The sequence below is a fragment of the Papio anubis genome, chromosome 5 (genome assembly GCF_008728515.1).
Source record: "Papio anubis isolate 15944 chromosome 5, Panubis1.0, whole genome shotgun sequence".
NCBI classification, from domain to species: Eukaryota; Metazoa; Chordata; class Mammalia; order Primates; family Cercopithecidae; genus Papio; species Papio anubis.
In genome coordinates, this window is record NC_044980.1 from 81,608,695 (window position 1) to 82,185,410 (window position 576,716).

The following is a 576,716-nucleotide window of genomic DNA, read 5'->3' on the forward strand; positions in this document are numbered from 1 at the left end:
CCCTCAAGAGGTGGAGTATAATTTCTCAATCTTCTTTTTTTTTGTACTTTAAGTTCTAGGGTACATGTGCACAAAGTGTAGGTTTGTTACATAGGTATACGTGTGCCATGGAGGTTTGCGGCACCCGTTAACTTGTCTTTTACATTAGGTATTTCTCCTAGTGTTATCCCTTCCCCTGCCCACAACAGGCCCCGGTGTGTGATGTTCCCCGCCCAGTGTCCAAGTGTTCTCATTGTTCAATTCCCACCTGTGAGTGAGAACATGGCGGTGTTAGGTTTTCTCTCCTTGTGACAGTTTGTGCAGAATGATGGTTTCCAGCTTCATCCATGTCCATACAAAGGACATGAACTCATCCTTTTTTATGGCTCCATAGTATTTCGTGGTGTATATGTGCCACATTTTCTTAATCCAGTCTATCATTGATGGATATTTGGGTTGGTTCCAAGTCTTTGCTTTTGTGAATAGTGCTGCAATAAACATATGTGTGCATGTGTCTTTATAGTAGCATGATTTATAATCCGTTGGGTATATACCCAGTAATGGGATCGCTGGGTCAAATGGTATTTCTAGTTATAGATCCTTGACGAATAGCCACACTGTCTTCCACAATGGTTGAACTAGTTTACACTCCCACCAACAGTGTAAAAGCATTCCTATTTTTCCACATCCTCTCCAGCATCTGTTGTTTCCTGACTTTTCAATGATTGCCATTCTAACTGGTGTGAGATGATATCTGATTGCAGTTTTGATTTGCATTTCTCTGATGACCAGTGATGATGAGCATTTTTTCATGTGTCTGTTGGCTGCATAAAAGTCTTCTTTTGAGAAGTGTCTGTTCATATCCTTTGCCCACTTTTTGATGGGGTTGTTTGATTTTTTTCTTGTAAATTTGTTTAAGTTATTTGTAGATTCTGGATATTAGCCCTTTGTCAGATGGGTAGATTGCAAAAATTTTCTCCCATTCTGTAGGTTGTTTGTTCACTCTGATGGTAGTTTATTTCCCTGTGTGGAAGCTCTTTAGTTTACTTAGATCATGTTTATCCATTTTGGCTTTTGTTGCCATTGTTTTTGGTGTTTTAGTCATGAAGTCCTTGCCCATGCCTATGTCCTGAATGGTATTGCCAAGGTTTTCTTCTAGGATTTTTGTGGTTTTAGGTCTAACATTTAAGTCTTTAACTCATCTTGAATTAATTTTTGTATAACTTGTAAGGAAGGGATCCAGTTTCAGCTTTCTACATATGGCTAGTCAGTTTTCACAGCATCATTTATTAAATAGGGAATCCCTTCCCCATTTCTCGTTTTTGTCAGGTTTGTCAAAGATCAGATGGTTGTAGATGTGTGGTGATATTTCTGAGGCCTCTGTTCTGTTCCATTGGTCTATATATCTGTTTTGGTACAAGTACCATGCTGTTTTGGTTACTGTAGCCTTGTAGTATAGTTTGAAGTCAGGTAGTGTGATGTCTCCAGCTTTGTTCTTTTTGCTTAGGATTGTCTTGGCAATGTGGTTCCATATGAACTTTGAAGTAGTTTTTTTCCAATTCTGTGAAGAAAGTCATTAGTAGCTTGATGGGGATGGCATTGAATCTGTAAATTACCTTAAGCAGTATGGCCATTTTCACAATATTGATTCTTCCTATCCATGAGCATGGAATGTTCTTCCATTTGTTTATGTCTTTTACTTTGTTGAGCAGTGGTTTGTAGTTCTCCTTGAGGTCCTTCACATCCTTGGTAAGTTGGATTCCTAGGTATTTTATTCTCTTTGTAGCAATTGTGAATGGGAGTTCACTCATGATTTGGCTCCCTGTTTGTCTGTTACTGGTGTATAGGAATGTTTGTGATTTTTGCACATTGATTTTGTATCCTGAGACTTTGCTGACATTGCTTATCAGCTAAAGGAGATTTTGGACTGAGATAATGGGATTTTCTAAATATACAATCATGTCATCTGCAAACAGGGACAATTTGACTTCCTCATTTCTTAATCGAATACCCTTTATTGCTTTTCCTTGTCTGATTGCCCCGGCCAGAACTTCCAACACTATATTGAATAGGAGTGGTGAGAGAGGGCATCCCTGTCTCATGCCAGTTTTCAAAGGGAATGCTTCCAGTTTTTGCCCATTCAGTATGATATTGGCTGTGGGTTTGTCATAAATAGCTCTTATTATTTTGAGATACGTTCCATCAATACCTAGTTTATTGAGAGTTTTTAGCATGAAGGACTGTTGAATTTTGTCAAAGGCCTTTTCTGCATCTATTGAGATAATCATGTGGTTTTTGTCCTTGGTTCTGTTTATGTGATGGATTACGTTTCTTGATTTGCATATGTTGAACCAGCCTTGCATCCCAGGGATGAAGCCGACGTGATTGTGGTGGATAAACTTTTTGATGTGCTGCTGGATTCAATGTGCCAGTATTTTGTTGAGGATTTTCACATCGATGTTCTTCAGAGATATTGGTCTAAAATTTTCTCTTTTTGTTGTGTCTCTGCCAGTCTTTGGTATCAGGATGATGTTGGCCTTACAAAATGAGTTAGGGAGGATTCCCTCTTTTTCTATTGATTGGAATAGTTTCAGAAGGAATGGTACCAGCTCCTCTTTGTACCCCTGGTAGAATTCAGCTGTGAATCCATCTGGTCCTGGAGTTTTTTTGGTTGGTAGGCTATTAATTATTGTCTCAATTTCAGAGTCTGTTATTGGTCTATTCAGAGATTCAAGTTCTTCCTGGTTTAGTCTTGGGAGGGTGTATGTGTCTAGGAATTTACCCATTTCTTCTGGGTTTTCTAGTTGGTTTGCATAGAGATGTTTACAGTATTCTCTGATGGTAGTTTGTATTTTTGTGGGATTGGTGTTGATATCCCCTTTATCATTTTTTATTGCATCTATTTGATTCTTCTCTCTTTTCTTCTTTATTAGTCTTGCTAGCGGTCTATCAATTTTATTGATCTTTTCAAAAAACCAGCTCCTGGATTCATTGATTTTTTGGAGGGTTTTTTGTGTCTCTATCTCCTTCAGTTCTGCTCTGATCTTAGTTATTTCTTGCCTTGCGTTAACTTTTGAATTTGTTTGCTCTTGCTTCTCTAGGTCTTTTAATTGTGATGTTGGCATGTCAATTTTAGATCTTTCCTGCTTTCTCTTGTGGACGTTTAGTGCTATAAATTTCCCTCTACATACTACTTTAAATGTGTCCCAGAGATTCTGGTATGTTGTGTCTTTGTTCTCATTGGTTTCAAAGAACATCTTTATTTCTGCCTTTATTTTGTCATTTACCCAGTAGTCATTCAGGAGCAGGTTGTTCAGTTTCTTTGTAGTTGTGTGGTTTTGAGTGAGTTTCTTAATCCTGAGTTCTAATTTGATTGCACTGTCATCTGGGAGACAGTTTGTTGTGATTTCTGTTCTTTTGCATTTGTTGAGGAGTGCTTTACTTCCAAGTATGTGGTCAATTTTGGAGTAAGTGCAATGTGGTGCTGAGAAGAATGTAAATTCTGTTGATTTGGGGTGGAGAGTTCTGTAGATGTCTATTAGGTCTGCTTGGTGCAGACCTGACTTCAAGTCCTGGATATCCTTGTTAACCTTCTGTCTCATCGATCTGTCTAATATTGACAGTGGAGTGTTAAAGTCTCCCATTATTATTGTGTGGGAGTCTATGTTTCTTTGTATGTCTCTAAGGACTTGCTTTTTGAATCTGGGTGCTCCTGTATCAGTTGCATATATATTTAGGATAGTTAGCACTTCTTGTTGAATTGATCCCTTTACCATTACGTAATGGCCTTCTTTGTCTCTTTTGATCTTTGTTGGTTTAAAGTCTGTTGTATCAGAGACTAGGACTGCAACCCCTGCTTTTTTTTTTTTTTTTTTTTTTTTTCTTTCCATTTGCTTGGTAGATCTTCCTCCGTCCCTTTATTTTGAGCCTATGTGTGTCTCTGCACATGAGATGGGTCTCCTGAATACAGCACACTGATGGGTCTTGACTATCCAGTTTGTTAGTCTGTGTCTTTTAATTGGGGCATTTAGCCCATTTACATTTAAGGTTAATATTGTTATGTGTGAATTTGATCCAGTCATTTTGACGTTAGCTGTTTATTTTGCCCGTTAGTTGATGCTGTTTCTTCCTAGCATCAATGGTCTTTACAATTTGGCATGGTTTTGCAGTGGCTGGTACCGGTAGTTCCTTTCTATGTTTAGTGCTTCCTTCAGGAGCTCTTGTAAGGCAGGCCTGGTGGTGACAAAAATCTCTCAGCATTTGCTTGTCTGTAAAGGATTTTATTTCTCCTTCACTTATGAAGCTTAGTTTGGCTGGATATGAAATTCTGGGTTGAAAATTCTTTTCTTTAAGAATGTTGAATATTGGCCCCCACTCTCTTCTGGCTTGTAGGGTTTTGCAGAGAGATCTGCTGTTAGTCTGATGGGCTTTCCTTTGTGGGTAACCCGACCCTTCTCTCTGACTGCCCTTAATATTTTTTCCTTCATTTCAACCTTGGTGAATCTGATAATTATGTGTCTTTGGTTTGCTCTTCTCGAGGTGTATCTTTGTGGTGCTCTCTGTATTTCCTGAGTTTAAATGTTGGCCTGCCTTGCTGGGTTGGGGAAGTTCTCTTGGATAATATCCTGAAGAGTGTTTTCCAATTTGGTTTCATTCTCCCCATCACTTTCAGGTACACCAATCAAATGTAGATTTGGTCTTTTCACATAGTCCCATATTTCTTGGAGGCTTTGTTCGTTTCTTTTTACTCTTTCTTCTCTATACTTCTCGCTTTATTTCATTAATTTGATCTTCAATCACTGATAACCTTTCTTCCACTTGATTAAATCAGCTATTGAAGCTTGTGCATGCCTCACATAATTCTTGTGCCATGGATTTCAGCTCCATCACGTCATTTAAGGTCTTCTCTACACTGTTTATTCTAGTTAGCCATTCATCTAATCTTTTTTCAAGGTTTTTTGCTGCCTTGCAATGGGTTCAAACATCCTCCTTTAGCTTGGAGAAGTCTGTCATTATCAACCTTCTGAAGCCTACTTCTGTCAGCTCATCAAAGTCATTCTCCATCCAGCTTTGTTCCATTGCTGGCAAACAGCTGCAATCCTTTGGAAGACAAGAGGTGCTCTGGTTTTTAGAATTTTCAGCTTTTCTGCTCTGATTTCTCCCCATCTTTGTGGTTTATCTACTTTTGGTCTTTGATGTTGGTGACCTACAGATGGGGTTTTGGTGTGGATGTCCTTTTTGTTGATGTTGATGCTATTCCTTTTTGTTTGTTAGTTTTCCTTCTAACAGGTCCCTCTGCTGCAGGTCTGTTGGAGTTTACTGGAGGTCCACTCCAGACCCTGTTTGCCTTGGTATCAACAGCGCAGGCTGCAGAACAGCAAATATTTCAGAGCAGCAAATATTTCTGCCTGATTCTTCATCTGGAAGGTTCATCCCAGAGGGCACCCACCTGTATGAGGTGTCAGTCAGCCCTTACTGGGTGGTGTCTCCCAGTTAGGCTACATGGGGGCCAGGGACCTACTTGAGGAGGCAGTCTGTCCATTCTCAAAGCCCAAACACCATGCTGGGAGAACCAGTGCTCTCTTCAGAGCTGTCAGACAGGGACGTTTAAGCCTGCAGAAGTTTCTGCTGCCTTTTGTTCAGCTATGACCTGCCCATAGAGGTGGAGTTTACAGAGGCACCAGTCCTTGCTGAGCTGTGGTGGGCTCCACCTAGTTTGAGCTTTCCAGCTACTTTGTTTACCTACTCAAGCCTCAACAATGGCAGATGCCCCTCCCCCTGCCAGGCTGCTGCACTAGCAGTGAGCAAGACTCCATGGGCGAGTGACCCGACAACCCAGGCATGGGATATAATCTCCTGCTGTGCCATTTGCTAAGACCAATGGAAAAGTGCAGTATTTGGGTGGGAGTGTCTCAGTTTTCCAGGTAGAGTCTGTCACAGCTTCCCTTGGCTAGCAAAGGGAAATCCCCTGACTCCTTGCACCTCCCAGGTGAGGCAATGCTCTGCCCTGCTTTGGCTCACCCTCTGTGGGCTGTACCCACTGTACAACAAGTCCCAATGAGATGAACCAGGTACCTCAGTTGGAAATGCAGAAATCACCCATCTTCTGCATTAATCATGCTGGGAGCTGTAGACCAGAGCTGTTCCTATTCGGCCATCTTCTATTCCTTTATCATTCCTCACTCTTTAAGTGTAGACTACACATGGTGCCTGTCTTGCAAATAGTACAATACAGAAAGGTGAAGAAAAGCTTAACTTTACAGTGAAGAAACCTGACAAATACTACCCTAGCCAACTAATTAGTGTTAAAATTAACAGTGATAGGTCATGGTAATAATATGTATCCTTGATATGATGTGATGAGAAGGGCACTTTACCTCTGTGGTCTTCTTTCCCAAAGCCCATACCTACAGACTAATAATGAGAGAAACATCAGAACAAACCCAGCTGAGGCACATGCCACAAAATACCTGACCAGTACTTTTCAAAAATGTCAGTCTTCAAAACAAGAAAAGTCTGAAAAACTATTACGGCCAAGGAGATCCTAAGGAAACATGATGATTAAATGTAATGTGGTGCCTTGGATGGGATCCTAGAACAGATAAAGGACATAAGGTTAAAACTAAGAAAATCTAACCAAGCTATAGTCTTTAGTTAATAATAACATGTCATGATTGGTTCATTAATTTTGACCAATAGACCACATAAATATAAAATGTTAATAATAGGGGAAATCATGTGTGCAGTATATGGGAACTCTTAGTACTACCATTCCAATTTTTCTATAAATCTATGACTATTCTAAAATCTAAAGTTTATTTTAAAAAGTAAATAGCAATTTCAGCCAAATACTCTGTCCATGAGACAGGCAAGGTGATGTAGATGGAAAACTTCTGAACTCACAGTCAACACCAAGATCTTCTTTCAAGGATTCTGCTGGTCATAAAGAACTCTCAGCTACCGATTGCGACTGTGCCACAAAGCAGCCGCATAGCTTTGGAATCTGAATTGGTATCCTCAGTTTTAAAATGAGGAGTTGAATAGATGATCTCCAAGGCCCAGACCTAAAATTCCAGCATTTTTATCAGTGCTAAATTCAAGATCTGTTTCACTACCTACCTACATTTTAGGAAAAGCCTCTTGACCTGTATTCTCAGTTTTGTCCACTTTAAACTCAGAAGACTGAAATAAATAATCTTTAAAGGCACATCTTGCTCTACAAATCTTCAGCAACCACGTTTCACTGTTTCTATCAACTTTAGTTTGCTTTAGCCACCTGACCCACCTCATAACACTACCAATTATTTCAGGCCATAATTTACACTGAAGGCTTCATGAGGACAAAGAGTAGTTTAATTTTGCTCACAGGGGTGTTCCTAGGGCCCATGACAGTGCTTGGCACTTAATAGACACTGAATTAGTATTTGTGCAATGAACAATGAATGTTTAATTTTCAAAATCAAGCCTACACTAAAGAGGAAACAGAAAACTACAAGTCTCCCAAGAAGACACCCAGAAGGAAAGAGCCAAGAGGGTACGTCCATGAAACCAAAGAGCTTTATCATAGTAACAATATGATCCCGCTGAAAAATCACAATCATTTTGAAAACTGGCTCATTACAAAGCAGGGTGATTAATAAGGTTATAAATTCCTTATCACTTTCTTACTCAGACAGAAAAACTGAGAGAAGACATTCAGAAGAAAAACACAACCTAGAAAGCCCCATCTCTAGTCATAAAGACTACCAGTTGTGTGTGCACAAACTTTACCAGAGGATTATAAAATGAATAAAGTAATATTTTCCACAGGAAAAACATAGGCTGTTAGAAAGATACCAGACATATTGCTTAATTGTAGATTTGAGAGCAAACAAGCCAATGGGGAAAGTGATACATGAAGTTTGTAAAAAGTCATGAAAAGAGAGCAGGAAAGAAAGAAAGAAAACATTTATATTTTACTATGAATATTTCACTACATCTATTTTAGACTTTGGCCTCTAGCAGTTTTCTTAAAGTGCAAGCTTTGACCCAACCTCTTACATCAGAATGGCAAGGGATGACAGAAAAATAAAGATGACAGACAAAAAAATAAAGGCAAGGGATGACAGAAAAATAAAGAACACCACTCCTGCCCTGCTGAATTGGAATCACAAGGGAAGAGGCCTGGCAATCTGAATTCTTAATAAGCTCCCCAGGTAATCTTACATACAACCGTGCAGAACTGCTGCTGTAGTAAGTTGTGATAATCTCTCTAGAAAAAAAAAAAAATGCTTGTTTATACAAGGCATATAACTCTCTCAGATGATCAGGATGTCATTCAGCATCCTGGAAATGATAAATATGCAAACACATTCTATAATTTTGGAAGCATAGAAAAATAATTTTTGAAAAGGTTAATTTGAGGTTAATTGAAGCTCACAGAGACAAAGAAGGGCATTTTACTTTGAGCTCACAATGGAACTAAACCACATAGATAAGGAAAACTAATTCTTACAAAACTTGACATAAAAACTTAAAATATTTACTTCCAATTTCAGTATACTGTAATTAAACCACAAACTTTATTTGAATTAATCTATTCTAACATTGTAATTAAACACATATTATGCCTCAAATGGTTTAATTTGAATGGTTTAAAGGCTTAATTTTAAGGTATGGAGTTGGACAGGGAAAGAAGTATGATTGGGTTGATGTCTATGAGCTTTTTTTTTTTTTCTTTCTTTCTTTCTTTTTTTGAGATAGGATCTTGCTCTGTCCCTCAGGCTGGAGTGCAGTGGCGCGATCTCAGCTCACTGCAACCTCCCAGATTCAACTGATTCTCCTGCCTCAGCCTCTCAAGTAGCTGGGACTACAAGCACACACCACCATGGCTGGCCAATTTTCATATTTTCAGTAGAGACAGGATTTTGTCATGTTGGCCAGGCTGCTCTTGAACTCCCGACCTCAAGCGATCCACCCATCTCGGCCTCTCAAAGTGCTGGGATTACAGGCGTGAGCCACACACACTGTGAGCATTTTTATTGAGCATAGCACTCATGGGCCACACCTGTGAAGCAAAATTTATGATAAAATTAGATGAAAATTGGTTAAAATTTGCTGTTTCTAAAGAATGTTTGAGTTACTCTTGGACTTTGTTTCTCTTTATTCTATTTTTGAGACAGGGTCTCATTCTGTCACCCAGACTGGGAGTGCAATGGCAGGATGATAGCTCACTGCAGCCTCAAACTCCTGGGCTCAAGCCAGCCTCCTGCCTCGGCCTTCTGAGGAGCTAGGATTACAGGTGCACACTACCACACCTGCCTAATTTTCTTTTTTTCATTTTTTGTAGAGACTATGTTGCCAATTTCACTATGTTGCCAAGGCTGGTCTTGAACTTCCAGAGTCATGGGATCTTCCTGCCTTGGCTTCTGAAAGTGCTGGGATTACAGGTGTGAGACCCTGTGCTTGGCCTTGTTTCACCTTATCCTTTTTATATGCTTTTAGCAAGTAATGATACTATCATAAATGTCACCTGAGACTCATGAAAACATATTTAAGTCATGTATTCCGTGAACACGAGCTTATTTAATCTATTTACAACTGGAGCATCCTAAGGACTCAAGTTTATCTAACGAGTGCCAGTTTTGGAGACCTGGCTTTTCTTTTTGAAACCAATCCTAACACAATTTCTATAAGTAGGTGAGGATGAGTATACCTGTTTTAACAGTGGGAGACTGGAAATCATAACCCCCAAGTGTCATAGTGATTCATTCAATTATCTATCTGATAATTCACCAGGATATGCAAAATTTCTGTTCCCATGTTTTTTCTTAGCATTAAACCATTTCCTCATAGTCAAAAGTATTAAAACCTATAAGAGTGTTGCTCAGTGAACAATTCATCTTAGTCTGGACCACTGGCTACCCAGAGTGCAAAGTTTCCTGATCCTTATCTCAACAGAAGATTTTCGCTGGAAAGTATAAAACAGGAGCAATGAGCAGTTTATTTTAATATAGTATTAAGTATTGGCTCGATCAACTTTAAAACTTATTGTCTTAGTTAGAAAATTGCAAGGAATGTGCAATTACTATCCACCTAGAATAGAGTTCAAAGTCTACTTTTGACTGAAGTGTAAGTTCTTTAAATTTCAGGAAGCCTGTCTCCGTCATTGTTGAATTCCACAGTATCTAACATAGCACTGTGTACACAGCAGAGCTCAATAAATATTTGTTGACTTGACATCATAAATTCACCTTATAAATTCTTAACTATTCTGTTGTCCTTGAAAATAGTTCAAGAAAGTTCTTAAAATAAGTTTACTATAGGGTCTCCTTAATTTTAAAAGATTTGGCAGCACATATATTATACGACCCCCTTAATTTTAAAATATTCCTAGAGTCCTGAAACATATGTACGAATAAAGAGTTAATTTTTGTTTTATTTATTTTTTGTGGTACATCTGTGGTACAATAGTAGTTAGTCAGGGCTCTCCAGAAAAACAGAACCAGTAGGATATGTAGATATATAAAAGATTTTTTGTGGTATCAGCTCACAGGGTTACGGAGCCTTGAGAAGTCCCACCGTCTGCCATCTGTAAGCTGGAGGCCCAGAAACCAGTGGTATAGTGTCAGTCCAAACTCAAAAGGCTGAGAACCAAGTGAGCCAGTATTGGAAGTCCCAGTTTGAGTGCAAAGGCCCAAGAACTAGAAGCAACAATGTCTGAGGGCAGGAGAAGGTGGATGTTCCAGATCAATACAAGACAGCGAATCCACCCTTTCTCTGCCTTTTTGTTCTATTTGAGCCCTCGATGAATTGAATGATGCCTACCTGCATTGGTGAGGGAGGATCCTTTGTACTCAGTCTACTGATTCAAATGTGAATCTTTTCCCAAACACCCTTACAGAAACACCCAGAAATCACATTTTACTAGCTATCTGGGCATCCCTTAGCCCAAATCACCACATAAAATTAACTTCATAGAGTGGCATGTAAATTTTCAGACCATTCTTCAGTAAGCAAAATTTATGTCAAAATTAGTTGAAATCACTGGGCGCAGTGGCTCACGCCTGTAATCCCAGCACATGGGAAGCCAAGGTGGGTGGATCATGAGCTCAGGAGTTCGAGACCAGCCTGACCAATATGATGAAGCCCTGTCTCTACTAAAAATACAAACTTTAGCCAGGTGTAGTGGTGTGTGCCTGTAATCCCAGCTACTAATGAGGCTGAGGCAGGAGAATTGCTTAGAGCCGGGAGATGGAGGATGAAATGAACTGAGATCACGCCATTGCACTCCAGCCTGGGCAACAGAGAGACAGCGAGACTCCATCTGAAAAAAAAAAAAAAAAAAAAAAAAAGATAGTTGAAATCTGATTAGAATTTGTTGTGTTTGAACTATAGGTTTGTAACTTTCACTAAATTCAGCATTTCTAAGTGATTAAGTCAATGAAATAAATGCCGGAATTTCTGAAAAAGCAATTATGATCAAGGAAAACATTTTCTACCTAGTTCTTCAAGATAAAATGGCAATATTGGAGTTATACCAATTAACAATAGTTCAAGGAAAAATCCTGATTGCTATCTCTTGTATTGGGTGGTAATACCACATAAGAATACTTTAGACAGTGGAAATACAATAGTAGGTGCAAACAGTATGCAAATAAAAACCTCAGTAGCAAATTTTTGGAATGAAGTTTATTTGCCTTTTGCAGAAATGCTTCATTATTTTTTAAAAATTTGAACATATGAGCAAACAGACACCAACTTAAGGTACTGAAAAAGATAATTAAGTTAATAAAGTTACAAGAGTTTGGTAGTTCTATGTTTGATAGTATAATTTTGGAGGTTTAATTTGATTTTTCTAAAATTTGTGCTTTCATATTAACATCCTATTAGTTTTGATTCTTCATTCTGCAAGTGTACTATGTTCCAGTAAGAGGCTTCACGTGGATCTATTATTGATAGGAGTATACATACAACCATTCTGGAAGACAATTTTACTGAGACTCTCAACTTTTCAAATGCACATGCCTTTTGTTCCAACAATTCCACCTCTAATTTGATCGTTCATAACTTATTTGCACATGTACATAAATGTTAGGTATACAAAGATGTTTTCATTGCAATGTTTTTTAACAACAAAGAGCTAGCAATAACATATAGACTCATCAATAAGGAACTTGTTAGATATATGATGAAACTGCATGCTATGGACATGGCTTTCTATTATTTTCATTATCTTATTTTTTTAAATTTTAGATTGAGGGTGTACATGTGCTTGTTTGTTACATGGATTTATGGCATATTGGTGGGGACTGGGTTTCTAGTGTACTCATTGCCCAAATAGTAAACGTTGTATGCACATTTTCGTCATTTTATTCTTTACTCTTGTCTGGATGGTGAATATTTTGTTATACGAATACTCTTAAACAGTAAAAAAAGATGTGATGTATTGAGTCTATGAAATTCCACACCACTCTAAAACAATGGTGTACCTCTATGTCCATTAACGTGAAATTATTTCAATGATAGGTTGCTATGCAAGTCACAGAACATATAGAGTATGATCGAGTCACATAAACAAAAAAATCAAACATATGTAGGTAAGGAATGGGGTGAGTATGGAAAGAGATCTGCAAGATATGCACCAAATTATTTATTATGGCTGCCTTTTGGGTTTGAGATTGGTGTGGGGAGACGCAGTATATTAAGATTTTGACTTTTTACTTTATGAATCTTTGTATTATTTATTTCTTTCTTTTTAATAAGCACGCATTACTTTTTTTTTTTTTTTTTTTTGAGATGGAGTCTTGCTGTTGTCACCCACGCTGGAGTGCAGTGGCGTGATCTTGGCTCACTGCAACCTCCGCCTCCCGGGTTCAAGCGATTCTCCTGCCTCAACCTCCTGAGTAGCTGGGATTACAGGCAACTGCCACCATGCCTGGCTAATTTTTGTACTTTTAGTAGAGATGGGATTTCGCCACATTGGCCAGGCTGGTCTTGAACTCCTGACCTCAGGTGATCCAAGTGCTGGGTATACACTGAGCCCGGCCACATGAATTACTTTTGTTTTCTTTTTATAAAAATAATAAAAGGAGGAAAAATAAGCAGCTCTAGTAATTTGTCAGCCTACATTTTTTCTAAAATGAATTAATTTTAGAAATTCACATGAAAATCTAGAATAAAATAACTTGTCAGATTTAGAAAATCAGATGAACATACTATTGTAACTGATAGGACATGTGGAAATAGTTTGAGGAAGTGGACTAAACATCTACATTTATATCTTATTCTGTTATGATTATAGCATTGATTTAGTAACTGTTTATATAAATTATATACATTGACTCTTTCAAGTGTTGTTAATAAAGCTAATAAATCAACCATTAAGAAGCACTTACATATAATTTACTTTGCTTAAATTTAAACTGGATTTCAATTAAATACAGTGGATACTGGACAAGAAATTCCAGTTGTAACTCAGAAGGTAATTTTATCCAATTTCAGACAAGAGGATAACTTCTGAGGTCGGTTGACTTTTCTTTCATACATTGATAGGTAATAGTTTTAATCCACATTTTACCTGTCAGAGATGTTGTTAATGGCAGGATCATGTAGGATCATGTCTTATTCATCTACCTCCACCTAGCTCAGACTCTGATACACAGAAGTGTTCAATACTTCGTTAATTTGTTTCCCCCCGCCCCCCGCCCGCTACTATAAGTTGCATTTTAAATCTTCTGACATGAATTCTTTTTAAAGGACATTTGATCCAAAATCCTATAATAATACATTGTAAATTAACACTGATCTTGAACTAAAATTTTAAAATTCTGAATCCTGAAGTTACATCTTCATAGCCAAATTATAAATTTGGTTAATCCAGGGTAAAATACCTAATTTCATACTAATGTTGCTGCCCCCTCACTGTCTATTCTCTGGCCACACTTGCCTTCTTCCAAGCTCTTGTACACATCAAGCTCATCACCAGCATAGAGTCATTTCATTGGTTTTCCCTTGTTCCCAGACCGCCACATGGCTAATGCCTTTACATAATTCAGGCCTGAGCAGAAACGTCACTTCCTTAGTGAAATTATTAATCAATTTAAAGTAGCTCTTAACACTCCCAGCCCAATTCCTACCCTTTCTAGTCTCTCTTGTTATGTAACCCTGTCTCACTATTGTCAAAGCATTTATCAATTACCTGAAATTATCTTGTTCATTTACTTGGTTCCTTTTTTATTGACTCTCTCCCCTTCTTCCCTGATTGGAGGTAAACTCTATCACAGTGGAGGCCTTTCCCATGTGGTTCACTTTTGGATCTCCCATGCCTAGAATACTGAGTGTTCTACTCACAGATGGCATTCAAAAAATCTGAGAATGCATATAGTAAATACGAAACAGCAAGTTCATGTCTGCATTGATCCCTTCCTTGGCTCCTTCAATTATTCCTGTCATAGTAAATATTTGACATTTCCAGAGGATACACCCAACTTCCTCTAAAATCACTGAATTAACAATCAGACCATAGCATACAATTTCATCAGTTTCCTCAATTATAAAACTGTTGTACTACTATGCACCTACTTCAGAAGATTGTCACGAAAATTAAGAAAGAAGAGCAAATCCATGTTGTGTGGATGCAGAGGGCTCAGTTGGCTTACTCGCTGGCAAACTGCATGATTTAAATGTCTATATAAAAAAGGTATCAACTAAGGCCAAGTGCGGTGGCTCACGCCTGTAATCCCAACACTTTGGGAGGCCAAGATGGGTAGATCACTTGAGCCCAGGAGTTCAAGACCAGCCTGGGAAATGTGGGGAGACCCTGTCTCTACAAAAAATACAAAAATCAGCCGCGCATGGTGGTGCATGTCTGTAATCTCAGCTACTCAGGGGCTGAGGCAGGAAGATTGCTTGAGCCCAGGAGGTTGAGGCTACGGTAAGCCAAGATTGTGCCACTACACTCCAGCCTGGGCAACAGAGTGAGATCGTGTCTCCCAAAAAAATAAAAATATAAAGTATCAGCTACTATTTCAAACCATGCACTTTGGGTGGGGTTGTGAGTAATGGCTGGTAGAATCAAATCTGTGCTGGTTACCAAAAAGTGTAAGACAGGATAGTCACAATGGCTCACACCTGTAATCCCAGCACTTTGGGAAGCTGAGGTAGGAGGATGACTTGAGGCCAGAAGTTCAAGCCCAGCCTGGGCAACATCAACAGACATTATCTCTACCAAAAATTAAAAATTAAGAAATTAGCCAGGCATGGTGGCATGCACCTGCAGTCCCAACGACGAGAGACTGAGGCAGGGAGATCGCATGAGCCCAGGAGTTTGGGGTAACAATGAATTATGATCATGTCACTACACTACAGCCTGGGTGACAGAGCAAGACCCTCATTAAAAAAAAAAAAAATGAAGTACGACAAAATAAGTGGTAAACTTCCTTTAATACATGATCTCTTAATGTATACCCAGCTTGGTGAGCAGTGTAGCCTTGAAGAAAAGCTGGGTCTGTCTTCACTCAGGAAAGTGGAAGTGGTTCATAAAAGATGAGAGTTGAAGGCACACCAAAGTTACTTGAGTAATTCTACTTCTAAATGTGAAAACCACATTATCTACACCATGGACTAAGTTTCTACCAACAAATGAAAAATGAATATTGAGCAAGGTCAATATGATTTGCGTTTTAAAATAACTAAATTTCCTGACTAATTCAAATGCAAGTATGATCAGAGAAGCCTCTGTTTTATTTGCATTATATAGGCAAATCTATAGCTCTATAGCTTGAGAAGATAAATCAGAGAAACATTCAGATGTTAGCTATGTCAAATGTGTCATCAAACCCAAGTGGCAAATAGGGAATGGTATTTAGAAGAAAACGGCAGACCAAGTTAAAGAGGTGATTTGGTATCATATGTCCTGGACAAGATGAATGTCAAAATACTGTACCTTGGCAGAGTGTTTAATAGGAAAAAATTAATGCCCATGCTCCAAAGGCTCCACAGCCAAAATGGAGTAGTCCATTTTAATTTTCAGAGGAATTTGGTGAACAAATGACTAGATATCCACCAAACCTTGATACTAATGAAAAATACAGTGCATTCTGAGAAAATCAATATATAGTTTGCCTGAAGGTATCCCAAAGGAAACATTCAGTTATTGAGGTTTAAAATACGTTAGCCCCAGAATAATAAAATTCTTGAATTGCAGGCGTTTGCAAGAACAGCAAAGGGGTTAAAGACATTTTATATTTTATCAAAGCTTTAAAACTGCTGTGCAGAGTTTTTATGCATTTCATATTTTTTCCTTGCTACTTCTTCATGCAAAAGCCTTCACCAATTCCTGAGAGCATTGCTCTACTGTTTAGACCTTCTTAATTTGTTCTTCAAATAAAATATCCTCAGACTCACTCTTACCTGGCTTCCACAGGTTCACAGGGAGGGTCACTAAAGATTAGGTTGGAGGAATTGGGAGCACATCTTGAGGAACAGATATTTTTCATAATGTCTCAGGATTGTTTGTTGTTTTGTTTCATTTTGTTTTTGGAAAATGAATACTTTTTCAGCCAAGGCACTTTTGGCTTTAATTTTGCTTATAAATCATATCTTGTTTAATGACATGAAGAAAAATAGGGAATTCTCTATTTTTTAAAAAAATAAATGCAACAAAAATGTCAAGATGCAAATATAAAGGACTCAGTCTCTGTAAGAAAAAACAAAACAAAACCAAACCAAACCCTGAAGTATAGGTTGGCAATTTAGCAGCCCAGTTTGTACTAAATGATGATGTTAATTCAGACAGTAATCTAATTTGACCCTAGCAGTCTACACTTATGAGTTTTCTTCAGTATTTGTTCAATAATCGTGAATTGAAGTCCTTCCTAGAGAGGACAAAATATTTTGGAAATAAATCAGACAAGGTAGTTTAGTACATGCAACATACTACATTTCCCTTCTTTTACCAAGTTACAAAACTATCAGTAGTTTATCAAAGGGATGATTGAAGACAAGCATTTGCCAAAAACTAATTTTACAGAACCAATACTAAATGCAGTACAGAAATATTTAAAAGTAGTATCAATTTAATAAACATTTTTCTTCCAATTAAAAAAGTATTTGAGTATACCGACAAATACATTTTTGTCTTCTCCTGTAAATATTACTGTACTCGCTCTAATATTGGTGATAAGAATAACCATTTAAGAAGGTTTTTACAAAGTTAGCTTCATAATTATCTTTTAGTAATCACTTATAGCCTTTTGATCCATTGAGTCATAAACAGAATCATTGGGATTTTCATAGTCAGAATTCATCACAAAGAAACAACTTATAATTTATTTTGTCAGTGTAGCTCTAAGTCACTTATTCTTATCCTTTATTTTTGAACTCTTCAGAATGTTCTCAAGTTCGTTGGTATCATGAAAATTTCTTACATTTTCAAAACAAAATTTTTGTTCATTCTAAGAAAAAAAATGCCGGGCACAGTGGCTCATGCCTGTAATCCCAGCACTTTGGAAGGCTGAGGTGGGTGGATCACCTGAGGTCAGGAGATCGAGACCATTCTGGCTGACACAGGGAAACCCCATCTCTACTAAAAATACAAAACAGTTAGCTGGGCGTGGTGGCAAGTGCCTGTAGTCCCAGCTACTCGGGAGGCTGAGGCAGGAGAATCGCTTGAACTCAGGAGTCAGGGGTTGCAGTGAGCCGAGATCGCACCACTGCACTCCAGCCTGGGCGACAGAGTGAGATTCTGTCTCAAAAGAAAGAAAGAAAGAAAGAAAGAAAAAAGCTGTGGACTGTGACCCCAAAGGTACAGTGCTGTAGCTCTAAAGATGTTGAGTACCACCAGTCCAAGAATTGTTTGCACTAGAAGGAACTGGACAGATGATGAATTCTGAATGTTAATCCTTTGTGTTAGTCACTTTGCCTTGACCCATAGAGTTGAAAATATATCTAGTGATAACTTCATCAAACTTCACTGAAAATGAAAATGACTCTTTACCTTGGTCACATCATGAATAAACAGTTAAAATAGACTGTCTATCCTTCAAGGTGCCCATTGCACAGATTTTTCCCAGAGAGATTACAGAAGTCGATTATATAAACCACAAATTCTTAACACAGTGTCCTGCAGCTAGGTTGAAATAATGAAATCTCAACAAATGCTCTAAACCTAAGTAGTAGGAAAATATTTGCCATCCTCTGGTAGGTTTCATCAGTAAATCACCTATAGATGATATGAGGAGTGAACTCCTAAGTCATATATCTCTCACATATGTGCTGCCGAAATTGTGTTGAAATTTGTCCCTGAGATTTGTGCTGTTCTTTAGAAATTATGATAGCAAAAAATAGTACAAGATTCCCAGTCTTAAGAATCATCACAATCCATTTGAAAATCTTACTTGAATTCGAATTCACTCACTATGGTTTAGTTTAATACTGTTAGTGAATGAAACAAAATATGACCATTTCTTTGGCAATTTTCAAAAAGAACATCACTAAATACTAAAGAGAAGGAAAAGGAAATTAACAAAACACTATAATTGCCATGAACCCATGCAAATTATAACAGGTCATTTGGCTTCTGAATGATCTTTTTATTTCATAAGAACTTCTTGTTATTTTACTTAGTCATTTGGGCTACATTAATCCGTTTTCTCTCAGAAAAAAATATAATAAATGAAGTACATAAATATTGTAAAATATCAGCACTGAAAATTATCATAATGAAGCCAAAAGTAAACTTTGACATGAAATGGGAATTTTAAAAAAAAACCTAACATAGATGTAATAAGAAATAGTAAGCAATCTACATGTTTTTATAGAATATATAAAAGTTTATGCTAAATACATGTAACTTTTCATGAGCATTTAATACATTTCATAGTATTACATAGAATACTATCTGGTTATACAGTTGCTGCTTTCTGCCAAATTAATGAATGACTATGACCTGGTACACATTTAAGAGGTAGCACTGTGTAGTAGAAAGGACTGCTTTGAGAGCAAACAGTGCTAGATATGACCACTTTCTACTGGTATGGTAATGGACAAATTGCTTTTATTTCTATGAGGTTACAGTGAGGATTAAATAAGATAAAATGTGCAAAACACTTGGTTCAGGGTCAGCTTCTAGCAATCAACAATATCTACCTCATTTACAACTCTCTTTCCTTATGAGGCATAGACATTTATTCCATTTTTTAAGATATTAACAACTAACCAACACAGTTGATGGTTTTGGCAGACACCTATATTTTTAGAACAATGTCATACAATCTTCAGTGAATATCACAATCTAGCATGAACCTGGCCATATCTGTTAAAGATAAACATTTTTTTTCTGAGCATGTTTGTTTGTTCATTAGACAAGAAAATTAAGACCAACCTGTTAGTGGTTTTTGGAATTAATGCTTTGATTTCTATCATGTCTATTTTTTACGACCTGTTAACTCTTTTATTTCAAAAAATTATATAAACAAAGTTCAATGATAATATAATAAAATACTGCGATTTTAATAACTTCTAGAAGATATGTTCATATAATTAAATAATATTTATAAGCTATTAGGAGAGGATACATAAGTAAAATGCATTGAACAATTCAGTTGTCAATTAAAATCATTTTACAATTCAATGCTTGACTTGAAGGTAAATAATACTATTATAGAAAAGCAAATAAAGTTTCAAGTAAAACAATCTAGAAGAAAGTAACACCCAGATCCAAAAATACTGTGAACTCTAAGTTAGTCTTATTTATTTACCTCAAAAGTCCCCTGATAGAACACTGAATTCAGAAAAACATTGCAGATGAAGTTCTCAGTGTTTGCTTATTTTTTAAAATTATGACAGAGTTTTTCTGATCTTTCAACACTGCAATCATTTTTGCCCGAGCAATACTTTTCTAGTTCTTAAAATACTCTGTGGAATGTACAATAAGGTTAAACATAACATTCTGTCTTTGAGGTTTTCCTTGGGCAGAAGAAGAAATACAAAAATATTAATTTTATATATTATGGCCTGAAGAAAGCCTAACAGCCAAAACATCACCTTTAACTCAGTTTCTATTTTTGAGTAGTTTATCAACCAACCCTCTCCTTTATTCTTGGGTCTAAAAACTGGTATGGGATTCACTGTCAGTATTTTAAATAGATTCTGGCTCTTTTGGGTCTCATTACAAAGTCTCTCAATATTACAAACCTTTTTTCCTCCTCATTGTACAATAACAAATGAATGCTTAGTCCAGTTGTAGAAAAGACAGCACAACTGGCTATTTATTTAGGTTCAAAATTTAAGATTCACTTTTATGGGTATGTGTATTTTCAAGCCATTCACTTAAAAAGGATATTCTTTCTATATTAAGTAATAGGCTGGGTCATAACTATATAGATAACTCATTAATTCACAACATGTCCTAAACCTGGGGTTGTTGTAAAGGTGAATGCACAGACTGCAGTTGGTTTAGAAGTACAAACTTGAAGGCTGGGCACAGTGGCTCATACCTGTAATCCCAGCACTTTGGGAGGCCGAAGCGGGTGGATCACCTGAGGTCAGGAGTTCGTAACCAGCCTGACTAACATGGTGAAACCCCGTCTCTACTAAATACAAAAATAATAGCTGGGTGTGGTGGCACAGACCTGGAATCTGAGCTACTTGGGAGCCTGAGACAGGAGAATCACTTGTACTTAGGAGGCGGAGGTTGCAGTGAGCCAAAGATCATGCCGTTGCACTCCAGCCTAGGCAACAAGAGCAAAACTCCGTCTCAACAAAAACAAAAACAAAAACAAGAAAAGAAATACAAACTTGATGCTTCACAATCTCCATATTCTGCCACCATCCAGTAACTAAAACAAAATCTGGTTTAAAGGTCATAACTCTAATGACAAGAAACTTCAAATAATCAAGAGACTCTAAATTGTTTATGCTTTACATTTATCATTTTTTCTATCTATATTATGGTCTAAAAGTAGGTGAAAAGAAAAACAATAAAATGAAGAAGTTGCCATGAGGTTACAAAACTCTCTTATACTTTCATTTTAGATGTGCTTTTTTTTTTTTTTTACTTATTCTACTGTTTTGATTTTGGGTTTGGTCATCAGTTTGTTTATTGGTTGGTTGGATAGTTTCCTCCAGCCCAAACTACTTGACTCAGCCCAAATACTCAGAGCTGTTTGTTGGAAAAACAAATTTATAGCCATTTATTTTCAATACTTAAGTATTATATTAACGTTTAATTAAATATTCACTCAAATTCAAATCTCTGGTTGTATTTGAGTCCAATGTTTAATATGCAGGAGCACTGACTAAGAAAACCACTCATTTTCCCCTAAAATATTTTATCATGAGGTACTGGATAACCAGATCTTTTAAAATTTTTTACAACAAAATAAATATTATTGCCAACAAGTCTGTCTTGAGGATCCCATTTGGACACTATTTATACATTAGGCTGTGACTATCTGGGCAAAAATTTTAGTTAAAGTACTTTAGAAACTCAGATCACAATTCAAGAGACTGGTTGCATCAGTCAGCATCCAGTCATGAAACAATCTACATGAGTTGCTTGAAAAGAGAAAATTTAATATGAAGAATTGCTAACCATCAACAGATGGTGTGGAACTATTGGCTATTCATGTACAAAAAATAAACTGATTCATACCTAACACCACAAACAAATACAAAAACAAAATGGAGGATAGACCAAAAAGGAAAACCTAAAAGTATAAAAATTCTAGAAGAAAACATAGGAGAAAGTATTTGTAAAATTAGGTTAGGCAAAGATCTCTTAGATACAAAAGCCTGATGTATTAAAGAAAAAATTGGTACTTCATCAAAGTTAAAGACTTTTGCTCTTCAAAAGATATAGTCGGCCGAGCGCGGTGGCTCATGCCTGTAATCCCAGCACTTTGGGAGGCCGAGGCAGGCGGATCACGAGGTCAGGAGATCGAGACCATCCTGGCGAACACGGTGAAACCCCGTCTCTACTAACAATACAAAAAAATTAGCCAGGCCCGGTAGCGGGTGCCTGTAGTCCCAGCTGCTCGGGAGGCTGAGGCAAGAGAATGGTGTGAGCCCGGGAGGCGGAGGTTGCAGTGAGCCGAGATCGCGCCACTGCACTCCAGCCTGGGCGATAGAATGAAACTCCTTCTCAAAAAAAAAAAAAAAAAGATATGGTCAAGAGAATGTAAAAAAAGCTACAGAGTAGGAGCCAATATTGGCAAATAACATGTATTTGATAAAGAACTTGCACCCAGAATACATAAGTCAAAAACTAAAACTCCTTAATAATAAAACCAACAATCCACTATTTTAAATGGGCAAAAGATTTGAACAATCACTTTACCAAAGAAGATATATAAATGTCACTAAAGTACATACAAAGGAAATTTTCTAAAGTGATGGATACATTAACGATCTTGATTGTGATGATGGCTTCATCAGTCATTAGGAAAATGCAAATCAAAACCATGACGAGATACCAGTACATACCTATTAGAATGTCTAAACTTAAAAAGGGCCAGACCCAGTGGCTTATACCTATAATCTCAGCACTTTGAGAGGTTGAGACGGGCAGATTATTTGAGGCCAGGAGTTCAAAACCAACCTGGCCAACATCGCGAAGCTCCCATCTCTACTAAAAATACAAAAATTAGCTGAGTGTTGTGGCACACACCTGTAATCCCAGCTACTCGGGTGGCTGAGGCAGGGGAATCACTTGAACTTGGAAGGCAGTGGTTACAATGAGCCAAAATTGCACCACTGCACTCCAAGCTGAGCAACAGAGTGAGACCCTGTCTCACAAAAAGAAAACAACATTAAATTAAATTAAAAGACTGGACACACTGTGTTGCTGAGGATGTGAACCCAGAGGTCTCACATACTGATGGTGGAAATAAATACTAGTAAAGTACAACTTTAAAAAATATGTGGCAGTTTCTTAAAAAATTAAACATACAACTACCATATAATCCAGCCGTTCCATTCCTAGGTATCTACCCAGGAGAAATGAAAGCCTATGTTCATACAATGAGTTAAACGCAAATGTTCATAGAGACTTTAACTGTCAAAAACTGGAAATAATCCAAATCTCCACTAGTAAGTGAATGGATAAACAAATTATGGTATATCCATTCACTGTAATGCTACTCAAAAATAAAAAGGACTGAACTACTGATGCACTCAACAGCATGGATGAATTATAAAATGATTATTCTGAGTGAAAGAAGCTAGGCCAAATACAAACAAAGAGTATATACTGCATGATCAAATTTATATAGAATTCTAGAAAACACAAATTAACCTATACTTAGGAAGATTAGAAGTTATCTGAGTAACTTGGGGAAGGCAGGGAGGGGCAGTAGGGCTGAATTATAAAGGCACAAAAGGAAATTATTTAGGGTTACAAATATGTTCATTATCTTAATTGTGACTGTGTTGAAACCATCTAACAGGGTGAGTAGACCTTGTTTGGAGCTCAGGGGATTCTCTGGGCACTTCTTAAAGCTAGAATGTCCAATAGTAAAAGTTAATAAAAAGCTACAATTGAAAAAGGGCAGAATTCAGACCCATCACAAATGAAAATTTGGGTAACTCTGCCATGTAAGGGACTTTGACCAGCTGAGGTCCTGGCTGAGAGAGGGCAAAGGAAACATGGAATAGGTAATGAGAGAAGGAAGTTATAAACATCAGCTACTCTCTCTGACCAGTTACAAAAATTAAAACGAATTGGCTCTGCACATTTTCTTCCTTCCTTTGATAATTTGGGAATTATCACTCTAGGCCATTGGTTCAGTGAATTGAGAAGCCCAAAATAGCCAGGTGAAATTCACATCTTTAATTCAATGAAACCATACTGGTCCTCTGATGAAGACCTTCCTTCCATAGGAAGCATGAACTCCAAACCCAAGGTTGTGGAAACAGAAAGCAAAAATTCTGGAAGTGGGTTTTAAATGTAATTGTAAGAGGAGCCACTCCTACTTCCAACCCTGAATTCCCAGACCCCTATATTCTGGCTATGGAGGCAAAGTATCATATTTTGATCTTTGATTCAAAGCCCATACTGCATTCCCTAAGGTAAAGTCCCATCCTTCAGGGTGTTGCCTCTCATCTGAAGTCTAATTTAGCCTTTAGGAGGCCATTCCATTTTTATTGGGCCAACTGTTTCTAAACGATGGAATATATGGTAAGACCATTGAGTCCTTGGACATGAAACCATTCCTGCAATTATTTTGCTATGAAATTAATTCCTTTTGATAGGAAGAATGTTACACAGAATACCATGACCATGAATACTATGACAGCCAGACCAAGTTTGATGGTGCTGGCAGAGAAACTAAATCTATACCCAGAATGCATTTCTTATTCCAGTGAGGCCAAAATCAGAGTCCTTGGGGAGAACCAGCCACTCTGGTTCTGACCGGTGACTGTTGCTTCCATCTGATGTTAGCATATTAAGCAACTGGCAATAGTGGTAACCAGATCAGCCTTAGAGAGGGAAAGATGTTGAGTCCATGCTGAGCTTCCATTCCTACCACCATGGCCACTTGGTGTATCAGTTGATTGAGTAAGAACCAGGACAGCTAGGGAAAGAGGCTGTCTGACATCCAAACAATAAATGAGTAAATCTATCCACTTGATTGCTGAGTGTTCTCTGCAGTGGATAATTTTTTATGAGCATTCATGTGGGACATAAATACTTTCATACCCTGTAACTATTCTGAAAAGTACCTCTTCCCCAGACTTCTTTGTCCTGTTCTGTCTGAGTTTCTGATCATCTGATCAAACCATTAGCAACTGCTCATAAATTCGTGTAGATATGTATCTTATGGGTGTAATTGTGTCCCCTCAAAATTCATATGTGGAAGTCCTAAGCCCTAGAACCTCAGAATGTAACTGCATTTGGAGATAGGACCTTCAAAGAGATAATTAGGGTAAACTGAGGTCATATGGGTGGGCCCTAACCCAATATGACTGGTGTTGTTGTAAGAAGAGGACATTAAGAAAAAGACAAACACAAAGGAAAGACCATATAAATGTACAGGGAGAAGACAGCCATCTACTAGTCATGGAGAGAGACCTCGGAAGAAACCAATGCTGTTGACACCTCCATCCTGGACTTCTAGTCTCCAGAACTGTGAGGAAATAAATTTATGTTGTTTAAGCCACCCAGTCTGTAGTACTTCAATATGGCAGCCTTAATAAACTACACCAGTGTAGTTCTACTCATCTCTCGAGTCAGACAAAGTGGACAGCCTAATGGACAGCTTGAAGTTCTGCCTACTAGAAAGATTGCCTTTCATCAAATATTCCTGTAGATCAAAACATTCTATTTACCACTATGTCACTGAAGCCCTTAACAACAAATGTGCCCAAACTGTTTTTGGAAATTAAGTGCTGCCATTTGACCAAAAGAAGACAATCACCAGAAAGCTGTTCAAGGATGCAGGTACTCCTTTCACTAATGCACTTCTCTAAGCCTTTGTAAAGTGAATGTCCCCTGGGCTGTCTGAGGTGATGTAGTTAGGTAATAGCTATGCACCACATGCATGATAAATCCACTCCAATATTCCTGTCTTCATAAACCTTTGGTTTTACTATTCCAAAGAAATTCTGGCATATTTTCCTCATTATATATAGGCCACCATTTAGTCTAACTTTTAGTCAACCAAACAAATAAATTGTTAGAGTCACTTCCAGCTGCACAAGCTAATGCATTAAATTCAGAATCTCTGATAAGAGTATCCATATCAATAAATGTGGCCCAACCCAATGTTATAGTACTTCTTCCTTGGTCCAATACTCTTAAGAATTCATTCCTGGTTGTATTTCCCAGATTTCATCCAACACATATTAGCAAAATTGTTCAGTTCTCTTAGCACATAAGCTATTTCCTCCTTGGTGAAACTTCAGACTTGTATTCCTGGAGTGTACTGAGATACGACTCTAGTAATGAGTCTAGTGACAACAAAGAATTGGTTGGGGTGGGTCTTGAGAAGAATGGCATTCCCTTGCAAAGCAACTGCCCTGGGTAGGGTTATCAGAGGATTTTCAATAGGGGATGGCTAGTCTCAGACATGAAAAGGCAAGCTCCTTCCATTGACAATGCCTTCACCCCCTGTTTCAGAATCCCACATCTTCCAACTGATGCCCTTACTTTCATGGGACAGACTTGGTAAAACTTGAATTCAACTTATGTTAGAATTGTGTAATCTGCACAATTAAATTTGGTGTTAAATTTTCAGCAATATAGGTGTGGTTGCTAGAAGAAATAAGGTTATTTTAAAGCTAACATAGACGCTCTCAGGTTCTCTCACCATGTTTTAAACCAAGAGTTAGAAACCTATGCTTAATTTTTCATTATAGGTGTGGTTGCTATAAGAAATAAGGTTATTTTAAGGCTAACATAGAAGTTCTCAGGTTCTTTCACCATGTTTTAAACTAAGAGTTGGAAACCTGTGCTTCTCATTTGCTTTCTGTAAATGTTCCAGGTCATTCAAAAGAATCCTCCCATACCAAGGTCCTTTTAGTCATTAACATAGCCATAGTGGCCAAAAGTGGCACCTGCTTAGTCTCCCTAAATGCTTGTCTCAGAAGGTACTTAATTACAGTCAGCTAGAGGTGATAATTTGATTAATTTTGATGTTACTACATGCCATGGATTACTAGCACCTCATATCCTATTGGTACCAAGTTCAGCATTTTATTCAAGCCTAAGGACATTTCCCCAACCCCAAATCCCATTTTTATAAAATACCCTGAAAATCATTATACTTTATTTAGACTTTCTTTAGTATATATCCAACTCATTTCCTAATCTGTAAAATAGGATTGGTACCAATAATTGTATAAGAAAGGATGACTAGTAATAAATTGCAAAAATGTTTTCAAATGTGATAAACTCTCCTGTGAATCACTGAAAAAGCATTTTTCTTACATTGAAGTAAGTCTGGTATAGTGATTGGTAACTAACATTTAAGTGATAAATCTAATGTTTATTTCAAACCAACAATTAATTGTACGCTGCCTCTCAAGGAATTTGTATGTAGCTAAGTCACAGATTGACTCTGTTCTGATTTTAGATGTATTGAGGGTACTATACAGATACTGAAACCAAATTCCTTAAGAAAAAGAGAACGTTTTAATTTCCACTTTGATTTTATATAAATTCTTTTTGACTGTCCTAAATGTATAGCTATTTGGGAGAAAATAACAAGGCCTGTAACCTCTTTCCTAGCTATCATATTACAGTAAACTGATTTTTTTTTTTTTAATTTCCCTTCTCTCTAATTCCTCGTGGTAGGTAGGAAAAAGAAAGATAATTATCTAGAATTCAACTTTTACTAAATAGTAAGTTGGCAAGCATCAATACTACTTCTAGAACTAAAACAAAATACAAATTACAAAAACTAGTTCTAGAACTGTATCTCTTAGGCACAAAGTGAGGTCGCAAGAGAGATTATGCTTTCTAAATTTAAACAATCTTTATAAAAGAAAGCTTAACTCTTACAAATCTGTAGATTTTGTTCTGGAACTTAGATATTGGGTAGATCCAGTTCCCTAAGAGTCATGAATGTCACAATGTCAACAAAATGTTTCATGGAATATGACTCAGCCATTTAAATGAGTAATGAAAAATCAAGTTACACAAATTTTTTTGTTCTACTTACTTCAACCGTCACAATAGTAGAAAACAATGGATAATCCCTAATTTGTAAATTGGCTTTTTTATTATATCAAGTTGTGTTGTAACAGATTTAGTATAATACATTTGATTAAACATTTTAAGAATGTTGAATCAAACTGATATTGATTACAGTAGCATAACTGAAGCATTATGACATATTAAAATTTCTACATTTAAGGGCAAAGGATCCATTCAGAAAACAGAATTATGCGATAGAAATAATTGTATACAAATTGTGTAGTCCAGTGGTTAATTCCCTGGCTACACATTAAATTCATGTTGGGAATTATTTTTTGTTTTTTATTTCTAAATGACGAGGCCCCATCTAAATGAGAAACTTTAAGGGTTGAACTCCAATATTGGTAGTTTCTAAAAGTTTCTCAACTGGGTATGAGAATTGCTGTCACAGGCATCTGTATTGACCTTAATCAAAAAATTATACTATTTTCTCAAAGACTTGTTTAAGAAATGACTAGTTGAGAAATGGAATGATAATTTGACTTACAATATAATAATCAACTTCAGAGTCAGCATATTTTCTATCAGTCAATTTATCATGTAAGATTTGAAAAATATTAAATAATTTTTGCTGTTAAAGTTAAAATTTTATACTTAATTAAAATCAATCTACTTGTTAGTACCTTTTTCTTTGTTGTTTTTACTGTTTATATATTTTTCTTAGTGATTCTTCCATATACTCTAAAAAGTCAGATAAAAATTTCACCAAAATAGACAATCTTTTGATTCATTTATATATTTATAGGAGGTTTTTAGAGAATCCTGATAGAGTATTACTCAGTAGTTTAAAAGGCTATGTATTTCACATTTAAACATTGTCACACATTAAACAGAGTTAAATAAAATAAAAACAATGTATGATACCCTGAAAAACTAATCATGCCACTGCATAGCACTTGAACAAAGAATGAATGGAACTGAATCTTATTTTTATGAAGAAAGGCTTCTCTAAGAAGTATGTTTTTAAAAACTGAAACCAACTATTATTTAGGGATAACTCATTTTAAAGTTAAAATCACTGTGATATTCCAAAAGTTAAAAAGTTAACTTTTAAAAGTAACATATTAAAGTATTAGATGTAAAATGCTTACATTACTTATAACAAAACATTACACTTCAACTATAATTACAGTAAAAATTCAAGAATTAGCATATCTCCATAAAACTTTTTTAAACTCAGATGTGAAGCTTTCTACTTGTAGTATGAGTCAATAAAACCCCTGTCCTAGGGTTCTAATGGAATCTTACCATAAGCCCTATCATCATTGCCCCACATCACACCAACCGCAAGATTATTTTATGCTTGATTGGCCTTGGCTCAGGATTCCTATCATGGGAGTAACAAATGGCCTGGCCATACAGATAGAATTTTGTTTTATTATGATTTCAAAGATAAAAGGATCAATTGCTTCCCAAGCTTTCCCCTACTTGATTACCTGAACTTCCACAATTAAAAACCTACCTCATAGGTTATCATGAGAGGTTAAATGCTTTAATGTTTATAAAATACACAGAACAGTGAGTGAGTGTTAACACAATTTTCATTCCTTCAAACCACAATATATTTTAAGAAATAAGACATAGTTATGGTTTGAATGCATATGTCCCTGCAAAATTCATATGTTGGAACTTAGACCCCCATGCAATAGTATTAAAAGCTGGAGCCTTTTGGGAAGTGATTAAATTATGAGGGCTCCTCCCTCGTGGATAGGATTAATGAGCTTATAAAAGAGGTGTCAGAGAGGTGCCTGCCTTTCCATCCCTTTTCCTCTTCTGCCTTTTCTGCCATGTGAGGACACCCTCAAGAAGAGGCTATATATAGGACAAGCCCTCACCAGGAACTGAATCAACTGGCACTATGATCTTGGACTTCCCAGCCTCCAGAACTATGAGAAACAAATTTCTATTGTTTATAAATTACTCAGACTAAGGGATGTTATTATAGCAGCAGGAATGGACTAAGACAGACATTAAACCATAATAGGAATTTTCACTTCAGGGATTAGTCTATTTCAATTCTGTCTCTAGAGAAAGGATAAATAGGGTCAAATCGGAGAAGACAAGAAAAAATTGGGTATCTTCTAAAAGGAAAAAGGATGTCAAAAGAGAAAAATAACTGTGAAGGTAAAAGGCTTAGAACAAAAATGTCTATTACTAAAATACAAGATACAAATGTCTCTCCCTTTACAACTTTGCCCAGTATCAATTTGCCATCCATGCCATTAAGCAATGTGAAACTGCAGCAACACAGCCTGCTCAATTCTTCTGCAGAGCACGCAGAACCATTAATTCATTTTTGTTATTAAATTCAGAGACTTAAAAAACGTTAGCATATATTTGATTCAAGCAATGCCTGAGTGCTAAATGTAAGTTATGTTAATTTTCTTTTCATCAAAGACACCTCTTTCCACACATTTAGACTTAAGGTAAAGCAAAGTTGTCACATATATAACATTAGGGTTAATATGTTTAGATAGTTAACAATATCACATATAGTGAACATAATTTCAATGCAAATCTTCTTTCTATAAAATTAAAGGTAAAATTTCACACATAAAAATTGGTATTTTTCTTAGAAATTCAAATATTGAAAACATCATAAATGTAGATTTAATTTTTAAATATGTAAAATTTGAAGCAGCAAGTATGCGTATTTATAAATTGTGCCTACATATACCATAGCAACTGAATGCAAAATGAAATATTCCATTCATTTTCGATGCAAACACACAAAAGTGTGTATTTTTCATTCAAATGTCTTTTATTTTTTCCCTTAAAAGATCTGCTACTTTGATAATTTATGAATTCAAAGTGCTGGAGTTTTATTGCCTTCTGCGTTTCTTAACTATTGAGATAGATAAATAAATCATAATGTTCTTTAATTGGAGCTTTTTGTTTGTTTAAATATAAGCTTATCCTGACCTTGATTCTGTGATATCTAAGCATTTCTCCTTTTTGTCCCTTCTTTTCTTTACTTGTTTTAAGTAATTTCTCCACGTCTAGCTTCTGCCTCTGAAAAACGAGGCCAAACAACAGAGTTGTCGTGAGGATTAAATGAGATAATGTCTGCAAAGCTTCCAGTACAGTGGTTTTATTTAGTTTCAATAATTAATTTCTTCTCTTCTTACCTCTTGTTTTCTTGTCAGTTCTAGAACAGTCAGAGATATTTTAATGGATGAAAAAAATATTTGCTCAATCACGCCCCTGATTCATTTCCCAGTTTGGGTACTGGTTAACAAAATATTTTATGTTAACAGTTTTCTTCATTATATGCTATGGAGAAAACTCAAGACTTTTACCCACTTACCTAACTGCGTAAAGTTCCATCTCCACGTTACCAGAAGATACGTCATGGTTGAGTTGCTGTAAAATTTCCCTTTGACAGTCACAGTTGCTCCAAGATGGATGATTAAACTGAAGGGCTAGCTTTGGAGCTAGAGAGAACTTAACAGCTTCATAGAATGTGTGATTTAACATAAATTCTGATGGAGGAAACAGCAAGAATGACAGGGATTTCAGCAGAATAGGCAGCAATTACTAATCTTTCTGTTAACAGAATAACTGACTGATCATTAGGCTACTGTTGCTGTTCTTGCTGTAGTCTCAGGAGTTCATTGGACAGTGGTTAGGGATATAGGCAGCATCTTCTGATTCCATGAGAACATTCTGGCCTGAGGCTTTTAACTGATTTGCAAGTGTTTGGAAATTGACAAGAAGGTTATTGATGATGGTTCAAGCTACAGTTTAGAGACTGGCTAATTTACTGAGTGGGGAACCACATATTTGAAAGTTGGTCAAGTACATGAGGTTTTGAGAGAGTTTGTAAACTAAACCATAATTGTGGACTCTGTGTTCACAACAAAGTTCATTAAATCCTTTGAGGCAAAAATAAATACCTTTTGGAGGAAAATTTTCCACTATTTTCTTTTAAGTCTCCCAAGTACAAATTTCACAAAGAATAAACAATATTAATTTACTGAGCTTAGTTTTCACCAAAGATAACCTCAAAGGTTCTAAAATATTTAATGATTTATGTTTAATCCAATCCTTGCATACGTTTGACATTGTCTTTTCAGAATGTTGTAAAATAGTAGAAAATGTTCCGAAGTCCAATATAACTATAACTTGGAAAACTTTCATAAAAGCAAAATAATTTCAATTTTAATTTGAAAACAGTTTCCAAACCTCAAGAAACTGCTGGTTATCTCTGGAGAGAGTAACTCATGAAAGCAAGAGCTTTACTTTTTATCATTCTGTCTCTGTGAAACTTTGTTGTTGTTTTTTGTTTTTGCTTTCTTTGAGACATCCTCTCATTCTGTCAACCATATTGGAGCGCTAATGGTGACTACAGCTCACTGTGGCCTGGAACTCCATGCTCAAGCAATCCTCCCAGCTCAGTCTTCTGCGTAACGGACTACTGGTGCTTGCCAAAGTGTCCAGGTAATGTTTTTGTAGTATTTGTAGAGACGGGCTCTGGCTTTGTTGTCCAGGCTGGCCTCTCAGAGTGCTGGGATTACAGGTGCAAGCTTTTTAAAAAAACATGTCCTGAACAGGCAGACTGTCATGTGCCTTTAATTCCAGCTACATGGGAGGCTGAGGTGGGAGGATCACTTGAGCCCAGGAGTTATAGTCCAGTCTGGGCAACATAGTGAGACTCTGTCTCTAAAATATAAAATTTCAAAAAAACCCAAACATGTCCATGTGTGACTTTTTTTTAATTGGTTAATTAAAATTGTTAAATGGCACATACCTTAATCCCAGCTACTCCCAGCAACTCAGGAGGATTCCTTGAGCCCAGGAGTTGGAGACCAACCTGGGCAACACAGTGAGATTCTATTTGAAAAAAAACTTCTGTTGTTGTTGTTAAACAATAATTTCAAGACTTAATGTGAATTCCCAAAACTACGTTAAGGATATGTGACTTTCAAATACCAGTATTTCTCAAAACCATATTATATAGGCAATTAAGAAAAGGAAAATTTTACTTTATAAGTTAAAAATTTTATAATACAATGAAATTAAAACATCATAAGATGTGAAAAGGAACTATCCTGTCAATCGCTATAAAGTTATAATTAGTACATAATAAGAAATTAGGACAATGAATTGATAGCTCAAGCCCTCCATTTCTTGTTTATTACCTTCTTAATGGTAAACCTAAAATTTCTTAGCCCCAGTTCCAATCACTACTGTTGAATAACTCTATTCATCAATCAATACTTGTGATAGCAATTCAAAAATATAAATTTCTACATACATGTCTAATGTTATTGGTAGTAAAACTGACATTTTTAAGGGGCTTTTAAAAATAAATATATGTTTGGTGAATATAAAATTTCAAAGGAAATTTAGAGACAGGGTCTCACTACATTACCTAGACTGGACTCTAGCTCCTGGACTCAAGTGATCCACCCACCTCAGCCTCCCATGTAGCTGGGATTACAGGCATGTGACAGTCAGTGCCTATTCAGGAAGTGTTTTTTTAAAACTTTGCACCTGTAATCGCAGCACTATAGGAGGCCAGCCTGGATAACAGAACCAGACCCCCATCTCTACAAAAACTAATAAAACGTAGGCCAAATAAGCAAGTAAGAAATTATTTCCTGTGTAATGGCATTCGCAGCAACGTGAATGGAATTGGAGACCATTATTCTAAGTGAAGTAATTCAGGAATGGAAAACTAAACATTTTATGTTCTCACTCGTAAGTGGGAGCTAAGCTATGAGAATGCAGAGGCATAAGAATGATACAATAGACTTGGGGGACTCAGGGAAAGCATGGGAGGGGGGCAAGGGATAAAAAAACTACACATAGGGTACAGTGTACCCTATTCAGGTGATGGGCACACCAACATCTCAGAAATCATGGCTAAAGACCATATTCATGTAACCAAACACCACCTATTCCCCAAAAACCTATTGATTTTTTTCTTTTTTGAGATGGAGTCTCACTCTGTTGCCCAGGTTAGAGTGCAGCCGTGCCATCTCAGCTCACTGCAACCTCTGCCTCCCAGATTCAAGAGATTCTCATGCCTCAGCCTCCCAAGAGCTGGGATTACAGGCACTTGCCACCATGCATGGCTGACTTTTTGTTTGTTTGTTTCTGTTTTTGTTTTTGGAAATGGAGTCTTGCCCTGCCCAGGCTGGAGTGCATTTTTATGGTTTTAGTAGAGATGGGGTTTCACCATGTTGTCCAGGCTGGTCTCAAACTCCTGACCTCAAATGATCTGCCCACTTTGGCCTCCTAAAGTGTTGGGATTACAGCTGTGAGCCACCACACCTGGCCAAAACCTATTGAATTTTTTTTTAAAAAGAAAAGAAATTATTTCCTGTGGCTTTTTCTTTGAACTTGGATGCATGATTATGGAAGTGAAGCATGCAAAGACTCACATTCATGTCACAGTGTTTTGCTCTCTACCCTTCTGTCTTTTATAGTCTTGAATAGAGAATCAAGAGAAATCAAGTCAAGATTTTTTCCTCCTATTAAACCCAAAAAGGTTCATTAATCTCATGTAAATTGATGGACAAGTATATGTATCTCTTTATAGGTTTTTTAAATATAATCATTATGCTTTCATATATTAAGGTGTCACTTTAAGCATTACTTCCTTAAGTAAGTCTTGCCTGGCCACCCATTCTAAAGTAAGTCCCCTTTTATGTTTTATTTATCATAACACTGATAACTATCTGGTATTTTCTTTTATTTACTTATTTACTATCTTTCTTCTTTAAAATGTAGATTCCATAATCAGAAATCAGTAGGACCAAAAGTAGTACCAGGTTCTCAATAAATACTTATTAAATGAAGAAATAAGCTTATATATTTTTCAAAAGGAATTCCTCTGAACTTGAGCATATAATGGATAACTTGATAATCATTTTTAATTTAAGTGTTTATGAAGTATTACTTACATTCCAGTTATTTCTAGAATTATATGAACACTGTTCAACTAGTCTCTCCTCCCTTTCTTTCGACATAACATATTCTTAAATGTGGCAAACTGCAGACATTTTGGGAGGACTAGTTTCAATAATTGAACACAAACTAAACAGCTAAAATAAGTTGCCTTCAAAAGAAAATTGCAAAAAGTGACTGTTTCCAAATGTAAACTAATCCATGAGTGACATCTGCTTATTCCTTCCCCCAGTTTCGGTGTCCATACTTTGGCTTGCTATTCTCTGCTCTCTATACTTTCCTTGGAAAACTCCACATATTTTATCATTTTAATCTAATCACAAATGTCTATTGATGTCTTCCAAATAGAATCATACTCCTATATCTGGACTTTCTGATTAGCTAGATGATTCTGCAAACTCCACAGTTCTGAAAGGAGTTGATTATTTTTCCGCCCACTCTCCTTCTTCCAGCCACCAAAGCCACTACAGTACTAAGACAAAACGTTAGGTCAAAAAATCTACATGTTGTTCTTTTTAAAATGTCTCTATCACATGTTTTCTCTTCTTTGTTCCCAACTGCAGGTTCCATCACCTTCTCAGATTATTTCAACAGTCTCCAAATATTTCCCTAATTCCCTACGAGGCCCACTGTGGCTCACCTGAATACTGACTACAGTGAACCTTCTTCAAATGCTACTTATCTCATTTTGTTTATGTGGTCATATTTTGCTTCATAACACCTTTGAGATTCACTACAACCACCCTAGTCCAACCCACAATCATCTCTTAACAATTACTTCTGCTACATAACTACTTTTCCTTTGACCACACTTTTCTTACTCTACATCAGGGGTGTCCAGTCTTTTGGCTTCCCTGGACCACACTGGAAGAAGAATTGTCTTGGGCCACACATAAAATACACTAATACTAATGATAGCTGATGAGCTTTTAAAAAATCACCAAAAAAATCTCATGTGTTGGGTTGCATTCAAAGCCATCCTGGGCCACATACAGCCCCATGGGCCATGACTTGGACAAGCTTGCTCTTCATACTTCAGACAGAATGATCTGTTTAAAGTGTAAATAAATCCAAACATGCCACTCCCTTGCTTACAATCATTCAGTGGCTTTCCACCACACTTAGGTCAAAGACCAAAACCCCACAGAGTCTGTCTACCTCTCTAACCTCATCTTAGTCCATCTTACCTTGATTTCCACATATTGGTGTACTCTAATCACATTGAACTTAAAGTTCCTCAAAATGAAAGCCTTCTTCCTGCCTGGGGGCCTTGACACGTGTTGTCTCCTTATCAATAAAGGTCTGCCTGACCCCTTCCCTTTGCTCAGTCATCTAATTCTCCTCTAGTTAACCCTGTCAAACATTACATCTTAAGGGAAAATTTCCTAACTTCAATCCCTGTCTCAGACTAGTTACACACTCTCATAATTTTCTGTAGTTCTCCATTACAGAATGTATCAGAGCCATAATTAATTAGTCAATTGTGTAATTGTTTAAAGTCTAGCTTACTGACTAGAATATTTCATGAGATAGGGCATGAATTGGATTTGGTTTACCACTGTTCTCCCATGCTTGGTGCAGCACTTTGTACACAGTAGCTGTTCAATAAATATTTGTTGACTATATCAAAGAAGAAATCTGAAGTTACTGTCCATAATTTTTATCATCAAGTCTCTCTGCTGGTCAAGTCTCAAGAATATAAATAATCTGGCCTTATTCCACCTATCCACAAATATTAATCATCATTACTGAATATAAAACTCTTCTGTCTTCTCATTCTCAAAAACATGCCGAGCTCCTTCATGCATTCAGGTCATCAGTGATCATTTTGTTTTTCTGACCCATAAGGCTCTTTTTCTATCTATCTTAATTCTACAAGTCTTTCAAAGCCCCAATTCAAAAATGCAAATATTACTTTCTCCAAATAATCCTTCATTGGTTATTCATACTAGTTTATCTTTACTGTGGGTTTCTATTAATATACTCATTTATAGGTATCCCATAATTTGTTAATTTTGTCACTTCAACCTGATCTTAGGTTTCTTAGAGTGAGCATTTTTGTTGTTGTTTGTTTGTTTGTTTGAGACAGGGTCTCACTCTGTCACCCAGGCTGGAGTGCAGTGGTGCAATCTCAGCTCACTGCAACCTCTGCCTTCGGGGTTCAGGCAATTCTTCTGCCTCAGCCTCCCGAGTAGCTGGGACAACAGGTGCCTGCCACCACACCCTGCTAATTTTTATATTTTTAGTAGAGATGAAGTTTCGCCATGTTGGCCAGGCTGGTCTCAAACTCCTGGGCTCAATCGATCTGCCCGCCTCGGCCTCCCAAACTGCTGGGATTATAGGTGTGAGCCACCGCGCCCAGCGTAAGCATCATTTCTTATACTTTTTCTAAGTCCTCTTCCAAGGCTTTCTGTCTCTCAAGCCTACACTCCCAAACATGTAAATGGACCCTACACAGTATATTCGTAGAAGGTAATCAATAAATACTTGCTGGTTAGTAGATTTAATATAGGTTCAGAAATTTTTAATTGATTTCCTCATATTTGTCTTTACCTTTAATGTAGTAAAAAGCAGTATGGCCACTTGTACATTAGAGGTTTCTTTTGTAATTAAAAGACAAAAGTCTAGAAGTGACCCAGATATTTAATCTGAATTTTCTGCTTTGCTTCATAATAAAGTCTGTTGACAATAGCAGTGTGGATCCAAATTTTACGAGCCTCCAGGGTCAGTTACAATGTTCATGACAGATGACTTGCAAAGCCCATTATATCTCCCAGGGTATTATTTAGTACCTTTTTGCATCAAAAGAGAATTCACTGTAGCTTTAAAAAATGCATTTGTAGACTAAAATAATACCTTAATAATCTTGAAAGAGTTAATGAGGTCAATCAAATGCTTAGCCCAACTTCCAAATCAAGAACATTCTCTCTCAATAGTACAGAAATAGGAAAGGTCTGCACATTTTGATGACTCACTTTTCTACCACCTGGTCTTATGAATATATTTGTTTGCTGTTTATTAACTCAACAATTCACTGTTTGGTTATTTTTAAGGACCTTAGGATCTCATTGGTGGGAACATAATAAAATAACCCAAAAAACATTTCATTGTTTTGAGTTGCCCATCTTACATTTGTCATTTTAAACCCATGTTGTGTGAAAATGAGAAAAAGACAAATTTTCACTGTTTATACCATATTTCTAATTTCTGCTTGAAAATGCTACAAATGATATAAATTCTCCATGTAACTGTTAGATTTCAGGTTAGACATTTAGAGAGATTAACTTTTAAGTCACAGGAGTACCCTTTAGTAACATGAGCCATATCTTTATTCATAATTCCCAAGGGATTTATGAACTAAGGAGCTTTAAAAATTGGAACTAATGGAGCTTTCAGAAATGGTCCTAACTTCAAGAAGAAGGTTAAGCCAGGAAGACTCTTATTTCTTGTATCATTAGTTAAAATTATAAGTACTTTAGGTCATTTATAAGCAGCATGCTTCTATGAGTTAGATATTTTAATCAAGGTGAAATAAAAATATTAAAATTACTTGCAAAATATTTTTGTTTGGAATACATTAATAATTCCATGGTCTAGCATTTAGTTCCCACGTGTCCAGTTAACTTGGCCCTATTTCATAACTATTGACTATTCCCCACATCCAGAATAGGATCTCAAATAAATATCCTACAAATGGCCATGAAAGCTAGCTTAGAGGTTGCTTGCAGTTACATACTCACTCTCAAATAAATCAATGATCTTACTCTAGCTACGAAGGGTAATGTCTTCAACAAAGCAGGGCAGAATCAAAAGGACTCCCATGTTGGGAGAACCAGTCTATCTATCAAAATCAAGTCCTTAGATCCAGAGGGCAACAGCTGTCTCAGAAAGATAAATCTCTTATTTAAACGTATTCATTCTTTCATCCACAAAAGCTTATTGAGCATCTACTACGTGTCTGACACTGTTCTAGGTACAGGATATTCAGCAGTGAACAAGACAGGTAAGTCCCCTACTCTACAAACCTTATGAGTGTCTAAGCATTGGGAAGAGGCACCAGGGAAAATGATAAGCAAATAAAGAATCATACTTGTTGCAAGATGGATAGAATAAGAAATTGATGTCAAAATAATTTCAAATTAAAGAACATGCTATACCAAAAGCCCATCAGATGCACACTTTTCTTAGACAGTGAACTATATACATATAATACATTATTTAGCTAGCTAACTGGATAAACTAGATAGATATAGATTTGTATCCAAATATTTAATCCAAGAAATCTTTCCAAGATTACACATCCCATGGCATTCCCTGGCCCACAGTGAACGAAGGAATTAGTGTCACATTTTCAAAATGACAGATTACTCACCAAGGTAAAATCGTATATGCTCAATAAGTAGGTAACTTTTTTATTATAGATGTGTACATAAGCCAATTACTAAAGATAATTAAGAAACAGAATTAGTAATATGTTCTAAATGAATTTTTAAAGTATTTGTTCATCAATTTCACTTGAGAATGTATATATACACCAATCATTCACCTACCCTGAATTTTAGCTATGGAAATTCCAACCAAATTCCTTGTATAAATAAATGTAGATAAAGCAAAATAGTCCAATAATTACTTATAACAGAAGAGCAAATTTTACATACTCTGTTCCTATTTTATAGATGGTTTATACGCCTTCCAAAATTTGTTTAGAATCACCTGGGGCTTCTGGCCAATTGTCTACTCACACAAATGTGCTAAATAATAGAAACTTCTAAAAAAATGTGTTACTGTTATATTACATATCAATTCACATTCCAAAAAGTGTTATATTTCAAAATGCACAAGTAAGCCCCCATTTTATTGTTAATGCATCCATATACATTGTATGCATGCCTTCATAAATATTCCACTGTATTAGAAAAATATACCCTCTTAAAGGCATTTAAATAGGCAGAAACACTTTTTACAAAGCATACAATTAATTTATGATCATGACAGTGTGTAGACTAGAGAATTAATGAAAAGCAAAACATCTTAAACAGTCTTTTAATGTTATGAATTTGATTTTTCAAGAAATACATGTCATTTATTTTCAAAACGAAGTGATAGAAATACTTTCTAGAGTCTATCAATAGTATTTAAAATAAGATACTCATAACTTTCAAATACTGCTTTTACTAGTCGTCACTCGTCATTAAATGTAACTGTATATTCAAGAGCTTTCTAATAATAGCCTTTAATTAAACGAAGGACTGTTAGAGGGTTTCTGTTGCCCTTTGAAGTTCTTAATTATTACTTGTATCCAGCGTTTTATGGTACACTTAAGGTTAAATTAAATCATTTAAATATACCTTGAAGAGAAATATGAAGACTTTTGCCCATTTTAATTAAATCTCTGAATTTCAGTATTTGAAAATAATAACATATGTTTTGATTTTTTTTCATGGCCGAATGGTAAAATGCTCACTATATTAAACAACAAAAAAAGAAATGGTAGCTTTTTATGGGACTAATCGCTAAGCAGATGCATGTAAATGAGCTATTTTCTATGCATGGCTTCCAAAAGTGCTAATTAAATAGTTGGTATTCAAGGCTATGCTCGCTCATTGTTTAGTGACACACAAATCCAGCGATGTGTGCCAGCAGACATTTTAAGTTGAATGTTTTCTCCTCTACGGTCTTTGTCATGAAATGGTGGCACCATGATGAGAACACTAGTGTAAGCAAAACATTGAAATATGCTTTAATAATGTTTTAACCATGTAGTGACACTAGTCTAGTTTTCTAATGAATTTTTAATTTCTGTTTTCTTATAAGGGTGATATGAGTTATCGCTGATGCATATTAAATCATATACATGAGTCATTTTCTCTAAATTTGCATAAAATGGCTAAATGCTAATGCACCAAATGGAGCTTACTATATGTGGTACAGCAAATATTCCCTTGAAGATTTGCTGCAATCAATCTCCTGTATTTCATTAGCAACCAGATAAGGTGTGGTCTGCAGAATAAAAAAAGAAAAGTGTGTAGCTCATGAACTTATGAGGATTCAGATGGTTTCTTTGTGGTGATTAGAGTGGATTCTGCAATTAGAATTTATGTAGGTAAAACACACACGCGCTTCCTTTAAAGGCACAGTGCAACAAAAGTTCTGAATACAGCCTTGCAATTGTTAAACAATGAAAAGGCACCATTCAATTATTGTGACTTTTTTACATCTATAATTAAATGAAGGAAAACCATACTTTAAATTTAGTGTCATTTGATTGGCATAACCCTTACTGAAATTTTACAATTTCCCTACTATGTTTATAAAAGAACTTTTAAAAATAACCATGTGTGAAATGTTTTGTTTGCTAACTGTTCCCATTTTCCTTGTCAAATAATGATGAAGAATTTTCTGGACTAATGTTTAACATTTAAAAATGTTTTTTTCTATCATCAAATACTCTTACTGAACTGACATTAAGATCATATGCCTTAAAAATTGCATTAGGGTAAGAGTATTATTGGGCAAACCAGATATGTTTACTTGAAGGATAAACTTGCTGCTTTCTCACTCCACTCATCAACCCTTTTCTCATCCCCTATAGTTCCACCATCTGGAATATTTTTTAACCCTGTAAAGAAAAATTGGGGAAAGGGATAGCTATTTAAAAATAAATGCTTTGCCCTACAGTTATTTTGAATTAGTCTTGATAAATAATTAAGGAATGCATAATATATTATTTAGATGCCATGGTCTTAAGAATTTGAGTGGTATTTCAAGTACAATTATAGTCATTTATTTATCAGTAGAAAATTTACATAATCACACTTCAAAATCCAGTGGACTGGAGAGATATCAGAAAGACACCCATGAATGTGGTAATGACTCCGAGCATTAGATTAAGTTAATAATGTAGTGATGCACATGATATTCTAATATCTAGCACTACAGTATTTGATCACTTAAAATGATAAAGGCATAAATATTTTTCTCTTTTCAAACTGTATTTTATGCAGAAGGGCTCTTTATAGTATAAAATGCAATTTGAAAAATCAAAATTGAATTAGACAATCTCTAATGAAATAAAGCTAGTTAACTTTTAATAAATAAAGCCAAAAATTTTCAATGACCAAGAAAATAATTTTATCATAATAATAACGATTGGCTAACGAAAAAGTGTTCACTTCATGTATTTTGAACTGACAATATAGACCTTTAAGCTAAAGTCCAGAAAAATAACAGAAATTCGAATCCTCTCTCCTGTCATTGAGCACAGCATGCAAATGGAGGGATTACTTATTGGAGAGGTAACACACTCTGTGTTAGCTCAGTCATGCTATGGATTCTTCCTTAGCAGCTAGTCCATCTGAGACAAATTTGGCAGAAATATATGCAGTATTTGTACTGTGCTGTTTGAATCACTGGAATCCCATGTCATATCTGCAAACTGAGACTTTAGACTATAATTGGGCATGAGTCTTCAGTGTGGAAATCTAAGCTACTCAGCAATTTTTAACTTTATTTAGGGAGAGCTAAACTTTTTATTTTTATATTAATCTACCTACCTACAAAGTGTCTTAAGAGTTACTTTATAAAACAATGCAAAAGCAAATTTATCAATTAATTCCTATATCCTTGCTGTCTAGGTATTTTCACTACTGGAACCACTCAAGAGGTATATATTACAGACCCCAAAGATGAATTCCTATCAGATTATTTTTCTTCCATCCATTTCAAACCCACTTGCCATGAATTTGTCATATTTAAAGCTTCTAAACAGTTTTCAGGCTATTCCACAAACCACTCAATACCCTCAACTGCAGCTTCCCAACATCAGCCAATGCTAATTTAACTTTGTATGTACATCATATATTTCAAGAGTAACTCAATCCATTAAAGTAATATATATTGGGTAGTAACTGTGTACAAACTATGTACTTTCTAAAAATAAGGCCTAAAATCTATTATTTGAGTTCCTCCCAAAGACTGTTATATTTATGCAAGTTTCAAGAATTCATAATTCTCATTGAATTAAAAATAAGGACTAAGTACACTTTTATTATTACTATACGAGAGATCTAACCCTGACAGGAAGTAAGTCCATAGATTCTGAATTTCAATGATATTACATTATTGTCTTCATGAAGGTATTAATCTCCAAATATATGAAGTTTTTTTAATTAGGTCAATGTTGATAAATACATAAATTAATTATATTTGAGATACTCATTCGGTGGAAATATTTCTAAATCATACTTGTTAGACATTTTTCCATCCCAGTAAATTTCACTCATATGTATATATTTGTGTGTATAGGAAGATACTTTTCCCTAAAAGACAAAGATTTAAGAGACATTCTGGGTAATATTCTGTAGATCATTTTTTGTGGCCTGATTCAGAGAAAGTATTTATTGTCTATCCTTTTTTTTTTTTTTTTTTACGCACATCTCTTTTCTCAAGAGGTTCCTTTTACAGGTTTTCGCCAATTATTAAGGTGATTAGCATCTGTAGTTTTTTCCAATCTCCCACTAGCTATTGATGATATTAAAAATAAACATCTTAACCTTGTCAAGTTTAAATTTAAAACTTTAAATAGCCAAGAGCCAGGTTGCAGTTAAAATTCTCCTGTTAGCTTGTTTTCCCAGGGCCAGTGACGATTAAAAGAAACTCAGAGAAAACACGAAATCTGTCAGACAGCTACTTAGTGACAGAATTAAATGAATATTGTTAGGTAAGTGTTTTAATAACGCAGCATTTTCGAAGCATTTTCTGAAGATTATTTCTAATTGGCCGTGTCATAAAGTGGTAGCAAACTGCTTTAAAACAGTAATCAGATCGAAAGTAGTTGAGGAAGACTATGATAGGAAGTTGTTAATAATGCTTCGAAATTTACCTGTGAAATAGAGCGTGACTACTTTTTTAAAAGTGGAATTGAAAGTAAACGGCCTCTGTAATGCAAATCGACCAGTAGCAGGAAAGCCACTACCTTTGGAGTCCCATGACTTCACCTGAGCTTGCAATAGACCTTGCAATAGACCCTTTTGGTTCATGGAATGAAAATTGTTTTGACATGTTGGCCAGTGCCCTTCGGTGTCACTGAAGCTCAGCCCGCGGACGGCTGTGCGTCCGTGTGCACCGGGAGGCCTGGGACCCCGTCCCTGGGCGCGTGCCTACGCAACAGCAGGACCGCCCGCGGCCTCCTGGGACCAGTGACCGTCACCCGCAGTAAGGATCGGGGCGGCTCCCCCAGTTTCGGCCCTCTTTCCAAGACCTCTTTCCAAGACCCTCTTTCCTAGCCTCACCCGAGGGCCGCAGAGCCGGACCTGCGCCGGGCGAGTTGGATTTAGCCCAGTTAGAGTTAAGATGGTATCATTAGCTGCGCACAGCGTGACTTCCCGCTAATCCTCTCTGCAACTTACAACAAGTTTAAATGTCCATGCATGATGTTATTAACTGGCTTTAGTAAGTGCTTAAGACCCAGATCTCTTTTTAAAGTAATCTCTGAACAAGTTCTACTGTATCCACCCAACAAGGAGATTAATATTTCCAGTAAATCTGATGATGGGGTAAGATGCTCCCTGAGCTCCTAATGGGCAATGGGGGTAGAAGTGGGAGTTGCCCCAGGGAAGGGCCCAGAGCGGCAAGCGCTCACCAACGCCTGCCACCAAACAAAACTTCCCCGCCCCCGCCCCACCCCTGAGCTTCCCCGCAGGGAGACCCTTTCCGTTAGCAGCTTTTCACTAAGTTAATAACGGTGTGTGTGTGGTGGTGGCGGGGAGGGAGGAGTTGGGAGTTACACAATATCTTTATCAATGATATTGATCACGTCCAGGGAAGAAGCCTGGGCAAAACTAGAGACACCGAGTGTCAGCAAAAGAAAGCCTCTTAACCACAAGTTGCGTGCCGCCTGAGGAAGGGGCCCTGTGGCAGGGGGTGGCCGCTGGGAGATGCCTGCCTCTAACCGACGTCCAGGAGTGACTAAACCTCGACGCCACCCCCATTCACAAGCTCAACTCAGGGATTCCCAAGCAACTGCAGACCGGAGGTGGCGCAGAGGCAGTGACCAAGGTCGCTGATTAGGGGCCGAGAGGCAGGAAAATAATAATTTAAAACAAAAAACAAAAGCAGAATAGCCTTCTCAGACGCAGCTCGGCGTGCGAGGCAAAGGACAGGCTGACGAGCCGCCCCTGCCGAGTCCAGCAGCGCGGCGCCGGTGTCCAGCAGCCTCCAACGCGCCGAGCGCGGGCGCGGGAACTTGAGCTAGCGCGAACTTGAGCCGCCTCCCAGCCTGCTACCCGGGCCGTAGCGCGCCCCCGGTCTCCCAGTCGCGCGCCAACCCGGGAGCGCGCGCGCCGGCGCACCAGCTCCGTCAGCCAGAGCAGCCCGTCTCCCGGGAAACACCAATCAGACGCCCGCTTTCAGGCGAGGGCCGCGAGCCGCAGCAGCTGCAGGAGGACTCGGGCAGTTGGCGGTCACCGGGAGGCGTCGTCCTGCCCCGCGGCGGGCCAGCGGCCTTCGCTGCTGCCACTGCCTAGCCTAACCGCTTCTGCAGCCAGTCACAGAGTCGGCTGTCTCCTCTGTGCACCGCCCACGCCAAGTACCTTGCAAGGCGGCTGCTAAGCCTGGCTATTTTTAGATCTCCAGAATGCGCTGTGCCCGCGCTCAGCTAAAACCGAGTCAAACCATCAAGCATAGTGATGTGCTGCTCTTGGAACAAATATGGCTCAAAACTCCGTATTTCCCTGAATAAAGTCGATTATCTGCGCTTTTTAAAAGCCCTACCCCCTGTGGTCTGGCAGTTGGCTGAAAAGCGGAAAGCCACATGCTCCCACCTCAAACATAGTCATCACCTTTCTAAGGAAGTGCACTAACTCTCGCAGCCCTGATTGAGGGCAGATAAATATTCCTTAACATCAATCACAACTATATACTTTCCATTTCCATTCACCACCTTAGAATTAATTCCACAAATAAGTCGAACAGTTCCCAGAAGGGGTGAAATGGGTTCTCTGAGCAAATAGGAATAGAGGGTTCTGCTGATTTCTGTACTAGGTTGTTTAAGTTGTGCTAAGAAACCGATGAGCAGAAAAACAGGGTAACAAAGCCGTCCATTAAAATCCAGAGACATTGAGGAACTGCCTTACATGCCCCATTGCTGTAGGACCTGTTTAACTATCTCGAAGTAGTCATGTTAAAACAATCGACCCAGCATTATAGATATCTTTTTACTCAATAACTGATTCTAATTAGTTCTCAGTCTTGAAGAACACCTTGTCCTGTGTCGCCCATCTCACCACTGCCACCCCCAGCTCCCACTAAATGCAACATATTATGGTGTGTTTTACTTAACTGTAGCACATTAGGGAGGAAAGGGTATCAATATTCTGAAACCACAGTGACATTTCCAGATGTATAGATTCATGGGAAAAAACTAGATACAAAGACAGTTACATACTGTCATTCATTTTCTAGCCACATTGGAAAATAAAACCTTTGGCTTCATCTCTCCATTTTTAAAAAGTCAAAATTCCTAAAATGCTAAAATATCTTAAAATATTTATATGTATTCATCTATATATCTTACTTATAATTTAAATGGTTTCTTAATTTTCATCAGGCTACACAAAATCAAATTAGAATTTTATATTTTTCCAAATAAGAAAATTGTTTTAATTTTAAAAATAAACACAAAGAACTCTCGTGGTGGAAAATTTACCGATCAAGGTGACCTAAAGAAAAGTCACTTTGGAAAATATTCCATTTTGAATGTAAATAATGCATTTGTCTCATTATTATGCATAATGGTAACTTCATTAAGGGATTGATACTAGTGAATATACCCATTCACATTCAGCAAGGACACTGAAGAAGTCTTCCTGTATCTTTTTGTTTTTTAACCTTTATCCAATTTTCATTTTTGTTGTTGTTTTGTATGACTGTGTTTATCCTATATCCTTTATTATTTGATTAGTGAGTGACTTTTCCATGTTAATTTTCTGGTATAATAAAGTAGGGTAAAGAAAATAAATGGGTTCTATCTTTATATTTACTTTTACAGGTATCATTTTATCGCCCTATTTCTAAGTATTTCATGAAAAGATTCTAGATGTCAAAACCTGCAGTTAACGTTCCTGTTTAGAAATACGCAAAATAATACCTTTGACGTTGGCAACTCAGATGTATTATTCAGCAAAACAGCAATTACTCATTGTTTTGCACTTACATGTTAAGAACTATGAGACACTTGGTGACACAATAACAAAATTGCAAAGTCAATTACATTTAAAATAGACATCCTAGTAAAACATACACAACCAATTCCATTTGCTTTGTCTGAACTGTTTTGTTTCCTTTTTCTAACTGTTTACAGTTAAATAGATTTTGTGAATGTTAAACCGAAAGATAACTGATTTACACACATCATGAGGGGGAAAAAAGTTAGAAAGTAGGGGGAGGGGCATAACATAAAAAGGAAGTGTATTCCTGGGAACACCAGAATCCACCTAGGGAGGTGCCAGAATATTCTTAAATATTTTTGGAAATGATGTTCTTTTGCAATGTCAATCACAGTGGCAAACTGAAAGAGCAGTGTACCACAATTTAAAGCAAAATTTAAGCTAGATTCACACTAACAATTCTATGCAGGACTCAAGTACAGCCCATTTATATTTAAGAATAGAGAGCTTCAGGTGGGACTGGGTGTTTGTTTTATTGTATTTTAATTGCACAAGCAGTATTTTTGTAATTTGAACTTGTCAGTAATGAATTCCACCTCTCATCCCAGCCTGAAGCCTGAACTGAAGTTCCCATCAGAAAATTAAAATGTTTCTCTGGATAAAATAACTTCTAAATGAACTCTCTATTACTTTTCGTTTCTTTTTGTATTTTCTGCAATGTAGCTCCTCGCAATGATATTAGTTCTAGTGTGGGAAAATATTATAATTGAGATTTGGTAAGTTATTTGCAGACTTTTCTTTACAGTTTTTCTTTACACTGTGCTGACATTTAGTACAGCCCTGGTGAGGAAAACAATACTACCATTCATAGCTCTAGACGTAGATTTCAATCGACTTAAGCGGGCATAATGAAACTTGGTCATTCACTGGTTACCCATATTGTGTTCTCAAATTTTCTCTCAGCAAAAGTATAATGACTCAGTATTGTATGGTTGCATAGACAAGGGCTCGGAACAAGAGACACTAGTTTTGTCTGACGGTGTGAGAAAGTCGTGAAGGGATCTTTTCTTCCAGATGGTGTTAAATTCAGCTGCCTTTTTAACATTGGCCTTGCACAGCAATCTGCTGCTCCCCTTTCACAAAGACTGCGCTTGGTTCCCACTAGTTAACATGCATACTCACGCAACCTGCAACTTCACTCCAACTGTTTTACAATGCAGTGGTATGCTAAATAAACTTGATCCGGTTTCTGCCAATGTTAAAACTAGCTTTCAAAGAACTACTTAACTGATATTTACACTTCTTTTGACTTAAATGTACATGCCTTTGGAATATTTCAGATTTCAAAGAAATATCACCTTATTATAAGGTCAATGTAGAGATTATTTCCAATACCCTTCAAACTCATGCTCAGATACAGTACCTCTCTTCAACACACACAAATAAAACAAAATGTCAGAAGTTTGATGTGTAATAGAAAAAAGAAAAATTGGGACATGTTGCACCAAGAGCAGTGAAACAGCAAAAAATAAAATGAAAATAATAACATTGAAATGTATTTTTATTGATCGATAAGTTATGTAACATTAGTATGATACAAAGCAAGTTTGATATGACAATGGTAAACACATAATTATAATATTGTTTATTTTCCTTAGATGTTATAGTTAACATATTTACATAAAAGACCAAGATGTAGGCAAAAGCTTCAGTAATTTGACTCCATTGAGTGCTTTCAGTAAACAATAGGTTTCTCCAGCAAACATCTTATTGCCTTAATTGAACCTCCTTGAAAAAGAAAACCACACACTTTGTAATGTAAATGTTAATTGTAGTAGACAATGGTTCTAGGTAAATAGCACCCCTGGACATGAAGTAAATGAAAGGAATACAGGCACTTAACAATGAAAGGTTGTTTGCACAAACAGTGCTTCAAATGTAAATAAACAAGGGTCTTCTCAACGGTCACTACAGTAGTAAAACTTTGGCACGTGTACAGCAGCCAAATTGAGAATTTATGTATATAAAGTCTCTCAGACTTTCTAACTGAAAGTAACAGTGGTTTAACAGGCTTCTCCAGTCTGAAGTCATATAAGGAATTGAAGCTACAAAGGAAATTGTACTACTTTTAAAGAAAAAATGTATATTTGGGATTGTCAGTAATCCAGGCCACATGGAAGATAACAGGCTATTTGGAATATTTTCTAATTGCAATGGTTACATTTCTGTGTAAATGCCTATACAAATGTTTGCTTGGTGACATATGGAAAACTTAAGGACTTTTATGAAAAGGCGGCAATGGGGACCTACAAAGCACCAAAGTTTCTGCTAGGCATAGTATTATTTTTAGATTACATTAAAATGGCTATTTCGACCCATCTAGCTGAGACAATTTCAAAATAAACTTTTTATCATATTGTTATAATCAACTTTCTACAGGTTAATGATTTTATAGTTTTACTTCTGGTGTATATCTACTAGCTCAATTAGACCAAATTCCTAGATGTATCATGTTAAGAGGTAAAAAGCCTCATGAAATTATAATGACTGTTTATATAGAGATATGTATTTTAAAATACAGCCCACCCAAAACAAAAGTAAAAATGTGGTCACAAGGCCATAATCTCATGGACTGAGATTTTGACATTAGGGGCAGGCAGTCATGGGACTTTCTTGGAATTGCTTTCTAATAGGTTGCCTTGAATTCTGAAAATCTCAAACAACGAAGAAAGCCAAACTTAATTATGGCCAGATTAAACAGTGGTTAAAAAATTAACAGAAGCAGACAGTATGCAGCAGCTACAGACCAGTTGGTGCTGCCATTTGGGGAGCTGCAGATGGCTGTGGGTGGGAAATGCCTTTACTTTCTTAAGCGATGGAGATGAGTATGGTGTGTGCACTTGATGTTTTTTTCATACCCCCACCCCCCAACAGGGCTGTCTGTCATAGGCTGCCCGGTCTCGCTTTATCACTTGCCCCCGAGCGTGGGAATCGGAGCGTCCTGCCGTTCACATCTCCTGCATTCCGTTTAGCGGAATCAATTAGGCAAGACAGACCCTCAGATTCCCCACCCCCTTTCCATTTTTGTCAGGTCTATATACGTCCTAATTATTTCAGTTTGGGATGCCAGAGCTGTTTCCTGGATAGACCTGATCATCCTTAAACAAAAAGAGAGGAGGCGCACACGTGGGTTGTGGCGTAAATGTCACTTTCATTTCCAATGCTAGGCGCAGAGTAAGACAGAACATTTTTTTAACACTTTGACAAGAGGGGAGGCAATCTCGTCTCCATCATGTCTTTCTGCTTCAGTAGCTTCCTCAAGGAAACCCTCTTGGAACAGAGAAGCATCTGTCCTTGTATTTTGAATAGAAGAATAAAAATCAGCCCTTGCTGGGTTTTTTTTTTTTTTTTTTTTTTTTTTCCATTTTTCCTGCTAGCTCTAAGTCCTCAGTATATATAAATTACTAACCTTCCGGTATAAACTTTTCTGAAAGTCTAATTTCGTACAAATTGACAGACAGCCCAAATACATGTAAAGTAATTTCCAAGCACAATCTTCCAATTTTTGAGGGGGAGGGGCCTCAGGAAGGAACTGCCCAAGTCTACATGTTATGGAATCATTTTTAAACTAGGTACCAGACATCTCTGCAACAGCTTTCTAAGAAAAAAATCCCTGATATATAAACTTTTGCCTTAAAATAGAACAAACTGCACATGCATCTTTACTCATTAGCACTATACACTTCTTTGCAGCTGCAACAACCCCTCTCAAGATATATCTGGCACCTTGATATTTTAGCATATGTGTGTCACTTAATTTCCTCTCATCCCACCTTTAATCATAAGGGAAAAAACAAAACAAAAACAAAGTTAGATTCAATAAGTATTCCTGACCTTTCTGGTTTTTACTGTCTCTCGGTTGTAGTCTTTCACTCTCACACGCTCCCCGGCGATCTTGAAGGAGTTTTTACTTTCGGTTATCTAGCTTTATGAAGACCAATACACTCATACAGCTAGATAACCAAAGATAACAACTCGCTTCCCACACAGGCCTCTGTCTTCCTCTTGCCAGACTCCAGGTCCCGATCCTTTCTGGCAGTACCGAGGAGTAGTCGTCCAGGATACTTGCCGCGCTTAAGATTCCTCCTTTTATGTGAATATGACCTGGTTTCTGTTTGTGTGTGTGCGCGGCTAAAATATCCAAACGAGATCTGTTGCCTTCAGAGTTTATTCCGAACTTTTTTTTTTTCCTTTCAGCAAGTAATCTCCGGCAGCGTTAGCCAACAATTCATCTATTAATATCAGAAAATAAAACCAGCTATTAAGGTGCAGCAAGCTGTTACGAATGAGCAGCAGCATCCGTCCCTTCACAGGCCTCTATTTGCATTGTAAATTGCTTCTTTCTCACGCAAGACTCTTTAGCCTCTCTCTATAGAGATGTATAAAGCCAACGGCAATTTCCAGCGCAGGTTAAGGAGGAAGGAAAAAAAAAACATCCCATTCTATAGAAGTGACAGCTGATTCAAGGATCTGCTCCTGATCCTTTTTGGTTAGGCACCATGAGCTTTTTACCAAGCGGTGGCAGCTTGATTGCACATATCTTGTGTGTATGTGTTTTAGGGGGAAGATCCTCGATTTCACAGGGCTTCTAGGCTGGGAAGGAGAAGATGCCGTCTTGCTGGCCTGCTGCTGCCCCCGGTCTGAAAGAAGGAGAAAAGGGCCATCATTGGAGGGGCTTTCACTGCCAAATTGTGGACCAGCCCGGCAAGGTCAAAGGTTCGAGACCGCGGGAGACCAAGGTAATGATGATGTCATGAGAAATCTCAAGTACATGGTTATTGATATGCATCAGTGATCAGCCAACTGCCCCACGCCTGCTGCCTGAGCAGCGGCAGCGACAGCAGCAGTAGCGGCAGCATTGCAACAATCCCTATTTTCTCAATCAACATCTCTTCCGCTAGCACTACCGACTGCTCCTGGAAAAGCAACCCGCGGCCTTTTACCTCCTCCGTGCTAGTGTAGATCGTTCTAATATCCAAAGACTGGAAGAAATCTCTCTCTAAGGACAGATAAAAGCATTTCAGATCTGGGGAACGTCTTTGCCTGCATTTTTCTTCTGGCAGATTGCATAGGCAGACAGATGGAAGGCACTTTGCTATTGCTTAAAGCAGGGCCTCGTTTTCTGGGGCTAGGAATCAGATCTGTATTACGCAGTGAGTCGATGTGTGATTACATTGACAATTTGCTCTGGTGGTGTGTTTTTAATGGCTTCACAGCTCAGTCATGTTTTGTATCTATGTACCATGGCGATAGGGCAGCATATTTTGTTCTGTAAGTTCAAACTGAATGCTCTTAAGCAAGTGGACTTCATCCTGGTTTTTAAAAAATGACTGCATATGTAGGGTGTGTGCGTTAGAATGCAGCACAGATAAACATTGCAGCATTAGTTTCTAATGCTGTACACAACTCTGCTGTAATGAAAATCCTGAGCCTTTGTCTATTGTTTTAAACATCAATTTTCATACAAAAGGAAAATGTAATAGTCTTGCTTCTGAAAGTATGAAAGAAGCATTGTTACCTCGTGAAGAATACATATAAAACACCTGGATGTTAAGAGCATAACTCTGCCCTACCTTCCCCTTCTCCACCCCCACCTTTCTTCTATCTAGAGAGGAATGCTGTTTTATTAATTAATTAGCCTCATTCCTTTTCTTAGAACTTTTCAAAGTGTGAATATGATCACTTCAAAGAGTCTTTTTCTTCTTCTCTCTCCTTAGTAATGAGTAATCTATGTCTAACACATAATACGCGTAGTTGTAATATTCAAATGTCCCTCAACAGAACATCTAAGGTAATCTACATAAGATTCATATTTACCAAGGGTGAACCTTATGAACTGCTTTTCAAAATTTCAAGTTATGTTTGGTCATATTGCTATTCTTTAAAATATATGCTATTAGAGTAATCTTAATATTCTTTGCACATATGACTAGTTTATCACAATACTCTCATTTCTATAGATTATTTTCCCCAACAACTAAAACACTTTTGGAATTAACATACACTTTCATTAATTCAGTGACTTATTCATTTAAGACACGAATGTGAACACGCTTACTGAATTACATACAGAGCACATATATATAAACCCTATAAAAAAAGACTAGCAAGAAAATCAGAATAGTGAGGAAAAGCCTATAATTAAGAGTTTAAACTACAATATTACACCAATTAAAGACATGATTTAGTAACATAGATGCCAGCGTTTCCCAAGATTTTTTATTTCTTTACTTTTTTGGTAAACATTCCAGTACTGATTATTTTGAAAAGACTAAGCTCTTGAAATTGTTCATCTATTTTTCTTATCAAATTATGGTACAAGAGGTACAATCAGAAATGGCTGCATTGGGTTATACATAAAATGCACAAGCAAACCAAAAACTAATTCAGAGAAACACACCTCCATGAAGTTACTGTTCCTTCTTGAACTATCTGGTCACAACATAAACTACTAAATAAAAATGTAACATATCACTGAGGCACATTTCACTTTAGACATTATGTCAAACAGTAATGAGCTTTGCCGCCTTGGAAGAGTGAGAGTATTGTGGCCTTGCTTTCCAAGACACAGATGCAGAATCATTAGTGATTTGGCATGTATTACTTAAAGCAAGCATGTGGTCAGATGACAGATATTTTTAGAATATCCTTTTGCTTTATATATACCTGGGTGGGGGTTGGTGGAAGCAAAGAGATGTCATGCATTTGTCTGTGTACGTTTATCACCCCCATATCTGTGTGAATTTGCAAAGTAACAGGGCTATATTTCCACACTTGGCAACTAAATGCATTTTTAAAACCAAAGTACCCATCATGAAAGCCAAGACACTGAACATTTGATATGCTTCTACAATTAAAAGCTACAGAAGATACTGTCTTAAAATAGCATATTCTAGGGCAATGCCACATAGTCATATCAACTGGACTCTAGGCCTGGTCCCCATGCCTGGCACATATGACATAGACTCATCATGGGAGCCCCAATAAGTAAAATGAACCAACATTAGGATTATAGGCAGTCTGTTCATTAGCCAGATAGCCAATTAAATATTTTACTCTCTACCATCTCTCAGGATATGCAGAAATAAAAACTACACAGGAAGGTTTAACACAGAGCATCTGATTATTTTGAATATTGCCAAAGTTTATATGATAGTTTACCATACATATTTCAAAGACTGTATTATTATACAGGATGTGACACAAGTTGAAACAATTGTGTAGCCCTAAAGATTCCTAACAATATCTGTCACATACTAAGAGCAACTATTAACACCTACATGTTATATCAGATATTTTTGCTTTCAAAAAGCTATTAAGCTGAGCAGAATACCATTTTGAAATCTGCATACTGAAGGATATACTGAATTTAAATGGTTTGCCTGCTCATTCACTAATAAATTCCCATTAATGGCCAGTAGATTAGGACGTGATTGTCATGCTTGTTTTCTAATCTTTTTATAGGTCTCCAGATGGCTGAAACATGAATTGAAACATTCTGGTTTACTTGGGAGTAAACAGTCTCTGTTTAAGTTAAAAGTGAAAAGTTAGGTTTTCCACATTATTTGGATCAGAATTACGCTATTTCATAAATTCAAATGCATTAGGTTTGTCACCAATATTTGGAACACCTCTGAATCCTATTCAGATTACTGTAAAGTACATGAAGAATTGACCTATCACTGAGATCCCCTTTTAATATTTGGTTTGTACGATTCAAATGCATGTAAACCACAGTCCACTAGTACAGTCAAGACTACCATTTTCTACATAAAAGCCATTTAATTTACAGTGATTTGTATAGTTCAGGCAAGGTACCTGACTGGCTTACTTTCTAACAAAAGTATACTATTGTTTACTCTGTATCTCAAATTTCTTTTTTATGGGCAGTTACAGGTTATATTTGTATTATGCTTGATACATAATATACAAAGGCTCCCTGCAGAGGAGAAGGCTGCACATACAGAACCTTAGAGCATGAATTAGGAGATATGCAACCCACTGCAGGCCTGCCACCCAGTAAATAATACTCTATTTTGTACATCACTTGGATTTTATCAAATGTAAATTTCAAAATTACCTTTGGTTGGTTGGATTGTCTATTCATTTATGCTTCTTTGCAGTCTCATCTGAAAAACAGTCCAGAAAACAAATGATCACAGTTTTTATATATATGAATAAAGTCATGTAGCTATTGCTTCATTTAAAATATTGCTATTACCATGATTCCTTAAAATGCCAAGAGATTCCATAAAACCCCAGTACAATGTATCCTGGGTCTCAGCACCCACAGGGTTAAATATGCTAATCTGCATTTAAATGGAGACATGCATGATAATGTGAATGCAAAATATGCAGAATCTGGAGGGGTTTGAGAAATTAATTTTTCTTTCTTCTTTTCTTTTATTTTTAGCTTGGAAGGAAGAGGGACTCTTAAAAAAACATTAGGGACTTGAACCTTGTAACCTGCCATACAAAAGAAGAGAGTCTTTCCATGTAAGGATTTTAAGTCTGGAACAGCCTTATTTTCTAAATGTTTAAGGAACTGAATTTCCAGGCCTTTCGAACAATGGGAATCCCTGGATAAATATCTACTCCATTAGAAAGATGCAAATAGTTTACTGGAAGGCCACAGCACAGTGAGATGTGCATTCATATCTATGGCTCCTGATTGGCTCTTTCCTTCAGTAAATCAATGAATAATGTAAAACCTGATTGCTGTAAAGTGGTGGATTTTTGAAAAATTCCCTTCCCCCATTCCCTCTCGATCCAAGATTCAGGAATTCAATACTCCCCCAAATAGGTTGCTTTTCTTTTATGATTTTTTATGCTTATTGTTATTTTGGACTGGAGGGGTGGGGCTATTGGTTTTGCAAAATGAAAGTATTGCCCTGGTTTAATTACGCTGACTGTGGGAGCTCGCTTCCTGAGACAGCGCCCTAATTACCGGTGCCAGGGTGGAGAAAGGAGGGTGGTGGGCAGAGGTGGACACCAAGAAAGGGAGGAAACGGAATCCGACTCTGCGGTTCTGGGCCCAAGGCAGCCACAGCTCCAAAGCGGCCCCTGGCCGTGGCCGTGACTTGACAGAGCCTCCGGTCTAACTTCTGATCAATTCCACTGCTCTCCTGACCTCTCAAGACAGTCCCCCATTCAAGCACCGCGGGTACATTTGCAAGATAAAACGCCGCAGACACTAATGCAAATACATTGCCCGAGTTCCCATCACCCTGGGTTCCTGCAGATAATTCCAGGCCACAGAAAGGAGTTCTTGCCTTCCACAGCCGGGTCTAGACTCTAAGCAAATCGCAAAGACCCAGCTCCGTTTGGATACCAGAAGCGTCTTAAGCTGAACCGCTCCAAGTACCAATAACTAACCACGATGGTTGCATCTTGATGAATCTCAACTTGGGATAACCCTGTAAAGCGGCCTCTCACCTCCCAAAATTCAAAAGGCAAAGAGAAAAGGGAAGTGGAAAGCCACCAGATCTAGTTAGCTACTGTACTAAGTTTTCCACCAAAATCGAATCAGACCCTCGCTTCCTTGCCAGGTAATTGCAACTTTGGGGGCGGTTAAAGGGAGGCGAATTATTCAAAATGCGAATTCGAATCCAGAAGTGCAAAATACAAGTGCATTTTGTTCTAGGTTTAAAAGGGAACCCCCCCCCCCACCACCATCACAAAATTACATACAAAAATTCCCTTTTCCAACGCGAAGATTTCCTGGCATCTCTCTGCGATTGGGGGTCAAGCCGCTGGATAATTAACAGTACTGGCTCAGAAAACTCACGAGATCAACAGGTTTAACATCCGAGGCACACAATCAATTAGCTGAAGCAAAGCCCCGGACTGGCCCTCGGAGCGGCCCGCAGCGGGGCTCTGCGGGCACCGGCTAGCGGGCGAGGTGAGGAGTGCGGGCGCGGGGCCGCGGCAAGCACTGCTGGCCTCACGCCGCCGGCAAGCTGCAGCCTGAGGGCCGCCACGATACTCACTTGATCTCCCTGCGCCAGGAAATGCTGCCCCCCAAATCCAGCTGGGCAGGAACCGAGGCGCCGGCTGAAAGACAAGATCCAGAGTCACAGCACGGCCGCAGCACACAAACAGGCTCCTTTCGGCGTCTCAAAAAAAAAAAAAAAAAAAATGTGTTTTTCTCATCATTCCTCTCCTCTGCTCAGCACATTTAAAACTGCCGCTCAATTCCACATGGTGATTCTTGGTTGATTGCGTCTAAAATAGTTTAAATGGGTCTTCCCTTCTGGGGAGAGGGAGAAGGGAGCAAAAGACCAAGGAGGAAAAAAAAAAAAGCCAACTTTTCCCCCCCATGCCAGGCACTTGCTCCCTGAGCCTCGGAGTGGAGAGTGAAGTGGTGTGTGCGAGGCTTGGCAAGTTTTTGGGGGGGCTGTCCAAGGTCTAGTCCAGCCCCCTCTGCCGAGGAGGACGTGCTCTGAAACTCAACCAATTTCCCCACTGCTTTTGTTACTGATGAACTGAAGCCCTATTGTTCATCCATTGCCACGGTCTTTTTCAGTCCCCACACTACGTTCTGCGTTGCCACAGATAATGAATTTGCACCCAAACCTCTCACAGTCCCCTCCTGACAGACGGAACAAATTAGAAATGTCTCGTCTGAAGGAAGGCAATGGCTACATTTTCCTATTGTAGGAGGCAAAGCACACATTTCTTTGGAAACTTCTTTTGCGTTTTTTAAACATCCTTTTCTTCTCTTTTTCTTTTTTCCTCCAGTTTTTTTCCTCTCTTGGTTTCTTAAGATTCTTCTTCTTCTTTTTTTTTTTAAATAAAGAATCGCCCTGTCGTTTTTCCAAAGAACCGTTTTACGTAACTTGTGAGTCTTCCTAACCTTCTTCCCCTTCTTTCCTCTCCTTTCTTAAGGACTCTCTTTGCAATTTTATTTACAAACTTGGAGAATGACCTTTTGACTCGCATACTTTTTTTTTTAAAGGTCTTTTGGTTCAAGTCCCCCTTCTTCACTCCTTCCCCTGTTTGTATCGTGGTTGTTAAATGTGTTTGGCTAAAGACAAGAAATGCATTCTCAAGATTTTTATTCTCTAAACTCTAGAGCTATTCTAAAGGTACCAGGGACGCGCCATAGGGGTTATCTATTTGAGGAGGAAGAAAAAGCGTGTGTGTGTGTCTGTGTGTGTGTGTGTGTGTGTGCGCGCGCGCACGCGCGCGCCTCCGCGCGCCTGTCTTTCAGGGAGAGACGGAGAGATGTGGGAGGGTGGGGGTGGAAGTGTGCAGACGACAGAGAAGGGTGGGGGCTTCGAGGGTAAGGTGGGCTTCCTGCAACACAAGCAGGGAGGCTGCCAGGGGTGTGGGCACGGGATTGCGGGGAGGCGGTGCAGGAATCCGTCCCGCAGAGTGCCGTCTGCCTCTGTGGGCCTGTTTGCGCGCCTGGGGCTGGCCGCATCGTGGGCGCGGGTATCTGCGTGCCCGGGTGGTAGTTCCGAGCCTGCGCGCGTGCGACCGGGTACGGGAGGGGGGAAGAGTGCCGTAAAAATTCAGACCAGTGGCCCGTATGTAAATGCGGCCCGGGGGGAGCAGGGAGGCGGTAATGAGAGCCGCTGGCGCTCAGCCCCGCCGGCGGCCCCTAGCTTTCCCGCCAAGTGCAGCCGGAGGACAGACAGCCATGCGTGTCCTTGGCGGGAGAGCCCCCACCCGCCGCGCGCGCCCGCCCTCCGCGCACACGCACACACTCCCCTCGCAGGCGTGGGGCCCAATGGCCACGAGCATGTCAGGAAAACAAAGCTGGGGCTGCGAGGTGGAACGATGAAACGGCAGACTTGGCGGCCGAGGGCAGAGCGGAGGAGCCACCACCGCAGCCACCGGCGCTTTCTTGTCTGCTCGCAGCTCTGCCCTCCGGCCCAGAAGAAGCCCAGGACCATTTCTTAGCTGCCCGAGAGAAGGTGGCGAGCAGAGGAGGGGGCGGATGTGTACAGGGAGGTGCCAGCGGCCCCGTGCGCGGGCACGCACACGCCGGCGCGCAGGGCTGCCGTGGGCGGAAGGAGGGGAATGAGAAGGCCTCGGCAGCGTCTCAGGGTGGCACTACCTCCGCGCTGAGGCCGCAGAGTTCTAAGTGCAAAACACCAGGCCAAATCCGGCAAGGCGGCGGCTACGGAATGGCTTACACCTCAAGCCTCCTTCCGCAAACAATGCGATGGGAAGCACCTGGCTGTTCAGGGGGAGCCTTTACTGGCCTCTCTTTTTAAAGGGTTGAACTCGAACCCCAACCTAGGAGCGCTGGCCTAGATGGCTCCGCAGATAAGTCCCAGACGTGGCTATGGAAAGACTGATCTCTCTCTGCTCAGAGCGCCTACCTCGGTGCTCACTAGCGCAAGCACCTGCCAACACACACACACACACCCCCCACGGCACTCCCATCACTTTAAAACGCGCGCTCATCACCCTGCTGTTAATGAAGCCGCTGCGCGTAATGAGTGCACAGGTAAATAGGTACCGAAACCAGAAGCCTTCACCAGTCGGCTGGGCGATTTACCTCTCCCTACAGGGAGCAATTGTAGTTATCTTGTTTTAGGAGTGATTTGCTGTTGTCTGTGGTCTCCCCCTCCTCTTCTTGTGGAGAGAAGCCAAAAAAATATATATGTTCCGTGGTCAGAGTCTTCTTTCTGATAAGTTACCCGAGCATTGGTCTAAAACATTTGCTTAATCTGTTGGTTTTGGTTTGTGGTTTTGGGGAGTGTTGCTTTTCTGAGGGAAGCAAAAGAACGTGTGTTTGGTGGGGCTGGCAGCTCAGGACAAGAGTCTGCGTGTGCGGCCGGAAGGCTGGCGAGTCTGAAAGCCGCGCGGTGCAGAAAGAAGGCGGCGGCTTGTCCTCCCCCGGGGCCAGCACTGGCCCCTTTGGCACCTCCGGCCTCGGCTCGGCTACTGCCGCCGCCGCCCGCGCTCTCGGGTTCCGCCGGCTGCCGCTCCGTGTTTTCCCCCATCCCGGCTTCACGTTCAAGGTTTAGCTGCGAGGTCACGTCCATTGACGTCAGCTCCCTGTCTCCCTCTACGTCCGGCTACATTTACATACATCAAGGAAATTAGGGCATTAAAAAAATATGCAAATCCTGCGCGAAGAGGAGCGGGTGCATTCCTGGCGCGATCGCCTTTTATTGAAGCTTTTAATTAAAGGGGCCAGTTGGCGAGCCCCTGAAACAACCGCCAAAACCCCCCAAAAGAGAAAAATAAACGCTGTAGCCTTCGAGAACGGTTGTTTCGGCTCCTGTTCTGTGGGCGGCTGAGGACCGCCGGCTGCCCGGCTCGGAGAAGAACAGGTTAGAGGAGGCAGCTCCAGCCCATGCATAATCAGGGCTCTGCGGCGCCTCCATTCTTTCCTCCTCCTCCTCCTCCTCCTCCTCCTCCTCCTCCTCCTCCTCCTCCTCCTCGCTCCTGTTGGTTCCAGCGTGTATTATTTTTAATACTGATGCATATGTAAAGGTATATTTGCATTTTTTTAATTCGCGAAAATTTCAGGTTTTGTCGTTTTATTGGTTCCCTTTCCCTCTTTTTTTTTTTTTTTTTTGTTATTTTATTATGTCTATCTGTCTCTCTTGTCCCTTTCTGTCTTTTTTGGCGAGTGTCTGCTGCTGTCTCTTGCTAGATAATATAAACAGTTACCTCCCTGCTTCTGTTTATTTAAGGTTACAAATATGCACATCTGTCATGTATGCAATGCCAGCTGTATAACCTCCTGGTTTGGTCATAAAAGAAAAGACACATTTTTTTTCTTTCTTTCTTGACATACCTTGATGGGCTGTAATGCCCATCGCTCAAGGCTCAAAGTTTGATTGTCTAATTAACTTCAATTAGCAGAAACACAGTTCAGGGCCAGTGCTTTCGAGATAATCTGTGTATAAGTGAAGTGATTCCAAAGATTTCTAAAGAATTTTTGTGCTGATTGCCTGAGAGGTGCGGCATTCCCCGCCCTATTGCTTTCTAGCATTTCTTATTGAAAAAAAATATATATATTTTAAAATGGGTAGACACGGCAATGGACAGCCTTCTTCAAGGAAGACATTTTCAACCATGTTGTATGTTGTACCTTATCGGCTGCATTCAAAATTTACTGAGTTTCATTTTTATCTTAATATGTCTGGAAACAAGGCACATTCTCTTGACTGAAAAGCATCCTTGATTCCTGACTTTGAAATGAAAAAAATACACAAAACAATTGGCTATATTAAACCAGTTGATGTGCCTTAAAATATACAGGCCTTGAGTTTAGATTTCAAGCAATGGTAATCTTGTTTATAGGATGGGATTCTCTTTCTTGGCAATATAGCTATGCAGCATGATGGCTTTTGGAGTATATATATAAAATATATTCCAAATTATATATAGTATATATAGTTATATATAATATAATATATATATTCCACCTTTTAATTCCCCCAAAGCTATCATTGAAAAAAGACTCAATCTATAATTGCAAACCCTCAAAGAACAGCAAATATGCATACATGCAGCTTATTCAATTAAACAATCCAAGTACATGCACAGATAATTAGTTTTCTTATTAATGGCTTACCTGCACAGATACTCAGGCCAAGACTCAACCTTCCCCAACGGCCTTCATGTGTAAATATACACATGTATTTTCCCCGATTTCAAACCTAAAGCCGTATGCCATCTTTCATGCTGGACTATCCAGCATCCATTTTCAGCTCCCTTAACTCTTATGGCATTTCCAGCCTTACCTCTGGCTGTAGTTTTTCCAAGCCTACACCAAAGTGCTCATATGATATGTCACCCAATAAAAAGTGGTCAGATGGCTACACGTATAACATTAAAAAGCGGAAACACACTCATCCTTCAGGTTCGCCTTTACCTTGCCATATATAGCAAGACTACGTTTCCTAAAATACATTTTCAGCACATTTTATGAATAATTGCAGGATTCCACAACTGATTGCAGAATAGCCGGTTTCTGGGGGGTACCTGGCTGAGTGAAACAATTCGGCAGGCTCAAGGTCTCTTTGAGTTTGGCTGCAGTTAAATTGCGCGTGGCTGTTTGTTCCTGCCTGGACTCTCGCACATACCTGCCTGCGTTTATGTAGGATCAGGACAAACACATCGGCCACGTTGCAGGGCATAGACTGTCGGTGCATATATTTAGATGGCAGTAGCAAGGAACGCGTGCGTGTACGGCTGTCTGAGCATGTATGTGTGTACAGATGCGTGTGTATGTGCGCGCGCGCGCTGTGTGACAAGGAACACAGAGAGGTACACCTCTTATCTCTGATCTCTCTGTAATCTCCTTTTCTGTTTCTAATCTCCCTTATTGGCGCATGGTAGTAACCCGAAGCGTGTGAACCGTCACCGTCGCTGCCGTGTGCGCGCTGTGGCTTACCCCGAGGGCCTGTGGCTCGGTGGTTCGCTGGCTCGGTGGGTGTTGGGGAAGAGGGTGGGTAGCGTCGCTGCCGCTGCCGCTGCCGCCGCGGGTCCGGGTGCTCTGTCCCAGCCTGGCAGCCGAGCGCGCAGTGCCGGAGCCCCCTCCCACCCCGCCCTCACCCCCATCGTCCCCTCCCCTCCCTTCTGCGCCTCCCCCAACCCCCCGCCCCGCATTACCATATGGAGGCCGAGTCCCTGCGAATCACAGCAGCAGCGGGAGGTATTTGAATAAGCCCCGCAACCCCGCGCAGACCCCAACTCCTCCGAGAGCAGCATGCCCTGCACCAAGAGCCACCACTCTGGCCGGTAACCTGGCAGCGACAGACACCTCCCCAAAGTGCCCTGCGCACGGTGGAGAGAGGGTCTGCTAAGGGTACTGGGCGTCCCAGTTGCTACTTTTATATTAACTTGACATGGAATCAGACAATAAATAAGAGGAGAGGGAAGAGAAGAGGAAAAGAAGAGAGAGAAAAGGGGAGAGGCGCTATAAAGGGGAGAGAGAAGACAGAAGCGAGAAAGGGAGAGAAAAAGAAGGCAGGGAACCCAAAGGGTTGAGTTAAAGAGAGAGTAAAATGGGGACGGGGTGGGGAAACGGTGGGAGGGGGAGAAATACCCAAATATCTGAATTTGGACCTTTCAAGCTAAAAATACCACCTCACTGAACTTCACAACCTCCAATGAGACACGTGTTTCTCCCCTCACCACCACGTCACCGAATGATTAATTTGCCGTCTCAATCAGAAATATTTAGAATTGTATAACAGATATAGGACTTAACAGAAAGAAGCTCATTTTATGAAACATAGCGAAAAGTATATGACATTTAAAGATGATCTTGGCTACCTCACGGTAAAAATTACGGCTTGCCTTAACGACTCGACAGTTTTCCAACCATGCCCTCTGAAATGGTGAGCCCAGGGCCAGGAACAAGAGGTGTTCCGAAATACTTTGGACTTTAAGTGAAAAATTTTTTTCTTCCAGTTTCAAATTTTGTTATGTTTTTCTTCTTCACGAATTTATTCCTTTAACCCAAATTTTATAGATAATATGTGAATCTTTAAAAAAAAATTACTGCAAAATGTCACCCCATTTTGACTGAAGATATGATTTTAGACGTTAATTTAAACACATAGCCAGTTCCGTTTTGCAAACTAACTCTGAATAACACCTGGTTCTGAATTTAGCCTATTCAACAGTCTCCCTCTCCCTATCCTCAAATCAGAGCAGTGATTTCCCTGTACAAAACAACCAGAATCATACTAAAATCTCCAGTCACCTATAGGATGTGCCCATTGTAAATGTCCCTCTCGGTATTCATAAGCCAAATGCCCTTCTTTTGAAACACATACAAAAAGAATGCCTCTGATTAATAATCTCTTTCGCGGCACACTGAGGCAGAAGGCAGGGAGCCGCAGGACGCCAGAGAAGGGCGCAGAATTCTGAATACCTAGCATTTCAATGCAGATTCCAGATTCGCAAACGGCTAGGTTTTCCAAGAGGAAATAATATTTGGCAAGCAACGCTTTTGGGAAAGACAACTACATTCCAAATACTGGCTCCTTCCTGGGCCTGGGGAGGGGACGGCGATCGCGGTTACCCGGCATTTCTGCGTTCATATGTGTGTACAAGGTGGTATGTAGCCCATGCATGTAGCCAGGCCTAGGTTTCTTTCTTTTCTTTTTCTTCTTCTTCTCCTTTTTCCATTTTTTTTTTTTTTTTCGAGGCAAGAATATTGAAACCAATCCACTCTTTCTGTAGCTAGCTCCCACGAAGCTGGGATTTTCAACCTCTTGTTTATTCGTAAAGCCCATATGGAACCCCGGTAGAATCTCCCCTTTTCGGATTTTACCAGGAGGCCCTCAGTGCCCCACCGCCGCCCATGGCACGTGAAGAGAAAGGAGGGAGAGTTGGGAACCACGAGAGAAGCCGGCTTGGAGCCGCTTCCGTCGGGGCCCAGGTTTCGCCCCAACAGACCCGTCTCTCCTTTCTCTCCCCGAAGGTACTTCCTTAGGCCGGCAGTTTCGCTACGGCGGTGGCCAGGTGAGCACGGGCACGGTCCCGGGGCGGGGGCGGGTAGAGCGGCCCTCTCTCGGGAGCTCGGGTGGGTCTGCGAACCTGCCGGGAGCCGAAGGCTGAGTGGCTCTGGGGGCCCGCGCGGGGCTCCCGGCTCCCGCCGGCAGGGGAACAGCGACACCTACTGGCCGTATGGGTACCGCGCCTGGGCCGTCAGGGCTGCCCTGGGCCAGGGTGCCCGGCTCCGTGGACTTGGGAGGCCGCGGGAAACTGCACCCAAGGCTCTGCGGACTGCTCTAGGATTCGTCCGCCCTGGAGAAGACAAAGCCACGCTTTCTGGAGACCTCTGGGAGGACTGTAGGATGGAACTGAACACACAGGCACACACGCATGCCCATTTTTCTGGGAAACCGGAGAAACCCGTAGACACAGTTACCCACCGTCCCTTGGTTTTATGAGACAGACCCAAGCAGAGGTCAGAGCCTTGACCTCCTCAGGTTCATGACCCAGGCCTCTTCACCGCCATCCCCAGTTCAGCACTGACTAAAGAAGATATCTTTACAAATTAGGAAAAGAAAGGAGTTCATTATCCTCCCTTAAGCGGGGAAATGAGTGAGTCAAGGACACAGACTCACAGGCAGCGGTTGGCGCCAGGCACGCGAACCGGCCGAGCCCTACTTCTAGCTAGCTTCGGGCACCTTTAGTGCGCCCTGAGACTGCCCCTAGGGAGTGAAATTTGGTAGCTCTTCTTTAAGAATTATAATCTTCTTAATTACTCCTGAAATAAAGGCAAATTTGGGCTGCTGGTGATATTTTTGAGACCTACAGTTTTATATATATATATAAAAATATATAAATATATATGTTTAAAGCATATATATACATGAAGTATATACATATGTGTGTGTACATATATACACACACACATACACATGTGTACATACATATACATATATATATCTTCTGCGACATGACTTCCGTAGTTGGCTTCTGTTGGGGAAGGTAAGAGAGGTTGTGAAGGCGTGGCAGGTCTGATGAAAACTCAGCAAGGTTGGGGATGGCAAAAAAGCAATTCATGTATTCCAGATTCACTTTCTCTTAACCAGTCTTTTCTGTAATAGCATACAGCCATTTCATATGGGAGGGAGATATGATGTTGGTCCCAGCAGCGGGTAGAGGGCGGGGGAACCTCAGCTTCCATTACTCCCCAAGATGCCTTCTTTTCCCCTTTTCAGGTTCTGAGGCTCCCTTGGGCCTAAGAAACCTGACTGAGTGTGATTCTGATACTAACCTGCTCAAAGAGTAAAACATATTCCCTTTCCTTGAAACACTGGGGTATCTGAGCTAAATACATTCCTTAAGATTTCTATGTAAAATGTTGCTTATTAACAAACCTCAGAATTAAAAACAGTTTTTGTTCCATTCAAATTTCAAGAGTTCATTTTGGAAATTATTTTTCTTAGCTTTATATACTGGTTAGAACTACGGTTTAAAAGATTTTGCCTGCAAGGTGGGAGACCTTATTAGGACTAAATTTTTGTCTTCGTTCTCTACAATCAGAAAAGTTTGCTAATCTCATTTTATTTAAATAAAATTGGAAGCTTTTCGTGTCTCTAAAGCGAAGAGTTTTAGATCAGGTCCCCCTCTCTCTCACTCTTTAAAAGAAATCACTAAAAGGCCCAGGAAACCTGTTCTTCAACTCTGTTCTGCAAGTATTTTTTTTTCTTTTTAAATTTTCTTACAAGTGGATTTGACTGCGTCCTGATAATATAGGAATTCACATCGAAGAAGAGACTCTCAGCAGTTTATATAATGTATGAATAAACCTGCATTATTAATAATGAATAAAATAGGGCTATATCCTACTGGCATTTTTTCTTGACAAATCTTGTTTCCCACTGCATTTCAAAGTCAGCTTTCTCCTTATAAAATGGAAACATTCATAGGACAGGAAAATATTTATTTAAAAATTGCACTGGGCACACAGCAAGCACCCATCAAGCAAACTCAGTTCAGAGGTGTCTTTGGGTATTGAAAGCACCTTGATAAATGCAAGGGTTGATTTTTTTTCCCCTTTCCTTTTGGCTTTTTAGGATGTAGCTTTATTTGTGACTCCAAAATCTTAGCTAGAAAGGACTCTCATTATTTGATATTCTTCGGTTTTACTAACTAAAAAAATGTTGATTTGACATTAAAGAAGATAGAAAAATAGAATTTATGTTTCAAAAATTGTGGAATTTCTCTGCATAGTAGTCACCCCCAAAGCATTAGTGTATTAAACTCTAGTAGAAGGAATGTTTACTGTTTAGAACAGAAAATTAGGCCAGCAAAATAATGTTTTATTTCACATGAAATGTGAATAAGCACATTCATACATGTAATTTGTGTATGGGTGTTACCGTGATGACTGTGAAGTAAGGGAGGAGACAAGGCTTACAAGGCTTTCTGTTTAGGTCTCCTTCATTATATTTTTCTTTTCGTTTCTCTTATTTAACAAGAAAATTAAGGAATAGAAGACAGGCTAAATTGTCATTAGACTGTGTCGGTGTTCTTTGTCACGCCTGCCTTTCCTCTGGACTGCCTGGGAGGGTGTGTGTCCTCCTTTCTTGCTTCTTGAGTAGCAGGGAGGAAGGAATGGATGCAAGGATGTGAAGACTGATCAGAAAGGCACATTATTGCATGTGAAAATGAGATGGATATATTTGAAACCTAGCTAAATTCCAGCCAGGTGGTTGTCTGGAGAGAGGGGACTTGTGTGTGGAAGCTAGCAGGCCGACTGAATAAAGTGGGGGGAGAGAAGAGGCTTCCTTCATCTGGAAATCCGCAGGATCTTACTGACGTTTGGCTTCAGGGTGTAGAGCTCCAAGAACACCTGTGTGCATCTGGCTGGAGATAGGTGTGTGGTGTGTGTGTGTGTGTGTGTGTGTAGGGAGGAGTGGGCACTTTATTAAAAATACATTTGAAAAATGTTCGTTCTAAAATTCAGTCGTTATCAATTCGGGCCAGGTGCAAAGGTCACTAACGTGTCCAGGTTCACTCCTGGAAGGCAGCAACATTATTGCTTCCTTCGAATATGGCTTCTTTCATTTCTTTGGCTCTTTATGGTACTTATTTTGAGTGGGGCGAGCCTCTAGCTTCCCCCTCCTCCTTTCTTGATCTCGGCAAACAAAACCATTCTACCACTTGAGCCATCTGCCGCAGGTGTAATGGATGGCAGGGGGCCGACCTAACCACACTCCAGTCTCTTCTAGGTCGTCACCGCTCTGCACCAAACAAATGAGTCCTGTTTCACCACTAGGGTGCCGAGGTGGATGGTGGATGCTGGCCCCCGCCCCTGGCAGCACTCAGCGCTTAGAAACCAGAGCCAGCTGACAACACGCGAAACACACAGGCACAGCGAAAACGCCGAGCCGACGCGCACTCCCTCTGCCCCCTCCCTCTGCTCTCTGTAACAAGGAGGACACGTACACAGCCTTTACACACTTAAAAACCCTCGCGACTCCCTCTGAATTCTTGGTTACTTATGACGGCCTTCCTCACTGCACATAGCCCCTGGGGTGTGTGTGTGTGTGCGCGCGCGCGCACGCGTGAATGTGCGTGTGTGTCTAAAACGCTTATTGGTAGGTCATCAGCAGCTGATCAGACATGGTAATCCAATACTTTTTTTGAATACACACAATTTTTCGTTCAAGGTAATTTTTTTAAAAGAAAAATGGAAAACTATTAATTTTCTGCGCAAGTCTAGGGTTCCCGGTTTAGGTTCCAGAGAACAGCAGGTCTGCGCAGCCCCCGCCTTACCAAACTTTCCTTTTCTAGGGTTTGAGGGAGGCTCATATTCTCACTTCATGACAGAGCAGCGGCTCATTTGCACGCGGGTGTGTAAAGGAGGGAGCTGTCGAACGGGTGACTTAGGAAGGGAAATCCGATAGTTGGAGCCCCCGCAGTTGCTCGGAACCTCGGCAGGAGGCACAAAGTGCCCAGGGGCAAGAGCCCGGGGTCCAAGCTTGCAGGCGCACATCATCCTCTGGGCCCCGGGCCCTCCGGTTGGAGCACTACCTCACCCGCACCCCATCCCCGTACCATTTTGATCATTATTTGAATAGCCCAGGTAAAGGTGCCCATCTCTCGGCTATGGGCGGGGGCTGGACCCTGACAGGTACAGACTCCGCGGGCCCCCAGTGTACTTACCTTGAGCTAGGCCCTGGCAAATGGTGGCCCAGAAGCATCAAGTTTCCTCTCCCAGCCGTTGTGCCAGATTTCCCCTCCTGCCTTCTGCTCCTCTCGGCCAGCTCGTTTCTCTCTCTCTCTCTCTCTCTCTCTCTTTCTGTCACACACGAGGATTACTTGTGACTTTTAGAGGCAAAAGCTTGCTTATTCAGAGGAGAGAGGGAGGGGGAGAGGGAGAAAGGAGGCGGGAGGGAGGAGAGAGGGGGAGAGAGAAGTAAAAGGGGGATGGAGGATGAAGAAGAGGTGGAGAATCAGAAGGTAGAGCGGGCGTTGGTAGAGAAGGAGGAGGAAGAGGAGGAGGAGGAGGAGAAGGAGGAGGAGGAGGGATGGGAGGGGTAGGGTGGAGTAACCAAAGATGGGCTGGGATGGGACGGCGAGGAATAAATTGCTCCCCACCCAGCTGCGGTGCGACGCCCCCAGCGTCCCGGGGGAGCCTGTGCGTCAGCTAGCGGCTGGCCAAGGCGGGGCCGTACAAAAGCTAGCGCCGCGGGACCCCCCTTCATGGGCTTCTACCCGAGCAGATCGAGCTCTGGAGGCCGCTCCACGAGCGAGCTCGAGCCATGGAGGGCTCTCAGCTCGGACAAGCGTGGCTGTCTTAAGAGCTCCAAGCTCCACGGAACTTTGATTTTATTCCCGGGAGCCCGGTCATCCACTTCTGCATCTCAGACAAGCGCCGGAGGCTCTTGCAGCTTCCGCGCGTCCTAGTCCCGGCTGCGGGGCGCCCACCTTAGTCATAGCCCATGGTCCCTGCGCTGCTCACACCGCCAGTTTCCCCACTGCCCGGGCTCCCTCCGCCCGAGCCCTGCGTCTCTGTTCACATTGGAACACCCCCCCACCTCACCTCATCTTGTTTTACCGAAGAGGGTGTGTGTGTGCGTGTGTGTGTGTGTGCGTGTGTGTGTGTGTGTGTGTGTACATAGCGCGCGCGCTCCAGGCTAGAAAGAAGGTAACGAAAAAGTAGCTTCGGTCTCCTGCAGCTTGGATCCCACGCCCAAGTCCGACCATATTCAGTATTTGAGATTACAGTTTGCAGCAAGGACCAAGGCAGGGGTTCCCCGGATCATTTCAACTGAGTTTCAATGCAGCAAGGATTGTTTATCATTATTGCTAAGACTGACGAAAATAAGTCAAAAATAAAGAATAGTTGCAGAGAAAGAAGTGGAAGCGTTTTAGCAATGATCAGGAACCAAAAGTGGTTGGAATGGATTTCTCGAACAAGAGCATCCACGGTGGATAAAGGTGAAAGGCACAGACTCTCACAAAACCGCTTCAATACGTGATGGGATTAAAAAATAGGACCATGCTTTTCAACATAGACTACCCATTAGTTCTCTGTTAAATGCATTAAACCAGCCCCATGGAATGATTACATGGCAGCTTTTTAATGTACAAACACGAGGATTCTAAAACGGATGCACACAACCCGTTTATAAAACTCCCTCTGTACACACACATACACAACACACACACATTCATAAAGAGACAAAGTTTTAACACCGATACTCCAAACTCGTAAATACATATTTTCTCAAACAACTTCCCCTAAATAGAGTAATTTTTTTCTGCATTTCCTTGCTGACCTGTGCGACATTATAGTTATAGAGTAGGCTCCCAGGATCGACATAATTCTACTTACATTCATCGTGGATGGCACGTCATAAAATGCCAGGGGGGAGGGAACCTTGAGGGGCGTGGAGAAGAAGGCTTTTATTAACAATTATATTCTCCCCTAGCAGTTTAAATAATAACAATGATGTCACGGTAACCATCTCCCTTCTCCCACTCCAGTGAAACCACTAGATGGGTTGGTGAACTGTTCATTTGTATACTTAATTAAGGGATTACCGTTGCTACACAGTTACAAAGGTGGCATAAGGAATCTCTGAATGGTAGATTGCTGGACATTTGGCATGTTTTAGGACTCATTTACCTGCCAAATCTTATTTCAGAATAAGAATGATAAAATGGTGTTAGTTTGTGCCCAGCATAGTTTTGAAGGAAAATGGAACAAAAAGAAGTTGCTCTTTGAAAATTAAGTTAGTTGTAGGGGGAAAAAAAAATTCCCCTCAGCGGAACGAGCCGGTTTCGCATTATATTAAATGAGCATCATATTTTACCAACCCAGGTGGTGTTTTAAAAATTCTTTCAGACAACAGTGGTAAGAGAGGCAGTAAAGAGCACGCAGACCCCTGCCCAGCCCGCACCCGTGTTCGCAGTGTCTGGAGCACACACTCTGAACACATCGGGACCCCCACCCCCACGAATTCGCCCTGTTTGGGACTCAGTTTCTGAGGACAAGAGTTCGTTCTCGGTGGATCGCCACCCGTTGAAAAATGGGTATTTGAGGAAGGTCAACATTCAGGCTATAGTACAATGGCACGGTGGAGGGAAAACACTTTTCATTGTTGAAGAGTTACTAAATAATTAAACTGCCCTGCATATTGAATATCACTTTGAGAATTTGCCTTTTTTTAAAAAAAAATTATTAACCAGTGTTTTAATGAGGCCTCGGGATTGGGTTACACGGAGGAAAGTGAGGGGTTCAATAAGGTACAGCTTTGATGTACAGAACAATTATACAGAAGAAAGTAATTTATTATTGAGGAGGACAAAAGAAATTTGGGGTTATGTTAAAGTAGAACTTAGCAGTTGCAAAACTATATTTTAAACAGACAACTTGATAATTCACATTTCTTTTTTCCCCTCTTAAACCGTTTGCAACCTGGGAAATTTACTCTCGTTAACTAGTAAAACACCTCAAGGCTTGAATTAGACACCAAGTAGCCACTGATATCCCAACAACGTACAACCTGCCCCTCTGGACGGTGTGGAATCTTTTATAAGTACTCAAGAAGAGCCCCCAAAGCTCAACAAAATTCTATGGTGCCGGCACTGACGAGTGTGCTTTAAGGTTATCAGTCTTTTAAGCATCACGTGATTAGACAGGAACGGTAACTTGAAAACACAACCTGATTCTGAGCGAAATCATTTTGTCCTGTTGGCATGAAAATGTAGTTACACCTCCAACTTCTGCTCAGAAACAGACGGCTGCGTGTGGGGGCTGGTCCCTACCCAGATCAGTACAGGATCTTCAGCTGGCAGACTAGATCCAGCAAATGGAATTAACGAAGAAACTCGTGTGCGTTTGGAAAAAAAGGTGGGGGTGAGTGCTGCTTCCTGATTCCTTTCGCTGAGGTCTCCTGTGGTCATCAATGGCTTTGGCAACAGCAGGCAAGGCAAAAATAATTCACCACCAAACAGTCTTGACCGTGACATATTTAATGGGGCTAGTTTGAATTTTGTTTTAAACAATTTCCTGGCAGATGTTAGTCTTCTCCCTGCTTATCTCTTACAAGATTTTTTTGAAAATGTCATTTATAGGTAACCATTGCATGGAGTTGTGCTACAATTAACACACAGGTTCTGGGACACTTCAGGCCCATGTAAATATCCAGTGTAAAGGATTCACCAGCTTTCCCAGCAGCAGCCTCTGCAAACGGAAGCTACTCCAGAAAGAGACACTTTTATTTCTGTAGTTGTTATTCAAGTCTTTATAGGTATGAGTTTGGGACTGAATTCACCAGTGCAAATTAAGGAGTCTGGATACATGACACATCACCTGTAAATAAACACTTAGACACCAGCCTCTGCCCACTGTCGTCACAGTTTTGCCACAACTCTCCAAATGTTTGTTTTAAATCTTCTTATCACCCTTAATGAGTGCTCCTTTTAGAACTCAACTCAGAGACTCAAATTTAGCCTTTGAATTGGTACTTTAAAAACTATTCTTTTTTTTTTTATCATTTAAAAGTAAGCCTACTCCTAAAATTGAGCGTTTCACTTTTAAGGCTCAAACACTTCCTTAGGTCTCTAAGGAAGGTCTCTTAGGACTCTTAAAACCAGCCCCCAGCATCAAATTCCATCATGGCAGTAATTTGGTACACACAAGTAAACTGACGGCTTGGAGAGGGAGATGTTATCATTCCTCAGTTTTCTTTTGTATCTAATAAAATGGAGACTGACTGTATGAAATCCCCTTCTAGAGTTTACCAAAATTGTTTTTTTTTTAATTATCCTGGACGAGAGCCCCGTGGTCTTGCATCTTAGAAGGGGTTCCAGGGGGCTCCGTTTGGCTAATTTTTAGAGACCTGCCTTGGCGGAGGCTGCTCGCAGGTAACGCTTCCGAGATGAAGGCGGGGCTCCCTGTCGCCTGCAACGGCATTTTACCTAGAATGTCCTGATTTGGGGTCCAAACTCACACTCTCCCACACCGGTGGGGTGATAGGTAGGCTAACAAAAGGCAAATAGTAATCAGAAGGGAACCCCACAGTTTCTACCAGAGGGGTTTTGGCCAGAAAACAAAGGGAGCAGGGGCTGCTCCCTCCTTGTCCCCTGAGCCTGAAATTCAGGTCGCCTGCGGCTACGGCCTCAGGTGAGTGGCTCAGGGAAGGGTCGCTGAGGCTCTTCCCAGGCCCCCCGGGCCTGTCTTGGGCCGCTGCCTGGGAGTGCTTTGACCTCCGCCGCCATTCCGCTTCGTCTTTTCTTGCAGTAACACCTGCTGCCACGGATCGAGTACACCTGACTAGATGTAGTCAAAAGAAAAGGTCAAGAAAAGAAAAGGAAAGCCCCACCTTTCTTAATTCCGTTTGGTAAGAGCCAGGGCTGCCAAATCCATTACATAATGCCAGTTCAAGCTGACACCTGTGCCCGCCCTGGAGCTAGATCAGGTTCTGGCAACTGCTCCAACCTGGAACGCCGGCTCAGTAGCGCCCAAGCCGAAGGCGAAGGGGAAGAGGAACGAAGTGTGGGATGGGGGGCGGCCCCTCGTTGGGGGTTCAGGTAGGGATTGGATTCTACAGGGAATTCCCCAAGGGTGTCTCCCTAATAATTTGGGACCGTGATATATATATATATATATATATATATATATATATATATATATATATAAACAAAAACAAAACAAAAAAAAAACAGCCGCAGTTTCGAAGTCCCAGAGCTTTCTCAGGAAGCATTGGACGCCCCTTGCTACTCCAGACTGGGGCGGGCTCCCAGGGGTGCCCCCTCCAGCGCCTTCAAGAGCGGAGGACTCACCTACCGCGGGGCTGCCTGAAGCTCTCACTCCCTCTCCCGCCCGCCCCCGGGTGCTGTTGATGTGGACCTTGGAGATGCCTGCGGCGTGGCCTAACACGTGGACGCGGCCCATAACCCGCCCCGGCTGTTTCTTTCCCCTGAAGGCGGACAATGGCTTCATTAATCGGCCATCATTAAACCAACCCAGGAGAAGCCCCATCCCGCAATGAGGGCGCGACAGGCTAATTTTGCCTACGGCTGAACAGTTGGGGCAAACTTGGTTAACACGCTGGATCCCTCTCTGGTAAAGGCCCGACCGTCCAGATCTTTGGGGTCCTCACCAATGATTCCATGAAAAAAAAAAAAAAAGGTCAGCGTCCAAACTCCTAGGAATCCACACTCTTCCTCCCCAAACTTCCTGCTCCCCGCTAAGGCAAAAGACCCCGAGCCGTGTAAACCCTCTTGTCAGAACGCGAATTAATGTTTCCAAGATTTTTTCTCAAAAGAATTAAGAGCTCTAGAGGCGACCCTTCCACTCACTAGGGCACCATGTCAAAGGGACTCGTCATGGCGATTTACAAGTATCACGAACGTGGACAGCGCTGCTGGAATGTAACTCGGGCTTGGTTTCATGCAGTCTTTTAAGGATTTCGTTGAGGCCCTGGAGACGTGACTAATTCTTCCCAGTCCATTGTGGGAAATACTTATTGGGCTTTGGTTGAGATAAAATAAAATAAAATAAAATAAAAGCTAGACCCAAAGCTTCGTGTGGATCTTAAACACACACACATACACACACACACACGCACACACACGCACAATAAGCAAGAGGCAGTGACCTTCTCTGGACATCGCAGGCACCCCCTCGCTCCCGCGTTAAAATCACCAGATCCAATTCCGGGCGTCCGTCTCCACCATCAACCCCCGCCCCTTCCCCATTTCTCATCAAAAGGCAGCAGAAACGTCATATTTTATATTTCTTTTCTCTACATCTGGGCATTTTCTTGTGCATCATACCCTAAACAAATATCCTCCTTTTAGATTCGTGTGCGCCTAGGAAGGTGTGGACCTGCTCCCCTCTTCCCCGTAGCGACCGTGTTGGAGAAACTCGCTCGGAGGACCAGTGTGCTGCGGGGGCCAAAACTCACGCTGCCCAGCCTTGGAGAGCTGGAGAACGGAGCGGGGTCCCGCTGAACCTGCGCTCGTAGAGAATATTATCTTCACAGCAACTTAGCAAGCCCCACAGAACAAAAGTTAAAGCGTGATGGCACTATACCTTGCCCCGGGTTACTCAGGCGCCTGTCTCCCATTTTGGACATGCTGGAAATGTTGGATTTGGGGAGGTTTGCTTTGGCTGGGTTTGGGTTGTCTATATAAGCCCTGCTGGAGTACTGTACTGAGGAACGCGCCTTGATGGACTCGGGTGTTAATTAACGCGCGGCTAATTTGAGCTTCAGGAGCGGGAGGCGGCCGGTAGCGCCGCGAGCCGCGAGGGGCCAGTGACCTCTAGTGGACATGAGGAGATATGCAGCGCGCGTGAGCACGCAGCGGGAAAAACTCCTTCCTGAGCCGCTGCTCGCTTGTCTCCTCTGAATCCAATGCAAGGGAGGGACAGGAGTCCCCAATTTAAGGGAGAAAGAGCCGTCAGCAAGTCGTGTCGAGCAAAGACCTTAGCTCTTCTGATGTATCTGAAATCTAAACGCCATTTAAGCGCTCTAGCACACACACATTGTTACTTATCAATTTTTCCAGCGAGAGAAGGAGAACGTATGTAATGGGTTTGAGAAGTGAGCGTAAATAACTTTGGTTTCTTAACCTAGAGAAAAGCAGGGCTTTCAAAGCTCTGGAGCCACTAGCCATTCAGGGAAAGGAGTCGGAATGTGATTCTGTAAACAAAGTTCATCAGTACTCGTAAGATTTTTCTTTTTTCTGTAAAGTATTTAAAAAAAAAAAAAAAAACTTAAAAAGCTTAGTTGGGTCAACAACAAGAAAGTAATCGAACAAATGATGTGTGGAAAGGTCCAGATGCTCCTGAGTTCACACCCCTTAGGCAAATAAGAAGACAAAAATAAGAACAAAAGAACCCCCTCGCTTAACAAAAATAAAACAAAAGGCTAGGAGGAGAAAATGATCTGGGTGTTTGTTTGTTTGTTTGTTTGTTTGTTTTAACCTTCATTTATTTCATTAGTTAGATAAACTAGTGCAGAAGTTTTTGCAAAGATCGTCCTGGTTCTGCAAGCGACAAAAGCAAACCATGCACGTGGTAGTTCAGACAGAATACCGATTTTCAAAATAAACCAAAGTCTGCATTTTATCCCTCCCCATCCCACAGACTGCAGCAGACTGTGGAAGCTGGCGAGGCCCAATAAAATCCCGCGACCGCACAGCCTCAGCGCTCAGGGTTCCACCGTCCAGTAGAGGCTAAGCCGACCTCGCAGACGGCCGCGCCCATTTGGGCCCTTCCTCCCGGGTCTGGTTCCACCGGCATTTGAGGATTTCTTAGTCTCTTTCTTCCCTGGTACTCTTTCCCCGAGGGCAGAAGTCTGAACTACTAGCAGCTAGCTACCAAGCGCTTGGAGCGGGAACTTGGAGGTGATCCCCTCCCCGGGAGTCCTTCCCAGCTCTCCTCTCTTCTGTGCCTGGCGGTTCTGCGGTACCAGAATCTGCCCTCAAGGGTTGGGGGAGGGGTAGATATGGGGGATCCGAGACATTGCCTCTTCCCAAACTGTGAGCACAGCCCGCTTGGGGTTGATTTCACATCGCCCAGGACTGGGGTTCCACGCCTGGAGCGCAATTACCCTGTTGCGCCCGCACGCGCCGCGGGAAGCTCATCTGGGACCCTCGGTCGGGGCCACCGCGTTAGTGAGGGACAGCCGAGTCGGGGGACGGTCTCCCCTGGTGGACAGTATAAAGTTTGGACCTCAGGGGAAGGAAGAGCGGAACTGGACGTTGCAGGAGGCTAGAGAGCAATGTTTTCTCTCCGAACTTTTCCTTCTCCACTTTGCGCCTTCGGAAACGGCCTGGGAGTTAACAGAGGTCGGGAAGCTGCTGTAAGAGTGAAACGTCGCCCCACTTGGCGGTGGCCGGGTCTCGCAGTAGGCTCGGGTCACAGGAAGAGGGGGTAGGGGTTCAGCTCGGCCGAGAGAGGGAGCTACCGTCCCCTTGTTTCTCGGCGGGAGACGTTAAGGGTCTCCGGTGAATGAGACCTCCAGGGCCAGAAGTAAGTGGTGGCTGTACTCCGAACAAGGCTGTCAGTTCGCAGTGAGGGAAAATGCGTAACCTGGCAGGATGAGGAATACGCGATGAAAATGAGCCCAGGGAAACCGAAGATTTCTAAGAGCTGTATTTTATTGTGGACCAAAGAAAGGACTGAGAACTGCTTAAGGGAAATAGCATTTATAAAGCCCAAACATTAAATATATATTACAACAGAAATACAATTTTAATAGATATAACTTAATTGTAATAGTTTAAGAAGTGATCTTTTCAGAAAACTAAACAATGTTCAATTTTAAAACGCCCAGACGTGACTCACACAGCAACCGCCTATGGGAGAACAGTAGTTTTCCTTGACCTTCCCTGCACTGAGCCCAGTGAGTTCCCTGTAACCCCAGAGCAGAAAAAATCCACTAACTTTGGAATAGAGTCAGAAAAACAAAACAAACAAAACCGTGCGGACCCCCAAGTAAGGATCCACTAACATTTCTGACTGCCTTGCTTAACTCCATGCCCCCGGGAAGTGGCGCGAATCACTCTTGGCACCACTTGGGGCGCAAAGAAAGGACCCACTTCCTGTTGGCCAGGCAACCGCACACCTGAGGCAAGAGGACCTGAAGTGGAGAACAAACTGTGCTTAAGTTCCAGCAGTCTCCAAACCAGTCCAGATTAGCTTGGGCCCTTGCAAACTTGGGCACTCACCTTTGGCCACGTAGGTGCCCTTTTCACCCTGCCACCAGAAACAAAGTGAACGCTCTTCTCTGTAAGCTGGAACTTACAAAGGGCATACCTGAGCCTACCAGGCCCAGAGCACCCCATTTCAGGCCCCAATGTGCCAGTTTTACCCTTACTGGGGGTGCGCACTGCAGCCTTCATCAACCAACTTCTAAGTGGGCACCGATGAGGAGCAGTTTTACGCTTTTTCTGCAGAGAGAAGGTAGAGAGAGCTGCGGGCGTTCGGTGTGGCCCTGTGACCCCAGGCTACTATCCCAGGCTATGACACGTCTTCGCCAGAAAAGCAGCGACCGAGTTATTTCCCGGTTGACAATGCCCAGCAGCCGGGCCCTGTTATTATGGGGTTATTAGGGGGGTCGCCCTCTTCTCTAATGGTTCATGTTCAGGTTTTCCCCCAGTAAGATTTAGAAAAGGCTAGACTTGAACAGTTGACCTCTCAGAGCCTCTGAGAAACTGGCCCCCGAATCTCTCCCCAACACTCCCCCTCCCACCCCCACCCCGTTGTACCTCAGCTGCTAGCGCGGATGGAAAGACTCAAAGACAGAGAAGCACCCCCCATCGGCCACCACCCGCTGGGAACATGATCGACAATCTTTCCCAGTTTCTTGTGGAAAATTTTCACACGTTCACACAAAATCTGGAGTCCGAGATAATAGGTGATGAGCCGTCCTGGGAACTGTGTCGCAGGCTGAGGACGTCCAAGACCTGGTGCGCCTAGGGTCAGAGGAACTGGAGGGGGCGACCCCAGACCTGGCGCCCCGGCTCTGCGCTGGGGGGTGGTGCTGGCTATTTCTCTCTGCTCCCAACTATTGCATTTCTTTTTTCCTTCGTCTTGGCTAGAGTTATACACTTTATGTGTGGGGCGATTTAGAAAATAAAATTGGACTATATAAGCTATTCCATATATAAAAAAGAACCGGAAAAGCCTCGCATTTTTTCTCTTGTGTTTTCCTCACTTTTCTTTTTCTCAAACTGCAACATTTTAGTGCTTGAATGGCGAATGGGGAGAAGGACCCGCCGGAGACTGAGGCACGGAACGGAGGTCTAAAAGTGAATTTTTCAATGTCTAATTTACCCTTGAAGTCACATTCCATCTTAAATGACCACGATGATGATAATCTGAGCAGTAATATTAGTCGATTTTCCTGATCTACAGTGCGGCTTGGAGAAGTCTTGGGAATCAAACGGCATGAACTTAGATTCCTGTTATACAACTTTTCAATGAGGGAGGAGGACATCGAATACCTCACTCAGTCTTCGGGAATGGAGCCTTCAAAAACCCTTATAAGGCCAGGAGCGGTGGCTCACGCCTGTAATCCCAGCACTTTGAGAGGCCAAGGCGGGTGGATCACGAGGTCAGGAGTTCAAGACCAGCCTTGCTAACATAGTGAAACCCCGTCTCTACCAAAAATACAAAAATTGGCTGGGCAAGGTGGCGCGGGCCTGTGATCCCAGCTACTCGGGAGGTTGAGGCAGGAGAATAGCTTGAACCGGGACCCGGGAAGCAGAGGTTGCAGTGAGCCGAGATCGCGCCACTGCACTCCATCCTGGGCTACAGAGCGAGACTCCGTCTCAAAACAAAACAAAACAAAACAAAACAAAGGAAGAAGAAGAAAGAAAAGAAAAGACAACACCCTTGTGAGCCGCCTAAGAACCGTCCTGTGAGCATCTCATCCCCACACTGGCGCTGCCACCCGCACGGACCTTCCTACTTCGCACTGTTGCAGTTTCTCTATGTGCTTTTCAGCCCATCCTTGGAGTTGCTCTATAAGGAGGACTTTCGGAGTGAAACTCCACAGTGCTGTTCAAAGACACGCTTAATACGCCCCGGGATGGAGGGAGGACTGAGCTTGGACTGGAATTCCTGGAACAGACGAGGGCTTGGGAGCTTGGCCCAGGCACTGAGGACTGCCTACTCTTCCCGAGAAGGGCACCTGGGTCGAAAGAAGGTGGAGCGGGTCTTCTGCAAAGGCGAGACCCTGGAGAACGCTGCCCCACCCCACCCTGTGAGCGTGGACGAGTAATAATCTCCCAGCCTCAGTTTCCCCCCTTTGCTTTAGATGAATTTTAAGAAGTTTTATTTTTTTCTAAGATGATTTTCCCTACATATTTCTTGTTCCCCTCACTGCCTTTCCCGCCCCTACCCCCCAAATACATTGTAGATATTTTTCCTCCTACCGTGAATTTTAAAGAACCACAAAAGTTTGCATAAGTCAGAATTTACCTGCCCATATATTTCTGTTGAAGACGGAAAATTGTTTTTATGTGATAAGTTTTATTTCTATTGATTTTTAAAAGTTTCATCTGGAAAGAATTTGGCTCATGAGCTAAATAATATAGTTACCATTTACTTAATAATTTTTAAGCTCTAGGCATTGAGGTAAATGCTTTATATATTTTTTCTTAGTCTGAGAACAACCATGTAAAATAGGGCTTTCCTTCTGTTTTTCTTCCTCCCTCTCTTCTTTCCAATTTGAAAACTTAGGCAGAGATATTAAATGGCTTTCACAAAGGTATAGAGCTAGTAAGTGGAGGAGGCAGAGTCTGAACACAACTACCAAACCCTAAGTGGAAGCTCTTAGCAGAGGTCAGGCAGGTTTTCAAGTGAAGCTATAACTGCTGAAGAGTAGCCCTTCAACCTATGGTACTCGGTTGCCCATTATAAAGGAAAGCTGTGTAGTAATTTGACTTTATATACCTTAAGAAATAATCAGGGCAAAAAAAAAAAAAAACCCTAAAAATAATCTTTAGTTGTTAAGCAATCATCATATTGCTAATCGTAGTACTGTTATTCATATTTTGCAACTGTTTATACATTATGAGATAAAGCAAATAGATCATTATATTGGTGTCTTACAGAACTGAAATTTTTCATTATAAGAAAAAAGGAGATACAGATGGATGATTATGGAAATCAAATAAAAATCTTATAGCCCGGGAAAGAAAAAAAAAAAAAAAAGGAAAGCTATGGTTAAGAAGCAAGAGTAGAAGCTGTGAGTAGTTGCTACCACTACAGAAAGCTTGAAACAGACTTGTATTCCCACCCCAATCAATGCTTCTCACAGGAGCACAGTGAAACCTCTGTTATGTTAATTCTGGCAATCTCTATTTCTTCTGGGTCATACCATCAAACCTCTGAAAGAAATTCAAACATTTTGCCACTCTCTTTGACTGTTTATTTTTTTAAATCTGAGATTAGAATTGTGGAACACATAGTGGATTGGTATAAAGAGGAAAATCAAGCACCAGGAATAAAGATTATAAAAGAGTGAGCTCCTTGAAAATTGTTGGTAATAGACCAATCATGCCAACACACAAATAATTAAATAATACTTTAATGAAATTTCATATTTTTAATAAATTATTTTCATCTTGTTAGTTCTGTCCTAGAATACCTTTGTATTTAACATAAATGAGATAAAATTACAAAAAAGAGACTCATCCTCTATTTTATATTATAACATGCATAAAGTAAAATTTCAAAAATTTAAATAAATGTTTCAGAATATTCATGGAAAGTATTCATTTGTGAGATTATGTACTTATTTGAATAAAGTGTCTTTTTACAATATATTTGGATTCTTTTTTATTTCTCTGCTTCCTCCTTTTTTCCTCCTCTATCTCTCATCCTCATTTTTCTCCTCCTCACCCTTTTCCCCTTTCTTTTCCTCCCATTCATTTTGTCATTGGAATCTATTTCTGAGACACGTAAGAAAATGAACCTCATTAGTTTATTTTTTCCTTAAAATGGTATTTTTGAAGAAAAAAAAAAGCAAAAGATGTCACCTTCAACTGAGGATGATATGCCAATTTGAATAGCATATCCTCTGACTGTTGCAGATATTCAGAACGATGTGTGCCATCCCAAAGAAGGTCTTCAATGGCAGTTATGTTTTAAAATGTTGTTTTACAGTCACATTCGATTTACTATTAGGTTATGCTCGAATTAAAATAGTTGATACCATAATACTAAATACTAACATTTTAAAGCTATTGTTATGATGTATTTACCATTGCCATTACTTTTAAAACCAAGGGAAGCACAAAGTCTGGTAAGACACAATCAGCATTGAGATATAATCACAGCACACACAAAAGAGAAATGTAATGTATCATAGCCCCAGAAAAATAGCATTCATCTGCTTTGTAATCTCTCAGATTCGATTGCAGCAAGGAAATATTTATACTTTCATGCAAAAACACATGAGAACCATGGTTTAGGATGGCTACAATTTTGAGCAAAAAATAGTTTTGTCTTCATCAAGTATTATGTATAGAGCTTTTTTTGTTTTTCTCCTTCATCAACAAACTTGGCTTACTTTTCTTCTAATCTTTTAGGGTCCTGCTGTTTATTTCCCAAGGTAAAGACTAGATCATTAGATAAAATGAGCCCAGGCTAATGTATTGATGGTTATAAATGTGTTAATGTCCATATCTTTGGCCACAATTCCTTCAAGCTTTTCAAATCAGATATGAATCTTAATGAACATGTTTGGAGGAAATATTCTTTGTTGTCTAACTTCAGTAAGGGGAACATAATGGTACTATATAACACTCACTCTTTTAAGGCTGGCCTGTCATAAATGCTTAAATACTCATCAGTACAATTATGAAGAAAGCCCATTAGGGAAAGAATTGAAACCTAGCATATCTGGAACATAAGTAGCTGAATTAAAAAAATAGCTAAGACGGATTTAAAATTTAGACAGTAGAAGACCCATTTATAATTCTTAGACATTAATTTTAAAAGATCATTCAATGACAATTTAAATTATTGGGCTTGTGCTAGAAAGAAGACTACTCTTGTCCTATGTTAAAGCCACATTCACCTTTCTGTTCCCAGAACACTTGCTTCTTCCCTTTATAATTGGCATTCTCTATGCCTGGAACACTTTCTGCAGAAATTAACATGATTGCATGCTCATTGCATTCTCAGGAAGCATTCCTAGGCCAAACTAGCTCAACCCATTACCCCATCACTCTCTACTACATTTGTATTTTAAAAATGGAATCTGTAATAATCTGAAAGAGCTTTGTTTCTATATTTGTTTACACTTTTTAATATACTTCTCTTCATTACAAGGAACACCAAGAGGTCAGGGACTTTGCCTGCCTTACTCATTACACAGCAGATACTCAGTCAACATTGAATAAATGATTAAATATGTCTATTTGTGATATAGGTCATCTTTTGGATATCTCGATCATTAGCCATTCTTCATTTGTATGTACTATGCATACAAAAAAAGCACCCGTTCTGGTTTGTTTTCTAGTAACAATATATTTCTTAACCAGACGCTAAAGAGTTTGGGAGAAGGCAGAACCTGGTTTAGAAATTAATGCAGACAAATAGCTAGTTGGAAAGAATGCTTGATACGTACACCATTTCTTTTAGAAGACAACTTGCTAGTAGCAAGGGATTGTGTTATGTATAGATTTTACAAAATATCAAGAGTAATCACTGAATACTTGCATTCATTTATTCATTAATTCAGCACATATCCATAGTGTGGCACTCTATGGTTGGTGCTATGCACACAAAAACAATTAACATGATTCTTTCTCTCACAAGTTAGAGGTACAGTGATAGTCACCATCCTTTTAGGTAAAACTGCAAGCAGGAAAACTAAACTGCAGTGCATCTAGTCATTTTTCCACTTGCTTTCATTTCCTCCCTTCTTTAGGCACCCTTTGTATCTGGCTCTCCTTGCTTATTCAATCAACTGTAGAAAAGTATCTGATAAAATTTCACACTAAAGTGTAAGAGATTTATATTGGCTATGTCCTAGAGGTATTTACCTTATATCAAATTAGAAAGCAAATGAGAAGCTCTCTAATTATGGACTTTCCAGACCAAACAGGAGAAGGTAGAATTATTTTTAAAGCCATTGTTCCTGAAATCATACTGCTTAGGAAACTGATTAATTTGCTTATTCATTAACTTTGAGAACTTTACATTGAGCAACAAAAGGAGTTTTCTGTAAGATATAATTGGTGACACTCCAAGGACACTTCTAAAGCTAAGTAAGTTTCTTCAATGCATTTAACATTTGGAGGGAGGATAATTTTAGTGTGCTCCTTTCTCTTTTTTCTTCCCTTTCCTTCTTTTCTTCCTCCCTTCTTTCTCTTTCCTCCTTCTCCTTTCTCCTCATCCTCTTACTGATCCTTCTCCCCCTCTTGCTCTTCCTCCTTTTTCTCTTCCTTCTGCTTCATTTTTGCTCTTACTTTCTCTCCTGGAAATCCTGAAGATATGAGGAAATGTTATAAGAAAAAAAAAAAAAAAAAGAGAGAGAGAGAGATTTTCAGGACTTAGCCAGCATGACCAGGCAGTCAGAGGCGATGAAGAAATTGCTTGGAAGGAATAGGTTGGTGCTGGGGTCTATTCAGTTGTTGTCCTCTCCTTTTGGCCTGACTAGGGAACTAGTTAGTGATAGAAGTGGGGTGTTTCCTAAGCTTAGATGCTTGAATTATTCATTAGTCAAAAGTAAATTACCATTTAGAGACAGGTGACACACGTTTTCTCGAACAATTATTATCACTAATCATCATTTTCCACGGTAATTTGTATGCTCTCATTAATAGCCCTTGATTTCTATGTAAATCCTTTCCATAAAACTGCCACAAGATGGAAGTTTTTTTGTTGGCTCTCTTTACCTCTTGATATATTTCTTGGCATTTTGGCATTCCTCATCTGGCACTCGATGGCTGGGTTTTCAGATTAGGCTGACTGTTGACATGCCCATATAAAACATTCTTTCATTGAGCATATTGCATTTGTAGAGGAGGCCACCTTCTCCCACCTTCTGCCATATTGTGCCCATATTTTTTTAAGTCAATTGTCCAAACATTGACTCTCACATTTTCCCCCTTTTGATTTTTCATTGTGCGCCACATTTGACACTTTAACTACTTTTACTAGTTGCCCATGCCTTGTCACAAAGACTGAAACTGACACAGGCTTTGCCTAAACAGTTGCCTTGAATAAGTATATTTTTAATATGGATATCCCCTTCAAATCCTTTAGAACACCTTGGATACTTTTCTGCTAATCTTTTCTTACAGTTATATGGGCTCCAGGACTCAGCTAAGTGAAGGGAACTATCATTCTTTGTAACAGTTATTTCATACCGACAGTAAATTTTTAAACAAACTCCAGAAAGTGTTCTTGAGATTAGCTAGTTCATGGCAGCTTGTGGCTTGTGTCCCTGTCTGGCTCCTGAGGGAACGATCCAGTTTGATTGAATAATTGCTGATAATTCTACTAAATTGAAAGAGCTCCACTTTGATCTAATACAATATCTAAAATTTTTACCTTTAGAATAAACCTCATTACACTGGTGAGGAGAGGGATAGACACCCTAGAAAAAGTCAATGCATTAATTTCCAGCATTTACAGGTTAAGTGACTCTTAATAAGTCATTCAAGAGTCGCTTAGCCTGTGAATGAGACCTGTAAATGAGACCATCTCATTCAAGTTCTGGCTCTCTGATTTACCAATGGGGTGACTCTATGGCAAGTTAATTCACCCTCTCCCTCAATTTTTCTCACCAGTAAAAAAGCTTTACTAATTGTGCTTATCTCACAATGTTGTTATGAGGATTCAATGAGTTAATGCCTGAAAACCTGAAATTAGTGCCTGGCATCTAGTAAGTATATCTAGTGTCAGCAATGACTGTGATGATGATGGTGAAGATGGTGGTACATGAATAGTTTTCCTAGAACAAACAAGGATGATGTCTTAGTGAAATAGACACAAATGTATAATATTTTTTATCTCCAAAATTGGATAAGAATGGTCTGAAGGACAGGTGATATTGTTTGGATATTTGTCCCCACCCAAATTTCATGCTGAAGTGTAATCCCCAAAGCTGGAAGGGGGGCCTGGTAGGAGGTGTTTAGATCCTGGGAGTGGATCCCTCATGGCTTGGTGCTGTCTTCATGATAGGGAGTTCTAGAAAGATATGGTCATTGAAAAGTGTGTGACACCCCCACCCCTGCACCAGCCCCACTCTCTCTCGCTTGCTCCTGCTGTTGCCATGTGACTTGTCTGCTCCCCCTTTGCCTTCTGCCATGATTGTAAGTTTCCTGAGGTCTTCCTAGAAGCCAAGCAGATGCCAGCACCATGCTTTCTGTACAGCCTGCAGAATCTTGAGCCAATTAAACCTCTTTTCTTTATAAATTTCTAGTCTCAGGTATTTCTTTATAGCAATGCAAGAATAGCCTAACACAACAGATATTTCCTGTGAAGAGCAGGCCTAGGTAAGTATCTCCAAGAGAAAGTCCTAGGTGGCCCCAACATCCTGACATTGCTGAGGAGTATATTGTGCCTGATCCTTACAAGTGTTCAAGGCAAGCATTGTGACTGAGCACTCCTGCAACAAGCATTCCTTGTTAAAGACTCTGAAGAGAAGGTGGTTTAGTGAAGGGGTTGAGTGACTTTTCCCTAAAGAAGCTTTGCAGCCTTAGCAGAGCTATGCTTTTCATGACCCCTTTCTGGAATCAATTTCATGGTTACAAACTATGCACGAACATCCCCAGTTGGTTTTCTACATTAAAAATACTGCCTCCGTTTGAATTTTACCTGAAGGCTGGTTACACCAAGCTCTTGCCTGTCACATTTTTAATGCATTAAGTCTGTATTCTGGCTCATTGTTGAGTCTTGTCATTTTGGCCAGAAAATGTAACTGCAGTGCTACTGACATTGTCCTAATGGTGTCTTTACATAAAATACAATTTTCTTAAACAACGAAGAGAAGCAGCTTCAAGATCAGTGGCACCAACACTGTAAAGTGAGGGTTTTAACTTCACGACCTATTCAAACAGTTATCTGTGTCAGCATACGTGTGTGTACACACACACAGACTTCAGAGACACAGGCAGAGAAAAACACAGGATAACATTCCACATCATTGTGAAGCTTCCAGAAGTATGAAGCTCAGGATTACATCTCAACACAGAGTACTGTTACAATATCCAACCTGCTCCTCCTCCTTTTGACATTTCTAAAGAAGCAAAAGAGCTCCTGCTGTTCAGGCACTGCAGGAGAGGAACATACACTAGCTGTGCCCAAAGGGGTTTGCATTGTAAGCTGGATGAAAATAACTTCTCTATCTTTACTTGGAAAATTATTTTTTTTCCACATAAAATAAACACAGCAGAAAAACATGTCATTTCAGGAACGTAGTGTTTCACAGACCCCTAAGTCACTGCCATCACAATTTAAAAATCAATTCTGGCATGCTGAATTGAAAAAACTGGGAAGAACCAGTTAAAAGAGGTATATAAATATAAAATCTAAATGTAAGAAACAACAACACAGGAGGCTGAGGCAGGAAGATTGCTTGAGCCAGGAGTTTGAGATTACAGTGAGCTATGACTGCACCACTGCACTTCAGCCTGGGTGACAGAGTGACACTCTGTCTCTAAAAAAAAAAAAAAAAAAAAAAAGGAAAAAAAGAAAAGAAACAACAACAACGCAGTCATTAATACACAATAGATAAGTTTTCCTTGATCTGATGTCTTTGTTTTTAGAAAAATGTTACACATTTAATTGAAGTAAATAAAGAAAATAACCTATAGTATTTTGCACACTAAAAGCCTTGATTTTTGCGTAACTTTGAAATATATGTTTTATTTTAACCTAGAGTTCCATGTTGATATTACTTATGACAACCCATGTGTTACTGCTATTGCTGTCATATAAGCTACTTGCTTCAGTTGGTAGAAGACGAGAAGTAAATTAGTCAAGGTGTATGGTTGGACTCCTGTCCAGTAAGGACTACTTGGCTTGACTCTTTGCCAGAGCAACAGATCATATTTCGAACTCTTCTCAACAACAGAGGCTATTCCTTTTTTTGTTTGTTTGTTTGAGATGGAGTCTCCCTGTCGCTCAGGCTGGAGTGCAGTGGCGAGATCTCGGCTCACTGCAAGCGCCGCCTCCTGGGTTCAAGTGATTCTCCTGCCTCAGCCTTCTGAATAGCTGGGACTACAGGCACCCACCACCATGCCGAGGTAATTTTTGTATTTTTAGGAGAGATGGAGTTTTGGCATGTTGGCCAGGCTGGTCTCTAACTCCTGACCTCAAGTTTCCCCCCACCTCAGTCTCCCAAAGTGCTGGGATTACAGGTGTGAGCCACAGTGCCCAGTCAACAGGGGCTATATTTTAATCAATTATTTTATTTTCCAAAGTACCAGAAATCATGCTGTTCTGCACCTAGGATTTAACAACTATTTGCTTAGGAAAGAAAAAAAGCAAAGAGAACATCACAGTCATCTCTCAGTCATCTCTTGGTCATGTCCTTTAGTTACAAGTGGCTGACAGGATCATATTCTGTGCTCAGCAATTCTCTTCTTTTCATGGTCAAAGTCTAACAGAATTTATACACTCGATTACTTAAGAACTTAGGAAAAGTTACTTCAAACTTTTTTGCTATGTTGTTCCTATTTCCCAGATACATGTATTTTATAATAGAAGAATGAGAAACTCATCAGTCAACTATTTCAAAATCCTTAATATTCAGCATTAGAGGGCACTGATCTGTAGGGGAAAATGCAAATGAACACATGAGAACATGTGATTCCTTCTTCCCCCATTCTTATTTAACCTCACATTTATGTGTAGTAATGGTGTACAAAATTACAAGTTACCTAGTTTGTACCTGATTCATTGACTTAAGATAGTTGAAGATTCTAACTTGCTTTAACATTTTTTTTTTTAAGCCAACTTAAAGCACTCTGGCTTCTTTCAGCTTATAGAGAGATGTTCTTGCTGGTATAGCAAACTTATATTATGAAATTAGCTGAAACGCTCTCAAACTGGTCCCCAGAGGGGCTGGGTAAAACAGCATGCAACATACAGGAGACTGGATTTGTAAGTAGAATACAATACCCGATAGCAAATAACTTGGGTATGTGTCAAATGTAAAGTCAGGCGCATGTTTCTGCAGAATTGCTCACTTACTATGGGTGGAGGGAACCTCTCTTACAAAACTGTGCAACTCTTAAGTACATATGTATAAGTTTATGTGGAAATACTGCATAGATTATCTAGGAATGGGACATTGTTATCTGCTCATAGAATTGACATGAGAAATAATATTAACCTATCCATATGCTTACAAGACTACAAATAAAATGGTAAAATTCTATTGTATTTCTTCTTTCAAAATTCAACTTTGGATGGAATTGGAGACCATTATTCTAAGTGAAGTAACTCAGAAACGAAAAACAAGCATCCTATGTTCTCACTCATAAGTGGGAACTAAGCTATGAGGACACAAAGGCATAAGAATGATACAATGGACTTTGGGGACTCAGGGGAAAGGGTGGGACAGGGGCAAGGGATAAGACTACGATAAAAAATTAGTTAAAATTGAAAATAAATAAATAAAATTCAGCTTAATTTTATTTTTATGCATCTAAAAATAAAAATTATGGGCCAACATGGTAGCTTATGGCTGTAATCCCAGCACTTGGAGAGGTTGAGGCGGAAGGATTGCTTGAGCCCAGGAGTTTGAGATCAGTCTGGGCAATAGGAGGAGACCCAAGTCTCTACCAAAAACAAACAATAAAAAAAAATTGACCAGGTATGGTGGCACAGGTCTGTAGTCCCAGCTACTCGGGGGCTGAGGTGGAAAGGTCGCCTGAGCCCAGGAGTTCGGACTTATAGTGAGCTATGATCATGCCACTGCACTCCAGCCTGGGCAACAGAGTGAGACCCTGTCTCAAAATAAAATATAAAATAAAATAAAATATAAAATGAAATAAAATACAAATTACAATAGAAATTATTGGTTTTGAGAACTAATGAAAATATTATGTTAGTTGCTAATCTTTGATTGAACTTAAGTCCTTAAGTTTTCCATAGTAATCAAGGAGTTTATTCGAAACCAGAAAATATTATCTTTTTTTTTTTTTTTTTTTTTGAGACGGAGTCTCGCTCTGCCGCCCAGGCTGGAGTGCAGTGGCCGGATCTCAGCTCACTGCAAGCTCCGCCTCCCGGGTTCATGCCATTCTCCTGCCTCAGCCTCCTGAGTAGCTGGGACTACAGGCGCCCGCCACCGCGCCCGGCTAGTTTTTTGTATTTTTTAGTAGATACGGGGTTTCACCGTGTTAGCCAGGATGGTCTCGATCTCCTGACCTCGTGATCCACCCGTCTCGGCCTCCCAAAGTGCTGGGATTACAGGCTTGAGCCACCGCGCCCGGCCCAGAAAATATTATCATAGTTTAAAAATTATTTTTTGGCCAGGTGCAGTGGCTCACACCCGTAATCCCAGCACTTTGGGAGGCCGAAGCAGGTGGATCTCTTGAGGTCAGGAGTTCAGGACCAGCCTGGGCAACATGGTGAAACCCCATTTCTGCTAACACTACAAAAATTAGCCCGGTATGGTGGCATATGTGCCTATAATCTCAGCTACTCGAGAGGCTGAGGTGGGAGAATCACTTGAGCCTGGGAGGTGGAAGTTGCAGTGAGCAGAGATTGCATGCAGTGGTGGCATCTGCACCAGAAACATTGTTTTTTAATGTGTGCCCATTCCACATGATGGCTGTGTTGCTATGTGTGATGCTATAATATATCCAGGTGACAATGGAGGCTGTCTGGACAGTTCAGGCTTAGCAGCTTGATTCTAGTCATTGTCATTCAAAAATGAATTTTTACAAAGGCATGTACTGAGTGACCCAGATTATTCAATTGGCAACCACAATTTGTTTTTAGTTTGTTGCCCTTAAACAGGGCTGTCTTTATTCTGCCAGACCAGATGTCTAAGCCATTGACTACAGACCGAGAATCAGTAAAAATACAACATGTGTGGCCCTCAGAAGTTTTGTGTAAGGTAAGGATAATGGCTTTCAATCCAATTCATTGTGGTGACAGGTCCTTACCACAGTCTTCCAGTCTGCCATTGAAGCTGAACGATTACTGCCTCCCAGTAGATACTATCAGCTTTTGATTTAGTTAAATCATCAGTGAGCTAGGCCCAAATATTTAGGAAAACCTCTGTGAATAGAATTCCATTGAACTATTGGTTTTGCTTCATGTGGTGGAGTCAGGGACAAGGAGGTTCCCACAGGGGTAGCTGCCACTTTTTCATGTAAAGCCAAAATGCTGCCAGGGTCAGGCTGCCTGTACTCTTGATATACCATTTCCATTTGACTCACAATGCCTGTTGGGCATTCCTAGCTTGTTAATCATCAAGTTGGAGTTGACCTGAACTAAAATGGGAATGGCAGGGCAGACAGTCACAATGCTTGCACAGCTTTCAACAAGACCTTAGTAGCAGGTTAATAGCTTCCTTTTTTCACCAATGTTAGGCAGTGATGGTGTCTTGAGAGGTCCTGAAAATGACCTATCTGAGAATCTGGCAATCTTTAACTCTTTAACCGAAGCTGTGATTTCTTTTCTCCTCCTGGGTTTTTATTGTTCTTGACTACCCTAAAGAAAGGGTGCATGCAGTGATTCCTGTATAGGTCCTGTCTATCATTGATGGAACAGGGAACTATAGGCACATACCACCTTAATTTCATTACATGTTCAGACGTGGAAGTCACAATAGTACATAGTAGTAGCATAAATGCCCCGCCCATAAGGTCAATTTAGCTTATCTTGTCTACTGTGAACTTTGTGTAGACTCCATCAGTTGAATTCAGGTGCATTTTTCCCTACAGGGATACAGGTCAAGGAGTCTAACACACGCGCATCAAGGGGTACAGTAGTAGTACCCAGATCATGCTATTCTCCAGCTGTGAGGTTGGGAGGTGCAGGGTTGCTGGTGAGGCTAATCCATTGATGGGGATAGTAGGAGGAAATATAATTCTTAGCCTTTTCATTCCCCTTGACCCTTGACTCTAGGATGGATATCTTAACCCCAGTGCTGCTTTCTTCTCTGTTCACCTTTGGCGTCTGGAGAGTGCCTAGGTCCAGGGGTCCCTTTCTTTTTGTCCTTATCTATGTCACTACATTTTGTCTTGTGAGCTTTCAGCCACCCAGCGTCCAATGCCTCATTCTTGTTGCTAGGCAAGTTTGACTGCAGCAGAGACAGGCATGGCCAGCCCTGTGCAATCTGGCAAAACTTCGCATTCACTTTTGCTTTTGAGAGGCTGCCTGCTCATGGGGCAACCAAACTTCTAATGTTTGCTGTTCACCTGAAGGTCTATATTGACGAGCAAAATCCCTATTTCTGACGTCACTTATTTCAGTTTTAGGAATTGCTTGACTCTATAGCCACAGCCACACTATCTTTTAGCTGGAGTTTTCTGTTCCTTTGTAATGTTAATGTATCTTCCTCTGCCCATTTGTAGGAGAGTGAGCAACAACTAAGACACCATTTCTGTAGCTTGCTTCAATTTTAGCTCTCATTGTTTATCCTCATTAACAAGTAAAACAGTGGGAACTCTTACCCACTTCCACCCATACCCCATCTACCACTTGGGCAAGAATGTTAGCTATTGGATTCCAGGGGGTCTTTTCATATCTTTGAATGAAAATGGTGGGAGCCTTGTTCTTCCTTTTTAAAAAAGAAACATGTTTCTGCCACCAACCCATTCCCCCACCAAAAGTTAGAAGTTATTGAGTAAGTCTGTTACTGTTTGATAAAGGTTGGCAGAAGACATGAGACTCCTAAGTCAGACAAAAGTATTTATTTCTCATGGCACCACAAACAGCATGAGCATCAACATATTTGCATTGATTCCTTTTGTCCTCAGTTCTGTGTGATATGGTGGTGTGATATAGCTCAGATGGTTGCTATGCGCACAGTGGGTTCGTGTAGCTGAGGATTGCTAAGTTTGGGAAATTCACCACTTTTATAACAAGCAGTAAAAAAGCCCACTTTTTGTCTCAGAGGATGATTTTACCCTATCCTTCAAGGCTGCTCACTGCAAATCCAACCTTGAGAAATGACCTGGTTAAAGAGTAGTCTGGTCTTGAGGCTGGGTGCAGTGGCTCCCGCCTGTAATCCCAGCACTTTGGGAGGCTAAGGTAGGCAGATCACTTAGGGTCAGAAGTTCAAGACCAGCCTGGCCAACACAGTGGAACCCTGTCTCATGCCTGTAGTCCCAGCTACTCAGGAGGCTGATGCAGGAGAATTGTTTGAACCCCAAAGGCAGAGGTTGCAGTGAGCCAAGATCGCAACACTGCACTCCAGCCTGGGTGACAAAACGAGAAGATTAGACTGGTCCGGCATTTGCATTCCTGGCAAACCCAGCAAGATGTGTATCAATGGGAGAGACCCACAGAGGACTGTCTCCCAACAATAATACTTCTTCATAATAGTTTCATTTTTGAATCTGTTTGAACATATTTTAAATTATTTTTAAAAATTGCATTTAGAAATTTTTTAACATTTAGCTCATTACTCCTAGTGGTTGGTACCAGGTAAGGAGAGTAATCATTTACTATCCCCAGTTGCTCCCTAGAACCTTTCAGCTCCGTTGGAGGTATATTTATTTTTCATTAAGATTCTGTGAATGTGTAGTGCTATATAGTGTGCTAAAATAGGTAAATAGGTAAATACTGAGTGATGCACATGTGTGTGTGTATGTATATGTATATGCACATACAAATAACTATATATAAAAATCTATGCATAATGTGCATAACAGTTGTGTATATATATATGTGTGTGTATACATAGTTTTAAAAACCCTTATAGCATCCCTAAATATAGATATTATTTCCATTTACAGATGAAGAAACTGACCAAGAGTGGTTAAAAATTTTTTTTCATAACTTGTAGCTGGCCAACGGGGCATTAAACACAAGTGTCAAAGTTTGTAACCTTTTGACCATACCATGACACAATACAGATTAAAATATTTCTTAATATATAATAAGTTATATATTACTAAGGACTTAAGACATTACTTATTACATAATTAAAATAGCACAAGATCACAATTGAAGATTATTTTAATCTATATGATGGTTTATAATAAAACAAATGCTGGTGTTTGGGTATCTCTATGGGACCCTTGCTTGCTCACCTTTTCTACACAAGTGCACCTTTATATCCTCCTCTTCAGCTGAAGAAATATTGGGAGTAATACAATGGTCACTCTTTGATGTTATACAGGAGAAACAGAGCTGTCATCCTTATAATGTGACCTTATAAATTAGACCCAGATATCTACTTTCTAGAATGCAGCTTTCTTATATTCTTTCTGCTTGCCCTCAAAAACTGATGTTTGCTTGTGTTGGGTGTGCACAGCCTTGTGGTGGTGACAGACAAAGGAAAGCAAAAGCCCACATGGGAAATCTTTTACTATCATGGAGTTTGTTTTCTGAGACAAATACCCATGTAGATAAAATCAAGCCTTCTTTTCTACTGTTGATTGTATCAATCTGATTCATGTTCATGAACTATATGTATACACATTGTTTATGTGTTTTACATATGTATTATGTGTGTGTGCATATAAATGCTAAATGTCAATTAGAATTATATACACGTATTTGATCAAATGCATTAACAGTTTCTAATGCTTCATGCAAATAGTTTCTAATGCTTCATGAAGAATCTTTTGTTTTAATGTTTGACATCTTTTTTTTCTTAATAATTAAGTGAATATTGCAATGTCTACTGCCCTCCTCCCATTTAAGCATTTTTTTTTCTATTGATCATATGTACTTTTCTCTGAAATTCATACACTCATGAAATTCCACTGGTAGCTTCAGAGGACTTAAGCAGATAGGCCTTGCACTTAATTTCACTAAGTGCACCTCAAAATGCACCTGGGACTTTTATTTTTATTTGTGTTGTCCTTTATTTAACCCTCAAAGATGAATGGCTGAATGATCAGTTCTATAGGAAGGTGCTTTAATATTACCGGTTGCATTGACTGTCATTCTTGGTACTATATATACTGAAGCTTCAAATAGTTTCCCTGGGGTGAAAATTAATGAAGTCTCTTTTTGGACAGTCTAGAGACAAAATATAAGAATTTTAGCTTTCTTATTCTTTTTTATCTTCTGAGGTTTAACATTATGTTGAGCAAGAGTTAGTTAGAATATAGTATAAGACCCTGGATAGCAAAATAATCAAACCATTTAATATTCTACAAGAAATAATATCTTCATCTTTGAAGTAGTCAGTTTATGTGATGTGTATTGTTACACGACATGATCAGTCTCAATGTAATTATATTAGATTACTGCTACTACTTTAGCATTTGTATTAACTTGATCAGGATTGAACTGAAATTTACCTCCCTTTATCTATGGTAATGTAACAGTACAGCAAATATTACAGTGGAGTAGGTTCAAAGTATTTAAGAGAACTAACATTCTTTCAGTAGTTTATCTTGATTTGAATCAGGGCTCAATGGAAGCATAATGATTATCTGTATTGAAGCAGGCCCTCATACACTTCAACAGGAGATACCTTAGAGTGGCAGCCCTACTACTATTTCTTACATAATATTCTGAATTTGAGATTTCTCTTCATATAAGCATTTTAAAATTGAGTTAAAATTTACACAGAGTGAAACACACAGATCTTAAATGTACACTAGGTGAATTTTAACAAATCATCCCAGTCAGGATATATAACATTTCTGTCACTGAAGTAAGTCCCTTGGTGCCCCCTTCTAGTCAGTTCCCACTGCCACCAACAGGCAACCACTGTTCTGATTTCTATCAGCATAGATTAGTTTTGTCTGTTCTTGAACTGTATATAAATGCAATTATACAGTTTGTTCTCTTTTGTGCCCAGATTCTTTCACGCAGTATAATCCTCACATAAATTTTAATGAGTGATTTTAATAATTGTTATCACAATTAGCACTGAAATTAGTTACATTCTGGTTTATCTAATAACTAGTCATATATAATTTTTAAATACAGAAGTTCAATGTAACATGTCTCCTAGTTCTTGATTTTATATTTCATAGGAACTTTCTCTTCTATTCTCAGAGTCTACAAAATGCATTATTTAAAAGGCAGGAAGAAAATTGGGCTTTATCAAGGTAGGTGAGGAAGGGCTGTTGTGTATGTCTTTCTATTGTCAGTACATTTAAAGTGGACTCTGGAGAGGACACACTGGTTAGAAGACAAAAATCATTTTCTTCTGAGTTCTTTCGTAGTCATTAAACTCAAAGGACAAATATCATTACTGGTTGGGGTATTCAGGAGAGAGACGGAAGAAACTATTCTCTCTCTCTCTCTCTCTCTCTCTCTCTCTCATAGCTACAGAGTCTTGCTCTGTCCCCCAGGCTGGAGCTCAATAGTGTAATCATAGCTCACTATAATCTTTAATTCCTGGGCTCAGCCTCCAGAATAGCTATGACTACAGGTGTGCACCACCATGACAGGCTAATTTTTAAATTTTTTGTAGAGACAGGGGTCTCACTATGTTGTTCGGGCTGGTCTTAAACTCCTGAGCTCAAGTGATCGACTCACCTCAGCCTCCCAAATGATTGGGATTACAGGGTATAAGCTACCACTCCTGGCCAGAAAGTATTATTCTTTATTTTTGGAAAAAAAAAGTTTATTTTAATTAACAAATAACAATTGTACATATTCATGAGGGAAAGCATTATTCTTTTATTGCCAGTAGAACTCTGAAGTAAAGAAAATGTTTTCGATTGGCTCAAATAATTTTTTTTCACATGCAAAGCACATAAACCAGGATAGTAAATGGAAAGAATGAAAAGATGGAAAATAGTGAAAAATATTATTTTCAGCCTCCCAAAACTTAATTGGAAATTTAGCTGATGAATTTGAAAGTACCAAAAAGTAACATAATCTCCATGCAATTTCAGCTGATTGTTATGGACACAGGACACAGGAGTTGGTAAGGATGACATGTTTTCTGTGTTCTAATACTATAGCTGGGTTGGTCGTAGGGGAGGAGGTTACAATGACAATGAGCAAGGAAGCAACAGAAATTCAGCAAAGATCCCTAGATTTATAGCCTTAATATTAGATGGCTGATAGGATAAACTGATTATTAACTAGGCAGAGTAAATTAAACCTTATGGGATGAATTCTAAATTCATATTTGTGATTTAATTATAGAAAACTGCTTGCTTGAGTAAAGCTCTTTGGCCATTAGTGTAGTCAATAGAGAAGCAAACTGCTAACCTTAAGGTTGTGGTCCTGTCATCCAGAACTGACAGCTGAAGCCGCCTGTGCCTGGAGAATCCTAGAGGCGAGTCTATCAGTCCTGAGGTTTGCTCTACACACTGGCGTTTTCTTTCCAAAGGCCGCTTCATTAGAGGAGAGTTCCCTATAAATCTATTCAGTGTGTGGCATTTGCTTTTTTGGGGAAGGCTTATTTTCAAATAAAATCTTAAAAAAAAGAAGTAGCATATTATATATTTCAAAAATAAAAACAATATTTAGAAGTATGTGTTGTTAAATCTTTCCTCTCATTCACCTCTTTCCCCAAACCCTTACCACTTTGGTAACTACTTTCTTCATATTTTTTTTTTTTTTTTTTTAAGTTTTTTATTTTTTTTTAGATGGAGTCTCGCTCTGTCACCCAGGCTGGAGTGCAGTGGCACAATCTTGGCTCACTGCAACCTCCATCTCCTGGGATCAAGCAATTCTCCTGCCTCAGCCTCCCGAGTAGCTCGGATTACAGGTGTGTTAGCACCCCAGCTAATTTTTTTATTTTTATTTCTAGTAGGATGGTGTTTCACCGTGTTAGCCAGGTTGGTCTCAAACTCCCGACCTCAGGTGATCCACCTGCGTCGGCCTCCCAAAGTGCTGGGATTACAGGTATGAGCCACTGTGCCCGGCTGTATTTTCATTTCTTTGTGTATTCTTCTAGGGTTTCTTTATGCAAATTTAAGAAAACTTATTGCTTTGGTCTCCTCCTTTTCTTACCTGAAAGGTACCATGCTCTATACACTGCTCTATTATTCCTTTTTACCTAATGATATGTTCTGGAGTTTTCTGTATCAGTACATAGAGGCTTTAGTTTGTTTTGTGTTTTTCAAAAAATGGTTACATAGTATTCAATTCGGAGGATGTATCACAATTTACTTAAGCAGTCTTGTAGGGATAGGCACCTTCCTTATACTTTAATGAAGAATATTACACATATAAGCTTTTGCATACACATAGGTTTGCATTTCCAAACAGGGCTCTCTCCCTTGTAAAAATAAATGAGCATATCATATAGAATATTTCTGGAATAAATGTTTGAAGAAAGTAATTGTTTCTGTAACTATCACTTCTAGAAAAGTCTATGTTTTGATATATTTAGCACTAGTAGTGTGAAGCTTTGGGATGAATACCTGCACAGCTCGACTTTCTCTGTAAGTGGAGTATGTGCTTTGAGCATTAGCAATGTAGGGTCCTACCAAATTATCTTTTGAGAATGTGATATTCCTAAAGAAATAAAATAGCATACTGTGGTCATCATAGGAAAAATCAGAACTTTGTTGATTTCTTTTACCATCATTTTACGGAGTAGCATTGTGTTTACTTTGAGTAACTTGTGGGAGAGTGGGGCTCCCAATCTTTTCAGTGATTAGCACCTATTAAGTCTTAATGGAGCCTCAGTAACCCTCTGAGTTAGTGATAAACTCTGTGACTTAGAGAAAATCAGTGCTTAGAGGGAATAAATAAGTTTACAAATGTTACTTAGCTTGTGAGGGGCATAGTTGGTTTAATTATTAACCAAGACCTCTCAAAGAAAACTGCACTCTTGTCACAGTGTCATCAAGTAGGTTAGATAAGGTTATGTAGGTCAAGTCCATTGTAGGGAAGGGACTGTTAGTGTCATGCCCCCACTCACACACCAACTTCAGCATGTTTCCTCAGGTTGCCCCTACCACTGCAATCTCCCAGGCACTGGCTCTCCCTTGGTGGAACGTGCCAAGGGAACTAGCAAGGCCGCTACATTTCTGGCCCTGGAGTGTTTGAGCAAAGTGCTCTCCTAACTACTTTTTATTCCATGTAGAATTGTCCCACTAGTGTAGTTCATGTTTCCTCCCATTTCAGTCTGGCCTTTGTACTGAGTTGCCAGATTCAAAGGGTGAGCATCCTTTCTAGAAGTTGGCTACTAAAAATGGGTATATGAAGGCTGGAAGTTCTTCCTCCAGTCTGAAGCAATACAGACTGGGTAAGAGATGGAGCTGATGATTTGGCAGCCAAGGTTATCGTTAAGATCAGAAACTACTTTAAGACCAGAAACAGTGACCATTTCCCATGTTTTCCTAATTCTAACTCTTAACAAAAGTTCCCAGGAAGGAGGCTGTGCTTGGGACAGGAGAAATTAAAGAGCAGCCTCATTTTCGGTGATGGAGATATTTGCTCTCAGGCAATACGGACAGTTGGAATCCAAGGGATATGCACAGTAGGGAAGCAAACTTGGCTTTCCTCCTTCATCACTGGATCTTGTTTAGAAGTCAATCTGCAAGGATAACACATAGGAAAGATGCCATAGAAATATGCAAACAAAATGGAAAAAGGGTTTTCTCAAATCACAAGATGAAAATTCAGATGCTGTGTTCTGAATAGGGTTCCCTTGCCAAATTCAGTATTTCTATTTAATCCAGACTTTCAAACATAATTGAAAGAAAAAAAAAACCCACACATCCAAATCAGGCCAGCATTTACTGATATCCTGAGTTTAAGTCTTTATTTACAACATTCTCATATTCTAACTCAACATACTGAAAACTGAAGTGACTACCTTCCTCACAAAGCAGTGACCTCTCAATTTCCAATTTGGACATTACTAGGATCCTAATCATTTAAGCCTAAAACTGTAAACTTTAACAATTCCTTATCTATCACCATTCCTACCATTAATCTAACCATTTACTGAATTCTGACAATTTTCTCTCTCCTAAATCTTTCAGTTAATTGCTTAAGCCTAATTCTTTTAAATTTGTGATTATACATACAATCAGAGGCAAACTAACTCTTCCAGTCTTGTCTCTCACTGCTCCCTACACACGGCTATACTTTACCTAAACAGAAAGGCCCACAATTCCTGCAAGTTTGTCTCTTGCTTTCCTATCTCTGTACCCTTTGTATCTACTATTTCTTCCTTGTGAAATGCCCTCATCCAGGGATGGTGTCATAATTCCAGGGCCCACTGCAAAATGAAAATGTGGAAGTCCTTGTTGAAAAAGCAAAACAAAAGGTTCCCTCTGTTAAAGGTACTAAAATATAAAACAGTTCGCTTTTTCCTGTGTATTTCCTCTGCTCAGGCACATGCTTTATTGTCCTATTGAACTTTACTTACAACATTCAAACTCAAACATAGAATTATTAAGGATAATTTTATTACCAGGATATTATCAGGATAATGATAGCAGAACACGAAATGAAACACAAGGTAGGGCCGTGTGTGACTGCAGGGATCACATGCCCACAAACAGCCTTGAACTCATCCCCTTCTGGGCCTTTCTCAATCCTGCCCACCTTCAAAATTAAGTGAAAGGCTTCCTCTGCTGGGTGGATGAGGAAGTGTCCAGGATCTGAGCCTCTGCTCTGCTCTGCCCCAGGATGGCCAGAGTGACTCCCGCGTAGTACTTTGTAGACTTCCCTGAGAATGCCTTTTATCTCCTATTAGTTTATAAGTTTCCTAAGATAAAGGGCTACATCTTCATTCATCCTGGAATCACCACATGAGCTACATATAATAATTGCTTAATAAAAGTTTGCTGAAAATGAATACAAGAGAACAAAGCAAAAAGCACTGTTATTTTGAAGCCATAGGCAACATTTCCCCGAACTGCATTTGTTTCGGAGCAGATATCACCACTAATGCAAGAGTCCAAGTTCTCCAGCTGGCTAACTGGTGGTGTCTTGTTTTCCTTTTCAGTTTTTAATCTTTGTATTGATCTTTTTAAGGACATTCCCCTTTAGAGATTACTATTGAATGTTAATAATGAATACCTTTGATAGTCTCTAAAAATGTATGAATTCACTAATGTATTCAGATTTATAAGCCCATGTTTTCAACCTTTAGAAATTACTCTGATGAAGAAAAAGGAAGTGCTTTTGGAAACACTTCCTGCAGATTTTAGTTAAAAACTAACTTATTTTATGGTACTGCTTTTCACAATAACTTGAAAAATTCTGTACATTTAAACAGGTTATCAGAGATCTTCATGGAACTTCTTTGATAAAGAAGTTGAACCATTCAATAAGAACCTTAAACTTCCAACACTGGCTGAATTCTGTAATACCCTAAGAACTGTTATCCAATTCACACCCCTCCCACGCACACATATCCGTCTTTTCATGTAATAGTTTGAGTTGAAAACTGAGAAAGCTCATTTGTGCATGTGGCATAAGCTGCTTTTTAAAAAACCCAATAAAATTGAATAAATTTAAACAGCAAAACATTAATTTAAAAAAATGCACCACGGACACTGCATCACTAAGAAAGCCAGTAACTTTACTGAATTGTCTGCAAAATACAAATTATACCTTATTTCCAGCAGGAGAAACTTTTGAAAATTTCCCACTTTTATTCACTACAGACAGCTGAATTAAGTCCCTTGAGATACACAGATGTGGTTTAACTTAGTTATAACATCTTGTCATCTAGTGGCGACAAAGTCCAGCTTATGCCGCTGTGAGCCTCTATTTGAATATTTGTTGCAAATGCTTGTATGCCCTCATTTACAAGCGATTTTAATTACTCTCATTTAATGGAAACAAGTCCCCAGGAAAAGAAAAAGAAGAAAAATGATACAGCAAACCATCTGAAGCAATCCAAGTCCTACGCCTACAGTGACCCAGGTCTACTTTGCTTGAAGAGAACACTGGTACTGCATTCAAACCACAACAGAATCCGTCACTTAACTGACCTCTCTGAATTAAACTGAGGTATGAATCAATTTGAGGTATGAACAGGGAAGGCAAAATGCAATACCAGATTATGAAAATAACCAAAATGGAAAAATTTGATGTAGAAGATATGTGGCTTGGATTGCTCCACATCTTTGGTTAAAACATATTAAGAAAAGCCTTTAATTACATCTGTAGTCTGAAGCATTCTAACAGACACCAGTATTCCAGCAATCTTCAAAAGATCTGTAGTGGCAGGAAATTAACGCCATAAAAGTGACGACATCACGGCAGATGGCACAAACGAGAACAGATGAAGTATGCCATGCTTAGGCAACAGCCTTTATTGAGGGTTCAAGTGGCTTCTTCTTTAAAAAAAAAAAATGTTTTTTAAAGAAAGAACTACAAAGCATTTACTCTCTGGAAAAACAAACAACAAAATAAAGAGGGCAAAAAATGCTATCTCTAAGTTAAAAGATGGGCATGTAAGAAAAACAAATACATAAAAGTGTGTGAGGGCAGACATTCTTTTAAAAAGTGTCTTGGAATTTTGTTTCTTCATTCTCACTTTAGTTAACCTTTAAATGATCTGAGGATGACAGGTATTTTTATATTCATCATTACAAAATGCTAAATTCCACCTTTGGGAAAAAATAAGCCATTTTACTAAAAAACACAATTTTTAAAAAGGTTGAAATAAACAGCCTCCACGCAGCAATGCATACAATATACAGGTTGTGCAGCTTGTGTATATTGCATCACTGTTACCAGCATTCAAGCTTCATATTACTAAAAGTCTTTTAAAATAGGATTAGATATAACAATACTTGCAGCCGTGTAAAATGCCACTTATGGTTCTTTTACTTGCAATGAAGAATGTTGCCTAAAATGTTACTCTAGGACGGGTTATGTAAAATAATACTCCCTCAGGGCTCTGCCCTAAAGTCTGGAATACAAAGGATTTACTGTGATTAAAAACCATACTAGCTTTGCAAATACAATAAATGGTAAATTACAGATAAGGTATAAGGGTAAAGATAGACCAAAATTGTTTACAGAAAGTGACTCATCACAATCAAAATTGTGCTTCTTCTCATTAAATCATCTTTAAAAAATTCTCAGATTATCCCTTCGCTATCATGCCACCACTTTATAAGAATTCAGTAGTGGGAACAAGAGATGACTGGCATCCATTTTCAAGTGATTCTGTTCTCTTCATGTTCTTATAAAACTATTGTCAGAACTGCTATAAATAGCCAAGGCTTCTGCTGGTACTTTAGCTTACTTTATCTTCAACATTAAAAATTCACTTTTTCTTTGTTGCTGAGGCAAATTGCAGGTTAAAAAACTAATATGGCTATTTCTTCATATTTTCATATAATGACCCTTTCCCACCCACTGGTATCTACTGATATTGATATACTAAAGTATTTTGAAATGACAAAGAACATTTGTGACATGTTTGCATATTTTATACACATCAAGTTAGAAGGATGGGTTGTAAGGATGGGATCAAGTCTATGGTGAGGAAAATGATTTTCTTATTTTTTCCCCTGTGCGTGTGTGTGTATGAGTGTGTATATTTTCAGGGATGTTTTTGTTTTTCCTCTGCATAAATGTTATTCTTTCATGTTCCATCCGTGGATACCTTGAGTAGTGGGATATATATGAAATGGTTGATAGATTTTTTTTTTTTTAGTATATAAAACATTAGTACAAGGCAGGCTAGCATCCTTTATGGATACAACCAAAGGTGCATTGTGGTCTAATTGTGGATTTCAGATCAAGTTAAGAAAAATATAGCCTAGTTAATAAGGTCTCTTGGCTTCTGCCACCCAGCGGCAGCCTTTTACAATGAGAAACACATAGCAACTATGCAAGTAAAAGAGAAAAAATGGTTAAGAAATGTCCTACACATGATATAGCAGTGTTGATATTACTGCCTATATCTTCTTTGCTGTGTATGTCAATGCATATGATTGGAGATGAATCGACAGATCTTCACATTCCAAGAGAAGGAAAATCTTTCCTAGACTGAAATATCTTTTAAACAATATATATTGACTTTCTTATGGCACTCACTTATTAAAGGGTCTGAAAATTAATCCCTTATAGACGAATATTAGACAAGAGTCATTTTTTTAAATTAAAAAAAGGGACATAGAGAGGTTCTTTATGGGATTTCTTGAAATGGCTATTAAATCTCTTTATTGAAGAAAAAATAGATGACATACATGCTTTATGCAGAAGTGACATTTGGGGGTCCTGACACACCGGGATTGTTCAACAGTCCTATATTGCTGACAAGATTGTCAAGGGTCAGTTAAAATAATTAAAAACGGATGACAAAGCAACTATCCCTTTACCTGTTTCCTTCTTGTCTAGCACCCAGTCTTTCACATTTTTCTTCTGTGGGAATTTATAACTTATTCACCAAGTAAATTCCATATCACTTGTTTCTAGGGCCATATTTGCAGGACATGTGCCCCAACATAGCTTCTCTATTCTGGGCATATTTCTAAAAAGCGTATCAAATTCTAGGCTGAAAACCAACCAGATGATTTAGAATATGGGCAAGTTAGGATATGCACTTACTGAATTCCAAGATGCATGGTGAAATGGTGAGATCAGAAAGGGGCCCTGCATTTGATAAAAATGCAAAAAACAAAATAAAAATAGCATGAAAGAAACTAGTATATACAATGGATGTCAGTTGACCCAATAGATTGTTAATGTATTAAAAACAATTTAGGGTGTTGCAATGTGATATGTTCTAACCCCACAGGTTATCCTTTTGACAGCTGACCTTAAACTTATAAAATGTATGCAGAGTAAAAGAAAACAGAAAGAAAATAGTTACTCAAATGTGCAACTGCACAAATATACCCCCCTCCCGCTATTAAGATAACAAAACTTCTGCTATTACCATAATATTATATATATTAGAAAGCTATACACAAGCATGTTAATTTCACAGATTTTTTTAAAAGATTCTTAATATTTTATATAATTAGAAATACACATTTCAAAAACAAAACTTCTACAAAGAGAAAACAGTTATCTTGGTTAGCAAAGCATGGAGTTCTTCATGGCTTAGGGTAGTGCTTTCTATACAAAAAGTCCTTTTTGGTTTTTTACAGGACTGTTTAAAATATTAGCGAAGCTATCAAGGGGAAAAAAACACATTTTGGCTTAAGTAAACTACAAAAAGCCACAAATGCTTTGCAAACTCTGTCTTACCTTTTATATGAAAATAAGCAAAATGTAATGTACATATTTTTATATTTTTATTTAATAAGAGATGCAGACCCAGATTTATTTATTTAATTAAATACGTTAGCCCTCCAACTCCACATTTTTTTTTAAATAGGTATGGTCCTCTTTTAATGGTCTTTGATCCTTTTTAATGAGTGCCATACGCCAATGATATGCCTGCAGGTTTGTGAGCATTCTTGGTATGTCAGGTGACCTGGCGTGTTCCTAACATTTACCAATGGCCACCCATTACCGGGTCTGTCCAAGCATCTATACATTTTTCTATATGTTGCATAACAGCTGCTCTCTCTTTCAGTAAAGATCTGCCGCTTTTGGCAAATGTTTCCTTTTGTCTATTTACATGTAAATAACGTTGAACCTGCAACATGACACTATCTATTGTAACATACATTTTGCAAAGGAGCACAACAGTGAAAAGAAGTTAGCCTTAAAATCTATTTTGTACAAGTGTTCTGTTGTACAACTCAAGTGCTAAGCTTATCTCAGCATTTCTGTTTATCTTTATACTGTATCACTGAGGCAATTTAAAAGTACTTTTACAAAACAGAGTACCTGACTTTTTTTTTCCACACACGGCACATATAATGCATATCGACCCCCCTTCCCCATTAAGGTATAGCACACACACACACTGCAAGAAAAAAAAAAAAAAAAAACTAGTAAGTAATAATGTGATCATGTTGCCCATCCTTCAGAAAGTCGCATGCGCTTGACTGAGGGACTTTCCCTTTCGTCCGGCGAAGGTCTGGTGAGTCCAATGGGGGAGTGGAATTCGTTCCGGTGATCCTCTCGGTCGCTCCCGTCGTACGAACTGCTACAGCTGCTCAAGCTGTCAACAGGAGATCTCCCCGCCTCGTGGCGCGTGTGTTGTGGGTATCTCGAAGGGGTGGTGGTACGGTCTCTAGGAGGAGAAACAGGTTCTGACTTGATGTTGAGGCTTTGAGTAGAAGGCAGGGAGAGATTTGAACTCTGAGATAAATGAGTGCTAGTGCAAGCTCTGTAGGAGGAAAGGAAACCCAGTTACAGATGAAGGAGGCCTGGAGGCCCCAGGAACTCACAATTACATCAAACATCAGCTTAAAGACTCGCATAGACACCAGAGCATGCCCAGAGTGAAGAGAACGTGCTTGGAAGCACATAAGGGCATCGCCTTCTTAGGGCGATTTAGGATGCCTTTGTTGATTTGCCCGGTAGTAATTACAATATTTAATTGGTCCAGGCCTCATGAAATATATCTCTAGTCTCTGACAGGCTCCCTAAACATTCAGTTCACCATTTCAGAAAGGTTTAAGACACAATGGAAAAAGCATTTTCTGTGTTCGTGGACTCTATCCCTAGACTAGTTCCAAAAATTAAATTTCTAAGCCTTTAGATACAGTGTTTAGCTCTGGAATTAGACTTCCTTGATTTACTAATGCTTGTGTTTGAATATTAATTTTAAAAGCTTATTATCAATATAAATATTTGCCTCTAATTAATAAGCACATACAGATGGAGTTACATAGTCTTCAGAGAAAGTGAAGGGAGTTCAAATTTTAAATGACTAGAACTCAAATGCTACACAATAACTATATCTGGTAAAAAGCATGGGAGGTGGAAAAAAGGGAAAAGGTGAGGGAAATTGAAAATTTTCTGCAGAAAGTTTAAATTTTGGTTTTAAAACACTTAGACTTTCTACTCCATTAAAACTGATTATTTGACTTTCTTCATCCTTTTGCAGTTAGGTGAGATGAAAATACTCTGTGTTCCACAATTACCTCAATTTTATTAATGCTAGTCACTCCCTGATGGAATTCTTAGGCTACCACTCCTCTTATGTATCATTGGTATTAGTCGATGAATCTGGTGTTGCCTAAGGAAAGCTTGTTGCGAAGAAGGATGTAGTGTGATTTTACTGTGTTTATAATCCTTAATCCTCATATATTCCCAGAGAGAATAATTTTTCCTTCTTCCAAAATCTGGGAAAATTTAGAAACTTGGAATTCTAGAGGAAAAAAGCATTAAGCCCTTAAGTGTAGATGAGCAATCACAACGACTTTGATCAGGACAAACCATAGTGACATTGCTGGCATCAATTTTAAGATGCTTTTACTCTTCTTACACTGATTACACTGACTTCCACAGCTAGAGTCAGGATTACTTGACTATATTGTCAAGGGAGTACGGTACTCTCTTTTATTGAGGAAGAATCCAAGTGAAGAATTATCCATACAGACACACCCATTTTAAACAAAGGAAAGCGAGCCTACTTACTAATGTATGTAATTACGCTGCTTTCCAGTGGAGAGAACTAGTTGGCACTAACAATGTCATTATGAGCACTGAGAGAAAAATATATATTTCAGAAAAAAAGTGGAGTAACTTGGGGCTGGCTTTTTGGGAGATGTGACACAAACTCAAGATGTATAGTGATATAAAATTAGTCAGAAACGAGTTTATCTTTGAGTGATGTTTTGTACAAAAGCACCACCTACTGGCAAAGAATTACTTTCCTTCTATTAATAAATAGGTGAGCTAATGTAGAGAATAATATAAAGGAGAATTATTTGTTTCCTTAATAAGCGTTTCTTTCTCTACCTTTTATGATCTTATATAATCAAAGCAGTGTTAGCATTTACATAAAGAAACTACACTAAGTGTATATAATTTTCAAATACCTGTTTATATTTGGAGCTATTTATTTGTAGCTTATTATTTTATAGTCTTTATCAGTTTACTAATTTTCCAAAATTTTAATTAAATAAGCCTTGTTAAAATGGGGAAAGGGAACTCCTGTATTTCAAAAGGATCCATAATGGTAGACTATTTTATCTTGGTTCAAAGTTACTTAGTGATTCATTTTGATGTTAGAGGAAATCGTCTTTTGATTTCTGGAATAAAGAATTTTCCTGGCTCTAGGAAAGACTGTATCGCTAAAATTTAATTAAATGTTTCTGCTATGAATCACACAACTGTTTAATAATGAATATGAATTAGGAGCCTGAAAATAAAAAGTGATATATCAATAAATACTTTGGCTTGCCCTTTGACATATAGATTGTGTCTTCACAGGGAGGGTGACATAGAAAATTAGAAGAAAAAATTGGTGAGTTGGACAGTCTAACAGTTAATCTAGATAAGGTAAGGAAAAATAATATAACCAAAATTCTGTTTCTTTAATGCAGTTTTTGGAAGCTGCATTATTCACCTCTTTGCTTCATCTCCCTGTGTTAACTGGTCTGTATAGGTTTAGCTGCATATCTTTCCCATGAAAGATGTAACAATTACTGGTTATCCCTTTCTACAAACAGACTAGCTTAAATTTATCTTTTGGTGGAATTTCATTTGACACTGAAAACATACATGAAGCATTTTGAGTAATTCTGGGGACTAAATCCACAGTAATAAAATGCAAGTGATATCTTAGATTCAGCTTCATTATACTGTGACATAGGATACAAAATAGAATGGCTAGTATCTGTTAACAAAGAAGTATTTTCTTGAAGAGAAAAAAGCAGCATTAAAATAACTTAACTGCATATATGCTAGGTTCAGATATAAGCATGTTGGTCTACTTGTTCTTAAGAACAAAATATAGACACGAATAATTATAGACCTGGATAATCGTGAAATACTGCATATGTGTGGGTGGGTGATAAAGAGGTGGGTGGGGAGATAGAAGCCAGATATGCAAGTTACCCATATCAAGTCCTCTATGCAAATTTTCATCTATTACAGATGCTTTCGAATTGGGAAAACTCCTACCCTTTCCCATAATTGTTCAGAAATCAAACATGACTGGATAGTTTTATTCAAATTTTTTACTGCCTCCGCCTGGAAATTAGACTATCAAACTATATTTAACCTAACCTTTTATAAGTCATCTCTACTCGGAGTTCTCTCTCTCTCAGTATGTACTGAACACCCACATCGACAAAGATGACGTATGGAAATGCTTCCAGAAAACAGGTTGCCCTTTTTATAGGTGGTAGTTTAGAAAAACACTAAAACTTAGTGTTACTCTAAATCAAATATTAGTATTCAAAAGACTTTCATTAACTCTTGATAGCAAGTTCCTCTGTCAACCATCTCTCTCCCTATAGCAAATCAATTTGTGCTGTTTACTTAGCTTGGTTAGATAAAACCAGATACTAGGTTTTAAAAGTACAGCTTTGAAGACTTAAAGCTCCAAAGGACAAAATGAACTTTTTTCCATGGGCAAAATATGAAGAACTCTATTTATAGTTTTGCAATTTTGAGAAAGAATTGTGGTAACCATCTTGGGCTTTGGGATTATCTACTTTGGTGGTGCTGAAATATATTCCACTCTGCTATGAACATTGTCTCTAGCCAAAAGAATGTGAGCCCGCAACACAAATCTATGAGACAACTTTGGCCTGGAAAATGTATCAATTCTTTTTATATTGATTTACACTGTAAAGAATTAAGGACGCTCATGTAAATTACTTTACATAAGTATTGCAGCTTGGGATTTAAAAAAAAAAAAAAAAACCTGTTTAACATTTTATCGTGTGAACATGAGGTAGTCCATGTGAAGGAACCTCCTTTCAAAAAGCTACTCTGTATGTGATTGTGAGAGGGAGAGAAAGTGTGTGTGAAGCAGAGAGAAAGGAGGGCCAACAGTGAAAGGACTGGAAGGGTCATTCCATTGATTTGAGGGGCAAGGGACGTGATTAAGTGCAACTAAAACTCACAGATAAAACTAAGAGTCAAATTAAGCACAACGAAATTCAGTGTTGAAAGGAACCGGGAGCTGAACAAAATGTTTCATCTTTAGCTGTTGTAATTCAGTTCCTTTCTAGTCTAGGGCTGTCCCTCCTTTCTCATTTACTGAAACCTCTATTAGAGGCAGCAGAGAATTAGATTCTTCCTTTGTAATAGAAAAGAGTTTTAAAATTGTAGTAGAGTTAAAATATGTAAATAAATATGTGTTTATATGTAAAAATGTAAATTATCAGGTATTATTGAAAACAAAAAAAGCCACATTCAGAGAAAATAATATGGCTTTTGATGTTGATAACTTTCAGGGAAATCTAGCCCTATAATGGATTAATTTTGTGAAAAAAACGGGAAATAAGCGGTTATGTTTATTTTTGACAAGAATCATGTTCAGTGGATTCCTTGCTAAGCCATAGCAGTAGATATTTTGTACAAAATATGTATACATGTACATATTTTTTAGTTGCCTGGATGGTATTATGCTTGGTGATAATTACCTGAAGAGGTTCCCACAATTAATGTCTACTTGAATAGCTAACATTCCAGAGAAAATTTAAGTGTCCTAAAAAGATAAAACTCTGTTGCTGATCAATACATAATGTATCTTCAAAGTTAACTATCTTTCAAGAAAGCTGAGCAACAGTGTCACGTGAATTTATCTTACTATTTAAATGAAAGGTTAGATTTTCAATGACAAAGATTAGTGGGTAGGATGAACATAAGCAAACAGTGTATGGGTGAATATTTCATAATCACAACACTAATATATGCTAAATCAGTATCATGTGAAAGCTAGTGGGTGGCGAGAGAGGGCACTAGCAGACATAAGAGACACAAAGTTGTGGTATGTATCAGTGACTTTTATACTAATCAATGTTTTATTCTCACTATCTCCTTAGAAATACGGATATATAACTAGTTAACTAATACAGCTAATTGATTAATGATAACCAAATGGCTAAGCAGAAAAGTAAAAGTGGGCTAGGCATACAGAATATTTTTAAAATATAAAAGCTTGTTATCTTTAAATATTTTATATGCTCCTGGTATTTTCTTTTGAAGATTAATTGCAATTTTGGACTTATTAAATTGACAGTCAGGCTTTCAGTTTACGTTTTAAGCTTTTTAAAAAAATGATTTGTTTTATATGAAGTAGTGTGAATTGTGAATTCAGAGCTTTTTAAAGGTTTGAACGTTTCCACAGATAAATGACAGGAGTCATTTCTATGATAAAGACATATCTGAAAACTACCACAAGGGGGCAGAAAGATACATCCTACGACTACATAAAACAAAAATTATTTTTATACCCAAATTTAGGAAATTAGTATTATATGTACTAATTAGTATTATATACATGTATTTCATACAATATCTATAAGTATACAACTATACTATGAATACATTATAAATATATGAAGCTTGTATATCAAATGACTAGTTGTTCCTATGTGTATTAGGTTAACATTGGCATAAACTATATGGTTTATGTGAAAAAAGAAAAATTCTCAAATATCTAAGCTTATACTATAAATGCCTTCTTAAGTCCCAAATGAACTGTGTGAAAACTAAATAAAAATTCTATCACTGATAGAAGTGGAAACAAATGTAGCCTAAAACAATAAGGAGACAATTTGCCTCATTATTACAGAGCTCGCTGTCCTCTTAAAAAACAGGTATACAAGATTTAAGCTACTTGAAAAGTATTGATTGGAAAATTACACTTGGATTTCAATAAAGTAGAATTTTACACCCTCTAATGGGATATTAAAGCACATATTTAGAGATCGCCATTTGTTTTTTAAAATGCATTCTAAAATTATACTATAAAAAATAATATTGCTTACCCCAATTGACTGAGGGCAGATGGTGGCATGTTATGTAGGTGTTGCTGTTGCCAGCCAGTTACTGAACCAAGGTGAAGAGCGCTGGCGGTGTTAAACCCAGACAGAGATGACAGGTCTGCACTACTCAGAGAGTACTCTAGATTAAAAGAATAAAACAATAAGGGGAAATATTAAATTCAGAAATTATCAAATGCTACATGGAATAAACATTTTCAATTTCCAAAGTATTCTATTAGGATTATCATTGTTATATGTATTTTTGATTTTGGGAGGAGGGGAGATAAAGCATCAGCGATAATTTTAATTTAAAAGGAATATACTATAAACCAAAAATAAGTATTCCATGAATGCTTTGAAGTAACATAGTCTACAATTCTAGTTTATTAGAACTATAATCTAGTATAAAGGTATGTACATATTTGATGATATACAAATGTTAAACAATCCTGAGAAAGTGAGCTTTTTATTACATCAAAGAAATAGCTCAATTTTCTTGAAAGTGTGCTTCTATTTTGAACTCAGGTTGCGTAAATAAAACTTTCAGTCAGTTAAGAAAGAAAAACGTGGATATTCACTTTGTCTTAGTAAAGAATGGTAATGTTGCAGTGCTGTGGACAGCACAGGCCCTAAATAAAGCTTCCTAACAGAGTAAAAGATAACTTTTTCATCTTGCTTTTCAATAAAAAGTATTTAGTGTACTAATTGCACATGACAAAGCTACTCACCGGTACCATATGTTGTTGAAATGGCTGATGGATATCCTCCCATTCCTTGTCCTGGTAAAGTAGGAGTTGCTACAGAAACCACTGGGGTAGCCAATGACTGAGCCGACTGGGAGTTATTTATCCTTTGATTCTTTTAAAGTAAATAAAAAGACATTACTGATGGAATATTTTTAAAAGTTAAAAATACTAGATTTCAGTATTAGTTTTGCACATAAAGAGATAACTTGGTACAAATCTCATGAAATTAATCATTTAACATGTGTCTCTATGAACTCTGCCAACCCTATCATTTACAATCCTTCAAGAGACCAGCTGTTGCCATAGTAACCCATTACATCAGTATCTCCTAGGCAACAGAACTAGTAACAAGTACCATAGCTTTATTATGGGTAAAAACAGACTATGTTGAAAACTGATGAAATATGTATACTGTACTTCCATTGTTTCAGTTTTTATTCAAATGCAAATTTTTAAAAAATTAAAATCAACCATGGTAGTTTTTATGTTCAGTTCTACATACAGCAGAGAGCAAATGAGTAGGGGCTCATGTTATATTCCGACCAGCAGGTGGTGCTCTGACCACTTTGTTCAGATTCTTCTAAAACTTCCCTCAAACTAGATGGCAAAGCAGCTAATGCGAATATTTAACTCATTACAGTAAAGAGATAAAAGATTCCCCATATAAACTTAAAATCATGAGACTTTAATTCCCAGAAGAAGAAATATTTTAGTTTTATATAATGAAAGAATATTTTTGTTTGAATTTTACTGTAAATTGTCCTAAAATACTGAAACAGAAAAAAAATAACCTGACATTCTTTCCACCTGTGAGTGATGCCAGAAATTAATGGTATTTAAACATAATCAATGTTGACATACTGTGGTAACTTCCAATATCTTTCAATTTTATCAAAGCTACCACCTCTTCCTAAAAGTAGCTTTGCACATGCCATTTGAGGGAAGCGCTCTCACCACTTACCAAAAGCAGGTCGACATCCTCAGACTGAGAGCATGCGGAAGGAGTTTTATTAATTAGTGTCCATAAATATTTATAATTGGGCAAAATCTTTTCAACAAAAGGAAAAGCATCTTCCGATAGACACAACAGTTTAAACAGTTTTAAAACCCAGACTCCAAAGATAACTCCTTACAAAGACATTCTTTGTTTCCCTTAATGAGCTGTTTGTCTCAAATGTGAAGACAAATCTACCCGGTTTTCAGCCCAGGTCAGTGTCTCAATGTTCATTATTTCATCACCCCATTTTGACGGCAAAAAAAAAAAAAGACTGTGCTTTGAAACCTCACTTGCTGGAGGAAGGGGAGCTACACCTGGCTGCCAGAGACGGACCTAACTGACCCATCACAGATTCCCTGGGACAGCATCAGTTTTAAGGGACCTGGAATAAATCTGTTGATAGAGATGGCTTGTCATGCACGGCCCACACTGCTTGGATGTAGCCCTGTAGGAGGTTATATTTATTAGACCCAGTTTTTTCTGAAGGGAATGTTGCATATTATGTGATTTTTTTGGTTGATATTCAAAATTAATCTGCACTGTGCCATAATAAACTAATCATCTCGCAGGACTGTTGTACCCTGAAGCTTGCCACAGAGCAGAGAAAGCAAAAAAAAAAAAAAAAGAAATGTGTTTGCAGAGTGATCTAAATTTGTCTACTGAATCTTGGTGTTAAACGTTCTTGCTCTTAAGCAAAGCTAATTTGTAGAACACTGATGTAAGGCTCTTGGTTGTTGAATTTGGTCCCACAACATTATCTTCATCTTAGGCATGCAGACCCAGAAGAAAGAAAAATGACAGCGTCTGGGGATATAATCTCTATTTAAAATTTCTTATTTATTTATCTTTCTTAGAGGTGCTACAATTGTTTTTTGATATAAAATATAACCTTTGTTCTTAAAATGCCTAGGATTTTAACACAATTTGCTTTTGAGACATAGCTATTTTCATGAAGTACATATATGGAAAGATGAATTGAGGTAGTGTGCAGGCATGTGATGTATTGGATATTATCATTGCAATACATCTAAGAAAGGATTCGCTAATTAACAGGAGAAAGTTCATTTAGAAATTATGGAAAGTATTTTTTCATTGTCAGCATGTTGAGGAAATAAATATTGTAAAAATACTATGTTATGAAGTACCTTATTACCTATTATTACTCTGCTTATGGGACATAGAGATTGACTGATAGTAGTGTGTAATTTTTTTCCAGCTATAAATTGAAAGCCTTAAAAGAAAATGTTTTTCTTGTCCTAGAACATCAGCCTAGTGAAGTTCACTAGATTTTTTTTTTTTTTTTTTTTTAACACGGAAAAGGGAAATGCAAACCAGTTACCAGAAATAATAGCTAAATACAAGCAACGCTCTGTCAATGGCACTGATGTGTTCATTTTCTGGGAGAATGTAAGTAATTCATCAAGTTAGACAAACATAAAAACAGCAAAACATATACAAAACATTATTAATATTTATTTAAAATGTAGTTTTGTATTACCACTGATGGCATCGTATTCTTGCTGCCTGGTGGAATAAGAACTCGGAGATCTGGTTTACGGTTATTCATTCCTAAATTCATTGGGGGAGGAGATTTTGCTTGCATATTCTTGTTCAAGTTACCAGGTGAGACCAGCAGACCTGGTGAGTTTCGGGGATTGCCATACCCGTTCCCTGTTAACAAAAAACAATAAAGCACTCAGGAAGAAATCTAGGTCAAATATGTTTCCCAAGAATACGCAACATGAGAATAAAAGCAAAAGCTTAATGGTAAGACACACATTACAAAACCATAGGATGACTGATTTGACCTCCATGGGACAAGTAACCCATTTAATTATTCAATAGTCCTCTGAAGGAAGATTAGAAACTTGTTATGAGAAGAGAGCCAATATACATCAACTTGCTCAGAAATCAGCATATACTTTTTTCCTATCAAAAATATTCAGGAAGAAAGTCAGACAGTAGTTCAGGGTCTAAGAAAAGCACAGAACTGGTCTTGCACTTTAATTGACTAGCTTGGCGGAGGCCTGGCTGGCGTGACTCACTCTTTCAGTTCACTGGTTTGGGTTTTACTTTGTGTGTCTGTGTGTCCTTAAATGAAGAAAGGGCATACCAGCAGACTGTAATTTCTAGGACATGCAGGAGGAGGGGAAGCTGCTTACACATTTTGCTGTTCAGTTCCGCTTTTCTCTGAGTGAATTCTCTCTATGGTTTTTCTTCCATCTACTTTGCCCTCCTCACTAAGTTCAGTGTACAACCCTTGCTTTCCTGCTCTCACAGAACTTCAGAAAGCAAAACTCCTTCCCTGGAGCTGAAATGAAGTGATGATGCCCCCGCTAAAGTGCTGATTCACCAAGGCACAGGAATAGCCATTGAACGGCAAGACTGAAAGGGTTTTCTTAAGTCTCTGATGTTCAGCACCCTACTAACAGAAAAGTGGATATCCCAAGGTCTCTGTTTTTCATATTTCAAAATACGACCAAGAGAGCTAGGGAGGAGTTGATTACAAATACCAGCAGAGCTGGCATGAGAGTGGACTCAGAAAGACATCTGCTGACTTCCTCTACTGCCTCCGAAGGGAGAATAAGAGAAATCAGCTACCTGATTCAACAATCCTTGCTAGAAACTAGACAGTTGTCTTCTGAAGCTCTCTAAAGGAGACAATTAAACCTCACTGTTATTGTCATCATTACAAAACACAAGTATCTATTACCCCTGCATGAATGAGATTGTGTGCTACCCAGTGAGGATGCAAAGACAAGGCCCCAGGCTTGAAAAGCTCTGAAATCTCTTTGTGGTAATCCAATACATACTCATGGAAAACATAAAGACCAATACAAGGCAGCGTAGAGTTCACGGAAGAGGTAGGAATTGATGAGGGCCTTGAAGAAAGAAAGGGCCATAGGAAGATACACTAGGTTTGTGATGAAGCGGTAGGAAAGGGCTGAGGTAGGAGTTTATAGAGCCTGGTAAGGCGTACTGAGAGGAACCTGTTTAGAAGGGGACCTATGAAAAGAGAGGGGTATCAGAGGCTCTGGAGGGATGCAGGTGTTGGCTTGTGGAGATCTTGAATTCCAGGATAAAAGGCCTTGGGTTTATACGGTGGAAATGAAAGTTTCAGAGTAGAGGTATGACACAGACCTGTAAGTGGTCAGAAAGATCTACTGGCATTGGCATACTCAGGAATTAGTAAGGCTTGCTAGTGTGGACCAGTCTGGAGACTAGCTTGACCAGTCTGGAGACTAGCCTGAGATAGAGGCCATGAGGAACTGGAAAGGCAGGGCAAAGGTATATTTCAGGAGATATTTATGGGAACATCTTTAGAAGCAAAATATATTTGAGGCACACTGCATAAAGCACGTTTGTTCTTCATATCCCCTTCATTTACCTGTCTCATTTTATGGATGAATAAACAGGCTGAATATATAACAAATAACCACAAGATTAAGTCTGTCAATTGGATTATGAATAAAATTATCCTAGTTCCTGGGGTAAAAAAAAACAAAACAAAAATAAAACAAACTGGACACCCCCAAAACATGTGTTGAGCACACAGGAGTCACTTAAGAAATGTTGGTTGAATCTGAATATAAGTTCCCTTCTGTAAGAAAACTTCTGGAAAATTAGCCAAATTCTCTAAAGCTGATAAATATGACAAACGCCAAAATTTTCTTTACAGTAAATTCGAACAGTATTCCGTGGCAAAAGCTGTTACAGCAAACAATGCATTTACCTTCTCTCACTAGAAGAAAAAAACAAACAAAAGAGAGTATGTTCACTTTAAAAAAATGCTTGACAAAATGGAGTGCTTAGAGGAGTTTTATATTTAATATGTCATCCTGAATCATTATTGTGAATATGTTATGAACTTAGTTTGAATTAATAGATTCTACGGGATAAAAAGAGAATGAGAACATCAAGGTCAATTCTGCTCTATACTTTGCTGTCAGCTGAAGGTCAGATGGACACACTGAAGACATATGTCACCTATCTATTAAGTCTGTGTGAGATCTGGTTTATATAAACAATCAAATGGAAAATTAGCTGGGTAATTTCAAAAGAAGGGGAAAAAAAAGATCAGTTAAGCAGTGCAATGAAGCTTGAATAGATCAGAAGAAACTAAAACCCCAGCTCGGTAGATGCCGATACTGGTTTGCATGGAGGAGTTATTTTGCTAAAAGGAAGTAAAACCGCTTCGTGAAATGTGTTGTCCTGTGATATGACAAGCACTGGGCCAGTGTGTGAAAATGGAAATGCTTCACAGAGGCCTTGAGAAAAGTTTTTTTTTTTTTTTTTTTGCATTTTCTACAGTAAACTCTCTGAGAAATTCCAACAAAGCCTATGTCTTTTTGCCCACATTATTTAAACAGTTATTCAGGGCATCAGTAGGGGGAAAAAAGTAAACATACATTGTAGTTTTTCATTCAATAAATACCTCAAAACTAAAAAAAAAAGATTTAAAAAGCCTTCTACTTTTCTCTTGGAATATTTCCTGTTATTTGGAAATTATGCCATTTTAGAAGATCAGTCACATATTTTAAGGTGTTTACATACTGAAATGTAAAATATTTTGAACCATGATGACACTTTTAAATTCATATTTTTGGAGCATTGAGTTATTTTTAAGAACAAATAAATTCTGCTTTTTGCTAGTGAATTTCTGCTGTTTCTAGCATATTGTGCCAGCTAGCATTTTGGAGCCGTATAATAACCATTTCTGTTTCCAGCCACCAAATTGTTATTCTTTGGGCATAATATAGATTCAGGAATGCAAGACTGTGGATCCTAAACCAGTGATATAGAAACCTATCATTTGAAAATCAATGATGAATACATGCGTGTGGTTTACTGCTAAGAAGAGCCTGCATTTAAACCGGCTGGGAAACCGCAGCCTCCTCCTCACTCAGAACGCTGCGGCCTGTGTTGAGCCTGTTGTCCCACCTTAAGATAAATTCACCAAAGAGAATGGTCGCATTTAAATTCAGGGGTCCGGGAGGTGGGAAACACCACCTCCCAACAACCTTCTAATATACAGATTCAACCTTTATTCATGCTATGTTTTAAAATTACCCTCTGCCTGGACAATTATCAATTTAGACGTGACTGTATGCAGATGTCACATTCCTCTGACCACTTAAAGGCACAAAAATTATAAAGCAGGAGTGAATGGATTTCCTGATTATAGATTATAAGAAAATGAAGTACAGACCAACTTTAGAGTCAGTTTGTTTTATAGTTTCATTTGATTAAAAATATTGTTTTACATAAAAATAACAAATTTAAGCATATATGAGTTAACTTACATAAAGGATTGTAGAATCTACTTCTTCTGGTACAAGTTTGTATATCCTCATATTAAAATTAGTGTCAATACATAGAGCTTGAATGTGGTGTTAGGAGAAAAAACACTTTTCTCCCCAGTTAACTAGCAAACACTTGCTGCATTTTTTTTTTTATTGACTCCTATTTTAAGAAGTTGTAAATTCAAAGAACATATTCCTGGCTTAAGATATTATGAGGAAGGCATTTTGCCTTGTCTCACAGAGCTCACTTGAACATGTAGCTCTCTTTGAGCTCAAAGTTCTGAAACTTTCTTTTATTTGGATGTTTAGGCATTTTGAGTTTTCTTCACTTGTTCCTTTTTCTTTTCTAGGACTTTCAATTATGAATACAAGCATGTAAGACTAATAAGCACAAACAGAACTAGTCACTATGGACCATGGCTAATTCTGTCATCAGCATAACCATTTTTTAATCTACCAAACTGCCATCTTCCATCATCCTCCCTTCCTTCTTCCATCTTCATATCCAATGAGATACCAAATCTTGTTCATTTTTCTTCAAAAATGCCTGTCTCTACTTCCACTGCCGCCATCTTAGCTTTGGCTTTCATCACCATTTGAATAAATATTCCAGCAACTCTCCATCTGGGCCTCTGGTCTCTAGTTGAGAGGTTCTTCACCAGGCCTTAAGAAGAGTTTCAGGCCTTCAGAGGAGTTCCTTAAAGCTGTATTCAAACTTTTGTGCATTTGTGTGATGCTAACCAACTCATTCATGGAAGTCTTTCTAAACTGCTACTTCCATCATGTTCCTTTTTATACATGAATGCTTAACACAGTTGAGTCAGTGCCCTGCCTGGCTCTCAGAACTGTCTACAGTTGACACACTCTATCTATGAAATCTAATTTCCAATGGACACAGCCTGCCTTATGGTCCTTGGAATATATGCAAATCTTTGCTCTAGCAGTTCAATAACTGGCAGTATTGGCTCTCCTGTTTAATTCAAATTTATCTTTTAAGGATCAACTGAAGTTCCAACTCTTTCATGATGCTTTTCAGACAACTTCAGCCCACACTGAATTCACTCCCCTCTGCTGCAATTAGAGGCAGTGATAATACACAGAGTACTAGTTCTTTATATGTTTCAGGTGCTTCGCAAATAGATATAAAGAATATGCTAGAAAAATTAAGAATTATTCAGGAAAGGCACTAAAAGGTAAGTTATTGAGGGACAACGAGGTGAGAACTGAAAATGTAATGAGTAACTTGGTAAATTCAAACGTCAAGGGTCTCTTCTCTTTATGCTACTTGAGAACATTTTACATTTTAGATAATGATTGCAAACTGATGACCAAGTACACTATTGAGACAAACTGCTTATCAACCATGTAATATGAAAGCCAGGAAATCATGTAAGTGCCCACCTACTACATTTGTTTATAGAGGGTTAATTAAAGCTACTTTTCTACCTGTTGCACCTGTTAATCATTTCACAGCACATTACCTTAGCTAACTGCAAGTGGTAGACTCAAACAAGTCAGACATTTTCCCTAATGAAAATGAAAAGTTGAAGTCTCTGATATTTTCTTCCACACTGAGGCGTACTTGCTGCCACAGGTTATCGTTATATCAAGATAAATCTCAACATGAATTTACTCATACAGAACTTTTCACCAAAAGATGAGCTGCATGATATCCTAGGAAAAATAATGGTGGCAGCGTGGCTATTAAGAGTGAACAGGAATTTATCAGATGGTTCAGAGAGAGGCTTTGTGGAGAGAAGGAATGCAGGACAGAGAGATCTTGGAGTTGAGAAGCAGGGGGAATTCCTCCGAAGATGAAACACCGGGTCTTGTGCAGCATACAGTTTTCCGAAGTTGAAAAAGAAGGCTTGGCTAACATGAACCTCTCAGATTATGTTAACTTCACACTGTAGGCTTTATACTAAATTTCTACCAAACTTTATACTCTAGAAAATGAGCGCCTAAGATAGCTTCCAAGTTGTTAGCTTTGTTAAATTTGTGTTAGGAAAAGAACAATGATGGCAGTGGAAAGGAGAGACAAAAGGGGGTTGGACTGCTGTTAGAGAAGCTAGTTAGAATGACTTGCTCTAGAATACATGAGAAATGATGTCTGAATGAGGCAGCACAGAGGGAAAGATTTACAGGCAGCCAGGAGTTGGGGACAAGAAGAGATAAGGCAGAGAAATCTAGTTTCTACTCAAGATGTTTCTGTTAAGAGTTCTCTCAACCCTACTGAGCCTTAGTTTTCTCAATAGAAGTACTTCCTTAGTGTGAGAGAAGCATAAAAGTAATCTGAATGAGAGGCTCTCAGGTACTCATCTGAGGCAGTCATTGACAATCTTACCATCCAACAATATCAGCAATCGCAAACACAGTGTATAGTATTATTTACCAATAACACAACATTAAGCATACACATTAACTGCTCAGAAGATTACCAGGCACTTGTAACTGCTATGTAAGTGTTAGATATTGTACATGGATGTAAAGCACTTTTAATCCTCACAAGAACAGCCCTGTGGAATACTAAGAGTATCCCTATGAAAAATGAGGAATGAGAAAATCAAAGAAAAGGGAGGTCCAGGAATTTGCTCAATGTCAAACAGCTATCAACTAGTGGAGCTATGATTTGAACCCCAAGTAGTGTGTCCAGAGTCCATGCCTTGAAGTACAACACTACACTGCTCCTTCAGAACTGGTCATGCTGTGAGATAGTGAAAGCCCTTCTATGTCGAGTCTCATTTTCAAATTATGGGGATACAAATGAAGAGAGGACACGACTGATTTGTGAGACTAGGGACAGGACAGTCAAGGGTGACCTAAGCCAGAGGTGATGTGCAAGTTTGAGGGACATGTTGTAACTTGGGCACAATAAATAGTAATTTTGGTTCAGAAGACACTGAATTTGCATAAGGAGGCACAAAATGGTGATGTTTCAAACCACATTTCTGGTCTCTTTCTGGATAAATAAATATTTACAAGTAGGAAATACTGAGTTTAGCTAAACTGAACACCAGAGTAGCTGCTTTAACTTTCAGTGTGCTATTTTGAGTGGATGATTAAATATGCTTTTAAAAGTAGTTTTTGTAATATTTAAATCAATAATCTTCTCCCCTGTAATATACTCAAATGGTAATGATGCTTACCTATTTACTGTCACTTTAGGAGACCAGCTTCTATCAGAAACACCCAATGTTACAGTGAAATGTCTAGTATTTTTTAGTATCCGCGATTAGTTGTTATCTGGGAAATAACTTCTAATATATAAATGTATAAAAATAATTTAGTAACTTGTTAATAGTATCTGATTTTGAGGGATTTGAAGCAAATTGCCACAGGAAAACATTAAACTGAAAATATAGCTGGACCTCTGAAGTATCGATTTGCTGCTTTTACTTCAACAAAATGTTTTACTCACTTTAAAAAAAAAATTAAAGCTATTTTGAAAACAGTTACAGCATACTGGGTTGTTAGACAGGAAATGTCACATACATAATAATGCTCACTATCATCAATTAATTTTACATTTTAGTTTTAAGATTAAAAGTTAGTTTCCAATATCAGGATACTGTTTTGTGCCTCAAATGAACATACATCTTTTTATTGAAAATCACTTTATATTGTGTATCGTAAGCTTGCTCATACAATCCCCTACTCTACTGGAAGTGACAGTTGAAAAAAAAATTAGTGGAAAAATATGATCTTCTAGACTGCAGACCTAGACTGAATGCCTGAAACCTTGTTACATGTGCTAGGAACTGTAAGTTACTCAGCTGCTGTGTATCAACATCAGTTTTTTTTTGTTTTTGTTTTTGTTTTTTTTTTTTGAGAAAAAAAGATATTTTACATTGAATAGCTCTAAGAGAAAGGACAATCACAAAACATTCAGGGGTCAGAAATCTGGGAATGATGAAAATTTCAATATGCTTAATGTAGAATGGGGGCAAATCAGAGTTCTGATTCTTATCTTGCTAAAGACTCCTGATTAGGGATTCTTACACACAAAATAAAGGCTCCACTTTTTCTGGTGTTTTCTTAGGGAAATTATATGATAATGCATAATGCTAGACTATGAAGAAACTCCTGTGAAACCTCAGTGCATTCTGTGGTATATTCTTAGAAAAATACCCCAAGACTACACCAAAGCCTGAACTATTCTTGGCCATACCAGTTCGGGGGCATCAGACGTTCTAAAAAGAGAGCTGTCGCTTCTCTTTGACCATGTCACCTGATGCTGGACCAAAGCTTCAGGAATTTCATATCTAGCCTATTTGTCCTTGATGTTTCTTGGGCTGTGTTTTGCTCAGCGATTGTGTGTGTGTGTGTGTGTGAGAGAGAGAGAGAGAGAAAGAGAGAAATTAACAGTCAATGAGACAATGAGCTTTTAACGTACAGCACATACTATGTAAGCTCTGGATTATGAGGAGAGGTAAAGAATTTTTATTTATTACTAAGTTGTTTTTCCAAAGATTCAGAGTCCATAAAGTAGGTTTGTGTTGGCAAACGACTTTCTCATTTGTCCTAACGGTAATGTGGACTTAGGCATCACCATCCCAGCTTTTGACAGATGAGGAAACTGAGGCTTAAGAAGTTTCCGTTACTTGACTGAGATCACCCTGTCAGCAAGGAAGAGAGCTTTGATTTGAATCCAAAATGCAGGTTGCTACCACTACATTACAAAAGCCAGATGTCTGAGATTTAGCAGGCATCCTTGTATTTGCAAATAAGGAAGAAATTGACAATCTGATGTTTCCAGCATACATATATAAAAAACCCAAATATCATTCTCCTTTGAGTACTGATTTACTGAAGGGATAGTTTTTAATTGCACCATAAAAATGCTATTGAACCACACTATCTTTAAAAAATTCCATTTAACTATGAATGATAGATTTATGACTCATTTAATTGTTCACTTCTTGAGATTTTGGGGCTGTCTCTTTGCTAAAAATGAGGGGGTGTCTTCATTATTGACACAATCGCTCATTCTTTCAGTCATTTTTATAAACAAAAATATTGAGACAGTATAAATTAGAGAGAGCGTGACAGAAGAGAAAGAATAATTACTTGTGGTTTTAACATTTACACAACTGCTGCGAACACATCAGAAGTTCATAACGTTCAAAGTGAAATGTGTTGCACTGAACTGTACTGCTCTCACATTCTGCTTCAGATTTATTAATACATCTGCTTTACTTCCACCCTTGAGGATAGGAGCCCTGTGCTGGACATCTCCGTGAAGCCTACTGGTGTGCTCCCTTCACCACACATTTCATAAATACTACCGGAACCGCATTAAACTAAACACTATAACCAGACAGGCTAGAAAAATCAAGAATGTAGATGATTATAACCATAGCTCACATTTATTAATAAACACTTACTCTGGGGCAGAAACTGTGTTAGACGCCTTGCATCAATTATCTCATTTAATTTTTACATCAATCCTGAAAAAGAGGAGTTTAACAGACTTTTCAAGGGCAATAGTGCCATTCCTAAAATAATTTGTAAACACATACTTTCCTTGGTTGTTTTATTATTTTGAATATCTGCCTCTGGAATCTTTCCCCAAACTTCAAAAATTTTGCTCCCTGGTTTTACAGTTTTCACTGAGTTGCTTAATATTAGACACAACTAAAGATTCAGTTTTCTTGATTGTTAGGTAAATTAAGGTTGTAATGTTTGAATATGTAAACTGGCCATACATTTAGTTTTCTCTTACTACTATATTATAATATTCTATACTAGTATAGCAGGGTTTTTCCCCCTTACACTTTAAATACAACATAATTGGTTCTTTATCATAACTGGAGGTGGTGGGTGGTCTCTAGGGTCAAGAAATTGTAAAAAGAAGGCATAATGTCTAGTAAAATGGATAAACTTAAATATTGAGTTAAAACAATTGAAATGGAGCAATAATAAACACAGTGAATACTTAGCACCTTTTGGAGGTATCAGTTGGTTATAAATTTAAACTGTTTATCCAAGGTTCTTGGTACAATACTTAAGTTTAACATAGCTAATGATCTTTCAAATATGATACTGTATCATGACTAAATACTCTTTGGACTGAAATTCGACTGAAACATACTATGTAAGTGTAACTGCAAAATTTAAGTGATTGGCAAAGGTTTGTCTAAAAACAGCAGATTATACTCTTGGCCGACAGCCTTGAAGCACCGAGTGAGAAAGTCCCTGGTAAGTAAAAAATTGATTTCCAAAAGTGGGGGTTTTTAACCACATCCCCCCTTCAGCATCTGCTGTCTACTGATGCACAATGTCACATCACTGATGAGTATGAAAAAAGCTTTCCTTTCCGTGTTATCTCCAAATAAAATCTTATCGTGATGCCAAAGATAGGGAAGAGGAACCTAATAGGTGTATAAAGAAAAAAGACTGCTTGGGAAAAAAGACAAATTTTGAATAAAACTAGTATTTCGGGGGAAATATTAACAGCTTGAATTTAATATTAAAAACAACCAAGGTTTTATTATCCTTCACACTAATAGGTTAAATCAATGGGATATGAGTAAAGAAACCAATCTTCACAGTAGTTTACTGTATACATAGAAGGATAGAGGATATGTTTTCCTGGGCAACAAAAATGCAAACTTGTTAAAGCCAATCTTTTAAACTAAAATTTTAGCCACTTCACTGATACTTTAAATCACTAAGTGAGAAATGCAGAGAAGTCTTTCTGGCTGATAAGAAAGTCAGCCAGGAAATTTTTGATAAGTATTCTTGAAAACAAATACTTGCAAAACAATGGTACTGGTACAGAAAAATTAAGCATTGTCTGACCTTTCCTCTTTCCACTTAGTTCTGTTTTGTAATACGCTAAGTTTTTTCTTTTTCAATGCTAGATGAATTACAAAAATATAAGCAAAATTTTATGATTATATTATCATAAAACATTGCGTGTAAATGGATTATAAAAATATTTGTTTCTTATCTCCAATCTGAGTAAGTACTAAGTTCAAAGGTGCTAAGTCATGATCTAAGGTCTTGCTAGATGGAGTCCTTCCAGAGTCTGGAAACCAGATCTCCTATTCACTGCTCAGTATTTATCCATGGCAGTACACTGCCACCATCAACTCTCCACGTATTTAGCTGACATAAATTAAGCATTCCAGAAGTGACAATGCTTGACAACCAAATGCATAAAATGGTAAACAATTAACAATCAAAATAAGGAAACAGCTGTTAGTTTCTTTTTATATAAAATTATATCTAATTTACAATAAATGCTAATTAAAAGTATTAACCAATATACATAAATCTCCTTTGCCTTCTTGTCAAATAGCTATGTAGATTGTAAAATTATCTTAAATGTTCAAAGGGATTCCTAAAGGTTTTTCTTTTCTTTTTTCTCTTTCTCTTTTTGGTCTCAACTACGAATCAATAAATTCTTGAGCACACTAGTCCTTTCTACTCAATAAAAGGCAATCATATTATCAAAGTGAAAACAAAGAACACTAACAGGATAGTGAATAATCCAACACAAGGCATTGCTGTGCTAATGGTTATTTCCATTTCATCAATAATCACTCAGATTAGCACATTAAAAGCTTTAATGTGGTTGGGCATGGTGACTCACGCCTGTAATCTCAGCACTTTGGGAGGCTGAGGTGCGCAGATTGCCTGAGCTCAGGAGTTTGTGATCAGCCTTGACAACAGGGTGAAACCCTGTCTCTACTAAAATACAAAAAATTAGCTGGGCATGGCCGCATGCACCTGTATAGTCCCAGCTACTCAGGAGGCTGAGGCAGGAGAATTGCTTGAACCCGGGAGGCCGAGGTTGCAGTAAGCTGAGATCACACCACTGCACTCCAGCCTGGGTGACAGAGCAAGAAGCCGTCTCAAAAAAAAAAAAGAAAAGAAAAAAAGTTTTATTCGTTTTAATGTACAGAGTTATGACAACATGTTATTTTAAAAGCAATGACTTTTCATTTAGGTTGCTGAAAGAATTAAGCAGTAGATGAATAACCATCAACTGAAACCTTAGAAAAGTCACTGTTACTAACTAAAGTATTATAATGACTTGCTGTATATTTCTCTTATACTAAGCGTACAACCCCATCCCGCTACTTCTTTATTACCTTTTGCCTTCATCTTTGAAAGTATTTCAAGTTAAGTGATGATAAGCAGTTCATTGTTTTAAGAGGTGATTTGTGATGATCTGAGATAGCAACCCACATTTCATTTACCGCTATATGTCAGCTCTTTAGGTTTTCCACTAAGAATATTAGAGGAGTTAGTGAAACTTTGCTTTACTGGCCCAGGGTACTCAGCCATTTAATCAAATAGTTAATTAAACATTCATATACTGTTTCAGAAAAATACATTATTTTTGTGAGTTACAGATCAAAGGTATATCTTTTTGTATTGAAAATTACATAATTTCTTTGAAATGTTCCTTCTGGTTTACATCAACACTATTAAAACTTTATGGCTAGAAGATCCATTTTTCCCTAACTCAGCTGAAAAACATTTACTGAGTATCTGCTGTGTGCTAACGCTTATGTGTTAAACTGGGAATACAAACTGAATAAGAAACAGTTTGCCTCCACAGAGCTGAGTGTCCTAGAGAGATGTGCCCAGATGTTGCAGTCATAATGCAATGAGAAACGTAATGTTGGTACAGGCTGCTATGGAAGCACAGGAAAGAGGTGCATAACCTCTCTGTTAGAGTCAGGAAAGGATTTTCTCAAATGGCTGAACTGAATTCTGTGGGATGACAAAGAGTGCTCAGTAGCATGAAGCAGGAGAAAGAAAGGCGTGCTAGGATTGCATAGGTAAGAGCAAGCGGCCGTGACATTGCCAAGTGGTGGCACAGTGTAGTAATTAAGAGCACACACTCTGAGGCTGGGTGCAGAGGCTCATTCCTATAATCCTAGCACTTTGGGAAGCCAAGGAGAGAGGACTGCTTGAATCCAGGAGTTCAAGACCAGCCTGAAAATCATAGCAAGATCCCATCTCTATAAGGAAAAAAAATTAAAAAATTGTCAAGCATGATGGTGCATGCCTGTGGTCCCAGCTACTCAGTAGGCTGAGGCGGAGGACTGCTTGAGACTGAGAGGTTGAGGCTGCAGTGAGCCCAGATCACACCACTGCACTCCAACCTGGAAGACAGAGCAAGACACTGTATCAAAACACACACATATACACACACACTATGGAACCCGACTGCCTGGATTCCTCCTTGGGTAATTACTTAATTTCCCTGTGCCTCAGTTTCCCAATCTGTAGAAAGGGCATAATGTGAACACTTACTTTAAGCGACTATTACGAAAATGATACTTTTTGCAGAGCGCACAGTAAGACCAGTTTAAATGTTTACTGTTAGTAGAGTTGGACGGCTGGGTTCTTGATGGCAGTGGCAGAAGGGAAGAAGGTTAAGGCTGGAGAGTAGGAATGGGCCCAGGGATAAGAGGTTCATGGGTAATTCTGAAAAAGAAGCCATAGCTGGATTTTTGGCATGTGAATGATGACCTACAGTTAGCTTAAGGTTTTAAGAAAGAACAAGCAGTCCTGGGGAGACTGGAGCAGGATGCAATATAAAGCAGGGAGGTGAATTAGGAGGTTCGAGAAACTTACTGGATGATGGTATGATAGAAAAGGATGGCTCAGGCACTGGATAGGAAAGATGCCACACTTTACGATCAAACTGAGCTGCAAAAAAGCGTGCTTACCTTTTTGGCCTTTAGTATTTATAGGGACATAAGAAATGTTCAACTTACTTCCTTCCCTCATGAGACTCTCCCTCCCCCTCACATTTTTTTTTTCTTTTCTTTTCTTTTTTTTTTTTTTTTTTACAAAGTGAGATGACTTGATTTTGAAAAAAACTGCAACTGCTAAAAAGTATTTAACATAATTGCAGTCTTGCCACTTGGTCTCAAGAGTTTCAAACTTTATCTGAAACCTTGAATTTCAATGACAATATGCAAAATTTGGAAGCTATATTTTGGCCTTTTTGCTTTGGTTTTCTTTTCTGAAAATGTGGCAACATTCTGGCTGGCCTTGTTTTCTTCTGGTGTTATGTGATTCTCTGACATCAGCACCGATATATTCAGCCTGACATATGACACTGGTTGGCATGAGAAAGAAGGGGAAGATGGCTGAGTTATGAGCAGGACATGACAGCTAAGCTTGAGACTAAGTGGCATCTGCAACAGGTGTTCCTTGGGACCAGAGTCAGAAAGGGCTTCTTCCTCTATTTTTAAAATATGGGTAACACTTTCACAGCTATATAGAAACTGTGAAAACTACATGCTCGTAGTTATTAGATACAATCAAGATATAATATTTATTATCTGCAGGGTGGAGCAATTCAGTGTCTTTCTTTTTGTTTTCTTCTATTTCTGAATTAGAAGATTCTCATGCCTATGGTAGAGGTCCTGAGGCAAGAGGATGAATTTGCTAAGTGCATAAGATTTTGTTAGTTCAATGATACTATATCCTATATGTGTCAAACTTTTATGCCTACAGGACTGAGAGTCTTCTCTATCCCTAGAGGATCATTAAACTTAGCCGACTGTCTGGGAATTGACAATGACAGAATAATTGAAAAACCAAACATTTTTTATTTTCAATATAGGATTCTAAAGCATTCTAGCTATTAAGCAGTAACAAGCCACTTTCATCAAAGCTGAGTAGGCCATGTTTTCCTCCACATTTTTTTTTTTTTTACTACTTTTAATTACTTTCAGAACTACTACTAGCTGTTTCCATAACAGCAAGCAAACCGGTGCAGTGAGATATTGGGTAAAACATCATAACATCTAACCCATTTTTCTTACATTATATCTTGGTCTTTGTGACCACCCAATTCTCAGTCCTCGCCATTTTTTCTAACCATAGAGTTTGGCAGACACTTGGATCCAAGAAACATTGGTCTGGATTTGACCCGGTTCTCTAATTTTGAGTCTGCAAACCACAAAGCATTTTTTGAGGGAAAAAAATTTCATTTCCATGTCCAGCAAAATATTACGTGAGTTTACTCACTAATTTGACTCGACCTAATTTTCAAAAGATATATAAAATAGGAAGCTAGTGCTATTCGTCTTGTTTGCTAATCACTGTGTAAGTCTAATACTTTTTCTTCACTATTCACTGAATTAGTGAAGAGCCAGCATCAGAAAAGAGAAAGTCTACCCTCAAATAGATATATTTATAAAAATGTATTTGTAAACCAATTTTCTTTATTTTCTTTCTTATAATTAGCAGGCTATTCTACTTGACCCTGGCAAAATATTTTAATTAGGCTATCCATGGCTATTTCAATAAACTTGATTTTTTTTGACATTTCAAATGTAACCTTGTGTCATTCATGCCTGCCTCCTACTATTTTAAATGTATAGCATGTTCCAGCTGCAGAAATTACCATGGTTACTTGTTATGCCAATAGTGAACTGCAGTTGGCATTTGAAAGTATTGTGCTATCTTGCCTCTGCATTGAAAATGACATCAATATTTCAATAATCTTGATATTATGAATTAACATGGAAACCTGGAGATATGTGACTGAGACAATTATTGGTCACAGTGTAAGAAGTTCTTAGCTGAAACATATTTTAGGGTCTTTTTGGGATGCATTATACTCATGTTCTCTAAGAGCTCATTTTAATGCCAATGTGATTTTATTTTATTAACAGTATTGTTGAATGATTACAATCTTAACCCCTTCTTTTCTTTATGTACTCTCCTTTAGAAATACACAGAAGTTCAATATTTCTTTGGGTGGAAAATGATTCACATTTAATGTGAAATAATTAACAGAGAACATAAAAGTATGGTTTGCTAAAGGTACTCTTGTGTCCAAGGATGGTATCCAGGATTAGGTCGATTGGATCAGAGCCCTTAATTCTCTGCTGAGCAGTTGAAGTTTTATTAAGGAAGGTTCTAGTTAATAAATAGTTTTCTTTTAAGTTATTGTTTAACCACTCCTGCTTCAGAAAAGTGCTTTAAAAATTATTGGTGTCATTTTTCCAGGCCTCTCACAGATCTCTTAACTTTATTTGTTCAAAAGACTTTGTCCTGCAAATCACCTAGTAGAACTCGGAACAATGATACGTACTGCAGTATGGAGTCTGTGCTTACCTGCACTGGTGCCTGCACCAGATGTGAGGTCTCCACCCATCAGACCACCTATGGATTAAAGAGGAAGATCAAAACGAGAAAGGCTAAAGGCCCACAGAACAAAACACTTTACCTTTAGCAACCTCAGTATTTTGTCCTCTTGCAATAGTCATAAACTTGTAAAGTACAACCCAAGTCAGATGGCTGACATTTGTTTTACTGTGCCATGCTGTGCTCAAACGTTAAAAATACATTCAATCACTGACATTTTGCAGAATCTTTTTTTCTAAGAAAGTTACATTTAAAAAAATCCAGTCTTTGGTCTCTGCATTTTTATTATTTCTAAGTCTAGGTTTTCTCTAAGCAGATGTTTTATAGAAAGTGAAAGAAAGAGTAAGGTCTACTATATGCTCAGATGACTTCACATTTGATGTTTAGTTCTTTGTAAATATGTTGTATGCCATTAATTTTGTGTAATGTTAATTGTCCAGAAATTTGATCGTTTCATGAATCTACCCACATTTACTACTCAAATCTTATTGACTGACACAATAAAACAAATTTTTCACTGGCCACAAATTAAGAAACATATGCTTATTCACTGCTAACTTAAGAAAGTATGTTAAAATTTGGCACTGTTTATTTATGAGAGTCAAGATGTTTCAATAAGATATTGAATATAAAAATTACTTTTAGTTTTGAAAAAAACAAGATTCAGCCAAAAGAATAATAGTGAGAATATCATCTAGATTTTCTAATTGCCTCTAAGTGATACTCTATAACTATTAGTTGGTTCAAGTTTTGGAATTAAAAGAAAATGTTTATATGTGTGTGTATATGTATGTATACATATATATGTGGGTGTATATATATATAAACATACATACATACTTTTTTTAAATTTTTTGTGACAGAGCTTGCTCTGTTGCCCGGGCTGGAGTGCAGTGGGAGGATTATGGCTCACTTCAGCCTCAACCTCCCACGCTCAAGTTGTCCTCCCACCCCAGCCTCTTGAGTAGCCGGGACCACAGACAGAAGCCACCATACCCAGTTAATTTTCAAAAAAACGTTTGTAGAGATGGGGTCTCTCTACGTTGCCCAGGCTGGTCTTGAATTCCTGGGCTCCAGCAATCCTCCCACCTCAGCCTCCTAAAGTGTTGAGATTATAGGAGTGATCCATTGCATCTGGTCTTCGTTACAGTTTAAGAAAATGTTTATTATTTCCAATCAAATAATATTTTGGAAATAAAGTATCAAATTAAAAAAAATGAGCATGAGTTTATCAAATAGAAAAGTGAACTGCATTCGAGTATGATCTGAAAGGAATACATGTGGTTATTGAAAATTCATATGAAAACATTCAAATATATTCAAAAGTCAAGAGAATGGCCCAATGAAGTCCTTTGAACACATTTCCCGACTCAAGATTTATTAAAATTTTTTATTTGGATGAATTTAATTGTATTTTCTATACAAAGCTTCTGTAACAAAAATAGTAACACATGTTTGGTTCTAACTGTAAGGCAGATATATAAGTATTCTACAGGAAAATTCCTCCATGAATAAACTACTTTCATACAGCTATGTGTATGTAAGATATATTAAAAATCTCCCATGGGGTACTTTTAAAAATATGAAGTGCAAATATATAATGGTTTGCTGTATGTGACTTAGAAATACAATTATTTTTGATGCTGCTTCTGGAAAATTAAAGGAATAGTTTTGTTATATTCAATATTCATTGACTTGGTTCCTATTGTGAATCTAGCAAATCAAGAGAACATTCTTCCCTTCAATGTTCTTTAAAACCAGTATCAAAACAGACACATATTCAATACAATTCATCATAATGTATTTTGATTGTTTTAAGTACTAAGAATGGATGAACTTTTTCTGAGCAATAATTTATTTTTCCCTTGGACACTGCGAATTGAACAACAGCAAGTAAAAGTGCAGAGACAAATTCGGGGCAGGTGTACATGTGTTTAATTAACTTCATTTCTGACTCAGCTTTGTTTTTATTTCACATGTCTTACAAATGATGCTATCTTATATTTTCTTTCTGCCTAAGTCCTTTGTGGGATAAGTTACTGTATAAATAAACAAAAAGTGACCTAAATAATAAATAACTAAATAGGATAAATACTGTCAGAGAACACAAGGGAAGATTTCACAGAAGAAGCGGTAGCTTGCCAGGAGGAAGAGGGAAAATGGCATTTTAGGCATGGGGGACGAGCAGAAGTAAAAGTGTGGAGAAAGGATATCTGACATCTGACATCCTGTTTTTGAGTATGTGGTTAAAATATAGCCACGGGAGGAGATAAGTGGCAGAATGAAAAAGATAAATGGCAGATTATGAAAGATTTCCAAAGACATACTAAAGAGTTTAGGCTCTATCATGCAGGACACCTAGCCCCGGGGTGGATGGTAAGCCGTGAAGGGGAGTAAATGGAAAACCAGAAAACATCTCGTAGATAAAGGAGTGTTGGCTTTGCTGAAAGTGATCCCTTCCAATGATCTGTTAGCATTACATCCTCATGAGGACATACCTGTGTTACCTGCACTTGGAGGTCGATGTGTTACACCAGGAGACATACTATTCCTCTGCAGAGAAGGGTGAGCCAGTGGCAAAAGGTTGGGGTTTCCCAGTGAGCTGACAGGGTTGCTGTACACCAAACTGTTGTGGCTGGACACTGGGATGGAGACTGGCATCTCAAAGTTGGGAGGTGGAACAGCCTGCAGGAACAGAAAACAAAACATAGGTAAAAGAAAAGAATTAATAACAGAAGCTCTTCAGGACAGACAGCCCTTATGTTTCCAAGAAAAATTCTACATTCCAAACTACTTGGTGTCTAGAAGACCATTATGAAGAGCTCTCAAGACATTCAGATCACAAATTGATTTCTTAAATGTGCTTAGAACTCTTTCTTTGCAACCATTAAAAAACGTTTCACTTTTGTTTAAAACAAAGCCCCATTTCATTAGACTCCATTGTCTTTGGATTCCATTCTATTAAGTAGTAATTGTTCATTTGTGATATCTGAATCTGGTGCCAGAAATGACTGCAAGATCAAAGGTGTCTGATTGTGATGACTTCACAGAGAAAAAGGATTAAAATGCAAACCAAAGCGTTTAACTGCTTACTGAAGCATATTTATGTAGAAGTTTAATGATAGAAAATCATCTCCAAGCATGTGCATAGCACATATACCTTAATTATTATGTTTTAAAGTCTGTCTTTTAAAAGTAACTGTAAAGAGAATAGGCATTTTAACATATAGGATTCAACAGAGCATGTATCATTCAATAATTTACACTTTAAAGTGATAGTTCAGAAAACGCTCTGCATCATATTTTGGTATGTACTGCCACGGACAAATGGCAAGACCTGTGTCTCAATTGTGAAAGTTGCCAAATATTTAGTGAACTGAAGCTGTGTGGATGTCTAATTAGATTAATCCAGGTTTCAATGATTGATTTTTGAGTAATTATTTTGTCAATTTAAGCAAAATCATGTTTATGTTTCTGCTGTACTAACTAGATGAACACAGGAACATAATTGTAGCTATTTTTTTTAAGCATTACAAGTAAAAATACTCTTTGAATATAATGCCGGAGAACTCATATGGTATCAAAGCATATGGCATTCTTAATATAAAATGGACATATATATGGAATAAGATTTATAGAAGGCATTAAGGCATTCCCTTGGGGGTTCTCAATAAGTTATTGTGCAAATTTAAATGCATATGTGCATAAGGCTCACTTGGTTGGTTTTTTTGGTCCTATTTTGTTTTTACTATTGTTTTCCCTTAGTGCTAACATCCACTTTCCGTTACTGTTTGGTCGGCTGGCCTGCATCATACATCTTGCTGTGTAATATTTCTCTGTTTATCTTGGTGATGATCACAATACTTTTCTTTGTTTATGTTTATGCTCCCTTATTATTTATTTCCCATTTTTCTTTTCTTCCATGTTCTGGACATGTCAGTATTGACAACAGCAAATGCTTTACATTCAAAACTCTTTTTTTCCACATATCTTTGATTTTTCATTTTTATTTTATATTTACTATTATTATTATTATTTTATTATTATTATTTTTAGACAGAGTCTCACTCTGTTGCTCAGGTTGGAGTGCAGTGGTGCCATCTCTGCTCACTGCAACCTCTGCCTATCAGGTTCAAGTGATTCTCCTGCCTCTGCCTCCCAAGTAGTGGTTGGCACGTGCCACCATGTCCAGCTATTTTTTTTGTATTTTTAGTAGAGATGGGATTTCACCATGTTGCCCAGGCCGTTCTTGAACTCCTGAGCTCAGGTGATCCGCCCACCTCGGCCTCCCAAAGTACTGGGATTATAGGCGTGAGCTACTGCACCTGGCCCAATCTGTCATTGTTTTAGAGGGAAATAAAAATGTTCAAGTGATATCAGTAATATGGCCAGTCTTTATTAGGCTTTATCTATTGTAAACAGGGGAAATAATTTTTGGATAAAAATTGACATAATGGAATATAAATGTTTGATAAGGCATCAAATAATGAATTTAGCCTTACATTTCCAGCCCCCTTTTAACAACAAAAAATTAGCATATGCTGTAAAGTCAAAGTCTATAGCATGAATAACGTATTGTATTTCTTCATTAAAAGGCCAAATAAGGATTGCTCTAGCATACTCAAGAAAACAAAGTAAAGTGATTCTACTAGGTATATTCTCCATTTGCTCCATCCAGACCCACTCTCTAGCCCCTTCACTCTGCTGTGTGCCCAGGAGCTGACCCTCCAGACTGCATCACCCAGGCTCTCCTGCTCTCTGGCTTCCCACTAGTCAGTGGAGGAGGCACCAGCAATAGCACAGAGAGCAGGAGGGAGCAAGGTCAGGGTATTTTTTTTATAGTGGCGTCATCCTTGCTGGGCCACAGGCTGGCTGAGGCTGCGTTTCTCTAGCGAAGACTCCGTCTCTTTTTGAGTTGCTCTCTCCTGTACACATAGATCTTGCTGTGATCTTGTACTTTTCCCCTCCACTTACTCCTTTAGGCCTAGAGGTGGGAACAGCTTCTAGGTTGCAAGCCCTAATGTACTTCATTATTCTCTCAGGTTTCCCTTAATTCTACCCATCTGTAAACAGTCCTTTTAACAAACTCTCTTCAATTACCCTTTAGAGTTTGCCATCTGTTTCCTGCGCAACCTTGGGCCATAAGAGAAACTCTAGATCTAGAACATTGGTAATCTACAGGGGTGGGATTGTCTCCTTAGGGAGCATTTTGGAAATCTGTTGGACTATCTTTGGGTATCACAATGACTGGAGGGTGTGGCTATTACCCCGGCTCAAGCAGTGCCATCTCTTGCCTAGATAACTGCAGTCATGTCCTAACTGATTTACCTGCTCCAGTCCTTGCCATTCTTTGTATTTGCAACCCAGAAATCAGATTGGCCCTTTAAAAGCTTAAGTCATGCCAACACTCCTCTGCTCAAAACCCCGTGAGGGCTCTTACCTTAGAATAAAAACTCGAGATGAGAGTTTTTGCTTCCAAGGGTCCACAGGCCCTCTTAAGTTCTAGCTTTTGCCAACCTCTGTTATCTCATCACCTAACACCTTCTGCCTCCCTGGTTCATTTCCATGACGAACTGCATCACCTTCTTCAAGTCTCTGCTCAAAATCTGGCCTTGTCTTGGAAGCCCACCCTGACCACCCTATTTAATCCTGTAATTTGTCCTGTCACTTGCCCATATCCTGATCTCTTTTTCCTGCTCTTCCTTTCCCTTGGTTATAAAATCATTTATGATGTTGGTTAAATAGTGCCCTTTTGCTATGAGGCAATGCAGAGCCTACTCTACCTCTTATTACAGGAACTTAATATTTTTCTTCAAAGGAGAATTTTTAGAAAGACACTGTACTAACACAAAAGTAAAGCTTCTATTTACTGTATATTATTTATTGAGCAGGCACTGTGCTGTATAATTGATATACATGATATGATATAACCCTTTAAACATCCCTTGACTATAGATATAATTCTTCCCTTTTCAAACTGGTAAGATTAAGTGGCCCAAAGTCATCTATCTAGTGACTGAGTCTGTTGCTTTTGCTACCAAAACACTATGCAACACAGTATAAGTTTTTGGATAGAAATAAAATGCTGTAGTAGAAATCGTTCTGTTAAGTGAATAAGGGCTAGATATTAGAAGCTCATTATCTATGGACCACATAAATAATAAACCAAATGGGTTCTCATGAAATGTGGGTGAGTATCTACACTAGAGCGTCTGAGATTTTAGGAAAAAAGAAATCTTAAAGACTCCTCTCTTCCATATTAACTTAGAGTTGGTATTTTAAAGCCATCTCTGGGCTACAAATGTTTTAATTTGAATTCACTGTTACTACTTATAAATGTTTAACTGTTACTAGGTATCTAAGGATCTGCTATAAAACTATATCTTCCCTGAATATGCTATAGAATGTTGGTTGTGTCTCATTAGAGAGTAAAGCCCATATCCCCTTCACCCCTGGGGTGAAATAAAGAGGATTATTAATAATTATGTAATGAGTTCAGGACCATCCTAACAACCAGGTCAGTGAAAGTCATTCTACTCCTTCCTTTCTCTGACTATTATCCCCTAGAATTAATTCTTCAGTTTCTAAAATTCTGGATCAGAAACAACTGGATGATAATGATTATTATAAAACTACTTTGTGATTGGCTAAGCAGTCAAATATAATTATGGTATCAGAGTATACTTCAAAATTTCAAAATTCATAAAATATACCAAGATCATTTGTATTCTATTTATCTTTTGCTTTGTTTCCTTATCTGTATCAAGAACTACCTATGATAATTTTTAAAAATTTAACTTAATTTTAGATACATGTGCATGTTTGTTACATGGATATATTGCATACTGGTGGGGACTGGATTTCTAGTGTACCCATTACCCAAATAGTGAACACTGTACCTAAGAGCTAATTTTTCAAACTTCACCCCGCCCTGCTACCTTCCCCGCTTTTGGAGTCCCCAGTGTCTATTATTTCCATCTTTATGTCCATGTGTACCCATTGTTAACTCCCACTTCTAAGTGAGAAGATACGGTATTTGATTTTCTGTTTCTGAGTTAAAGGAACTATCTATAATTTTGAAAGCAAATTATAAACTTAAAAATGAGCACACTGAGAAGATATTTTAGAGAATCAGAATGAACACTAGCCTTTCTATCAGAAATCTCAGTTACAGTCCAGGTTATGTAATAAATTGCCATTTAACCAGGCAGGTCATTTAATCTCCCTTGACCTTGATTTCCTTATCTAAGGCATGAAATGGTTGTATCCATGAAGAGACGAAGCAGCTCTAAACATTTTAGGGAATGCAAATGCTATAATCGCATATAAATATTTCCAAGAAATTGGCATTATTCTTTTTCTCTTTGACTTTTCAAAATTAGGAAACTTGAAAGCATCTACATTTAAACATTTTTTTTTTTTTGGTCTAAAAACTGAAAGCCAAGAAGTAGTTAAAAACACCAAACTTGCAAAGACTTCAGGGCCAGACTCCAACTTTTACAAACACTCAAGATAGGAAGAAAGAGAGAATTTGGGGTGATTAAATAAAATGCTGTCAGCAGAATTGGCTATGTAATTTTCAGGACCCAGTGTAAAATGAAAATGTGGGGGCCCTTTTAAAAAAAGTATAAAGAACTTCAAGACAATGACAGCACAGTATTTAACCAAGTGCAGCCCTATGAGAACAGGGCCAGGTCGAGGGCCCATGAAGCCAGTCCCAGCTTTGAAGGACACAGACATGACAGCTAAAAACTTTTAGTTTTTATCCCTGAACAAAGTGATCATGGTTACTGTAGTGAGTCATAATCGGAAAAGTATCTGAACTCTTATCCAAAACTCACTATTTTCCCAAACTTACCACAAGGAAAAGTCCAATAAAAAAGTCAAATAAAATAGTTTAAGTAAAATATTTTTAGTTAATGGGCCCTCTTTTATTTAATGCGAATGATTGAACTGAATCTTCCCCCCACCCTTTTTTTTTTTTTGCCACTAATGACACCTTTAAATTTTGATTAACCATTACCAGCTGCTGGGCCCTAGTAGAGGGGGAAAAAAAAAAATCATACAACTCTGATGACTTGTGAGGACCAATTGCTGGTTATCTAAATTCCCTCAAGGCTGCCTGACAAGTCTATCATGGACTTGTTCATTCCCTCTCCATCCCCTACTCCTCATGATGTCTAACTTCTCAGTCCTTTTTCAAGCACCTGCTTCCCCCTTCCCTAATTAACTACAGAAGCTAAACTAAATATATTAGAAAAAAGAAAATAGCCAGGCCTGGTGGCTCACATCTGTAATCCCAGCACTTTGGGAGGCCAAGGCGGGTGGATCACTTGAGGTCAGGAGTTCCAGAACAGCCTGGCCAACATGGTGAAACCCCATCTCTACTAAAAATACAAAAACTAGCCAGGCCTGGTGGCAGGCACCTGTAGTCTCAGCTACTTGGGAGGCTAAAGCAGGAGAATCACTTGAACTCGGGAGGCGGAGGTTGAGGGGAGCCAGGATCACGCCACTGCACTCCATCCTGAGGCACAGGGTGAGACTCCGTCTCAAAAAATAAAAATAAAAATAAATAAAAATAAAATAGAGGTCATTATATGGTCACCTACTCAGCATCATTCTATCCAGCTACCACCTTAGCTACACCTGGCTACATCTGTAACACCATCTTGTTTAGGTCCCATCCTCCTTCCCTTCCTTGAGAAGCCTGGTCATTTTATCTCCATTGTACCTGTATGTTCAATCTTTTCGTTCCTCCAAACATTTCTCCTCTGCATGTAAATAATCTCAAGTGCTTTCATTTTAACTTCTCCCTTGATCCTACATACAGCATTATTTCTCTCTCTTCACAGCACATTATTTTGAAGAAAATATATACTGTTTCTTTCCACTTACTCCTTTCCCTTTTACTCTCAACCAACTTGCACCCGCCTCTCATTCGTTCAGCCCCTTTCCTAACTTCTGCTGGTTCCTCAGACGGAGGTGTTTTCTCTTGCTGTGAAGCCCAGCATGAACCATGGCAAACCCAGCATGAGGAAATGCTGGTCGACACAGTTCCAAATCACCCATGAATTATTTCATGTAATTGAGGAATATGGGCATAAATTATAGTATACCAACAGGTGACTACAATATTAAATTTTCTGTTTTAAAAGGGAAACTCTTCAAACTGGGTCTTCGAAATAGAAAAACAGTCTTGTAATGTTTTTAAAGAGGTGGAGACACTCTCTACATACAAAGGGCAGAGTGTCCTTGCCCTGCTGTAAATGTTTTAGCAGCTGTGGAAACTTTCAACAAAATTGACTTCCAGCAACTCAGAGCAATGTGCAAAAACTGGGCTTTTCATCATGAAGACTGAAGCACTTACTAAAGAGATGGAGACTCTGTGGCATAGCTCAGAGCTGGGTGGCTCCTTCTCACACCTCTGCCCGTAAACTCTAATGTGGTTTTTCAGCCCCTGCCACACACTGCTGCACCCCTTAAGATATCACGTATCTCGATTTTGAACTCTTTATATAACAGGCTGAAATCTTGTGAGGGAATGCAGGTGTGTATCACACGTCTCTCTCCCTAAAGTATGAGAAAAATGATCCAATGTGCATTCCCCCAGGACTTTAGGGGTTAAAACTCCACCTAAATTATCACCTCCATTGAGTGATCAGCAGTACTGCATATATCTGTCTTTATTCCAACTGTGCAGGGGATTCTTACTGTCTGACACACCTAAGGTACTCTGCCTTAACATCCTACACTCACAAACCTTAATGCACAGCTGCTCCACACCAATGTATTATATAGCAAGAGAAACTCAGATAATAAGAACTAAAAATTGGCCCAAGTGGCGTGGCACAGTGGCTCACGTCTGTAATTCCAACACTTTGGGAGGCCCAGGCGGGTGGATCACCTAAGGTCAGTAATTCAAGACCAGCCTGAACAACACGGAGAAACCCCGTCTCTACTAAAAATACAAAATTAGCTGGGCGTGGTGGCACATGCTTGTAATCCTAGCTACTCGGGAGGCTGAGGCCGGCAGAGGTTGCGGTGAGCGGAGATTGCACCATTGCACTCCAGCCTGGGCAACAAGAGTGAAATTCCGTCTCAAAATAAATAAATAAAGAAATAAATAAATAGATTGGCCCAAAGGAGCTGCTTCTCTTTTCCTTCTGGGCAAAATAAAATCCCAATGGATATTTTATCATTTAATAATTCTGGACATAACAAGTATGCATAGCTGTATATAATACTAAATACTCCATTTCATAAGGTGCCCACTATGAATGTGTGCATATAATACTCAGTTTTATGAAACCTTTAAGAATTTACAGTACTTAGCTTTCCTTCATGATACAGTGTATTAAAAATTCTGTTTCAACAAAAGTTCTACTGCTGCTGACATTATTTCATTTAACAAAAGAAGCAGATAGGTATTTATGAGGACAGAAATTTTAATATGCACACACATTTTGTAAATAAGTTTTAAAGTGTTCGATTTAATTCAATACAGGTTTGAGTGTGCAGCTACTATGGTAAAATATCAATTTATCTTGTGAGTGAAGTTGTGAATTTGGCCTCGAGCTTTGTCCCCACATATCTGCACTTGTAATCACCAAAACATATTTTCACTTCAGTCTCTCTCAATTCTCAGGTTTAGGCTGTTTTGCTAACTTACAAAAAATGAACTTTTTTCGAAAGGAACTGATTACCTACTGAGGAGCTTGTATACAATTAGGGTTCAGACACTAACATTAGTTATTCAGAAAGCATGTGAGCCTTGAGTTTCACCCCTTTATGCCACAAAATTAACATTATTTGATTGATGACAGAATCTAACAAAAAGTATGCACTTTCCTCCTATATATGTGGACAACAAAATAATACATGCAGTTATTTCTCTTAAATATCTGGCAAGGCATATGATTGACTGTTAGAATTTTTTTCATTTGGTTAAAACAAAAATTAGCCAAATGTTAAAGCATGGAAAATGTTGGTGGCAAAGCGGATAATATTCTGATAAAGCTTTAAAATCACCCCAGCACACAAACATGTTGAAATCTTACCATTAGGTTTCATGCAGTCTGTTCCCTGCAGCGAGCATTAGCTTTAACCCTTCAGTGCTGTTGTTGAATTTTATGTATAGGGAGAGGGGCTGAAGTTTTATTCAGAAATCAGCTTTTATTTAGGTGACGACTGTCAGTTTACATGAAAGAATTGCTGACCCACTTGTGTATCAGCTCTCAGCAAACAATGTATAATCTTATGTATTTTATGGCAATTCTCAAACTTGCTTGGAAGGAGGTTCCAGTGTTTTACTAGTGTATTGTGATTTGCATGGACTGTGTGTTTAAAAGATTGTGTAAATTCAGGGTGTGTCTCATAAATCTTTCTCTTCCTGCTGTGAACTGTTCTACCTCAGAATGAACTTTTCGATGGCAACTCCGTTAGATTACATAATCTCAGCATCTTTTAGGGTTTGCTTTCTAAATGAGCTGCCCGTGGGATGAGATGGCTATTTATGTGTTTGACTTTCCGAAGAGTCTTAGAGAAAGCCATCACTGAGAGGGTTAACGTATGTTACTGCAGCAGTTATCAGCAGACCAGCCATCTACCTTTAGTACTTACAGGAATTTTATGACTCTTGATCATATTATCAAATTCTTCATTAATTTTTTTGTATTTTTCTTCAGTGCGTGGGGTGAGTGCATAAGAGGAGTCGGGATCGGGGCTTTCACAGCCTTTGTTTTCTTTCTTGTTCAATGCCTGCCAGGTTCAGAGAAATACCAAGAGTAAAAAAAATGAAGGGTGTTCCGAGTACTTACACACAATCTTTGCCTGCTGATCATTAGATCAATATCTTCGTTAATTTTCCTGTACTTGTCCTCAGACTCAGGGCTGTGACCTACTGAATCGTCCGCATCGGGGTCTGGGCTGTCACAGCCATTAAGGCCCTTCTTTCTCAACGTCTGAAATACATAATTCAGAAAGTTCAAACCTAGACAAAGGCTGTAAGAGACATTCAGGGGCATTAAAGAAGTTCAAGCTGTCCAGTATTTCAGGTTATTACATATGCTTTATTCTATTAGGGAAGAGAAACCACAGATGAAAACTGAGTCATTTCAATTGAGTGCTCATCAGCAGTTTAAAAAAATAAAAGTGAAAGATTCCTCTTGCAACTAAATTCAGTCAACGAACAGAGGGTATAAGGACTCAAGTTTCATGATGCAGAATTCATATGTGCTTCAAATATCTAGTGAGAGACAATTACAGCAGAATACAATTAAAGTGGCAAATTGCAACACTCTCTTCCCACAGAAAAATTAGAAATCAGGACGTTACTCAATGATTTCTGAACCTGTGATGATGACAAAAGCAGAAATGCTGGAAACAGATCCAAGTGTGAATTGAAACTAATGGTTTGCATTAGTCGTGTCCTGCGACCACAGCCTCCACTTCTGATGTACTTGACAGCTAAAGGGTATAAGAGAACATAGCTAATATCCCCACCAAGTATAGGTGAAGAATGCTCAGACACTGTGCCTATGTGGAGAACTACTTTTGTTTGTTAGGGTGTGAAAATCTTATCAAAATTTATAATACTGAGAAGGTCTCTTCCTAAACACAGGTGGAAAGAAAAGTGAAAACAGCTGAGCTGAGTAAGGAAGACGAAGGACACTGAAAACAGGTAACCAAATCAATAACTACCAAACTAGCCAGGGTTCCTCCTAGTTTTTCAGCTGAGTAGGAATCGCCCTGAGACTGACACACGAAAGTAAAACGTCAGTGCCTCATCTTGAACCTCCTGTCTCCTAGATGTGGGTCTGGTCTAGTCTCAGCTGTCACAGAAGAATAAATACTAATGTAACATTGTAACAGAAAAAGTATGAGTTAGCAGTCCTGAGTTTTACTTGTTTTTTTAAATTTGAGACAGAATCTTGCTCTGTCGCCCAGGCTGGAGTGCAGTGGAGCGATCTTGGCTCACTACAACCTCTGCCTTCTGGGTTCAAGTGATTCTCATGCCTCAGCCTCCCGAGTGGCTGGGTACATCACCATGCCCAGCTAATTTTTGTATATTTAGTAGGCACCGGGTTTCTCCATGCTGGCCAGGTTGGTCTCAAATTCCTTGCTTCATGTGATGCGCCTGCCTCAGCCTCCCAAAGTGCTGGCATTATAGGCTGAGACACCACACCCTGGCCTGCTTTTTTTTTTTTTTAACTAATGGTTGTCAATGTAATTGTATACAATTCGATTTACAGAGATAATGTTATGTTTTTAGAGATCATAAAACTTCTGATTAATCATACAGCTTGCCATGTTAATTATTAATAGACTAGCAACATTTCTGAATTTTCCTGGTACCACCAAGCTCCGTTATAAAGAGATGCATACCTAAGTGTTTCTCATGAATGGAAAGTTCAGCAGAGCTCATCTTTATTAAAGACAGAATTCACATACAAATAAAGCAAAAGCTGCGACATCAAGCTAAGGAATTCAAAGCTGAGATAACACCCCATCTTTAATTCATGCAATTGGGGAAAATAAATAAAACAACATGAGTTAAAAAGGGGGGTGTCAGTCTTAAAAATCTAAACTCCTTGGCTCTTACCAATGTGTAACAAATGTAACATTATTTAAAATTAGTTTCTGAGGCACTGAATATTTTCACTTAAAATCAAAAATCAAGAAAGCTATCATTTCTAATATATCTAGGATACACAGTGGCTCTGTAAATATTTATTAACGTTATAGTGGTATAATATAACAAATAAACATATGGTTACAGCTTATTATGTGGTAAAATGTTTGAATATTAAAATGAATATTTTGACACAGTATGATAAAATATACATTTACAATCTTGGGGAATTTATAATTGGTGGGGCCACCTGTCCCCTTATCGTTGATCTACAGGCATCATTTTTCATTCATAATAAGTACTTTTAGAGGCTTTCTACCACAATACTATAAAGAACATCACAATACATTGGAATAATAATTTTATTTACTAACTTAACTTCCTGTGCTTCATACTCTTTTCTTATTATCTCAACTACAAGAACATTCCTCTGGCTGATAACTGTTGTATTATGATGTGTTTCTGCTTTGATCTCTGCATATCTTTGAGCTTTTCAGAATACTTTCTGAGTGTTTTGCATTATATTCCATGTATTTTTCATTAGAATTCATTTGTATAGAGAAAAATAGGTAAGATCAAGAAAATATTATTTGATATTTTTCAAAAGTTATCTATCTATATTTCTATAAGACATGTTAAAAATATTCTTTCTTTCTCTCTCTCTCTCTTTTTTTTTTTTTTTTTAAAGAGACAGAGTCTCTCTCTGTTACCCAGGCTGGAATGCAGTGTGGCACGGTCATAGCTCACTGCAGTCTCCATGTCTTAGGCCTAGGCAATCCTTCCACTTCAGCCTCCTGGGCAGTTGGGACTACAGGTGTGTGCCACCACACCTGGTTAAAAATTATTTTTGTAGAATCAGGGTCTCATTATGTTGTCCAGGCTGCTCTTGAACTCCTGGACTTAAGTGATGCTCTTGCCTGAGCTTCCCAAAATGCTGGGATTACAGGCATGAGCCATGGCACCCTGCCAAGAATTTTCTTATATAAACCTTTAATTTAAAGCCTTCCATAATGTTAGTTTATAGTCTTATCTAGGCAGTATATTTTTCAGTGTGCACCCAAATCTTTCAACCAATAAATCTTATTGTAAAAATTATAGTTGTTTTGATATGCAGATTTCTGACAACAGAACGCAAGGGTTAGGAGAGGCCTATCAACTGTCATTACAATCCATCTGGCACATACATGTGTGCTAAATATTCTCACAAAGCTTTCAGGGGGTAGATATTGTGTTTGGTTTATAAAAATTCAAACATCAATTACACTTTGTTGAAAGATCTCCACAAATATTAACCCATTATCTCTCACAAGTCTTCCATGAAGAGATTAGATAAACCTATGCCAGGTCTCAAACGTGATGGCCCAAGGTCAGTCAACCAGTACTTGCCTCCTGCCTGGAGACAGTGTGGGGCCCGCCTTTCCCCTGCCCGTTTTCCCACCTGTGTGAAGTGATGGGTGCAGACTAGATCTCTCTCACTCATATGTAACTATAGTAGTACACTGGATATTGAAATAAATGAAGTAGAAATTGGCCGGGCATGGTGGCTCTCACCTGTAATCCCAGCACTTTGAGAGGCCGAGGCAGGCAGATCACAAGGTCAGCAGTTCGAGACCAGCCTGGCCAGCATGGTGAAACCTGTCTCTACCAAAAATAAAAAAAAAAAGTAGACAGGCATGGTAGCGTGTGCCTGTAATCGCAGCTACTTGGGAGGCTGACGCAGGAAAATCACTTGAACCCGGGAGGCAGAGCTTGCAGTGAGCTGAGATCACGCCACTGCACTTCAGCCTGGGCAACAGAGCGAGACTCCATCTCAAAAAAAAAAAAAAAAAAAAGTAGAAATTAAAAAAAATTAGGTTGAGGGAAAATTTCAAGTATGAAAATATAGCTAAAATATTGATTTTCTTAGATGTCAAATTTTAGTCAAGACTTGGAGTGTATATTGGTCAATAAAACATATCAGTTTATGAATGAAAAAAACCAATTAGGTCAGCAGCTCACTTTGTACCTGAAGAATTATATAAACTATTAAACAAACAAGGCAGGTGGCATGGAGTCACAAAGGAAATGGCAGTGATGAGAATGAAAAACGTGGCTCATTTTCTCCCAATACATTCTTCTTGTATCTGACTGCATTATCTTGCTATGAATATCACCCGAATCTAAGTAATGATTCAAGTTAAATTGTGTTATTTAAAAAAGAGCATTTTGAGATATACAAACACAAAACTGAAGAGCAAATTAATATTGAGTTCCAAATTCCCATAATCACATAACCAGAAAGAACATTGAAAAAATGTTCAAAAATATTATCCTCAGCTGAGTGCTTGTATAACACATTTCTGCCAAGAACAAATGATTATGGTGGAATTATAAAGCTCTGAAAATGGAAGTGATGGCACAAACTTGAATATCATAGTGTGAATGTGGAACTATAAGAGCAGTTTTATCTTTATTATATTAAAAATCTACAGCTGTTTAATGATAACAAAAGAATTTCTGTTAGATTCAGCCAAGTCTGTCTTCATCACAGTAATGAATAGTCGATACGAACGAAAGGGCTGACTAAATGGATAAATAAGCATTATTCCTTCGGGCCCTTTCCTAGCAAAATCAAAATCTCTGCTGTTGGACTTTGAAAGCTTCTCTGAACTTTTACAAGTATCACTGGTCAGGTAATGCAGGTACCTCAATTGTTATTCTTTTACAGGAGCTAGAAGTCCAAGATGTATATACTGTCTCTCAGCTGACTATGTTTTGAAAAGATTTATTCCTGTATGTCAAGATAAGGCAAGAGATCTCCTAAAACCACACAGCTTCTCTTCTTACGTATCTAAAGAAACTTTTTGCTCAGAGAACTCAAGTAAATCTTAAGTAAGCCTGTATACTGAAGTCAGTTTTCCACGTCAGAGTGACACTGTTGAGGTAGATCCATCAACTACAGAGGCTTCTGGGATATTTTCACAAGACAGCGATTGTCATACTGTGAGCTGAGAACAGCCGTTTCCTAGAGGAGTAATTTAGATTGACAGAAGGTGACATATTCCAAGCAATAAATGGGAGAAAGAGTCCAGACAGGTAATCCAAAAACCACGTGGAATCTTTCCTCCCAGACATGTGGACATATGGACCCTGCATTATTCCATTTGCTCATCGGAAAAACTTGAAATACGTACAAACTGATGATGATAGGTGACAGGTGCTTCAAAAATTCTAATGAAATAGAATTTCATTAGGGGAACAGATTCTTTTTCGTTACTGAAAGGAATATAAATGAAAAAGAATGCCACATGGAGCTCTCATTTCTTGTTTTAGGCATTATGTTATCAACTAGAAAATCCTTTTCCTATGCAGTGATTAAAACTGATTTTTCCCTTCTTAAATACTATTTTGTGATTTACAAAAGTTTTTTCCTTTCATTCTTTCAAAAATTATCTCTTGTTAGTATAAAGAAATAAGTAAATTATTGACCTTTTTCAATTATATGAAGTTGTATTTTTATATTAATGCTATTTATGTAAAATTCAGCTTTTATATTTCAGAGAACCAGCAACACAGACTAAAAGCTTTCAACCACTCAATTCCTTTTCATGTCTGCAACCTCAGTCCTCAAGAATGTATATTTTCATCATCATCCTTTTCCTGTGCCTGCCCATTCTACAGGCAGAGAAACCTGGAGAAACCCCCAAGTTACTCCTATTAACCTTTGTTAAAAATTCAAGTAATCACACTTTCTTGCATAGGTAGTGTGATCTTTACTTCAGAGGGTTAATGTGTCAAGAACACATGCAGGAATTATTACTATTGGTTGCATGAATGTCATGTTCACACAAAAGCCAAGAAAAAAAAGCATCAACTTAGAAAAGGTAGTTTCCTTTCCTCTGATCCTAAATCACTTTTTGCTTGTCGTTCACAGCTTTATGAAGATAAGTATCTACTCTTAACAAGCTGAATAATCTTTAGAAAGTAGTAAATTCATGTAGGAATAGGAAGTGCAGTTGAAATGAATACTGCCTATAAATGGAGTTTCTAAGAATATTTCCTAAAAGTGTTTCCATATTGGTGTGCTGGTACTCATGCTGCTGCTGCTTCCTGACCCTTTAGTATCTACGGAGAGGTGGTTTGAGGACTGAGCCCAGTGACTTACTTCATTTAACATTTATTTGGCAAATGATTATTGAAAACCTACTATGTGTCAGATACTGTTTTGTGCGCTTATGTGTTAGGAAAGCAGCCAATACAAATTTAAAACTAAAAAGCTCTGACCTGACTTATAATATTGTATGGTTTTTGCCTTAGGCTGGGGGAAGATTAGATGTCAAGAAATTTCTCCACAAACTGTAAGCATTGTCTATACTATCTCTCCCTGTAGTACCATAGTCCCTTTTCTTTGTTCTTATTCTAGAAATGAATTAATATATTAATACATTAATATATTAAACTTAGTATAATCAGCAGGTAAACTTTAATTAGGCAAGCAAATCATTTCCAATACAGAGTACAAAAAAATTAGATTTTACCAAAAATTATTCACTTGTAAAAATTTTCATAAAAAGATGGAAATATAAAACCATACAGTACTGTATTCCTCTAGGTTATTTATTAATGCTCATTGTGGCCAGATATCAACTTCTACTGGGGAAGGGATGGATAGAGTTGGAGATTGTCATTGTTTTTATTTTTATATGCTTCCTCAAAAGACAATCTTAATACTGGAGCTGAAATTTTTTTCACTGAATCATTTTCGTCTTCAAATAATGGAACTAAGACACACTAATTAAAGATCTGACAGCCTTTTCATGTATTGAACACAAGGAAATATCCACCAACTCTGTTCTAAGGGCCACAAATTATTTGACATAAACATTCAAATCGTGCTAATTATTGATACTCTAGTCTGGATGAGAACACCAAGCATCATCTGGCCCTTTCTCTTGCCCACAGCGGGTGAGGAATAATGGTGCATATGCTGCATGCCTTTCCTTCTGCATCCCTGCTCAAGCTGGGCTCTCCTTCAGGAATGAGCCCACCAGTATCTGTTCCTCCTTCAAAGAGCAGCTGATACATTGTCTCCTCTCTTTAGACTTTCTGATCACCAGGGCTGAATCAGTTTCTCCTTCATTTATGCACTCATTTTATTCTGCACATTTTCCCATTATAGTCTTAATCACATATTATTGACTATTTATGTCTTTTTCTCCCTCTGCTAGATTGAGAGGTCCTTAACAAAGCACTTTGCTTTATTCACTTTGGAGTTTCACCACAGAGCAGGCTGACCTACTGTAGGTGCTCAATAAATGCTAGCTAAATGAATGGAACACACATTTCCACTTCAGTGTTAATGTATGTGGAGGTTTCTTGGCTTGCCTGAGGCTGTCTGGCTGGCTGAAGGCAAAGGCCGTACTAGGATCCAGATCCCTTCGTACATATTTACTGCTACTATATGTCAGGTGCTGCCTGTGGTCCTCCGGATGCTAAGATGATTTTTCTGGACATTTGATAGAGATGATTTGTTTATATGTTTTTCTTCCTGCTACCATGAGCTACTAGAGGTTAGGAATAGTTTGTCATCTTGTATCACCAGAACTCAGCACAAGGCCTGGCAAGTGGTTGGAACGTACTAGATATTTGCAGCACTCACGACAAACTTAAATGAATAGACGAATAGAACAGAAAAGAATATTCAAATGTTAGAGAGATGAAAATTAGTCTTGATACAGTATTTTGCAACAGGAATTTCTTTTTTTTCCATTCATGTTACCATTTCACACTATGTTAAAGCTCGGTGTTTTTATTCCCTCTTAATAACTCACAATAACTCACAAATTTACTGTTTTTTGAAATGTACAGTTTTTAAGTTAGAAAGCAGTGCAATGTAGGCATAATTTGTACATGTATGAAACATTATAGCTCACAAATTTTACATTATTGAAGGCTTAAAATTTGGGGGTACTGATCTAAATGGAGACCCTCAGAAAAACTGAGCAGTCAATGAAATCTTTAATGCCGGAAAGTTGTAAGCATATAATCTCAGTAATCAAAAGGGTAGCTGAAAGAGGGCACAGAATTTTCAGCATGGAAAGAGAAAAAAGGGAGTGATATTTTAGGCAGAAGGTAAAGGTTAGAAAAGGAAAAACAAAACCTTTGTAGGAAAGAGCACAGGGAAATTTGTGAATGTGAGTCAGATACTATAAATCTGAATTAAGCATGCTTTCAAATTCTTGGGCAAAGTTCATCATTTTCCCCCATTCTTGGATGCTAGTCTACTGCTCCACTATTCTCCTGGGCTTTTCACATTGCTCTTATTCTGGGCCAACCTTTGCCTGAGGGAATTCATGGAAAATCAGGGTGATTCTGGGGCCAATCAGATGATTCAGGCTTCCTCAGGACAGATCAAGGATTTGGTGTTTATAAGGATTCTTCCGCCAAACCTCTCTTGGAACCTGGACAGAGCATGCATCATGAGTTGGCCTAGAATGGGACTGAGATGGGGAAGTCTGGCACACGTTAGCTGTAAAACAATCCCTGAGATCCTCAATCCAGCAGAGATGCGAAGCGAAATATTAAAGAGAGAACATTTAATATATAATGATTGAAATGCATGATAGTATATGCAGTCAATCCTATCTCTATATATCTATCTCTATATCTATCTCTATATCTATATCTATAGTTGTTGTTGTTAGGCGGAATCTTGCTCTGTCGCCCAGGCTGGAGTGCAGTGGTGCGATCTCAGCTCCCTGCAACCTCTGCCTCCTGGGTTCAAGTCATCTTCCCACCTCAGCCTCCCAAGTAGCTGGAATTACAGGTGTGTGCCATCACACATGGCTAATTTTTGTATTTTTTGGTAGAGATGGGGTCTCACAATGTTGTCCAGGCTGGTCTTGAACTCTTGACCTCATGTAATCCACCCACCTAAGCCTCCTAAAGTGCTGGGATTACAGGCATGGGCCACTGTGTCGAATCTATCCTAATAATCTTTATAATGCAAGTTAAGAAAAGAAAGGCTGGAATGCACAGAATCAAACTGTAGGTTGTTTGAAGAATGGGCAACGTTAGTGATTTCTTAAATAAGGAAGGAAAATACAAGACAAAACTATAAATTAAACAAAGGTTGAGAGAGGAAAGGAGTAAATTAATAAAGAACAGGGAGCAGGTTTTTTGAAAGCATACAATGTATAATAACTGTAACTTCACATAGTAACCATTTTAGACTATGGCATTTTACTTGCAAATGGATTACAGGGACAAAAAGGCTGTATCTTGAGGCACTGGTGCTTTGCAAATAACATGTTGGAGCATCTTTTATAAACCATTAATGACTTATTTTAACAAAATATGTAGACGTTATCCTGGGTCATCAAAGTAAGTCAAATCACTATTTTTATTTCCTAGTTGTAAATGCCTTTTTATTCAATTTGAGTCTATGCATGATTAGCCATTTGAAATGAGTAGCTTACAGCCTACATCTTTGCATTCACCAGTCACTTCTGAGCTATCTTTTGAGTCACCGCATTTCCTCATTTCTACAGGATTTCCCATGATCTCTTCTACTATATCACTTCTTTTCCCATTTATTTTCTGGATTCCAGCCTATCCTTTCATCCATTTCTCTCTCATCTTTCCCTTCCTAGCAAATGTCACAACGTACTTGTTCAAGCTGAAAAACCAGAAATCACCCTTGATTCCATAATTTCTTGACTCACTTATCATTATTCTTTCTATTTGGTCTCCTGTGCTTTGTCTGTTTGTTTTTGGACTCCCACGTTCCAGTCAATCTTCCTTCATACTTCTGGCAGGGACTAATTAAAATGCACATCTAATTGTATGGCTGTTCTCCTTACAAACCCTCCACCTTCCTCTAGGCTCATTTACTCTTGTCTCCAGCATACTGTGTGTATTAGCTCGTTCTCACATTGCTAATAAAGACATACCAAGACTGAGTAATTTATAAAGAAAAATAGGTTTAATGGCTCATAGTTTCACATGGCTGGGGAGGCCTCGTAATCATGGAAGAAGGCAGAGGAGAAGCAAAGGCATGTCCTACGTGGCAGCAGGCAAGAGAGCTTGTGCAGGGGAACCCCCATTCATAAAACCATCACATCTCATGAGACTTATTCACTATCATGAGAACAGCATGGGAACGATCCATCCCCAAGATTTAATTACTTCCCACTGGGTCCCTCCCATGACACGTGGGGACTATAACAATTCAAGGTGAGATTTGGGTGAGGATACAGCCAAACTATATTGCTGGGTTTTGGCCAAGGGGGAAATTTCATGTCATTTGCCAAGTCGGCTCGATCCTTTAGAAACACTGCTTTGATATACGTCATTCAAGCCTTGCTAGAATATCCTAATACACTCCTCTTCTCAGTTACACAAACCTTAATTGTCCTAGGACATCCTATTACCTAATGCCCTCACTTACTTGGTGAAGCTTTGTCCTAACGCTTGTAGAAGGCACTCAGGGACTTCCTTCTCTGTACCTGTACAGTCCTTGACCTCTTTGTTTTTATATGTGGTATATTGTAATTTATTGTTAAACATGTCTGCTTCACCACCAGGTAGCGAGTTCTGTGAAAAATGGGCATCTCTGGTCCCTAACACAGGGCTTGGTTAATATGTGTGGGCTCAACCAAGATTCTCAGTTACGGTTCACTGGATAAATGAATAAGCAAACAAACTTGACAACCATACTTTCTAACAGTGACAGACTAATTGAAATGAGTTAGGTGGTCTTGTAGAGTGACAGTACTATTTATTTGTTTTAATAAGATTATTACCTCAAAATGTAAGGAGTACAAGTTCTGGTAGGTTAAAGCAATCTCTGGAATGACTTCATGATTGCTGCAAAGGACATCCCTGTGGGAGTTGAGGGAATGGAGGAGGTGACACAGACTATTGTATCTGGGTCACAAAAGATGGGATTTCTCTGTGTTTAGACCTGCTCAGAGTCTGGGGCATGATGGGCTTCCAAGTCATCTGTGGCTGCTGCTGCTCTGTTACTGCCAGGAAGACACAAACATTTTGAGAACCAAACTTACTGCAATAGACACCTCAGTTTATTCTCTTCTCTATTTCTACGTCTTCCCTCCAAAACAAGGACATTACCCCTGATGTACTTTAAAGAATCTCTGTCAGTTGGGATCTCCAGTTTATTACCAGCTTATCAGAAAAGGAGAGTACACACAGAACTTTCCATAAGGGCATTGCAAAATAAAGACTTGAGGTTGGCAACTGATTGACTTGTGTCATGACTATTTTGATCATACCTGAGAACTTTAAGATATCAAAATCCTTATTTCAGACAGTCAGGAACTCCCAAGATAAAGACTGAACTGTTTCCTTTAATTCATGTCTCCCAACCTGGGTCTCTGCCAGGCTGAAGAGAGGTAAAGACATCTAATGGGCTTGACCCTGGCCCACTTTTCTCCTGGGCTGGCCCTTGTCCTGATGGGGAACATTCTCGCTGTTGTGGTTTTCATGTCTTAAGTCACAGGGCCAACATCACCAATAACACTGTTCGATTTGGTACAGCACCAAAAATACTGCAAGTTATTTCTATTCTTCAATTTCTTAAATGGCGGGTAGAGAGATTTTTCAAGGACCAATTCTGGATTGTGAACACAGATTTCATTTATGGCATCCTCAACTTCTTCCCACATAATACCTGACATTCAAATCTTTGTAAAATTGATTTCTCCCTCTTCCTAATAAACCAGCCTGCTCTTCAAGGAGTGGCTATAAATCATTCACTCTTGAAAATTTTCACTTTGGTTTCGGTTATTCTGTAGTGATCTGACAGCAATGAGTGGGGAGGGTCTCTTATATTCTATGTTCCCAGTTAATATGCCCTGTGAAGACTTACTTAGATGCTAATTGAGGGTTTTGCCTGAGCTTGTGACACGCCATCCCAGAGACTACCATTGACAACTGTTAACACTCACTGCTCAATACCCATATTGTTCTGATATTTTAGAGAAAGTGAAGTATCAGGAGTGCAGAGCATCACTGCGATTGTGGGAACACAATACGTAAGTCACAGCCGCCAGTGGCTGCCTGGGGAGAGAAGAGTCTCAATGTATTAGAACAAAGTTCTATAAGAGCAAAATCTTTGTCTTTTTCACCTCTGTATCCACAGCATCTTGAATGTTCCCAGCACATGGATGACACTCAATAAATATTGTTATTGTCGATAAAAGAATAATGGAATTCAAGGCTGTAGCAACAGAGGTTCTTATTTAAAATGGAATTACAATGAAATCTGAAAACACATAGAGGGCACTTACTAGGTTTGTATATATGCTGTACATATACACTGATTCTACCCCTAGCAACACCCACCCCTTAACCCCAGCGTCCCCCATCCTTGTACATAAACTTAAATTATAAAAGGAAAAAATCACATGGAAGAGAGTTAATAGAATTAATGTCTCTTTTATTCTTCCTTAGAGCTATGCAATTAACATTTATTTCACATTGTTGCTATCTGTTTTCTTGCTTTTATATCATTTTCTAGATTATAAGATTCTTGCAGACAGGAAGTCTCCTGGTGACTTTCCATCCTTGGCAACTAGTAGGATATCCGACAGTAGAATGTTGCTACAAATTGGTTAACTTTTCTGGATCGGAGTCCTACAGGAGAATAATGGTAAGGACAGCCTGATGATATATAATGGAGAAGCTCAGGCGACTAAGCAAAAGCTAGTGGCTAGGAATGCAAACATTCCCCCTTGAAAACCAAACCTCTCTTGCCTTTTAGTCAGGTTTGCCAGGTCTGTAAAAGGTGAGTAGTCTTGGTCTCTAGTCTTACTGGTATATTACTTGTCCCTTTCCATGTAAAATCTCTCCTGGGACTTGGCTAATGCAGTATTAGTATTTTCATTGTATTGGTTCATGTCCTGGCAAACCTCCTGCTTAACAGAGGCAGTGAAAGGTACAATGGGTAGACGGTTGCTGGTCAGGGGACAGTTGCTGATCCAGGGCCAGTTAAGCCAGCAGATAGACATCCTGGGGCTTCGTCAGACTTGGCATAAGGACAGGAAACCAGCATGTACTCCCTAGTGAACAAGAGGCAGAAAGGCCAACTGGAAGTCAGAGATCTGGGGAAAAGGCTCCTTGCAGGTTCAACAGTTGACCAGGAGGTAGAAGTTGTTAGATTTATAGGATGTTGTCAATTGGTCAGGGAACAAACTTCTATCTACCCACAACTACATCATGCATTAAGAAAGTCTCACAGACCAAATCTCCAAAACTCATAGCAGTAAACTTAAAATGCAAATAAGTTTCTACCTCTTTCTTTTTTTTTCTCTGAGATGGAGTCTTGCTCTGTCGCCCAGACTGGAGTGCAGTGGTGCAATCTCGGCTCACTGCAAGCTCTGCCTCCCGGGTTCACGCCATTCTCCCATCACGCCTGGCTAATTTTTTGTATTTTTAATAGAGACGGGGTTTCACAGTGTTAGCCAGGATGGTCTCGATCTCCTGACATCGTGATCTGCCCACTTTGGCCTTCCAAAGTAAGTTTCTACCTCTTAGCTCTCCTGTCACATTATAGATTACTTGTAGAGATGGAGAGAATCGATTCCATTTATCCTCTGTAGTTGTTATCTCATTACCACTCACCTAGTATGTGAATTTGTAATAAGTGGTGGATTTTACATTCCGTTGACTTGGGTAGGTGTCTGATGAAAGAAAGTTTGATAGGACTGTTTGATAAGAGCTTCAGGTGCTTAAAAATAAATGTGCTTCACAATTCTCAGGCAGTTTCTCAAGGCTTCTGCTGCATTTACCAAACACACTGACATCATTCCACTGGCTTTCTTTATTTAATCTCATCTTTCCTGCAGTCCTGTCGTAGTTCGGCATGCTGCAATGCCACTGTGTGCCTGCCTCTGTTCCACACAAGGCTGTGCTCCTTGAGGGCAGGTCTGTGCCATGTGTCTGGATAGCCTTACGACCTGGCAGAGTACTGGGTCCTGAGAATTTCATAAATTAATGTAAATTTCAAGTTTGCTAATTAGAGGGCCTTTATTTGCTTACCTAACAATATAATTATTTCCAGTTGGTACCAGAAAAATAATCAGAGTTATTTCTAGGACCGACATCAAAAGTGCCAGTAGCATTTCAGAGTTAGGGTCTTCTGCTCAGCTTTCCACTGGGATTTGCCTGCTAGTTTCCTGGCTCATTTGTTATTGGGGGTTGCTGTCTGGACTCACATTGTAGTTCCTGCTGTTTTATGGCACTAATGTGAAGGATCCTTTTTCACTAGTGTAGGCAATTATGAATTGAGTGTAATTGCTCGAAGAGGACATGAGCCATGAATAAATACAATCTGAAAATTCCTAATATACATTGCGTTATGGCAAACAGATCCTTCCTTCTAGATTAAATACTTACAAATAAAATATAATTCATAAGAAATATTTTGGAAAGTGTACTATTATTGATACTGTATGCTAATCAAGGCTAAGTTATTTTATTTTATCAGGTTAATTTTTTTCAAAATTTATGTTTCCAAATTAAATTAACTAATAATTAAAATCAAACTCGTCTCAATTTATTTTCCTTATGCTCTGAATGCTATCTATATATGAATCCACAGTCCAGAATTATGGACCAATTTTTAGTTCACAAAATCTTATTTCCCATGGCTGCATATATTATGCAGATGATAATATTCTTAGGTGGACATTGTCACCTTGGATTTCACGTGATGCTATAAAAGCTACAGTGACATTGAGAACTGAAAAATGAAAAGGTATAGAGAGAAATTTTGTGTGTGTGATTTACATACATTTTATTTCTTTATCTCATTTCGTTCCATTGACTAGGCCCTCAGTATGACTTAAAGCAGGGATGGGGGCATATTTATCTCATTAATAACTTTAAAAGGAATGAACCAAATGTTCCACCATTATATACTTACTATGAATGCTTTTTGTTGATACATTTCATAAACTTAAGGAAATTTCTTTCTATTCCTAGTCTATTAAGAATTTTTATTAATAGAAAACTGAATTGCATCAAATGCCTCTTCTACTTTTATTTTGGTAATCATTTGGTATTTATAAAATTGTTAAGATAAATTTCATTAATGAATTTGTTAACTGTTATGATGAACATTTCCCTATAATTAAAAACATTATTAGTAATATTATTTTAAATTGACAAACAATACTTGTATACATCTATAGGGTATAATGTGCCATTTTGTTATGTGTATACAATGTGGCATGATTAAATCTACCTAACATATCTATGACCTCTCTTACTTAATTTTTATGGTAAGACATTTGAAATTTATTCTCTTATTTTGAAATATAAATACATTATTATTGACCATAGCCACCCTGCTCTGCAGTAGCTCTCAAAACCTATTCCCCCTGTTTATCTGAAACTTTGTACCCTTTGATCAACAACTCCTCATTCCTGCCCTCATCAACCACTTCCAGCCTCTGGTAACTTCAACCCCTTCCATCCTCCAGTAACTGTCATTCTACTTAGAAAATGTTTAAAAACAAGAATACCAAGAATGAGAGACAGAGGTTATAAATAGACAGAAAAATACTAGAAGGGAGAGAGGAAAGAAAGGGAGGGAGGGAGAGAGGGAAGGAACAAAAATGAGTGAAAAAGAGAGAATTTGAAGATTGTGTGAAAGAGAGGGAGGGAAAAATACTCCAGTGAACACATCAAGTTTTCCCTTGCTATGTGAACTGGTCTCTCATCATCTGGGCTCAGCACTTTATGATCTAACATAAAGCTTTATCACAGGCCATCAGCAATTTTGTTCATCCTGATATCCACACCTGGCAGTGGCTCGGCACCTGTTGTCTAACTCAGCAAGGCCAAGTGCAGGCTGCCAGCCCCATGGCGCACTCTGTCCTGTGGCCCTAGACAGCCTTCTCTGAACAGACTCTGTGGACCTGGCCTCCTGGCTGCCTGTTTTTGTAGTCATGATCGCTTCAATAACTTATCCGTGGAAATGTACTACAAACCTGATTTTTTAAATTAGGTATTTCAATTTCCATAACTTACGAAATCTCAGTGATTTTGTTAGTTCAGTGGTGAGCTTAAGGGTATCATTTGCAAAGTCATTTCTTCCAGATTCTTCATTAGGTAATTATAAAAACAACATTTCCTCTCCTATGGCATGAAGAGGAAATTAAACCAGTCTTCCATCACTATCAAAATATTAATTTTCTTAATATTTTAATTGAATCCATTCCTCAGCAATAACACCTACCATTTCCTGAGCATGTACATGTGCCAGGGACTGAGCCCGTGGCTTTGCATGGGTCTTTTTAATTGTCACAATCTACTCTTCCACAATGACTGCCAATCTACAGATGAATAAAAAAAAGAGGCACACCAGTGGTTCAAGAACTTGTTGAAGTTTACAAAGTTAGTGAGTGGTGGAACCAAGTCTATGAACCCATGCATGAGCTCCAGAATTTTCCCTCTTAGCTATCAAATTATTCTGCCTCTGCAAGGTTGTTTAACAACAAGGATTGCCTAAACCATGTCTGTGTATCCTTTGAACACTTACTCTCAGCTGAAATTGGTGAAATGCCTGACAAATCTTATTTCTTCATAAAGGGATGTATTTGTAACGAAATTCATTTTCTGATAAAAAAAATTATCTAAAATGTTTTTCCTATCATTTTGCTATAATATCAACTGAATAGATGGGAAGGCCCTTCACCAATATTTAGGTACTATCTATCTAGTTATAATGAAGCATAGGTTGTTGAAGCCCCAAGGAAAAGAAAGGGTGCTAAATTTTTCCTTCCTTCCTTCCTCCCTCCCTCCCTTCCTCCCTCTTTCCCTTCCTTTCTTCCTTCCTTTCGATGGAGTCTCCCTCTGTCACCCACGCTGGAGTGCAGTGGTGCGATCTCGGCTCACTGCGAGCTTTGCCTCCCGGGTTCACGCCATTCTCCCTCCTCAGCCTCCTGAGTAGCTGGACGCCTGCCACCATGTCTGGCTACTTTTGTTTTTGTATTTTTAGTAGAGATAGGGTTTCACCATGTTAGCCAGGATGGTCTCGATCTCCTGACCTTGTGATACGCCTGCCTTAGCCTCCCAAAGTGCTGGGATTACAGGCGTGAGCCACTGTGCCCAGCTGCTAAATTTTTAAACTCCTAACATTCCTAAGCCTAGGAAGGAAGTCCTTCCCAATAACATACAGAATGTACCTATCTGCACAGGTTTATTACAAATGATTGTAATAAATGATTTATTTATTACAAATGATTACAAATAAAATGAAGCACAGGTTTATCACAATGATTAGAGTAATACTAGCAGGAACCTTAAGTCTCTGTGACTAACAAAAAGGTCCACTTTATTATTTTGGCACCTATATTCTTCAGATGCAGAAGCCAACCGCTTGCCTCTTCTCTTCAATTTGCTTGAGCAGATGGGGGATACAAAGGCTGGTAACTACAAGACTACATTTTCTCTTGGGTTGAGGGAATAGATTGGAGAAAAGATAAAAATGTATGCTTTTATGAAGAAATTATTGTTTCTCCCTGGGCAAAGTGAGGGATCATGGAGAAATATTGTATGCTGTATAAAAAATATTTTCAAAATCATGGGTACATAATCTCTTCCCTTTCCTGTTTGTTGAAAAACACGCACATAACACCAAGTTACTTCATAGGCCAGATAAGAGGAAAAATAAAATAAATGACTGCTAAACTTCCCACATTTTTCAACAGTTGCGAGGAAGACACAGCAAGATGTGATCTTCTAAAGTGAAAATTTCCCAAAGTACCAAGGAAAAGGAGAAACTGCAGGAGAGCTTCAAGAACCACAAAGACTTGGGTTTTGCATCTTGCCAGAAAATCCGCACTGTTGGTAGAAGCCTGGGGTAGGGCTGGCAGGACCTGACTCAGCGGAGAAAATGCCACCCACAGTCACTGACTCTGCTTCCGCAGTAGCGGAGCTCCCCTGTTTTCTCTGGAGGTTTCCCACAGCCGGGCCAATACCCATGTCTCCCAGATGGGAAACTGGACTTTTGGAAAATTGAAACTAAATAAAGTTGTATAACTTTTAAAAGAATTTACAATTATGATGCTTGGCTTTTTACATGCGCTTAAAGTCCATTTTCTGTTGAATAAATAATATTAACCACATATTAACCACCTAATAGCTTTAAAATGTCTCAAACAGCCATCACCATCATTCTGAATAGAATCACACTTCTTTTTAAAAGATCACTGTTAAAAGATGAGGGGAAACAGTACCATTAAAAGGAAGCAAAACATAGTTCAAAGCCGGCTCCATGAGGTAATGTACACTATCGACTAACCAAAGGAATCCAGTCTATACTGAGATGAAGCATGAGGTTAAGGCAGGTGGCTGGGAGAAGTTAGAAACTCTCCCTCCCCGATTGCATTACATTATTGTCAAAGCCAACCAGATAGACAGAAATCAATGAAAGTTTTGTTGATCTGACACAGGAACTTGTGCACAGTGAAATGGGGGCTATATATTTTGTGCTGGAAACTGCCAGTCTCACATTAACTGCATGTATATGTGAATATATGTAGGGGTGTGTGTGTGTGCACACGCGTGTATAGCATGAAGCAGAACATTTGAAAGAATCTTCAGAATTATTTCTGGTTAGATGTACTTTTGAGTAGATTTTATCTTTTTCCCCCCAGAAAGTAGTGTTTCAATATAGTAACTTGGGCCTCAGTAAAGTGAGGTTTTTTGTTGTTTTGTTTTTTTTTATGTTACAACGCTTGCAAACTTAATGGTAGTTTCTAATGGAAAACAAATTTCTTCCTCTAATCATAATATAAGAATTTGCAGACCAGGCATGGTGCCTCATGTCTCACACCTACAAACCCAGCACTTTGGGAGGCCAAGGTGGGTGGTTCACTTGAGGTCAGGAGTTTGAGACCAGCCTGGCCAACATGGTGAAACCCCCTCTCTACTAAAAATACAAAAAAATTAGCTGCGCATGGTGGCAGGAGCCTGTAATCTCAGCTACTTGGGAGGCTGAGGCAGGAGAATCATTTGAACTTAAGAGGCAGAGGCTGCAGTGAGCCGAGATCGTGCCATCACACTCTAGCCTGGGTGATAGAGTGAGACTCCATCTCAAAAAAAAACAAACAAACAAACAAAAAAAACAAAACAAAAAAACAATAACAACAACAAACAAAAAACTACAGTTTTCTTTAATATAAATAAAATCTCTTGTATTTGTAAAAACGCAATTGTGGAAAACACTGAAATATTTTCCTATTTATTTTTATGCTGGTCAGCAAGTGGTTTGATCTCAGTAGCCAGACTCCAGGTGCAGAGTTCAGAACTATAAATTTGTTGTACCTCCTATCAGTTAAAGTTGAGCTCAGATGGCCATCCCTCCCCAAATCACAGTTCATCTTGAAAATCTTCACAGTGTGAAAAAGGTGTGGCTCAGAACAAACACCAGAGGATTAAAAATGATATCCTTTTCCCAGTAGTGATATACATTGTGGGTATGTGATTAGAATATTTAAAACACCTGTTCACCTGGAACTAAGCCACATGTGTAATACATTAGAGTGTTCCTGGCTTATTTCCAAGAGTATGGATCCTCACTGCCATGAAAATACTGAGGGAGCCAGGGCAAAGATACTTAAAGTTTCACCCTAGAAGCAACGCACGACATATATATTTCACTGTTAACAATATTATCACACTAAGCATTGTTGACTGACTAATATTTTAATGAAATCAATTATCTATTTTTGTGTCAGAAAAGAAACTGGCAGCACAGGCACACTTGTGTTAGCCTTGCTAATTACTTCCATTGTCTTGAAATCTCAATCAACCTACCCCCTTCTCTTTCACCCTACATCTCTCTCATTTTCTCACTTTCTCTCTCATTGTCTAACTCCTCTTCCTTGGATACAAAGTAGTTCAAAGGGGATATCAGGAAATAAATTATATCCTAATACTATCTACCAGAGTCCACTAAGAGAACTTGGGCAAGCCCCTCTATTTGGCAGAGTTCCACTTACTATTTTTTTTCAACTCTGTTTTGACTGGACTTAATAGAATTACTTTTGACTCCTAGTTTTTTCCTTTTTCTACCCTTTCCCTAGTTTAAAAATCTGTGTAGTGAGGACCTTATTTCCGAAGAATTTCATAATGTTATTACACAAGATACATAAATGCATTATATGATAATTTATAAAATGGGACATTTTATTTAAATGTAAGCACCAAATACACTGAAGATTTCAGTGTCCAAAGTGTGTGTGTGTGTATATACAAGTGAAAGTTTAAAATTTTTGCCTAAATTTACATATGCAAAAAGGAATAGCAGGAAAATAAATACCAGTTGTATGAGCATTATGTGCTAATGACTGTATATATACATAAGTTAATTCTTACAGGAAGACCAAAAGTGAGTTTTATTATTCCTGTTTTACTGCTTCAGAAGCTGAAGCTTGGTGGACATTCAGAATGTTGCCCAAGATCACAGAGTTTATGAAAGTGGCAGAAACCAGGTTTGTCTGATGCTGAAATGTGTGTCTGTCCCTCTTCCAGCACCACACTGTCTTTATTATGAAAGGGCAGGACTTTTATTATAGGGATGTGAAAGTTTAAGGGCAGAGTTTTCATATTTGACAGTATTGTATTCAGAATCCTGACCTGTTTATGCGGTCATTAAAAGTGTACATGTCCTGAGGAAGGAGGATCTCTTGATCCCAGGAGTTTGAGACCAGCTCGTGCAACCTAGCAAGACTGTCTAAAAATTAAACAGTGCACTACTTCATTAGGAACTTACAAATTTATAGATCTTGATTTATTTTTCAATTTACTGTAAAGAAGCTTATATAGTTTAAAATAAACCTCCTAGGCCAGGCACAGTGGCTCAGTGCTATAATCCAAGTACTTGAGAGGCTGAAGCGGGAGGATCACTTGAGCCCAGGTATTCGGGACCAGCTTGGGCAACATGGCAAAACCCTGTCTCTACAAAAAATACAAAAATTCGCTGGATGTGGTGGTATGTGCCTGTGGTCCCAGCCACTTGGGAGGCTGAGGCAGGAGAATCACTTGAGCCCAGGAATTGGAGGTTGCAGTAATCCAAGGCTGTGTCACTGCATTCCAGCCTGGATGATGGGCACGAAATCATCTCAAAAATAAAATAAAATAAAATAAAATAAAATAAAATAAAATGGCAAAACAAAAACAACAACAAACACAACAAAGAAACCTCCTGAGGCCTCTATAATTTGCTTTTTTAACACACTGTATGTGATAAATAGTCCTCAAAGAAATGCATGTGCATCTTATTAGTGCAAACTAAAATTATAAGCATATTTCCGAAGCAACTTGTCCTATGAAATAAAAATATAAGTATGGTGAAAGCCTTCAGGCTTTTTAGCACACACACATATACATACTTATAAAAAGTAAAATATTTTGGCACTTCTACTTTTCACAACTGTTTCTGTCTTTTCCAGTGGAACTTCTCTCAAGAATTGGTTGTCATTATGCTAATTTACTGCTTGAGACCACGGACTGTCTTTCTGATGCCAACTGAATCACATCTAATTCCACATCAAATATTTAGAGTGCTTGATTTCCCTGTCTCTTCTTCCCATTTTCATTGCCATCTTCCTTATATCTTTTTCTTTATGTGAATATTCTCTTCATATCAAGCTAATGTTTTTCATGCCCTTGTTTCTTTTCTTTGTGACTCTTTGCACACTTGGTCTTTTGAAAGGTTTGCCCACATCTTTTTCATCAATTGATATCCATCTTTCTGAATTTGACTTGTTTGAGCCTAAAAATGACTACCAATCATGGCTGCCTGTCCTGACTTTTTAAACTTCTTCCTACCACTTATTGCTTGATGATATGTTACCAGGAGCAGCACTGCCATCATTGTCATCATTATCATTATCGTAAACCTTAGCAAGTGTCAGACTCTGTTCTAAGCATTTTATAAATGTTCATTCATTTAATTCTCATAACAGCTAAGCAGAAGGTAGTATTATTAACCTCTATTTACAAATGATGGGATTAAGAAACAGACAGTTGGCCAGGTGTGGTGGTTCACACCTGTAATCCCAGCACTTTGGGAGGCTGAGGCAAGTGGATCACCTGAAGTCGAGAGTTCAAGAGCAGCCTGACCAACATGAAGAAACCCTGTCTCTACTAAAAATAAAAAAAAAAAAAAAAAAAAAAAATTAGCCAGGCATGGTGGCGCATGCCTGTAATCCCAGCTACTCAGGAGGCTGACGAAGAATTGCTTGAACCCAGGAGGTGGAGGTTGCAGTGAGCTGAGATCGCGCCATTGCCAAACTCCAGCCTGGGCAACAAGAGTGAAACTCCATCTCAAAATAAATAAATAAAAATAAAAAATAAAACAGAAAGTCTAAGTAATTTGCCCAAGGACATATAGAACTCAGGCAGTTTATCTCCAGAACTGATGCTCCTCAACACTGTGCTATGTTGCCTCCCCCTAAATATCCCATAGTTCTCATTATGTTGTTTTGTCCAGTTGATTCCCACATGTATTTTCTACCTTAATTGGACTGTAAGTTTTGTGAGGTCACAGACAATGTCTTCCAAACTTGTATTTCTCCTGGCATCCATATAAAGTTCTGTATATCCTAAGAATTTAATAATTATTGCTTGAATAACAAAATCTACAGATAAAAGTGGAAGCAAATTTTTAAGATATACATACTGAAAGACCACTTTCAGATATGAAGGTAAAAATATAACGAGAATCTTGAATGCTTTAATGAATAATTTGCAATATAAGTCTAACTGCATTGAAAATCGATAATGAAATTGCTGTATTAATTTCTCTGTACTTCTATTTAATAGTTTTTAACTGTCATTATAAGCATTTCATGCATAGAATAAGCATACTTTCTTTTGTTTAAGCCAAGCTGCTTGCATTATTTTGGCTTCTATTACAGATAATACCGTGGACATTTCAAATCCACAATGATTTGGAGGTAGTCAAATCAATATCAGCTACATAATACATAAAGGATGGATGCAAATTTTATAGCAAAGAAATTAATAATTAATTTATATCTGTTTACTGTAACAAAATTTTTTGTCAGCTTTTTCTGAAGTTTAACAATGCTTGAGCCAATATCGCTAAATTATGTATAAAATATAACTGTTTAAGATAAAAATGCTACTAAAATAACTATATTATTTCATGTTTATAAATGTTATAAAATCTATTATATGTAGTAATTCACATAGTATTCTTTCTGTATGATAGCTTAGCATAGTTACCATAGCTCATATCACTATTACATCTAACAATATTATTTTTTTATTTCAGCAGTTAAAAAGAGCCAATGTTTTCCATATTACAAAGACTTTGCTGAAGAGTCAGAAATGAATAATATAATATCAAAGGTAATAATTTCCCAAAATGAATTTACCCTGCATGGCACAAATGACTCAACAATGAAAATTTTGTTTAAAAAGTATTCAAATAAAAGGCTTTGTCCCTGGAATACAGCTCTAAGTGGCTCACTATCTAGGTTGAAAATGGTTTTGCAGGGTTGTATGTCCTATTTTTCCATGCCTGCAGTAAAGATACAATATGGGAATTCAGCTTGGTAATTACTAATACACCACACAGACACAATTACACCCTGTATGCTGCATAAAGGAATCACTTGTGGTCTGCATCCATTACAAAGAGCAGTAGGGGGCCAACATGCAAGACGACAAAATGCTTTACAAGACGGAAGGAGACCAGAAGAGTCGATGTACACAGATACAAGGACCTTGATTCTTCTAGCAATGATTTAAGCCTCTTTCCATCAATTATCGTCTTTTGTCTCAAGAGTCTTATCACCAGCAGCATTACAGGAACTGAACATAACAATGCTCAGACTCGTATAACCCTATGAACTGTGCTGACATTTCCACACCCTGTTGCTATGTTTGACCTGGTTTACAGATTACTTAAGCAAAACAAAATAGGGGGAAAAAAAAGCATTCCCATTGCAAAACTGGTATATATATATATGTATACACACGTATTTTTTATGACTTACTCAGAATTCCATTTATTGAAACTAAAAGCCATCCTACTCTAGAAATGCTATTTTTCGAAGTAGTTTCTACATCATTTTAAAGTTTAAAAGTAAAAATCTGCTTGAGTGAAAAAAATAATTGTAAGAAAGAGACTAAATATTGGCATATTAAGGGGATACAGACTGAACAAGAGAATTTCATGTCTCAGGGAGCTAAACTAAAATGAGTCAGCTGCTCTCTTAAGCTACAATGAGTCACAGGAATAATTTTCTTGCTGTGAAACTCCTTAAAGTTTTGAGTTTAATTGCAAGCAGTTAAGTGGTTTTTATTATAACAGAGTTTCCTCTGTTAATTATTACACGATGTACATTATTTTACAATACTTTCATTTAAGATTCTCTTTTAAAATACATCTTACAAATATGAATTTTTAAGACCTTAGGAAAGTCAGTTATTTATGGCAGTTTGTCAGGTTCCCTGAAACAAAGCCTTGTCTTTCAGAAAATGTTTACAACCTATGAGGAAAAAAAAAAAAAGTATCCTGGGGCTAAAATGTTTATTGGCACCTAGAAGTCTGAAGAGAGAGTCGGGCCTGTGGTTTTTTGAGGGCACTTTATCATCGCCTGCATTCTCAAAGGTTTCTCTGAATGAATAGAACTGGATTACTCAGCCTTCTATTCCACGCCTATTCCTCTCCATTTTCCTTGGCACGACTGAGAGCCAGGCTATTTTTAGTTAAGCAGTTTTCTATTTTTAGACAACTACCAGTTAGAAGACATTTGTTAGGGAAAAATTAAAAAAAACACACACACACACACAAAGGGAGGAGGGAAAGAAGCTTCCTCCACATATTGTGAAGCAGCCTTCAACCTGTAACTCCAGGCATTTCAGCTGCTTTCAATCTTGGAAAAATAAAGAAAAATTCAGAGTTCAGGGTTTTAAAAATAAACCTACCCTCTGGCAAACAGACCAAAATACAACAAGCTGTTACTATGTGAAACAGTGACTACAAAAACAAAGAACATTCTCCAATGATTAAACTGCGAGAAAAGTTGAAGAACTGATTAGGTTGTAAGAATGTTGCACAGGCATGTAACAATTTTCCAGCCTCTCAGCCAGATGTATCATGTTTTAGAATTTAGAGAGCGGAAAAAAAAATCTCATCTGTAAAGTTAAACTAAGGATGTGGGATGCAACTTTAAGCTTGAAACTTTTATTAAGCTTAAAGGCAATTAAATTGACTGCATCTTTCTAACATTTGTATTCTATGGAATTTCTCTAGAAACTATAACCATCTGTTTATAGAAAAACCGTACATTAAAAAATCCAGTGCCAACAAAAAACAACCAAAAAAAAGGCTGCTACATATACATACTACATACATGTATGTGTATATATACACATATATGCATTTAATGTCCACATATAATTACATTTATCAGTCTTACTTTTAGTTTAAATGGGAAAAATTGTTCTCAGGTTGGCTTAGTATATCAAATTATTCTACTTATTCAAGGCCATACCTTCACCTGAAGTCTACAGTAAGATTTTTCAGGTGCCCACAGTTGTAATTGCTTTCCTTCTCCTCTGTTAGCCCACTGTACTTTGTCTGTATCTTATTATGGTTCAGATCATTGGGTATCATAATCACAGATGCATCACCAGTAACTGGCAGAATGCTTAGCAATGATCTTCATGTCCATCAATATCTACTGAATGAGAGAACAAATACTGTGTATATTCTGTCCACCATAGACTGCTACTGGCCCTGGAGGGTCGTGAATACCATGCTTTGCACATACACTTCATAAATACTTGTGGAAAAGAAAAAAAATCAATTCGTTGACCTTTGTTAGATCTTCTTAATTTAGGTAAAATGCTGCAGTTACTTATATAATAATTCAATATTTATAAATAATATACTTATTAACATAAACTATGCAATCGCAAATTAAGAATTTGTGTCTTCTCTCTCTTTTGGTTAGCATTTTTTCTTCTCTGAACTTTTTCTCTTGACTTTGAAAATAAAACTAACTTTTAAAACTTAAGAGTTGACAATGGGCTCTGACATCTGTTATAACCTGCAATCTTCATGACAGCCCTGTGAGGAGCTCAGGGCAGACAACATTAACTCAGGAGGAACCTAAAGCCCGGCAAGATTACATAACTCGCCCTCCGTTAGAGAATGAGAGTCTGTGATGTTGCTATAACTGGAACTGAATTTTTAATATCCATCTTTCCTTCAAATTTGTGGAGCTTTTAAAATCCTATATCCTAGAAGTAAAATTTAAAAGACGATCTCTCATAACAATGCTTCAACGATATTCTTTAGGAAAATCACTATGTAGCTTTCTTTTCCTCCACATGAAATTAATTCAGAACAACTACAGTTAAGGAAAACCAATCATGAAGCCTGGATGAAGATAAAATTCCACACATACTAATTAAGAAAAATCAAAACCGTATGCATGCACGATCTTTTCTTTCGTGTTGGAAAAGTTCACAAGGGACCTAGCTTATTTCTACGTCCTTACTACTCATTTTTCTTCTCCCTTTTCCATTTTCTCTTCTTAGGGCAATTCCAGCTTCAGTGATCCCTCCGTTTTCTCGTCTTTCTCCACAAAATCACATAGACTTTAACAAATATTCTGTTCCTTGGAGTAAATGCTGACTGAGTGATTCAACTTTTCTTGCTGGGTTTCTCTGCCTTGGCTCAGGTCCTGACTGGCGCACAGTGGGCACGTCATAAATGCCCGCTGCAGGAATGAAAGGTGAAGTAGCCAGGTGTAACCTCTCCAGTTTATGTACCCTTTATTGGGCTGTATCTGTTAACCATCATGCCAGTTATTTATTTATTTAGTTATTTATTTATTTTTGAGACGGTGTCTCACTCTGTTGCCCAGACTGGAGTGCTGGAGTGCAGTGGCGCAATCTCAGGTTACTGCAACCTCCACCTACTGGGCTTAAGCAATTCTCCTGCTTCATCCTCCCAAATAGCTGAGGTTACAGGCGTGTGCCATCACGCCTGGCTAATTTTTTTTTTTTTTTGTATTTTTAGTAGAGATGGGGTTTCACCATGTTGGCCAGGCTGGTCTTGAACTCCTGACCTCAAATGATCTGCCTGCCTCGGCCTCCCAAAGTGCTGAGATTACAGGCATGAGCCACCTCGCCCAGCCCATGCCAGTGATTTGAATGAAAGAGAGCACTAGATTCACCAGTTTCATCATTTACTGTTCAACAGAGGGTTTCTTTCATAATGGACAATTATATTTGGAAGCCACTAGTCACATCTTGCTATTAAGCACTTGAAATGTGGATAGTGAGACTGAAAAACTGAACTTTTAATTTTATGTAATTTAAATTATATTTGTATTTATATAGCCACACGTGGCTAGGCTACTTTACAGATTAATGCAGATCTATGTCTTTTGATCTGGTCTGGTTATATTACCTAAAGAAAATTCACATGACAGAAATGAGTTTATAATTGTCATAGTATAGATGCTAAATATACCATTTATTTACAAATGTGTACAGTAACTTTGAAAAGGGTTGGGTTTCTGGAACTAACCACAGAGTCAATCAATAAACTTCTGTCCTATTGAAATAGTAACTGAGAGTGAAGTTGGCTTTAGATTAGTAGTAGCTAATTCATAGGGTAACTTTGGTCTATTTTTCTATGAAATGGTTTCCTCCTTGACATCATAGTGATGGAACTTGTTTATGATTAAATAGTAATATGCACGCTTTTATTTTTGAAAAATAAAGTATCTAATTCAGAAATTATAAAATAAGTTACCATTATTAAAATGTTACTATTATTAATTCATATATCTACTTTTTTGTAATACTTTTTTTTTTGAGATAGAGTCTTGCTCTGTCACTCAGGCTGGGTACAGTGGCATGATCATGGCTCACTGGAGCCTCAACCTCTCATGCTCAGGTGATTCTCCGACCTCAGTCTCTTGCGTAGCTGGGAGTACAGGTATGCACCACCCAGCTAATTTATTTTTATTTTTGTAGAGTTGGGGTCTCTGTATGTTGCCCAGACTGGTCTTTCTTGAACTCCTAGGCTCAAGTAATCCTCCTGTCTCAGCCTCCCAAAGTGCTGGGATTACAGGTGTGAGCCACCATGCTTGCTATAAATTTTTTTTTTTTTTTTTAATGTGAGGAAAAACCCAAACACCCATTGTGTAGTTTTACTGTTTACAACGTTTCTTACCTTAGAAGAGTAGCTCTAAATAGTTACTGAGTTTATTTACTAAAACATAAAGATAAGAGATTTAATTGATATGAAGAGGTTTTTAGAATCTAATTAACCTCCCAGCTAGTCATTAACTCTATGACCTTTAGAAATAATTGACAGAGATTTTTTTTTCTTATTCATATCTTCTTCCAGGTGGTTAAATTTCAGAGTAGCGCAGAATACACTAAATACCATCGAGACACGACTGGATAATATGCCAAATAGCTATAAAATGGGATATATTTCCAATAATATAATCTGTCTACTTAATCTGTTGTACGCGTATGTGGCATTTACCTAATTACAGTCCTTTTAATGACTGAGTTTGATTAAGTCTTTTCCCAGAATGTCCTATTGATTATTTTGACCAAGAGAATAATGAAAAAGTTATGGCTAGCACTACCTCTCTGCACCCAAGGCACATGCCCCTAACCAATCGCATTACACTTCCTGAATGTGTGGACTTGGACTCAGCATCTTCCTTAACTGTGTGCTCCAGGCAGCCAGTGTCAAGTGATGGGCACCCACTAAGGAGTGAAATATTCCAGAGTCCCACCTCACTGGGTAGTGATGGGCCTTTTATTAATATATCACACTTCCAGAAAAACCTAAGACACTTCCTTTCAAGAATTAGTTTCATTGAATTTCAGTTGTAAGAACCTGTTTTATAGTATGATTCTAACCCTCCATAAAATTACAAAGAGGAAATAGATTACAGACACACTTTCAAATTCCATGCAGAAGGAAATACATGTTTGGAAACGGAAATCTAGATCCTTGCTACTCCACCAGCAGCATCAGCATCACCTGGCCAGAAATACAGGATCCTGGGCCCTGCCCCATACCCACTGAGTTAGAATCAGCGTTTTAGCAAGATACTCTGGTGATTCAGACAGGGCCACAGGCATTTCATTTGAGACCTGTTGATCCCTCTTGCCCAATACTGGCCAAAGCACTAACAGGTTTCTTCTCTCTCCTCCAGGAATCAAAATACTGTACCTTGCTCTGGAAGTCCTTTACTTTCCACCAGCACCACAAGCAATACTTCTACTTGGCCTCCTGTGCCTTGTGATTTAATTAATTATTTATTTTTGATGCAAAACAACATTTATTCACTCTGGCTGACTTGAAAGATTCTCACTTTTATTATTAGAACACATCAGATCTCACCAAAGAAAAACTGTATATTTAAAAATTTTATTTATGCTAATGATCATCAGTAGGTTGCTATATATTGAATGTCCACAATATACTAGGCATTGAGCTGGCAGCTGGAGGTACAGAGATGAACAAAGCTTCATCGTGTCTTTCAGGGAAAGGAGAGGGATTTGTAATTAGACAAAACAAAAACAAAATCCCCAAAACCAACAGTGGAGTGAAGAAATTAAAATAATAAACACTCCTTAATGAAAAGAGTCATCATCTTAGAATTCTGCTTCTAGGCAAAGCTCAGAATCATTCTTAAAACTTTACTTTTGACTATTTCATGGCTATATATTCAGTAACTTTTCCTGAGGAAGTAAGAATGTTCTACACTTTGATTCTTACTTGACACCTTTTAAAACCAATGCTACTTTTACTTAGATGATATCAATGGCTAGAATGTAACATTTGGTTAAAATATGCTGCTTACCACCAAGTACCATATGCCATGAAATTTGTAAATATCATTAAAAATGGACAATTATCATCCAGGCTATATATTTTTCTCCTTTCATTTACAGGTATGGTGGGAGTCAGGGGAAGAGAGATCACATGAGATCGTTGGTTTGCTCTAGTTCAGAAAGGTTCATGTAAAATAATAATGATGATAAAATGGTAATTATTAATATTGATAAAGAAATTATATTACTGATAAAAGTCTATATTTTGAACCCTGACTTTTCTGCTTCTACTATTATTAAGTAATTATCTGCTCACTGTGTTCATACTAATGACTGCAAACTATTAGAGCTGTGTAATAACAGAGACTAGAGGAAGTTCAGTTTTATTGCTTCACATTATTATTTGTTCAACAATGATTATTTTCTTAATAAATGAGATGTGAAGCAGCTCTTCATGTTTACAAAACATATAAATTAAGCAAGAGGATTATTTTTAAAAAAGAAATGGCTCTTCAAATTTGATCTATATAAATCATTGTGGTATACTTATGAGAAATATGAATACATTAAAAAAATTTAGACTCATTTAAGACTTTGGGGAACAAATAAAAATATTATTTAAAGGTACTTATAAAAGTCTTTTAAAGATATATAAACAAAATTACATTAAAATTCAGGAAAATAAAAAACATTTTTAATAACATAATCTCTTTTTCCCCTTTTCCCTTAGAAGCCTCAACACAGAAGGTTTAAATCTTTATGGAAGATACTAATACTTTGTTAATTTTTCAATACCATGTATTGAAAAGCAATTATACACTTGGCTTAACAGAGGGCAGGGTAGGCTTACTGAGTCACTAGCAATAAGATCTATATCAATTATATTTTATAGTAAACCTAAGAAGGATTTGTAATGTATCTCAAGAATACTATTTCTCTAAAATTTTTCATAATGAAAAATACTTTTCTGGAGAAATTAACTTACTAATTATGTAGATATATACGGGTCCAATGTTGCTTCAAGTAAATTAAAAATAGTAATAAGACAGAACTATCATCTTTCCGTTCACAAGCTTCAAGTTAAAAAAAAATACAGTAGACATCACCCAGCTCACACAGTTAATGCTCCCTGTCAGCCTGAACAACTTGCAAGTGCTTTTTGACCAGATCATAAGTTTACTGATTGACTCTGTGGTTATGGGTTAGGGGTAAAGTATGCTTTTAGTTTTATGATGAGTGTTTAGCTCCAGATCAGAGTCTCTCGAAGTGAACATTTATGCTCTGAATTCCGAAATCACAAGGTACACAGTTATTCACTTCCGAAGTGACTCTTCAAATTTAATATTGAATAATTAATTTTGGTATTAATTTGAAAACACAATTTGTTTAAATATTTCCCTCTTCATATTTCAGTCTAGACCAGTGCTGTCTTGTAGAACTTTCTGTGATGATCAGTGCATTCTGTTCTATATCTTCCCTGTTTAATTCAGTAGCCACTAGCCACACATGACTACTGAATGCTTGAAATGTGGCTAATGCAACTGAGGAACTGAATTGGACATTTTATTTAATTTTAATTCATTTAAATGTAAATAGTCACATGATCCTAGTAGCTACTATATTGGAGAGTATGGACCTAGATTACTTGAGTGTTTTTAAATTGTGCTTTGATAAACTCTATCAAAATTTAATGAATTGTTTCATTGGAACTATAAACACATCTTTTCATACTTTAAATGTGCAATGTTATGCCACATGATTATCACTTGGTTGTATGTCGGTCTTTCCTGTTTGTTTATTCTATAAATATATTCTGAGGAGGTAACACTCTCTAGACCTCATGTTAAGCACCGGGAATATGATGTACAGTCCCTTGCCCTTTGGGAGTTTAGAATCTAGTGTGAGACAGGCAATTGGATAACAACTTCAACAGTGCTCTGATGGGAAAGAGAACAAATGATGACTGTAACATAGGGAAAGCCCCTAACACAAGTTATGGGGGCTTCAAGGATGACTTTCCAAAGTATAAACTGGGACCTGACTTGAGTGAAGGATAAGTAACAGCCAAGCAGAGATCCAGTAAGGAATTTTAAGACAAAACAGAGCTTGGAGAGATTGAAGAATGTACATATGTTCGGTGTGGCTTAAATATAGGATGGGGGTGGTAAGGGCAGATTGTTGGCAGGGAAATTGCAAAAAGTGAGGCTGAAGAGTAAGAGAAATAAAGCGATCATATCATGCATGGCCTTGTGAGCCAACTTAAGGACCGTGAGTCCTTGAGGGGCCTTGGTTATATCTGTATCTCCAGGCATTTCACAGCATATAACACAGAGCAGGAATTCAACTAATTTTTGTTCAATCAATGACTGAAAGAAGGAAAATCTGCAAATGATTAGATAACTGAATCTGTTTTTTTATCGTAAGTATCCTTGTATAATATTTATCTATATAGCACATAAAAATAATTTTGTACACATATATTTATTTATTTTGGTAAGTTCTGGGATACATGTGCAGAACATGCAGATTTGTTACATAGGTATACACGTGCCATGGTGGTTTGCTGCACCCAACAAACCGTCATCTACATTAGGTATTTCTCCTAATGCTATCCCTCCCCTGCCCCCCCCCATCCCACAACAGGCCCTGCTGTGTGATGTTGCCCTCCCTGAGTCCATGTGTTCTCATTGTTCAGCTCCCGCTTACGAGTGAGAACATGCGGTGTTTGGTTTTCTGTTCCTGTTAGTTTGCTGAGAATGATGGTTTCCAGCTTCATTCATGTCGCTGCAAAGGACATGAACTCATTCTTTTTTATGGCTACATAGTATTCCATGGTGTATATGTGCCACATTTTCTTTATCCAGTCTATCACTGGTGGACATTGGGTTGGTTCCAAGTCTTTGCTATTGTGAATAGTGTTGCCATAAACATAGGTGTGCATGTGTCTTTATAGTAGATCGATTTATAATCCTTTGGTTATATGCCTGGTAATGAGATTGCTGGTGTCAAATGGTATTTCTGGTTCTAGATCCTTGAGGAATCACCACACTGTCTTCCACAATGGTTGAACTAATTTACACTCCTAGCAACAGTGTAAAAGCATTCCTATTTCTCCACACCCTCTCCAGCATCTGTTGTATCCTGACTTCTTAATGATCACCATTCTAACTGGTGTGAGATGGTATCTCATTGTGGTTTTGATTTGCATTTCTCTAATGACCAGTGATGATGAGTTTTTTTTTCATATGTGTGTTGGTCACATGAATGTCTTCTTTTGAGAACTGTCTGTTCATATCCTTCACCCACTTTTTGATGGATTGTTTTTTTCTTGTAAATCTGTTTAAGCTCCTTATAGATTATGGACATTAGCCCTTTGTGAGATGGATAGATTGCACAAATTTTCTTCCATTCTTTAGGCTGCCTGTACACTCTGATGATCGTTTCCTTTGCTGTGCAGAAGCTCTTTAGTTTAATTAGATCCCACTTGTCAATTTTGGCTTTAGTTGCCATTGTTTTTGTTGTTTTAGTCATAAAGTCTTTGCCCATGCTTATGGCCTGAATGGTATTGCCTAGGTTTTCTTCTAGGGTTTTTATGGTTTTAGGCCTTATGTTTAAGTCTTTAATCCAGCTACAGTTATTTTTGGTATAAGGTGTAAAGAAGGGGTCCAGTTTCAGCTTTCTACATGTGGCTAGCCAGTTTTCCCAGCACCGTTTATTAAATAGGGAATCCTTTCCCACTGCTTGTTTTTGTCAGGTTTGTCAAAGATCAGATAGTTGTAGATGTGTGGCTTTATTTCTGAGACCTATGTTCTGTTTCACTGGTCTGTATATCTGTTTTGGTACCAGTATCATGGTGTTTTGGTTGCTGTAGCCTTGTAATATAGATTGAAGTCAGGTAGCGTGATGCCTCCAGCTTTGGTCTTTTTGCTTAGGATTGTCTTTGCTATACAGGCTCTTTTTTGGTTCCATATGAAATTTAAAGTAGTTTTTTCTAATTCGATGAAGAAAGCCAGTGGTAGCTTGATGGGGATAGCACTGAATCTATAAATTACTTTTGGCAGTATGGCCATTTTCACGATATTGATTCTTTCTATCCATGAGCATGGAATGTTTTTCCATTTGTTTGTGTCCTCTCTTATTTCCTTGGGCAGTGGTTTGCAGTTCTTTTTGAAGAGGTCCTTCACATCCCTTGTAAATTGTAATCCTAGGTATTTATTCTTTTTGTAGCAATTGTGAATGGGAGTTCACTCATGATTTGGCTGTTTGTCTATTACTGGTGTATAGGAATGCTTGTGATTTTTGCACATTGATTTTGCATCCTGAGACTGCTGAAGTTGCTTATCAGCTTAAGGAGATTTTTGACTGAGACAATGGGGTTTTCTAAATATACAATCATGTCACCTGCAGAGACAATCTGACTTCTTCTTTTCCTATTTAAATACCCTTTATTTCTTTCTCTTGCCTGATTGCCCTGGCCAGAACTTCCAATACTATGTTGAATAGGAGTGGTGAGAGAGGGCATCCTTGTCTTGTGCTGGTTTTCAAAGGGAATGCTTCCAGGTTTTGCCCATTCAGTATGATATTGGCTGTGGGTTTTTCATAAATAGCTCTTATTATTTTGAGATACGTTCCATCAATACCATCAATACCTAGTTTATTGAGAGTTTTTAGCATGAAGGAGTGCTGAATTTTATTGAAGGCCTTTTTTGCATCTATTGAGATAATCATGTGGTTTTTGTCTTTGGTTCTGTTTATGTGATGGATTATGTTAGTTGATTTGCATATGTTTAACCAGCCTTGCATCCCAGGGATGAAGCTGACTTGATCGTGGTGGATAAGCTTTTGACGTGCTGCTGGATTTGGTTTGCCAGTATTTTATTGAGGATTTTCACATCAATGTTCATCAGGGATATTGGTCTGAAATTTTCTTTTTTTGTTGTGTCTCTTCCTGGTTTTGGTATCAGGATGATGCTAGCCTCGTAAAATGAGTTAGGGAGGAGTCCCTCTTTTTCTATTATCTGGAATTGTTTCAGAAGGAATGATACCAGCTCCTCTTTGTATCTCTGGTAGAATTTGGCTGTGAATCCGCCTGGTCCTGGACTTCTTTTGGTTGGTAGCCTATTAATTACTGTCTCAATTTCAGCACTTGTTTATTGGTCTATTCAGTACTCGACTTCTTCCTGGTTTAGTCTGGGGCGGCTGTATGTGTCCAGGAATTTTTCCATTTCTTTTAGATTTTCTAGTTTATTTGCATAGAAGTGTTTATAGTATTCTCTGATGGTAGTTTGTATTTCTGTGGGATCAGTGGTAATATCTTCTTTATCATTTTTTATTGCATCTGATTCTTCTCTCTTTTCTATTGGTTTGGCTAGTGGTCTATTTCGTAAGTCTTTTAAAAAAATCAGCTCCTGGATTCATTGATTGTTTGAAGGGTTTTTCGTGTCTCTATCTCCTTCAGTTCTGCTCTGATCTTAGTTATTTCTTGTCCTCTGCTAGCTTTTGAATTTATTTGTTCTTGCTTCTCTAGTTCTTTTAATTGTGATGTTAGGGTGTAGATTTTAGATCTTTCTCACTCTGTCCTGTGGGCATTTAGTGCTATAAATTTACCTCTAAACACTGCTTTAGTTGTGTCTCTGAGATTCTGGTACACTATGTCTTTGTTCTCATTGGTTTCAAAAAACTTATTTATTTCTGCCTTATTTTCATTATTTACCCAGTAGTCATTCAGGAGCAGATTGTTCATTTTCCAAGTAGTTGTGTGGTTTTGAGTGAGTTTCTTAACCCTGTTCTAATTTGCTTGCACTGCAGTCTGAGAGACTGTTTGTTATGAATTCTGTTCTTTTGCATTTGCTGAGGAGAGTTTTACTTCCAATTATACCAATTTTAGAATAAGTGTGATATGGTGCTGACAAGAATGCTGAATTCTGTTGATTTGGGGTGGAGAGTTCTGTAGATGTCTATTAAGTCTGCTTGGTCCAGAGCTGAGTTCAAGACCTGAATATCCTTGTTAATTTTCTGTCTCGTTGTTCTCTTTAACATTGACAGTGGGGTGTTAAAGTCCCCCACTATTATTGTGTGGGAGTCTAAGTCTCTTTGTAGGTCTTTAAGGACTTGCTTTATGAATCTGGGTGCTCCTGTATTGGGTGTATATATATTTAGGATAGTTAGCTCTTCTTGTTCCATGGATCCCTTTACCATTATGTAATGCCCTTCTTAAGTCTTTTTTGATCTTTGTTGGTTTAAAGTCTGTTTTATCACAGACTAGGATTGCAACCCTTGCTTTTTTTTTTTTTTTTTTTTTTTTGCCTTCCATTTGCTTGGTAAATATTTCTCTATCCCTTTATTTTGAGCCTATGTGTGTCTTTGCATGTAACACGGGTCTCCTAAAACAGCACACAGATTGGTCTTGACTCTTTATCCAATTTGCCAGTCTGTGTTTTTAATTGGGGCATTTAGCCCATTTACATTTAAGGCTAATATTGTTATGTGTGAATTTGATCCTGTCATTATCATGCTAGCTGGTTATTTTGCCCATTAGTTGATGCAGTTTCTTCAAAGTGTCAATGGTCTTTACAATTTGATATGTTTTTGCAGTGGCTGGTACCGGTTTTTCTTTTCCGTATTTAGTGCTTCCTTCAGGATCCCTTGTAAGGCAGGCCTAGTGGTGACAAAATCTCTCAGTATTTGCTTGTCTGTAAAGGATTTTATTTCTCCTTCACTTATGAAGATTAGTTTGGCTGGATATGAAATTCTGGGTTGAAAATTATTTTCTTTAAGAATGTTGAATATCAGCCCCCACTCTCTTCTGGCTTGTAGGGTTTCTGCTGAGAGACCCACTGTTAGTCTGATGGGCTTCCCTTTGTGGGTAGCCCGACCTTTCTCTCTCGTTGCCCTTAAAATTTTTTCCTTCATTTCAAACTTGGTGAATCTGATGATTATGTGTCTTGGGGTTACTCTTTTCGAGGAGTATCTTGTGGTCTTCTCTTCATTTCCTGAATTTGAATGTTGGCCTGTCTTGCTAGGTTGGGGAAGTTCTCCTGGATAATATCCTGAAGGGTGTTTTTCAATTTGGTTACATTTTCCCCGTCACTTTCAGGTACACCAATCAAACGTAGGTTTGGTCTTTCCACATAGCCCCATATTTCTTGGAGGCTTTGTTCATTCCTTTCCATTCTTTTTCTCTAATCTTGTCTTCATGCTTTATTTCATTAATCTGATTTTCAATCTCTCATATCCTTTCTTCCGCTTGATTGATTTGGGTATTCATACTTGTGTATGCTTCACAAAGTTCTTGTGCTGTGTTTTTCAGTTTCATCAGGTCATTTATGTTCTTCTCTAAACTGGTTATTCCAGTTAGAAATTCGCTTAACCTTTTTTCAAGTTTCTTAGCTTCCTTGCATTGAGTTAGAACATGCTCCTTTAGCTCGGAGGAGTTTGTTATTACCCACCTTCTGAAGCCTATTTCTATCAATTTGTCAAACTCATTCTCCATCCAGTTTCGTTCCCTTGCTGGAGAGGAGTTGTGATCTTTTGGAGGAAAAGAGCCATTCTGGGTTTTGGAACTTTCAGCCTTTTTACACTGGTTTTTCCTCATCTTCGTGAATTTACCTACCTTTGGTCTTTGATGTTGGTGACCTTTGGATTAGTTTTCCTTTTAACAGTCAGGTACCTCTGCTGCAGGTCTGCTGGAGTTTGCTGGAGGTCCACTTCAGACCCTGTTTGCCTGGGTATCACCAGCAGAGGCTGCAGAACAGCAAAGATTGCTGCCTGTTCCTTCCTCTGGAAGATTCGTCCCAGAGTGGCACTCACCAGTCGCCAGTCAGAGCTCTCTTGTATGAGGTGTCTGTTGACTCCTCCTGGGAGGTGACTCTTAGTCAGGAGGCACGGGGGTTAGCAGAGCTTGAGCACTGTGCTGGGAAATCTGCTGCTCTCTTTAGAGCCAGGAGGCAGGAACATTTAAGTCTGCTGAAGCTGCATCCACAGCTGTCCCTTCCCCTAGGTGCTCTGTCCCAGGGAGATGTGAGTTTTATCTATAAGCCCCTGACTGGGGCTGCTTCCTTTCTTTCAGAGATGCTCTGCCCAGAGAGGAAGAATCTAGAGAGGCAATCTGGTTACAGTGGCTTTACATCTATATTTTTATAAGTATAAAATTAGAAGCTAATTAGATATAATGAATGCTCAAGTAAAGTAGACATATTTTCACATTTACATCCATTTCCAAATTTTGTGATACTGAGTTTGTAAAGAAGTCCAATTCTGCTATTTGCTGCATTTGCTTTTCAACAAAAATTGTACTCAGTATTTTCACTAAACTATGTAAGAGCACTTAGCTCGTTGATAACTTTCATCAGCATTGTGAAGCTATACAAGTTATAAACTATTTTAAGGCATTTCCCATTCCAATTTAGGCCTTAATTATTACTGTGCAGAAAACATTTTGCTGCAGCAACTGTTCTTAGATGTCTCCAAATCAAAACAGAAGTCAGGATTCAAGTGACAGCAAATAAAATTTCCAAAATAATAAAATTTCAGGTAAATATAATCTCTCTCTCATCTCTCATCTTCTCTCTTTCCATCTCCCCCTGCCTCTTTCCTTCTCTCTCTCTCTCTCTCTCACACACACACACACACATTCTTCCTCTAAAAAGAAAAACCAATAATCCTCTATTGAGACAGTTGTGAATCAAAGGTTTCTTCTGCAGGAGTTACATCCATCTCTGAATTTCCTAGAGAGCAGCAAAGGGCCTTGTGTTTTATTCCCTTTCCACACTTAATCACTGGACTGTGGGCCCAGACTGAATGAGTAGCTCATTAGAATCATTGAGTTCACTGAGGGGATGAGAGATTCCTTCCTGGCTGGGTGCTAAGTGATACTCCCATAAGGATTTTGTGGTTACAAAACATGTGCTGGATATGGAGATAACCTGTCTGGGAGTCCTGTCACTCCAAGGATCACCTGGAATGCTCTGGAAAAACACATGACCTGGCTGAATGAGTTCTGTTGAATTGTTTAGCCTATGCCTTCATTTCAGCAGCTTATACTGCATTAATGAGGTTATTGTTCCTTTGCCGTCCAATTGTTCCCGAGCTCATTTTTTGCATATATGTTTTACATCCTTAACAAGAATGCCAGTCTCCTGTTGTTTCAGAGTCTCTTGCACAGTTCTGAGCATGAATGGAGCTTGCTACATCATTGCTAAGTGAAGCAATGGCCTATAAGCATGTCCTGTGGGATCTGAGTCTTCAGATCATCCTCAAGTACTCAACAACCACATCTTCTTCCAGGAACAGAGCCCAACATAAACTGGTAGGGTTTGCTGTCTTAGACAGCTAAGAGAATGAGGAGTGGAGCTAGTGAACAAGCAGTGAAGGGAGCAGTTCCTTAACGCCATCAGATTCCCAACTGAATTTCAACAGTCTGACAAGCTAGCATTTTGGGTAAATATCCCAGTATACTTGTCAGAATTAAGTAAAATGGACTTTGTTCAAAGGAAGTGCTTTTAATACAATAACTGTTTTTGTTTTTTAATCAATGGATTAAAATTTTAACGCATTTACTAAATCTGGCATATTTATATATTGTATCTAAACAGATATTCAAGCTGCATTATAATATAATAGTAAAAAAACTGATCTCAGTCTGTCTGTTAAGCCTTTGTGAGTCTTTGTGCCATTGTTGGAGTAGTGTTAATTATCAAGCAAACATATGACAATTACGCAGACCTTTTTTGCTAAAAGAAGGAATCTTTTTCAACACCCACGCACTGCATAGTTTCCTATGACCCTGTAGCACTACTCTGGTATGGTCCAGAAATTTGTATTTCTGTCTAAATGCTAGAACTTTTATTATTTCTAGCTCTCCCCATACCTTTTCTTCATGTGAGTAAACTGTTTTTAGAGGGTAAGGAAGAGGGGTAATGGTCCAAATGGGAAATATAAAACTAATGACCCTTCATGAAACATATTATGCTCCTCATTAAACTTACTCAGTTAAATGTATTCCATTAAATTAAAATAAATAGGATTTAAAATTTTACCCAGGAGTAGTAAACTATCTTAACTTTCAACTTTATGTTAAATCCATTCTAAGAACAAATTCAAATCCCTGATGTATCATAGGTCTTTGGCCTCCAACACAATTTATGAACTAGTGCTGCAGAGGTTTTCAAATTTAGTGTGTCTAAGAATTACTTGGGGAACTTTCTTTCTTTTTTTTTTTTTGAGACAGAGTCTCGCTGTGTCGCTCAGGCTGGAGTGCAGTGGCAGGATCTCGTCGCTCAGGCTGGAGTGCAGTGGCGGGATCTCGGCTCACTGCAAGCTCCGCCTCCCGGGTTCACCCCATTCTCCCGCCTCAGCCTCGCGAGTAGCTGGGACTACAGACGCCCGCCACCACGCCCGGCTAATTTTTTGTATTTTTAGTAGAGACGGGGTTTCACCATGTTAGCCCCGATAATCTCCACCTCCCGACCTCGTGATCCGCCCGCCTCGGCCTCCGAAAGTGCTGGGATTACAGGGGTGAGCCACCGCGCCCGGCCTACTTGGAGAACTTTTTACAAATGCAACTTCCAATCCAGATCCCCTCTCCTCCACTAAGTATCTCAAGTATCCTAATTTCAGTGATTAGCGCTTTGAAAAATACTCCACGTGAAGATGATGTAAATGTTGTCAAGCTTAGTGGTCCCACCTTACTTCTTTTTTCCACGATTTCTGTTATTACCAAAATGTGGAAAAGCCAAATATGTGAAGAATGCATAATTCTGGGAGTTGAACAGGACGGACCCACAATGTGTTTGACTTACATGTTATGTTCATCCAAATAACTGAGTCATTGAATCTCTAGATTTGGCCCAGGAGCCTCGAGGTGTCTTTTTCAGAGATTTAACCTATTGATGTTAACAAGAAAATGGAGCCGGTTCTTTACTCTCATTTTACAAGTATTACTTTTTTTTTTTTTTTTTTGAGACGGAGTCTCGCTCGGTCGCCCAGACTGGAGTGCAGTGGCCGGATCTCGGCTCACTCGCCCGACTAGTTTTTCGTATTTTTTAGTAGAGACGGGGTTTCACCGTGTTAGCCAGGATGGTCTCGATCTCCCGACCTCGTGATCCACCCGTCTAGGCCTCCCAAAGTGCTGAGATTACAGGCTTGAGCCACCGCGCCCGGCCTACAAGTATTGCTTTTTTTAAAAAAATTATAATCTTGCAAAAGCACTTTCAAATTCAATGCCTTCATTTTTGACATGAGAAAACTTCAGCCCAGAGGGGTACCCAACTAGACACACAGCACAAAAGTGCAAGACAAGGATTCAAATGAAAAACAATGACTCTTAACCCAGTGCTGTTTTTGTGGCATTTAAAGAAGTCTGACTTTCAAATATCCACCTATCAAAAAATAATAAGTTTTCATACAATTTATGAAGTGGGTTTTGTTGTTGTTGTTGTTAAAGAGACAGGGTCTTGCTCTGTCACTTAGGCTGCAGTGCAGAGGCACAATCTAGGCTCACTGCAGCCTTGACCTCTCAGGCTCAAGCCATTTTCCCCCTCAGCCCCCCAAGTAGCTGGGACCACACATGCGTGCCACCGTGCCTAAATACAAAAAATTTTTGTATTTTTTTTTTTTTGTTGCAGAGATGGAGTTCTGTGATGTTACCCAGGCTGCTCTCAAACTCCTGAGCTCAGGCAATCTGTCCACCTAGGCCTCCCAAAGTGTTGACATTATAGGCGTGAGCCACCACACCTGGCCAATATATGAAGTTTTAAGTTGCCTTCAAGTCATATAATATATTCCTAAGAAAAACCCACAGAAGATGAATGTTCTTGGTTTTAAACTCCTTTAAGAAAGCAAATTTTAGAAGTCAACATATTTTTCAATTGGTTCATTATGGTTCTAGCATTTCACACGACATTAAGGACTAGCACAGTTCCAGTCTAATGATAAATTCCAACTCAAATTCTTTTGTTACCTTGACTTTTGTTATAATGGTTTTAGCAATGAGATGGGAGTTTTGAGTAAATAGGTGTTTTGTTTTTTGAATTTATTTTACATATGTATTAGTGCACACACAAGCAGTGTTCACCTTCACATTTTTGTACTTTCACATTTATATGCAAATAAAAAACTAACTAAAATGCATAGGTAAATTTTATCAGTGATCTTAAATTTCAAGATCAAGGCAAGCACACAATTCAAATTATCAATGAAAAACTAAAATAATGCCTAGTATTTTAAGCACATATCACACTAGATCTATTTATCATTCACTTTTGTTTCTCTGAAATTATTTCCTTAGCCTTGTTAGGCAAAAATAAAATATAACAATCAGCTCAATACTTTTGAAAAACTTTCAAATAAAAACAAATGAGAATTAGTCTTAGACAACTGTAACAGGTAAAAGGGAAATGGATGTGGGAGGCATATTCATTTGATCAGGATTAGCACTACATTTTTTCACAATATGGAACCAGTCTAAGCAATGGCAAGAATGACGTGTACTCTGGCAAACTGACTCTTGAGTACATACTTTTGAAACACTTATTAATTTTCTTTTCATTCTGAGAAAGCAGGCACAATCTAGAGAAGCCAGAGTAGACAAATAGGTAAAGAAAATAGGCAGATGGGAACCATCCTTATTATACCTCTTCCTTCTTGGTTTCATAGTCTTAGTCATTGCTCTTGAAGGGCACTACAAAGTATTTAAATAGGATAGATGCTGAAAATCTTTAAAAAGTTCCAGCCAAAACTGTATGGTATGTTACTTATGCTAACACGTCTAAAACATTTTTTACTTTCGACATCTGCTCATTTATTTTTGGCACAATAAAACAATTTTTTAAATCTGAGATTAATTAAACACTGAGGTAACATTTAGAAATTCATTTTCATCTGATTTCTGATTCTGTGTATATTAACAGTTTTCATTGATATATAAAAGATATAATTTTTAGGAAAAAACATTTCTAGGAGAATAATTGCCTTCACTCTTCCACCAAGAAAGCATTCAGAATAATGAATTACAAAGAAGAGGCATAAATCGAAAAACTGAAAGTGTAAGGTTGGAGTGAGTTCATTTTTATATACACTTTTTCTTTGATGATGCTGGGAAACTATTATATACCTAAAAGAAATGATCAGAAGTCTCTAAAAAATGGATGAGCTATTCCCTGGCAAGAGTTTCCAACCATGGTGTCCTGATATGCAGCCGTGGACAATGACCACTTGCAAAAGATGAAGCAAATAGTTTGACACTGGTACTTGATTTCTAGCAAAGACCAGATCTACAAGGTCTCTCTCATCATATCACTCTAACTTTTGAGGGGAAGAGAGGTGGAGTAAGAATTGGGATCGATAATAATCCTGGGTCTAGCTATGGGACTTTATGAACATCTTAGGAAAAATAACATGATGTGTATATGTGTGTGTGCCAGGGGGAGGTCCAAACACCCTGGCTTGCAGAGGCTTGGGGCTCACCACGCATGCTCTCTCACCTCCACGATGTCTGAGTTTGTCCGGCTCTCATGCGGCTCGTTGTACTCCGTGTACTTGAGAAGCACTTTGTCCATGTCGGTGCTGGCATACTGGAACAGCTTGTTGGTGCTGTTGAAGATGATCAGTGCAATCTCACAGTCACACAGCACGCTCAGCTCGTAAGCCTTCTTCATCAACCCAAATTTCCTCTTTGTAAATGTTACCTGGAAAAAAGAAAGCAGCCAAGATTAAAAAAAAAAATATTCATGCATGTGTGGTTTTTTCTTTTCTTTTTTCTTTTTCTTCACAAAACAATGGTGTGTAGTTGTAAGAGCCCTTGGGCACTAACACATTTAGAAAGAAAGCAAATAAATCTAAAATTAATTTCTGCTTATCACTTGAAAATGTGTGATTTCTAGCTTGCTGCTGAATGTGAGACTGTAAATGCAGAATTTAATATAGGGTATTTTAATGAAGGTGACCAGGGAATTGGTCATGTTTCTTTGAGCAAGTTAAGATTTAAAAAAAAAAATTAATTTCAGCATGGTTAACATTTCCCAATTAATAATTAGTTTGGAGTTTGTTTTTGACTATTTGAAGAGTGGACATGACATTATGAACTTAGCATTTTAGATCTGTGTTCAAACAAGTCTTAAAATTGTCTAGTCTCATGTCATTTAATTGAAAACACTTGAAGATGACTGTGCTCTCAGACGATGTTGTATTCTGTTTTCTAGAAATCCAGCAGGGCATTGGGAAGTCTGTTAGCCATCATATGCTTAGGGTTTTGGTTTCATTCTTCTGTGTATCTTTCTTCTTCTCTCAGGTCAGAAACTGTATTGTTAATGCCACCATTTTCTTCTTTTAATCTAATCTGTTATCAAAACCCATAATTCCTTTCCTCAAAGTATTTCTCAGGTTCATAATATTTCCCAGGTGACTCTATCACTCATGTCCTTATCATTTCAACTTTGGACAGCCTAGCAGCTTCCTGTCCTAGATGATCTCCCTGCCTGGAATCATTCCTTCCTCAATTCATCTCAAACTGCAAAGCCTCACTCTTCCTACTGTCTTTTTCCTGATGAGCTGTCTAGAACCGCTCCCTCTCCCTGGCTTTGAAAACTTCCTAACTGCCAATCCTACCAAATGCAAAAATATATTTCACTCTTCCCAATTTCAACTCTCTTTTAATTGAACTTCAGCTTGTTGCTCCAGTCTGGATACTGCAAAGGTGTGAACAGTCTTAATTATAAACCCTTATACAGTCCACTGTTCCCCAGCAGGTATGCATTCTGTACAGTACTGTTCCTATAAAATACTCCTTACAAGAAAAGTTCAATGGCCTAATATGTTTGGAAAATGAGGCACATTGGTATGTTAAAGGCTACGAAACCTTTTAAACTTTAACTTGCTTTTTTTTTTTTTTTTGAGACGGAGTCTCGCTCTGTCGCCCAGGCTAGAGTGCAGTGGCCGGATCTCAGCTCACTGCAAGCTCCGCCTCCCGGGTTTACGCCATTCTCCTGCCTCAGCCTCCCAAGTAGCTGGGATTACAGGCGCCCACCACCTCGCCCGGCTAGATTTTGTATTTTTTAGTAGAGACGGGGTTTCACCGGGTTAGCCAGGATGGTCTCGATCTCCTAACCTTGTGATCCGCCCGTCTCGGCCTCCCAAAGTGCTGGGATTACAGGCTTGAGCCACCGCGCCCGGCCGTTTAACTTGCTTTTCAAACCTATTGCTGACATATTGTTTCTCTGCATGTTTATTTATTTTGAGGATCACTTACTATCACTCTTCAGAACTAGGTTTTTGAGGCACATATTCTGGGAAAAGCTAATTTACTTAATTAAGCTATTGTTTTCAGAAGGAACTATTTACACTTTTTTCATACCTTCAAATCCAAACCACCTTGCAGAGGCCAGCTCATTTTATCCACCACAGATTTGTGTGTAATTCCTAATTGCATATTCCTACCCTTCATCTTTCTTTTTGTCTCCAGACACCCAATACATGTCCTCCAGTTCCACACCTGTCTAAACATCTGGAATCTCAAATCCTCCAAAGCTCAATCTCATTATCTTCAGTCTAGAATCTGTTACCCCTTTTGGAATCCCCATCTCACCATAAACTCAGACAGCCAAACTAGAAACCTCAGAGAGAACTCTGAATCCCGGCCCGCCTCCTTCTCCCACTCCCCACCCTCCCCTACAACTAAATAGATTTATGTTGACAAGGACTGTGGGCTAGCAGACAGAAAACCTGACTTCCCAGTCTCTTCATTCCTCCACATTTTGTTAATTATTGTCTTACTTATCACCTTTTATTTTTCCTTAATGTTACAATTACATTTTATATTTTCAAATATACAAAATATACACAAAAATATACAAAATATATACGAAAATATACAAAATTTAAAAATATACAAAGCTGTGTATATTTTCCTATGTGATTTGTTTAACCTCTCTTCCACTACAGTGCATGCCCCACAAGGGCACATGCCATTTTTATTTTGCTCACTACTTTATCCCCAATGCTTAGACCAGTAGACATGTATGGGCACATGGTAAAAATCTATGGTACAAAAAAATGATAGGGGAAACTATTATGTGAAGTCTTTAGAAAGATACAAGTTGATGTATGTTATATATGTGATAAATTTTGCCATGAAATGTTTTTAACAACTCATATGCAAACTTTTTAAAACAATATATATATTCCTTACTTAATAATAATTATATTATCACATTGACATTGAAGGTAGTATGGTAGAAAGCAAAGAACATAGGGTTTGTATTCAGACAACTCTGAATTTGAATGCTGCATTTGCTAGTCATGTGACATTCACTTAAAAACTTCTTTTTTGTTTGTTTTTTGAGACAGGATCTCCCCCTGTCACCCAGGCTGGAGTGTAGTGGTACTAGTATTGCTTACTGCAGCCTCCACTTCCCAGGGTAAAATGATCCTCCTGCCTCAACCTCCCGAGTAGCTGGGACTACAGGTGTGTACCAACATGTTCTGGCTTTATCTTTATTTTCATTTATTTTTAGTAGAAACGAGGTTTCCATATGTTACTTGGGCTGGTCTCAAACTTCTGAGCTCAAGCGATCCTCCCAATTAAGCCTTTCAAAGTGCTAGGATTACAGGCATAAGCCACTGTGCCTCGCCTTACTTTAAATAAAGTTCTTTGAGTTTGATTTTTTCACATCTGTAAAACAGAGATTTATACCTACTCTTAGGGTTGTTGTGAGGATTGTATCCAATAATGTGTGTATAGTATTGAGTATAATGCTTAGAGTAGGTGCTCAATAAATATTAGTTCCCATAAATTTCTTAGTTGATTTAACTGAAAAAGAACTAGCAGAATATACTCGTCTTGGTGACTTGAAGAGTTTACCAATTATGGCTATTCGAGGATGTTATTATGATTGATAGAAAGATCAAGCTGAGCTATCGAAAGATAAAGCTATAGTGACCATCCTTTGGAAAATAAGGCATTTAGGTATTTACTAGCCCATATCAACTAGTCAGTATTTACTCAGTTACGTTATTTACGTTTCAACTTGGATAATTCTTCTTTCTTGTAATTGTCAGTGTTTCACCTTCTATTTCATCTTTATTGATTGTCTTTCTAAAGTACTTCTGATAAAATATAGCCAGTGTTTTATTTTCATATCTGATTATCATACTACTTTAGAAAAGTTTATTCTGTTTTATTCAGATGAGTCATAACTGATATTAAGGATGGGCTGAAAACCAACTTTTTGGAATGAATAATTAAACATAATATCATTAATTACACAGAGCTGTACTGAATGTCTTTTAATTTTTTTTTTTTTTTTTTTTTGAGACGGAGTCTCACGCTGTCGCCCAGGCTGGAGTGCAGTGGCGCGATCTCGGCTCACTGCAAGCTCCGCCTCCCGGGTTCACGCCATTCTCCTGCCTCAGCCTCCTGAGTAGCTGGGACTATAGGCGCCCGCCACCGCGCCCGGCTAATTATCCAATTTTGATATGAAACTATACCTGCATATTGGCATTTTATTTAGTGAAATAGGCTACAGAATACGTTCATTACAGAAGGCATTGACATAGACATACTTTCATATATCTAAAACCACTTTTAATCAGACTTCATGACCACAAACTGCATGTGGAATGTCTCAATACAGTATGGTTTCTGTTGTACTCAGACCTCAGGATTTTGCACGTTACAACACTCATAAAGTACATTTCAGTACAGAAATATCATTAATGCCACTATTTGTGTTTACTTTTAGTGCTCCTCAATTTTTGTGTAACCAAATAGGCTGCTAGATAATGCATACTTATTTAATAATACCCGTCAAAGAAGTCAGTGCATATAGCTTCTTCTGCAATTTAAAACTGCAAACTGAAATGATGACTGTATTAAAGCATGTAAGAAAATATCTTCAAAATCTACTCTTAATTGCCCTAAATTTAATTCTGCATTATATTCATAATCTTCATAGCATACTCAAAATGTATTTTATAATGCTTTTTCACATTGTTCATAGTTAGATAAAATTATTTTTAAGCATTAGGCTTTCTAAAGAGATCTGGAATATTACTCTTCATTTAAAATATGCCACTCAATGACAAAGATTTCAATTCTGAGCTTTTATACTTAAATAATGCATTGTGATGATTACATTTTTCTTAACTTGATAATAGTTTGTAATGGGGGACAAGTCCATATTTCTTTTTAAATAACATGTTTGGAACCTTAGGTGAGGCAGAAAGAGGTTTTCACAGTAGTTAGGTAAAGAGTCCCTCTTTTCCAGGATGTACGTAAGTCAACATGTTATTAAATTAAAGAGACTTAATGCGTGATATAGCATAGAAAGCAGAACTACTCTGTAAGTTTTTTATTTTATGTCTTTTCTTTATCTTTTTGCATCTTAAAATAGCCCCAAATGTGATGATGGTATGTTAAGTTTTATAGTGGCCCTGACTTTTAAATCCTAGAATAAGGACAGATATCATACATCTTATGTTGATAATGGCTCTAGAATCTATTAGGTATGAAGGAAAAACAGAAATTAGAATTTGAAATTTGAGAAAAGAAACATTCATTAAATACAGCACCCTACAAACCAGTTACTAAAAATTTACGAAAGTCTATTCACAAAAAGTGTAAAAATAATTTGGCCAAGTTTTATGAAGCATTTTCTGCATGTCAAACATTATGCTAAGCAATATTTATTGAATATTCTCTATGTCAGACATTTGTGCTAGGTACTGTGGGTTCTATTATATAAAATAATATCTCCCTTGTTCATATCAGTTCCTTGTGGCTGGAGAAAAAGTCATTTAATTCCGTAACGTTTAAAAGGCATTTTCTTTATTTGAAACAAAATGCATGACTTGGCCAACAAAGTTATATTTTCAGTCAGTCAGGTCTAATAATCTGAATTCGTATTTTTATCTAGAGTTGAGTGAATTCAGTTATTCAGTTAGAAAAATAATAATAGATGTAAATTCAGTCAAGATGAGTATGAAATGAAATCTACCTTACTGGTTATTTCTAATCTTGACTTGGTGAAAGCTGATTGTGGTATTACTTCCATCTCTCCTTTTCCACCTGGCCACTGGATGCTCCCATCATGCTGTAAGCGTTAGTTTAAATGCCAACTTCTTTCTTTGATGCTTTCCTTGTCACATTCAGATAAAACTTTCTCACTGTAGTCCTCCAGCACTTTTTACAAATCTTTATTATCAGACTTACTCCACTATTACGAAGTTGGCTGTATATGAGTTTTCCCTTCTGCCAGACTTGAATTCCCCAAAGACCCTCCCTCAGGCCTCTCACAGACTCTGACCAGTGGCCACTCAGTGAACCTTTGCTGAATGAGTGGATTATGGAATGGAAATACTCTATTTTGAAGTCTGAATGTTTCGGTATAATTTTATGTTAGAGTAGACACTTTTTTACTTGCCTTTTAAATAATTTAATCTCCCCAAAATAGGATATTTTGGACACATATACCTTTATTTTACTACAATGTTTAGCTTATTAGTGACACAAATCTTAAGATAAAGTAATTATACTATCTTGGAATTTATAATAAAGAAGGTAAATGATATCTGGAGAGAAATATACATGTAAATATGCTGTAGACCTCAAGAAAAATATACTTCAAAAAGTTCAGAGAAAAGTTTTTTCTTTTTTATCCCCTGCCTGGATGACTCATCATGAAAGATGAAAAAGTCTGAAGATAAAAATTTAATTTTACAATCACAGGATACAGAAAGAATGGGGAGGATCCATGGGCTCAGGATGACTGAGTTTGTTCAGCAAAAATGTATTGAACTTTCTGATGAGTTCAGATTTTCAAAGAATAACCATTTGGAAAAATGATGAAATCCTCATGCACAATTTGAGACTGGATGGTAGTAATTTAGCTGATTTAAATATGGCTGATGAACTATAATTAATGAGGCCGACTTAATTGATCAATGTTAAGTTTATCAAAAAGTCTCTAGTAAAGTGCCATGGAGTTCAGTACTTTTCCCATCCCAGGAAACATTTTTGTCATTGGTTTAGATGGGGGATATAGGAAGGCAGGCTTATCAGATCTGCATGCAACGTGAATCTGGGTGCTTGAGCAAACCCAGTAGGTGATAGAGTCTATATCCATAGCGCCTTCTACAGCCTTTAGAAAGCTGGGTCACAATCAAGATGACTCAAATGGAGGTAATTTTAAAGTCCACATTCATATTTTTAAAAAAACAATTACAAAAGGTCAGGTTGGAGAAAATTATGGAATTTTGGAAAACGATCTAAAGTTTTAGTGTTCTATAGTGGTAATTAATTATCCTACTGATCTTTTTGTTTGTCAGAACCATCTTTGGTAGTGTATTCAGTTCTGAAGGTTACATTTTAAGAAGGCACTGACAAAATTTAGAGCATCTACAGGATGGTAAACAGACTGATGTAGGGTCTGAGAACAATTTTGCATGAGGAACCATTGAGAGAATCTGGAATGTATAACTCAGAAAAAATAGAATTAAAAGTGAAATGCTAAACATTTTCTAAGGTCTGAAGCATATGCCCATGTGAAGAGGCAAAATTAGTAAGCATTGTTGAAATCATAAAGAGGTTCAAAACAAGGGAGAATCTAGTGATGAGAACTGCCTAAGAGTGGACCTAGTCTCACCAAGCAGGAAGCAGCTCATTTCTGAATATGTTCACATACAGCTGCATATCAAGGAAGGTGTAGAAGGGGTTCCTGAATTAAGCAGGAAGTTGAACTAGAGACCTTTAAAATATTTATTCTAATTTTTAGATATTCTTAATCTATGCCTAGGTATCATAGAGCTTTGAGTTAACAGTCAATGGCAATATGGTTCACCAAGCATGCACCCTACAGAATCTCCTATGTTTTAGTTACTCAATCCCACCAATACATTATCGCCTCTAATTTCCATATTTCAAGAAATAAAATAACTTTTTTGTAGCTAGAAGAGACACAAAAGACTGTAAAGAATTAGAGTAGACAACATTAAATGATGGATGTACTGAAAATGCACAGAAAAATAATTATCCAGATTGATAAAATAGAAAATTCACATTATTAAAGAAATTTTAAAGAAGCAGGATATATGCATCATGACTGGGGCAGTGCAATGTAGAAAGAAAAACATAAAAATTGAAAATCAAGTCCCAGCTCTGCCTTTTATGAGCTGTATGCCCTTGTGTAAAATGGCTTAACTTACTCGAACCCCAGTTTCCTCACCTGGAAAGTGGAGGTAATAATAGGCATCATATAGAATTTTATGAGAGGTCAAGTAGGGTATATAATACAAGTGTAAATTAACTTGTTAACTGTGAAACACTTTACAAGGCAAGTAGTATCTTCTCTGATGCACCAGGCTTGGTTGCTCCTTGAAACATACTGTAAAAGACTGGTCTCCTAGGACCTGTCAGCTTGTGTTACCATTATTTACTTAGGTCTAGATTAGAGTGTCTCTCTTAGCTATATCCTAGCTTTTCTTGAGTACCTGGGCCATCTTTTGTTCACTGTTGTAATGTGACATCCAATAATAATACTTGGCTAAATAAATATATGTTGATAGAATGAATAGATATAGGAACAGAGGAATTATAGTGTTTTTCATAATTCAAAATGAATAGCTGAAAATAAATTTCTATAGATGCTCAGACTATGTCAACAAGAAGTTTGCTACTAAGAGAGGGCAATTTCACATACTTGTTTTATTTTTTTGTGTGTCATTTTAACTTACAGTAAAAACTTACATTTGGTAAAATTAATCAGGAGAAAAAATGGACTGGGTCAAATTTTGTATGTGGGTTTGTTGGTGGAAGTGAAGTATATCATATTTCTTATTTTTTTTTTAGATAACAGTGTTGCTTATTTGATGATTTTTTCTAAGAAGCTCAAAGATTTTATAATAAATTATCTCCCTACATTCGACAGTATCTCTTTGAACTTATTCTTTAGCACAGTTTATCATCCCTATTTTTCAGATGAACACTGTAAACAACGACATGAATTGCCTTATCCAAGGTCCCCAAACTTGTTCTAGATGGACTAGAAAACCAACCCTCTTCACACAAAATGCATCTTTCTTTCTGTTTGTCAGTGTTCCTTCCCTCTTTTAGATAACTATGGATTTTAGGGGCTGAAGTTCAGCTCGATATCGACCCAGTCAACTGTTTATTGAGCAATGTGCAGGCACTGTCATTTGTAATGTTACATTAACAACCATCAGAAATTCTGATAAGTACAAGCACAGTAATGTATAACATATTAATTAACGTAAGGACTGCTTTCTAGGTTAAAGTCAAAAAATAATACTAAGAACACTAAATTGAGAGCAAGTTGGTTTCTAGGTTCTGACAGTAAATCAAAGCTACTTTTGTATAGACTCTGCAGCCAACTCTGCCCTCAGACGCTCCGACCATTCCCACTACAGCCACTGAGAACCACATGCATGCACTAGTGGGCACAGACTAGTTCTATATTTATGGATGTTTATTTTAATTTCAGAAAATGGGAAGAATTTTGGTTGGTAGTAAATACAGGTCTGCTTACAGTTAGAATAAAAAAGGTGGGCCTCTGATTTACACAGGCAATGTAAATAACAAGTTCTAAAAACAGAGAAGGAGTCCTGTATCATTTCCTACAGGGTAGGGAAATTAGTTTGACTACTGTGCAATGGAAAGGGCATTTCATAATCTTTCTCCACTCCACACGCCTGCCCCCTCCCTCATCCTCCCAGGCCCGGCCCCATTCATAAAGTCACCCCAGGAGAACTTTCCTGTCATATTAACTATGGTAGTTCTTGCACCTTACAGGAAAGAGTTCTGATAGAAAAGGACTGTTAGAAATGGCAGCTACTCACATCTATAATAATAATTGAGGCCCAATTCCAAATTGCCTCAGACATATCACGAAGGGAAGCAACAAAAATCTCATCTATGGGTCCCAAATACTTCTTTCCACCAATCAGAATATTTTTAGCCTAATCTTAATTGAACCTTATGGTCCTCAATGAATGGATAATTTTTTATTGTTTTATTTTCACTATTCGTTAACTCATAAATAGTAGTTTCTTTGTTTTAAGACGTGTTTGGGACTCATATACCCAGCTAATTCTATTTTCAAAGGTTTGAGGTTTTATCATTTTTTTCCCTCCAAATAGAGTCATGATAAATATAACCCTCATTCTGTGAAAATATTTCAGGTCGACTCCTCCTCCTCATCCCCCCACCTAGATAATCTCTCAGTTTCCTCCCAGTTGAGGAAACAGAATGACTAATGAGTGACAGATGGACAGTTCACAGATACAATACACTCTGTAATCCAGGAGCCACAGGTCTTCCTATGTGTTTAAAGGGTTAGGGCTGGAGTCAAGAGTCTGCAACGACAATCTTTAATTGGGAAAAAGGGAAATGCCCTCCTAAATGCTCTTTCTCTACCTCCCTTGTTCCTGACAGTAAGTAATGGCACAAGTGTTCTAAAGTATTCCTCTTCAGTTTTATTTTGTTTAATTCACTCTGTCATTAGAAAGGCTTGTGAGCTTTAGGCCCGATGATTACTCTCGGTGGGAGGAAGCAGTGCCTCTGCAGACTTGTGTTCTAGACAAGCGTTCCTTTATACAATGACGGGGCCTGCCATCGTAAATGAAAGGCTCTTTAAAGGGCAGCGAGGGACTCTTTTAAGCAGACTGCTACCACGTGCTTGTAACCCTCCAGCATAACTTGCGAGGATGAGACAGCAGTGTGTTCTGCTGCAAAGGGGACTATTGTCCTCATTACCCTCAAGCAAAGTGAGCCTCGTTTCACTGAAATATAGTAGTATTTCCAAAGAATTTTCAAGCAGTAGTTCCTAAAATTCTGAACATGATAAAAGGATTAAAATAGGGGCTTAGAGTGTGGAATTTAGAACTCTACCAATCCCTCGCCCTAAGTCAACATCCCAAATCCCAAAATAAAACTCTAAATCTTACGCACTGGATGAAAAATAATAAATCACAATTAGATCTAAATTAAATAATCAAATGCACATTAATAAAACGAGTGTTTATTAACAAACTCACAAGAGTTTGAGTTTTAAAATTTGTGACAGCTAAATTCTGATACATTTGTCTACATGAGGAAAAGGAAGAAGGATGACTGAAAATTATTAACTTGATCAGGATTTAAGCGATTTTACTGTGGCCCATTTTAAGGCTTCGGAATGTTTTGCCTTTTGAAAAGAGGACTAACACAGCAGGCTTCACATTTTTTATATGTGCTGCTCAGATCTGCCTGGTTCGTCAAAGGGTTGATTTTCATTCTAAATCCAATCTGCAGATGCAGTCATAAAATAAATACCTCTGTTTCTCCGTATCTCATCTACATAAGAGATATAATTTGAATCTGAGAAGAATCAAATAAACCAGATTAAAATTTTGGGGGCAAAAACATGTTTACTAGTTCAACAAAGCCAAATGTACCTAAGGGAAAGGTCAAAGGATACTTCATTCCCTGCTGAGCAAATGCTCAGGAAGCACATTTGTCTACATTTTCCTGTCATAACAGGAAGAGTGTAACTTCTTCCTTTCCACAATAGCTTAGGTTTTACCTCCTAACTCCAATATTTTCTCCCCCAGGGCCTTCCAAATCAATCCTTGCAAGACAGAAGGCTGTCTCCGTTATAGTTTCCAAACAGTTACATTTGTTGAAATGTTATTTAAGTGTTAGTGATTTCTTCAGTTAAACGGTTCCAATTTAAAATTAAAAGTCAAATTTCCAAACATTTAGATTGGTTCTCTAATTCTTATTAATGGCCCAACATATTTCAAAAGAAACACAAATACACATTACATATTATGAAATTTTAATTTATTTCCTTAATGATGTCTAATTTACTTATATTTTTAAAAAATTTTTGCGAAAGCCATTATCCTCAGAAAAAATAAAAGTTTCCAAACTACCTTCAACAAGAATACATTGGGATGTAAACTTTAAAAATACTTTTACATGATAATTTTTGAAGTAGCTTCATTTTGAACTAAATGTTAAAGAAGTTCAGACTGCAGAGGACATGGCTTTTGAAACAATTAGCATCATGTCTTTTAATCTACAGTTTGGAAGAAACTTCTGGGTTTATGTAGTCTATTTATAATGTAATTATTTTTAGTGTTGGTTTCTCAGTAATACAATGTCACACAGTTGGTGCATTTGCAAAGCTAAAGGTGACTTGTAGCAGACAGAGTGGTGTGTGCATGCATTCCCAGAGGCGAAAGGGGCCATTCAGTGTCAACTTTCTACACAAAATGACATACAATAAATAAAAGCATTAGATTCTTTTAAAATTACTGTTTTAAGTAGAAATTATGTGAGATACACAAATTAGAACTGGAAACAATGAAAACCCTTGAGGCCCTCAAGTTCAAAGAAGAGTGACAGAATTCTACAAGAGACAATTCCTCTTTTCCTTGTGAAAATGTTGGCCTGTCTCAGATTTCTTACCATAGGAAAGTGAATGAATGAGATTGACGGGGGTTGGAGCAATATCTTTCTGGCAGTAAAGGAGTAGATCTAGCTGACATAAATATAAACTATCATGCACCAAATGGGATAAAGAGTAAATGTGTGGCGTGGCACACTATTGCTGTGATCCCACTACACGGTGGGGAGACTATTTGTGAATTGTTTTCAAAATGCTAAGGGATAAAATGGAAATGAATGGCCTGAGGTCAGAGCTGTTAAACGTACATCTGAGCATTCTGCCTACTGCCTTTTTTTTTTTTTTTTTTTTTTTTTTTAAATTTTGAAACTCTTAGAAGTACTATTTGGGTCATTTTCCCTTCTGGTTTTCTTTTTCAACCTCTTCAGTCACCAGCAATTCGAAATCTTTGAATAAAAACTTTTCCCTTGGTAATTTTAAGATTAATAAAAGAATGATTTAACTTATATGCATGAGGAGCTTTTAAGAAGGCATCTCCAATATGCAGCACTAGACCCTACAATTCAATTCTGACGAGTATGATGTCCTGAAATATGACTATGATCTGCCCTAATTTTATTTAAATGAAATAAGTTTAGTATAATTTTTAATAAAGTGTTGGCGAGGCAGGTAGCTCCTCCCCATTAAGAAATGATACTAAGAAAAAACAATCATCATCATCATTATTGTGAGGTATTCGCAGGCTTATTTTGGATTAAAAGATGGGAAAATCAATTTTTCGCTAATTGAACTTTTTATTCACTAGGTCTGAAAGAGACTCCAGATACTTCTTGATTAACAAATATAATTCTTCTACAGTATTTAAAGAAAAACTCGCAAATCTGGAAATTCGGTTTGTGGAGGTGGCCAAAAAAAGTGCATTTAGCAGTGGTGACTGCATCTTCTATCTATTCTCCAACTTATGGTTTGGAATTCACCGAAAAATTATTTTTTTGAAGCAATTAATTTGTATTTCTCAATTATCCAGTTAGTCACATTTAAAGAGTGAATGTATCTCTCTTTTAACAAATTTTCTATTAGGTTATTAGAATGTAACTCCCAAATTTAGAACTGTAATTAACTTGGTGAAAACCAGGAAAAAGTAAGGAGTAAAATTTTTTGTTTTTAAAGAGTCACTTGAGGGAATCTATACATCTATTTTTTTCAGTTTAGTGTCGAATAGACCAGATTTAGTTTAAAAACACATCAGTATGTAGAAACTGTCAGAAGCTGCATCTACACTGAACACATTTTTCCAGCTTTTTTCCTATTCATCTTATATAATTTATAATTCATATAAAGAGACTGAGACGGGGACATAAGAAGAGGGGAAGTTAGAAAATGTAACAGCTATGAACTCTGAATTCTTTTAGTCATAAGGGGATTCTCCTGTTCTATTAACAGGAGAATGTTGCTAATTGTCTTTAATTTGTGCTCCAGTTATTGCACTGATAATTACATGAAGTTTTGTTTGCTGGCAAAAACTATTAGTGTTCCAGATCTGATGAAAGAAAACTTAAGACATTTAAATATATTTCTTCCTTAACTTACTATTTTAAGCCCTGTGTTATCTGACAAATATTTAAATGTCTTTTTATAACAAGTTGCAAAAATAAATTTGGGTTTACCTCTCCCGTCCTTCAAAGTAGGAAAGCTGAAATTTTCAAATATAAACATACAAGTAAATAGGTTTAGGCTAAGCATGCCTGATTTATATATATATTTCTTCCTAATATAACAGATTTCTAAATATATTGTTTGTAGAAAGAGTCATATAAGGACAAGACTCATTTAAAAACTGTTAAAAGGATCCAAAATTACAGCTAGATAAGACAAATGCATTCAAGTGTTCTATACCACCAAAGGATGACTACAGGTAATGTATCTTACAGTTTGAAATAGCTAGAAGGAGGATATTGGACGTTTCCAAGACAAAGAAATGATAAATGTTTGAGATAATGGATATGCTAACTACCCTGATTTGATCACTATACAGTATATGTATTAAAACATCACTGTGTACCCTATGAATATGTACAATTATTTGTTAATTAAAAAAATGTAAAGACAAAAGAAATGAAACAAATCCCTCCCCAAACCATCTGTGCATAAAAACAAGTTTGCTGTTGAATGTTTTAAGCCTGCATATATATGCTATTGTAAACTACAATAAAAGTGTCACAGAAAAAAAATCTAACTGTTTCAGGAGCATGACTAAAAACTGGTACCATGTGAAAGAGGGTAAGATTATGATTGCCTAACTGATGGAGGTATTTCAAGGGTTAAAAAAAATGCCGATTGAGAGACTGAAACTGTAGTGTTAGCATAAGCTGGAAGCTAGTAGTGATAAAAATGGTGAGGAGTAGTTAAAAATAATTTGGTCAGTAACATATATTTGAAAATAGTTCCCACAAGCATAAAATTTAGGAAACGACTTCTCCCCATCCTTTGTCATAAATCCTTCTCTGCAAACGTCCTGTGTGATCTTTCCTTCCTGTCCACAAACTATCCTCTTTGCATCAGCTCGCTCCTGCTCTGGTATCATTCTCTAGCCCCTTGTTAGCTTCTGAAGGCTCCTTTGTGTTTCTGCTCTACCTGTTCCACTTTTCCATCCATCTCCTCAATATCCTTTTAAGATAAAACCCTCATGAAATGAAGATTTAGGTAACATTCTTTGTTGTGCTACACAGCACAAGTGTTGTTTTGATAGAAATCACATTAACTATAATAGCGAATGGTTCAAAGAACCTGAGTCTTAATAGGAATAGCTAATAGGTAAATTTATTGAGCACTTATTATGTGGTGGCAACTTTACATTTATTTCTTCATTTAATTATCTTAAGGACCTAATGAGAAAGGTACTATTTTTGTTTAATCCTCACTCTAGTGATGAGGGTACTGCTGAAGCTCAGAGGGGCTAAGTAACTTGCTAGAGAGTCATATAGCTAGTAAGTGGCAGAACTGGGACAAGAACCAAGTTTGTATGTCTCTAAAAACCATGCCTCTTAGCCATTTGATTATGCTGGATGCGGTATAATGTAATTGGGAAAAGCAATGACACAAAACCATGCTCTTAGTTATTACATTACACTAGATGCATCATGACATAATTTTAAAGAACATGATTTGTTTTGTGTTGAATATGAGAGATCTGGGCTCAGATCTTGGTCACTTCCCAGTTTTAACTGTATGATCTTGAGCCAGTTATTTAGAACTTAATAGGACCTTCAAAACTTTGCAAGATCTGGGTCCTGTCTGACATCCAATCTTTTCTCTCATTTCTCTACAGTCATACACCAGGCTCAAGTCCCACTGGTCTTCCTTCAGCTCCTCAGTCAAGCTCTTTCCTCTCTTAAGGAGATTTGCAAATACTGCTTCTGGAATGCTGTCACCTGCCTAACTCTGACTCATCTTTTAGCTCATCTTTTAGCACTTCCTTAGGCCTTTCTCCAACCCTGATGTAAATACCTTCTATTATTCTTTCATAGCACATATAAGTGAAATTTTTGTTATATATTTTCATATTTCATGTCTGTTTAATTCAATCAGGGGTCCATAAACTGTAGCCTACAAGTGAAATCCAAATGTCCTGTTTTTGTCCGTAAAGCTTTATTGGAGCACAGCCACACAGGTTCATTTACATATTGCAGACAGCTTTCAGACTACTAGGGCAGAGTTGAGTAATTGAGACAAAGACTATATGGCTCATAAGGCTAAAAATATTTACTATGTGGTCCTTTACAGAAAAGCTCGCTGACCCCCTAAAGCAGAGGATAAACTGGACGAGATTCTTGTTCACCACTGAATACTTAGTGATAGGTACACTGCAGTCTAGTAACATTTGTTGATTTCAGAAATAAATGAATTATTCAGCCATAAAATGGGACTTATTAATAAAAGTTAATTGGAATTATATATATATATATATATATATATATATAGTTCTTGGCATATAATTGGTAATTACTTTTATTAGGTTGTCTGAAAATTTCTGTAAGATAAATGAACAATTCATAATGTTATTTTTACATACTTGCTTAAGAAATCCATGATGTTTAAGCTTGAAACTAAAAATAAATAGTTTTTGTAAACTTGGAAATGCCAAAAATTTTTTAAATAAAAAAAGGCTGTCACTTTTTATTCTCACTTAAACTATTTTATGTATTGATGTTTCTGAATTTGAGCTGTTCCCTACTTCCATTATAAAAGACGGCTAAAGTAAAGGTAAAATTCAATTTAAACAGCCATTCTATTTCACAACAGTTTTATTTCTTAATGATATACAACTTATCACGTCAGTGCTGTAATATTTCATTTCACACTTGAAGTCAGTATTTCTTTTTCTGGAAAAAACATACCTTGTTCTGTGTATAGCTAAATAAACAAGTGCAATGGCAGAGCAGTCTTTGACAGCTTTTAAGAAAAGATGACAGTGAGCCATTGAGTGAGGTTCTACTGGACAGTCTACAGTGGGGCAGCTTCAAAGAGGGCAAAGCAGCTAACATTTTTCTTTGCAACATGTGAATACACAGTTGAAAGCAAGCCCAGGTTAGGGATGCCGCTACACATGTTGCAAAGAAAAATGATATGCTGTTTTGGATTTGCTGGTTTTGTTTATTAGAAGTGCCCTACATATTTTAGGCTCTTTCCCAAACGACTCTTAAAACCGCTCTCATAGTAGGTGAGAGGTGCACAAGACAAGCATTTATATGTAAGATGTTTGAAATTGTCAATTGCCTCTAAAATAATCACTGAAATATATATTAAAACATGGCAGATTTCAATTTTACTAATTCTGTTTAAAAGCATTGAACTTACAGGCCTACTGTATCTAAAGACTGGAGAAAAGAATAAATATATCCTAAATTCTAAAGAATAAAATCAAGAGATCTGTCTTCAGAATTTAAAAAAATGGTAAGTCAAACTAAGCTGAATTTGAGTAAGTTTTCTTCTTCTAAAGTTATTATGACTTCTAACCTGGATGAGAGTAACAGTCACTGTAGCTGCAACTGTATATAAATAAAGATATTCAATTATTAGCTCAAAAGTAGGATATTAAAAATCTTTTTTTCTTTTTGTTTTTTTGAGACAGGGTCTCACTCTGTTGCCCAGGTTGAAGTGGAGTAACATGATCACGGCTCACTGCAGTTTTGACATCTCAGGCCCTAGTGATCCCCAAGTAGTTGGGAACACAGGTGCGTGCCACTACCACACCAATTTTTTTTTTTTTTTTTTTTTTTTTTTTTTACTTTTTTAAATAAGATATTGCATTTCCTATGTTGCCCAGGCTGGTCTTGAACTCCTGGGCTCAAGTGATCCGCCTGTCAAAAGTGCTGGGATTACAGGCATGAACTACCACTCCTGGCTTTAAAATTCTTGTATCCCTAGAATTCCTGTCATTTGTTACAACATGGGTGAAACCAACTGGAAGACATTATGTTAAGTGAACTAAGCCAGGCACAGAAGGACACATTTTGCATGTTCTCACTTGTGTGGGAGCTAATTTTTTTTTTTTAATTGAACTCCCTGAGATAGAGAGTAGACTGATGGCTACCATAGGCTTGGAACGGTAGCTGGGCATGGAGAGGGGAGGGGATAAAGTGGGGATATTTAATGGGTATAAAAATAGGTAAAATGAATAAGATCTATAATTTGGTAGTACACAGGGTGACTACAGTTAATAAGAATTTATCGTATATTTAAAAGTAATTAAAAGAATAGAATTGGAATGTTCTTAATACAAAGAAATGATAAATGCTTGAGGTAGGCACACCTCAGTTATCCTGATTTTGATCACTACACATTGTATACATGTATCAAAACATCACATGTATCCCATATTAAATACAACTATTATCTACCCATAATAATTAAAAATAGAAATTAAAAAATCTTGGATCCCTGTTTTTTAAAAATAAAGCATAATAAAAGCTCATGAATTCAACTTGCAAAAATTATCTTCTAACTTTGCAAGCAAAACAAGATACAATGAATATCATAAACCTAAAAATTATCTGATGTTGGTAATAAAGTGTAAATGCTCATTCATATGTTTTTGACTGTACTCAAAATTGGTTCTGGTCCAAATAACAAAGTCCAAACAGTGTTACATGATGTTCAATATTTCAGTCTTAATTTCAATTTCAAGCTATAGGCCAATTAAAAAATAGTGGTTTTCTATTGACACAATTATTGCTTTTTGGCTTGATCCACAGTAAGAAACGATGCGCATGAAAACACTAAAAGAATCCACCATAAATCTTAGTATTATTCACCCTTTAGCTAAACATGCAGCCAAAACTAGTTCAAGTCATGTGTACCTGAAAATATACAATAATTTAGAGGAGTATAAACTTGAAAACCTAAAAGTTTCTCTACTTTTAATGGTATACTGACTTTGATGCAATAAATAATAATTCCTATTCATTATAATTTACTCATGAAACAACATTATATTAAAAAAAATGAATCAATCTGTTCTAGTCCCATTTGTATGTCCAAGAAGACAAAAAGGGACAATAGAGGACATAAGCGTCTATATTTGTGGGGAAATTACAGTCTGGTAGTTGTCCCCGGGGCTACTGTGTAGCCTTTCTTCAGTGTAACTGAGCAATAGGCAAAACATTCTTCTCTTTCACAGTTCAGAAACGTCTTCTCTGCAGGTTCCATGATCCATATGAGATGGTTGGGACCCTGCACTACTCTAATTTCTCCCAGGACCATTATTTAATATTTAATGTTAGACAAGCTACCCAGCTGTCCTTATATAGCCTAACTAAATCCACTCTCCCCAAGTGTGAAGAAAAATAGAGTCAAATTGCAGGCATTCATGATATACAAGTGTTTAATGCTGAACTGAGCATTTGAATGTGTAAAGTCTTCACAACAGATTAATTGTATCACACAGACATTATCACTGGCATTTCAGAAAAAAATTATAACACCATCTGCCTCTATGTTTATCAAATTCAGATTTAAAATGGTATGAATTAACTGATAGTTCTTGCCTATATGTTTTAAGTTATTAATATCTTGTGTGGGTGTTTTCTTTGTTGTTGTTGTCAGCACAATGTTAAAATGTTTGGATGTTCTTCAAAATCTCATTTACTATGAATAAAATTGAAAGCCATTTTTATACAGGATATTTATCCCATATTATAAACCTTTAAGTGAATGACCACAAAAGGTCTAGTTCCCATGAATATAAGGATATCTTTGTTTGATGATGCGTGCAATGTAGCAATGTTGTGCTGATTAACTCTTAATTATCAAACTATTCATGTCACACAAGCACACTTCCCATTTAAAATTTGTATTGAAGTAAAAAGTGAATGATCACAAATGTGTAAACTGTATTTCTGACAAATAAAGTGATTTTTTCTCCTTTATATATAAGAGATTATCAGCACTTTAACTGGCCACATTTAATTAACCCAAACTTCTCTTAATAGATGTTTACAGATTCAAAATATTTTCTGTACCCTTAACATATGTGGAGAAAATATAATTAATAAATAATGATACAAAGAAAGTTTACTCCACTCACCTGTCTGTTACGTTCATCCATAATCCTCGTAATCTGAATCTTTTTTCTCCCCATAGTCCCCGTTTTTCTTCTCTCTCTCGTCCCTGAAATTATGTATTTTTTCCTTCCTTTTCTTTCTCTTTCCTGTTTCCTCCAAACAAATCTCCTTCTTCAGCACTTGCACAGCTCAGTTCCCAAATTCCTGCATTCGTTCCTGCTGAACAAAAAAGAAAAATTAAATACCACTCTAACAGCAAGTCAGTTTCATAAGAACTATCATATTCTAATTTTATCAAGGAAATAGGCTATATGGAGCTAAAGCAATAAAATGAATAAAAACAACTTTTTGTTAAAAGTATATGGTGTATCACAGACAGGAGCATATCGGGTAGGAATGTTTCATTTTTTAATAATCTCATAAGTAATTTAACAAGTCATTTAAGTGATGCTTTTTTAAAGACTAACACTTGAAATGTATTTTTTTTGTAAAAAGTTTCCTAATCTTTTTAATGAAATTAGGTGACAATTTCACCCTTCTGTTATGAAAAATTACCTAAATCAGAGAGTTAATGAACCTTTATGTACCTGTGTATGCTAAGTAGGGCAGCTAATTCATTTCTGAAGGGAAAACAATCTCCTGTTTTGACAGCAGAGGTGATAACGTCCCTCGTTATGCAAATAGGATGGACGATTATGAAAGTGCTGTTTGATATATGTAAATGTCAACTAATTTAAATCTAAATCCTTTACTCTTACTTTAAAAAAATTATTGCTGTGAGAACACCATAAAAATAATATGGAATATTTAATCTTAGGTTACAAGCATCTATCAGCAGTGAGATCTTTTCTTTTTGAAAGCCCTTAAACTACATCTTAGATAACAAGAATCAAAAAAGATAAGCATTGATAGAAAATAAATGGTGCAAAATTAAGATTATTCTTCAATTATACCATACTTTTTATAACAGGCCATCCATCCTCTAAATTTAAATATTTACAAACAGACATCACGTCTTTGTGGAGTAAGATACAAAATTGCAGAAGCTTCATATTACATACTGGCGATCTCTGGGTCATGAATTAAAATTAGAGAAATGATCATCAATAACATGAGATAAGTCCAAGAAACCCGGAATATTAAAAGTACGTACTTTACTTGGTTTTAAATTATATCTGAAAATACTTGAACACAATGGAAGTTAATTGCTCTGAAATGTGAAAGTTAACAAGAAAGCATTCCACAATGGTTTCTTCAAGCAACAGCTCCAATTATTCTATTTCGCCTTAGGTCAATGAATGCAACAACTTTACACACTGCTCAGAATTTCCCTGTTTATTTTAGCTGGTGTCTGACAACGGACCTGATAAATTCCCACATGCATTATGTAATGCTAAGCCAATGTCCTGGCTATTTAATAGATTATTTGGCTCCAATTCAAAGTTCTTGGAACAGGAAGGCTGTTACACATTCGGTCTGACCATTAGCTGTCTTTTGATTTCTTTAGTTTAATTTCTAAATTCTTTATCACCTTGGGTATTTTTTTTTAGTTTTTGGTGATTATTTAATTGCAGAAGCTATTATGACATAATTAGTTCTGGTGGATTAAGTGCTGCTTAAATACTAAGACTATCCCTTCTCTTTGCCCCATGCCTCTCTGCTAAACTGCAGCTCGGTTCTGCCTCTCAGAATATGTATGTTGAGTAACATTATGACCACACAGTGCTCATCAAAAACTATTGCTCCAGCTGTAATTTTAAATGTTGGAGGTGGTTCAAAATTTTAAAGAGTTGTAGAAATAACACACATTTGACAAATACACATAAAAATGGTTATAACATATTGAAATCACATTAAAATATGAAAAACCTACAAAGCATAATTGCATCATATATTTGATGTTGCTAGACACTGTCCGTCTAACTATTTTTAGAAAAAGTCTTAAATGTCACTCAATGGGGCAACTTTCATGTGTTTCCTATAGTCTTACCTTAGAAGCAAGCAGCATGTTAGAATGGTATTTCCCATGCATTTTTAAGACCCCAAAGATACAAACAAGCTTTCTCTATCACAGAAAGCCAATGCATGAATCCACAGCAAATGCATATAGGACAATTTCCTTTCCTTTCATTGAGCTGAGGCCGGTGGCACTATCGGCTTACAGGACTATGGCTGCCTAAGCGCTTATTCACTTCAAGGTGGAGGGTCAGGGTGAGCAGATTAGAGTTTGGTGATAAGGCAGAAGAGACAAGAATGTCTACAGATTTTGATTTCAAAATACAAATAACCAAACAAGCAGCGAAACAACTTTGGAGAAAAGTCTCAGAAAGGCAGAGAGAGTTCCTGACGAACCAAACTTAGGAGACTTCCTCCATATCACCACCCCATATTTCACAACTTTGAATGAGACCATTTTTTAAAAGAGCAGAGCAAGGACTTTAAAAAAAAAATTCTTAAAACATGCAGGAAAAAAATTTTTCCAAAGAGAATGTGTGTATGTATCTATGCATATATAAGTGCTTGATAAAAATGCCATTGAATATATTCTCTTTTTTGAAATATGCAAAGCAATGTAGAGAGAAGCAAGTTTAAATTTCAATAGGACTAAATTTTTGTTTTCTGTATAAATAAATATTTCTTGAGATATTGCCTTCAGAACATTTCTAAAATGCAAAATTTGGTATGAAGTACACATGCAGAGTAATATGTGGTGATGATGACACTAAGTAACTGGTCATGAAGTAAAGTCTATCATGAAACGTGGTTTAGAACATTTGATTATGGGTCACCACATTTCAAAGCTGTCAGTAAAAATTTAAAGAATTAGGAAGGTCAACAACAGCTCACGCATTGTTTTCTTAGCACATTTTCTCTAATCTAATTTTTATGCAAAAACTATATTATAAGGTCAGTTTCAAGTACTAATTTGTAAGAGGCCTAGAGAGGTGAAGAGATTATTTAACTTTAGTAATCTGTAAAACTGTTTTGTGTGTATATGAAAAAGGATTATAATAGCTTGCCTACATGTAGTAAAATTTCAAGTTATGCAGAGAGCTTTCATTATGTACAATCAACCATAAGCTTAACATAATTCCAACAGCCTTGCCGCTACTTTTTTCCACAGGAAAGAAGCATTCTTAGAAAATGACAGAGCTACATATAAATAATCAGTAATTGAAAAAAAAGAAAAAATGTTCTACTATAGTTACACTCTATAGAGTTACAGTCTTCTGCATTTTTTTTTCTTAAAAAAAAAGAAATGCCAACCCAGATAAAAGAAAACTAAAATGAGGCTGCTTACTAAAAAGGGGAACTTCATTATGGCAGGCTTCTGTTCATTTTGAGTTTGGCATAAGCAGGCAGATGAAGGCAAAGTGGTTTGAGACCCAAGTCGAGAAGAATTTCTTCTGGACAGATGCTAAAGACCATTCTCCCACTGGGCTATCTCATTTACAAACAAGTTCCCTTGAGTGACACATACCTCCCCCTTCCATTTCCCTCCTCCCTCCCTCACTCTTTCTTGCCCTCTTCCTCCCTCCTTCCCTCCTACAAATCTCTCCCAGTAGCACAGAAGAATTTTGACAGAATGGCAGGAAACACGCACACAGACTGGTCAGGGAAGGATATGATGTCAGCAACCACGAACAATAAAAGGTGTAAAGGTGCTTCCTTCCCTAAACTGTTCCAGAAGTGTAAAATGGGAACCAAAACTCTCCACTTCCTTCTCTGAGCAGAACTGTCTGAGTGCGCTGTGCTGCACACCCCACACACAGAGGCCTTGGAGAGGTTCAGATAAGGGACAATGAGGACAATTCAGACCTGGGGGCGTGATTTTTAATTTCCATCTTTAAAACACCTGAGAAAAATCCATGTCAACTCTAGGTTAGTGTTTTATTACGATTGCTTTAAGAAATGAAAATAAGAAAACAAAAAAGTTACTTCATTGAAGTAGCAGATATATCTTAATTATTGTTTACCAGGCCTTAGAAAAATCATCATACACAGTTAATGCAGTCATATAATTGGAATTTACCCTTTGAGGCAAATGAAAAATTCTATGCAAGCAAAGAATCAAAATAGATAAATGAAAACTTTTGGTTAAAAAAAAAGAATTATGAAAACCGGCGGAAAAAAAAATCAATGCATGCCGGTAAAATATGCTAATCATTTGTTTGCTCCCACATTAAAAAAAAAAAGATATACTGAGGGGGAAAAGATTCTTATGGTTATTGAGACTCTCGAGGTTCTTTAAAAAAATTCAAACTAGGAACCAAAGTATATAACACAAACTTTGCATCTATAGTGAAACTATTTAATCTCCTCGCTATTAAGTTCTTTCTAACATGGAAATGGCATTCTACATAAGGTTTCTGTAGGAAGAAAACCACATATCAAGTGGATCTGAGTCATCATCAGATTTCAATCATCTTCCCACAACACTTTGATTTAGAAGTTAAACATAACCTTCAGTTATGTGTTTTGATCTTAGAGTGAGACTGCCATGCCACATTAAAAGATGTGGGAAGAAATTAATTCTCTTCTGCTAAACTTATCTTTGCAAAGTATGTATTTTGCTACAATAAGTACAATGCAGTCACTTAAATAAAAACAGCCTATGAATAATGATAAAACATTGAAATATGTGATGCCAGTTTTCAAAAAAATTTCTGGTTTTCTTTTATTCGTATTAGCAAATATCTTTTTCATTGACTTACATTTTCACTAACGCTAGCATCCTCAAATAATGTTTTGTAAAAACTCAAAGCTGAAAACTGAGCATACTCTATCACACAACACTCACAACACTAAATAATACTGTTAAATAAATACAAACTGGATACATCGCAAGGGGCAAAAATGATCATAAGCCCAGTTGCTGCAAGCCTGGTATTGCTAAATCAAATAATTAAATGATTCATTATCTTTTTAAGTGGAAAACTTTGGTCAATATGTTACATCTAATTACATTTAACTTTCTATTTTGTGATTTGTTTGAAAAATGTATGAAGCACGCAATTATATTTTGGTTAAAAGGAACAGGCAGAACTTTTACTTTTTTTCCAATAAGAGCTATTCTGACCTTCAAAAGGTATAACCAGATTAGTACTCCTATAGATGCTCGACTGCGTGATGTCTTGAGTTGAGGAGTATTTCCTTGGCCTTGAAAGTTATCCATTTCTCTCTAAGCTTACCATGTATTTTATAAATGTACCATTACCTTAGCTATGAGTGCAATTTGAGTTTATTTCCAAATCACATACCCAAGACTCATTCTTCTAAGGGTAATAAAAGAACAGCCATTCTTTTCCACTAGATAAATACCATCATGCAATATGCCAATTTATTTTCCCAACTTATTCCAATTTAGTATCAATATGATGAATTTCAAATCATCTTCAAGTCTCAGTAACACAGTACCACACATACAAATAATAAATAATGTTGACCATCTTTTCCAGTTCCTCACACCTGCCACGCTCCTTCCTGCCAAGAGGCCTTTGTGTACTATGCAATTCTTTCTGCCTGGATGTTCCTCCTTTCCTTTTGTGCCTCCTTAACTTCTCCTCCCTTCTGTCTCAGCTTCAGTTTCACCTCCTCAGGAAGTACTCCACGCCCTCCAGATGACATCGAATTTCCCTCTCATAAGATCTAAGCACTAAGTCCTTCTCCTTTGTAGCACTTGCAACAGCTGAAACTGTGTGTTTGTTCATCTTCCTCAACATCGGTTATATTTGTTTGTTTCACCTTTTTATCCCCAGTATATACCCTTAGTGTCAAACATATAAAAAGAGCCAATGACTATTAGTTGATTGACAATCAATTAAGATTTGTATCTCTCAACTGATGTATTTTCTTTTCTTCAGCTTCTATTTTTAATGACTACCACTAAAAATATTTTACTATTTTTGCTTATATAGAGGCAGATTGATAACCTCACTTAATACTTCATCATATTTATATGGCATCTCCTATGTGGAATTAGAATAATTTATACTGAGAATTGGAAGTTGAATGGATTTTGGGATCAGAAAGAACAGGGTTGGAATTCTAGCTTGGTACTTGGACACTGTGTGACTCCAGAATGATTAATCCCTTGGAACTGTTGTTTCCTTGCCCTACCCATAACTGAAAAAACAATTTTCACTTGTAGGATGGTTATGATCATAAGATGTGGTACTATATGTGAATCCTGGGTACATAGTAGTACTGGGAACATGGCCTACTGCTCGTATGATTCCTTCTGTTTGAAGGCATAAAGTGAAAGTCCTATCATATAGTAATGCTACCAAGCGAACAGTGTAGTCCTTACATTTACCATGAAGATCTCACTTTCCAAAACTAATGATCAGCAACTTCTAACAGATAATGCCTCATTTATCCTGTAACAATAATCACCAAATGAAGAATAAATTTACAGTGTTAAAAAAATTAAGAAGTTTCTCTTACGTATCAGCTACGGAAGAGCTTCAGGCAGCAAAAGTGGAAATAACTAGGGAAATATATCAATTTTCCCAATGACCACGGCTGCTGAAAACTCTACATTAATGCTTCTAGTCCTACTTTAATATCTTTCCCCAAGGACAAAAAGAGATGAAATGTATGTCAGAAATATAATAAGGCTAAAAAGGAACTCGTTTTCAAAACCCCTGCAATTAATTTAATAAGTGGGCCTAACCTGCCATTATCCGTGACATAAATCATTTTATTTACACAGTTCCAGAATTTAGGAGACACATACCTCTCTACAATTGTATTGCATTATAAACAATTTAATAACTGTGAGGGAAGCATAGTCTCCCTGTCATAGTTATCTGTAGTCTATTTTGTCTTGGACACTTTTTTCACACTGCAGCTAAAACAGCATTCTCTATTCCCATGCCAAAATAAACTCCAAATGTTCTAAATATGTGAAGAACCTTGTGCTATCCAACCCTACCACAGCTTTTAGTTTTTCCACATTAGGTAATTAATTCAGGGTTCTATCATGTCTTTGCTTTTCTAATTTTTCACAACAGTGCAGCCACCATGTTTTCTTTCAAAGGCCTCTGAGTGATGTGGCAAGGCTCACTACAAAGGTAAAGCCTGCACTGTCGTATTACAAAGCAACAGCTACAATTTAGCATCACAGATTGCGTTCTGTTCCCCAGCTATAACCTCACAGTAAGCACATGCAGCTGGATTTTTGTTGCTGTTATTGAACAAAGCAAGTTAAGCACTAAACAACATCAACATCAGTGAAACAAAATAGTCTGTAAAGCAAGCTAGGCTAGAAGTGGGAGATGTTGCTATTATATATTTTCATGTTATTATAATAAAAACGTATAAATTCCGAGGCATCTCATGATCCTGTCAGAAAAAAAAATTATGTTCGTTATATTCTGCATCTTTAATATATCATATTTAATGATTAAAATGGAAATACTCTAAAAATATTTTCTCATATGCCTATAAGTGTTGAACACATTTTTCAGTCTTACTGATACATTTGTGTGTGTGTGCACATGTGTGCACAGCACATGGAAAAACACATTTTAGTCTTTCAAAATGTGTAAATAAAACAATAAGGGTACATTTTCAGACACCTGAGTTGTCTTGAATATTATCACCAGTAAATAATCATAATATTATTAAGACTGTGGTGTGAATGCCTAAAAGGACGTTCTCAGTAAAAGCTTTATTTTACTCTGCATTCAAATATTATGTTAAATGATTGAAAATTATGTCCTTGAAAATAACTTGCTGCTTTCATTACTTATTTTCCAATTTATTTAACATTTAAAGATGACCTTGAAATGGGAAGAAATACCATTGTCCCCCTGCCAATGATTTTGTTGTACATTAAAGAGAAAATGCTAGATAAATCATCGTTATTTAAGTGGAATGTCATTTATTTTTATCTCTAAACCTTACACATTTAGAAAGTTCACATAGAATCTTTACATGCTAAAATATGTGAGTTCAAAATGGCATAAAACTATCTCTCAAAATATATATGATATTGCTATTATATGTGGCTCAACATAGAACTCAGTGATTCATCAATTTTTCCATTTCTTTTCATCTCTTTTATAGCATCCCAATCAACCTAATTAAAGCTTTGTTCATCTGAAACCTCTGATGACAATTTGTTTAACTCTATCCCACTGTGGTCTTCTTATAAGGAGAATTAAATCTGATCTTCTGACAGCAATCATTAAATGATCCCAACTGGCCCCAATTAAGCCACATGGCTCATGGGCTTCCATACAGTCAAGTGCCAAGTTCTCTGTTTCATTTACACATTGTTCTTTACTTTGGTTTATTTTCTTAAAGCCAGTTAAGCATGTGTCTTATCAAGTGGAACTAAATTTCCTTATGTACATTAGCTCAAGACACAGTGTGTCAATTGACTGCACACCGAAGTATCACATAGGACATCTGAAGCCATTCTACATAGCTGCAGAGGTACTAGCGAAAAAGCATCTTTACATTTGTTTACTCCTCCTGAAATTGACCCACATGTACATTCTCGAAATAATACACGTGTTTAAACAGTTCTAGCTAACATAAATCAATAATAACTTCTCATTTGTCTTGTTTATAATGATCTTTTAATAGAAAATTCTCTGCATTTAGAAGTTGGGGTTAATATTCCATTTTTTAAAAATCTCTTTACCTCCCTCTAAAAGAGCAGTACCAAAGTAAGACTTCTGAAGTTAACCTTTCTTACCCTTAATTTCTGCTCTAATTTTTTCACATGTGCTCAATTGTAAGTTCTGTAATGATGTTCCCAGGCCTTCCTACAAGCGCAGGTAGCCTCAGGATTTAGAGCTCATTGATTGTGTGCTACTCTAGGGAAATGACTGATTAAAAACAGCCTCATGAGGAGGAGTAGCTCCTATTCACATCTGGCTCATATGATTCTAAAGTCTAATACCTGTATGAAAATTTGATCCATAGATTTAGATTTTGAACAACTGCAGCAGTTTACCTAGAATACTTTAGATGTCAAAGCAGAAAGTTAAATTAATCCCACTATGACTGGTGTCTGACACGGGTTCTGAAGGCTTTAATCAATTAACCTACTTTCTTGTGAATATAAACAAATACATTGTATTTTTATATCTATTCTAATTATGGCTATCACTGATCATCTGCTGGTATCTGATGCAGGATATCTGTCACAGTTCTCAGAGTAGATGGATTAGAACATATCTGTTCATCCTAATCATACATTAAAAACTGTTAAAGAGAAATGAAATGCATGCTATGCATCTTATAGGATATTAGCCTTGATGGGACATGTAATTATTTTTATGACTCGACCAACGGATGTAACTGCAAAGAAAATACAATGGAATTATGATATATTTGGTAACTCCAGGAAAAACATTATGTGCATTTTCTTTACGATAACTAAATATATACCTGATCATCTATTCACTTAATAACTGTATTCTTCTCAAAAGAGGAAAATTCAAAGTATTTGTTACAAAATGCTGATAATCTAGAAAATACTTACCAGCCTTACAACTGACTTTTTAAAATGTGTAATAAATGTACTAAAATTTTAGTAAACCAAAACAGACACCGGATGTTGAATTATGAAATATTTCTCATGTATTATAGTAATCTCCAATAAGATTTGATGTTAATTTTAGAGCATGCTTCTGCTAAAAAGGGCAAACCCTGCAACAGATTTAGTACAAAGAAGCTGAAAATATCCTGCGGAAAAAAAAAATCTGTAGAGAAATCAGCCAGCCCAAATCCTGCCATTACTCAGCACTGTAGTGACGTGCGGATGTTTGTAGTGGTTTGAGGAGCCAGCAGGGGTGGAAACTCTGCGTACTCGACTCCAACATGATTGCAATTGAACCTCATCAAAGTAAGAGCTCATAATTTGTCACAGAAAACAGCCAATTAACATATGTTAGAAAAAGGCTTCATAAAGATAATATATGATTAAAGACCCAGTGCAGCTGCTGAAAATCAAAACTATGCATTTAAAAAAGAAATCTCAGCCTAAGCTTCCGTATGGTTAAACTGATAATGGCTACTATGATTTTTTTTTTTTAAGTAGAAAAATATAATTACAGTGCTTCTTATAAGTTTGGGGTTATGGCAAGGGAGAACTGGGTACTGTGGCACTATTTACTATGTCTTACTTAGTTCTATAAATAGTTGAAGCCCTTGCCAAAACTCTGTAGTTACTTTGTTATAGTGCTATTTTAAAACACAGACCTTCATTGTGAGCTAAATGGCCTTCAGGATGCACTTTGTAGTTATAGCATTCCTCTCAAAACTATATCCTCCCTTTATCTGTGCAAAGCTCCAGAACAAGAGGCCTCTCCATGACTGCCCTGGCTCACTGTAGAACATGCTGGGGCTGTGTAACACACTGTTCGAATACTTCAGAACTTCTCTCAGGGTGATGGGCAGGAAGGGTGACAGTTAAATGTCAGAAATGAAATTAAGGCACACACATGGAGTTCGGGTCCTCTAACAGGATGCAGTCCACGCTACCTGCCACAGCTTTGGAGCAGACCAATTACATGTGACATACTTGGTGTATTCTGATTGTAGATTTCAGGTTGGACTACATGGGAATCAAACCCTGGTTAAATCACTGTAACGGGGTATACCGTGAGCCAAAATCATGATGCTTAATATCACAGATATCAGTGACAAAATCCAATCATTAGTCACAGAGACAAGAAGTTGTCAAGCATGATGCTACGTGCCAGGGATACCACTGAAAACAGAACAGAAGGTCTCAGTCTTCATGAAGCTTATGTTCTAACGCGAAAAGGGGCAACACACAAGTGCACCCATATGATGATTTTAGATACAGAAGTGCTATTGAGAAGATATCACAGTAGAATGGACGAAGGGGTGATGAAGTGAAGAAGGGCAGAAGCGGGCATCCACTGGGTTGATTTATAGGGAAGGGTTATTTGAGGAGATGATGTTTGAGGAAAGTCCTAATCCATGATGGAGTCAGACATTATTTGGAGGATGATTACTCCATCACTGTGCCTGTCACTGGTGGTACAAGCCTGGCCAAGTCATAGTTTTCTAAACCCGTCTCTTCCTCTATAGAGTGGGAATAGTAACAATATATACATTCTATTATGAGGTTGTGAGGCTCAAATAAAAGACAAAACCACACTCATTTGTAAAAATTCAGATGGATATAACTCAATTTCATATACTCATTGTCTAACTTGCTTCCTTCACTTTGATGTTATATAATTTTATAAAAATTATAACTACTTTGAAGCCCTAGGAATATAGCATAATGCAAAATATTTCTAAATTGACATCAGTTGAGTCCAAAAGCATATCTTCCCTTGAAATGTGAATATTTCATGATGGCAGTGGCCACTGGTTGAAACAGCTCTTTTCATTTCACAGTGCTAACTATGGATAACACCATGAAGAATCTGGTAAATACAATGCAAAATTTCTGCAAGTGTAAAATATAGAATTATATAAAAATCACACTTTTTAAAATTTGAGAAATAAACAATCTTACAACCATACTAATGTAACTTGTCCATGGGCGAGGGTGATTTATTTCCTCTCTCAAAGGACCCAACTCCCAAGTAATCAGCAGAGCTTTGATTAAGATGTCAGCAATATTTGAAAATCCCAGTGTCTCACGGTATTGGAAATTTTCATGTGTCTTTGGACATCCCCACCTATAGAGCAAGCTGTGTAGCCTCAAGCCAAACAGATTAATTTCCAACTTGTAATGAATAGACAAATTGATTTATCTAGTATTTTAAACGAAAGCGTTTTTAAGAAAAAAATACAGTCCCAGCGTGGTGGCTCACATCTGTAATCCCAGCACTTTGGGAGGCCGAAAAGGGTGGATCACCAGAGTTCAGGAGTTCGAGACCAGTCTAGCCTACATGGTGAAACCCCGTCTCTATTAAAAACACAAAAAGTTAGCTGGGTGTGGTGGTGGGTGCCTGTAATCTCAGCTGCTTGGGAGGCTGAGGCAGCAGAATCGCTTTAACCAGGAAGCAGAGGTTGCCATGAGCTGAGGTTGTGCCATTGTACTCCAGCCTGGCCAATAAGAGTGAAACTCCATCTCAAAAAAGAAAAACAAACAAACAAAAAAATACAAAGGTAAGGATTACAAATCCTAATAAATAGAAAACTAAAGGACAACAGGCTCCAACTTTAATTTTTAAGGGTGTGAAACAGAAATGTCTAATGACAAATGATAGTATTTTAGGGAAAGAGGTCAAAATTTCCTCTGCCTTAAGGAATTAGGGGTATATATTTTCAATTCTCCTCTTTTTTGGAGGAAGTTGTAAATAAATTTGATTCTCTATTCCAAACCATTTTCTTCTAATTTCCTGTTTCATGAACATAATTTATCAGCTTTAAAATAGCATAAGTTATATAATTTACCATGAAGCCTAAATGAACACTTACTGATTTTCATTTACAATCAATAAAATGCCCGACAAAAGAAACATAAATTTGAAAGTTTTTTAGAAATAAATACTATATTTTTCTTTTCTAAATGTATCATGGTATAGATATTATAACAAAAAATTGCATTTGATTTTCTTCTCAGTGCTAACCAATACTTCACATTATATTCTCACCTCCCTCCCTATCTAGTAAGATGACCTCTGGGGTACATTTGCTTCACCCTCCAAAACCCAGTCATGACTGCATACAAACCAGACATGGAAATATGAGTTTCTCCTCTCTACTTGTAGCATTCCCCACTCCATTTTTTCATTTCATCACCTTTCTTTATCTCTTTTTCCACATGTTTGGAACTGAGGGGATATGGAAAGTGAAACTGTCAAAGAGCTAGGAATAGAGGTGTTCTCAGACGAGCAAAATGTTTCCTCCATACAATCCAGGCAGGGCAAGGACAGGCACGCTGCAGAGGGATGTTGCCCCAGGCCAGAGTGAGCTGAGACAGTTTCTAGGCCGAAGGCCTAGCAGGAGGCTCCTTATCTCAGCATGTCTACACATTCTGTCCCAGGCTGTTTTCAAGGATAGCCCAAGTCATCCTCGGCAGATAACACTAAACGGAAAGTATTACAGTGCTTCCCCTGTAAAAAAGACTATGTACTATAGATCAGAAGTTACTAAAATGGATTCTATTTTAGCCTGATTCTCTCAAACCTAGACTCTAAAAGAAAGCACTCTTGGGTGGGGGCAAACTCACGACTTTCCTTTCCTTAGAGATCCCAAAGTGCCTAAATTAGCATTCCCCAAAGTGGATTCCAGAGATTACTGGTTCCTAAGATTTTAACAAGCTGTTCCTCAAAAAAAAAAAAAAAAAAAAAAAAAAAAAAAGAAGTTCAGGAAAACTGATGTATTTGTTATAGGACTTTTCGTATTCTTCTACATGCTGAATGCCAGAATCTGGACTATTTCCCAATGTATTTCAGATATCCCTTGGAAATGCTAGCTTTAAAGAAAATAACAAGCTTCTTCCCTCTAACCACTGAATACACTGCAGTGCTGAAATACCTCAAATACTTGGCTCAGTGCTTGGCACAAGGAAAATATAATGGTATTGCTGAAGACATGATAAAACAATGGAAAACTTTTTTTTTTTTCAATTTTACAAAAAAAGTGCAAACATGAGATCAGGTGCAGAAAACTGTTGTTCACTTGAAGTAGAAGTATTAGTAAATTATTTTGCCATTAAAGAGTGCAATTTGTTTCCAAACCCCAAAGCACTAAGTGCAAAGCAATATTGCACAGTGGAAAGAAAGCTCCATTTGAAGTCAGACTCTCAGTTGGGTTCACTAGCTACATATCTTTGGGCCAGTCAACTTCTTTAAGTCTCATTATCCTCAGACATAAAAAGCGAGCCGGGTTCAGTTTCTAAGATGCCTTTCAAGTTCCTAAATGGTATACATTCAATAAAGGAGGAAAGCAAAACAAAACCAAAAAAACGAGGGTTGGAATGATTCTCACAAGAGTATCATCCTAGAGAAACAATAAATTGGCAAAGAAGTTATTGTCTGGATAAACATAATTGTTTTCTTCCACATTTTAAAATATTGAAAGATATGTTCACCTCAGCCTCAAGCAATATAAACAGTTAAGACCAAGGTTATGTTATGCACTCCGGACCACTAATCACATTTAGAAGTTTAATAAATACATAATACCTAGGAAAATATTAAGGTATTGAAAGCTTTACATGTATTAACTCTAATCCTCAAAACAGCCTATGAGGAAGGCACTATTACAATTTCCATTTTACAGAAAAGAAGGCTGGAGGACAGAGTGGTTAAGTAACTTACCCAAGGTCACACAGCTAGTGTTAGAGCTGTAATCAATATCAATATATCAATATATCAATATTGGATCAATATATCAATATTGGATCAATATATCAATCCAGTCTCACACTCAAAGAGTCGAATCACATACTCTGTTACTTCTCTATGCTGCTAAGTGGTATTCAAGGGAGTACTTAAAACTTAAAATTCTATGTAGAAAATGTGATGTTCAGGATTTGGTGGAATCTACAAATTATTTTTAAAATGAGTGTTCTTCAACTCATCTCACATTTTCTTATTCTTGATGGTAAAAATGAGTTTACTTCCCTGTGCCAGCACGGGAATAGAATGTAAGTTAGATATTTGTCTTTACTATTATAATTTACTGGATGATCATCAGTAGCTGTTTTTGGTTTATTTTTTTTTCTGCTTTCTATAAATGAATGTGGTTGTTCACAAGGAAAACCATGTAAATGTATAAATCAGTATATATTCTTCACAATTCCTGGAAAAAGAAACCCAAAAGAGTTGTCTTCCTGATAATGGGTCAGGAGAGTCAATTTCACTTATGATGAAAGTAAGAATTACACGAATTCTCATCTGAGAATTACAGTTGAGAATTACACAGATATCTCATCCCCAAAGCTTGAAGCAGTCATCTTGTTTTCCTTCAAAGTACCTTGAGTAGGTTTCTAAACCACACCTAACCAGCTCTGGTATGACCCTGGCCATTATCCTTACCCTCCTCCCACTCCTCTTCTTCCTTCTTGTTAGCTCTTTCTCTTTCTTCTCCTCATCTCCTCAAACTATGGTCTACTACAAATCCTTCTATTTACAGGGAAGTTTCCACTTCAAAATTTTATACAGTTACATACTTCTTCAGAATACTTTGTGTTTTAGAGTTCTGAGTTTAATTGTGCAATTCAATCTCTATAGGTACATTATTTTAGAAGCAACTTTATGGCTATCAACTTTATAAGACACACACCTAATAAAATATACTAATTGTATAAAAACAGCTGACATAATTGGCAATATATTTATAATTGTTGGAAAACACTGCACATTTTGGTGCATTATAGAAGTTAACATCACAATTTTTTCACAATGTATTGTGTAGCCTTGCTCTATCAGAGCCTACAGAATGAGGAAGTAATTGTACGTGTGTGTATATATATATTTAGCATTTGTCAGACTTTTTTCCTACTTTCATAGGCAGAACACCATGTACCTATATTTGTACATATATGGTACATCTATATTCACTTATATAATTATATATGTTATTGTACTAGTTGATGAGAACAGGTCAGAACCATTCAAAAACTCCATAAGGCAACAATGCCACATTATATCTATGTCTGTATCTATCTATCTACCTACCTACCTACCTACCTACCTACCTACCTACCTACCTATGTAAGACTGAGTTCAATTTCAGATGCTGGGCAGTTGATGGTGCAAAGTGAATGCTCAAAATGGCTGCTTCTATATCCCATGCACTCCAAGAGGACTTCTGGTAAACAGGAAATCTCTGAGATTTGTAATTCAGTAAGAAAGAATCTGTTGGCAAATATTGCCTTTCAAAGTGAAGACACCTCTAGGATAATTTTTATGTCAGTATCCCTCACTCATGTTTGTGGGTCCAGTAATAAGTGTTCTGAAAAGAGAAGAGTGTGCATATTACTCTTACATGCTAAAAAAGCAGACATTTCCATCAAGTAACTAGTTCACATAGTCAATTATTATTTGGTCACAATCCTGGTGATTCTAAATTTCAAAATTATATAAGAGTGTTTGTCTTTTGTATCTTATGAAATAGAAAAACAATAAGTATAGAAAAATCTCTACCAACTCCCTTTGAAAAAAATTAGTTAATATGAATATTTAGTGTTTCACTAAATTTACTACGGAGAATTCCAGAATGGACTTGGAAATTTCAACTGCCTTAAAATGGATCTTTATGAGAATGATAAATTTTGCCATGTCAGAAAAGAGAAAAAAATCTTTTCTTTTGGTTAGAAATACAATTTGTATTTTCCATTCATCTAAGGTAAGAGTAGAAACGCCGGACATTAATATTGGCAAGAGTTATGCAAGGTCATATCATTTTTCCCTCCTTCAGATAATACCATACCCAAATTATTTCACAAAGATTCCACCTCTCCTATTTTTAAGGCCTTCCGGAAAAGGAGCAACATAACCTTCCTCAGTATCCTATTTTGATGTTTCACAACTCTCTCTCTCAGGAAATTCTTACTTATAGCTAATCCCTCACAGAATACTTTATGTCCACTCCTCTTGTTCCGTCCTTTGTACAGAGAACAACATTTGGTGATCACATCCTCATATCATACACTTCAAGACTGTGTATTGCTTTATATCTATTCTGTTAATCTTCCCTTACGTTGGGTTTTATTTTTTCGCCATCTTTGCAGCTCATCATTTCCCATCAGATTTGCCTAGATCTCTGGAGTCCAAAAGTATACATAGTCCTTGAAAAGTGCTTTTGTTGTATATTCTTATCAAATAAATATTTTTATTTATCCACACACTGCATGAATTTTAAAGTAAATGTTTGCCTTTTCACTTATTTCAATTTTGTAATTTTTCCCTTGCCAGATTTGTTTCTAGCCAACTCTTCCACATTTTGTATTTGGAGAGTTTATTTTTTTTTCTCCTTGGCTTCAAGATTTCTGACCACTTCTCTAGTTTACCAAGGTTATGCTGAATTCCTATCTTTCAAGGGCCAGACCTCAAGCGCTCTTTATACAGGATTTGTTGGCATTTAAAATGTAATGACTAAATTATTTAATTCACTATTCCTTTAGCTACCAGTAAAATCTGTGTGTGGTTTAGATGATATTTTCCTAATTTATGGATGAGGATGTCATATGGTAGAAAATCAAAAGCCTTAGAAAGTTGAAATTATACCTATCCTTTTTCCTTCACACTTTATTAACAAAGATGAAAATATTCTCATAGGACCAGTTCTTATATGATGCTATGTTGCTTAATACACCCTGAACTTTTTAAGATAAATAACACATGGATTTCATGGCAATATTTCCTTGTACATTTTTAAGTCTGCAAATAAGAGAGTTACTAACTGTGGTTCCCAGCGTCATCCTTCATTTAAGAAATGTTATCAATGTGATAGTCAACTCCTAGTCTTACTCAAAAATTCTTAAGACTAGCAGCCTGTGGCCCCATAATGCCGTTACTATTGAAATGATCTTAGGGCTGGGTGCTGTGGCTCACACCTGCACTCCCTGCACTTTGGGAGGCTGAGGCAGGTGGATCACTTGAGTCCAGTTCGAGACCAGCCTGGGCAATATGGTGAGACCCTGCCTCTACAAAAAATTTAAAAATTAAGTGGGTGTGGTGGCGCATGCCTGGAGTACCCACCTACTCAGGACGCTGAGGCCAGAGGATAGTTTGAGCCAAGGAGGTTGAGGCTGCAGTGAGATGTGGTTGCACCACTGCACTCCAGCTTGGGTGACAGAATAAAACCTTGTCTCAAAAAAACAAAACAAAACAAAACAAAAACAAAAACAAACAAAAAAACTGATCTTAGGCTTTAGTGAAACCTTTCTAGGAGGAGTTTCATGAAATTTGTTTTGTTCCTTAGTATCAATGGATTCCATAAGTCATACATACTTGTATTACATTTCATGTATGTGGTTATAAGCATGTGTTCATTTCACTGCTTAATAAAGGTGAAAAATAAAGCAAAGAAGCATTTCATTTATTCCTTCACTCAACAAGTTTTTTCTGAGTCACTACTATGTGGAAGGCACTATTCTATGTAATATGTCAGGGAATGAAACAGACAAAAATTCATGCCCTGGTGGAACTTACACACTCCTGGTAGCACATTAAAAATGGGCTACATTTTATTTTGTCTTTTGTTGTCATTTTTGGTTAAACAAATTCATAAAAATCGTCTTTTAATTTTGATTCTCGTTATCCAACTTTAAGCCCTATTTCTTAGAACTTTTATTTCTATACTGTTTTAAATTTCTCCTATTCTCATAATACATTCAAATTTCCATTCCTCATACAGATCTTTCTTTAAAGGCTTGTGATTTCAAATGAAGTGTTCTTTGACCATTTGTGCAATCCTCTATGTTACATACTATATTTTATAAGAAATACCTTGTAATATTTATAAGTTCTTTGAAATTTGCTCCATTAAAATTCATCTTTTCTATTGTTGACTTCTTCAGATCTTTAATTCCTACCTGTGTTTGGGTGCTAAAATATTGAGGATCTGGCCAATCACCAGGTTTGATGAAAACTAAATTCTTTAATTAATATTTTCCTAGCTTTACTGAAAGAAAAAAAATCTAGTAAAACAAGAAAGCTAACTCACTTTCATGTTTTCTAGTATTACATATCTGTGGAATCTGTGACTGTAATATTTAGATATTTCTATTATATGATGATGAAAGCAAGTAATCAATGACTCTAACATATGATAAAAGATAGTGGATTAGAAACAGTGCAATTACAGACGTCAACAATATGTAAAAAAAAAAAAAAAAAAAAGAGAAGCTACATAGTGAAAAAAATTTCCTGAGAATTCATTCATTTAACAGCCACAAAGTTACAGTAAATAAAGAAACGGGAAATATTGTGATAGTTTCTTTGTCATAACTTCAATTTTCATTAAGTGTGTTGAAAAAATTTGCAGGAAGAAAAAGGTGAGATAAAGGAGAAAACACCTCTTATGTATAGCTAGATGTCTACCAGTATGTCAACTTCCTAGATAAATTTTTCATGTGCTTATGAGAATCTAAATAATAATAATCTTCTTTAAAAAGATGATATTCTAGGTTAGGATCTCAATAATTTGTGAAGAAAAGCAACTTTTTCTTTTCCAGAATCCTTGAAATTAAGTGCGGGTTCTATTCAGCGAAATGTATGGACTGGAGAGGGCACGTGATGATGATGACAACAACCATCTGCCCAGAGAAACATACTGCCCCTCCTTCAGTCCTGCTCTAGAAGGAGCAGGACGGTATGATGGACAGAGATCATCAGTGGCTACTGATTGAAAGCTACAAAAGACTGAGTTATTTTGGAACATCCCGATATATAGGCGGTGGTATCTTCTCAACCCTAACGTTTTTCCTATCTCTCTAGTTACTTGAGTATTTTGCTTTTTAAAATTTTTTTAAATCCTACGGTATAAAAAGCATTTCTATTTGGGTATCTTACTCCATTATCCATGTGAGATGGACAGACATGTTATATCACGTAAAATATTGTTTGTATATTATTTAAATTTGGTTCCCCTCAAAAAACCCTCAATGGTGAACCAACAAATTGTTGAAATTAAGCTAAAAAAAATCAATCTATCTTTGGAATTCTATTGATACATTGCAAAAATGAGGCAGACCAATTATTAGGCAGACAATTTATGTTACACAATTACATTTAAACTGCACTTTTCATGTGTCTGAAATTCAAGTTTTATACCTCATTCATTTTTTTTCTAAGACTCAATTTCTCCACAACAAAGTGAGAGGTGTTAACTATGTAGTATATGTGTTTCTTCTATTTCTAATTAAAAATTGTATTAGTTATGATCTATTGAAACAAATATCTATGACTTTATCTAATACAGAAAATTACCATGTTAACAGATTCTATTTCAAGTTATAAACACAGAATAAAAAAAATCTGAAGAAATAAATGTGAAAATTGGCAACAAAGTCTTAATTTGTGTTTGTTAGTTCGGTGAAATTTTTTTTTTTTTTTTTTGAGAGAGAGTCTCGCTGCTCTGTCATGCAGGCTGGTGTGCAGTGGTGCAATCTCGGCTCACTGCAACCTCCACCTCCCAGGTTCAAGCAATTCTCCTGCCTCAGCCTTCTGAGTAGCTGGGACTACAGGCACGCACTACCACGCCCAGATCATTTTTTGTATTTTTAGTAGAGACGGGGCTTCACCATGCTGGCCATGATGGTCTTGATCTCCTGACCTCGTGATCCACCCACCTCGGCCTCCCAAAGTGCTGTGATTACAGGCATGAGCCATCACACGCCTGTGAAACAATTTTAAATCATCCTAGTAAAAGTGGTAAAATTTAATGAACGTGGCCCAGGCCTGTTATTTCTATATTTCAATTGGACCTTAATCTCGGGTAAGTTTGTAATCTCATGATTATACTTCACATTATATTTCTGTTGAGGAAATCAAGGCATTGAAAAAATGCACAATTCGTCCAACTTTATACTGCAAGTAAGCAACAAAACTGGGTTTTGAGATAAGGGAGGCTGACTCCAGATTCTACCTTCTTGAAAAGTCCTAAGGAAATATTTTTATCATGTTGTTTTTCAATTTTATATGTCAAAGTCCGAAATCAGTTGATAGTGATATACATATATCAAATTCAAGTACATCCACGATCAGAGCTTTTACCTAAAAATATACCACAAAGTTTATTTCTTATTTGATTAGAGAAGGGTGTTTTGTTTTGTTTCTGCTTGGCTTTTTGTTACCATCCTTTGAAAACTGGGGAAATATACTGCTATGTGTAGTTTTAATATAGTACACCAAAAATACTAAGTAAATCTAACTTTTTCTCTGATTCAAATTATATTTCTTAATGCACTTCTATTTAAAGTCATTCCAAAAACAACTCTTTTCCCTATGGTTAAGATTTTAAATACTGTTATAAAATACCAGCAAGTATTTACTTACAACTTATAACTAGGGATAAGATATCTCTAATTTTCCATTTGGTGTATGTCTTAGTAATGTAAACATAATTAGGACTCTGACTATATAGACTAACTTGACAATGAATTGGAAAAAGGTGCTGCTAAAGGTTAAATTCATAGAGGAACTGGTAAGAAATGCCGTATTCTGCAATTTATTGAACATGTCTTATCTAATAAATTTCTTTTTTTTTTTTAATTTATTTATTATTATTATACTTTAAGTTGTAGGGTACATGTGCATAACATGCAGGTTTGTTACATATGTATACTTGTGCCATGTTGGTCTGCTGCACCCATCAACTCGTCATTTACATCAGGTATAACTCCCAATGCAATCCCTCCCTCCCTCCCCCCTCCCCATGATAGGCCCCGGTGTGTGATGCCCTTCTTATCAAATGATTCTTAAGAGTTCTGTGCATGAAAATAGTTCACTTTGTGCATTTAAAATAACCCATTGATGGTAAGCAACTTTCTAATACCTTACAATAGATAGGCTACTAAAAAATGTCAATGACCAGTGAACCTGTTTTCATTCCATAAGTTAATTAATTTGAACTGCATGTAAAAGTTGAAGCTAGAACGAACATTACAAATAACGAACACTGAACTGCAACTGTCACATCCTCCCGTGTCAATGGTGCCTATAATTGCTGTTGTCAACAGCTGCTTCAAATTGCCAAAAGACCCCAGAAACAATTCAGGAAGGAAAAGTTTTTAAATGGATCCACATTATGGAAAAAACTTCCTTTATAGTCACTGTTCATTTCCTGCATTGAAATATGACGTAGAAGCAACTGTAAGAAAGAAATTATGACCTACTTAAGGGCTTTTTAATAAGTCAAACTTTCATTATGTGAAACTTCTTTTTTGTAGTCATTTCAGTACCGCCATACCACTAAATCTGAGATTACAACAGCAGAAGTATCGAGAAAGATCACACTTTTACTATTTGTCATTATCTTTTCCATTTATTTACCTGAATCTTATGCATCACAGTTCCCTTCCTGTGTGATAAGGTTATCTGAAGTAGGAAACAAGCAATAATACATACGAGTCTTCTATGGTAAACATCTCAGAAGTTGGTGATAAAAATACACATTTTTATCTTATATAATCTAAATAACTTTTAAATGGTAATAACACTAACTTATGGTGCAGAAAACCTTTTTTTTTTTTTTTTTTTTTGAGATGGAGTCTTGCTCTGTCAACAGGCTGCAGTACAGTGGCACGATCTCGGCTCACTGCAACCTCCACCTCCTGGGTTCAAGTGATTCTCCTGCCTCAGCCTCCCAAGTAGCTGGGACTACAGGTGCACGCCACCATGCCCAGCTAATTTTGGTGCTGATAATTTTTATAAAACACATAATAAAATAATTCTCTTAACATCAAATTTTCAGTCTATATCTTCTTGACACGTGCTTTCTGCTTATTAGAACTTTGTTAAAAGTGGTATAACATTCAATTACATATTTACGCCATAACAAAAATAAAATATACTTCAACTCTTTTTTTTTTTTTTTTTGAGATGCATTCTAGCTCTATTGCCCAGACTGGAGTGCGGTGGCACGATCTCAGCTCACTGCAACCTCCACCTCCTGGGTTCATGCGATTCTCCTTGCCTCAGCCTCCTGAGTAGCTGGGACTACGGGTGCCCGACACCGTGCCAGGCTAATTTTTGTATTTTTAGTAGAGACGGGGTTTCACCATGGTGATCAGGCTGGTCTTGAACTCCTGACCTCAGATGATCCGCCCACCTCTGCCGCCCAAAGTGATGGGATTACAGGCGTGAGCCACCATGCTTGGCCTACTTCAACCCTTTACGAAAGTGCAACAAATATACGGCATTCCCCCATAATGACAGAAAAATGACAGCAGCAATACCACGGAGTAAACTGTCGTTTCAGAGAGCAAAGGGAAAATGAAAATCATTACAAAAATCACTTTGTAATATTTTTGTTAGGATAAAAGAAAATTAAGCAGTAAAGTTCCAAGGAGAACTCTCTTTGTGCTCAACATGGTAGAAATATCATTCAAACACAGTTTATCCCTGCAGGGAGATTACCTGTAATGCCACCAAGGTCACTGTCAAGTTGTATTAATGGCCATGTTCAGTATGTCAGTCACATGAGTTAGAGCTGCCTTCTTCTTTTTTCTACTGCATAATGACCAGCCTCTAAATGCACACTGACAAATTGAGGTGAGTGAATATATTTTTCCAAAATATAGATGGAAGAGTTTCATTCCACCAACTCTTCTATTTTAGTTGTACCAAACACGTGGAATGGATACAGTCTGGCAGGAAGGAGGTTTTAAATATTCCACTTTGAAAATTGAACCATTTTTGAAATGGCACTTTGAATCTTAAAGGGAATTATTTGTGGCTGCATTGTGATTTTTCTTTCAAATGCACATTTGCTTATATTGCTGCAAAAGCACAAAATATTTTTTAAATGTAGGAATGACATCTTTTTACATCGAAAATGTCACTGGAACATGGAGTTAGCAACAGAATGATTTAGTATTCAATAGTTAAGCTCTACTGCAGATTTGTAATTTTCATTTATCAATATTATTCATCATTTACAGAAGAAATGTGAGAGTGTAGACATATTGTCTTTTGAATACATCTACTGACTGGAGCGCAGCGGTCATATTTATGCATTTAGAGTGAAAATAGATTAACACATCTCCTTTACAGGACTTATATTTAAATAGAATAAATCACACCCTGAAAGAATAAATGATATTCTAGTATGTTATAATAAGACTTGCTCATAGGAGACATCTCTATTAAAAATTTATCACTTTAGCCATAGAATACCAATGTAGTCCTAGCTTTGGGATCAGCAATCTATTACAACATCTGGAAATTTAGCAATTTCAATTTGCAATTTGCTATCAGAACTCAGTACTGATTTCTTTGTTTCACTTACATACTTTAATTCACCAAAACATTACTGAAATGGCTGGGAAAGAAAGAAGACATGAAGCAGCACTTCCCTGCTTATATCAGCTGACCTGGACAATATTTTAAAACTATATTTAGAAAAAGATCAAAAGAGCTGAGTACAGCGGCAATTCTCTGTGCCAACTTCCTCTATTACCACTTTTCTTTTCTTTTTTTTTCACTTGGTGACTTGAATATACAACATATGTTAAAAAAAAAAAAAAAGGGAGAGAGAATAATCCCAGGACCTCTAGATAGAATTTTAACATGTGAATCTGGTACATAAAATTAGGATAGAAGATCAGACACCAATCTATACCTTTCATATGAGACCACCATTTCTATTTTGTTTATCTCATTTATATTTACACAATTTTCGTTAATGACTTGGATCGCAAATGCATTACAAAGGAGTTCCTCAAATTTGAACTTGAACACAAACAATGATTATCTAAATTACAAAAGTTAGAGTGAAATAAATTCCGCTTATAAAGTACATAACTAAAAAGTGGCAATACACAGAGTGCAAATAAACGTCATTCAGCACACTTACAATTATAACTAGCAATTGGGCTCAAAATGTATCTAAAAATCCATATATAATATTTTACCTGAGATTTTAAATCTTTAGTTGTCATAATTTTTAAAAAGATGGCATAGAATAATTTGCCATTTAAAAAATTCCTCAAAAGTAGAGCGCAGAAAGACGTTGTGGAGAGAATCTACTGGATTTAAAAACTTCATAATGATCTGTATTTGAAAGACCAAAGTTATAGTGGCCAAAACCATTTTAGTAGGGGATAATAAAGCTAGTTCCAGAAAATCGGTTGAATGGCTACAACTTTCTAGTTATGTCACATCTCTTACTTCATAGAATATTGGGTAATTTTACACGGATGAAAATTATGTCCTTAAGGTAAAAACTCCCATTTTCACACATTTCTCTCTCTCTACATAGTAATCATAGTAGGCAATATGCTAAGTGCTTTATGCATATTATTTAATTCTTATAATTATTCTAGTCACAATAAGGTAGATAAGCTGAGGCATATTTTGAAAACTTCAGTAGTGTAACTTCTCACTCCACACTGTTAACTAGTGATTTGCAACTGGAGTAAGAACATTATAAAAATGGGCACGCTGATGAAAATTAAGTTTGGATTTTGGTAAAACAACTGACACTCTTGGGGATACAAATTCCGTTTACCTATGTCATTCTTCTCTGTGAAAGAGTTAGTTAAAAGATCCTCCTTACTTATGAATAAGGTATTTAAAGTTCTTAATGGGTGATGTAGTAGTAGTATGTGTTCTTCGATGACACAAAAATACTTCAATATTGGAAAATACTTTTTAAAATAATATTATTGTGAGCCAGGTGCGGTGGCTCACGCCTGTAATCCCAGCACTTTGGGATGCCGAGGTGGGCTGATCACAAGGTCAGAAGTTCGAGACCAGCCTGACCAACATGGTGAAACCCCGTCTCTACTAAAAATACAAAAATTAGCCAGGCGCGGTGGCGCCTGCCTGTAATCCCAGCTACTCAGGAGGCTGAGGCAGGAGAATCGCTTGAACCCGGGAGGCAGAGGTTGCAGTGAGCCAAGATCACGCCACTGTACTCCGGACTGGGCGACAGAGTGAGACTGTCTTAAAAAAAAAAAAAAAAAAAAAAATTATTGGCCAAATACTTTAAAATACTTTAAAGTATTTTCAATTTACTTGTTTCTAAATAATTTAATTTGAAAATAAAAAGCATTCATAAATCCACATGCTCCAACTGCTTAACCCTTAAAATTCACACATCCAAGAGCCAACACACAGGATTTTGGCTAATCTGTTGAATTCTATGGGAAATATCTCTTCTTTGTCCTGCAAAGATTGCAAAATTTGTTTGTTAAAAATAAATAATAAGGTCATATGCACATAATATATATACAGAAAATGAGTGTGATATTTGACTAACACACAATGTGGTCTAAGGCTCAATTTAAAAATCTACAATAAAAGTTTGAACATATTTATTCTATTTAATCTGTGTCTTAAGTGTTTAACTTTAGATCACATTAATGACTGGCCATTATTAAAGTTTTGTTTTCTCTGTTTCAGGCAAATGAATCTGCAAGTTGCCTTCAGAAATTATCTATCATTAATCAGCATTTCAAAATGCAGAAACTTCCAGAAATTAGCAAATCCAGTATTCTCTAGATCCATTTTTAATTTAATAATTTGAATTGAAACCATTAACATTTCATTCCAATAATTTTTTTTAAAAAACACTGAAGAGATAAATGACAAAAGTAAAGTCGTATTTAATGACTTTAGGGTAGCTTGTAGGATAATGTAGGATTATGTGGTAATTATAAAATCTATTTCCTAGACTTTCCTCTCAAAAGGCAAAAACCAAAAATCCTTCAAAGCAAAGTTTCTTGACTGTAAAAGTTTAAAAAGGATAATGATTGTTAATCCTTGTTTTGTGTCATGCACTATTCTATTCATTTTACATATATTAGTTCATCTAATCTCCAGAAATATGCTGTTGTAGTATTATGCCCATTTTACAGATGAAATGGAGGCCAAGAGGACTTCTCTTGCCTATGGTAAGAGGTAGATCTAGGGTTTGAAGTTACACAATCTGACTCCAGCATCTGCTTTTTAACTATTACACTAAAAAGAATCCAACATTTTAATGAAAAATAATGGCTATTTTGATTGCCTTAAGAATGCAGCACCTGAGTGGGAACTGCCAAAGTAGATGAGGGTATGGAGGATTCAGAGTTGAAGAGGACCTTCAGGGCCACTACGATGCCCAGAATGCCCTTCACTTCAACATGGAGCAGTAATTGTAACCTCCAGGTCTGTGTACACACTCTGATTTTGGTGATCTCTATGACACACACACACACGCACACATGTATATACATACACACACACACACATATGTATAATTCTTTAAGAAAGAATATATATGTACAGTTGACACTTGAACAACACCCACAGGTTAGAACTGAGAGAGTCCACTTACACATGAATGATCTTCCATCTCTACCACCCCTGAGACAGCAAGACCAACCCCTCTCTTCGTCTTCTTCATCAGTCAACTCAATGTAAAGATGAGGATGAAGACCTTAATGATGATCCCCTTTAACTTAATATTTTCTCTGTTCTATGATTTTCTTCAGAACATTTATAACATTTTGTTTTCCCTAGCCTACTTTCTGGTAAGAAAGCAGTATATTCCTGTCCAACATGGTGAAACCCCATCTCCACTAAAAACAGAAAAATCAACTGGGCGTGGTGGCATGCATCTGTGGTCCCAGCTACTCAGGAGACTGAGGCAGGAGAATCGCTTGAACTCAGGAGGCGGAGGTTGCAGTGAGCCGAGATCGTGCGACTGCACTCCAGCCTGGCAACACAGCGACACAGCGAGACTCCATCACACACAAACACACACGCACACACACACACACAGAGAAAAAGAAAAAAGAAAAAAAAGAATGCAGTATTTAATACATATAACACACAAAATATGTGTTAATTGACTGTTTGTGTTATTGGTAGGGCTTCTGGTCAACAGTAGGATATTAGTAGTCAAGTTTTTGGAGGGCCAAAAGTTATATACAAATTTTCAACTGCATGGGGGGTCGGCAACCCTAACCTCCACATTGTTCAAGGGTCAACCGTATTTTAGTAGAAAACTTGCCTACTTTGCTTCATTTTTGAGTAATGCCATGACTTCACTTTGTCTTCCATTTTGATGTCAATCAACCTGTACAAGTATTGGATGCAGACTTACTAAACTCACTCAGTGTAAACAGCCTATCTGCTAGGATCCGGCTAATTTTTCTGCTAGCTTTTAGCTTCTGCTTGCTAACGTTCTATACGCTACTATTGTTAATAATTTCACATTCTTGATGACAAGTTGGCTAACTTAATTAAGGTTTAAAAACTCAGTATTTAGTCATGTGCAACTCTTTATTTTATATTTTAAAATTAAAATAGTTTCATGCATTTATATTTGTGTGAATAGGTTGTAATATTTATTGTAACTACTGGAAATTATAAAATCTATTTTCAGCATCTCAAAGAGATTAAAGTGTTCTAATTGTACTAAAATGTACTAAGATGATTATGACTTGAAGCTTTATAATGCAATCAATACAATCAGACTCAATCCATAAGTACTTTATATCTAGAATATAAGCAGTTCATCAAATTATATTTGTATTTTAGTTTGCAACACTTCCATAATGACAAGTGAAAATTCAAATGACCAAAAGTAATTGTGTTTGGCAGTCACATACATTCCTTAGCACTATAGTGACAAAAAATAACTTACTGCTTTCGTTATAGGTATCATAACATGATTAAAAGAATTTAGAAACGTATGTTGAACTGTATGGTTAGTAACAGCAAATTTTTTAATATTAAAAAACACATCCTTTAACTAAATACTTTAAATCTTTTCTGTATAATTAAAAAGTTAATTTTAAAGCTATTTCTTTTAAAAAATGTTAGAAAAGCACACACCTAAAAGTACCAGTGGGACGGGTGAAAGTTGAGATGAAGAAAATTCATGAAACATGATGAGAAAAGGTAGTCAGACTCTCACTCTAAACTTAGTGCCCGTAAAAGACCATTCAGAGTAGCGGTCTCTTTCTATTTATTTGAACACTGGATTCTGGTTGTATTAACCATCACTTGAAGTAAGTATACTGTACAACAATAAAACTTCCCTTAACAAAGATTTTTATTATAATTCTTTTATTTTTCCAAGTGATAATTAAAATGGTGCATGTGCTGCTCTTAAGAATGTAGTTCTAGCTGGGCACGGTGACTCATGCCTGTAATCCCAACACTTTGGCAGGCCAGGGTGGGCGGATCACCTGAGGTCAGGAGTTTGAGACCAGCCTGGCCAACATGGTGAAACCCCGTTTCACTGTTTTTGTATTTTTAGTAGAGACTAAAAATACAAATACTAAAAATACAAAAATGAGCCGGACATGATGGTGCACGCTTGTAATCCCAGCTACTCGAGGGACTGAGGCACGAGAATCTCTGGAACCTGACAGGTAGAGGTTGCAGTGACCTGAGATAGCACTACTGCACTCCAGCCTGGGTGACAGGGCAACACTCCATATAAAAAAAAAAAAAAAAGAATGTAGTTCTAGCCAGACACAGAGGCTCACGTTGGTAATCCCAGCTCTTTGGGAGACCAAGGCTAGAGGACTACTTGAATCCACAAGTTCAAGACAAGCCTAGGCAACATAGCAAGACACCATCTCTATAAAACTGAAAAAATTAACTGGGCGTGGTGGCCTGTGCCTGTAGTCTCAGCTACTCAGAAGGCTGAGGTGGGATGATCACTTGAGCATAGAAGTTCAAGGCTGCAGTGAGCTAGGATAACACCATTGTACTCCAGCCTGAGTGATGGTGGGACACCATCTGTTTTGGTTTTGTTTGTTCGTTTGCCTTTAAAAAAAAAAGTAAAACAAAAAAAATGTAGTTCTAGCTGAGTGTGCAATGAGTAGTGAGATCTTCTAGGCTGGACTTGTATACGCTTAAACAAGAGTTGATTACCAAGCAGCTGTGTTCACAGGGTAGACAGGTAGCTTCCATTAGGACCATTAAGAAGAAGTGTTCTGTTAGCTACATAATGCCCAGAGATTTAATAAGTTGAAAACAGTATTAAGTCACTATAATTAAATGGATACAGATAACTGGAAACTGCCTGCAAAAATGAAATCTATGCAAAATAAAAATGACAATCATTTTAGGCAACAGTATAACTGAAACAAATATATCATAAAGACTGCTTGTGAAAAGTAAAACTTAGTGATTTGAATATCATTTTGATTTTCTTATTCCCATCATCACCTGATGTTAAATAGCAATGGAAAAGATAAAGGCACGATTTAGCTTTTATTAGATGTCCACATAATGAATTTATAAAAGATATAAACCCTTTCCAATGTACTTGGATTTTCAGATATTTACAGGAATAAGTGATCCACATGTTCAGATGCTCATCACGAAACAAATAAAACAATTTACATGAACGCTTTGGATAAAGCTTAAACTTCAAACAAGGATAATAAGATGCACTGTGTCTCCTAATAAATCATAAATGTGTCTTTCAACATTGTTTTATCAGTGACAACATTATTGTTATTTCACGACTTCACTCGTGACACAAACAAGAACCACATTCATTCCTAATTTTTACATGGGGGCAAAATCTGAGGAAGAACTGTAAAATTACAATTTAGGAAAGAGGTGGAAGCATTCTTTATCTATTACCTGCATGTAAAATGAATTAAGGACCATTAAGAGCAGCCTTTTCTAGCTACACAGGAACCATATTTTCCGTGAGACCAAAGTTTTAATCTATGAGACTTCTAAACCTCAGTTCCTCCTCTCTGTGAAATACGTATTAGGATACAATAAATAGATCCTATTGCCATGGGTTTATAGAGTAGTTATGATCAACATCCTTTAGCCAATCAGGTAGTATAGGAGATGCGGTGCAAAAAATAGTTTGCTAGTTGAGAGATTAAAAACCCATCAGGAAGTATATCCTGAATAGAAAGGTGAATAAAACTTAATCTCTGCACACCAAAGAGCCTACATTTTATCAAACTTAGAAAGATACTTTAAAAATTAACTTTAGTACAACATAGAAATTAGTAAACACCATAAAAGAGACACTCAAAAAGTTCTCTGAAAGTCAGATGTGGGAAAGATAACCACTAGGAAAAACCTCAGGGTGGAAATATTTTATCAACTACTTTTCCTAGGTCTCTCTCACCTGAATTAGGATAATTATTACCCTTCATTCACTTGCTTCAAATTAATTCAATAAAGATGGAACATCTATTATGTGTAACAGACTCATACAGACCATGGAGAAAACAAAGATGAGTAAGGTGCAGTCTCCAAGCTCAAGGAGTTTACAATCTAATGTGGATTGAGAATAATTTGCATTTATACAGTATTTCCATTTTACAGTTCTAGTGTGCATAAATCATTTCATGCAGATCTTGAGAATTATGTTTACTGAAGTCACAAAAGTTGGTATTTGTCTACTGTGATATGAAAAAAGGACTGCAATGAATCACAGCTGCCTCAGTAGAGTCTTTAGGGTCTTGTGTTTCTGAGAACTGAGGTTCATTCTAATTTTAGTATTTATGTGAATGGCTCAGCCCATTCTAGAATAGCTTCTGTGTGGTTTACTACCCAAAGTGGTTGTATGTGCAATAAGGGAGACAAGTATGGCAGGAGGTACCCAGAAAGGGTGCTGAACCCCATGCTGTCCTTGCTGAAGAATCCTGAAGAAGAGACACAAATTTAAAAAAAAACTTTGTAACTTTTCCTTAGGGTTAGTTATAGCTCATTTTTAAACAGTTATTAAATGTTGGGATTTGAAAGAGTCTTGCTAAGTGCTATATAGAATATGCAAGAAGCATTTAAAAATATATCCATATTCAAGTTTATTTTCTTAAATAATTTGAAAATATTTTCAGCTATAAAACAAATTACTTCCATTTTTAGAAAAGCATCATTACAGTTTTTTGAATAGCACAACATAAGATGTACACTTCTTTTAACAATTTTGGATATTTTTTCTTTAACTGTTCACGGATTATTTCTCTGATACAAAAAAATAAACTAGCTAGTCGGGTAATTTAAAAACCAGTGAATAAAATAAAGCTCTTCATGTTGTATAATTTTTATTCCCTTTCTGATACAGTTTAGCTGTGTCCTCACCCAAATCTCATCTTGAATTGTTCCCATAATCTCCACGTGTCATGGAAGGGACCAGGTGGAGATAACTGAATCATGGGGGTGGTTTCTCCCATACTGTTCTCCTGATACTGAGTGAGTTCTCATGAGATCTGATGGTTTTATAAGTGGCTTCCCCATTCACTTGGCACTCATTCTCTTTCCTGCTGCCCTCTGAAGAAGTACCTTCTGCCGTGATTGTAATTTTCCTGAGGCTTCTGTAGCCTTGCGGAACTGTGAGCCAATTAATCCTCTTTTCTTTATAAATTACCCAGTCTCAGGTATTTCTTCATAGCGGTGTGAGAACAGACTAAAACAGTAAATTGGTACTGCAGAGAGTGGGGTGCTGCTGTAAAGATGCCTGAAAATTGAAAGCAACTTTGGAACTGGGTAACGTGCAGAGGTTGGAGCAGTTTGGAGGGCTCCAAAGAAGGCAGATTTGGGAAAGTTTGAAACTTCCTTGAGACTCATCGAACGGCTTTGACCAAAATACTGATAGTGATATGGACAATGAAGTCTAGGCTGAGGTGGTCTCAGATGGAGATGAGAAACTTGTTGGGAACTGGTGTAAAGTTAACTCCTGCTATGTTTTAGCAAAGAGACTGGAGGCATTTTGTCCCTGACCTAGAGATCTGTGGAACTTTGAACTTGAGAGAGATTATTTAGGTTATTTGGTGGAATAAATTTCTAAGCAGCAAAGTGTTCAAGAGGTGACTTGGGCACTCTTAAAATCATTGAGTTTTATGTATTCACAAAGATGTGGTTTGGAATTGGACCTTATGTTTAAAAGGGAAACACAGCATAAAAGTTCAGAAAATTTGGAGCCTGACAATGCGATGGAAAAGAAAAACCCATTTTCTGAGGAGAAATTCAAGCCAGCTGCAGAAATCTGCATCAGTAACAAGAAGCCAAATGTCAATCACCAAGACAATGGGGAAAATGTCTCCAGGGCATGTCAGAGACTTCCTGGCAGCCCTTCCTATCACCTAGAGGCCTAGGAGGAAAAAAAGGTTTCGTGGGCTGGGCCCAAGACCTTGCTGCTTTGTGCAGTCTTGGTACTTGGTGCCCTGTGTCCCAGCTGTGGCTAAAACAGCATGAGGGTGCAGCTCAGGCCGTTGCTTTAGAGGGTTCAAGCTCCAAGCCTTGGCGGCTTACACGTGGTGTTGGGTCTATGGGTACACAGAGGTCAAGAAGTGAGGTTTGGGAATCTCTACCAAGATTTCAGAGGATGTATGGAAATGCCTGGATGTCCAGGCAGAAGTCTGTTTCAGGGGTGGAACCCTCATGGAGAACCTCTGCTAGGGCAATGCAGAAGGGAAATGTGAGGTCGGAGCCCCGACACAGAGTTCCCATTGGGTCACTGCCTAGTGGAGCTGTGAGAAGAGGGTCATTATCCTCCATCCTCCAGATCCACTGACAGCTTGCACCGTGCACCTGGAAAAGCCACAGACACTCAATGCCAGCCTGAGAAAGCAGTCAGGATTGGGGGGCTGGGGGACTATACCGTGCCAAGCCACAGAGGCAGAGCTGTCCAAGGCCATGGGAGTCCACCTTTTGCATCAGCATGACCTTGATGTGAGCAGAGTCCAAGGTGATCATTTTGGAACTTTAAGGCTTAATGACTGTCCTACTGGATTTTGGACTTGCTTGGGGCCGGTAACCCCTTTGTTTTTGGCCAATTTCTCCCAGTTTGAATGGGTGTATTTTCCCAATGCCTATACTCCCATTGTATCTAGGAAGTAACTAACATGCTTTTGATTTTGATAGATGGAACTAACTAACATGCTTCTGATTGGTGGAAGGGACTTGCCTTGTCTCAGATAAGACTTTAGACTTTGACTTTTGGGTTAATATTAGAATGAGCTAAGACTTTAGGGGACTGTTGGAAAGGCACAATTGCATTTTGAAATGTGAGAATATGAGATTTGGGAGGGGCCAGGTGAGAAATGATATGGTGAGAACAAACTAATACACTCCCTTTCTTCAGATTTCCTGTAAAGTAGCTGAATGTGTGCTTAAATTACGGTCCAAGCCTAGATGATGCAAAGAAAAATCTCAAAGTAGGATTTTAAAAACAATGAAATTAATAAAACAGCAACAACAAAAACTCTGTGAATTAAATACATGCAGTATTGCTTTTAGACTCATAAGAATATTCAGCAAAGTATTTTCTTCCTATTAATTTAATTTTGACAAATTGAAGTATTTCTTGATAATGAAATCCAACTGGTGAATATGTACTTCAAATCAACTCAATGCATACATCTTTACTCCTTGCAAAAATTAGGATCTTCCTCAATCTTCCCTCCATGCTCCTACATATGCCTATCACCTCAAGACCAACCTCTACATTCAAGCCTCCCCAATCTTTTTTCCTGTCCCTCATATAGGAATTCACGTGTAATATTCACCTACAGTATATTCAAGGTACTTTTCCAGTCATTTCAGGGGACCCTTAAAAAAGCAAGACAACATAAATATTGGCATAAAGGGAGTGACAGAATTCATTTGCTCATTAATTTCGCAAGTTAATCATGGGCCTTGGCTGTATTTATATTTGGTGACCACAGGCAACAAAACTTAAAGCCCACCTGGGATGTCAGGAGGAGGCAGCCCAGTAAGAGTTAACTAGAAGACAAGGAAGGGAATGAAGTGCATTTGATAAAGGTAGGGATTCTGGGACCCACCCATCTGTGTTCTTATCCTTGTTGGGTGCAGTCCTTCTCTGGCCCTCACTTACATCCTTGTCATTCCCTAATCCTGGATCAGTTAGTTACTCCTCGGAGAAATCTCTTTCTCATGTGTTCTGCATGTCAGTTAAAGACAACTAATAAACATTTAGAGTGATGCTTATTATAAATCTGCATTAAGGAATAGAAAAAGCTATTTTTAAAAAAATAATATAAACTAAGAATACTTGAATCTTTAAGCAGTAATCCTCAAACTTCACATTCTCATCATTTAAATATTATGTTCAAAGTTCTCCCCAGGAAGGTAGTAGTGATGGTATTACTGTCTGTACTCAAAAGCAAGACACACAGTGACAAGGCACATTCAAGCTCTTCCGTTAAGATCCTGCTCAACTGTTTTTTCCTTCGTGAAGTATTTCCAGAATCCTCATGTAGCACAGATCGGGCTTTTTACTTCCTGTGCTATCAAAAATGTAGAACCAGCATGCAAGGAAAACAAAGGAGAATGCTGTTTCACATATGAAAGTTCCTGTATTAATTAACTGAAGATGACAGTGTTCCATAATAAGAGGAAAGCATTAATGTTTCCAGTATCCTAGTTTAGTTCATACCTGACAGAATGTTATATAACTGCTACAACCTCATCCTAAAAGAAGCCAATAATTTGAAAATTAGATTGATTTAATTAATTGTACACATTGGGAAGTTGCACTCAACGAGCAAAAACTCTTCGCAGACATGACATAGATGTAAAGCTAATGGCTACAAGGCTGCAAAAATATTTGCTCATTTATGAACAAGTCAACAAATTTGAGGTTTTATTTTCTTATGGGAGTGAATTCAGTAGTGTTCAACAAAAAATATATTTTAGTTTTTTTCTTTTTAAACAGAACAAACACATTGGAGACTGTAGCAGATACTACTATTTTCTTTAAACAGCTTCATAAAGTTTGGTAGGGCAATTCATGATAAAGTTTCTTAAACCCTACAGGTCTTATCATTTTACTAAATACTTTCTCTAAGTAGGAAAGAGTATAAATTTCCTTTAGGTAATGGAAATAAGTTACATTTTTATAGCCAGTTCAGCATTCTAATAATGACTGGAAATACCTATGAAACCCTATGTTTCACAGGTAGGAAAGGACAACAGTCTCTTTTACATAATGGCAATATGTTCCATTTTTACAGTAGGTTCAACATTCTAATAATGATGGGAGTGCCAACGAAATGAAAGAAGTACCTTCTAATTTTCTTCCACTTCTCTAAGGCTGGTAAAGGGGCAATCCTACCACTTCTAATGTGGACAGGTGAATAAATGAATGAAACTATTACTCTGTATGGTTTTTTTTGTTTGTTTGTTTTGTTTTTTTTAAATGATGAGGTAGGTTTTTGGCAACCTTGTCCCAATGACCAGGAAGCCGTATCTGCTGATCATAATGGTAGATTTGTCCATTCACTATTTCCCTTAACATTTCCCCCCTCTAAAATCATAAAACATATGACATGTGTTTTGTTTTTAGAAACTGTAAATTTTTTTCACTTTAAAAAATGCCATATTCCAGGGCATACCTTTCAGATAGCCTTAGGTTATGTCTGTGTGCCAACTGCAGCCTCATTCAGCAGAGCTGCTCTGCTCAGCAGAGCCTAGCAGTTATGATCTGGAAATGTTGGCCCCACCACGTGCATGACATTAAGATGATCCACAGCAATCCTGCAAGACTTCAGTTTAAGTAGAGCTTCCAATTTGCTGTGGTTGGCATGACCTAATTCTGGCTCGAAAGGTACATTTTTTCCCCCTCTGGGTTTCACTGACTACACATTGGAGAAAAAAATATGTTCTTCAAGGGATTCTTACTCTTTCCTTTCTTAAGGAAATTTAGGGAATTTAACAACTGCTGGCCTCTGGCTAATACCCAAACTAAAGTCTTTTTCCAGCTTCGCCTACATCTTGACCCCTCATGCCAAATATTTTAGGCAGTCTATTTATAAAGTTCATCACTTCCCCTGTTACTTCATCTTTAGAAATGCCAATAATTTAGAAACTGGAATGATGCAGCTGGTCTCATAGATGAAAAAGCAGGATTCCATAGAAAATTTTCCTGTCATAACTTAAGAAATTAATTTATTTTCTTCTCAATTCTACAGCTAGAATGGAAGTAACACCAATCTTCTGTATTTGCTTCACCCTAGAGTTCAAAGATGTTTCAAAGTAGAGATTTTGAATGTTCCACTAACAGTAGTTCTTAACGCTGACTATACATTTCAATCACTTCAAACACTTTTTAAAAACACTGATACCCAGACCCATCCTAGACCAACGAAATCAGGATTGTTAGACCATGTTCCCTGGCATTGTTACTTGTTAAAAACTCTCCAGGAGATTCCAATGTGAAGGCAGATCTGAAATGAATCATATTAAAACTCTTAGAAACATAACCACTGCAACACAGGTATGTTGCATTATCTGCCTTGGATGTAGTATGTTCTTGAAATTTACTAGTCTATCCAGTTATGAGCTAATTCACCTGAGTTTCTCAGCTATTGGATGAAGTGTGAGAAAAAAATTCATCAGGACAACTTGAGTCTTAATAGATTTATATGTTAAAATCATAGAAAATTTTGCCCTTTTGAGACAACAGTCCTGATAAATATGCCCCTTTTCTGCGGAACCAGTATTAGGAAATTTCAAGGGCTTGAAAATTAACCATTTTTACGTGGATCAAATTGACTTTTTGGAGGGTTTCCAGTTGTATTTAAAAAATACAAATTTCACCTTGTGATATTTACTGACTTGCAAATCTCTAATATTATGCTAATTAAATTCAATGCTGTATACTTAATTTACTCAAGGTGATAATTTTCTAATTACATGTATGATGTTAATGTATTATCTATTTGAGATCAAATTCACTACATTTTGTGACTTCCAAAAAAGTCAACCCATTAGACCAAAGTTCTCAGTCTTTCATAACGAATATATTTCTCTACCTCAGTCACTGGGAAATGGTATTAGCAAGCAGTGCAACCCAGTTCTTCCACCTCCCTCCATATGAAACAGGGCTTTTTTCATTAAATACCTGGTTTGTGAAGAAAACGTTATCTAGCAGCTGCAACCAAAAGGTTTACAGACTTGGAATTCTGTTCCATTTTATAACTGAGATTATTATCTAATCCCTGCTCTTTACATAAGACTTTATGTGGTTCGTTTTATGGTAAGGCTTCCTATGAAATAATAAAACAATTTTTTTTCTAGAGAACTTGTAGAATTAGCATTTTTATTTTCCTGTCATGTCTTGCCTTTTCTGACTTCTGTCATACACACAAACACGCACACAGATATATGTGTGTATGTTTGTTTGGCAACATAGGAGGGATAAGTTCAGTTTCTTGGATTCTACATGTCTTGTAAGATCATGGTTTGCTATGTTTACAGATTTATCCCCTTCTATTACAGTACCCGAAGTTCTTTAAAAATATACAAGATGTTTTCCTAACGGTATGACATTCCTCAAGTACTTGTCTTTCTTTAGTTTTACTCTTTTAGAACAAGAAGGAAAATAAAACATAAAAAATAATAAAATAAAATAATAAAATAAAATAAAAAAATAAAAAAAAAATAAAAACTTAAAATACCCTTTAAGTTTTTAAGAAATTACTTTGTAAGAGATACAAGTTGAATCTCCACTATATAAAGTATTCTTGGGTAGCTCACTGTTTGGCTCTTCTCTCTTATTCATAACTTGTCCCATATCCCTTGTCAAAACAGTGGGTTGCAGGGGAGGACCTGGATCAGGTCATTCTTCCTTTCAGCTGTGTCTAGGAAATAAGGCAGGAGTGGGTGCTGAAGAGGAGTATGTCCTCCCAGTTACCTCGAGATCTGCAACAGTGAGGTTTCTACGGCATACCAGAGAATGGAAAGAAGATTAGGTCGGCACTTCCTACTTCTGGTACCATCTTCACAGCTTCATTAGGTGCCCCCAATTTCCACCGAATCTAAAGGCCTGAGCAAGGCCTACACAGCTTTTCTAAATGGGAAAGCAAAGTTGAGAATATGGCAGGCCATATAAAAAAACATATGAAAGTCTGCTATGCTTTCAGAGGGCAGACTAGCCCCTAAAACTTCTTTTTCTGGAGTACTGCCAGGATTTGACTCATCATGTAAGACTCACCTTAGGCATCCTCGACTGAAGATTGACCTAACCAGTCATCTCCCAAAAGAGCTGAACATTCTATCAACATTCTATCAATTAAGCGTTTACCTCACTTTTAATATACCTGCCATATAGTGTTTATCACATTACATTTATGATTGCACTTTGCATATTCATCTCCCTCATCAGACTGAATTCCTCAATAACAGAGTTTCCATCTCTCGCTTTTGTATCCCTAATGAAACACTCCTATGAAACACTTAGTGAAAAGTTGACTTATTAGTTAATAAATTTATACAATTGATGTCCAAGGAGAAGCATTGGGCAATAGCAGTAGATATGTTATTGGCAGAGCCAAAGGTAGTTTTCAAGTTACAGGTTTATTTGTTTCTGAAACTGTAAGAATGCATGGATTTGTATGCCCAAGTTCAAGATTCACTATTTTGAAATATACAACACATTATTATTAACTATAGTCAACACACTGTGAAAAGAATACCAGAACTTATTCTTCTTCCTGTTTAACAGAAACTTTGTACCTGTTGATCCATGCCTCATCTCCCCTTTCCCCATCCTCTCCAGCCCCCATTTCTGGAAACTGCCTTTCTACTCTCTACTTCTGTAAATTCAGCTTTTAACACTACACATACAAACGAGATCACACAGTATTTGTCTGTCTGTGCCTGGCTTATTTCACTTAATGTAATGTCTTCTATGTTCATTCAAGTTGCAAATGACAGAATTTCCTTTTTTTTTTTTTTTTTTGAGAGAGCGTCTTGTTCTGTCTCTCAGGTTGGAGTGCAATGGCACCATCTCAGATAACTGCAACCTCCACCTCCTGGGTTCAAGCGATTCTCCTGCCTCAGCCTCCCGAGCAGCAGGGATTACAGGGATGCGCCACCAGGCCTGGCTTTATTTTGTACTTTTAGTAGAGACGGGGTTTCACCATGTTGGCCAGGCTGGTCTCAAACTCCTGAGCTCAGGTAATCTTCCCACCTTGGCTTCCCAAAGTGCTGGAATTATAGCCCTGAGCCACCGTGCCTAGCCACGGCTTTTTTTTTTTTTTTTTTTTAAGGCTGAATAGTATTTCACTGTGTATTCAGTGTTCTCCACACAAAGAAATGATAAATATTTGAGGTGATAGTTATGTTAATTAGCCTTCTTTGATCATGCTACAATGTATGCATGTGTGGAAATATCACATGTACCCTATAAATATATATGGTTATTATATGCTATTTAAAAATAAAAATTCACATTTGTCTTTTTCTAACTAGTGGTTCTCAACCCAAGCCTTACATTAAGAGCTCCCAGGCAGCTCTGAGAAACTGCAATACCTGGATGGCAGGTCAATTTAATCTGAATCTGGGAGTGGAACTTGGGCACTGGTGTGTGTGTGTGTGTGTGTGTTTGTATATGTATATTTGTAATATGCATATTTACATATTTATAAATATACATAAATATAAATATACATAAATACATAAATTATATATGTATATTTATATATTTAGAGACCAGGCCATACTCTGTCACCCAGACTGTAGTGCAGTGTCACTACCAGAGCTCAGTGCAGCCTTGAAGTCCTGGCTCAAGAGATCCTCCAGCCTCAGCTTTCCGAGTAGTTAGGACAACAGGCATGTACCACACCATCACGCTTGTGTTTGTAAATTTTTTTTTTTTTTTTGAGACGGAGTCTCGCTCTGTCGCCCAGGCTGGAGTGCAATGGCACAATCTTGGCTCACTGCAACCTCTGCCTCCCGGGTTCAAGCGATTCTCCTGCGCCTCAACTTCCTGAGTAGCCGGGATTACAGGTGCCTGGCACCACGCTCAGCAAATTTTTGTATTTTTAGTAGAGACAGGGCTTTCCCAGGTTGGCCAGGCTGGCCTCTAACTCCTGACCTCAGGTGATCCACCTGCCTCCCAAAGTGCTAGGGTTACAGGCATGAGCCACCATGCCTGGCCGTTTTTAAAAAATTTTGGAGATTGGATCTCACTATGCTGCCCAGGCTGGTCTCAAACTCCTGATCTCAAGCGACTCTGCAGCCTCAGTGTCTCGAGTAGTTAGGATTACAGGCAAGAGCCACTGTGCCCGGCTAACATCAGTGTTTTAAAATAATTCTCCTTACAGCCAATAATTCAGAACCACTTATCTAAGCTAACTGTTGAAAGGAAATCCAATGTTTTATACCTATGACCTTGTCACTTGGCATATACCAAATTTCAGTTATTGCCCATAGTCTTCTAATGAATTCTGTTTGTGAGAAACTTGGTTGATTTTAGTCTTTAGATGATTAAACTTTTAAAAAAGCCTTTTGAAATGCAATATTAGCTACATCACAATCCTCTTCAAGGAATATTACTAATAAGTTTATGCAATTATCTTTTATAGAATTAACCAACAGCTATAACTTCCTCCTCAGTCTTAGGGTAATCCAGGCCTTTAGAGTGAATAATTATCTCCTGCATATTTACAACTCAAATGGATATTAATATAAATAAGGTGTTTTATGGAGTCTTAGAGCGTGCTTTACAGTTAGAAGATTCCAAACAGAGAAAATTCAAACAACTTTAGTCAAAATCACATTCGGAAGTAGATATAACCGGCCTCAGGGGTTTTGCTGGAAAGAGAAGAATGAACACTGAGTGTTATCAATGGCACTTAATATTGCATAAAGCACACAAAACTCCTCCACCAATGGGCATCATAAATAACAGGAAGGCTGTTTATCACTGTAATCAATTAATTCCAAATAATACATTGAATCCCCAAATCTTCAAGTCACATTTCTAATAAACAAATTTTTAAATACAGAGAGCATAGATTATTTGCATATTTGCAAGGTAATCCAAACAAGCATTTCATTCTCTTCAACAGTGAAACAAAGCGGAAGCAAATGTAGTTACTTATATGAACTGTGGAAATTTGGCAAAGAATCCATGATATTAAAGATATGGTAGCTATTAATTTTGAAGTCCAAAGCTTGTATATTTGGTAATTCAGAAATGTCTGTGTCCCATTTGACCTCTGGCCAGCCTCTCTGTCCTCACTTCTAGTCAATAGTACGGCAATACTTTTATGAAAAAACAAGGACACTGTTTATTAGAAAAAAGAAAGTTCATATTGTTTCTCATGGTAAAAATTCTAAAAATGACCCTTTTCCGTTTTCAAAGAGTCTTTTACTGAATCCAGAAAAATTCAGTTAAAAGCTAAGAGCTATGCATTTGATGAATAAACTTGATATTATATTTCTTAGTTTTCAAATATAATATGACCTTGTTCTAACGCATCAGTAGTTATTTCACATCTAACTCTGGTTAGGTTTTGTTGTTTTCCTTTTTTAACTACAAAGAAAAAGTTTAAAGGTGTTCTTGAAGTTGAATTCTCTAGAATATCCATCTGCACTAATTAAATTTACTGAATAACTCCTGAAATCCATTTAATATTCATTTATAGACTCTGTCATACATCTCACATTTTAAAATTAAACCATATAAATTACTATGATTCTTGCAAATGCAGGTTAAAAATTAAAACAGCTCAAGAAATGAATAGCGAAGTGGTCACTAGACAGTGATGACATAAAATGAGATTTTCCCATTTCAATTAAAGCTAATATTGTAGCTGGAAAAATATATTTTCGCAAATAGTAATAAGACATTGCTTGTGAAAAGATGATTTATCAAGTAGTTGATAATATATGTTTTTCTCGCTTCACATTAACAATGTGGAAATATACATCACAGACCAAGAATTAATTCACTTATCTTTAAAAACAATATAAACATGTTTACACAAACTTAGTTATATTGTCATTCCAAGGTTACTAAATATTTTTCCCCAAGATGCCAGGCAAAATGAAGACTCAATAATGGACTCTTTCTTTCTTCCTGTCTAACAGATAAGATCATGTATGTGAGATTTTGGCTTAATAGGAAGAGAGCGGACTTGAGACTGACTATCTGGGTTGAGATTCTAGGTCTGCCATTAAGTGGATAACTTTGGACAAGTTACTTTGCACATTTTTACCTCAATTTCTTCATCCATATAATGGGGATAGTAACTGCACCTACCTCATTAAGTTTTGAGGAATAAATGAATTAATGCATTTAAAACTTCAGGCCCATAGAACAGTGCTCAAGTATATGGTATGCTCTCAAAAAAATGTTAGCTGTGGTTTCTATTGTCTTATTATAATTAGCAATTCTTTCAAATTAATAATATAAGCTTTTAAACACATATCATAAAAGTTATTATAATTATTAGAGACATTTTGAGTAGTGACGCTGAAGAAAGTAAAAGTGGAATTCCTAAGTCATAGTTGAAAGTATCAATTATATTTATAGAAGATCAGTCCTACTTTCAACCACCAAGCCAGCAAGAATTGAAAACCAACTGGTCAACATATGTCGATGCAGATGGAAAAAGGATACAACTGTCTTTAAATTCCCTAAAGAAAGCTGAGTGGAGAGCCTTCTGGTCACTGCAGTCCAACCTATCATTACGCGTGCAGCGAGACTCTTTGATGGGTTTCTTAGTCTATGAATAATATATATTTTGGGGACAGTGTCACAAAAATAATCTGTCTTTGCTCCAAAAAGACCTATGACTAAGCAAACGCAAAGAAAGAATTACCTCCCAACCACAAAGGAGGGTGGTACCCCCTGTGCTGGAAATCAAGACAACTGGCAAAACTTTAAAAAGTATTTTTGAGATAAAAATGGCCCCACGGTTCATATCCTGGAGAACAAGCAACATTTCACGTTTCAAAACTACTCTTCCTTTGACTTTAAAAAATAAAGCTGGGGGAAAATATCTGATTACTTCTTTATGAGGCATTACTAAATAAAAAAGTCTACCTTTTTAGAAGATCTGGTATTTACAAGCATTTCACAAGGCAAAACACAACTGCAAATATTCAAGTTCGGTGAATATTGCTAAGAGGAGTAAGCTTTTCCCCCAGTGAAATTTGGGATGATATTTGCACTTTGAGTGATAGAAGATTTTAAGGATTAGTAAATCAGGATAAGTATAAATAAGTTTGCCTCTGGAGTTTTGTCTTGAAAGGATGTCATGTATATTCAAATTGCAGCAAAATAAACGATTCTGGTTGTTCTCCAAGTCCGTGTGACACCCCCAACCCAATACTGGCATAGTTAGTTAGTGAGGCCGTCTACTTTCTTGTAACAGACTACAATTCTCCCCCAACCCTACTGCTGATACTTTAAGGAGAAGAGAGAGAGGCTATGACAATCCACATGATTCAACTAGAACATTCTTATCAGTTCACCACCTATGATTCCTGGCCTTTTAAGCCAAGAGCAAATATTCCGAATTACCCAAAACAAAGCAATGAAATTACTTACAGGTTAGTTAAAAAGTCGAGTTATCTGATGTGTAAGATTACAGATAAATTAAAATGTTGGCAGAAAAAAGTGAACTCCAGAATTGTTCTTTATGATTCATCTTAAGTCTATGTGCTGTGTTCACATAGTCAAAAAACATTATAAAATCAACTTACAATAGGCACGTACACATTATAATATCTGAAATAAAACAAACAAGGATTCCTTTTTCTTTACGAAGAAAACTTACTATAACAAGCATGTGATAGAACTCCAGAAAGACAATTTAGCAATTAATCTATATGATGTGACAACAGTGCCAATGAGTTCCAACTGTAAATTATTTTCTTACCATAATGACAAAGTTGTTTCACAAAGGTCTTAATTTATATTGCTGGATTTGTCTATGTGACAATATATCAGTTTCATAATCATGTTGTGCCTTAAATGTATTTTGTAATTTTTCCCAAGGCAGAAATCTGAAACTAGTTTTCATATACACACACACACACACACACACACACACACACACACACACACACACAAAATGTTTCATTTGTACAAATTGTCATTCCTTAATATATTTTCTTAATCTGCATTTTTAGTGCATGTGAATTATAACTGATTAAAAAATGTCTGATTTTCCTGAACTTTGAGTTGTTCTCCAAGTCAAAAATTGTTTTAAAATCCTAAAACTAGCACTTAAGTACCTTTCTAAAGCCTTCAATTCTGAGAGATATTTAAATACCGTGAACTGTATACAAAATGTAAATGTGTCCATTATCTATCTGCATATGCAGTACATACTTACTACACATGCTTGAAATTTCAAATTCTATTAACTTACTATACTTATGAAGTCAGAAACGAATGCAACTTCCATTGCTCAAATTTTTTTAATTCACATAGTAACAGAAAAATTATTTTTTATGAAGACAGCAAAAACTGATTTTTTAAGAACAGTCAATAGAAATACAGAAATCTTAATGAACAAAAATTAATTTCATAACTAGTTTTCTAGTATGCTTTTAAAACATGCACGCTTACAAAAACAAAATGTCATATTATTTTGTGAAAGGACAGTGTATCATGCATCTCTATATGGACTAAGAACGTTTTGGTAGCTTAACTACTTTGGTTTTAACTTAATGGTGTCAAACACTTAGGGAAATCAGTATTATGTATCAGATCAAATAACTGGTACCTGTGGCCATATCCTAAGTATTCTATTACAATACATTTTTTAAACAATGTTTTTGACTTGAGTAGGAAGGTAGGTTTGCTTTTAGTATGAGGGAAGATATGTATTGAAGGATTATGCAGTAAATTTCATAATTGGAAATTTAATAATTTTATACAAAAATCTATGGTTATTTTAAACAATCCTATAAAAATTTACTCAAATTTAAATATAACACATTTCATAAAGATGTTTGTGAACTTTTAAAATTTTATTTTTAATGGAAAGTAAATATTTGGTCAAAAATATGTTTGGAAGAAAGCTTTTGGTCTATGAATATTATAAAAGTTTCTTAGAAATCTCTTAAGGCCTGAGCACAATAAAACTAGGGCAATGCATATATTCTCAGTTACTCTTTAAAAAAACCTGTAAAAGTGACTATAGTGGCATGTTCTGACACATTCTTTTCATAAACCGAACCCTGTTAGTGACAGCAGAACAGATTGTGTGCATCTGCTGGGAATGAGCCAGATGACAGTGGAAAAACGCACATGGATACCTTGGCACAGCAAATAAAAAATGGAGAAAAAAAGACCTGGAAGAGAAAGTGTTCAACTTTAATTGAAACATTCTTTCCAACATGATGAACATCATCCAACCACATCTTTTAGCCTGTCAATTTTACATATAAAAATGTGTTTTAAAGGAGTTCTTTGTAAATTAGAGCTGTTTTGTCCTCTCTCAGTACTAAATATTGACTCAGGTTTGGGGTTATTTCTTCAAATTATGGCAATGAAATAAGCATTAGGGTAGAAAAAGAGGCCAAACCACTCTACCACAGCCTCTACCAAAAACACTAAACTTATAAAAACCCTTTCAGGTTCAAGTCAAATTTTAAATATCTGGGGTAAGTTTTTGAATTATGTGGGTATTATATTGACAAGTGCCAAAGATGCCACAATTCAAATATTCTGCAAATGTGACTATTGTAAATGTTGCTTGCACTCAAGAGTGCTACAATATTTTATTTTATGCTGATCAACCACAGTATTGTTTAAACAATTGACTCAATAGCGGTAGAGAGGTCCATACATAAAAACAAAAGTGCTTCTATAAATCATATCAAGAAGTTTTCTCGGATGCTCTGATTACAATGAAAATTTATTCTATACAGTATACAATGCAAATTTTAAACTGAAGATGAAGTTGTTTAATAGATTAGTAGTCTGACTGAAGCAGCTGCAGTCAAAAAAAATTCTGGTGATTAACAGCCATTTTCCAGTAATCATAACCCTGGAAAGGGCTACTAAGTAGGGGGAGGGGGTTGCAGATGGGAATAATTCTCTAAGCCCATGTGCCTTAGAGGGCTCCATCATCTTCATGCAGACTTATTATTATTATTATTATTTTTAAATTAAAGCTTTTAGAGGCGTCCTTGATTGCAGTGTTGGGAGCTGTCCATGCTGTTTTACCATAGGGAAGTCCACTCTGCAAGTATTCCTTGCGCTGAGCACTCTTTATCCAGGCATTAAAACAGAGTTAGAAAAGAAAGCTGAAATGCAAGGTGCACACTAGAGGGGCATTATTCAAAAGCAGGAGAACAATTTCAAGTGGTTGCAACACGCCAGGCTGTATAAACTGGGCATGTCTCATCGATATTACCTGACATCCAAAATACGAATTTTTTTGAGAAACTATGTGAACACAAAAGCTGAACAAAGGGGTTTCCTGACACCAGTAATGCTCACATTTTAAAAATCTACATTTAACCTAAATTTGTTTGCAATATCAGAAAGTAATAATCCTCAGGTACAATTCTGCATTTTCTATACTTTATGTTTTTTTCTCATATACATAAAAATACCCAAATTAAGACAAGTTCATTTATTCATCATCTCAAAGTTGATAAACTGTGGTCATAATGAATAAGCCCTCAAATCTAGAGAAAAATAGGATAATAAGGGCACCATTTGCTAGTTATATTTTCTTTTCAAATAAAAAATGCATTTCCTCTTTATGGGAAAATACAATTCATTTATTCAACAAATATCTATAGAATGCCTATTATATGCAAGAGTTCTTGTGAAGGATTATAAAGACTAAAAGAACACACATTCATCATAAATTAATTCCATCTCTACATATAATCAAAGTTGTCTAATAAGAAAAATAAACAAAGATTTTGAATGTATACTTCAAAAGTGAATAATACTAAGAAAAAACTTAGAATTCTTGGCAAGGCTGGTTACACCATTAAAATCACCTAATAACTGTACATGAAACACTTCCTCTAAACTGAACTTGCATCAAAACTAAGGAATAATCTATCTGCAATTCAGAACTTTGAGTAAATGACTTTTAAAATTCATGGATGGTATTATTTTGTTTCTTTGTTTCCATTTCTGGTTCTAAAAATAATATGATATTTATTTAATAACATCTAATCTGTGAAAGGTTTTGATTTCATTGGAGAAAGAAGTATATTGTACTTAGCAATCATTAGAATTGACCCACCACTGCGTAGGAATTACAGACTTGCTCTGAATATGACTCATATTTAACTGACTGAAAGTATTATTGAAAAATAATTTTTAATAACCATCCCACCCAAAATTTCTAAATGATCATTAGCAGGAATGAAAAATGACTAAAATATAGTGTAATGCTATGATAATAATTTAGTAATTACTGATCATTTACATGTGTCTGTATTATGGTTTTATATCTATTATCCTAGTAAATCCTTAAAAAACTTTAAGAGGTGGGTGATTTTGTAACTCCCATTTTACAGATCCTGGAACTGGGGCTTTCTGGTCATTAAAACAACTGCCTAAAACCACTAACCAGTAAATGAGAGGTCGGCTTTTGAACCCAGTTTTGGTCGTTGTTCTTAATCATTACTCTTTATTGTTTATGGATATGTTTGTCTAATAGCATAACATGTAAAATCAAAGAAATGATATTAAGTGTGGAAATGGGGTCTCCAAACTCTTTATGGCTGTTTAAATGATCTTCTCTCTCTTAAGTGTATCTTCATCCTTTCACGCTTTATGTCTCTCTCTGCTCTCCCCCACCGATGCTCCCCACACTGTACACACACCGTACACACACACACACACACACACACACACTCACCCCGTTGGATTTCTGGTCCAACTCTTACTTCATAGAGCAACCTAAAAGGCATAATTTGGTTGAACTTGCCCAATAACTGTACCACTTCCAGGGAGTTCATGAAGCTGTTCATGTTTGCCACGAATATACCATCAAGTGACTCTAAAGCTGCTGTTGTTCCTTACAAAGATGTGATCCTACAGCCCTGGCTGTTTCAAGATCAGTGTCTACAGCTCTTTCAAATCATGGCATTGGGCTGTGATGAACCACATCAGTTTCTCAAGTGTAAGGAGATAAGTTAGCATCTAAAACAATTCTGTCGCCCATGTGTAGTCAAAACAAGTTAAAAGTGCACTTGCTTTCACAATGCCAAATACTTTGAAGCAAGAAGGAAGCTTCGAAACGAGAGAATCCAAAAACAATGAAAACGGAAGGAAAAAACACTGAAGTGAAGAATTCTCTGATTTTTTTGAAGCTATGAAATGAGAGAAGCGGAGGGAAAAATCACATAGCGCTCACTCTAAATCAAGCAAGATCAAACAGTCTTGGAAGGGATATTGCCGATTCATTTCAACCAGAGTCATAGGGAAACAAATAATGGGTATTGAGTATGTTACTCAGCCTTCTGCAAATCCATCAATGTTGCCATGGATTTTTTTTTTTTTTGATTTATGTAAGGCGGCAAAAATTCAAACATAAAATGGAAGAAAAAAATAGTCAAAATTATTTCCTTTAACTTCTAACCTATATAGAGTCTAAGTGGACTTCCAATAAATATGAGAAATAAAAAAATAGATTCACTTAAAAATAGACAAATTTGTTAGACTTCATTTAGTTAAGAAAAATCATCCAGAATGAATTAGGTCTGGATTTTCACAGTACCTTTTAAAGATATTAATGTTAACTGTAATAGAAGGGTGAAAAGATCTACTTTTTAAACCACATAAACCTTTACTAAAAGACCACCCAACAACTTAATAAGGCTCCTCAAATATGGATGAAAATCAGGTACCTTAAAGAAGTAATTGTTTTAATGGTTAACAGAGTTTAAGATTTCCCAAATTCTTGACCAGAGAATTACCAACTAGGCGAACCTCTAATAGAGTCAATGTTTTAATCGGGTATAGTTTTATCATATTTAAATAGAAATATAGTTTACTTTCTATTTTAAAATTTCCATTCCATACATGTGTTCAATAGTTGAAACTTTACAATGTATCTGACAATATTTACCAAGGGGTATGATTCAAATGATCCTACTGTTCCAGAGAATTTCCAAGAAAATAAAGAAATCTCTTACAGTAGCCTAAATAGAAGCACAGTTTTAATCTGAATTTTTAAATATGTGTAATTTTCTAACAAATAAAAGTCAAAAAGTATTGACTCATATCTATATTAGCATTTACAAAACAAAGTTTAACATTTTTTTCCTCCCTTGCTAATGGGCCTTGAAAAAGTACCAGGTATAGGAATATGCCATTGTTTTCATATTCTTATAAGCTGCCTTATACATTTTTTAAGATTTATGCTGTATTAATTTCTTAACAATTTATTGGGAACATTTGCATTCACAGAAAAATAGATGCTTGATATTTAAACATAATTAAAATTATCATTCTTATCTATTTAGGTTTCAAGAGAAATAAAATTAAATTACACTTAACTGTTGGTCTAATTTGGTCAATTTCATATAGGCAATTAATAATTAGTGTAGTGGGTTAACGACAAAGCTAACATTTATACACTATTCATATACTGTTAAATCAATAATTTAGTTTAAAAATAAAATTAGACCAAATATTTATTAAGTGGTAACACTTTCTTCTGAAGGCTCTCATTTAATACATTTCTAAAGAAGAAGGCTAGTTTTAGAAAGGTGTGCTGGCTGCACCTCATACAAATGAGAATTCTACTGATTGAAAGGAGCCATGGCAGCTAGAAATTATTTTTTTAATAGGATTTTTAAAAAATCACATGGGTAACAGTTGAAAATGTAACTGGTAATTAAAGCCTGCTTCTTAACAAATTTTTACTTTAATTTTTTAAGGAGAAGTACAAGTTTTTAGACTACAGTTTCAGATACAAGGAACATTAATGCAGATATTTAGAAGTCAATTTATTCTGCATTGTATTAAACACATTACTTACACTGTACCTTTCAAATGAAAAGCATAAAACTAACGCTCACATTTTCTCCCTCTGTACTCTGTATTTTGACCCCTAATAATCATTTAAAGTGTGGGTGTTTATCAATAAAAATTATTGCAGCACCACACATTGTGGTGGAACGTTGCTATTTCCCGAGATAAGTACAAAAAACCTCAATGCTAATTTGCATCACAAAATGATCTAACATATCTGGAATATAATGCACAGGCTTCATTGAAAAGAAACCATTACATTTTTCTTTGTGAAACAAAAAGTACAGATATCTGATTGGGTCTGGGTGTGCTGGAGGTAGGGGGTGGGGAAGAGGTCTCATTTTCTATCTCACACCTATTGTTTTATGCATTCTAAACTGCTATATGGGAATAAAAAGGAAACATACTGAATCCACTTTGCAGTTAATGTCTTAGTAATTTAAGAGGCTGAATTTTCAAGTTAAAGAGGGGAAACATTATGCTTTTCCTTTCCCAAAGCTATTTCCCCTATTTCCCAGGAAGAAGGCCCTCTGTTCCTTACCCTATGCAGGGGGGAAAAAAGGACATTACTTAGGGCTGAAATCACTCCGAGACAGAAGAAGGGAAGTTTATGATGTGGCACTGTGCACAGTATCTGGTCTGCAGCCAGTAAGTTTTCATTTTGTAGCTCTGCTTCCAGTACCTGCCCTGCATATTCAGGAATAAAAATATACCAGAGCTCTACCTGAAAAACTGTGGATGTTACAAAGAATTAAAAGAGTTTATTTTTCTTTCTTTATCCTGAGTGTAATTACTGTTTTTAAAGAAGAAAGAGCTGAAACTATAGTAACTGGAAGTTTTTTTTTTTTTCTTTCCTTTTTAAACTCCTCAAACTACCTTCCAACAAAGCCATTTAAGTTAAATGGTACATTTACAGACTCACCTACATGAAGGATATAACTTAAAACATCTGCTCAGACACATACGTTCTGTTCAGATATAAAAAATGTGGCAAAATTTTTTAAAATATAGGACCACTATATTCTTAAAATGTGTGTTCTTCTGTGTGTGTGTGTTCATTCATTCAAGAGATCTTTGACTGCAATTAGGTAGTCGGTCCTATAAAGGCTTCCTTGTGTGACCATAATTTCTAAAAGTAAAATGCTCCAGTGAATATTTCTGCTAAATAATCACATCTTCAAAATTACTTTAAAGAAATTCCAATCCCTCATGTTACATTAAGCAATAATGCCAGTTTTCCATAATATGCCTTGGTTGTAAGCACCTTATTCAGGGTCAACAATTAATTAGAAGACAAAAAGTATAAATCTCGTGTTTATTAAGTAGCAGGCAAATTTCTTTGTCTGTCTCAACGTATTTACGTTAATGAATTTATTTGCTTATTTTGAAAATAAGCATATTTAAGCCAAAGCTGCCTGTCTTCGGGGTTTGGGGAAGGATGCACATTCTCTTGCTATCCTTCTAACTTGCTGAAAGAATCACAGGTGTGAGAAAAAGACGGGGATAGCTCTTGGTTGTTTTTTTTAAAAAACACTTCACATTCTATTGAAGGACCACATCCACTTCTTTTTAAATACAATATGCTAGGAATCCATAGTATCTGAGAGCAATTTATATGAATTCTTCATGTGCATCTTATCTATGACAACAAGATAGAAGAGGAAAACCAGACCACCACGCTCATGATGCTATTTGCAAAAAGCAGGTTCTCAAAAGGGACTAATTTGAAGATCAGATAGTTCCTCCAGCCTCTAAAAACAAGTTTTGAGTGTTTAATTCAAATCACTGCTTGAGGACTTGCACTGTCATTCTACATGAATCCCAACACTTGCAGGAGGAACAACATTGCTCCATTCATTTCAAATTTACAGCATTAAGAATTAATAAAGTCTCTATAATGTCTGCATTATTTAAGAGTAATGATTCCTGAAGAAATCTGCCTGTAATAGGCTTACTGTTTTTATTGCTTGTAATGTTATCAATTTCCTTTTCAATGCCCTCGAAAGATTCTCTTCATGTGCTTTGAACTTTGTTTACATTGGCTGTATTTTAAAAATACATACCAAGATTTAACTTGCACAATAAAATGACAATGTACAGCAAATGAACTATGGTGATGACAAATAAATGTTACTCATATCACCTGAAAGTAAACCATGAATTTATATAACATGTATCACATAATTTCCATATTTAATAAGAATATGATTTTTTGCAGTAAACATTAAAATAGTATCAAGGAGATGCGAGATAATAGTATATTGAATAGCCTTTTCTATAATCTTAGTTTTACAATGGTATTCTTTGTCATAGAACATTCTTTAATTATTTTTCTTACACGGACAAAAATAACATAAGAACATCAATGCTATCTTCATATTCTTAAAAGAGAGGGGCAAGGAATGAATGCTTCCAGCACCCTTTATTTTGTTAGGCCTCAATATTGTCTGTAAAGTAACATGGTTACTACAAAATTCTTGATTTGAGCAACAACAAAATTATTACAGTGTACTTTACAGTTATTTCATGCATGAATGTTAAAACATACTGAAATTATAAAACTTTCATATACCTTTTTTCAATATTCAGTGTAAGGTAGGTTGTCAATAAGAGCTGCTTTAAAAAAAATTGACAATTTTCTTTGCTCACTAACTATAGGAGATCATTGCAAATTATTTTCTTTCTCATGCTGCTATTCACTTACATACTGCATATTTGCTTCAATTCTCCAAGGGAAGAAATGTGGCTCTTGTGGGAAAGGTCCACCCCTTTCTACATGTTTGCTTCCTTGAACGAAAGGAACACACCCCCTTACATTCTTTGAAATGTGTCCAACAATTGTAATCGCACTGTATTATTGACTAAATTAGAAAATCTTAAGTGATAGTCAAATATTGTTAATACGCTGTGTATTTTGAGTCAGGAGACCTAAATGACACACACACAGATAACAGAAATGAAGTTCAATCAAGTATCTACACTTGGATGCTTAGAATGTTTGTGTTAGTAGAAGAAACTCATGAATGTTTTTGTGTACATGTATGTTGTATGACACCTCAGGAAGAGGCCCATGAATGTTACAAGTTTTTGACTGCCTCCTTTCAATTTAAGACCTATTAGAGGAATTACCCCTTTCTTTCATAATTATAGTAGAGAAAAAATATTTAGAAACTTAGCAAGTAGAATCAGAGAGCTGTTTGAAATCACAAATGTGCAAAAATATCACAGGTCTGCGCTTATCATCCTAATGGCAGAAAACTCACACCAAAGTTGGTACCCACTAACTTCTACCTCATTAAGGCAAGCTGCTGGTCATTGGATATTACGTTCTATCAGGACTTTCCATTATGTAGAATAATGTATTTCCTTCCAAGGCAAGTTTTTCTTTTGTTGTTATTTTCTAATAAAGTAATATACTCCACATTTATAGAAAATTTTGCATTTATCTTTGATTTTATCTTTTCTAAATATTCTTTTTCTTTATTCCACTTTTACAAAGAAATTTGCAAGTGTAAAGATACAGCAGGCAAAAAAATTTATATCTCTTTTAAGATATTTTAGTGTTTAAATGAAATGGATAGTCCTTGTGCAATTTATCAGGCATTTCAGAATGAACTCAACTATATAATTAATTCCCAGGCCTACAAAATGGAAGCTTTGTTATTTGCCTGTGTTTCTCACTTGAAATAAGAGTGAATATATAACTGGAACTCAAGGTAATAAACTTATTAAAACTTAGTAAGATATTGTTATGGTCAAAGAAAACCCGCAAGTACGTGCCACAAATCCACTCAGAAGAAACATCTCATTCACTAAAATTTTCTATCTTATTATAATAGTGCACAGAAAATTAAACACATAAATATTAATTTTATGTATCACAGATGATGTAGGCAATGAAAATGCAATGTTTACATTTATGGGTGACTCATTAGTGTTTTATTGTGTGAAACACTAGGAGGCATCAGTTGGGTGAAAAAGGACTTCAATTTTAGAAGAAGCAAGAAATTACTGTAAAGTTGGGTGTGTAAGAAGTTAAGATTTTTTAAATGTTATTATGTAAACCAAAACTTTATTCTCTGAAATAAACCCTCAAAACATCATATTCTGTTGTAAAGAATGACCTTTATATAACATTCATGAAATATATATATATATATAATTTGACCAATGAACTTTTATGAAGATATATTTCAGATGTATGGATTCATAACTGTGTAATTACACATTTTTATGTAGAATATATTTGGCAACAGAATAGCATAATGGATATTGACTATTATGAATTTTCTGCTGAATTACTCAATAACATGAGTGTATGTTTTATTTCTGGCAAATTCTGTTTTGTGCTATTTATAATGCCTCTGAAAATGTGTAATGCATTTAAGTCTTACAATACCTGCTTCGTGTAAGCAGACAATTTGATGTTTGTTCATAAAGAAATGATGGAACTTAAAATTTACACAATGAGGACATAGATAAAAAAGGACATGTTTTCTCTTACTTCACTACTGAAAGCCTGTCATTTGAAAACTGAATTTTCCATTGTTTGAATGGTTCATAATGATGAAGCAACAGGGTCAAAGTATACTTATCTAGCAATCATTTGAAATTGAGTGTCTTGCCATTCCTCAACAATCAGCTTTTATCTTTGACCTATCAAAATAACATGTGAACTATGTAATCTGCCTTTTGTAAGGTGCATAGACTCTGTTGTTGTTCCTGGTTTTGTGAATCACCTCTGTAATCTGGTTTGATTTCCTAAAGGTGACAGATCTCGGTGAACAGTCAAGCTTTACTGAGTGCAAGATAGTCCACGCGCCTATGAGATTAAGGTACAGTGCTAAGGACGGGGATCTTAATTACCTATCTTTCCACATGCAGCATACTGATGAAACATCAGTGATTAAATCACTTCATCGTGTCCAGGCAATCACCACATTAGGATAGAATGAATATGTGTATTTTGATAAGTTTTAGATATTAATTTGTGTGGCATTTTCTCAGAGGATGAGCTTTTGAAAAAGAAGTGTAACTTTATTAATAATCTCTTTACAGTCCATCTTGTGACCATGAATTGCATATTAAATTCTTCTACGTTGCTTCGAATCATGTCCCCAAAGCCAGAATTCTCTGTTTAATAATTATGCCTTTGTTGTTATGTAGCACAAGTATTGCTGCACAGCTATTTCCCCATTTTTGTCACTTTCTGAGATTTCATAGACTCAAATTATACCACACTTTAGAGTTGAGAAATAAAACCACAAAATATACTTCAATAAACAGAAGAAAGTTTTAAAAGATAATGTTAAGATATGCTAAGGAGTTATTCAGTGCTGTTCTTTATAAAAGAAGTTTAAATACAATAAATTATTTATTAGAAAGATACATTTGCAGTGTTATGCAATTTATTGATTCCGTTAAGTTAGGGCCAAGGAAAAAATTTCAGGTATTATTTCCCCCAAATTTTGCAAAATGAACATGTTTACAAAGAAGAAAAGATGCAAGTTGCCTCTTGTTATCTAAGTTTCATGGAGTTATCTAGTATTAAAGTGCTTCTATCTTGAAAAGTTAATATCGGTGATTGCACACTTTTAAAATATGAATAGCTCAGAAAAGGTGGAAAACTGTTTTTATTATAAATTGCTCATTCGTTATTGAAATAAAAAACAAATTAACATTTAATAAAACTGACACTTTAATATTATCTTTCAATATATTCCACATGCACAGCAATCAGGATGTAAATGGTATAATTAATGAGTGAAGTAAAATGCTGCCTTTCCTAAGCCTGAAAAAAAGTCAAACATTCCAATGTTGTGTGAATTATATTAATAAAAATAGTAGATTTTTATAAAATTTAGTAAAACTTGAAGTACAGATAACAGCCACCTACTGCCTGTTTGACGGGAGAATCAAATTTTAAGCAAATGTTATGTTTAAAGACTGTTTTAATGAAAACTTTTAGAATTGAGTTAGTAGCCGAATACACAGCTAAATGTACTTTTCTATAGATTGAATGAGATATTTAAAATATTTCTTTCCTCTTGAAATTGGATGTTAGATAGGGACATCTCATTTTACCTATCAAGTTCTGAGCCTTGCTTTAGAACTACTTCTTTTAACTTAAATAATTTCATGCATACACTGGAAGACAATAATATGGCTTTTAACAGCATTATCTTTAATTGAAACTGATCAAGAAACAAAAATACTGCTTATACCATATTGGTACATACTGAATGTTTTTAAAGACTAGCCAAAACTGACATTATTTTTTTAAATTAAATAAGATGTTTTAGTTTCAAATTAGAGATTGTTGATCTATTTAAAGCTAAAATTGGTATGCAATACGAGGTTAAACGGGGTTCACAGGTGGTCACATTTCCATGTCCTACCAAGTCTCTAGGGACTGGAGTTATTATACTCCACATAAACATCTTTACTCTGCAACCACAATTCCATTGCAAGGTGCCAGTGAAAGTAGGCTGGTCACTTTTTTTTTTTTGGACTGGTATAATGAGGTGGCTGGAGTTTCCTTTATAGCACTTAGAAATTATATGCAGTCCCCAAGCATTTCATAAGACAGTTACTATTAGAGTTAGTTTCAGATTCACAATAGTAAAACGCACTTTGTGTCAAAGCAATTCTCCACTGAGGACCGGTTAAGGAACTGGCAGAGAGCCCAATTCTACTTATTATACTGTTAGCATTTACATATAAAGTATTTTATATAAAAGACACGCATTCCTAAAATGTGACAAAAAAAGGCTTTCCCCAAAGAATGATAACTACTGGACTTAGAATAGTCAGAAGTGATTCAGATATAAAATTTCCTTTAAAAATCAATAGCCATGTTCAGGGAAGGAAGATAACATTAGCATTAAATGTAAATACTTCTATAACATTTAATAATACAATAAACGACGTGTCACATCTATATATACTTCCTTTGTGTCAAACTTTATCATTGAGTTTGGTAACTTTCATTCCAAGTCTAAAGAGAAGGCAATTTAAGTGACTTAATCTTGCTTGCTTTTAAACGGCTATATATTTGACTTGACCTGAACAGCAAACTATATGCTGAAATCGAACGTGAATTGTGAAATGTGTAGACTATCATGGCAGGGATATTACCTTTTGTCCACAACAATTAAGAATCCTTCTGTCAAGCCAGCACTTTGGTGAGGGAAGGAAATGCACAAAGGTATACTCTGACAGCCAGCCATGCTTTAGCTCAAACTAATCCCAAGAATTAGTGGCTCAGAAGCATAACCCAGGGCAAATCAGTGTCTTTGGGGGACTCATGGGAGCATCTTTCCACAGTGAACTAACTGCTAAATCTTAAGGCATCTACTTCAAGGTCACAGAACATGCTGTGAAACATTAAAATCCACCAGGCTCCACACGCTCCACCATATCAAACATGCTAATGACGTGAACTAACTTCATGAAACTTTAAATACACTGGTGTGACAGGAACGAGTCAGGAGTGATTTCAATAGCTGATGGCAAACGGATACGACTATCTAAAAAGTTACTTTTAGCAACAAACAAGGAAATCATGGAATCTAACGAAAAGAATGCACAACGAACCTCAACTTCAGCCTTCAAAAAAGGCACAGGGATAGATAGACACAGTGCCGTGGAATATATTGATGCAGATTTTAGAGACAATACCCGGGTTTTCTATTTCCTCGAGAAATGTCAGGGGTACTTACATGAAGGAAGACCCGATCAGATTAGTCCTTGAGATATTTTCCTTTCTTAAGAGAGAGAGAGAGAGAGAGAAAAAAAAAATAACAACAATAATCTTTACTTCGTCCAGCGTTGAAGTGCTTCTCCACCTGATTCAAACATGCAGCCACGGCGACCCACACAGAACCTTCAAAGTCAATCCAATAGCAGCCCGAAGATGTCTGGGTGTACGCGTGTGCTCAAGTGTCTGTGACTGCGAGCAGAGCGAGCAGAGAGCTGGAGACGATGTGTGCGTGTGTGCGCGCGCGAGGGGAGCGCGCGCGAGGGGGGGGCGCGGGGCCGCGCATTCGCGCGCGCCGAGGCCGCTCCGAAGAGGAGGAGGAGGAGGAAGAACGAGGAGGAAGAGGAGGAGGAGGAGGAGGAGGAGGAGAAAGTGGCTCTCAGCGGCCGGTCGGATTAAAAGTAACCAGACTCGTCCAGAAAACTGCGTCCAGGAAGGAAGTGACAGAAGACGAATGGGAAAAGGAGAACAGCTCACAGCGTTTGAAACATCGCGTAAAAAAGACTGGGGGTGGTGGGGGCGGGGGGATGGAAGGATACTGGGAGGGGAGACGGGGGTGGCAGGGAAGACTGAGCACGAAGGGTTGGGGTTCTAAGCAGCACGTCCGATGAAGTGTCTTTTGCCTCTTTTTTTTCCCCCTTTATTTAATTTTGTCCTTGCCTTTGCTTCGCGCTGCCTTTTTCTCTCCGTCTCTCTCTCCCCCACAATCCCAAACCGTTGACTCTCCTCGCGAGCTGGAGAAATCATCAGTTTCACTCTTGCAAAAGGGGGGCGGGACTAGACCTCGGAGCGTTTTAATAAAACAAACATACAGCAGCTCCCTCCTCACCCCTCCAGTCTCAACTAGATTGATAAATTACTCCACTACACTACTTTAATTATGTATATGGTATGCAGAATAAATCACTGAACATCAGTACCTCAATCAAGCACTTTTAAATGATAATTGCATCTTGGTGAATCAATCTTTCCATTCCTGACATTTTGCTAATTTTAGTTTTACGGTGGGGTAATAGCACATGCCATACGCAAACCTAATGACAATTCTTTATTGCACGAAATGAAGACAACACGGCGAGCTGCGGCTCCCTGCTCCTCTCCCGGCGCCTCCGCGGAGGACGCTAGGAGAGAACCTAGTCTCCCGCTGCGGCGCGCTCGCTCTCCGGGGACGCTGCGAGCCAGCCAGCAGGAAAGTCCTTCTAAAGTCGGAATCTTTCCTCTGACCAATAGGAGCGCGACCCTAATAGTTGCTCTTGTGACTTTTCCCCCTTTTGGACACGCGTTAGCCACTTCTCTCTTCCACCGGTCGGTGCGCTCCTCCGTTACTCACGCGTAAAAGCCACGGTCCAGGATGTCTGCAGCACTCGATTCCAGCGTGCTTTTCCTGCACGCCCAGAAGTCGCGGTTTTCACCCTAAGAGGTTGGAGCGCTAGAAAGCGAGCCGAAAGGTTTCTCTAATGTTAGTAATGTACGAAATAATAAAATAATTACCAGTATTTGACATCTCGACTCCATCACGGAGCCATGAACTTTCTAATCAGTTTGGAAATATTTACCGAGGCAGCAGCTTCCTCGGAGATCCCCCCCCTCCCCCCACTCTGTCTTTTCCACACCTTACTGGACTTCATCCAGGTCATTAACATGTAAACCAAACCAACTTCCCAAATGCATTAGGCTACCCTAGCCGATAGCTGATGACTTCACTTATCCTGAAGAGTTTCAGCTGCACAGGAAGCAGAAATAGAGACTGATAAGGGAGGATACTTATGTTAAGGTTAAAGCATGATAAACACTTTTTCTTACATATATATATATATATAGGCTTTAATATTTAGGAAAGGCTACTAGAGATTGGGCACCTCCCGCCCTAACCAACTATTAATATATACCATGCCCAATAAAGCCAAAGATAAAATACATAAACTAGTATAGAATCATTAAAAGACAAGATTGCATGCCAGTAGAATTACAGATGACATAAAATGTTTAAACCAAATTAATTTTTAAAAAAATATTGTGAAAGCAAGAAGGGAAAATTCATAGAACATAGAATGTATGAGAGTAGACAATAGGAGTATATTGCTAACTGAAGATATTTCCTCACTTTAGAAAATTCATTTTAGCACTAAGTTTAACCCAATGACTAGTTGTATTTCCTGTTAAGTTCAGCAATATGCCTCCAGACGAGTGTTTTAATGTAAGAGGACAGTATGGTTCAAAAAGCCTCCTGCTTCAATGTAGGAGGTATTTGATGTGAGTAGCTTCTCTCAGAAGAGTGGGCTCAACATTTAGGCAGCAGTCCCAAGGCTTCACTTAAAAGGGGAAGATTTATTTTATAGGCAAGTACAACTAGATCTAACAATCTTCAAGCTTCCAGCTCCTCATTGTGACTATCAGCACAACTAAGACCATTCCCTCCCTTTTATTATAGGAATGCATCACAAACTGTCACAAAGCAAAAACCATCTGAAATAGTAGTATTTCTTGCAGATTAGTATCTACAATGCATTTTGTTTGCCGGTTTTTCAAATGGTGAGTTTTCCATTACCATGAATTCATTTTAATAATATGGCAGAGAGCATCTATATCAGGTTTCCATTCAAAGTACAACTTCTCTGAAAATCCAAAAATTTAAAGGGCAAAGATATTTTGAATACTAAGATACGTCTATATATGGTGGTAAAAATAAAATTAATTTTCTTCAAGATTCACAAAGGTCCTGAAAAAGCAAAGCATTTGAAGGACCATCTAAGTTTATTGCCATAATGCCTAAAATTAATGCAGTGAATTACAACAGTCTATTTGACATGAGCAAACACATAGCCAAAACATGAATTTCAGCCCTGCTGTTTTTGATGAATTATAGAGAGTATTTCTGTTTACCACAGTACACTTCAGTTTTAGATTTTCTTTCAAAAAGAAATTATTTTATTTTACCTTTTCATATTTTAATTATTTAATAATAAACATTATAACAAACCCATAATTATCAATGATACTGCAAGCATTCAAAAGTAAGTATAACCCCACACTGGATAATTTGAAAATAATTTGGATCTGGAATGTATCACAGTTGGCCTTTTAAAATATAGGATTTTCCCCTCAGCAGATTTAGCTTCTTAATTATGTGTGACCTAAGTTAATATTACCATTAGTTTTCTTCCCATGAGCCTTTAGAGTTGAAGCAGAAGAGAAGAGATATGAAGACATATACAATAGAAAATCGCCTGAGATTTAAAATTATTCATGAGTAATCCACGAAGTAGTTAATCCAGAATGTGCTTTGTATTCTTTAAATACTGCTGGACTTTTGGTTTCTGTTTTTGTTTTTGTTTTTTCTTTAACTAAAATCAACCTGATCCTTGCCATCTAATGATACTTGGTCAGGATCAGACTATTTTCTCATGTAGGGAGGAGCTTGTACTAGGTGTCAGGAGACCTGGATTCTCTATCTAGTTCAAAATTTGTGCCTTACTAAGGGATTTGTCCTTTCTAGGCTTCAGTTCGCTTATGTGTTAAATGAGTTCTGTAACCTATTCCAGTTCTATGATTGGAAAACAGAAAATACTTCTACCCTTTAAACCAATTGGAAGGTAGGGTCTATCCAGTTAAATAATAGGTGACAATTCCTTTAACAGAAAATTATGTCTGGGATTGATGTACCAGCTTTTTTTTTTTTTTTTTTTTCTAATCACCAAACATTTCCTACATTAAATAGTAAATGCTTTATTGTGAATGTAAATATAGAGTCACTTGTTTTTCCCTCAAAATAATTATATTTAGCAATATATTTAATTAAAGTGTCATAGAAGTTACAGAGAGCATGCTCCTCGGGATTTTAACTACAGGGAAAGCTAATATTGCAATTTCTGTTCAGAGCTGCATACCATCTTACTCCATCCTCCTCTCTTCACTACTTCCCTACATTAAAGCAGCGGTCCGCTAAAGCCCTGTGCACTGGGTCTGCCTGCTTTTAAGCCTGGCCCACGCTGGGTGTAGCTCTTGAAGTGAGCTTTAAAAATTATTTTAAAGTGAACTGGGGCGGTTGCCACAGCAACCCACCCTGAGATGAAGAAAGGCTATAGATTAATCTACCCCTTAAGATTATTCAACTGTATAATATTTGTTCCTCAGTCAGAATACTTTTAACACAAACATGGTAAATGAACATCGTAGTTTAGAAAGATCTAAAAAGCAGTGAGACACAAATTCCAATAACATTACATATTTTAATCTTTGTCTAATTATAGTATTGATGATACACAGGACTTCCCATGAAATAGATTAATTGTTTAAGATACAGTACTTGCAAAAGTAGGCCCTGAAAGGTGACATGATCTTTAAGCAAAATGGTATGTCATTGCTTATAATATAAAGTGTATTGTGGTCATTTAACTCTTTATTATTGTTACACACGTCTATTCTGTAAATACCTAAGGCCAAGGACTTTGGCAGTTCTACCTTTATGGTAACTCTGTGGTAAATGATAAAAACAAATGTGAGCACTCACCACATACACTTCTTTACTGCCACAGTCATTTGCCTTCCGTTCTTTACTTCATCTCTTCATAGAGGTTACTTCACAGTTTGCAACTCTTCTTTGGCACCTTCAAATGTGGAAGTGCAAAAAAGTATATAGTATTTTGTTAATGCTGATATGGAAGTACTTTCAAATAGATTTATTTCTAAAACTTCTAACCTGAAGTAACAATACTTCGATTTTAAACCAAAGTGTTTTGAATATAAGATTATTGAAATTGTCATTTATTGTGATAACAATCTTCAATATAAAGAGTGCCAAATATCTAAATTTCAAAAATTCACTAGGTGCAGCATTAACCCAAGCAGCATATACAGCATGTGGACTGTCTGTGATTGAGCATTTGCAATATACAAAGGATTTGTTATTTCAAGACAGGGTTTACACATATCTAAGGAGTCTATATTTACCTGTATTTCTGTACCTTCAGTTTTATATCTGATAGAGAATTACAGAAGAATGTCAAATCCATTATATCCAAAGCTAACACAATTTGTCAAATTGGGAAATGTTTGCAATGCAGTTGAGGTTGCTGAGAGGGCTTATTTTATGCATTGCCTAAAGGCCAATTTAAAATACTTTGGAATTAGTGATGTGTATTCAGTATGGTTTATAAATTCTATTACCAATAATACCTTATTCTTCCAAGCAGTGTTTAACTGTACTGAGCACAGACAAATGCTCCTGTGTTCTGATTTCTGTTTTAGCCTAGCTTTCCATGACTTTGTGCACACAAATGAACGTTTCCTTGGCTTCAGACTGAGGCTAGTCCCAGAAAGAAAACCAGCCTTGAGACACTTCAGACCAGGATGGTCAATATCTATTTTCCCATTTGTAATAGCAAGAGGACTTTGCATAGTGAAGAATCATTTATAAAGCCTCTATATTTGGGTTGACATCTCTGAGGTTTATTTTTAAGTTGCTTCAGAGTCAAAGAGAAATGAAGAATTTTGGCCAGTTTTATTTTATGGGTGTTAGTTGAGTTTAGTTTTTTAGGCTCAGGCCCACAGTGAGTCCAGACTTGGTCTTGTAGTCACTAACAAGTGATTTGGTGAATTCTCTTTCTTCCAGTTGCGCTTCATTTTACAGTCTAAAGTGAGAATCATAATACACATCTCCCAGGGCCTATTCACCTTACAGAAATGCAATCTTCATGAAATAACATGAAGGTATGGTAAGGATTTTTAAAAACGACACTACAAATTATGATACATTTCTTCCTTTTCCTGTAATCAGTATGTCCAAATAAGGCTTGGTCAGTAATTTGCTTGCAAGTGTGTGGCTGATTCAAAAATATCCACATGCATGACTAAATTTAATGCGACTTTACCTTTACTTACAAAATTGTTCAATGTTGTTCATCGGAACATTGATTCTATCCCATTTCTTGAAATATCACAGAAACCTTAAATTCAAGGAATGGATTTTCACACTTCCCCTTTTAACTGTTTCTTCTAGATACCTTACTATGTGTGTGCTTTTTCATTTTAAAAAATGTTTACCCGGGGTCGGGGTAGAAGTGGGGGTTAAAAATCTCGTCCTGCGTTTTGGTGCCCACTTCTTTGTTTGGAAAGCAGAGCGCTGGGACTCAATCCGGGCGGCCCTCAAAGACCCAGACGAGGGACGCCTCTGGTTTCAGCAACTCACTCCGCTGAGTTATTGATTGCAGGCAGCAACAATCCCTCCGGTTGATTTGTGTGAAAAGTGAATCCGCGCTGGCTGGGCGTTCAGCAGAGGCGCAACAGCCGCAACGCCATCCAATTATTGCCGATCCTCCCCTCCAACACTGCTCTCATCACCTATATACTCCTTTCTCTGCCCGTCTCTGCTTCCCCCCACCCACTTTTCTCCCGGGCCGACGGAGCTGACGGGGCGGGGGTTCCTTCCTTGGAGTGTTTCTAGAGCTCGGAGGCTGCTAGTAGGGGGTGAGTGCGCCACGTGCGTGCGCCACGGGCGAGCAGGAGGCAGACTCTGGCTCTCCTGGGGACCTGCTGGACCTGGGTGCGATGAGTGGGCGGCCACGCTGGTTTGGCACGGGGAAGAAAGGGGGTGTGCCGACTTGACTTTAGTTGGGGGTTGGGGAAGTCACGGCTGGGGGAAAAGCGTCCGGTGGTTTGTTGGTAAAGAGGGTGCGTGGTGGGCTCTGGGGAATGGAGGAGGGCGCAACGGCTGTGGGTGGACTGTGGAAACGGGCGGTGGCAGTGCCGGGGTAGTTGTCCTACTGGTCTGGTTTTGGGATCCTGGGTTGGAGAAATGAGATCCCAAAGAGCTGGGGATGGGCTCAGAGCGACCCACGAAAATACAAGGGGCCAAGTAAAATGAACCCAGCCATTAACAGTGCACAAAGCGCTGGCACACGGTCCACGTCTGGTGACGCAGGCTGCCCGAAGCGCTCCAACCATTTTGCAAGCCTGGGAGAGCAAGAGGGGCTCTGCAGGTCTAGCCGCCGCCCCTGTCCGGCTCTGGCCAGTCGGAGTTTTTCACCTGACAGACCAATAGGAAAGAACACGGGTCCCAACTTGGACTTTATAGTCTGAGCTCTCAGCATCTAAGGAATTATTTTTCAAAAAAACAAAAGCCAACTCCTAGCTCTATAAAACTCGTGTGTGAGTTTTGGTTAGGAAAAAGCCACAAAGTAGAGCAAGAAGTAGGGTATTCAGGATAAAACACACACTTTAAAGACAAAACAGAAAACTTCCTTTCTCCTTGTACCCCCTTTATTTGTTAACACAGATAACACACAGGTGCTGGGATGTCTTGCAAAAATGCTGTCACTAAATGCAGATATCTGTGCTGTTCTTTGATCTGTCTGGGGAGCTGTTCCAAGGGCACCAAGCATGGTGGAAAGATCGATGTTCCAAAGGCATTGTGGAATACTCAATTACACCAAAGGTGTAAAAACGTTTATGTTACCATGTTCTTGAAACATTTAGCGGCTACCAAGATGGTAGCTATTTAAATTAATTAAGATAAGATAAAAATAAGAAATTCACTCCCTCAGTTCCACTAGCCATATTTCAAGTGCTCAGTAGCCACATGTGGCTCCCTTATTGGACAGCAACGTGTCAAACATTTCCATCACTTCATAAAGTTCTACTGGAGAATGCTGCTATAGAGTTCAAAATGAATGCTGGTTAAAAAAAAAAAGAATAGGAAGGAAGGAAGGAGAAAGAGAGAGAGAGAGAGAGGGAGAGAGAGAGAGAGAGAAAGAAAGAAAAAGAAAGGAAGGAAGGAAGGAAGGAAGGAAGGAAGGAAGGAAGGAAGGAAGAAATTAGATTATGACTGATACCAGCCACATTTTAGGACACACTTGGAGTTTCTTTTACCTGGCACTAGTGTGAGAAGCTTTAAAGTCAGAATTTCAGTATCTTCCTGCCAAAAGAGACCTTGGGGAACACTTCAGCCAAACACCTAATTTATTTTATAGGCAAGAGAAATCAGGCCCAGAGAAGTTAAGAGATGCCCCCAAAGTTATGTCATAAATTTGGAAAAAAGATAAGGTCCCCTAACAGGGTCCAGTATACTTTGTAACAGACCAGGACATCTTTCTAGGCGAATTCATCTTATAGAAAGGCAGCTTGACTGAAAATTTTAGGCAAGAGTACCCTTTTACAAGAAAAAATACTGCTAAGTATTCCTCCAGGAAGAAATTCCGTTTAACAAAGAGTGAGGAGGAGCATGGGGAATAATACTATCTCCCAAACTAAAAATGTATTATTGGTAGTGTCATAGATTTATATAATGCCTTTTCTAAGAGGCTAATTGGGATAACACTGTGGTAATTCTACTTTAAAAATTCTGAGGGAATGGGATTATCATCTTAAAGAGCTAAAAAGCTTTCTTAAGGTCAGGGAGGAAAAGCATTACCTAAGGTGAAAATTGTTAGCAAAGCATAATCTTTCTCAAATTTGATAAAGATATCAGGTATACTGATTATGATATAACTGGGATGGAATTGGCTCAGGAATGTTAATAACAAACAAAATTTTTTCTTTTTTCTTGGAGATGGAGTCCCGCTCTGTCACCAAGGCTGGAGTGCAGTGCCACGATCTCTGCTTACTGAAAGGTCCACCTCCTGGGTTCACGCCATTCTCCTGCCTAACCCCCCCCCCCTCCCCCCGCCGAGTAGCTGGGACTACAGGCGCCTGCCACCACACCCAGCTAAATTTTTCTTTTTTTTTTTTTTGTAGTTTTAGTAGAGACGGGGTTTCACCGTGTTAGCTAGGATGGTCTCGATCTCCTGACCTCGTGATCTGCCTGCCTCGGCCTCCCAGAGTACTGGGATTACAGGCATGAGCCACTGCGCCCGGCCCAAACAAAACATTAGTACAAATTACACTATCTGAAACATATAAGGCAACAGAATACATCATAAAGATTTAGACAAAGCATAAGCTTTCTTGTTAGTTTTATTGTTTTGTTTTGTTCTGTCTTTTGGGTTTGTTTTGTTTTGTTTTTAATGCCATGTTTGTATTCTATATACCTTATTGTTAATTGGGAGTGAACTGTTGGTATTAATTCTGCTCTTTTATAGTAGCTACACTTTAATTTAACCCTTAGTGAAGGATCCCCAAAGTGTCCAAATAAGAGTACTTATGAATATTAAATAATTTTAAATTAATAACAAATTCTTTTAAAAGTGTAGGTTTACATTTATATTTGAATTATTGTCTTTATTTCTCTTCTTAATCTGCCATTTGCATATGGTTCAGCATTCTTCCCATTCTCCCTAAAATCCAGTATCCTACGAGAAAATGTTTCACTTCTTCAAGTGCCTGTAGACATGGTAGAAGGCCTCAACTTCTCCATGGCTGACGACTGAGAAGGCTGATCTGACTTGGAAGAGACTGTGTGGCCAAAAGCCAATTGGCTGTATCACATGGTAACTGTATGATTATGCATGTGGTTTAAATCGCCCGGTGCCTCAGTTTCCTCATTTGTAAAATGTGGAACAAAATGTGCTACCCTCAAACTTTGTTATAAAGATTAAATGAGCTATTCAGCATAAAGCACAGGGCTGGAAAAGTGATAAACTGCAGTAAAAATTAGCCACTCTTAATATAATGCAAAGAATTTCCACTTCTATACCATTAAGTTCCTTATTCACCCATAGTGGGGTTATCACAGCAGAAAGAAGTAGGTCATCCGAGAGGTGGGAATTGGTTCAGGATGAGATTTACCTTTGAAGAGGCAAAACTTTCTTATGTTTTAAAATACCATGACTTAAGTGTACAGGTTGCCTTATTTCCCTTTCACTGACATCGTGCCTCTAGGATTTTTTTTTTTTTTTTTTTCCTTAAGGGATGCTTTATTATACTTGTTGGCCACTTGGTTGCTGAAAAGGCACTGAAAACTCAGAGTCTATCCTCTTTTCACCCTGGTTGACCTTTGGAATGCTGTTGTCAGCCAAGATGACATTGATATCTTTAGTCTCCTGCTAGCTTGAATTCTTTAGGGCAGAGTCTGCTCAGATTGTCTCCTGATGTCATTCCAAATGTCTGATGGCCATCTATGGCAATTTGGTTGGGCAAAAGCCTGCTGGGTAGGGGTAGCCCACAGAATGCCGAATGGAGAGTTCTTTTCAAGAGGACCTAGAAGTAGTTCTGTTAGACATATGATCAACACTACAGCTCTGTTAGGGGACTGTACCATTTCTTGAAAAATAGAAGTATAATCATTTTGCATTTTTGGTTCTGATAAAGTCCCACCTGAGATGTTTATGATTCATACTGATTTTATGATTAAGTATTACAGAAAAAAAAAAAACTTAGAGAATGTCAGTAAAAATTTTATATCTGATATTCATGCTAACGTTAGTTATTAAATGAAGACCCCAAGTTAACACAAAGGAGTTTAGAAAAGAAGGAATAAAGGCTACTGCATGGCAAAATGTGCATTATTCTCTCTATCTTTCTAGGTATTTTTTCTTTTACTTTTTTTTCTTTCTTTCTTTTCTTTTTTCTTTTTTCTTTTTTTTTGAGATGGAGTCTTGCTCTGTTGCCCAGGCTCGAGTGCAGTGGCGTGATCTTGGCTCTCTGCAACCTCTGCCTCTCGTAGAGATGGGGTTTCGACATGTTGGCCAGGTTGGTCTTGAATTCCTGACCTGAGGTAATCTGCCCGCCTCGGCCTCCCAAAGTGCTGGGATTACAGGCTTGAGCCACTGTACCCGGCCATTTCTAGGTAATTTTTCAAATGACTATATTCTGCTTCTCTGGAGCTTACAAAATTATTTCTAAAATATTTTATTTATAATCCTAAATTTTAAACCAAGCAATATAATAGAAAATGTTATGTTTTCAAGAAGGTAAGATCATGCATAGATCTATATGCTTTCAATACATAATTTTATAGATATTCTGGAACAAGGAGGCACATAATTATATCAATATTCTAATTTCTTAGGAAGAAAGAGAATTTTCACTGGGAGGAAGTTTCTGAATTATTTTGTAATATGGTGAGAATTAAAATAAAACTCAATAAAACTTTTAAATTTAAGTCAATGATTAAAACCAGTTTGTTTCACCAAAGTACTGATTGAGTCAAAGACTCAAACCAAAGGCCAGATTTCCTATGGACTATTACTTATTTATTTATTTATACTAAATTTGTAGTTAAATCTTTTTAATCAGTAATGTTCTTTGTCATAATACAATGATATCTGGAGGATATATACAAAAATAATACTATCTTATTAGAATGTGGGTTGAAATGAATGTCTGAAGTACCTAACATTTAATGGCCACATACTATTTGTCAGACTCTGTATTAATTGCTTTATAAACTTTATTTCCTTTTATTCAAAGAGCAACCTTTTAGACATGTACTATTATTGTCCCCATTTTACAGATTTTACAAACTAAAGCTATGCGTGCTGACATGACCTGCCCAGGGCCACATAGTTCGTAAGTGCCAAACGACGTAAAACCAATGTGTTTGTTTCCAATATTCTACTCTTAGCTATGAAGCTATACTGCTTCCTTGTATTCATAACATTTGTTCACTTATAGGGATAATATAATAGATATTTTTGTCCCACCAGAAAATATTTCAGAAATACATATCTAAATGCATGTCATCCTCTTTAAGGTAGACACTTTAGAAGACTATTCATTTATTTCAGTAATGTTGTCTTTGCTCAAGTCTATTTAGAAATCTCCTCAGGGATTTGCTACACAGTCTTAAAACTGGCCTGATTGTTGGCAAATCTTAATCATTAAGGATGAATTTTTTGCCAAAAGTAAATCCAAGCCAAATGTAGTAAACAGGATGAAAACTAAGATTTGATTACAAAGCTTTAGATGATTTGATATTTGTCTCATAAATTGACACTAATTGAAGATATAAAAGAGGAATTTCAAAGGTATTTTTGATATGATTGTATAGCCTTTAAGGAGACAGTTTTGACAAGTAACACTCGTAAAAGGTCTGGTAATTCTTTAAAAAGTCATTTTCACTAAATTAGTAGTCATAGATCATGTATAAACAGCATGGGAAATGTTCTTTTCAAAGAGTATAAAATGGGCAGCGAAGGGTAACTCAGAAACTCTGGACCAGAATCCACGTTTAGACACTAAATAACTGTTTTGACCTTAATTTTCTAAATGTCCTTTTTGTAAAATGGGGAAGGTGGCAGGAACTACCCATGATAATGATTTTGCTGAGAGAAGCTCATGAAATTGTACTTCTGTGGCCACTTAGTGCTTCGCATACAGCAAATTCTCAACAAATGTTAGCTATTGTATACCATTTCACTTTCAAGAACTATCCCATATTCCTGGAGAACATCTCAATGTTGTAGTTATCTAATGATATTTTAAAAGATGTTTTCTTTTCTGTCAGTTTCATGCTTCCAAACAGTTATTTTACGTAAAGTATTTAATATGTAGAGTAAATATAAACATATTTATGGTTGTATGTTTATTCAGTTAATATGTATTATACCAAGAAGTCTTACATGTTGTACTGCTAACTATATTATCCTAGTCAGTGTTCTGTATAATATTGTCTTTAGATACACTTTTTTGGGGGTATTCTTAATGGATTTCATCAGACTTATGAAAGTAATGACACACACATTTGCCCAGAATAAGTCTCCAAGATTTTATTTTTTAGTTACCTCAGACATCTTCTGAATTGTTTATTCATTATATAATCTTAAATTTAAGGGAACTGTGCATAAATATGTTGAATTAGTGGCTTCCTATTAGATCCCAGTGAACTCCTCTTAAATCGGTGCTCTTATCTGTGTAGCATATGCGCAGTTGTGATGTTGTGAAAGTTTGTCTTTACATCACTCTTTTCCCTATACTCACGTTCAGCAGGCTCTGCTTTCATTTTGGCATGCTCCACTCACCCAGCAGCAATTTTTACAATCAGTAATAGCTGTTTCACGAGTGGCTTCTTTCTCCTTTGGGCCTTCCACTGATGCGACCTACAAGGTCCTTTCATCCCTCAGCCGCCCCTTTATGTCCCCGGAATTCTTTCCAACTATGTTCTATCAGAGGAGCCGGCCACTTCAGCCGCCTAATCCATGACACGGTATCAATGTGCAACCACTTTAAATGAACCTCTCTTCAAAAGTTTTCTGAAGAGAATTCATAATCTGAAGGAGTATCCATGCTTCCATAGATACCCTGCTGTGTTGGTCAGAAAGTGTTTTAGGGAGCACTTTCAGTGTGTCTCAGGTCCCTCCTGCCAGCAGCCACTTCATTTGTCCACACAGATCTAAGCTTTGGATGCAAGTAAATGGGAAACCTGAGTCTTACTTGAAGAAGCAGTTTTGTTTCAGAAAATGTTGAGACTGAAAGATGAACTCTCTATCAGCAAAAGATAAGATACTCCTTGAAAATTTATACACTTAAAAAAATTGTACATTGTATTACCTGTTCCTCTGGTCTCTTTTTCTATTACCTGTTTGCAATATGAGGCATACAGCCACTGTATGTCCCTTGTGCCATAGTGACTATGTTGTCAATCAGACTTACCCTGTGTGCTCTCCCTTCTGCCCCACCAAAGTCACCAGAGGTATAATTAGTTATTGTTTATCCAGAAATGTCTTGAACAGGGTTTAAGAACTCTTTAAAGAGAATATGTGCCACTTGTTGGATGAAAGAGAATTTGAAAGGGTTGGGGAGAGGTTTAGGGTTAGAGGGCAAATTTCATTCTGCCTTCTATCTCTTCTATTAAATCACAGATAAAGCATCTTCCTATGTGCAAAGACAGGGTACATAAACAAATATTTCCCAACTTAGTGTAGTCTTAAATCTGTAAATAAAGAGTATCTATATCAAATGGAATGCATTTTATATTGAAAATCATCACTCAAGATTCGGAATGAAGAAATAAGATTCTAAGTAAAAGATTTTGAACACTACTAAAGTAAGAAACATTCTACAACATTCTTATTCCTTTTGACCCCTTTAGCAAAGGCTAAATAGCTAGTCAACAGATTTCCTCCCAGCTATTCCATTTACTTCCTTTCTTCCTTCCAGCTGGCTTTCTTTTCTTTTCTTCTTTTCTTTTCTTTTCTCTCTCCCTCCCTCCCTCTCTCTTTCTCTTTCTTTCTTTCTTTCTTTCTTTCTTTCTTTCTTTCTTTCTTTCTTTCTTTCTTTCTTTCTTTCTTTCTTTCTTTCTTTCTTTCTCCTGTCTTTCTCTTTCTTTCTTTCTTTCTCTTTCTTTCTTTCTTTTCTTTCTTTCTTTCTTTCTTTCTTTCTTTCTTTCTTTCTTTCTTTCTTTCTTTCTTTCTTTCCTCTCTCTCCTTCCTTCCTTCCTTCCTTCCTTCCTTCCTTCCTTCCTTCCTTCCTTCCTTCCTTCCTTTGTCTTTACTGCTTCCTCTCTTCATTTTCAGTTGTAAATTCTTTATTATCAGTTGTGAACTCAGTAAAGCTACACACACACACACACACACACACACACAACTGGTTAACAGGATTTTTCCTTTGTGTTGGAAAATTACATTTTCTGTTTCAGAACCATAGGGTATTATTATTTTTTGATGTATCAGAATCACTTCAAAATAAAACACCATCACTAAAGGAGCTTATTTCTAAACAATTGACGATGCATGTTATAGATAATATGGTCACAGAATAACTTCTATGATTTTTTTTTGTTATTAATCACTGCAATTACTCTTTGATTGCAATGATGATTAACTTACAATGAATAAGGTCTGTGCTTGTGTTGGTTATATAGTACTTATGAAGGATTTATGTTCATGCATCCACACAGTCTCATCTCATCCTTACATAGCTGTGAGATTCTAGTCTGTGTAGCCTATGGCCACAAAATAAACTCACCCACAGGAGAATAAAGCCTGTGGTTTCTCTCACATTATCACTGGGCTATAACCTCTTAAACTCTGCAGGTCAGTGATGATTAATTGAGCATTCTAAAACTTGGTGAATGTGTATGCTCTACGCTCTCATACTCCCCATAATAAGCACTATCTGTATTGTTTTAATGACTATCCTGAAGAGTTCACTCAAGCCGTTTTATCACATTTCAAGCTGTATTATTTAGCATCTTAAACTTAAAGAAAACTTGAGAATGATTTTTTTCTGGCTTTTCACTGGTATTCGGTGACACTTATTTTCCAGTCTACATAAGATAATTAAAATAAATGAACTACTCAACACAGTAGTGTTTAATTATAGCAAACAATACATTTTAAAAGGTAAAGTCTATAGTTGTGTGCATATGCTCCCTTTCATCTTTTGGGACTTGGGATCACTAAGTGTTAGTTTTCTTGTTACTGTAGAGTAGGAGACCTGATCCTCCTCACAAAACAGGGCTCCTTGTGAGGATGTTAACAGCCTAGCTCAAAGAACAGTTCATGAAAGTGCCTCAGAGTCACCTAGGTGCCTGCTAAAATACAGATTCATGGACCCGACCCCAGGCCCACTTAGCTGCAATCTCAGGAATCTGCATTGTAACAGGCTCCTCAGGTGCTTCTTGCATAGCAATTTTTTGCACGCCACTCTCTTAAGGTGAGGGGAAGCATAAGACCCACAGGTCTCTCTAATGCCATAACTTTTTGTTCTCTCCATTTGTTATTAACTCCTGTTCTCTTCACTAATGTTAACAAATATTGGGGAACTTTTAAAGTCATGAGAACCTTTCAAGATAGTAAGATAAATCTTGATTCAAAATTGTAAACAAGAAAAAAAGACATGTCACAAATATTCTGCCTGTTGAAATTAGAAAACCAGTTAAGCAATATGGAAACCTAATTATCTCAAATTTCTGTACAATTCTTCATCTTTACTTAATTGAGGGATAGCCATTATCTTCTCTTGGTTGGAATCTGTTCACTGGGTCCTGATACCTCTGCAAAACCTGTAAAATGGGCTTCAAATCCAGGGACCTCTACCACTGGTGATAAGTAACTCCCAAACATTTTCATCCTTCAGTGACTGCCAGCTGCTGTGAGCCCAGACTCCATGAAACTGGGACTGGCACTGGTCATAGTCACTTGAGGAATGTGGCTTCTCTGTTAAGAGATTCTCAATCAATGCATATGTTCCTTATGACCTCAGTAATCATCTCCATCTGCCAAGCAGTCATAAAGGGCCTGTGCAACTTTGCCATCGTTGTCAACAGAGTGATCCATGTCTTAGGTCTTTAACCTCTTTTATATTAAGATTTAAAAAAAAATACATTAATCGTGTTTTAGTTCTGTCCTTGTGAATATAAAAAAGCAATAATAAATGACTATTACTATTGCAAAAGTATTGCTTTAGTTTACAAGTTTTCCTTAAAAATATTGAACTCCCCAACTGTATTTATCCATTCTTTCAATCCATTTATTCACCATACATAACCTAAATACCTGTAGGTAGCAGACATACTGTACTAGGATTCAAATATTTTTAATACTGTTTCTTGTTCCAACATTTTCCTGACCTAAACAAATACATTATCATGCTGGCTTATAGTAGTGTGTGTGGAGAATATCTTTCTAAGTTTAAAAATTGTCCCCTCGTTGTATAAAATTAAAAATATTAAATGACCATTCAGTACTTTTTGTCAATTTAGCATTATAGTGCATACTGCAAAATTTAAAGCTTTATGTCATAATATAATTTTGAGAATGAGACTTTTTGTATTATGTTACTAGGGTCCCCAAGTGGAAAAAATATGGCCTGCTGCTCTGGAGTGTATTGCAAAGTGATTTTGTTTTGCCCCCTGACTTCACAGGCTAGATACCGTGTCAGTTTTAATTACTTGGAATGCCTACTTGGCGGGCTACTTATAGCAATAGGGACAGGGTGGGGCATGTCATTGCAGACAGGAACCCGCCAATAATGGTCCAGATTCCTTTTGAGACTTCCTCACATGAAACAGAGGAAATGTCTTTCATTGGGTATCTAAAACTTCCTTTCCTACCATGTGTGCAAAATGGGCAAAAAGACCCATCCATTCATTAGCCTCACAGAGGTTAAGTGACTTGTTTCCAGTCACAAAATTACTTTGCAGTGAAACAAGAGTCTAACTCAAACCTTCCTTTGACGGAGTCTCGCTCTGTCGCCCAGGCTGGAGTGCAGTGGTGCGATCTCGGCTCACTGCAAGCTCCGCCTCCCGGGTTCACGCCATTCTCCTGCCTCAGCCTCCTGAGTAGCTGGGACTACAGGCGCCCACCACCGCGCCCGGCTAATTTTTTGTATTTTTAGTAGAGACGGGGTTTCACCGTGGTCTCGATCTCCTGACCTTGTGATCCGCCCGCCTCGGCCTCCCAAAGTGCTGGGATTACAGTCGTGAGCCACCGCGCCCGGCCTAACTCAAACTTTCCTACTTTTGCTCTGGTGCTCTTTGAAGAACACTCTGTAACTCTAATGAGGAAGCCTTTATGATCCTTCTGAAGCAGACAAGGGACGAGTCACTCATTTTCACTAACACCCCTTTGGGATGCACGGCAATGATTAAACTTACTTGAAAGTCTTGTGATTTTGCACATTTTCCTTTGACACTCCTATCTTTCAAATTGCTAGAAATGGATGTTATTTACTGACTACTTTGCTTGCAATTGATTTGCATACTGTTACTGCATATTGTTAAATGGTTTGTTGATTAATGACTAATGTTGATTTGGACTAAATGTAATGGAATAAGCACATATATTTTCAAATTGAGATATACAATTTAGTTGCTAAAAGGTGTTGTTAGTCATAAAAATGTTGATTATTTTAAATCAATCCCTTGCAGGAGAACCCTGGCCACAATTTCCTCCCATATTTTTTTTCAATTTTTAAGCTTTACCCCTTCTCTTTTTCTTATTAATTTGCGTGTCTGGGTTTTAAAGCTAACACTTCCTATGAGCAAGTACTGTTCCAAAGCCCAGGACTAAGATAAATTCTTATAAATTCAGAGTGTGGTAGATTTCAACTAAACAGTTTCTTTTCTGGAGATCCAGAAGACAAATATTTGGCTTGAATATTAATATTTTCATGACCTTGACTGGATCAATATATTGTACAAATATTATCTACAAATTATATAAATATACAATATTTACTAATATAATTAATACTTTTGGAATTAATATAAGATAGTTATATATACACACAGACAAGCTAGTCAGTTGTTAAGTCAGTTATATGAACTATATAATGTATTATGCACTTAAATATATACATATGCTTATGTGTTAGTATACTTTGTGTTTTTAATTACTTTCAATCTTAAAACCCTATATTCCAACCTATATTTTTGATTTCTACATTTATCTTCTAAATATATATATTACCTTTGATTATTTTTTATTTCTGATATTTCATATACGTTCACAAATATTTCCAGTTTGGAAATCCTTTTAAAAGGTAAAACGAATAAAAAATGTTTGTACCGTAGATGTTTTAGTACATTTATAGTCTTTGTATTTTTTAGAACTACATTTTAATATGCTGTGATAAAAATGTGTATTTCTCTAACAAGGTATTGTTTGGTAACTGAAAAGTGTTCTTCAAAGGAATGTAATTCACATTAATTTTCCATGTGATCATTGTTACTTATAGTTTAATAGTCAACATGTTTAAAGTCTAATTAGAAAAAAAATCACTGGATATTAAGTTGGGAAACAGACCCAAGTCTGTATCTACATAGCCACCTTGGTGACCTTTGGTAAATTTCATTTTTGTTCTTTGATTTCATTTTCTTTGAAAATGAGAAGCTGAAAGCTTTAAAGTTTTCTTCCCATAACTCTGAAATAGTTTATGAGCTTAAAAGAAAATAGGACTAAAAGAAATGTGTGGGCATTATTACCTGGCTGCCCAGTATTTTCATGGACACAGACTTGTAACATACTCTGAAAGTTCCTTTAAGGAAAATAACTCTGTAGATACGAATAGCAAGGGAAAAGGGATCAATAAGAAAAAGAAGGGGAAATGAGTTAATGACAGGGGAGGAGAAGTAGGCAGTAGAAATGATTCCCCACTTACTTGTGTTTTATCTATAGTCTAGTTATTCCTATTTGAAACCTCCTGGCACCAGGTATTATCAACAGGGATGAGTAATATGTAATTTTTATCTTTACTGGGTTACATTTGGCACATGGACAGTTGACAGCTGTCAGTCAGGTGGCTGGTCAATGAGGAGATACATATAAAGCTGCCAAAATATTTTGTTGCTTTAAATACTTACAAGTAAATCATTTTAGCTGGAAATTTTGTTGCATTGAAATTAAATAGGCTGATATTTAAAATATAATTAATTGAAGTTAATTACTGGTAGAATCAAGATTTTCCCTATTAATATGTAAGGTTAAATAACATGTTTTTCCAAGTGTCTTTCTGAAACAGGAAAACAATTTTTCTCCACTGTAAATAAGCTGTCTTTAAGATAGGAAGATATCTCGCAAATAATGCTTGAAATGCCTATGTTTTAATGTTAAATATTTAGAGCAGGTGTAAATCAATGCTACTTTAAACTCCAATATTTTATTAAAATAAACCATTCCCATATATTGAGGGAGTTGGCATAGTGTTTTTTTTGTTTTTTGTTTTTTTTTTGGTGACACGATGTTGAAGATTTATTAGAAAGGACAAACATAGCTGCATGGTGGACAAGAATTTACAGCTTCTCATAATGAAAAGAAAAAAATAATGTGATTTTAGATTAAATCTACAATTCAGGCACAGTTAAAATGATAAATTTAGTTATTTTGAAATACTTGAGCTATAGCTAACATTATTTCCAGTAGATTCATTTATACTTAGATAATTGACAGAGTCATAAACAATAGTTTGACAGAAGCTTTTGGTTTGCTTATACTTAATGACAATATAATAATTATAGCCAATGGTAATGCACGTGAAAACTTAACAAATATAATTCTGAAGTTGAAATAAGAACACATGTTGTTCAGTTTTGCAGTAACCATCATCTTTAAAAGTAAATATTGTGATTGTTTAGGAATGTAGCATTTAACAGACTAGAAAAATAAAAGTAAAATTTTCAAGTGCATGAAATACAAACTAATTCTTTAAGAGACTAATGAAGTTATTCTAAAAATTTAGCGACTACAGTTACTCAGGTGTCTGAATCAATATAATGAAACATAATGAAGCATGACAAAATATATGAAAGTAGCAGCTTAATCGCAATAAATACATATATATTTTTAAATGGTTTAATAATTTGAAATATAACATACATGTAACAATTTATAATAAAAAGTATATTTGGGTTTAATGTTTTAAAATATGGGTTCATTAAAATGTTTGTGGATAACATTATGTTTTTAAAATATTAGATATTTTGCTTGGGTGGAGTAGTTCTGATAATTTTTTAAACCACAAATATTTCACAATTTTCAACAGTAATTACGACAGTTTAAAAGAGTGTGTTAGTTATACATTTGTGGCATATCCATGTCGTCATTGATTTAAAATTTATTTCAGATACAGCGGTCATTATTCTTTTTCCACTATACAATCATGTATAAAGGATGTAGATTGAAAGTTATTTATGGGATCATCAGAATAAAACAATTGCCTCATAGTATTAGTAATTTATATTGGTAGGAGTCTTTTCTTTCTTAAGCACCAATTCTACCCCCCACAGCCTAGAAAATTGATTTTATGCATAATAATTTATAACATTCTTGATCAATGTATACTGTTGTTTCTGTTAAATTAATTAGCCCATGTTGCTTGTGAATATGGAATTTGGTTATTAAAATGGTTTCATATGTTTACTATGTATAGGCTCTAGCTTTGAGCTGCTTACTTGCTTAAATAAATGTTTTCAATTTACTATAATACAACAATTTGTAGAAAAATGCTGTGAAGCATAGTTAAAAGAATGAATCCCTGAAATAGAATCACTTTTTAAAAATATGTCCTAACATGTGGTCTCATTTTTTCATGTTTTGCATTAATTAAAATCCTATTCTGAAGAAAATATTTTTGCCTAAACTTTTGAATTCACAAAATAAAAATAAAAAATATATAAATATACTAATTTTGGAAATCAATGATGTAAAAACCTGCTTTAATACTGTCTTATTGTTAATTTCAAAGATTTTTCTCAAAAGACACTCTTTGTAAAGTAATGAGAAAATATTGCCACTTTTAATTATTAAATACTATTTACTATAATACAATTTACTTTTATTTAATTATTAAACATGCAATATATTTTAAATTATTTAATTATACATGCAATATACGTTTTAAAAATGTATTAAAATCAAGTTAATTGCGTATTCTCTCTATTCATGTTCTTGTAGCATGCACACATTTTAAAAAGCCAGTACATGTAATTTTTGAAAACAGTGTGTACCACCATTGCACCTTTTTATTTGGGAGATTTATTAGAAAATAGCTTTTTATTCAGAAAAGATTATGACAGAATTAGATAATTAGATAAAAGAAGACTAAAATATGTGTTAAATCATGTAACATTATAAATGTAATTAACTCTTCATCTTCCAAAGATTGAAAACAGTAATGAAAGAGACCAATATTTAAAAATGGAATCTTTTTTAAAACCTAAAAAAAGAAAAAAAACTAAAAAATTATTATATGCTAACAGCTTTACTTTCACACCAGGCAAATCCACTGTTGAGTGAGTTGGCTCTGATTCCAATGGTCCCATCAACTTTGTGAACACAGGTACCTCAGTGGTGCCTCTTTCAAGACAACAACGTTAACTTTTAGAGATTAAAAAATATATTTTGGCAATTGAAACTCACCAGTGCCTTTCTGCTTCTCCAGGAAGTTGTACCCGTCAGCACCTGCTGAGGGCTTTGTTGTCCAAATCCTGACAGGTAAAAAAATTCCTGTAGAATAAAGCCAGACCAGCTGGCTTTGAAGAGAAACCCCCCAGTTTGGGCTGCGTTTGCCTCCTCTCCTTTTCTATGAAGACCGAGGCTTTGCCCCCTTGATCGTCAAGCCGTGAGATGCGTGATCTCTCTGCACAAGTGTCTGGCAGGCCGAGGTGCACCTGTTTCTGTCACTCTGGAGTAAATTTAGCTGTAAAGGTATCACTGACAACCAGACCTTTGTCAGTGCTGGCGAAAGAACACAGAATTGCTTCCCTCCCCTCCCCCCTCCCGACCCCCTATGCTGCTAGTTCCAATGGAAAATATCCAATCGGAAGTCTATCCAAAAATCATTCCTAAAAAATGAAATTGCTTTCATATGGTATAAAAAAGTAAGTTTCCTCATTTCAAGCAGATTTTAAAATTACATTTCCAAGAATAATCTTGGAACAAGACAAGTTTTCGTTCAATTAATTGTGGCTGGAAACTTTTTAATGGAAACGTAGCACATACTTACTTCATTTCAGGTTATTAAACTGTGTTAAGCATTAAAATTATTTGCCATTCATTGCTGCAACTCATTTGTTCTTTTCGATTCTAAGAAATATTAGAAGGTTAAATAACTTATCACATAGGAGGGATTAATCATGCTACCAAAATTAGAATGTGTGTAGTTCTGAGGGACTGGGTGTCAAAATTGTATGCTCATAGCACTAAAACCATTGGGAATCTAGGATGCCACTAGAACATGTAAAATGGCAGCTAAGGTCTGTGCAATCCCTTCATGTTTAGAAACTGGCTAAAGCTTGAGTTCTCTTATCTTTTGGTTAAGGTAAGGACATTTATCATTTATGTGAATGTTTTAGACTAATTTCTTTATTAGTGGTTTGAGAAATATTCCTTTTGAGGAAAATAGAGAGGCAAGCAATATTCATTAATATGTCTGACATAAATAAAATAGTTAAGATATATACAGCAATCCAAGGAGTAACATCCTTAGCCAAAGCATTCTGAACTTCTGCCTTAATAATTATGATTTCTTAAGTGGAGTTAAAAAGAGTTGTACGGAGTACCTGTTCTACTATAGTAATGCTGTTTACAGGAGTTGGGTGTGATAGGAAAGGAAAGCTGGGTCAAAATAAAAAATGCTTTGTAAAATAAACAAAGTTCCTATTTACTTACTATGTATAAACAGCCACTCACCAAGCCTCATTTCTCCACAGGGCACCACTTTCAGATAAAAACATAGACCTGAATGGCATCATCCAGTATCCAAGGAAACCATGTAAGTACCTCTCTCACTGTGTACTTCTGTTATTCAGATTTTAAAAGCTAGCTGAGTACTGAATAAGTGAGTGTTTTTATTTAGTAATTATAAGGGAGGTACTTTTTAGGAGCCTGCTAAAAAGAAACGGGTTCTTGATCGTTACGTACGTCATACCAAAACTCTCATGTTTTCAGCATATTTCATAAAATTATGTGTTTAGTCCCAATCTCTCCATCAATTCTCATTCTTAGGTACAAAATAGCTACTCAAAGTCCTAATGAATTGGAAGTTTCAAACTTTTCCAAGACCCAAACAATGTTTCAAAGTCCTTGTGCCAGGAGTACTTTCTTAATTGTAGTTAAACTTGTTAAATTTAAAAAATTAAGAAAAAATTCCTTGGAAAATAACGGTTTACTGGTAAACATTTATGGCAATTTATTTGGCTGTAGGCTTGCTTGAAGAGTGAGCAAGTGAGCAAAGAGACAAGATTACATGTTTAAACCGAGAAAAGTATCTTGAAAGTAAGTGTAATGACCAAGATGCAAAAATCTGTTTGGGGATATGGTTGGGAGGTTGGCACATTATTTTATTTCTCCCTTTCACCAAAACTAATGTACATTTCTGCAGCTAATATCAAGGTTCTAATTCATGTTCAGGAGTTATGAAATCTACTGTGGAAATTTAGTTTCTAAACAACATGCTACTCTGAAGAAAGACATTCCTAAAATATTTGAAATTTCTACTATTTCCTTACTTGGACTTTATTTTTATTTTTACTTTTGTGTTTGTACTATCTACTTTTAAAATTAAATTATTTTCAATATGAAATGATTTTTCGTTATTGTTTACATACCTTTTCACAAAATACTTAACATTTTCTATATACTCATGTAATTATAGACATCGTTTTTCACCTTCTAAATTCACTGTGTGATTTACCTAGTCTTTAAATGCAGACATATTACATTTCATCGAAGGTGGTTTGAGAGTTTTTCATATATATATTTTTTTGCTTTTGTCACTCGTGTGTATTTCTACTTTTCCTCCGCAGTATGGCTCCTTGCTAAGCATAAATGGTAGAGATTATCTCACAGTTTCTCTGAAGAATGAGAGAGATCCTTCATGTTCAATAACTAACTGCAGGAACATTTCACTTTATCACATAATTATGCCAAATTCTATTGTTTATGCATTTGCATATTTCTGCCTTTTAATATATGTTACCTAATGCATCTTTCTAAATTGAGAAAAGTTGTGTCAGACTAAGGAATTCACTGGAACTTTGGAAGGGCCTCCTCACCCAATAAGAAGACTTGGCTAGGAACTGAATTTTTTATATAACTTATAAACTTCACAAATGTGGAGGTTGAGGCCAAAAGTGCTACCTTCTAAAGTAGGAATTCCTCGCTGCATAACAAAGGTAGGCTTTTGCTGAGTAAAGTTGGAAGCAGAGAGGGCTTAGAATAGATGTTTATAAAGAAAGATTTGAAGGAGAAGACAAAGTAATGTTATAATTCACTATCCTGAGAAAATGAAATCTTTTGAAATTCATTATCCTTGTAATACAAGGAAAATGAAAATCTATAGTACAGTGCTCATGGCACAATTTTAACTGTTTACATTAAAATATAAATGTTTCCAGAAAAAAATTTAAATTTGACATATTTAATGAAACTTCTTATAACAAAAGGAAAATTGCTATAGAAATAGATTATACATATGTATATATACACATTTATGTATATATTTGAGATTTTCCATTCATCAGTAGTAGCCTCTCTAATGTAGACCAACTTTGTTCAGTAGAACTTTCTGTGATAATGGACATGTTCCATAGTTGCACCATCCAATATGGTACTCACTAGCCATATGTGGCTATTGAGTACTTGAAACATGGCTAGTGCAACAGAGAAACTTAATTTTGAATTTTATTTACATTTAATTAATTTAAATATAAATAGCCCACATGTAACTAGTGGCTACCATATAAACAACCTAGTTCTGGTCTAGATCACTTAGAAATGTGGAGAGAGTCAAATATGTACAGATTTGATATCACTATCAGTTATTATCTGTATATCAACTACCATTGACCATAACTAAAATCATTAATGCCTGAAGAACTGTGCTCCAACATTAATTTAGCAGGAGTTTGAGAAATACTATCATGTGATAGGCCAAATTGTAAAGAGTACTATTTTGTTTTCATCAGAAATTAAATACTCTCTTGCAGAGATTTTCTATTTCATTTGATATTCTGTCATACAATATAATTTTTTATGTTTACTTTAATATTTGAGTTATCATTACAGTAGGATTTCTTTATGATACTTTCTCAGAGATGAATGCTTTTCATATGGTCGATAGGAGTACATCATAAAATTGCTTTATAAGCCTGGGATAGCAACTTTTAAAATGGCCCATTGTAAACAAGACTACATGAAAAAGATAAATACACTAATGAAAATTCTAGCTATGGGGACAAATATTTTTTAAAGTTTAGTTATAATTGGTGGGGCATAGTGGCTCATGACTGTAATCCCAGCACTTTGGGAGGCCAAGGTGAGTGGATCATCTGAGGTCAGTAGTTCAAGACCAGCCTGACCAATATTGGTGAAACCCTAGCTCTACTGAAAATACAAAATTAGCTGGGCGTGGTGGCAGGCGTCTGTAATCGCAGCTGCTTGGGAGGCTGAGGCAAGAATATCGCTTGAACCTGGGAGGTGGAGGTTCCAGTGAGCTGAGACCATGCCATTGTACTCTAGCCTGGGCACCAAGAGTAAAACTCCATCTAAAAAAAAAAAAAGAAAGAAAGAAAGAAAAGAAAACGAAGAAGTTTTGTTACCATTTCTACAATACAACTTGGCAAATAATTCCAAAAATGTAATCGGTCTCAAAAAGTGCTCCCTAGCCTTGTTTCTCCAAAAGCTGATTCTCCTCCAAAGCACACATCAGAGTTTAAATCTCCCATGACCTTTTCAGGCATTTAGTGAAATTGATCATTAGCATTTGTGATGATACTTTTATAATGCTAGGCAGTAATATTATAGATGGGATAATTGACTGTAAAGTAATATTGAAAATTTTAAATTTGTATAGCTTTTAAAAGTCAGTAAATTCATATCTTGAATGTTGATTATTTGTAGGACATTGAACCCTAGAGACTCTGGGAAATACTTTTTAAAATGGGAGACATCCATCCTTTTAGGAACTCCATTTATTAGACCTGGGCATGTTATTTTGGAAGGATTGGATTCAGACGAGCGTGAGAGAAGAGACTTCTTTTAGCAGAACCTTGGACAAGCTACTCAGTGTTCCTTCTGCAGCAAAACAGTAGGATTCTGGATAAAACATACTTTCTAATGAATTATTTGACTTCAGAAAACTTTTTTAACTTCTCTAGAGATCCCTTTCCCTTGCCTTAGAATGAAAAAATTAAAAAGCATTAGGTGCTGTTGAAGAGCACTAAACAAACAGGAAAAGTGAGATGGACAGTTGAATTGTATGGGTTGTATTTATTTGCAAAGATACTGTTGGAAGTATAGCAGTCACATGCTTTATTAGACTGCTCCTAAACCAAGCCTTATTTGAAACAAACAAGGAGAACCAACAACCACATTTGTAGACCCAGTTTTTTGGTGTCCTGTTTTTTTTCCTTTTGGTATCTTCAGTTAAGTAGCCAACTGCTTTCATATTCCCTGATCTGTTTTCAGAAAAAGGTCCCACCCTTGCTCAGAAACCAGTGTTCTGTGTGGAGAAAACAAGGTTCTCCATGGAGAGAATCCTACAAATCTCTGATATCTGCATGTTTGAGAAACTACCTTCATTCAGACACATGGACTGTAACTTCTGAGTCCTTAACCATCACCTCAAATTAGTATGTATTTGTCTACTTTTAAGTGTATTTAACTTTTTGTTATGAAAATTAAGAATATATTAGAAAAGTAGAGGGAAAACGGTAATGAAATTTTATATAACCATACCTACCTTTGACAGCTATCATCTCATGGGTCAGCTTGTTTCATAATTGTTGTTTCCACTTTCCACTTCCACCTCAAATTATTTTGAAGCGAATCCCAGACATGACATCATTTTATCTGGTAACATTTCAGTCTTTATCTTTAAAAGATTAAGATTTTTTTAAACTTAAAAATGAACCACATCTAGAAAATTAACCACACTTAAAAAGTCAACATTTTCTTACTATTCTCAAATATACAAAACCAATATTCAACATTTTCTGGTTGTCTTCTAAAGTTTTGTATTCTTTACTATTTGAAGCAGGATACAAATAAGGTCCATACATTGTAATTGGTTAATATGTCTCCTCTTTTAATCTATAGGTTTATGTTTATTTTTCCTTGTTTCTTAAGAAACTGGATTGTTTGTGCTGTAGAGCTTTCCATAGTCTGCTTTTGCTGATGCATTGCTGCAGAGTCATTTAATGAGCTCCTCAGCCCTGTTTCTTACCTGTTAATGGGTAGTGAAGACTTGATCAAATTCATTTAGGGGATGAGGGGCAAGACTACTGGCTCTTTCTCTTTTTGTGATGTTAGCAGTTGGTGTTGATCATTGCCTACGTCTATTTATTCATTACAGCTTGAAAATGGCAATATAACTGTCATTTCTGGTTTATTTATTGAGTGGAATGCTTTTATAAAGATAAACTAGTTTGCTAGAGTTTCAATTTTTATAAGAAAATCAGGATGGATGCTTGATTCTCTCCCTTTATCAGTTCTTAATATAGTGTGTGGTTCCTTAACATCCTCTAAAGTTTACCAATAGTTTTAAAAATTTCATTATGAACATTAATATGCTTCAAGCTATTGCAGTTATCATACTTATGAATGCCCAGTTTGCCACATCTCTGAGTACTCAAAGTTTATCTCAGTTGGTTCCTCTGTGTTTTTGAAAGAACCTCCAGTTTTTGAGAGCTTCCAGGATAATTGATGTGACCAAATATAACAGGCTCATCTTTAACATTTCCTTTCTAAACCTGGAATCAGGCAATTATCCAAGAAATTCTAGTTCTATTTTTTTTTTTCTGGTCTTGGAACTAGTACTTGAAAACTGTAATCTTGAAATTAGTGAGCTCATTGCTACTGACTTTGTCCTTAATATAGGCCCTTTCAAAGGAAAAAGCTTGAAAAAATCTCTCTCTGTGTGTGTGTGTGTGTGTGTGTGTGTTTAATTTTAAGATTAAATACATCAGGAGCTCACGCTAATACTTCCTATTAATATACAGACCAACAGGTTTTAAATTTAGTCACATAAATCTAGTATCATATCAATGTCCTTTCTCCCCAACTGACCATCCTACAATCTTAATTCTTAATGATACTAGCGTACTTATTTGCTTATGCTACAATACACTTACAACAGGCTCAGAATAATAATACCAAGACTACTATCATCAGTAGTGATGGACACATCCTATGTACACCCTGTGTACAGCCCCCTTCTTCTCTTTCAAGATGTATGTCTTACTGAGGTTTTAAGTCATGTAGAATTGTTTCTTTTGGTGTGATTATGCCACCAGCTAGATATAGATAGATTCACTTGGCTCTTTTTGCTTTCAATTTTTTGGGATTAAAATGTTAGCTAGGAGAGACCAGAGCAGTGCATAGTCTTCCTCATTTCTCACTACTGAGGTTTTACCTAATTGCATATAAATTAAGAGATTTTCCATTCTGGCTGGTGAGAAAAGGCCTATTTCCAACCCTAGGAAGGTGCCAGGTACTGTTCTCCATATAATTATTTCAGATGCTTCTTTCCCCAGCCTTGGGTAGCTTCTTCATGCACATATCCAGATCTCTGTGACTCTCTGCAGATTTCAAGGGATTGTTGTCTGTACACCTGCTCTCTCCTGAACTCTGTCCTGTAAGCTTTAGCCACTTTATTATCCCATACCTTCAGCTCTGTTTCCTCAACTCGTGGAGTTTGCCTCCCTTGAGTTAGTTGCCCCTCCTGTGCCACTGCTAAGAAACCTTCACGGTCTTAAGCCAGAGCCATCATAGGATTCACCTCCCTCAGGGATCAACATCCTTTGTGGTCTGATAGCTCATGTCTTGACAGCCATTGTTTCGTATATTTTGTCGGGGTTTATTTTTGGTTGTTTTAGGAAGCAGGGCACATCCAGTCCCCTTCAGTCCATCTTGGCTAAAAATGGAAGTCTCCCCAGTTGTTTCTTAAAAAGTTCAGCTATAGCTTGTTAATCCAAACAGCTTCTTAGTATGATGCTCAATATTTAAATTAAATTTAAAATATTCTGATTGATGTGTGTTTGTCTGTGTGTAGGAAATCTTTCTGAAATACTGCTGTAGTCTTAAAACTGCCAGTGCCACTTCACGACCTCTTCTTGGCATATTTCCTCCCAACTAGGTTTCCCCCGACAGATGAGTCCTTTTTTATTTTCTGCCACTTAGAGGCAATTTTTTGGTTCACTCATTCATTTCTTTAACAGACATTTTTTTATTACTCATTATGTGTCATATGAAGTGTTGAGAATACAGTGGTGAATAAAACACCACTCATTCCCTTAAAAATGTTGCAATTTTATTTATTTATTATTATTATTATACTTTAAGTTCTAGGGTACATGTGCATAACGTGCAGGTTTGTTACATATGTATACTTGTGCCATGTTGGTGTGCTGCACCCATCAACTCGTCAGCACCCATCAACTCGTCAGCACCCATCAACTCGTCATTTACATCAGGTATAACTCCCAATGCAATCCCTCCCCCCTCCCCCCTCCCCATGATAGGCCCCGGTGTGTGATGTTCCCCTTCCCGAGTCCAAGTGATCTCATTGTTCAGTTCCCACCTATGAGTGAGAACAGCAAAAGCCAAAATTGGCAATTTTATTTTCATACAGAAACTTGAACATGAATGTTCACGGCAACTTTATTTGTAATAGCCCCAAACTGGAAATGACCAGATGCCCATCAATGGGTGAATGGTTGGACAGAATGTGATATAAGCTTGCTATAGACTGCAACAATAAAGACTAGAAAACTTTTATTACGGGTAACAACTTGGATGAACCTCAAGGAAATTGTGCTGAGTGAAAAAAAAAAAAACCTGTCTTAAAAAGATACATTACTGAATGATTTCATTTATACAACCTTCATGAAATAAAATCATCATGGAGAAAGATTAGTGGTAGCCAGGGATTAGGGAGGGAAAGGGGAGAGGGTGTGGTGTGCATAAAGTGGTAGCGCTAGGGAGTCTTATGGTGATGGTATAGTTAAGTGTCTTGATTGTGCTAGTGGTTACTCAAAGCTACACATGTGATACAATGACATAGAGCTATACACACATACACAAACAAAAATAAGTGTATGTACAGTTGGTGAAATATCTATGGATTCTATGAAAAGCTCCATGGATTGTACCATTGTCAGTTTCCTGGTTTTGTAGTTTTGCAAGATGTTAACATTGAGAATGGGGACTGGATGAAGGGTGCACAGGACCTTCTTGTACATTTCTTTGCACATTTTTTGTGAATTTTTAATTATTTTAAAATAAAAAATTAAAAAATATCTTGCAATTTTGTGGAGGGTACAAAGAACTAAATAGCCAATTATAATAGCCAATTGTATACTACCTTTCACTGAAAATTTTTATTAATTTTTATTTTCTGAAATAAGAACTGGTTGTTCGCTAAATCCTTTAAAACGTATTCTGAGAAAACATTCCAGTGTATGTCAGTAGTATAGTTGACAGAGTATTTCTCTGTCATCTTCTGTCATCATCTTGTGGTGACTATGTAGTCCAGATTTTTATTATGGCCATGGTCTTTTTTTGGCTATCTCTGTCTCTATAGCTGAGAAAAACATTAGTTATTTCTTATGCTTATTTCAGTAAAGGGGAAGTAATACATACATATGGAGGAATACCTTGTTCCCATTCCCAAGTCCTAAGACGTCTCTACTACTCTCATCTCTTAAAGCTTCCCTGTCAGGTCATGCTTCTATTCGCAGGACATGTATTAGCAGTAATGCACTAGCAAAATAGTTGTGTTGATTCTCCTCTACCCCCACTAAAGTAATGTGCCCTCCTTTTACAGCCTCAGTAAAATACCTTAACCATACAAGGCAAACATTTTATAAGAATGAGCATGTATTACTACAAAGCAACAGGAGGCTCATGTTCTCACAACATGTTCAAAATGTAAGCACAAAGACCCACTCCAGATTTAAATATCAATGAGTTTTGGAATACACACAGCTTTGGCTCATTTCTGGCCCTCTTCTGCCATCAGCATGTATCAGCCAAAGCTTTACTCTGACCCATTTAGAAATAGCCTTTGTATGTGAAGATGAACGCATAGTTGTAGTGGGTTTTTTACATAGTCACTTATTACTATAGCTTATTTTAATTTAGTGACAGATTGTCATATATTTTGAGTTTTCTCAAGTTATAAAAGTTTTTTTTTTCTTTCTTGGAACTAAGTAGAATATATATTATTTCTGATATGTTGAGGGAAACTTATATTTTGGTTTTGTTCGTATTATTAGAAAAGTTACTCAATATGAATTTGTGCTCTTGTGACATTGTGACAACTCAGTCGTCCTAGAATTATTAGGCTCTTTCTAAATTTCACAAATCCTTGAATAGGTGAATTATTAGGCTCTTTCTAAATTTCACAAATCCTTCAATAGGCTGGAAATACTTTATTTTTTTATTTTTTCCCCCCAAACTCACCCCCTCTTCTCAGTGTCAGGAAAACCTCCTTGGAGTTACTACTGGACTAAGTGTCTGACTCTGTGCCTATGTGGGTTGCTGGAATATTTACCAGGCAGAAAACATTCTTGGAGTTTTTAATTTGATCTATCTCCTTGAAATAAAAATCACAAAAGTTGTGTATAGGTACCACTGGTTTGTGTCCTTTACCTTGAGGAGTATAACAGCCAATTTGAAATTACCTAGGTCTACTTTGTGAAATTCATCAATTAGTTCTGTCTTTGGCCTCATGCTTCTTTTTAAAAAATTGATGAATTCATTGGGTCTTGGGCCATTTATTTTGAATTTTGCTAATATAGTCATAATGTACTTTACATTTAACAGGTCATTTATGGTTGATTCAATCCCAAGACTTCCTCATTTTTTGTTGTAGTCAGTTGTGTACTACTTTTCATTTAAAATGTTTATTAATTTTGATTTTCTGAAATGAAACCCAGTTTTGTGCTAAATCTTTTAAAATCATTCTAAGAAAACAGTCAAGTTTATGTATACTTGACTTAGAATATTTCTGATAGTTTGTGGTGACTCTGTGGTCCTGATTTTTATATGGCCATGATCTTTTCTGTGTCCTAGCCTTCTCATATCTCTCTCTATTGCTGAAAAAATTATTAGTTATTCCTTGTTGTTAATTATTTCTTTAAAATGCAGTTGTAAGTATTCTCAAAGTTACATAACGTTCCACAAATTCTATACTTTTTCTTTGACTTTATGATTGTACCAGTGTTAAAATGGATATACACAACCATCCTATTAAAAATATTACAAGCATTTTTGGAAGCAGTATAGTTTCCATAGATTTGGAAAACCACTGAAAAGGATTTTTTTTTTTTTGGACAGAGTCTCGCACTGTTGCCTGGGCTGGAGTGCAATGGTGTCATCTCATCTCACGGCAACCTCTGCCCCTCGCAGTTTCAAGCGATTCTCCTTGCCTCAGCCTCCCAAGTAGCTGGGATTACAGGCACCTGCCACCATGCCCGGCTAATTTTTTTTGTATTTTTAGTGGAGATGGGGTTTCACGATGTTGGCCAGACTGTGAAGAAGTATTTCTTTTAAAGTTGCCTAAATATTCTTGAATGGTTGATTTTGGAACAAGAGTTGCATAGCCACCACTATAATCCCTCCAGTTTATAAAGAGAAGGCATTTGCCGCATCTTCCTTGCCTCCTCTGCTTCTGCCTGAACAAAAGTGTGCTGAATCTACTTCCACCTGCAGCAAACCTATCAGTCCCTGGACCAAACTCAACAATAGGAAGCATATTTGGAGCCTTTGACTCTCTTTTCTTCATTGGGTACATATAGTGGCCCTGCTACTACTGCTGGGCTCCTGTGTTACTGCTCATTCTGAGCTGGAATCTGTGCAGTTCACTAGATCTGGGAGGCCATGATTCCGAATTATATCTCAGGGGCCAGTGTGCTCTATAGACATGGAAATTGTCCCCTTCTGTCTACACGGGACTAAGCCTCTGCTAAGTTTCCTTGGATCTTTGGATGCTGTCACTATGCTCTAATTCCACTCTGTGGTGTTTCATGAAATAGGATCAGATCTGATGATGGCCACCATCTGCCTGATATCTAAGTATTCCTGATAGTTACTGCTACTTCTGCCTGATATGATGCCCTATTACTTACAGCTGCTTGCATGACTTCAGCGCTCTTTCTGCCCTTTGAATATAGTGCCTTTCTGTCTTATGGATCTGTGTATGTCAGTTGTGAATAGTTTCTGCTGTATATTTGTGATCCCAAATGTGTGTCCTGGCTAGTATTGCTAAACATCCCTTGTGCTTCACATCTGTATCAGAGAGAAGGGCCTCAGACATAATGAGTCTTTCCAGACTCTGAAGGGTGGCATCTCACTGATTGCACCATAGTATGAGGCTCATTCACCCTCTTGTCTCTCAATAGCTCTTCTTGGTTCCAAAAAGCTATCTTTGTAGCTCACGATAATAAAATCATCAAAATAAGGATTAAAACAAAGGGACGTAATAAAAAGGGGGTAGGATAAAACTAAACCAGAAAACAAGGACCCTCCCTCAAAGATCTTGCAGTTGAATAACTTGAATTTTAGGCTCACCTTTCTGCCAACTGGAGCAAAAGAGAGGCATAGAAATGATGCCACCTACTATCAGATGAGAGTGAGGCAGGAGATTCCAGTTCATCAGGAGAAATGTTTATGTTTCTCCTAGCTTTGGGGAAGCATGTGTTGAGTAGTTCATTATTTTTATATCAGATAATCATATTAAAATGCCAGCATGATATACTTCAAAAATTATTATTCTTCACAATGCCTTTAGACATGCACTAATCCAAGAGAAATATGATGTGAGTCACATATATAATTTAAAATTTTCTAGTATCCACAGTAAAAAGTAGAAAGATATATGTGAAAATAATTTAATAATATATGCATTCTAGTCAATATACCCCCAAATCTTATTATATAACAGGTGATCAATATAAAACTATTGACATATTTTACATTATTTAAAAAATAAGTCTTTGGGCTGGGCATAGTGGCTCATGCCTGTAATCCCAGCACTTCGGGAGGCCAAATTGGGTGGATCACGAGGTCAGGAGATCAAGATCATCCTGGCTAACACAGTGAAACCCCGTCTCTACTAAAAATACAAAAAAAAAAAAAAGAAAAAAAGAAAAATTAGCTGGGTGTGGTGGCACGTGCCTGTAGTCCCAGTTAGTCCAGAGAGTGAGGCAGGGGAATCATCTGAACCCGGGAGGCGGAGGTTGCAGTGCGCCGAGTTTGTGCCACTTCACTCCAGCCTGGGCAACAGAGCGAGACTCTGTCCCAATAAAAATAATAATAAAAGAAACCTTTGAAGTGCAGTGTGTATTTTACACCAATGGCACAACTCAGTTTGGGAAAGTTACATTTCAAGTACTCAATAGTCACATATGGTCAGGGGCTACTGTATTGCACAGTATGGCCTTAGACAATGGGGTAAGTGGTGCAACAGTAGGAGGGCAACTCCTGATTGTTAAAATATTCTTGTGATACTTTCAGTCTTGAGATTCCTCAGCTACAATTACCATCAGGAACCTTGAAAGGAAATTTCTTCAGTGTTCTTCATACTGAATGGCCATTAATTCAGAAGGTATAATTATTTTATGTCACCAAACTAACTTGATGAGATGAACAAACAGATTGCTGTTTTTAAGAAAGTGACTTACTCTGGAAACCTCTGGACCTTTACTTTCAATGCCCTCATCACTAGTGAATTCACTAATTTGTGTAATCTGGGAAATTATCTTGAACTATTTTTAATGGCACCTACTTCCTTAAGACTTCCATGATTTCACCTGCTTTCTTTCCTGAGGCTTCTAAGGGAGTCAGTTTGTAATTTTTTAGTGATATTCATGACTTTGTGCTTGGCGTGCAGTTACTTGTTAATTTCTTTTTTAGCTTCTTGTTGAGAACTGAGACTTGTTGGCTGTCCTCCTCTCTTTTAGTGCCTTGCATGGTGTAAAGTGTAGTCGGTAACGTTTGCTGAATGCACATGTATGTACCTTCTCTGATTTAAGGTCTGGAAGGCAGGACGTGGTTTTCTTTTTTAATATATCCTTTCATATATTTTTAGCTGCTAGCATGGTTTGGTTTATTCAGTTGGTGCTTAATAAATTCTTGCCAGCTGGACTCACAACTTATAATTATCCTCCCAAGTCTTAGTCCCCAACTATATTCATCAAGTTGTTAAATTACATATTTGAAAAAAAATCACCATTTTCATTTAGAGGAACAAATACAAACAAATATATCTACCAACCCACCTTGCTGGTTCTATGAAACCTAACTGACTCTATGAAAAAAAATGAAAAAATTAACTAAGAGAGTACTACTACTTTTAGTTAAATGCCAATGAAATATAATATATAGTTGTCAGAAGAAAAAATATAAATATTGCTGTAATTCATAAAAATTATGATAAAATAATTTAGTTCATGGATATTTGAATCATTCAATTATTTCATTCAACAAACTGAACACCTATTATGATTAAGACATTGTATTGGGCACAGGGGATTAAAAAAAGATAAGTTTGACCCTCAGGTTGCTCACATTTTAGTTGGAAAGTCAGATCATGCCAAAGAATTCTCTAAAACATTTTAAGTTTAGAGCAAGCTACTAATGGGAGAAAGGCTCAGCGAAGTCTATCTTTTTTATTATGTTTTCCTTATATGATGATGGCTAATAAGTATTTGGGGAATAAATGTGTAGATAGTGATCTGTTTAAAAGAAGTTATATTATTTGGCATTTGTTACATTTTATTTATTTTCTTGATTGATTAATTGTAGCTAAATTACCTTAGCATGCAAGAACAGATTTTACAGATTTTGACATATGATTAAGCAGCTTAAAGCATAACTAATGTGGTTTTAGTGGCATGCTATGTATTAAGGCATAAAATTTAAACACACACTTCATCAGGATTTTTTGCAGTTTCAGTGAATCAGACAGATTCAGATATTGGAACTCCCCCCAACTCCTGTGTTAGGGAGGGGCAGGAATTTTATAATTGAGATTATTTTACAAGAGTGTCCTGATATAACTGATTGCTTTAGTGATGTGCCTTGAAAGTTCAAATTCAAGGTGTGCACTTAGTTCAGTCAGCTTATCCTGAATGTTTAAATAAGAAATACTATTTCTGGGTATTCTGAATAACTCGTGGTACATTTATTCCTAATAGTGAGCATTTGGACTAATGATGGATTACTAATGAGCATGTAAATGTACCACCTGATTACATTAATATATGATCTTCCATGACGAGGTCTGAAATGAACATTTCTAATATGTATTTCTTTTCCCCAAATGGCACTGTGGTGTATACTGAGGAGGACTGAGACAAGGGTGTTTTTCTTAAGAGCCACTGATTTAGTCAATTATCAAAAATCACATTATAATAAATGCTGTTCTAAGAATTTTGATTAACCTTTAAATAAATGTTACTTTGGAAAAAGACCTGCCAAACGCGTTAATGATAAATTGTGAAGTGGTAGTAATTGCAAGTATGGCTTTATAGATAATATAGTTAATTGATACCACCCTCTCAAGCATATACAGCACATCAGCTGCTACGAGCCTGGGTGATAGTAATGGTGTCTATGGCATTTATGATGCATTGAGGATGACATGAGTAAAATGAAAACTTAAAGTGCTTACCAGGGTCATTGTTTCATGGACATCTGATGCCCATGGTCAAGTAAATTTTTAATGACACATAGTCACTACACACCTTTCAGCCTTCTGGAGAGGTAAGTGTACATTGATCTGCCCTAATTAGCCTTGCAGAGTACTTCAGACATCCCGGCAGGAACACTATTATTTAATAACATAGGAGCTGTTTTTTTCACAAGCTCAGCACTTGCTCCTTGGATAGCTATATTGTTTTTTTGCTCTTCTCTCTTTTTTTAAAAACTCATATCTCGTGTCTCGTGTTCATCTTTGTCTTTGACAATGTAGTATTAATGCAGCTGCATGAAAAAGTAAGCAAAATTAAGGAATTAATCTGATTATGAAGGTTCATTACTATTATAAGAACCCATAGAGCACACATCCATTCCTTCTCTAATGTATAGGGTGCTGACTGCATAAAATTGCATGGAAAGACATTAAGGATATGCAGACAATTCTGTTGAGGTATGCAGTGGGATGCTTTTATGTTTGGTGATAAAGGTGGCTCTGGAATATCTGATTTCATAAAAAAAAAATGTTAGCCAGACAGTTTGTACTGGTTGTAGACTGGAACATTTATCTAAGGACATCTGCTTTTATTTTATTTTTATTTTTTAGATTCTAATTTTTATCTGGGTTTAGGGTCTATAACAAAGAATACTGAGTTTGCTCATCTTTGGAGCAAATCAAGTCTTATTTATAATTTGCTCATAGTATTTGGTGGTAGAGGAATTTCTAATGTAGATGTTTATTATAATTATGAAGTTAGTTCCAAATGTAATACACAACAGATGGTGTTAAATCCCATCCCAGGGTTAAAGTCTACAGCCAGAACTTCTTATCACTTGGTTGACATGATTCACTGATTACTGGATGTATAATATTTGCTCTTAAGAGAATGCAACAAGAATGAGTCTTTGTCAAATTCTTGGTTTGACCATTAATGAGACTATCTGGAGTTGCCCTTGTCTACAGGGAAACCAGCCACCTCTTTCTGCTGTTTCATGGCCACAGTTGGCTATTGGCTCCGCAAATGTCCTTGTTACCTGCTTACTGATACCTGTAGTTGCATGATTAGAGATTACAACGCTTGGATTTTTCAAACATCCCTAGAATTGATAATACTTTGATTAAGTCAGGTTATTAGAACTCGGTGTGAATAGGTGGATTAGCTCTTTCTGGAGAACAGATTTTGAGAGTGAAGGGGCAGAGAAATGTGAAGACACTGAGTCACTAGAGAGTGAGAGGGACTTCCTTGTTGGAATGAGGGAGATAGGGGGGACATGATGAAAGACACTGAATGAGGAAGTTTAGAACAGCATAGGACGAGCTTTACTTTATTTTTAAAAAATTTATTATTTATTTATTTATTTATTTATTTATTTATTTTTACTTTAAGTTCTGGGATACATGTGCAGAGCGTGCAGACTTGTTACAGAGGTATTAATGTGCCATGGTGGTTTGCTGCACCTATCAACCCATCATCTAGGTTTTAAGCCCCACATGCATTAGATATTTGTCTTAATGCTCTCCCCCTGCTTGCCCCCCACCCCTTGACAAGCCTTGGTGTGTGATGTTTCCCTCCTTGTATCCATGTGTTCTCATTGTTCAACTCCTACTTATGAGTGAGAACATGCAGTGTTTGGTTTTCTGTTCCTATGTTAGTTTGCTGAGATTGATGGCTTCCAGGTTCATCCATGTCCCTGCAAAGGACGTGAACTCATTTTCTTTTTTTATGACTGCATAGTATTCCATGGTGTATATGTGCCACATTTTCTTTATCCAGTCTATCATTGATGGGCATTTGGGTTAGTTTCAAGTCTTTGCTATTGTAAATAGTAAAGCTTTATTTTCTTTACAACATGCAAAATCCTCTAAAAATGTCAGGCTTTCTGAATAGAGTTTTAATCCACCTTTAAAACATTGTGGTTGAAAACAATTCGGTTTCAATTATATTTAGAAATAAAATTTATAGTTTAATTGTTATCTGATATTTTAATTAAATTCCCTAGTTCATTTATTCATGAAACATTTATCGAGTCATTGTATGTGGTAAATAGTGTGTTGGATGCTGAGGAAAAAGGCATGCTTCCATCTATACTGTTTCATCAGTCACTATGCCATTGCCTGCAGGTAACAGAAAACACAAATCCAAATGGCCTCAATAATAAAAATATATGTTAGCTCACTTCACTGAAAGTTCAGAGATGTGGTGGAATCCAGGGTCATTTGAATCCAGTAGTTTGGGCTTCATTTTCCTTCCATTGTTTGCCCTCTCTGTGGACCAGCTTCATCCGTGGCTATCAGCCAGATAGTTACCAAGTGAAAGGGACTTTTTAGAAGAGCTACAAAAGCTTCCCCAGAAGCTTCAAAGAAGCAAGCCTCTTCTTGGAATTTATTAGCCCAAGAGATCAGGATTAAACAGGCACTACAGAAATGGTGGATGAAGCTATGTATTGGTTCAGTGAGCACTGATGAGGGAAGGACATTCATTCCAGACTAGTTAGTGCATGTGGGAGATTAAGGGAAGGATTCCTTGAAGAGGTTCTGTCCACACTGAATCCAAGAGGATGATCAAGAAAGAGGTTGGAAGGGCATTGTAGGGAGAGAGGGCATTATATGCAAAGATGAAGAAGTGAGAGGGCACAGTGCATAAAAGCAGCTACCCTTGCTCACATTCTTTAGGTCTCAGCTACACCTTATCTGCCTTAGGTTTAACAGAGCCTTTATATGGTCTCACAACTTCCTGTACTTACCCCATTTTTTTTTTTTTTTTTAAGAGATGAGATATTATTCTGCCACCCAGGCTGGAGTGCAGTGATGTGATTATAGCACACTGCAGACTCGAACTCCTGGGCTCATGTGACTTATCCCATCTCACCACACTCCATTGTTATTCATTCAACTTTCTGTTCTCTACTAGACCCTGAAAGGGGTCATGTCTGTGTAATTGTCCTCTATACCTGGTGCCTGGTCCAGTGCCTGGAACATAGTAGATGGTAGTAAGTGTTCATGAAATGTGTAAGTGAGTGAGTGGTTTATTATTATTTTAATAATTGACAGCATTTGGATCTGCTTGTTCCTACACTGGTAAGAATAATAGCTTCCATGGCCCTGATAAGACTTCTCATAAAATAGTCTTAAAATGTGAGCATTAAAACTGAGACTTGTGGATTCTGAGTTCTGAGAAGTTTTTGACTCTGATACGACCAAATGTTTTGAATAGAATTTTCTTGAACATAATTATATGTTTTCATATAATGTGCAATTCCAGAGCTGGAAGAGACCTTAACAGTCATCAAAAGTCTTATTTGTTGGATGAATCTTTGTGTCTTAGAGGACTGTGTTTGCTCACTACATTCTTTGAAAGATTAATCTCATACGCATAAAGCCCCAGGTTAGGTGACTTTGATATTTCTTCTAGTTTTATGATTTTTGAAAATTTAAATTAAATGATTAATAGATTATTTTATTGATATTAGTCAGAAATTAATTTTATGTCTGTCCTGTTATATGTGATGTGCCAATCACAGTCCATGGGAGTTGGGACAAGATTTTGCTAGATACCACTACCATGCATTTTTCACTTGAAGTTTTAAATAAGCATCCTATATTGAAATGAATTAATGAAAAGATATTTTTGGATAGAGTTGTATAATAGTACCCGCTGCTCATTATCATCAGTATTGTAATTTGCAAATATAAAACATAACAAATATTGAAAGTCTAAAATGTTTAACTTGAAGAAAAAGAATATAATAGTGAAAGTATAATGATGCCTCCTGATGAAATTCAGTCAGAATTCTATTTGTGATTTTAAGTACAGAATTCTATTTGTGATTTTAAGTACGTTTTGTACCTTTTGTGATTTTAAGTACCTTTTGTGATTTTAAGTACCGTTTTTTATTTTAAGTACCGATTTTTGTTTAAGTACAGCATGGTTGCCTATTGGGCCTTTAAAAATCTCTAAGGCATATCTAAATATTTCCTCATAGTATGTCACAAGTCCATGTTATGCAATCTTTCTAAACTTTCGAAATTTTTTTACCCTTACAAGTTTGAAACCTCTTAATTTAATGTATTTCTTACAATGTCATCTAGACAGAATAGTTTTATCGATCAATACTTTATTTTTAGCTCACTTAACTTTCCTCGAGTTAAAAATTATTTTTAAAAGTGGAAATCACTCTTTCATTTATTATAAAAATATTATTTTCCATTTTTTACCTTACCAGTAATATACAGAAGATACTTCCCATTGGAAAACTTTTTTTGAGCAATTTATGGTAGATTACACAGATTATAACCTAAGATTTCTGCTTTGTGGAAGAAATTATGGGGCAATAGAGTCATGATAGCTGTAATAAGAATTGCAAAAATGCTCCCACTTCATTTTTTATGTAGTATAATCATCAAGGATAGCATTTTCCTTTATATAAAGAAATGTCATATTCCTATAAGTTCTTTATTGTCATTAAGAATTAAATGTTTAAAGATAAGCTGTGATTGTGTATTATATGTTAGAAATGGAACAATCTTTATAATTAACTGACGTCTCAAAGAATTTTGTGTTTTCCATGCAATCATCTTACATGATAGGTAGGAGGCATATTTCTTTAATTTAAGGGAACAAAGTAGATGAGTGTCCTCAGCCATTATAAAGTATGCGTGGTTGGGACATCCCTGGGAAGGAAATGGAAATAATATTTATGGAGAAGGTTTTTTTGAGCTTCTGCTGTTTGAAATAGAATTACGGACTGGAAAAGATCTTTAGAAAATATCTGGTCCGTGTTTCTCCTTATACAGAGAAGGGGACTTGAGCTTCATGAAGTTTAGGGACTTGCCCAGAGCTGTACATGATTAATGAGCCTGCAGAAGATGTGGGAATACCACTTGTGTCTTCTGCTTCTCAGAGTTATGAATGTGCTTTGCACAATGTCATACTGATCTCTCAGACTCTTCAATCCTGAAGAAACTTAACCGGATGTGAAAAGCAAATTCTTTTGGTGTGAATCCATTTAAAAAGATATTCCATTTGTGTTGCAGTTTTGTAACGTGCAGATTTATTGACTTCAGAAAATTAAGGAATTAGTTAAGCTCCCAAAATATTTTTAATAAATTAAACATATTCATAATGTAAGCAATCGAATTAGTTTAGGAAACTTTATCTATCTAAGTTCACCAGAATCCCATGCTCCTCTCATTAAAAAAGCAGGTTGAGGCTGTTCTGTCAGGCTGTGCATTGTGTTTTTCTTCTCCGAATGCTCAGGAGATTGGCATTACTCTGCAGTAGTGTCACAGCCCGCAGTCATTTAATGCCTCTTCTTGTGAGGCCAGGATTCCACGCCCAAGTGCATTTAGTAGGTCAGTACAGTAATTTTAAATGTCTTTCTTTCAATCTTTTGCCATCTTCAATTATACCTTTCCACCCTACTATTTGTGTAATTTTCTTCTGTCTGAAGTCTCTTTACTGTTATTCTCTATTGCACAGCATGACAAATTACCCATCAAGCCATATCTTTTCAGCCCAGAAATGCGCAATAACACGGAGTCATGGCATTATCGCATGTTGTGCACTTTATTTCCTCACAGTTCATTCAAGTGTGTCACTTTATTTTCCTGGCTTCCTTTTGTCATCTTGGAGATTAACCATTTTATCCTTCCTAAACTTTAGAAACAATTAGAATTTCATTACAGTGGAAGCTGAGAGTGAATGCTTGCTCAGTACTATATGGAGTATACTTTTCATATCATCAGTGGCAAAATTAAAGTCATGAATCCTGAGTCTTTTTCAAAGGAGAGACTTTAGAGGTTATTATACAGCTGAGTAACCCTGGCTCTGGGCAAGAGAATTATTTGAGGCTGTGGTCACCAAACACATTAACCGTAAGAAACCATTTAGTCTGACACTGAGTACCTCATTCTTATATTCTCCTGGGAATTATGAAACTCTCTGGGACCCATGTGTTCTGTACACGAAATCTTTTTTATTCCCCTCTTAGCTTTAGCTAAATACCAATTGTATGCAATGAGATACAATAGACATTGCAAGTATGTGCTAGAAAATCAATTGGTATTGATGCTCTAATCAGCAAGGCTGCAGCTGGTATGTAGACACACCACTGGAAATGGTGATTAAGATCGTATTCAAAAGCATTAAAAAAAAAAAAAACCCACAACGTTTAGATCACTGTTCAGATAGATTGCTGTTTTGCTGGGATAGTAGATGATTTGGGAATCTAGTGGTACTTCTAGATGCTGCTAGATTAATTTATAAGATTTTAAAATAACAATCTATTTTATGTGTTAAATTTATAATATATTTTTATTTATATACTTATAGGGTATAGGACAGTTATTGTTCATAAACAAACAAGCAAAAGTTCAAAGCTCCTTTGATGCAGCCAACTTACCAGCCTGCCAGATACTGAATATAAGCTGAATACACAAGAAAAGGTCAAAAAAGAAAAGCAGTGTGGTGACTGTTGAGAACACAGTTGGTGAAGAGATTGAGAAGGCAGAGAGAAGAGAGAGACAGTGACAGAGAGACTGTCAGAGGGGAGAAGAGAAAAGGAGGAAAGGAATGGCAATGAGTTTAAAATGATCAGGAGGAGAAAAGCCAGTAAGAATTATTATATGTCAAGGAAGTTTTCAGAAATTAAAGAAATAGGACAATGAGTGTATGAGGCAGGGTTTCCTACTCGTGAGCTAGTGATTAACTAAAAATACTAGCTAAAAAGTTCTTTCAGAAAAAAACTAAGAATGAAAAGAGGCTTAAACTAGAAAAGGTAGTTGTGTTCATAAAACTATTTTCTAATTTAGATCCATTTTCCTGTCAATACCTTTAAGTTGTACTGAAAATATACTGATTGAAAGTTCAACCATTATGCAGCCATTTGTCACTTAACAATAGGGTTACATTCAGAGAAATGCATTATTAGCTATTTTGATGCTGTGCAAAATCATAAAGTGGACTTCCACACACCTTGATGGTGTAGCCTACTACACACCTAGGCTGTATGCCTGTTGCTCCTAGGCTGTAAGCCTGTACAGCATGTGACTGTACTGAGTACTGTAGGTAATTGGAACATAATGGTAAATATTTGTGTATCTAAACATAGAAAAGACACAGTAAAAATACAGTATAAAAGATTTTAAAAATGGTACATTATTTCCTCACAATTCATACAAGTGTGCACTTTATTTTCCTGGCTTCCTTTTGTCACTGTGGAGAGTAACCATTTTATCCTTCCTAAACTTTAGAAACAATTAGAATTTAATTATAATGGAAGCTGTGCTTCCACTATAATGTGCAGGGCGCTTAACCATGAACAGAGCTTGCAGGACTGAAAGTTGCTCTGGGTGAGTCAGTGAGCGAGTGGTGAGTTAATGTGAAGATCTAGGTCGTTACTATACACTACTGTAGACTTTAGAAACACTGTAAACTTAGGCTACTCTACATTTATAGCAAATATTTTTCTTCTCTTAATAATAAATTAACCTTAGCATACAATACTTTTTTACCTTATAAACTTTTTATTTTTAAATTTTGACTCTTATGATAGACTTAGCTTAAAACAAGCACATTGTACAGCTATGCAAAATATTTTTCTTTATATCCTTATTCTCTACTTTTTGCCTATTAAAATTTTTACTTTAAAAATTCTTCTATTAAAAACTAAGACACAAACACTCACATTAGCCTAGGCTAACACAGGATCAGGATCATCAATATCACTGTCTTTCACCTCCACATCTGTCCCAGTGGAAGGTCTTCAGGGGCAGTAACACGTACAGAGCTGTCATCTCCTACGATAACAGTGCCTTCTTTTGGAATACCTCCTGATGAACCTGTCAGAGGCTGTTTTATAGTTAACTTCTTTTTTATATATAAATAGAAAGGGTGCACTCTAAAATAGCAGTAAAAGTATACTATCATAAATATGTAAACCAGTAACATATTCATTATTGTTATCAAGTATTATGTACTGTACATAATTGTATGTGCTAGACTTTTATATGACTGGCAGCGCAGTAGGTGTGTTTACACCAACATCACCACAAACACGTGAGTGATGTGTTGTGCTAACATTACGACGGCTACGACCTCACTAAGTGATAAGAATTTTCAACTCCATTATAATCTTACGAGACCACCGTCATTATGTGGCTCATGATTGTACATAGTTTTCCATTCTTAGTATTTTTATAAGTAGGAAATATGCTGGATGTTTAAAATAAATGTAGGTACAGAGAGGTCTACATATCTTTGACATACAGCTAAGCTCTAGTCTAGAATTATCAAAGCACAACTGGAAGATGAGAGAACAAAACTATAGAATGTGAGTGTCTTTTAGAAATAGTGACCATCACAGAAAAGGCAGGCTATTGATATTATCTTAAGCTTAGGGTTTTATGAAGGCAAGTTTCTATTGAGAGGAGCAAAAATTTGGCACTGGAAGCATTTAACAGTAGATTTTTAAACCATAAAACACAGCATACCTTACCATGTATGATTTTAAATAGCAGTCAGAGGATTTTTTTAAGAGAAAGTGAGGAAACTCTGGGAAAGAGGAAATAGCAACAAAAATTAAAAACTGCAGAAAACTTACTAATTTTTAAACTACTTTTAACTGTAGTTTTCTATGTGCTCTTCACAAATTACTCAAAGATAAACCAGGACAGGAATTATTAAAGCCTTTTTCATAGATGGGGAAAATAAGACTCAGTAAAAAAGAGACTTAGTTAAAGTCACATAACCTAGTGGACCGAGTAGTATTAGAACTGAGGTCTCTAGAACTCTGCTGTCCAATATGGTAGCCACTAGCCCCACGGTGCTATTGAGCACTTGAAATGTGCCTAGTTCTGAGATGTACTGTAAGTGTAAGATATGCACTAGATTTCAAATATTTAGTACAAGGAAAAAGGAATGTAAAATATCTCATAAATACTTTTTATATTGATTACATTATATTGTGGATATATTGGGTTAAGTATTATTGAAATCAGTTTCATCTGTTTATAGTTACTTTTTTTTTTTTTTCTGAGGTGGAGCTTCACTCTTGTTACTCAAGGTGGAGTACAATGGTGTGATCTCAGCTCACTGCAACCTCCACCTCCTGGGTTCAAGCAATTCTCCTGCCTCAGCCTCCCGAGTAGCCAGGATTACAGGTGTGGGCCACCACTCCCGGCTAATTTTTTGTATTTTTAGTAGAAACGGGGTTTCACCATGTTAGCCAGGCTGGTCTCAAACTCCTGACCTCAGGTGATCTGCCCACCTCGGCCTCCCAAAGTGCTGGGATTACAGGCGTGAGCCACCATGCCTGGCTTCTATTTACTTTTTAATATGGCTACTAGAAAAACGGAAATTACTAATGTAGCTTGCATCATACTTCTATTGCTACTATAGGCACCTCACTCAGTATTTTTCCAGAAAAATAAAGGGAAGAAAGAAAGGAGGGAAAACTGGTTATTATGGTGTTTGAAGCAAAATATTAATCCTCAGTTAGAGTGTGCCTCAGTTTTATCTATCATTTAAAAAATTCCGTTCCATAAAAAAAATCTTTTAGTACCTAATATTTATAAGGGTGGTCCGAAACATTATGTTGAGCATTGCTTTGATGAGAGGGGAAAAGGATCCTAACAGAAGGAAAGAATACCTTTTCTGGGATTCTTGAACTGTATTTACTTGGAGGGAAGCATAAAAAAGAAAGATTCTCTCTTAGACTTTGAAGGATCTCTTTTAAAGGAACCATAATTAGTGTGGATGTGAAGAACCTGAGACTTTCTTGGCTGGGCTAGGATACTGGTGTCAGGCATCTATGGGCATTTTGGCATGTGCAAGGAGGGGGCATTCATGGTCCGTTATAAGCACATCCAAACTAATCCCACCCACCCACATGAAGGAGGACCTTGGCTGAGGACACATGAATGAAACACATTAAGGAGTAGCTATATGAAAAACACAGCACAAAGTAAGGATAAGTACGAATAGTGTTAAAAAAGTAATGAACCATGAGATCTCTATAATGGTCTTTTAATAGATACACTGTTGAATAACACTGATGTGCACTAGGTTAGTTATAACTGACTACAACTGATTTCATGAGCTTTATGGCCAATGAGCATCTAGTTCTTAAAGGAAGGAATGAACCTACTGCTGTCACTTAGAACACCCTCTACTAATTACTGCTACAGATTCGAGTCTCTGAAAATATTAATATTTTTACAACAGTTTTCAAAACTTAGAGAGCAACAAAGGAAAATTGAACGACTCTAGCAATTCTTCAAGGTTTGAGCCCAAGGAGAAAAACATATTTATGTGATATCTGAAATGAAATTCCACGTTGAAAATTCTAGATCTATTTGAAATCTGTCATTTTAAAATTAATCACTGTTTTCCTTTAATACAGTCTGTGTAAAGAATCCCAATTCACTTCTGAACAGTTCTCCTGCCTTCCCAGATACATGGAAATTCACTACTGTTGCTGACAAACAAAATGCCACAAGATTTGTCATACAAATCACATTATAAGAGGTTCCAAAAACTTGACAACGTTGACAGTTGTTTTCAGCAAATGGCTGCTTTACTCTGTACTGTCAATGTTGATGTCCTTGTGCACATGTAAAAGAGCAATGTGATTAAGGCAAGCTTGTCCACGCTATATCTGAGCCAAGTTTTCCGTCTCCGCGTGGCACTGAAAGATTGCTCAGCTGTTGCAGATAAGGCAGGAATAGCTAGCAGATTTCTGCCATTTAAAAAAAAAAAAAAAAACATTCTCTGGGCATGCATTTCTGTAGGAATTTACCAACATCTGCTGCTGACCTAAAGTTTTCTATAGAAGTGGCATATTTAATTTATATAAGTAATTCACAATGGTATTGGTCAAGACTGGTTTCCTTAGGAAATAATGAATTGCATTCACCAAGAAAAGATGGGTTGAAATTTAATAACATTTATAGTCTCTAAATTGTTATTGGAGCTTCAGGCATCATACTTGTTTGGACTATCCTAAATTTATTTTCTGCATGTTCTCTAAATTATATTTCAGCAGAGAAACTTTTTAGAAAAAAGAATAAAGAGCTAAGAGATTTTGATGATTCCACAGAAGGCCTACACTTCACACTTATCTTTTTTTTTATAGGCTCTTTGAAAAATGTTTGATTTTTGGAAGCTAATTTATTCTGGAAGAATTTTGTAGTTAAATTTCAGTGTGATTTAAAATTGTCATATGTGCTATCCTCAAAAGAACATACAGGATTTAGGTATTTCCTATAGTCAAGGTAACTTTTGATAACCTCGGATTCCTTTTTTAATTGGACATCAGTTTATTTACCATCTTAATGACCATTTTTCATTTTAGAAATTTGTTCTCTGTCTATATCAGTTTTTAATTGTTTCTTTTGAAATATGATGCTCCTCAGGTAAAAATACAAAAGTTAGTTCTGGCAATTCAAACCAGCCTCGTGGTAATGCATTTGTTATTTGATTCATCTATTCTTACTCTTGGTCACCTTCTAGTACAGCTGCATGCATTAAGTGTCTGACTTGTCTTTGAAAATCTTAAGCCACATTCTTTGGAACAGTTGCTTCAAGTTGGTTGAAATTCTCTGTGGCACTTTTTTCCATACACAGGAGCCAACAGCCACCATAGCAGACACATAGTTTCCAAGAACTTAGGCATGGTTCATGATTTCTGAATCTCAACAATTTCTTGTAGGAATTGGAATGCCATGTAAGGTGTCAGAAACCTTTGTGCTGTAAATTATAATTTTAAAAGTATACATTTGTACTGTAAAGTTAATTTGGCATATGTAATTTTAAAATATTTTCATTTTTGTAACTAGCAGAAGAACACAGTTTGAAAACCTACTAATAAAAAATTTAACCCAATGGCCATGAGCAAGTAATTATCTTAAAGTATTAGATAAAAAATTCTTTTAGGAAAATTTCAGGATGAAAAGAGAGTTGAACTAGAAAAGCTGATTGCTTTTATAAAACAACTCTTTATTGTCTAATCTAGGCTCACATTTTCCTGTGAACACCTTTAGGTTGTACTAAAAATACAGCAATTGAAAGTTCAAATTTTAAGTCTCAAATTACTGCCTTTCAGATCCATTGAGGCATCTAAAAAATGGGTCAAGGTAACAATGCATAATTTGAAAAGTTAGCAAAAAGTTGCTGGTGAAGAAAAATGAAAATCTATATAATTGTGATAACCTTTAACTCCTGTCTTATTTCCATTGTTCCATTAACATTTTAGGAAACAAAAATTCTTGTGAAACGTTTGCCACAGCTTGCTTCTTTATTTTTACATAGTCAAGGGAGAAGAAAGGAGAAATTTCGCATAGAGTGTTTGGACCCTCTGATTAAGCAACTGATTAAAAAAAAACATGAGTGTTTAATAAAAAAGTCAGAGTAAATACAGAAAAGCGAAATGTATGTCAATAGATAAGAGCATGCAGATAGGAAAAACATGGATATGCTTTGTTTTTCAGCTGCCAGTTTTCATTTTCACAAATTTTTATTTTGTAAACTTTCCTTAGAGTTATATTGATAATGACATTTTGCTCTTGATAACAGCTTATAGACTGGAAATAAGACAATAATGTATGATTTATGACATTGGTGAAATTCTGGTCTTAGCCCTATTTTAAATTTTAATTTTGGGTTTAATTCCAAAAGTGTGTAATCTGTCTAGAGCTCAGATCTTCTCACTACCAATATCTTCCCAAGGCTTTGGTTTAATCAATTGATAGACAAAGGCAAACAGTGTGGGGAAAATAAAACCACTATTTGGGTGTATAGTTTAAAAAGAAATTTCTTTTCTTGAGTATATCCAATAATCATGTTTTTTAATAAACATTTTGAGTTTACCCCCTGACACAATAGTTTTCAAGAAGTAAGGATAAGTTGTTCCTCGTGGACTCCCAGGAAATATCAGAAATATATTATGTAACTATTAGTTTGGTAAAAACATAATTGCTATTTTTGCCATTACTTTCCATGGTAAAAAAACTACAAATACGTTTGCACCAACCTAATAGCTCAAATAAGTGTACTTCTCTTTATCCTATTATTCCGCAAAACCATAAAACTCCAATTTGCAAGGTGACTAGATTTACTGGAGAGTGTGATGGCTTCTCACTTGCTTTTGAACTTTCTCATGATACTGAGAATTTCCTGAGACAAAAGTGATGCTATCAATCATACAATAAATACTTACATGAAAGTTTTATTGTATATTCCTGGGATGTGCACGGTGAAATCTCTTTTACTGAATATTTCTAGAGTTGGGAAATATTTTACTGGTTGGTTGTTTTCTATTTCATTTGGCTATGCTGCAAAGTACTAGTTGGCGTATGGCAATTAAATCAGGTTTAAAATAAATAGTCTCCTGTGGACAGGAGAGTCTTTCTCTGCAGTGACCGAATCTTCTAGAAGAAGTTCAAGGCCCTTCTGCTCTGACTGCATTACTGGGAAATGGTAATGTGTAAGGACTTATACAAGAAGTGCAGGTAGAAAGTAACTAACTACAATGGAAGATTAAAAAATTGAATATTTCATTCTTTTGACAAGGTTATCAGTTATGATTAAGAAGCTACGATGGCCTGATGTCCCCTACAAGATTAAGTCTAGATTTCTCAATGTGGCACATAAAGACTTCTTGCATTGCCTACTTTTCAGACTCTTCCACACTATTTCTTCATAGCTGTACCAAGCTATGAAATACCACATACTAATCATGTTATGACCATAGCTGGAATGTCTTCCATCAGAAAATCATCTCAGTTTTATCTGCCTTAGGAACATGTATTAAATCTTTCAAGATAGGTTTCAAATGGCATATCTTTGGTGAAATACCCCCCTGAACATCCAAGGACATTAGTAGGTCTTTCACTTTATTCCTGTTTTTGGCATTTATGCATACTGTGTTACACCGTATAGTACTTAAAGATATGCTTATCTCCCAAGCTAGGCTGTGAGCCTTTTGAGTGTAGGGATTATATCGAATCCATTTGTGTATTCCTTGGACCTTGCATAGTGCCTAGTTTGTGATAGGGTGCGATGTCAATGTTTGTTAAAGGAGATGTAACTTTGTAGAATATCTGTGCCCCAGCTTCAGTCATTATGGAGAGTCCACCTGTCATCAGAATTTCTTCTATTGGGCATGTTGAGAAATCTATCTACAAATGAAATACTCTTCATGCATATCATCGACATTCAAGAGCCCTTACAAGGTTCATTTACCTTAAATGATGTATTTATCTTCATGTGCAGTTTAGTTTGTGGGGCTAGAATAATTGCTTTTAGCATCACATTTAATATAGAAAAGCTAATTTGGGTCCACTGCAACTTATAAAGAAGTAGCAGAACCATATGCCCACCATTTTTATTTAAAAGTATTCCATGCAATTCAGAACTAAAGTTGGTAGAGAAAATTAACAACAAAGCCTAAAATACTAATACCTCATATAACAAGTGGTCAGTTTCAAACATGACGCTATAGCTAGGAATCAAGAAATAATGAGAAGAGCCTAAAAATGCAAAGGAAAAATAGTTCACAATATCAATAATGGTAAAAGAGCCCTTCATTCTTCTACCCAGACAGAGCCTATTCTTATTCTACATGTAGTTCTAACAGGCTTTTGTTTGTTTCCATGTTTTTAGAAAATTAAAGGGGTGAATTACTCAAATTTGCAATCACAGATTACAGATTCAGGCAAATGAAAGAAACAAGACATGATAGCTGATAATATAATTTTAGAAAGTCCAAGAAAATACTATTAAAAAATAGATCAAAAGGCTTAGATCGTGGGATTATTTCAGTATAGTTCTACCTAGTCTGGCCTTATCTCCAAATTAAGGGCCAATTCTTTCAGACATTTCTTGCCTCTTTCTCTACCCCATTAGACCATTTATCTGAAGAGAGACCCATTTGTCTCTCTTCTCTCAAGATTCCTTTCCTGGAACTTGTTCTGTTAAATACATACCATCCTATTTCTCAAACTCTTAGTGCAGCCTTTAGAGGTGAGCATACCTGAAGATCCAAGCACAGGGTAAAAATATGAATTTAGCATCTGGGTACATCACTAATATCTCCCTGCACACACACACACACACACACATTATACATATATATAAAAACTCCTGCTTCTGACTCCCTGGAGCTCTTACTAGTTCCCCGGGAGCTCCCAGACAAGCTCAGTCTTCACCTGCAATGCAGACACCGCCAATACCTGCCCTGCCAGGCCACTGGATGTGCCAGGTCTCAGGGCACAGTCATTCCTATCTGGCATCTTCCACTGCTGACAGATTCTGACAACTTGACTGGAAATTTGAGGTGATAACTTTTAGAAACTCTGGATTTTGTAGCTGGCTCATTGGAAATCTCCAAAGAAATTCCCAGACTGACAATGGCTTTGGAAGCTTGAGGAACGGCAAATATTACCACAAAAACTGTAGAATTTTCACAGAAGTATTGTCCTATAGACCATGAACTGCAATGGAGACAATCTCCCTTATCCAATGAATGATTCTCCTCTAAAATGCCATATTGTGACTTTCTTTACTTGTGTCACTGGTTGTCATTACCTTCCACAGGCAAAGTTCTTCAAGGTTGAGCCTGTGTCTCTGTACTGCTCTGCTATCCAAGATAAGAGTATGTCTGGGGCTCCTGGGGCTTTAGTGTGTATAGCATTGCTTTCCTGACATGAATTTTGAACTACTAGTGTTACCACTTTCCACTTGGTGATAATTTATTACTCTAGTCCATGCTTGTGTTTTAGATCAAGCTCTCATGGTACAATTCAGGCACTTTTATGTGCATTCCTACTTGCTTAGATAAAATTACAACACATGGCTTCATAAGTACGATCTGTAGGTTCATGAGGAAAGGCTTACTTCCCACCATCTCTCTCACCCGTCTCAGTGAATTGGGTAACTCTAACAATTCTCTGCCATTCATCTTGGTGGCAAACATCATCTCCAAGATCCCGTAATTTCCACCGCCAGGGCTGTCACAACTATGCTGACTATATGGCCATCACTGAGGACCAGTTTAAGGCCCTTTGAAAATTAAACATTATTTTCATTATTTGTCAACTGTTTAAAATTATTCTATTTGCTCTTTGGAGCCTTGAGAGCTTGTAGTCTTCAGTGAAAATACCTCAATAATACCTAAATGTTATGATTTCTCCAGCTCTTATTTTATTCGATGAAAATAGGTGATTTTATCACCAATGAGCTCTAAAGTTTCTTTCAGTTCCTCTGATTCTTTATTTTATATAGTTTTCTGTTTAAAACAAGTCTCAGGATGTTCGGTTCTGTTTCTCATTTGAGCAGTGGTGCCAAAGGGATGGCTTCTGTCTCTGAGGTCATCAGTTCGGTTGCAGTTTTTATAGGGGGAGCTGATCACACCAAGATAACCATTTGGTAATTTTTTTTGGCACGAGTCTAAGATTTAATTTTTTTAGCTGAGCATATGGCATTGTACCTAGGTTTTCTTGGCTTTCTTTTTATTGTATTTCTAGATTTTTACAGACACTGACACCTTTAAGAGGGGTGGGTAATACACTCGCTAATGTTTCTTATTGTATTTCTGAAAACCTGTGTCAGAGAATACTCTGTCTCGAACTGGGAAGATGTGAGATTCTTAATTTTAAAGAACTCCATTAATATTGGTAGGTATTTTTTTCAAGTCAGAGTAACTCAGAATTTCTCTAATGCATGTGTGACATCTAATATACATTCAGAAACATGAAAAATCAGTATTTAAGATGGATTTTTTGGAAAAAAATTCAGCAAAAATGAATTACCTTCATAAAAAATTACTCATTTCATTGGCATGAAGTAAAATGTGTCATAAATAATAAGTACTCTCTTATACCATTTTATTGATTTAAATAAAAAGGAGATAGTTTAAGGAATCAATCCACCAAATAGGTACCTCATACATAGAAATTATGGAACCTGCATCTCTTAAAAATGTAATTGAGTAGAATGAAAAAGAAAAATAAAGTGTTAACAAATGAATATATTGCATAAAATTACTGGTAAGACTGGTAAATTCTAATTAATAAAATCTTCATAATGATTCTTCAACAAATGAATATTTACTAAATACCTGTAAAGTTGGAGTAGTCAGTATGACTTCTTAAACTGTCAAAGATATGAGAAAATATGGATGCTTTTTTTAATAATATGTATGCTTTGAATAAGTGCACAGAATCAGGCTTGCTATTTTGAAGAGGTAATAGTTTTGTAGGAAAAAACAGTCACAAGAAATGCCCATTGAGGCACATGTTAAAACTCTTAACTGAAATTAATAATGTTTTTAAGACAAACTCCTTTCTGTGCTTTAACTATGGTGAAAGTCAATTATGTGCAAGCATTAACTCTAAAAAAAACTTCTTCAGAGTGTCTGGTGCATAACGTGAAGTAAAGCTGCATGTTTTCCAGTCTGATGGCAGTAATGCAGGTTCCCTAGAAAGAAGACAAGGAACAAGTTTTCAAAGAAGTGAGCTTTTGCCTGCAGTGGCTGAGATGACTCACTCATGTCACAGGGGATAATTTCACTGCAACCATTGAGAATTTTGTTATTTTCCTTCTGGGAGAAGGAATAGATGGGTTTATTTTAAGTACGGGGCAAAGGGATTGTTAGTGGGAATTCTACACAAAACTACACAAGATGTGAGCTAGACAAGAATCGTTCATATTCTTAAGATAAGTTACTTCAAAATATGAGTATAATTACCCCTAAAATGTCACTTTGAGTTGCTTTATTTTTATTTTAATTTATTTTATTTTTTACTTTGCTTTTTTTTTTTTTTCCTTTGAAGGTAAAGGAAACACTTAAAATAATGACTGGGGTTACTGGTATTTATAGCCAGAGTTGTCCAGCAATGCCTCTTTTCATCTTCAAACAAACAGATGACCATACGTAAAATAACCATTGTATAGTCTGAGTACTTTAAATCTGGCTTTTATGTGTGGAATGCACCTAATATCACCTACAAAGATCAGCGCTGCTATCCTCAAGCTCCTGCTTTGCTTGAGAGTCCACAGAAGACACAGAAAACTAGGCTGCATCCTGTGCGCCTGCCTTCCTGTCAAGCAACTTACCTCAGGCTAATGCACGCAGAGATAGGTCAGATTGTGTCAGGGTTCTATGCAAACTGCCCAAGATCACTTGGGACCCCACTGGCAGCACTGAAAGGCATTGCTGAGTTTACAGTCTCCTAAATAGTTCCAACCTGTTGTTGAGAGTCAAGCCACGATGTAGAAAGAATCGCCTCACTTTCCCAGGGCTGCTTTGCAGAGCGAGTGGCCACTAGCTCTCCTTTCCTATGACCCCAGTGCTGTTTAGGTTTGCTCTCCAGAAGAACACATAGATACATTTGCAGCTGGTGGGGGCACTGCTTTACTGCCTACTGTGGAATGCATGCCAAATAAAAACCATCGTGAGTTGAAATAGGCAATCTTATTTGCTTTTTAGGTTACTCGGATGTTCAAACATGCATAATCAACCATCGATATGAGAAATTCTCCTTTAAGCTCTTAGTGTATTACAACCCATGACTTTTCAACTCAGGGAATGATACTCATTTCTCTGTCTGTTCCACACAGCACAACTTCTTCTTTATTGCATTTAGAATGGTGTAACTGAAAGGCAATAAGGAAAGGCAATATCATCGAGTGGTTCACATTACGCTGAATTTTATTGTAGTCTGGCATTGTGAGTGAACCTTTGGAATCCTTGAAAGCAGCATAAAGGCAGAGCCTGCTTCTAATGGACTGAAGAAAAATATTCTGACATAGTGATAAGTGAGGTGACTTCTAGAAATCATGACTTGAAACATTTTCTGAACAAGTGCTGTTTCAGTTGTCCCAATGCACGGAATGGTATTGAAACAGCCTGCTATAGGCCAGAACCACTTAATTTTTTTTCCCTAAGGGCAGAACTTCATTTTTAAAGTTATAGAATGATCCACAACTCCAAATTCCAGCTAAAATTTCTTTTCTTCCATTCTCCTCCAATTATTCTCTCAAGCTATTATATCAAAGGTATTAGAATTTAGGTGCTATTATCATATTTACTTTAATATGTTTATTTTCCAATTGTAAAATGGACACATAAGAGATTTTTATAATTATCAAATGTCTAATTTTTAAACAATAAGTCATTTTATTGTCTTCATTCTTCTCTGCGTTTGAAGGATATGGAGTTGCGTATTCTTAAGGTTTGGATTGTTTTAGGGAACTAGAATAGATGTATTTTTCACCTCCTATGAGAATTTCAGGATCAGTAATAAAGGGCCAATCAACACAGGGACATCTCCCTGCATATTATGGTTCAAATCAGAAATGAACACTTTTTAAATATGACTGAGAGTCACAGATTTTTACAGGATGTCAGGAAAACAATCTCCCCCCTTTATTAACACAAACAGAAACTATTTTTTCCTCTTTCCTCTCCTCTCTACCACTGCCATGTTCCTGTTCTACACTTTTCCCCAACTAACCTCTTCTGTTGTTGTGCCTGGCACATAGTAGGTGCAGAGCAAATATTTGTGTGTGTGAATTAATGAAGGAAGGACGTTCAGGATACAAGAACTGCTTGGTTCACTTGAGTCAGCTGGCTGTTAGTAGTGTGTTCGGTGTATAAACTGGATACGTTGTTGACAACTTTTTTTGCTCTTTGTGTGCATAAGCTAAGAATAAACAGCACTGAAGGGAAGGGAGTGCTTCATTCATCGGGGGATTACACCATCATAAACTTACCAAAGTGTACCACACAGAGCCAGTGATCACAGAAGACAGGCAACCCAGGCCCTGTCATTAAATATAGAAGCCTGTCTTCACTGTTTTTATCCAGACAGACTCTCTGTGTTTTGGAAATTTCCACCACACTTCCTTTTGAGTTGCTCCTTTTCTCAAGATACCAAGACTATTGCTTTACAAAAGTAGACTTGGTCTGGGAACATGGTAAAATGAAGGCTATACATTTCCTCATCCCCCGCAGAACGTTCAGTATTTCTTGCTGACTTTTATGTCCCTGTCTTTCATTTTGTTTTTGTTTTATGGTTGAGATTTTTTGAGTCTCTATTCTATGAAAAGTGGCTTCTTCTAAGTGAAAGTACTTAATAATAAGAGAGTGCTCAGTTTGCAGTCAAGACTGCAGGGAGACTAGACACTCTGACATTCTGTTTTAAGAGTTGAGGTCCATGATTAAACAACTCCTCTTTCTCTAAACCAAATAAAAGTCTTATCATCTCATGTATGTATCTTTAATCGGACACCAATCATACATGGAACATTAAGGAGAATAGGTAAAGTTACCTATGGTTTGCCAGAAATATTTCACACCCAAAGGCTCAATACTTTCACCTGTGAATCATTTTGTGTGTGTATGTGAGAGGTAGGAATAGTCAGGTAACATCTTTGTTTTGGGTTATTTAAAGGATATACCATTTAATCTTTCATACAGTACTGAAAATATTCATAACAGTTTTCTAGTTTAAAGGTGCTTTAATATTTAATGCAGTATTTTAATTACATTTAAAAATATGTTTTAAAAACAAAATGTTTAAAAATTTTTAAAAATTTTATTTGATAGCTTTTAATATTACTAAGAATATACTAAAATAAGAAAATGGGTGAGAATAATGATGAAGCCATAGCAAAGGCAGAGATGTGTCCCTTCTGCAGAAGTGACAACAGGACAAGCAGGCTGTGAAGACTTAGCCCTCTGAACAATTTTGGCATCCCTGAATGATCTCTAATGTCCATTAGGCTTGTGTTACAGATGCTTGTTTTCCGTACTTTTCTGTAAGGCCTTACAGTAATTTAAAGTAACCAGAATATGTTTCAATTCCTTGTTACCTGAAAAAGTCAAACATACTCATGTTATACAGGTAAAATAGAATAGTACATTATGTGAAAGTTATTTGTAAACTGTCAAATTGTGTTCAAATATGAGGTAAGGTCTGAGAAGCTTAGGATGTAAATTAGTTTCAAAACTTAACTTTTCAAGGGAAAATTTATTTGGTAATTAACTCGAATTTTAGTTGCAATATGTATTCCTTGACTTTTTGAAGTAGCCTAGAGGTTGTCAGAACTTGCAGATTACAATAGTTCTTTACTTACTTGAATATTGATCTGGTAATACTGAATACTGACAATTTAAACTCTTTGGCAGAAAGTGCTCTTATAAAACTTCTAGAAAATGTATTATTTTTAAAATTTTTATTACGTGTTTATTGTGCACAACATGATATGTGTGTGTGTTTTGAGACGGAGTCTTGCTCTGTCGCCCAGGCTGGAGTGCAGGGGTACGATCTCAGCTCACTGCAACCTCTGCCTCCTGGGTTCAAGCAATTCTCTGCCTCAGCCTCCCAAGTAGCTGGGATTACAGATGCCTGCCACCATGTATGGCTAATTTTTGTATTTTTAGTAGAGACAGAGTTTCACCATCTTGCCCAGACTGGTCTTGAACTCTTTACCTTGTGATCCACCCACCTCAGGCTCCCAAAGTGATAGGATTACAGGCATGAGCCACCGTGACTAGCCCACAACATGATGTTTTGAAGTATACATACACTGTGGGATACTTAAGTCCAGCTAATTAACAAATGTGTTACCTCACATAGACATCATTTTTGTACTGAGAACGCTTAACATTCACCATCTTTTCATTTTTAAAGAATGCAATCTATTGTCATTAACTATAGTCACCATACTGTACAATAGATCTCTTCAACTTATTTCTCCTATCTAATTGTAATTATGCATCCTTTCATCCACAGTCGTGTTGATTATTATTTAGCATAAATTGTTAACAAAGATCTCTTTTTCTATTTTAGAACAAATTGGAAGAATGTGAAATGTTATTAGACACAGGCACAGCATAGCAATAGAAACATCTTAACTAAGAACCTGGAACTGATAGAGAAAGCAACCAACTTAAAGGGCAGACAAGACACATGGTTATAATACAGCAGTAGGTATTCACAGTGATGACACAAGACAAAATAATTACATTTTCATTCTAAAACCAATTTTTAAGGGGGCAAGGGCATTTATTTTATAAATAATTTAATAAAAAATGTAAAATTAAAGTGTTTAGTTGTTTATGTACTCAACAAATATTTATTTGGAAAATACTTGTCTGGGGCACATCTCGTTAATGAGGTGATCCTGTGTTTAGAACTGAAGGCAGTCCTCATCCATTCTCTCAAAAGGTGACCTTCTTTGTTCTTCTTATAGCTCACCACACTTAATTTTCAGAGGTTTTGACATAAATCAAAAACATTCTTTGGTAGATTGTATTGTATTAAAACACTTGTCAAAACTGTAAGCATTGATATCTGGAATATCTGGGAAAATGTACAATAAAGACATTTCTTCTGGTCTTCCTCTGATGGTAATATGTTCACTATTATACTGATGATGTAAGCTATGCATGTAAACCTATGCAGGTGAAATTCTGCTAAAGCCAATCCCACCACAAAACAACAACGAAAATCCCCAAATGGCATCTGAAGATCATGGGAATTCTAAGAATGTGATGAAAATGTTTTTAATAATATATTGAAAAACAATTTAATGTGTAAATAATATTTTATAGTAAATGCTTCGTTTTATTCCTTCCATATACTTGTTTGTTTAGTGTCTGAAGGTTGAGAAAGGAACTAGAATTGGCCTAAGGAGGCCCTCAGCCACCCATCATGTGACAGTATGGCCAGGAGGACTTACTCTCTGCTCTCCTCCTCTTGACATGCCTCAAACACACCAGTCATTTGCACTTGGGAAATCAACCCTCAATACCAAATTACTCCTGCCAACAAAATAGCCCAATCAGCGTGCAAAGCTGGTAGCAAGCTGGGAGAGGCCATGAGAGTGATGCTCACATGGCTCCCTCTGTTTCCGTTTCCCCAGGTCTGGGCACACACTGTCAGTGGCCCCTAACTTAGAAAGAGGCTTGATTTAAACCATTTCATTTTCTGCTCTCAGACTGGGAATTTATTTAATATGAATGTCATCATTATACCAAAACTCATCTGTATTCTAGCAAAAATTTGGATGATCTATGAAGAATATTGGAAGGAGAATCTACCCGTGAACCCCAAAATACTAGACCACTGCATACTCAGTTCTGCAATTTTGTCATTTTAATGGACTCTTCAGAGTGCCAAATCACCAGTTCTACTGACTATACAAAAATTGGCCATCAAGATGTCTGCCTCCAATAAATTGATGCTGCTACTTCAAGTTATCCACTTTGGGCTTAGAGACTGAAGGCCAAAAAACAAGCAATTTTTATGGTAAAAAAGTGCATCAGGAGGGCAACTACATACAAAGTTACCCTCCCAGTTTGACCCGTCCTTAGGTTTTTATTGCCTGAACTGGCACCAAAGAAACTCCTTGAAAATAACACATTCCTTGTCCATTCAGTGGTTAATGATGCTTAAAAAAAAATCACAGTTTGTGACTGTGACCTAAATTATGCCAGAAGCTGTAAAACCATGGTTTCTTTAAATTCAAATATGACCCACATGCTTTAAAACCACTACACTGACCCTATAGTACTGTTGCTGAGTGTGCGTGTCCTCACATAAACACACACACACACACACACACACACTCCCCACTTGGCATTAAATGACTCGATAAAAGAAATGGTATTTTTCAGACTTCCATGTTTAAAAAAAAGGCTCATGAAAGAGATGTAAGTGAGCTTTAAGCCAAACATTTGTTTGGCTTTGCTGCAGCAGGCTGCAGGAATGTAAACTTTTTTTTTTTTTTTTTTCAATGACTTCAGCTCCTAATTTGAAAGCTAGGATTTTTAGGAGTGAGCAAGAGACTATATTTGGCCAAAAAATTCTGCTGGCTTTCCTTAGCCAATCTGCACATTCAAAACAATACTTCTTTATCAAAAAAACAATAGTCTGTTTTATTCACAGCACATGTAGAAGTTGGAACATCGACTAAATTCCACTTTCTTCTCTCTCAGTGTGTCTGTAACCAGCTAATGAGCTGCAACAGAGCCTGGCCTTCATTTTCAGCAAATTAAGTTCATCCCTCATAGGAATTGTGGTCTGGATGTGGCACCGCTCCTAGGTATGGGTGGGATTTGTTTCTTCTACCAGTTGTAGGTTAGCCACATGGGTACGTGCTGTCGCACCACACAACAACATTTTCTCTATAATAACCAGTCTAAGTAGCCTTTTACCCCACAAAAGTAGATCCCATTTAATTTACTTTGTGTTTATAGCACTCCCTCTCAAACCGCACCATTGGCACAGACTAATATTTGTACAACTTTTTATTTTAAACTATTTATTTGGAGTTGAGACTTCAGTAGCACTCCCTGTCAGATTCATTGAGCATGCTTAAATTCAGGATACTGAAAATGTAAATTGGGAAGAGTGATGTATGTTCTTGGGATTCTTTTCTCCCGTGCATGGACACCCACACAACTCTCACTGTAGTAAAGGGAGGTTACACATGTGTTGATAACATTCGTATTACTGCTGGTAGGAAACTGAACATTGATGGGTGATTTTAAGAGATTGCTTTTGCCTATTGTGTTTCCACATTTCTTTGCCAATATAGTTGGTGAAATTAGTTATGCATCATGGATCTAAAAACCTCTCATCCAAAAGTGTCAATGTTGTAAAAGATTTCTTTTCATACATAAAGAAATGTTACTTTACTCCATTATTTTAATGGAAGTCGTTAGTCAAATACACTTTTGCCACAGAAAGAAAGGGAAAAATATTCTTAATTTTGTATCTGACCTCTGCTTTGGGGCCTTACTTTAGGTTACATTTTCCTTAAATAAGGCTTTTCTGTTTTTTGAAGTGAATGATGGGATGTTAACTTTAAATGGACATTTAACCACATAAAATATAGTGGCCAATGGTTCATTTTTCTACTCAGGGTAGACACTATTCAGTTAATGATATTTAAACCTCATTTTCTATGAGATCTGTCTGTTGTTCTTAAATCTGATACTATTTTGTGATTTAAAATGAGTGTTGGGTTAACTTTGTTTACAAATAAGGTATTTATCAGACCTTTGATTCTCTTTTACTTTCTTCTTTTGGTGAACATCTATCCATTTCCAAGACCCACTTATATGTTATCTCACCAAGGAAAGTTTTTCCATCTTCCCAAAGGAGAACAGAATCCCATTGTATTGGAATAAGTTTTTTGAGATATGAACCAAAGCTGCTGTCTTCCTAATATTCTTATAACCTCTGCCCCGCCTCTGCATTCAGGAAACCAGAATACCTTAGAGAGGGACAGCAAAGGAAAACAAAAGACAACAAAGGAATCGATGTCTTTGTTTTGTAACTCAAAGTTAAAGTTCAAAATTAGAAAACAGATTTGAAGGCATAACGGGTCAATTTCTGTTGTGCCTTCCGAAGAAGAGAGTTGAGAAAGAAAGAAGAGGGCTTAGATGCTTTTGGGTATCTGCAAAAAGACCCAGACAATGCCTGGAATAGTAAAGAAGCAGAGAACTTTTAGGGAGTAAGGGAACAGTCTCTAAGATGGAGCAGGACCTGGGGAAGTCTTGCTTCTCCGCTGAGGAAGATGGACCTAGACCAGTGCAGAAGGGATGGCAGGTTCCCCGTAGAGCAGTGAGGACAGATGATGACATGAAGACTGGACTGCTCATTCTCACCTTCCCTTCATAGTCCCTGGCACTTTTTAAGCTCCTTGGAAATTAGAGAGAATCCAGGAGAAAGGGGGATAGAAGGAGACCTTATTTCTGTTACAATGTGAATGGGAGCTTGAAATTGAAAATAAAATGTTATGGAAAAAGTGAAATTATATATATATATATTTTGCACATCTTAGCTTGGTGGCTTCAGGTTTCTGTACATCAAAGGAAGACATTGTGCCTTCCTCATTGTCATACTCTGGTATTGGAGACTGTGCAACATATATAGTAGGTATGCAATAAACAGCTGTTAACAGAATGAATCAATACTTTGTAGAGTACTGCCGACTACTCCAGAGCTTTGATCTGGCTCCTCTGGAAAAAAAAGAAAAAAGAGTCCTGCTTTATTTGTGTCTGTTGCATGCCAGCTTGGCCTGTTTACTCCTGTGGTTTCCTGTATTCCAAAACAATGCAACGTTGCTTGAAATTACACTTGAGCATTTTCTAGAGCATTTCTTCTGTCCATCCTACTTGCAGTGACTCCACTTCAGTTCCTTGTATGCCAGCTGCTGCAATAGCTTGCTGTCACTAAACATGTACATGTGTCCACCCCAGAGGAATTAAGTGGGACCACATCAATGCTAGGGAACTGGCTGTCTTCCAGAACTGCACTCTGGGTCATTCTGTCTTGTGCTTCGGTGAAGTCTTTTCCCCCATTGCCTTCCAGTGTGGAGAGGGATAGGGCACAGTCTACAAAGCAGAAACAGAATGCCCAGTGTGTGGGTGGAAAACTTCCCCTTTCCCTCGTGAGTAGAGGAGAACGATTCAGAGAATGTTCCACTTATTCATGCCCTTCTAGTGTAATTTTTCCTCAATAGTTTCTCTTTCTGTCACCTATAAACCAGAGGGGATAGCCACTGGCATACTACGTTGTGTAGAATGAGGGGGACTGTTCTGTTTCCTCCTTCAGCTCTTGTAAAGCACCTGCCATTTCCCTGACGCACCATTTAAACTTCAGTGTTCACATCTTGTAAGTCAAACTTGTGTCATCCAAAAGGTTCTCATACACATTCAAATGTTAATAAATGCCAATATCTTGTTCATGACCTTACACATAGGTCTGAAATATTTAAGAAAATGTAAACTACACTCCTTTTTACCTCCACTCTTCTCTCATATATCGGTTCATATACTTCTTGTTTCAAGTAGCAGAGAACCCAATTCCCACAGACTTAATGGGCATATAGGGGCCTTGTAACTGGAAGGTGGTGTGGTGTAGGTGGCTCTGTTGTGTCAAGAAAGCATGATTGTTTTTTGTCTCTTCACTCTGACTTCCAGAGCCTCCTTCACAGTCGCGAGATGACTTCCAGCAGCTGACACAAGGATTCCCCTTTGCTTTTTGTTCGTATCCTATAGACACATGGTATGGTAACTACTAAGGGACCTTCCTTCTCAGAGCCCTCTGGAAATATATATATTATTCGAAATATATATAATATATAATGTATTAAATACAATATTTAATATATTATATATAATATATACGTATTTATGTGTACATACACACACACACACACACACACACACACACACATGTTTTTTTTTGAGACAGAGTCTTGCTGTGTTGCCCAGGATGGAGTGCAGTGACACTATCTTGGCTCGCTGCAACCTGCATCTCCTGAGTTCAAAGGATTCTCTTGCCTCCGCCTCCCTAGTAGCTGTGATTACACGTGGCACCATGCCTGGCATATTTTTGTATTTTTATTACAGACTCGGTTTCGTCATGTTGCTCAGGCTGGTCTCAAAGTCCTAGCCTCAAGCAATCCACCCGCCTCACTCCCCACAAAGTGCTGGGATTACAGATGTGAGCCATCATACCTGGCTTGGAAATATATGCTTAAGTCTTACCTGCCCAATTTTGAAACACATACACATGCAATGAGTCACTCTTCTCCTTCAGCATTTATCACTTCTACTATCTCTTTGGGTAAAGTAGATAAAAGAGAATGAGGACACTATAACATATCAAATTGGGCCTGAATGAGATTGCAATGAAGAATATACCTCCAGTTTGCATTCCAGCCCAGGTGACAATGTGAGACTCTGTCTCAAAAAAAAAAAAAAAGAAAAAGAAAAAGAAAAAGAAAATACACCTCCAGTGACACAGGCTTCAGCTGCTTACAATTAATCACTCTCAATTAATCAATCAATTGACGCCAATTGGGCTGTGAAAATAGTTGAGTGAAGCTGTGTTCAAGCTCTGACCTTACTCTTTACCAGATGTGTAATCCCGGTCAATTAATTTACCCTTTCAGAAACCTAGTTTTCTTGTTAAGATCAAATGAGATATTTGCAAAACCACACTAGTAACTTCTGCGTTCTCCAAAAGCCAAGCATTATTATTATTGCTTTTGCAAACGAAATCAGGAGATTGGTCTTCATTAGGAGTTACTTCCAGATCTACATTTATAGATTTTACAGTGTATCAGTCATTAATTTTCTTAAATATCATATTAAGAAAATTATTTGTGAAGTATTTTTATTTATAGATGTTATAGTATTACTAATACATGAACTTTAAAAAATAATTAGAATTCTCAGCACATCCTAAGAAAAACTTTTTATTCCATAACTAATTTTGAATTTTTGAAACACAGATGTTAAGTGTAAAGTTAATTGTTTTACAATTTTGAGTTAATGACCACGAAAAACAATACCTGCCTTTCCATTTGAACTGCCTTAAAACTCAGAGTTGAATTCAGACCTTAGCTGGAGAAAGGTCTATTTTAGATTCTTCTAATAGCTATCTCTTTGCTTTTTAAATTCATCTTTGTTCTCATTTACTTTCAACTGATTCATGCTATCTATGTATTTCAACATTTTGAGTAGCTTCATATTCTTTATGGAAATTACAAAAAGGAAAAAGAAAGATATGAAGGTAGAAAAAAAAATACAGGAGAAAGGAAAGAGTAGAGAGGGTCTTGGAGAAGGAATGACAAACTCTGAGCCGAGCAGTGGCTTGCAGACAAGAAGGAATCGATTCGAGACAGATGGTTGGTGAGAAGGTACTTACAGGTGCCAAAGAGAGAAGAAATAAGATTTGGACTGAAGGTCATGACAATGAGAAAGGAGATCAGGGGATAAGCTTAAGAACTTTTTCAGGTGAACAACAAAGAAGACTTGGAAACTCAGTGATCAGAGACTGGAAATGATGGTGATGGAAAGTGGAATATCAGTGATCCTGAACATTCAAACCTCACTGATCTCAGAAAAGGTATGAAGATGGGGTGGACCAGGACAGAGATGGTGCTAGCCAATTTATGGAAAGCCCTTAACTTTACATGAATAGTCTTATTTAATTCCCCAGATAACCATTTGAGATCATTAGAATTCCTCTTTGCAGATGAGTAAATTTTAAAAGAGCAGGGATTTTGTTGTTGTTGTTTTTTGAACTGGTAATCCTGACTTATACAGACATGACAAACTCCAAAAGGAAACCCAAGCAGCTATTTGACTCACTTATGAAGTCACCCAGTATGGATGATTCAGGTAAAAAACAATTACTCCTCTTTCCTCATCAGATATCATGTTGTGATCTTGCATGTGTATAAGAATCTGTGTTTGGAGAAGGAATTATTTTTACTGCAGAAAGTTTCTTCTTTGTGTTGGTTATGTAACATTAACTTCACTCATATAGCAACTTGGATGTGCCTGGAAAATAGCTCCATTATTTTGTCTATAACTATTCTGGTTCTCTTATAAATATAGAGTCCTATGCATTTTAAAATTCAGTCCAATCCAATAATTAAAACCATCCCTTTAGGTAATGCTGTCTCTTTTGGAAAACGTGCCTAGTCTCCCAGATTTTTCAGCCTTCTGTCCACTTCCAGGCACCCCTTCAAGTGTCTGGGTGCTTTCACAGTCTGGGAGTGGTAGGGAAGAGCTGGTATTCTTCGGTGCAGAGACCTATTGATCCTCTGGTTTTCGGGGTGCTGTCCTTGTCTATTGCCTTGCTGGCACTCATAGCTGATCTAGGCACCATTTGTGTTAACTTAGTCAACTCCCCCTCCCCTTGGCTTTGGTTGGTGCTACAGAACGCTGTCTCTGCTTTATTCTCAAATGGCTCCTTGGTGGAAAGCTCAAACTGAGCCTCTGCCATGGAAGCACCTTGCCTGCCAGCTCTCAACTCAGCTGCCTTGTCAATTCTCTTGGGGCTTAGATGTGGGGTTTTGTAGAAATTCCTAGTCTCTATCCAGGCCACACTGAAACTCAGAGGAGTCTAGAAAGCCATTCCTCAAGGTTAATAGATGAGTTCTCAGCAAGGACAGCTGCAGAAGGTTGCATTCTAGAGTCAGGTATGGAATTTGGGATTGCTTTTCCCTTGAGCTTCCCAGCACACAACTACTAAGAAAAAAGAAAGCCAGAAAGGGAAATTGAAATGCAGTCTCAGATTGCTTTCCACCTTCTACCATTCTCAGCCTCCAGAAACAGAAGGGATGGGCTTAGCTCTCCTTTAACTTTATACTGAGCCCTTGTACATAGAGCAGCAAGCCTCGTGACCTAGAGAGTTCATAGGTGGATGGCATCCTCTCTTTATAATGAGAGTTCTGATTGAGTCCTCTAGGCTTAGTTTTGAAATGTTAAGTAGATACTAAAAGAATTTAGCAAATCCATTCACTCTCCCCAAAGCCTTGCTTTCAAGCTAAATTCTTATTCTTTCCTGACCTAAAGGAGTAAGTTTTCTGGCTTGGCTTTGAAGATGAGACCAAAAAGAAATGTGATTTAGGGAATGTCATGAAATATATTGTCATAATTTGCACAATACTGTTTCTGGTACAGTTACATAAACACAGTTAAAAGTCCAGATATCTATGTAGCTGAATGTGCAGTTTGCGCTTTCTAGCTTCTGGTAAAATTAACATGAGAATCACTTTCTAATCAATTTTGTCTAGCAAGTAGAAGCGGTGGAGAGCTGGTTTTATTGTAAGCAAAAGGTTGATAAGAATTTAGTAGATTATATTTAGTATACAGCCTATAAAAAAGAGAAATAATTACAGCCATAGTGACAAAAAACAGGCAAACACTTCTTTTATCAACAACGAATTAACAATAAAGGTGACTTTTACAGTGTAATGTTCCTGAGGAGTTTTTAAACTGACAGTTTTAGAGATTGTTTTCTAAGTGTTTTGTCAGAAGAAAAAGCTTCAATAATTTTTATTTTTTGAGTGCTACAGTGTAGTTTTGTTTTATGTGATAGCAAAATAAATTCACTTCTGTTTTACTTTATTTTTTCTCATTCTATTTCACCGTCTGTAGTAGGCCTGGTCAGATAGAGGTGAAAATTAAGTTACAGTAACATAAAAAGTATACCTAGAAAATCATGTGAATTCTTTAATGAAGGTTCTTCATTTACTTTTACTTGAAGAAATATTTCCTTCGTGGTGCAGATGGAAAATCGGAAGTATTGAATTAAATATTTGTAAAAGAATAGTGAATTAACCACTGTTGCATTGCATTATATATCTTAGTCTTGGTATTCTGTTCTAATTACAAGGTAACGTTTCTCCCAAATTCCAAGTTTACATTAAAAATAAAACACATATAATGGCCACAACCCCTAAAATATTCTCCAAAATTATGGGCACATTTATTCATGTTAACATGAGGTTTGCATTTTAATGTAGAGGATGGCGCTGTGGATTGCTTTTGCGAATAATTTCATTTAAGGACAGTTTGACTTTGTAAGAACAGATAAAACCAAAGCCAATTATAACATGAACTCTTCTCTCCTGTATGCATGGAACAGCATAAACAGAGAAGCTTATTCTTTACTGCACTTCTCAAATCTTACTGTTTAAAAGTCTTAAAATTCAAATATATATTTATATCAATAAAAATTATACATAATGGACGGAATGCTTATAGCTATACTCTTTATTTCCCCCTTCAATCATTATGAGTATTTATCATTCATACAAAAGTATACATCTGTAACTTCTTTAGTTTCGTTTCTTGAGAGATGCCAGTTCCTCTCTTCTTTCGTATGAACCTAGAAGTGCAGATGTAATATAATATTCTCATCCATGTAATATTATTACAGGATTTTTTTCTGTTGTTTCTGGTGGCTTAATGGCAAAAATGAAATTTTTAAGATGATTTTAAAATTTCTTCTTCAAGTAGTAATTTCGGCAACACTTCTGAAGTGTAATTTGACTTGGGGAATTTGGTATATATTTGAATAGTGGGCAGAGGCTTATTAAAATTATATTTACATATGATATGATACTTAGAAATATTTTAATTTCAGGGCTATACTTTTTCATGATTTCTGGAAATTTTCATTTTTGGAAAAGAGAATTTTGCTGACTTAGGCACACCATAGTAATTATTGCTTTTAATGTAAAATATGGCTTAAACCTGATCTTTCTAGTAACTATACCAAGACACCAAGGATGTTCTTTAACTCTCCTTTGCCCTCTGGAGATAATATACAATTTAGTATCTAAAACTATAATTATGCATCATTGTCAATATTTTTTTCTTAAATATATGAAGACGCATACGTTTTTCAGATAGTTATGCTTTACTTTGTAAAGTTTCTTCTTAAAAGCAACAGAAAAATCAAAATGTGACAATGGAAAATAACTCCTTCTTTAAAACTATTATTCTCTGGTGGGATGAGGGGCTAAGAGGGAATTAGTTAACATGATTTTTAATTTGTCTCAAGGCTTGTGGAAAGAAACTGGCTTTCTAGAATGTACATGGTTGAGTATCGTACAGAAATAAATATCTCCCCCTTGGAATTTAAATTGTATCTAGTAGTACTATTTTTATACCTCTTACTAGGAAACGAAATACCTCTAAATTTAGTGCTTTGGAATTTTATTTCCACTAAAAATTTCTTCAGATATGTGAGCACCATAGTAACAGCTTTGCGAGCTGGTTCTTCATTACAGTTCCCCGATAAGAGCTTCACTCAAGACAGTTCCTTTGGGATGACTGAGACTAAAAATCAATTCTGATAACATTAGAACAAATTTAAAGACAAAAAAAAAAAAAAGGAAGAAAATCAGAGAAAGCATGCTTGCTGTGGATAAATAGAGCTTCCCTTAAAAATTATTTTTTCAGTCAAAAATCTAAAATGTCTTTTCTCAAAACTTTTTTATTTCTTGTATTATTTTTATACCTAGGTAGGATTTTTCTCACCTTTGGAAAAAATAAATCTCTTACCAGAGATATGAAAAATTCAGCTGAATTTATTTATGGCCTTGGTAAAGGTCTTTTCATGCTCTACAATGACAATATTTTTACAAAACCAACAGGTAAGTAATATGGGTGTGGAGAGATGAATGCAATGAATCTATTTTAATAAAAAGTTAATAATTCATTATTTTCAAGAAAATCATTGCATTTAAAAAAAACCGTGTAGTACACTAGACTGAGCTCTGATCATCTTAAAAAGAAGTCTGTCAAAATAAATCAGGTTGATAACTGATTAGCAGAACGTGTAGTCTGTCATTTTTAAATATGTGCCCAATTTCTTCACATAAATCTTACCTTTAAAATCTTCAAGGGGAAAATTTATTTTGGGCACATTGGCCATGAATATCAGTTGACATTTATACAGTGCACAGAATTTATACTGTGGGTTAGGATGTCGGCCATAATTCTAGGCTGATAGTTTGTAAAGGGAAGATTCCATTTTGTACTGTTTATAAAATGTTACTCTGCAGTTCCGTGCTCCAAGACTAACAAAGTCTATCCAAGTATAGTCAAGCACTGCAGTTTAACTTATTGCATTCATTAAACTAGGCTTAGATTGTCCTAATTATATGTTATCAACAATTAAGAAATGGATCACATGCCATAGACTGGCTAAAACATTCTGTATTCTTGGCTGGATGCCAGTGGAGGTGTCAAGTTCCATTCTACCTTGTCATCAGCTGCATCTCTGCTTTTGCAGTACAAGCAGCAGCTGTGCTAGACAAAATAATCTAAATTCTCACATGTACTTTTCCTTTAGGAAACAGCTCACACTGAATTGCATTTCTGGTGTGAATAGTACTACACCTGAGTGAGTTTGTGCTGAAACGTATTTTATGCAAATAATTTTAACTGATATAATCTTTCATGACTTTTAAATGTGTTTGTTCTATCAAAATAATGGTCTTACTTTTCATGCTGAAATTATTACCAAATGGATTCTGTGGGCAGCAAAGTACTCTGCTCATTCGGCAATGATTTTCCTATACCTCAAATTACATAATTTTATAGGTGCTCTGTTTCAAAGGAAAACAATCTTTACTGATCCAAGTAGTCAAAATTAATCATGGATCTCTGATCTCAAAACTCCTGGCAAAATCCTTTTATTCAGAACACCCATATACTAGACGCTCAACACTTCACAAATCCTTGTGGGACGATGGGTTTTTCAGTCTGATTGTTCAATCAAGTGCAGCTTCTGAAAGTGGAGATTCAGCAAGGCTTTCCCCTGAGCAGAGGCAGGCTCAGCCAATTTTATGAGTAGCTAAATTTGACCTGGCTTTTGCTTTACATTGTCATCTTTGTTCTTGGTAATGTAAAAATGGGTTTTAGAAGTTGTTCTCCTTTCCATGTGTCTGACAGAGGGAAGATCCTTCCACAACAGCAAGTGTGTATTGCAGCAGGACCTGAGAGTCTTGGTGCCAGGGCACCATGCTAAGTAAATAGACCACAACAGCTGGGTCTCCTTTGCTCCTGGAATAGATCTTCTACTACACAACCATGGAAAGCTAGTCCGCATGAGAGGCAGTGACTTTAAAGTTCACCGGAGGGCTTACATATGTGTTGACATGCATTTTCAGGTCACCAATTTACTTGGTTGTTAAAAGCTTTACTGCATCATATATGAACCAAAGTGGAGGGGTCACGCCAAGTCCTTACTCAGAAGGAGAAGATAATGGAAGAGATGCAGAACACCCAGGCAAGGTCTCTACTTTATATACAGCTTGTCCTAGGCCATTTTGTAATGGCATCTGCTGTGACCATGTCTTACTGCGTCATTTAACTTTTCAAATTTTGCTTCACATTCAGAAATTCTTGTGGTACTGTGCAACTCACAGAAATATGACAATAAATTCCTTCACCAAAACTAACTTCCTGGAAATAATAATTTTCTTTGATTTCACAAAAGATTTTTTTTTCTTTGTCTTTCAGTAGATGATCTATCTAGGGATGCCAGCAAGTGCTCTCAAGAGAAAATGTGTTCTGTTTCATCCAGGTAATATATCAGCCACTCTGCTCACAAGCCAGCCAATCAAATACTATAGTCCTATCATTTATATACATCCCCTCTCTCTCTCTCTTTGTCTCTGTCTCCCTCCCTCCCTTACCCCTCTGTGCTGTCTGCTGTCATCTCTCTGCACTTAGGTTAATACTATGCACTAGGCTATAAGAAATGCAATTCTAAATAATCAGTTCTTCTGGCCATTGGACAACATGATCTTGGTGCAATAATACATTAGTAGTGGGGTTTGCCCATTGGGTAATAATTTATCTTAGCACACGGACCGTGTCTGCCCCTAGTAATTGCTTAGTGACTCTTTGCTGGCTAAAGACTCTAATTTGACTTGCTCTCTTTTTATATAACCTATTTATCTTGGTGCATCTTTCACTCTGCTTGTGATTTTTGACGTTTGGGGGAGTTTCCCAAGAGATGATCAGCATTTGGTTGAGGGGATGATTAAAATTCCCTTCCCCTTCAGATTATTTTTCTTCTTTTTTTATTGTTAGAAATAACTTTTTCAACAAGGAACTTTTCAATTATCTATTGTCTATCTTATATCTTTATTTAAGCTTTTGAAACAGACTGTTTTGCTCTCCTTTGTCAGCTTTTTCTCTCCTCTTACTCTCCTTTATGTTACCATTTAGGTTCAGGCTAAATTGCTGGGACAGCTGCTTTCTTTGACCTCCTCTCGACTTTGCTGACCACATCACCAACTGGCAGGGTGTGGTGCCTTAAGACCTTCCAAGAGACTTGCTTCCAAATGGAAATAATGGAGTAACATTTTGTATGATCAAACATGAGAGAATTCCAGTAATTTTCAGCATTTTAAGGTACATTCAGCATATTGCTCAAATGATTATTAAAATTCTGAATCTGAAAAGCAGTCGGTCCCACATCGAAACTGCTTGTAGAATACATGATTCAGATGGTGGTCATTGGTTAATAATAGCAACAGAGGAAGCCCTGGGAGCCATCTAGTAGGGAACCCCTCTTCTTCCAGAAAGTAATACACCAAAGCTATTCTCTGTAGAAGACTGTTTTGTCTTTTCTTAGGAAATGGAAAGGAAAGAATTTTTATTATATTCCTGTCTATTGTCTTATGGCTTTTATAGCTATTGAATTATTTGAACTAAATCCTATTCTTTGTATTAGCCCCTTCTTTCTCAAACACACATACTTACAAATATACACACATGTTCACAATATAGTGGGGAAAACAAGCTTTCTTGTCGATCTGTATCATTAGGAGGAAAATTATTTTTTCTGATCATAGGAGTACAGGTTTGTTTTTATTTCAAAATACCTAGAACTAGAACCAAAGTAGAGTTTGTTAGTGCCAAGAAGCATTTTTCTTTCTTGAATCAAGAGCCCAGTGCATCATTTTTTCCACTTTCATTCTTTTATTTCATCAGCAACCTTCTTTTCAGCTACCATGCAGCAAAAAATGTTTGCAAGTAGCGTCTGGTGCTTCCATGAGGTATGCCTGGCTGCTCAGGGGGAATGCATGGGACAGAGGGAGGCTCTTTTCTACTCTGTAGCCGGCAGGACAAATCACTGAAATCCTCTTATATATTAGAGGGGAATATCCTGAGCTATTCTGGAATCTCAAAAGGACTAACAAAGTTCATTCCATTTGTCATTGAAATGTGACAGTGATGTAGAACAAAACCTTTCTGCAGTGGGGGCTGGCTGCACCGAATTCCTTTTGCAACAAGGAAATTAGGTCAGAAGAAATTTAGGTCAACACCTTACAGAGATGTCCCCATGCCTGAAAGGAGCCAGGAGAACTTAAAACATTCCACACAGAAAGGTTATTGTTTTTATATTTAATTTGAAAAATGGTACCTTCCAAAGCTTAGTGTCATATAAATTCAGCTATGAATCAGCAAAGAAAATTACCGTTTGCATCACTAGCACTGCTTCTGATAAATCCAGGCACGATCCTAAGGTGCTTCTAACCAAGCCCAGCCGACCCAGTTTAATCGTGCAATTCAAGACATATTTATCAACTCTTGATTATGTACAATTAAACTATTAGATAATGTAAAGGTTGTAAAGATTAATAAGTACCTCCTCCCACTAATCCCATCTTTGCCATAAGGAAGTTATAAGCTAAGGAGGAGGAGAAGATTATGGGGTAAATTAAAATGCAATATAGCCTATAAGTCATTGATTCATTTGTCATAGAGCAAATGAACTCCTACTGTATGCCGAAGACTATGGAAGTGATATACAAGAGTTAAAGTAAGTGATTCTGGATGGAGAAGAGAGAGATCAGGTTGGTTTGGGGTGGACAAAAAGGAATAATTTCTTTAAAAAAGGGCAGTTTAACTGAACTTTAAATGGATATAATTTCAAAAGATGGAGGTAGGTAAGAGGTCCCTGAGTGGAAGTGTTGGGAAGAGGGACACAGTGGGTGGGGATGCCTGACAAGGGGAGGCAAAGAGACCCCATGGCTGAGAATGTCAGGAGGAGAGAAAAGCATGTGCAATGGCAAAGGGGTAGACAAGAATATGCTGTATTTGGGGAACAAATGATGACCCATGTTGATTATATTGACCACAAAAGGCAGAAATTGAAGTGGTTAGAAAGGATAAGTCAGAATCCTATTTAGACATGCCTTGAATACCAGGCTGGAGAGTTGCATGAGTGCGGTGAGCCATCCTGTGGCTCCGTGGAAAGGATTCTGGTGACTTGGATGGCTCTTCCGACCAGTCAAGATGGCTGAATACAGGTTAGCAAAGTTATTCCACAAATCCTAAACCATTGTTCTGGAATGTCTTTAGATATAAAGTGACTTGATCAACATCTCTGCTGTCAGTATTGAATGTACATTTCTTAAGCGAAACAAGTGGAATTTTACTAAATCCGCTTTTTAAAGTATCCCAACTGAAGTCTAATTTGGCATTTGGCCAGTTTAAACAAAAAAATGAATGAGAAATATAAAAAATGAGCACGGTTTTTATTTTCATTGGTTATGTGACCACCTTCTCACTACATACATCAGTTAGCAAAGTCTGCTTTCAACTGTGGAAATTTCATTATCACATCTAATTCTGGTTTGGTAGCACATTAAACTTTCAAACAGTTAATGACTCTGGTTTTCTTTCTGTTCAGCTTTACCTTTCATAAAGCACCGGCAAGAGGAAAGAAATGACAGTAAGACTGAATTATGAACTTTAAAAAGTTGAGAACAAGCAACTACTTGTACTGTGAAAGCTGCTCTCTCTGCTCTTGATTAACTGTCTGCAATAGGTCAGTGGTGAGCACTGTGTACCGTGGCGATGATTGTTGCAGCAGACAGGCAGAGTAAATCACAGAGATGGGAGGGGGACCCAAAGGGAGGAATTTCTTTTAGCCTCCTATTTAACGCATAGAGATTACTGAAACTCTGCTTTCATAAAATGGCTCGTTTCACAGACTTATTTCCAATATCTTCCATAGATCACAATTTTAACAAAAAACAAAACAGCATTTGTAGTGAAGAATAGATTTGTGTTTGCTTACCTTGAAGTACTTTGGAAATTGGTGAGTGAGGACTTTTTGAATAAGATTTTGATCCCAGAAATTTGTAGGTGGGGAGCAGGGAGAGGTTGTGCGTATATGTGTATGTACATATAATCTACTTGTAATATGTGTGTATATATATGCACAGTTTCATATATAACACACATATTTACACACACATGCACATTCACAATTTATTTATTGATGGGAATATCAGGAAGGAAGAAAGAAAGATTAGCTGATCTCTTGCCACATTTTCTCCATTGAGGTTGGTTTTAATATCCGTCCATTTTAGATGAATTTGAGGTTCAGAGAAGTTCAACAAATTAAATAAATAAATAATTTAGTTACATAACCCCTGCCTTCCTCTCTTTATTCTCCTTCTAGTGTTATATCAAAAAGTATCAAAATGGTTCTCAAAAGAAATACAAGAAAGTAAGTAAAAATGACTTAAATTTTTTAAAAAGATGTTACCTAGCCAAAATGAAGACCAGAGAAGAAAGAACACACTCTGAGGCTGGATGTGAATTTAATGGCAAAGATGACTCTCAGTTTCTTAGCAGCCAAGCCAAAGAAACAAAAGTGAACAATACACAAACGAGTTACTCGGAATTACCCCCAAACAACAACATCACAGTTTTATATGGCTTGTTTCTTACGATGCCCTTTGTCTATGATGTTTGGTACAGCTCTGTGATGGTTTAGCTCAATTTCTCACTTTATCATTATAATCTCATACATGTTTATGCATGGTGCACACATGGACTCCTTGGCACAAAGAAACAAAATGTTGAGGAAGGAGTCCACACCTCAGGCTATATTCATCCTCACTGGAGAAATAAGCTGTCGTCATTAAGAAGTAACTGTCGAGTAAGGGGGCTGATCTGGCAGACTATAGAGAATCCTTACACCATAGTCATGCCATGGTCATGTATGTGCATGTTAGTGTGCCTATGCATGTGTCTTACAACACCCTGTCATATGTCTGTGTCTTACTTTGCCATCTATATATTATTCTCAGTGTTGCTCATGAAGAAGTCTTTCTATATACCTTCAAATGACAATTATTTCACAACTCTATAGCGTTTTCATCTAGACCTTTACATGTTCTGAGAATGGAGTCTATGCCATCGGGAACATTTGTAATCGTAAATCCATGCCTTTTTGTGCATCGGTTAGGTAGATGACTCATAAAGATGAGGGTTGTCAAGAAGAGTTTGAAGACTAAAGATCTGCTAGACAAAGTAGAAAACTAAGGAACCTGATGCTGGCTCCACAAGTTCTCACACTTGTTTTTAGTTTGACAAAAAAAAAAAAAAGAAAAGTAGGCTTCAAGTTCATTTTATTTGATTGTGTGCAATAGTGTTCCAAGAAAATATAAGATTACTTTCTCTCCTGTTTGCCTTGATATATATACTCTGTGGGGAATAATAATTATAGAAAAAAAGTTGTTCTTCTTTATTAAATCTAATTTAATATAAACTTGCTGTTTAGGGAAATACTAAAAATGAGTTTTACTAGCCTGATTTGTTTTTACAGAAATACTATCAACTGAATAGAAGTGAAAGAGAAATCAAAATATTCTTACATCCATTCTGAATCTAACGTTCTCCAGTATATCAGAGAATCAGGCTCCATAAAAACTGTTAAGCAAACTAGGTCACAGATAACAAGGTAGCAATTAAAATGACTATATCAATTATTTGGTTATTTCCTAATATTTCACTCTGTAGGATCTTTTATATAGGACCCTCATTTAGTACTCTACTATGAAGAGAAAACTTTTTTAACATAACATTATTTATAGAATCATTTAAAATATGATGAATGGGAAAAGAGCATTCATTAAAAAGGTAGGGGGGGGGATTACCAGAGAGCTCTCATTTAGAAATATCTTCAACTAAAACGACTAAATTATAGTTGATGTGGTAAAGAAGAAATTTAATATGTTACCTAAAGAATATCATTTGGAATGCTTTAGTTTCTCTCCTCTCTGCTCTAGGAAATATGCTTCCTCCAATAGTGGGATTTCCTGCTACACTTTACATCAGTGCTTTTTCCATTGTTATTCCTTTCTTAAACCTAGATTAACCTATTAATTTAAAAACCTGGACCTTGTACAATGTTCTAGGAAACCAAGCCTGAGCGACCAGAGACTTACACAAATGATTTTATCGAGCCTGTTCTGTTTATTTAGCTGCTCTTATTTGATCCTTATAATTGAATTCTTACACCCTCCCAAAAGACAAAACCATATACTTTGAATTGTACCATGCATTAAAATGGGTTGTTTACAGCTTTCTAGTGTTACTAAACCTCTAAACCTCTTTATGGCTTTTTGGAGCCAGTTCTCCTGAGATTATGTTTGGCTGAAGTCAATAGGAGCAGGGGTTTCAGACTACACCAAAGAGCTGAGTAAGATTCCACTGATTCAGCATCTGTCCTCGCTGCCCTAGGGTTCACTAGCATATATTTTCTAAAAAATAAATATTAGGGAAAGTGTATGTGGTCAGATCCCATGCTGCATGCTGGGAGATACAGGTTTGGTCCTTGCCCTTAGAGCGTTCACTTTTCTTTTGGGAAAGAGAACATGTACCCAGATCACTAGGATCTGAAGGGAGTGTGAGATGGTATAGGCACAGTGTGCAGACAGTGAAGAGGAAAAGCTCCTTACCTGGCTAGGGGATGTGTGTATTGTGGGGTGGGCAGTCAGGGACAGTTTATAGTTCTACGGTTGAGATCATGCCTGAGTCTTTGTTTGTTTATTTGTTTGTTTGTTTAGAGACAGCATCTCACTCTGCTGTCCAGCTTGGAGTGCAGTGGTGAGATCATAATTCACTGTAACCTCAAACTCCAGGGCTCATATGATCCTGTTTCCTTAGCCTCTTGGGTAGCAAAGACAGACACAAGTGTGCCTGGATCTTAAAGGCTGAGTTACCAGGTTAGGGAAAGGAGGAGTTAAAAGTAGGGGGAGGAAGGGCATGCTGGTTGACGGGGATGCCAGGATAAAAAGTCAATCAGGGAGAACTCTTAAGTAAGTACAAGAAATACTTTCTTCTTCCACTATTAAGTTCCTTCATTTAAGAAAGAACCCAGTGAATTGTGAAACGTTAAGAAATATAGCCTTAATCTCTTTTAATTTTTTTTTTTTGGTCTTTTCCATAGTAAAAAGAGAGGATGAGCTACATCATCATCAAGGTTTCTTCAGGGCTCTGATATTATATGCTTTATATTTGTACAGATTTATAAGGCATATGTGAAAATTTGTTACATGTATGTAATGCATAGCGATCAGGTTAAGGAATTTAGGGTGTATGTCTCCTGAGTACAAGACATTTTTGTTTAACTATAATCACTCTACTCTACTGTCAAGCACTGAATTTATTTCTTCTATCTAATTGTATATTTTTACTCTTTAACCCATTTCTCTTTGTCTTTCCCACTATGTATTTAATTAACCTGAGATAACAGACCCTTACACTGTTTGTATTAATATATGGATATTATCTTCAGGAAAACAATAACACTGTTTATTTCTAGACATAATTTTGTAAATCAAAACATGAGAATAGTACACTTCTATTCCCTTTATGTACTCTGATTAAAATCAGTTTTACTTCACAAAGATTTGGTTTCAGAGGAATTTCCCAGGAAAGCCTTTTTCCACACATCGAACTATGGTCCTACTGTCACATTCAGAGTTTGGGATCCTTTTAAAAACAGGAATAGAAGATTCAAACTTATGTTACTACCAGTGAACGATAAATTTCCTTTGAAATGTCTTTACACATTTAGGCTATCATTACTATGCTACTTTTAAACTATGATAGTAATTGAAGCATTTTCATCATATGACTTTGCCCCAAAGTGTACCAAGTAGGAATTTGATTAACAACAACCAGCCAACGAAAGCCTAAAGTTCCAGTGCTGGTGTGTTATTCCTTGTCTTCGACGTGCCTCAGTATCCTTCGACATTTCTGCTCCACAGTTGTGACAAAGGAAGTTCTGTACAAAATGTGACCATTTTAGGCAGAAAGAAAAGGGAGGGAGAAAGGGCAAATACATGTGCCAGCGGAATGAGTCTCACTCAACAGCTTCTGCTTACATTTATTGGTAGAACTTAGTCCTAGGGCTCCCTACCTGTAAGGGAAGCTGGGAAATATAGTCTTTAGCTAATTATACTGCAACCCTTAGCTACATCGAGTTCTGTTCATAAAGAAGAAAGAGTAAATGCAGCATTTACTCTTGCACTCCAGCCTGTGCAAAAGAGTGAAACCTTGTCTCACACACACACACACACACACACCAACCAAAGAGTAAAAGTAAAAAACCAAACAAACCAACAAAAAACAGACAAAAAATAGAAACGTGACTCAGTTTTAAATAAAAACAATTAAAAGTCTAAGTGGACAAAAGAGTGTAGTGTCTAAGAAAAAAGTTAGGCTTATTTCCTAACTGTGCTACACTGTAACAGTATCTTCCATATTTGCAGGCTGAATTCATTTGAGTTGCCATGAGGTAGAGAAATAAAACCTGGACCAGTAGTCAGGAGAAAGAGATTCCACTCTCAAATCTGCTGCATTGTTACTTGAAGTGAATTTACCTTTCTGAATTCCAGACTGAATTAATGATTTTCAAATTTTTCTTAAAGCTGTGAAACACTTTGTTCGAACAGAGGCCACCTGTAAAATACCCAGCACTACTTGGGTTGAAGTTGGATGTGGTGATAGTAGATCAGAAATCCTACTTGGCTGACTGGGCACAGTGACTCATGCCTGTAATCCTAGCACTTTGGGAGGCTGAGGTGGGTGGATCACTTGACGTCAGGAGTTCGAGACCAGCCTGGCCAACAGGTGAAACACCGTCTCTACAAAAATAGAAAAATTAGCCAGGTGTGGTGGCTCACACCTGTAATCCCACCTACTGAGGAGGCTGAGGCAAGAGAGTCGCTTGAACCGGGGAGGCAGAGGTTACAGTGAGCTAAGATTGCACCACCGCACTCCAGCCTGGACAACAGAGTGAGACTGTTTCAAACAATAACAACAGCAACAACGAAGAAATCCTACATGGTTTCTGAGCCTTTTCCTGACTTTAACATTCCACATGTCATCATTAAGGCGAGACCAAACCCTAGCTGCCCTAAGAAACCATGTGGTACCACTTGGAGTACATCTAGGCATTATTAAATGTGCTTTTCAAAACACTGTCTTTTATTTTGTTCAACAAATGAATTACATTTCCCTTTTCTTTCTGTTACTTATTTTTAATAGTCTCCGTTTTGTAAAACTTCTTACCACATTCTTTTCAAACTCTGGAAATAGTGTGTGGCTCCTGGGAAATTCTCAGAGGTTTAAATTTTTGCATTTTCCCCAAAATTTGTTTGGCTTCCTACATGGATTTTTTTTTTTTTTAACCCTCTGCCCAATACTTAAATCACATTTACAACATCATGCATAGCTCATGGGGGAGAATAGTAATGTTTTTGCTTCAAAGGTCATCATAACAGGAGGTCAGTGAAAAATCAAACATGACTTTAAAAACATAAGGGCAGAAAGACATCCACAAAACTGGGCATGTGGATTGAGTGCTAGATGGGTGGTCAACCCAACCCAGACACTCCAGCAGTAGTCCAACCACATAACAGACCGGAAAACTCCAAAGTTGCTAACTAAGAAGCTGGTTTTATTTTATTTAATTTTTTTCAAGAATTCTATTTCTGGTCACTGCTATCAAGAGGTAGAAAATGTGCTGATTTCTTGTGTTACTTCATATTGGTCTTTTATGTAAGGTGTTTTTATGAAGATATAAAATGCATTTACACTTTGGGGTTTTATGAACCTAGAATAATACTCAATAACTCAGCATTTTCTTAGTGTACCAATTGAAATAATCAAAAATAACCTTTAATTTTTGCATACTACATGTTTATAAGTTAAAATAAAAATTTTAATGAGCTAGTAGTTCACATAGTTTCATTAGTTTAATTTTTACCATTCTGAATAGAATCTTAGACTTATAAAATCTTATCACTTTAACGTTGCCTGTTAATTCAAGATTCAATGAAGTATTTTCTTTGTGTTGGAAATCAAAGTTTTGGAGTTAATCATATTTTAAACAATGAAATTTATAAAGTGTATGAATTGCTGAACTTTTTATATCCATTCACATCAGAACATGTGGCAGGATGACAGTCTGGTTTTTGATCATTAAATTAAAAAACCCAAATATTTGTTTAGTTTTTGTAGCCTATTATTTGGAATATTTGATACTCACGTCCATATATTTATTTTGGTCGTTTACCTTTAAGATAGAGTTAGAGACAGTTCTTCTTTCACATGCAAAAGAGTATGGGATAAAAAATGTCCTTTACTGTATGAGTTCATGTCTGTGTAGGGACATAGATGAAGCTAGAAACCATCATTCTGAGCAAACTATCGCAAGGAAAGAAAACCAAACACTGCATGTTCTCACTCATAGGTGGGAACTGAACAATGAGAACAGTTGGACACAGGGTGGGGAACATCATACACCGGGTCCTGTCGTGGGGTGGGGGGAGTGGGGAGGGATAACATTAGGAGAAATACCTAATGTAAATGACGAGTTAACGGGCACAGCACACCAACATGGCACATGTATACATATGTAACATACCTGCATGTTGTGCACATGTACCCTACAACTTAAAATATAAAATATAATAAAATAAGAAAAAAAAGTCCTTTACTTTGTTTTTGTTAATTGAGTTATAATTGAATATCTCTAGCTTAGATCTTTTCCCTTATTTCCAGACACAGACAGATATAGTAACTCCTTGGCATATGAAATGGAATTATTATTAGAGAAACATGAATAATCCAAATATTCACTTATCAAAATAATTTTACTGTAAGAAATTATGGCAAAGGACTTTGTAACATAGTTTTCAAAGCTGTGTGGCTTCCTGTTAATTTTCTATATGTTAACAGACTGAACCAAAACACCAAGGACCACAGTCCTCCACTCCTGGGTACCCCTAGAAGAGAAGATTGACCCCCACTCCTCCTGTTCTTATCTTCTTGGTATGCCCTGTGGAGTGCTGGCCAATAAACATAGCCGAGGGAAGGATTTCTCTGGCTTTTTTTCTTTCTCCCACCAGATTTCCCAGTAAGCAAGACAACTAGAACACAGTTGGTTTTTTGTTTGTTTGTTTGTTTTTGTTTTGTTTTGCTGTGATTCAAGGCTAAATCAAAGTGGTTAAAATTCAAAAAGCAAATTTTGCAATGTGGAAAATTCAAGGATAGCCAACTATTTCAAAACTACAAAACTACAAGTCTAGAGTTAGCAGTAGCTTACAGTGCTACTGGCTAGTTTACTATGTCTGCAGACCGTGCAGTGAGAGTGTGCCGCCCAGACTGAAATGTATGCTGTTTCGAGGGCTGCAAGGGTAGGTAAACTGTATACCATATAAACCAAGAAGTGTGCTCAGGTCAACTTTCTAGCAACTATCCCAGGTTACCCCAAACTGACCTCATCATATTCTCTCCTCAACAGATTCATTTTTTAGTATTCCCTATCTCACTTGGATTACTGTAGTAACCCTCTGGCTCCCCTGAGTCATTTACACTTTGGCCAGAATGGTTTTTCTCAAACACCAATCTGATGAAGCCCCTCGCTAAAATGTCTAAAGTGGCTCTTGATAAATTTCAGGGTAAAAATCTAGACATGGCGTAAGAGGCTGTTGACCATCAGGGCCTGTCTTTTAGTCCAGCTTCTTTTCTCTCTATACCCCTGTGTACACCCAGCCTTCAGCTGCATCTAAAGCCTGGAGTTTTCTAAAAGCACCTTCAGGCCCATGCTTTCATGCTGTGGCATCTGTGGTTCCTGCTGCTTGGAATTCCCTTCTCCATTATTTGGCCTGTTACTCATCTTCGAAAGCTTATTTAAGCATGACCTTTTCTGGGAAGTTTCCTTGGGAAACTTCCCTGGAGCCCTCTCATCCTCCAGCATCTTTTAACATAGCATTTACCTTGGGGATTTGTAATTGTGAATTCACCAGGGATATCTCTGAAAGCAATGGGTGCTCTTTGTATCTAAGTATTTACAATGTGTAGTTCAGTGCTTGACCCACAGTAGAAGCTCACTAAACAAATATTTGCTAAATGAGTGAATGGATGGTTAGAAACCATACGGCTTGGCTTGCAATGGGCTGTTCAGTAGTTCATCTCTTGGGGCATGTAGAATCAAGATCACAAAGTATATCCAGATGGACTAGATTTCTTGTTGTGTATGCAAGCCTTAAAAACTGAGGAGCCTAGCGTACATAAACCAACTAAAATTGATCTCTGGGATAGATAAGCAGATCCTAAGAGTGCCCAGCTACTAGTGGTAGTAACAGTGGTCAGGTGAAGAACCATTAATTACTAAGATGTTTGTAAAAATGAAGATATGATTGTGCTGCTAAGGAGAAATTAAATATTTCCCATTCAATTATATTTAGGAATAATAAAAATTCTGAAAATAGTCTAAGTCTTTGCTTTTAAAAAAACGATCAAGTTTGAGGCTGGGTGCAGCGGCTCAGGCCTGTTATCCCAGCACTTTGAAAGGCCGAGGCAGGTGGATTGCTTGAACTCAGAAGTTCGAGACCAGCCTGGGCAACATGGTGAAACCCCTCTCTACCAAAAATACAAAAATTAACTGGGTGTGCTGGCATGCGCCTGTAGTCTCAGCTACTGTGGAAGCTGAGGCAGGAGGATCACTTGAACCTGGGAGGCAAAGGTTGCAATGAGCAGAGATTGCACCACTGCACTCCAGCCTGGGTGACAAAGCAAAACCCTGTCTCAGGGAAAAAAAAAGAATCAAGTAAGAAAGTAATTTCATTTCAGCGGGAAAAGTATTTGGTTAATATTCTTCCTGAATGTTTATATATTTATATAAATTGTGTGAATTTCCAGTAAGAGAAAAGCAGTCCTTGTTATTGTTTAATCTAATATTTTTATTACACGTTCTCTAAACATGAGTATGCCTTTGGGGGAAGACAGAGAAGCATGGAAGCCATGTGAAAAAACAAAGGGATCCTAAGGTATAAACAAAGTGCAGATGATTATCAGCCATGCTGCAGGGATTTCTTGTTTGTCTTCTCGGTGGTGTTAGCTAATTTTATCTTCCAATCCCCGATTCCTTATAGGACCTGGACACTTTGAACCTCTCAGGACCCCTCAGATTCTAGCACATAAACTCGAAGCCAAATTCACAGCCAGTTCTCCTTCAAACTGCCTTAATCTGTTTTTGAGTTAATCAGAAGGGCCTTTTAACAACTTTCCATTTGAGTCCTAAGAAAAGCCTAGGTCATTAGGCAATAAAGCCATAGTGCTGGCCCCTAATCAAGGTCAGTACATGTCATTGTATGACTGATCCAAATTTGAGTTGGTTCAGTTATTTAATTTGTTCATTGTCCACAATGTTCCAGTCACAGTACCAGGTGCTCAGAGTGTAGTGTTAGAGACAAGATTCAAAGTGAGTAATTTTAAGACCAGTGTCATATGTGCCATTATAGAAGTATGGCTGAAAATGGAATTTATATAAATAAGCATGTGAGTTGTTCACTAAACAGGGGTGGGCAAGAAAGACCTTACAGAAGAGGTGAATATCTTAGCAGGATTTCAAAGAATGAACTAGAGTTTTGCAGGCAGATGAGATAGGAAAGGGTGCCAGGGAGAAAGAAAAGCATGGGCAAGGGCTCAGGAGGTGGGGAACAATGTGATATAGTTTGAGGTACTGGAGTATAAAGTTAACAAGAGGAGAATATTTAGAAGGGAGGATGGAGAGGTAGGCAGAGAGCAGATTATCAGGTTAAAGTATTAGAAATTAGCATTGAGGTTTCCTAGAAACCAGCAGCACATTCAATGCAAGCAGGTGGCATGGTCATATTAGTTTTAGTTTAGTAATCAGTGTAGAAGATGGGTGAAAGGGGTTGAGTCTGGAGGCAACAAGCATAGTTGGTAGTAGCAGTCTAGATGTGACCTGACAGGGGCCTTTACTAGCCCAGTGGTGGGCATTTTTTAATGCATTCATCTTTCTTCTAGGCTGTGAATTTCTTATAATGAGGGTATGGTCTTCCTCACACTTGGTTCTTCATGCTTCTTGCCTACTATCATACCTGACATGCAGTAAATTATCATAGCAAGGCAAAAAATCCTTTAAACATGTACTCTTTATTACTCTGTTGGACTATGATGAGAGCATCTTATTGTATGGCTATCTAAAATTATTTATGAAGATTTTTTTTGTGTTGAAAATGCCACAATAATTTAATTGTGAGTTTCAATCAAGAAATTAAGAGGATATTTTGTCTATAAAAATAAGGTTTATTGTTCACATCTGTTTTATGTTTTCATATATATGATGAAATAGACAATTTACTCTGTAAGTCTTAAATATAAAAATGATTCATTATTTCTTTCTGAGCCAGGAATGTACTTGATTATTTTCTCCAGTGGTAGCAATTGATGTATACAAATTAACATATATTTCTCATTCCATTCTTGTATAAAATAACATACGCAACCAGTTTGAACAGCTAGAGCATAATAAACTGAAACTCTTTATGGAATCACTCTTTCCCTACCACAGTTGAAATCTTAGGTAAGTTCTATATCTTTTTCATCCCCTTTTGGACAATAAAGGAAGTACTCTAGTCACTTACAGTCAGAACCCCATTTCAGTAATTAAAATGACTAGTCCATGCAATAATCAGTAATCTCAGATTTCTGTAAATGCAAAAGCTCTCATTTCCCGTATTGGTTCCACTGCCATTCCCCTAACCACTGGCTCTGGGGTTTTCACCATTCCTCGGTGGAGAAAGAGGGAAGAGAGGCAAGGGCAGGGATGCTAGTGGTCTACATTGGCTTGTCGCATTAGGCTGGTGCAAAAGGAATTGCGGTTTTTGACATTACTTTAAAGTCAAAAACCGCAGTTACTTTTGCACCAATCTAATATGCTCTCAGCTGATGTGGGACACTCTTATGGGTTCTGCAGAAATTCCCTCACTAAAACCGTCTAGTCTCTTTCTGTTTGATTGCTTCAATAGCCCCTCAGCTTCTACATCAGTTAGTACCCCATAGCTTCTTTATGCCAAGATTGCCTCATCCTCAGAAAAAAATCCTTTTAAAAGAAATTCTTACCCAGATGTCATCTAAAAAGCCCACACTGGGTCATGGAAACACCAGCCTGTGCTTTATTGTCCGTGGAAGTGCAACTGGCTCCAAGGACAGCTGTATCTCTTTGCATTGCCTCTAAGTAGGCAACTCCAGCTATAGAGTCTTTTGCCTGAAATTTCTCAAAGGTGGACCAAACACATGTGTCCTTTGTCCTCCAAGCTTTAGGGATAAACATTAAACTCTCTGTGAGGTGTTCTTGATGCCTCTCTTACAGATGAGGGAGATGGAAAATAGCAACAGCCTCCAACAACATTCTGCAGAGAAATTCTTATGTCTCTCAGTTTCCTCAATATCAACTGTTTCAGACCCTTGAGTAGATGTTGAGTCACTAAGCAGTTTCAGTCCACTTCCTTTGAGGTTTTGTTTAGGAGGTCCATTGCCTTATTTTAGAATGTGGGAGAACTTGCCACCTATTGTTTCCGTTTTGATTTTGGGGGCCTCCCCCAAATCTTAGATAGAAAGAATCTTTCCTTAATACCTGGCTACAGAGACAAGTGTAAGATATCTGTAAATCATGGCCATAAACTGGAATAAAGTGAGTTGGTTTATTGGAGATGTAAATGCTTAACCTAGGCATACAATAAACACAACATCAATGCACAACAATACTGAGCATCATTTTAAAATGTAAAATCAAACAGAAATCAGTAAAATCAACAAAAATTGCTTACCATCTCCTAAATACTGGTTTATTCCACGTGTTTGATGTGCAAAAATTAAGCGTATGATTCCTTTCCTCATGGAGCTAGCTATTTATGAGAGAAGAAAATGCTGAAATATGTTCAAAAGTAATCACAATGCAACTTAACATCACAATGCAAAGTTCTACAAACACTTCAGGGCACAGGGAAGATGGAGCATCTGAGTTTAAGAAAGTCTTTGCAAAGGATGTTTGAACAGGCTCTTGAATGAAGATAGGACTTCTCTAGGAAGAAAGGAGGAAAGGGCATCCCAGATGCACGTTGGGTTGTGTAAGGGTTGGATAGGGAAGGTTAGGATGGTGTCGTGTGGAAACTGTGAAGCAAGTGTAGCTGGTACACAAGGCTGGAACAATTACAAGATAATCAGGAAATTGCAATGACTGTTTTAAGCCAAAAGGTTTAAACTTCCTACAGACAATAGGAAATTATAATTATTACTATTTTTCATTTTTCAAGTGTTTACATAAAAATATCACACACATTTTACATCAATATATAAAGATGATCATACATATTATTTTTCTTTTTCATTTTTTAATTGACTCCTGCCTCCCACTTTTTTCTCTCCTTCCTGTCTTATCCTCCTTCTCTACCCACATCTTTCCTTCCCCAACTCACATTAACACTTATTTTGTATCCTTTCTTTGTTTTCTCCTTGGTTATATAATTACATTCAAGCATACAGTATATGTATATATTCAATATCCATATACATAGGGTTTTTTTGGCCATTGTTTGCTTTACAAAATAATACTTTGCATATTTTTCTGCATCTTGCTTTTTTTACTTGACTATTCTTAGAGGAAATGTCTCCAAGTCAACAGGGCTAGCTCATTGCAGGTTTTTAAATAGGGGACTAACATAATCAGAATTTTATATCTGACGTACGATGTTAGAGTGGACAATAAGTTTAAAAGGGGATAGAAACTGGAGGAAGGAGATAAACTGAGACATTAATCAAGTGAAAAATGATGGGGGCTTTAGCCAATGCAGTCACAGTTTTGGCAAGGACATATCTTTAGCACCTACAAGTCTCAAATAAAAAATGATTTACTATATAATGCATCTCAGTAAAATGCCAATGCCCACCATCATCTGAATCTAAACATTTGACATTAGATGCTCTAAGTGTGCTGCTTGAGGAGCATAGGTTCAAAATATTTACCATTAGCTTAGCTAGAGTTTTGGGAAAAGGTGCTTTATTATTCCATATACCATATACTTCCATATTTATTTCTCTACTTCCTCCTTTATTCTGCATATTTTCCTGCAAAATATCCCTAATCTCCAACTAGTTTTGAAACTCAATGGCTAAATCCACTGATGGTTTAGTTTAGAATTCATATCTACATTGTCTTTGAATAACAGCAACATTTTCCATCTTCCAGTTATACTATAATCCTTCTTTAGGTTGCTCAGTGTTGGATGCGATTATACTACTTTTTATCCAGATTGCAATTAATGCAATCATGTAACACATTACTAATGCCAACTAGTGGTCTTAGCATATTATAGTATAAATTTTCACAAGTTTTCTATATTTATAAATGCCTTTTCAACATCCAAACTGGGTAAATATTTCATTGGAACATCCAGTATATCATTATCAGTCCTGTTAAACAAGTTTGGTTATTCTGCGAATAAAATCCCACTTGTCATAATCATGATAAAGATAACATGACCTTTCCAACCTTCTGTCCCCAGATATCACTTTCAACCTCAGTCTTGCCAGTAATTTTGTTTTGTTTTGTTTTGTCTTTGAGTTGGAGTCTCTGTCACCCAGGCTGGAGCGCAGTGACATCATCATAGCTCACTACAGCCTTGAATTCCTGGGCTCAAGGGGTCCCCCTGCCTTCGCCTCTGAAGGAGCTGAAACCAAAGGTGAGCGTCACCGTGCCTGGCTAGTTTTTTAAAAGATTTTTGCAGAGACAGGGTCTCACTTTAGTGCCCAGTCTGGTTTCCAACTCCTGAGCTCAGCTTGCTTTGATCTCCCACAATGCTGGGATTACAGATGTGAGCTACTGTGCCCAGCCTGATAATTTGCTACTAATCATAAAGCACCTAGGATTCTAAGAATTTAATTGTTTTAAAAATTAATTTTAAAAATGTAAATACTTCAGAAAAATATGTAGAATAGTAGATCATCTACGGCCAGAACTAATAACTGTTAACATTTTGTTTTACTTATTTCCCATTAACCACCAGTGCTAATCCTAATCTACTCTTCCTGTCCCTATATAATCTCTATGATAAATTTGGTGTGCATCTTTCTTGTTCATGTTTATTTTGTATACACATAAGTATCATAAACAATTTATACCTTTTGGTTTTAAAATGTTTATAGTAGTTACATTACTACATTTATCATTTTCACCTTCCTTTCTCCTCAATATCATTTTCTGAGAACTAAACCATGTATAACTAAACCTATTTTAGTAGGACCAAGAGTATTTCAAGGATTATGCATATTTGTATATTTGTGTTTCTATGGGCAAAAACTCAAAACTTGTCTACCATCAATGTTAGGGACTGAATGAATTTGTCCTTTTAAATTCACATGTTGAGGCTGGGTATGGTGGCTCATGCCTGTAATCCCTGTGCTTTGGGAGGCCGAGGCAGGTGGATCACTTGAGGTCGGGAGTTTGAGACCAGCCTGACCAACACAGAAAAACCTCATCTCTACTAAAAATACAAAATTAGTCAGGCATGGTGGTGCATGCCTGTAATCCCAGCTACTTGGGAGGCTGAGGTAGGAGAATCACTTGAACTTGGGAGGTAGAGGTTGCAGTGAGCTGAGATTGCACCATTGCACTCCAGCCTGAGCAGCAAGAGCGAAACTCTGCCTCAAAAAAAAAAAAAGCTCACGTGTTGAAGTCCTCACCCCTAACATGGTATTAGGAGGTACGGTCTTTGGAAAGTAATCAGGTTTGGGTGAGATCATGGAGATCATGAGAGTGAATCCCCCATGATATTATTAGTGCCCTTAAAAGAAGAGAGAGAGACATGAAAAAGTTTTCTCCCTCTTTTTTTCTCTCACTGCACAAAGAGGTTAAATGAATAGACAGTGAGATGGCAGCCATCTCCAAACCAGGAAGAAGGTTTTCACTAAGAAGCAAATCCATCAGCACCTTCATCTTGGACTTCCTAGCCTACAGAACTATTAGAAATAAATGTCTATTGTTTAACCCACCCAGTCTATGGTGTTTTGTTACAGAAACCCAAGATAAGACAGCCAGGAAGTGGAATCATCAGATCGTAGCATATGCCCATTTCCCATTTGAAATTTAACTATATGTTGCCAAGTTACTCTTCAAAGTGGCTGTGCCAACTTACACTCTTGTTTTTTAGGATACCTATTATTTGACATTGTTATTCAGTAATGAGATGGATAAGAAGGCTGTCTTATTATTGTCTAAATTGTGTTTAAAGATTATTGCCAGATTGAGGTTGAAAATGTTACCTGGGGGCAGGAGGTTGGAAAAGGTCATGTTATCTATATCATGATTACGACAAACAGAGTTTTAAATTGTTTTTCTGATTGCAAATGAATATATATGTGGATTTATGTATGCATATTTTTTCCATGTATAAAATCCCAGTAGAAATTTGATCCGAATTAATGCTATATGATTGAGAATTGGAATTTACCAGAGATTGAATCCACAAAATTGGCATTCCACCATTTATCTCCAAAACATTTAAGTTTCCCAATTTGTTAGACAGTGCGAGTATTAGGAAGTCAAACTCTTACAGTTATAATTTACTATAACAGTGGTACTTCAGAGCTCAACTTGGGGAAGGAAAAATTATATTTAAGGCAGAAGACTATTTGACTATGAAATAACAAAATCATAATCAATTTGAATGGCAATTGAGAAAAGGTAAAGACAAAAAAAGAGATTGCTTTTTTTCTTTTGAATAATTTGTTTGAATTTGTATATTAAGTTCTTTGATATTGCCCAAATTTGAATAACTCTTTATGTGGTTATAAAGGAGAAACAAGAATGCAAAATACTGGTCTAGGTCTCAAGTGGTAACTGGGCACATCTGCACTAAATCTTTGCTTTTTTCCTTACCACACAACTAACTGAAACATGCACTGCAAAAAAAAATTGACCATTGTAAAAATAGTAAGTCTCCCATTGAATCAGTTCACATTCATGCGGAGTGCTGTGGACGAAAGGAAATAGGGTATGATTTGAAATGACATTTGAACTGCCCTTTAAATAATAATTAATTATTCTCTTAAATGAAACTTGTGTTTTAAGAGAACAAGTTTTTTTTCTCCCAAGAAATAAAAAGAGCCTGGGGAGAATATAGGAAGTGCAGGGTGGTCCATATAAAATAATGGATCACTATAATTCTAAATGGAACCCGTTTTTCATGAGCCCTACAAAATTGTTGCTGATTTCCAAATTCGAGTATTTCTTTCATAACGGAAAACTAAACCTTGGTGGGAGAATGCTGATTTTTGACTGATTTTGGATTTTAGGGAAGCATCATGAAAAAGAAATAAAGAAGCGAGGAAGAAAGAAAGAAAGAAAGAAAGAGAGAGAGAGAAAGAAAGAAAGAGAGAGAGAGAGAAAGAAAGAAAGAAAGAAAGAAAGAAAGAGAGAGAGAGAGAGAGAGAGAGAGAAGGAAGGAAGGAAGGAAGGAAGGAAGGAAGGAAGGAAGGAAGGAAGGAAGGGAAAGAGAAAGAAAGAAGAGGGAGGGAGGGGAGGGGAGGGGAGAGAAGGGGGTAGTGACTCACACCTGTAATCCCAGAACTTTGGGAGGCCGAGGCGGGCAGATGATGAGGTCAGGAGATCAAAGCCATCCTGGCCAACATGGCAAAAACCCATCTCTACTAACATCAACAACAAAAACAACAAATTAGTTGGATGTGGTGGTGCGTGCCCATAATCCCAGCTACTCGGGAGGCTGAGGCAGGAGAATTGCTTGAACTCAGGAGGCAGAGGTTGTAGTGAGCCAAGATCGCACCACTGTGCTCCAGCCTGGCAACAGAGCAAGACTCTGTCTCAAAAAAAAAAAAAAAAAAAAAAAAAAAAAAGAATGAAAGGAAGGAAGGAAGGAAGAAAGCAAGGAAGGAAAGAAAGAAAAAAGGAAGGATGGAGGGAGAGAGGGAGGGAGGGAAAAAGAGAGACAGGGAGATGGAATGGGAGGGAGGGAGGGAGAGAGGGAGAAAGAAAGAAAGGGAGGAAGGAAAGAAGAAAAGAAGGAAGGGTGGGTCCCTGTGATTTTGGCACTGGAATGGCCTGGATTCAAACTCTGGCCCTGCCATTAATTTTTTTTTTACACTTGATCTTAGCCAAAAGTCTGAGAGGAAGAAGTTCTACCATTAGTTTTTTGGGTAAGTCACTTAAATAGCTCGAGTTTTTGTTTTCTTCATATGAAAAGTAGAGAGAACAATGCATATCTTATAGAGTTCTTGTGAAAATGAAATGAGGGACTCTATAAATTGAATAACTTATGCCTGCCACATGCAGTAGCTCATTCCCATCCAAATTTCCCATCTTTAGGAGTTTAAAAATATTTTCTCAAAAGTATAGAATTAAAATGAAATATTTTTCATTGAATAAATTATTTTGCGTGAATTCTGGTACCATATCTCACTGGCCCCAAACAATAGTATTCAATCAAGTCATTAATCAAACTTCCTGCAGAATACATTTATTCCATGTAGTTCAGAATTAACAGCATTTCTCAAATGTGCTTCCCAGAATTTTACTCTCATGAAATTCCCTTATAAAGAAGGTTTTCCTAATCTCATAAATTTGGAAAATGCTGTACTTTATCTCATTACTTCTCTGAAAAGTCCTCCAGTCAATATAGCTGTTTAAATTTAAGCCTATGTGTTCCTATTTCATTTGGTCATGGAAATATTCTAGGTAATTTCTTTTTATAGCGCATGGAATACATTTTGTGAATTGTTCATATAAGTGATCCGATTTGTTCCAGCAACCCAGCATGCAAATATAGTCATGCTTCTTTTGATGAAAACAGCGTGAAGACTTGATTTGCTGTTATTAGTAGGAACTTACTGTGTTTGGTCACCATGTTCATCATTTTCTAGCCTACTCCATTCTCTTGAGTTGTCTAAGAATTCTGATATTTTTTACTCAATCCAAAATGTTTTATTTTCTGCTTTCAAACACAAAGCAGAGAATAAACTGAAAGCCTAATTTCCTTCTGCCAGAGGCTAGTGTTGCGTAGTCCAACAGAAGCTGATCGAGATGCTTCTCTTTACTAGCCTTGACACTGAACATGGTGCCTCATACTAGGGCAGTGATGTTAGAGTGTCATTGTAGAGTCATTGTGCATTCACTGCTCCCCAAAGAACAACACAGTCTGGAGGGTCTGGCTTCAGAATCAGCCTTGCTTCCTAACCACATAGACTCTCATGTTGAGTCTGGGCTGCCAGCTCAGACTCCCATTGCCCTCCTGGTGAGTTCCCTCTTGCAGCCTTGCTGTTCTTTTGGACCAGGAGATGATGTACAGAGTCAGCCTAGTCTATTTGACCAGTTTCTGTAACCTGAAATCTTGGGGAATAGAAGGTAGAGTCTTTGTAGCTTTCCTCACTGAAGGTCCCTCATCTCCTGATTCAAATTGGTTGAACCACTCCCTAGAACTCTGAATGCTATAGGAATTCAGTGAGAATCAGACTCATTAAGTCAGATCTATTAATAGAACCTAGTATAACATTTCCTGGGACCATCGTTTATTCCTACACTTAATTTTCATAATTAAGAGGGGTCATTCACTGACTTACTAGATATTTATTGTGTCAACCATGTACCAGAAACTGTCTTAGGACTGGGACATAGCAATTAACACAACAGATAATGTTTCTGCTCGATTGGAACTTCTGTTGTAAGGTAGGGAAAAAGACAATGAACAAATCATATACATCAATTAGTGATGAATGCTCTGAAGGAAGGATAAGGGTATATAAAGTGATGGGGGTAGTGTCTTATATTATATAGAATGATATATAATATTTCTATAACCATTCTATATGAAATAAGTCACTACCCCCATCACCATCACTCTGTATACCTATATAGCTGAGAAGCCTTCACTGAAAATGAAGGCTTCACTTCATCTTCAGTGAAGGCTTCTCAGCTAGAGTCTCATTTGAGCATAAAAGTGACAGAGCAAGCCATGTGAACGTTTTGAGGAAATCCCTTCTAGGCAGAGGAAAATATGATTGCCAAGAGGCAGGAGGGTACTTGGAATACTTGAGGAATATCCAGGAATCCATTGTTATTGCATCAGCATTTGTAGGAGAATAATAGGAAATGAAATCAGAGAATCTGTGGGGTGGGTCATAAGGAGGTAATTTAGGGTCCTGTATGCCATGGTTAGGCTTCGGGTTTTATTATGAGTGATGGGAAGCCAAGGAATGTCTGTCAACAAAATTTTGACATGATTTTATTTTTGTTTTATAAAGATTACTAGATACCGTGTAAATACAGTTACCTGTGAAAGGGGCATGGTTAGAAACAGGGAGACTAGTTTAGCAGCCCATTGCAGTAGTATAGTGACAGATGATCAAGCTTTCAATTAGGGTGTTAGAAGTGTTAAGAAGTAGTTGGTTAGGAATATATGTTGAAGATAGAGCTTTATGGGATTTATCAATGAATTAAATTGGAAGTATTAGAGTGTCTTAGACCATTTGTGGTGCTATGACAAAATATCTGAGACTGAGTAATTTACAAATAACAGAAATTTATTTCTTACAATTCTGGAGGCTGAGAAGTATAAGATTAAGGTGCTGACATTCATGTCTGGTGAGGGTCTACTTGCTGCATTCTCACATGGTAGAAGGGGTTAATGCTGTGTCTTCACAAGTAGAAGACAGAAGGGCAAAAGAGGGCCTAGCTAGTTATCTCCAGCCCTTTTATAAGGTTGCTAATTGCATTCATGAGGGCAGAGCTCTAGTGGTCTAACTACCTCCTAAAGACCTTACCTCCTAATACTTTTGCATTGGGTGTTAAGTTTCAACATGAACACAGACATTTAAACCACAGCAGAAAGAAACAGAGGAGCCTGTGAGGATACTGAGTTTTCTGGCATAAACAACTGAAATTGTGGAGATACCATTTATTCAAACAAAGTAGATTGGAGGAAGTGTTGGTTTTGGGTGGTGGAGGAGTAATCATAAGTTTGGATTTGGGCATATTAAGTTTGAAATGCCTTTCAGATATCCAAGTAAATATGTTAAGTATGCAATTGGATATATTAGCCTGGAGTCGAGGAGAGACATTAGTGATGATGATTAAATTTGAATCCTTAGCATTTAAATGGTATTTAAAGCCATAGCATTGGGTGAAATTACCTAGATGGTGTCAGTAGAGAATGGAAGCAAAGAGCACAGACATCTGAGGAATGGGATATTCCAGTGATTCAAGTTTAGAAGATGAGTAGGTGACAGTTGAAAGGAGGAGAATGAGAGTAAATGATACTTTAAGAGTCAAGTAAAAAACATATTTCAAAATCACATTGACCACTGGCTTTGACAACACGGAGCTCACTGATTACATTAACAAGAGCAATTGTAGTTTTAGAGGTGTACGTAAGGGAGGAAGTGGATTCAGGAAGTAGAGACACCTCTTTCAGAAGAGATTTATGTCAAGAAAGCAGACAAATTATGATATGTTTGGTGGGAGTTATGAGGTCAAAGTACTTTTTTTTTTCAAGTTGATAGATATTAATTCATTACCATGGGGGAATGGGAAGGATTTAGTAGATAGTATAATAAGTTGCTGATACAGGAAACAGAAGGGAAAATTGTACTTTACATAGGTGAAAGTCTCACTTAAATAGGTGAGAAAGCAACAGCCTGGGCAACATAGTGAGATCCAGTCTCTACAAAACATTTTAAAATTAGCCAGGTGTGGTGGTGCCTGCCCATGGTCCCAGCCATATGGAAGCCTGAGGCAGGAGGAACATGTGAGCCTGGGAGGGAGAGGCTTCAGTAAGCTGTGTTCATTACACTGCATTCCAGCCTGGGTGACAGAGAGAGGCCCTATCTCACTTAAAAAAAAAAAAAAAAAAAAAAAAAAAAAAGATACAATGCAAAACTGGTTAGGCTGGTATTAGATGGGAGTTTATACTTCCATCTGGGGTATGGATGGAAATCAGCGTACAAGAGTACCAGAAAGTAGAGGGATATATTTGGTTGAAGGAATTATTCATTCATTCATTTATCTAACAAGTGCTTATTAAGTGTTAATGTACTAGGTGCTTTTTCTAGGTATTGAGGATACAGTGGGGACCACAATAGTTACAAATTCCTGCAGTTTATTTCTAATGAGGGTTGACCAAGAATAAAGAAAGCAAATGCATAATTTAAATTATATGGTATATTGTGCTAGGTGACATGGATAAATTCTAACTTAAAGTGAATAAATTAATTTGTAGACATACATTTTGCTATCACTATTATTGCAATATTTTTTGAGATAATTATGTTAATTAAATAGAAAAACATGTTTAAGGTGAGTGTATGGTGACTAAACCAGTGCCTAATCAACATTCAATCCATGAATGACTTAAACTTACAAATGGCCTCCTTCATTACGTCTTTACCAACATCATAGAACACTGCTGGAATCCCAAAGAGAAGCAAAAGCCTGATCATTTTTTTTGAGTTCAGAAGTAAAACAGAGGAAGAATCGGTGGAAAATGGAAACACTTTAGGAGCACCAGGGACAGACTTCCAAAATAACATGTGAGGCGTGGTTGACCTAACTCGCTGTTTGACTTTTTTTTTTTTTCTCTTTACTTTTTAACATACCTGGATCAAATAAAAATTTGTTTGGGTTAAAAATGAAAATAACTCATATGTACAATACTGAGGTCAGAACACACAGCAAAAACTAGGCAAATTGAGAATCCTGCATTTTGGAATAATAATAGCTTTAAGCCAGGAGCCAGAAATCTTGGAATCCATACTCAAGGCTGCTGTGGTCTACATATGTAACTTGTATAAATCTCTTAAATTCATTGAACTTTGATTTCCCTATGTTCAGAATGTAGGTAAAAATAACTGTATTGTCTAGCTCAAAAGGCTGTTTACTTCTTTTAACTAGAAAGATCAGTATGTTATGCACGTCTGAAGATATATAAGGAATACAGTTAGATAGAATGAATAAGAGCTAGCATTTGGTAGCACAATAGGGTGACTACAGATAAGAATCACTGTTTGTATATTTTAAAGTAACTAAAAGAGTAGGATTAGAATGTTCCTAACACAAGGAAATGACAAATGCTTAAGGTGACGGATACCCCAGTTTACCCTGTTTGATGATTACACATTGTATGCCTGTATCAAAGCATTACATGTACCCCATAAATATATAACTGTTGTATATCCATGATAATTAAAAATAAGTAATTTACAAAATCAAAATATGAGAAAATTGAATCTTAGGTCAAACAACTTGTCTAAAATGAGATAGTACATAATGTTAAGACTAATGTTGAATCCAGGCTTCTCTGATACTGAAACCTAAGCTATTAACATATTTTGCAGCATCCAACAAGCAAGGACAATCAACTGAGATGAAAAAGATATGAAAATACTTGGTAAATAGCTTTCATTCTCCTGTCAGCTTTAGTGTTCACTATCATGTTCACTGTTGGTTGGTTTCAGAGGAAGGGTAAAAAATAATCCCTTCAAACATTCTTCCAATGCAGCCAATGCTTCATTCTCCTCTGGATGCTGCCTTACTTTGAATTGCTTCATTCACCCGCTTTGCAGGCCACATATAGCAGGGGATGAACATTTAGTAGTTGATTACCAATTTCCTGTGAGTTAAATGGAAAAGCTGAGTAATAAGGGTTTTTGTGGGGTTTTTTTTGTCTTTTTCTATTATGCAAAAATCTATGAGTTATGCAGGGTATAAGTTAGGTCATAGCAGTGCACTTAAAGTTTGCAAATATGCGCTTACTGCCAAAGTCACTTGTATTTGTACACATCTAATATTTTTTCTACTCAGCCTCTCTGTTACAGATGAACTTGAAAGACAGCAGTAGTATTTTCATGCTAATGTGCCATAAAATGTCTTTGCTAAATAAGCAATCCTTCCATAGCAAGGTTTATTTGCAGTGATATAATTTAGAGATGTCCCTGATGACAACCTTTTGAGCCATATTAGTTAAATGATAGAACATCTCCAGTGTCAAATCTATAGCAATATATTATAATGGGGAAAAATGCCTGAGCAGCAGGGAGCCTTTAATACAGAACTCCATACGCTACTTAAATAGTGTAATCTGGCTTTCAAGTAGAGCATTCTAAAGAATCTCTATGAAACTTGCTTTGGGGTTTCAGAGAATCGGAATGATATTGAGGACAAAGCTCTGTTCTGGATCTACCTGTCACTGAAATGCTCATGCTGCTCTTCCACAAAGCCAGGTTGGATCATTTTTCTAGGAAACATCAATTACCTCTGCTTTTGCTCAGAAATGGCACAGTTATTTTTAGATATATTTTCCACTGGTCTACAAAGTATTACAATTGCCATAACATATTGGGTAATGTCATAATGGTGTAAGGATTCCTGAGCAAAATATGCCTCCCCACGATACTGCCATACACATCTTTGAAAAACAGCAGGATGATATATCCTGTGACTTCCTGTATCACTAGCAATGTGTCAATGTGAATGGCGAATGAATGAATTAGAATTTTATAGATTGCCAACATAATTAAATTCGTGAGTACTTTTTTTTCTGAGAGTCAGCTATGAAGTTTTGGGTTTGAAATAGCCTTATCTGAATAAAATGAACCTTGTTCTTCTAGTGGCTCATAAAATCCCAGGTAGTAAGTCAGCCACCTTTGGAAGTTGCATTAACACAGCAGTAGCTTAATAAATTACACTCTACTGATTTGACTTCCACTGGTACTTAATTTATGACAGGAAATGATCTTGGTGTATGGAGAATCAAGCTTATCACGATCTAGTTACTTGTTCTTATGCAATGCATATACGAAGCCGAGGAGTTTAAAATAATAGTTTTGTAAAAACATATATATGTAAGTGGAGTCTTGTGAGGGTAAACTTCTTGGCTGAAGAATTAATACCTAGAATCATGACAACTGTTTCTTTCTTGGAATCTCTTCAGTTTATCTTCCATGGTAATAGCTATGATATGCAGAAAATGAATCGTTGTGTCATTATAGCCTCTTAAGGAAAAATTTTCCCAATTGCTCCCTCAGCTGTCTTCAACCTACTGGTACATTTTCAAACCTGCTATGATAAAGAAGAAAGTCAAACACTTTGGTCTCTTGTTCAAAAACTATTTTGTAAATTGCCATCTGGGAAAGATTCCTCTATCCATCCATCTATATATTCAGTTATCCATCTGTTTATTCATCAATTTATTGTTTTATTCATTTAATAAATAGAGAACTCTCACTTTAGTAGTTTTTTTGTAGTTTCCTGGGCTTTACAAAATTTAAACCAAAAGTGGTCTACACCATAAAAATTACTAAATTTCAGCCTCAGCAGAAATATTTGTTAAAAATAACTTGCTTCAAATAGCTACATTGGGTCAGCCATCTCTGTTACTTGGTATCTAGCTAAGGTGGACATTGAATTATTATTCTACAATAAAGACTGAAATTGGCAAGCTCATTTAGGTACTCTACGTTTGTACTGTGACTGAATGCACTGTATCTAACCTTTGGATAAACAGAAGATTTTGGTTTTCAATCCTGTTGGTGTTTCAGCTGTAAAATACACATGTATTATCTCTTTCCTAAAACTGTAGAATTTATGTTCAGAATTAAACACCATCAAACAAGGGTGGAGTTCTCAAGTCAAACTGAAAATAGCACACAATTTGGCAGGGAGATGGTGACATTTAAATTACTTATTAAACTTTTTGGTAGACTTTCTAACCTCAATCCCTCGCTCACTCTGTCCCTCTTGGGGTTTTCATTTTTAATAAGAAAAGCCATTGAAATAAATGCAAAATTAATTCAAATTCTTTAAATTAAATTGTGAAAGGTGTTTAATTAAATGTATGGATGCAGTGTACTCAATTGATACACTTATTTATTTGAATTCACTGAGTGGGGGATTTTAAAGTCAGTTTTATTGAAGTGCATCAGGATATATGAGTCCAAGATTCCAAGATACTAAAGATTGTGCCAGGAGGAAGAAAATGTTGATATCAATTGCTCTTTAATTTCAGGAGACAGTTTTCCATTCAGCTGATGTGAGGCAACTCATGTCCATTAATGAGTCTGGCTTAAACTCTTCCAGAGATGTTTATTATCGTTGTCTGGACTTAGGAAACGATTTGAGATATTTTATTTCAGATCTCCATCAAGTTCTCATGGTACAGAGTAACATCTGATCATTTGATGTCATCATCTCAGGCAAAGGACGATTAAGTGGAAAAGAAGATTCTATCCCATACACCCATATGATGTATTATCTTCAACTTGTAAAATATTTTATTCCTCATGATATCATACTGTGTTCCTTTAGAGAGTCTTGTATGTTTTACAATAGCTTTTTAATTTCAGTGACCTAAGGGGGACAAATTTCTTTATTTGCATATTGGTTGAACAGATACTGAATGAGAATCATGAAAGTGTTTTGGATATTCTATATGTTTTTAATTAAGGACAATTACACAGGGATGTAGACGTTGTTATAAGGCAGCTGGAGTACTGTGGAATGGTGGCATTCTGTGTTCAGTGTGGAACTTTACGTGTCAGTTTGTGATAAAACTCCAAGGCACCCATCAAAAAATGTTTAACAATCCACTGCTTCTGGAGGCCAGATACTTTTCTGGAGGATTAATACCTCAAACATCTTAAATTGATGACTTCAACTATTTAGAGATGCAGATCTTATTTTTTTAGTTGTTGACTTTCAAAGGCATATTCTTTCTCTCTTTGGATAAATTCTTCAATAACAAAAAAAGACTTACTTGTATGGAAGGCTTATGGAAGGCTTACACATATTCTTTAAAGGGTTGGGCATGTAGAAACATGATCATTTGCATTTTCTTTGAAAGCTTAACCCCTAAATTATTGCCCTTTAGAGAGAAAAACTTTTAGATTTATCATTTTTTTCTCTTTTCCTTGAAAACTGGAGCACACTCTTCTTTTTAGCATGTAGCATCTAAGGTAATGAGGAACACACCAGTACATTAAAACAAATGTGTGTCAAATCCCCAGGGAAAACAGATGTCATGCATGCAATATTTCCTGCAGACATCTGAAGTCCAGCCTCATTGTTCTTTCAATCTGTTTTCTAAACAAATGAAACAATGGGGAGTATATGTAAATCTTTCTATATTAGAATTTAAGAAATATTTCAACTGGAGAAGTTCAAAGCTTACCTTTGGTAAGTCAAGATACAGAGAGCTTGACTTACCAAGTCAAGAATTAGGAAAACTGGATTAGGAAATGTGCATATTTCCACGATTATTCCACAACTCTACTTTTTTCCCATTCGTTTTCACAATCTGTGATTAAATAGAAGCCTGAAATGCTCTAAATAAGAATGTCATTTTACGAACATTTTAAACAACACGTTGAATATGAAAGATCATAAACTTAATGTAGTTTTCCTAATTTTGAGTATGATTTATGAGTTCTCCTATTGTAAGAAGACTTCGTGGTCAGCAATAATTTTGGGCTATTGAAAAGTCCAGACTTAAGATAAACATTCATATTTTATTTACAAAATAGTGTTAGTGTGTGCTACTATGTGTGTATGAAAGTGTGTGTTTATATGTTGAGAAGAACTTAGGATTTGTTGAATAGAAAAAAATGTAACTAATACAGAAAGGTACAGTTACATTTTGTCTAGCCTCATCTAATTTTAGATTGTGAAAGACTTTGACTTGCAGGCTCATTTCTGTCCAGTGTTGAGCCAAGAGAACTAAGACTGAAAGAGAAATGTGAGTTTCACCCTCACCAGGGCAGGACGTTGGCACTAGTCTTACTGTCTCGAGCCTGTCCCATGCTTGGACTGTCCTGGGTCTGAGCAATCCAAGCGGCAGCCACATCTCTTGATCTGGTTGTACCTTTCCTTAACTGTGCTTGCTTTACTGAGTATCACCCAATTCGATTTGCTGGAACTAGGATCCTGTCACAAAACCCCAGGCCACAAGCGGTGTGACTTCTTGGATAGCTCTTGCCATCCCTCAGCCAATTTTTCCTGCTAAGCATAAGCTATCTCGTGCTTCCCAGATGCATATTTACCGTATACGAACACCAGTTGGGATTACATCTGAGATTGTGATGCTCTCTTAGACAAAACATATTGGTTCCTGGAGGGCTGGATCTATAGCTAGTTTAATTTTCTTAGCCTCAGGTTAACATCATTTCAGTTGACTTCACATTCCATGTCAGCCCAACCAAGGAGATCCTAGTATGCCTGTGGCGAAGCTACACAGGTGTAACAAAAACCGTGCTAAATAAGAAAGCTTACACACATTTTGACTTACAATTAAAAATTATTCCTAAGGTAATTTGGATTATTATTCCTCTGTGAAACCGTCATTCTGTGTGTAAAGTTTAGTTGAGATGTACCACTCAGAGGTCATTTGTTGTTGAATGTTTGCTGTTCCCTATTTGGGCACTGACAAGATGAGATAATGGGCGAGGAGCAGGTGTTTTTCCACCAGAAGGAAAAAAGCAAATAATAAGTATTTCATAATACCACATCCCTAATTAAAACAGCTGAGATTTTAACAAGTTTTTGCTACTTTATTTTCCCTCTCAAATAAGTCAGGTGTTACCTAATCTAAAATGCCTAAACCTGATGTCTTCTACATGTCTCTTATCTGACCAAAGACCAGTTAAATAGCTAATTATTTTTCATGATTAACCTGCTTACACTGTAGCAGAATCACTTATAATTTAAGGTGCTATATAATATTTAGTACTTATAAGTGGTCCATTTTAGTTTTGGATGTATATGAAAGAATGAATGATCTGAATGCCATAAAATTATTTATTTTTAATATAAGTTACTAGTAATCAGCAGATTTATTTTAATACAGACACATCATTTTCGCTGTATTTATGATGTTTTATGTTACATGTAAAAGTAAAAACACAGCAAAAAGTGAAAAAGTGTATCTTATAATGTTTTTAAGTGAAAGATACTTCTTGATACCTGCTTATGTGGGTCTTTTACAAAAAATAAACATGGCAAATATTAGTTTGAAGAATAAAACTTTTATTTCCATAAAAATGTGAACACTTTCTAATAAAAACAAATCTACAAGATAATCCTTTTAATTTAGGTCATGTATTTGAAGTTTGATGAAGTGTATTGAACAATGCTTGATTAGCTTGAGCTTGCAAATGTACTCTCCAGTTAGCATTGAAAATAAATAGTTTTGGGTGTAGTGGCTGATGCTTGTAATCCTAGCATTTTGAAACACTGAGGTGGGAGGATTGCTTGAACCCAGGAGTTGGAGACCAGCCTGGGCAACATGGTGAAACATTGTCTCTACAAAACACAAACAAACAAAAAAGTTAGCTAGGCAAGGTGGCAGGTGCCTGTAGCCTCAGCTACTTGGGAGGATGAGGCAAGAGAACTGCTTGAACCCAGGAGGTGGAGGTTGCAGTGGGCTGAGATCATGCCACTGCACTCCAGCCTGCACAACAGGAACAAGAGTGAAACCCCGTCTCAAAAAAAAAAAAAAAAAAAAAGGAATTAGTTTTGTATTTTTCTTTTTCTGCAGGGATTTTAGAAATGTATCATTAATCTTGGAGAGCAGTAGTGTATGCTCTTTTAAAGCAATGTGCTCTTTTTAAGTTGACCAGTTGGCTCAGGTAAAATAAGAGCCTGAAGAGCAATCCTCCGTAATTCAAATGTTGACCTTCACTTAAAAAGTCCCATGACATTTACATTTCCTGCTCCTTCTTACAAGAATTTAATGTTGGAATTTTGTCATAACTTTGTGTGTGTTCTCCTTGTGACAGATCCTGATGTTGGAGATCTAACTTCTTGTGGAGAGATGCAGTTTATGGATTCTCCTGATATTCTGATGGTTTCCGATGGTTGCCAATAATTTTTGAGTTTCATCTTTCTTTGACTTATCTTTAAACTCTCGTACTGTGCCGTGCATATGGATATGCTCCTCATGTAGGGTAGAGAATATAATGTGTGAGTTGGCCTTATGTTTCTCTATACTGATGGTGTAAGTGTTTTTCATGTCTTATGAAATAAGGATCGGAGAAGGTAAATTTATTTGATTAAAACAGTAAACGTCTTCCACTCTCCCAAGTGTCTACTCCCTCCCTACTTCCCATCCCCAGGCACCAAAAGTTGAATGGGTGTAAGTAAAGGGGAGAGGAGGGTAGCAAGAGTGCCTTCCCAGTATCAAGTTATTTTTCTCCTTTGGGTGAACTCTAGTTCTACTCAGATTTCCGTAGTTCTTTATACAGAAATAATATTGTTTTGTTTTATTTGTTTTTATGGTCAACATTGCTTGTCTTAACTCTTCTCCAAAAAAATACCCTGGACACACAGGACAATGGAACCTCCCTTAATTTTCCCTGTGATTGCTATGTTGCACATCGTGACCTTGGAGTATGGCCTAGTTTGACTGAAGAAAGCTTTTTAGGAGGCTTTTCTGTAGAGAGGAGACTGGCATAAAGAGTGCCAGTTTTGTGTTTATGTTTGGAATTGGGTGTAGGGAAGGATAAGAGCATATACAATGACAGGAAGCGAGTAAAAAGAAGTTTTTTTTAAAAAAAATATGTAAGTGGTTAGAATGCTATCATGCTAGCCTTCTTTACATGGCTTTGCTGAATTGTCCAATCAATAAGTATATCAAGGAAAACCTTAACAATGTAATCTAGAAAAGTTTGTTTTTGTTTTTGTTTTTGTTTTTTTGGCATTGCCTTTAGATTGAATAAACTACACTATAGTGCAGAAGCAAGAACATAAAGATATTTCTCCTGAGGACTGGAGATACCCTCATGATATCCTAGCTCAAGATGTGTCCACATGAAGCTAATGAATTAACCATATTATTTGGTTACCTTTCTTCACTATCTGTTATTTAAACATACTGGAAAAGCAACCTGGGCAATTATGTCTTAGCCATATACCTTTTTGCTATATATAAAGAGCATGTAGATATTTCAATCCATGTTCCAAACAGACTCATCCTCAAATGCAATGTTGTCCTCTAAAATGAGGCAAAAGGGTAACCCAATATCAAATTGCAGTGCTGATATGGTTTGCCCCTGTGTTCCCACCCAAATCTTACCTTGAATTGTAATAATCTCCACATGTCATGAGAGGGACCTCGTGGGAAGTAATTGAATCATGGGGGCAGTTTTTCCCATGCTGTTCCAGTGATAATCAATAATTCTCATGAGAGGTGATGGTTTAATAAAGGGAAGTTCCCCTGTGCATACCCTCTTGCCTGCTGCCATGTAAGACGTGCCTTTGCTTCCCTTCTCCTTTGCCTTCCACCATAAGTGTGAGGCCTCTCAGCCACATGGAACTGTGAGTACATTAAACCTCTTTCCTTTATAAATTACCCAGTCTCAAATATGTCTTTATTAGCAGCATGAGAACATACTAATACCAGTTCATATATTCCTCTCACACTTTTTCAATTTTATTGTAGTTGGGAAACATTCGGGGCAATGGCAAAATTAAGCAAATGACAAAGAATTGCAGACATAACAAGGTTTTGGAATTTTATGATGACTCTGAAAGCCAAATCTTGGAAATTTGATTTTTGATTTGTTGAACATATCATCACTTTGATATAATGTGCTAATGCTTTATATTATTTTCATGGAGTATTTAGGATAATTTTGTGGCATAATTTAATAACAATATCTATTGCAAATATTCATTCCCAATACAGAATTCAGTCTTTTAGCATGGTTGTACACTTGTAGAAGGGTCTTGTGATTTATCCATTATTAGGAAAGGTTTTGTTTTCAGATTATTGGCTGCTTACCTAAGAACTATCCAGTCTTGTTGATATCCTAGCAAAACACACCCTGTTGGGTCTTATTGCTTAAATATTCCCACTTCTAAAATTACTACTACACCATTGGGGGTGAATGAATACACGATTACAATTTCAATTTGACAGTTTTAAAGGAAATGGCATAGGGATTTAATTAGACCCTCTCCATGTGCTTCATTGATTCTCAGATGGGTTTTCATTCTAGCATAAGCAGATGTGGATTCTAACATAGAAGTCAGAACTTCTTGTACCTGGCTGGGCTATTCAAATCAGTAAAACAGCCAACAGTTGCTTGAATATGCAAAATCTGAAAGCAAACTGCTTTGGGAATGCTGAGAAGTAGTTTCACCCTTTGTCTCCTTTCCTTTTTGAAATAGGATTGATGCCATCAAGAAAATAATGAGTTTTGTGTTTATGGTGTGTATTGAAAAGGGAAATTAGGCTCGAGTAAAATATTTTTATTTTCAGCACTAGTAGAAACTTCTTGATTTTATTAGAAGAAAAATATAGTTTTTTTCAACTAAACAAAATAACAACTGAAAAAGACATGAAAGCCATTGTTAAAATAAGTTACTAGAGATTTGGATGGAAGTTTATTACAATGCTTTAAATATTGTCTTTGAAATATCTCTTATAATGCACATATCCTCATTTCAAAATTCTAGAAATCCCAATGTTTATCCTAACAAATAAATGGTTAAATTTTCTGAGAATGGAGTTTGGATACAAATGAATAGTAGCAAGAAGATAATTGAAGTTGATCACAGATGTATGACAGGGCTTGCCACCATGAGTTGCCTCACTGAATGTGCAGTAGAGAGTGCCATCTTAGACACCATAGCATGTCCGATGAGAAATATGATGTGGAAATTGTCCTTTCTTTAAGCTATCAGGCACTCCACACTTGGACTTATATAAAAGGACAGCTGTGACTCAGTTGTGTGGCGTTGATGCCATTTTCACCAAGCCTTCTAGTCCTTACCCTTCTAGCTCCTTTCCTCCATTTATTTTATGGTTCACCTCCTCATGTGCACCCCAATAGCATTTTGTCTGCCTTTTAGAACCATAACTCTTCCATCTACTTTTACTCTCCCTTCCCTCTGGCCTAGCTGTGTTAAGTGAGCTTGGGTTCTGTCAGGCTCTAGGTTACTAATAACTAGGCGTCATTTCTCACCCCTGATACCACACAGAGTTTGTCCATTAGTTTTATTACTTAAGGGGAATCTAGTGAGAAAGTGGTGTCACGCATTTTTCTGTAGAAAATATTGCATAGTATTGTATTGTGATGAAAATACACAGATACTGGAGAAAATTCTCAGGCAGAAATGATGTTACTGTCGGACAAGTTATGTGTGTCAGTACACGTTACATTTAGCTACATGTTTACAACATTGAAATGCTTCAACTTCCCTCTCTCTTTAACTTCACTGGTATGCCATAATTGACTTTTATAGAAAAAGCTTAAAACAGTAACACAACATGAGAGTCCTAATTTTCAACTATTTGCTTCTTAATCAACCCATTATTATTATAATGTTCTTTTTGAAATATTGAAGAAATTTTGTGCTTTTCCTTTGTAATCTGTTTTCTAGGCATTGTGTAATAGCTAACAATTAAATAGAACTTCCGGTTTGTACCTTACAGTCTTAGGTGATACTTGTTCTCAGGGCTGTCTAATTCTCTCTCCTCACCCCTGTCAATGGTCAGTGTCCTCCCTCGTGGCCTTTCCCTTCTTGCCCTACAAAAATACAGATGCACCTTGATTTACAATGAGGTTGTATCCCATAAACCCATGGTAAGTTGAAAATATCCTGTGTCGAACATTTATTAACTGTAAATTAAATATGTAAGTGTAAAGACAATGTAAAGAATACATACACGCAGAGAAAACAGACTCATTTGTTATCTCAATGTCCTTTTGACTTAATCTTTGCTCTACCTTGTATATTGTATGGTTATATGGTAGATATTGCTTACATATAATCTTCTACTGTTTTAACCTTTTTTTTTGTAAAAGGAATTCTCCCTTTCCTCTCTCCCTCCCTCCGTTCCTTTCTCCTTCCTTTCTTACTTTTCTCCCTCTCTCCCATCTAATTCTTTCTTTTTTTAATGTTCCTGCAGATCACATTTATTACACACCTACAATTATTTAGATACAATGCTGAATTAGAAAGGTGCTTGAATCATGACAGCTGTGGGACTGGACCTGTGCTTACCACTTATAAACTGTATACCTGTAGTAAAGTAACTCAATCCTTAGGCACTTTTCACTTTTGCATCTCTAAATTTATTTTAATAATACTAATGACTACCTAATAGAGTTGCTATAAAGAATAAAAACAAGATAGCTCGTAAAACCCTTCCCAAGAGCATGCAGATGGTCCCCAACGTTGGATGATTCAACTTAGAAGTTTTTTACTTTATCATGTTGCAAAAGCAATGTGCATTTAGGAGAAACCATACTTAGGATTTTGAGTTTTGATCTTTTCCCAGGCTAGCAATATGCAGTACAATACTCTTACATGACCTATTTGATACTTTGTTATAAAATAGGCTTTGCATTAGATGATTTTGGCTGAGCGTAGAATAATGAAAGTGTTCTGAGCACGTTTAAGGTAGGTTAGGCTAAGCTAGGTTACATGTATTAAATGAATTTGTAACTTAGGATATTTTCAACTTACCATGGGTTTACGGGGTGTAACCTCATTGTAAATCAAGGAGCATCTGTATTTTTGTAGAGCAAGAAGGGCAAGGACATGAGGGAGGACATGGACGATTGACAGGGTGAGGAGAGAGAATTAGCGTTGAAGACAAGGATCACCTATGTCATCATGTTGCTTGAAAAATCTCTCATAAAAGTTTTTATGATTTTAGGTCCAACATTTAAGTCTTTAGTCCATCTTGAATTAATTTTTGTATAAGGTGTAAGGAAGGGATCCAGTGTTACACTTCTACATATAGCTAGCCAGTTTTCCCAGCACCATTTATTAAATAGGGAATCCTTTCCTCATTTCTTGTATTTCTCAGGTTTATCAAAGATCAGATGATTGTAGATGTGTGGTATTATTTCCAAGGGCTCTATTCTGTTCCATTGGTCTATATCTCTGTTTTGGTACAAGTACCATGCTGTTTTGGTTACTATAGCCTTGTAGTATAGTTTGAAGTCAGGTAGCGTGATGCCTCCAGCTTTGTTCTTTTGGCTTAGGATTGTCTTGGCAATGCAAGCTCTTTTTTGGTTCCATGTGAATGTCAAAGTAGTTTTTTCCAATTCTGTGAAGAAAGTCATTGGTAGCTTGATGGGGATGGCATAAATCTATAAATTATCTTGGGGAGTATGGCCATTTTATGATATTGATTCTTCCTGTCCATGAGCATAGAATGTTCTTCCATTTGTTTGTGTCTTCTTTTATTTTGTTGATCAGTGGTTTGTAATTCTCCTTGAAGAGGTCCTTCACGTCTCTTATAAGTTGGATTCCTAGGTATTTTATTCTCTTTGAAGCAGTTGTGAATGGGAGTTCACTCATGATTTGACTCTGTGTTTGTCTGTTATTGGTGTATAGGAATGCTTGTGATTTTTGCACATTGATTTTGTATCCTGAGACTTTGCTGAAATTGCTTATCAGCTTAAGGATATTTTGGGCTGAGACGATGGAGTTTTCTAAATATACAATCATGTCATCTGCAAAGAGGGACAATTTGGCTTCATCTTCTCCTAACTGAATACTCTTTATTTCTTTCTCTTGCCTGATTGCCCTGGCCAGAACTTCCAATACTACGTTGAATAGGAGTGATGAGAGAGGGCATCCATGTCTTGTGCCAGTTTTCAAAGAGAATGCTTCCAGTTTTTGCTCATTCAGTATGATATTGGCTGTGGGTTTGTCATAAACAGCTCTTATTATTTTGAGATACTTCCCATCAATACCTAGTTTATAGAGAGTTTTTAGCATGAAGGGCTGTTGAATTTAGTCGAAGGCCTTTTCTGCATCTATTGATAATCATGTGGTTTTTGTCTTTGGTTCTGTTTATATGATGGATTATGTTTATTGATTTGCATCTGTTGAACCACCCTTGCATCCCAGGGATGGAGCCAACTTGATTGTGGTGGATAAGCTTTTTGATGTGCTGCTGGATTCGGTTTGCCAGTATTTTACTGAGGATTTTTGCATTGATGTTCATCAGGGATATTGGTCTAAAATTCTCTTTTTTTGTTGTGTCTCTGCCAGGCTTTGGTATCAGGATGTTGTTGGCCTCATAAAAAGAATTAGGGAGGATTCCCTCTTTTTCTATTGATTGGAATGGTTTCAGAAGGAATGGTACCAGCTCCTGTTTGTACCTCTGGTAGAATTCAGCTGTGAATCCATCTGGTCCTGGACTTTTTTTGGTTGGTAGACTATTAATTATTGCTTCAATTTCAGAACCTGTTATAGGTCTATTCCGGGATTCAACTTCTTCCCGGTTTAGTCTTGGGAGGGTGTGTGTGTCCAGGAATTTATCTATTTCTTCTAGATTTTCTAGTTTATTTATGTAGAGGTGTTTATAGTATTCTCTGATGGTAGTTTGTATTTCTGTGGTCTCGGTGGTGATATCCCGTTTATCATTTTTTATTGCGTCTATTTGATTCTTCTCTCTTTTCTTCTTTATTAGTCTGGCTATCAGTCTATCAATTTTGTTGATCTTTTCAAAAAACCAGCTTCTGTATTCATTGATTTTTTGAAGGGTTTTTTGTGTCTCTATCTCCTTCAGTTCTGCTCTGATCTTAGTTATTTCTTGCCTTAGGCTAGCTTTTGAATGTGTTTGCTCTTGCTTCTCTAGTTCTTTTAATTATGATGTTAGGATATCAATTTTAGATTTTCCTGCTTTCTCTTGTGGGCATTTAGTACTATAAATTTCCCTCTTCACACTGCTTTAAATGTGTCCCAGAGATTCTGGTATGTTGTGTCTTTGTTCTCCTTGGTTTCAAAGAACATCTTTATTTCTGCCTTCATTTCGTTATGTATGCAGTAGTCATTCAGGAGCAGGTTGTTCAGTTTCCATGTAGTTGAGCGGTTTTGAGTGAGTTTCTTAATCCTGAGTTCTAGTTTGATTGCACTGTGGTCTGAGAGACAGTTTGTTATAATTTCTGTTCTTTCACATTTTCTGAGGAGTGCTTTGCTTCCAACTATGTGGTCAGTTTTGGAGTAAGTGCTATGTGGTGCTGAGAAGAATGTATATTCTGTTGATTTGGAGTGGAGAGTTCTGTAGATGTCTATTAGGTCCACTTGATGCAGAGCTGAGTTAAATTCCTGGATATCCTTGTTAACTTTCTGTCTCGTTGATCTGTCTAATGTTGACAGTGGGGTGTTAAAGTCTCCCATTATTATGGTATGGGAGTCTAAGTCTCTTTGTAGGTCTGTAAGGACTTGCTTTATGAATCTGGGTGCTCCTGTGTTGGGTGCATATATATTCAGGATAGTTAACTCTTCTTGTTGAATTGATCCCTTTACCATTATGCAATGGTCTCTTTTGATCTCGTCTCTTTTGATCTTGTTGGTTTAAAGGCTGTTTTATCAAGAGACTAGGATTGCAACCCCTGGTTTTTGTGTTTTCCATTTGCTTGGTAGATCTTCCTCCATCCCTTTATTTTGAGCCTATCTGTGTCTCTGCATGTAAGATGGGTCTCCTGACTACAGCACACTGATGGATCTTGACTCTTTATCCAATTTGCCAGTTTGTGTCTTTTAATTGGAACATTTAGCCCATTTACATTTAAAGTTAATATTGTTATGTGTGAATTTGATCCTGTCATTATGATGTTAGCTGTTTATTTTGCTCATTAGTTGATGCCGTTTCTTCCTAGCATCAATGGTCTTTACAATTTGGCATATATTTGCAGTGGCTGGTACCAGTTGTTCCTTTCCATGTTTAGTGCTTCATTCAGGGACTCTTGTAAGGCAGGCCTGGTGGTGACAAAATCTCTCAGCATTTGTTTATGTATAAAGGATTTTATTTCTCCCTCACCTATGATGCTTAGTTTGGCTGGATATGAAATTCTGGGTTGAAAATTCTCTTCTTTAAGAATGTTGAATATTGGCCCCCACTGTCTTCTGGCTTGTAGAGTTTCTGTTGAGAGATCTGCTGTTAGTTTGATGGGCTTCCCTTTGTGTGTAACCCGACGTTTCTCTCTGGCTTCCCTTAAGATTTTTTCCTTCATTTCAACTTTGGTGAATCTGACAATCATGTGTCTTGGATTTGCTCTTCTTGAGAAGTATCTTTGTGACATTCTCTGTATTTCCTGAATGAATGTTGGCCTGTCTCGCTAGGTTGGGGAAGTTCTCCTGGATAATATCCTGAAGAGTGTTTTCTAGCTTGGTTCCATACTCCCTGTCACTTTCTGGTACACCAACCAAATGTAGATTTGGTCTTTTCACATAGTCCCATATTTCTTTTTTTTTTTTTCTTTTTTCTTTCTTTTTTGAGACAGAGTCTCTCATTTGTCAGCCCAGGCTGGAGTGCAGTGGCTGATCTTCAGCTCACTGCAAGCTCACCCCAGGTTTACGCCATTCTCCCAAGTTCTCAGCCCCTCCTGAGTAGCTGGGACTGTGGCGCCTACAACCCTCCCCCACCGCTGCTAGCTTTTTGTATTTTTAGTAGAGAAGGGGCTTCACCTGTGAAACAACTACAGGATGGTCTCAATCTCCCTGACCTTGTGGATCCACCTGTCTCGGCCTCCCAAAGTGCTGGGATTACAGGCTTGAGCCACCGCTCCCGGCCCATATAGTCCTGTATTTCTTGGAGGCTTTGTTCATTTCTTTTTACTCTTTTTTTCTCTAAACATGTCTTCTTTTCATTTCTTTCATTTGATATTCAATCACTGATACCTTTTCTTCCACTTGATCAAATCAGCTACTGAAGCTTATGCATGCATCACGTAGTGCTTGTGCCATGGTTTTCAGCTCCATCAAGTCATTTAAGGACTTCTCTACACTGTTTATTCTAGATAGCCATTTGTCTAATCTTTTTTTCAAGGTTTTTAGCTTCTTTGCAATGGATTCGAACATCCTACTTTAGCTCGGAGAAGGTTGTTATTATGAATCGTCTGAAGTCTTCTTCTCTCAATTTGTCAAAGTCATTCTCCGTCCAGCTTTGTTCCACTGCTGGCGAGGAGCTGTGTTCCTTTGGAGGAGAAGAGGCGCTCTGATTTTTAGAATTTTCAGCTTTTCTGCTCAGATTTCTGCCCATATTTGTGGTTTTATCTACCTTTGGTCTTTGATGATGGTGACGTACAGATGGGGTTTTGGTGTGGATGTCTTTTCTGTTTGTTAGTTTTCCTTCTAACAGTCAGGACCCTCAGCTACAGGTCTGTTGGAGTTTGCTGGAGGTCCACTAGGCAGTACCATTCAGGCCATAGGCATGGGCAGGGACTTCATTACTAAAACACCAAAAGCAATAGCAATAAAAGCCAAAATTGACAAATGGGATCTAATTAAACTAAAGAGATTCTGCACAGCAAAAGAAACTACCATCAGAGTGAACAGGCAACCTACAGAATGGGAGAAAACTTTTACAATCTACCCACCTGACAAAGGGCTAATATTCAGAATCTACAAAGAACTTAACCAAATTTACAAGAAAAAAAATCAGACAACCCATCAAAAAGTGGGCAAAGGATATGAACAGACACTTCTCAAGAAAGAGACATTTATGCAGCCAACAGACACATGAAAAAATGCTCATCATCACTGGCCATCAGAGAAATGCAAACCAAAACCACAATGCGATACCCTCTCACACCAGTTAGAATGGCACTCATTGAAAAGTCAGGAAACAACAGGTGCTGGAGAGGATGTGGAGAAATAAGAACACTTTGCACTTTTGGTGGGACTGTAAACTAGTTCAACCATTGTAGAAGAGAGTGGCAATTCCTCAAGGATCTAGAACTAGAAATGCCATTTGACCCAGCCATCCCATCACTGGGAATATTCCCAAAGGATTATAAATCATGCTGCTATAAAGACACACGCACATGTATGTTTATTGTGGCACTATTCTCAATAGCAAAGACTTGGAACCAACCCAAATGTCCATCAGTGATAGACTGGATTAAGAAAATGTGGCACAGTATAATAATAATTAAAAAAAACTGGAAGAAAAAGAAAAATATCTCATAAGAAAGCTGTCTTAGTTTATGTAATCTTTGCATCTTTCCATGTTTTTGGACACAATTCATGATGTAGCTATGCAATGTCTTGAAAAAGCAGTGGACTGAGAGTTAGAACATTGGTGTTCCAGTCTTGACCTTGCACTGACCAGCATGTGATACGCCATTTTACTTTTTGAGACGTCATCTTCCCTCTCACTAAACTTAGAGAATGAAATAAAATTAATGCATAGGACTCTTATAATTCTTAAAATGGTATATGATTCTAAGGTATTAAAATATCCCTGACTGGTTAAAGCATAATATTTTAATGTCAGTATTTCCAGATCTGCTACAAAGACCATATAGACGTTTTATCTATGTACAGTGGCCAGAGGAGTACAGAGAACAATTTGAAATATTGTGGTAGAATTGAGCTCTCCTTTCTTAAAACTCCTCTGAGACCTGGGCTCGATTTATAGGTTCTGGCAAAGCTATCAAGAACCACTGTATTCGGTCATGTTTTGGGAGGGAGGTAGTCTTTTCTCCTCTACTGAAGAGCATTGCATTAGAAAACAGAAGTACTGGGATCTACCCATGGTTTTATCACTGTTTAGACAACTATGGGCAAAGCAAATGACTGTCTTCTTTGGACATCATTTTTCTTGTCTGTAAAATGAGCCAGATATTCTAGAAAATCTTTGTGTTCTTCTATTCAAACAGCCCAATTACAGTCCTAGTTAGGAACATCTGATAGATTCATGAGTTTAAAAAGTTTAGATTGGAAGTCTCTCCTTAATGTGTCAAAGCAGGTCAAATTACAAATTTTCAATGAAAAAAATCTTCACTTTTTTTGGGAGTGTTGCTATCTCCACTCTTAACCACATGTAATCATTTATCTTTCATGAAAAGAGTAATTGTTATATTGTATTTATGGACTTAAGGTCTCTAATGTGTTTTGAATTACTTAGAAACCAAACACACACACACACACACACACACACACACACACACACACACACAGAGTGATCTTATAAACAACAAATTCTCTTCCAACAAGGACACTAAATTTAGTCTGAGGAAGCATTCCACATGCTTTTAAACATAGATCTAGTGTCCAATATGTCTAATAGCTAAGACTACTGTATCATAGTACAGTTTTTTTTTTCTATTTTTCCTCCTTTGGTAAGGTTTTACAATATCAGAGTAGACACTGGTTCACTTTAAGGACCAGTAAAAAACAGAAGATTTTACTCTTATTAGGTTTGGTCTTATAGTTTCAATTGAAATATATTGCTCATTTACTCAATGTGAAAAGGCCACTCATTGTTTAAGAATCACCATTGATTAAATAATAATCAAATTACAAGTAAATAATAAGTTTTCAAAAGGGAGGAAAGAAATATTGACATATTAAAAGTATACGTTGATTAAAAATTGCTTCCTGACTTTGGAATTCATAATTGTGAAAAATGAGTATCTTGAATCAAGGAAATATGATCAATCACTGAGGTAAGGGGGTAGGCATACTTGAGATATTATCCCAAATTCCCTGATTCTCCTGGGAAGCTCTTCTGCTGGACCTTCCATTTGAACTCTGGGATATCCTGGATACCAACAAGCAGCAGTGCCTCACGTGCAGCATCTCTGCATTTGTATCTTGAGCTGCTTTGATAAGTTCCTCTGATTAAATGCAGTTTCACTATCCTACTCCCTGAAAATTGTTGGTGGAAATATTAAAACACTCAGTTTCCCATGTTACAAATCCCCAGATCTTATTGCGTCGTGTAAGTAAGCTGCTTCCCTCCCACAAAAAGTAAGACACAGAGCTCTTAGAAACAGAGCTGGGTTGAAAAATTTTTGAGAAGCAAAAAATCTCCCCCGACAAAAAAGAACACCCACAACAAATTAAGAAAAATCATGATTTTGCCAATTCACTGGCAGAAACTTATTGCTACATTGTTGGGGAAAATTAAATAATAATAGTTATAAGTATGAAATTAAAATTTAGAATCTGCATAATCTTGGATTAACTAACCAAAAAGTGAAAATAAAGATACATTCTGACACAAGGACCTTATTACAGATTTGAATTCAAATTCTGGCCAGTTTGGAAATAATATTGTAAATCTTAAAAGTACAAAATTGACTTGGTCTTATACTTGCTTATATATTGATTGTTCAAGTTGCTAACCGAAAGCTATATTTCCCATCATAGCTACATTGTACCATGAATTTATGATACAAACTCAGGAAGTCCTGTTAATTTGCTTAACTTCATGACAATTACACTTACAAGCTACCTAGATATATGAGAAACTTCATCATCTCCTATTTCCTCACACTTACTTGTAAATATTCAGACATGGTTAAGGGTGTTCTTCTCACCCATTTTTGCAGTTTCTGCTAACTGTTCATCTCCTTTCTCCTGGGCCTAAAACTTTCTCTTGAGATCCAGCTATCAAGCATTCTACCCTGACAGTGTCCTGGCCTTAAAGTCTTGTGCTATCTGTTCAAGTTGGTTCATTTAAACAGATATTCACTGGATAATTATTATGGCAAGGGTGTTTAGGGAGATGACTTATCTTTTCCTTACCCACTTCAAACTCAACTTCTCTACTTCCTATTCTGCTATGGACCCATTAGAAAGCCACAACTGATCTTTTATAACTAATCTTATATAATGATGACTTTGTGTATTACCCCTGCCAGATAACTTCTATTTTTAAATGGTAGTTGTCAAGGCCTTTAAACTAAAGTCTTGAAGTCTTAGTTACCAGGAAACAAGGCAAGGACAGTTGAAAGTGCTCAATGCTTCTCAAATTACATCATGAAGAACTTTTTTCGTCCAACAGGAACAAAAGTGATAGATCAGGAGCTAAAGTTAACTTCACTTTAATTTAAAAAATAATGTAAAACAAAATAAGCAAGGGTGTTTAAATATTAACTTTATTTTCTATTACTAATTCTACCTTCTCTCTGGTTTTTTGAAATTATTATTTTTATCAGATGATCACAATAAACGTATTAATGTTTTTCAGAAATTACCCTTGGAACAACAAAAAAGTGTCTAGAAATGATTGCTTAGCACATTAAACTTCCAAGTTAGGATTACATTTGTATACCTTTAATCAATCAACCTTTATCAATCTGCAAATGATATCTACAGGAGCATTTTTCTGTAAGTATTTATCAAATGCTGTGTTGAAAATCAGATGGAATGAAATACTGGCATTTGGTTGAATTGATCCAGTAAATTCATGTACTATAATAAGTCAATCCATTTATAGACATTTAGTTGACACAAGAAATTTGTAAATTGTGAATGAGAGACTCATCAGTAAGAATTGGGGAAGTATGAAATGCTTCTCTTTAAACAAATGTCATTTATGTCATGATTGAAGATTTGTTTAAGGAGAATAGTTTGGAGAATGTTCTTCCATGCATGAAGTGAGTTGATTGTTTGTTTCAACTGCTACCCTTAAAAAAAGTAGAGCTACATAGTTCTATAGTTCTTTTCTAAAACATACATTATTGTATTATGATTTATAAAGTCTAAAATAATACAATTTCTCTTTAAAATCGCAATGCATTGTACTTCAGTGTTCAAGCAACAGATGAGAAAACCAGAACTGATTTGTTTTCGTTTTCAAAAAGTACCTTGAGAAATCATTGATTTTGTTTATAGGATAGTTTACCTGATTTTAAAATTAAATTCAAATTATACAGATGGATTTCTTCTCTAAACATAAATATTTCTTATAGTTTGCCCTTTAAAATGGCATAAAGTATTAGTATAGGCAAAGAAGCAGACAAGTTGAAAGAAACCCCAGAAAACTCCTCGAAGCATTTTCCTTTCATTGTGGAAACTGAATGTACCTTACAATTGCTCGAGTAAATGCTTGAAGATTTTCCTAAATCAACATGCTTATGAATTGTCTTACTGAGAATAATAGCACTTTTTACCTTCTTTTTTTTTTTTGTCATTTTACATTTTGTGGGATATTTTAGTTTCTTGGTAAAATGTATTTTCATTGGAATAAAAATGGGACTTTCGGATGCCTGTCATTTTCTAAAATGCTTTGAAGTTTAAATTTTATATGTATATCAAGAGAGTTAAGTCCCTCTGAATAGAGTGCATTAATGATAAATTTAAGATTTCAAGAATCAACCTACAATACTGTTACAAAAACCATACCTGTTACTGACATCACACAGTCAGCTTTTGTGCAAATTTCATTTGTGACAACTATTTATTATACTTAAGTGGCAGGAAAAAGGCTCCAACACTGAGTTTTAAAAATAGTGGCGGGCACTGAATGTAGATGGCCCTGGACCAATCAGATAAGGTGATAAGGCAGTGCTAAGAGGCCAAAGCAGCTGTGGCAAATGAAAGGAGTTAAGAAAGTACTCACGGCTATTCAGCAGCTCACTTTTTTTATTTTTTATTTTTTTTACAAGAGTGCAACACCTCTGTGGGAAGCCTGAGAAAAGGTACTGTAGCAGACAGAATTCTAAGGTGGCCCCTAAGATTCCCTCCTTCCAGTGCATAACCCCTTCTCCTTGAGTATGAGCAGGACTAGTGAATATGATGGCATATCACTCTGGTGATTATGTTAAATTATATGGCAGAAGGGATTTTGCAGATGTAGTTAAGGTCCCTCATCATTTCACTTTGACTTAATCAGAGGGAGATAAACCTGGGTGAAACTGACTAGTCAGGTGAGCCATTAATAGAGATCAAAAAGATGTGAAGCATTAGAGAAATTCTCTTGCTGTCCTGAAAGAAGTAAGTTTCTGTGTGGTGAGAGGGTCTATTCAAGAGACTGCAGGACAAGGACCTGAAGGCGGGTTCTAACAGCTGAGTGTAGTCCCTGGTGAACAGCTAGCAAAGTGAATAGGGTTATTGATCAAATAACTGCAAGCGACTAGTAAGCTTGGAAGAGGACCCTGGAGTTGAAGGTGTGATTGTAGACCCTGCCACTACCTTGAGGTGAGCCTAGTGACATCCTGAGCAGAGGACCCAGCTAATTCGTGTCCAGACTTTCAAGCAGGAAAACCTTGAGATGATAAATTTTGTGTTGTTTTAGGCTATGAAGTTTCTGGTAATCTTTTACATAGCAATAGGAAAATGAACATAGGTGAGAATGAAGCTTTTATGTGGACAGTACAGTTGTAAGGTTAAAGACAGGAGTATGAATGGCACTGGACTCTAGAGGCTTCAGCTAGCAGTACTCTAGAGTGCAAATCAATTTCTCCTTTTCATACCTTTCTCCCTCTCATCAAGTTTATGTATATATAATAATGTATTTTGTCTTTCTCAATATGTGTTATGTCTTTGTGTATTGCAAACTCTTATCTATAACTCTTTATTTATTATTTATTTTTGAGAAGGGTGTCTCTCTGTCACCCAGGTTGGAGTGCAGTGGTGCAGTCATGGCTCACTGCAACTTTAACCACGAGGCTCAGGTGATCTTCCAACCTCAGCCTCTCAAGTAGCCGGGAATACAGGCACATGCCCCACACCCAGCTAATTGCTGTAGAGACGGGGTTTTGCCATGTTGCCTAGACTGGTCTCAAACTCCACCTGTGTTGGGCACCCAACGTGTGGTGGGGGTGATCCACTCGCCTCGGCCTCCCAACGTGTTGCCATTACAAGGCATGAACCACCACACCTGGCCTATAACTCTTAATCCACCTTCTTATCCATATCTGTGTCACAGATTAAGATTGGGTGACGTTAATCTTCCATTAAATTAAATTACTGAGAAAAAAAGTGTATTCAAGGTAAGAAACAATAGAGCGGGTACTATGATAATCGTTTACAGTTACCATTGAGGTAAAAGAGATTTGACTTTCTCCATGCCTATGATGGGAAATCCATTATTAAAATTTATTTAATTTTTAAGACTTTATAGGTTGATAAAGATGAAGGAACATCTATAAAGTGAAGTGCTACACTAAAAATTGGTAACATGTTTTTTGCGAGAAATAATTTGACATCTTAAGTTAATAGCCCTAGGAATGTGCACAACTGTTAGCATATTACATTTTTTGAATATATACTAAAAATTTAATATGTGAAAATTGTTATGCAGGAAAGTGTTACCTGCAATATTTTATGCAATATTTAGATTTACCCCACCCTTGGAAATGAAAACCTAAATGAGGTTGATTTAGCAAACTTTTAGTATAAAAGCCCCCAATGGCATATTATGCAACCATTAAAAATATGTTAAATGAGATAGTAAATCATATGTAGTAATTTTGAGTATAACAAGTTAAGGGAAAAAGAATTATACAGAATGTATATATAATATGATTACACTGATTTAAAAATTATAAAATGCAAGTGTGGTTCAAATCCTGGATGGAAATGTGTAATTGTGTTTGGATTGATAGGACTATGGTATTTTTATTTTACTTTTTGTTCCACATTTTTATTATTTTAGAAATATCTTTAATGAAATATATTTAATGAATATAGATGATTTTTTCTTTCTTTCTTTCTTTCTTTTTTAAGATGGAGTTTTGCTCTTGTTACCCAGATCGGAGTGCAGTGGTGCAATCTCCACTCACTGCAACTTCCATCTCCTGGGTTCAAGCAACTCTCCTGCCTCAGCCTCCCGAGTAGCTGGGATTAAAGGCACCTGCCACCCTGCCCGGCTAAATTTTTTGTATTTTTGGTAGAGATGGGGTTTCACCATGTTGGCCAGGCTGGTCTCGAACTCCTAGCCTCAAGTGATCCACCTGCTTTGGCCTCCCAAAGTGCTGAGATTACAGGCATGAGCCACCATGCCTGGCTGATGATTTTTTAAGTAACTGAGGCACAAGCCTTGCCCAGGATTTTTTTTTTTCCCCCAAGAAAATAATATCTGAGACCTTTTGCCTTCTAAGGATAAATCCATGGTGACGATTGTAATAGGCTGAATAAAAGCTGAGGGACAGTTGACCTGCTGTGATATAGAGGCACTTATTTCACATGTGCTGAGGAACCCTGTGGCAGAGAGATCAAACTGATGGTCTGTGGGCCATAGTCCATCTGTAGATATGCTTTGCACTGTGTTTTAAGAAAATTTAAGATCACATTTAAAAACCAGGAAGCCATGCAAAAATCGTGTTTTTCATCTTTGCTTACAAATTTGGGTGATCTATTGTCATCAAGCTCATGTTCTCACATGGCAACAAAGGGCTGGAGTTGAGAATCTCATGCCTTCCACCTTACCACAGTCCACAACTCCCAATGCCCTGCCTGATACCAAGACCTAGTATCAATTGCAATTCATCATTGCACTTGCTCTCTTGTTATCTTTAAAGTGGAGTAACATTTTTTTTCTGTGCTTGTTTCTCTATCAAAAGTGGGAAATGAAAGATGGAGCTCAGAGGGCTCCTTGTTTCTGAAGCCCACTATGCTTTTTTCATTTATGAGCTTGTTGGCATTTGTGATTGTGACCCCAAGGAGATTAAATAAATAATTGATTGAAAACACCTAGTATAACCTGGGCCAGATACTTAGCATATGTTAGTTTCCTTCTATCTATCCTTTCTTGTAGTTGTTTTGAAACATTTGGACATGGAATAAAGTGGTTATTACATTCCCATGGACTCTTAAGTGGAGCAAGCATCACAACAAAATGTTGAAATCAAGCAGGAAATAACTAGATTACACTTCTAATAAAGCTGAAAATATAAAGAGGGAAGATAGTATGATAACCATGTAGGTGACCCCAGTTTTCTCTTTCTATCTCTATTGAAATTGATGAAATTTCTCCCCAGAGCCAGGAAGGGGAGAAAACCATCCCCTGCTGCAGTGTCAGGTTTCAAATGGCTGTGTATCCCTGGCCTCGGGATGAGGTTAACTGTGCAAAGGAAAGTCACATTTCAGAACAGTTAAATATTTTTTCTTGCTAAACCACACTGAAGACACTAATTCCATTTATTTCCTGGCTCTATAGAGGTGAATGAGCAAAAAACCACTCCTGCATTTTCAGTCTTCAAATAAAGCCTAATTAAAGAAATATATAGTTTTTATTGAACTGCAAGAAAAAGGGACATGGTACACAATTAAGTTCACATTAATTATTAAAGTCATAAATTTATTAATGTAACAAATATTACACATTAATAAGAAATATATTTTGTCACCAACTGCTGCATGAAATTTCTTTCATAATCTATAATCCAAAGGAGAAATGGAAAAAGAATGTGTAAAAAGCATTATGTTCTAGCCTTAAGTTTATTGCTGTTGGTGCTAAGATGTTTGCCATATTTCAATACTATTATTTCTAAGATGCAATTGTTCTGAATCAGTTAAACAATGAAGTGGGAGAAAAAGGTATAATTGTGATAATAATTGCTTATATGTAATGAAGTTTTACTAGGGAGCTAAAAATATTTGTCAGTCTGCCCAATGTTTTCCTCTGATAGAAGACTACAAGTTCAGTATGCAGAGAGGAGAGGGACTTCTTCCACCCTCATTTCCTCTCTACCCTGGCTGAGCTTGAATTATTTTGCTCTTATTCTTTTCGGAGTGAGAGAGATGACATTAAAGCCAGCTTTCTGATTCATGGATCGCCTACTCGGAAAAGTCTCATACTCATTAAAAGTCCTTTGGAGAATAAGAAATGGTTATTTATCCACCCCCTCATCCCCGGTCCTACTCTGTACTTCTTATCAAAACCCAATAACCTGCTACTGCAATTGGCCGTTCACTTCTATGTATGCCATAGGCTTATACAGTACACAGCATATCATAAGTCTCTTGTGACTAAGGTCACAAGTGTGCTGTTTTGTTCAAATCAAGATTAAGATTGCATGATTTATAAGTAACTGAATTAGATCTTATTGGTGAATCAATTTTTAAAATGTTAGTAATTTCATCCCTGAGAGGTTTGAAAAAAGAAAAAGAAAAGTTAGTTAATGTCTACTGTTGGGGATGATAAAAGGTGAAGGAGGTGTTCTACTTTAGAAACCAGGAGAAAAAAGAGAGTGTGTAAGTAGAATAGGAGCAACAAGGGAGTGTGTAAGTAGAATATGCAATCTGCCCCAGGAGGGAACTATCAAAATCGAGCGGGAGTTCAAAGGTGAAAAATTAACACTTAGGTCGAAGAGTTAGGATAAACTTCTTGGAAAAGGTGACATTTAAGATGTGTTAATGAATGGGAGGAGTGTTAAGCAGAGGAAAGATTCTAGATGTCTGGGTGGTTAGAAGTTCAAGAAGGCACATGAGCAAACAGACAGAGGGAAAGTGCAGCCCATGCTTGGGAATAGCGTGTACTCCAACTTGGCTGAAACAGTTTCCACCGAAGACCTGGGAAATTAGACTCCCAGAAGTGGGTTAGAGTTCTGTCAAGGTGGCCTTGATAGGCCTTAAATGACAGGCCTGGAAGGTTAATGATCGAGGTCTGGGTGTTATCACTCTACATGGAATGTGCTTTTAGGTTGGCGCTATGTTAATTTAAAATTGTTTTACATTTTATTTAAGTGTACTGTAGTCCCATTTAGCAATCAGCTCTGTTAGATTGAATTCTCTGACTTCAGCTTGTTTCTTTCTTTTTTTTTTTAAATAAATTTTATGTGTATATTTGAGGTTTACAACGTGATATTGTAAGATACATATGGCTGGGTGCAGTGGCTCACACCTCTAATCCTAACACTTTGGGAGGCTGAGGGGGGTGGATTACCTGAGGTCAGGAGTTCAAGACCAGCCTGGCCAACGTGGTAAAACCCTGTCTCTACTAAAAATACAAAAATTAGCCGAGCATGATGGTGTGTGCTTGTAATCCCAGGCACCCGGGAGGCTGAGGCAGGAGAATCGCTGGAATCTGGGAGGTGGAGGCTGCAGTGAGCCGAGATTGTGCACTAGAACTCCAGCCTGGGTAACAGAGCAAGACTCCATCTCAAAAAAAAAAAAAAAAAAAAAAAAAAAGATACATATCATATAGATAGTAAAGTAATCATTATAGTGAAGAAGTAGATTAACATATCTATCATTCCCACATAGTTACTCTTCTTGTGAAAAGAGCAGCCAACATCTACTTATTTAACAAAAATCCCTAATACATTTTTATTAATTTTAGTTGTCATGTCGTAAATTCGATCTCTGAACTTGTTCATCCTGCATATCTGCTATTTTATGTTCTTTGACCTGCATCTCCCCATTTCCTATCCCTGTCCGCCTCCATGGTGGTAACCCCTGTTTCATTCTCAATCACTGTATTTGAGCTCTTCCTAAAATATATTCCACATATAAGTGAGTCCATACACTTTGTGTGTGTGTGTGTGTGTGCCTGCCTTCTTTTACTTAGCAAAATATCTTCTGGTTTCATCCATGTTGTGGCAAATGTCAGGATCTCCTTCTTTTGTAAGACTGAGTAATATTCCATTATGTGTGTATGTGATAGATATATGTATATCTCTATCTATCTATCTATCTATCTATCTATCTATCTATCTATCTATCTATCTATTACATCTTTACCCATTCATCCATTGATCAGCATTTAGGCATTTAGGTTATTTTCATATCTTGGCTTTAATGAATATGGGAGTGCAGATATTTTTATGAGGTGGTGATTTCATATCCTTTGGGTGTATACCCAGAAGAGGGATTGGTGGATCATCTGAAAGTTCTATTTTTTTTTTTTTTTTTTTTTTTTTTAGACAGTGTCTCACTCTTTCACCCAGGCTAGAGTGCAGTGATGTGATCACAGCTCACCGCAGCCTCAATCCCCTGGCCTCAAGCGATTTTTCTGCCTCCAACTTCTTAGGTATCTGGGACTACAGGAGTGCACACGACACGTGGCTTTAAAAAAAAATGTTTCGGTAGAAGCAAGGTCTTGTTATGTTGCCCAGGATGGCCTTAAACTCCTGGGCTCAAGCAATCCTCCTGCCTTGGCTTCCTAAAATGTTGGCATTACATTTCTGAGCCACCACACCCAGCCTGGAAGTTCTATTTTTAATTTCTTTAGGAACCTTCATACTATTTTCCATAATGACTGTACCAAGGTACCTCCCCGTCAACAGTGTACTAGGGTTTCTTTTTCTCCACATCTTTATCAACATGTCTTGTCTTTTGTCTTTTTGTTACTAGTCATCCTTATGGGTGGGGTGTGTGGTGATATCTCACAGTGGTTTTAATTTGCACTTCCCGTATGATTAGTGATGTCAAGCACCTTTTCATAAACCTATTGCCCATTTTTATGTCTTGTTTGGAGAAATATCTGTTCAGGCCCTTTGCTCATTTTTAAATTGGGTTATTTGTTTTCTGGAATTGAGTTGTGGAGTTGCTCAAAAATTTTGGATATTAACTGCTTATCTGATAGGTGGTTTGCCATTTTTTTTTTTCTAGTCTGTAGTTGCCTTTTAATTTTGCTGGTTTCTCCTTTGCTGTATAGAGCTTGCTAGTTTTAAATAGTCACATTTATTTATTTTTGGTTTTGTAACCTGTGTTTTTGGTGTGATAGTCAAGAAACCATTGGCCAATATCAAGGAGTTTTCTCCTATGTTCTCTTCTAAAAGATTTATGGCTTCAGGTTTTACATTGAGGTATTTTATCCATTCAAGTTGATTTTTGAGCATAGTATAAGATAAAGTCCAATTTCATTCTTTTGCATGTGGAGATCCAGTTTTATCAGCACCACTTATTGAAGAAACTATCTATTCTCCATTGTATCCTTTTGGTGGCCTTGTTGAACATTAGTTGACCTTATATGTTTGGATTTATTTCTGAGTTCTCTATTCTGTTCCATCGGTCTATGTTTCTGTTTTCATGCCAGTAGTATGCTGTTTTGATTATTATTGCCATATAATATTATTTTATTTCATTTTTTGAGATGGAATCTCACACTGTTGCCCAGGCTGGAATGTGGTGGCACCATCTCAGTTCACTGCAACCTCTACCTCCTGGGTTCAAGCTATTCTCGTGCCTCACCCTCCCAAGTAGCTGGGATTACAGGCACGTACCACAACACTTTTTGTATTTTTAGTAGAGACAAGGTTTCATTATGTTAGCTAGGGTGGTCTCGAACTCCTGACCTCAGGTGAGCTGCCTGCCTCGGCTCCCAAAGTGCTGGGATTACAGGTGTGAGCCACTGGGCCCAGCCAATAGTCCTATAATTTTAAATCAGAATTGTAATGCCTTCAACTTTTTGTTTCTCAGAATTACTTTGCTATTCAGAAGGTGCTGTAGTTCCATTTGAATTTTAGGATTATATTTTCTATTTCTGTAAAGAATGCTATCATAATTTTGATAGAGATTGAGTTAAATCTGTATATTGCTTTGGATGTTATGGGCATTTTAACAATATTAGTTCTTCCTGTCCATAAACATAAGATATCTTTACATTTATTTGGGTCTTCAGTTTTTAATCTGTATTTTATAGTTTTCACTGCACAAATCTTTCACCTCTTTTGTTAAATGTATTTCTAGGTTTTAAAAATGTTTTCACAAATTGGATTGTTTCCTTAATTTATTTTTCAGTTAGGTCACTATATGTGTGTAGAAATCCTACTGATTTTTGTATGCTGATTTTGTTGTAACTTTACTGAATTTATTTGTTAGTTCTAGCAGTTGTGTTCTGAAATCTTTGGGATTTTCTACATATAGGATCATGCCATTTGCAAGTAGACATAATTTCAATTCTTCCTTTATATTTTGGATGCCTTTTCATTTGTTTTCTTTTGTGATTGTTCTTGCTAGTACTTCTGTTACTGTGTTGAATAGAAATGGTGAGAGTGGGCAACCTTTCCTTGTACCAGATCTTAGTGAAGAAGTTTTCAGTTGTTCCTCAATGATTATGATGTTAAATCTGAGTTTTAAAATAAATGGCCTTTATTATTTGTGTTTTTGAAATTTTTATTCTGTTGAGGAAGTTTCCTTCTATACCTAAATTGTTAAGACTTTTTAGTAAGGAAGAATGCTGAACTTGGTCAAATGCTTTTCCTGCATCAATTGAGATGATCATGTGGTATTTAATCTCTCATTCTGTTAATGTGGTGTATCACATTGATTGATTTGCATATGTTAAAGCAGCCTTCTATGGCAGGGATAAATTTCACTTGGTCGTGTAATATTTTTACTTTGCTGTTCAATTCAAGTTGCTAACATTTTATTGAGGATTTTTGCAATGATATTCTTCAGAGACATTGGCCTGTAGTTTTCTTTGTTTTGCAGTGTCTTTGTCTTGCTTGAGGAATCAAGGTGGCTCTGGTTTCTTTTGTATGTTTCATGGTTCTTTGCTTATAGTAAATGATAACTACCAATAATCAATGTATCCATTGACTTTTTATTTGATTGCTGAATTTCTTGGTTGTTCTCAACCACAAGGTATCAGTAAGTATTACTTACTATATTAGCTCTTAAGAGCATCATGGAGTAAGTTTGCTCATTTTATAAATAATAAGAATTAAGTTTGCAGAGATTAAGATGTTTGCTCAATTTCTTCCAATGAGACCAGACCCACACATTTTGATTTCAAGTCCTGAACTGTTTTCCACTGTTGTGATTTCTAGAACACGGAGGCTTTAACACTTTGTAATATCAAGCAAAATGAAAGAAAAAAGATGCATTTTGGTGATAATAAGAGAGAATCTCAAAAGAAGTTCTCTTCCTACACAAATCTAAATTTCACTTGGATCCAAGTGTTCAGCATGACTCAGTCAATCTTTCTCGTAGATTTTCTTTTGCCCATATACATTTTAGGATCTCGTCTCATCCTGGATTTCCAGACAAAGATATGTGAAAAATCCTCTTTTAATAACAATATTGAATCATTATAATAATAGCTATTATTTATTCTTTTATCATTTAGTGTCTGCCAGTCGCTTTATAGATGCTTTACACATATTATGTCTATTTCTATTGCAATTCCACAAACCCATTTTACAAAGAAGTAACTGAACTTTCTTCCCCCACCACCCCCTGGCTTTATTGTGGTATAACTGACAAAAATTGTACATATTTACAATATACAATGTGATGTTTGGATGTGTGTACACATTGTGAAATGATTACCACAATCAAGCTAATTAACATATTCACTACCTCACATTCACACCTCTCTTTGTGTGTATGTGGTTAGAACATTTAAGATCTACTTTTTTAGTAAATTTCAAGTATTTAATACAGTATTATTAGCTATAATCCCCTTGCTGTGCATTAGCTCTCCAGAATTAATTCATCCTCCATAACTGAAACTTTGTACCCTTTGATGTACCTCTCCCCATTTCCTCCACCTTCCAACCCCTGGCAAACACTAGTGTCTGCCTCTATTAGTTTGACATTTTTAGTCTTACATACACATGAGGTCATGCAATATTTGTCTTTCTCTGCCTGGTTTTTCCAATCTACTTCTGCCTTCAGATTCTGAGACCTTTCCTCCTGTCTCCAAAGCTACCAGTTTCCAGCCAGGAACATGCTTACTGAGTATATTCTACTACTTTTTCTTCTGAAAACATGATTTAGATCAAGCTCTAATCCTATAGCCTTAGGGAAGAAGACTCCTTCAAAATCATTTCTATTTATTGCCTATCTTTTAAATCTCCATTGTCTGCTTAATTTTAGTCTAATTTCAGAGAAGCTATTGAAAGACAGCAGTGTAAGATATGCTTTTTATCTTGCAGGGATGTAAACTTCAGTTAAATCAAACACAAAATCAACTAAACCGGGAGTGGAGTCAATATGGGCCCAAAATTATACATTCTAGAAGGTTGGTAAAGGGAAACAGGAGACGAGGATAAAATTGAACCTTGAAAGTTGGGTAGAATTAGGATGAGTGGAAAGAAGCGGGCATTTGGTGAGAGTGATAGAAAGCACTGTGAAAAAAGGTGCTGACCTGTGAATGCTTTTGTTTACTAAAATGCTTCTAGCTCTTTGAATTCGCCCTTGGTTCTTCCTAATGACCAATCAAAAAAAAAAAAAAAAAAAAAGCAAACAATAAAAACCTGTTTTTGAGCCACTCTCTGTGGTCATGGTATGAAAGACTGAATAGCTTACGCACTTCAATGTCAGAAATCAAGCAACACACTAATAGGCCTAAAGGTAAAAGCTATTGTTATTGGCAGTTCAAGGACATACTTGTGCAAGACAGTCATTCTATCATTCTAACCTAAAATGCTAACCTCCATCTGGTTTGGGCTAATTTAATGTGTGGGTGGAGGTGTGAGATTTACAATCCTTTGAAGAGTGTGGGGCAGTTAAGTATTTAACCTCAAGCGGGTGTGATTTCTATTGCATCACTTAAAAAAAAAAAAAAAAAACAGTGGTAACACCACAAACATGTACATCACCTATAACTCAATTCTGTCTTGATGATAGTATCACATTTTTTAAAGCCAGTGATACAGATATCTTGTGCTCAATCACCTGGGACGAATCTGTTATGAAAATGTTGAATTGCTTCAAATTGTTTTCACCTATATCAGGTAGTTTTACATAAAGGTAGTGGAGAATTGAGAGACCATAGATTCACCACTCCTGAAAGAAATCTCCATTCCCCTCACTCTTTTTTTAGCTGCCTGCAGATTGCACGTAAGTCTTTTCTAATACTTTTTCTCATATTATTTCCTTCAGCTTGTAGAGTGGTGCCAACAGGGTTAGGATTCAAATAACCTGGGGTTCTGTTAGAAATGCCAGTGTCCAGGCTTTCTTCTCAGGGTCAGATTGCATTGATATGAGTTGGGCACAGCCATGGATATTTTTTTGAAAGGCCTCTAGGTGAATCTAATGTGCATATAGGGTTAAGAATCATTGATTTAGGATCTTCATATGTAGAAAGGTGGATGGGCTTGAGTCATGTTATAAATAACGTAATAGAAAAGGTTATCAAGTTGAGGCATTATGAAGCTTTCTAGGGAGAATGAGAACTATCCCAATGGACTACCAATTCTACACTAAAAGGTAGAAGGCTTGCAGGATCTTGCCTAATGACCATTAAAAAACCTGTATCTTGTCTCCTACTCCTGTGCCTTTCTACCAAGTGATTCAATACCTGTGATCATGTATGATTTACTCAAATATCACAACCTTGGGAGAGGTTTTTCTTGGCTATCCAATCCAAAATAGTCTTTCTCCATCCTTATTTTATCTTATTTTTTTCATAACACAGTATCAGAAATCAATCTGTTTTTTATTTATTAATCTGCTTTCTCACACTAGAAAGTGTGAAAGCAGGGATCTTCGTTATCTTGTTAACTCCTGTATCGCTAGCATCTAGAACAGTGATTTGTGTATGATTGTTGAATACATGAATGATACAGTGAGAATTAAGCATTCCTACAAATATGTCAATCCCATCATGTGGTCTATGTCTAGATGGAGGCGTAACAGGGACACTTTTAATAGGATAGGAGGTTTCTCAGAGCAGCAGCTGCATTTGAGGCAGAAAATCAATTTCGACCCTGGTTGACATTTTCAAAAGAAGTGTATCTGGTAGCATGGAATCTTCTATCTGACAGGGCTTATGTCAAAATACTAGGATGTCTAGATGAGTGGCCCACTTTCTCTAGAGAGGGTGTGCCATTCAAATATGCTCTGAACTGTACACGCAATTTAGTCCTTGTTCTAACAGACTTTCTGCTTGCACAAAGAAGAGAGTGACTATGACTTTGTGAGTATACTTACGTTCAGCAAGGAATTTGCATGTGAATGCATATATGCACATTTTATAAACTTGCTGGAGAAAGAAATGCGGAATGCAGATTCCCAAGTTAGCTGGTATGTATAATATTTTTGGTAGTTGGGTGGAGGACGCCTGTCTGGTATGTTCTTAAATGTTTGAAACACAACCATTGTTTAAGACCTAAAATCCACAATAAGATGGAGACAATTTCAGAAAAAAATGTAGACTGCTAATCACAATTTATGCAAAACATGTTAAGTGAATGAACCCAACCATTTGTCATGTACACACCATTGTGCTAAGGAATGCCTTTCCTCATGCTATTCGTTACTGAGGAAAATCACTGCCAAAGCAGTTTAGCTCATTCATTTCCATGTTTGGAATTAAGCATTTTTAACAGTTATCTACTTCCCATTGTCTGCTTGGGACAAGCCTTGTCTTGTCAGGACTTAGCTGGCTGCTGCCAGAATTGAGATAGGGACATCAGAATCGTGTTGTAAACTCAGGAAGATATAGACAGGGAAGCCTGCCTCTGCCCAGGAGTAAGAGGGGAGAGACAAAGAGGAAAGATTAGTTTTATGTGTACATGGAGCTAATAACTGCTTGCTTTGTGCCATTTCAGCACCCTAGAAAGTTTGTGTGCTGAAAAGTATGTTTCCTCTACTTCTTCCTCTCCACTCCCTATCCAAACACATATACAGAAACTTATAATATCTTTAATAGGGAGATAGGCTTTTATTTTATAAATACAGAAGAGATAATACTGCAAGTGGAAGAAAATTATTGATTGATATTCTCATGGATTGAAATAACTGATAATAGATCTTTTCCTGAGCTGAAAAAATAAAGGAGCTAGTAAATTTTGGACTTGTACTATGTGCTCAGTTCTGTCTTAGAAAAATTAAGCATAATTTAAATATTTCATTGAACATAAAACTTAGATAAGAGTTTGGTAGGAAAATGATCTCAGGTGCTTGAAATCAGGTTGGCAATAGAAAACCCACCTAAATGGGAGCCCAGGCTTTTGTAGGCAAAATTTGTTCACTTCAGAAATTTCCTTGGGGCTGGATTTTTTTTCAAAATGGGAACAGAGGATTAAAATGTGTGTAGGCTTCTATCCTTGAATACCAAGGGAGTTTATAGTTTAAAAACATTAATAAAATTAAAACTAAAACTGTTAAAAATAAGTTAAAGTAGTGACAGTATGCCATCAACAAGTTAATGACTATTGCAATTATAAATTAATAGAGGTGGCTCCCTTTGACCTGCCCCACATGTCATATCAATTGATTAAATGTTCTGAGACAATGAAATGGAAAAAGACATCTTTATTATAATGCTTCAGGCAGGGAATATTTTTATTTTGCTATTAGGAGCACATCCACATGTCAATGACCAATTTCATTTGGAAAAAAGACACTTTTTAGGATATGCACAATTAGGAAAAATCTCCAAGGTGAACCTTAGGTCTGAACTAACCACCTCTGTTATTTTTAGTTGACATTAAGAATCATAAAAGATAGCATTTTTAGACTTTATTTTGATTCAGGGCAGGAGAGTTGTTGGTTCCATATGCTCAGAGGTGTCATGGGGTGGCACAGCCCTGCTGGGCTGACATTCTCAGTAGACATTGCTAGGAGCATGTTCTGTGCTGGGTCTCTGCACCTCAATGACAAGAAATAAAATGGAAAAGGTGTCAGCGAACTAGCAGATTTTTCTCCCACGTTCTGCTAGCCATTCGGAGTGTGCTGGGGATGCTGTCTTCTTGAGAATGATTCAGCAGCCATGGACCTGCCTTCTGAGACAACTGTTTGAGCCTTAGCTTCTGTCTGGTGATGGGGTAAATCTGGAAGGGAAAGGTCTCATTTTCCCTTTTACTAGAAAAATATATTTCTATAAAAAAAATTAGCACCAATTTCCATAACCCCAGATAGGAAATGAGAAGCCCTGGATGAATGACAAGTATATTTGATATTAGAAATAGTTGATGATAAAATAAAATTGACCACATACCTGTAATTTGATTGGCCATATAAAAACTGGTTGCCTGGCAGAAAGAACTAAATCTGTAATCACTTGAAAAGTGATCTGTTGAGTGGACCCGTAGACACATAATCTCATATCTTGTAGCCCATTAGGTCAGAAAGCTGTTACTTCTGGGGCCTAAACAACTTTACAATGGGCCATGGCTCTGTACTTTTGAGGAATGGGGAGAATTTTCTTTGTGTCCCAAGAGAGCATGATTAATGTAATATTTAGCACATCTGTTGCAGGTTAAACAATCATATTTCTCTGACTTCTGGATTTTTATTCTAGTCATTCTTTTATTGCAACATGTCCCTTTCAAATGTGGAAGATCAAAATAGAACATAACGTTTAAAAGTATTTATAATGTTGGGCATAGGAAGGGAACAGAGTAATGACTTTTGAATGTTCTACTTTTTAAAATATACACTAATTCACTGTCAATTTCAGTAATCAAATTTATTGCTGGATCATACTTACAACTAAGATGATGTATTCCCACTTATACTAAAATAGCCTTTCAAAACCAGAACATCATTCATTCACTCATACATTATGTCCCAGGCAGTCTGCTAGACTCAAGACTAGAAGTAAGGAGGTCCTTATATGGTCAATGTGGGATGTGAACAGGAATCAAGCAAACAACCCAGTTGCATTTGTTTTTCTGCTAGAAGGAGGAACAGGGTGGTAAGAATACTCTAGGAGGTATTCCAGTGGTCAGGGAAGCCTTCATGGAGGAAGTATTGTCTAATTTGGGGCCTTCAAGAACTACTTGTGGAGAGCAGTGGATAAATGAGATGTAATTAAGGTGACGGCAGTCACCCAATTCTGCCCAATGATGTGTGATGTATTTTGCTATAACTTTAAAACAGAAACAGTAAAAGGACACCAAGTGCTAATAGATGATGTGATTTTTCTTGGCCCCACCTATTTTACATCCTGCCCTTTAAAAAATTACTTTTGGACGTTTGTGATTTTATCTTAGTTATAATTTGGGGAAGTATTGACCCTCCCATTCACAACATATTACAACAGCTGCATCATTCTTTTAAGGATAAATCAGTGTCTTTTCAACAAATACTTAGTATGCTTAATAAACAACTTGCTATTGTTTTTATTATTATTTATGCTAGGATGAAGAATCCTTAGGAGATCACTGAAACATTTTTATCTAGAAAGAACAATGTAGAGAAGTAAATTGGCAAAGAATTACAGACAGAAATACAAGTATTTACAGTATTTATAAGTTTCATTATGACTATATAAAATACAGCATCATTTGTCAGTAAATCAAAGCTTATACAAGTGGCAATTGTGAATGCAGTTGGTTACAATATTAGAAGAACAGGGATTAGGAGTGTAACTGAGATTCCTTTTATGATAAATTATCTAGCTCCTGGCTACCGTGTATGAGCTCTATTAACTGCCTATAAATTGTTCATCATAAAATCTAGTTCATTCTTGTTAATTAGGCCAAGGCTTTTATAAAGACGTTTTTCTCCTCTCTATGAAAGCCTGGGCTGGCAGGAGAGTAGCTACACCAGAATACTGAGGAAAAAAGGGACCCTTTGCTAAGCATGTTGCTATGCTCCTTAAAAACTAGTAATTAAAAAAGAAATTCCTGAATTAAAATTACTTTAAACTAAAATTACTTTAGCTTTTCTTACAAGTGAAAATAGAATCATTCTATTGTAGTCACAGAAGAGGGTTAAATACAGCCTAAATAATTATATCGTCTTACTGCAAATTCTCTCAATCAATAATATGCAAGAAAGAAAGGACATATGCATAAAAGAACTAGATACACCCACTAGAATTGATTAATACCAAGCAAGTTCCAGAAAGACAAATAGACATATCATATTCTGCTGGCATGTCATTGCACGTCATTTTATTATGCATTTTACCCATGCAACTGAACTTTTATGCAAAATTATCTTTAAGGAAATCTTGTATTCGTTGCTGATCACCGATTTTTTTTCTGTTGTGTTTTGCTCTTCGTGGTGCTCACATAAGTGATCAACTGGCAGGCAGTGAATGTTATGTTTATATTATCTCATATTTTGCATTGCTAACTGGCTCCCTTGATACCATTTAAGGTGCATCCCTAATCAGCTCTCACGTTTCACACTTCCCTTGCAATCTCTGGATTTTGTGAAGAGTAGACATGCGGTGCCCCATTACAGGATGCCAAAGTGGTTGTGACTTCAGGAGGTCCCAATAGTCAGAGTCACAGGCTGAGTCAAGCCGTGTGATTGCTCCCCTGAGATGCAGTTAGCAAGCCTCCCTGACAGAGGCCAGAGGCAAGGAACAGTCAAAGGCTGGAAAACTCTGTATGTTTGCCCACACTCCCATGCTTAACACCCATTAAGGCACAATTAAGAATGGTCAGAAACACTATTATATTTGGAAACCCCAACAACAGCAAAAGTTGGAGAAAAGGGAAAATCAGTTCAAACCAAGAAAAAGTGGTTCTTGTATGTTTTTTTTTTTTAAACAATGAGATTTTAGCTTATGCAACGTTTTATTTTCCCTTGCAAATGCTAATATTAGCTAACAGAGAAATTGTAGAACAATTAAGTAAAGCATGCTTCATTTCCAAGATCTTTTGGATACATTGGGGTTGTCTCACTCCTTTCCAATTCACAGGATCTTAACTCTGTACTCTTCCCTGGTTCAGCTTCTGGGTGATGTTGCCAGTTCCACGAGACTGTGGTGCAGAGTTCATTTGAAGTTAGCTGCTTAGGAAGACAATGCAATTCTCTGGACTGCATAGTAGTAAGGCCAACACAAGGGGCTTATTTGAATGGACTGTGGTTTGAATCAGTAACTTTAAAACCAGGCTGCAGTAATGCCCTGGAGGCCTTAACAATGAATGCCTTGGGGAGAATAAATTGCAATATGCTTGAACAGTCTTTCCTTTCTGATGTTATAGAGATTGCTTAAATTCTGCTTAGCTCAGTTTTAATGGAAATGATTTTTTTTCTTTTTGAAATACTTTTAAAAAGCCTTTATAATATGGTGTTTTGAATTTTTTTAAGAATCTCTTTTGTAAAAACAAACAAACAAACAAACAAAAAACCTTTTACTTTTCATTACCATCATCCCCATCATCATTATTATTATTACAATCAAATGTTGAATTATGACACATAGCTAGTGGTCCCAGTTTTCACCAGATAATTAGGTTTTTTAATAGGCCTCTCTTTAAGCTTTGAATTGGCTAATGGAAATGAATAAATATCAGGTTTGGGAAAAGAAATCCTACCTTATGGCAAAGTCTCTTCCAACCCACTGACCAGAAAGTAGCAATGATGAAAGCATGCAAAGGAGAAGAGGCTGGGCAGACAGGAAAAGACAGACTGCAGAGAAAGCACAAATGGTTTTTAACCATTTCATTCCCCAAACAGCCTACGCCACTTAGTCTCATTTTTCTTTGACAAGAACTAGACATATGGCATCACCTAACTGTGAATGGGACTGGAAATGGAGTCCCTGTCTGGGTAGTCACCTTCTAGCAACAACTTTCACTTTAAAGAGAGTAGAGGGGAGTATTCTTTGGTGAACAGTTGGTGGCCCATGGCACAACGTTTTGTATGTTACTTTAAGCTTAGAAAATCCTTTTTACAGCTAGAAACTCTTCAACTTCTAAGGCCACTTTGAGTTATGAGCAAATATTTAGTCAGCTCAATCAACTGACCAATTACTTGAGTAGTCCATCCACCTGGTTGGCTGACTGAACTAAAATTTGCTTGGCCGAATGAAATGGTTACTTTTGCATAAAAAGTTTGTGCTGCAGTTCTATACAGATAGAATCACGACTGGGCATGGTGCCTCGTGCCTGTAATCCCAGCACTTTGGGAGGCCAAGGCTGGCAGATTACTCGAGCCCAGGAGTTCAACACCAGCCTGGGTAACATAGTGAAACCCCATCTCTACAAAAAAATACAAAAATTAGCTGGGTGTGGTGGCATGCGCCTGTAGTACCAACTAGTCGGGAGGCTGAGGTGAGAGAATCACCTGAGTCTGGGGAGGTGGAGGCTGCAGTGAGCCGTGATTGTGCCACTGCCTTCCAACCTGGGCAACAGAGTGAGACTGTCTTAGAAAAATAAATAAATGGAAAAAAATAGAATAAAATTTCACCTGGTGTAAAATTTATCATTGTCACCACATTTATTTTTCTATATACTGCCATCTTCCTAATTTATTTTCCCAAATTTCCTCTAGAATGATCTTTCTGGATTACTCAGGTTGCTTCTTTCAGAGTTTAGCTAAGAGTATACAGACCAGCTTTGTCTCAGCATCTTTCATCACTACCTAATTTGCTTGTTTTATTTTAGTTGTCAATACCTAGTGAGATCAATCCTACAGATCAATATCTAGCTCCCTTTAAAAAAATAAAAAAATAAATAAAAAACAAAAAACTCCTGTAATGCCGTGTTGATGGTCAGACGATTAGCTATATTAAAAAGATGTCTTAAAAATCAGAGTACATTTCTGCAGATTATTGAACGGATTTTTTATTTTATCTCCATTTTATTTTTTAGGCTTTCAATCTGTATTTTACTAAGTTAGATTTTATGGTGTTATCTTAGGCTTACATGAAGCCTAGTAATATGCCTTTTATAAAGCTAGCCTCAAGTTGGCAAAGGTCTCTATAGTTAGAGAAATTTGAAGTTGAACACCTAACATTGATTATGCACTTAAATTTAAAATGCAGGAATTCAATAAAATGATCCACTGACAAATATAATGAGTGCTTTTTCTAAGCTCTATAGAATTTGCATGGAGAAATAGTGATTGCCTCCAATTACCTTACAGTCTGAGACAACCACAGCACCTGGTATAGCTGAATGACAGGACACATGTAAAAAGTGTTAACTAGCAACCAGAGATAGCCTACAGTAAGAGCTCAGTGGGTAATATGGAAGATCAAATTTCTAGGTGATCAGAAGAGAACAGGATCATGCTGGTCTGGAGTAGCTGGGAAGGAATCATAGATGGTATGAATCTTTAGGAGACTCCAAAGGGAGAATACTGTTTAGATAAGTTGAGAGGCAAGGAATTGGACATCCCAACAAGAACATGCATGTAAATGGCATTGTAGAACCTAAATCCATATGATGTTTTAAAGTAACAGTTAATAAATTTTTCCAAAGGAAGTGAAGGTTAATGAATGAAAATAGCAGTTGAAACATTGAAAAGGTAGGTTTATATCTGATTGTGGAGAGTATTAAATGTCAGTTTGGTAAGTGTGGCCTTTTTGTGTATTCACTGGGAAACCATTGAAACTTCTGAGATAATCTATATATTGATAGCAACTTGAATCCTGACTTTGTCACTAGCTTCAGATTTATTCCCCAAGCTAGGATTTCAGAAGTTATTACAATTCAAAGCACATGATGTTGGTCATTCCCTGGACTCCACCTTCTGTTTCACCTTCAACATAAGAGTAGAGAAGAAATGAGCTGACATTAGGAGATTGCTTTCTTCTTCGTTATCAAGACAGAGTACTGCATATTCATTTCTTCTTTTGGAACATGTGGTCCAAGAAGAAACAAAGTCCCACTTCAAAACGAATCTGAAGAGTGCTGTGGGAAGTATACAGATAACTCTTCTTTATACTTTAAAGGAAATTGTTTGCTGTTAATATAAAAATAAGACTCCTCACAAATTATTAACCTTTAAGAAGAGTGACCTAGACATCATTAGGTGCACTGCCTCTTGTACGAATATGAAAAGAGTTGACTCCGGCATAGCACTTGACTAAAGAGAGCCAATGAACAGCTACCTGCGAAGTGTGTTGTACATCTGAGTTGTATGTATGGTTTACAATCAGCCATATGTCAAATGCAGTGGGTTAGCCATATTCATTCTGAGTTTATCTGCACCATCTGCTGTCATATTGACATCTACTTTCTTTAACATAGCACCCTATTTATCTTAGACATGTTCCGTTATTTCTCCTTTTCCATCTTCATTTTGCATCATTCCCATTGATATCTGCACCATTTCCTGATATCGAGCAAGGAGATTTAAGTGAAAGAGTCGTGGATGGCAGGGATAAGTGGTCAGAGGACTCAAAAAAAGGTCATAAGTTATGGATCTTGCAAACCGTATAAAAAAGTGAGCCTGGAGGTTACAAAGTATATGAGTGAAACAGGACAGAGAGTGAGAGTTTAGGATTAATGAAAGTGTCAAAGGAAATGACGGAAAACAGAGGGGAGAATGAGTACCATATGTGTATAGGATAATGGCAGAGCATTTCACAGAGATTAAGATGGCATTAATGTGATCATTATAATGACACTACAAATTTTTGGCAACACATTCCAACAACAGTAGTTCCATGTAGCCTTCTGAAATCAGGGGCAATAGGTGAGGGCGTCCTTTAACTTTGTTGTCGAATTGCAGTCAGGATTAATTTGCATAAGCCTCACTTTTTATGTGTTTGTTTGTTACCAAAGAAATGTTCCAGTTCATTTTTTCACTTATCCTCATAAGGTAACTGCAAGTTAGTTTCTTAGCATCCTCAGGCAAGTGTCTGGCTCCCAACTCTTAGCTAATTCCATTAGAAAATACTGACTTTAATTGTGAATTAAACATGAAATTTTTTTCTATTAAATAGTCACCAGATTTTAAAAACAATATTAAGTTTCACGAAGGACTTGGACTTCTAAAGAATAGAAAGGTGTAGAAAAGAGTAAAAGCATATAATTAATCAGGGTCAACAGAATTAACCTGGGTATTATTTGAGCCTTTGGTTCCTAAAGCTGTGAACCAATGATGCAGAAACAAACACTCAGCTCTTAGAAAGAAAAAGCATGGACACTGGAATGGGAGGACATGATTCCTTTTCTTTCAATCCCAAATCAAATTTAAACCTGAGATTTTGGAGCTTACTCATCAGAGGAGAAATATCATGAGCTATTTGCTCTCTCCACTGTAACACAGCTCTGGCAAGCCTGAAAGTTATGTTGAGATCGTCAAATCCATAGTCAAGGACCATCTTTGTGAATCATGAAACCATATGCCACTGGTTGTCTGAATTGAAAAAAAAAAAAAAAAAAAAAAAAAAAACAACAAAAATCCCCAACTCTACACCAAGGAAGCCGGTGATATGATCAGACCGTGCCAAGGGCCATTTGACCATCTTACACTTTCTCAATCTATGCATTTTTAAAAATCTTTGATACTGCTTGAACCATGTAAAATACCAGAACTCCTATAGTGCTAACAAGGAATAAAGATCTTGCACCAGATGGTGCCTCTTGTCTCCATCTATCTCTAGCCCAAACAATCTGCCAGAGTTTTGAAGAAAAATGCGATGTGATCGTGTTGCAAAGTATATGAAGAAACAGTATGAAAAGTAATCTGGCTCAAGCAATGGAACCCAGAAGGAAGGGGATTATTATCACTCTTTGAGCCTATGGATGAGGGCAATACTTTCTGCATTTTAGTCTATAAAACAAATGGTATATCAAAGTACAGCAGTAAGGTGAGTATCTCACTGAAATGCCTCTTTGTATCTCTGCAACATATTAATATCAGTCAATATGGTTGAAATTTCAGAAAATCATCTGGATATTTTGTTTATATCACACAAAATAAATAATTTGATGAGTTTTAAAAAACCTTACTAGTTGTAAAGGGATAGTACACTGAACTTTTTATTTCATACTTTTTTTCTATATTGCCTTTTAGCACTGAATTTGGCCATCCTAGTGATGAGAACTTGGATACATTTTGTATATCCCTTTTGCAGAATATTCTTAAGAATTTCTTTAATATGCTTGGATGAGATTTGTGTGTATGCATGTGTGTGTGCGTGTATATGTATGTGATTTCTCTGCTTCTTTTTCAGAGTTTAGTGGCCATAATATTTTTAAGTATTTTCCTGCCCTCTCTTGCTTTGATCAAGGTGTTGGTACTTCTTTGTCACAAGCTGTTTGACAATTTTATCTAACATCTATAGGATTTAAAGTGCTTTAAGATCAGAGGATATTTAATGGGGGAGAAAAGACCTCTGTGGGTTTTTTTTTTCTAGATTCAACCCATCTGAACAAAAATTTAGTTTTATGTTTATTTTTGGTGCTTGAACTGTAATGATATAAATGTAAAGACTAAAAAATGTAATGATAATCAGATAATCAGTAGCTTATTGGTGCTAATCAGAGTGTGGTCTTCAGACCTGTACTTATCAGGAAATGAGTAGAGGTCTAGGATGAGACAAATCTAAAGATTGAGACTCAGAATTTAGAAACTTTTATAGCAATTTGACATAACTGTGACATCAAAGCATGTGTTCACTTTTCTAGTGGTTCATTTTATTTATGTTTACAAAAGTATCAGTTCATGATGGATTGAAGGAAAGAAAAACTCTGTTCTCTACTACGGATAGTTTAAGAAGCACCAGTTAGAGTCCACAGTTTCATCATTTGATTTAAATGGATTGAAAGAGAGACAATGGATTCAACCAAGAAGTTATAGCAGTCATTTAGTTATGCTTTAACCATGACTCCAGAGCTTTAATGGTAGTTGTTGAAAGAAATGAATGCATCTTGGAAATATATAAAGGAGATGGAATAGGGTGCAGTCCTGAATCGAATGGGCTGTGTGGCAAGGCGACACATGCTGCCCCAAAAACTTAGTATCAGCCTGGACGATGGTGTTAGCAATACACATAGAAAAGCTTCATTGGAAAGAAGGCCTCGAAAACACTGTCCCAGAAAAGAATTCTAGTTTTTTAGTTTTGAGTTAGTGATGTCAAAACATCTATTTAGAAATTCACAGTGAACCATGAAAGACTGTGGACCTCAACTGAAGAGTTCAATAGTAGAAATTTAGAACAGATGGGAAATTCTTCCTGATACTTTTACTGAGAAAGAGAAATTCTCCTCTTCATATTTTTGGATCCTTAAGATAACACTGTTTGCAACTTTTCTTCTTTTTCTTTACTAGGTAGATGCAATACATGGGAGCGGATGAAGTACAAGTGCCCAGACCACTCCTAATTTTGCAGGTTATATTATCATATTCCAAGCACTGAAAAAATGCCATAGCTAGGGTTTGCTGCTAATAAAAGTAGCAAATTCCTGCCTACATATGATGTTTCTAAGTTAAATAAGTAAAACTTTTTTTGGTATCTCAGATTTGAAATTTCCCAGAGAAACAATATTAAAAATGAGTACTGTGTAACTCTCCGCTTTATTTCCATAAAACCTTTTTTCTTCATTAACCTCTTTGTATAGTTTAAATAATGTTTTTAGTGCTAACAACAGCATAGTATCACTGTGGTTTCTAATTGCACCATTAGTTGATTTTATTTCAAACTTTTTGTAGGTTATAGGATTTTTATGGATTGTGACATTGTTCCGTATTAATAACTGTGTATATTTTTGTTTCTCTCTCCCTTTCTGTCATTGACAGAGACAGATAGACAGACACACACACACACACACACACACACACACACACACACACACACGCATACACAACTAACTACCAGATGATCTCTTTCGATTCCTTGGTCACAGGTAGCAAAAGAAATATTGTTGACTCAGGTAAAGATTTCTGTCTCCAAATGTAGGAGATGCTGGGATTCACCCAAAATGTAGTGTATAATGTTTGTTTTAAGATATATATCATAGATGTCCTGACCTCACAACTGGAAAGAAATCCTTGTTATTTTATCTTATTTTATCAAATACCTAAGTCATTGCCGTTTTAGCCTTGCTGCCCAAGGAAGACGCCCATTTCTACTTGCTACTGGACTGACTCTGAGGGGAGTGGAGAGTAGAATGGTAGCTCTCCCTGAGCTTCGAAAAGCATGTTGCTTGCTGAGTGTGACCCGGACACTGAACAAATGGCAGAGGCCAAGACGATGTCTGCCAAATAATTCTCCCTTATAGCTCATTAACACATAGAAAAATTATAGGCAGAGTTATAATTTCTATTTTTTTTTCTTCACTTTCTTTTTAACCATCCCTCTAATACTTCACATTGCCTCTCCGTTTCATGTCTTTGTGTTCATCTTTCTCTAGGGGCATCATTTTGTGGGCAGAGAGTGCCTGCTTACACACTGCACGTCACTTGGACTGTCGTGTAGTGTGCTGAGTATTTCAATGCGATTGCATCTCTATTCATCTACTGTCAGAGGTGGCAATGTTGCAGACAGGGATGTTTGTTATTGAAACAAACAAAGCATGTGGTGTTATAGATTTGTATGCAAAACCTTCACAACAAAACTAAGTAGCTATTTACTTTAAATATGCCAATTAACTGTTACTAATGTACAGTGCACTTCTAGGTTAAGGATGATTGATAGTAACACGCAGTGAAATGTTCTTAAACTACAGTCAGGAAATGTAAATGTACAAAATGGAAAGAACCAGCAGCTGACAGCACTAGTTACATGTTTCAAAACAACACTTTCAAATCATTCCTTTATTGTTCTTTAATCCTTTTTTCTATTCTGCACTTGTATAGCCTGGTAGCCAATGGTATACTAAAAAAGTTTTGGAAAAGAGAAAATGTTTTAGTATGAAGTAAACATTATGGGCCTAATCTCATTTGTTTCACTCAGGCAGAACACTTAGGAATCGCAGTGGGAGTTTTGCTTGAGTGAAGAGAATAGGCTTGTCTCTTTTAAATGTCTGACATTGAATTTCTTGCAATTACAAAACTAATTAAAAGGAGAGATGACTTCTTCTTTAGCTGCTATGTCCTGTCTTAGCAGTCAGTCACTTCTTCATTTGCTCTAGACCAGCATTCTCCAATAGAAAGACAAAGAGAGCCACGAGTACTAGCATATGTTGTTTCATAAATGATATATTATGTATCGGACATATTATATATAGAGGTTAATTTTCTAGGAGCCAAATTTAAAAAGTAAAAAGAAAGAGGAAATTAACAACATTGTATTTAACCTAATGGGTCCACACTATTATCATTTTAGCATGTAATCAATACAAATATTAACAAGATATCTCACATTCTTTTCTGTATAACTAAGTCTTTGAAGTTTCATATGAATTTTATGCTCACGGCATATGCTAACACAAAGGAGCCTCACCTCAAGTGTTTAGTACCTTTCTAAGGCTAGTAATGTATGGGACAGCACAGCTCTATACTTCACCATTTGAGAATCAGTCTAGTATCTGTGATTAAAATATTTACTTTGGACAGTCAGGAAAAACGGGATATGAATCCTGATTTAACACAATGATCTGATTGCTGTTCAATTTTGCCAATTACTGTTAAAACCTACCATTTTGTTAGGGAGATTAGCTAAATTCATGAACTCAGCCAGCTGACTGATGATTTTATAAAGCTACCGGCTGTTAAATGTAAAAATGTTTGTGCCAGGCACACTATACAAACATTCTTTTAGTAAAATCTCAAAAGAGAAAAATGAAATTACTTTAAAAATACAAATATGATATTGATATGCATCACTTAGATGTCAGTTGAACATTTTCACAATGCATTTCATGTTTCTCACAATGAAAGCTGGGTGTGCATTGTTAGACAAATAATCAGTAAGTGTGGATATTGTCAAGTTAACCCTCTGAGAAGGAAAATTGGATCTACTTAACTCCAGTTAACTATCTGTTAACACCATCTATAAACTAAAAAATGTAATGCAAACATGATTAAGCAGAAATTAAACAGCAAACAAGAGAGGAGATTAAAAATGAGAAGCTAGTTTTGGAGCATAATTGATTTTTTTCCAAATCAGACAAATTGTGTTAATTTAGTGTCCCATGTGCTAGACTAGTAAATGCTGTGGAGGTTAAATGACAACACAAAGTTGTGTCATGCTTGCTCAGACTTGGGAAAGACATTTATGTGAAGAGCAGGGTATTAGTCTGTTCTCATGCTGCTGATAATGGCATACCTGAGACTGGGTAATTTATAAAGGAATGAGGTTTTACGGACAGACAGTTCCACATGGCTGGAGAGGCCTCACAATCATGGTAGGTAGAAGGTGAAGGAAGTACAAAGGCATGTCTTACATGGCAGCTGGCAAAGAGAGCACATGCAGAGAACTCCCCTTTATAAAACCATCAGATCTCATGAGATCTATCAGGAGAACAGCTTGGGAAAGACCCATCCCCATGATTCAATTACTTCCCACCAGTCCCCTCCCACGACACATGGGAATTACGAGAGCTACAATTCAAGATGAAATTTGGTTGGGGACACAGACAAATCATATCATTCTGCCCCTGGACCCTCCCAAATCTCATGTCCTCACATTTCAAAACCAATCATGCCTTCCCAAGAGTCTCCCAAAGTCTTAACTCATTTCAGCATTAAGTCAAAATTCCACAGTCCAGTCTCATCTGAGACAAGGCAAGTCCCTTCTGCCTACTAGCCTGTAAAATCAAAAGCAAGTTAGTTACTTCCCAGATGCAATATGGGTACCAGCTTTGGGTAAATATAACCATTCCAAATGGGAGAAATTGGCCAAAACAAAGAGGTTACAGTTTCCATGCAAGTCTGAAATCCAATAGGGCAGTCATTAAACCTTAAATTTCCAAAAATGATCTCCTTTGACTCCATGTCTCATATCCAGGTCATGCTGATGCAAGAGGTGGGCTTCCATGACCTTGGGCAGCTCTGCTTCTGTGGCTTTGCAGGAGCAAAGCCCCTCTCCTGGCTGCTTTCATGGGCTGGCATTGAGTGTCTGTGACTTTTCCAGATGCGTGGTGTAAGCTGTCAGTGGATCTACCATTCTGGTTTCTGGAGGGTGATGGCTTTCTTCTCATAGTTCCACTAGGCAGTGCCCCAGTGGGGACTCTAGGTGTGGGCTCCAACCCCACATTTCCCTTCCATACTGCCCTAGCAGAGGTTCTCCATGAGGACCCTGCCCCTGCAGCAAACTTCTGCCAGGACATCCAGGCATTTCTATACATCCTCTGAAATCTAGGTGGAGGTTCCCAAACAAACCTCAATTCTTGACTTATGTGCACTCATATGCCCAACGCCATGTGTAAGCTGCAAAGGCTTGGGGCTTGCACCCTCTGAAGCCACAGCCTGTGCTGTACCTTGGCTCCTTTTAGCCACAGCTGAAGCTGAAACAGTTGGGATGCAGGGCACCATGTTTGGAGACTGCGTAGCGCAAGGGGGCCCTGGGCCTGGCCAGGGAAACCATTTTTCCCGCCTAGGCCTCCAGGCCTGTGATGGGAAGGACTTCTGTGAAGGTCTCTGACATTTCCTGGAGACATTTTCCCCATTGTCTTGGTGATTAGTATTTGGCTTCTCATTACTTATGTAAATTTCTGTAGCCGCCTTGAATTTCTCCCCAGAAAGTGAGTTTTTCTTTTCTACTGCATCATCAGGCTGCAAATTTTCCAAATTTTTATGCTCTGTCACCTCTTGAATGCTTTGAAATTTCTTCCACTCATTACCCCAAATCATCTCTTTCAAGTTCAAAATTCCACAGATCTGTAGGGCAGGGGCAAAATGCCACCAGTCTCTTTGCATAGCAAGAGTCACCTTTATTCCAGTTCCCAACAAGTTCCTCATCTCCATATGAGACCACCTAAGCTTGAACCTTATTGTCCATATCACTATGAGCATTTTGGTTAAAGCCATTCAACAAGACTCTAGGCAGTTCCAAAGTTTCCCACATCTTCCTATCTTCTGAGCAGGGAAGTTCCAAACTTTCTCACATTTTCCTGTCTTCTTCTGAGCCCTCCAAACTGTTCCAACCTCTACCTGTTACCCAGTTCCAAAGTCACTTCCACTATTTTGGGGTATGTTTACAGCAGTACCTTGCTACTTGGTATCAATTTACTGTATTAGTCTGTTCTCATGCTGCTAATAAAGCCATACCTAAGACCGGATGATTTATGAAGGAATGAGGTTTAATGGACTCTCAGTTCCACATGGCTGGGAAGGCCTCACAATTAGAGTGGATGGTGAAGGAAGAACAAAGGCATGTCTGACATGGCAGCAGGCAAAGAGAGTGCATGCAGGGAACTCCCCTTTATAAAACTATCAGCTCTTGTGAGACTTATTCACTCTCATGAGAACGGCACAGGAAAAACCTGCTCCTGAGATTCAATTACCTCCCACCAGGTGCCTCCTACAAAATATGGGAATTACGAAAGCTACAATTCAAGATGAGATTTGGATGGGGACACAGCCAAACCATATCAAGCCACTTCTAAAACAAACCATAATAAAATAAGTGATATAGTAAGCTATCCTCCAAAGTACTGAACTATTCAATAGGCCTGTAGCCTTTGATTAATCATGGAGAATTGTGGAAAGGCCAAAATACCTGCCTCTCCCTGCTTTGTCATGGCCTCTTTGCTGGTGCATTTCCAGGCTACTGTATCCTCTGGCTTTCAAGTGGGTTCAGCCAGTCAGAAAGACCCTGGAGCGTAAAGGGCTGTGGAAGAGAAAAGCCAGATTACTTGTCCTGTCCCTCTGTGTCTCAGGTGACATCTCTGAAAATGTTTCAAGTGGTGTCTCCTCTGTAGCTATGACTCCTGCTCTACACTCCTGTCACAGTGCAAGCTTCACAGGGTGACCCTGACTCCTGGCCCCAGTTATCACCGGTTCCTCCCCTTTTCTCCTTCAGCCTAAGAAGTCCTAGTGGCTTCTGGTGATTTCTAATATCTAGTTTGCCTCAGTACTTCCCTGATACAGTGAGCCCTTCTTCTTCTGTGTAATCAGTTCCCTGTATTGTCTCCCCTAATGGTTTAAATACTTAAAGTGGATTTCTCTTACCTCTGGTTGAACCATGAGTCATACAGAGAGAAAGATGGATTCACAAACAAAAATGAACATAGTTTCAAATGAATTATCAAACACATTGCTTATGTGCACCCAGAAGTAGGCAGTGATCACTAAGCGCCAACATGAATTTCCTACGAGCAATTATGACCAATTCACTTTGCTTATTTAATTGGTAGTTCAAGAAATGCTGGCATTAGTACATGAGCAAGGCCTTTGAAGTGATTGCTCATGATGTCCTTGTGGTTAATAGACACATGTGGGATGGATGATACAGATTTAGTCAGGTTTATAGGCTGTGCTGGAAAATACCTAGAGGGAACCATGGCTGCCTTTCAGTATTTGAAGAGGGATTAGATTAAATCTTTGAAATACTAGAGGCTAGAGCCAGGATCAATGTTTGAAGTTCAGGGAATCTGATTTTGGCTCAATAAACAGAAGTGCATTCTAAGAATTAGACTTCTTCCGAAATGGAATTGGCTCCCTGTGAGGAAGATGATTTCTGTCCCTGGTTGTATCCAGGCAGATTTAACCTGTGAGGGATGGGGGAAAAGAGATTCTTGCATTGGTAGAAACTTGAAATAGAAAATCCTAAAAGTTCCTGTCAATTCTGAAAGCTTAAGAATTTATGAATATGGTCATTTATGTCTGATAATAGCATGGTACCAGATATAATTTTGTCATTTGACAAGACCTCAGAAGAAGCACAAAAACTTGCCCTGCCTCTGGGGGATCATTGTTCACATAAATGATTACTGTCTCAGTGAAGAACTAACTAATCAAGTTTCCTGCTTTACGGAAGCACAAATATACTAGCATTTAGTTTTAAGAAAATGTGTTTTCCTCATTTCAAGAAAATCAGCATATAATGACAGGCGCATAAAGCTTGAAGAAATACTACATGATATAATCATTGATAGATACATATTTTAAAAATAAAGATATGCATGCAAGAAATGTGGAAGGTTTAAGTGAGGAATGACATCAGTCCTGTGTAGGTTAGTTATTTGTCAAGATGAAAATTGACTTTATGTGAAAGTTTGTATTGAAGATGATGAAATTTTTAGCAGATATTTTTATCACCTGCTTTGACAGAAAACAGTTGGACTTCAGCTATATCAATCAATCATTCAACAAGTTTCATCAAGCACATGCTATACGTTTAGCATCAGAGATAGCTGTAGGCAAAGCAGGAGATATATATATTGCTATTTTCTCTGCTCTTTTCCATTGCATGTTGCCATATATATGAAAGATTTCCAGTGGCCTCTATGTCTCCACCCTCTACTTCTTCTTCTTCTTTTTTTTTTTTTTTTTTTTGAGATGGAGTCTCACTCTGTCACCCAGGCTGGAGTGCAGTGGTGTGATCTCGGCTCACTGCAAGCTCTGTCTCCCGGGTTCATGCCATTCTCCTGCCTCAGCCTCCCAAGTAGCTGGGACTACAGGTGCGGGCCACCACGCCCAGCTAATTTTTTGTGTTTTTAGTTGAGACGGTGTTTCACCGTGTTAGCCGGGATTGTCTCCATCTCCTGACCTCGTGATCCGCCTGCCTTGGCCTCCCAAAGTGCTGGGATTACAGGCGTGAGTCACCGAGCCCGGTTCTCCACCCTCTACTTCTGAGGAATGGATCTGAGAAACTGTTTTGCACTAAGATGCAAGCTACCACTATGTGTCACTTAATGATGAGGATACGTTCTGAGATATGCATCATTAGACAATTTCATCATTGTGCAAACATTGTAGAGCACACTTTCACAAATATATCTAAACCTAGAAAAGGTAGAGTAAAAATTTGGTATTATAATCTTATGGGATTATTGTTGGTACCATAAGATATACACCGTTCATTGTTGACTAAAATGTCATTATGCAGCACATATCTCATATATACTAGGTAACTACTTGTTGAGTTGACGTATGAATGAGTGAATGAAGTATGAATGAATGAATGAATGAGGTATGAATCAGTGAATGCATGAGCATATTTCTAATAAGAGGATTGTATTCATTTATTTCTGATGAACATTTTTGAGTACCTATTATAAATAAAAAGTTGAATGAATTACACATTGTTCCCACTTTCAAAAGTCTCCAGGATTGTGATGATAGACCCATGCACACAGAGCTAATTATAACACAACAGAAGTGCTGTGCTACTTAACACAATGCTATGGTAACACAGTGTGTAACACAGGAGTGCATGATGAATTCGTTAATTCTACTGCAGTGGAGGTTGGGCAAAAGGAAGAAGCTGATGGGGGAAAACTGTCATAAAAGGAATGACATTTAAACTGAGAGAAAAAGAAAAAAAAATACTTCTATCGCTGAAAGGAGTAAGGGGAAGGACCTTGTAAGCAGAAGAAAGAGTTTGTATGAAAACTCAAAGGTATTTGTGTTTTAACAGCTACAGATTTCCACTGACATTAACTAGAAGTTAAAGCATCATTAGTAGGAATTTAGGGAGACATTTAGACTTTGCCTAGGAAGTTGCTTATTCTCTAGTATAGGGTTAGCCTGGCCCATTACTTTGTTATATGCTAATACATTATAATGTTAGTGGCTAATAATTACTCTTAGTGGTCTGATAAATTCAAATAGTAATGCACATTTCAAAACAGAAATATTTAACTTAAGCTATATACATTAATTCTTTCTTTTAAAACCAACTTCTGCTGGATCATTTTTCAGCAAAGTATTCAGTTTGTAGAAGTAAAGTCATCTACAGCATGATATATAATAATATTAATGTATTACTCTCAGGATTTTTTCTTTAAAAGCATGTATTTATAACTTCAGCTGTAGTCTCTCGACGTTTAGATCTTTTAGCACCTGACAACTTTTATGACAACTCACAAAGCAAAGGCACCTCCCACATGACTAGGTTTGCTTTTTCTCTCTTTGGCAGAAGCATTGAAAAGAACAACTTTCAAGTCAAAAGAATCAAGGTGAAGAGAATGGATACACATGCCCATGTGAATTTGCTGCCTCAAGTCTACTGGAGGATCAAACTGCAGGTTTCAATAGCTATAGCCTGAAGAATCTCTGTAATGAACTAAAACAATTAGTAAAAGATCAGTTGCAGTGGAAGACATTATACTCTAGATTTTTCTAGGATTATTAAATTTGAAAATAATTTATTCCAAATTTTAACTTAGCTTTTAATTTTACTAGTGTCAAAATGTTGTTCTACTTTGGACAACCGATTTTTCCATTAGAGAGTCAATACCATCTTTGCAGGGTGGTTTAAAAACCAATAATTTAATCCACATTCTACTAAAACTTTTAATATAAGCATTTTACCCAGATGTGTTTTTTTCTTGTTTTAGAAAATCTGATTTTAATTGCTAAAACTCATTTTTAAATATTAATTCAATGAAAGAAATGCTTTGGTTTTCTACTTTTTTTATTTCTTAAACTCAAGGGAAAACATGGATGAAAAACAAAACATTGTTCTGCATAGTCTTCTTTAATGTCTCACTTTGGTGATGTATGAAATAAAAACCAAATTGTTTGAACCAGCTAAAAGTCTTAGGTTTGAATTATCCAGAATGCTTGTGTTTTGCAGTCATTTCTTGTGATGATTTTATTTTGTTCCTCTGGTATGCACCATCGTATTAACACATGCTAAGTAAGGGGCCATTTTTAAACATACATGCTTTTGTTGCTAAATCTGCTTCTAGTTTTGTCTGGGCAAAAAAACATTCTGGAGTTTCTGGTAAGAATGGTTAAGACAGGATGAGTGGGGAAAGCAACTCAAAGGGAACTACAGGAGACAAACTGGGGTTTATTTAATACGTAAAGGTCATCTTTTGTGACTCTGCTCTTTTGGTGGGGGTATGTAACATTTTCTCATTTGAATGTCTCTGTGGTGCAAATATAGGCAATTTAATCAAACTCATCAAAGAGTCTTAGTCATTTATCTGCGTATTAAGTGTACTTATTACAGTGCAGTCAAGTGGACTGCATTTGACTTTTGGAACTAACTGAAATGATCTGTCATATAGTCACTACCGGTAAATGATCACCAGAAACTGAACAGTTCATGGTTACTTATTGGAAAGCGTTTTTAAGGAGACATTTCTTTCCAATGTTGCAACTGTATTAACACTGGTTGTAACAGGGACTCATGTCAGATTAGCTTCATTAAAGCATAAGAATTTATTATAAGGATACCTCACAGAGCACCAGGGCAGGAGATGCAACAACTGGGCCTCATGAGGGACTGCATCTAGGAATCTGGGTAGGACCTCTCTCTCTCTCTCTCTCTCTCTCCCCCCCCCACTCTTTCCCTCTCTGCTTCTAGGTGCACCCCTGCTTCAGTATTCTCTCTGCTTCTTCATCCTTCATTCCATCTACTTTCTCACAGCATCCAAATTTACATGTTCTCTCTTCTCTTTAGCCAAGTAGTCTTCAGCCTAGATTTCCAAGAAAGAAAATCAGATTGACGCTGACTTGGGATAGGTGTTGACTCTTGGTTGACAAGACCATTCCAAAGATGACCCAGTTAAAAATGGAATCAATTCAGTACAAATACATACACACACGCACACACACACACACACACCACAGCCTCTAGATTTTCAACAAGTACAGTATACTCACCAAAACTTTACTATGTAAGGCATTTAAAAATACTTTTGCAATATATTTTAGGAAATTTAATATAGAGAGGTAACTTGCATTGGAAAAAGAACAAGGGCTTAAGGAAATGACAGCTTTGCTTAGGCTTTTTGCACTCACATGTAGTAAGTTATGGGGCTATCGGAAGTTTTCCAATTTTACTGTTTCAGCTTTCACATCTGCAAATTGGGTATAGCAATACCTGTCTTACAGGAGTTCTTCTGATAATGAACAATAGTATGTATGAAATGACTAGAATAGTGTATAAATTCATGCTAACAGTCAATAAAAGGAGCTATTACTACTATCTTTATATTTTGTGTGATTTAGAATCATATAATCAGCATTTTAAAATCAGCTGAGGTCATATATGTTGTTGGCTCAAAGAGGCTACCTTGAGGCACTCCCTGAGGAACTTCAAAATAAAGAAATGCATACTATTTTCTCAAAGTTAACTAAAAAATCAACTCACAGTGAAATAAAGATATACAGAGTCAATTTAAAGCCATCTTTCCCAAGCTTCTTTTCTTTTCTTTTCTTTTCTTTTTTTGAGACAGAGTTTCACTCTGATCACCCAGGCTGGAATGCAGTGGTGCAAGCTTGGCTCACTGCAACCTTTGCCTCCTGGGTTCAAGCGATTCTCCCGTCTCAGCCTCTGAGTAGCTGAGATTAAAGGCATGTGCCATCATGCCCGGATGATTTTTGTATGTTTAGGAGAGACGGGGTTTCACAATGTTGGCCAGGTTGGTCTCAAATGTCTGACCTCAAGTGATCAGCCCGCCTTTGCCTCCCAAAGTGCTGGTATTCCAGGTGTGAGCCACTGCTCCTGGCCCAAGCTTCTGTTATTGGTAAACTTTTTCCACAAGTTGTTGAAATCTGTGTAATACCTAAACAATTATTTAATGTTTTTCACTAAATTAATTTTATATAAATTCATCATTTTAAATTATTTAACCTCATATTTGTAATACTATTTTTAAAATTAGGATTTGATATACTGGTTATATATATTTTCCTAATAACCCGATCATAAATGTGTAACTATTCATGTAAAAAAGAGTTCATCCTTTTACCACATAAAATGAACTTGAGGTAACACTGACTTCACAAGATGTCTTCAGAGCCAATACAATTGAGCTAAATCAGAATTAAGACAACATATTTAAAGAAATAAATATGTCATTCAGAAAAAGAGAGTTGGTCAGCCCTGGAACAGCAGAAATGAGTCACCGTGGTGACTATCAGCTGACAGCCTTAGCACTCTCTGGGCACCCTGCAGGCCCATGCAGTCAGCTCCTGGAGACAGACATATCACGAGCCACTTAACTTCCCTATGATTCAGTTTATTTGTTTGTGAAATAGGGATATCATATAGTTCTCAAATATTTGACATGAGAAAGCATTAAAAGAATGTCCTTGCTATGGACTGTTTGTGTCCCCTCTACATTCATGCCCCCAACGTAATGGCATTTGGAGGTGAAGTCTTTGGGAGGTACTTAAAATTCTGTGAGGTTATGAGGGTGGGGCCCTATAATGGGATTAGTGCCCTTATAAGAAGAGGCACTCTCTGCTATGTGAGGATACAGCAAGGAAAATCACAATGAGGGCCCTCACCAGGAACTGAATCAGCTGGCATGCTGATCTCAAACTTCCCAGCCTCCAGAACTGAGAAATAAATTTTTGTTATTTAAGTCACTCAGTCTGTGATATTTTTGTTATAGCAGTCCAAACTGATTAAGACAGTCCTCAATACAACTTTTTAAAATTAAAAACTAAACTTCTTACTCTAATCTTCTGTTGGGTAGGTCAACTTGACTTATCAGGCTTCGTGAGTTATTTTTCTGTTGGCAGTTATATAAATTAGCAAAGAGGCCTTACATGTTCACCTTATGAGCTTTGTTAGACATCTCTGATAGTTAATTAAACTGAAAGTCCCACAGAAGACCCTCTTTAGTGTTAAAGGTGCCAAGGTAAATCCTATAGTGGTCTGGACTCCTGGGGGTTAATTGAATTTCTCAAGGTATCAGTGTACAAATGCTTCTAATACTTGTAATATGCTATATAGTATATTAATCAGCTATTTACAGAAATCTAGCTACAAATATGACATTGCCAATAGGAAAATAAAGAGATTCCTGGGTCTCACAGTTTATCATCTCACTAAGGAATTCACAGGTGCATACACAATTTTCTTATATGTATGAGTACTTCTCCATATATTATCTCACAATAACTGTATGTAACAGTCGAAAAAACTGAGGCACAGAACTTAAATGACTGACTGAAAGTCCACAGTGAATGTTTAATGGTGGAACTAAGATGAGAGTTCAAAGTTCAGCATTCTTTACGAAGTGGTTGCAAACCCCAGGATTGTCTTCTTACAGTGCAGATACCCAGACCCCTTAAATAGATATTCTACATTGGGTGGATTTTTTAAAAATTGAGTTGAGGTCTTTCTCTGTTGCCCAAGCTGGAGTACAGTGGCATGATTATGGCTCATTACAACCTAAAACTCTGGACTCAACAGATCCTCCCACCTGAGCCTCCTCAGTAGCTGTAACTAAAGGGGTGCCTGCCACTGCACCCAACTGATTTTTAAAGACATTTTGTGTGTGTGTGTGTGTGTGTGTGTGTGGAGACAAAGTTTTGTTATGTTGCCCAGGCAGGACTTGAACTCCTGGTCTCTGGCAATCGTCCTGCCTTGGCCTACTAAAGTGTGGGGATCTCAGGCATGAGCCATTGCACCCCGCCAAAAATCTGCATTTTAATGAAACCTCAGGTGATTCCAGTGTGGATCATCTGCTATGATAAACATCACATTATGCAATGTTCTTATGAAATAACTTGGGAGCAGTTGCAAAACAACACACAAACATGTTTAAATTTTAGAGTATGGAGTTATGCTGAGACACAAGTGATGAAGACGAGAGTGAGGGAGAGGACAAGATCTTTCGTGCAGTCTGGTGCTGACTATGCACACAAAGAGGACATTTAGGTTGTGTGGAATTTCTTCAGTGATTTGGACGATGTTTGCTCATCACTTCTTTCAGCTCACACAAGAAATCCCAGGAGATTTTGCCTTAAAATTCTTCTTATTCCTTTATTTAAAAAAATAAAAAATTAAAACTGGACTCAGTGTCTTAAATTAGGAAAGAATTCAGCATCAAATGTTTCTTTTTGCCCTTATATGGATTTTTTTTGAAAGCTCTGTCTAAAATACCATGTTCTTTCCATGTCATCTTCATTGTGAATGCAGGCAACAGGATTCTGCCCTTGGATGGCTTTCAGGGGAAGAGACAGAACAAAACAACAAAACACTTTATGTTTCTTTTCGATGGCACAGATTTTTTATCATGTGAGGGTCAGGGTTGAGTTCAAAATGTTGCTCATTTGGGAGCAATGAATTTCTGTTTTTCAGATGATATGAAAAAATCACAGAGTAAACGAAGCATAGGAAAACACTGACAGCTACTTTGCAACGCTGTGAATTGAAAAACTGTACAGATTGCATTATATTTGAGTGGACGTTTTAGCAAGAATACTCATCTGTAATTCATCTCTTACCCTCAAAGTAGAAGCCTATGACTCTGGCAAGCAGGCATTTGTTCGGAACCCTGGCTTTCAACATAGCCATCACTGTGTACTGGGAGCCAGTATGGGATTCCCCCTCAGGGGATGGAAAGTGGCAGGAAGTGACCTCTCAATTGGACCATTGTCTAAGGAAATGTTCTAAACATCTTTCCCTCGGTCTGGTTGGAGACACATAATCAACATATTTGTGCCATGAGAAGGGAGTCCCTGTCAGGGCCAGTCCTTCTGCAAACAGCTCCTCCTTATTTGTTCTTCCCTTTTGTCTAGCTTTGGGGAATCTCTGTGATTCAGCACTTAGGTGAGTGGTTATTCCTGTCCCCCAAATCATACGTCCCTTCACCTAACTTGTGAATTTCCCTCTGATATCTTACTGATGACATTCCAGAAAGCAGCATATCCAAGACTATTACTGGCTAGATACAAGGCAGGGACATTTGCTATCTGTGGTCTCTGACATTTCTCACTGTATTCCTTCATTTTAATATATGCATGTCTTTTCTGCTGGGTCGAGCATGTGTGTCTGGAGGATATGTACGTCACTCATAATTTTAAAATGGCTATTATTATCATTATTTGTAGAGACAGGATCTCACTTTGTTGCCCAGGTTGGTCTCAAACTCCTGGGCTCAAGTGATCCTCCCACCTCAGCTTCCCCAAGTGTTTAGATTATAGGAATGAGCCACCACACCTGGCTGAAATGGCTTTTAGTTCAGAGCTTCATGTATAATGGTCCTTCAATGAATGAATGAATGAATAAATAAATAAATAAATAAATAAATAAATAAATAAATAAACTTTGCAGTGTCAATGATTATAGGGACAGTCCCTTTTCCCTCTGCCCTTGCTCCAAGAGGTCTTTTGAGTTACCTGTCCTTGAAACTAGATCTGACTTCAGCCCTGTGTCTTTGCTTCTGGCTTAACTGCCATGGTGCCATTTTGTACACATTGTAAACAAAATGGAAAGATAAGAGTGGGTGAAATAAGTCATGGCCAGAGCTACTGGTCAAGATCATGACAAAGGCGAGATTTATGTTTAGTGTCTTCCACCATTTCTGCTCATGGTCATTGACTCCCTCTAACTGGGCCCCTGCTTTGACATCAAACTTTTACCAGGTTTACCAAAATACTAACTGAGCTTAGAAGTCACCACATGCAAATCGTCCTTTATCTATCATCAGTCAGAGCTTATCTGTACTCCATCTCAAATGCCCTTACTTTCTGCTAAGTGACAATACTTGGTAATAGATGAATGAAAAAAACCAATCTTTCCTTTTGTAAGAACTAGCCAATATAGTACCCTTCTCAAGAATCAAAATGTCTCAACTTGGTTTCAAGACCCTTTAGTATTTGTGCTAGGTATATTGATTTTCTTTTAATAAAATCTCTTTTTTTCTCTTTTTATTTCTTTTTAAGAGATGGGGTCTAACTCTGTTGCCCAGGCTGTAGTACAGAGGCATAATCATAGCTCACTGTAGCCTCAAACTCCTGCGCTCAGGAAATTAACTTCTGCCTCCAGAATAGCTGGGACTACCAGCACACACAACCACATCTGGCCAAATTGCTCTTACAATCTCTTAAATTCATTCCTTCTTCTATATTTATTTACATGGTTGCTGTCCTGGTTCTGGCAAACCAGGTTCTGGTTTTCTTGCTTCGTCTCTCTCAGCAGTCCATCCCATGATCTGTTGCCAAATTGATCTTTTTAAAACATCTCTTTTATCGTGTTACTTTTTCGCTAAAATTGCACTCATTGATCCACATTGTTTGTATTGCCTGCATGGTGGACTTAAAACATATAGGCCACCTCTTTCCCCTTCCTCATGGTAGACATTAGTAATCAATCATTCTTTGTTTGCTTAAGAGCCCATGACCTAAGAACACAGATTTCTAATGAACCACTATCAATTGCTGGGAGATAGTTTTCCAGATGAAACTTCTTTCTCACACCTGGATCACAATGGGAAATTCAAAGCCAAAGTCCATACCCAGGAATTCAACATAAGCTAATCCCATTATGCCTTTTGTTGAATGTAGGTACAAAATCTTCCTGCTCTGCTGCAGCAAAATTCTGAACATAACTATCTGCTGAATATACTGTATTCTGACCAGACTCTGGGCTACTCTTTCTGAAATTCCACTGCTGGTAATGTTCACCCCACTTTTCTAATCTGATCCAAACAGGCCCGTGTTTCAAGGCCAAGCTTTAATTCTTCTTACTCCCTGAATACTTCCTAGGACATGTCAGGCAGGGATTGTCTCAACTCAAATAACCGTCTATGCCACTCATTTAGCCAACAAGTATTACAGGTTTGTGAATGGGCTCTCATGTAGCTATTATTCACTTGTCAATTGTGTGCCTTCTTTTCTAGATAGATTTCAGAAAGGAGGGATTACATTTCTATCTCTTTCTATTTTTCATAGTGCTAATTTACAACATCATATGAAATGTGGGCATTTATTACTTGATTTCAGACATGGAGGCAGGTGAGTATAGGATAGATTAAAATTACATGCACAGACACACACATTTCCGTATTTCTCATACTCTAGAATAAAATATTTCTAAACATGGAATTGTACATCTGGGTGACAACCCTCAAACTGCAATTGGGAGCTAAGGGTATAATCTTTAAAACAATTTGGTATGGTTTTGTTTTGTAGCTAATATTTATTAAGGATCTATTGTGTGCTAGGCACTATGCTGAAGATTTACACACAGGATCTCTTTTACTTTTCACAACTACGTTGTGAGGCAGACTGTCCTATCTTCAATGTGTAGATGGAAAAAAATGAGGCTCAGAGAGCTTATGTAGTGTACCCAAGGACACAGAAACAGTATATAGCACAGAACCAGGATTCTACCTGGCTGTCTGACAATTGGGCCTTTTCTTATCATCACCACTAATATAGCGAAATGCAATACAGTGAAAAGATTACCTCACAGATGGATTTGTTGACTGCTTTTAGAGTTTCAGTGAGTAACATGAAAACTTGAAGAAGAGTGATAAATGTCAGGATGCTTCTGTGGAAGAAATGTGATTGTTTGGTTTGTCACAAGTGAGCAAAGGATGCTCAGAGACTGGACTGGTATTTAACAGTATAAATCTGAAATCATGGGAACAGACTAAATGAGTGCAATAGAGAAGGGAAGAGAGTGTCTGGGAGGCTGCAATATGGTAGGTTTGAGAAAAATAAGGGAAGGGGCTGAAAGCCTTCTGGAATAGGCTACCCTGGAGAAAAAGGAAGAGGGATAGACTATCTAGCCTATTGTAAGTGAGGAGATGCTAAGAGAGAGCAGAGAGCATAATGAGAAAATGGGCGATGTGTAATGACTGTCTTAGCTATCGTAACTCAGTGGAGTGTAGTTCTTACATTCTCTTACACTAATAAAACTGCTCTTCCCTATACTGTGTTTGCTAAGTGGCAATGGCTAAGAAGCCAGAGGGAGCTGGGGAAAGATTGGAAGCCATGAACGCTCCCTTTGATGGGACAGTTCCTTCCAGTTTCAATCTTAGGCATTTACACTTATGGGGGTAACTTGAGATGATCCAGCAATTGTCAAATGAGTGAGTTCTGTGGTGTGCCTCCAAGTTTTATCTTATCCTGTAAGTCCACAAAAGACTTCCTATGTCGGATTAGTCCTTAAAACAGCCCTCACTGGGGAGAAAAAGGTGAGGACATGCTGCCTCTTCTCTGTGCCCGTAGTTTTAATTGAGCCTCAAGTGAGTTTCCTTAGAAGTCAATGGTGGCTCCATGTCCCAAAGGGGACAGAGAAGCGTGTGAAACAAAATGAGAGGTGGAGCCATAATTCCCAGAAGTCTTCTGACTTCTTTTTAGACCCCGGTCAAGGATAGAGCTGTTTGTTGTAATAAAAAACCCAGTAGCAGGAAGTTGAAATGGAGGTTAAACTTAAAAAAAAAAAAAAAAAAAAAAAAAAAGAACTAATTTTAGCTCCATTCAAAACCTAGGGGGAAAAAAAATCAATGTTTACAAAATTAAGATTAATGGGCTGCCAAAATTCAACTCATTAGTTAGCAACACTACAGTGTAGTGATGAAGTTTGTACTGGTTGGACTTATAGGGAATTAAAACTATATCATTGGGAATGCTTTTCCCCTTGCATTTGACTTAATGATTATGGACCTTTCTACTGAAAGGAGTGGGTCTAAAAATCCCTGCCTAAGAATTTACCCATCTCACTTGACATAGTTTACTCATCTCACTTGACATAGAGAGGGGTCTTGTCAAAATATATTGAGTGCTGAAGATCATGGTTATTACGGCTTAAAAGGTTTTGCAGATATTGATCTAGATACTAGAGTGTCCCTCCTTGTATAGATAAAATACTCCTGGAGACTTGAAGGAAATACACCAAGAAAAAAACAGAAAAACACTGAGACTTCTTTTCTTTTTGACAAATATGGAGTTCTTTTCCTTCCACAGGGAGGCAATCAATTGAGATGATGGTTTGTGGAAGGCCTTAGGGTGGACAAGAGCTGATTGGGTGTGCCTATGCATAAAGGTCCTTTCTCATACAACATCTCTGTGCAGGAGGTGGGCAGATGGCAGGCCAGCTTGGGGGATAATTGGAGAACAGAATGAGAGGACAGAGCGTGTGTATAATGCTGCGCTGAGATAACACATGCAGAAATCCCTAACTCTGTGTCTGGCACAAAATAAGGACTAAAATGTTCATTTGGTGTTGCTATTGTTGTAATCATATATATTCATTTTAGTTCAACTTTTAGAGTTGCTTTACTGCTTCACCAGGGAATCTCAAGTTAACCTCTGACTGGTGAACAGTGTATCAGAAAAAATTATGTTTCATGTAGGTATTATAACCAACATTGACCCTGCAAGAGTTCTCTTGATTTCAGAACAGAGTGTCTTTGAAAATTCCCTTCAAGTCCCATGAAGTGTATATCTGCGTTTCTTTAAGTCTGATTCCTCCACCTTACATCTATAGAGAAGTTAGCAATTAGTCTTCAAAAGGGCTAATGGAAAAACTGTCCCTTCATAGAACCTTTAGAGGTGGAAGAGGCCTTAGAAATTCTGTGGCTTAATTTTATGAGAAGACACTGATTTCTATAAAGTCACAAAACTAGTTAATGGCAGAGAAGGAGTGAGAGGGTAGCTCTTTTGAATTCTAGGCCAATATTCTCTTTCTTCAATAGAAGATTAGAGAATTATTTCTTGTCTAAGTTTTCTGAGTAGACTTCTTAGGCAATATAAGGTATAAGCTGGACAAAACACAGGTTGTCCTGAAATGCAACCTTCCCTTACAGGGTGGTGAGGAGGAGTCAGTAGGACTGAATGCATTTTTATTGCCGTCTTTCCAGCCCACTTGCTGGCTGTCACAGGATAGCCCAGAAGGCTGTACAGCTGTGCATGATTAGGGCATGTAGGTCTCTCCCTGGGCCAACTATAACCTCAGGTGTGGTTTTCCTTATATTACAAATCAGTTAGGAAGAGACTGCTCCCAGTGGGCACAGCATTTCCTTGAGGAGATGAGGAAGATGGGAAATATTCTAGGAGTTGTCTGAGACAGTGGAGTATGACAATACTTTCCCCCTTTTTGGCTTATACTCAGTCTACCTTTGGTTCTGAGAATACAAAATTCAGGACGCAAAGATAACATTAGACCCCGTGTTTGCCCTCTTCAGTGTATGTTTGCACATGTTTGGGGAGGAGGGAGAAGAAGAAAACTCCTGTATTTTAAGTGGTGATTGGAGCGTTTTGCTGGGAGAGAATGAAGAACATGTAAATGGAAGAGGAAAAGAATAAATAATAGCTAGAGACAAAAATAATTTTAGGTTGCTAATTACTGCTAAGCTGATTAACTTAAAAGAAATTAAAAGAGCAGATATGATCCTGGGTAGCTACATCATCATCACATCTTTGAGACCACAGTTGCTAGTCACTATTACCAGAAGAGTTAATTAGCCCAAACTATGGCTGCTGGTTGCTTTAGCTGTCTTCAACTTGAATTTTTTTTTTTTTATATATATAAGTTTAAAACTAATTAGGATACACCTGGGGCTCATAGTGAAAGCCAATACAGCTTTCCCCCAGGAGGTTATTTTCTTATATGTGAAAATTTGAAAAGAGTAAAAATATCAAAGGAAAAGTATAATTTATATATTTAGAGAAAAAGAAGAGTGCAACCATTTCAGCTCAGTAGACCACAAGGTCAAATAAATGTTGGCTGGAATTGAATGCTGTGTGCTTCTGTTCGAAGAAGGAGGATGCTTCCTAGATGTGTTTGGAGGACTACCTGCCTCCTTCCTTATCATCAGCTGTAACACAGGATGTGGTGTTGCTGGCTGGTAATCTGGAAATGGTTTGTTTGTTTTTACAGATCTGTAGAAGAGATTCAACAGTTGTAAAGGATGGAAAGACTCAAAACAGTATGGGACTCACAATAAAGAAAACTAGGGGGAAGAAAATTAGATATAACAGCTTGTGACCATAGAATCTGCTCCAGGTATCTGTTGGACAGAGGTGCCAAATGCATCTTCTTGTTTCAAAGAAAAGCCAGTTCTTTCCCCACACCCTCCAGCACATGGCCTTAGAATATCCAGACCCCCCACCCCAGCACTCTTTTTTTAAAAAAACATTTAGAAAACCTTTGTATTCTTCTAGATACTAGATCTGGTTTACTTACGGGTTTCATGAAGAAAAGGCACTTCCCCTAGAACTCCACAGGCTTGTGGCTCTCTGTTTCTACCACGCGTTTCTGGATAACATCCCTCAGATTAAAGTCTCATTTCACACTGGAGAAAGAGGATTTTCTAATGCACAACTGTGATAATGTTACTGTTCAGTTCCCGATTCCACTAAAAGTTATCCTGAGTTTAAAAATCCTCTTTTCTCTTTCCACAAAAGTGAGTGTAGCGCACCCACTGAGAGCTCCTGTCTGCTCTCTAGAAGATGTTGAAGTTGATTCCTCTTGAGTTCTCTTGAAGACTGAAATTTATTTGCCATAAATCAATGCTTTATAACAGAGTCAAAGGCTGAGGAGATTTGAGAAAAATACTTTTTTCCCATCTTCAGGAAATAAGTGAACAAACAAATAAGCCTTAGTGCCTAGTACCTGAAGAAATATGAAGTGAGGAATAATGATTGCCATCGAGAGTTAGGAATTTAGACGTCGGTCTTTTTCCTTCCCGTTTCATGATCTTCCCACCACCCGTGAAGTGCCACGTGGCCTCCCATATTGCTATACTGGAGTAAGGAAGGAAAAATCTCAGGCAGCACAGACAATGCTCTACTGTTGGAAAGCTTTGCCTTGTGTAAGCACAGTCAGCTTGTATATTGTTGACTTTCCCCAAAAGGGAGTTCAGGGAAGCCAGGGTGTGTTTATCAGCTCTATCTTTTTCTCCCCTGCCTACCCTATCCCAGAATGAGGGTATGTGGTTGCTGCCTGGCTCAGGGAATGCTTGGGTATGGGGGACCACCCAGGCTGTTTGGCCTGTGACTGCTGCAGAGTCACCGCAGAAGAAGAAGCAGGGAGGATGGGGCTGACTTTGAAGTTTGGGAATGGGAGAACCAGCGCTATTTTAGGTTTGGCCTGAGGTAACTCACACTTTGTGTAACCTCTCCCCCAATATTTGTATACAGGGAACATCAGACTATCTTGACTACGTTAAAAAAGAAATAAAAGATCACAAATCAAACTGATCTGCAGTGGGAGTATGCAGGAGTCCTAATTTTTTTCTTATTGCTGGAGGTGGTGGCAAAGGGTGAGAGTTAGCAATCAGCTGCATGTTCGCGAACATTAAGCCTCTTGTACCACCTGAAAGTGAGCAATCTGTTTCCTCATTAGATTCTTTAGGAGATGCTGGCCAGTCTTCACATGTTGCGGCGAAGTGAAGCTTCCTACATTTTTAAAAGCAGGGATCCTAGCCTGTGAAAGCCTCAAGGTATGGCAGAACATTCTAAGAACCTGCAAAAGTCTGAACGTAGTTGATAGAATCAATGGCATACCATTTGCTAGTTCTGTGATCTTGGAAAAGTTCTGACTTTCCTAATCTGTAAAATGAGGTTAAGGATACCTCTCTCAGAGTGTTATTGTGAGAATTAATTCACATACTACATGTAAAGCCTTAAGCACAGTGACTGGTTGATAGAACCAATCCAGAAATGATGATTCTTGTTACTTGTTAGATAGGTGGCTTTTTTATTATATAAAGCCTTTTGTGAGAGTGGATCTTAATATGTGGAAGTCACTGAAATTCCAGCCAAGCTTGAGTCCAACCAAAGGGATATGGTTTGGCTTAATTATCTAAGCTCCGAGCCAAGCTGTCAAAAGAGACTGAACACATATTAGGAGAAAAAAATATATCAAGTGATGAGGTGGGTGTGAGTGAGACTGTAAAGAATCAATGCCACAATATTATTATTGGTTTGGCTCTTCCTCATTTATAAACACTGAGCCTGGTTTGAGTGGTTCAATTTCAGCCCCATTGACAGGTTCTTCATTTTGTTTGTAAAATCTTGGGCACGTTAGGGAAAAGATTTACATACTTGATGCCCTGTTTTTGTCGTTCTGCGTGGATCATATGTACTCTATATCTTTGTACTATATGGTGTGAAGCAATTTCAGGTTTGTTTTGTTTTGTTTTGTGTAATAAGCACAGTGTTTTTCAAATCAAACAGAGTTTGAGATTGAAGTCGATAATAAATAATGAAATGGCTTGACCACATTGTACCAGGAACTCAGAGAATGGAAGCTTTGCCCCCTTCTTCACTCTATCCCCAGGATCCATGCTCCCCGAGGTTAGCAGTGTCCATCAGAAAGCTGTCCTCTGCCCTCATTTGTGTTTTATGAGGAAACACAATATTATGATGAAAGAAATCTTAATACTTTCCTTAGGGCAGAAGCACTGAGTTTATGGGACTATGCATGTCTTCTTTGGGTCAATAGATCAAAAGCACTGAGCACAGTGGTTCACACCTGTAATCCTGGCACTTTGGGAGGCTAAGGTGGGAGGGCTGCTTGAGCCAGGAGTTTGAGATTAGCCTGGGCAACAAAGTGAGACCCGGCCTCTATGAATATAAAAAATAAATAAATTAGTGGAGTGTGGTGGTGTGCACTTGTGGTCCCAGCTATATAGGGTGCTGAGGCAGGAGAATCACTTGAGCCCAGGAGGTCGACGCTGCAGTGAGCTGTGTTCATGCCACTGCACTCAAGCCTGGGTGACAGAGTGAGATCCTGTTTCAAAATCAAGCAAGCAAGCAAGCAAACAAAGGCTAGTTACAAAAAACAAAGGTAACAATGATCCTGACCTTGTAGGAAAGTTAGGCAGTGTCTCTGAACAATGAAGCAATCTAACAGGGGACAGACAGGAAAGTGAAGACCCAGTTTCACACTGGGAAGTTTAAAAAAATATTCAACGTTCTTATGGAATATTTATTTTTTTCTTTTTAATACCTGTATTCATATTTCTGTTGTTTCTACCACTATCCTTTTACTATCCAAAGGATTGATATCCAACACCCATGAATAGATTTTTATTAGGGTGGAGCTTACTTATATTTGTACTTGTTTAGGGCCTAGCTCAGTGCTTGATATTTGCTAAACTCTGTAATAACTAAATGTATAAACGAGCTTTTTCAGTGATCACAAGCACTCTCTGAATTATTGTAGGAGTTTGTCCATACTCATCAGTCCTTGAATTATGAACAAGTATTTTAGTACTTGATTTTACATTTTAGTTTACTGATGCTTCTTATCATATTTTAAAATCATTCTGGACAAGCAAAAACCTTATTGTCTAACTATATTTTTGTTTTATAAGATTCACAAATCTCTCTTCAAATCTTTAGTTTTTATCTTTAGAGGTGATTTAACATATTAGATAAATTTTAAGTATCAGGACAAATCATTCATTTCATTTCAGTTTAGGAAAACGCTATCACCAAGTTCCCTTGCTGCCAAGGCGTAGAGTTCATGCTGTTCCGTGGTCGTCCCTACCAAGTGGAGAATATGTACTCAATTGCCAATGCTCCAGTGGGACTCCTGACAAAGTCATTTTATTATGCCCATTTTTAAATTGCATGCAGTTAGACTCTTGCCAGGAGCACGGCAGTGTCCATTGCTTATGCTCCAGAATTGCTGTGTGGTCAGGTCAGGACTTTCTTCTTAATACTCACTGGGTCATACTTGCTTGTGGGTTTTTATGTGGGAAGCAAGGCAGACACTGTGTGTCAGGGCGAGGCCTTCTGCCTCTTGCCCAGGGAAATTACTGCCACATGAAGGTAGGGCAGGATGCCAGAGGCTGTCCCAAAGCCTTTGGACAATTTGCCCTTTTTCTTGTTTACATGTACACTTGTGCTAGAGTGAGAGAATTGTGTTCCTGCAACATGTATCCCCATTTGCCAACTACTCACATTTCTGGTTGCTGCATGAAGTTGTGTATTATAACTAGCTTTCCTAAACGAATTCAACTAGTTGAAAAGATTGCCTCACTTTGCTGAATATTTAAGGTTACCAATCTAAGTTAGGGGTAAATGTTTTCATTAAATCTAATCATCCCCACTTGGGCATACAGAATCATTTCAGCATGAATTATAACCTATGCCACGTGTTCAGTGTGAATTGCATGTTCTTGTTCCTACTGCAAAGAACCCAGAAGCTCTGGCAGTGTCCTTCAAGGCATGGTAAAAGTCCAAATTCATGCCAGAAATCCCCCATACACGTGATGAAGACTGACTAGATTAAAGATCATTGATACCAATTTCGATGGAATAGCCATGTTAAATATAAATAGGTTAATACTGGAGGCAAGAATAAATACAGAGGATTATACATATTAATTTTAACAGGGGGTATGCTATACAGAATAACTGGTTAATAAACTCAGCACTTTTGTTGGATCAAACCCATCAGCCATTAATAGGTGAAAATAATCATCCTCCCAGTTGAAAGACCAAAACATTTAGTTTGGAAATTTAGGAATCATATGCCAAGAGTGAAAAGTATCTCTTTAGCAAAGAAATCAGGCAATTCTCTTGTACATGTGACCAATGCTTTAATCCATCGGTGCTTGATTTTGAAACACATAAAGAAATAATAATCAGATAGACTCTGCATTACTGGAAGAATCTTGAAATTAAGAATGAGCTATGCTGAGGATTTCTACTCCTGATAGGGAATAATTTCCCCTGCCTTTGCATTATTTATCTCATGTAAATTTTGATAAAGTTCATCACTGTGATTATTATTTCATTTACCACATTTGATAAGTTTGTAGCACCATTTTCTAAGATGCTACAAACCACCACAGGATGTTTTTCCTATTCCAGAGTAATAGAAATGTGTGTGTTCTTAATAGAAAAGGGAGCCTTTTTAGAAGCAGGTAATTGACATACATCATCATAACTCACTACATTGAACTTACTGCAATATAAGCATCCTTTCCGATCATGTCTAGGAGTGGGCTTTTTAGGTCACAATACCTATGTATTATGTCCTTATGCAGCTGCAGCAATAGGTACCTAATGCACACACCAGGCATATTCAGATGATTTTTATGCTCACAACTATCCTATGAGATGGGAATAATAATCCTCACTTTTATGACTAAGATTCTTTAGCTCAATGATTTCCTCAAATTTACACAGTGAATAAAATGGAAGAGCCAGGATTCTAAACCAGGGTTCTCTGATTGTAGAACTCATGTTCTTTTTATGATAATATTCACTGCAGGGAATTCAGATTCCTTGACAGAAATCCTAGGCTTAGAATGGATCAAACAAAAATATGCCTCACTGGGGTGACTCTGATTTGACAGTACCCTGATACTTCTCCAGGAGCACAGGTGAAAACTCCCCGAATGGGGATGGTTTTTTAGATTCACATAAATTCAGCAATGAAAAAGGGGTCAAAGGCCATCTAGCCCAACCTCCAAAAAGTCATCTACCCTATTCTTGGATGCTGCCTGGGCTTTCTTGAGACAGTTATTTTCTTCATGGTGCAGCACAACTTCTAGAAAGTATTTCATATCCAGTCAAACTCTACCTTACGGTGCTTTCATACAAAATAAGCCTAATCTACCCTGAAAGACTGCATGACAGTCTTTCATGATCTACTTAAAGTGGTGAAAGAAAAAAGATTGTGAACTGCATGACAGTCTTTCAGATATTTGAAGGGGGTTCCAAATTTCCTCTATTTTCCTCTAACTAGTCCCAGTGCTTTTAACTGCACTCTGTAGGATACGGCTGTGTTTCCCCTATAACTTTATGTTATTATTCCTGAATACTGTGTAGGCTTACAAGGTAACATTAGAGAAGCTCAATGCAATGTACCAGGATGGATTCAACCAGTGAGGATTAGAATGGCACTGCCACTTAGGAATTTTAGATAATGTACATTTGAGATTACACTTCGCAGCCACACTGAAGTGTAATTTCTTAATTCTAGCTGAGTCTCCTTCACAACATCCCACATCTTAATGAATGCAGGTCTCAGGTTCCAGTCAAATTCTAAAGTTCTGCGATCTTGTCATAGCTTCAGGAAATAATCTTCAGGGAAGAGAGTCAAATATACACGTCTGTTTCCAAGAAAATAGGCAAGGAGGTGGACGAGCAATCTTGAACACAGCAGGCATTTGTTACTTAAGCTGGCACTCTGAATTTGTGCCTGGGTCTCAGTGGGGATAAGGTGTGGTGTGACTGGTGTGAAGTAAGTGGATAGAAATAATTGTGTTTCCCCAAATATCTGGGATATATTAAGAGACAGAAGACAGTGCTTCTTCTAACAGACTCTGACTCCAACATAAGGGTCAGTGATTTAGCTCATTTGTTAGTTCTTGCAGTACCTGGTGACAAAATTCAGCATAGCCGTTAATGGATTTGTGTACTGCATATAGGAGTGTTCTTTCTAACCTGCCATGTCTAAAAGTATATGGGAATCTAGGATGGAGTGGAAAGAATTATACCTTGCTGGTTCATACTCAAAAGGTGGGGAACATATTATTTGTGTCCTTTGGAGATATATGTGTGGGTATTACTGGAATGACAATGAATTTACTATTACTTTTGTGAAAATGTAAAATGAATAATTTTCAAAAGTGTAAATTGAAAACAGAAAGAGCACACTATGTTCCCTTTCAATTAGCAGAGTAGGTATAAAATTCGTATGAAAATATAATGTTTATTCGTTGCATTCGATTTAGATACTCATAATAGGCAGCTGTAGGGTATTCAGTGCTCTCTGTGTCAGATTTGAATTATTGATCTACTTGCAAAACCCTCTGTTCCATGTCCATCAAGCATATCTTTTAATTTAAATTTCTAGTATATTGAAAAATAAATAAATTCTGTTTTCACATTTTAAAGAATTGTTTTAATCCTTTGTAACAGGATGCATCTTTCAACATTTTGAGAACAAATGGAAGAAAAAGGTTTACAAGTACTTTAAAACATCTGAATTTAGGACATGAATATTTTCATACCTTATATTTTATATATAAAACACACTCACACCACTACAGACACATACACTGTCTCCATCTCTTTCTCTCTTGATCTCTTCCAAGCTGTACGTAGATATGACATAAGAAGACATACAAACACCTGTTTACATTGACAAATTTCAGCATGCTTTTTATGCGGAAGATAAATAATTGGGGCCCTTAAAAAAAGACTTGATATGTTTATATCCTGAAAAAGCCTGCAGTGTTTCCTTACCTGGACTTGCTAAAAATGCCTATATTTCTCACTTTCTCAACACACATCAGTCTCACACCCTCTGTGCGCAAACACCCATGCACACAAAGATTCTGAAAGGGAAAATTCTTGAAAGACACAGAACAAAGAAAGAGAGGAGGAATTCTTTAAATGTAAAGCCATAGTTTATTAAGTGTCTTTAGGATTCAGGTAAAGGGCCTCTCTCTTTGCTCCTCTAGTCTTAGTCTCTAAGTCCACTGATGACGGGAAATCTTCTATGGTTCCAGAGAGAAACTGCTGGAAATCCTGCACATTTATCTTCTAGAAGGAAGTGAAGTAACTACAAGAGTGATACCTTTAGAGAGATCTTCCCTCTTAAAATACTTTAAAGGATTCCAAATTAAATTATATCCTTGTCCAGGACCCAAAAGTGGCTCAGGAGTGGGAAGGAGCATTTGGTTAATGTCAGGTGATTTCTAAAGTCTCAGATTCTAAGAGGAGAGAAAAGTTAGGGAAAAGAAGGGGATGGAGAATGCGTTTTGAGAATCTACCAAATATCAGGATAACTCTTCAACTCCAAGGATGTTCTATTTTATTTTGTATCTTTCAATTTATTAAGAAAGAACAAGCTTGTCTTTTTAAAAAAGATATATTTTTCTCTTTAATATTCTGTACTTAAAATCTAAGTCTGGACCTATCATTCATTCATTCTAGTTTAGGTCACAGCCTAATTTACAGATTCAAAAGAGTAAGTTAGATAAACTAAATTGCTTAAGACCACTTTTTTTTTGTAATTTGGCATATGCACTAAAAATTTTCTGTCCTTGAACTGGCATACTGGGAAATGTATTCTGCTTTTCTGTCAGAATTTATTCATATTGTGAATTTTATAATTTTACTTATCAGTTGAGATTGTTTTACCTACATCCACTCATGTAATATAAAGTGTAAAAATAAGGCCATGATCTAGAAAATTCAGGGCAAAGTCATTTTAAATCATCTGGATCTTCCTAGAGATTCTGATATTTAAAAATCTGAGAAAAAGGGTAATGACTCAATAGCCTTAGCTCTAAAATATATCTGACAGGTTATTTTTATTTGTTGGGTCTTCAGAAATCATACCCAGGTCTGAAGTCTTTCGTAAAATGAATCAAAGCCACTCTGTATCCAAAGCTAACACCAGTGTTGTCTTTAAAAAAAAAAAAAATTGGAGGACTTTACCTCAAGTGCTATGCAGTAAATTTACAGGGAAAGAAAAATTTTATTAAATTATAGCTGAGAGTTGCTGATTTTTTTACATAGCAAACAAAAAATTCCTTCATGAAAAGCTATAAAACCATATTATTTACCAGAGAGACCTTTCCTGTCTCCCAGGTAAACACTTACAGTGTGTAGACTTGTGTAAATACATATTTAGGAGTGGCTAAATATGGCGAGGTATTTTTAAAGGCATAATTACAAAGCTGAATACATATATTGGCATTTTGGTATGTGTAAGCTAAGTATACTGCTCTGCTATTCAGAACCCTAGTGGGACTATGGTAGATACACATTGGACACAGGGACCAAGTTTTGAAACATTCATCTTTAATCAAAATTACTAAAGACGGGTTCTTAAATTGTTTCAAAAAAGTGAAAATTTCCATCTAATGGAGTTCAAGTCTTTCTTGCCAGTTTGACTAGAGGAAACTTGTTTCAGAAATTCAGGCATCGTTCATGGAAGTAAATCTGTTTCCTGGATATCTTTGTGTATAAAGTAACCATCATTTCACATTCAGCTCAGAATATTACTAAATACTCAAAGATACAGTCCATATGACGAATGGATCAACTAGGAAATTTTAATGAAGGGGGAAAATGCCATTAAGATATTTTTAAAATACTTTAAAAAACATATGAAAATGTAAGTGAAAAAAATCTGTTCTCGATGAGATGGCAGGAAGCTGCGTATGGTAATGCTCTGAAACTCCGTCTAGAGGATGCACGATGTCTTTGTGCAGCCTTGCTTCTTGGGAAATGTGTTCTCTATGAGGAAAAGAATGAAATGGGAACCCCTAGAGAGGTTGTAGATGCATGAAAGAGCACTATCTGTGTCTCTCTTCCTGTCTGCTGTACCTCGGAATGAAGATTCAATTCATGTAAGAACCCTTTCTAAGATGGAAAAGTCGGGAGTCTAAACTGTAGAGCTTGAACTATCTGAAGAGTCTTTGGCAAAGAAGTCTAAACAATGCTTTTATTTCATTTCTAATGTAGTACACAGCTATTTCTAAATGCTCTCAATATCCTGCTATAGGATAACTGAAAATCTTTTTATGGTAAACCATATGGGGACAAAGAGTATTTATTCAGTAAAATGATTTCTCCATTAAAATTTCCACTGGGCTGAGTTTTTAACTTTACAAAAATACATACCATATGTACATATTTTTTTCCAAGGTACAAACACCACAAATTGTGCTTAAACATTCTAGGTTCTAAAACTTTAAATATCACCTTAACTTAAAATATTATGCTGCTGCTATCATGCCTCTGGAATGTAAGAACTTCTAACACAAGTGCTGACAATTTAGCTTTAGGTGTACTTTATACACACTATTTGTACCAACGTTTGAGACTTGGAAAACAAGCTTTCTCAGCAAGAGACAATCCTCTTAAAAAAATTAAAAATATGAACAGGCGCAAGTACCTTTGCATTACAGTTTCCACTAGTTTATCCCATCTTTAATTTTATTCTGTGACTAAGTATCTCATTTCCATGTAAACTTCCACTAGGAACACAAATTGCTGACACCACATCTACCGACAGAAATGCCACAACATAAATTATGCCAAGAAAATGCCGCTTTGGGTGGGGGGCAAGAGAGGGGGAACTAAGCTAGATAAAAAGCCACTGTGTTACTGCCCAGCCTGCAACCCTGTCCCGCTGACCACTGATAAAATTTATCACAAGGCCACACATGGGAAGGCAGCCTAAAGAAGAGTTGTCTGTGGTAAAACGTGTAACAGCAAAACAGCTAATGGAGCATTATTACTTTATTGGAAAGCAATATCTTTGGATACTTCACTTTTCTAGCCTTAGCAAGAGTATGAATTGTTCTTCTATATGCAGAACAGCTGATAAGAGAAGGTTGTCAGAACTCTGAATGACGGCAATAGGCATCTTTAGGGCTTACCAGTTCACCACTCTCTGCCCAGTACTCTCAACTAGTAGAGGAGTGAACAAGAGCTAACAACATTAAAAGCCAATCTGAATCCTCATTCTTAGAAAAAGTGGTTTGTTGATCTGTAATGCAAATGGGATCTTTGCAAAGAAGCAGTCTTGGAAATTTCATGGTTAATTACTGTTGTCATAATTCAGTCCTGGCATTAGTAGAAAGGAAAAATATTCAGATTACACAAATAAAGGGAATCTTATTTGCTAAGAAATTTAAAAACCTTTTCATTGGTTGGGGCTTATTTATTCTTTATGAGTTGAAAGGAAGGAAGTTGGGTCAACTTACGTATGCTTTAGGCAGTCACAATTGCATGCTTAGAATTGTTCTAAATAAAACTGATCAGCATACCAGAGGATTGTTGTTCTTAGCATATTTGCTATGCCCTGAAGTCATTACCTAAAACATAATTAGTTGGACATGCAAGCTGCAGCTATATTCTGCCCCCCTACTCAGCATGCATCAGAGCCTCTGAACTCTGTCCATTGCTACATGTGCATTAAATAAGTCAGATATTTTGGATAAACTGCCTCCTGTTAACGTAAGAGAAACTGCTTTGCTACCTAATGGGTTCATTTTGTGCTAAACCTGCTAATAACTGCAATAAGTATTAGTAGGAGAGTAAAGTTTGCATTTGTTGCTGTCAACCTCAGAACTCAGGAACCTCTCAACAACCTTCTTTCTTCTTTGTCCAAGTCCATTGTCAATGCCATATTTATATAACCCCTTCATTAAGCTACTTATGTACCTAGCCTCTACAGTTCCTTAGGTTAATATTTCATGTTTACTACCTGCAATTTAAAGCAGTACTTTATTTTATTTTTCCTGAATACACCTCATTCAAGCTGTAAGAGAAATTATTTAAATGTTGAAATCACCAGAGTTTGGTGAATAACAATAACTACTGTTTATTACTGAATGCCTACCATGCTAGGCCCTCTTCAGGAGCTTTCTGTATGTTAATTCATGTAGTCCTCAGAAAATTTTATAGAAATATTTATAATTTTCTTCATTTAAAAAAAATAGAGTTTAAGATTTAGAGAAGTTGGTACTTCTCTAAATTTACTCCAGGCCTCATAGCTGGTAGACTTGTTAATTGTAATATAATATTTTGAATTTTCTGTGTAGATGAATGTTTTTCACAATTGCAAACTTATGGATAGCATAAAATGGGCCTTTTTACTTTGTCTTTCATTAGCACAATGAATGCCATACGGTGCCATGCATATAAGGTGTGCACTGTATGTTTTCTTTCCTTATGAAAAAAGGGACATTCAGCAAGTTCTTAACCCCATGGGGCCTCAGCTGCTTCACATGTAAAGTGTGAAAATAATGCTTTAACAGTGAAGAAAGAGATGGATCCAGCCTGGGCGACAGAGTGAGACTCCGTCTCAAAAGTAAATAAATACATAAATAAATAAAATGACAAAGAAAAAAATCACATGTGTGTCAGGATACAGAGCCCAGTCACCAGAAGTCTACCTCAGTCTCTGACATTATCTTGCTGCTATAGGCAACACTATAATGCAACTGAAAAACAGTAACTTTATCTACATAGATAAATAAAAGTAGAAAAAAAAGTAAATATCTAACGAACCTGCAAAGAAGGCCAATTATGATAGAATCATCATCAGCTGACTCCGGAGTCTTCATCAATATGCTCACCCAGTATCTTTGAGAGTCTCTGTTTAGAAAATAGAGGAAGAATTTGATGATGGAACATTTAGCTTCTGTGAACCCAAATCGATTATTAATTGTAGAGAATGTCGACTTTGGAACGTCTGCTTTCTAGTTGCCTATATCATTTCTGGAAAAAAAAAAAAAAAAAAAAAAAGACTTCATGCTAACTCTCATTGCAATAACTAAATCCAGTTTAGGTTTCTGAAGAAAGATTCTGATGGGTAAGATTGAAGGCTATTACTGAGGAAACTAAAAGGGTAGACTTTCCCTAATGAAAGAAGAGGCAGATAAAGTCTAGGAGGCAAAAAGCTAAGTAGTAACTCCTCACTTATTAAAAATTAACATCTAAACACATTTTTCCTATTTTTCTCACATTCTCATGTTCCTTGTGTTCTTTACACATCTCTGTAGCTTGGTCTAATAACCAGGACTTCAGTCTTTTATCAGCCAGAAGAGAAAGAGAATGGAAAGGTGTGTTCGGTGAGGATACCTGACTCTGGAACGAAAATGGTGAAGTTCGTTTTTATCTAGGCTTTAGTGATAACCCTTTAGAAAAAGGCAAGTGCAGTGCAAGTGGATTTTCTCTGTGTTCTAGGTAGTGAGAGCTTAGAAAAGGCAGATGTCCACGTGGTCATTATCCTTGAATTTACTGGTCTAAACCAAAGGATTGAGGTACAGATATCACTTTATCGCGTAACCACAGTGATAATTCTGAGTATTTCACATCTAAGAGGAGACAGGTTAAGACAAAGGAAGGTTGTCTTTGTAAGACAGGGAAGAGGTGGTTAAAAGAAATTTTTAAAATTCCAACTTAGTATTAGTATAGAAAAACAAAAATCAAGAAAGCATGGAGGTATTCCCCAGTTACTTCCTTGCACTTTTTAAATATTTCATGGCTTTATTTATTCCTTTAGATGAGAATCTTGTGAATATCCCAGCTATATCACATTCTAGAAATAGAAAGAAGGAAAGCTTCCTCCTTTCCCAACTTCTCTCTCACACTCAATATTCTGTAAATTTGACCCATGTGTCACTTGAGGTATGGTTTCTTATTGAGAAACTTAAAGAATCTTATGTAAGCACCTGGAGTCAGTACATGGGAGCCCTCACATTACCTGTCTCATTCTTCCTTTAATTTGGGAAAGGTGACCTTTAAAAATCAGGTATTCAATGCTAAAATAAGGTCTGTAGTATAGGGCTACAGCCCCTAATGTATCTCTTATCGGTGAAGGAGGGCACCATAACCTCTCTCTGAGCTGACATGTGAGACTTCATATTTATGAGAATGGTGAGGTCTGGAGCAGTGCCTATTAGACTCTCAGGGTTGTCCTAGGGACAGCGTAACCTCATTTTGACATGACCAATGTAACATATCAAAATATTGAGAAAAGAACTTATTCTTGTAAAATTTTGGCTTAACTAAGTATTATTATGCTTTTTGTGGTTAAAACCAAATCATTGTTTTTTCAATTTCATATTCATTGTGTTTAGCATCCCTTAAGTAATTCTTCATCTTGGGGGAGAATGGAGCATCTTTAGCCAGTCATTCTGACAATAAAGTTCATAGGACTGTATTGGGAAATTCAATTATGGAAAATGGGCAATTGTGGGTAAAAAAATCTTGAGGTTACTGCAAACGTTACTGGTTTTCATTTTTAGAAATGAAACTTTTGTTTTTCTTTTAAGGAAGAGATGGAAAGCGGAACCAAATTGAAAATTGGAATGATAATGGCAATTGAATAGACGGTGTCCTAAACTTTCCAAAAATTACTGATCTACCATGATTTTAACAATTTTATTTAAGTGTATTTTTTCACTTTTTTTAACTTTTGGAGATCACTCTGTGTTTCCGAATATCATTTAAAAATAGGTTTTCTAATTATAATTATCCTCTCACTCATATTACATATACTAGAGTAGTAAGTCATGCAAATAGCAAATATTTCAATGTGGTTTCTCATTCAACAATGGCTTATAATAAAGTACTGGTAGATGATGAATGTGGCTATACAACATTCCTAAAATATTTGTAAATGAAAATTAAATTATTAAGAATTTCTTCTTTTATTCCACACAAATCAGTGATGTTTCACTGATACAGGTACTATTAAAAACTTAACTTATTTGACAATTTATCATTTAATGAATTTCCCATGATGGAGCAGATTGACCAACTGAACATATCCTGGCTTCATAAAGATGTTTCTGGAAGGACAATGACCAGACAATGTACACACAAAATGGGTACTTCATACAGGCATACTAAAAGTTTAAAATACAGTGTATGGGACTGTAGTTACATTGGTAGATCCCTTGGGAGAACTTTGTTGGAATCATTCTTGAAGTAGTGTCACTTAAGGTTACACTTGAATTTTAGGCTTAATGGCAAACAATAAATAGTGGATTGTTGTCAAAGCTCAAGGCAATTGTGCATTGTAAAGAAAGTTTTTTTATGTTGTTACCACTGCTACTTGAACACACAGTATTTAAGAAAAAATTATTTCATAAGCCATTTGTTTTCTCTTGGGTTTCAGTCAGCCATTTGGATAGTAGTCCTCAGATAGCTTGCACCTGATGAGCAATCATCCCAGGCAAAGCTCGCCGAGAAAATTACAGCCATACTGCCGGAGAGAATTATCTACACTCCCATTCTCTACTTCTTTACTTCCCATTCAAGTCCTCAGCCTATTTCAGTTTCTAACTTTACCACTTATTAATTGTGTGCCCTTTGTGTCTCCAGTTTCTCATCTGGAAAAGAGGATGATAATAGTATGCACATCATAATATGTTTGAATGAGAGTGTATGTATACATATGTGTGTATATACTTTGTGAAGGTACAAACAACGTATATATGTACATACACATATATGTATTTATATATGCTAATGGAAACTTCTTAATTTGTTATGCTATTTCTATATGGTATTTTAACTTCTGTCCTATATTACTTTGAGACTATGATCTCATATGTCACCAAATGGCCTGTACAAGGAGAAAGGACCTCCTTAGTCCTTGTATTGCTTGACTTCTCAGCCCCATTGGACACTATTGAGCACTTGCTTTCACAGGAACTTTTTCACTCTTCTTATTTACATGAAGTTTTCTCTGCTGTCTCTTCCTCAATTCTTTCCCAGTGCTTCTCTCACTCTTATTCCTTAAATGTTAGGCTTCCTCCTGGTTCAGCCCTTGGCACTTTGCTCTTTTGCTTTACCCATTTTCCTTGCCCAATGTCATTTGGTTTTAGAATTTGCATTATTGTAAAATCTATAAGGTGATGATGTCCACATTTCTATTACCAGCTTAGATCTTATACTAAGCATCAGACTACTCTATCCACCTGCCCGCTTAGCATCCTATGTATACCTCACATTCAACATGTTGAAAATGGGCTTGTCATCATCCCTGTCCTATCCTCACTCCCCTCATTAAATGGTGCCTGTATTTACCTAGTTGTTCATTAAATGAACATAGTGTTACATTTGTTTCCTCTATTCCTCCTCCTGACTCACTCCTATGTAATATCAAGTCCTACATTTTCTTTATCTTAAGGAATCCCTTAATCTCATTTTATGTCAACTGCCTCTTCCCTAATTTGCCTCTGGCCTGACCTACTAAAACAACCTTCTAAATAGCTTCTCCACTTCTAGTGTTGTCTTCATTATTCTATATAGAGGATTAAAAATAGTTCTAGAAAGTAAATCTCATCATTTTATTTCTCAGCTTCAGAAAATACAGTCTCTTTAAAGTGGTGTATAATCTGGCCTCTGTTTATCTCTCTAGTTTCCCCACCTGCATGGAATCCATGCTTTCTACCCCTGGCATTTTGCACATGCTGCTTCCTCTGCCTAAAACATTTCCCTAATTTCCCTACTATTTTCTGGCTCAGTTGATAATGATACAGTAGACCTTAGTTTACACTTTACTTTCTCTAGGACGCCTTCATAGGCATTGACTCCTCCAAGACATTTCTCTTGACATTTCTCATAATGCCTTTACTTTTACCATCATAACACATATCACGTTGCCTTGCGATTGTCCATTTACCTCTCTTTTCCTGTTAGAATCCAAGTTTCAACAAGGTAAAGATCATGTCCACATGTTTCAAGGTTATATCCCCAGCATCTAGATTAATGTTAGTAGTTGAGAATGTATAGGATAAAGATTTGTGGATGCAAATATATTAGTCAATAAGTCTTTTCAAGCAAGAATAACTGAGAAATGGGTCAAAGCTCATAATTTGCTTTTTTAAAAAAAAGAAATTTAGAATATCATTAAAACATTACACAAATGAATTTATAAGGTTCTATAACTATAAGGTTTACACAATGAGGAGTAATATTTTAAGGCATGAAATATGTGGTCTAGGGTGATGCCAAATTTAATGACATCACAACTTAATTTGAGCCTGGCATAATTATCATCCCAAATATCTAGGCCTTGGGCAGCAACTCAGTCTTGTCTGGTCACAGCTACAGATATTATATTTTATTCAGCCAATTTATTTTAGTAATTCAAAGACTTCACATTTTTACAGTTTGAAAGGGAGAATTTTTCTCAGTTCTTTGGGTCTTTGTTCATATTAAATTTTTGCATTGTATAACCTGTTATTTTTTTCTGCCTATGTTTTAAAGCACCTGTTCATCCTTTTTTTCCCCCTACTGCTCCACAAGGTGAAAACAAACTCCCCAATTCCATAATCTTTTATGTTCATTTAGAGCAAGAGTCCTCAGTAATACAGCTTTGAACTAGTGATAGTATGATTCTGTTAGATTGGTTTACCATATCACTTGGTTTTAGTCTCAATACTCCCATTTCTAACCACAAATATAGACTTATCTTCACTTTAGTATTTTAAGATATACTTAAATTACAGATTTCTCTACCTAGCTACTTGCTTAATCTTCCTGTGCTATCAAATCAACTTTCTTTTTTTTTTTTTTGAGATGGCGTCTCACTCTGTCACCCAAACTGGAGTGCAGTGGTGTGATCTCAGTTCACTGCTACCTCTGCCTCCTAGGTTTAAGTGATCCTCCCACCTCACCCTCCCTAGTAGCTGAGATTACAGGCATGTGTTACCATGTCTGGCTAATTTTTTTGCATTTTGGTAGAGACAGGGTTTCACCTTTTGGCCAGGTTGGTTTCTAACTCCTGACGTCAGGTGATCTACCCGCTCAGCCTCTCAAATTGCTGGGATTACAGGCATGAACCACCACATCTGGCCCTATCAAACAAACTTTTCAAAGGAGACAGATTTTAAACATGTTAAATATTTTGGAGAGAATTACTTAAAAACAGTTACAAAGTAAATTTTTTCTTACGTGTTTATATGATTTTACCCTTAAAGTTTTCCATTTGCTTTCAGAAGTTTTTCTGGTCAGTGTTTTGTGAAACTTTTTTAATGGGAAGTATAGGATTTGTTCTTCTCCACTGGATATACTTCATATTTGAAAAAGAAGTTTGAAGGTTGTGAACATAAAGCATATAGATATAATCCCTGATTGCTTGGTATGTATACATATATATATATGTATGTTTGTGTATGTGTATGTGCATATAAATGTACATACACAGAAATACAATCTTTATTTACTATATTTGTATATGCTATATGATATGTAATACATGTATAATGAATATGTACACTGTATAGACATACATACTATAAATACTATGTTTACATATACATAAACCTATATATTTCATATATGTAGTATTGTCCCAAATAATTTATAAATACTTGATGAATTAACATTCTGAATTAAAAAGTGTAGTTAGTTCTCTTAAGAAAATTGGCAATAAAAATAATGTCTAAAAAAGAATGTCAATTATAATTTCTATTGTGCCTTAAAGAAACCCAGGCTCCTCTGATCAGTACAGCAAAGAAACAGAATTTTCAGCATAATATCTAGAGACTTCCTTATATAAGGGCAAACATCTACAATGAAAATACATTAAATTGTTAAGTCTCCATCCCTATCCTCTATCATGCTGCCCAAATGTGCTTCTTAAGATGCAATTTCTTGACATTTCTTGGAGATAACACAGATTTTTGTAGCTCAATAGCTTTGTAAATGAGGGTTACATGTTAAACTCCTTTACTTATCCTATGTTTTTTTAGAGTTTCCCTTGCTCTTTGTATTTTTTGGCTCTTATAATTCATTGCAGATATCTCTATTATTTATTTGCCACATTGTATCACTTTCATCCTTTACTTTTCTTTCTTTCACACTGGGAACAATGTACTGTTAAATTTACAGGCATTGACCTGGGCAAAAATTTCTGAGATTGTGGAAAAATATGTATATTCTGGCTATAAATTATGAAAAACTGCATCAAAATTAATAAATGTTAAAATGCCTATAAAAATAATCTCAAGCAAATACAACTTAACTCGGATGTGGTTATGTGAATCATATTTAAAGTCAGATGTGAGTGCATTTTAATGTTTTATATGATGTCAGGCAGATCTGCAAAACTCTAGATCCTGAGAATGTATCAAGTTGGCTCTGTGGTCCCACTACACTTCGAAAGCAAGAATTGTGTTTGACTCATTTTTATAATTCTGAAGACTAACAGTAGACACTGATATGTGGTAAGTACTTAAACACTGGCAAATAAATGCCTGGAAATTATAAACATTCTGTAAGTATCACATGGCTGAGTAATGGCCCGTAGTAAATGAATGTAGCCAGAGAGGCAGTATATCATAGTTGTTGAGAGTGTGACATTGAAGTCCCGCAAACCAGAGCTGGAGTTTTGGTTTTGTCACTTATCACGAGGGCAATTTAGAGTGAGTCATGTATCTCTCTAAGTCTAAATTCTCTCCTCCATTAAATGGAATAGTAGTAGTATTTACCTTTTAGGATTTTCATGAGGATTAAATGAGATAATGTATGTTAAACACTCAGAATGGTTCATGGAATGAGGTAAGATTTTAACAAAAGTTGAATTAATGTTATCATTATTACTATAAGCCAGGTAAAAGGTAGCTTTAACAAAACTGCTACATCTGTAGTATTTAAATTTTCAAATAGCTTTTGTTCTTGTTAGCCAAATTTGAGGAGAGTAGAGTGAGAGGTCATAATGAATAACTTTCTCCAAATTCTCAATTCTCACCAGCAACAGATTGTAAAACAAAAAAAATGCTGGAATAAGTCAGATTTTGAGGCTCTATGTAAAATTTAAAAAGTGATGGTGATAAAAGCTTTCCTATTCTCAAGATAACATGCATGAAAACAATTTGTGATTCAGGATAGCAATACGGGTATGTCTTTAAGCCAAGTAACTCTTTGTGACACATTGTCCTTGCTTTCTAAAGTAGTCCTCATCTCACTTTTAATGTGTGAAAGGGGAGATTATTCAACACAGTGGTAGACACATTTTTGTTCTCAAGAACACTGAGATATCATTAATCTTCTGGCATGCCTGCAAAGGCGGGTTATGTGAATGCTAGTCTTTTGCAAGGCTATAAATAAAGTTTAAAGAGAGAAAGAGACAGAAAGAAAAGATGTTTTCCTGAATCTTCTATTGCCACAGTACGGACCACATTAAGGGTGCAATAACTTACCAGTAATAACACTTAAAAAATCCTCTTTATGGGTTTTCAACATCTGTCTAGAAAAAATCCAGCCTAAAAATAGAATCTGGTCTTGTAATGCAGCTTTCTCAAATTGGGTTATCATAAACACTGTCTGCATTGAATAGTCACACAGGACAATTTAGGGCCAGATTTGTGGCATAGCAATGGTTTATCATATATATCACATACTTAGCATCCTGTAAGATGCTGCCATACACATTCATGTATTAGGGTATGTGTGTATGCGTGCGCGTGTGTGTATGTGTGTGAAGTAGTTCCTTGTGAATGGGAAAGCTTTAGCGAAAATAATTTTTGCTTCGTTGGCTTCTGAAATGCAAAGCACAAAATGACACAAATTTTTCTCTTTTTTTATGTTAGGAATTTCATTCTGTTTGATAATCTAATAGACCTAAATTTCATAATTATCCATGTTTGAAAATACTCTTAGGAATAATGCTTGTACTGCTAAATGCTGTTAGAGCATGCTTATGTGTTATTATTACATGCAATATAGACTTAATTTTCTCATCAAATTGGAATAACTGGTAGCATTTTTTGGTTCCAGCAAAGGCCTCTCTCCTATGGTTCTTCAGTGAGCAAAACTTCTGCTGACTTCATGAGAAGGTATAAAGCAATTAACACATCACAATTATTATTTAGGGCTATTTTTATTCATATCTATAGAGTTAAAAAACAAAAATAAATACATTTCTTAAAACACCAATTTCATTGTACTCTAATTATATTTTGCCATACACACTTGGAAGATTTTTTTTTTTCATAATGTTTTGGAATTTGGGACTTCCAAACAGTTTGTATATGACAAACTAAATACACTGCAATTAGAATCTCTTTGTTATTCAGTTTTTAAGGAGTTTGCGTGGCTAATTAAGAGTCAACATTTCTGGCAGTTTTTCAGGTTGAGCAAACCTTTAGATTCAGGACAGTCTTGCTGACGTGGCAGTCCTGATCCCCTCATCACACTCATAACTGAACTTCAAGGGAACTCCTGGGTCTTGTGGCTCTTTGGTTTGCCCTCTGAATTTGAGAGGCCTCATCTGGGGGCTTGTGATGAGACAGCCATTTCTTTACTGGTCTTTGCATGTGACTCCACTCTCACACAGCTCACATATGGGGGGCTCATTACATTCTATAACAGATTAGGATAGAACGGGCAGTTTAAATTCCTCATCCAAGAAGCATAGAAGTAGAGTTTCCATGCCATGTACGTAAGAAGCTAAAACACAGGCCTGATATTCTCAACACAGAAGATAAAATCCTCCGAAGCCTGCATGACTTTTGGAGATCTAGACCTGACCATCAAGAGAGACAGCGATGGTAATCAGATATTTTTAACAGTTTGAAAATTCATTGAAAATACGAATTTAGAGAGTGCAATGTGACCCTAATTTACAGAAGAAAACAAAAAGGGAAAATAAAGAGAATAGTAGTGAATATTTATGAAGTTTTTATTATACGTGGTTAAATACACAATTACCTGGTCTGTTACTGAGAATATTTTCATGATATATATATTACTTTCCTATGGGACACTGAAGGAAATATGCTATTGTGGCAGAGTGGGCAACTTGTTTGTGACCTCAAAATTACTAGGTGGTAGAGACAGGATTTGAATCCAGGTTGGTCTGATTCTAAAGTTCACATTCTTAACCAGGAGCAACAGGATTCGCCCAGGATCAGATGGTGGTCGAAGCAAGATTTCATTTGCTGGGTTCCTCCCTTCGCCTTCAAGGAACTTTCTCCTCCCTTTTGGTGGTCCCTATTCCCATCTACTGTCCCATTGTTCACAGGTGTTATTTTACCTCATCCTTGTCCACTTCCAATAAAAATGTGAACTGAAAATAATACTAGCTAACTGTACTTCTCTGACACATGACTGTATTTTGGTAAAAATTAATGCACAAAGATGTCTCTAAGATGAATAAAATGTACTTCAGACAATACGGCCGTTGGAGAATGTTGGAAGACATGTGAGGAATAAGAAACTGTGTCTTCCTAGAGAGGGACTTGGGGTCTGGGGAAACTCAATGTTTTCTACTCAAATATTTTTACACAGGTAAAATCAGTCTAAAATGAACCCCAAGAGCTATTTGTAGGCAAAAGAACTCATGAACTAAACAGCTTAAGGGGGGCAGACACAGTCGCTCACACCTGTAATCCCAGCACTTTGGGAGGCAGAGTCGAGTGGATAGCTTCAGGTCAGGAGTTCAAGATCAGCCTTGCCAACATGGCGAAACCGCTTCTGTACTAAAAGTACAAAAATTAGCCAGCCATGGTGGTGAGCACCTGTAATCCCAGTTACTCTGGAAGCTGAGGCAAAAGAATCACTTGAACCCAGGAGGCAGATGTTTCAGTGAGCCAAGATCATGCCATTGCACTCCAGCCTGGGTGACAGAATGAGACTTTGTCATAAATAAATAAACAAATAGCTTAAGGGGAGAAATGTGGTCAGGGTGGGGAAGAATAAACCCTTTGCTTGGTGACACTAGGGTATTTTCCGAGGTTCTGAACTAATTATATAAAATCTTAGACTCTCTTGCTTCATTTCCACGCTATTCTATTCCAGTGGAAGAACTCAGAGTAGCTCACATGGCCTCCGAACACTCGCTTAGGAATGCATTTCTATTCATTGCCCTTAGATAGAGCTGCTTCCTGCTCAAGAGGCAGAGATCTGCTGGCCCATGGTAAGATAATCCCAAGTCTGCTTGAGATGACTTCTTCCCTTTTGGTGATGATACAGAACTCTTTATTTTAAAGCTAATATTTACTGACACTATCTTAGGGAACCCTAATATAAACTTGCTAAGTTTTCAAGTGTATAGAGAAAAAACTGAATAAATAGTAAAATAATTTCTGAAAAATAGCATAAAACAGAGAAAAAATTATTGTCTATAATCTCACTAATATAACAATTGATATACTTTGTAGGTTTCTAAGTATTTTTCTGTGAATGTTTAACATATCTATGTTATACAAATATATGTTTTTAACATGTATATGTTTACGTGTGTGTGTGTGCGTATATATATATGTGTGTGTGTGTATATATATATATTTGTTTCTTTATTTTGAGACAGAATCCCACTACATCAACCAGGCTGGGGTGCAGTGGTGCTGTCTCAGTTCACTGTAACCTCCGCCTCCTGGGCTCAAGTGATTCTCCTGCCTCACCCTCCTGAGTAGCTGGGATTACACGCATGTGCCACCATGCGTGGCTAATTTTTGTATTTTTAGTAGAGACAGGGTTTCACCATGTTGGCCAGGCTATTCTCAAACTCCGGACTTCAAGTGATCCGCCTGCCTCGGTCTCCCAAAGTGCTGGGATTACAAGCATGAGCCCCCGTGCCTGGCCGTTTAACATAATTTTAATCATAACTAGTATTTTTAAAGTTTTTCTTTCTTTCTTTTAATATTCGTCATAGTCATTTTCTAGGATACCAAGCATTCTTCATTAATTAGGCTGAGAGGTTTTTTTTGGAGAGAAGGCTGGGTATAGCTCTTTTAAAAATTATTAATTAATTCTTATTTATAATTAATACATAAGAATTATACATATATATTGGATATAGTGTATGTTTCAATGCATGTGTACATTGCGTAATGATCAAGTCAGGGTAGTTACCATAGGCACCACTTTTTAATGCCAGTGTCATGCTTTTTCAGTTGCTGCAGCTTCAGAGTACATTTTGAGGTCAGGTTGTGTGATGCCTCCAGTTTCATTCTTTTCGCTCAGGATTGATTTGGTTATTTAGGGTATTTTGCAATTACATATGAATTTTAAGATTTTTTAAAATTTCTTTGAAGAATATCATGGTGTTTTGATGAAGACTGCTTTGAATCTCTAGATCAATGAGATAATATCAACATTTTAACAATATTAATTCTTTTAATTCATTAATGCAGAATATCTTTCCATACATGTCTTCTTCAATTTCTGTCATCAAAATCTTAACAGTTTTCATTGCAGGGATCTCATATCTTCTTAGTTAAGTTTATTCCTAAATATTTTATTTATTTCATACCTATTGTAAATGGAATGCTTTCTTGATTTCTTTTCCAGATTGTTCACTATTGGTGTACAGAAATGCTGCTAATTTTTGTATGGTGATTTTGTATGCTGGAACTTTACTAAATTGTGTTGCTTTTAGTGGCATAGATGTTCTATCGTACATCGAAATGCATGAATTACCTCCTTGTAGGCACTGCACAAATGACAACATAGTCCAGCTACGGATTTTAAATATTACTCAGATTTTGTACATGATACATTGTAACTCTCAGTGGATAGTTAACATAATCACATTTCTAATGTATCACAATCCTGTTATTTAATTATACTTAAAACTTGGATTCATCAAAACTAGTATTTAGAAAAAGAACAAATATAGTTGACATGAGACATCCAAGTAAATAATCATTGAATTTAGATATTTTTGAAGGTTACTTAGATTTCTGTTCTACAATTTTGCTGAGAATTTATTTTACACTAAGGAATGTCTTTGGGTTATTTGCAGCTGTTGTGGCCTGGCCTTGCCCCATTAGTGGTGATCTGTGGGAAGAGAAGGAGACAAATTGTGACACTGTCCCTTATCAAAGGACCACACAGTTGTTCGCCACTTTGACTCCATGATGGATAGTTATCTTGAGGCTTGATGGACGTAAGGCTAAAAGTTCAGAGGAAAAGAGTGCAGGATCCCAGTAGCTCCTTGCTATTGACACTTACTTGATAATGTGGGTTTAATCAATCTCCTCCATTGTCTTTAGCTTCAATTTTGTTTTCTTTTCCAGCTTCATTTTTCCCGCCTCATCAAATTGACATGCCAAAAAAAAAAAAAAAAAAAAAGTTTAAAGAGAAAAAAGACAAAAACTTCTGTTGTTGTGAATATACTGGAGACAGACGCAGACCTATATACATATTCTTTGTACATAACATTTTCTGTGCATAACATGTGAACATATATATTTGTTTTAAGTTTTAATCCAAAGAGTGGTTGGAGAAAGAAAAATAGATTTTTATGATTAAAAGTTGAATAATAATATTTACCTTGAGGAAAGATATTGTTCTTAAAGTATTTTGTTTGCTTATTTTAGTGACCAAATAATTTTATTTATTTTAATGTTTATGGACATGACATTTTAAATTTTAAGTTTAGCATACAGTACATGAAGCCCATCTGACAAGGAATGAATAACCAGAATATCTAAGGAGCTCAAACAACTCTATAATAGGAAAAAAATCTGATAATCTCATCAAAAAATGGGCAAAAGATTTCAATATATTTTGTTTGCTTTTGAGAAGCAGCACATTATCAATTATTGATCATTCAGTTTTACATGTTTCCTAAACATTTTCTTTAGTTTAACATCTAGTTTATTAGATATTACATTGAAATAATTACTTCTGTATCTAAATATGGTGAATTTTTATTTGGTTGTCAGAGATTGACAAATTAACTTAAAACCCACTGCTTCTGCCATGCCTGCATTCTTCAAACATAGAAGAATAGAATGGGGAAAGTCCCTGTGTTTTTCATGAACTTTTTGTTTGTTTTAATTTTTATTTTCCTTATAAATTCTGGAGTACATGTGCAGGATGTGCAGGTTTGTTACATAGGTAAATGTGCGCCATGGTGGTTTGCTGCACCTATCAACCCATCACCTAGGTATTAAGCTTAGCATGTATTGGCTGCTTTTCCTAATGCTCTCTCCCTTCTCTCACTCCACCCCACAATAGGCCCCAGTATGTGTTGTCCCCCTCCCGTGTCCATGTGTTCTCTTTGTTCAGCTCCCACTTATAATTGAGAATGTGCAGTGCTTTTCATGAAATTTTATTTCTCCACTTAGTATATGGGATGAATGGGAGAAATAATATACTTTTTACAATTTTTTTTTTAGTATTTTAGAATATTTTTTGTCAGCTTTATTGAGCTATAACTTACACAAAATAAAATTCACCAGTTTTGAGATTACAATTTGATGAGCTTTAACAAATGTATACAGTCATATTACCACTACTAGAATCACGATATGGAACATTTCCATTACCACCCCAAACTTTCATCGTGCCCCTTTGTAGTTTTTACCTGCCCACATCCCCTGGCTGCTGGTATCTACTGAAAAATGTGGATGATTGTACATATTTACATATTGTCTATGTACAAATACCATGCTAATCTTCTCTGTATTATTGCTATTGTGCTGCCCATGTGAGTACTTAAAACGCTTTTAGAAGTGAGACCCATGGCTATATACTAATTTGTTATTATTTTGTAGCATTCATTTAGTAAATCTTCTAAGATACTATTTCTAATAGTAAGTTGGAAATACACTGTCGGCCCTCTCAGAAAAGAAAAGTCAACAGTTTCATGCCATGCACAGCATAACATAAAGCTTGAGATACTGCCAGGTCTCATGTCCAACTCGCATCTCCTTTTGAAGCATTGAGGTGTTAATTAATAACTAGATTTACTTAGTCATCTAGTATTTTTTTCTTAGTCATCTAGTAATAGTTTCGTTGCTGAACCTTTGAAACGAAAAGTTGATTGACTCGATGCCTAAGTTAACCACTTTGTTGTATATATTTTTTTAAGTTTGACGGCACAAAGAACTGATGAAATACAGTTTCTAAGTGTAGAAGAGAAAAGAAAAGCAATTTAATTTACTCTTCTTCTGGCTTGGTAAAGGACTAAAAAGAAGGAAACAATAAATGTGTGAAAATTGCTGTGTGTACCCTCGGCTGACAGGTTTTTTTTCTTTTTTCATTATAGGTGAAGAGATTTTAAGTGTAACAGCATTGTTCATTGTGTACAAATACAAAACATTCTTATTGTTGGACATTATCAGTACACATACACCACACTGTGTAGATAATTTTAGTCATAACGAACATAGCATTTCAGTTATTAGACTGAGAGGTTTTTTCAACTAAAAATAGGTGAGTATAAATGAAGCCAGAATACATGTGTGTGCCCATGAAATTGGAAATGAATGAGAATCTGCTATAAATACTATGTTGTGCTCATATGTTAAAGTATGATTGTACCATTTAGTTACTTGCAGTCATTTGTGTCTGGCTGTTTTAAAGAAGTTTTCTACTAAGAAAATATTAATATATCAATATTGAAATGTTAATAATGTATGAATATTTTGCTGATGTGTTAAGGTTTATCATATTGCAGTAGAGACACAATTGTTTACAGTGTAGATTTCAAAACAAATTTATAATACATCACTTGCAAAACAAATTATGTAATGAAAGATGGGGAGCAGCTATGGAGTGAAAGCAATGATTTTTGAAAACATTTTTTTTAACTTCTACGCATTATTATTTTACTTCTATCTGTTTACCTCTTTCTATTTATAAGGCATATCCTCCAAATAATCCCAAGAGATTTGCATTCTTTCTTTGGCAAGCACAAACAGAAAATGTCAGCTACACAAGAGTGAGAACCTATATTACCTTTCTGGAGTTATTTAGAAAATGAGTGAAATTTAATTTGCATTACTCTTTGTGTACATATTCTGAAAGAGCTTACTCCCTGAACCTCAAATCTCTAAACTCAGGATTTCCTAGTGATTTGAGACTTATAAGAAGCTCAAAGTGTCTGAGAACTCCAGAGAAAGCCTACTCTTATTATTTTCTCATTAACATGCAGGAGCCCCAAGGGATACAGTTTTATACAGAAAATTTTTGGATAAATATCTGAACTTCTGGGCATATTCGAACCCACGTTATGAATCGTGCACAGTTCTGTCAACTCTAGTTAGAACCCAAAGTATGATATTTAGCTTCTCATCCGTATGCCTCTTTTCCAGAGTCTCTTTGTCTTTGCTTTAAGCACATCCAAGCTCAGTAGCACACATTGTAATCAAGCTCAGTGTTGTAAAGAATGAAAAATATTGAAAGGTGAACGTAACTGCTAATATTTCATGCAACACCTGCCCTCTGTAATAGCACTTGGCCACCCAGATCAGCAGCAGGGGTGTGAGCTACATCTGTTCTTCCGTCGCAGTGTCTTTCCTAAACCGAGGGGTTGTGCCTGTGGTTTATTGCTGCCACATGGTTGGCATTGTTATTTCATAACCTAAAGCCCCTTCTTATTTCCTGCTTTGCCCCTGAAACCTTCACTCCTGCATGTTTTCTTTCCTCTTACCCTGACTCTTTAACAGCTGAACTACATAAATGCCAAACAGCGACATGAATTCCTAAACAGAAGCTGCCACAAAACAACGCTGCTCCAACCAAGAAACACACATGTAGAGGCACATGACTGACAGGGCTCAAAAGGCAGGTTTTAGTAAATGACAAGTGTGAAGTTCGCATTGTTACTGTAGTTGATGGTAGCTCGTATTTACACAAAAAAGTCATTCACATTTCAGAACAATTCAGCATAACTGGCAGCTTGGGAAAGAAAAGACTTAAAATCCCTTAAAGATGAGGAAGACAGGAGGAGTACAGAATCCAAAGCATTCTCTCACTTTGGAATATGTTGGCATCTTTTGATTGGGTTTTAAAATTGGGATATTGGAGAAGCAGCAGGAAAAGTTGAAATTATAAATTATTTTTGTTATGAACAAGAGAGAACAAGAGAATGAAAAGAAAGAGCTGTTCATCTTTTATTTCTTCATAGCATAATTTCATTCAGTGTTAATTAAAGTCTAAAAAATACATTGTCTTTTTATATATGCTCACTCTCATTACTATAGGAATACCTATGGCATCTAGAAATACAGAAAGGAAATATCGCGGAATGTTGATCTATTGTATGTGATCAGTGTTACGGTAATTGCTAATAAAATGTCATGAAATATATCATTTGAACGTTGCTTTTCATCAGTTAAAACAATGTTATAAGGTATTATCTTAAGAAAAAAGCATAACAGGCCGGGCGCGGTGGCTCAAGCCTGTAATCCCAGCACTTTGGGAGGCCGAGACGGGCGGATCACGAGGTCAGGAGATCGAGACCATCCTGGCTAACACAGTGAAACCCCGTCTCTACTAAAAATACAAAAACTTAGCCGGGAGAGGTGGCGGGCGCCTGTAGTCTCAGCTTCTAGGGAGGCTGAGGCAGGAGAATGGCGTAAACCCGGGAGGCGGAGCTTGCAGTGAGCTGAGATCCGGCCACTGCACTCCAGCCTGGGTGACAGAGCAAGACTCCGTCTCAAAAAAAAAAAAAAAAAAAAAAAAGAAAAAAGCATAACATTATTCCATAAATGTCCTATAATTCAAAAGTACAAGTGTTTAAAAAAAGATTTCTTTCCATTAGTAGAGTGGGTGGTCTACTGACCAGTAGTGAAAGAAAATATAGTAGAAGCCAGAATATTAATGTGCTAAATAAGGACAATGTCATCATCAAGGGTAAAAATTATGTACAGTCAGATAAAGTACAGTGACTGAAGGGAGACCTTTGAGGAGTGCCATCCTAAACTAGTGGCATCAGTCATTTTGCAAGAGTAATCCATCTTAGACTTCGTTCAGAGGGGTATAAAGAAAGGACAGGTCCATGTGGTGACCTTCACTCTGTTCAGAGCTAGGATGGTTATGAAACTGTGATCCTCAGCACTAATGAGGAGACTGTTTATGAGATGACCAGTGAGATTTTTATTTCTTGGTATCCAGCTGTAAATCAGCATTGAAAGAATCTTTGCTTCCATCCAAGTATCTAGAAAATAACAGCTTTGCCATGTAGTGGATACAATGCTTTTAATATATCATCTGACTTTGAATTGTTTTAACCAAAGAAGGTCATAACATTTCATTAACACTGTCTGTTGCTTTTGTGACAGTGGTTCATGATTTGTCAAAGGGCAAGCTGAATCTAGCTGTAATTGGAAGAGTATCTTCTTAATGAAAATATTAAAATATGAAACAATCAATGGAAAAAAATCATAAAAAGTATTCTGTGGATTTTAAAATGGAGGGAAGAAAACATGTCTAGTGTTTTCTTTATTGCTTTAAAATGCTTCTATTCAAATAGTAAAAAACTTAAACTGAATCTCAGAAAGTACAAAATCCAAACTTTTCATTATATAGTTGAGAAAATGAGCTCAAAGAGGAAGGATAAATGCTTATACTAGTATGACCAACTGGTTGGTTGTTTATATAATTTCTTTCTTCTTCCACCTTGATAGTTAGGTATGACCTCGTGATGAAGTTCTACTCAATAAAAGGTGGGCAAATGTGATGCGCTCCACCTCCAGATGGGGCTCATCAGAAACTCTCTGTTTGATCCTCCAGGCTTTTTACCTGTCTGTTGAACTGAGTGAAGGACCCAGAGGCCCTATGATGTGGTGTAGCTTCAAGAGAAGGAAGCCTAGATCCCTGAATCATTGTGGAGAGCATACTTATCCTACACTCATATAAGACTGTAAGCACTGAAGTTATTTCTTAGGTTATTGCACTTTTGAAGCATATCTATTACGTTAATTAGTGTTACCTCAATAAAAGCATGTACATCACAGAACAAGCTTTCCTGTACTTTTCTTTTCTTTTTTTTTTTTTTTTGGTCAAAGAAATGAAATGTAAGTGACTGTTGCAATACCAGGAGAAGGAATACTTCTGCCAACTGCCTAATCACTAGCCTGGTCCTTGGAATGGTGAATTTCATTCCTCCTTCTTGTCTGTTCCTTCCACATCTCTCAGATGTTCCTTCCTTTGTAGTCTCACTATTAGAACTCTATTCTGGACTTTATCATTTCAAACTTCCATTGTAGCAAGAACCTCTTAACTGTCTCTGAGCCCTTGTATGCTTCTCTTTTATTTCTTTCCATATGCTAACATAAGAATAATCTTGCTTAGGGGTGGATCACCTGAGGTTGGGTTTCAAGACCAGCCTGACCAACATGGGGAAACCCTGTGTTTACTAAAATTACAAAATTAGCTGGGCGTGGTGGCACATGCCTGTAATCCCAGCTACTCAGAAGGCTGAGGCAGGAGAATCACTTGAACTTGGGAGGTGGAGGATGTGGTGAGCCGAGATCACACCACTGCACTTCAACCTGGGCAACAAGAGCAAAACTCCTTCTCAAAAAATAAAAAAATAATAATCTTGCTCAGGAAAACTCGAATGGCTCCTATTTAAAGCACAGGTAAATAATGAGAGATCCTGGGATATCTATGGCCTCTAAACATGTTTTGCTTGGCTGATGAGATGTGCTTATGCTTTATTTAACTTTATGGCCAGTATTTAAAAATTGAGATAGTAAAAATCTTAGATTTCTGTACTCTTTTGACAAATTATCTGGTAGCATTGGGTCACCATTCTTGCAAGAAAGCTATCAGCTGGAGGAAAGCATGCACTCTACAGTTTGCCCTCATTCCCACATGTATTATTCAGGGTTTTCCAGAGAAACAGAACCATAGGATGCATGTATATATCACATGCAGAAAGAGAGTGAGTGATAGTGAAAACAAAAAGGTTAGGGCATGGGAGGTTATTACAAGGAATTAACTTTTGCGCTGTGGAGGCTGACAAATTCTAAGACCTGCAGTTAGCAAACTGGAGACCCAGAAAAGCTGAAGGGGGAAGTTCCAGTCTAAAAGTTAGCAGGCGAGAATGACAATTATTAGTAATGAATGAAAGTGGGAAGTGTACTAATTAACCTATAGCAATCAAGATGAGTGAATTTAGGACAAATGTAATCTATTTACCATATTAATTTCATTGAAGTAATATTTGTTTCCCTCTTACCATATACCAAGTACTATGCTAAGTGCTTTGTGTACATTATCTCATTTAATATTAAAGCAACTCTTTGAAGGAATTACTGTGATTACCCCCATTCTGCTGAGAAAACAGGTTTAGAGAGGTTAGGTTTTGTCTATGGCCCCAAAGCTAGGACATGACTGAATTGGAATCCAAACTCAGGCAGACTGGCTTCAGAGTCCAAGATCTTACTTAAACATTATGCTAGACTGTCTTCCCAGATTTACGTGTGTTTTATAAATATGGCAGAAGATGATAAGTAAGTCAAAATTTCAGTGATGGCAATAAATACAGCAAAGCAAAGAGAGTAGACTGCAAAGTGAATAGTCAATGTTGTTGTTAAATGAGTGGAATTGAGTAAAATTCAGGAAATTATGCAATACCAAAGTAACATCATAACAGGAGATATTAAAAAATACAGCACACAATCATCAGCACAGAAGTTGGGATACAATAGGAGAAAAGATAGCTGAGATTGGGCGAAAACTCATAATTATAGTGAAGAAGCTGTTGCTGTCTTAGGTAATTATGTATTATGGGTATATAGTTTCTGTTGCATTGGTTCCCAAAGATTCCCTAATCACTTCTATAGACAAGCCAAACACACTGAGGCGTAATACCACGCTATGAGATATTACAGGACTATTTGGCACATTGTAGGTGCTCAACAAAGTTTTGAGAAGGAAGGAAGGTAGGCAGGTCGGCTGTGACCTCATAGAAAATGAAGAGAGTAACATCAGGGTTTTTTGTTTTTTTTTTTTTCCCCAGAATAACTTTTTCAAATATAACAGGAAACTATGATGAGAGGAGGCTTGGTTTTAATTTGTAGTTGTCCTACAACTGACAGTCTAAACATTAAAGAATCTAAATGTTGACTACTTGATATTTTATGATATCTGGCTGGCTAGATGTGACTGATATTTTGTTCTTTCACAAATGTTTTATTTTATTCATCTAGCTCAAAAATCGATATTTGACCTAATGTGGACACATGTGGGAAGGAATGTTATTATGTTGCCTGGCAGATGAGTACTAAAAATTGCAGAGAGATATGAAATATTTTAAAAGGGCACATTTTTTTCTCCACATGATATACCATGATTGATTGTTGCCTTTCCTTAGTCCTGGGGAAGGAGTGCTGTCTCTAGCTAATTATTGTGTCTTTTAAAGGCCTGTCTTGGCAAATTTCTCTCCCTTTTAGCATCTATCCCACAAAATTTTTCACTTAAGAAATCAAACAGTTAAACATAATATTATCGTGTCTCCTGAATAATATAGTGTAGCACAATGAGATATGCTACAGTGAGATTGTCAGGGATGTGGTCACAGTTTGGACTGGATGGAAATTTAGCCTCTGAGCAGTAAGATACAAGGTCTTGGGTAGTTTTAGTGGTTAAAGCTGCATCTCAACCTTTCTACGTAGTGTGGAATCCAACTGAAGTGCTCGGTCTAAGAACATTTTATACCTTATATTATTGAAAACCATCATGATAAAAACTCGAGATGCCATTTATTATATATGTGTATATAACATCAATGTCTATGTGTACATACACATGTGCATATGTATGTATGTATATTATTATGAAAATTTGTTTTCTTTCCAACTGATTTAGAAAATAGAAAAATGTAGACTTGGATCTCTGTAAACAAACTGGGATGAGAGTGGGTGGGCATTTGTTTCTCTGCATTCTCTGCATAAGGGGCTGGATACATAGTAATAGCTTTACTTAATAATAGCTCTTTCAATATGCTGAATGATTTCAGTTAATTAAATCTCTATGTATCTGTCTATCTATCTACCAGTAATCTAATCATTAGTTCTGAAAGTTTGGTCTGTGGATTCTGAGAGGGGTCCTTTTGACTTTTTAGGGAGACTGCAATGTCAATGCGATTTTCACGACAGTAGTAGGATGTTATTGCCTTTTTCACAGTGTTGACATTTACACGGATGCTGCAAAAGTAATGATTGGGAAAACTGCTGAAATCTTAGCAGAAAGACAGTGACACCAAACTGTAATAGTAGATACTGCCACACACTTACAAGAAAAATAAATTAGTTTCTTCTAAATACTGTCCTTGGTAAAGCAGTATAAATTATTAATTTTATTATATCTTTATCCTTGAGTACATAACTTTCTAACACTCTGTGTGACAAAATGGAAAGTACATGTAAAGTACTCCCACTGCATCCTGATATTTCAGGATGTCTTGAGGACACGTAGTTGTGCTGTTGACTGAGTTGCAAGTGAATGGAACACCATGTTACTTAAAATATGGCTGAAAAATACACTATGGTTAGTTAAGACTTGAGTATTTGACAAGTATTTTCTTATAAATAAATTTCATGGAAATATCAAGTTCCAGCACCACTTGTTAAAAAGATTTGCCTTTCCCCCATTGGATTGCTTTGGTGCCTTGATTGAAAAACCAATTATCTGTATAAAATTGCTTCCAGTTTGAATTCTATTCTCTATTCTGTTCTATCAATCTATTTGTACATCTTTATGCCAGTACTATTCTGATTTTTTACTGTAACTTTATAGTAGGTGTCAGAATCAAGTGGTGTAAGACCTGCAATTTTTAAAATCTTTTTCCAGTTGTTATGGTAATTTGTAGTCATTTGCATTTTCATGTAAGTATTAAAATCAGCTTGTAAACTTATATAATAAACCTAATAGGGTTATGATGGAGATAGAGTTAAATTTATAAGTTAATTTTAAAAGAATCACAAATATTAAATCTTCTAATCCGCAGGCATGTTAATGGCCTTCTTATTTATGTCTTCTTTAACTTCTCTAAGCAACATTTTTTAGTTTTCAGTATAGTCTTATATATCTTTGGTGAAATTAATTTCTAAATATTTTATGCTAATATAAATAGAACCATTTTAATACTAAATTTCCAATCATTTGCTCCTAGTAGATAGAAATAAAATTGGGTTTTATACATTGGCTTTTAATATGAGACTTGCTAAATTCACTTGTAAGTTAGTTCCAGTAGTTTTTTTTCTTTTCCTGTTGATTCTTTAGGACTGGCTGTGTAAATATGCATGTAATCTGTGAATAGAAATAGTTTTATTACTTCTTTTTCTGCCTTGCTTTTCCTCACCTTTTTGTCATATTATACAGGTTAAGACCTCTGGTCCACTATTGAACAGTAGTTGTGAACGTGGACATCCTGGCCTTATTCTCCATCTTATTGGTGAAGCACCCAGTGTTTCACCATTAAGTATGTTGTCAGCTGTAACTTTTCAATAGATACCACTTATCACATCAAGTCATTATTTTTTAGACGTAACTCAATTTTGACCCAAAATGTTATTGCTTACTTATTACTTAAATTTGTCCTAAATATATTTGGATACTTAAAAAAAACCAAATTCATGCCCAAACAATGATTTGACATTAAAGGTTTTTAAAGAATAGTTTATTTAAGATTGGTAGCAAGGCATGTCTTTGAAGAGGGGACATGAAGGATTAAGGGATAGAAATGAAAAGGGACATAAGTTTCATTGTGTATTCTTTTATATGTTTTGAGAATGTCATTATATTCATTTACTATTTATTCAAATGACATAGTCATATGTAATCTATTCAAATTTCCATTTAATGTTACTTACATACTAGCTGTAAGGGTAATTGAAAAATGCAGATTAAAACATTGGAAAACAATTTGGCCTTATTTTGTGAGGCTTAACATTTATCTTGTGACCCAGATATTCAATTTTTATATGTTCTTGAATTCTCATAGGGAATGTCACAAAAGCAAAAAAAAAAAAAAAAAAAAAAATGGAGAAGAAAACTTGAAAGACCATTAGTGGAATAATAAATAAAAAATTATTATATAGTCACATAATGGGATATTACACAGCAGCAAACATTAACTTGATCTATAGCTACATACAATGGCACAGACAAATCTCACCAATGTAATTTTGATTGAAATAAACAAGTGTCCAAAAATGCAGACAGTATGATGCCTGTTTATAACGTTCAAAACTAAGTGAAAGCCAACAATGTATGTACATGTGTGATAAAGCAGGCAGATAGGTAACACACAATTCAGAATAAGAGTGACCTCTGAGGAAAGCGTAAGTAGGGGCTGGAAAGGAGGATGTGCCTCGCCACAGATGTAGAGAGACGAGTTGGTGCATTGTCAGTAGTCTGAAAGAACTCATTGGTTTTGCAGAATCGTCAGTGTACTGAAGCCCAGACACCTTTATAGGGTTGCTCAAAATATTTAACACCTTTGTTTATTCATTGTACTTGTCTTCAAAAACTCATTAAAAGATGTCTAAGAATCTTAAAAATATAGTGGTTCTCAAGATGAATGTATATGTGTATACATGTGTAAACACATGTACACAAGTCATCTGGTTTTCCCCCAACCCCTTCATAGACAAAATGTTGATGTAAAGCTGATGAAATTTGCATATGAGAAAAAGCTAGGAAAGATAGCTTATATTTTAAGTGACAAGTAAACACAAACACCCGAAAGAATCCTATGCACAATGCTGATAACAAAGTGGATGTGATCAGGCATATAAAATGTGGAGAACTGTTGAATTATGACTATGTGGGACTCCCACATTTAACTATAATTAAAAGTTAAAATTAATTATGTTGTTCCAATATGCTATCAAGTCTATATCTTTTTATTTCTGAGCCTTGATTCTTTCGTTCAACTGGTAACTGCTAAATATTTAAAACAAACATTTTTGTATTGCATTTTGTAGCACTGGAGGTGGATTGGATTAAAATAGAGATCTTTTTAAAAACACCAGTTTCTTTGCCTTAAAAACACTCAGTCTGCATGAGTAACTACAGTAAACATCTAGTATTCCTGGAGCATATCTATGTTTTTTGAACAAAGAAAAGACAACTTGTAAGAAAGGTAAAGAGAAGAGTGTCTCAGTGGTGCATTCGATTGAAACGCAGAAAAGAGAAACAAGAAAAACTAGGGCACTGATAGAGACCACAGCACAAATTTGCTTTCTGTGCAGTGATAGGGGTAATCAGTTTGCTAGAATAACCAGCCAGGTGAAAAAGAGCCACGCTGCCGCCTAACCGTTTCCTGCAGGGTTTTTTCATGTTGTAGGCCATGTAATCTATGACTGAGCTTATATAAAAATTTGAACTCTGTTTTCCTGAATGGATCAAAGCATTGAAATCCTGACAGAGATAACAAATAATGTGGTTCCAAGTTTATCTTGTGTATTAGGCACCGTTCAAAGAAAGCTTGAGCAACAAGTAAGGCTTCTCTCCTATAAGTGATTTGGTGGTCTCTTTAGAAATTGTGACTGTGACTGAAATATTGTAATGCCTCATGTATACAGAAAAACATATCTAATTATATCCCAGAAACATATACAGTAATTTAGAATGCCTTAATGGAGACCTATAGAATAATTTGATGAATCTCCTTTCCTGAAAAATTTAATCAAATTTCACAATCCCATGGATAATTTATTAATTTTTAAATAATATTCATCAGATTAGTTGAATGTTTTGGATATCCTGTTCATAATTTTAATTTTAATTTTAAGCTAGCTGTTTCTCAGGAGAGAAGACCAACAAACTAAACAAGCCAAGCTCACGTTTAATGGCATACCTCCCAGAGTTCAGAGGGTATGCTTTACAGAAAGCATTTGCACTTTTTCCTTTAAGAATTTTATTTTTCAGCTCTTCTATATATTAATAAAATCAGAAAAATAATACAAGTAAAATAACACCAATAGAAATATATTTCCCCCACAAGAAACTTTGCATATCAAAACCAAAATTGTTCTTTTAGTGAAAAGAACATTAAATAACATAAGATGTGGTACATATATTGTCCTTTTTCAAATGGCAGAATTTTCATTGATTCACTCTTATAGCACTACGAGTTTGAGGTAGCAAAACATTTATGGTGGCATTTAAGATTCATATTAACAGTATCTATAAAGATTATTCTCCATATGCTTTATGTTCATTTCATATATTGCATGCATAATTATATGATGATTTATAATGATGCAGTCTTGTAGAGTGATTTTTCAGTCCCATAGCTTTTCAGTCAAGTTGGCCTCTAATTTGTAGAGTCCCTCTCCTTTCTGTATCAGTGGCTCCTGCACAAAACACCATTTCTCATTAAAGGTTCCCATTCCCTTTGGCAGTCAGGATAAAATCTCTAATCAAGCTTGAGGAAAGAGCCAGAGTTCAAAGATGTCATTGGGTCCCAAGGCTGGTCTTGTGTAGCTTGCTAAAGGTTCTCAGGCTTAACATTCCATCTGTGAAGAGAACTGCCAGGGTCAAATACTCCAATCAGCAGTCAAATAAAGCACATTAAATGAGTGAAAAAGGAGAGTGAGAGTTTTATAAAAGAGAACATAAAGCTTCAATACTTGTCTCAGTCTATAATTTTAGCAATCGCTCCCCATGAGTACATCAGGTTATGCTAACCTCAGAATCCCAATGCTTTTGGAAGCGTCCAGTTTTTACACCTAGTGACCTCTTCTTTTCACAATATATCATTCTTTATCCTCCTCGCCTCTTCCTTATCTTCCCCCTTCCTGCTTTCTCTTCTTCTAAGTAGTACAAAGTTGATGAATGTATATGTAGGGTAAAATGATGTTACTCAATATATTCGTATGGGATTAATGCTTTCAGAGACTTTCTTTCTGAAAATTAATATCATTTCTGAGACTGTAAAAAGACAAACTCTTTTCTAAGACCTCAAGAGAACAATAAAAAGCAAGCTTGTATTTTGAGTTGGGACAAAATTCTACAAAGATGTATATTGCAGATGTCAAATCCAATATTTTGCTCCTGATAAGTACGTAGGACTCCCAGGAGCCTGTCTTGTAGGAGGAAAGAATAACAGGCTTAAGTCCCATGATGCAAATGTGAGAAAAGAATTTTGCCCATAATTTTAGCTTAACATTTGGAGAAGGAAGTTTCAATTTAATCTTAGAAAGTGGATTCTGTCTGTTCTCCTTTCACAAAACAGCAGTACCATTATGAATTACATTTGACTTCATAATGTCCACAATGAAGTTTTTTTTTGCTTTTGATATGTGCAAATAAAAACAAAGGAGATACTTTGCATTTTAGCACATTTGAATCTTTTACTCCTAAGGGACAGTTAATGCCCTTTTACAGACAAAGTGTGGCCACAATTCATGGGTGTAAAATGTATTCTAATGCTCACCATCAACACATTCTTTGATGGAATGGTCTTGACTGCATGAATTCGCCAGATTATGAAATATTAAGGCTATCTTTGTTCATATATTTCTTAAAAAAAGAATATCAAACTACTTCAAAAAATGGCCCAGAATTGATTCATCCCAGAATGACATCAGGAGGCATTTGACCCTTGCCGTCATGGTTTCTGATGTCAGAATCTTCAATGAAAGTATTCCTTTGTAAATCTGCAGTCCATCTATTACCCATAGTATTTGGATGAGTCAAATGGCTTGTTTATGACATGTCTAATGTTTTGTGAATCCTGCCTCCTGATTCACTTCAAGTACTTTATAATTATATTCCTTGAAAACAGATGCTTTTAATATTCAGCTTGAGTGTTTTAGAAGCTATACCAATATTTTGTTTGTGGTATTTTCTGATGCTCACAGCCAAAATATGCTAGTCAACTGCTCAGAAGATCATTTTATTATGCGAGAACCTGGGGCAGTTCAGCTTCTGAAGATTTTCCTCCAAAGTGAGATATCTAAACTCTATTGCTCTATGGCAGAGGATCAGCTCCCAGCATTTTATTTCTTTGAATAAAAATTATGATAAGATTTTTGTCAGATACTGACAAGCAATTTCAGAAAAATGATAATGTGACTCTTGTCCTGGTTTCCCCTTCCTTCTGTTGGGCTGAAGAGTTTTCCTCAAGCCTTCTCAGGAAGAAGGCCCAATTAAAACCACTCATTCTTGTGCCAAAAAAACCTACACAATGATTTGAAAAAACACCCCTAATTTGAAGCTGTTAATACAACTGTAATTTTATTTCTTGAACATTGCCTCTTGTAGGGTACTGCCAATCTATGAAAACAAACCAGTAATAGCACCATTTGAAAACCACCCAGGGTCAATTGTCCTCTTTTCTTTTTTCTAAATAACCTATTAAAAGACTCCTAGCAGCTATAACAATAACTAAAGAACTAGCAGTGCCTATTATGCCTGGGTAGTAGTAGTGGTAGCACAGCACCAGTCCTAGAAATACTCCAAACCAATAGTCTAGCAATTTTTCATGCCCAGGGTACTCAATCTGATAAACAGTTTGGTTGTTCGTAGATGAAGAAGTGAAAGGTTTTCATATCTATGATTTTTCAGGATGCAAAATTTTAAAGACCATTTCTTTCTACTATTATGAGATGCATAATTTTAATATTTGATTTCTGGAATATTTTTGGCCTTGACATAGGACATACTGTGTGGATGTGTGCTGAAACTGAACTTAAGAGTGAGCTGTGCAAAGTTTGGAAATATACAAGGCACATATACATTTGTATACTCACTTGTGAGTTACCACAATTTGTAGGTACTGTTGGTTGGAAAACAATAATGCTGCTAGTAAATAAAACAACTATTTTTTCCTCTCCTTTCTGGACCAGTGTCTCTATCTGCTGATTTGGCTGTTTATATTGCTTAGGTGTTATATTTTATGCTCTGATTACATTCTGTAGTATGCTTTTCTTTGGTTATTAATGTGAATATCTGATGTATGTTAGAAATTTTTTGAGGAAAGGAACAATGCCATGTGTTTCTCAGGTACTCTTTAATATTTGATATATTACAAGGCACATAGTAGATACTAAATAAATACTTAATAAATAAGTTAATTAATTCCATATTTCTAAGGTTTTACATATTAATGTCTCTGCACAAGATTTTACAATTTAGCTATTCTTGGTACATAATCTAATATTACCATCTGTCTTTTCAGGGCATTATTACAGAAAAATGTATTGTCTAGAATAGTTGGGCTATGCATTATTCTGTTTAATCAAGTATTCTAATAAAGATTTATTCTGAATATCATTAATGGATTAATAATTTTCAAGAAAATTTTCTGCTATAATATGTATTTTAATGCTAAACCTAAATTAAACAAAGTTAAACATTAATGACTCAATAGACACCTCTTGGGTCTAGGTTAATCAAACCATTAAAAGTAAGAAATATCTGTTGATAGAGATTTTAATTGTCAAATGATGGGTAGGTAAGCTGCTAATTATGTGAATTGATTTAAAAAGCTATTAAGTTATATGGAAGAGAAAACATCCAGAGGAATGTGGCTGCATATTTCTGTTTATGGATGAATCTATTCTGTAAAGTATTCTTAAAACTCAGAATGTCAAAATGACACTCATCTTCAATATTGTTCAAGAGTAATTAAGTAGCTCAAATTAAGAAGTTGCCTTGTTCCATAATGGACAGTAAACCTTTTTGTTGGTTTGTTTCTCTTCACATCTCCCTTTATTTTGCACGCCATATAATTCACCCATAATTTCTGCTCCATGCTTCAGAAGAAAAGGTGAAGGGTGGAAAAATGTTATCGTCTACTAACTTAGTTTCCAGGGTCAGACAGTAATCCCTCTCCTCTCAAGCTTCAAAAGAGCTTCCATGTAAAGGTATGCATTCCCATAGAGCCTGCTGCCCTCTAATATAGCTCACCCTCTTCAGAAGGAGCTACCTGCATCCCCTAAACATTGTCTCTCCCATCCACATTCAAATGTTCCTTAGTCTCTTAACTGACAAGGGAGAATCAAACTGAGTTGAGAATTTGTCCAACAGGACTACAAATTATCTTCAATATCTTTTTCTGACCATCCACCTTACTCCTAAGGGAACCCTTTATGAATGAAATTATCCCAGGAATTTCTATCTCTGAAAGTGGAAATAACAGGAGGAGTATTACAATGCAGACATACGTAGTTATTATTTGAAACATTGGCAGGCCCTAAGTCAAGGGTTTTTTTTCTTTAAAGCATAGAGGGAGATGGATGTGTAATCTCATTCTGTCAAGAATACTGAAGATTTTCATACATCACTGTGTTTCAAAATAAATTACGTGCATAGTAGTGCTACATTAAACCAACATTCAGCACTGAATGTTTCTTCACCGTTGCAATGCTTTTTTATCTCTTGAAATAAGAAACACATTTAACTTGGTTTCTATGATCATCTTGAAAATAATGCTCTCTTGTTTTGGCATAAAGTGGAAACACATATTTTTAATCAAGAAGCATGCTTTTCATTGAGAAAGGGGGAGAACCAGCACCTCGTACTAACTTTAAAGTGGTTTTATAGAGTTGTGGAGGGTGGACATGGCCCACTTCATTTGTTGGTTAACATGCTCACTGCTGACATCAGGGCTGGCTTCAGAGGAATATTACTGAGTGAGGTTTCACTCACTTCTGTCAAGTCTTCTCTCCCACCTCAGGATGAAAAAAGGGAAATGTCATTTCTTTTAAGCTTGGATGCCATGTTCAGACTTTTCCCACAAGCTTTATTTTAGACTTTTACCTCCTGCACTGCTAATGGGAAATTGCCAGTAGTGTTGACTCTCTCTCCTACCCCATCAAATTTTCTTTTTTAGCTAAATATGTACAAAAAGTTTTATTGAAACATGCCAAGTCACAGCTCGGTATTCCCTGATACTACACAAAATGAGTTGTAATAAAAATAGCACTGAAAATCTGAAATTACTGAATGCACCCATTTCTGTAGTTAAATACCATGAAAGACAGAAGGGAATTTACAATATGCTTCAAAGGGGGGGAAAAACACCTCTTCTCAGTCTAATAAAACTTAGTAGCTCGGGGTCACTTCCTAATAGGTGCCATTTCCTCTATTTTAATAAAGGTATTTTAGCACCTGAATTCTATGCCAGATACCATTGTCATTTTTTCCAGTGACTGGCTCAACTAAATGCTAGTGGGGGCCAGACACTCTTCAAACACTGCTGCTTAATGCCAAACACAACTAACATGCATATGGAAGAAGCCAGGAAAAGCAGTAACCTCCCTAATTATAGCCAAAGGCTCAGAAGTCCAGAGACCATACAGGAACCTCTAGCTTCTGGGGTGGACAGGGGTCAGGAAGCTCCTCCACCACGGATCCCTGAATTGGCAGCTATCCTTCCCCACCCCATCAACACACAGTCATTTTTTGCCTGCCAAATCCTTGTCCAACCCCAATTCAAATCTATTTATACTCGCCTTTCCTATTTCTGGGCTCAGATGTTAGCCCATACGGTGTGTTGACCGGCACTAAATGTTACTGTGTGAGACCAGCGTTTGCCAGCTTCCTTGGTTGCTGACAGCAGGGAGACAAAAGTTCTGAATATTCGGAGGGACCTTAATCTTCTTAGCATAATCCTGGCCTCAAAGTGGTGGTAAGGTTCAACTTAAAAGCACCAGTCTCCTGAAATGGAAGAATTTAAGAGGTTAAGAGGTGATGCCAGCTGGACTCCTTCCGCCACAGTGATGGATGCCCAGCAGTGGTTCTTAAACTGTGGTTGATGCAAAAGTCACCTGAGGAATGTGTCAGTGGTGCAGGTACCGGGCCTGCCTACAGAGAATCTGATTCAGTCAGAGTGGGACGGGCCTAGGAATTTGTTTTGAGTAAGCACTACAGGGGATGGTGATGCAGGTGGTCTGAGGCTCACACTTTGAGAAGCAATCCCAGGTCTACACTGCTTTCCCCCAAAATGCCAGGCCCTGTTTCAAGCGTAAGGGGATTAGCAACCCAATTTAAACACCTTAGTGATGGAGTGCTGCTTTAATTCAGATTTATTTAAAGCTTTGGAACACTAAACTTTGTTGTAGAAGCTTTATTTAAAATTCTGAGGTAGAATAACCTTCTTTTCTGAGTTCAATTTTAACAAGGAAGGCTATTTGAAGACTGCGGTCCTCGGTTTGTGAGGTCTGAGCATAAAAAGAAAATAAAACCCTACAAGTTGGACCTTCTTATGTAAAACTAGACCTCATTCTTTTTAAAAGGTGTGACCTTGGATCATTAAAATTTTTCTGAAGAGAAGAAATCTGGGATAGATAGCTTTCCTGATAAAATGTGCAGTCGAAATTGTAAGCAGCTTATGTGGTGCTCTATCCTTTACGCTGTTTAAGGGAGCACTTAAATGAAAAGGAATGTTTTAAAGTTAACTCAGCTGAATTCTATGTAGAACAGAATAAGCAATCCCCAGGGTGCACAGCTTTTGATGTGTTCTTTTGCTTCACTATTTATGGATAACTTAAGAAAACAGTGCCACCTTCCATTTTGAGGGGAGTGGAGTAGGTGGGCGATTCTGTGCTGTGCAACCATAGAACAAAAGACATAGCACATTTAAATGAAAATAAAATAAGCAAGTATTATTCATACAACAGTGCCAAAAAGAGTGAGCTCTTTGTTCTAGTCATCAGAGTTTGTGGGTCTGGGTTTTCAGGGCAGAAAAACACATAAGGAAACACTTTTTTTTTTTTTTTTTAAAGAGGTAAATGAGTAAATAGAGGGGAAGACATTTGAGGATATGAACAGGGCAAATAGTAATAAGATGTTTAAAAAATCTTGTATTTGTATTAACAGTGAAACTTAATGATTGCTTTAGGAACTTCTGTGAGGATGAAAGACTAAGTAGGATTAAGCGAAATTGTTTCTTTCAGAGAAAATAAGCATGATAGTAAATAAGGTATAAACTCATATGATGTGAATTTTCTTTTGTGGATATATGTAAAATATTAGACAGCTCTTAAGCAATTGGACATTATAGGAAAAAGACTTTTTAATATTAAAAAATAGTCAAATATCTTTGCCAATCCATAGCTCTTTGTATAGTTCCCTCTTCTTATTCTTTAAATACTCATTGGATTTATAGAACAATGGACGGTACCAATCTATCAATACATCTATTACCCTGTGTGATGAAATTTGGTCAGAAATGAAGGTATATCTGGGAAAAGTGAGCTGTTAGATAACCAAAAAATGTTAGATAAAACAACAGCACATTAGCAATATAAATATTAAATCTTTTTTTAGGATAGTAATAGTGATTTAAGATTTCTGAATATCTTTATTAACAGAAATGCCCCCCCCCCTTCCCACCACAGGGTGTTGAAAGACATGAAAATGAATGACCCCTAAATTTCACAGTACTCTCTAAGAAATATTTTTGGATGATACACTGTTAAAAATGATAAGAACTTTTTATACTTGATTATAATCAAAATCAAACTCATTTCCTTCATGCAATGTTAGCCTATATTTCTAAAGGCAATATGAACATAATTGCTAATGGAGTTTGTCCATCAATTTGTAGTTGTCAATAAGATTTCCATTTTGATAGGGAATTTATAAACTCAACAGTTCCTAGTCATTGCAGTGATGTATGTAGCACCTGGCATGCAGTATGCTCACAGTAATGAGCCCATTCTGCAACTTACTCTATCAGAACTCTGCTATGGGCTATCACAGATATATAAAATATTTAAAGACACCTATTTTCCCCTCCATTTAGTGTGTATTATAAAATAGTTGGATACTCTACTAAAAGCATATCTCTCTGCCTTCATAAAGAGTTCTGGAAAGAAAGCAAAAGACATTTAAAGCATCAAAGAGGCTGATGAATAGGGATGCCAGGATATTCAAATACATTTAGAGACAGTATTGTCAAGCTTGTTTTCTGAGCCATGATACTAAAGATAGTAGGAGCCAGCAAAGAAAAGAACTCTGTAGAAATGCAAATCTCTTCAATGTTGAATCTATTAATCCATCGCACACTTTCTTCTGAATCATACTTACTCAGATGTACAGGCAACAAAAAGTATTTAGAATATTTGCATAATTTCAAACACCCAGTTCATAAATTATTTATTGGTTGTGGTCAAATGAATGTTAGCTATTTCATAATTATCTTTTGTGCAAAAGGTTGCATGGTTTACAAAAATATTTCAATGGCAATTGAATATCTCTAGCTTGCCTAAACAGTGCAAAAAAATAAATGGTACTTAATTATGTAGCACTGATGTACATTTTTCTCATGTTCAAAAACTCTGAGAAAAATTACACTTAATTCGTACATGTATTTTAAATGAACATCAGGTATTTACACTAAAAAATCCATAAACTACATTTTAGGATTAGACCAAAGCATTAACAAATAACATGACAATATGTGATATAAGTCAAATAATCAGGCAACTATATGTCCTAAGACTTAGAGTCACAAATGCATAAATCCATAGTACGAGAAGTGGCTTCAGGAATCACTGGTTTGACATCTCACTTTGAAAGCTGAGAAAATCATGACCATGGAATTTTATTCCCTTACCTGTGATTCAAGTGCCAGGACTGTAACTATGGTTCTTGATCTAAACCATTTTTTCCTGCACCACATGGGCTCTATGATTTTAAAAATCATATTCCTTTGTATTATAATGATTAAAACCTTAGGACATTCTTGAAGGCAAAATGGCCACATTTGAATTTGCTAGATCAATCACAAAGACCAATATGCTAAAGCCAAGGGGTAGGTGGTACACCTTAAAGAAAGGATCTGTAAACGCAGGTTGTATCCATAGAAGTTTGATTCAGAGAAAGACAACAATTCAAAACCAAAATCAAAATGAATCTTTTTTAGGATACAATTTATATTATGTGACTAGTGGGCAGGTATTTTCTCTTTGGATGCTGGATTTTGGAGCTTTGTAAATTTTGCTTAAAAATAAGATATACTTCATGCTGAGAGAAGGAGAGATGGCAAGCTCTTACTTATGCAGCAAACTTTAAAAATGCATTCAGCACTATGCTAGGTATGTGTATTAGTGGGCTAGGGCTGCCACACAAAATACCACAGACTGGGTGGCTTAAGTGACAGAATTTATTATCACACAGTTCTGGAGTTAGGAAGTACAAGATCAAGGTATCAGAAAATTTGGTTTCTGATGAGGTCTGTCTTTTCGGCTTGCAGATGAGGTCTGTCTTTTTGGCTTGTCTTTTCTCACTGTGTCCTTACATGACCTTTTCCTCTTTTCCATTAGAGACTAGAAATCTCTAGTGTCTTTTTCTCTTCTTATAAGGACACCAGTCCTACTGGATTAGGGCCCCATTATTATGATTTCATTTAACCTTAATTATCTCCTTAAATGCCCTGTCTCCAAATATAGGCACATAGAGGTGAGGGCTTCCACATGAGAATTTTGATGGAGGGGGACAATTTAATTCATAAGAGTATGGAGTATAAAGATGCAGACATCATGGATCTGGATGTCACAGTTTGATTATCAAGGTTTATATTTTCACCCTGTTGAGGAAAAAATAACAAATATTTTGGTAACATACAACAACAAACATTTACCTCTGTCTAATGTGTCTACAGGTCAGTTGGGACAGGTGTGCTTTACACATTTGATTTTAAAGAAGGATCAGGAATAGAGTTAGGTAGGAGAGGTATCTAGGACACAAAATTTGTTGTTTGTACAATGTGTTGGTACAATGAGATGTCTCGGATGTGGTGCCTTATGTGTAGCTTCTTAGATACTGTTCCTCAGGCATGACTTCTTGGGTAGCAAATGTTTGAAAACTAAAAAGGTAGGTTATTTGCTCCACACATGCTTGATGCACAATGGGACAGGATAAGCACAGTAGAGGTTCTCATTTAAAAAGAGGCAGAATTGAAGGCACATAATAGTATTCTTCATGGCAATACATTTTCCCAATCGTATTGGGTAAGTGTCTTCAGTTTCCTGTGTTCTGGGACTTTGCCTTGATTAAAATTCAATTATGCATCTTGGTCATGGTTCTCCTACCCATTACTCATGGCTGCACACTTTTGACTCTTAGCTTCACCCTCTCAGCTCCTGGCTTTGCTTTCTGACTTATCTTTCCTTATCCATGAGGAATGGCATATATTTGCAGCTGAAAAAAATTTCCAACCTGTTTCCTGTCTGCAGAAAGCTGCTGATTCAACTCCTTTGAATAACTTATGGGTTTTCTATACATCAAACCATAATTTACTAAATTAGGTTGAAGCTACACTCATACATCTCTTCAAGACCAGCTCATCTCTACTTGAGGCTGCCTGCTATGGAACAACACCCTGAGAATTCTAAGATGCCATATAGGCCTTTAAATCATTACCTTAAATCTCTTGAGGTTTCAACAGAGGATATTATATCTTCATCTTTAATTTGATCTTGACCCCAAAGTCATGTTTTTTTGGTGGCACTCTGGATTTTTTTTTCTGCCCTGAAATAGTTTCTTATTTTTTTTTTTCTGCCTAAAGAAGCTGAAAATAAGAAAGATTTTCATTTTTTCACCCACGGAGTTCTGGATTGGAAATATCCTCTCTAAATTATGCTTGGAAATCGACCAATTCTATCTTTAGTTCAACTATCTTTTACAATACCTTATCAGAAGGGGCTAAAGAAATCAATTGACATATTCAGCATTCTACCTGGAAATATCCATACGTTTCTTAAGCATATTTTCTATCTTCAGAGTTATCACAGGCAACAATCTCATTTGTCTTTCCACTAACAAAAGGTTGTTCTTTCTACAAGCTTCATCCACACTTTCTTAACTGGTTTTCAAGCCTCTACCAAACAATCTCTTTGCCGCCTTCAGGCCTCTACTCATTTGCTGTTCCCAAGGTTAATGCCACGTGTTGTAGTTTTTGTTATATAGAATCCCATTTCTGGCACCAATTTCTGTATCAGTTATACATTGCTGCAGAAAAAAACATCCAAACCTATAGCTTAAAAAGCAGTGTTTATTATTTCTCATTTTTGGGGGGGGTAGTTCTTTTGCTTCATATGATATAACTGTGGTCACTCAAACATCTACTTTCAGATGAGAACTCAGTGCCAGAAAGTCTAAGATGGCTTCTCTTCCTTTTGGGTTTCTCACTGAGTATGTAGCCCTAGTTTCTTGAGGGTATGATATCTGTATGGTGGCTGCCTTTCATGGGGGAGAGTTCTGAGAGGAGACATGCCAATGTACAAATGTTTATCAAGCTTTTGCTTGTATTACAGGCAGTATTGAACATCTGGAGGCCTGATTTATTGGAGATTACAAATGTACAGTATAACATAGGTGTGGAGAGGTAAGGGAATAAATATCCTCCAATCAATAATTCCATCTAACACAATTTATGAATTATGTTGGTTTTTAATAAGTTTTTTCTGCCGTGTTCATTTTGATCATTTTACTGCTTGTTATCGGGAATTGGTCTACCTTATCAAAGAAGACAAAATTTGTACAATGATAAACCACCAGTCTGTGCTTAGAGGCAGGAAGTCTTAGGAAATCCTTTCCTCTCCTTTCTTACATTAATACGGTCAAGGCTGTCTTCTCTTAGTTGCTTTGTCAGGCAAAGGAAAATAAATGTGATGAAATGCCAGTCACTAATTTGTACTCAAGCAAAATATTTGGTTGAGAGAGAACTTAAAAATTTAACCACAACAAAACTTGTATGAGTTTTTGTCTTAAAAATAACTTAATTCTTAATGGATATCTTTGGTGTCCTCATTTCATCCCCTTGGCCACATATGCTTGTGACCACAATTGCATTTCATGGTCGGTTTCTTGTAAGCCCAGGCATAACTTTTCTCAGGATGGTGGTTTCCTATCTCAAGCACTTGGTTGGTATCTTTCAGCTTATATCCTCTGGGCTTTTTCAGCTATGCTGGCATTTCACCTATGGCCTGAAATGAACACTGCTAACAAGTGTGGGGTATTTAATAACAGAAAATACGGCTGGGCACGGTGGCTCACGCCTGTAATCCCAGCACTTTGGGAGGACAAGTCGGGCGGATCATGAGGTCAGGAAATCGAGTCCATCCTGGCTAACACGGTGAAACCCGACTCTACTAAAAATACAAAAAATTAGCTGGGCGTGGTGGCGGGCGCCTGTAGTCCCAGCCACTCGGGAGGCTGAGGCAGGAGAATGGCGTGAACCAGGGAGGCGGAGCTTGCAGTGAGCCGAGATCGCGCCACTGCACTCCAGCCTGGGCGACAGAACAAGACTCCGTCTCAAAAGAAACATAAGATATTTGTAAAAAAAACCTTTGAGAAATAAGAACTGCCAACTCCTCTTCTTCAGGTGGACAATGTTGGAAGGCATTCTGTACGCTTCTTAGAGGTCTGAGCAGACTTGAGCCCTTACAGAAGTAAGGTCAATAATAGGCTCATACATTTGCACTTTTCCTACCCTGCCTCTCGCCACTCCTTCATTCCTGCTTACTGAGATGACCTCCAAAGCAATCCACATGCTTTTACACCCTTGTCTGAGGCTCTGCTTTCATTGGAACAAAATTAAAATACTTTCCACAAATACATAAAAGGACCAATAATTGGGTGAATTTTAATCAATTTAAATTTAATTTTTAAATTTTTAAAACAAACCTGTCCTCAATTCTGTTGCTATCATTTTCATTATCGTCGTAACCATTATCATCATCTTCATCACTCATGGAAAACTAAATAAAATATGCAAAAATATTTAAAGGTCATATGTAAAGATTTTATGTCAAACTTGGAGGTTTAGCAAATGGCCTTTTATTTGGGGGAAATCAGAAAATAGAAGACCTGCATGGGACATTAGATTAAAGCTTGTGTCTGACTTTGACTGGAAGAGATTTAAAAAAGGGAAACATTGCTTACATAGAAAACATTTGCCCAATTAATTGCTGTATCTACTGATGATGTGTATTTATCTCTGATGCATATTTATCTGTTTGATCTACTGATGATCCTAGTATTGTAGGAAAAAAAAAATAGGGCAATTCAAAAAGGATATTTAGATACAATCGTTATCTAAAGCTCTTAATCACAATAAATGCATTAAAAAATTTGAACTCCTAGGAGTGTAATGATAAAATACATGTTATAGAACTGTCTCCCTTTATGCTGTAGCTAATTTTTTCACTTATTTCTTACCCAGATGTTCCCAGATACATGACAAAATTTGGACCTCTTTATAGTCTTTCTCCTGATATGGTATTAAGGCAAAAATAGCCCTAACGTTGACATTATCTCTATAGTGGACTATTATTCAGGAAATGTGATTATATAATCAATGTATTACTATAAACTAACATTGTAATCTGCTTTCAGTGTCATCATAATTTCAAAATATGTTAATGAAAAGTACTGTGGTATAAATGGTTAATTTTAACCAAAAAAAAAATCGAAATCAACCTCTGTGCTCTAATGGAAGAAGGTAGGAATTCCCAAGAGTTTTTTGTTAATACGTTAAATACTACATTTCTTTTGAGCTTCCCCAGTGCCTTCTTATGGTAAATAGCTACTTGAACAGGGGTATAGTTTCTATTCCCATTAAAGTATGAGTCATATCAAAATCTAATCAAGTACGTGAAAGGTAAAAATGTCATCACACTTCTAAAATTTGCTGTCAATATTTCACACCTGTATGGAAAGCAGAAAGATGTCTAAGCAGCAGCTTGATAACATTCCAAACTGCAACCTCTAATTAACTCACCTTTTGAATTATTAGGGAGACTCCACTGCGACCCATGCAGCCTTTGGCAGGGAGCCTGACAACAAAATGCATGTTTAAAATACCAAGGAGGGGGAGAAGTGCTATATTATTTGGCACAAATATTATCATCCACCTGTGCAGAGGGAATATGCTTTTCCACTTTGCTTATTATAGATGATTTACTAGTTATATGCTCTTGGCTTCATCTCCATAAATTATACTATAATCATTCAGCCTAAGGGATAGTGGTAAAACTATTGTTGATATACTCAATATGGTAGGAAAAGTTAATTAAATTAGATAAACATATTTCAATGATATTTAAATGCTCTCAATATTCAGAGTCTGATACAATCCATGAAATTTGTATGGAAGAGTCTATAGAGCACTGAGCTTGTATTATGAGACTACAGTGTACTTGGACACATCTGGAACTTGGAACAGAGAAACACATGTCATGTAATAATTTGATAATGCAAGTATTTGAGTATTTGTCTCTTGATAAATGAATAAGGAGGTTTCACTATAAATACAGTGTGAGAAAGCGATGGTCATTAAAGTTTTATGAGACTGATTATTTTAAACAGTTTAGAATGATAAAATCACTTACTTGAGGCAATGAACATCATGTAAGTATTTTTGTAGTATTTTTCTTCAAAAGTGACTGGAAGAGATTAAAAAAAGGGAAACATTGCTTACATAGAAAACATTTGCCCAATTAATTGCTGTATCTACTGATGATGTGTATTTATCTCTGATGCACATTTATCTGCTTGATCTACTGATGATTCTAGTATTGTAGGGAAAAAAATTCGTATGAAGCCAAAAAAGAACCCGAATAGCTAAAGCAATCCTAAATAAAAAGAACAAATCTGGAGGCATCACAGATGCCTCCACCAGTAGTTGTTCTTTTATTAATAAATCTATTAAAGGAAATCTAAGAGCATCTATTATATAGAGCAAATGTTTATTATGAGTGCTAGAGATTCAGTCATATACCAAATATTAATACTCTAGTAACAAAATGTTTTACTAGTATATATGAACATGATTAGAATGACAACCCCAGAGAAAACTATCAAGGTGTTATTTTGATAGGTTTCTTTGAAAGGAGAAAGAGATGATGTAACCTAATATATTTTATAAGAAATGACACAACCTAAAACTATATATTCCTTTTTCCCTCCCACCCTGTCCCTCCCTCCCTCCTCCCTCCCTCCCTCCCTCCCTCCCTCCCTCCCTTCCTTCCTTCCTTCCTTCCTTCCTTCCTTCCTTCCTTCCTTCCTTCCTTCCTCCTCTCTTTCTCCCCTCTTCCTACCTTCCTGTCTCCCTCCATTCCTTCCTCTCTTCCTCACTCCTTTCATTCCTTCCTCCCTTGCTCCTTTCCTCCTCTCTTCTCATCCTCCTTCCCTCTTTTCCTCCCTTCCTTCTTTTATTATATTATCTATATAGCAATGATAACTATTATTATGATCATTTCTTTTTCTTAAGATTTTCCATTTTAATTTTATTTATTTTTATTTCAATAGCTTTTGGGGTACAAGTTGTTTTTTATTACATGACAAGTTACATGGCATTGAATTCTGAGATTTTAGTGTACTAGTTACTCAAGTAGTGTACATGGTACCCTGTATGTAGTTTGTATCCCTCACCTCCTCTCATCCTCCCCCTTCTGAGTATTCAAAGTCCATTATACCACTCTGTATTCCTTTGCATACCCATAGCTTAACATCCACTTATAAGTGAGAATATGAGGTATTTGGTTTTCCATTCTTGAGTTACTTCACTTAGAATAATGGTTTCCAGATCTATCCAAGTTGCTGCAAAAGCATTTTTTTTTTCCTTTTATGGCTGAGTAGTATTCCATGGTGTATATATATATATATATATATATATATATATATATATATATACACACACACACACACCACAGTTTCTCTATCTACTCATTGGTCAGTGGGCACTTACGTTGGTTCTATATCTTTGCAATTGCGAATTGTGCTGCAATAAACATACAATGTGCATGAGTCTTTTTCAAGTAATGACTTCTTTTCCTTTGGCTAGATACCCAGTAGTGGGATGGGACTGCCAAATTGAATGCTGAATTGAACAGATCTACTGTTTTTTCCTTAATGAATCTCCACACTGTTTTCCATAGAGGTTGTACTAATTTACATTTCCACCAGCAGCATATAAGTGTTCACTTTTTCCTACATCCATGCCAACATCTATTGTTTTATGACTTTTTCATAATAGCCATTCTTACAGGAGTTAGGTAATATCTCATTGTGGTTTTAATTAGCATTTCCTTGAGGATTAGTAGGCTGTTGAGTATTTTTTTCATAAGTTTTTTGTCCATTTACATATCTTCCTTTGAGAAATGTTTACTCATGTCCTTTTCCCACTTTTTGATTGGATTATTTGTTCTTTTCTTGCTGATTTGCTTGAGTTCCTTGTAGATTCTGGATATTAGCCCTGTGTTGGATGTACAGTTCGCAAACATTTTTCTGCCATTCTGTGGGTTGTCTGTTGAGTATTTCCTTTTCTGTGCAGCTTTTTCATCTAATTAGATCCCATTTATTTATTTTTGTTTTTGTTGCATTTGCCTTTGGGGTTTTAGTCATGAGTTCTTTGCCTAGGCCAATGTCTAGAAGAGATTTTCTAAGTTGTCTTCTAGAATTTTTATGTTTTTCTGTCTTAGATTTAAGCCTTTGCCCTATCTTGAGTTGATTTTTGTATAAGGTGAGAGATTGGGACCCAGTTTCATTCTTCTACATGTGACTATTCATTTTTCCCAGCAGCATCTACAAAACAGTGTCCTTTCCCCAATTTCAGTTTTTATATGCCTTGTTAGAGATCAGTTGCTTGTAAATATCTGGCTTTATTTCTGGGTTCTCTCTCCTGTTCCATTGGCCTATGTGCCTATGTTTATACCAGAAGCATGCTGTTTTAGTAACTATAGGCTGGTAGCATAATTTGAAGTCCAGTAGTGTGATGCCTCCAGATTTGTTCTTTTTACTTAGGATTGGCTTTGGCTATTCGGATTCTTTTTTGGCCTCATACGAATTTGGGGATTGTTTTTTTCTAATTCTGTGAAACATGCTGTTGGTATTTTGGTGGGAATTGAATTAAACATGTAGATTGCTTTTGATAGTATGGTCATTTTCACAATACTGAGTCTTCTAATCCGTGAGTATGGGATGTGTTTCTATTTACTTGTGTCATCTGTGATTTCTTTCAGCAGTGTTTTGTAGTTCTCTTTATAGAGATTTTTCACTTCTTGTTTAAGTATATTCCTAGGTATTTTATTTTTATTTTTTGCAGCTGTTGTAAAAGGGATTCATATGTCCTGCCTCCTGAAAAAAAAAAAATAGAAAATCCTTTTTTGGTTATATGCTGAAGGACAAAAATTGCTGAATTTGAGGGAAAGGGACAGAAATCATTTTCAAAATATAGACTGGGAGAGAGGAGTTAGGAATTTTCATTTACCCATATATGATTTCGGAATTACAATCTTAGAGGTTTTGTTGTTGTTATTGTTTTTGTTTTTCTAGTTCAATCACAAGGTTATATAAACACTTCTGCCCTCTGTTCTGGGACTCTCTCTTAAGAGAACCCTGCTCCTCATCTATCAAATCTACAGATATGTAGTTTAAATCCATTGTTTTATAGGGAGGCTGCCTGGCTTGCTCACTTCCTGAACTATGTTTTAATTTGCTATGTTATATACTCTTCATGGCCCCAAAACACTTCATGTAGCCTATATTTCACTATTTCTTTCTCCAGAGCACTAGCAGGTATCTACCATTTCACATTGAAAAGATTGTCGCAAATTAAAAAAAAAAATGTCTAGTATGAACATGATCAATTAAAGAACATGATTTAGCTAATGATGTTTAAGAATATGACATCTACTTTTATGGGTAAAATCACATTATATTCCTATTAGGTCTTTCTATATTAATCTGGAATTTAAAAGCATTAGGCTTCATTGAGATTTCCTCCTTTTTAGAAGAGGATTGACTGACTTTTCCCAAAAAGCCATATTCAGTTCTAAGTCTTAGGCCTTTAAATGGCATTATACCCATGTTATGGTTTCTAAACCAAAGAATTTCTCTTTTCTGCTAACCTCTTGAGGTCACAGCAGTGGTTTGAAGTCTAAGCAGCAATTCTGTTCAAAGAGTAACTCACAGCAGGGTGTGTGCAATAAGGGTATTCGTGATTCCAGTATTCACATATATTCCACTTTACTTTTTAGAAAGTTTGGTTCTGAGGCTACTACAAAGGCAACACTCTTGAAACACGTCATTTTCTATACCTCCCTGTACTGAAATCCTTATATAATGACATTGGAGCTGTATTACTCAAATTTTCATTGCCCCAATGTCATTTTCGAATACTCATTGGAGTCCCTGATCCCTCATGTGCCCTTTGCTCTAGAGTGCCTTCCATTCACCCTTGAGAAGGGGTTCAAGGGTCACTCATTGAAGGGAGCTGGAAGATGAGATATTCTTCAAACCAAGGACCATCCCTTCAACATGGACATTTTTCTGAATAGTAGGTTGAATATAATAGGAGTTGTATTTTGTAGAGTGGACTTAAGAGCATGAATTCTGATTCCTGACTGCCTGGATTTGAGTCTTTTCTCTACCACTTACACGTTGCTTGAATTTAGGCGAATTTGTTAAACTCTTTGTACATCAGTCTCTTCATCTATACTGGCATCATAAGAGTGATGTGAGATTTAAGTTAGGGTATGCAATGACCAATGTCTAACACATCACAGTGCTGTATAACTCTTATCATTATTAGCATTGTTCTCATCAGAGTATGTATCTGCCTTTCTTAGTGTTTCCCAGATATTCAATGACCATATTTGATGAAGTTTGCAAAAATCTAGGACTAGGCTTTATGCAATTGAAAAGGGAGGGGAAGAATTATTTTGTTAAGATTTCTTCTACTGCTGATGTACCAGGTCAAGAAATGGTGACATAAAGTATAGATTTTTAAAACTTAAGAAGTGTAACAAATTTATTTTTAAGTTTAGCAAACATATATTGTGTTCACTGTGTACAGGACTACTGCTATTGCAGGGGAGGCAGACCAAGATGACTCAGATAGGAATTCTTGTCAGAGAACTTACAGAAAATAGGAAGGCATAATGTATAAAAGCAACAATAATATGAAGGGAAAATTATGAATGCCTTCAGAAATAATTCATTTTTTTAACTGTGGATTTAGAAAAGACAGAGTGAGTAGAGGGCATGTTTGAAGTGTGGGATTTCTTGGAGGAAATGGCGTTTAAGATACTCCATGAAGACTGAATACAATTCCTACATATAGAGAAAAAGAACTCTGGTCATGAGGAAGACTACTGGAATAGTGGCTGGAAATATGAACTATGTACTTAGACCATCAGCTCAGTTTGCTTGAGCCAAGAATCTCTGATGAGAACTAAGTTTGAAGTGGTAAGCCAGAATTAGATCATGAATGGATCTGAATGTTAGGCTAAAGATTTTTTGTTTTGCTTTCTTTTGTGTTTACCAACATTAAGTTGTATACAACCAAGTATGAAGCAAAGTATTACAATGAAAATTAGCACCTTTGCTTTTAAGAATCCTAAAGTCAAGAGGCAGGATTAAAAACATACACCAAATCATCCTTAGTCACTGACTCTCCCAATATCAGTAGACAGGAGCAGCCCTGGCAATGCCAGATGTTTCCAGGAGGCTGGAGAGAGAATTAGTTGTAATAGCCATGTACCTAAGGTAGGCTGCTCATCCTTGGCTTTTTGATTGGCTGTATCTTCCGAAGCCTTCGTGATTTCCCATCTTTCTCTTTCAAACCGAATGTGAAATTTTTCTTGACTCTGCCTTGTTCCTTTGAAGTTATACCCTGGTACCATTTGTATGTGGCTTATTGTTCTTGGATGCCATCAACAGCACAACTACCTCACAACTTGGGTTACATTTATGATGGTCCATCCTTCCAATAGAGACCACACTTGGGTTTACTTATTTGGATGAGGACATATTTTCCATTCACTCGTTTCTCTTTCTCTTAAGATTTTTGTATGGCTTCTTCAGGAAAATAATTTCAGCATCATAGGGGAAATGGACAGAAGGAAAGAGTCTAGAATAAGGTAAACCTGTTAGAAACTGTTGAAGAAAGCCAGGGGGAACTAACCTGGGATTGAACCAGGACATAAATGGCAGAGGAAGAGGAATGACGGAAAGGGGAGAATAGATACTAGAGATGTTGCAAAGGAAAAGGCAACAACCAGTGCAACTGGTTGCCAGGATTCAGCAACAAGTTGTGTAGAAAAAGGGAGGGTGAAAGTGATTTTGAGCTAGAGTAACCAAAATATGCAGGGTGGAAGGTTTTGCTATTAACAGAATAAGGAAAATAGAAAACAGTATAGTTTTGGAGAAAAAGCAGTTCAGTTTTGAACATATTGAGAAATCTGATAAATAACCAGATGAAGATCACTATGAAGCATTTGGAAACGAGGATCTGTAACTTCAGAGGGAGTCGGCCGAGAAATATATATTTGAGAATTATTTGAGGTTTTACTTCATGTTGAGATGAAATGATTGCCAAGATGATAATTTTCCAAGGAATGAGTTATTTGGTGAATATGATGAAATTAGGAAATAGGAGGATAAATGTGAAAGAGAGAAAGGAGAGAGGGGGCGAGAGAGAGAGAGAGAGAGAGAGTGAGAGAGAGAGAGAGAGAGAGAGAGAGAGAGAGACAGAAAAACACAAAAGCTAGAAGGAGAAATAACAAGGGCACGTCCAACTTAGTCATAATGAAAAGTTCATTAATACATTTTATTAGTCAAAGTTGTCCAAATAACAGAATCAGTTTTATATATATATTCCTTTAAGGAATTGGCTTACATAATTATGGAGGCTGATAAGTCCAAAATCTGTAGGGTGAGCTGGCAGGATGGGGACCCAGGAGAGTTAATGTTCCAATTTGAATCCAAAGGCCATTTGCTATAGAACAAGAATGGGCCAGTGATGTAGATACAGTCTGAAGGCAGCTTGCTGGAGAATTGTCTCCTGTCTACAGGAGATTCTGAGAATTCTGGTCTTTTTGTTCTATTCTGGTCTCCAGCTGCTTGGGTGAGGCCTGCTCACATCATGGAGAGCAATCTGCTTTACTCAAAGTTCATTGATTTAAATGTTAATCACATCTGAAAACACCCTCACAAAAATACTTAGAATAATAGCTGGGCAAATATCTGGTATTCCATGGGCCAGTCATGTTTATACATAAAATTAATCACCAGAAGTTGACTTCTGTCAATTGGTCCCCATACACATCTCCTTAAACTGTAATTAATATTCAAATGAAACTGCCTGATATGATACGACTATCCAGCACACAACCAAAAATGCACTTTTTTCCCCAGAAGAGAATACAAAGTTTTTGACTATTGTTTGCTCTTCTCTTTGATATCCTGTAACTTAAATATCATGATACAAAGTCAATACATTTTATGTTACATGGTATTAATACACATACACACACACACACACACACACACACATTTATAACAAAATGAGAAGGGAATACTAATGACAGTTACATATCTCTTTCCTGTAACAGGTCATGTGGTCATAGCTGGTATTTATAACTACCTTCTTCCATTCTGTATTCCCTTTACCTTCAGCAAGCATCTCAGCTGGCTGTGGCTTTTTAACCTGGTCGAGTGACCCAAATCTTCATTCCTGAAGGATCCAGGCCATGCCTAGTACTGCCTGAATTGTGTTGTGGTTTTCCATTTTCTTTAACCATAGGGAATAATAATACTAAGAAATGGCCTAAGTGATTTCCTGTATTCCAAACATACCTTTCCTTACTTCCACTGTGAAATAACAGTTCAATTTCTCCTTGGTAGTCAGGATTAGTCACCACAGATAGCGCAATAACTCCCTCCTTTGCTTAAGGTGTGAAGAATCTAAAGCGGATAGGTGGCAATCCAGTTCAATTGAATCATCATTTCTCTCTTGGTGGAAGCATTCCTCCTTTTGGAACCAAACTTTCTAGGCCAGCAGAGCCTAAAGTTGCAGGGACAGGAGGAAAACTTTCTGCTAGTAAATCACCAGGATGTAGAGCTAAGACCTCTTGGTCAGCAGAGTCTAAGATTGCAGGGACAGGAATTAAAAAATGCTCGTAGATCGCGCGCGCGCGCACACACACACACACACACACACACACACACACACACACACAAGTCATAATGTATCAACAGCAAGTGGTCCTACTTTTATTTCCATCTCTGGATCCTTGGACCCACGGACTCTGGCTATGCAAGAAATAGCATCATATATTGGATGCTGATTCAGACCACATACAGCCCCCTGGAGCTGCAGCTGATATTTCAAAAGGTCATTCCACTGTTTTATCAAGCCAACTTCTTCAGGACAGTGGGGAAGATGGTGAGTGACTGAATCCATGAGCATGAGCTCATTGCTTCACTTCATTGCTGTGAAGTGAATTCCTTGATTAGAGGTAATGCTGTATGGAATATCATTGTGGTACTAAGACATTCTAGTCCACAGGTAGCAGTTTTAACAGAAGCATTGCATTTAGGGAATTCAAATCTATATCCAGGGTCTATTCCGTAAGACAAAATGCTGCCTATTCTATGATGGAAGTGGCCCAATGCATTTAACCTGCCACCATGTAGCTGGTCGATCACTCTGAGAAAAAGCTCCATATTGAGAAGTGTTGGTTTCTGCTACTCTCATGATGTACACTTTCAAACACTTTTAGACATTTCTGAAATTTTGAAATGCTGATGTGATACACTGTCTTAAATTTCATCTTGGAAACCCTGCTTGCAAACCCATATTGTTCCCAGAATAATCATCTTCTCTCCAATTTTTAGTTAGACACTGAGGAAAACTTATTAATACTTTCAGGTCATCAGATTGCTTAATATCCTTCACCATAATTAGTAATGCTTAAAAAGTTATATATAATTGCAGAGGAAAGGAAAGTACTATAGGGAAGTCCCAGCTGGAGCAGTCAGACAAGAGAAAGAAATAAAGGGCATCCAAATTGGGAAGGAAAAAATGAAATTGTTTGCAGATGATGTGATCTTACTTGAAAAAGCCAAAAGGCTCCACTGAAAGAACTATTAGGGCTGATAAATAAATTCAGTAAAGTTGCAGTATATAAAGATCAACATAGAAAAATCAGTAACATCTCTATATTGCAGACAGTGAACAATCTGAAATAGAAATCAAGAAAGTAATCCCACTTATAATAGTTACAAATAAAATACCTAGGAATTACCTTAAACAAAGAAGCAAAAAGCTCTATAACAGAAATCATAAAACATCAGTTCAAGAAATTGAAGAAGACACACAAAAAATGGAAAGATATTCCGTGTTTGTGGATTGAAAGAATCAATATTGTTAAAATGTTCATACCATCCAAAGCAATCTACAGATTTAATGCAATCCCTATCAAAATATCAATGTCATTCTTCACAGAAATAGAAAATCTTAAAATTTATGTGGGACCACAAAAGACCAGAATAGCCAGAGCAATCGTAAGAAAGAGAACAAAATTGGAGGAATCATATTACCTGACTTTAAATTATAAAACAGGGCTACAGTAACCAAAACGGTGTGGTAGTGGTATAAAGACACATAGATAAGTGGAATGGTACAGAGAACCTAGACACAAATCCATACATCTACAACAAACTCATTTTTGACAAAGGTGCCAAGAATATACATTGGGGAAATGATAGTCTCTTCAAAAAATGGTTCTGGGAAAGCTGGATATCCATATGAAGAAGAATGAAAGTAGACTCCTACTTCTCACCATATACAAAAATCAATCAAAGTGGATTAAAGACAAATCTTAAGACCTTAAACTATGAAAATACTACCAGAAAACACTGGGGAAAATCTCCAGGACTTTGGACTGGACAAGAATTTCCCCAACCAAAGCAAAAATGGACAAATGGGATCACATCACATTTTTAACCTATTCAGGTTAGAAAGCTTCTGCACAGCAAATGAATCAATTACCAAAGTGAAGAGAAAACCCACAGAAAAAGAGAACATATCTGCAGACTACTCATTTGATAAGAGATTAATAACTAAAATATATAAGAAGATCAAACAACTCTATATGAAAAAATCTAATACTCCAATTAAAAATTGCTAAAAGATGCCAGGCACTGTGGCTCATACCTGTAATCTTAGCACTTTGGGAGGCTGAGGCAGGGAGATCACTTGAGGTCATGAGACCAGCCTAGCCAACATGGTGAAACCCTGTCTCTACTAAAAATACAAAAATGAACCGTGTGTGGTGGTGCATGCCCGTAGTTCCAACTACTCAAGAGGCTGAGGCAGGAGAATTGCTTGAATCAGGGAGGCAGAGGTTGCATTGTGCCATGATGGTTCTACTGCACTCCAGCCTCGGTGACCAAGTGAGACTTTGTCTAAATAAATACATATTGCTAAAAGATTTGAATAGACATTCCTCAAAAGAAGACACACAATTGTCATACAGTTACATGAAAAGGTGCTCAACATCGTAATCATCAGAGAAATGGAAATCAAAACTACAGGAAGATAGCATCTTCCCATAGTTAAAATGGCTTATATTCAAGAGTCAGGCAATAACAAATACTGGCAAGGATATGGAGTAAAGGGAATCCTTGTACATTGTTGATGGGAATGTAAATTAGTACAACCACTATGGACAACAGCTTGGAAGTTCCTCAAAAAACTAAAAACAGAGCTACCATATGATCCAGTAATCTCACTGCTGGGTATATACCCAAAAGAAAGGAAATTAATATATTAAAGAGAATCAGTATATTAAAGAGAACCACTCCCATGTTTGTTGCAGCTTTGTTCACTATTGTGAACTATTCCAAGATTTGGAAGCAACTTAAGTGTCCATAAACAAATGAATGTATAAAGAAAATGTGGTACATTTGTACAATGGAGCACTATTCAGCCACGAAAAGGAAAGATTCTGTCATTGGCAACAACATACATAGAACTGGAGCTCATTATGTCAAGTGAAATAAGCCAGGCACAGAAAGACAAACTTCACATGTTCTCACTTATCTGTGAGCTCTAAAAGAAAAAATAATTGAACTCATGGAGGTAGAGAATAGAAGGATGGTCGTCAGAGGCTGAGAAGGGTGGGGAGCAGATGGTTAGTGGCTATAAAAAAATAGAAAGAATGAATAAGACCTAGTATTTACTAGCACAACAAGATCACATTAGTCAAAAATAATATAATTATACATTTTAAAACAACTTGAAGAGCATAAGTGGCTTGTCTGTAACACAATGGATAAATGCTTGAGAGGATGGATATTCCATTTACCCTGATATGATGATTACATATTGCATGCCTGTATCAAAATATCTTATGTAACCCATAAATATATATGCCTACTATGTATCCATGAAAATAAAAAAATAAAAAGCATTCTAGGCAAAAGAGTAGTTTTAATGGTTTATTGACACTCTATAAACAATAAATAATTCAGTTACTTTTCTCAAGCTGAAATTTCATTGGGGATATTTTGAACACTGGGGCATGAAGGATACGTATATTCAAATTTATGTAAAATATCTATACACTAATAATGGAAACCAGGATAGAGTGCTACTGTGACAATAACAATTGGATCCTGCCAGTGTCCTCAGCCAGATGATATTTCAAGTATAGTTTTTGAATATCTGTTTACAAAGGGGTTTGCTTAAGCAGTAGCATGAGTTTGTGTAAGATAGGGAACACAAGTAACTTTGCACATTTAAAATTTAAAGGGACTTTGTGATTTATTGATCACTGGTGGCTTTTAATTAAATAGCATGAATAGAAGGGAAAGATTAAAACATTTAAAAAGCACTCAAAATACTTGAAAAAGTATAAAATAAAACCCACAAATATTTCCTCACTCTTTCAGATAGCAATAAAACTGTAAGTCATCTAGACCTTAGTGGAAAGTAGATAAAATTTCCTAGTGTTTTAAAAAATTATTTGTGAAGGAAAAAGAGTAAAAAAGGACAGGGCATGAAAATTCTTCTAAAGACATAAACATATACCTCATACCTCCTGTCACTCCCACCATTTCCCTTCTGAAGAGAACAGTCTGGAAAATGTTTTCAAGTATGAATTCCTTTACCAGCCCCTTTCCTACACCATGTTCTGTTTCAATTTTGAAACTCATTTGAGTCAGAGCTGGAAATGACTGTAATTAATTCGCATATCATATAAAAGAGAGCACGAGAAAATTAAAAAAGGCCCCACCCAAGAGAATATTTAAAGCATCTCTTCGTGGAGACTTTCAGGGAATTTTGGAGAATGACTGGGAACAGCTCTTATTCAGTATCCCTCACGAGGTATATGAGCTCTTCCGCCTTTACCCCAACAATTCTTCATCATATGTTGTAGAGTAAGTTTTCCTAGAGTTATAACCTTAAGCAAACTCCTGAAGGCTACTTAAGGATAAGTGACAGTTTCAGCAAACATCAAAGCTAGATTTCAAAGAAGTCTCAACTCTAAGCTGTCTTAAAGCAAGTTGTAAATTTTACTGACACTGGTGTTCACAATTAAAAAAAATATGTATATATATTTCTAGGGCCTGGCACAGTGGCTCACGCCTGTAATCCCAGCACTTTGGGAGGCCGAGGCAGGTGGATCATAAGGTCAGGAATTCAAGACCAGTCTGACCAATATGGTGAAACCCCGTCTCTGCTGAAAATACAAAAATTAGTTGGGCATGGTGGCACATGCCTGTAGTTCCAGCTACTCTGGAGGCTGAGGCAGGAGAATCACTTGAACCCAGGAGGCAGCGGTTACAGTAAGCCAAGATTGCGCCACTGCACTCCAGCCTGGGCTACAGAGCGAGACTCTGTCTCAAAAAACAAAAACAAAAACAAAAACAAAACAACAACAACAACAATATATATATATATTTCTATCAGGTCAATGTGTTTATTTAAATCATCTCTAATGACAAGCAGACATTGTTTACTTTTTCTATTCCCAACCTCTCTGACTTTTAAAAGCTAGAGAAAGTGTTTTCACAGAAATGTTATTTAATCACTAGGAAAAAAAATTGTACCGAGATAAGTAAAATGACTACACAACTGTAATTCAAAGTTTCAGAAAGGCATATAATGTTGTTTAATACACTGTTCAAATGTATTAAATTAATATTGCTTGGCATTTTAGATATTTGCTCATCTTTTGGATGCCCAAAAGTATTTGAAATAGAAAATTATTTAAAATAGGACTAATTTTGAAAATGTTGTATTGCTATTGACCAAGTAGATTATGTAATAATTATGTATTCCTGTATATTACTTAAATTTGGCTTCTGAGAAAAATAATTTGATGATGAGGTTAATAACCATTTATATGGCAACTGCTATGTGCCAGGTGCCAGGCTTTGTTTTGAAAGCTCTGTATACACTGACTGATTTCCTCATCCCAGGACTAGTATTATGCCCAATTTACAGATGAGGAAATGGAAAGTTACATAGCTTTCCAGTGTGACTGGTAGACCTGAGAGTCTTTAATGACTTCTTAATTTGATCCTTGTGGGGCATCTCTGACCTCAATAACTGTGGTCTACTTATACTGATTTTTGATTTGGAAAAAGAAGAAGTTTAACTAACATAAAAAAATTGGCCAAGGATCTAGATGTTCTGCCCTGTTAAAAAAAATGTTGAAAAGTCTTACATGAGTTTTGGTGACTCATTCCAGCCACAGATGTCCAGATCCCAATACCTCCATTGACTCAAGCCAGTTGTCACACTCAACCCCACTAAATGTTTGTTCACAGCTCTACTTTCTCATTTCTCCAATCAAAAAGGGTTAAGGAACTAATTGAAGGAGGTTGTCAACATTTACCCTCCCACTTGTCATTTTTGGCTAGGCCACAATTTAACCAATTTTCATCTGCACTTTGAGCAAACCTCAAATTGCAGTCATGTATTTTAAAAACTTTGGGACATTGTTTCTCTGACCAAATTAACTGTATCTTGAAGCAGTATGATGACTATAAACAAAGGAAGTTGGTAAGGAAGTTATAGATAGTAACTAATTCCTAATGTCTTATAGGAATTTGGTAGCAGAAAGTAAATACAAACATTTTTGGCTGTTCTCTGTCACCACTTTTACTTTTATAAAGATATGCTTAATATCCCTTCTTGAATGCCTGCCTGAAAATTACTATTCAGTTTTAGAAAACTAAGGAGTCCTTGTCAATTAGAGAGTTTGCTAATTGCGAGCCTCTAATTAAAGAGCCTACCTACATTGAAAATATAGATCTATAGATAGAACTAAAACTCAAGTGGTGACACTCCAGTGACTCTTTCTAGAGCTGAACCAAGTTCTGGTACAAGGATTTTTAGAGAAATGGATTAACTCAAGGGTCAAACTTCTCTTAGGCATATATCTCAAAATTCTTCTAGGAAATGAAAAGTTCAAGTCCAATTCAAGTTTAAATTATTTATACATTAAGTGATTAAATATGCAGTTTATAATGTAGAATAGAAAGGTGTTCATTCACATTGCTTATTTTAAAATTCAATTTCTGAATAGAAATATACTTTCTTTTTCTATGCCTAGAAAGAAGCATTACAACAAATGTGTATGATGAACCACAAGTTTCTTAAATAAAATGTGCTCACAGATTTTTTTGTCTGCCATTATTTTATATTTTAATACAAGTTCATTTGCTTTGATCTATATAAAGTATTGTCTCACAGGACTCTTACCATTCCTAAGAATTCGACGTCTTGCTATGTTCCTTTCACATAAACACAAGTACTTTGTTAAAAAATACATACCAAATATTAAAAGATAGCTGGTCTTGGAACAATTTCACATCACACCAGATTGCAAAACAAATGAGTCCTTGTATCAAGGTACATTGGTAATTTCTGGATATGAATAACATTAAAAAGAATGCATTTATTGAGAAGGCAGACCCATTGAATTCTCAAGGCTGGGTGTATACTCGCTTCAGTGTTAATGGCACTTGTGTTTTCACACTTTTGGAGAAACAGACTTCTGTTCATTTGTAGCTTTTTGTATGGAATTCCTTACACCAATAAATTTTAAAATGTTTTTTATTATGTTTAGTGTGACATAATTTTTAAATGGATACTCCTTTGTTATCTAAAGCAGCATATAGATATTTTTTTCTGACAACGAGGAGCACAATTTACACTTTAAAATCTATGTTGATAAATTTAACACTGAAAAAAGAATAACCAAAATAGAGCAGACTTTGCTCTTTGATTGCAATGATTTTGTGTTTGCCTTCTAAAAAACAACAGGGACAAACAGTAATGTTTAATGTTTGGAAACTGCCAAAGCAGTCATATAATTTCATTGTTATACCTAGTCCAGACAAATGCAAGTGTACAGAAAGTGATTCTCTTATTAAAGGACATTTTACCTCTATCTTTACTTAGATTCAGAATATCTAAGTAATATATCTCTAGACAGCTTCAGCCTCTACTAAGGCTCAAAAGAAAGTGTCTGATAAATATATATGCAGCACATAAGCTCATATGGTAGCTTACCATAGTCATGTTATATTTCTTGGATATGAAGCTGTTGAAATGGAAAGTATTAAAACCTTTCCAAAGGGAACTATTTTTGATAGTTTATTACTTGCCTTGAGCTTACAGTTGTAAGGCTCTGACTTTATTAATTCATACATACTGTATTATTCCCAAAATGTTTAAATTTGCTTTTAGGGTCAGTTGCTGTGTTATCAGTATTCTCTTATGAAGAATGTCAGATTTCTATGAAATCAAAACCAATGCTTAATGTAACATTATAAAACAGTAATTTGAGAACAATTAGTTCTTGAGCATCGTAAGAAATATATGCATGTAACCAATTTCTCATGAAGAAGAGTTTTCTTCCTTCTTCTTGATTACCTACATTTTAAATATACTTTTTTGAAATAATATTTAGGAATTATATGATAAGAGATATTTCTAAATTTTATATTTTAAAATTTCAGAATATTTATAAAACTCAAATACTAATGCAACACAGTAAAATTAGAATTATAAATGTTTACAATTTGTATTAAAAAGTTGATGGAGAAGGATCTTTTAGGTCCACCAATATCAAAATTTCTTTGTCTTAATAGACAACCTTTATAACTCTTCCATAATTGCACCGCAATTAGATTTTAATTCAACGTAGAAGTCTAGATGATATGAATGTTTTAAAACAGAGGATACAAGAGGGTTAAATTGGTTCTTCCTACAAGTAATTGTTAACAGACATTGTTGGAGGTAAAGAGAGTTCTTTTTGCTATAGCAAAATACCTTTAAATTTAACTGTATAAAATAGGAAACTTTGGGCATCAGAAAAGATAGTTTTACAAAAGATTGATCAAGTTGATAGTCTACTAATGGATTTTACTGAGATAGTGATCCTTAAACACTGTTTTCTGAGAATGTGGGGTTATATTTTCCATTGATAGTGATGGGAATCGATGGATAAATAAAATACATTATGAATCTGAAATCAATGTACAATGGAATGACAATTAAAAAAATAACTATCACATACCCTATGTAATCAAGCCTTAGCTGAGGCCATGATTTCAAAATATTTTTTAACCTTTTCTGAAAACAATCTACAAACATATATTGTGGCATAATTAAATTTCAGTTTAACATGTTCATCAGTAATTTTGGTATTATGATAAGAATTGCAAATCTCATAGCTTGGTGCAAAAATTATTGATCAGTCCTATAAAGCAATTGATATTAAGGAGTTGGTATTCAAGGCGACCTTTGAAAAATTAATAACTATTCTGTTTGATTTTCACCCTTTGTAAATTCTTATAGCCAATTTGTAGAAATATGTAGAAACATTTGCAATATGAAATCAACTATTAATTATTCAGAGAATGGTATCCAATTCATGAAATATCTAGTAACTACCTTCTGGTTGGCCACTGTGTTGCCATTTTATCATCTTACAAATACCTATCAGAGAGAAAGCAAACCAAAATAAACTAAATAAACCAAAAACAAATCAAACCCCAAACTGCTTAGTTTTGTTGGTATTTAATTGTTTTAAGAAAAATTTGATTTGGAAAGATAGAAATTGAGATTTTGACTTAATAACAGGATTTTAATTTTATCTGGTTTTTGTTGATATTATGGAGGTGGTATAAGAAGTGATTTATGGCTGTGTATGGATATGTGTGTGTGTGTGTGTGTGCATATATGTATGTATATAACTGAAAACACTGCCACACAAATAAAGCTGAAATAGGAAAAATAATACAGCATGAGCAAATACTTTTCCAAAAATTAACACATTAAATCTGATCAGCAACCACAGTGATGGAAAGAGGCCATCACTATTCTCGACTAGTAAGGAAAAGGAACCTAACCAAGGACATAAGGTTTATTGCCAAATAGAAAACTAATTTTAAGACAAAATGCTGGTAAAATTATGCCAAACACAGTTTTTTAAAAGAAAATTAAATATTGACTAGAATTTTAAGTGGTGTTTTGTTTAATGAAATCTCAGTGTTAATAAGTTTTTTTTTTTTAAACAAAAACAAAACAAAAACAAGGCAAAACAAAAGACAGCAAGATCTTTTGAGTTTGGTTTCCTACCAGGTTAGCCTTGAGAGACAGGGTTGGCTGTAGGGGCTTGACTGTTCTAGCCTCCATCTTTGTGATGTAATTGTTTGGAGTCTCCAGGAGAACATGTGAGAACTACAGGACAGCAGATCTATAAAGTACACTGTGTTCTCTCCAGTGGATCCTTAAGGTTTCATGATTTCACGTCTTCATTATCACTTGTTTGACATTATCATCAAGATTAATTTGTTCTACCAAATGGATTATTCAAGTTTATTTTAAAAATCTGTATATTTTTCTTTTATGTTGATTCTCCAAAATAGCTATAAAAGAAGAGTCACCAAATGCTTCAATTTTGCTGAATTGTTGGCATCTGAATTATGTGACTTATTTGCACAGGAAAGTATGTTAGGTTTTCAGAAGAATTAATGGCTTGTCTTTTTTTCTTTTTTTTTTAACAACCTACAATGATTTGCAATATGACATTTGACTTTGGAAAAAGACGCTGTACTAACAATTTTAAATTGATAAGTATGTACACAGCTACTTCTAATTTTTTTGGACAAAAGAAAGGAATACAATCTTTGGCTTTGAAATCATGCTATATGAAGTGATTCATTTAGACTTGATAGAAAACAGACAAATGTTTTTAATTCCATACTTCTCTAAACTGCTTGGACCAAAATATATTGTTCTTTTTTAAAAAAAATAAAATCGATTATCTATAGAGTGCATTGTGGCTAAATTATTCACTAACTGTCTTATTTTTTCCTGGAAAATTCTCCTATGTATGACAGGAGCTAATAATTAAAAAATAAAGTTTGAAGTAAATAATAGAAGAAAAGATTAATTTGTTTTGTGCCACATGTGGGCGTAGTTGTGGATTACTGTTGTAGGGACACAGCTCTTGAAAAATGTATTCGCTATTCCTCAATATTTTAATTTTATTATTTATATTTATTTACATAAATAAAAATTACCCTTTTGTAAAAAAAAAAAACTATTCATAGCAAAATACGGTAATACCATTGTTCAACTTTTGTAAAACAGATTTATGCTATATAACTGTTTGTTTCAGTTACAAGTCTAACTTATAAATCTCTCTGAAATATTTATGTTACTTAATGAATAGATCACAGAAAGGTTTACTAAAACATTTCCCATTGATTTTTAACCTAAGTTACTTCATATTTTATTTTGGATGGTCTCCAATTACAAATTCATTTGTAAGTTGTTGTTTTGTAAAACAATTTAATCCTGGCATGTAACTTAATTCAGAATTCAATTAGGCTGATTCTATAATATATTAAAGAGAAAGTACATTGACATGACAAATATGACTTTTACAGAAAAATTTTAGGATCTGTCCTTGGAAGGAACTCTACTGCTTTATAGGTGTAGAAAGTGAGAACTGACAAGAAATTCCTCTGGATCTTAGGAAAACAAACAAACCAAAAAAAAACTATTATACTTATAACTATTATGTATCATTCCAACAATTTAATATAGCATTATAAGAGAGATGATATATCAGCCAATCTCATTTTTAATCCAATTATATTTAAGAAAGCAGAGCACACACATATAGCTGTACAGCAAGCAGAAAAAGGGAGAGAAGTGTATTTCTCTCATGCACACACATATTTGAATGGACATAAACATGGGAACAATAGACACCATGGGCTATTAGACTGGGCAGGGAGAGTGGGTATGGGTTGAAAAACTACCTATTGTTTACTATACTCATTACTTGGGTGATGGGATCTGGACTCCAAACCTCAGCATCACTCATTATAACAAGCCTGTACATATACTCTTTTATCTAAAACAAAAGTTGAATTGTTTTTTAAAAGAAAAAGAAAGAAAAACGAAAGGAAGAAAAGCCTCATGGTAATTTTAGTTTGCTGATCATAGCTCTAACTATGAGTGGTGGAAGGGTGTGGATCCTGGGGGTGGATCACATCTTGTGGTTGTCTTTACCACAGTCAGCTCAGGGGGCAGGGACTGGGAGGGCAGGATGGTACATAGACCCTGGAAGCTAGCCAGCCATGGCCATTAATTAACTTGAATGACTACATTTCAGAATTTGTGAGGTACAAAGTACTCTAAGCTTCTGAGAAAATGAAGACTTCAAACTAAAATCTTCTACAGTTTTCCAATCTAATCATTAAGTATTCACATTTGTAGGCAATTCAGCCCTATTTGTGAAAGGGGAAATTTTTCTAAAAATTGGAAAGTGGCTTGGTGTTAGTGAAACTATAATACACAGTGAAGACCACAGTGTGCATCGTTTAAAATGACCAAAAAGAGAAATGAAAGAATTGAACCCCTGACCTTAACCAGATTGAGTAGATATTATCTCATAAGAAAGGAAATGAATTTGCAGATGACTTCCCGATACACTGGATTACAGAGTGTCTCACAAATCCCTCACTCAGGTAGAAGAGGTAAAGCAAGTGATCATGGTGACTGGTAATAATGTTCCTCATTTGAAGGAAGGTCTCCCTGAGTTGAAAACAAAATCATCTGGCAAAATAGGATGCTGGTCTTATTTTAAGACAACAGAATTCAGTGTGATGCTTCTGTTAAAAAAAATGTAGAATGCACTTAATACCTCAAATTGAATAAATTGCGTGGTAATAATTATCTCTATATGTATTATAGTCAGTCAGTGAAAAAGGTTCCTTTATAGACAGGCTAATTGGATTATACATAGAACAATTCAAGATATCTAAAACTATTAGGCTATTGATCAATTGATATGACTCCTGATACTTTAAATAAGTAAAATTGCCAAAGTCAAAGCCGAAGCCATTTTGGCTGCCTCTCCAACTGTGAAAGCCATTAAAATAAAATTATCTCAAGATCTAATTACTTCATGGATGTATTTTAATGGTTACTGTTTTGTTTAATCATTTTATTGCAATTAAAAGCTTGCTAAATAGCTCTTTTTAAGTCTCCTAACATTTTTCTTAAACTTGGGTGATGCTGCAATGGAGGTTTTTTTGGTAGAATAGTGCCTAATCTGTCCACTTTTTATTCTATAGATCAATATCATCGTGGAAAAAAAGATTCTATTTTTTCTTGGTTTAGATAGAAAATTTAAATACCTATGTCAAATGAAAAAATACTTCATCAATGGGCAGTTTATGTCTTTACAGTGAAGAAAATCCCAAGGCAATATAAAGGAAAATGGGAGACTATTTTGGAACCTTGAGGGTAATAGTGAGGTAGCAATGGTTGGAGTTAAAGCTTGGTGTTGGTAAAACATGCTTCTAGGTGCCATGTTCCAGGAAAGGCGGAGGGATAGTTGGTGTGAGAGAGGCAAAGGGGGTGTGAATTTCAAAGACTGGCTTTCTTATGAACAAAAATATCATAGTTCTCAAACATAGATTTCATCTTACATTTATTCAACAAACTTTTATTGAACATTTACCACATACCAAGAAATTCATATGCGATATAACCCAAAGGTGATTTAGACAGATTTGCGACTTTAAAGAACTCTTCCTCCTGAAAGGAAATAAACAGTCATGTGCAATGCAATAAATATGATAGTAGGAATATGAACAAAGTAGCAATTTATCAAATAGAGCTGTTTCAGGATGCATCCGGCATCTAAAATCCTTAACAAGAAAAATGTATTTTCCCTGATTGAAAAAAAGACAGTGCCACTATGTATTCATAGTTATATTTCACAGGGAGTAAGAGTGTGGGAATTTTCAGGGAAGTGGATAGAGTGCGAATTTTCAGGGAAGTGGATGTATTTTAGGCAAATATGAGGTAGAAAAGTGCATTGTACAGCTCCAGAACAGTAAGGGAACGGGGGAAATGGGGAAGATGGGAGGGGAGTCCAGGAAGATGTGAGTCTGAAAGGCTGGGTCACAAAGGGCATTGTTCCTTATTTCTAAGGAGATTCAGATTGGTACTATAGGCAATTGGAAATCATTGGAGAATAACTTTGAATGCATGATCAGAATTTTATTCTGGGAAAATCATTCCTACAGCAATTAGAAGATGAGTGGAGGCTGGTAACAGGGAATTAGGAGGTTATGACAGATGATGAGAGTCTTTACCTGGGAAGATGGAGAGGAATTGGAAATAAATGAAACGTTAAGAGTAAAATGATGGTGATAAATAAAAAGATTTAACTAGCACTGATAGGGTAGCATTGAGAATAGGGATACAAGAGGATCTTAAGGTTTTTAGCAAGGGAACTGGATGGGTAATAGTAACTAACTTCTCTGTGTTTACATACAAACAGCAAACTGTGTTCAGATGTGTATACCCCCTTGTTTTCTCTAAAGATATAGCCACGGTTATATCTTCAGATAGTCTGTGGCAGTGTGCATTCTTGGGCAAATTTACTCTGATATATATTTGGAGGACAGTTGTCAAAATAAAAATATCAGGCAACTTATATTGTAACACTATAGTTTATCAACTTCCTTCAATCTGTAAATCAACTTCTCTCTCTCTCTCTCTCTCTCTCTCTCTCTCTCAGTTTCTTTCACTCCCTGTGAAATATAACTACCAATACATAGTGGCACTGTCTTTTTTTATCAGGGGAAAATACATTTTTCTTGTTAAGGATTTTAGATGCCGTATGCATCCTTAAAATGCTTTTGGGAGAAAGGAGCTATGTAAGTCTTGCGTTATTCCATTAAAAATTATGAGTCAACAGGGCAGAATGTACAATTTATGCCTTCCTGTGAACATTAGAACAAATCTCCCAGGTCAGGATTTGGTGGTGGAGTGTGGGAATTTTCCATGCCTGTTAGCATTGATGCCTATGACTTCTAGTCCAAGTTATCAGTTCAAAATGAATGGGAGCCATTTGCTGTTCATTTTGTGAAGTGTGGACAGTGGTTTTGATAAATGAACAAGGCTTTGGATAATTTGAGTAAAATCCTTTTCTAGGTAACACCTTGTGCACTATAGAGACTAAAAAGAATGACGTTTTAGATAAAGGAAAAATGTGTATGTGAAGTCTATTGATAGAAAATGCTTTTGGATATGTTCTGAATCTAAATTTGTAATCATAATAAAGAAATACATCTGTAGGCCTAGGAAGAGGGAAGGGAAAGGAGGAAAAAGAAAGCCAAAACAAATGTTATTGGCAGTTCAATAATGTTTTCGATCATAGATTTTAATAAGAAACCAAGATTTCTCAACCAAATTAAAAATGTAACAGCAACTTCGTAGAGGGGAATTAAGAACACACACACACACACACACACACACACACACACACACACAAAATAATATACAATGACCTTGAAGTCACAATATTAAAGGAAAAAGATAAAAGAAAGCTGGAAAAACTGGAAGGGCGCTTACTATTCTGTGCGCAGAAAATATTTAATTTAAACACTCTAAGAAATTATGTCCAAAGAATCATTATCCCAGGAAACATCTATAGAATGAATGTATTTCAAGATCTTCATTACAGTTTAATTTGCATAGATATTTTGGGAAACTCTAGGACTCTAAGTGTGTCCCTAGGATTTTATTTGCAGAAATGAAGTAAACTATGGATAAGCTTTTCTCAAGTCTTAAATACTAGATTTGAGACTACATCAAGGAAGCATAATAGACTCCACTCAGACAAACTCAGGGACAACATCAAGATAGTGTTACACTTTACCCACTGTTAAGGAAGAGACTGAGAGCTTGAATGCTGACTCAGGGAAAAGGGAAGGAGTGCTTTCTTCCTCAGTGTGGCAATAAGGGAATTGGCCAAGTGCAGCTGGATGGCAGAACTGTTATACTGCAAAGCATGAGATGGGTTCAATGGAGTGAGTCTGAGCAACCCTTTAGGACAGGGTATCCCAAACTTACCTGACTACTGAAACATAATTAAGTTGCAATGCATTAATGGAATACCAACAGAAATCATAGGACATATTGCATACTTTGATCAAAGGAGTCCTCAAACATGGTCTCATATCTGATTTAAAAGCTTCAAAAAATGATCAAAACGTATTCATATGTTTGCTGTAGCTTTATAGCACCACCAACCAGATAATTTATTTTATTTCATTAATAACAAGAAACCCAATTATTTTAAGCTTAAGTATAATAAAATATAAAAACATTTTTATCAGGACAGTATATTAAAATATTTTATGGCATATTCACTTAATATTGTTATATAATGTGAAATCTTATTTTACATAGGAACTGTGTAGAAAAAAAGAGAATAGGAATTGTATATTTTGCAACATTTGGGTCTCTAAGAATTACTTCAAAGACAGGAAAAAATGAGATCCATCAACTTAATTTTGAAATATTCCGAATTTTACTTGTTGACGTGTTTTATTTAGACACAATTTGAAAACAATATGACTCTTCTTTTAATTTCCTCCTTTTTCAGTTATAGTTCATGGTAAATGGGATCATGAGGTATAAATTTTTCATATGTGAGAAATATCAAAAGCATACAGTATTTTACAGTTGTAAAATGCTACTAAAAGCCAATCATTTTCAAATAGACAATACATGTCAACCTGAGGGTTAAATGGTAAATACTGCATCAGGGTGTAGATTAAAAGTCATAAAGTCGCTCTTGTGACTTCTGGGTGTCCTGGTGTGCATTTCTTAAAAGTAGAAAATTGTATGACAATTGCAGTTGTTTGCACATTTATTCAAAATTTTCATATATTAAATTAATATATGAAATAAAAGTTAAGACAAAAATACTTCTAGCTATGTGCCTCTGTGTGTGTGTAAGTGTGTGTGTGTGTGTGTGTGTGTGTATGTGTGTGACCTTGAAGAACAGAGTTTAGGAATCATTGCTCATAATTGCAGAGAGCAATATAACACTCTCCATTATCCAGTCAATTAAAGAAAGGTTCAAGGGTGCAATTTAACACAAAAATCCTATAAATTCTTTGGGAAATGGCACTAGAAGTTACTACTGTTTCCTGAAGGCCCACCTGTCATTGTTGCCTTTATCAAGAATTGCGGCTGAAAACCATCCTAGAGACAGAAGCAGCAGCCATGAGAGGGGGGATTTTGCACTGAGCATAAATTTTAGGGCCATAAGGTAGGCTTTTAGAGGATCTCTACTCCTGTTTCTCAAACCACAATGCCACACTAGGAGATGTCCATGCAACATTGGGGTTGTGTGGTGCTAGCAGGAGAGGGAGTAGTCGAGATGATGATAATGATGACTTTATTGCTCCTTACTGAGGTGAAAGAATAACAATTTCAAAATAGGAAATCCAGTGAGGGTTAAATCCCAGCTTAAACTGGGTAAGAATTTAATGTCTCTATAGCAACAATAACTCTTCCCTTGGATTTCTGCTACAGTAGTATGACCTGGATGAAAGAATTTAATATTTATATAAGCCAATAATAAATTTAGAAGTAGGATACAGGTTGACTCAATGTATATTCCAAGATTAGAATATGTAAATGGAATTAGTAATTTGAGTTCAAGCTGAGAACAATCATTGGTGGAGAAGTGGGGTTAGCTTTTCTGTTTGAGTCATTCTGTACCTGGATCTTTAATCCTGGGAAGTGCACTGAGGCCACAGAGTCCTGCTGGTTCATAAGAACAGTACTGATAAAAACTACAGTCTAGGTGCATGCACTTTCCCCACCCTATATCTAATATTATTTAAAAAATGTTTTTAACTCCTGTCCTAGTTTTTTTGTTTGTTTTGTTTGTTTTGTTTTCACCTTTACTTTCCATGATTCTGGCTCTTCCCGCTCTACTGATGTGGTTTGGAGTTTTCTGCCCTTGCCACATTCTCTCACAGGGAAGCTCTCCCTGATTTCTGGCTACCTAGTGAGCATCCAGATGGTTCCTCTTCAGCCCTAAGTAGGCAAGGACCTGGAGAATCATGAAATATTTTGTCATTGTCTAAGACATCTCAATGTTGGAAACTAAACACATGAAAGCTCAACCATTTGTGAAAATCTCTATAAAAGGGCTAAAAGAGAAACATGATCAGTTTGAAAATCTGAGAGATTACCATAGGGACTCTGTCTGTATCATATCATTGCTATATATTTAAACAAGCCATACTGTGTTTAATTGTAGACCAATGATATTACACCGTATTGTTTTAATCTTAGAAGTCTGACATGTTTTTTAGGTGTCATGGCTAAGAAAAAAAAAATATATTAGGAGAGAATGAAATTAATAGCTTCAGCTAAATGTTTTGGGAAGACAATGTCCTTTAGAGACAAGAGAAAGTCTACACACATGGCTGTTTAAACTCAAAGGTTAGATGACTGATAACAGGGCATTGTCTGAAGGCTTTTGCAGTTCAGGTTCACGCTATCAAACTCTCTAAATTACACCAATATACAGCTGATAAGAAACCGTAATGGACCTTTCATTTCCTATCTGTATGGTAACTAGTACGAACACCATGTATGGTTATAAGATTGTTACCTATAAGACTTCCTCTGATAACTTCCTGTCAAGTGATGTGTTGCAGAAACTGTTTCCATTTTCTCATCTCTTTGCTACAAGATTTTCTATGCATAATATCACTTCAAAAAAAGTTTACAGTTATTAACCCTCTGGATTATTTTAATGGAGTTTATATAACACAATATTGGTTATTTATTTTATATATATATAAAAAATAATAAATGTGAGATACATATCAGATCTATTTATCTACCTATCAATAAACCAGAACTTATGAAGATAGTCCAAGAAAATTGACTTTAAAAGCTTTTTTATTATGTAGTAACAGTTTACACAAATTTAAATGTTAAATACTGACTTCCTTCTGAAACCTACATTTAACTTTGGAGAACATTCCCAGGTATAACGACATTCGTATTTTATTTTTTTTACCCTTAGCCATCTGACTTCCTTCTAAAGGCTCCTAAACCTATACGTTGGCCTGATCTTCCTCTTAGTTTCTTGACCTGAATTTCCACCTCCTTTTGGGCATTTTCATCTAGATGACAGGTCTGGAGACTTGCTTCTCAAGCTAAATATTTCTCAAAACTATTCTTCATGTTTTCTCCTTTCTCCAAACCCCCAAGTGCTGACTTTTCTGAGCTTCTTTATGGTGGCCCTATTCTCTGGGTTACTCATCCTTCAAGTCACTTTGCCTCCTTCTTCTCCCCAGCTCTGCTTGTTCACATCCATTCAATCAGTTTTATCATGTGCTTCTGTGACCTGTCAGTTCTTTCCCAGTGTCTTCAGCATCTGCCCCTTTTTTGCCATTCCTACTCTCATAATCTCACTGGATTTCGTCATGTCTGTTTTGGTTTCCCAATTGAGATTCACCTGTTAAATTTATCTTTCCTTATTCATCCTATATTCTTCCTATATAATGTCCATATTAATATATTTCTGAACTTGTTGAGAGAAACATTTAAGTGTCCCTCTTACCTCCTGAATAAAGTCAAATGATGATAGCCTGATACTCAAAACTCTTCAAGGTCTGGTCTATGTGTACCTCTCTAGACTCAGTGACCGTGATTACCTTTCTTATAACCTGCAGCCCAGCTAAAGTGGACTACTTGCATTGCCTAAGCATGCTCTGTTCCTTTCTCATCACATTCTGTATGAGAAATTTGTTTCTTCCCCAAATCTGCCCCTCAGAGTCTATCTGTCCTTCATGGTCTAGCATAGCTGTCTTGTTTTCAATAAAGTTCTGACTAAGTGGCAGTGTCCATATGTTCCACGATGAGCAGATCTATGCAAGCATACTCCCAAAATCTGTGGAAGCTGGGAGGCTGAAGAAAAAGGCTGACAAATCCAGTTGCTTAGAAAGAAACCTTTAATAAGGACTTACGAACAGAATCAAGACAAGATGGTGGATCCCTGTGCCATTATCCCCCAGACCCATAACTTATATACCATAGGGAAGCAACATGTAGGACAATGACGTTCACCTCCCAAGGAAAGGCAAGAATGCTATGCAAACGTAGCATTGATGGTCAAGGTTGTTTTGACCTAAGGGCAAGATTTATGGTAATTACATGCTTGTACACAAAGAGCGATAGATAAACTGGAAATCTTAAAGATCCCAGTTCCTTCTTGGAACTGGGGTTAACCAGAAGTTAGCACAGTGGATTGGCAACCAAGATGGAATTGATTTGGTCTCCACACCATATTTTATTATTTCCATGAGACTGTAAGATTGCGGTAAGCCTGTAGGTCATGATGAATTTTGCTTCCTTCAGTAGATGCTAAATAAATGTTTGTCAAATAAACAGAAGAAAATTTAAAAAAATAAGAACATTAAATTTCATCACATTTGCATGTGGCAGCACACATTTAAGGGTATAATCAAAAGTTGCCTAGTCCTTTTCAAGAACTGAGGCAGATGATCAATGTTCATACATATATCTCTGACATTGCATGCCCTGTTCTTAAGTCTTTAGGATATTTTATAGAAGATAGTCATTGGATAGAAATTGGTGGATAATGTCATATCTTATGGTAATTTTTTCCTTTGCTATTATAAACTAAAAAGTCAGTTTTGTGCAAAATCATGCCTTGATTTTAATTATATCTAAATTTAATGGTTATAGTTTCCCCTTTCTGAGGGTGACTCTAAGGATCATTACTATGCTTTGATCATTAGTGGCTTTGAATGGAAGAGACTGAAAAAAAAACTTGTTGAGGTGCATTAAAACCTTTTGATTAGGATGACTACATTAATTTTAGAATATTTGATTGAAAATTCCCTAAAACAATATGTAACTCTATATGCAGGAAAGGTTTTTTTAAAAAAACAAATGTGTTAGATTTTGTCACATTGTGGTCATATCCTGAAATATACTGAAACCTATCATAACTTAGTGTAAGTCAACCAATAAAAATAAATTGACCAGTTTTCAGTTTAATAATTATTTTATCAGTCATCTTGGGCAAGTCATATTACCTACTTGAGTCAGACTCTTCTATCTATTGAGATAGTAGCAATAACTATCTCCCAGGTTTGTTGTGAAAATAAAATAATACCATGAGTATAAGACAATTTTTAAATTATAAACTGATATAAACATTATTATGTACATATACATTTATAAAAATAATTGACTACTAACACACATGCTTGTAGGTATCCTGTGAACTCTTTTGTCTTATACTCCAATGGACTCAGTCCACTGGCCTTGGACCCGTAGAAGGACTCTAATGGCTCATATAGCCACATGTGTAACAAACATTTCCCTTTAGAACAAACAACTAGTATATTGTAAATGTAGTTGAGGTGTTGATTTTCAAACATATGCATAAGCACTTGTGGTTACAGACCATACATTCTGCTAAAATTTTTACTGGATTAGAGTTTTCTTATCATCATGCTCTTTTCCAGTCAATGAATTATGTACTATGAAGGTATGTGTCTACTATCTTGTGGGCAGAAAGCCTTCAAAATTTTTGCCATTAAAATGGGGTTCTGGTAGTTGAAGCACTTGGGAAAAACAGTTACACTGTTTGGAAATCCAAAAGAAACTCCTCTTTAGTGTTGGAAAAATGTATGAGCTATTTATATACAATAGATTGATAAATATGTTATTTTTTTCTTATGAAACATCTATAAAGCAAGCATTTAATTTCATAATGGTCTATATGTGACTTCTAAAGTCCAGCTGAAATAATTCATTTCTCTAAAAATCTTACAGAGTCCATATACAAATCAGGGAGAAAATGCAATTAAAATCTCAGCCTCTATCAAGTTACTTCAGAAATAAATGTTGGCTAAGGAACTGGTGTGGTATAAGAAGCTGCTGGTCTGCACATGCAAAGCAAATAATTATTATATTAAAATTACAGTTTTTACAACATTTGTTTCTCATCTGGCATCAAATAAAGTTTAATTGCAAGTTGTTTTATGTCATTTTCTCTTGGGGATATGTTTTCAAAAAGGTACTCAGGAGGTTCATATGTACACACATCTCATTATTTCTCAGTAGGATTCATGTTTGTGCCACCTACTCATGATTGGAAATGCATACTCTAATGTCTTCAATTTAGGCTTGTACCGAGCTTTCATAACAATATAATTCTTCTTTTGCTACATAGTTCTGTAGGCTGTTTCACAATGAGATTCCGAATTGCCAAAAAAGCAAACCAGTCAACCAAAAGCCCTTACTGACTCTCAACAATTTCTTTGACATATTTAAGCAAAATATTCTGTTCCCTTTAACAAAAAGGCACAGACTTTTGGGTTTGGGTTCGAATTATATTTGGCCGGCAGCTACTTATAAAATTGAGCAGCAGATACTGTAAGAAAACAGATTATATGTGGATTCTATTTCTTTCCTGCACAGGCTGTGTTGTAAATATTTGCTTTTACCATCAGCATAAGAGAGGAAAGCACTCTCCTCTCTACAGTTTAGAAATGGCTTTAGAGAAATTGTATAACAATCACACAGGAAGCCCCACAAAATAATGTTTTTGATTTCCTTGGTTATTGTTATGAAAAATCTTGAAAAATGTGCATTTGGTGTTAAAATAATCTTGTTTAGACATTTTCTTAATGTGCTGAGCAAAAGGAGAAATCAGCTCTGTTACAGATCCCAGAGGCTGCAGGTCTCTGAATTTATTTAATGGCGATTCTTAAATAAGAGAAAGAGTACTTGAAAATATGTGTAATGCTATGATTCCAAAAGAAGAAAATGGGATTTTTTGAATTGCAGACAGGGGCAGCAACACTGAATCATATTTCCTGGGATTTTCTGATTATAGTGAAAACATGTCAGTGGCTTCCTGTTGCTCTTGGGGTTTGTCCTCAACAGAGCTTACAAGGCCCAGGAAGATCTGGCCTCTTCTCAGCTCCTCCAATTCATCTCTGAGGGCACTCTGCAACTCCTTACCCCCACCCACACAGGCTTCCTTTCAGCTCCTCCTATCTGCCTGAGCTGCCTTCCAATGTAGGACTGTTGCACAGGTTGTTTCCTCTACTTGGAAGGCTTTCTGTGCCTTCTTCTCTACTACTCAACTTCCTCCTTTGTCTTGGAAGATAAGTGAGGGGACCTGAGTCAGTCTCCCATAATACCCTCTGCATATCACCAGGCGTCTCTTTTGTAGCATTTGCCACAGTTATCATACTTAGTTGTTATAGGTCTTTTCTAAGGTACTGTGAGTTCATGAGGCTGAGAACTCATCTGTTTCGTTCACCATGGTAATATACCAACAGTGTGCCTGGCACAGAATAAGCACCCAAATATTTACTAAATCACTAAAAAAAGGACTCCTACTCTAGCACTCTCTATTCCAGACCCCAGTAAATTTAACAGAACAAACCTCACTTTCTGGCCAACATTTCCTTTCCTTGCAACACAGATTACATCATCTTATTGCTGAATATGTACTAGCCATTGTATTTGTCTACCCAGGTCATATGGCAACAATATATTGCTGATTTTTAATGTCATATGACATGCTTTGTGTATGAAAGGCTGGCATACAAAAATCAAATCTTTTTCTATTCTACTTCAACGTTCCATTTTGTATAGAGTAATCATAAACAACCCCCTCTGAAGGCCACTTTCCCTCAAGGTAATCTGGCAAACAATGATTCTGTAGCAACAACAGGAAAACACTACATCATTTTATGAGCCTTGCCTTTATTTCTCCAGGCACTGATATTGTGCTAAATCCTTGCTGCCTCAAGGGGCTGTCTGCTAGCTAGAAACCAGTGATTATAACCTGATGCTGTGCAAATGATATCAGAAAAGTCCTGTCAATCCACTTCTTCTAAGTACTTACCTTGGTTAGTTAGGAAAGGCCATCCATTTAAAATAAATAAATAAAGTGAGCCAAAGGCCTAATGCAACGATCTAATCAAGCAAAAAGCGATTACCTAAGTAATCATTTAGGAAAGGGCTTGTTTGGTTCTGGCTTAGAATGAACTCACATTTCCACATGTCACTCTGTCAGCCTTCTTTATTATTGTCACTACTGTTATCAGCATGGTCTATGCATTTCTATCTTATCTCTTACCTCTTTCTCCCTGTCCTTATCCATTTGGAACCACTACCTAGGAGCTCTTGACCCTAGAGTGGACTGAGTGAGTGCTTTTCTGAAACCAGCTGGATACAATCAAGAGGACAGAACAGGAGCCCTTTGCTTTTCTCACTGTGGAGAAGCCGAGGTTATTGTAAGTTCCTGTGTTGTCAAAGGAGTCAATCACAGACAGAGAGACAAAATTGTCTGTCAAAGTATTTGCAAAAACAAATGTGGGTTATAGATTTTATTACTAACTAAACCTTAACATCTTTAATTAGATATTCCAAATGGAACCCTTCCCATGCCATAAAGCGAAGTAAAATGGGCCATCATTACATCACACTGAAGTTTAAAAGTAAGCAATTCTTTTACTGTCTGATCTAGTTTTCATATTTCCTTGCTTCTGTGTTTACAGAAAATGGAAAGGAAGCTGTTTGCATGTTTAGAAAATTTCAAGATGGCCACTGTCATCTAAATTAGAATTTTTGGCTCATTTCCAGTTTGCATAGAGCCTTGGCCTTTTCTTTAATAACAATAATAACAAATGCAAACCTAAAACAGTTTTGGTCTTGAGTTTGCATTCCGTCCATCCTCTTTGAAATGTTGAAACATCTGGTTTTAAGAAAAAAAATTTAACTTCAAAATGTTTGGAGAGAAAAAGGCAGCCCACAAAATAAATCAGGGTCAAGTGTTGTTATTTTACGGGTAATTATAAAGCAGTCCAAATTATTAGTAAGTCTTGCATCACGCTTACTTATAGCCACAGCAATTGCAATTGTTCTTAGGCGCTCATTGGAAAGTGGGTAAGCAACACGGTTTAGGAAAATATGGGACCAACTATTGTGGCAAAAAATACCATGTGGTCTTGTCATACCTTGCTTTCCTAAGTTTTCCATCTTGCAAGTAATTTTTTTGTCTTTCTTTAGTTTATTTTCCCAGTTAATTCATGAATTTTTACCAACAGTTACTTGGAAACAAAAAGACGCCCACAATAAATTATTGAAAAGAAAATGCTTGCTAGTTTAATTGAAGAGCAGATGGTTGGCTCAAAGGGTCTTCTTACTGTGTTTCAATAGCACAGCAAGGAAGAAGGGGACAGGTTGCAGTGGCCCTATTAAGCTAGCACAAACAACTTGGAGGAGGGTGAGGCTCAGCATTTTGAGAAAGCTAACTTCTTTGAGACTTTATTTATAGTTCAAGAAGACTCTTCAGCCTCTCTTTTCAAGCAAATGGGCTGAAAGGGATCTTCAAACTAGTCTGCAAGAGAACATAAACCCTTCATGAAAACAGGGGGTACAAACCTTTCAGACAAGGCAATATGAAGATTTAAAGCAGTCAGCTTCACTTTTCTCTAAGGTCATTATGAATTCATAGTAGTCTTACATTGTAAGGCAAACGTTCATTTATTTACCAACTGCTGAATGTTTGGTTGCCTCTCCAAAGAACCTGCAATATTGTTTTCACAGTCAATGAAACAGGTCCATCTTCTAGCCCTGTAAGTTAGTTTTTTCTTCTCCTGTTTTCACCAGTTTGCACAGATTAAGTACTGAAGACTGATACTTAAATAGAAAAGCATTGGCCTAATTATGAAATTCAGCAATTAGATTAGGAAACTATATTTAATGGTTTTCTCTTTGGGAAATTTGTGCATATAAATAAACTGTTTAATCTTTTCCTTTCTGTCAAGTAAATTAGATACAGCATCAAATACAGTTTATTTCTGCTATAACTTAAAAAGTGAAATTTAGGCAGTATCTATGCAATACCACATATCTGGGTGGGAATTAGTACATTTGGTAAAATACTGAAATCATACCACACTTGGGTGCATTGTCCAACTGTAAATGTCTGTTTATATTAGAATCAATTATCTGGAAAATTACCAAAAAGTTTAGAAGTGAATAAAATCTGGAAAGATAACCACAACATCTTTAAATTAAAGATGCTTATAGTTTTACTTATGAGTGTTCTTCCTGATTGTCAACCAGAGCCTACACATTCTTATTTCACTTACAGTTCTAACAAACTTTGCTATCTCAGTTTCTACATTGCAATAATTTATACATTGTGATTAGAAGAGAAAATGTTTCTGAGTCAGGAACATTGATAGCAAAATTATGAAAAGAAGTGGTAGTTGGCAGCAAGAAAAATGGCAGAAAAGTTCTGAAAAAACTCCCATAAATCTGTATTTAACAAGTAATACAGGCCATCCTTAGCAATGTTTGGGAAACAACACTCCATGAGTAGAAGGGCTTATAAAGACATCAATAATTGATGTACAGATGATATTTTAAGACATACACAAGAGGCTAAGTCATGTATGTCATTCTCTATTGAAGATGAAAAGAGTGGTTTAACTACATTATTTAAATCTTTCTACCAACAATGGAGTGTTTAAGGGGGCAAATTTCAGTAGTTGTAAGTTTCTCTTCTCTGTTACTGATCATTCCTTGACAAATTGCCTATTGGGACTTAATAGTATGTAGAGAGCCATATTTAATGAAGAGAAAAGGTTGGGATTGTGAATGACATAATTTGTCATTAAACTTTTATAATTTGTGTTAAATTGAACTTCTTAAAGATAATATTTTTCATCATTAACATAACATCATCAAGCTGGGTTCAAGTGCCTCTAGATAACGTGTTGTTTTATTATTTTAGGTTTTACTATTATATTAGATTCCTGTAGGTATTCAGACTAGTTATATATGACTCAGTGAATTAATAATCTAGAAGAATTTACAATTGCATTTTAATCCAGTTTAAAACGTTACTAATAACATCAACATATTTGAAATAGCAAATGTTATTGAGTTAAATTATTTTCTCAGGGTGAAATTGTTTGAGCCATGTCTATCTTAACATTCTGGAAGAGGTAGAATTTCAGGTTAAAAATGATGCATTTTTTTGTATGGCTACGGAATTACTAAAGACAATTTTCAGAATTTATTCCCTGCCTTCAGTGAAGATTTTATCATCTGATCTCTTAATCCCAAATCCTGCCATCCTTCTTGGGTGCTTCAATATCCACTTGGATGACCTATCTAATCAACGACTTAGGCTTTCAATTTCATATTTTTGATGTCAATGATTGACCTTTATCTTTAAGCCACTTCAGCTATCCCATTCTATTGCTGCATGTTGGATCTTCTTAGAAGCCCAAACTTCTTTTGAAGTATTGATTTCACCCATCTCACTCCATGTGAGGTATATAAGTTTTATACCTCCATTCTCCAATTTACTTTTTTCTGCCACACAGTTTCTGGAATATGTGGGGACTTCTGATCCTTTGTCTTTTCCACTTACCCCAGAAAGTCTGCTTTCGTCTTCACACCTTTCCCAACCCAAATTAGATGCTCTCTTAATATCCTTAAACTGTGTTGCCTTCTTGTTTTTCTATTGTACCTTTTCTGAAAAGTCTCAATGCTGTATAAAACAAACTGGATTAATCTTATATCAGTACAGTTCTACAACTTTTGAAAATCAAACAAACTCAAAGACAGGCACTACTATAGATTCAGGGTTTCCGTAATCAACTTGTCCCTCAACAGGGCCAAGCAACATTTCTAGGAATCATGAGTTGGTTTCCTTTATTGCTTTCCAGAGTGACACTTTCAACACATTTGTATGTTCCTTGAAACTCTGATCTTCCCTTCTCCCCTGTTCTCAACAGATAGTCTTGTCTCTGACTTCAAAGTGAAAATGTAAGCCATCATAAAGAAACTCTGTCAACTTTGTACTACCTTTCAACTGTGATAGTACTTCCTTCTGTCTATTATTAATCCCTCTATCTGTGTCTGGAGCATTCTTACTTTCTTGTTAAGGATTTCATCTCCCTCTTTATACTTCAATCTCTCCTTATTGGTTAGTATTCATAGTGCAAATGTTTCTCTTTAAAAAAAAAAAAACTATATACAAACCTTGTCTCCCCCTCGGAGCCCCTCCACCTTAACGTGTATCTCTTCTCCGATTCATGATTAATGTTATTTAATGAGTTGTACACACAAATGCCTTTATATTTCACCTCTACTTGTACTTGAACCTCAATAACCTGACTCTATTTCTAGGACTCTGCTGAATTTGTTCTCACCACATTCACAGATCTATGTCTTTATTATTAAATATAATGAACAGTTCTTCAGTTCTTAATCTACATTTTACTTGGTTTTTCCAGAACATTTGACATTATGGACCATAAATTCCTTTGAGACATTCTCTTTTCTGGCTTTTGAAACTTCACATTTTTCTTCCTTTTCTATGACTTCTCTTTACCTCTTTTGAAGACTCTTTTAACTACCAGCTAAATTTGGGTTTCCTCCAGTTTTAGTCATTGGTCCTTTACTTTTCTCACTTAATATACTCATTTAATGCTGCAGTTTCTGTAGCATCTATATTAAGGTGACACTCAACTCACATCTTCGATCTCTATCCCTCTGTTGAACTTCAGTCCTATATAGCCATTTTCCTTCTGTGCATGACACACTTGGGAATAGCTACTTACTATCACAATTCTCAATCAAACCACAATCATCCCTCACCAGGATCACTGAAACAGTCTTTTAATGGCCTCTCAGTCTCTAGACTCATCCACAATTCAGTCAAGATAATATTTTTAAATGCAAAGTTGATCTCTAATTTCTGTTGGAAAACTTCCAGAGGCTTCCCACTGCTCTCAAGGGAGTGGACTATGGCTTACAAAATCCTCCACTATCTCAACCCAATCCAGCCTTGTTGTTCAGCAATTTTTTCATGAGTTCCATGCTTTAGATATATTAGATGCATTTACTTTTCTTGATTGAGCTAGGCCATATAACACTTCTAGGTCATTATATACTGTATTTTCTTGGCCTGGGTATTCTCCTGCCTTCACTTTTTATGTTAGTTCATGCTTGTATTTCTATAAAGGAATACCTGAGGCTTGGTAATTTATAAAGAAAAGAGGTTTAATTGGATGATGGTTCTGCAGCTTGTACAAGCATGGCTCCAGCATCTGCCTCTGGTGAGAGCCTCAGGAAGTTTAAAGTCATGACAGAAGGCAAAGAAGGATCCAGTACATCACATAGTGAGAGAGGGAACAGGGGAGAGGGAGCAAGAGAGAGAGAGTACGGAGGTGCCACACACTCTTAAACAATAAGATCTCATGAGAACTCAGAGCAAGTACTCACTCATCACCAAGGGGATGGCACTAAGATACTCTTGGGATTCACCCCCATGATTCAAACACCTCAGACCAGGACCCACCTCCAACACTGGGGACTACATTTCATCATGAGATTTGGACAGAACAAACATTTAAGCAATATTAACTTCCAGCTCCACCCTTGAGGTCTTAGCTTAGGTGTCTCTTCCTCCAGAAAGTCTTCCTGATCACTCATCTTGAGCAAGGTGATTATGTTACATGCTCACAAAGGAATTTCAAGTTCCCCTCTTTTAGTATTTATCATCCTCATTTGTACTCCCGGGAAACCAAAGGCTTCTTGAGAAAAGGGACTGTGTACCTTTGCCACAATTGTTCTCCAACACAGCAAAGTCCTTGGGACAAAATAGGTACTCAGTGAATAATAAATCAGTGAATGAATATATTTCCAGATGTGGGAAACTTTATACAATAATGAGAGAAAAAATAGGAAGACCCAAGAAGTGAAAGCTTTTTGCCATGAGGTAGTTAAAAATAGGGTCCTTGAGAAAAGAAAAAGCATTGCTTCTCTCCTGGGTTTTTTTTCCCTTAGGCATTCTTCACAGGTCTTATTATTGGAAGGAAGGAACCACAGGAATACAGTTTTAATCATACTGTTTTATCGTACTGTTCACAATCTTCTGTTTACCTGTGATCACCAACAGGATAGAGGATTCTTCAACATATAAAAATAAGAAGAAAAGAGACCGCTGAATGTCATCCTCTTTCTTTCCATTGCACACCCATTCACATCACTATGGCATGAGAACACTAAATCAAATCTTATGTTTTTTGTAGCAAGCATACACGCAGGTGAAGCAAATCTGCTAAGATAGCATAGCAACTCCTTTCAGGGTGACATTTTAATTATCTCAGGAATATTTTCTCTTTTTTCATATCATATTTTCTTGATAAGAAAATATGTAAACATAATTGTACTTTATTAACATCAAGTGATAAAATAGTATTAAAAATTCAAGTTAGTTAAGCACTTTTTTTTAACTGGTCTCAGATGAGACTTTTCTCCAGTTGCCTTTCTTTAACTACACTAAATTACAACATTTCTCTAACTTCAAACACTTTGATCATACCTTTCCCCATACCTTTTAATTCTTCCTCCCAAGGGGGAGGGTAGAACATGTGTTTGAAAGAGTTTTATCCCTAACACAATCCATGTGACCTCCATGTCTTCTAAAATGATTTCTGGTGGGAATGCTAGTGATTTCGAGGATCACATGTAATTTCCTGCTGAGCTGTTTAGCATGTGCAAATTACCATTTGACCTCCATAGTGACATATTTGTCATAGCAATTTTCACTTCTAGTGAAACGAGTTAAACTGCCTCAGTAAAAGTGATTTTAAGCAGTAATTCTTCATACAAAACCTTTCACATGAATCTGCCACTATGTGTTTTAAAGATTGATACCTGGGCTTCAGATATTTCTTTTCATGTTGTTTTTAATAAGAAGCACAATATTTCCATAACTCATATTTGGAATGATTCCTGGTTTTGGAAGCAGATTATTAAAACTGAGCATATGGAGGTCTTAAAGTAGAACCTTATGGGGGAAAAACAGTTGATCAAGTCTATTTTGCAGCACTGAAAAATTAAATGCTTGCAAAATCTTAGTAAAGCAAGGTTTATTCTTTATAACTTTTTAAAAACCCAAATTAGTGAACTCTCTGTGTCGGGTAAGAATATGACCACACAGAAACCTCCTTTGTCATGATCATTTTTAAACAATCAGACTGTTCCTTTGCCTAATTTTTTTTTTCATTTACTATTGTATTGCTTAGGAGCAGTCAATGGACTTTTTTGAAAGAGAATCTTAAAAAGGAAGTTGAATACTCAGTGATTGACTGTGCAGAACAAATAGAGAAAAATGGTGAAACTAATCAGAATTAAATGGAGCAATAAAACAAGAATCCGGTTGAAAGTACTTGTTTCTTGCATGACAAAAATTCAGCACCATCAGAAGGTTTGATACCATTCAAATGTGCACAGAGATTGCACTTATTTACTCACCCAAATTTCCTGAGTACCAAATGTCAGCACTCTACTATGCACTTGATACCAAAAGACAAATAAGATACTGTTCTTTAAACAATTTTAAAACAGTTTAGAGATGATTGCAATAGTATATGATACATGTACTCTTGGAAGTGTATTTAGGGTGCAACAGGAATTCTGAACAAATTAGGCATTCATTAGATAGATATGGGCAGGAGGAAATAAGGGCATCTCCAAATTAGGAGGCATTAAGTTTGTACTTGTTAAGAGAATTGTGCTTAGTTTGGTGTGGTTAGATTTCAGGATGAGTGTGGGGGAGTGGCAAATGATGACTCTGAAAAGACAAGCTGAACCTATTCTTAAAGGCAGTAGGAAACTGTTCACAGCTTTAAGTAGAGAAGTAACACAATCAGATTTGCTCTTGGAAAGATGCCCCTGGCAGTAAGATGGAGCATGGACTGAAGGATGGTCAAATTATATTAAGAGACCAGTTAGGAGCCTATTGCATCCAAAAATGATGAAAGCTTTGAATTCTAGCCATATACTGAAGTTAGAAAGTTGGGAAAAATTTGACAGATTTTTTTTTCTTTAAAGGAAGGCATAACTTACTGAATTTAGTGAACTTCAAATGTAAGAAAAGAAGAATGAGAAATCTGAGATGGTTCTTGGGTTCTGAATGGGATGGCTGGGTTTATCTTGGTACTGCTAAACAAGAGAGGATTATAAGGAGGATGATCTGCTTGGGAAGAGAATAAAATGAGATCAGTTTGGGATTTGTTAATTTAAAGAAATCAGTAGGGATCTATGTAGACATGTTCAGTAAACTATCAAAAATTTAAGCCTTAGATCAAAGAGAGAAGTCTACGTAATAGATTGCAAATTATCACCATGTAGGAAAGACAGTAAGATTAGATTACCCAGTGTGTGGAGAAGACATTTTGACTTAAATAATTTAATATTTCCATTTTTATTCATGGGACACTCGAATGAAACCATTTCATTGAATTCATTTTGTGGGCAGGAGGATTATAGATGGTAATTTTTATTTTTTATTTTATTTCAATAGCTTTAGGGGTACAAGTGTTTTTCATTACAGGGATGAATTGTATAGTGCTGAAGTTTGAGATTTTAGTGTACCCATCACCCAAGTAGTGCCTTTGTACCCAATATGTAGTTTTTAAATCTTTCACCCTCCACCCATCCTTCCCCCTTCAGAGCCTCCAATGTCCATTATATCACTTTCATTGCCTCTGTTTACCCATAGATTAGCTCCCACTTATAAGTTAGAAGATATGGTATTTGGTTTTCCATTCCTGAGTTACTTCATTTAGAATCATGAGCTCCAGCATCTGGCCTCCAGTTGCTGCAAAATACATTATTTCATTCTTTTTTATGGCTCAGTAGTAGTCCCTGGTTCATATATCCCACATTTCCTTTATCCACTCATCAGTTGATGTGCACATAGGTTGGTTCCATATCTTTGCAACTGTGAATTGTGCTATGATAAACATATGTATGCAAGTGTCTTTTTGATATAATGATTTCTTTTCCTTTGGGTAGAGACCCAGTAGTGGGATTGCTGGGTTGAATTGTAGATCTACTTATAGTTCTTTGAGAAATCTCCATACTGTTTTCCATGGAGGTTGTACTCAATTAAATGCCCAGCAGCAGTGTATAAGTGTTCCCTTTTCACCACATCCATGCCAATATCTATTGCTTTTTTATTTAGTAATCGTCATTCTGGGTGGGGCAAGGTGGTATCTTATTGTGCTTTAAGTTTGCATTTCCCTGATGATTAGCGATGTGAACATTTTTTCATGTTTGTTGGTTGTTTGTTTATCTTCTTTTGAGAATTGTCTTTTCATGTAATTTGTCACTTTTTGATGGAAGTAGTTGTTCTTTCTTACCGATTTATTAGAATACCTTGTAGATTTGGGATATTAGTCCTTTGTCAGATGCATAGTTTGAAAATATTTTCTCCCATTCTGTGGATTGTCTGTTTATACTGATGATTTTTTTTTTTCTGTGCAGAGGCATTTTAGTTTAATTAGGTCTCATTTATATATTTTTGCTTTTGCTGCATAAGCTTTTGTGGTTGTAATCATAAATTATTTGCCTAGGCCAGTGTTCAGAAGGGTATTTCCAGGTTATCTTCCAGAATGTTTATGGTTTTAGGTCTTAGATTTTGGGTCTTTAATCTATCTTGAGTTTATTTTTCTATATGGTAAGAGAGAGGGATCTAGTTTCATTCTCTACATATGACTATCCAATTTTCCCAACACCATTTATTGAATATGGTACTATTTCTCCAATTTATGTTTTTATATGCCCTGTCAAAGATCAGTTGGTTTTAAGTATATAGGTTTATTTCTGGGTTCTCTATTCTGTTTTATTGGTCTATGTTTCTACTTTTATACCAGTACTATGCTGTTTTGGTTACTATAGCCTTGTAATATAATTTAGAATAAGGAAATGTGATGCCTCCAGATTTGTTCTTTTTGCTTAGATTGCTTTAGCTATTGAGGCTCTTTTTTGGTTCCATATGAATCTTGGGAATTTTTTAATTATGTAAAAAATGCTATTGGTATTTTGATAGTAATTGCATCGAATTTGTAGATGGCTTTGGGCACTATGGTCATTTTGGTGATATTGATTCCTCCAGTCCATGACCATGAGATATATTTCCACCTGTTTGTGTCATTTATGATTTCTCTCAGCAGTGTTCTGTAGTTCTTCTAGTAGAGATGTTTCACCTCCTTGATTAAGTATATTCCTAGATGTTTTAATTTTTTGCAGCTATTATAAAGGGAATTGAGTTCTTGATTTTATTCTCAGCTCAGTCATTGTTGGTATATAGCAGTGCTACTGATTTATGTACATTGATTTTGTAACCCAAGACTTTACTGAATTCATTTATCAAATCTAGGAGTGTTTTGGAGGAGTCTTTAGGGTTTTCTGGGAATATGACCATATCATCAGCAAACAGAAATAGTTTGACTTCTTTTCCAATTTGGACGCATTTATTTCTTTCTCCTGCCTGATTACTCTGGCTAGGACTTCCTTTCTTGTATTTTTTTTTTAAAGTTAATATTTAATAATTGTTTTTGGAGGATTATTAAAAATACCCATGACATCAAAACCATACAGTCAAAGAAGTTATGTCAAAAGGACATCTTAAAACACCTGTGTCAGAATATCTCACTCCTCAGAGAATGTGTATAAAGTGAGGAGAGGATCATGTCCTGAGGAATTCCAACATTTAATAGGCAGGCAAATGAAGAGTAGGAAAACATGGAGAGAGAAGAAAAATAGACTCAGACGCTTAGAAAAAGAACCAGGAGAAAGTAGTATAATGAAAGTAAAGGGTGAAGGAGAATTTGCGAGGAAGAAGAGAGTCAGCTGATGAGGATTCCACAATGAGGAGACTATTGCTCATCTTAGAGATATCAAGAAGTGGCTATTAGGGAAGCAAAAGTCAAAGAACAATGGATCAAGGAAATAGAGGCAATAAAGATATCCAAAAAGCTGTGGCAGAAATTTGTCATTAAAATAAGAAGATAAATTCTGTAGTAATTTGGAAAGGATTTAGGATCAAAATGAAGATTTTGGGGGTATTTTTGTGTGAGTTAGGGTTGGAAGGTGGGTTATCTGAGACTATTTGAGGTGGGAGGAAAGGAGCTAGTAATTAGAGAGAGTTTGAGCATACAGGCAAAACATGAGGATTCCTTTAGGAGGAAATGTGATTATTATTGCAGGAGAGGGATTAGCCTTGACAGAAAGAAACCATATTTTTCCTTCTGAGACAAAAACATTTAGTAAAACACAGGCACCAAAATAAGTAGGTTCATATGTTAGTGAATATATGCAAGAATACATTCAGGAAACTCTGAACTTCACTTCCTACAGCTGCCATTTTCTTAATGCAGTCTGAATTATTGAAGTTATTGATTGAGGCCAAGAAGATAATAGTGGGCATAGGGTAGACAGTATAGGTAAATGTTTTGAAGAACTGCCCTAAGGAATATAAGTAAAAGCTGATATTTATTTTTTGAAAAATAAAAATATGTTGAGCAATGCTGAGGGACAATGCAATACTTTAATTTTTAAGAGGCCAATCTGAGATCTGAGGAAAGGAAGGAAGTAAAGAGAGTGGCAGTATAGATAAATTTACTGATGTGTGTTGAAGGTAGGAGGAGGCTGTGAAGAGACCAAAGATTCTGCGTAGACAGGTTTGTCCTTAATAGCTTCTAATTTCTATATATGGCTGGCTGGAGGTAGGCAATGTGAGGAGAGGGTGGGGGCCATGGATATGGGCGAGATTGGTGGCAGTTTCAGATCACTACTCTGGAGGCTGGAAAGGGATTCAATTAGCAATGTGTAAAATGACTGTAGAATTAGGATGCTAAACCACCTCAGATTGGAAAGCATACATGTGTAATACGACCAAGCTGCCTGGTTGTGCGTGTGTATATATTTTTTAAAGATGACAAATAGATCTTTGTGGAAGTGGAGAGGGGGTTGAAGGTTTTTAAGAAGTTTGTGAAAGGACAAAAGGGTAAGATTCGAAGGCTCTGATGAGGAAGCCAAAAAGTAAAGATGAGTTTAGAAGTTTAATGTAGTAAAAACCTAAGGATGAAAGTGGTTAATTATTCTTCGTAAACTTTAACTTTTAATAGTTCATTCAATTTAATAGTTCGTTAAATTTACTGTAATTTAGAAGAACTTTAATTCTTCTATTTTTCCATTCTTCTGTTACTGACTGATTTGTAGCCCAATTATCCTTGAGGACAGTGGTCATATGTTTTCATTTCTACTAAAAGTGCCTTAAAAAGTCATATGCAAATAGCAGATGATTACTCATTATTTTTGAACAAATGTGACCCAAAAATTCCTGCTGTGTGATTATATTCTAATAAGAAACAACAAAAATAGGATTATATGTTTTAATTACTTCACATTTTTTCTTTTTTTCTTTTTCTCATAAGCATGGTTATTGAGGATGGGTTAATAGACAGGTGATAACATTGATGGATGGTTTTAAATAAAGAATTTATGTAGATGTCTAGGATTGTCTGTAAAGGCGAAAAAGAGAAAATAAGGGAAAAGAGAAACAAAGCTCAAGCTTAGTTGAAGTAAGCCTTTGAATAAAAGAAAACACCATACAAGGAGTCAGGTTGAATAAGGTTTCCTACAGAAAAAAGAATCATTTTATTTTAAATAAAATTAATGGGCTAGAAATTTGAAGATTAAGAGAAAAGCAATGAGGGATATCATATCAGATATTAAAGAAAATAATCTCTTTTGCAGTGCTTTTAAAATAATCAATGAGACTAAAATCTACTGAATGAATTTGAACCAAAAATTCAATTCCTATGAACAAGATAGGCTTTGCAAGTCCACATAGGACACTCAGCCTTAGACCTTTTCTAGAATTCTGTAATTATACAATGATAAATCTGCTGAATATTACCTTATCACTTTTATCATAAAAACAATTGTTATTTTTTGCTTGCTTGTTCAAAATAATAAACAGAAAACTAAAGTCAATAATTATTTTATTGCTTATTTCCCTTCACTTGATATTTAATAAGGTCTCTTCTGTTCACAAAACTAGAGGAACATTTATATATTATAAATATTTGATAGTGTGAGCAAAAAAACCCCACAGGATTTTCTTTTATGTTGTTTCTTTAACAGAATAGTAAATATATGGCATGTATTCTAGTTAATGCCCTGTAACAGCCACTCACATTTTCTGGACTCTCCAGAGCCTTCTCTCCACTAACTTAGTCTCCAACCTCCACAAAGATGCAAGGGTAACTCTGCTACACTGCTCAACAGAATAAAGGAAGTGTCAGTGAAGAAACCAAACAATGCATTGTAGATAATTAAGGCGGTTTTTTTTTTTTTTTTTTTTTTTAACATGTGCTATACAAGAAAAGACATATGGTATGTTTTAAGAGATTATGTCTCTGATTCAAGGGTAAGCCTGTTTTTTTTTTAAAGAAATGTAAATAAAAGTAGAATTTGATGTGCAAGATTTGTTATGATTTAGCTATGTACCTATAACCATGCGTTTACTGTGATAGAATCCTTGTAGTGTGTTTCAGAATTACATGGTCAATTAAATTCTTAAGTATCTAAAGCTTGGCCAAATTTTAATTGTAAATTTATAACTTAGAGAGTTGACCTAACCAGGTATATACTTCTTATTTTCCCTTTGCTAGGCTTCTGTGAAATTTAAACAATGTTGAATGTTTTCAGCATTAATTGATACCTTAGTAATCAAGCACAGACAGTGTATTCAAGCATTATAATTGCTTTTTAGGTTTTAAAAAGAAGTTCCTTACAATCTAATGCATTTGACGAACATGTGAGAGCAGGTGTTTATATAAGTATGACTTTGTTTTCAATTGAACTTTGAGACTTACCATTGATAAATGTTTTGAGAGTAGTAATTGGTTACATTTGAAGTTTTTATAACCCAGAAGAGTACAGCTAGTATTCTACATACAATGGACATTGAGAGGGCATCAAGATTCACCAATTTTCATTCATTCAACACAGTTACAGAACACTTACTATGTGCTGGCTCTGACATGCAAGACTTATAGTTGTTATGAAGAAATGATACATCTAAAGGAATTTTGGTAAGCTTTGAAAAAATGGCCTTGTGCTTGGAAAAGAGGAAAAGAGCAGGACTAATCATAACGAAGCAAAGGCTTACACCATATGACAAAAAAGATGAGAAACAACGTATTTGATTCGAATACAGTATCAAGAACAAACTTTTACATAATTAGGCCCTTAAAAAGTATATGTTAAATGAGCAGTGAGTGAATGAATAACTCTTTCCTTCAATTTTCTTGTTCTAAAGACATGCCATTGTCAAGCCTGATAGACAAAATCTCTTATTAACTGATTTATTGGCTCTTATTAATTGACTGACTAGGGAAACAATGAACAAGATGGGATTTGAGAGAGAGGGAGTATAAAGGAGGGAAATCACATTAAGAAAGCAAGAAAATATCCTCAGGAGGAAAGAAAAAGTCAAAAAATTGTTAGTTTTTTCCAGATATTTTCTTCAAGCTAGTTCATTATTTCCATTAATGCTCTATTTTAAACATTAATCTCAACAAAGTGTTTAACTGATTATTTTTACTTACATGAAAGTATACTTTATTTTTTATCTCCATTTTTAAATTTTGTTATATTTTGTTATTTTGACTGGTATCAAGAAAAGGAATGTGTGATATCCTATTGTTTTTAGAAATAGTTAATAATGTGTTAGCCCTCATCAATCTCTATCGGCTTCTCCTAAATTGAATAACCTAATGAAGTTTAATACGTCTGTTGCTAAATGTCTCACATGTTTAAATAATTTATCTTTACCTGGTTTTGGAATTTTTAAATTTCTAATAATGATTGTTTTATAATCCAGTTTCTAATTTCGATTTGTTATATTCAGCAAACTGATCCCTGTCTCTGGAAACATTCATAATATCTCTATCTATCTATCTATCTATCTATCTATCTATCTTACCCATCTATCTAAGTGAGACAAGATAAAGAAAAAATGAACATGTTATACAATTGGTTTTGAATTCTTTATTGTGGTGAAATATATAAAATATAAAATGTGCCATTTTAGCAACTTTACATACCGTCCCCAAGTACTAAACATGCAAGCTGTTATTAGAAATAATCACTGCCATCTACTCCAAGAACCTCTCATCCTTCCACAGAAACTCTATACCTACTAACATTACCTCCATCCTTCTAACTAAGTAAATTCACTCCTTCTATTTTGTTGTTATGGAATTTGACTATCCAAATACATCATATAAGTGGAATCATACAATATTTTATCCTTTGTGATAGCTCATTGTAATTTACAGTGTGTTCAAGGTTCACCATGCTGTATAAGGCCGAATGTCCTCTTTAAAAGCTGGGTAATATTCCATTGTGTGTATTGTATAGACTATAATTTTGTTTTATCATCCATTCATCCATCAGTAGACAATTTGAGTTGCTTCCACCTTTGTCCAATAGAATTATAATACTATGGCATGAATATACAAACATCTGTTTTGAGTGTTTAATTTCTTGATATATACTTAAAAGAATTAAGTAAATTCAAGGGTAATTCTGTGCTTCTAATCATTTTGTGCAAATTGTCACGCTGTTTCTCCATATAAAGCATACACCCATCAATATCTCTCAAATTCAAGCAAAATCCCAGCTCTCTACACATCCCGCCACACCAAGTTACTTCATTCTTTAATACTGGAACCTAATGGGTGCAGTGGTATCTTATGTACTTTACTCCATTTCTAATAATTAGTAATAATCATGTATGTTTATTGGCTTTCATTTGCATATCTTTAAAAATGTCTATTCAAGTCGTTTTGGCCATTTTAGATGATGAGCCAGGAGCCTTTGAGCAGCTACGGTTTAGGGAAAGTATTTATACATTTTGGAGGTCTATCTTTATAGATATAAGGGATTGTAATATTTTCTTTTACTATTCTATAGGAAGGTTTTTTATTTCTGTTGGCTGCACTTTGATGTACAAATTTTAAAAAATTTTGCTAAGTCCCAACTCTAATCTACCTTTCGTTGCCGCCTACGCTTGGAGCAAAATAATGTCCCATCCGAACCGTTACCGCCATCTTATAGCTCTTTAGGAAATTCATTATGTTTGTGTATTTCCCCATCCATTTGGGTTAACTTTATATATGACATAAAGCTTCAGTCCACCCCATTCATTTCCTCTGTTTGTAGATATCCAGTTTTACCAACACTTCAGTGTATTGAACTAACTGTCCTTTTCCCATTGAATGGGAACAGATCAAGTACTTTGAAAAACTATGTAATGCAGAGTTCTTTCTGGGGACTACCATTTACAATTACTTTTAGGCTAATTTCTAAATTTTGGAAATAATTTTGGAATTATAGAAAAGTTGGAAAGATAATAGAATTCCTGTTTACCCTTCTCAACTAGTTTCTCTCCCATGGCTACCATCTTGCTAATACTACTACAGTACATTTCAAAATTAAGGAAGCAACATTAGTATATTACATGAACTAAACTTCTATGCTACTTTACATGTCACTGATCTCTACCAACGCCTCCAGCAATCCAATGAGAATAATATACTGTGTCTAGCTGTCAGTGCCTCCCCAGTCCCTGATCTATGTTGCTTTCAATCTTTGTTTTTTCACACTCCTCGAGAATCCTTGGAGGAGGCAGCTAGACCATCCAAAGAATGCCCCTAAATCTAGGTTTCTCCCAATGCTCTACTTCTCATTGTTGGGACTAGAGTTATGGAATTTCTGTCGAATAATATTACAAAGGCAAAGTGATCTTTATTATTACATCATATGAAAGATACATGATATCCCTATGGAATCACTAATGATGTTAATTTTAACTGTTTTTAAAAGTAGTGTTTGCTTGGTTTCTTCTCCAATAAAGCTTACTTCTATTTTCATCTCTATGCTCTCTATCTTACTGGAAATAAATCACTAATTCTAGCTTCCATACCAATAGAAGAGAATTAGGCCTAATTTCCTGAAGGGGAAAATTCATATACACTCATACGGAATTTCAAGCCATGGATTTGTCTTTTTTCTACTTTATTTGATTATTGTTACTCTATCTATACTGCATGGACACAGAGGTACATCTTACACTCTACAAACCAATATTCCACTAATGCATTTGATGCCCAGATTATTCTACTTGGCCTTGGGGCCTACCAGATGGCTCTGTGTCCTTGACACACCCTACACCCCTTGTTTCTGTCTCCTATACCATAAGATGATCCAGCAGAGATATAGACCAATGGAAACAGAACAGAGTCCCTAGAAATAATACCACACCATGTTTCTCATCTGATCGATAAACCTGAGAGAAATAAGAAATGGGGAAAGGGATTCCCATTTTAATAAATGCGCCGTGTGGAAAATCACAGCCAAGTAGAAAGTTGAAACTGGATCCTCTTTCCTACTCCCTATAATAAAATTAATTCAAGATGGATTAGAGGACTTAAATGTTAGACTCACTACTCATAAAATCCCAGAGGAAAACCTCCAGGGTAGTACCCATCTAGGACATAGGTATGGGCGCAAAGACTCTATGTCTAAAACACTAAAAGTAACGGCAGCAAAAGTTTCAAAATTAAGGATGGACCTTAACTAAACCAAAGAGCCTACCACAAAAAGAAACTACCACCGTATTTTAAATCACTGGTGCTAAACCCCAGAAACGAACCAAATCTGATGTACTAACATCCAGAACCTACAAAGAACCCAAACAAACTTTACAAGAAAAATAAATAACCCATCAAAAGTGGGCAAAGTTGGGATATGAATAGACATTCTCAAAAGAAGACATATCTACAGCCAATAGACATACGGAAAAATGCTCACTATCACTGGCCATCAGAGAAATGCAAATCAAAACTATTAAATGAGATACCATCCTACACTAAGGTTGAATGGCGAATATTAAAAGTCAGGAAACAACAGGTGCTGGAGAGGATGGAGAAATAGGGAACACTTTATTAACTGCTGGTGGGACTGCAAACCAGTCCAAACTAATATGGAAACAGCATGATGCATTCCTCGCTGATCCAGGAACTAGATGTACCATATGACCCAGCCATCCCATTACCAGATATAATCACCTAAAGGATTATAAATCATGCCGCTATAAAAGACACACACACGATGTTTAGCCAAGTACACCATTCATACAGCAAAAGACTCTGGAATCAAACCCAAACGTCCACCAAAGTGACAGACTGGGATCAAGAAAACGTAAGCAAATACACAAACTTTCATGGAATACTATGCAGCCAAGTAAAAAGGATGAGCTTGTGTCTCCTGTAGGAGGCTGATGAAATGGACCATCATTCTAGTAAATTCATTTCAAAGAATAGAAAACTAAATACCGTGATGCCCTACTATAGGTGGAACTGAATAACAGGATTGCCTTGACTTCGGAAGGGGAACATCATCATCACACCGGTTTTACTATGGGAGTGGGGGAGGGGAGGATTGCATTGAGTTGGTAATTTGATGTAAATGATTTGAAGTTGATGGGTGCATACTCAAGTGCATGATACATATACCAAACCTGCACGTTTATGCATATGTAATTCTATAACTTTATAGTATAATAATAATAAATAAATTAAAAAAAAAAAGATGATCCAGGCTTCATCTCTGTATCTCCTTCCTCTTACCCCACCTCTAGAATCAGCCATTACTCCAAGGGCACTTGGTTCCTCCCCATTTTTGGCACTTAAAAGCAAAGATCTGACACAAATAAAATTTTTCAATGCTACTTAATGCTTTTTATTTAGAGATAATGTGTTGGCTTTCTATTTTGATAGCGTTAATGTTTTGTTAATTGTCACTTAGAAATGTATTCAATATAAAGAGAAGTATTTGTATCACCTTTCATACACAAAGTTGATGCTACCAATATGGAATTAACATGAAATATGCTTTGCATTACTTTCCCAGTAGTGGTGATCAATTGTTAGTGATTCATCCATATCCCTTGGCTGGAGAAATAGAAGTGGAAACACTGAATTAATCAGGCCGTCAAAGCCATTCAAGCAGTATAATCAACATGCAAGTGCTGTTATTTTATTAAACAAAGAATTTACCTTTATGATTTATCCCTATTATAGACACTGTCTTAAAGTTATTTATAGTTCTTGGAAAATCCACCATCTGGAGAATTCCAAATTTTCCAGAAAAACTTGCCTTGAGGACAGATCGTAGAAAATAATTGCCCTGGAGGCTTTTGTTTTGGTTTGGTTTTTAACTCCTTTTGGTTAGACTTTGAATCAAGTATTTTTTACTTTGCAAAATATATAGCTTAAGGGTAATTTTTTAAAAAATTTATTTTTCCACTGATATTTTTTAAAAGTCTTTGAAATTCAGAAAGAAATGTATTTATTCATGTCTTTCAACTTAAAAAAAATTAATCAATACTAGTCATCCAGTTTAATTCCATGTTTTTAAAAGAAATAAAATTATTTTTCTTTTAATGAAAGTGGTAATAATGTACTATTTAGCATATTTTTCAGTCTAATTAATCAAAAATTGAATGAAATAAAAGAATAAGAGTTTTAGGATACATATAAATCTTTTCATCTAAAACATAGTACGCATTCCTATTAGTACATATAATTCATTCTATACCTTTGAAACTCAACCTGAAATGATTTTTAGACTTTTCGAAGAAACAAGAAATGTACTTACTTTTGTAATTACTGGAAATAATACTGAACATAATATATGAAAAAATTATGGGTCTTGTTAGGTACTATGCAAGATCTAATTCCCCCTTTGCCCTATGTGAAGAATGAATGAAGACTTAGATTGTTTATTTTCTTCTAACTTTCAGTGGTTGAAGTACATTATATATTCTCATAGCCTTAAATACTGAGTAGGAATTTTTGGAGTTTGATTCCTCTATCTAAAAAAATCCTAGCCAAATGATTTTGATTAATTGAGTCTGTCTAAAAATAAAAATCTCTCATGGTTACCATAGGTTTATCATTTCTCCTATGGGCCACATTCAGCCTTATTCTGTGCACAGAATTCTCATTATTGTCTTCCAATCTACACTGCTTTTTGCAGTGGACATTAAGCTTTCAATTGAGAAATTAAACAAGATATATAGTAGCGATGATAAAGTAGCATCTATACATTCATTGTGATTGCTACCAGTTTATTTGTGTCTCTGTAATACAAAGGGGGCTTTCAGGATTGGATACCACATGTGCAAAAGCTAAATTAAGAGGCTTTAATATACTTTCCATGTACTTATTGATTCATTATATAAATAAATTCCTCTGACTACAAATAGTTCAAATTTCCATTAAGGAAACCTTAGGAACATCTCTCTTTCAGTTCTAAGCTCTAAACTTTATACTACCAAATTTTGCCTTGAATAAACAAGCCAAACCAAGACAAAAACTATGCATTCACTTAAGGTAGTGAATAATATAGGTATGTCTTATGTAAGCAGGCCAGTCTTTGTATTTCTAGGTACTTTTTGATATTAGGATAATAAATGACCTGTTAAACTGCCTTGTGATCTCTTCATTTTATTGTTATATGTAGTTTCAACTATAGTGTTCTTTTGAACTGTAGTTGTGGTCAAAAAGATCAGTCAAAAAAGCTATGAAAAGCTTGGACAAACCACTCAGGTAATTTTCCAATTAAGAAGAATAGGTTCCCCCAATCCCATTTTAATTGAGGAACTGCCTGGGTAAGTAAAATCTTCCCCTGGCCCATCAAAAACCCAGAATAAATGGGAATATATTAATGAGGTGTTAGTGAAGGGGATTGTAATGTGATAACAACAAAACTAGGTGAAACATATAAATATAGAAACATACAATCAGTATTACGCTGTACTTAATCTAAACCAGCAATATAATCATTTGATTGTAATATTAAATCAACAAACACCATTGGGAGATCCACTATAGTTGGTTTACAGATCAGGCAGGTGTAGGTAACTTACCAGTTTTGGTTCTACTGATCTATATAATCTATATTTCTACAAATGGGATTTTTCCTATTTCATTTGTACTAAAAAGTAACAACAACAGTTTTAGTGCTAGTCTTAACATGATTGTATTGTAATCAGCAGGGTTTTACAAATTATCTCAAAGGTTAATCTTAGTGATCATCACATTATACTCATTCTTATCAGTTATATTTAGTGGCAGATTGCAAGCTTTCCTTATTATCTTGTTAAATCAAGAGGTGAAAGCCTTTCAAGGCTTCTCTTTTTAAACATCTTTTATTAATGCTAATATGCCAGATGGGAGAAATTAAAATGGTTCTGTTCTTCATGCTGCTGCTACCCACAATTTTACCACATCATTTGCTGGTTAAGGAAGCATATGAAAACGATAGGTAGAGCACACATTTGTAAAAGTTCAGAAATGATGAAATTCCTTGTCTAAGGAAAACCTTTTTTTATTTCACTAGGTAAAAAAATACCATCACTTTCCAAACATACATAAGAAACACTGACAAAGATGAAATTAATATACTTACAACTCATATGCTGCATCATTTTTTCCCAGCTACTCATGTTTACCTTAATCTTAAATGCCAGCTGGTAGCCAGCAAGATGATTATACAAGAATAAACCACCTTGATTCATAGGGGTAATTGTCCAGAGCAACTAAGCTTATTTAAATGTTGCTTCTTTCCCATTTTCTCATTGTTTGGGAAATCAATGGCTCTTGCAAGTGCCTATTTACTCTTTTTACAGGTCTTGGGAAATATGTATGAATGTTTGGCAGGCAGTGGAATCACTTTCCTACCTATCAATAACTATCTAAGAGAGTGTTTTCAATCCTTTAACTTTGCCATAGACACATCCACATAAACTTTGGATTCTAAGCAATTCACATAGTCTGAATAATTACTGAATCTGATCTCTAAGTCTTAGGAAGCAATATTGGGAAGCACATAAAGAGTGGCTTTATGATAAATATAAGCTTGAATTGACTAACTTTTCCCTAAGTTAAATCATTTGTAAACTTCAGTGTATAATAATATTTAATAATAACTAAATGCAATCTGAAACAAATTACATTCTACCCCCTCTTTTAACTGATTAGGTTTTTCTGGTTGAGAACTATGAGTTTAGAAAAGATAACGAAACTTTCATGTTCTTTAAGCGAGAAGATCAGGATTGTCAATACTGTCATTGCTTTTACTGGAATCCTCAGGATGAATTGAAGGTGAGTACAGGATGTTTCTTTCACTCTGTTCTTAAATTAGAAAGTATTCCCTGTTTTTCACTCTCACACTCTGATTTGACTATACAGTTCTCTATGCATCTCTTTTCTTGTGTGTCTTCCCAAGTCCAGGTTTGACCAGAGACAAAGAAGCAAACGCTATAAATTAACATTCACATATGGTAGGTAAGCCTGTAAGTTGCTTTGGACTTTGTTTGCCTCAGTTACTTTAGATCCAAAGTGGGGAGAAAGTGGATAAAGGTCAGTGTCAATTGTTGAAAAAGGAATCACAGGGAGGTCAAAAGCACAGTAAAACTGGAGTCAGAATGCCTGTGTTCAAGGTCAGAGTCTTAAAATTTTTTAGTGCGCCATCTCTGGTGAGTTACTTAATTTCTTTGAGCTTCATTTTCTTTCTTTCTTTCTTTTTTTTTTTTTTTCTGGCACACAAATATTTTAGGTGAATTTCGCTCATGTTGCTCAGACTGGAGTGCAATGGCATGATCTCATCTCGGCTTACTGTAACCTACGCCTCCCGGGTTCAAGCGATTCTCATGCCCCAGCCTCCCAAGTAGTTGGGATTACAGGTAGGCACCACCATACCCAGCTAACCTTTGTATTATTGGTAGAGACAAGGTTTCTCCATGTTGGTCAGGCTGATCTCGAACTCCTGACCTCAGGTGATCTGCTCGCCTTGGCCTCCCAAAGTGCTGGGATTCCCAGCATGAGCCACTATGCCCGGTCCATTTTCTTATTGATTGATGGTTACGTAATATTCATACATATTGATAGGGCACATGTGATGTTTTGTTACAGACATAGAATGTGTAATGACCAAGCCAAAGTATTTAGGATATTCATCACCTCAAGAATTTGTCATTTCTACATGTTGGGAACATTTCAAGTTCTCTCTTCTAGTTATTTTGAAATAATCACCCTACTCTGCTATCAAAGAGGATAACTTATTCCTTCTATCAAAGTGTATGTTTGTACCAATTAACCAACTGCTCTTCATTACTCCTCCAAAGCCTTCCCAGCCTATGGTATCTGTCATTTTACTGTCTACCTCCAGGAGATCAACTTTTTATTTAGCTCCTACATGTGAGTGAGAACATGCAATATTTGTTTCTCTGTTTCTGGCTTGTTTGATTTAACATAAAGACCTCTAGTTCCATCTGTGTTGCTGCAAATGACAGGATTTCATTCTTTCTTATGGCTGAATAGTATTCTATTTTCTATATATACCACATTTTCTTTATCAGTTGATCTCTTGATGGACACTTAGGTTGATTTTGTATTTGTTGCTATTGTGAATAGTGCTGCAGTAAACATGATGGGTATCCTTTTGATATGCTGATGTCCTTTCCTTTGAATATATACCCAATAGTGGGATTGCTGCATCATATGGTAGTTTCATTTTTAGTATTTTAAGAAATCCTCATACTATTTTCTATAATGGCTGTACTAATTTACATTCCCACCAACAGTGTATAGAAGTTTCCATGTCTCCACATCCTCACCAGCATCTTTTATTTTTTGCCTTTTAGATAATAGACATTCTACCTGAAGTAAGAGGATATCTCAGCATGCGTTTGTCTTGCATTTCTCTGATGGTTAGTGATGCTGAGCATTTTTTCATATACCCTTTGGCCATTTGTATGTCTGGTTTTGAGGAATGTTCCTGTCCTTTGCCCACTTTTTAAAGAGTTTGTTGTTGTTGTTGTTGTTTTATTGCTATTGAGTAGTTTTTGAGTTCCTTCTATATTCTGAATATTGGTCCTTTGTCAGAATAGTTTGCAAATAAACTTTATTTATTTATTTAATTATTTAATTATTTATTTATTTATTTTGAGGTGGAGTTTCACTCTTATTGCCCAGGATGGAGTGTAGTGGCGCAATCCTGGCTTACTGCAACTTCCGTCTCCTGGGTTCAAGTGATTCTCCTGCCTCAGCCTCCTGAATAGTTGGGATTACAGGCATGTAATCCACCACCATGCCTAACTAATTTTTATATCTTCTTTTTCTTTTTTTTTTTTTGTAAGTAGAGACTGGGTTTCACCATGTTTGCCAGGCTGGTCTCGAACTCCTGACCTCAGGTGATCTGCCTGCCTTTGCCTCTCAAAGTGCTGGGGTTACAGGCATGCGCCACTGTACCTGGCCTCATTTTTAAAATTACAGACATTCATACATCCTTCAATCCATTCATTTAACAACAACTATTTCTGAGGACAAATGATATGCCTGAAACTTTATTTTCTTTATAGGATTGTTGATGTTGCTGTAAGAACCATATAAAATATAAATATGTAATATAAATAACGATTATGTTTTTCATATGGCTTATTCTGCAAATAAATAAATAAAGATTTTTAATAGCTCTTGTGCATATAGTTTGCCTTTTGTATTGACCTTACTTCTTAATTTAATTTTCATATCATTTAAAATATCAATTGTATGTAAGTACACATCTTAAAAAATAACTAAGAAGTTGTTACAATCTGTAAGGAAGAGAGTATATTTGGAATTCAGTTTTACATCTAATTTTGCTGCATACTTACTTCTGATGAAAAAACAAAATCTCCCCCCAAAAATTACCTCACCACTGCCACTAACATGGGCAATAATATAACAGGAACAAAGCACTATTTTTTGCCAACAGCTAGGCAGATTTATTTCCATTTTTCATATATACAGGCCTTTCAGACTACATATGGAATCTAATGAATATGGAAATCACTTACCATTAATATAATTGAATATTAAAGTTATAATGAACTATGCACAACTGCCAAAATTTAAAATTACAGTGTTAGGACTTCTCTATTAAGATATATCTGCCTTTTATAAATTGTTCTCGGCAATTTGTATTTTCATAAAAACAACATACAGTGTTGTTCAACTTCTGCCCTTGTAATTCTCAGGCTGTTTTTCCATTGCCACAGTCTGCTAAACCTCTACTCCTTTTTAACAATTTTTGAGAAAGAAATACACACAACTGCTAAAACCATAACAAGACAAAGCTGTGTAAGACAGGCACTAATGGCGGGAGGGAAACCACTTTGGTAGTATAGTTGATTTCATTTTTAAGTAAGAAAAAGGCCACACTCATACAGCAGACCAAATAAGACACACATGGTAAATGAGGGCAGAGCAGCGGACCCAGGAACTGGTGTTAAGGTAGGAAAGTCCCAGATGTCAGATAGCTCTATTTTTCGGTTGTCTTTGCTAAATGTCTTTCATAAATTCATTAGAGTTACAAAAATTGCCTAAAAAGGAATTAAATTTCAGTTTCTGTAATTCATTTTCAAAACAGCAAAAGAATATATTTTCCATAAAAATTGTATTAGCTGGCATTCGCTGGTGCCAACTCTGGTCTCTTAGCTATCCCAATCATCTTCCATGGCTCTTCATATTTTTATTTTAGGAGAATTCCAAAATCTGCTTGGAGAAAGTATGCTTAAAGATTTATCTCACAAACATGATTTTTTTTTTTTTTTTTTTGCATGTGGGGATAAAGAAGGAGATTTAAGATAACATGAAATATTACTACATGTCTGGACTAGTTAATAAAGTTATTAAGGCAAGTTGCTGGTAGCACTGATAGATATATATAGTTGAATTTTAAGAAGAAAATATGGCCTATAATAGCTGTTTGTACTGCAAAGTCTGGCTTGATACGAGGCTGCAGAGACACTGATGCAAAACCTCCCTCATTTATTAGCAGGTAGTCAGGGAAATTGGATTAAAAACTAATCTGGGGAAAAAGCGACCTGATAGATTGTCTTCCCGTGAAAGCCTTGACCAAAAAGGCCTTCATTTTAGCCATAGAAAATATTCATTCAACCATCATGTTTAGGGCCTGCTAGACACTATCCAAAGTGAAGTTGCTTTTATTCTGTTCTTATTTTGCCCATGTGCATTCATCTTCTGTACAGTGTGGCAACCAGGAATTTGTCAATGTCAAGGAAAATACTCAGTACGTGGAGGCTGTGTGATATGACTTTGTTTAGGTCTATGTGCAGAAAACCTAGCACCAGATTGGAAAATTTGTCAAAAACAATCACCTTACTTGAATCTGGAAGGTTTGAAACACTTTCCATAATAAAGAATCCTTTTTAAAGATTATGGAAATATAATGATGAGCATTTATATAGCACTCTACACAGCTTTTTAGAGAGTATTTTCACTGCAAACTGTTGAGATATGTTATGTAAGTATGTATATTATTATCCTTGCATGCTGACAGTAAACCTGAGGTTCAGAGAAAGGAAATGGGTTTTCCAAAATTGCACAGGTAGTAAATGTGGATCCAGGACTCAAAACCAGTAGTTCAGAATCAAAATTCTATGCTCACTATATTCTATACTGCTGCCTTTCTTCCCCAATGCAGTAAGTCAAAGAAATTAAGTGTACAAGCACTTTTTCTCAAGATTAATTTATTTTATCAAGAAGCAGGAAGTATAGTGTAGGCTTTTATTCTAAGGAAGGCTGGCTATATTTTCAGGATCCAAAAATTAAAAGGCCTAGACATACTTCAGTGTATCTAGATATATTCTGAGATCTCTCTGGAAATGATATTTTGATTTTTGAGGGCAGGCAGCACCCTAATCTTGTTTTAAACATTCTTAAGTTACTGTAATACATTTTATGCAATGAACACAATTAATTGACAGACAAATGATCAATTGATTCACATCACTCTAAATTAAAAGTGAACACTTAAAACTAGGTATGTTAATGTCATAAGTGAATTGTTTTTATATGCTTATTTCAATTATTTATTGATCATTTTCACTTACAAGATTCCTTTTAAACCTAAAGAAACTGATATGAATGAAATAATTGATTTGTTGAATAGGAAACCTTTGGTAGATCTGGATTTAAAACTCTGATTGCTCACTCTTGTGTTGTCTAAGGAGCCATTCTACTGTGCATTACATGTTCTTCCAAAACAAATGGTGAAACTTAAGTTCAGGAGAGTCTCCTTGTTAGAGAAGGACAAGGCAGGCTATTTTGTATATAGACTCAGTTGAGTTTTTCTGAGTGTCTTTGTTCCAATGTCAAATAAAAAGATTGAAGTACACACTAAATAGAATTAACACTTCTCTTATGCCATTTCCTGCTTATGATTCAAGTGTTAAATATATGAATAATTTCAAGTGAGGCACTATATGTATATATATTTTCAAATGTCTTCATAAATAACTTTTACGGTAAGGTCACACCCTACCGAACAAAGAAGTTTAGAGTTCTATGACAACACGTGTGATATAGCTTGCTGCAAATTAAAAAGACAAGTCTTACTTAAGATAAAAATAGTAAATTGCCACACCAAAGCCCCATCAGTACATCACCATCATCAAAGACCAGAGGCAGATAAAACCACAAAGATGGGGAAAAAGCAGGGCAGAAAAGCTGAAATTCAAAAATAAGAGCAAGATCTCCCCGGCAGAGCCAGCTCATCGCCAGCAACTTGATCAAAGCTGGACGGAGAATGACTTTGACGAGATGAGAGAAGGTTAGGCTAAGCTTCAGTCCATCAAATCTCTTAGAGCTAAAGGAGGAATTAATGCACTGGAAGAAGAAACTAAAATCTTGAAAAAAAGTGAAGAATTGATGGCTAGAGTAATTAATGCAGAGAAGGTCATAAACGAAATGAAAGATGAAAACCATGATTAACGGTAGGCCAAAGTGGATAAATGCACAAGCTTCAGTAACCGACCATCATCAACTGGAAGAAAAGAGTATCAGCAATTGAGGATCAAAATGAATGAAATGAAGCGAGAAGAGAAACCAAAAGAAAAAGAAGAAAAAGAAATGAACAAAGCCTGCAAGAAGTATGGGATTATGTAAAAAAGACCAAATCTACGCCTGATTGGGGTGCCTGAAAGTGAGGGGGGAAAATGAACCAAGTTGGAACACTCTCAGGATATCATCCAGAGAACTTCCTAACCTAGTAGGGCAGGCCAACATTCAAATCCAGGAAAATACAGAGAACGCCACAAAGATACTCGAGAAGAGCAACTCCAAGACACATAATTGCCAGATTCACCAAAGTTGAAATGAAGGAAAAAATCTTAAGGGCAGCCAGGAGAGAAAGGTCGGGTTACCCACAAAGGGAAGCCCATCAGACTCACACAGCAGATCTCTCACAGAAAACTCTACAAAGCCAGAAGAGAGTGGGGGCCAATATTCAACATTCTTAAAGAAAAGAATTTTAAACCTGTGAATTTCATACATCCAGCCAAACTAAGTTTCATAAGTGAAGGAGAAATAAAATCCTTTACAGATAAGCAAATGCTTAGAGATTTTGTCACCACTCAGGCCTGCCTTACAAGAGACCCTGAAGGAAGCACTCCAACATGGAAAGGAACAACCAGTACCAGCCATCTCAAAACATGCCAAAATGTAAAGACCATCGAGGCTAGGAAGAAACTGCATCAACTAATGAGCAAATAAATCCAAAGTTAATATCATAATGGCAGGACCAAGTCTCACACATAACAATCTTAACCTTAAATGTAAATGGACTAAATGCTCCAATTAAAAGACACAGACTGGCAAACTGATAAAGAGTCAAGACCATCAGTCTGCTGTATTCAGGGAGACCCATCTCACACGAGACACATACATAGGCTCAAAATAGTGGATGGAGGAAGATTACCAAGCAAATGGAGAACAAAAAAAGCTGGGGTTGGTAATACTAGTCTCTGATAAACAGACTTTTAAACCATCAAAGATCAAAAGAGACAAAGAAGGCCATTACAATGGTCAAGGGATCTGGACCAACAGGAAGAGCTAACTATCCTAAATATATATGCACCCAATAATGTAGAGCAATCTAGGATTCATAAAGCAAAGTCCTTAGAGACTTAAGCAAAGAGATTCTCCTAGACTTACACAATAATAATGGGAGATTCACCACCACTGTCAAATATTAGACAGATCAACGAGACAGAAAGTAAACAAGGATATCCAGGAATTGAACTCATCTCTGCAGCAAGCAGACCTAATAGACATCTATAGAACTCTCCCACTCCCAAATCAACAGAATATACATTCTTTCAGCACCACATCGTACTTACTCCAAAATTGACCACGTATCAAAGTAAAGCACCTCTCAGCAAATGTACAAGAACAGAAATTATGCACAAACTGTCTCTCAGACCACAGCAATCAAACTAGAACTCCAGGACTAAGAAACTCCTAACCAAACCGCTCAAGTACATGGAAACTGAACAACCCGCTCCTGAATGACTACTGGGTACATAACGAAATGAAGGCAGAAATAAAGATGTTCTTTGAACCAATGAGAACAAAGATACAACATACCAGAATCTCTGGGACACATTTAAAGCAGTGTGTAGAGGGAAATTTATAGCACCAAATGCCCACAAGAGAAAGCAGGGAAAGATCAAAATTGACACTCTAACATCGCAATTAAAAGAACTAGAGAAGCAAGAGCAAAACACATTCGAAAGCTAGCAGAAGGCAAGAAATAACTAAGATCAGAGCAGAACTGAAGGAGATAGAGACACAAAAACCCTCCAAAAAAATCAATGAATCCAGGAGTTGGTTTTTGAAAAGATCAACAAATTGACACTAGCAAGACTAATAAAGAAGAAAAGAGAGAAGAATCAAATCGATGCAATTAAAAAAATGATAAAGGATATCAACACCGACCCCTACACAGAAATACAAACTACCATCAGAGAATAACACTATAAACACCCCTCTATGCAAATAAACTGGAAAATCTAGAAGAATGGATAATTTCCTGACACTTTACACTCTTTCCAAGACTAAACCAGGAAGAAGTTGGAATCCCCTGAATAACCAATAGCAGGCTCTGAAATTGAGGCAACAATTAATAGCCTACCAACCAAAAAAGTCCAGGACCAGATGGATTCACAGCTGAATTTACCAGAGGTACAAGGAGGAGTTGCACCATTCCTTCTGAAACTATTCCAATCAATAAAAAAAAGAGGGAATCCTCCCTAACTCATTTTATGAGGCCAACATCCTGATACCAAAGCCCGGCAGAGATACATCGAAAAAGAGAATTTTAGACCAATATCCTGGATGAACATCGATGCAAAAATCCTCAATAAAATACTGGCAAAACGGGATTCAACAACACACGTGCTTATCCACCATGATCAAGTGGGCTTCATCCCTGGGATGCAAGGTTGTCTAACATTCGCAAATCAACATAATCCAGCATATAAACAGAACCAAAGACAAGAACCACATGATTATCTCAATAGATGCAGAAAAGGCTTTTGACAAAATTCACAGCCCTTCATGCTAAAACTCTCAATAAATTCGGTATTGATGGAACGTACCCCAAAATCATAAGAGCTATTTATGACAAACCCACAGCCAATATCATACTGAATGGGCAAAAACTGGAAAAATTCCTTGAAAAACTGGCAATAAGACAGGGATGCCCTCTCTCACCACTCCTATTCAACATAGTAAGCAGTTCCCATAGGGCAATCAGGGCAAGAGAAAGAAATCAAGGGTATCTGTTAGGAAAAGAAGAAGTCAAATTGTCCCTGTTTGCAGATGACGTGATTTCAGATATTTAGAAAAACCCCATTGTCTCAGCCCAAAAATCCTTAAGCTGATAAGCAACTTCAGCAAAGTCTCAGGATACAAAAATTAATGTGCAAAAATCACAAGCATTCTTATACACCAGTAACAGACAAACAGAGAGAGCCAAATCAGGAATGAACTTCCATTCACAATTGCTTCAAAGAGAATCAAATACCTAGGAATCCAACTTACAAGTGGGATGTAAAGGACCTCTTCAAGGAGAACTACAAACCACTGCTCAGTGAAATAAAAGAGTATACAAACAATGGAAGAACATACCATGCTCATGGATAGAAGAATCATTATTGTGAAAAATGGCCATACTGCCCAAGGTAATTTTATAGATTCAATGCCATCCACATCAAGCTACCAATGAGCTTCTTCACAGAATTAAAAAACTGCTTTAAAGTTCATATGGAACCAAAAAAAGAGCCTGCATCTCCAAGACAACTTAAGTCAAAAGAACAAAGCTGGAGGCATCACGCCCTGACTTCAAACTATACTACAAGGCTACAGTAACCAAAAACAGCATGGTACTGTACCCGAAACAGAGATACAGACCGGATGGAACAGAACAGAGTCCTCAGAAATAATACCACATCTACAGCCATCTGATCTTTGACAAACCTGAGAGAACAAGAAATGGGGAAAGGATTCCCTATTTAATAAAATGGTGCTGGGAAAATTGGCTGTAGCCATAAGCAGTAGAAAGTTGAAACTGATCCTTTCCTTACTCCTTTATACGAAAATTAATCCAAGATGATTAGAGACTTAAATGTTGTGGACCCACACCATAAAAAATCCTAGGAGGAAAACCTAGGTAGTACCATTCAGGACATAGGCATGGGCAAAGACTTCATGTCTAAAAACACTAAAAAAGCAACGGCAGCAAAGCCAAAATTGACAAATGGGATCTAATTAAACTAAAGAGCTTCTGCACAGCAAAGAAACTACCATCAGAGGAACAGGCAACCTTACAGAACGGGAGAAAATTTCTTGCACCTACTCATCTGACAAAGGCTAGTATCCAGAACCTACAAAGAACTCCGCCAAACAACTTAAAGAAATAAAACAAACAACCCCATCAAAAAGTGGCAAAGGATATGAACACACATTTCAAAAGAAGACACATTCATACAGCCAACAAAATTACGAAAAAAATGCTCATCATCACTGGCCATCAGAGAAATGCAAATCAAAACCATTAATGAGATGCACACCACACCAGTTAGAATGGGGATCACAAAAGTCAGGAAAACAACAGGTGCTGAGAGGATGTGGAGAAATAGGAACACTTTGTTAATTCGTTGGTGGATTGTAAACTAGTTCAACCCATTATGGAAAACAGTATGCATGATTCCTCAAGGATCTAGAACTAGATGTACCATATGACCCAGCCATCCCATTACTGGGATATACCCAAAGGATTAGGCAAAGTATGCTACATAAAGACACATTCACACGCATGTTTATTGCAGCACTATTCACAATAGCAAAGACTTGGAATCAACTCCAAATGTCCATCAGTGACAGATTGATTAAGAAAATGTGGCACATATACACCATGGAATACCATGCAGCCATAAAAAGGATGAGTCCTTTGTAGGACATGGATGCAGCTGAATCCATCATTCTTAGCAAACTACCCAAGAACAGAAAACCAAACACCCATGTTCTCACCATAGGTGGGAACTGAACAATGAGATCACTTGACTCCAGAAGGGGAAACATCACACACCGGGGCCCATCATGGAGGGGGGAGGGATTGCATTGGGAGTTATACCTGATGTAAATGACGAGTTGATGGGTGCAGCACACCAACAAGGCACAAGTATACATATGTAACAAACCTGCACGTTATGCACATGTACCCTACAACTTACAGTATAATAATAATAAATAAATTAAAAAAAATAGTAAATTGCCTAAATATTGAACACATGTATGAGAATATATTAAATCAATGACTAATAAATGCTTTTGAAATCTGGATAAACATTTAAAGTGTTTATTCAATTAAAGCCTACAAAAGATATAACCTATAAATACAACTATTGAAACTGGTTTTATTTTTTATAAGTATGACTATGTTGCATTTAATGTTCTTCTAATAGTTTATTTTGCCAAATGTGCTCACTTGAAGAGCCATATCAAGCTTTTCAAATGGTGAGTTGCAGAGTAGGTGCTGGTCACCCACTGCTTGGTGGGAGGGGTGGTGTTGAGGACGGAGGAGGCTGCCTTGCTTTTTCCCCACTATGTTGTGTTCCCTTCCACCTTTCTCTCTTCTTGACTCCTCACTTTCTTTTCCTCTGTCTTCTTTCTTTCTAAAACCATTTATGGAGCACCTTTTATGATACAGGTACCTTGCCAGGTGCTGAGGATAAAATGATGACTAAGATATTCACAGTACTGCCTTGTTGGAGCTTAAAGATGATAGAGAAATCAAACTGGCAAACTGGCAACTACAACTCATCAGAGCGGATTCACTAAAGGGGAAATAAGAAGGGCTATGGAGTCCCCTAATCAATACCTTGAGGATAAGAAGAAGCTTTTTGGAGGAAATTACATCTAAACAGATGGAAAATTTATCATTTGTTCTCTTTAAGAGTTTCCTATTTTTTGAAAAATTAACATGCCACTCAAATCTTTTCTGCTTCAGCTTAATTTGCCATTGTATCCCTGCACATGCCTCAGACTGCAGCCCATATTCACAATCAGTAGCCTTCCTTAATCTTAGTCTCCCTTTCCAGTTCCGCTCACTTCACCTTATTTGTTACTATAGTTGTTTCCATGTATTTCCTCAACCAGAAATCTAAAATTGATTCTTATTTTTCTTGTTAGTCTTCCATTTACAAACTCTGTTCCCCAAACCAAGTTTTTATCTTTTTTTTTGTAGCACAGAAGTCTCTGATGGAATTAAAACAATTTATGAATTTTTTTCATTTTCTCATTCAAAGAATTGATTACCACATGCATGAAAAAGAGTACAAATGTGAACATCACCAATAAATAAACACATCTAATGGAGGAGATCAGATATATTTCTCAATAGGTTTAATTTAAAAATTAGATTATAACACTCATTCATCTGTTCAACAAATATTTATTAAATGCCTACTATGTGTCAGTCCCCATTGTCAGAAAGCTTATATTCTAATGGAAGAATATTGACAAGCAAACGAATAAAATGAATGTGATGAATTCACATAGTGATAAAAATGCTAATAAAAATAAAATGACATGGTAAATAATAGGATAGAAGATATTTGAAAAGGTTGTGACAGATCAAGGCATCAAGGAAGGTCTCTGTGAATAGGTGCCATTTGAACTAAGATATGAATGTTGAGAAGGAATCAGCCATGGGATGATCAGAGAGAAGGAAATTCCAGGTGGGTGACACCAAATGTAAAGAATGTGTTTGACTTTTTTGAGGAAAATAAAATACAGTAAGACTGATGCCCAGTGTCTAGGAAAACAATGATTTGAAAGGAAGTTGTTGGAGAAGGAATGGATTTGATTGTTTTAACATCTTACAGGTTATGGTAATGAGTCTGGGGTTTCTTTTAAATTTAATAAAAATCACCACCAAAGAACTTCAAATAAGTGAGAAGGAAACATTATCTTATTTACATGTTAAAAAGAAGGTTCCAAATTTTGTGTGGAGAATGAATTTTAGGGAGAGGAAGATGGAGGCAGGGAGCATTGGTTGGAGGCTCTTATGGTGGTCCATGAAAAGGATAATGGTGCCTTGAACAGAAAAGATAAGAGAGGACAGAGAGAAATGGACAAAGTGGAGATATTCTTTTGGGGTAGATTCAGCAAGGCTTGATAGATTGAGTACCAAAAAGAGAAGAGGTGAATTCATCAGTGACTCTTCATGTCATGAGTATTCAAAATAAGAGAGAATTACGGGGCGTGGAGCAAGTACTAGATTTCCTAATGTAATTGTTCACAATGCGAGTCCTTACAGATCCTAGAGTGAGCAGGTGGCAGTGGTTGAGTCTTTATACTACTTCAATAAGTCTAAGAAGAAGTATGTATAGATTTACCCTTAATTAGCCAATGGAGATAACTAGGGTATTTGCTTTGGATGGGAATTAGACTAATTCAATGCTTTAAATTTAATGAGTTTTTTTTAGAAACTTATTAAGTGTAGTGTGTGTCATTATGTAGCTCTTTCAAAACACAGGATCTATGATGGAAAATATTTAAGGATAGAAATCCTTGATGCTAAAAGTTGCGAACACTTATATTTTGGGTATTTTAGTGAGCTGAGTCAACTCTTCTCTTTCTTGCTCATCTTACATGCTTACCAGTTGTTCTTTTCCACTCTGTTGGCTTTTTTCCCCCCTAAAGTAACAAGGAATGTCAGTGACTACAAATTAATTGTATGTGGGTTTGGGGAGCTTAAAAAAAAATAGCTTTTATAAAGTATCATTGTTTTATTATCCACATTCCAATTTCTCATATTTTCAACATTAATTCTAAAAGTTTCTTTTTAAAAATTGACCCTCTAATAGAGAAGCAATATGATTCCATGAAGTATAATTGAAATTACATATTTTTCCCGTCATAACTAATGTATCAACTTTAAAATCTTATATATATATGTATTTCCAGTGGGATGAGAATTTGTAGGAGACAGAATAAAACATTACAGTGGTCTAAAGTGGTAATGAAGATTCTAACACTGAATTACAGTGCATTGACAACTCTGTCATAGATTTACTATTTGATCCCGTACAAGTCGTTTGAATTCTCTTTCTTCAGTTTCTCACTTACAAAATGGTAAAGAACTCCTGATGAAACATGACCAATATTAGATCACATAAAAAAAAGATGAAAAGGAAAATGAGGGGCTAGCAAGGTGGCCAAATAGGCACAGCTTTAGTCTGCATCTCTCAGCGAAATCAATGCAGAAGGCAGGTGATTTCTGTATTTCCAACTGAAGTACCTGGCTCATCTCATTTGAACTGGTTAGACAGTGGGTGCAGACCACAGAGGGCGAGAAGAAGCAAGGTGGGGCATCACCTCATCTGGAAAGCTTAAGGGGTCAGGAAACTCCCTCCCCTAGCCAAGGGAAGCCATGAGGGACTATGCCATGAGGAACGATGCACTCTGGGCCAGACAGTATACTTTTCCCATGGTCTTTGCAACCCACCGACTAGGAGATTCCCTTGGGTGTGCTTCCAGGACCCTGGGTTTCAAGCACAAAACTGGGTGACCACTTGGGCAGACACTGAGCTAGCTGCAGGAGGTTTTTTTTTTTTTTTTTTTTTTGGTACCCCAGTGGCAACTAGAATGCCAGCGAGACAGAACTGGTTACTCCCCTGGAAAGGGGGCTGAAGCCAGGGAACCAAGTGATCTAGCTCAGCAGATCCCACCCCCACAGAGCCTAACAAGCTAAGATCTACTGGCTTGAAATTCTTGCTGCCAGCACAGCAGTCTGTAGTCGACCTGGGATGTTCAAGCTTGGTGGGGGGAGGGGTGTCCACCATTACTAAGGCTTGAGTAGGTGGTTTTCCCCTTACAATGTAAACAACGCCACCTGAAAGTTTGAACTGGGTGGAGCCCACCACAGCTCTGCAAAGCCGCTGTAGGCAGACTACAACTCCAGATTTCTCCTCTCTGGGCAGGGCATCTCTGAAAGAAAGGCAGCAGCCCCAATCGTGGGCTCATAGATTAAACTCCCATCTCTCTGGGACAGAGCACCTGGGGGAAGGAGTGACTGTGGGCGCAGCTTCAGGAGACTTAAACATTCCTGCCTGCCAGCTCTGAAGAACAGCGGATCTCCCAGAACAGTACTCGAGCTCTGCTAAGGGACAGATTACCTCCTCAAGTGAGTCCCTGAACCCCTGCCTCCTGACTGGGAGACAACTGCAGTAGGGGTTGATAGACACCTCATACAAGAGAGCTCTACCTGGCATCTGGCAGGTGCCTCTCTAGGACAAAACTTCCAGAGGAAGGAACAGGCAGCAATCTTTGCTGTTCTGCAGCTTCCGCTGGTGATACCTTGGCAAACAGGGTCTAGAGTGGACCTCCAGCAAACTGCAGCAGACCTGCAGCACAGAAGCCTATTAGAAAGAAAATTAACAAACAGAAAGGAATAGCATCAACATCAACAAAAAAGACGTTCCCACAGAAATCCCATCTGAAGGTTACCAACATCAAAGACCAAAGATAGATAAATCCATGAAGACAAGGACCAACCAGTACAAAAAGGCTGAAAATTCCAAAAACCAGAATGCCTTTTCTCCTCCAAAGGATCACAGCTCCTCACCAGCAAGGGAGCAGAACTGGACAGAGAATGAACTTGACAAATTGACGGACGTAGACTTCAGAAGTTGGGTAATAACAAACTCCTCCAAGCTAAAGGAGCATGTTCTAACCCAATGCAAGGAAACTAAGAACCTTGAAAAAAAGTTACAGGAATTGCTAACTAGAATAACCAGTTTAGAGAAGAACATAAATAACCTGATGGAGCTGAAAAACACAGCATGAGAACTTTGTGAAACATGCACAAGTATCAATAGCCAAATTGATCAAGCAGAGAAAGGATATCAGAGACTAAAGATCAACTTAATGAAATAAAGTGTGAAGACAAAATTAGAGAAAAAGGAATGAAAAGGAATGAGCAAAGCCTCCAAGAAATATGGGATTATGTGAAAAGACCAAACCAACATTTGATTAGTGTACCTGAAAGTGATGGGGAGAATGTAATCAAGTTGGAAAACACTCTTCAGGATATTATCCAGGAGAACTTCCCCAACCTAGCAAGATAGGCCAACATTCAAATCAGAAAATACAGAGAACACCACAAAGATACTCCTCAAGAAGAGCAACCCCAAGACACATAATCATCAGATTCACCAAGGTTGAAATGAAGCAGAAAATGTTAAGGGCAGCCAGAGAGAAAGGCTGGGTTACCCACCAAGGGAAGCCCATCAGACTAACAGCGGATCCCTCTGCAGAAACCCTACAAGTGAGAAGACAGTGGGGGCCAATATTCAACGTTCTTAAAGAAGAGAATTTTCAACACAGAATCTCATATCCAGCCAAACTAAGCTTCATAAGCGAAGGAGAAATAAAATTCTTTACAGACAAGCAAATGCTGAGAGATTTTGTCACCACCAGACCTGCCTTATAAGTGCTCCTGAAGGAAGCACCAAATATGGAAAGGAAAAACTGGTACCAACCACCGCAAAAACATACCAAATTGTAAAGACCATCAATGCTATGAAGAAACTGCATCAACTAACAGGCAAAATAAACAACTAACATCATAATGACAGGATCAAATTCTTAGAGACCTACAAAACAGAAAGTTCATAGAGACCTATAAAGAGACTTAGACTCCCACACAATAATAGTGTGAGACTTTAGCACCCCACTGTCAATAATAGATCAACAAGTCAGAAAGTTAACAAGGATATTCAGGACTTGAACTCAACTCTGGACCAAGTGGACCTAATAGACATCTCTAGAACTCTCCACCCCAAATCAACAGAATATACATTCTTCTCAGTACCACATCACACTTATTCTAAAATCAACCACAAAATTGGAAGTAAAACATTCCTCAGCAAATGCAAAAAAATCAGAAATTGTAGCAAACAATTTCTCAATCCACAGTGCAATCAAATTAGAATTTAGGATTAAGAAACTCACTGAAAACCACACAACTACATGGAAACTGAATAACCTGCTCCTGAATGACTACTTGGTAAATAACTAAATTAAGGCAGAAATAAATAAGTTATTTGAAACCAATGAGAACAAAGACACAGTGCACCAGAATCTCTGGGATGCAGCTAAAGCAGTGTTTAGAGGGAAATTTATAGCACTAAAGGCCCACAGGAGAAAGTAAGAAAGATATAAAATTGACACCCTAACATCACAATTAAAAGAACTAGAGAAGCAAGAACAAACAAATTCTAAAGCTAGCAGAATACAAGAAATAATTAAGATCAGAGCAGAACTGTAGGAGATAGAGACACGAAAAACCTTTCAAAAAACCAATTAATCCAGGATCTGCTTTTTTTTTTTTTTTGATTAACAAAATAGATAGACCACTAGCTAGACTAATAGAGAAGAAAAGAGAGAAAAATCAAACAGACACAATAAAAAAAATGATAAAGGGGATATCACCACTGATCCAACAGAAATACAAACTATCATCAGAGAATACTATAGATACCTCTACACAAATAAACTAGAAAATCTAAAAGAAATTAATAAATTCCTGCATACATACACCTCACTAGACTAAACCAGGAAGAAGTCAAATCCCTGAATAAACCAATAACAAGTTCTGAAATTGAGGCAGTAATTAATAGCCTACCAACTGAAAAAATCCCAGGACCAGACGGATTCACAGCTGAATTCTACCAGAGGTGCAAAGAGGAACTGGTATCATTCCTTCTGAAACTATTCCAAACAACAGAAAAACAGGGACTCCTCCCTAACTCATTTTCTAAGGCCAGTGTCATCCTGATACCAAAACCTGGCAGAAACACAACAACAACAACAAAAAGAAAATTTCAGGCCAATATCCCTGATGAACTTCGAAAGGAAAATTCTCAATAAAATATTGGCAAACTGAATCCAGCAGCAAATCAGAAATCTTATCCACCACCATCAAGTCAGCTTCATCCCTGGGATGCAAGACTGGTTCAATATATGCAAATCAATAAAAGTAATCCATCACATAAATGGAACCACATGATTATCTCAATAGATGCAGAAAAGGCCTTCAATAAAATTCAACCCCCCTTCATGCTAAAAACTCCCAAAAAACTAGTTATTGATGGAACATCTCTAAAAAAAAAAAAGAGCTATTTATGGCAAACCCACAGCCAATATGATACAGAATGGGCAAAAGCTGGAAGCATTCCCTTTGAAAATCAGCACAAGACAAGGATGCCCTCTCTCACCACTCCTATTCAACATAGTATTGGAAGTTCTGGTAAGGGCAATCAGGCAACAGAAAGAAATAAAGGGTATTCAAATAGGAAAAGAGGAAGTCAATTTGACTCTGTTTGCAGATGACAAGATTGTATATTTAGAAAACCCCATTGTTTCAGCCCAAAATCTCCTTATGCTGATAAGCAACTTCAGCAAATTCTCAAGATGCAAAATTGATGTGCAGAAATCACAAGCATTCCTATACACCAGTAACAGACAGAGAGCCAAATCATGAGTGAACGCCCATTCACAATTGCTACAAAGAGAATAAAATACCTAGGAATACAACTTACAAGGGATTTGAAGGACCTCTTCAAGGAGAACCACAAACCACTGCTTAAGGAAATAAGAGAGGACACAAATGGAAAAACATTCCATGCTCATTGGTGGGAAGAATCAATATCGTGAAAATGGCCATACTGCCCAAAGTAATTATAAATTACTTTCAATGCTATCCCCATCAAGATACCATTGACTTTCTTCACAGAATTAGAAAAAACTACTTTAAATTTCATATGCAACCAAGACAGAGCACGTATAGCCAAGACAATCCTAAGCAAAAAGACCAAAGCTGGAGGCATCACACTACCTGACTTCAAACTATACTACAAGGCCACAGTAACCAAAACAACATGGTACTGGTACCAAAACAGATATATAGACCAATGGAACAGAACAGAGGCCTCAGAAATAACAACACACATCTACAACCATCTGATCTTTGACAAACCTGAACAAAACAAGCAATGTGGAAAGGATTCCCTATTTAATCAATGGTGTTGGGAAAACTGGCTAGTCATATGCAGAAAACTGAAACTGGACCCCTTCCTTACACCTTATACAAAAATTAACTCAAGATGGAATAAAGACTTAAATGTAAGGCCTAAAACCATAAAAATCCTAGAAGAAAACCTAGGCAGTACCATTCAGGACATAGGCATGGGCAAAGACTTCATAACTAAAACACCAAAAGCAATAGCAACAAAAGCCAGAATTGACCAATGGGATCTAATTAAACTAAAGAGCCTCTGCACAGAAAAAGAAACTATCATCAGAGTGAACAGATAACATACAGAATGGGAGAAAATTTTTGCAATCTATCCATCTGACAAAGGGCTAATATCCAGAATCTATAAAGAACTTAAACAAATTTACAAGAAAAAAAGAAAGAATCCCATCAAAAAGTGGGCGAATGATATGAATAAACACTTCTCAGAAGAAGACATTTATGCAGCCAACAAACATATGGCAAAAACCTCATCATCACTGTTCGTTAGAGAAATCCAAATCAAAACCACAATGAGATACCACCTCACATCAGTTAGAATGGCGATCATTAAAAAGTCAGGAAACGAGATGCTGGAGAGGATGTGGAGAAACAGGAACGCTTTTTCACTGTTGATGGGAATGTAAATTAGTTCAACCATTGTGGCAGACAGTGTGGTGATCCCTCAAGGATCAAGAACCAGAAATACCATTTGACCCAGCAATCCCATTAGTGGGTATATACCCAAAGGATTATAAGTCTTTCTACTATAATGACACATGCACACTTATGTTTATCACAGCACTGTTCACAATAGCAAAGACTTGGAATCAACTCAAATGCCCATCAATGATAGACTGGATAAAGAAAATGTGTCACATATATACCATGGAATACTATGCAATCATAAAAAGGGATGAGTTCATATTCTTTGCAGGGACATGTATGAAGCTAGAAACTATCATTCTCAGCAAACTAAGACAGGAACAGAAAAGCAAACACTGCATGTTCTCACTCATAAGTGGGAGCTGAACAATAAGAACACATTGACACAGGGAGGGGAACATCACACACCAGGGCCTGTCAAGGGGTGGAGTCTAGGGGAGGGATAGCACTAGGAGAAATACGTAATGTAGATAACAGGTTAATCGGTGCAGCAATGGCACATGCATACCTATGTAACAAACCTGTACATTCTTTACATGTACCCCAGAACTTAAAGTATAATAAAAAAGAAGGAAAATGAATAACTTAAACTACTCAATTAGGACTTTATATAATAGATCAAGAAGTGGAACTGGGGACAAAGTCTATTTTCTACCATATTTCTCAATCATTGTATTGATGTTTAATCATTTGTTTAATATTTATTGACTACTCATTATATGCCAAGCACTGGTGGTATGAAAAATGTCATTTTATTTAATTTATTTTTTAACCTAAAGAATGTTCAGTTTTACTAAAGGAATTTTATCTATTACCAAGATAGAATAATTTGATTTATATTCATAGACTTTCAAAAATTATCTTATTAGTCTTCTTCTACTATGATATTCTTTTATTTATATACTATTTGGATAATTACAGAAATTTTTAGGTTCTGGTCAATGACTTTGGAATTTCTACCCAGCTATAAAAGATCATTTTCATCTTTCTATAAAGAAACAAACAAATCATTACTAATGTATATGTGATGCTACAGTACAGACAGCCACATTGTCTTTGAAGTAGATAAAAGATAAAAAAGAAGAGTATTTTTCTAATATTTGTCACAGTTCTTGTTGGAAATGTGATTTTTTTTCTTTGTCTTTTTCTTTTCCTGACTGTTTGAAAATAAAGAGCCCATGGAAAACGTTTGTGCATACTGTCCTTTAATTTTTTTATTTTTTGAAACAATGTCTCGCTTTGTTGCTCAGGCTGGAGTGTAGTGGTGCCATCACAGCTCATTGCAGCCTCGAACTCCCGGGCTCAAGCAATTCTCTCACCTCAGCCACCCCAGGAAAAGCTAGGAATACAGGAATGTGCCACCATGTCCAGCTAATTGTTGTATTCTTTGTAGAGACAGGGTTTCGCCATGTTGCCCAGGCTGGCAAACTGTCCTTTAAATGTAATGATCTTGTGCATGTATTTTTGAACCTTATTTAGCAAGTTTACAGCTTAATAATTATTTTGGGAGAAATTATTCATATTACTTTTAACACACAATTCCACCATGGAATGTACTTCATTCAATGTGAGATGGGAAATGTAAACTATAAAGATCACTGGTTTTGTAGGGAACCTATCAGTGAGGAAGTCAGGGCTTAGTTGATGATCATCATGGTCATAGTACTGAATTCAGAGAGAAATGTAGATCCCATGAATTCAGAACTCGGTGTGAAATGACTGTCTCATAAAGCAATTTTCATATTAAGACTACCTCTTGTTAATACTGATGCAAAATCATATACAACACCTTGTATTTATGTGATGCTTCACTTTCTAAAAGGAATTTCAATTATTTGATATTACATTTCCAAACATGTATTGTGGTCCCACAATAATTGAGATACAAAGAAGAAAAAGTCACAGTACCTACGTTAGAAGAGTGGGGAAGATAGACATATAAATATGCTAAAATATGATAACGCATGCTAAGTTCCATTAACTCTGGATAGGAAAGATGAAAAGATGACGATGCTACTAATTTTGATATGTTATTTGAGCACTCTTGTACTGCTTAGAGATAAGGAGGGCGAGCATTGTTATCTGCTTTTGATGGTTGAGGAAAGATGTTTTCTACTGGGTGAAATGCTTTCCCTGAGGTCACACAGCTGCTTGTTAGAATATCAGTCTCCCTGTGCTACTGCTCCCTGCACTCTGCAGCCCTGACCCAAATCAAACCTCATATTCTAGCATAAAATTGCTCTGCTTCCTTAACCATACATGGTTGGTGCAAAGAAAATGTTAGTTGACAAAAGCTGTCCTGTTATGAGCTTTCTCTGATGTGAATTCAAATCACATTTCAGAGGCACATTTCAGGCGGGCTCTAAATAAGGCATCCTTGGTTTTTGCATTTTCATTAAAAAGAAGCCATGGTTTTCTGTACAGATATTTAATGAGATTTTATTCATATTTAAATATTTGAATAATTATATTTGCTTATATGGTAAAAGCAGATTTGAGGCAAATGGTTTTCGGCCAAAAAGAGAACAATAACAATCCTGGTTCAATCAAACCATAGTTGGATTCAGTAAAGAAATAAAACAACTGGCATGTCTAGTTTCTAATTTTCTAGAAAGGGAGCTCAGAGATATTTTAATAATATTCTAATGTTTGTAATAGTTCTTGTTGCCTCAGGTTGGAGTTGTGAGTTTTCTCGTTTAGTATTCTTAAAGGAGCACCCAGAATGAACATGAATAAACTTAAATTACACAATAATAATGATTTTTGGACCATACTGGAAACATGGCAGCCCACACAATCTAAATTGTCGAGAATAAAGATTTCTAAGCTACTCTCTGACCAAACTTTGAGAGTGTGAAAATGAAGTTAATTGTTTTAGTTTTTTCTGTATTGATTATGTTGGAGATCTAATTGAATCAGATAGACATAATATATACATAAGGTGCTGAACCACTGGGATAATGCAGTTGGACTTCTTGCAAACACTGATATAATTAAGAATTTGTTAACACTTGTATAATAAACCTCTATTATCAAGGACTTTTAACTAAATGTTAAAAATTTATTCTCAGTTGCAACTTGCCATTCATGGTCTCAGCCAGGAAACAATTTTCTTTTACAAATTTTCTACAAAAATAAAAAGAAACAAGAAAAAGGAAGCCTTCCTCTGTATTGCTTTGTAACTGAGTTTTTCTTCAACGAAAAATCTTAGGCCTGGGTTTCCCTTCTGAAAGGGAAAATTCCTGATACACGAGAAATAAAAGAAGAAACTGTTTATTTCTACATCTAATGTCCTTTCTTATCAGGTAGAGGGCTCCTTTTAAAAGTATATTTGCAGTTTTTTTTTAATTTAAAAAGGAACTATACTTGTTTTAAGAGGTTAAATAACACAATGCTGTTTAAAGAAATTATTAAAAACCTGCTTCTTTCTTATATGATCTCACCTATCTGATACCTACTTTAATTGTGCATTTTTCTATACATTTCCTTATATTTATACAAGTATGTATATTTCTATTTTTTACTACATAAAAAAGTCAAATTTGAACTCAATTCTTTGAAACCTTTCTATTTTATTTTATTTTTTTTTTAGACAGGGTCTCACTTGCAATGCAATGGTGTGTTGATCTTGGTTCATTGCAGCCTCAACCTTCTGAGCTCATGTGATCCTCCTACCTCAGTCCCCCAAGTCGCTGGGACTACAGACCTGTGCCGCCATACCTGGCTAATTTTTTGGTTTTTTTTTTTTTTGTATTTTTTGTAGAGACAGGGTCTCACCATGTTTCCCATGCTGGTCTTTAATGCCTGAGCTCAAGCCATCCACCTGCCTCAGCCTCCCAAAGTGCTGGGATTACAGGCATGAGCCACCATGTCCAGCCTAATTCTTCTAAATCTTATCCGAGTAATTGAGCCAGAATTTTTCTCTGCCAAGACCAATAGATGGACCAAGAAGTATTCATCCTTGTAACCTTTCTTTGGATAAATTGCTTACATATAATAAATTTAGAGTTAAGTAGTAAAAATAATGAACTACTATCTTTAATTATTTGTTCTCAAATAATTTCCTTTAAACCCATTCACACTCATATCAGTTTCTTCATGTCCTTTTATCCTGAGGGCAGCACACAGCCCTGTGAGAGATGTGCAGTAATCCTACCAGCTGTGAACTGAGTCTGGATGCTCCTTTCTCCTGCACAGAATAACTGTTAAGACTCACTACCCCATCCAATCTACCTTCAGTGGTTTCTACTGAACTCCATGTCTTAAAGTAACAATCAATGTTTTGACCACAACATGCAAATCTTTTCCAGATACTTCACTCTTTCTTCATAGTAAGAAGAAGGTATCACAGCACCCAAATGACCACAGACAGAGAAGGCGTCTTGTTGGGGAAGACACATACTTAATGAACCCATCATTTCAAAATTATCAGGATTTATTTTAGTAAGCCAGGATAAGTGGCAAGAGAAATAATAATAGTGATTTCAAAAAATGAACAGTAATTGCCTTGATGATCTTTATGATTAATTCCTTTGATGGCTAATTTATTGTGTGAAATTCCTATTGATGCATGATGAACTTAGTGACTTAAGACAACACACATTTATTATCTGACTGCTGCTGTGAGTCAGGAGTCTGCGTGTGACTTAACTGGGTCCTTTGCTTATGGTCTTATAAGACTTCAGTCTAACATGTTGGCCAGAACTGTGACTCCAGCTGAGGCTTGCAGTCCTCTTCCTAACTCACTGGTTGTTGGCAGAATTCAGTTCCTTGAGATTATAATACTGATGCTCTCAGCTCCTAGACTACCAGGAAATTTCTAGTCAGATGACCCTCTATACAACATGGCTGTTTGCTTCTTTAAGGCCAGCAAGAGAGTGTCTCTCCCTGTAGTCGGCTAAGATGGAGACTTATATAATGTAACAAAATCACAGAAATGAAGTCTCATCACCTTTGCCATATTCTGTTGGTTAGAAGCAAGTCATAGTTTCCACCCACACTCAAGGGAAGGGAATTTGACGAGAGCATAGATCACTTAACATGTGTCTGTCACATTTATGTATACTTATGTTTATTAGCACAATTTTTATTAAATTAAATAAAATTCTCATTTGGCTACCATTTTGGAAATCTCCATTTAAACATAATTTCCTGTTGAACAATTTACTCACTGGGAAGAGCAGAAACTTTACACTTTAATATTTCTGATTGTTTTCTAAAATGAATTGTATAGGCTTTTGCCTTCTAAAAAACAGTTATCTGTATGCAATTTTACTTTTCTGACTTGAACCCATCTGTAGAACCTCAGTCGTTGCAATGTGCCATCTTCAGTGATCTCCTCATGGATTCTTAAAGTGAGAAGATCTTTTTTTATGCATCTCTTCAGTGTTTAATGCTCTGTCTTAATTATTGTGTTAGATATAAATATATATTCCACTGAAAAGTAAAGGTGTCCAAAAATAAGCTCTCAGACCCTACTAGTTGAAATATAAATTGGGTCGACCAATTTTGAAAAAAAAAAGGTATTATCCAGCAAAGTTGAAGATACACACTTCTATGACTCAGACTCAGAATCTCTAACATAGATATATATCCCAGAGAAAATTTTTCACAGAAATGTTCATAATATCATTGTTCCATACAGCAAAAACTGGAGATGTGCAACTAAATAAATGTAAAAATATATTATGAACTATTCATACAATGTAATGTTATACCAAAGTGAAAATTAATGACCTACATCAATATGGACAAACCTCACAAACATCATGTTGAGAGGAAAAAACTTGAGTTACAGAAAAAAACATTCAATATGCAAATAATATTTTTATAAAGTCCAAAACCATGCCAAACTCAACACCCTACTTAGATATATATAAATATTTAAATAACAAAGAAAGTAAGCTGGGCGTGGTGACTCATGCCTGTAATCCTAGCACTTTGGGGGGCCTAGACAGGCAGACCACGAGGTCAGGAGATTGAGATCATCCTGGCCAACATGGTGAAATGCAGTCTGTATTAAAAATACAAAAAAGGCTGGGTGCGGTGGCTCACGCCTGTAATCCCAGCACTTTGGGAGGCCGAGGCGGGCAGATCACAAGGTCAGGAGATCGAGATCAACCTGGCTAACATGGCAAAACCCCGTGTCCACTAAAAATGCAAAAAATTAGCCGGGCGTGGTGGCGGGCACCTGTAGTCCCAGCTACTGGGGAGGCTGAGTCAGAACAATGGCGTGAACTCGGGAAGTGGAGCTTGCAGTGAGCCGAGATCATGCCACTGCACTCCAGCCTGGGTGACAGAGCAAGACTCTGTGTAAAAAAAAAAAAAAAAAAATTAGGTGGACATGGTGGTGTGTGCCTGTAATCCCAGCTACTCAGGAGGCTGGGGCAGGAGAATCACTTGAACCTGGCGGGTGGAGGTTGCAGTGAGCCAAAATCACACCACTGCACTCTAGCCTGACAACAGAATGAGACTCCATCTCAAAATAACAAAAAGGAAGGAATGGAAAAGGGCAGGGAAAAGGGCAGGGAAAAGGGCAGAGAAAAGGGCAGGGAAAAGGGCAGGGAAACGGGAAGGGAAAAGGGAAGGGAAAAGGGAAGGGGAAGGGAGGGGAAGGGAGGGGAAGGGAGGGGAAGGGAGGGAAAAGGAGGGGAAGGGAACGGAAGGGAGAATTTTAACTCAAACTTTAGGTGAGAGAGCAGTTTTGGGGGGGGGAGTGTTTGTGTTTAAAAGCTGCTAGTATGTTCTATTTTCAAAAGGAGAGGTGTGTATACAAATGCATGCCTTATTATGTGAACCTGGCATACACTGGTTTATGATATACAGTCTTTTATTTAAAAATATTTAATAATTTAAAATAAAACACTTCAACAAATTACACAACTTTTAGGTGTTAGGTTTGAAGATCCTACATAGATTCAGGAGAAGGTGTTCTAAGTGGTAGACAAAAGGGAAGAGGGACTTTTCTTGTTTAGTGCATCCTCGGTGTGTTAGAGTAGGTAGGGATGAGGAGAACTAGTATCTGAATGGAAAAGGCCAAGATGAGAGAGAAGGGTCAAAGAAGTAATAGACTTAGGTGAGGGGTCATATACAGCACTTTACAACTCAGTATTTCTGGGAGGCATGAAAAGGCCGCTATAGTGGCAAGAATGGGATTGTGTAGAAGGACACCTATCCCTGCACAGGTGTATCTCAGGTCTACTCTTGCTTCTGTTCTCCTGTAACCTTGCCACTGTATTAGCATCTAGGGAACTGGGTGTATGGGAACATTTACCTGGTACAATTTAGCAGCCATTAGCATTCAGCAGCGACGTTCAACATTCAGAAGTCAGACACATCTAAAATTTAAGCTTTACCATATATTAGTTTAGTAACCTTTGTAAAGTAACTTAGCTCCTCCCTAAGGCTTAGTTTCTTAATGTCGATAATACACTAATTCGCCAAATATTTACTGAATGCCAAGTGTTTCCTTGGCACTGTTCTAGAAACCAGCAAGCCAGTGACAGATCAGAAAATTTTCAGGTTTTAGTGACGGCAGATCTAATTCACATGGGCTTACACATGTGAGGCATGTATTGGCTCATGTGGTGGAAAAAGTACCTTCTGTGAATAGTATGTTTCAGGGGTAGCTTGACTCAGGGCTCAAACTATCTCCTTAGTGTCCATTCCTTCACTCTTCTTCCTCTGGATTGTCTTCCTTCCAAGCTCTTTCTTCTAAGACATCATCATGTTCATAACATAATAATACTCAAAAAGAAAATGCCTGTAAAGGTATTGTCCATACAAGCCCTGGTGTTCACTCTCTCTCATCAGCCCACATTGAAACCTATGCTCATTTCTGGTCAGGAAAATGGAATGACTAGATGAGCTTAAGCCCAGGTCATATATCCCATCCCTGGAGTCTGGGGTTACCCCAGACTCCATGAAATGGGGAGAGGTTTCCTCAAAGCGTAATGGTGATACTGTTTCCGAAAGGAGGAATGTTAATTCTAAGGAAGCACAATCAAGAAATGTCCATTTCAAATTGTAAGCAAAAGCTTCCCCAGTTGTTGCCATCATTGAGCTTACAGTTCAATGTGGAGAATAATTAAAATAATCTCAAAAATAAGTGTAAAATTGCAATTGAAAAGACTGTGAGGAAGAGAGAAGCATAATGCCATGAGAGTTATAGTAAGGAAATTTGGTCTACTCCAGTAGGTTGGAGAAGGCTTTCCCAAGGAAAGACGGCTTGGCTTGGATTAAAAGGATGGATAAAATTCAACCAGTTGAATATTGGAAAGAAGAATATTTCTGGAAATGTAACAATGTGTTAAAATGCTTGGTGACAGAAGGGAGTACTGCAAATATTAGGATCTAATCACTTTCTTAGAGCAAAGAAAACCCACACGGATGATGGACTGAAATGACAGGGAAAGACCCAGCATCTCCAGCGCCTTCTGGACCATTTTATGGAGTTAGACCTTTGCCACAAGGGCAGTCGGAAGCTTTTCAGGATTTTAAACAGAGAGACAATTGTGAATCAGTGATCAATTTTGAATTTCGAAAAGATTCTTTCATTGTGAAGAAAAATTAGAGGAATAGATGTGGGCTACCAATAAGGATGCTATTGCAGTAGTAGTGGTTCTCACCCAGGGGGTTATTTTATCCTACAGGGGCATTTGGCAATGTCTGGACATATTTTTAATGGTTACTAATGATGGGGAGTGCTACTGGCATCTGGTAAGTGTAGCTCAGGGACGCTGCTTAGCATCCTGCAATGTAGAGAACAACCCTGTGATGGTTAATACTGAGTGTCAACTTGATTGGATTGAGGGATATGAAGTATTAATCTTGGGTGTGCCTGTGTGGGTGAGGCAAAGGAGATTAACATTTGAGTCAGTGGGCTGGGGAAGGCAGATCCACCCTTAATCTGGTGGGTGCAATCTAATCAGCTTCCAGTGAACATAAAGCAGGCAGAAAAACGTGAAAAGGAAGATGGGCCTAGGCTCCCAGTCTGCATCTTTTTCCAGTGCTGGATGTTTCCTGCTGTCCAACATTGAACTCCAAGTTCTTTAGTTTTGGGACTTAGACTGGCTCTCCTTGCTTCTCAACTTGCAGACAGCCATTTGTGGGACCTTGTGATTGGGTAGGTTAGTAATTAATAAACTCCCATTTACATATAGTTATTGGTTCTGTCTCTCTAAGAGAACCCTAATACAAGCCCCTTTCAATAAAGGACTATCTGGTCCAAAATGTCAATAGTGTCAAGGCTAAGAAACACTGGTCCAGGTGAAGAGATCATGGCTTGTTAGTGGTGAGGCAAATGGAGAGACTAAATATATTAGGAAAATATGAAGATATGAAGAGGTACGATTGACAGGGCTTGTGGAGGGAATGAATACAAGTGTAAGATATGGCAGTACTCATTCACTGAGTTGGAAACCACTGAAAAAAGAGCATATTTTATAAGAAAGTGTTTTCATTTTTGAGTTTGAAGCAACTTTGAGATGTCCAAAATTATCAAGTAGGTATTTAGATATTTAGGTCTGGAGATCAGAGGAAAAGTCTGTATTAACGATTTATATATTGAATGCGTCTCTGATTAGGTGGTGGGTTTAGATGAGATTGCCTAAGGAAAGAGTTTAGATTTGGAAGAAAAGAGATTGGAGAATTGAACCTGGAGGAGCTCCAACATTTAATAACCTCATAAAAGATAATGATAGAGAAAACTATATAATTCAGTGTTCTGTTATGAAGAAAATTACAGACATCTAAGGTATAATACTATTTATGTGTAGGGATTAACAAGATCATATATGTAAAGTGTCTAATGTAGAGTAAGCCCTATATAAATAGCAATTATTATTATTAAACAATCTTACAATAAAAGTATTCTTCCTAATACTTTGATCTGCTTTTAATAATTTTCAGTACTTCTCCTTCTACCTGCCTTTAGTCTAGTATTGATTAGAGAGTGAACAACCAAGAATGTGAAATTAGTCATCGTATTTTATACCCAGTTCTAAATCCACAGATTCTGGTTAAAGAGTAAGGATGGCTGCAGTCTTTATTGTAGTGTAATCACACCTGTGTAGAGATATGTGCACTTATGGGAACAAAGTTATACTGTTCACCATTATTTAATATGCTTATGTTGTGTGGTGATGTTTCTTAGTATTTTCTCTGTAGCATTCTGACCCCTATGACGCCTATACTGAATTCCTCTTCTGGCCTCCACCTGGTTTACTTCTCTGACTCAACAATTGGGTAAAACACTCTTTTGTCCATCAATTTCTACAAGAGCACTTACAAGCATTTTCTCTACAAAATTGCAATTTGAAACTTAAAGTCACATTTCAAACTCACTGCACGTTTACAATTTCCCACCTGTCTCTGATTTGTTTGCATATTTGTTTTTCTAATTAAATTTTAAATTCCTTTGAGATATGACATCTTTTTTTTTTTTTTTTTTTTTTTTTCAGGGCCTCACTCTGTCACTCAGGCTGGAGTGCAGTGGTGTGATATTGGCTCACTGCAATCGCTGCCTCCTGGGTTCAAGCACTTCTCAGCCTCCCAGGTAGCTTGAATTAAAGGTGTGCACCACCATGCCTGGCTAATTTTTGTATTTTTAGTAGAGACAGGGTTTCGCTATGTTGGCCAGGCCGGTCTCAAACTCCTGACCTCAAGAGATCTGTCTGCCTTGGCCTTCCAAAGTACTGGGATTACAGGTGTGAGCCACTGCACCCAGCTAATACAAATCTTAATAATCTTAACATACTGCCTAGAACTTAGCAAATAATTGTCAAATTGAAAAGAATAGTAAGACTGGCAGAAATTATGTAAGCAGACTATAGCACCTCAAAGTGCCAGAAAGTCAGGAAATGTTGAACACCAGACCCCACCTCCAAACACACATATGCACATACACACACGTAGATGACATACATCAAAGAGACACAGAAGCCATCTGAAAAGGAGCCTGGTGGTCAAAGCTTGAAAACGTTGAGCAACAGTAACAAAATATAAAATAAATGTCCATGAATCCGCACTGATATAAATATATGATTAAATAAGTGGGGAAAGGAGACAAATGTCCCTTGCAGAAGAATCCCAAATAGTTTTCGTAGATACTCTGCTTTCAAGAAAATGGATCATAACTGTCTGCTCTTTGTGTGTGGGTTGTGTGTATTAATTTCTTTCCCAGTATGGAAAAGGGGAAAATAATTTTATAGGGAAGGAACTTGACAAATATCAACTCAGCCTGGAGATCACAGTTAGCATCAACTGTGAAAAGTCATGTTAAAAGCATGTACCCTTGATATGACATGGTGAGAATAGCATCACTTCTGTGATTTCTCAAAAGTCCATAATTTCAGTCTAATTGAGGAAAAATACCAGAAAAATTTCATTATGGGGCACTCTATAAAATATTTAGCAAATACTCTTCCAAACTTTCAAAGTCATAGAAAATGAGGGAAGCCTGTTAGACCCAAGAGGAGCCTGAGGAGACGTGATGATAATATGTCATGGGGTATCCAAGATGGAATCCTGGAGCAGAAAAAAATGGCACTGGGCAAAAACAAAGTAAATAGGAATAAAATAGAGGCTTTAGTTAATGATGATGTGCCAATATTAGTTTATTAATTGCAAGAAATGAACCATACCAATGTAAGGTAAAGATAGGAGAAATGGTACAGAGCATCCAGACACGAACAGTTAAGTAGACACATCTAAAGATATATTTCGGCTTTTATTTGACGTTTGCTGAAATGAACTTTGCGTCTGTCTTATTTTACAGTTCTTCTCTATCAGTTAGTGGATGGAAAACTTCCTTTAGATATGTCCTTGCCTTATGTAATATCCTTTAGCCTGGGTATTTGACATAAGAAAGACCTGGGTTTGAATCTCACATGTACAATTTATGATCTGTGCAACAACCTGCAATTATATAACCTCTCTGACTGCATTTCTTCATCAACTGATGAAGGTAAGGATACCTGCATCCAGTGTTTATTTTACAGATACGGTAGTGAGGGTAAAACACTTCTCATAGAGTTTTACTTTTAAAAATGCTAGCGATTGCTATTACTATCATCATTATAGATCCTCATTTTCTTATTTAACCTCAGATTTTCTTCTCATTCCTATACATGAACATCGGAAATAGTCTTATATAACCATATTTTTTACAAAGAAAAGATGTACAAGAATACCCCAAAATTCTCAAGCTTGGGAAAAAGAAAATTAAAATTAAGATATTGGGTAGCATGGTAAACCTCCGGTGGATCAATTCCTTTCTCACATTCTTGATGGTTATCATTTCACTTCTGGTTAGCTTAGAATAGATAGCAAAACCTAGAAGAGGAAATTGTGTAGGGGCAATCTGGCTAATACAGCCACTAAATGATCACATTTTATTGAACTAGTTTATTTAGCTAAAAGACTCCAACTGTCTTTCACACCACCTTTGCTCTTCATTTGCCTCTCCCTGACATTCAAGTATGTGTTGAGTGGGTGAAAATCTCTATTTTCAAAGAATAGAGATAGAGATATTTTCTCTATTTTCTATTTTTTTCTAGAGAATAGAAATATTCTCTATTTGGGTCTTCTGAGAAAAGTCCAGCTTTACTAATGATATGAGCCATGCCTGTTGGCCTGAATAATGTGGGTGTGTTTAGACATATTTGGGGTAAGGATTAATAATTTACATCAGTAGATGTCTAGGAAATATCTCCTTTGATGACCTAAATAGAAAGACATTGACCTGAAAGAATAGAGACTTTTACCAAAACATCAATGCGCAACTGAAACAATACTAAAGGGGACCTTTCCAAGATGCAGTGATTTGGAGAATTACTTGGGATAGGTGTTTCTTCAATCTTACAGTACTGATGAACATGACTTTTCTGAAAGTGTCATACCTACATACTGCATATCAACTAAAAATTCTGTACCCTTTCATTAGATGCTGTACCAAAAAGCTTAATCTAAATAGATTTTAATATTTAGTGCTGAGCCACAGAAACTTAAGGGCCTGAGCATCTCATAGGTTTAAATAATATTTCCTGGTTGCCAGATGCTAATTTAGCATATATACAAATGAAGATGGTGTGGTATCAGAGGAAGAATTCTACCAGTTCACCATGTTCTGTCTCCTTGAGATACACATTCTGTAGAGACACCTCTTGTATCCTTCAACGTGTTCAAATTTCAGTATGGCTTAACATTACATTGACAAATTTTAGCAGTAAATTAAAAGTAATCAAATTACATGCATCGTTTCTTTGAGGATAAGGACATATTGAAAACGTGTTATCAAGACATTGCTTTTCACATACATTCATTAGTAATTCAAAGATTTAGTAGCTGATGGTGATGTTAGTGTAATTAACAGGAAAAAAAATGGAAGAAATGTATGTTGCTATAGCAATATGTTCATCATGAATGATCTACAGCATAAACACCCGGATTAATTTACAAGACGCCAGGTAGAGAGCTGCATGGCTGACTAGGCTACTCTCAGATGCCACGGTATTTGTTTTTATTAAGCATAAACATTACAGTGGAGCTTTCAAGGTATGTGTACTTGTCACTGTCAATCACACAGAGGTTGCATTCCCAAAGAGTTTTCAATTCACTTTAAATTTTTAACAGATGAAGAGAAACAATGTTTTCCCAGAAAATTAAAAAACATATACACCAGCACAGATGACATTTTGACACTGCCTCCTTGTTCATGAGCAGAGTGTTTTTCTGTATTATCTTTTTAATACTAGAAGTATGGGGGTTTTACTGTGCAAAAGGATTTTAAAATAGTGAAATTGGAAGCCATGGTGTCAGAAAACCTCTTAAGAAAGCACTTGTGGGTATGACCATGAGCCGGATGACATTTTAGCCTACCGTAGTTTAGGTTATTAATAGAAACTTAAGGCAAAAAAAGGCATCCTTACCTCATTGGGCAGAGAAATGTGATATGTGGGTATATATAGGTGTGTGTTTATGAGCATGTCTGAGAGATATAGTAGCCAACTGGATGCTTCTTGCTGATGATATTTTGAGGCCTGGAGCCAGACACATGGGATGGCACTAGGGACTCGCATTCCCCAGCTTGGTCAGTAGGGTGGTTTTGCAGCCATGGCACAAACATAGCACGTTTGTGACCTGACCTTCTCATTCCATTATCAGAATAGACCAACTTTAGAGTTAAGAAAAAGCTACAAGGGGTGTATAACTTAAAAGAAAGGCTCAAGGATATCAGAGACAGTGAAGCTTAGATGATCTGGTTTTCACTTGTTTACCACTGATGCTTAGGTGTCATGGACTAATGTAGATGCTATATGAGACTTGTGTGGATGGTGGGTAATGAGCAGAAGTTTTACCAGCTTATTCAGCATGTAGAAATAGCAGTAAAAGCTGTGATGTGAGCAGCCTCTGAATTTTCATCAAAATTATCTCAGAAAAATCTAAAAGTGGAGATAACATATTCTAGTGGGACATTGATGTATAGTATTGACTTGGGACAAGAGTGCAGCCACCATATTCTTCTAGAGCACTTGCTGTATGACACAGTCATTACCTTTGGGCAGCATGAAAGTTGTAAGGATCCCAAGTACATAATTCTTTCTTTTATTTTAAAATTTAAATTTTTGTGGGTAAATAGTAGGCATATATATTTATGAGATACATGAACTATTTTGATATAAGTATACAACGTGCAATAATCACATCAGGACAGATGGGAGATTCATTACCAAGGAATTATGCTTTCTTTGTGTTACAATCTAATTATACTCTTTTAGTTATTTTTAAATACACAATAAATTATTGTCGACTGTAGTCATCCTGTTGTGCTATCAAAATACTATATTTTGTTCATTCTACCTAACTATATTTTTGTAGCCATTAACCATCCCTAATCCTGCCACAGCACTACCACTCTTGATAGCATGCCAGCATGTTTGAAGGTAGGAACTTTAAGAACTTAAGGAAGAATAAGAAAGTTGTGGGTTTGTTTTTCCTCTAGTCTAGAGAAGGATTGAGTTTTTGGGAATAACTCCGAACATCTGGTCAAACCATGTATGTTATGAGTCTTGGCCAAGGGGATTTAAATTTTAAGCCAGACCTGGCATTCACCAGTACTATCCTTATGGGATTTAGTTTGGAGGCTAAAGGTTGCCAAACCCAAGTTTGGACCCTGCATTACTTAGGCTGGATAGACAGACACTGTGTAGAGGAAATGAACAATAAACATTGTATCCTTTGAGATTCCACAAAGAAAAACAATAAACTTACACGAATCATGGTTTCAATAAAGGTTGGGTTTCTTCAGGCTACTGCCCAAATAAAGGCTATTGCAGGCAGTCTGTGCCTGAAGAGACAAGTAACTTTCTTTTCATGCTCCACCCTGTTAGGGAGTCAGTTCTGGCAACCAGTAAAGTTGGCACTAATCTAATCAGGATGTTTTGTTTTAACTTCTGGTGTGGCAGTGTGTCTGCATTGAGGAGGAAGAAATGATTTTCCTTTTTTAAGATGCTACACTTCCAATGTTTATAAGGGCGTCTCTATTGTTTTCCCAAAACAGATTTTGTGTAAAACTAGTTTTGATATTTAGTCTTTTTACAATGCTACCTGTAGTACAGTGGTTCTCAACCTAGAGTGACTTTGCCCTCAGGAGACATTTGGCAATGTCTGGAGACATTTTTAATTGTTGTGACTGAGTTGAATTGTTATGACTGTGTGTGTGTGCTACTGGCATCTAGTGGGAAAGACCAGGGATGCTGCTAAGTGTTCTACAATGCACAGGATAGCCCTCCACAACAAAAATTTATCTGGTCTAATGTGTCAATAGTGATCTTGAGAAATCCTGATTGAGTGTAATTGTATGATAGAGTCTTGATATTGATCCTGTGTTTAATACAACACAACCAAAGGTGGTATGTCTAAAGCCACAAGTAATGATTTTATTATCAACATCATATATTAGACAGACAGACAGACAGATAGACAGACAGACAGACAGACAGACAGATAGATAGATAGATAGACGGATATATAGATAGCGTTTGGAAATTCTCTCATGTGAAAACTTGAAAAAATGCATTTAAGTAAGAGCAAAGGCAGCTAGTAATGTAATAATAATTTAGATTCACTTCAAATATAAAGTGAAATGGAGAAAAAAGTTTCACTGAAAATATTATTTCTGAAGAGATACTTTCACCTTCAACTTCTGGTCTAAAATTTGGGAAAATAACCGTCTTAGATGTTCCAAAAGCCCATAGATCTGCATATTATTTGGAAACAGGAATAAAATACAGTATTATAAACTCTTGTTGGATAAAATGGCATCCAGAATTTAATAAATATTTATTTTGCAAGTAGTGGTGTGAGTGCATATGTGTGTGTGTCTGTGTGTGTGTGTGTGCAGACAGTATATAATGTTGTTTGGGATTCATAACAAACCTGTTAGATTGGCATAATTACTCTGGATTATAAATAAGGAAGCCAACGAGGTGAGATCTGAACCTATGTCTCCCCAGGATTCAAACCTGAATGTTTTATACCATACTACACTGCCTCTGAATCTGAAATATACTTGGTCATAGTACTAGCACTACTGTATGGATTTGTGGGTTTGAGGAGCACAGAATCACAGAATCACGTGACGTAGAACGAAGAGAAAGGGCATTCCCTCCTCTAGCCTCTGATGTGGCGTCATGTAAAATTTCAAGGTTGGCAGATTTCATCTTCAGATTCTCTCAACTCCTGCTGTAATCCTGTCCTCTTACTCTAATTCCACAACGCCAGAACCTACACATTATCCTGCCTATTCTAATGAGGTGCCCCCAAATTGAAGTTTTTTCTTTCTCCTTTAGTACCAGTCAAAATTCTCTTTCCTTTAACGTATAATAACTAACTTTCATAGGTCATAGTAATTTCTACAGAAATGTATGTGTTTTTGTAGAGGACGACAATAAAATATGGCCATCCAGAATTGTGGTGAGAAATCTATTGTGTGGGGAAAACTTGTAGGAGTTTGTTCTAGATACCTCAGGTCTAGACTTCATTCTCTTTCTGGCCAGCTCTGTGCCTCTGGGCAAATTCTCAGGGCTGAATTTTCAGGGCTTCTGTTTTGCCATCTATGATGAATGAAGAAGCTGATAGAGATATCAGCATAGGTGATGATAAAATTAAAGACAATGAAGAAATAAAGATATACAAATGCATTAAAAAGTCTTGAAGAATATACAATAAAACAAAATGCTGGCCGGGCGCGGTGGCTCACGCCTGTAATCCCAGCACTTTGGGAGGCCGAGGTGGGCGGATCACAAGGTCAGGAGATCGAGACCACAGTGAAACCCCGTCTCTACTAAAAATACAAAAAATTAGCCGGGCGCGGTGGTGGGCGCCTGTAGTCCCAGCTACTCAGGAGGCTGAGGCAGGAGAATGGCGTGAACCCGGGAGGCGGAGCTTGCAGTGAGCCGAGATCGCGCCACTGCACTCCAGCCTGGGCGACAGCGCGAGACTCCCTCTCAAAAAAAAAAAAAAAAAAAAAAATGCTAATTAGTAGTTACTTTTTAGAAGACCATGATGGTTTTGTACTTTTTACTCTGTGCATTGTGAAAAATTTCAATAAGCACATGTAATTTTATAATTTTAAAAGCAATGAAATAATTTTAACATTAAAAAGAAGAAAAATGAAATGGGATAATCTGTAAAAATCTCTTGTGGTGTTCACAGTCCATCGTTAAGCTGTTTGCTTGGCTCAGCACAACTTTTTTAGAAGAATGAAACAATAATAATGGAGAAGAGTGATACCAGGTGTTTCTGGAGTGTGTGGTTTATGATTCTGTGGGTACTTGGATTTGTTGGGATGTTGGTGCTGATGCCTGTTTTGTAAGCTCACTGTGGAATAACTATGGCTCCCTGAAGTCAGAGCAATGCTTTCACAGCATGTCAGACAACGTCATGCCTCACACCTGCTCAAAAAGCAAGATTCCTCATTTCACTTATAGTAAAGGCCAAAGTGCAGACAAATGACTTACAATGCCCGGTGTGATCTCTGCACACACCCCAGCGCCTTCTGACCTGCTGACCTCATTCCTGCCTGCATTCCCTTCCTTACTCTGTGCCATCCCCTGTTCCCTCCTTGCCCTAGAATGCATTCGGCATATTCTGCCTCAGGACCTTTGTATTGGCTTTTCCCCTGCTTAAAATACTCCATTTATAGGTCCAGGTATTGATGTGGTGAACCCCCTTGCTTGCCTCAAATCTTTGCTGAAATGCCACATTTTTAATGATGCCTGGCCTATATTCTTTAAATTGCTTCCCTCTCTTGCTTTAAGAACCCACTTGTTTCCTTCTACTTGTTCTTTTATTTAATATGATTTATTTACTGTTATCATTTATTATCTGTGTTCTGTGAAGAACACAGATGTACTCCTTACTTTTTCCAAGTGCCTAGAACTGTACCCAGCACATAGCTGGCTCTTAATAAATATTTCCTGAATTTGTTAATGGAGAGTCTATGCAGATCTTTTGATTTTTGGGACATTTTCTTGGGCTGAATTTTGAATTTTTTTTTTTTATTTGGCCTCATTCAGCTAAAACATATGGAAAAAAAAATAGTATTTTAGATCTTTTTAATTCATTAGAGAAGCTTTACTTCAATAAGCCCTCTATTTTGTTTTCATTTGTTTGTTTTGTTTTGTTTTGAGACAGGTTCTCACCCTGTTGCTCAGGCTGGAGTGCTGTGGCGCAATCATGGCTCACTGCAGCCTCAATCTCTCCAGCTCAGGTGATCCTGCCACCTCAGCCACCTGAGTAGCTGGGACTACAAGTGCATGCTGCCATGCCCGGCTAATTTTTGTATTTTTAGTAGAGGCGGAGTTTTGCTATATTGCACAGGCTGGTCTTGTACTCCTGAGCTCAAGAAATCCTCCTGCCTCGGCCTCCCAAAGTGCTGGGATTATAGGCATAAGCCACTGTGCCTGGCTTAAACCTTATATTTTGAATAAGAGTTCTGGTCTTGCCTCATTTTATCTGAAAATTAATAAAGAGCAAAAGTAGAGTATGTGTAATTACCTTACATTACTACGTATTTGAGATTCTTAAGGATTATAACATTCAGAGGCTTTCTTGTTTCTTTCTAGAGAACACTAACTGTAGGAATCACTGAATATTAATGAGAAAATTTGCATATTTGTGTTTACCAATGAAAATACAGTCACCTGTACTCAGATATTATCAGTTAAAAATAATTATTTAAAAGTCGTTCATCCATGGTTTATTTCCATTTAAGAATTATAAAACAAAAATATCACTAAAGAAAAATAATATCTAAATTTAAACCATAAAATAATTCAAAATTAGAAATCACAGGATTTTCATTTTCAAATTGAAAGACTTTTAAGAATTTTTTTAATTTGGTACACTGGGGTATGGGTTCTACATAAGTAGAATCAGAAAATCATCAATTAAAACATTGACATGCGTTTTTAATTTTGAAATGTTGAATTTAATTATATTTCGTTATGCTCAGTGTGTGTGCTTATTGGTGTGTATGACTAAAATTGTGTTTGTTATATATATATATGTTTTATTATATATATTATACATTTAGCCAAAATCATTCACTCACTTCATTAGTTACAAATATGCTATTTATGATATCTGAGGGTGTCGAAATCCAAAAGCCAAGCTCTTTTCCCTAGAATGTAATTTTAATCTACCTTAGGGGATTTTCATGATTGAGTAAAAAAAAAAAAATTCTGTAGCTATCATACGGGGCATACATAACTGACTCTGTGGAATAATGAGGAAATGAATAATTTGGTTTCATTATATTTGTTCCTGAGAACAACACTACACTATGAAGCTCTGTTCTCAGGTATGGTGTATTTATATCACTCTGGTGGTTAAATAAATTTAAACATTCTGATATAGGAAGAACCCAAGATGAACTTGAGTATCTATTTGGCTGACCACATTACAAGCTTTATCTATTTGGCTGACAATATTACAAGCTTATCTGGAGCAGAGTCTATGCTTAACCTTACTTCCCATCCTCTCCATTGCCTTGCCTGAAGCAGTTCTTAATATGTAATTGTAGGTAGATAGATGTTAATAAAGAGCAAAGTGTGTTGTGCAGGAGCCTGTGGAACAGCAACACTTAAGTTCTGCAGTGGGGAAAAGGAGATGATTGAAGAGACAAAACCAAAGCATCCCGGATATTGGGAAGCAAATCATAAGAGTACACAAGAATGGTGTCATGGAAACCAAAGAAAAGGGAAACAATCCAGAAGAAGGTGTGGTCAAGAAATATCAAATGTCGCAGAAGATTTTGGATTAGATACTCTTTAGGGTCCTGTCCCAGCAGCCACTTCATCTTTACATATTGATGTTTAGACCATGGTATCATTTGAGGGCATTCTGAAAATGCACCAGGGATTGAAACTCCTGTAGTTTTGTGTAAGTCAAGATATTTTGCAGGTGAATTTAATAAGGTAGGTGCTAGACTTTGTTCAGGAACACTAGAAAACTTGAACATTTCTATTTTCTCTAACCAATATCTGGTATTTTAATCTATATCTATATAGATTTTGGTGGAGTGGAGACAAACAAGATTTTAGAAAAAAGCAGAATTGAAATGTGACTCAATTACACACATGCATTACATGTATATGTATTTGTGTGTAATATGCGTGTGTATATTTCTCAATTTATAGAAATCAGTATTTTAACATAAAACTCTTTTAAAAGCAATTTGAAGGGATCCTTAGAGATAATTTTTAAAGTTTTATTATGTTAAACTGATAATAAAATATCAATCTGCACCCATCTTTAGATACTGTTATAATTGGTCAGGTTATTTCTCATGTATTTATTAAACATTGATAACATTTTGATGACTTTCATAATCAACACACTTTTAATGCAATACAATACACAATGCATGGTGAAACAGTCTTTTCATTTTAGTGGTTACATCCAGCTAAGCTCAAAGATAGTCAGTTCTCTGTAACAAATTGTATTGCTTGATTGAGAAGGTGTTTAAAAGGATTACAAATCAGCTGTTGTTAAATTCCAAAGTAAATCAAATCACACTTTAAAACTGCATTGTATCCTTTACACAATCCAAAAATGTGTAGTCCTCAGATAGCAAAGGAAATATTAAACTTTACAAAGTAAATCTTTTGCTACTTTACTGGATTAAAAACTTAATATTTTGAAAAGTTGACATATGCTTTCAACTGCCAAGACAATCTACCTTAATTTTAAACCAATTTATAATTTCTTCATATTAACCAACAAACAGTAAGGTTAAACTGATTTTGAAAATCAAGCCACAATATTTTTAAGACTTCATTCATAAAAATTGTAGTGAGGAGAGCTTAGCTGTTATTTCTGTTGGTTAGACTGAAAGAAAATCTGTACGGTAGACATTAATGTAGAGTTAGCAAGAAGCGTTCTGTTAGTATTCAATCTGACACCCTGCCTGCTAACTTCCCTCTTTGCCAGGTCACTTTCTAGGTTTTCACTGTATCTCATTCTTCATCATTATACTTAACACTATTTGATGATACATAATAAATTATTTGTTTAGTTGTTTGTTGGTTGTGCCAAGATTGTAAGCTTCATGAAGGCAGGGAATTTGTCTTATTCATTATTGTATCCCAGGGCCTAGTGCAGTGCCTAACACATGTTAAGTACTCAAATATTTTGGATTAAAAAAATCAATGAAGGTGTTCCTTTTCTGCAATTAGCTCTCTTAAGTAGAGCAATAATTTATCTAACTTTTAAACATTTCCTGTACCTTTAAAAAACCATAAAAGTTTTTAAAAACCTTACCATTCATATGCTGTAAAATGTATAAAGGTGTTTACTGAACTTTTACTTTGTGTCCTGTTCTTCAAATATACTTGAGTTCGTTGTATAGTAGTCAAGCAGTAAATGCAGAACACAAGCACTTTTTTGGGCAGGCTCATTACACATTTTATTATGTATAATCTTTACTATTATCTCATATGTCATGAGACTCCATTTTACAGGTGATGAAATTGATATCCATAGATATAAATAATATACTTGACATACTTAAGATCACATGGCTAATAAGTGACAGAACCAGGATTTGACCCCTCTGGCTGACCCTACATATATTTCCCTACTGAATCCTCTGAACACCGGTTTACAAAGTACCAAACAAACAAATGTTTGAGTCTTATTAATCAGGTGAATTTTAGTTAATGATACCTTACTGATAAATTGACAAGCAACCAACTTAAAAAATAAACACAACAGTTAATCTCTGCATTTTTACTTATACTGAATTATAGAAAATTCACACATATGTCAATTTTATGTTAGAATTTTAAACATATTAATGTATTTTTTGTAACAGAAGATTCATGGTACATATTCTGAATAAGTATAACTCCAATAGAAGCATGCAAGTTAGTTGAAAACTTACAACAAATAATGTAAAATAGGTAGAAGAGTTTTATTGGTCACTGTACTGGGAGCATATATTAGGGGTTTCTTTAAAAATGAGAATCGTTAACTGATTTGTTCCTAAATAAACATAATAAGGAGAAATGCAGACTTTACCCAAATTTTATAACTCTCTAGCTGATATTCCAAGATATCATCTTTCTAAGAAAGATAATATTAGAAATCGAAATACCTGTCTTTTCTTATGTCAGGGAGAAACCTATCAGTACAGAATATTGTCATTTTGCAGGAACAGAAAGGTAAAAAGGCAGTTCATGTTTTAATCTTGAAAATATGCTTGTAGAAATCAGTCTTGACCATTTACCTACAAAGTAATATGTATAAACATTCATTTTGCTCAGCCTGTTGGAAGACATTGCAGTGTCTCCCACACATATACCCTACCCTTGGTTCACTTGTGTAGCAGACATGTTTTCAATGGAATGTATCTGGTTCTCAGCTGAGGAGGTGAGATGTGGTAAGTCTAAATTAATTGGGATAAATCTATATCTTGCAATAGTGATTACATCTGGAAACTTTGGGCTAAGTCAATTAGCAAATTACATTCTCACTCCCACAAATATTGATTCAGGGTGAGCAAAAGACCTTTTCCAGTCCTATCATGACAAAGCTCAGGTTGTTTTCAGAGATGCTCATAGCAAAGCTCACAGATGCTGTCTCTCTCTCCTGTCTGTTAACCAGAAAGCAAGTGGCCCAGCTAAGTCTGCCAGTATGTTCTTGCTATGAGGAGGGCCGGCCTAGTAGAAAACCTACTGTTTGGAAGAAAGCAGTTCAAGGAAGTTGTAGAGAAGCAGAGCTGCCCTGATGAAACCCTTCCTGTGACTCTTCTAACCTTGTACAATTTGTTTTTATGAGACTTCTATTATTTTGGCCATTTTGAGCTTGGTGTTCCATTACTTGTAACTAAAAGCCTCCTGTGAGGTTATTTAAATGATCTCTGATTCAATTTTCTCCCTCAGTGCCCTCAACTAATCAGGTGCCAAAGCCTTTTGATTCTTTCTCAGGGATAGTTCCTGGTTTTGTGCCCTTTTCTCCATTCCTACAGGTCTTTTTGTTTTCCCATCTATACTGCTGCACTTGCTAACAGGTCTCACAATTATTATTTAATAGTTTAAAGTTTTTCAGTCTCCTCATTTCTTCCAGAATATGCTCAGATTCCTCAGCTGCCATCAAGAAACTTTGGTTCTTTCCTACTTTTAAAATTCATCCTAAAATCCAACACAAACTGCTTCTGGTTGTCTATAATGTATGTTTTGTTTTCTTTAGTCTGATTTTTTTTTAAATTGTATCAGATACTTTGACCCACTTTGATAACTCAGCTAAAATACTATCCTTTCGGTAAAGAATGTGTTTTCTTTTTTCTTTTTCTTTTCCTTTTTTTTTTTTTTTTTGGAGACGGAAACTTGCTCTGTGGCCAGGCTGGAGTGCAGTGGCGTGATCTCAGCTAACTGCAACCTCCGCCTCCTGGGTTCAAGCGATTCCCCTGCCTCAGTCTCCTGAGTAGCTGGGACTACAGGCATGCACCACCAAGCCTGGCTAACTATTGTACTTTTAGTAGAGAGGGGGTTTCACCAGGTTGGCCAGGATGGTCTTCATCTCGTGACCTCGTGATCCACCCGCCTTGGCCTCCTAAAGTGCTGGGATTACAGGAGTGAGCCACCACACCCAGCCAGAATTTCTTAATTGCTTCCTCTTGACTCCTCTGCACAGTTGCTTGCTCATTGTTCGGTGTTCTCATGGCACTTTATACATACATTCATTAACACTTTCCACATTGTGTTGTTATGATTTGTTTATAGTTTGATCTCCCTTCTAGACTGTGACTCATTGAGGGCCAGCTCTACACTAAGACATTGTTTCTCTCCCAAACCAACCTAAGGCTCTGTACATGGTACGCATTTAATATTTGCTGATTATGTTAATAAAGGACTGAATTAATCTCCATGGTTATTATTTCAAAACATGCTGTCAGAATATGCATCCACATGTACTGTCCTAAGAATAAAACAATTCAAAAGGACACAGTACCTAATGTCTTGTATTTTATAGATTGTTCCACATGGAATTTAAAACAACTCTACGCAGGAATATTACTTGTTAGGTCTTCTAAGTTTAGACTCATTTTAAGAATTATAATTTTCTTTCTTTTTTTTCCAGAAAAGCTTCTCTTACTTCAAACTGAAGCAGAGCCAAAAGGCAAGAGGAGGTCTAAGGTCTACTTGTCTGTATTTACTTGGTCTAAAATAGCACTGGACTTTTGTTATATGTGGTTTTCATATGATTTAGGGAAAAAAAAAAAAGCTTTAACCTGCTGCTTTGTTTGAACAGTGATGGCAAAAACTAAAAATAACACAAGATTCCAAATGTGTGTATGGAAATTAAAACACAATTTTGAGCAATTGCTGTAAAAACTTCCACTCTCTGTATACACCTTTAGACTTAGCCGGAGACAGATCTGCCCACAAAGGAGACGTTTAACTGATAGGTCCTTTTTATGAAAGGCCTTTCCAGGGGCCACATCTTGGGGGGTTTGGGGAAGGGAAGTGTGTGGTTCTGTCTAAATTTCATCCAGGACTTCTCTCCCCATCTGACCCTGGAAATTGCTGCAATTTTAGTTTCCTGTGGTATGCAGTAAAAAAACTAAATCAGAAATGGTAGAAAACACCAAGTAAAGGCAGTTTCTAAGCTTCTTATGCTGGAGCGATGTATTCATAAGCAATATAGCATAATTCTAACTTGTACCAGGCATTGACCTCTGAAATTTTTCTCTAAATGAGCTTTGAACGTACCTTACCATCAGGAGCTACTACTGGTGATATATATTTTTATAGTTCATTTTTTTTAAAATAAGAAAACTACGTTTATTAGAGAATATTATTCAGAAAATATCTCTCCTAAGGCAATATTTGAGGTAAGAGGGAGGAGAACAACAGTGTGAATGAGAGGTCCCTGGCAAGTGAAGCAGTTCGAATAGGTTGCCATAAAAAGAAAGGTCATAATGATTCAGCCACCTAAGTAGACCTGAACTAAGAATACCACAGAACTGCCTGTCGGACTAAGATGGCTTTGATGGAAAATGACAAATGAGATTGACAGGGGCATCTGAACCCTTGCAGCTGTTTCATTTCAGGCATTCTTATCCAGGATGTCTACCACATGGATTTAAGAAGCTGCAGACAGCAGTCATTTAAGGAAATGGAAACCATGTCAAAATCATGTTAGAATGTAATCTGGAGTAGATGATCAGTTTGGTAAGAATACGCAGATATCAGCCATCTCACCATCTTAGTTGGTTCCTGTTATCTCAGTTGGTTTTCCCTAATGTCCTTTACTGCTCTGGTTCATTCCTTACCTGCATCTAAAGGTACTTCGTATATCCAGGCTGTTTAAATGTCTTGTTTAAAATCCTGCATTTATGTAAAGCAGTGTAGTATAATTTTAAAACCATAAGTGGTAGAGTCAAAATATTTTATTTTTAATTGACAAAAAGTTATATACATTTATTGTATATAATATGTTGTTTTGAAATATGTATACATCATGAAATGATAAAATTGAGCTAATTAGCCTATGTATTACCTCACATAATTATTATTTTTGTGGTGAGAACACTTGATATCTATTCTCCTGACAATTTTTCAAGAATATCATACATTGTTATTACCTATTGTCACCATGTTGTAGAGTAGATCTCTTGAACTTATTCCTCCTAGCTAACTGAAATTTTGTATCTTTGACCAACATTTCCCAAATTTCCCTCCCTGACAGCCCCGGGTAACCACCATTCTACTCTCTACTGTGAGCTAAACTTTTTATACTTCATGTATAAGTGAGGTCGTACAGTATGTCTTTCTGTGCCTGGATTATTTTACTTAACGTAATGTCCTCCAGGTTCATTCATGTTGTCCCAAAGGACAGGATTTCCATCTTTATTAAGGCAGAAGAGTATTCCATTGTGTTTATGTACCACATTGATTTACCTGTTTATCTATTGATATACACTTAGGTTCATTTCATGTCTTGGCTATTGTGAACAATGCTGAAATTAGCATGGGAGTTTAGATATCTCTTGGATTTAATGATTTAATTTCCTTTAATTATATACACAGTAGTGAGATTGCAGGATTATAGGATACTCCTTTTAAGATGCTTTGAGGAAACTCCATACTGTTTCATACTGTTTTCCATAATGGTTGCATTAATTTATATTCCTACCAACAGTGTTTAAGGGATCCTCTTCCTCATATCCTCTCCAACGCTCTTTTTTATTTCTGTTTTTTGGAATATTCATTCGAACATGTATAAGTGGATATCTCAATTGGGTTTTAATTTGCGTTTCTCTAATGATTAACGATGTTGAGCATTTTAAAATATACCTGTTGGCTATTTGTATGTCTTCTTTTGAGAAATGTCAATTTAGATATTTTGCCTATTTTTACATCGGGTTATTTTCTTACCATTGAACTGTTTGCATTGGCACAATTATACCTCATTGTAGCTTCAAACTCCTGGGCTCAAGCAATCCTCCCATCTCAGCCTCTTGAGTAGCTGAGGCTAGAGACACCTGGCTATTTTTATTTTTTATTTTTTATTTTTGTAGAGACAGGGTTCTTCCTATGTTGCCCAGGCTGGCCTTGAACTCCTGGATTCAAGTGCTCTACCACCTTGGCCTCCCAAAGTGCTGGGAGTAAAGGTGTGAGCCACCACACCTGGCCAGCTTATATATTTAGGAGATTAAAGCCTTATCATGTGTATGATATGGAGATACTTTCTTCTATTCTGTAGGTTGCCTCTTCACTCTGTTGATTATTTTGTTGACTGTGCCGAAGATTTTTTAAGTTTGATATAATCTCATTTGTTTTTTTGTCCTATTGTTGTTTATGCTTTTGAGTTCATATTAAAAAATTATTGCCTAGATCAATGTCGTGGAGTTTTTCTCCTATGTTTTATTCTACTAGTTTTATGGATTCAAGTCTTACATTTAAGTCTTTAGTATATTTTTGGTTGACTTCTGTATATGATGTAAGATAAGGTTCTAGTTTCATTCTTTCGCATGCAGATATACCAACACCAGTCAATGAAGGGATTATCCTTTCTCCATGTATTCTTGCTGCCTTTGTTGAAGATCAATGGGCCATAAATGCATTAATTAATTTGTTATTTTTCTCTATTTTGTTCCATTAGTCTATGTGTCTGTTTTTATGCCAGTACTATGCTGCTTTGATTACTCTAACTTTGCAGCATATTTTGAAGTCAGGTATTGTGATGCCTCAAACTTCATTCTTATTGCTTGAGATTGTTTTGGTTTTTGGAGTCTTGTGTGGTTCCATACACATTTTAGAATTTTGTTCTTATTTTTTTGTGTGTGTTTTTTATACAGGAAATTATTTTCTTGATTTCTCTTTCAGATACTTCCTTGTTAGTCAATTGAAACACTACAGACTTCATATGTTGATTTTGAATCCTGCAACTTTACTGAAATTATTTAATAGTTCTAATAGTTT

General features: G+C 36.8%; 1 protein-coding gene and 3 long non-coding RNA genes across 47 annotated transcripts; 3 read left to right on the forward strand and 1 right to left on the reverse strand.

Moving 5' to 3' along the window:
* Window positions 1-68,700: 68,700 nt before the first annotated feature.
* LOC116275028 lies at window positions 68,701-70,888 on the forward strand. The gene has a single exon (XR_004183969.1). It is a non-coding gene; the product is annotated as an uncharacterized LOC116275028 (long non-coding RNA).
* Window positions 70,889-100,802: 29,914 nt separating this feature from the next.
* MEF2C (myocyte enhancer factor 2C) lies at window positions 100,803-284,691 on the reverse strand. 31 transcript variants are annotated; one of them, XM_003899911.4, is made up of 11 exons: window positions 284,507-284,691; window positions 267,286-267,382; window positions 204,715-204,910; window positions 185,214-185,417; window positions 141,852-141,989; window positions 132,731-132,917; window positions 130,203-130,250; window positions 114,299-114,471; window positions 111,786-111,915; window positions 111,061-111,196; window positions 100,803-105,491 (listed from the first exon to the last, which is right to left on the reverse strand). In XM_003899911.4, exons 3-11 carry the CDS (start codon window positions 204,766-204,768, stop codon window positions 105,170-105,172), a joined length of 1,392 nt encoding a protein of 463 aa, XP_003899960.1. In that variant the 5' UTR covers window positions 204,769-204,910; window positions 267,286-267,382; window positions 284,507-284,691; the 3' UTR covers window positions 100,803-105,169. The 31 variants fall into 31 exon arrangements, with proteins under 31 accessions (XP_003899960.1, XP_031522611.1, XP_031522607.1 ...); XM_031666751.1 differs by lacking the exons at window positions 141,852-141,989; window positions 284,507-284,691 and adding exons at window positions 112,765-112,788; window positions 142,049-142,192 and having other exon boundaries at window positions 100,803-105,395; window positions 204,715-204,907; XM_031666747.1 differs by lacking the exons at window positions 141,852-141,989; window positions 284,507-284,691 and adding exons at window positions 112,765-112,788; window positions 142,049-142,192 and having other exon boundaries at window positions 204,715-204,907.
* Window positions 267,377-343,063, forward strand: LOC110743615. 14 transcript variants are annotated; one of them, XR_004183981.1, is made up of 9 exons: window positions 284,746-285,860; window positions 289,556-289,719; window positions 328,607-328,993; window positions 332,635-332,766; window positions 334,070-334,703; window positions 335,354-335,539; window positions 337,827-337,964; window positions 338,604-338,651; window positions 342,868-343,063. It is a non-coding gene; the product is annotated as an uncharacterized LOC110743615 (long non-coding RNA). The 14 variants fall into 14 exon arrangements; XR_004183977.1 differs by lacking the exon at window positions 342,868-343,063 and adding an exon at window positions 267,377-269,240 and having other exon boundaries at window positions 285,799-285,860; window positions 337,827-339,535; XR_004183979.1 differs by having other exon boundaries at window positions 337,827-338,651.
* A 3,919-nt stretch (window positions 343,064-346,982) lies between these two features.
* On the forward strand, window positions 346,983-414,131 carry LOC110743617. The gene is made up of 2 exons (XR_002522937.2): window positions 346,983-351,993; window positions 413,512-414,131. It is a non-coding gene; the product is annotated as an uncharacterized LOC110743617 (long non-coding RNA).
* The last annotated feature ends 162,585 nt before the right edge of the window (window positions 414,132-576,716 follow it).

Coding starts and splice junctions, on each gene's coding strand:
- MEF2C (XM_017959729.3), bottom strand. CDS start 204,768: ATGGGGAGAAAAAAGATTCAGATTACGAGGATTATGGATGAACGTAAC. Junction 142,193..185,213: donor CAAACTCAGACATCGTGGAG/GTGAGAGAGCAT, acceptor TATGTATTTCAG/ACGTTGAGAAAGAAGGGCCT. Junction 114,472..130,202: donor TGGTGCAGGCACCAGTGCAG/GTAAGCACAGAC, acceptor TTTTGTTAACAG/GGAACGGGTATGGCAATCCC.